This window comes from Pezoporus wallicus, unplaced genomic scaffold (genome assembly GCF_028554395.1).
Source record: "Pezoporus wallicus isolate ANWC-B61680 ecotype Strahan unplaced genomic scaffold, APGP_CSIRO_Pwel_v1 contig_4816, whole genome shotgun sequence".
NCBI lineage: Eukaryota > Metazoa > Chordata > Aves > Psittaciformes > Psittacidae > Pezoporus > Pezoporus wallicus.
This window is the reverse complement of record NW_026640990.1, coordinates 4,857,627-5,434,342: the sequence shown is the minus strand read 5'-3', so window position 1 is coordinate 5,434,342 and position 576,716 is coordinate 4,857,627. Positions and strand designations below refer to the sequence as shown.

General features: G+C 40.7%; 7 protein-coding genes and 6 long non-coding RNA genes across 23 annotated transcripts; 6 read left to right on the top strand and 7 right to left on the bottom strand.

Annotated features, from left to right (window-relative positions):
* Positions 1-85,283: 85,283 nt before the first annotated feature.
* On the bottom strand, positions 85,284-95,475 carry LOC130605785 (uncharacterized). The gene is made up of 3 exons (XR_008973782.1): positions 95,365-95,475; positions 92,675-92,720; positions 85,284-85,476 (listed from the first exon to the last, which is right to left on the bottom strand). It is a non-coding gene; the product is annotated as an uncharacterized LOC130605785 (long non-coding RNA).
* Positions 95,476-155,292: 59,817 nt separating this feature from the next.
* Positions 155,293-178,077, bottom strand: LOC130605792 (solute carrier family 22 member 15-like). 6 transcript variants are annotated; one of them, XM_057421559.1, is made up of 12 exons: positions 177,910-178,077; positions 175,910-176,056; positions 172,979-173,111; positions 172,138-172,302; positions 170,484-170,613; positions 168,506-168,727; positions 167,420-167,560; positions 165,600-165,685; positions 162,017-162,125; positions 157,605-157,677; positions 156,965-157,123; positions 155,293-155,995 (listed from the first exon to the last, which is right to left on the bottom strand). In XM_057421559.1, the coding sequence occupies exons 2-12, from the start codon at positions 176,033-176,035 to the stop codon at positions 155,972-155,974; spliced, it is 1,368 nt and encodes a 455-aa protein (XP_057277542.1). In that variant the 5' UTR covers positions 176,036-176,056; positions 177,910-178,077; the 3' UTR covers positions 155,293-155,971. The 6 variants fall into 6 exon arrangements, with proteins under 6 accessions (XP_057277542.1, XP_057277539.1, XP_057277543.1 ...); XM_057421556.1 differs by lacking the exon at positions 177,910-178,077 and adding an exon at positions 177,759-177,863; XM_057421560.1 differs by lacking the exon at positions 177,910-178,077 and adding an exon at positions 177,417-177,494.
* A 5,098-nt stretch (positions 178,078-183,175) lies between these two features.
* Positions 183,176-224,566, bottom strand: REEP3 (receptor accessory protein 3). The gene is made up of 8 exons (XM_057421545.1): positions 224,482-224,566; positions 202,774-202,846; positions 197,229-197,305; positions 196,597-196,717; positions 195,211-195,324; positions 187,822-187,969; positions 185,199-185,350; positions 183,176-184,423 (listed from the first exon to the last, which is right to left on the bottom strand). The coding sequence occupies exons 1-8, from the start codon at positions 224,511-224,513 to the stop codon at positions 184,367-184,369; spliced, it is 774 nt and encodes a 257-aa protein (XP_057277528.1). The 5' UTR covers positions 224,514-224,566; the 3' UTR covers positions 183,176-184,366.
* Positions 224,567-224,823: 257 nt separating this feature from the next.
* On the top strand, positions 224,824-228,037 carry LOC130605808 (uncharacterized). Its single transcript, XR_008973790.1, has 4 exons — positions 224,824-224,952; positions 225,111-225,272; positions 225,799-225,926; positions 227,577-228,037. It is a non-coding gene; the product is annotated as an uncharacterized LOC130605808 (long non-coding RNA).
* Positions 228,038-233,016: 4,979 nt separating this feature from the next.
* On the bottom strand, positions 233,017-233,435 carry LOC130605813 (uncharacterized). The gene is made up of 2 exons (XR_008973792.1): positions 233,263-233,435; positions 233,017-233,172 (listed from the first exon to the last, which is right to left on the bottom strand). It is a non-coding gene; the product is annotated as an uncharacterized LOC130605813 (long non-coding RNA).
* Positions 233,436-238,402: 4,967 nt separating this feature from the next.
* On the bottom strand, positions 238,403-242,966 carry LOC130605772 (transcription initiation factor TFIID subunit 4-like). The gene is made up of 2 exons (XM_057421524.1): positions 242,478-242,966; positions 238,403-238,498 (listed from the first exon to the last, which is right to left on the bottom strand). The coding sequence occupies exons 1-2, from the start codon at positions 242,964-242,966 to the stop codon at positions 238,403-238,405; spliced, it is 585 nt and encodes a 194-aa protein (XP_057277507.1).
* Positions 242,813-407,446, top strand: JMJD1C (jumonji domain containing 1C). Of its 5 annotated transcripts, XM_057421586.1 has the most exons (27): positions 242,813-243,181; positions 297,946-298,110; positions 351,155-351,268; positions 368,128-368,233; positions 373,005-373,129; positions 374,388-374,531; positions 374,648-374,834; positions 374,922-375,877; positions 376,496-376,594; positions 379,692-379,864; positions 380,174-382,380; positions 385,282-385,483; positions 387,205-387,419; positions 388,438-388,590; positions 391,381-391,470; positions 392,845-392,972; positions 393,156-393,369; positions 393,856-394,070; positions 394,514-394,792; positions 395,170-395,338; positions 395,739-395,829; positions 395,938-396,068; positions 397,217-397,339; positions 398,381-398,520; positions 400,535-400,711; positions 406,062-406,193; positions 406,542-407,446. In XM_057421586.1, exons 1-27 carry the CDS (start codon positions 243,026-243,028, stop codon positions 406,629-406,631), a joined length of 6,981 nt encoding a protein of 2,326 aa, XP_057277569.1. In that variant the 5' UTR covers positions 242,813-243,025; the 3' UTR covers positions 406,632-407,446. The 5 variants fall into 5 exon arrangements, with proteins under 5 accessions (XP_057277569.1, XP_057277566.1, XP_057277568.1 ...); XM_057421583.1 differs by having other exon boundaries at positions 374,922-376,594; XM_057421585.1 differs by lacking the exons at positions 242,813-243,181; positions 297,946-298,110 and adding an exon at positions 308,935-309,170 and having other exon boundaries at positions 374,922-376,594.
* Positions 407,447-415,199: 7,753 nt separating this feature from the next.
* Positions 415,200-430,482, bottom strand: NRBF2 (nuclear receptor binding factor 2). Its single transcript, XM_057421531.1, has 4 exons — positions 430,306-430,482; positions 419,433-419,517; positions 417,871-417,911; positions 415,200-416,739 (listed from the first exon to the last, which is right to left on the bottom strand). Exons 1-4 carry the CDS (start codon positions 430,357-430,359, stop codon positions 416,026-416,028), a joined length of 894 nt encoding a protein of 297 aa, XP_057277514.1. The 5' UTR covers positions 430,360-430,482; the 3' UTR covers positions 415,200-416,025.
* A 53,516-nt stretch (positions 430,483-483,998) lies between these two features.
* On the top strand, positions 483,999-496,294 carry LOC130605801 (uncharacterized). The gene is made up of 3 exons (XR_008973788.1): positions 483,999-484,135; positions 487,340-487,430; positions 495,823-496,294. It is a non-coding gene; the product is annotated as an uncharacterized LOC130605801 (long non-coding RNA).
* A 1,795-nt stretch (positions 496,295-498,089) lies between these two features.
* Positions 498,090-503,846, top strand: LOC130605781 (uncharacterized). Its single transcript, XR_008973780.1, has 3 exons — positions 498,090-499,503; positions 500,419-500,474; positions 503,738-503,846. It is a non-coding gene; the product is annotated as an uncharacterized LOC130605781 (long non-coding RNA).
* Positions 503,847-504,215: 369 nt separating this feature from the next.
* EGR2 (early growth response 2) lies at positions 504,216-507,342 on the top strand. Of its 2 annotated transcripts, XM_057421574.1 has the most exons (3): positions 504,216-504,345; positions 505,643-505,760; positions 506,097-507,342. In XM_057421574.1, the coding sequence occupies exons 2-3, from the start codon at positions 505,742-505,744 to the stop codon at positions 507,317-507,319; spliced, it is 1,242 nt and encodes a 413-aa protein (XP_057277557.1). In that variant the 5' UTR covers positions 504,216-504,345; positions 505,643-505,741; the 3' UTR covers positions 507,320-507,342. The 2 variants fall into 2 exon arrangements, with proteins under 2 accessions (XP_057277557.1, XP_057277556.1); XM_057421573.1 differs by lacking the exon at positions 504,216-504,345 and having other exon boundaries at positions 505,298-505,760; positions 506,097-507,341.
* A 4,523-nt stretch (positions 507,343-511,865) lies between these two features.
* ADO (2-aminoethanethiol dioxygenase) lies at positions 511,866-513,105 on the bottom strand. Its single transcript, XM_057421523.1, has 2 exons — positions 513,092-513,105; positions 511,866-512,936 (listed from the first exon to the last, which is right to left on the bottom strand). Exons 1-2 carry the CDS (start codon positions 513,103-513,105, stop codon positions 512,099-512,101), a joined length of 852 nt encoding a protein of 283 aa, XP_057277506.1. The 3' UTR covers positions 511,866-512,098.
* A 113-nt stretch (positions 513,106-513,218) lies between these two features.
* LOC130605774 (uncharacterized) lies at positions 513,219-576,324 on the top strand. Its single transcript, XR_008973779.1, has 3 exons — positions 513,219-513,470; positions 549,821-549,949; positions 576,085-576,324. It is a non-coding gene; the product is annotated as an uncharacterized LOC130605774 (long non-coding RNA).
* Positions 576,325-576,716: the final 392 nt, after the last annotated feature.

Below are 576,716 nucleotides of genomic sequence, written 5' to 3'. Positions count from 1 at the left end.
AAACAGAGAGCTCAAAGCACTGTGTGTCTTTGCTTTCAATCAACTCAGAACCTTTCTAAGTAGCAGCACACTCTGTTACCAGACACCTTCAGCCACAAGGACTTCACCACCACTCCTGGTAGTCCTGGAGTCTTTATGTAGGAGATACAGGCTCTTGGCTTCCTGCTATAACTCAACTCTTTGCCAAACCTTGCTGTTCCGCAAGCCTGCTCCCCCAGCCACACTCAGTGGCTCTCCACTATCTCCAGGGGTCCCAGGATTGCCCCAGGGGTCCCATGTCACCCTATCTCCTTAGAAAATTGTAGCATACTTTGTGAAGAAGAATACATGTGTAAAGCAAGTGCAATGTGTCAAATCTGTTATTATTTCAATTAAAGGGTTATTGCTGAACTGAAAAGAGAAAAAAATGTCTTGAGATACCAGAGGGAGCAGGTGAAGGGGTGATGGATTTCTGAAACTCTAGACTTGTCTGAACGTGGTTTTGGAGTCTTAGGGCCTACACTTTCTGTGTCACTGAGGTAGAGACTAAGGAGACATGAGTTACATGGACACAGAAGTCCTGATGTTTTACCAAAGAGAAGCCCAACACTCATTAAAAGAATTCAGTCTTAAATGCCTATTATCTACATAGATGAGTAACCTATAGGTTAGGGGAGGCTAGGGGAGGAAGTTCAAATGAACTGAAATTAAGAAAGAGATGCATGAAGAAATTGAATCAATCTGGTATTAAAAATGAAATAAAAGGCAGTAGAGGAAAAAAAAGACAGGACTGTTTAAAAATGAAAGCACAAATGAACTGTAAGAAAATTAATTGTGACTGTTGTTCTTCGGGTAGTTAGGTTGCTGTTTTTAAAGGCAAACATCTATGTTCCCAAACTATGCAGAGGAATAACAGGCTTGTTATCTTCTTGGAGAATTATGAAGTCCTTCTTACAGAAGCATTAAGAAATACAACTTTGCTCAACTTGTTTGACAAATAATTGAATGCACAACTCTGGATGACAGTTATATAACTTCCCCCAGGCTTTTGTATGGCCAACAGTTGTCAAAGATTCAAATAAGTAAACTTTTCAGATTAAGTCAAATCTTATGTGTCAATCATCTAAGAAATTATTTATACCTTAAGGGTAACAAACACAAAAGAACTACCACCATTGGTGCATTCTACTTCACTTTGTTTTGTTTACTGCCTTTGCTGTTGGTATCATATAGGTGTTATTGTTCATTTTGGTATTTTTAGAGCACTCTTTTTAATATCTGGCATGTGACTGCCCTGCAGTGAATAGCAGTAAGAAGCTGTCAGTTTAATAGGCTTGCTTACAGATTGCTCTTTCTCTGTGCTGTCATTGTATGTAAGATGTACAGAGCTACAAGATAAACACTTCTCAGTGATGGAGCAACTCCCTCCATGTCATTATTACTGTTGTTTCATGTTGTGTTACTGTGAAGCTCCATTGTACTAGATGCTTTGCAAACTCAGAACAAAAGTTTGTTCTGCTACAGAGCCTATACAGTGCCAACCATAAAATTATCTTCACACCATAGATCCTGGAAGAGCACAGGAAATAAATTAGCAGATGTGGGAGAAAGCTGTAAAGCCTGTCTTGCTACTCAGGATTGGCTCCATGTCAGGTGAAGTCCATGTTTTTTAATGTATAACTCAGGTCAGAGGCTAACTACAGAAATCCTGATACAGCTTTCCACGGGTGACCAAGAGATCTCTCTGAGCAGCAATCAAGTTGAATAAATCCACCCTTGTACAGCTCTAGTGACTTAGAAAACCCAAATCCATCTTTTCCACCAAGGATCAACTACTCCTGAAGCAACTTCTGATGATCTGTCCTACTGGCTCGAAGACAACCAGCAGCAACTCCGTAACATCCCCCAAATCCCTTGATCTGTTCCAGCATTTAATCACTCTAGTCATTAGCAGGTTTTCCTGTCTTCTAATCCCACATCTCACCTGCTAAACCCGTTAAGTTTTATCCCCAAAGTAAGCAGAGATGGAGAAGATTCACTTTCTTTTTGCAGCTATCCCATAGAGAGCTGAAAAATTAAATGATATGTCTCTCCATTTCCCCCTTCTTCAGCTAAAGCCCTAGTCCTCAGCTTTGTCCTCATAGTCCATGTTTTTGATACCCTTAATAGTTCTTGCTGCTGTCTCTTAGGATCTCCGGAAACTATCCCACATCTTTCTTAACATGCGTGCCCACAGCTGGACACTGTAGTATGGCTGAGGCCTTGGCAGTGTGAAGTAAAGCAGAAGTAAAGCTTTATCTTGTTTTGCAGATTCTTGTCTTGCTTATGATATCCCCAATGGGATGCTTGCCTTTTTCTTCACAACATGACATTGCTGACTCACATTCAGTTTGCGAGCCATTAGCATCTTCAGATTGTTGCAGTAATGGTAGTTGTACAATTAATTATTCCTGTTTAAATATTGACACTTGTGTGGGTGTACCCTATTATAGCACACCCCATCCTTCACACCTATTTTGTGAGTTCTCAGTTTTAATTCACATGCTTCCTCAATTACTTCATGTCACATCCCTATGTAGAGAGTGATGACATTCATCCCCTTAGTGTTAGCACTTAAGTCCATTATTATAGGTCTTGAATTCACACTTATCAGAGAGAGTCTAATGTCTACGAAGGGCATCACAGCACAGCCAGTAATGCTCCATCCCTGCTTTCCATGCAGGCTTTGCTGATGATACCTATTCTGGAGCAGCAGCAGCATTAGTGAAGTTGTCCTATCAAACATAATACGAGTGCTACAGACAGCGACTTATAATGACTTTAACACCATAAGAAGGAATTTACAGTACAAATTGGGTTAGAGACTTCAGTAACTTCTCTAAAGCAGCAGTTTGTAATCCTAAAGAGATCTGAAGTGTGAGGTCTTAATAGAAACGCATTAAAAACTCAGCACCTTGTCTTGGCAGGGAAGTCAGTGATAGACAAGCCTGGCTACAGAACATAGAAATAAATAGGCACAAAAGGGTCCTGCAGCTTGGCCAGACTGTCCCTTGATATTCAATTATTACATGAACTTCAGTGCCTTTCTAAGACAATCTTTTTAATATGAGAAACCAGTTTAACTACCAGAAATATCAACACATTTTCTGCTGCTCTTTATGGTGCAATAGTCACTTTGTGACTTATGAAAATGAGCCTTACAGAAGTTCTGCAAGACCTGGGAAGCTGAAAAGACCAAGCTGCATTGCTCTGAACTTGCACCTTTAATGCTCTGCTGTTGAAATAGTGTTTCTTTTGATAAAGACCTAGTCCTGCATAAACCCCACAAAGCTAAGAACACTTGATCATTCCTTTAGGATTAATTAATTTCCCAGAAACCAACTAATGCATTTTAGAAATAGCTGCAGGCAAATGTTAATAAGAGATTAATCTTTCATGCCTTTGAGAACCTTTTAGACAAAATGAAGGTATATTCAACTTTTCCTTAAGTTCCAAATGTGAATGAGATTAACTAGTTTACATACTAACTTTTGTGATGAGACATCATTCCAAATGGAGAAAACTTTTGCTGAGAGCGAAAAGATAAATACCTTATTGTTAAGCCATGTAACACCAGTAGCAAGAGAATGTTACAGTAACAAAGCCTGTAATAATTTTCAGGTGGAACTTTTACTCAGACCTTCTTCTCAGTCTGAAACCTCCTTTGGTCTTAGAGGAAAATTCTTTGCAAGCAAAGCAGGCCACGTTTGATTAATTCATGGCAAGGAGAGAGTCCTGCTTTCATTAAATTAGGTAATGAAACAATTTCCATGGATGGAGAGAAAGGCCACTTTTTAGAAGGTTGACAGCTTGTGCATAGGGTGAAAACCAGGAGTGATAACTGGTAACCTCAGCTCTGACAAGCTCCAATAACCCATCTCACCAGCGCAGACGCCAGTGACCTGTCAGCCCCTCTGGGGCATGGCCCTGCTGATGGTGCATAGTCCAGCACAGGTGAGGACTTTGCCTGTATTGCCCATAGTCCTTTAGCCCCAGAGACACCAGATGGCCACCTCCTGTGAGATCTCAGGCCAGTCTCTCTCCACTTAATTCAAGACCAGCTTCCTGTAACAAAATGCTGTCCTTTCCCATCAAAGACTATTCCTCCCTAACTTGCGAAGTATAGGTATGTTAGTCTTACAAGGTTTGTAAGATTAAATACTGTGAAACCTGTTTCATGCGCAAAGAGTTCTTTTCACAACACCGAAACCCCCACAGGCACTGAAACCCCCACTACCATTTCCTGCACCATAACTAAACCAATACGGCCTTAGCATTTTATGGAATACCTGAAACTTCAGTGCATGTCACCCAGTAACTGAGTTTAGTAGATAGTGATAAACTTGTCAAGCAAAACGGATGCCTTTGCATCATGGCTATTTTATACATGTGTGTACACGAGACCATATAGTACGAACAGCACTGCACCCTAATGTTTACCAATCATATTTCTCATTGGTCTTGTCTTTTTACAAGGTTCATCCCACTGCAGAAAAATAAACATTTGTATTCATTCTACCTCCAGAAACAGGATCTCAGAAACATCACAGTGATGCAGGTGCTTAAGATGCTGGTGCATCATGTCACAAAAGGTTGAAAAAATTTACCCATTAGAAGCAATAAATAAACTTCCTTGATTAGTGCAAGGCTGTGAATACCAGTTTCATGCTACTGCCATTTTTCAGTAGTTTCTATTCTGTAATTAATTGTTTACATGGTGTTCAGTGCTAAGCACTAGATAACATATTATTCTTAGTGTTATGACAATATTCCCTGTTGACATCTTTTAGCTGTCTACACTTCTTGCGGCAGACTTGGCAAACATTTCTTGAATATATAATGTTTGCTCACTCCTCTGAGTACAATGTTAAAAATTTAGTTGGGTGAGATTTTCAGATCCCATTTTTGTAGCACACTTGCTAGTCCTCTTGCAGTGCTTTACATTATTAATTTCAGATTAATTTTACCCTCCGGCTGTACACATTTAATGGAACTCCCTGTACAAATACTTCAAGCAAAATGCTGTATTTACTGTATTTTCCAGGCACATTTATCTAAACTAACAAAAATCAAAAGAATGCTATAGAAATCTATGCATTTGTGAGTGAAATATTGAAACCTCTTAAAAAAGAAAAAAAAGAAAAAAATCAAATTTCCATATTATATTTCAGTAATACAGCTCCACTTTCAGTGAATGCAGCCAATTAGGTTTGCTGCTTATCTAAAGCAGGATTTACTCATCTGTCTGAAAAATCATAACCAATCAAGTTCTTTCTACTTATCTTCTGAACATTTTGCCAGTGTGCAATGTCCAAATACAATAGAACAAATACCACATTCAAAGCAAAATCTGTTTTGACTTTTCTTATGCTTCTCGGTTCTTTTCCCCTATCATACTCAGACTGCTTTTCATCAGAGTGAGGGAAAAACAGGCTATCTGGGCAGCTGTTTACACATTCAGTGGACACATCACTGGCTCCCAGACTTTCTTTAGATAAATGGTGATTATCCTTTTCTTCAAAGAAAAATAAGAAAGCCCAAGAAACTGTCATCTTGTCACTTTACTTTGAAATAACATAGTGAATGTGCAGAGCACAACTGTTAAAGATTGGGATCCATGTGAGTACCTGGTGTAAACAGAACTGAGATACACTTTGATAAATTATAGCCAAGGAATGGGACTTCCAGCCCTTTTTCATAGAAGCTGACAATTTTTTCAGGTTATCTATTTGACAGGAAAAGAATATCTGCCATCTGTTAACATGCTACTTACACCAATCAGGTGCTCAGATGTAATGGCAAAGGGGGGGAGCCAAACAGGCATGCCTGAGGGCTCTTACTAAAGGTGTGTGCTAAAGTGTAGACACAAAGTAAAAAGTAGCCTAACAGAAGTTATCTAGGACTGACTCTCTCTTCATACCAGGAAGCAGGCCTACATCTTCACTGTGACAGCCGGATACTGTAGAAGTATAGATACCAACCAGTGACAGGTGACAGAAAAACAGGCAGAGCACCGGCAGTGTCAATAGAAAATAATTTTTTGGCTTCAGAGACATGTAATACAGCAGTACAGTCACCTTAGGGTTTACATAATCCTTGTAAAATGAAGAGCAAAAGAAGGCTGGCACCACCATCCCTTCTATCACTGGTACTAATCAGGTCTGGGTTCTTACAAAGGAAAGAAATGGTATGTATTTGGAAAAAGAACAGAGATTCATCTGAAATGGAACAAAACAGAGTTAGTAGAGAAGACAGACACCACACACATGCTCTCTAAGAACGTTCAGTTTCCTCAAAGGTATCAGCAGTTAAGATAATACTCTGAGAACAGCTGCCCTATGACAGGTTAATACAAATCAGGCAATTGTCTAGTTAAATATAGGGAAAACAAGAGAGGAAAATATATACTTAATAGTAGTTGTCCAACAGTGGATTATAAGGTTTCCATATCTTGCTTAACTGGACAATGCATATTTTTATCTTTATACAAGGGGAAGTCTGTACACCTTTCAGCTCAAGGAGCTACACTGTGCTGCTGGACTCCATCTGCATTCAATTCAATTTTCGCATTGCACGAACTACTTAGGCTGAAGGGGTTTTCCTCGAGATCCCTCACGCTTGGGTGAAGGAGAAGAACTTGGAACTTGCTGGTTGTCAGAGGTAGCTAAAAGGGTACTCTGGTTATACTGAATTCTGGAAAAGGACACAGAAGGAATTTGTGTGCCGCTATGGTGAAAGGGAAATAGCAAATGTCTGATACAGTCTTGTCTTTCCCCTGTCCTCCACATATTCACTGGAGCCAGTGAGCCTCAGTATGTACTGGTACACCTCCCAGGCAACCATTTTTGTATGAGGAAGTATGAAAGCGAAACTTCTCAGTTAAAATCTTACCATAAAGAATGTGGATGGCAAACTAAAACCGAGCTAAAAAAGCAAAAAGGATGTGACTGTATGCAAGTAGCCTTGCTAGGTAAAGAGAAATAAAAACAGTGTTTGGTGCAATTTTAATTTTGGGAAGGCACTGAAAAATTCCATTGGTTACAAAACATACAGGGTATGTTTTGAATGAGGAAACTGGCTGCAATATTTCTTCTTGACTTTATAACTCTGCTAATAAATAATACACTAGCATACCCGATTTCATAACACTAAATAAGATGAGAAAGATTCAATATTCAGTAAGCTCACTTATAGAAATCAACAGATATTCCAGTCAGTTTTATGTTCAGGAACAGTTGTTCCCCACCTCATCTGAAGTTCACATTCCCCAAACCAATAGACAACTGAGAAGACCTGTAGGTCCTTTTCATACAAATCAACAAGTTCTGAGCTCTATCCTGCTGTTCCCAGATAGGTAAATTAAATAATAATTGTATTACCCACAAGATGTATAGATTCCCTTCACAAGTCTGATGCCACATGATTTCCGAATTTCAGCCACTCTTTGTGTATTGTATGAAAATTATAGAACAGCTCAAAAGAACAGAAGTACAAAGTATGTGCTAAGCATTTACATTTATGCAGTATTTCAAGAAGTATTTCAAGTTTAGTTTTCCACCTTAAACCAGGATTAGCATCCAGGGCAAAGAAAGTGAGGCGGGCTTGGAAATCCAACCAGCTTTTTCTCCAGCCTTCTAACTGGCTAGAAGACTCTGTAAGGGAGTCTGAGACCACAGCCATATGGACAGTAATGACAGTCTGTTCAGTGTCATCCTCCTATATTATTCTGAGACACATGCAGCTTTTTATAATTATTATCTGACCATTGTCAGTTAAATCACATACATGCTGCATGAGAGAAAAATCAGCATCCTTTATAGATTTTTTGACTCCTCTTTTGAATATTGCAAGGCTCAATACCTAAGTATAACTCCATGGCTACTATTCCTTCCTGACAGTGAAATATGAAAGGGTATATTTTCCTCCGTACAGATGAGAATTTCAAGGGCAGTGAATTTCATGCTTTTCTTTGCCAGAAAATTGTTGCGATCTGAATACATGTTAAGAAAAATTACCATGCTAGCAAGTGATTAAGAAAATAAACATCATGTATCAGTGCAAACAAATGAACAGCAAATAATAAAGATGGGTAACAAAGCAGCTCAAAGTAGAATTCTAACCCCCTTCTAAATTAAATAATTTTTAAAAATAAATGCCTAAAAAAAAAGAAGTGAAATGTAGTCTGTTCTGGCTTCATGCCCCCTCCCAGAACATAATTGAATTTACTGCCTGAAAGTTACTCCTGACTTACCAGGGTGCAAACAAGATAAGAATGAATTTCGGAGCATCTGCCTCAGGGTGAACTCTCAGCTGCTGAAAGATTAAGAACAGGAGTCACTGCAATGCTCTATGCCCTCTGCAGCACATCATTGACTAAAACAGTCGTGAACCTATCATAACCTATCATAACTTATGAGTTAGGATGGCTTATGGTAGCTTTGCATTGCCAAAGCTATAGTCAGGAACCACTATGTATATTGGTCAAAGTGCCCCTATGTGCGCAGTAAGAAGACCAAAGTGGTACAACACAACAGTCCCCCACCATTTCTGCAAAGGTTAAAAAAAAAAAATTAGTAAAGGAAAGAAGCAAAGAAAGAAAAGGGAGAGAAACCATGTCAGTAGGATATGGGGCATAAGTTAGAGCAAGAAGGTAGCTTGTAGATGCTAATGATGGCATAGAATCATAGAACAGTTAAAGTTGGAAGAGACCTTAAAGCTCATCTACTTCCAGCCCCTCTGCCATGTGGAAGGACAACTTCCACTAGACCAGATTGCTCAAAGCCCCATCCAGCCTGGCCTTGAGCACTGATACGGATGGGGCATCCACATCTTCGCTGGGCAACTTAGGAGACCTGCCATTCCATGGAAGCTCTCATCATGAGCAGAACCTGAGTTACAACAAACCTCTTTTTCCAGAGGCTGTGCCACCGCTCCAGGTCCTCCTGGGTCTTTGAAAACACTGGGAGCTGCAGGAACCAGGTTAAAATCCTGGGCTGTGTTATTTGGAGCATATTTAGCAGATCAAGGGAAGTGGCTATTCCCCCTGTTTGATACCTGTGAGACGATAGCTGCCGTACCCCATCCAGTTTGGGCACCCAAGTACAAGACAGATGGACCTTGCTTTGAAGTTGGCCCTGCTTTGATCAGATGGTTGGACCAGATGATGCCACTTCCAACACAAATTATTCTATAACTTTAACAGATGTATTTTCCTGGGTGGCTTATTTTCTCCTTACACTGATTGTACATGCTTGAATGCTGCTAATGTCTTTTATAACCTCATCATCACAATCCCATTCTTCATTTTCCCATAAAAATAACGGTAGCTATAGCTACATCTCACTGGCTCCTCTTCTTTCTCTTCCTGCTTTTCTCATTTCCCTTACAGCCACTGTTATACTTCTGTCTGGCAAAACCATTTCTAGTAGGTCACACTTATGTTTATGTCAAACTGGGCAGGTTTTTGACCAAAGAGCTGAGATCATGCTGATGAACAAAATGTTCTCTGAGTCACAAACACTTCCTTGCTCCCATTCTTCTTCCTGGTAGAATGGAAAATAGCCAGTCTAAGTCGTAGTTCTTCTAAATCCCTTTTACAAAGAACAGTTTAAAAGGGACAAAGCACTTCATTTTCAACCTAGCTTTTGTATAAATTAGTGTGAATTAGAGGCAGGAGATTCAGATTAGAGTCTCTGATACATCAAACTACACTGCAGATTAGAGGTTAGCCTCAAAAGTCAAGGCACCAGTTTGGCTTTCTTGTCAGCCTCTTTAGGCACTGGGTGGCTGCTATAAGATGTTCCCAGAGTCCTCTCTAGGCTGAAGAAGCCCAGCTCTCCCAGCCTGTCTCCATAGGAGAGGCTGTCTTGCCTCTGTTGTCCTTCTATGTTAGGGACCTCAGAGCTGAGCACAGTACTGTAACAACAAAACTTGTGCTATCTTGTGTTATCATCTTCCAAAACCAATTATTCTAGAACGTGCTGTCAAAGTATCAGTCAATCATCAACTCTACTCCCCACAATTTCTAGAACTAATGTATTTTCTTGTATTTGTTTCAGCAATGAAGAAACAGCAATAGCTCCAATGGTTCATTAAGAAGGAAAACATTTTTAGACTTGTTGGTCACCAAATCACACAGATTCCAGGGCATGAATTGCTAGGTGAACTACTTGTCTTCTCTTGAGACATACCAGTCTGTGTATAACGCAAACCAATAGGCAAGGTATGGATGACACAGGTTCATTGCATGAGGATTGAGATATGCAGGAAGAGAAGCAGCATTTCATGCTATGTGTGTAGCATTTTTATCACCTATATTTGAATGAAGAGAAAAGGCATGAGTGTGCTTGTCTGGGTAGACATAGCTGAGCCTTGTTTGGAAAGGACTGTCCTGGAGTTCACCACTGCTGTGTCCTGGATCCTGAACAACTCCAATCATATATACACAGGAGCAACATGATGCCTTTGGGTAGTCTACTTAAAGGCTGAGAATTAAACATGATCACAAGTAAGCTGAAGACACTAGGTGCAGAATTTCTATAAGAGCTGAAACTTCATTTATTAAAGCATTTGATTGAGGGTGGCTAGCAGCAGCTCTCATAGCATGACCACTGATTCTCTCCTGCGGGAGAGCTGTGGCAGTTTAGAACTGGTGAGCTAGTTCAGCATTTGGATGTAACATTCATGCAAGTGCAGAGTGGAGGCAAGCCACACTTCCTACAGAGCAGCTGGGGGGACAGGGCATGAGGAGATCCCAGTGGAGTGTGTTTCACCATGATCTGGGGTTTTTCCTCCTTCATTTAGATTTTTGTCCTTCACAAGCACGTAACAACAAACACAAACAATAAGAAGTATTTCTTCCTCCTTAATGCTCCCAGTGCAAAACACCACTGGGTATTCCTGGTTGAAGGACTCAGATGTTGAAGGGAAAAACTTCCTGAGGTTTACAGGATTACATTTTTACAGCTCTTTCATAGCCTCCTGCATTACAGAAACCCCCCCAGGTATATATAAAATTCAAGTCACACACTGCAAAACACATCCAGCTCAGGAAGAACATTTCCATCTTCCTTTTTTCACAAGTTACCCCCAAAAATAATCTAGAGAGAAAATACCCTTTTATTTGAGTGTTTATTTGGTCTTGGCAGTCCATTATTTGTTCCCAATTGATTGAATGCTTTCCTAGAGATATTTACTTAAGCACTTAAGAACTTTCCTAATTCAGTAAATATGGGAGGGTATAAACATATTGCACAGCACCAAAAAGGCCACAAGGTCCCTGGATCAATTCTCCTGTCTTTTACCATTAGGAACTGGAATTTCCATTCTACAGGGGAATTCTCATTATGAAAACAATTTTTAATACTAAAGAGGTAAACATAAAATTTTGTGCAGAATGGAAATCACTGTATAGGGAGACAAGGGGAACTGAAAGAGGCCAGGCAAGAAAGGAACCAGAAAATAAATCAGCCAGACTGGGATTTGCTTATTTACCTACAGACTGCAGCTAGCTTAAAACACCCCCAAGGACACTGGAAAGGCACAGAGCTTCTAACAGAGGTTCCAGACAGCCTGCTTACCTTCCAGGCTGCTGTATGGCAAGAACGCTGTTAGGCAAACCTGAATTTCATCTGTGCTGGACCAAAAGTGTCAATAGAATTCACACAGTTCAATTTAGTCAAATGACCATTTTCCAATCTGAATGGAAAATTTCCATCCAGGGCTTAATAACTGCTTGGGACTGTTAGTCTACAGCTCATGGAATATGAATGCCATACCTACATCAGTTGTAAAAATCTTTTGGAAACAAATGGCTTTGCCTTTTCTTACTAGCATGTAATTTCTGAGATTCCAGTTTCATTATGTCAGGACAGATACATATAAGGGGAAGTGTGAGCTGCTCTGAACTTGACTTTTTAAATAACTTTTTACTCAATTTTCTTTCCAATATTCAAGCAATGAGCTTATTTAAATTGAGTAGCTTATTACACTGCCTAGGACAGAAATAACATTAAGATGATATAAAGGTGAAATGTAAGACGATAATCCACCCTAAGTAAGCTACTGTGAATCATTTAAACTAGGTGATGTTTTACTTTTTTAATTAATTCAAAAAAATATTACTTTTACAGCACTAAGTTTTCACTGCAAGTAAAAAACATGGTACAGTAAAACAGGATTGTCTTTAATAATCAGAGCTAGGGCTAAATCTGCAGTCCTCACAGAGGCAAAACACTCAGCTTTTACACCCAAGAAGCAATGTCTCCCTGTGAAAACAAGCATACCAATTTGGGCTGGAACTGTTTTTTTTAAACCAGATATTGTAAATAGCATGTGAAGAAGGCTTAAATGATCAGGAGGAGCCCAGGATTAACAAAAATTATTTCAAGACGCTTTTCAAAATAATGTTTTGGGTAATAAATGGCAGTTGAGGAAAAAGAATATTTTATTAGGCCTATAAACAGATTTTTATTTCCTCCTGAAATGCAAGTGATGAATTCATAGCTTTTCAACTTTTCGAAACAAAAAGCCAGAGTATAGCTTTCACTTTCCTAGTAACAAATATTTATGTTGGCACACAGTCTTGTGCAGACAGTCAGAAAGGGCTGTCAATTTAGAAGATGTCATTTTTAAAACACTTACTCATTTTCAGCTTCCAGAGTCGCAACTGAAAATTAAATTCCCAGTTTCATTCTCCATAGACAAGTATGTTCCTGGAAAATGAATGGAGACTTGTCATAGTATATATTTTTAAATGGTGAAGTGAGAAAGAGCTAGATTGTTCCTCTAAGGATTTGGACATCACACAAGTCAGGCATGAACTCAGACCTCTTTGTTTCAAATCATGTGGAGTCCAACAGACAAGTAACTGAGATCCAAATGAGGAAGTTGCTTTTCTCCAGTGGCTTCACAGGCCTCAAAGTTGTTCTTACGTTGCCTTAAAAAAAATGCATGAAAAAGCAGGTTGTGAAAACAGTAGCTGAAAGGTGCTGTGGATATTTTCTGATCTCTAACCATGTTTCAGTGCCTGATGTAGGGAGCAATGGGCACCTAAATGCATTTGTCACTGTAAATTCCCATACTGAAAGACACCAGTTACCCATGTGGATCAATAGCCTAGACCTCTTAGCTGCTTGACAGAAAAGTAAAAAAAAAAAGGTGGGTGAGACCTCTTTCTCTAAAAAGAAATAGCTCTTTCTATGTAATACAAGTGTCTAAGTGCTGTTCAAACCACTGAGCAGGAGCTGAAACAATGGCTAGGAGGGATAACTTCAGTATTAAGTTTTACTATTGCAACTTTTGTCTTACTATCTATAAATAAACTTTTGGCATATTTATTCTTCCCCAATTCTGTACACTCAATATGTAATGGAACATTTATTTCCACTCATAACAGCTAAATCAGCTACACATTGTTATCTCTAGATTGCAGGTCTGAGCTGCATCCTCTATTTGGTCGCAATGCTTGGACTGAAGGAATGATAGTAAAGAAATGAATTAGTGCTATTTTAATGTGAACATCACTACCTGATTAGCTAGTAGGTAACATTTGTTGTCCATTAATTTGTCAATGGAGATTTTAGCATTCCTAGTTCAGCACTATGATCTGGTAAATGTATGATTGATACCATCTCACAAAGACCTGTTTTGATCTTTGGTGCAGGCAAGACATTGCTCAACTAGTTGTCTGCTGATTCTAGACACTAGTTCTAAAACTGGAAAGAGGAAAACAAGCATGTGTTAGCACAAAGGCCATTTCACCATTGTTTCCTGCTTTCCTCCCCCTCTCAATCTTTTTATCTTTATGAGTTTCTTCTTTAGGCCTAGGCATTCTGGCCTCGGTATAGTACACTTAACTCTGTATGTAATTCACTACACATTAAACATTATTATTTTCTTATGCAGAGCTGTATCTTCCTCATGTTCACTTTTATTTTCATAGTTATTTCTTTAAGAGTTGATTAATAGTCTAATGGAAATACAGGTTCAGATTTTGTTTCATTTGATAGGAGTGGCTAATGACTTTGGGCTCATCTAGTTTGGAGAAAAGGAGGCTGAGGGGTGATCTCTTTGTTCTCTGCAGCTTTCTGAGGACGGGATGTGGAGAGGGAGGTGTCGATCTCTTCTCCCTGATATCCAGTGATAGGACATGTGGGAATGGTTCAAAACTGGGCCAGGGGAGGTTTAGACTGGATCTTAGGAAACATTTCTTTATCAAGAGAGTGGTCAAACACTGGAACGGGCTTCCTAGAGAGGCAGTCAATGCCCCAAGCCTTTCAGTGTTTAAGAAACAACTGGGCAATGCCATTAACAACACGCTTTATCTTGGTCAGCCCTGAATTGGTCAGGCAGTTGGATTAAATAGTCATTGCAGGTCCAATCCAACTGAAAGGGTCTTTTCTATTCTAATTTATCTGCAGTCAGAGGTTGACAGTAATTAGGAGCTCTGCTTTGAAAGCTGGTGGGATTTAATTTAACCCTTAACGGCTGTTTCCATTTTGTATATTTCATGTATCAAAAAGCCCTACCCTTACATGGAACTGTAAAAACTCATATACACAGCTAAAAATGAATCCTGTAGAGCTTTCTAAAATACAGCCCTTTGAAGTATAAAAATTACTAGAACAGCTTTCTGTCATGTAAAATAAACTGATAGCTAGAAAGCAAGATATTGCAAAAAAAACCTATTTGGTAGAATTCAAAAGCAAATTTTAATTCTACCATATATTTTAGTACAAGTAATGTATATTCATGCTCATCATTGTTTCCAAATTCATAGATGAGGTAGACATAGCAAATACAAGACAGAAAAAAAATCTTCTAATAGATTTTTAAAAATTCACAACTTAGATCACAAATTTCAGATTCATAAGAACAGTAGTTCTCTTGCTCTGGACAAAAGCTTCAGAACAGGGATAAATAAGGTCAGTTAAATGTCTTGAACCACAGTATTTTATCAGAGATGCCAAAAATAACCTGAAAAGCAGCACCTCTTGCAAACAACTATTTTTTTATCTACCATCATTTGATCTCATATTAAATAAAAATGCATGGGATGTCCATTTTTATTCTGAAATTTAAACATTATGTTAATTAGATAATATCCAAATTATGTTAATGTGGTAATCTACAAACAGGAAAAGGCTTACAAGAATTATTTCATCAAGGTGCCAAATCCCTTCAACTCACATTCATTGTGAAGATTACTGGCAAAATGATCAAGAATTGACTTTCTGAAGCATTTTTTTACAAGATTGGAAAATAACTTATTAAAATAAAACACACCTTTCCCTGGAGATGAGGTGGTAGTAGGGGAAACCTATTAATAATCAAGCTCTGCATGGAAATAAAGACCAGATCCAACAAGGACCTTGTTCATGCTGAACAGGTTGCTCATCATTCCCCATAATACTTGTTCAGTCTGGTGAGCAAGAATTGTGCTCTAAGATGTATGAGTACCAAGTATAAGAAACAACAAAACCCAAACCAAGATGGTTACCGTTAGCTTTAGACTAGAAACAATATCACTACTTACTCTTCACTAGATTTCCCAGGGCAGATACTGAGAGAAAACTGAGACTTCTCGCATCAGTCCTCTCAATTGACCTAGGGAAGACAGACTGAACAGATTTTAAAGCAAACACTGCAAATTGATTGATTTGTATACACAAGTATCTCCAATTCAACACCTGAAACTGTTCCATGAAGAAATTATACCTTTCTGCATATTAATTTTCAACAGACAACATATGTTTCACTATAACAGATCACTCTATATGCAGAATATTCAAGATGAAAAACAGTAACAGGGAAAGTCAGTGGTTTATTTGAATGAAAATGGACTAATTCATGTTGCAGCAACTTTCTTTCACACTTGCACATGCCAGAAAGCACCTTTCCGTAATGAATATTTCATTCAAAAAGGTAAGCACAAATAACCATGAATGCAGAAATGACTGGGGGTCATCACTACTGTAATAATAAACATCAGATGATGTTTTCCAGGATTATGCCATGATTTGGACTTTTTGGCTAAATTGTTTCTTCACCATCTGTTTTATAATGATCCTCACAGGTGGCTGGCTTACTGACAGACATCTCTTGCATTTTGTAATAGGTGTTATATTTTAGAAGGTGTTACCTTACTTTTTTTTTTTAAAGTATGTGATGCTAGTTATCCACAGAAAAGGAGGCTAATAATTTTCATCAGCCATCCCATCAACAGTTTTATAACAAAAATTAAAAATAGGTTGTAAGTAAAGTTTAGCACCAATATTAATTTGGATGTGAGAGAAATTTTCAACACCCTTGTAACTTGTGATGCACTGAGACCTAGGTACACAAACTGGTAGGGCTCATATAACTTCTTTTTTTGTACATAAAAACCTGCCAAAGAAGTCCACAAACTGATGGGGAGATGCAATCCAACAAGCAAACCTATTTTGTGACTCCTTGTGAGAGGAGTTGGAGTTTTGAGCACTCATTAACAATGGCAGGGAGTATCTTAGACTCAGCATGCGCATGGGACACTCGCACCTGCATCATTCTAAAGTTGGGAGATTACAGGAAAGGAAACTTGTAAAACTGCAAGGAAAGCATATCTACTTTGGCTACAGCACCTTGCTAAATACAAGTATCTTGCTAGCCAAATCTGCTTTGTGTTACTGAAGAGGGGTACAATTTCTTATGATATAAACCCTGCTAGGTTCCCTGCTCTGGGAGTAAGATGCAGGGTCACTGGCACTGTAATGACTGCAGGTGACTAATGCACTCGTGGCTGACTGTTGTCTAAAGCAATGAGAAGCAATACAGCAGTCCAACCTTTCAGCTCAGGCAGTTATCAAAATATTCATAATCAAACCCATTTTTGGTATTTTTCTTGTGGAAGACTAGATCTGTGATACTAACAATTGACACTAAATACAATGATACTAATACTAAGTACTACCCTTTTTACTTTATATTAGGAAACAAAATTTGAGTAAAGAATCCATTTTCTGTCTTCTGCCTTCCAGCAGGGCTAGACAATCATAGCCCAGTATTTTTCTAGGTGGGCACAGAATACCAGGATGCCTCCCCCAGTCATACAAAGGCAAGTTAGCAGCTCCTAGGTCTGGCCACATCTGGGTACAGTACCCACCCACCAGACCCTCCCCCTTCACACATGGATTCAGTACAATGAAAGAGGCCCCAGGGAAAAGCCGTAGATCAGACGTGTTCCAGCCAACTGGGCATTCCCCAAATCACACCTAGGTTACAAGGACCATGCTTCCTACTTTGGAAGAAAAAAAGAACATACAGAAATCAACAAAACCACCTTCAAACTCCCATTTTCCTTCTGTTTAAAAGTTCCAGGAGAACCTTTGCTAAAAGATTAGGGAAACAGTGGTCAATTTATGTGCAAAATACAAGCAAACGAAGACATCCACATAGATCCCATGGAACAATTCAGTCAAAATGTTCAGCAGCAGCTACTAAAAGTTCTCCTTACCACAACTATTTTAGGTTTGGGGCAAGCTCTGAGAAGCACTCATTCTGATTGCACTGATTCTGTGTGGCTTTCATAGCCTACAATATACTAAATATGGAAAATAACAGAGTATGTCTCATAAGTTTAGAGATGAAAGAAATACATTTGGTTATCTGTGTCACCTTGACAGGACAAAATTTCTCTCTTCCATATATTCTGCAATATTTTATCTAGTCTTTTTAAAATTCCAGAAAATTGGTAGTTCCATGCCCTTCAAACAGTTTCCTCAGCATATTTCATTGGCAGAGATTGCTTGGTGATGTTCAGCTCAAACAAATGTGCAGTTTTGCAGCCATTTTGAGCTACAGCCCGTGGCAGAAAAACATCTGTTTCATCTGTATGGGGATGTTTGCATTGGTGCAGGACATGGATTACGGCATCTTGAAGGCCTTTGTAGTCATGTGGCAAGTATCCACCTTTATAGGGGAACTGCTCTTCCACAGAGGATGCAGCATCCTGAAGGAACCTCTGACTCCTCCAGTGACTTCCTGTTACTGAGACCAGTATGCTAAGGAAACTTAGGGAGATAACTCTGGCAAAGCTTCCTGCTCTGCATGCTACATGGCTTCTTTTTTTCTTTTTTTTTTCCTTTTTTTAACAGTATCAGAGGATTTAGCCTTATGTAGTTACTTCTTCTCTCTATAAATTACTCCAGAGCTGTGCTGGAGAGCCCTGATGGACATAGTTCCATGAAGATTACAAGACAGCAGTTCCTACATTGTTGTCTTCTTATACCTAATGGAATATCTTTTTTCTTTTTTAACTCAATAAATCATATATTAATTTTGATTTTTTTTAACATTTTTTCTTTGAAAATTAAGCATTAATAAAATGAATACAAAATTGCTAGTTTAGGCGTAACGCTATGAAGAGCTTTGAAAGATATTAAGTTCTACCCTGCAAGCACTGCTTTACATAATTCCTGCGACTGGTTTCATATAATTCAAGGACAAGCAACATGATTTGACTCAAGTAGCCATTCTCACCTGGCCTGAACTTTAAACACGTTCTTAGATTCACTCTAGTTCTGCAACGAAATCATGCATATTCTCTTATGACATACTAGCTTAACTAACCCTGTGCTTAGCGTTTTGCTACCTGAAATCCTACAGGGTTTTAAACCCCTATACAAGACTGCCAGAGCAAAAAACCAGGAATGTTCTCCTCTAGCTAAACCCCACATGTCACTGATAGGAATGGAGGCAGCTCTAAACCAACAACCTTTCTATGCAGGCAAAGTCTCATATAATTAGAGCTAACACTCACTTTATCTGATGTACACTTAGTGCATTTTAGAATCATAGAATAGTTAGGGTTGGAAAGGACCTGAAGATCATCTAGTTCCAACCCCCCTGCCGTGGGCAGGGACACCTTACGCTAAACCATGTCTCCCAAGGCTCTGTCCAACCTGGCCTTGAACACCACCAGGGATGGAGCAGTCACAGCTTCCCTGGGCAACCCATTCCAGTGACTCACCACCCTTACAGTAAAGAACTTCTTCCTTAGATCCAATCTAAACTTCCCCTGTTTAAGTTTTAGCCCATTATCCCTTGTCCTATCACTGCAGTCCCTAATGAAGAGTCCCTCTCTGGCATCCCTATAGCCCCCCTTCAGATACTGGAAGGCTGCCATGAGGTCTCCACGCAGCCTTCTCTTCTCCAGGCTGAACAGCCCCAACTTTCTCACCCTGTCTTCATACAGGAGGTGCTCCAGTCACCAGTGTGGCTCATGTGGCTGAACATGAGCCACACTGAAGCTGACTCATGTTCATTTTCTCATCGACCAACACCCCAAGTCCTTCTCTGCAGGGCTGCTCTGAATCTCTTCTCTGCCCAACCTGTCGCTGTGCCTGGGATTGCTCTGACCCAGGTGTAGGACCTTGCAGTTGGCATGGTTAAACTTCATCAGGTTGGCATCAGGAGGCAGTTCTAAACCAACAACCTTCCTATGCAGGCAAAGTCTCATATAATTAGAGCTAGCACTCACTTTATCTGATGTACACTTAGTGCATTTTAGAATCATAGAATAGTTAGGGTTGGAAAGGACCTTAAGATCATCTAGTTCCAATCCCCCTGACGTGGGCAGGGACTCCTCACATTGGACCACGTTGCCCAAGGCTCTGTCCAGCCTGGCTTTGAACACTGCCATGGATGGAGCATTTAGCGCTTCTTTGGGCAACCTGTTCCAGGGTCTCAACCCCTCACAGTAAAGAACTTTTTCCTTATATCTAACCTGATCTTCTCCTGTTTTAGTTTAAACCCATTACCCCTTGTCTTATTGCTACAATTTTGCTGAAATAGACTTTTTTGTGGCAAACCTTCCTGTTAATAGCTTCACTTTCATCCTTTTGCCTCTTATTAGACAGGTGCAGAAAAGAGCTGCCCTTGTGTAGCCTTGACTGTCAGGCTTTTTGTCAGCACTAAGTGCCATCTCGTGTAGATATATATCTATTTATACAGACTCTCTCACAAAGACTCATTGCCAAAGGTCAGTAAATAGACAAAGTCAATATGTAAGAATCCTTCTGTATTAGTATTGAATTTCTCTGATATATTTCTGTTTGGAGTACAAGAGAGGAGCACTGATCCATGCTTTTCTTACAGAGCTGCTAAATTGCTGCCATGCATTATACCACTAGACCTGCTGAACTCTCAGGTGCAGTTGTATTTGAAAACTACAGAAAATTCACACACTAATAAGAATCCTTGTCATGACCTGCTGTTCTCTGCAGATGTGAGGAATCTGACTGACATTCTTGACTGACTTTAAAAGCCCATCACTATTTATTTTTTACTTTTCTGCACAAGCATTTTTTTTGACTTCTCCCCACGTACACAGGCAATTACTTTGCACATTCAAGTGACAGTTAAAAACTAGATATTACCACTTACTCATTTCATATATCGCTTGCATGTTTTACTTAGCCAGATGTAACAGCCTTTCTAACTCCCAAGTGAAAGTAATATTCCTGATGCAAAGAAGGACATACCAAGAAAGTGGCAGGTAGTAATGAAATATGGTGCAGAAAACACCAAGCTAGTGTGACATGAGCCAGGTTGCTCACACAGCCAATTGCAGCGGCATGAGCTCAGCATGAGAATGTACGAATGGAACAGTACAACCCTGAACCCATTCTGGCTTCCCATTTCTCCACTTGAGTAAGCAAATGTAAGAGTCAGAGAGGTCAGGAGGTGAAGTCTTGGTCACAGTGAAGCCATGTAGGTCAGCAGCATCAATGTGCACTGTGTGGTGGTTAAAGAGGTGATACCTAACCCTGGTTTCCCTTCAGCATAGCACTTCTCTACTCAGGAACTTGCAGACTTTATCACTCACAGCCAGGGCAGCTTCTTGGAGTTTTAGGTTAGCAAAGCAGAGATGAGATAGCTTCTACTATGCCCCATGAATGAAATCATTCCATGAATGATTAGGATGATGTGCATTTGCCTAGAGTTCAAAGTAGGAGTAAAGCATGCCTCTATCATTTGCTAAACAGAAAGCTGTGACTCTCTATTATCTTAATATGCCTGACACATTTTACTTCTCTGACCCCCAAGGTACATAGAAATTGCATACAATAACAGGAAAAAAAAAAACGAAGTAAATGCTGTCAGGATGACTTGACGTTGCCTTTTGCCTAAAGCAATTTGATATAATTAGCCATCTCACAAGTAAAACCTTTATATTTTATTCTTTCATCCATTTAAAATAAAAACTTTACACTGGCATGGGTAGCTTGTCATTTTAATACACTTTGATGTTTGCAAGCTTTGAAATATCATGTTCAAATTTGTATGCAAATTTGTGTTTCCAATTACATACTCATTAGTTCTTCTGGAACTTCATCTTAATATTCACAAAACATTTGTAGCTTCTTCTGTTGTTTTCCTGAATTGCTTTAGAATGAAACCCACTATATAAAAAACAAATGAAGAAATCCATTAACACTCAGTAACTTTCTTAAGCATCACATTTTATTTCTAAGGATGTTATAATTTGTCACTTCAAAAAATTCAAATATATATGCATACCCCATCTGATAGCATATTAAAAATTATAAGCATATGGTTTTGTGTGTATAGCATTATCAGACTCCAGAAATGCCCACCTCCATTACCTACTCACTTGAAAGCCCTGTCTTTAATGAATGTTTTTGTGCACATGAAATGCTGGTTCACATCCTTACATGGTGTGAAATTGGCATTACTGCTTAGAATTCAGTGGAACAAAGCAAATTTACAGCAATTATGAATCTGGTTAATTTTTTGTTTAGTTGTCCACCTCCATTGAAAACATGAATAACATTTTAATCTCAAGTGAAGTAACAGCCACATTGTTAAGAAAACAAACCACAAATCTCCACTGCCAGAAAGATGAAATTCTGGATGAAATGTATTGCTTATTAGGATCTAAAATGAGAATGAAAGGGAAGAAAGGCTGGGAGGGAGCATTAGGTCACCTGGTACCTGAAATCACCCTGCTCAGGAGCATGGAAATGTACCCAATTCAGATGCTTGTCTAACCAGTTCCCACAGATTTTTCCAAATATCTATTTTATAAACTTTTTTCTCTATATATGATGTATCAGAGCCAGAAAGTACTACACATAACAAAGAAATCCACAACTCATAATGTGTCAGTGTCCTGTTTAAGAGGTAAAAAAGTGGAAGGCAGCCACTAGAAATAATACAGACTGAAATTAAGACTGAAGCTGTGTTGTACCTGTAAATAGATGAGAAACTGGCCAATATGAGAGGCGTGGCTTTCCCTCCTTTAGCATTCAAAGTGAATAAGGTCCCACTGTACTCTAAAAATGCTGACTTTCTCAGACTTTCATCCTCTCTCTATTTTGGCTAAAACTTGCACTCAATATAATGGCAGAAAAATGACAAAGATAGAGGCCAACTCCATCAAAATAAAAATTGGTCAGGTTTCATGCCTATTGCACATTTTTGATACCAGCAAAGAATACTATAAGCAAAGATAACATAGGTTCATACATCGCTATATATGTTAGCAGGCTTGAACACGTAACAAGCTTTTTAGCACTAATAAATTTACAACAATATGTTAACGGGTTTTTAATGACTTTAAATTAACACTGATCTTCTTAATTAAACTTTTTTCACTAAGAAGTAAATCTGTGCACGAACCAAATCAATTTATTCTAGCATGCCATCAGCATACAAGACGGGTATTACAGAACACTAGCAATACAGATCTTGCTCCAACAGAGCTAGTTCTCTTCCTAGAGGCAGACAGCAGTAATTGCAGTGCAGAAAGTAGAAGTAACTCAGATCAAATTTGCAGCATTTTCTCACAGTTCTATATTTGAAATGTGTGAGGCTCAGCAGAAATCTAAGGGTTAATTTTGCAGATCTTTAAAAATAAGCTATTAGAAATATCTCCCTCCTTCTGAAAGCAATATCTTAAGGCAAGTAATTATCTAGAAGAGTGGTGACACAGTGACAGTCCATAGGACTACTCTCTGAAATCATAAACAGAAATATTGATGAGTGGCAACTTTAAAACAAAAGACATAAACCAATTTGAAAGGCTTCCTGGATTCTTCTTCAACTTTTTTAAGCATTTTGGGTATGGTGAAAGCAACTACACACATGAATTATCAGCAATTTCAACATAAAGCAGAGAGAATAGAAATGCCTTTGACAGATTATTATAAACTACTATCAAAAGGCATTACTTCAGTAGCGGATATTTTGTGTAATAAAGTACGGGTAATTGCTTCAGGGTCATTTGCAGTTTGCATATGTCAAAGAGGAACCAAACAGCAACAGTGAATTCCCGCCAAGCCCCAGCCATACTGGGGGACCAGCACTTCTCACCACGTGGCAACCACTACATGACTTGACTGCAGTGAGAACGCTGCCCAATGGCATATCTGCACCACACCTGCAGCATTGGCAGAAGGCCCCAGGAATACAGGAGCCAGGAAGGCCACCTAGCCCAGCACAGAAGGCCTGAAAGCTATAGGGTTGTTTTTTCCCTCATCTGTATCACTTTAGGGATGGAAGATGAAGCCAGCTTGCAGGGTTGCGTCCAGTACTTCTGCCTAGTGTCAGCTCTCAGAAGAGCCATTTGTTTGGACTGGCAGTGGAAGCATGCTCTGAATTCACTGTAAATACAGACAAATGCCTGCAGAGCAAAAACATTATTGGAGCTGGTTAAAAGATGGCCACCTTTCCTGGTCCAGACCAGAGGCTAGGAGATGAGAAGATGCAGGTCATCACCCAGTCTGTACCACTGGATTCTTTCATTTGTTTCGGACAGAATTTCTCACCAACTAAAGCTTGTTCTTAATAGGAGAGATCTCTGTAACTTGTCCTATCAAACATGTTTTTGTATTTGAAGGCACAATCTGAATAATTTTTATATATTAATAATATCCATGCCAGACTTCCACCATAGTTACAAAGTCAATTATTTTTTTTAGAGACATATGCTAGCTACTAATTATAGTCTGCTCGCTTCACTGGAAATAGAAGCCAAAAGACTGCAAATTAGTTTGTGCCAGCAAATTAGTTTGTGCCAACAGTATTTTATATTGCAACTTCCTCAAAAATTGGCCTTGGAAATGGAGGAGTAGTTAAACAGGCAGAGAATCCTAGAGCTTGGAATGCTCCCACATGTCCTGGGCAACTATGAGCAAGCAATTTTGGACAACGTCCTTTAAAGCTTTCTGCTCCTCAGGATTCACAGTCGTGCTTTTGAAAATCCAGCCAAGTTCCCATCTGCAACTTTATATAAATCACATTCAAGGTAAACAAAAGGAGACCTTGATATCAAAACAAATTTGTAAGCTATTCACAAGTGAATTCACTGGATCACCTAATGGACAGGTATCCTGGAGAAAAGAAGGAACACTTGTGTGCATTTGACTATATTAACAGAGGATACAGAGAGACACTCAAGGAATAGAGAAGTGGCAAATACTAAGTCAAGTCAGGAAGAAGGGAAGACCCTTGAATAGACTTTCATCTATTTTCATCAGCAAATGCTGCATTTAAGTTCACCTCTCATCCCCAGTGATTTGGTAAATCTCCAAATCTCACAATTGTGTGAAGGTGCATTATCTCTCCTTTCTAAAAGAAGAAAATCTACAAATAATTTATTTTTAGGAAAGAGAGAGAATGTTAGCTATCTACCATCTCAAGGGGCAAATCTGACAGGTATTCAAGATATTCCATGAATTATGAATAACCTGTCCATGGTTATCAAGCAGTGGAAGTAATATGCTTCAAGAAATTAAGTTAGAGCTATCTTGGCTAATAGCATAATTATGAGAGCAGGAGGACTACTCACAGATAAAACAGCTGTTTCTGTAACTGTATGCTCCACAGATTTCATCGGGGATTCTTTTTGGGAGGAAGCAACTGACTAGTGGGATATTCCAGAAAAGCAGGACTCTGCCATGGCATTATTCTTATTATAAAAGCACAAGTTTTATGGGGTGTTGCATACATTGAGGATTTTTCTGATTATATCCAAGTCACAGAATCACTGAAGCTAGAAGAGACTTCTAGGAGTCGTCAAGTTTGACACCCACCACAGCCCCTTTTCCCCCAAAAGACAGGTAACTTAGACAGCAAGTTGTTCAGGGCTATCAACTTGGATTTCTACTATCTCCAAGACTGGAGACCCCACAGCTTCTTTAGGCAACCTGTTAACAACATTTGGGCACCCTCGCAATATGAAAATTTTTCTTATGTTTAAATGGATTTTCCAGTTTTGATTTGTGCACTGCTCTTGCCCCGTCACTGGGCATCACTGAAAACAACCTGGCTCCATCTTCTTTTCACACTCCTTTCAGGTATTTGTACACATTAATAAGATCCACCTGAGCCTTCTCCTCTCCAGGCTGAACAATCCCAGATCTATCAGCCTCTCCACATGTGTTCAGTGCTCAATTTCTTAGTCATCTTTGTGACCTTTTGTTGGACTCCTTCCAGTATGCCTCTTGTATAGGGGAGCCTAGCACAGAATGCAGCACTCCAGATTTGATCTCACAAAGGCTGAGGGGAAGGATCACCTCCCTCAAGCTGCTAGTTACTCTCTTCCTAATGTAGCCCAGAAGGCAAGGACCCAATCATGGACCAAGGTCAGCCTGGTGTCCACCGCCACCCACAGGTCCTTTTCTGCAAAGGCATTTCCCTGACATTTGAACCACGGGTTGCACTAAGGTTTGGAATTATTCCTTCCGAGGTGCAGGGCTTGACTTTTGCTTCTGCTAAACGTCAGGAGCTTCATGTCAGCCCATTTTTCCAATCTACCCACATCCCTCTGAACATCAGCACAACCAGTTGGTGCATTAGGCACTCCCCCCACTTACTGTCTGCAAACTTACTGAGTGTGCACTCCATTCTGCCATCTATGTTATTAATAAAGACTTTAAACAATATTGGCACCAACATCAACCCTTGGGATACACCACTCATGGCCAGCCTCCACGTGGACTTTGTGTCACTGATTATGAATGATTCCATTTACACATTAATTCTTCACAGATTACCAATGTGTAATGAGGTGTGTCAGGTAAAACTGAACTCCATTCTACACAGGTAACTGAGGAACAAAACACCAACATAGCACTTGTGATTGTGATGGCTCATCAGAACTCACTGGCATCTCTCAAGCCAGAAAGAAACACAGGAAATAAATTGCCTCTTCAAAGCAGCAGCCATGTGAGATTAGAACTGTGACTGCTAACAGGGCATAGAAACTTCTTCACAGTAGATTTGGGCTCACATAACCCAGTACTGTCTAATTTTCTTATCTTTAAGTTACTTGCTAGCTTTATGTTTATTTCGCTAAATAGAGCCAAGAAAACTTCATCTATCCATTACTGATTAATGCAGGGAAAATCCAAAGGATTATTCCTATGGTATTATCTAACATGTACATGTCTTAGATGAAAATATGTGTTGACAGTGCAGCATATATTTCCTACTGAAATGAAATTGGTCAGTACAGTTAAAATAGCATCCAGTTGCATAACCAGAGGACCGAGTATTATTCAGAATGCTCCTTACCTTTTAACTCTGAACACAGCCAGGGCATGCAAAAAAGTGGGCCAGGTCTAGGAGAAGGGGATACTCAGAATTATGAGTGGCATCCCACACACAAGAACTCAACACACCCACACTGCTCTCTAATGTTCCTGTTTTCACTTATGCATAGGTCTTATATCATCATAACCTTCTGAAAGATTGATTTATCTGTCCTACTGGAAACTGCTTACTTGTCAGGATCTTGGCAGATAATCTGCCACTAACCTTGTCTGAAAAGTTATTGCCATTATCACACTCAGTTACACCTTTTGCATTAAACTAAAAAAGAGTAGGGAGCTACAGCCTTCCTGCTGCAGGTGTGAGTTGACTCATACACTTATTCATAAAACTGGGCAAAACAATTCCAATAAAGAAACAGTACCTCCAAACCTTCATCAAAACCTTGACCCCAAGGTCAAAAATACTCTGATAATTCTCTAACAAAATGTACCATGTCCTTCCTTCTACATGCCTTTAAGTGGTTCACAGTGATTTCAGATTTCTCCCCAAAGTCAGTGAATTCTCCCAGTTGAATCTCAAACTCCTCCTCTGAGCACGCTTTGAGTTTTCTTTTGCTTTTGCTATTGGAGGAGTGGTATGATGAAGGAGTGAGTGAGTGAATCCTGCAGCAATGAGAGGTTACTAAAGCATAGCCCTACACTTGATTGGTCTTTTCTCTTTTTCCATTAATGGCTTTTCTCCTTCTTTGTAAATTATCTCCCAGACTAAAGCCACTCCTGGATCTCAGCAGACATTCAGAGCCACTCTTGCTTTTGGTAGCACTGATTTATGAAGCCCTTATAGGGATAGGCTTAATCTATCACAGGAATTGTTTTTTTCTCCTCCCAGAATCCAATATAGCAGATGTGATGAAGCACCTGTATAATAGGCTTTCTATGCTGTCACTGCTTGAGGATGTGGTTTACCACACTATATATGAATCATGGTTTGCATTCTGAGCTTAAGTAAGCCTGGGCAGGCTGAAAGAATTACAAAAGTGAACTGTGGAGATGACAAACACATGGAATACAGTGGCTGAAGCTCTTGCTGAAATAAATGAATTGGTATTTGGCAGCAGGAAGCAGAAGACACTGCTTATGTTAAACTATCCAAAGCAAATATTCCAGTACAGTAAATGAGGCAGAGACCAGGGCCTTTTTGAAAAGACTAGCTTGCAATTATTGTTTCTGTTCCTACCTGTCAGGTAAGTCTGGGAATAGCTGCTTCTGCGTTTGTCCAGCTGCATTTCTATAGTCGCCAACCTACTTTGTCTATGTCAAAATTTGCTAATGTGAAAATACAAGGACAGAATTTGACCCTGCATTGAATATTGGATTGTTTGGACAAATAGTAAACATGCTTCACGTAAATATTTTAATACTCCAAGATTCAACAGTGCATTCTTTTTCTTTTTTTTCTTTTTCTTTATTTTTTCTTTCATTTGAATACATAAATTTAATATCAGCAAATGCTTAATGCTTTTTTTCCATCAATCTACCTTCAAGCCATACTCTTGGTAGGCAGAGTTTTTATTTCAGGAAGACATGTTTCTGTCTCATGTAAAAAGACAGGACACAAGAGAAGTTAATTTGTTCATCAGATTAAGTAACTTGAAATAATCATCAAGGAATACTCAATAAATTTAGTGTGCTGCTTCTAGTACAGAACGCTGCAATCTTTCAACAATAATATATCAAATACTATAACTGGCTTATGTTTTCAGTTATTCAATTTATAAATAAATGGCATTTATGGCAGATTAATTTGAAAATCTGCCTCCAAAGATTTTTTCAAATTATGCAAACACATATTTTAGAATCGCACTTGTCCCTATCAAGAGATGATTGTGGAGTTGTCTGTTCTCCTGGAGTTAAGGCAGCATTACTATGCATGTGAGAGCTTTCAATCACCCACAAAAAACTGAGAATCAAGATCTAATAGTCTGTAATGTTCTGTAATGTAAATGTCTACAATTCCTCTCTGAATGAGGAATGGGAAACACACTTGCTGCCAATTCAGCTGAAACATCACATCACACTGAACCAATTCCAGGCTTTGTGAGGGAGAAGGAAGTTCTGTGGTTACTGCCCTCCTCCTATACCTTTGATCCTTGTGTCAATTCAGGCAGTAGTAACAACTTGATTCATTGAAAATCAGCATAGATGTCAATTTCTTCTTATACAGTGTGTAAAATCCTTCATCTATTCAACTTAGCACTCATGGAATGAGACACAGTAGTTTTGAAAACAGATACAGCCTGAAAAAAAGGCACCTTTTGCAATTTTATGCTATTTATTGAGTATCTCTATCTGTAATGATTACACTAAAACCTCAAAAGACTCCACAGAATATTTCCTATTTATTACAACCGTCTAATTAAGATTATATAAATTGGCATAGAACTATGTAATCTTTTCTGTGTGGCACAAGGCACATGAAAATGTGGTAACAGTAACAAGGAAACACTATATATTTGATGTGTTGTAGAGAAACAGGCAAAGGGACGTGGATTTGGTAGCTAAAGCCTAGGGCAAAGTCAGATCCATTTCACTTGTTTGGAAAGAACTGCTTGGCTTGAGCAAGATTCAAATATATCTGATCTTTTACCCATTAAAGAAAGAACAAAAGAAACAACAATTGAGCTTAATTAGTGACTTACGCATGATTTCATGGCTTATCTGAATCAAGGGATAATGGTTCTTTTAAAAGCTTAAAACCTCAGCTTAACTCAGCTAATTGGTTTTACAAATACACACATTATTTTTAAGAAGCTGCTGCTAAGACAACTAGTTTTAGAACAAGCTTTCACAAGTACCCAAACTGAGTGTCTAAACATAATAACATTGTTGGTGGATCCTTTTCTGGTTTTATTTTAGAATACCCTGAACATTACATGATGTGTTTTTAAGGCCCACTCAGTGTTTTGGCATGATTGAGCACAGGAGCACAGGATGCACAATGATGTATGTTTTAGGTGGTTCTTTTTCGAGATAGGAGTCTGTTTCCTTCCTTCCAGATCTTTAAATCAATACAGGACTTTTCCATCAAGATGGAAAAGAAAGCACATTAAAATATGCTAGCCTCTGTGCTAAGCTGTACAGGTTTATCAAAAGATGTACACTGCCAGCAGGGAAAGGGAAGAAAGTCGCATTAAAAAAAACCAGAATTCTTTGTATTTTTAACCTGTTTGTGGCAGGGACCATAGAAAATGCCCATTATACTTCACAAGTAGAATCTATTTTTTTTTTTTTTATTATGATGGGGTTTTGCTTATAGGGTTCAAAGGAACTTACGCATTTTCACTAGCTCACTGAAAATCCACAGAAAGGCAGGCAATGCCTTTCAAACTAAACACCCCATCCAACTACCAAAACCTCTGAAGTTGTTCCTCTGCCCAAGGTATTCAAAGCCCTTGGCAGTGAAGAAAATTTCCTGGTAGGAAGCTCTCATGTATCTTTCTTTGGCTGTGTGGGGAGCCAAGGTAAATCCTGGCTTAGCAAGATGTGAGAGTATTTGTAATCAGTTAGGGCTGACAGAGCCCAAGGCTTAGATGGAGGTACACCCTTGGTTCCTTTTAGCTCTCTTCCCTGCAAGCTACCATTGTACAAATAAATAGATAATACACTGTTATAACGATACCATTTGAAAACAATTATGACACTTGCCTGGACACAACTTCTAGAGCAAAATCTCTCACAGGAGTCCACAACACAAAGGTTTTTCTTGACAAAAATACATCAGTAAACTTCCTATCTGAGAATCACTGAACTGCAAATGATATTTTGAAATCTGTGGGAGCAGAGGCCCTCCTTCCAAAGATATTCCCGAGAAAGGCTGAAAAGAGCTGGTGTAGCTAAACTTGCTGCTTTGACATTGTCAAAGATGGAATCAATAGATGGAAGTTTTCCTTTCAATGTTATTTACATCTGGTCTAGGTAGGAAAGTCAGGCTATATAAAACAATATAAGTCTATTTGATTATGTTTCTTAGTTCTTCAGAAGCAATAGAAACATAGTAATATTGTAAATGGATATGTTATTCTGTGTATACTTATCTCTGCATGGAAAGGCTACATAACCTATGGACAAAGTACCATAAAGCACCTGTGTACTCTACCCATCACATTACTGCTTGGCATTTCAATACACACAAAACTAAACAAGCCACTAGTCTAAACCCATGTGCTCACTGACCAACTCAACAGAAAAGTCAGTCATCCTCCTCAAGTCATCTTCTTCATTTACACATCCAGATAACTGTGATATTTATCAGGAGTTGACAATCTCCAAGCAGTTATCATCTATGAATAATAATAGCACTCCTCAAGTTTGTGACTTCGCTTCTTAACTCCCCTAAAGTTTCCATGGGATCTTTATTTTTTCCTACTTGTTCTGTCATATTTTGGGAGGTCTGTTGGATTTTTAAACATCTAATAAAAAATGCTTCAGGGAAACAAATAGATTTATTTTCTGTAAGGGACTTCAAAACCATCTTAACTTCTTAAATAATTATGCACTATGTTTATAGATTCTCCACATTCATTGCTCTGTTTCGCTTTAGTCTTTTTGTGCTACATTATACTAGTGATCCTCCTTGCAGAGGTTTGCAAAAGCACACAATGATCCTACATTTGACTGTTTCATTTAGGTATTTCATGTTTAAAGGCTCCTTTGTGTCTGCTAATATTATTTTTCATACAGTTGTAGATTTAAAGTATATAACTTGTTTTCATATTTCTTTTACCCGATCACAAACACTTTTAAAGTTCTCAAAAAAATATTGCAAATTGAAAGCTTATGCTATCAGCATGAGTTTCAACACATTTTGCCTCGCCTTTCTTATTATCTGAAATAGCCATTTTATCTGCCAGAAATATCCTGACATCACTATAAAATAAATCATATTTCTAGACTATATTTTTTTCTTCTCTTATAAGCAGCTAGAATTTAGCTAGATATCAGTATATGCATTCACTTTTCTAAAACCTTCCAAATAACCCAATTTCTCTTTAAGGTGTTTAAACGTGCAGGCTGGAATATTTCTAAGAGCATATATGTTGTCATTCTGAAATGGAAAATGAACTTTTTTTTCCATCCCACAAGAAAATAATGTTCTTTAACTGGAGAAAAATAACTTAATAATAGCCCCAGCAGCCCTTTGCATTAAGCAGTGCCTACTTTCCAGTTGCACTCCCTAAATAATTATGTGGAAATGGCTGTTATTATTAGCCTAGGTTGATCTGCCTTTGCATTTATAGCTGAATTTGTATCATACAAAACCAACATTTCCATTTGCATCTTTAATATTCTCCCTAACTTCAAATGTTTTCCACAGTTTTTGTTTTCTTGTGGATTAGGTATTTTTCTTCTACTTGAGCAGCTTAAATAGTTTTCACAGATTATGTATTTATTTATCTGAAGGTGAATTTCAAAGTCTGCTTTGTTTTTTTAATAGACAATTTTTTCTGTTATGCTATAAACTAGAATAATATTAACCCAGACAAGAGAATCAATTGTTTTACTACTGTAGAAGTGTTGCTATTATATAAGAAACAATTAAGTTTGGTATGGCTTCTAAGTACATTTTCCACTTCCTCAAATAAACATGAGTTTATTTGATTTAAGAGAGTGCTACCATGGTCTGAACTGTTACTGAAAACCAGCCTCAGAGTCTTCAGCAGATCAAACTCAAGACCAATTCAGATTTCATTGACTGCCCTTATTGAGGCTACCTTGCCCATTTTAAAGTATATCATATGAAGATATCTATTTGGTAATTTACTCTCAATACACACCACAATAATTTCTCAGGTGAAAGTGTTTAAAAAGGATCATTAAAAATGCTTCAGTTTATCTTCTAGCTAGCCTAACAGAACTTAAATGCCTAATCACACAGTAGAAGGCTCAGCAAGGATCTGGAATCTAGGCATTACACAAAAAAAACGAACACACACCCTCACACAAAATGTTCAAGCACCCTCAAACAATCTGGCTCTTTCACAAAAAAACTTGGAAGAGATGTAACTAGGATAAAAATAACTAGGGATTGATGTTATAACTATCTCACTTCCTTCTAAAATTCTCAGGAATAATCTTCCTACCCACACAATCCTAAAGCCAGCAAGATCAATGTATTCTGTCCACATATAAATTATCATCCGGCTGCAAAACTTACTTTTTGCCTCAGAAGCAAGCTAGAGTCACCTCAGGAAAACCTGAGTTCAGTCACATAAGTGGTGCTTAGTTAGCCCAAGGGATAAACTGACAACACAGGGGAAGTGGAGTTCAACTAGCCAACATGATTAAGAAGGGAAAGCCCTACTGGTTCACACGGTTTTAAGAGAAGGCTTAGGCCTACCAGAAAGGCAGGATTTTGCTGTTCACCCACATTGTTCCACTGCTGCTGGAGCTGAGAGCCTGACAAAGCAAAATCCATCTGCTGGGAGGCCATAGGTTGTCTGTCATCAGGAGCTACACAGGGGAACTAGAGCTGCTGTTGCTCAGGGAGAGATGAGCTGGGGACCAGGTGGAGGCTGGAGGAGCCATGATGCCACAACACAAATGGTTGATAAGCTGTGGAGTAAGAGATACTCTTCAGCTTGTGTTGTACTAATTACCCTAATTTCCTTCCATCAAATTTCAGCGTTGCTCATCACCAAGGAGAGGATCTGCTTTTATATAAAAGCAGAGAGTCCCTTTTGTGTCCTAGCTATTTACAGAACCATCTGAACCAATCCCTTAGTCACCGTAAGCTTTGTAAGACAACACATATGTGAGCAAATCTTGTGTTGAATGTCTTAGAGTAAGAAATTGCTCCAGGCCCTGGAGTTCAGAGCCTAAGAAAGGACTGGAATTGACTGCTAGTGTACACCATGGACAATGCTGGTATTTATAGCATCAAAAATCACTTTAGCCACATTACTGTAGTAAAAAATCAACTATTTTGTGGTGCTTTGTGCTTTTTTCCTGTTTGTTGTTGTTGATTTGAACAATTTGGTAATTCATAATCAGTCTTCCAGTCTCAGAGAGATTTTACCCTTGCAAGGGATGACAGTAATGTAAAATGGCACAAAATAAATACTACTTGTGGCAGAAGGACATAAAAGCAATGCTTGTGCTATATGACTGCTGGAACGGGTTATTTTACTAGATTGGGTTTTTCTTAGTTGATAGTTTTCATGAGTTACTTAAGAGTCTGTCTTCAAAATTTATTTACTCTAGTCAATCTCTTATTATAAAGGTGAAAATCGCCGCTTCCTTGCTGTTTCCCTCCTAGAACAAGCCTTAAACTTTCAATAGTTTAGGTTTACAATAATGTACAAAAAAGAAATTCCAGTGTAGGTAGATGTAACTGCAGACCATTAATGTTTTACAGATCTGTCAGCACTGAATACGTTTAACAATGATGTCTGTCAGACACTACGGTTTTGTGAAAACAATTAGTATTTGTACAATGTTATCATATCCAAAAAGGAAAGTATTTCTCAGAAATTTCTGTGAATGCTTATGAATTAGTAAACGTAATAATCCTCAAATGAAGAAAGCAAGTTCAGTTGCAAATCATTCCTGCAGCATAACTTTAAAAGGTAGAGGCAAAAATATAGAAAAGAAATAAAATTTTAAAAAGAACTAGACATCTAAAAGCCTATAATTCAACCTCCTTGAAAAGGAAATCTGAAAACAGAGCTGTCCCATTTTCTTAAGTCAATTAAGGAAACTGGGGTTTACATGTAGACAGGTCTGATTTCCAAACGTGATGACACATATTACTTGTGATGGCAGCATTAGAGTAACACAGAACACACTGTACTGCTGGCACCAGTTCAGGTCTCTTTGAGAGCTCCTGCTGAAGGATACGCTGCCAGGAAGGGCCTAGATATTGCTAACAGAGGAAGCCAGGATAGAGCTTCCCTTACCAAAAAGATAATATTATTCTTTTCAAACAAAGAAGCACTCGTATCACATTTCATTTGCATTGACTCAAGCATTCACAGTGTGCAGACTTGCTCTTGCATGTTCATTGTCAAAATGAAAAAGCATTTTTTAAATTATTTTTTAAAAATGCTTAAGTCAAACTAATCCAGAGAGTCCTTTACATCAGTCCATTGAGAATAGAACACTCATGACAGAAACCATTAGTCTTGCTGATTTGTCTTTTATTTTATTTTTTTTTTTAATAGAGACTATACTCAGGTTTTTTACTTGGCTTGGAGAACACTTCCACATATGACAGTCTCACAAAATCTGTGAATCGAGACTGCACATCATCTCCCCATTTCACTATCCCCAGTAATAATTGCTATGCTCTGTAACAAATGCTATGTATCTAACAAACGCCATTCAGACTATCTGCAAATGCACAGGTGACGTTTGCATAGAATTGAAGTTCAGAACATGCAATTCTTTGCAAAATGATAGCTCATGTTTACATTACAAGTCTTACAAGTCCTTGTCTTGACTGGCACATCCAAAGATAATATTACTAAAGTTATAAAATCCACAGGCGTAGGCTCAATAGTCTGTGCTTTAAGAGAATTTGAGCTCACATACTGGGGCTGTTTTTCAGTCTGAAGACTCCACATACTTTGTTTCTCTTCTCCCTTCCTCCCCCACTTCTGTGTTTGTACATTTCCGGAAAAACAGCAAGAGCCACGTCAGTTCAATCATATTTCCTTATAAGTCTAATTTAGCCATTCAATGTGGCAATGTACTCTGAGTTGAATTTGTTCTGCTGCTTACCTTATTTGAATGTATCAATAAATCTGTTTCTCATCTATATTTAGGGAACAACAGAAAATAATGAGTGCAGCTCTTCAACTGAGTAAACTAAATAATAGCAAGAACATAGATAGCAGGTGAATTAAAAGACCAGGTGAACTACCTCACTATAACTGAGTATTATTCACTTAATGAATCACTTCCAAGGAAGATCCCATGTTAGGAGAACAACACACAAGAAGATTGTACAAACACAGAGATCACTCTTGGCAGAAATTTCTCCCCACTATCCTCTCTGGGGTGGGATAGGAATTAAACAGTTGTGGATTTTACATGCTTTAGAAATCTGAAGTTCAAAAATTCTCCTAACAGCATCTTTGCTTTAACCTAAGGATATAATTTGTTCCTACCTTTACCTCAGAAAAAGACAACACATAATTCCTTTTTCTGTAGCCGTTTGCAGTTGTTTTGTGCCCTTCTTGTTCATTCTTTCTCTATTCTCCTTCTCTTTCCCTATTAACCCCCACCCCTTTTTTTTTTCCTTTGGCCTAACTAAATATGGACTCATGGCAAATTCAATCATATTTTCTTCACAGATAACTATGTCTTATGAAAATAGTCCTTTAAATAATTTGCAGATTTTACAAAAAGGCAATAGACGATCTGAAGATTAAGATCATAAGGTTCGTACTGAGCACAACCGTACAATTTTGTTGAAGCTGCAGGACTTGGCAGATTTAACCACAGGCTTCAACAGAAGCAATATTTACTTGAATATTTATGAAACCCTTTGCTTCAGACCTATCAGATGCTCTATTTAAACCACTTATCTCCAGGTCTGTACTCTGTTAGCATCTGCATTAAAACAGAAAATGACAAACAGCTCACCACACATGGGAATACGCTGGGACATCTTCTCTTCTGAATTATTCCCACTTAAACTAGGCGCGTGTCATGACAAACCCCTATATTCTAAAATAAATTTTGGCAGGAATGTTGTTTGAGATCATCCTGAATACCAGAGCTAAACTACAGGAGAAGAAAAAAAAAAAAAATGGACATTTATTACGAGAGTATCTTGCTGATTTAAAAGTGCAGTTTTATCACATCCTACACAGAAGGAAGCCTACCAGTGAATCTTGGTAGCTTCTATCAATACCTCTGATTATGCAGGTTTCTTATTTTGCCTTTCATTCCATCCCTCAACTTAGCCTTGAGAAAAGTTGTCACCATGCTGTAGCTATGCTGCCTGTTGCTGTGAGAAACAGCTATGGTAAATAGGACATTAATCCCTTCTGTCTTTCATTTATTCTAGGCATGGGGAGCGAAGTATCCTTGTAAAAAGGATACCTATAGATTTAAATCCCAAGTGAAGTAATTGTTTCATAAAGGCACTTTTCTACCATGTAACATTATCAGAACTTCAGGAAAGCTTCAATTCAGCCTGAAGTCCCTGAGCTGGGTAGCCTGAGTTGCCCCCCATCACCACTCTTCACCCCAGCAGGGCTGGTGAGGAAGACCACCCCTAGGTTGTCGTTTGAGGGCCTGAACAGGAAGCCATGCTGGTCCAATGCCTGAATTGCAGTAACTTTAGAAGACATCTATGGCCGTTTGGTTTCACCAGGTGCCAAAGACACAGGAGGATACAGAAATGGCTTGTAGCTGCCATAAAGCAATACCATCTCCACTCTTCCTCTCAGACTACAAGTCTGGGACTTTTATGCACACCAAATAATTGCTGGAGTTTAGATATACAAATAAAATGATGTTAGATTTAAATGGGTGTAATGCATCCCTTTCCCAGCCCCAAGGAATATGGAGTTTTACACTCATAAATACATTTTCATTGCTAGAGGGATATGGGATTTGATACACCCTCTCAAAGCAAGAACTGCTTGCAGGATCTTATCTCCACTCGGCCTGAGGGACAAATTAGGCAGGGACTGAACATGGATGTTTTCTAATGGCTAACACCTTCACTATGGGAAATTTCTTCCTTATGACTTACAACAAATTCCCTATTTTTATCTTTAAAAATAATGATTAAAAAAGAAAACCAAAGAAAACTGCTTAAAAAAAGCTATTTGCATCAGAGCCAGCTCATTCTTGTATAATGAGCTCAGAATTGTATTCTTTTTCCAAAATGTAAATTGCCACAATTCAAGAATGTAAATCAAATCATCAGGCTTAACTGAATGGTACAACTGCATTTAAAGTGCACACACACAGATATAAAGCCTAAGTTCATTCATGTTCCTTCACCCACTTTATATGCACAGTGCAAGTTACAAAATGGCAGGGCTTCTTTAAGGAACTAATCAATGCTGATGAATAAACTTTCTTTCAGTTGAGATAACTGACCCCTCCATTTCCTCTCCTTATATTGCAGATACCTACTTACAGTTTACTTTGTTTCATTTTGTTTTATCAAACCTTTTGAAGAAAAGCCTCAGCTCAGATGAACCGTTCTGAGCAGTTCTGCCTATTACTGAAAATCCAGAATTTAAAATTGCTTCTCCAAGTGTTAACCAAATTCCCCAATCGATCTTCTCTTTCCTCTCAGAATCATTCCTTATTTCTAATTTTTTCTATCACAGAAATCCATTATTGTATCAAAGGGATGTGAAAGTAGAGCTCTCACAATCTCTCTGTTATATAGTAGAACTGCAGATAGCTCCAATTCAGCCCCTGCTAAAATAATAGAAGGTAAATTGCAACACCCACATAATTCCACATGAGCAGAAAACAGAAACTTTGTTTGCTTCATCTGCAAACTTGATGGCATAATTTCATATGGATACAGACAATTAGGTAATCCTTTTGTTTTAAATCTTTCATAGCCCTTCATTGTTTCATTTTCATTGAAAACAGCTGGTAACCTTCATCAATGAAAACCGGGTTTGTTTTATTATTACTTTCTGTTCAACAGGTTTAATATATACGTGAATCATTTAAAAGGCCTGTATAAGTCAAATATATTGACTTTAAAACAAAAGCAAGGCCTTTTGCTTACAGATAGTAAGGTAAAGTACTTGATTTACTGAAAGGCTTAACATATATAACAGTGAAAATCAGCTAAGAAAATGAAAATAAATTGTATTATGCTTCTTGTGAAGAGAGCTGTCAGAGGTAAAAGTCTTTTTACATGATGGCTCTTTTAAAAAATAGATTAAAAAAAAACATTTCTTCAATTAATCTCTATAGCATTTTGGGCCTTGTTTCAGCAGTGACACACATGTAAGGGGGAATAGAGAAAGCCAGAATAAGGGAATGCATTTAGAAGATAAGAGACTCCGTTGGCTAGGGAAAAAAGTAAGCCTTTATTGTTATTAAAGACTCTCACACTGCTGTCCCTGTTGCCATCAGTGGACCAACCGTGAAAATCCATATTAAAAATATGCCATTCTCTTTACTAAATGACATGCAGTTCTACATGTAACTCATAAGGCAAATTCTAGACATGTATGGAGAAGACATGTATTTATATTCAGCATGCTACACTTTATTTTGTCATATCCATGTCCTAAACTACCTACATGTAAGCCATGTAAGACAAATTTAATATATATGTAGCTATGCATGTGGTCCAAAGAGAAAATTCCACCTTCAAATTAATAACAATACTTGAAAAGTTTTCATCCCAGTAAGATGTCAGATGTCTGGTGTGAGTTGTCATTCAGAGAGGGTTGTCTATGCACACAGCAATGAGGCAATATGTAGCAATGAGGTTATGTTAAACCACATCAAGGGAGGGGATGCTAAGGGACAGGTGTGTTTCTGCCTTCACTACCTAATGGAGATTGGAAATATTTTTTCAAAATTCTACAAAGATTTTCTTCTTCTGAAGGGTCTGACTGAACTCCCCAGGGACCTGAATGATACATCTACGTCACCCCGCTTTTCTGGGAATGACAACAGGTGCAGCTGCACTGAAACAGCTAACGAAGCATGGCAGAGCACAGCCTTTAACAAACAGGTTTATACCAATAAGAGCTGAGGACCCTGCCACTCCATGTAGACTTCAATCCCACTGTGGCTATAACACTGAAACTCTGAATTAGGATATTTGCATTAAGTCATAAACCCTTCTCCTCGTTGTCCATTGCTTTACAAGCTTTACCCACATTTTAATTAAGACAAACTCTCTGCATGGGAGTAAAATATCATGGCAAGGGAGCTACTCATTTGAACCTGCTCCAAGCTGGTACAAGTAGGAACACCTGATGCAGGTAGCAGAATCAGACCCATATGCTTTTCATACCAATTTCTGGCTTTTAATCCTATTAAGAACACTAATGTAATGTTCCAACCCCCATGGCAGAGGGGTTGGAGCTAGATGATCTTAAGGTCATTTTCAACTCTAACCATTCTATGAGTCTTTTCAGAAAAGAGTGAATAACAGGTTTTTTTGAGTTTTTTTTCATCTTAGCAATTACATCCTCACTCTAGGCCAGTGTCTTCTATTATGATTGCTTAAAGACCATTTGAATTAGAGTTCCAAAGAATAATATAACCCTGTGTGTGAAACTGAATCATAGAATACCAGGTTGTGAGGGGACCCCAAGGATCATCCAGTCCAACCTTTCTTGGCACAGTCTAGACAAGATGGCCAGCATCCTGCCCAGCTGAATCTTACAAGTGTCCAATGTTGAGGAATCCACCACTTCCCTGGGGAGATTATTCCAATGGCTCATTGTCCTCAGACATTTTCCACTTGTGTCCAACCAGACTCTCCCCAGGAGTAACTTGTACCCATTACCCCTCATCTTTTCCATGTAACTCCTTGTAAAAAGGGAATCTCTATCTTCTCTGTTGGCCCCCTTTAAATACTGGAACATGGTGATAAGTTCTCCCCTGAGCCTTCTTTTCTCAAGGCTGAATAAACCCAGTTCTCTCAGCCTTTTCTCATAGGTCGGGCTTCCCAGTCCTTTGATGATCTTTGTGGCCCTTCTCAGGACCCTCTCCAGCCTGTCCACATCTTTTTTGTAGAGTGGGGACCAAACCTGAACACAGTATTCCAGGTGTGGCCATACAAGCACAGAGAATAGTGGGATAATGGCATCTTTATCCCTGCTGGTGATGCCCTTGTTGATGTAACCCAGCATCCTGCTGGCTTTCTTTGCTGCAGCAGCACACTGCTCACCTATACTGAGCTTGTTGTCAAAATATACCTAGAGATTCTATATACTTGCTTTCTGCTTGCTATTGCATGATTAATCACTGACTCCTTCTGTTGTTTTCCCCCACAAGATTTCCATACATCATATTTGAAAATAGTATTTTGCTCTGCTCATACTTGACAAAAAAATTAATGCACCTGTCTCGATGATTTTTGTTGTGTCCTCTTTCCTAATGAGCATTTTTCATGTTAAAATGGGTCTATTGTAAAAAATACTGTATTTGCTAGTGTCTCCAGAGTCTCGCTCTGTAGACATGTAAGGGAGAAAACACAATGAATATAGGTAAATTGCAAAGAATCTGGTCACAAAAATGCCATGTTCCTGGTAGATCTGTCCTCAGAGTAAAACTTCTTTGGCACGAAACTAGCATAGCACGCCTACATTACTTTCTATCCCTTCCAGATTTCTGGGCAGGAACAGCAAGTTCCTTGGGTGGATGGTCTATTTTCCAGCTTTTTCACCCTCTAGCTCGAGATGTGATTTGTGAGCAAACCCCTGTATTTCAAGGTGCTACAGAACTGTAGGGGTGGAAAATGCCAGTTCACATTTTTTCTTGATAGTCTGCCACCATGGAAACCTGTAACACCCTAGAGTTACCAAGTAAGTTACCAGCTAACTGTTGGGTAAACTTCCAGCAAAACCAGGTAGTTTGTTGGGTTTTTTTCTCAGTTCAGCTTCCTTCACTGTTCAGCTAAACACTAGACTCACACTTTTTCTTAGGGACCTCAGCAACCCACTCCAACAATATGCAGTGTCTGTGTGGGCACCTGTATGGGCTGTCAGTGCTAGTGCTGGTCTCCACAGGAACCCACAGTTCCCTTCTGACAAATGGGAAGGGCTCAAACATTAGGAAACAGCACAGAAAGAAGCAGCAAGCAGGGGAGATGGCCCACAAGCAATGGTGTTTGACACGATTAACATGAAATTTCCCTGGCTAATCTTTTAGACTTCAGACTACATCCCCTGTATACCATGTTAGAAGCGTCAAGTACTTTGTAAAAGCTAGGCTTTTGCTCCATTTTCTCTGGGATAAGGAATGGTAGGGAGAGTTATATTTTCATTGATACTGCCTATCTCACAAATACGTTTAACTACTAACTATAACCTTGCTTTGCAAAATGCATCTTCTTCTTGTCACTTAGGAATTGTTCTTTGATATGAAGGAAAGAAGAGATGGGAGGGGTGCCTAAGATTCCATCCCCAAAAAATGTTGCACTACAAAATGTATTTTCCTCTACCAAAGGAGGGGATTACAAGAATTTTGTTGTGCAAAAATCTGTCTGAAGCAGAATTTCTGTGCTACAGGAAGGTCATCACAAATGTAGACATTGAATGCAATCAAAAGAGGTTTTGATGGAAGAGAGGAAGACACTGTTTGCAGAATAGCACTGTTGCTTATTTTGACAAGTGAAATCCTACCTTGCTGTATTGCCCTTTGGAAAAGGTTGGCTATGCCTTAAGTTTTTGCTCACCAGAGTATCTAACCCCTAAATCACAACAGCTCTGTCCTGCCCTGACCCTTTGCAAGCACTGTTATGCTCAGTTATCAGAAAATTTTAAGGAAAGGGAAGGGAGGGGAAAGGACATGAAGCTGAACACCAGGAAGGTCAGAAGCAGGGAGGGAAGGGGTAGAATATTTCGACCCTGGTTTTCAAATGGCCATAAGCCTGTGTGGGCCTGCCTGGAAAAACACCTATTTGCATGCAGATGGAAGAATTTTAAGTGGATAATTTTGCCTCCGAAATTGAATCTGTTTTCACCATCATGATTCCACGCAGTCTTTTGTCCTTCTGTTAGATGCAAAAAGAGATAAGCAACAGCAGTTATCCCTGTAGCAAGTTGGGGACATCATTTATTTCTGTCTCAAGTAAATACCCACTCATAGTAATTTTTAAATTTTGAAAAGTTCTATAACAGCAATGGTATAGTATAAATTTATATGCACACAAACACACATTGTTTGTGGGTGGAGAGGCCATGTAAGTATCTGATGTTCATCTTACAGCTGAAAACCAGATTACCAAAAATAATATTGAGATGCCAGATATTTTCTTCCACTGCACCATATAACAAGAAAGGAAAAGAAGATCTGGTGGAAGGAGCCTGCTGTTAAGGGAGTCAGGAGAACAGAAAAACTGAGCTACTTCCTTTTCTGACAGCCCAATGACATGGTGCCAGGCTCTGGTGGCTCATGGCCCAGGACTGTTTGAGAACAGATGGAATATACCATGTTCCATTCTGAAATTAGGGCAAGTAAGGGAAAAGAAAAGCAAAAGGAAATGAAGCTCAGATCAGTACTTCCTGACCTGCACTTCCTCCACAGTGCTTGATCCAGAGCTTTTTGAAGTCTACAGAGAGAGCTCTGCTGATTTCAAATAAATTTGATTCAGAGCCTGAAGGAAGAGGAAAAAACGTGTGGTATGGCAGAAAGCTCACATCATGGCTCTCTGGAGGTGGACAGAACTTTGCCGAGAGCCATGTGTGTTTATCAAATGTTTCCCTTCCTTGGATTGCCCTTGAGACATGTTCCATACAGCAGGACCCAGTGAAAAGATTTAAAATATGGTTTCATTTGCATATACTTGACAGAGAACATAAATGTTCTTTCAGAAGATTTGTGAGTCAAATAATGCTTTTCCTCCCCCTATCTGGAACAAAAGAATATTTCCACTTTTTCCCAGAAAAATGTTCCTGCAAGAACATTGTATTAACTCTGTATATTACTTGAAAATTTTCAGTGATGCCTTTTTGTTTTTACTGAACACAGTTACTACATTCAACATTTCTTTGGTCTTTTAAGACTGGTCTTGCCCCCTACAACCACTTCCAGTATCTCCACAGATGCACATTCATTTCAGTGTTCTGTAACTGGAAAGCATTTCATTTTTCCCTCTAATAGCAATTTATTTTGATGTATTCAAAATGTCCATCAAACTCTGCAACTACAGTCATTATAAAAGACCCCAAAATTTATGTGCCTTCATTCTGAAAGAATTCTCTCAAAAAAAGGGAAAAAAAAAAAAAGGAAAAAAGAAAAAGAAATCTGTCATTCATACTACCTCTTAGTCCAGTTTTATGTGTATCAGATGGTTAAAATAGCTTTCTGGAGCTTCATACATCATTCTGTCTGGAAAATAATCACACAATACTCCCATTCCTCTCTCTCCCAAAATAACCACATAACCTTCATAAAATACTCTGAAATAATAAATTATACATAGAAGATATTATGTATTCAAATATCCCATGTTCTTTGTTGAGCAAGCTAGTAAGTGTGACATAGTGTGAGCATTTAGCTTATGATGGTTCCAGAGGACTCCATGCTGCCTGCTCTGTCTCACAAAATACAGGGTCAAGGCCAATAAAAGATGAAGAAAATTTAAATTCAGGATGCATGTAAGTACTTGCAATGAAAGCTGAGACAAGGTCCTAAAATCTATAGCCTTCTGTTTGACAAAATGATTAGAGGAGGTTTCAGTGTTCAGTTGTGAGAAACTCCTTCACTGCTTAAGCTGAACACAATGCAACAAACAAACCAAGCAGCATATATGCACGTGATAACACATTCAGTGGAACAAGAGCTGAGCAGACAGAACAGCTCACTTGGTGTTCCTGCACAGACACACATTTGAAATGGTAGATGGACAGGCAGCAATGGCTTTAGAAGGGTCCAACAGGCTAAAGAAGAAGTTAAAATGCCATATTTTAAAATGTGACAAACAAAAAAGCTTGATCAAATCTGCTGGTATGGTCTGCTTGCAGATGAAGTTGAAGTTTGGGCAAGGGGAAATCAAATGCCTCCAAGGCTACCAGTGAAGCAAAAAATTACATTAGCTTTACAGCCTGAAGCATATTTGTTAGTATTTAACAAACTATGTGCTTCATTTAAATACCGTTGCTGGTAGCCAAATAAATTAAAATCACCTCGTTAGGCTTTACATCAGTGAAGTTAAAAAATTTAGAGGCTTTTCTTACCTTCTGTCTAGGTGTCTTTCCACTTGTACAGTCAGTGCCAATAGGGACCTATGTCACAGAGGCCTTTCTCCATGTCATTTGTCTCTAGGCATCCTGAACCTAGGTGGTTATAAGGAAAGACAAGGCACACATACAATCTCAAAATATTGCCACAGTTCCACAATCAAAAATACAATATCACTGTAATATACAAAATGGAATGACTGAAGCATTTGCAGCTCTGAGGGCCCCCTTGCTGCCCTCTGATAAAGACAATGAAACAAGCATAACCAAACATAAAGAACTGATTGTATTTCACTACCATGCTGCACTAAATACAGGTATAACCCTGCATAGGGGAAACAGGGAGGAGGTGGACAACCAGCTTCTGCTCTTCACTTCTCCACCTCTCTTATAAGGTAACTTTGGGAGAGTTGTTTCATTTCATGTGCTTTAGCTAACATGTTTGTAACATGGAGATAGACACTCCAAGCCCAGATTCAGACTAATTTTCCCCTAAATACCCTTGCAAAGTATTTTTTCTGGTAAACATTTCTGAAGATCTACAGGCAGGCAGTAGGAAACGTACAAAAGCTGAGGTAGAAATTAGGCTGTCTGAATTTAAGCCTTTAGCCTCTTTTCTAAAGTCTTCAATTCATGGAAAAGAAAAACACAGTATGAATCACATATAAGTACATATAACCAGAGTTAGGGTGTCAGCCTTGTATGCCCTACTCACCTGTTTCTATCATGATGGATAGGAAACAAAGACAATATGGAGCACTTGCTAAGTATTTGAAACACTAGACTCACTCTATTGAAGAAATCATGATAGAAGGAAATCCAAATTAATTTTTCTTATAAATGCTTAATTCTCTGTGGAAGGCAGTTTGGAGAAACCAGCACCCTTGCAAAATTGCGCTGTGAAATAGGCATGTCAGAAAAAAAAAAATATGACATTTTCTGGGTAAAGCACATGGGATTTTTAATTCAAAGTGTTATTTTGAGACCAGGTTTAGCACATCCAATTAAAAAAAGTATTTAGTGATGAATAAAAAGTTTTATTTAATCAAAAAATCTTTCTCTCCTCACTCCCTAGGATTTCTCTTTTCCATGGAACCAGAAACATTTTTGGTTCAGGTCACCCAATAGCATCTAGAATAATTTACTCAGCCCTGCTTAGGGAATATTTGAAAACTGCAGAAAATTTCTCCAACTGTACTGCAGAGAAAAAGAAAGAAAAAGGATGATGACAACGATTGCATAACTCATCGTATGTAACTAGTACCAATATGTTTCAACATTTCTGAAAATATTTAAGATTTGCTATTCCTAAGTGCCAATTTCCTGTTGAAACTAACAGGACCATTTGCATACATCTGATTAAATGTCTTCCTAAAGGCTTTGCCAAGTCAAGATACATGAAGTAAATGATAATAAGAGAAAACTGTTGAATAACTTGACAGTTATCACAAAATCCTTTGAATAAATTACATGAACACTTTTACCTATTACTGCCCTTTTGGCATGGAAGTTTCTACTTAAAACAGTTGCTCCTCTTTAATGACCTGACTTGTGATGATGACTGATATCTCCTGTCTCTGCACCTTGGCATTCCTTAAAGTGGTGATAATCACTTAAAAGGCCCTGCTCAGTCTGACACCAAGCCAATAGTGAGAAATAAGGAAAATACAGACTTCCACCATCAGCAGCAAAAGCAGTCAGGTAAAGCTACATGTAAAAGATGTTTTGAAGTAACAAACAACAGTAGGAATAAATTAACAAACCATATGTCAGCCATCACAAGTAAGTTCAGGCACCATTGTTAACTTCTTGCTAGTTTACTGGTCCAAATGTGTGCAGTTATTTCTCGTCAGAGGAAGAGCCAGATGCTTGTTAGGGTGTTTGTGTTTCTGACACTGTGCTCCACTTGTTCCACTGTGGAAGCCTTTTGTAAATGGATGGCCACCAAATGTATCAATCTTTTCATATCACTGTAATGTAGAATGAAGTTCATTATGATTTGAATTAGGCACATAAAATTCATTGTGTTTAATCTGATTTGGCTCATCATATGCTGCCAAGGTCAAGAAAGGCAAATTATGAAATGTGATCTTGGAGATACCAATAACATATTGATCCCTCTCTTTTTCATTTTACTTCAGACTTATGAAGTGTAATAGAGATATTGAAACAGTCACATTTCTATTAAATGTAACACTTCCCACAGCATATTTCATTTTCAATTGCAATTTTCTACCTCACATGCTATTTGGTGATTCTAAACTGTTCAAAACCAAAGCACCTGTATAACCAGCACCATTTCAGCAGAATTCCATTAATATGTTACACAAATATTGATTTTGAATGATGTTAGTCAGTTCTCCAGAATATCATGTTTAGAACTAAGCATGTATGAAAAACTAAGCATGCCCTAGCAGTGTATACTCAAACTAAAGAAAAACTTGCACTTAGTCAACTGTGAAATCTGTTTTCTCTTCACTGCTTATGAGGAAAAGAGACAAAGACATGGAAGAAGCACTATGGATGCTTAGTTTGGTAGGAAGTAACTCATCTCCATGTTCTTCAAGGAGTGCCAGCCAAGCTGTCCCCCAAGGATTATAATTTCATGAAATTGCTGGAAATTGCAGTTTAGACCACATTGTTCTTTTATCCCCTATCACTCCCACCCTGACAATTTTGCTGTGGAGCTTTGCAAAAATGTGTCCAAAAGCAACAAGTCCTGGCCTTTCCTCTTTGCCAAGTCAATGATGTAAAAACATTCCAGATTCTGGTCTCTGCTTTGCCCATAGGATGCAGCATTTAGGCAGCATATATGGAAATGAATAAATCAGAGCTGTTCCCTCTACATTCACATTTGCAGCACTCCCTTCCCATTTTGTAGAGATGCCCGTCACCCCAGTTTCTACCCTGGTTTGAAGCAAGACTGGGTTTGCAGGAGTACTGATATCCGTAAGAGATGCTATAGGCCCGCCTTTTCTCTGTCGCCACAAATAAATGCAATTAAGGTACATCATAGTTTTCCTACATCAGTACTAGTTCTTCCTAAACTTGTTATCTGTTTTCAACAGCCACCTTTTCTTCAGTGAGAAGAGCTTCTCACTCTGTGCGTAGCTCCAAAACAAGATTTCAAAAGAGGAAAGGTGACTCCCTAGCTAAGTATGTGACAACAGGGAAAAAAAAGTCTTCTGAACCACTTTCTGCTTATCATTACATGCATCACACAGATGAAACCAACAGTTCTGGATAATTTTAACCAGAGAAAGTATGCATGTTGCTTCAAGTCTAGGGTGGGAAAAGTTGGATCTGCGTTGCTCCAATCTGCCTTCAAGATGGCAACAAGAAAATCATTATCCCTATCAACACCTGAGAGCAGAGCTCTGAGCTAGGATCTGTAGGCTGACTTTAACTGGGCTGCCCACCCTAAGCCCTCTGGAGGACTCTGCTCACCAGCAGAGCCCTTGCAGCTTCTCTTTCTCCATCTATTGGCCATGGGCTCTGGTTCCAGATGCATGCCAAGATGCAGAACCTTTCAGTGTCTCCATCAGAAACTACCTGGACCCCACCTGGCCAAAGACTGTGCACACTAGAGAGGAAAAAAGGAAAAGAAAAAGGAAAAACACAGGAGGGCAAAAAGAGGAAAAATACAAAAAGAAGGAAAGGAAAAATGAAAAGGGAACATAAGAAATAAAAATAGAAAAAGAAAAAAAAAGAGAAAAGAGAAAAATAAAAAGGGAAAAATAGGAAAAAAAAAGGAAAAACAAACCTGGGGAGGGGGAAAGTAAGTGGATAGGGGAAAAAAAGAGAAAATAAAAAAGGGAGAGAGGAAGATAGCAACAAAAAAAGACCAAAATCCTTTTAAACACAGGAAAACAGAGTTTAACTGAGGAGATCAGAAAGCAGGATCATAATAAAAAAGAAATTAAAAAAAAAATAAAATGCCGTTTATTTCTCCCAGCATATGTAAACAAAGATAATTTCCTCTATGGTCCCAAAAAGACAGATAAAGCTATCCTCAGTGGTTCCCTGAGTAAAAGGGCAGCTGTACCACAGGGCAACTACAGTTGAGAAAGCCTTTCATACTGAAATGTGTATGGTCAGCAGAACATAAGCATTAACTTATTTCCTGTCTTATTTTCATCTTTCATTTCAGTGTTCTGAATTACTCATCCTGGTCACATTTAACTTTTTTTTTTTAATTCTTTATATAATGTTAAGTCTTTATATAATCTAAGAAAGTTCAGGGCTCTGAAGCAGCAATCGCCCAAAGCATATATATCAACATAGGCTCCTTGAAGTGCAAAATAAACTTTTACCAAATGCAGTTACCATTCAGCACCACCAGAACTGCAGATACATTTGTGCAGGAAGGAATACAGTGTAGGCTCTGTGGTGCCCTCAGGATGAGAGTGTGTTCTGTGGAGGCAGAGGGAAGTGTAACACATAAAGAGCAGTGGGTGGATTCAATTTCCTTGCGGACAGCTGAGATGCAGATAGAGGCAGCTGCCGGCTCAGAGGAAACTTCCTTCAAACCTATGGGTCTGAGCATCAAAGCCAGGCCAAGACTGCTGTGACAGCCACACCACCCAGAGATGTACAGCACCACAGCGTGCACAGCACAGCTCACTTTCATAGAATAGTTTAGGTTGAAAGGGACTTTAAAGATCATTTATTTCCACCCCCCTGCCATGGGCAGGGACACCTTCCACTAAACCAGTTTGCTCAAAAGCTCCATCCAAACTGGCCTTGAACACTTCCATGGATGGGACTTCCACAACCTATCTGGGCAACCTGTGCCACTGTCTCACCACCCTCGCAGGAAAGAATTACTTCCTTATCTCTAATCTAAATCTACCCCCTTTCAGTTTAAAGCCATTCTCCCTTGTCCAATCACTACACACCCTTGTAAAAAGCCCCTCTCCAGATTTCTTGTAAGTCCCTTTAGGTATTGGAAGGCTGATCTAAGGTCTCCCTGGGCCTTCTCTTCTCCACAAGCCCAACTCTCTCAGCCTGTCTTCATAGGAGAGGTGCACCAGCACTCTGAGCTTCTCTGTAGCCCTCCACTGGACTTACTCAAGCAGGTCCGTGTTCTGCTTGTTTTGAGGCCCCCAGAGCTGAAAACAGTACCACAGGTTGGATCTCACAAGAGTAGAATCATCCCCCTTTTGCTCCTTTTGATGCAGGCCAGCATACAGTTGGCTTTCTGGGCTGCGAGTACACACTGTTGACTCGTGCTGAGCTTGTCATCAACCAACATCCCCAAGTCCTTTTCCTCATAGCTGCTCTGAATCCATTCTCCGCCCATCCTGTAGCTGTGCCTGGGATTTCCCTGACCTAGGTGCAGGACCTTGCACTGGCCTTGTTGAACTTCATGTGGTTTGCATGTGCCCACCTCTCAAGCATGTCAAGGTCTCTCTGGATGACAACACTTCCCTCCAGTGTGTCAACCACACCACAGAGCTTAGTGTCATCCCCAGACTTGCTGAGGGTGCACTCAATCCCACTGTCCTTGTTGCTGAAAAAAGTGCCAGTCCCAACACTGACCCCTCAGGAACACCACTCATCTCCCATGAGATGAGACTGACTGTCCTGTAGTTCCCTGGATCCTCCCGTTTTCCTTTTTTAAAAATGGGGGGTATGTTTCATTTTTTCCAGTTAGTGGGAACTTCACTGGACTGTCACAGCTTAGTGTCCACTTCATCTGCCAGTTCCCTTCAGGACCTGCGGTTGCATCTCATTAGGTGTCATGCATTCGTGCACCTTCAGGTTTCTTGAATAGTCTCAAACCTGATCTCCTACAGCAGGTGGTTCTTCATTCTTCCAGTCCTCGCCTTTGCCTTCTGTGACTTGGGCTGGGTAGATTCCAACTGCATCTTCCACTGCAAGATATTAGTTTCATAAAAATCACAGGGATGCTTCTCTCTGATTTTGGAAGTAATCCCCACTGACTTTGTAAATGCGTTTCATAGAACTATTGCAAATTTGACCAAAGGGGCTGGGGAAGTCTGTGCAGGGTCTGAAACTAACAAGGCAGTTTGCAGTCCATGACCTTTATCTGTTAAAGATCGTACTAAGGTCTTTACTTTAGGTAGCAAAGACACATGGCTGGGAGGAGAGGCAGCTTAAGCTGTATGCCAGAACACTTCAACACTTGGAAAAAAAATTGTTTACCCCTACATTGTTTTAAAGGTTTGAAAGTCTTCAGTGCTGAATGGGATTATCTCTTTATCTGTTTTACAGATTTGTACAAGCCAAACTAAATATATAAATTTCATTCCAGGGGAAAAAATATTATATGCCTCGGGGAAAAAAACAAAACGAGTGTGTTTACCTTAACTTTGCAATTTGAAAAGCAATCTTGAGAGATTAAAAGCATGTGAAACAGGAAGTGTGCCCTTTAAATACCAACTTCTAATTGCAGTGATGTGAATATGTAAATCTAATTACGCACATTTAAGGATTAGGTGTTTTATTAAAACTGCCTTGATGTAAATTGCAAAATCAGTTCTTTTATTAAGACCGATCATTGATTCCCGTTCTCACATTTATTAATAATAACTGACAAAATATCAGAGACTTACCATTTCTATAAGCACTGCAGTGATGGCTTTGCAGTACAGCGAGATTGGATACCCTTGTTCTCAGCTCCAGCATACCTGTGGTATTACATTAATGCAGTCCATGACAGGACTAAAAAAGACCTTAATTTCAGCAGCATAGCATAATGTCTCTTTAAGTCTTAAATGGCAAGATATAGTTCAATTAGATGAGATTTCCAATAATTTTGCCCTTCTTTCTAAACTGGTCCACACATCTTTATTGCAGATAATTACAGCCCATTCTTCAGTTGACCAAGATGAGGGCCTGCATCTGACAACTAACAAGAACAGCCCTGTTAGTTTTGGCTGAGCACACCTCAGCACACAGGCACACCTGCACCCCACTGCCCTCTAAACTCAGCAGACAGCACTTGTGTCAAGTAGCCACCCTTTGCTGAGCTCACCATTTGTGCTTCAGCTTGCAGAAGGGCAGCAAAGCTTCAGTGGACAGAGCAACTACTGCTACAATTGCTGTAAACATACTGTATCATGTTTGTCTAGTTTCTTCTCTGAATTTGACTTCAGCATCCAGTCACTGATCCTTATTACACCTTTCTCACAAGATCAAATCACTCTTAATGTTACTATTTCCTTCTCTGAAGACATCAATGCACAATATAGTTCATGCAGAGCAAGGGAGACACCTTATCATTTAGGCCAGTCAGTTACAGAACTATGCACATTATTTGCCTTCCAAAAAAAAGCCCAAAGCATGTGGATCAAAATCTGACCATGAATTCTCTTTCCCAGCTGAGTTGTGAGATATCTGTGCCAAGAAACGTTTGAAAAATTGTTTCTTTCCCAGCACTTACTACTGCACCTCTCCATTTCCTTCATGTGAAAACCAATACTTTCGCTCCAAATGTCTTCTTTACGTTTTCCAGAACAAGACAAACTGCAGCTATGTAGACCCAGACAGCAGCGACATTTTGTAGACTGTTGGCAACATTGTAAATTTTTGCAACTTTAAAATGATACTAAGAATAATGAAGTCCATGTAAAAGCCCCAGTACTAGACTGAAGAGAGCGCATGATAATTTAAGCTTTTAATGTGTAGAACCTGTACATGCCAGAAGAAACATACTCTAAAATATCACAAGTAAAATGGCAGGGAACATAAACCTACTACTTACTGTACTTAAATTTTCAATTTGTAAGGCCTGTTACAGTTATTCAGGACTAGCTTTTGGATTCTGAACATTTTCTCTCTGGAAATACTGAATAAAGGTAAAGTAATCAAGCTGAAGAAATATCTTGCATGAGAACAAGATTAAACACACATACTATAATGAGGGGGGGAATATAACATTAAAGAAAAAGACTGTGTTTATTTCGTGTTTGGATGGAAAAATCAGGTCCATCTTAATTCAATCTAAACCATTTTGCTTATATCAGAAGGTTTAAGGGCAACCTTTCTAAAAGTTAAAAGAAAAAGATTTCACAGACTGTTAAGCTTCATCTTCTGAATATCTTTTCCAGAACACCACATTAGTGAAATCCTCAACTTTCACTTGATTAATTACTGGTCATATTTCAAGTACCCATGCATAATACTTTGACTCAAAGGTGCACAATACAGTTCTACAATCACTCAAATGAACAATTCATCTTTTGCAGAAAAATTCGATTTTATACAGGGGTACTCATTCCTACACTTACATGCGGACACAATCAGAGCCCACATGACAAAAGCAGAGGAAAACTGAAACAAGTCTTATTGTTGACTCTTTTTAACAGCTGATCTACAGATGCAGATACCATGTATATTTCTAAACAGGAAAAATCGTACCAAGATGATGCACCGACGGTCTTGGTGTGGGGTTTCCTCTTCATAACACAGGAATAGAAAATGATTAAAAGAAATAGACAAAAGACTAGAATCAAGACTGGAAACATGAAACATGCAAAGTCCTAGTTTCTGCTAAGGAACAAAGTTCCATGCAAAACGCAGGGTTTACCTCTCAAACTGCAAGTCATTAACACCCAAGTAGGCAACTGTAACTATAGCACTCATATATCAATGGACCAGCAAAAGATAAAGACCAGGTAGAACATGCAGGCACAATACTGAGACACATACACACACCACCACCACCACCACCCCCTCCCCCCAGGAACTTACATACCCTTCCCAGAGTTTCAGAGCCTTTAGCTCAAAACTTGCTGTGGATAAAGGAGCAGTTCTAAGTCAAGAAAGTAAAAGCTGTATTTATATTTCTGCATTATCTTGAAATCTGCAGTGACTTCCAGGCAAAATGAACATGAGCATTTGCAAGTCTCCCTTCCTGCTGTGGCTTCTGCTCCATTCCTGAACCTGTGCATGGGTGTCCATGGTAGGTGGCCTGCTGCAAAAGGGAGGTGGAGATGTCTTGTCCCCCATCGACAAGAGGGAACGGGCTCACTGACAGCTACAGGGATAGTGTTTCATGGGAGAAAAACTCAATTGCCTTTAAGATCCGTAACTTTGTAGTAATTTCAAGGGTATGGCAGAACAGGACAGGGTTTTACAAGGAGATCATTATTTGGAGGTTTTAGTACTCTTTAGGAGAGGAACAGTTTGATTCTTTCTGGTCTTTCTTTTATATCAGCAGATTGGAAATAAAAATAACTGAAATTGCAGATGTCAGATCAGAAGTGGAAGATCATTTCGACTAGGCCAGAATTCCAGGCCAACAGTACCTCTGAAATAACGTGCTAGAGTTCATTAATTAAAATACCTGAGACAAGAAAAAAACCAACAGCTCAGCTTATCTCACAGTTTATTTTTAAAACACTGTACTGACCAAATTCCTTCCTGCATCATACAGAGGGCAGAAAATGTCCTATAAATTAGTGCAGCACCAAAGAAGTCAGCTCATATTAATAGGACATACCACCTTTACACACATCTGAGTTCACTGCTTGGCCCACTAAGCATCCTATGCCTTAAAAAGACACGTGGCTGCTGGAGGTCAGCTTTGGCTTATGTTTGCTCCTCTAGTCTTGTGGCAAGACGGTCTATTTGAATCCAGATGACAGACGAGAACATTGCTGCTGTGTTCTCCCATTCCTATTGGTGATACTCAGGCCCCTCTGAGACAAAATTCCATTAAATATACTTAGTGGATCACTGGCAACCTTTATTGCAACAAAGACGAGTCCGGTAGAGAAAAATCTAGAATACAGCTTTGCTCCATGTACAGCTGTAAAAGAGATTTCAGTGGAAGGTCTTTTAGGCACCTCACAGCACATACCTTTAGGCCCTCAGTGACAATGGCACCCTGTGAAGCAAGAGGCATCTCCATAGCCTAGGGTCAGGGTTTGCTCACAGCAGCCTGTGGCTGAAAGCAGCCAGGGTCAGCAATTTCACACAGCTCCCACTCTATGAAGTTCCCTTTGCCTTTCTCCTGACCTTCAGATGAGTGCACAGCCACCATGTTGACATACCTCTAATTTAAGTTCCTACCCAAACTGATTATGGCATTCTCACTTCACTGCCCTTGAATGCAGCTGAATTAAGACACCAGGGTAATAAATGGGCTTCCATATTAACAGTGATGTATCTCCCCATTTCACAAAGCCAATGTAAGACTAATTTTCATGTGGAAGTCATACTGTTACTAGATTTCACTGCTATTAAGAATCAGTTAAACATTAATTAATAGTCATTTAAACTTTTACTACAACATGTTTAGTGAAAAATTCTCCATTGCCAGAATAGTAATTGGCTTTCTAATTTTCACAGATCCCTTAAAAATGATCTTTTCTATCTGCATGCCCCATTGCTCCACCATTTTAATATACAGTTCATTTGGTAATCATGTACAGATAGGCAGACAGCTAATCTATTTCTGACACTTTGTTTTAAAATCCTATTTAATACAATCACTTCCTAAGAGAACCAAGAATTTTGCAGGAGAAAAAAATGTGAATGGAAGCATTTGTCAACCTTAAAAGAAATACAAGAAAAGACTGATAATATTCAGAAGCTCACTGACATTCCAATAGAAGTAGTCATTTCCAAGCACTCTCTCCAGGATTGAAAATGTAATGGAAAATTTAAGTCTGCTGTTCCTTGCTTCATGCTGTAGTATCTCCTTATTTAAAGAAAAGATAATCAATACAGGCTACTAAACTGTTCACCCCATCTCCAAACACTGTGAACGCCTTAAAAGGTGAGCTGTAAAGGTCTGACAAAAAAAAAAAAACGCAGAGAAAGTAAAAAGCAAAATTGCGATATAAACACTCCATAATTAGAAGACAGACATTTCAAACTGATATTTAAATTATACACTGTCTCTCATCATCTTTTTACAGTTCTCAACCTCCTCACTCAGTTGAAACAGCCATAAACAAGGATGATTATTTCTCCACCCTTACTGACCAGCCCAAGAGCAAAGAAAAGGAAGATAAGATTTTATTCAACAACCTAGAGCTCTTTTTTATCCTTTTTATCACAGTTTTTTTTTTCCTTTGCTTTTATATATATAGGGAATAAAAATAAACAGAATCAAACACTGTATAAAGTCAGCTTCCTTTCGCCTCCTTTCAGACTCCTTTCTCCAGGATCACTCAAGTCAAGATACTCATTTTGGCAACTGAGTGCATGTTGGTACATCTCAGCTGGGTGCAGAGCTGACCAAAAGTAGATGAGCAGCTTCACAAGCCAGAAGGAGAAATGCCATTCTGCATCATGCCAAAGTGCTGCTAATCTGGTTTTGGCGAGTCCATCTGCAGCTTACACACAGGCTGCGACAAGAGGCTTATGCCCACAGCAGGTCTGAGTAGATCCTCAGGAAAGGTATACTGTACCAACTTCACTGATCACGGTATAGTTATACCATTTCAAATCACATTGATATTTTCCTTAAAAGCATCAATAAGCAAAGATTTTTTAATCCTCCCAGCCATCTGTAAGGGCACAGCCAGAGAAACACTAGACCTTGTAGGATAAGACAATGTATTTCACCTCAGAATTTTTCACCACCAATTAAGAAAAGATCAGGTGACAAATATCACTGCTCAGGGATGATCAAAGACCTCCCCAGTAAATTTTTTACAAGTGTTTTTATGAAAGAGCAACATGTGCTCTTAAAATGTATTCTCTGAAACTGCAATCTTCTTAATTTAAGAAACCTTAAAATAACTGGCTGATGGCCTTTCCTGATTTTCAACACAAAAGCTACATAATACCAGAGAAAAATAAAAGCTCACACCACTGAAAAGGTGACTTGCATACTTACAGAGACATCACGACCTCATCACAGTATCATCTTTAATTTAATGCTGCCTTTACTTCTCATGTAATGCCAGCAAATTAAAACTTCCACATTTTGAACAATTATTGATTTGTCTGATTTATGAATAAAAAGAAAGCTAAGTAGTTGAAATGTTATTTGATCTGACTGAATTTGGGCTTAAGCTGGAAATGCTTTTTTGCAATACAGGCAAAGCCTGCCCTCTAGAGCATTACTGTCCCTTGATGGGAGAAACCCGTCTGTGTTAACTGACTTAGCAAAGAAAAGTGAACTTGTGGGATTGCTTTAGTACTTTCTCAGATTAATTAAAGTGACAAATTTTTTAAGTTAGAAATATTTGAGCCTTTCAGCTAGAAAAAAAGTTTTCAGGTTAAAGGTTAAATCATAATGAATTCCTAGCTGGATGAGAAGGGACACTGGCAAAATCTAGCACAGGAATCTGAACAGGATGCTTTAGTACCACTGGAGCTGCCTTTGCAAAGGATCAAAGGAACTGCCTTTCTGACACACACCAAAGCCAATGATGAGCTGCCATCCATTCTCCAGCAGCCAGATGTATGAAAAGAAGGCACAAAATTCCCCACGGATACAAAAATTTTACACATTCCCAGTTGAATACCACTGGCACAAGGTCTCAGTGACAGCACTTGCTGCAACACACACCTGTATTATGACTCTGGTTATTATATTGACTGTGTATAACAATGGCACTCAGTACCACCTGGAGCTGCTGGCTGCACTGGAGAAGCATTTGCCTGGCTTTTTGATGGAGCAACCTTGGGTTTCCCACCCTGCACCCAAGCAAATCTGATAGAGCATGAGAGAAGGAGGGAGAGACAGACAGAGGAACAAAAGGATCCTTGCTATGTCCTTCCACCACAGCACCCTTTTTTGTCAGAGTAGCAAATTCACTTATGTCCACATATTAGCAGCAACATGCAGCGCACAGCAGCACAAAGATAATCTTTAAACCCTTTCATCACATACGTAGTGATGCATATTGTACCTGCTTGGATAAGGCACAGTCTGACCTAAGAACAGATCATAGGAAACAGGAGCACACAGATGAAAGTCATCGTCTCAGCTCATGGTGTCTTTGGGGTGGTTTCAGATACCCTTTGAGGATGCAAGGCAGAGTACTTTACAAAAAAGTACAGGGTACTTTTTAATCCTGAAGTACTTTACAAAAGATGACAGGCCAGATTCTCAGGACACTTGAGAAAAAGGCTGTGGTTCAAGCCACCCAGATACTCCCTGCATGGGTCCACTTCTATGCTTTTCTAGACCTTTCAGGCAGTAGCACTGTAAGATATGGCAGGAATGTGCAAAAGAAAAGGAGGATTTTTTCCAAGGGATTCATATTAGCCTGTCATAGAATTTCAACATCCCACCATAAACAAGATGGAAAAATCTTGGTGTATATTTATACAACTGCTTGAAATTTTAAGCTTTGAGCTGAGACAGCCCAGGCAGTGGGGAGAAGCAGAAACTAGAGTTTTGCCCAAGGTGACTTACTTTCTCTGTTTGGTTTCAGTTCTTCACCCTCACCCAGCCATCTTGCAAGGCAGGGAACATACAGGCTGCCATGGAAGGGAGCAATGGTTTGGGATTTCCTTAAAGAAGACTGCAGTTTGTAGTGATCTGTCAGAATGTGGCTAGAGCAACTATTTGGCATAAGGTGGAGGAAAGGTATTAGTGGTAAACGACAGTGAAGGTTCAGGGTTGGGCAGACAGATGGAGGCTCACATCAGTGAGAATAGGCAGAAAATGAGAACATCTTAGTGGCATATTTAATTTCCATATGCTTGTTCTTCTAGGCAACAACCTGAGCAGCTGCATTCATTTCATGCACAGACATCTCTAAGGATCCTCTCATATACGGAAATCACTGAATTCACAAATCAAATACATCTGTCTCCCTGATGCATTGCAAGAGCCTTTTCACTAGGCACATCCACACACTGCAGCAGACTCAGAGAAAAAATAAGCAACAACGCACAGAAAAAATGCTTGATTGTATTCCTCTAAGCCTCCCAGGAAACCTTAAAGAATTACTGCTATTTAGAGAGGAAATGTAATTAAACTACTTGGGGTGGACAGAGGCCTGATCTGATGGGGAAGGGTTGTGTGGCTGCAGCAGCCAAGTGTGGTATGGGAAAGCACATATTTGCTCACAAGCTGTTAGATAGAGCTGAATTTACCCTGCCCACTCATCTTTACCAGGTGAGTATATTCCTGAAACTTGCCTCAAATGCCATCATCATTCTGTTAATCCTCACAAAGATGCAAGAGGATCCTTCTAATGACCAAAGGAATTAAAAATCTCACTTCTACTTTGTGTTCAGTGGACAGCACAATTGACACAATACCCCCTTCTTCCCACTAGGAACCAGATCAGCTGAAAGAGCACATCAGTAAGAGCCAGCACCTTCTGCTTGGATGAGTCTTGCACAGCTCAGCTGATAAAAACCAGACAGAACGCAGTGCCAGGAAATATAGATGCAGACTACTTGCCTTTTTACTGTACTTGTACAGATAGTAATATTAGCTATTCTAGTGTTATTCCTTGTAACAATTTTTCTGTCTATTTTGGTAGCTGGAAAATTTCAACTGCATTAATATGCTTCAGTCCCCAGTCTCGTCGGAAAATATTTTTTTTTCCTCTGACAGAATATGTATCACTGTAATGGACTAACTTAGCTTCCACTTTCACATAATAATGTGAGATGCATAAAGAACCAACAATCTGAAATGCACACGTAATTTATGTTTGAGCAAAAAGGGAATGGCACATGCAAAGTGTTTGCCTTCATTAAAATGCTTTTTAAACTTCCGTGAGCTTTGTGGATGTCATCTGATGACACTTCCTTTGCTCCTGAAAAGGCTGCCTTGTAAGCAACAGTGATGCTGGATTTTTAAGATCTGAGCCAGAAGATGCAATGACATGAAAACAAAAGACATGTTGTGTTTATCTAATCCTTGCACTTCCCATTCCACTTGGATTTGAAAATGGGACATGTAATAGCAGATGAGGGCAGTTCTGCATAAGAAAATGCGCATGTGGTTTTATGGTTTACTGAGCCAATGCTTAGAATTTTTTTTTTTGCCTTCTTGACTAACTTGAATGTCCATGAACACTTCCATGTCAGGCTAATAATTCTATGGCATTTCCAGAAATGCTCACAATGTGAACTGGTAAACTAGCAGGGTAATTAAACTTGAGGACATTCTTATAGGATAAGATGCCTTTCCATGAAAAATCTATCATTTTTGTAATATTTGTACTTCAATCATAAACATTTTCTGTGAGACACAAGTATACAGACTTGCCAACCATGTTCTACCTCTATTTCACACCTTTGCAGTATAAACACAGGTTTGACCACTAAGAAGAAATTGGCTTGGTTAGTAGTTGGAAAACATTAGCAGCATTAAGAAAATATGTCTGGCCTTTTTTTTTTTTTGAGTAATATAAGCCTGAGAATACTGAAAATTAAGACAGTAGTGAATCTTTTGCTCAAAAGCCAAATCTAAGAATACAAGAGTGAAATTCTACCACATGTTCACTGGCATCTTAAGTCTCAAATTTTGAATGCACAAACATTCACCAGCCTTTTCTGTCACCACATCAGGGAACCCAGAAGGGAAGCTGGCAAATGGGTCAACAACCCCTCCAACTCAGAACTCTTTCCCAAAAGACTCTCTTTAACCATCATTTCTCTGAAACTGCTAAGAGAAGAGCACAAAGGAAGTGGTGTAAAAATCCTCTTGGCTTTTCATCTCATTGCAGCTGGAGTAAATAGAAGAAAATGCTTCAGAAATCAGCATCAGAAAAATGCTGATTAATATTAGCACATTCAGCAACATTGCCACTACCTGCACATTCCCTGTGCTTCCCTATCTTTTCATGTTTTCCAGCTCCAGTGGAAAAAGACCAAATGTGGGATGGAGCCCGTGGATAGGATAAACAGTGGAGGTACCTGTTGCTCCCGTGGTGTTTGCTATTTATCAGTCTCATGAGATATAACAAGAGGAGCACATAATTAGTCATCAATTTAATAGTAGCGGAAGTGAGCTGTTCCAGTAAAGCCAAGTGAAAGGAAGAAAAGCCAGGTTCTGTTTAACCACCTTTTGTCTCATATTCCACGTAATATCTGAAAGCTCAGTGAGTACATAACAGTCCAATTATCAACTCTGTAACTCACGTTGAAAGAACTGAATCACAGAACTATAGAATCATACAATAGGGTTGGAAAGGACCTTAAGATCATCCAGTTCCAATCCCCCTGCCATGGGCAGGGACACCTCGCACTAAACCATGTCACCTAAGGCTCTGTCCAACCTAGCCTTGAACACTGCCAGAGATGGAGCTTTCACAGCTTCCTTGGGCAACCCATTCCAGTACCTCACCACCCTCACAGTAAAGAATTTCTTCCTTATATCCAATCTAATCGTGCAGAACACTGTCAAATGCTTTTCAAAAGTCCAGGTAGATGACGTCAACTACTCTACCCCTGTCCGTCAGGTCCATAGCCCCATCATAGAAGGCCATCAAATTGGTCAGGCAGGATTTCCCCTTACTGAAGCCATGCTGGCTGTCACCAAGCACCTTGTTGTTTTTCATGTGCCTTAACATGCCTTCCAGGAGAATCTGCCCCAAGATTTTGCCAGGCACAGAGGTGAGACTGACTGGTCTGTAATTCCCTGGGTCATCCATTTTCCCCTGCTTGAAAATGGGGGTTATATTACCCTTTTTTCCAGTCATTGGAACTTGACTTACCTGCCATGATTTTTCAAATGTCATGGACAGTGGCTTAGCAACCTCATTCAACAGCTCCTTCAGGACCCACGGATGGATTTCATTAGGTTCCATGGACTCGTGCGTATTTAGGTTCTTAAGATGGTCTCAAACTAGATCTTCTCCTACAGTGGGCCCAAGGTCTTCATTCTCACAGTCCCTGCGTCTGCCTTCCAAGATTTAGATGGTGTGGTCAGAGCATTTGCCAGTGAAGACTGAGGCAAAGAAGTCATTAAGAACCTCAGCCTTCTCCAAATCCAGGGTAGCCAGTTCTACTGATAGCTTCCAGAGAGGGCCCAGGTTGTCCCTGGTCTGTCTTTTATTCACAATGTACCCGTAGAATCCCCTCCTGTTATCTTTAACATCCCTAGCCAAGTTTATTTCTAACTGGGCCTTAGCTTTCCTAACCTGGTCCCTAGCTTCCCGGACAACATCCCTGTACTCCTCCCAGGCCGCCTGTCCTTGCTTCCACCTTTTATAAGTCTCTTTTTTCTCTGAATTTTCCTCAGCAGCTCCTTATTCATCCATGGAGGTCTCCTGGCCCTCCTGCTGCACTTGCTTCTAGTTGGGACGCAACACTCCTGAGCTCGTTATGTGGCAGGTACCATTACAAACATGGAAAAAGCTGTGCCTTTTTGCAAGAAAGGAATTAAGGGCAGCACTGGCCCAAAATAAAAAAAAAGAAAAGGAGATTTCTGCCAAAAAGCCCCTCTGCCTTTGAATAAACTCTTATTTCCACAGAACCTCACGTGGGGAGCATGAGAAAGATGATAGAGCTACATATGCCTATTCTAGTCACATCATCTTGAGAAGAGCTGCAAGACCTCAGCCAATCAAGCAGTGTTTTTCCAAGCCAAAGTCAGCCGTTCCATCCTTGTAAGGGAAGGTCTTGACTTGAAAGCCACTGCACAAGAGGTCTAAGAGAGGACAACGAGATGAAGGACTATGCTCCTTCCCACTATCCTGAAACTTCCTGTACTCTGGGAGGGGAGAAGTAAGTGGGAAGCAAAAAACAATTAGAGCTCTTGCAGCCTAGTGGTGAATAAATCTAATCTGCTGGTCCTATAGTCAAAGAATCCATAGTCCCAGGTCTCATAGCTGGTAGGCAGTCAGATGCATGATCTGAGCTTGGCCACCTGATCAGTCCCTACCCAGATCAGTGGTACTTACCCAAGCAAGATACCACTGACAGAACCTTGTTATAACAGATTGGTACCTTTTCAGACATCAAAACTGATTCAGGTTTTGACACTACAATGTAGCTTGTCTATTCTGTGACTGTAATAGATAATACAGGTGGCATTTCACCTTGACTGTGGTGGTAATGGTAACATGATAGAAATTCATTCTTAAGAGAATACTTTCTGCCAGAATATAAAGATATGTTAATAACACAGTGGTAGTGAATTTAGATTCTATCTATCCCAAATTATATTTTTAGGTCTAATTCACATCCTGTTCACATAAAATGAGGAGACAGTCTTTTGAAGGCACTGTAATTACATAGGTCAAACTGATACAAGAAGAAAATTCAACCATTATGAGTATGGGTTGGAGCCTGGGTAGATGCTCAGCAGAACAAACCAGAGCAGATTCACTGCCTGATGTATTTACAAAACAACAGACAGACTATATTTTTAAATTCAACTGAAGCTGATTCAGAGTAATACAGTTAGGAGGTCATACACTATGCTGGTGTCATTGTCCAATGGATAAAACTGTAATTGTAAATTAAAATTTTCTCATTTCAAATCTTTAAAGTACAGAATGAACATTAATTTATCCTTATGCACCGTGTATGACATTTCAAACCTACTCCTATGCTAACAAATTTTTTATGCTAAAAAAAAATGAAAATAATCCAAGAAAAAAATCCATTTACTGCAGCGTAATGAAAAATAAGAGGGTCAGGGATGTTACTGAAAAGTATTAGAGCTTCCTTCCAAGTACAAGTCTTTGAACCTAGAGAATTTTCATGTTTTATAGACTCTAGGTCTTATTCATCTCTTGCTAAAAATAACTTTACGTGACAGGAATTTGGTAACATCTACTCCTGTCTCACATGAAAGGGAAGTCAGGAATTTGGACACTTGAGTGAATACTACCAGATCCTCTGATCCGCTCGTAAGAGTTCTCCTGAAGTGGCGGGGGAGCAAATTGCCTCCATTTCCATACAATCTGCAAGTGAAAGTGTTCATTCTTACTGCTTGAGCCTGCTTCTCTGTATCTCGGCCCCAAAATCACACTTCACAGCCTCCTGGAAGTCTCCCATCCTAGTGAACTGCTTTTAAAGCACTCTTAAAACAAAGCCTTCATTGATTTTAATGGTTAAAGTTTGAGGGTTTTTAAACACACAAAAAAAGACATTAAAAAGGAGTGCTTTTTTCTGTATGTTTATGTAAAGAAAGAGAAGACCATTTTGTTCTTTTCCCTTCAACTATCTCTCAGAACAAGCTTGATCAGGCCACAGAGATGAAAAACATGCAATATCTAGAGAGGAGCTTTTTAGGCAAAGACAAAAAAGAACAAGCAAAAACTAAACTGTCACATTCAAGGCTGAGGTTTGTTTAAAATCACAGACTTCTCTTCTGACAGTCCAGCTTCTAAAGCCAAAAGGCACAAACTTCATCACTTTGTAGTAGTATTTAATAAGGGAGAGGGAGAAGTATGGTTACCTGAGCCCCTAAAGATCACTCCTGCTCAAATTCCTATTTGTTTGGAGCCTACTGGTACAGTGGCTGCTCCAGTACAGTATGAAGCCTTCCCACTACAGAGAAGGTGGCACAAGACCAGCTTAAAAGGGAAAGGTTTCCATAGGACAAACTTTCTGCATAGAGCACAGCCCTCCATGGATATTCTGACAAAGGAAGTCTTCAGATCTAAAAAATATCCACAAGAAGACACAAACAAAATCAAAACAGAACAAAACTTACTAGCAGTTTTTGCTTTCAATTTTAAAATATGCATTGTTTAAACTGGAAATGACGTTTTGTCAGGAAGCCAACTTTGCAATTCCTTTTATTTCATTTTTGTGACAAAACCCAGCAGCACGTCTTTTGCAGTTCTTCCTTATTTATTAATTCCATGAATAAAAGATTTTTCTGGTGACTAATTCATGCTGACTTTTTGGCCACCAATCCTGCCTTTTTATTCCTTTAGGGAATGGATTTCCTTCCAAATTTAAATGGTAGGGCTGAAGAACACTTCAATGATGGCATGGTATACAAGTGGTACCCTTCTTCCTACAGGAGCTGCTCTACCTGCCTCCAGAAAAAAATCCAGTGCCTCAATTAAGGAATTTAAATTGTTCATAAAGAGAAAAAAAATCTACATAACTTTGTCAAATGTTGTCAGCTATTTCCTTAGATGATGCAAATAGGCACAGTAAAATAATACCAATTTTTATATCAGTTAGCACTGAAGATAAGAAGAATCACTAGTCACAGCAAACTGACAGCAAGCCCCATGAGAGTACTTATGGGACTTAGTTAAAAAAGCACTTTCTTAGCTTGAAACAATGGAAATCCACCTTGTATCACCCTATAACAGGAGGAGCTATCTCTATAGATGTCGGCACTCTAAGCTACTTTAATTACAAACTTTGTTTTTCATTTTAACTATGCGACTATGCCAAATAACCCTGAGTAAAATGAAGAAATGAAGTCCCCAGAGACATTAATAGCAAGCCACACATTCATTTCAAGAAATCCAAGATCTCAGCCCCATTTTATTATTTTTAAATGGATAACCAACATTTCAGCTACTATTACTCCAGAACAATGCAGAATTTAATTCAAACACCTGTAGCCAAGAGCAGCCAGTGTCCTTCAGATCAATGCACAACTCTACAATAAACAACCATGGAACAACCTGACAATGGGAAATTTCTTTAAAACCCAGCAGTTTCATCAGCATTAAATAAGCTCTGGAATGAATTATTACCTTTTCTCAAAAGCCACAGGAACTGGTGCCAGAAAACTCAAGCATAAAATGTTTTTCTGTGCAATAAAATTGAAATAAGTAAGGAAGGCATTTATCACCTTCATTCTCAACTGAAAGTCAATGGACTCCCTGAACCTTGTTTGAAAACATATTCGGTCAGTGTTGGGTGACAGAAAGGCCACAGAACTCCTGCCTGAGCAAAAGAGAGAACTGTCACTTAAATTCCAGGGAGGGATTTTGAAAGTGAACCTGCATGCTGCTGACTCCGCAACTGCTCTAAACAGCATCTCAGTGCAGCTTTTTCCTTCTCTCCTTTTCAAAGAATGGGGTTAGCATTCTAGCCTAGGTGCATATTGGTGGAGAAGAGAGAGAGACCAGAGGACAAAGAGTGTGCGTTCTAAGACTAAGTTTTCTTCAAGTTATTATGTGTAATTTGTATATCGATGTTCTACATCTGTGCACTGCATAAAATCAAACAGCAAAAACAAACTAAAAATGCAGTCTGTAAAGTAACCCTTTCCTGAGGTAAACGGTGCAGCCATTAAACAGAGAAATCAAAGTCTAGTAAGAGGGAAACACACTGTAATGGAAAACACACAATGGCCATTGGGCTATATTTCAGGGTTGGTAAGACTGAAATGGAAACAAGTAGCTTTATGTCACCTCCTTTGGTGACATTCTGAAATCTTTGCCCTCTGGCCAGTCCATGATGACTTCTAGAATGCCTGGATGACTGAGATTTCCTATTCGAGTTCGTTGTGTAATTAGTGCAGCCCATTTACTCCATGTAGCATCAGTTGCATGATGTGTAGAGGAGACCCTGCCTTTGAACATCCAGCCCAGCATGGGCAACCGGGGTGCCAGGAGGAGCTGTGCTTCAGTGCCAATCACTTCCGAAGCAGCTCAAACCCCTTCATAGGCTGCCAGTATCTCTTTCTCAGTTGGGGTATAGCTGACCTCAGATCCTTTGTATCCCCGACTCCAAAAGCCGAGGGGTCGACCTCGAGTCTCCCCTGGAGCTTTCTGCCAGAGGCTCCAGGTAGGACCGTTCTCCCCAGCTGCAGTGTACAGTACATTTTTTACATCTGGCCCGGTCCAGACAGGTCCAAGGGCTACTGTGTGAACTATCTCGCGTTTAATTTGCTCAAAGGCTTGTTGTTGCTCAGGGACCCATTTAAAATCATTCTTCTTCCGGGTCACATGATAGAGAGGGCTTACAATCAAACTGTAATTTGGGATGTGCATTCTCCAGAACCCCACTGCACCCAAGAAAGCTTGCGTTTCTTTCTTATTAGTTGGTGGAGACATTGCTGTTATCTTGTTGATCACATCTGTGGGGATCTGTCTGCGTCCATCTTGCCATTTTATTCCCCAAAATTGAATCTCCTGTGCAGGTCCCTTGACCTTACTCCGTTTTATGGCAAAACCGGCTTTCAGCAGGATTTGGATTATTTTCCTCCCTTTCTCAAAGACTTCTTCCGCTGTATCACCCCACACAATGATGTCACCAATGTATTGCAGGTGTTCTGGAGCTTGCCCCTGTTCCAGTGCAGTCTGGATCAGTCCATGGCAAATGGTAGGGCTGTGTTTCCACCCCTGGGGCAGTCGGTTCCAAGTGAACTGGACACCCCTCCAAGTAAAAGCAAACACTGGCCTGCACTCTGCTGCCAAAGGAATGGAGAAAAATGCATTGGCAATATCAATCGTGGCATACCACTTGGCTGCTTTTGACTCCAGTTCATACTGAAGTTCTAGCATGTCCGGTACGGCAGCACTCAATGGTGGTGTGACTTCATTCAGGCCACGATAGTCTACTGTTAGTCTCCACTCTCCATTAGACTTTTGCACTGGCAATATGGGGCTATTAAAGGGCGAGCGGGTCCTGCTGATCACTCCCTGACTCTCCAGTCTACGGAGCAGCTGATGGATGGGAATCAGGGAGTCTCGGTTGGTGCGATATTGCCGCCGGTGCACTGTTGTGGTCGCAACTGGCACTTGTTGTTCTTCAACTTTCAGCAACCCCACAGCAGAGGGATCTTCTGAGAGACCAGACAAGGTGGACAGCTGCTCAATTTCTTCAGTCTCCAAAGCAGCAATACCAAAACTCACCGTACCCTTTTGGATCTTTGAAGTACCCTCTCTTGAGGTAGTCTATGCCGAGGATGCATGGAGCCTCTGGACCAGTCACAATAGGGTGCTTTTGCCATTTCCTCCCAGTCAGGCTGATTTCAGCCTCCAGCACAGTCATCTCTTGGGATCCTCCTGTCACTCCAGAAATATAGATGGGTTCCACCCCTTGACAGCTTGATGGCATCAGGGTACACTGTGCACCGGTATCTACTAGAGCCTTATACTTCTGTGGGACTGATGTGCCAGGCCATCTGATCCACACAGTCCAGTAAATCCGATTGTCCCCTACCTCCACCTGGCTGGAGGCAGGGCCCCTCTAACGGTCGTCATAGCGTTGGACATTGAAGTCGTGGTAAAAGGGATTATTCTTCGTTATCACAGGAGCTGGAGTAAAATCAGCTCTTCCATTCCATCTGGGAAACTGCTCACCAGAGACTGAAGCCATAGCTCTCATGGGACGATCAGTCTTGGCCCTTGCTCCCCTCTTCAGTTCACTCACCCATTCCTCCAAAGCTGAAGCAGGTTTTCCATCCCACTTTGTCATGTCTTCTCCGTGATCCAGCAGGTAAAACCATAGGGTACCCCGTGGCGTATACCTCCTGTATCTCCTCTCTCGAATAATAGGACGCCTTTTGTTAATAGCTGAGACGTATGTTGGTACACGTGAGGAGCTGGATAAATCAGATAGATCGTCCCTCAATTGTTTGAGGTCCTGGGACAGTTTTTCCACAGCTGAGATGATGGAAGGGGTGAGATTGTCTTCGAACTCTCGGAGTTTATGAACCATTTCATCCACTGTTAGTGGTACTATGTCATTCCAGGTCACTGTTGCCAATGAATGGGCATATGATGACGGTGCATTCCGTGTAAGTTTTCACCACATGGGTCGTGTACATTCAACTTCATCTGGATCTATGGGTGTATCCCCGTTATTCAGCTTGATGTGATAGATCATCTCTACGATGGCCGATTCCCTCAGAGACTGGATGCCTTTGTCTATGGTAGTCCACTTGGCTGAACGACTCGTAACATCGTCCTTGTATGGAAACATTTCTTTCACAGCTGCCAAGAGCCTCCTCCAAAGGCTGAGGGACTTTTTCTCTCTTGCAATTGTTTTGTCAATTCCCCCTTCTCTAGCATGTGATCCCAGCTGCTTGGCTTCTGTACCTTCTAGTTCGTGACCATCGGCCCCATTGTCCCAGCATCGGAGTAACCAGGTGATGATGTGCTCCCCTGGTTGATGGGTAAAATCTTTTCGCATATTCCGCAGCTCGGTTGAGGTCCGAGGTCGAGAAATTACCTCTTCTTCTTCTTCTTCATCATATGATGATGACTCCTGATCAGATTCAGGACCGAGTGGTGAATTCATTCTTTCTTCATCTCGCTTCACCCTTTTTGCCTCCTTTTTGCTTGTTCTCTTGCGTACAGGGGCAACCGATATTGGTACGAATTGGTCCTCTGGTTTGGCTGCAGTGATTATCACTGTGGTTTGAGTAGCAACTGTACTTGTTGCTGATGGTGGTGCAGCTGCTGTGCTTGGAGCTGGGGTAACCGCGCTGTCTGTTGCAGTTGAAGTTTGAGCAGCTGCTGTACTTGCCACTGGGGTAGCTGCGCTGTTCATTGCAGCCAAAGTTTGAGTAGCGACTGTGCTTGTCGCTGGGGTTGGTGCAGCTGCTGTGCTTGGAGCTGGGGTAACCGCGCTGTCTGTTGCAGTTGAAGTTTGAGCAGCTGCTGTACTTGCTGCTGGGGTAGCTGTGCTGTTCATTGCAGCCAAAGTTTGAGTAGCTACCGTTGCTTTGCCCTCAGATCTGCCGACATTCTTTTCCTTTTGAAGGTGCTGGATAGTGTCAAACAAGGCCCTGTAAGCATAGGCCAAGCCCCAGCACGTTGCCATGATTTGCCCATCTCTGGTACGGCCAGAACGACCACACACCTCATTTAAGTGTTTTACTAATTCTTCTGGATTTTGCAGTTGCTTGGCAGTGAAATTCCAAAGTACTGGAGGGGCCCACTGACCTAGATACTTGCCCATACTATCCCACACACCCTGCCACTCATGGCTGTCCAGCCTCAGGGAAAATCTCTTGGTCCTCCTACATCATCGTTTGACCCCAGACAAGACCCAAACCTGACTCTGCTTAACTCTTGAAATCAGTAGTGGGCAAAACACACTCTGTATGCGTGTTAGCATAGTGATTCCCATCACCATCAGCAAACAAGTCTCAACAGCATTAAAAGGCCATTCAAAAACTTCCAAACTCTCAAATGTAAATGGTCTGGGGGGATGACTGGGAGGGTAAAAGGATGTCTCCTTCACAGGTTGAGCACCTGAGAAGGAGAAAAGACGTGTAATTGCTAAGCACTTCTATTATATACCTCCCAAAGTATAAAGGTGGTGACCACACTGGGAACATAAGCCAGATCAGTTTCATGATCAACGATTCTATTTTATTACAAGTCATTACCATAAAGTACAATGAGACAAAAACCTTAGCCCAAGCCCCACGCTTGAAAAACACTAATACAGCAAATACCGGATGGAAGTAAGATACGATATACTGAAACTGTGAGATCAAGAGGAACAACCTTGAGAGCCAATAAATCAGCATTGTGACAAGTGACTATTAATCCAGTCAGATCTGTCGTTATCTCAACCCCTTGTGCCCCACGTTGGGCGCCAAAAAGAACTGTCGTGGTTTAAACCCAGTCAGGTAACTTGTTCACTCACTCCCAGTGAGTGGTGCCGAGCTGACAGCAATCGAGGTCCGTGTCCTCCCCCCCACCAGGGCTCCCCCTCTCCCGGAGGAACGGGGAGGAGGATCGAAAGAGTGCAACTCCTACGGGTTGAGACAAGAACAGTCCAGCAACCAATGTACAACACAAATCACCACCGCTACCACCAACTACAACAATGATAAGAGAAAATAACAAGGGAAGAGAATACGATACCACTGGCCAAGAAACGAGTCCCACCCGGAAGCCCATGTCCTTCCGGGTAACTCCCAGTTACCCCCCACCCTGGGCATGACGTGCTGTGGTATGGAATACCTCCTTGGCTAGCCTGGGTCAGGCGCCCCGTCTCTGCTTCCTCACAGCTTCCCCTCCTCCCTGGCAGAGCATGAGCCTCACAGAGTCCTTGGTCAGGGGAAACATCACTTAGCAACAACCGAAAACATCGGTTTCACCAGCACTGTTGCCAGGCTGGAAGTCAAAACACAGCACTGCACCAGCTAACACAAAGGAGAAACATGACTGCTACTGCTGAACCCAGGACACACACCCATCCCTATGAGACAATGCAAGTGAGCTCACAGCTTGTGATTGTCTCTGTATGGTCAGAAAATGACAGTTTCGTACTTTCTTTCTTTCATATTACTGATTCAGAGAGAGCACAGGTGCATTTTTAAACATGATTATGTGCAATAACAGTATTAGAGAAATGCTGTGTGTGCATAATGCGGAAGTAATCTCTGAAGACCTTTTAGACTTCATGTCTCATGTTTTGTAATGTAAATGTTTTCCTTTTCCACTTTGCACCGCAAAATAATGAATGTGTTAACAACAATAGAAGCAAAAGACATCATTCCCCATAATCTTTGCTGGTGTATGGTGAAGACTTAGGAGACTCTGAAGTTTCCTGGGGAAACAAGCACTTGTTTTGACAACAGTAATTCCAGCTTCTATTCGAAAGCACCCACAGACCCTCAGAATGCCACACAGCTTCAGAATACTTTCTCCAGTAATGTACCTCTGTCACACTCAGTGTCTCCCAAAATGCACGCATGGGAAGAGTACAGATAACACTAAGAACATGGGACACCAAGAAACATGACCAAGAAAAAACTACATGTTACATTATTTTAGGCTTCTTTTCATAGATTCATAGAATTATTTAGGTTGGAAAAGACCCTTAAAATCATTGAGTCTAGCCATTAATCTGGCACTGCCAAGTCCATCACCAAACCATGTCCCCAAGCACCACACCTACACACCTTTTAAATGCCTCCAGGGATGGAGACTCCTCCATTTCCCTGGCAGAATAATACGGAACAGAAATTTATAAACAAAGCTCTAGATACCACCAGCTTTATGGGAAACAAAATAAAATAACTGTAAAGACTGCACAGTCATTTCAGCTAATTATAGCAAAAGAACAACTTCACCTCAATGCTTCAATTTTAATTTACCTATTCTACAATCTGTAGGTGGAAAAAAATATCATGATTAAATTACACCCTCTAGACACCCCCAGAAGATGATGTGTCAGCATAATTTAAAGGATCAGAATTGAAAATTAAAGTTTAGTTTTCTATTACCAGAATTATGAAGTTTTTGGATGAGTAAATGTCAGAGACTGCAACAGCATACACTAGTTACAAGGATGTTCTTATTGGTCTCAATCATAACGTTTTCCCTGTAGCAAGGATTAAATTCTGGCTCCATTAAAGTCAGCGGCACAAGGGTTTTCCCCTGCATGCTTCTAAAGGTGCAGTTCAGAAGCAGATGAAAGTATGAAGCACCATAGCAATTCATATTACATCAGAGGTAATTTTTCTTCCAGAGATTCTTAACTAATGGAGTAACAAAATATGAAAAATGAAGTCCTCCCATATAATGTGATTTCAAAAAGGCTCTGATAATCTATATATCACCTGTAATTAAAAATTATTGAATATTTGCAGTCCTTATTCATCTGTTCTCATCTTACAGTGTTAACCCTGCAGATATATAGCCAGGTAATTTCCAAGTATAAATAACAGCGCCTAGGGGACATTTTAAACAGTAAGTGTGAAACAGGTAATGTCTAATGTGCTAATGGGATTTTCAGAATTGTTTTCAAACAGGAGTTACAGCCAATATGATTTTGAAAATCTCACTTGGCACCTACCTGGAGTGTTAGGTTCTTGAATTTCTAAAAAGACCCACATGACCAGATTTTATATCATACCTGTGATGTACTTGTCATATGTTTAAATTCCAGTGGAACATACAAGAATCAGTCTATATATATTACTAATCAAAGTATCAGTGAACTTAGAGCCCAGGGCCAAACTGGAAAGGTATCATAAGAAAATACTTGTGTATTTCTTTTCTCAGCCATGGAATTTTAGGCAAAACTAAGAGAAGATGGAGTCACCAGTGATGAAATTACGACCACCATGCTATGGCAAATTGACTTTAGGTGCTTAATTTCCATCTTCAGGGTATTAAAAAAAAAAAAAAAAATAAAGGTTTTGCAGGTTTACCCATCATAGAGCTCCAAGTGGCTGTCTGATGACTGCAGATTGTGACCTGAAGCAATGACAAAGCCATCAGCTGTGTGATTTCTGGCATTCAGCACCTTCTCACTCTGAAAGGTCCCATACATGGTCCATGCCTCTTCCTAAGCACTTATTTTGCTGCTATTCGAAAAGTGTCCTGGGTTCAGCAGTAGCAGTCATTTCTCTCCTTCTTGGTAGCTGGTGCAGTGCTGTGTTTTGACTTTCAGCCTGGGAACAGAGCTGATAACAATGATGTTTTGGTTTGGCCAAGGACTTTGTGAGCCTCATGCTCTGCCAGGGAGGAGGGGAAGCCAGGAGGAAGCAGAGACAGGACACCTGACCCAGACTGACCAAAGAAGTTTTCAGTTGGCTGGTGGTGAGGTGATGTATTCTCTTCCCTTGTTATTTCCTTTATCACAGTATCACACAGTATCACAGTATGTTAGAGATTGGAAGGGACCTCGAAAGATCATCTAGTCCAATCCCCCTGCCGGAGCAGGATTATTATTATTGGTGGTAGCAGTAGTGATCTGTGTTATACCTTAGTTACTAAACTGCTCTTATCTCAACCCATGGGAGTTGCATTCTTTTCGATTCTCCTCTCTGTCCCTCTCTGGGAGTAGGGGGAGGGCAAGAAGGGGGGGAAGTGAGTGAACAAGCTGGCTGGCTGGCTTTAAACCACCACAAAAAGGAAGTATACAACACTGTTACAAGGGAAGATTATCAGTTTATAGTTTTAGCTGCTTTATCTTGCCTTTAAAACAAACATTAAAGACCAGAAAACCTGTTGGACTAGCAGCAACTTCTAACTTTAACATAAAAAAAAATTAAAAAAAAAAATAGCCTTTAACTTAGCCCAAGGGAGCATCAGCTTCAGGTGAGAACTCAAACTCAAAATTATGTGTTCAACATAAACTGTTCCTGCCTCTCAGTCTCCCTGTCACATGTTTTTTATTAGTAACATGATAAGAGCAATACTTTCAGGCTTTCAGCTTGGATTCCTACAGTCTCTGTGATTCTCACCTTATTTAGCAACTGAAGCTTGCACTTCTGAAGCACTGAACTTGTCTGGATATGGACTAAAATGATGTAAGGAAGAAGGTGGGATAATATAAGAAAAGTATACAGTAAACTAATTCTTAAGTCTTTCCACATCTCTTTTTGCTGCTCTGGCAGCCTCAAATAGATTCCACCCTCTTTAAAGTTACTCTATGCTATTAGGCCATTATAAAGGCTCTAGGAAGAAAAGGAATCAGTACCAGACATCATTAATTGAGATCTACCGCTTTCCTAGTTCCTCAAAATAAGCATGATAACAACTCTACTCATTACAGTACTTCAGCAGGAAATAAAGTAATAACTGTAGCACACCTAAGGGTAATACACTTGTAACCCACTTCCAAAAAAAAAAAGGCAAACATATTGATTTATCTATATAGGAAAAGGAGCTTCAGTTCTGCAAACTTTCTCAAAAAACACCTGTCTTGTGGCATAGAATGGCCAGTGGCTGCAGAAGACAGCCTTGGGAACTGAGCAATGACAGAAAGTCAAAGCACTTACAAACCAATTGGGTTTATAGACCTAAGTGGTAGAACCATTTCCAAGATCCACATAGGGAATGAAAGAAAATAAAAATGCAAAACATAGCAGAGAAGTTCTGGGGCCAGGAAGGCACAGGAAGACTCAAGGAAAGCTCTCAGACATACAACAGGCAGTAAGAGTGCACTCCTCAACACTTGGTCTGTGCACTACAGTCCAGCATTTAAACAGCACCAGTTTCAGTATGGGATCTCTGCACTCATTTCAGCTGTCTTCTCCATGACATGGGTTGATAGTGTTCCTGAAAGATGGACTGTACCACCATGTTACCAGGGCTGGGGTGACCCGTGCAACACTCCTTTTAAAGGTAACATTAAGACACTCCTATAAGTTTTGCTCAGATGAGCATCAGCAATATGCTTTGGCAGCATTCCAGAGCAACAGAAACTACCAGATCTCTTAGTTTTTGCTCCTGAGAAAGCAGTGATAAGCACCAAAGAAAGGTCCCACCAGTTTTCTTGGGCACTTATAAGGAATAAGGAAATGTTACATTGCCTCTTGTTTTGCACAAACATCAGTCAGTTTTTGACAGTGTCAGTGCAGCTTCTAGCTCTCTAAGCAAGAAGAGGCTTTATCATCTGCAGCATGAGAGAAGGATGTCAGGATTCTGCTCATGACTAATGACTTCACGCTGTAATGCTTCAGGACTACACCTTGAGTTTAATAACTTCAGAAAATTAATGGAAGAGCTACCCAAGTGAGAAGAAGGTGGAAAGCTTCAGGACCTCATCTTGCACTTCTAGATGCACATCAATATTTGCTTCAATATCTCCCTTCAGCTTGTAGCCTCCAGTGTTGTGAGATGTGGACATGGTGGGGGAGAGGACAAAAAAAAAAGAAGAAAAAAATAAGAAAAAAGAATCACCTGAAAAGAAAGCTAAGTAACTGGGGAAATTACAAAGTTGGCTTGTGCAGTGAAAAGCCCAGTGTACAGACTTGATTGAAGCTTTCAATATAAGGGAACAAGAGCCTCATTTCAGCTGCTGATCAGTTTAGATTCCTGGCCACAAAGAAGAAGCTGGGTAAGGTGGTTGTACCTCCTGATTATCATGAAAGGTTTCTACTTAAGAGTCTTTGTTTCCTTAAGATAGATTTCTCACCTGATGAACACTACTCAAAGTTCACAATCAGAGATCACAACAAATTTCACACATTAATAGACTTTTATGCCAACAATTCCTGCAGCTCCCAAAATTTAATTCATTGATGAAAACTTTTTGAAAGCATATGGCCTTGAAAACAAAGCAAACAGAAGGAAACTGAACTTAATAAAAGGAAAGTAGAAGTTCAAACAAAGATCAGCAGTTACAGGTGCTCACACTTCACAGCACAAAAAGGAATATGTTCAAGTAGAAAGAACACCAGGTACTGATATTATCTGTAGAACTGTAGCTTATCCATAACTATTTCAATCAATGAAAAGCCAAGAGTTACCCATCTCTGACTTCAGGATACTATCAACAGCTGACACTGAAACATGGCATTACCAAAGACTGCTTACATCAGGATAACTATCTCCCATTCATTTTCTCTGCCATCAAGAACTCGTTTGTGCAGATCCCAAAGCAAAATTTGGCAGAAAAATTAAATCAGAATTAAAACAGCCTCGCTTTCCTATAGAGCGTCTCTTTCCTACAGAGCATGTTTCTTTCACACAAAAGCAGATACTGAGTAACTACTGAAAACACACTTAGCAAACTACTGCATGTACAATCAGGCAGCCAGGAAAGAAGTTTAATTCAGCTAATAAAGCAGTTACATGTGCAGCCTCCTCCTGCATTCAAAAGCCCAAGGTTCATTTATTTCCATTGCTCTTAAGCAAGAACACAAGATCTGCAAATGCAGAATTTGCGTAGTAAGAATCCATGCAAAGTGTCTGAATGGGCAGTATTTTCCTCAGACTCCATCTGCCCAGCCTACTGTACCAGATTCTCAGCTGATCTAAACTGCTGCACTGGTAACATGGCCATTAAGCGTAGCATCAATATGGATGTTCCCATATGCCTCTCCCCCAATCAGTTTGTTAGTTCACATGGAGAATCAGAAAAAACACTGCAGTCTTGTGGCTTTGCCAAAAGTTTATTATTGAGAGGAGGACTTCTGCTCTCTGGAATGTAGAAATCACAGTTGTTCTTGATGCTGGGACCAAGACAGACATTCTCCCCTACAGTCATGCAGGAAGCAAAGGTTAAGTCCTCCTGGATGTGACTTCCTCACTGCAGTAAATGAACATCAATATGCTGTCACCAGTCAGTGAAACTTAAAAGCTGGCCATCACCCCTGACAAAATCTTTAATAGTTCTGTGGAACACTGCATGTTTACCTCAGTTTCTTCCTTTTGCCTTATGCAAAGGAAGGGATGGATAATGGAGTAAACACTTAGCTTGAGGTAAAAGTTTAATCCAACTGTGTTGTATGGCAGACCATTAGGACATATGATGGCCTTTCAACTTAGGAAAGATGTCATGGTCTCCACATGATCAATCAACACATACTCTTTCCCCTTCTCTCCTGGTAAAAGGAAAAAAACCACACATGTGAAGTATATCCTGCTTTTTAAGATGAAAACAAGAGGATGGATTTCAACAGAAAAAATACTGCGCGGTGGCCTGCTCTCTCAGAGCATTTGCAAAGAGTCCTGAATACTCTGACCAATGCCACATACACCCTTTTACCACCAAATAGCCAGTATATGCCAGTCTGTTTTAGATGAGTCATTTAAAAATGACTCATCTAGCTGCAGTTCCCTGCTATGAACCTTAATTCTCCTTAAGTGTAAGGGAAACTCACTCAGAGTTGATTTATTTCTTTCTGATAGAGTCCTGAGAGCATACTATGATGATACCATAACACCCAGCAGCAGTGTCAAAGGAACCAGGCATGGCAGCAGAAGAGAGCAATTCACCTTTCAGCAAAAGCCACACCAGGCCAGCTCTGTGAGGTGTTACTTAGAGGCTTTAAATGTAGAGCTCTGATCAAGAGCTTGCAGGAAAAGTTAAATACTGCTCTTCATTGCTACCTTTGGACTACATTTAGACACTGCAAATTCTTCCTGTGTAACATCTCTAAGATAGCAACTTGCAATATCACATAGTCAAAATCCTCAACCAAGCCCTCACACAACAGTCATCTGTGTCATATAGACATCCTCTTCCTTTTTTGATGCATGCAAAGATTCTTTTCCTCACCTGCTATAGACACATCACACTTTTTCTCTACTTGTTCCCACTTCTCTAGCAAAAATGGGTGCCACTTATTTTCACTTTCAGGGACCCTTGCAAAGCCATCCTTCCCCTTGCCATCAACTCTTCCATAAACATCCCATGTTATAACCATTTCTTCAAATGCGTTAGCAGCCTGGGGGCCACATATGCACAGCAGGCCCAAGAAGTGAGCACCCTGCTTAGACAGAGCAGAGCTGGGATACTTCCACAGCCCACAGCACTGATTACATCAGCTACTTTCACTCTCCCAAAAGGTCGTATACTGGGTTATGATCTTGAACATCTAGGGAGAAGGAATCAGCTCTGTCTTTGCTCTGACAGCTCCCTAGCAGTACACCACTGAGGCCATTTCTGCCCAAAGCAGGGCTTCTGCCTTGTAGGACCGCTTGTAAAATGTCTTCTGCCTTGTCTATATCATTCCTGCAAGGTTTTCCTCCGGTGCAGTCATAAATCTCTCTGATATTCCTCCCTGGATAACATGCCGATTGCCATGGCATTCTCACAGACTTGACCTTGTTGCTTTGAGTTTGCGGCCATGGACTACGCAGTAAATTCAGCTTTAACTTCAATGTAGCATACATACCCACTTACAAATACACAACTCTTAGCTAACAACTCCAGTGAGACAAATACATTCAGCAATATTGTATTTTACTACTGGGGAAAAGGGGGTCAAGAGGGATTGAGGGATTGAGAGGCATCTCTCAATCACAAACAATAACATTTAAAATAACATTCAGAAGTCAGGTTTAAAATTCTGAAATAAGTCAAAGATAACAGCGAGGTTGAAGTGCTATTCTAGATAGCAAAGCGGAGAATTGCTCTCCATAATGATCTGCAATAATCGGATGATGCAAATCCCAGCATGTGGCATCAGACACAGGCAGCCAGTTCAGGGACTCTGGGCATCATCCTCTTCCTCCCCAGTCTGCATCCCCATCTGCTGTGAGTTGGCTATCAGCAGCAGCCTCTCCCTAACACAGAGCCATCTGAACCAAATGTTCACAAATGGCATATATTTTTCTAGCACGTACATTTTCCTTTCAAAGTTGTTCAGGTTCCAGCCAGGGAAGCTGGAGTCAAATGCTGACAAATGAGGTCCTAGCAGATCATTAACTCTAGAATACCCCAGATGACTCGATATGCAGGCTGTGTACAACTCCCACAAAGTGTCAAGGAAAACTGCTGATTCCTAATATATCCATTTGCAAGGATCAAATGAATTTTTAAAAAGGCAAAACTAACCCAAACACCTAAATTTGACAAATCAGAGTGTGTGTAACAACGCAAATGAGCAACTAGTATAAATGGCTTTTTTCCTAAAGTTTGGGATCCTGATATTCCTAGACAGGAAGCTGATCTTGATCCGAAACAAAAGAGTTTTTGCTGTAGTCACTGATTTAACAGCAACAAGACACAACTGGCAAAAGGCAAAATAAATGAAAAAAAAATTGTCTTGATTTTCAAACTCATCAAAAAATATCAATTTCTGCAACATTCATCTACAGAACTTTCAAGCATTTGCTTTAACTTAATGAAGCTTTTGGAAAGAGCTTTACCATTCCTCATTCAAAAAGTAACTAAAATAATTTCAATTTTATTCATCCCTTAATTCTGAGGAGGAAGTCTAAAATGCTCACCATCAACAGAAATAAAAGTCAACGCTAAATAGTCCTTTACCTAACTTAATCCATGCAGTCTGGTCTCAGTGCTATATTTGCCAACATCTCCACAACAGTTTAGTATGACCAGTAAACACAGACAGGGTCTGAAAGCTGTTTTTTTCTGGAAAATTTGTGTTTCAATGCAGAAAATTTAGAAGGCCAAATGAAGAAAAACTGCTACACTTGGCATGGATATGCTGTCATGTTCTATTATTTCTGGTTTAGAGTTTTAACAGGTGTTTACATAGCTTTAGTAGGTGTTAAAATAACAGCATAGCTTTCTAGCAGCCTAAACCATCACACCACCAATAATACTGTCATCTAACATTCATTGCTCTTATTGTGAGTAACAAGAGAAGGATTAGCCACTTTCTTCTTTTTTTCTTCTTTTTTTCTTTTTTTTTTTTTTAATTTGGAAAACCAGAACTGCTTAATAAAGTACATTAAGTTCCTGGTGTGGAAACTGCTGCAGTAAAACTTAACGATGGGAGAAGAATTCTGCGAGACTCAACAAGAGTGAACCATTCTGTCTGAAGTAGCTGTATAAATTCATCTTTGTATTTCATAGCAAGATAATGAGAAACGAAGCACATTTGTCTCTCTGTTTCCCAACATGGCAAATTTCTCAGTGAGCAGTTGCATTACCAACAGCACTAGAAAATTACAAATTTCAAAATGGAATGTGCCTTACCATCATCATATAACAGGGCAGATACTACAGCAGTGAAGACATTATCTCAGCTGTATTTAAATTACAGATTTCACTGATACCCTATTCATTCTCAGCAATGAACTGCACACATACCAAAATTTCTGACAAACACCAATTCTTTCTCTTGCCTCACTGTTCAGCAACTGCAAGCTAGTAGTTTAGGGGCACAGCAGTGTTTGCATTGTTTTTCCACTGAGCTGAGATGAGTCTAGAAGGGACCACGTTATGGTGTTTTACAAGCTGAGTAGGAATCTCTGATTTGACTTCAAGGACGGATGAGAGAAGATAGTTGTGGTGGTGAAGGGAAGTATAGATAAGCATTTCTGTGGCATGATGTTCTCTGGAGCTGTTACTACAGAAAGTGACAGAAAAATGTAAAGTTGTTTTGGACATAGCCGTTGTCTGAGAGTAACACAACAGCCTAATTAACTGTATTTAAAATGCAGCTAGTCTAGGGGTTTGAAAAGTCAAGTTAAATCTCACAGGACCCAGAAGGAAGGAATGTGCCAGGATTCACTGAATAACCTTCATGTTTTTCCACCAAGGCAAGAGGCCACTGCACCAGTGCTGCTAAGGCCTGTCTTCAACAGCTCGCCTCTCTAGCACAAGAACAGATTTTATGCGTCTTTACAAGGTAGTCACTGCAGTCTCTGCAGTGTTCTCTCTGAACATGTTTCTGCACCACCCTAACAGCGGCAGGGGCACCCATTTGCCTGGGGACATACAGGAGCAGCTATTAGTATAAGTATTTTTATAAAACTGATAGTGGCACTGATCTTATTCTGCTGCATTTTGCTTCCATATCACATGGGGTGCTGTAGGTAGACAGCTGGAACTTCTGTACGTGTGTTGCATGCAAAAGCAGTTGCATGAATGTTCCCTTTCAGTAATCTGACTGAATTCAGTGACTCACAGACAAAACAGAGAAGCCTGCAAATTTTCTTTTGTTCAGAGACTATGCCTTCTCTGAGCCACATTACACACAAAATGTATGTGGGGTAACCCAAAGTGAAGAGTGAGCATAAACCAGCTGCCTTTTTGTGAAGCTGTGTAAAAACTCTGCATCATCACCACAGCCACCACACCTGACAGGATTTATGTAGTACAGCAGTTAAGATGAAGGAAAAAAGTACAGGGATGACAGATTTTCTTGTCAGAGAACTCTGAATTTAGCATTATTCACATTCTCTCAGTATTATTCTGGGATAAAGAGATAGAAGCTTCTTATGCTTATCAAACTCTGCTGTTTCTTAGTACTATGTTTGGGCTAGTGTTTGCACGTTGGTTAGACACTCTTGTGCCCCAGGACAACACAGCAGAACATAGGATACTTGCCATGCAGAAATAGCTGCCTGCCACACAATCCTGTTTTTCCATCAACATTTTGCAAGAAAACTTGCCACACTGGAGTTCAACGCTGACACGAGACTGAGGTTTACTTTTCTACAATTTGTTTTGCCACATGTTGTTTCTGTGTACTTTTACAGCTTCAGCAAATAAAGCAACTAGACTGCGCATCAGTATACTGGGAGACACACACTACCCAGTTTATTCCAGATCACACTAATAAGGCACCTGATTCAGCACCCATGCAGAGTTCCCTGAGGTTTTCACTTCTGCCTTATCAGCACCACAAAGCAGCTACTGATTTTGCTCAGCTTTTCATTCCTGTCAAAAAATGCAGGATGACGGTGTGTAGGCTTTTACAAATGGATTATGAACCTGAAGAAAAATGCTACTGCTTACTTGTGTGATTCCAGAATTTTCCAGCACACAATCTCTCAGCAATTGCTGTATGCTGCCTTAAAAAGCCACAAGGAACATAACATCAGATCTTGAAAGGAAATGGTCAGGACTGACTGCCACAAAAGAGCATATGCAAAAATCAACAAACTGGAAAGCTGTACAATGAAACAAACCCACACATCATATAACTTTATGTGACTATTAATGAGACTTGATATCCACACTGTGATTAAGGAGAAGACTGGCCTTTGTTTCAAGGCTTCTAACATTTTCACATACTACTATTTTATTCATAAATGTCTGCAGGGTCCTACTGTATGCTATGCAATCTGCTGCAGGAAAACATGGCTTTTGTTCTATCTTGCTTTTCGTATTGCCAAAACTTGTGTTCTTTTCTGTACATTTAAAGATCAGAACAAAGGTAACATTTACCAAAATAATGGAGGGATTGGATTGTTGGCTGGTTTTCAATTAGTTACAGATTGTTTCCTTTGTTTTAATCTCCAGCCAAAATATAAAGAAACAGAAATTACAATGAAGAATTCAGTCAGGAAGAAAGAACAAACGAAGACCCCCACCCTCTAATCCACCCATCTGGCTTTGTAACATGCTGCATTGTGTTATGCAGGACAGTATTCTGAATAAGTTTATTGATTTACTCTTGTCTTCAAACAGAATTACAGTCTTAAAGAAATAAGTGGATGAGCAGGCTTCCCTTTAATTTCTCAAATATTTACACACAAATCTGTCTATACGCAGGAGAAATAAGCAGGGCATATAAGAGTTCACCATTTTTAGGTGAAAACCAGACCTTTTAGTATTAGAGGTACTTGCATCTTTCACACTACAACTGCCTGCAGACATTATTCTTTTCTGGCTATCATTGAGTTATTAGAGCTTTCTCTTGCAGTCAGCACAAAGGAACGTCTAAAAGAAGAGGTTAGCACAAGTGTTGTCAAATACTGCCCAGATAACAAACTAAGAAGCAAAGGGTGTTTGCCTACTTCCCACCTTAAAATGAAACATTTTGGAAACAGTTTTAAAACCTCAATAACTACCCTCACTTTAGAAGCCTTAATGAAAAAGATTTCTCTCATAACATGTCTAATTGAAAGAGTATTCCCATGGTGAAGTAGGGTAAGATGAGTATTGCATGAATTGGCAATAGCTCAGATTTGAGTCACCTCTCAGAGATGTAATTTCATTGATTTCAACTGAATTACTTATGATTTGTGCTATAGTAAGAAAGAAAAAAGAGGGAAAGGAAGAGCTTTCATCTTGATTTTGTACCAGAGAAGTCAATAGCAGTTACTCTGTTGACTGCAGTGAGTGCCAGATTCAACTCAGAGCCTGAGGAACACAATTTTACAAAATCTAGTAAATTCTATTGCAGCTCCCTGGAGTGAAGACCTAGATGGACAGGTTCTGCTTTCCTCTTTTTCTTTTTTTTTTCTTTTTTTTTTTTTTTTTTTTTTTGCTGTCCACTATTTGACCTGAGAACATTAATATCAAAGGGCAACTCTTAAAAAGCCAAAAAATTATCTCAGAAATGTCTCTGTCTCTTCCACTGTGCACAGCAGAGTGAAAGTGCTCATGTGTTTCCTTCAGCAAACAGGCAGTATAAGGTGGAACTTGATCCTGCAAACATCACATGCTAGCTTCGCTTTAATCACCCAGTAGGAGAATAATTTCATGAGTGAGAGGAACTTGACTAAGTACCAGTAATGAATCCTGTAATCCATGCAGTGAAAAGAGTGAGAAGCAGAGACTTCAGGTAACAGTGCCAGAAACAGTCATTATGGTTGCTCTCAAGAGTTTGCTCCCTAACTGGAACTTGTGCCTGCTCTTTATGTGGCTGCTTTCTATGAAAATGTTAAATCTTGCACTATTTACATGTAGGAATATCAATTTGTTTTCTAAAAAAACAGAGGAAAAAGCAGCATTTAATTAATCATAAAACAAATTGATTAACTCAGCCCAGTGTGTTTTCTGGATTCTTAACAATTTACTACAGCTAACGGTCCTTGCTTTCGCCTCACATCATTAATTTTCAAAGTTATCATTAATCTCCAAGAAAAAGATTGAACTTTGATCATTATTGCTTAATTACATGGAAAAATAGACAGATTGTTAATATTAAATTGCTTTACAACAGGCCAACTAAGTTATCTTCAATTCTCAGCGCATTCTACAGCTGTCTTTTCATGTCAGGTAATAATTAATAAAATTATTAATTTAAACAAAGATTTTTATTTCTACTAGTGAGATAGAAAAATCTTTATTTGATCTTATGAACACTCATATTTTACTATCCAACTCCTATTGTATTTTGTTTACCATATGTGAGCCCCCAAGGTAAAGCAATTGCAAGCTTTACCTTGACATTTCTATGTAAATTGCTTGAAGTTATGCATGGAAAAGTCATACGACAGGTTCTGTCTTTCAGAGAAATGGGAGAATGTACTTCTAAAGTCTAGAAGGACAAATTTAAGATCAAAGTCATGAGAAGAAAGGTGGACTTAAATATGTAAAGTCAGAGAAGTCTGACTTCTCAAAGAAGTAGGGAACTTTTTATTCCTTGCCACATTTATTTGGTAATCTCAGCTACCCCCTTAGACTTAAGCTTTCAACAAGCCTTCAGTGGAAAGCTTGGTGAAAGCATCTTATTTTTCTAATCAGAGAAAAAAAAAAAAATTCCTGACTCTTCACAACTAGTCATTGAAACACTGAGGGGTAAACAACTTCTGAATGAAGAGAAGAAAAAGGCAGTTTTGGCATATACTTGACAGCCAAAGCACATCAAATTTCTTTTGGGTGTAGTGCCTGCACAAGGTCTTCTTTTGCTCCTTTATCACCTTGAGTAGTGAAGAAGAGAGGCTTAGATAATTCAAAATCTAGCTATATTTAAACAGTTCTCCTGTCTAAGTGCATGAAGGGCTAAAGGAAGGCGGAAATAGAACATCTTCAGCTGCAACTTTAATTCAGGTGGGTTTCTTCTACAGTGTTAGTAGAAAGGCTCCCATTAAAGACAGGCACGGACTCTCATATAAGGGAAGGAAAGGAGGAGAGCATTAAAACACAGCTCCCCTCCCCCAAGAGTCTGAATTATTTTTCACAAAATTCATACTTTTCCACCCCTGGTGTTGTACATATAATCTGAAGAATCAGAAATGTGGACTGAAAATGATTCTGGGTACTCCATCACTGATGCAGGATCAAGTTGACATCAGCAGATGCTCATCTGACATGCTCCTAAAAACCCCTAAGGGTTCATACAACTTCTGCAGACACCTTTCACCCTTTCAAATCTACTATTAAAATTAGGGCATTTTGCCTGTTTTATAACTGAAACAAATTAAATAGCATCAACAGCTCAATGCATTGTTCCTTAGCCTAGCAGTGACAGAAATTATTCCATTTCCAGCAACTGCTTACATATCATTAAACATAACCCCTGCCCCCTTTGCCAGTCCTCTTTAGCAGAAACAAACCCCATTCCTTCTGCTTTCCTTCATAGGTCATGTTCACTAAACTCCTTATTTCCCAGCTGTCATTACATTTGCACCCTCTTTCAATATGTCAAGATCAATTTGTCAGCCCTAGTGAAGCAAGAATGTCCTACTGAAGCATGAACACGCTGACCAACAGATAGTTTCTTTGGCCACTGATCTTTTAAGAGAAGCAACAGAACAACATTTTCCCCAAAGCCAGGAAGTGTTTATATCCAAGTGGCTGACCCCACAATTCTTTTCAACATATAATAATACATTATTAGTTTATTATATGTTAATTTTTGTTTTCAAAATAAGATAGAATGTGGAAGACTACTAATGAAAGCTTTGCAGTGGAAGATGACAAACAAAGTATAACTAGAGATGATTCCCCCTTTAATGAAAACATTCCTCTTATTTTTTTGAGGTTTCTTTCTTGAAATGGAGAGAAAATGTTCTTTCCTGTTATTACTTTCTGTTGTCATCTCATGCACACTTTCCTGCCCCTCATTATCCAAAAGCACATTCCCTTATTATTCTGCTTTAATTTCCTTCAGAGGATAAAAGATGACAATAGTTTGTGTCCATCTAGCAAACAGAGAACAAATACTATGTCAATCCAGAACTCAGCCAATTTAATTCAGCTCAGGAACATGGAAGATTTGAAGTGAACAATTTTTGTGACACGAAGAGTAATGAAAAGTCGACAGCACGAAATGGATTTCTTTTACTATTACAGCCAAGTCTGACAAGTTTTGGGGTCAAATCCCCTGATCTAGATGACTTTTACAGGCAAAACCCTAAATCCTTGTCACTGAGAAAGAAAGGGTATATCTCATCTTCAAACAAGCTCTTTAGCAGAAACAACCAACATGATGGTCAGGAATTCCTTGGCAATATCTCTAAGCCCAACCCCTCCCACTGGCTTTCACTGTATAATTTTTAAGTTGTTAATGTATTGCAATAGAATTCAAGATATAAATGCTTACACAACATCACATATTACTATATACCACATATGGCAAGGAAACAATTCATTAGGTGATAGTATATAAAGCAAAGGGCCCCAAGGGAAACCCAAAAGCACAGTGAGATCATATTGATAGACCGACATTTCAGGAGGAAGAGTGGGAAATCTCCCCTCTCTCCTTCAAGCTTACTTTTTTATTATACCAATATAGCCAGCACTAAAACAACTTTTATCCCAAGGACAAAAAATTATATCAGATTCACACGTCCACTTATGAGCAGATTTGTAATTAATAATTTTCCCCCATATCTCCAGTGCTGGATGGTCCTTTCTTTTCTTCCTTTATCACATTGTCTTGACCCTCCCAATTCTGTGTGTGACCACAAAATACTGACTTTTTCACAAGCATCTTTTTTACGATGACAAGTGTGACCCTATGTACCATATTTCTACTGCCTGAAATGCCTTCCTTGTTTTTCTCTCTTTTTTCTCTCTCTCATGCTCTCCCTCTCTTTTTTAATCTCAGTTGAACAAAGCTCTTTTGCCTTTTACTTCTAGTGACTAAGAGCCAAAGCAGAAAGGGATTAATTCACCATAGGATGCCTTTAACTCTGTGAAGCACTGGGGGTTGAGTCAGTGCCTGAGAAAGCTGACAGGTATTGAAGCTCTGGTACTGCAAACAGGCATGTGATTATATCTTTGCACAGAATTAAATAGATATTTGAGCACTGAAAAGATTAGGGAGTTCAGCTATCTCACCCTGGGGAGAAGGGGGAATAACTACAAGTGCAAAGTACAAAAATCCAACATGGCAATACAGCATGACTTACTTAGAAATATTTTTTTGGCATATCCACATTGGTAACCAAAAAGCATTAAAACAAGGAAAAGTTACAGGACACCTTGAGGCCAAGAATAACTTAGTACCATACTACTCCATCACCCAGTTTGTTCATGCTTTTTGTTTGAGATTTGGTTTTTTTAGTTTGTTTGGGCTTTTTTATGTGTGTGTTTACTCAGATCACCTCCTAGGTGTTCAAGGTGCTTACATCAATGCCATTGATAGTAGAGTCTGCATGCCATAGTCCATAAGGATTAGCTGATTTAATTTCCAAAACTCAACACTCTTCTAAAGAAGCTATTTATCAGTTCTTAGGACTGCTAAATTTAAATGGCAGAATTTGCTCTCAAATGATTCTAAAATAACCAGTTCTTTCTCCCTGTTAAAAACACTCACTTCTAATGACTATGTTTTGACTATTTGCAGTCAGAGACTGTGAATACAGTTTAAAAGACAAAGTGGAGAGTCAGATGGAGGTAAGATGACTCAGCTTCAAACTCACTTCTGTTACAAAAACCTTGATGATGCTTATAGGCAGGAACTCCACTGCCAGGGACTTGCAGCCCTTTGCTGAATCTCTGCTACCCATTCCTCCACTCTGCTATTTGCTCCATTAGCCTGCTACCCTCTGTTAGCCCTGAGCCCTCAGCTGACAGAGGGAGACATGGTTTCCAGTACAGGTCTCACCAAAAGTGCACAGCTACAGAACGAGAGATGGCATGCTGGGAAGGGGGAGACACGTCACAATTTAAACCCCAAAGTATACCCCTGAATTTTACAAACTAGTTTCAAGTGTTATATGCACATTTTAAAAGCCACAGCAGACTTGTACATTGCTGTCTGCCCATTTATCCCTGTTACAAATATATTTCACTGCAGTATTTGTTTCATGCTGCCACTAAGAACATGCGTCAGCTTTCTTGCTGCTTTTCTGTCTCAAGTACAAGGGCAGAGCTAACTCCCTCCATTAGGTCAACACGGCATGACTGTCCCCAGGCTCCTCAAGCCCCTGTCCCTTCACAAGTCTCTAATTATGTACAAATCCTGGCGTAATTCTCCTTTACTCTATGCTCAGCAATAGCAGTAAATTATTATTCTTCTTCAGCAACAGTTGCCTAGAAAAGACTAAATCTCTTTAATTTTTTTTTTTTTTTTTTTTTTTTTTACCTGGAATAAAGCAGCTATGCGGTAAAAATAACAAGCACAAGCACTCCCCCTTGCTAAAAGGAATCTGAAAAGACCTCAAGTGGAGAAGTAACACCTATGTTTGCAGAGGCAGTTGCAGGGGACAACAACCAGAAAACCCTCTTGTTTCAGTGATGCCAGTCCTCAGCAACTGCTTCACTCCTTAAAGACCACTGGAAAAAAATGGGGGGAAAAAACATCCCCAGAGCCCAATTTTTCATCCAGTTTATTCTGTCATTTACTTGCTAAATTAGTCCCTTTTTCTTGATCCTTTCAGGGTAGCTATGTGAAGTACAAGAACTTAACATTTATTCAGGTGTTGCACAAACAGCCAAATAGCTACACGTTTTGCAGACTTCAAATCCAACAAGCAGTAAAACCACAGTAGCAAAAATCAAGCCTTTTTTTCCCTGTTTTTCTTCCGCTAGAATGGTACTTCATACTACCCTAGACATCCTCAGGGAAGATCTTTCTTTTCCTTCTGGATCCTTGCCAGAATGCAGGCAATATAGCAGAAAGTAAGAGCACAAAGCAAAAGCACTTGTGATAGTAGTTAGCAGAAAAAAGTTAGGGTTTTTGACACTATGCTCTAATCTTTCCTGAAGAGCAGCAGGGCCGTATAAACCACATGTGGCACCAGTGAGGTCAGTCTGCACGGACACAATGCTATGCTCACAGTGTTATCACGGCACAACCCAGACCACCACAGTTGTAAAGTCAGCCCATCCCAGGCACAGCTTAGAGTAACGCCACATTCACCCACCTGGAGTTTCCTTCCTCTATTTACTTGCCCTATTTTGTACATCTTGCACAACTCCTTTAGACAAAGCTAACTATAGCTGTAAGTAATCGAATTCTTTAGCTTCCCCTTCCAGTGAAAAATCTGTGGTGAACATGGAACTAAGAAAATAACAGCACCTGCAAAAAAGCATTTTGACATTTTGGAGAGAATTCTTTTCATGGGGCTGGCTACAGAGTAGATCAAAAGTGTATGCTTAGTTTTTATCCCAACAACATAAAACCCATTATACTAAATCATTACCCATGGAAAGATTTCAATATATATGAAACTGTCAAAAATGTCCATTATACACATAAAGGGTACTATGTTACGTACCAAAAAAAAAAAAAAGTAATATAAAACCTAATGACAAATGGAAAAGATAAATGAACATCTACTACAGAGGCTGGACAATTCCTAAATGGCAAAGGGTCAGAAAAAAATTCTCAGGTTATATTGTAAAGTATTTCTATTATCTTTGTGACTGAGTAGAGCATAAGGAGCGCAATCAATAAATGTCCATGTATGGTTTATTGTTTGGCTCACTACAGCCTATTTCAATTTTCACTGACATGTTGAAGAAAAAACAAACCAACCAAAACCCCCAAAAAGCAGGCCTGCCAACTATACAGAAAGAGACTACTAAACACACTATTCTATACTTTGACTTTAAAAACCCCTCTGAGTTGTACACGCACAGAAGCACCACTACCTTCCTTCACAAGCTAATAAAGAAACCTCAAGGAAACATAAACCATATGCTAAAATAAGTGCATGCTGGGATAGTAGTTGTGACTTTATATTTCTTTTTAGAATTGCTTTAAAATATTCATGTCAGATAATCTTAAAACATCCTGAGTTTTAAAGAAGTTGAAAGGAAAAGCAACTGATCCTGGAGAATAAATTCCCCATTTCCAAGTATAAGCCTGGATCCACAGGGATCTGTATTCCTCTGATAGCTCCAGTGGTCACAGGCTAATACACCTGCATTGGCTAAAATAGAGTTACTGGTGTTGAACAAGCACCAGTACAAGATAGCTCATGGTGTGTTCTGATCTTTTTGTTCCCTTTTCTCCAGCTTAATTCATCTTACCTGAAATAACATGTATTACATGGGCCAAAACAAGCCTTTGAACTTTAGACTCAAAATGTTTTCCAAATTTCAGCCTATAATATTTCACAAGCCTTCTGCAACCTCTTACATAAAGCAATACAAGAATCACCTGTGCTTATGGGTCTCTTACATTGATATGAATCAGCATTATAAAACACTGACATTGTAATCTCTGAAATGGACATAGCACACACAGACAACCACTCTGAAAGTCCTTGCTGCAAGTCCCAAAGTAACTGCTTGGTCCAAACCTTGAAATCTTTTATTGTTTTGTTTCCTGAATACATTTAACAAACTCAACATAGCTGTTTGTTACTTATGTCAGCAGCTTTTCTTCATGCCCATTTGTTACTAAACAGGACTGAAAGCAGGAGTATCAAATCATCTCGAGACAGCACTGGACTCTAAACCAGTGAAAATGGTGAATTTACTTCCCTACTCATTCTGAGATACAGTTTCCTCTGAGATGTTTTTCACATAGATTTCAGTAGCTTCCAACTGGTTAAGACAGTATATTCTCACATCTGCCCAGTCTCCAATTTTTAGATTGCAGTCATAGCATAGGTGTTACTACCACTAATATCCATAAGCAGTTAAGAAATCAAATCTTTATGGAAAAAGCCACAGGGATTAAAAGGAAGTGCTGTGCTTTGCAGAAAAACACTAGAGGAAGCTACAATCTTTAACAACTTTACCGTAGAAATTCTGAACCACTGTGTGGAAAACGCTTGATTTCAGTGCCATTCTGTAAACTAAGAGTCATTTCTACACCACTTATCAGCTGCAATACTTCCTCACTCTGACTTAGCAGGGCTTCATGAAGTAGCAGTTAAATACAGTGCCTCATAAGAGCTGAGGAAGATGCAGACCTGTGCATGCAAGTGGTTCCAGTTAAACTTCTTCCAGCTGTGTGACAGAAGAGGCACATTCTCTTCAACACAACAGTCAAGGCCGTGGCCAAGATGGCAACTTGTGAGGCAAGTCTTCAATTCTCACACCTACAACAGACATTATTTGCAGCCTTGGGCTAATTTTTCCATCCCTCATTCTGTGAAATGGGAAGACCAGCCCTTCCTTCCTGCCACTTCCACTCCCTTTTTGCATTGTGACACTGCACAGTTGAAGAAAACCCCCTACAGAAAAAAGTATCTCACTGAGGTAATGATATGCAGCTAGCATGTTACACTCCTTAGGATTCCCTTTTGTCTTGGTGCGTATGTACATCAAGTCAAGAGGGCCCTGAGAGAGCTTGCTTGGTCACCAGAAGCAACATAAGTGTATTAATACAGCATGAGAAGCTGAGATACCTCTTACTAATGCTATATTTTGCCATATTGATATGTATTAATACAGCATGAGAAGCTAAGATACCTCTTGCTAATACTATATTTTGCCATATGGATATATTGCTTGGAACACCATCAGTCTGCTGCCCATTATGGTTAGGGCAAATAATAATCCTACCACATTTAGTACAATATGTCTACGATTGCTACATCACCACTACTGGAAGGAAAATACAGTTTGGCTGGTGTACACAAAAGAGTCTTGAACCTGCAATGTCAGGCAGTTAGTGAGACACAACTGTACCTACAGTGTTGTTAAAAAGTGCACAGCAGGATTAGGCTAAAATGCATTTAAAAAAAAATCAGTAGTTGCAAGCAGGTTTTAGAGTCAATGTGCACACTAACAATTCCCCTGGTGCTTCTCTCTGCCTGCAAAGTCAGCATAACAATACACGTGGGAAAGTATTACTTCTACAAAGGAAAATCACCATCTTTTTTAGTTCTAATTCATTAAACATACACATAAAAAGAGAGTCCCATGAGAGACCAGGAAAGTCTATGTTACAATAGCTTAATTATTATTATTTTTATTATTTTAATTTATAACTAATGATAATAATGCTTATTATTATATTATTATTATTTTTAAAATGCACAAAAAGGGAGAAAAGTTTGATCCTGCAAAGTTAAAAGCATTCTACCCTTGAATTAACAAAGCATTTCTGTCTTTACTCTGTCTTTAAGTTCATGAATATTCCTCACGGAACTCAACTTAGAGATAAGTATATGCTTAAGTGCTGTGCTGGGTAAGAAACAGCAGTTTGAGCTCTGCAGAATCAAGGATTATGTTTAAATTTTCTGTGGCTGATTTTGTGCTAGTGCTTACCTGAATGTCTTCTTATTGTTTCATTCATTTCTGATACATTAGAAATGCATATTGTTATATTGAAGACTAAATATATGCTCCTATGTATCACAATTGCAGACTTCATGATAAAGGAGAAGAAGGCTTTTACAAGGCTTGGAACCACTCATTTCTTGACCTTATTTCTAGTATTATAAGCTGAAAACTTTTTGCCACTGACAGAATCAGAGCACATTCTCTGTATAATTTCAGTTTTCTAGCAAAAGACTTTTATAAAGGAGGAAAAATTATTGTTTCTAAACATTAGAGATAGTCAACTTGCATGCTAACTCCTTTTCCCACTTTCATTTTGGTTTGCACTAAACTGATGCTGAAGCTATATTGTGTCCACAAAACATCTAATTTCCATAGAAGTTACCCATGTCCTGGATAGGAATGTAAAAAGAAACTGAAATAAATGTTTTCCTCTGCACAGCAATGATAGAATCATATGGTTCTTTGATAGCTACACAGCTGAAGCACACTTTCATCTCAGAAGAAAGTATTCAGCAGCAAACAGAACTACCAATGATAGCATCCTAGCTACTTACTACTGCATAGAAAAATAAGCCAAATACAAGCAAAGAAAAATGCCACAACTGATAAACCAGTCACAGTTGATAAATCACATGAACAAAGATAAGCAAAGGCAACAGTAATCATTACTACTCTGACATTGCCCTTGTATTGTCTGTAAATACTCACTTTTAATACACAGTTTCTTTCTGAAGCTTTAAGTCTTCACTGATGGCTGAGGGAAGAAAAGCGAAAGGAGACTTAGAAATAACTCATGTTATTTTACCTTAATATTATATAAATATTCAGGCAGTAGGAAAGCTACCTTACAACCATGCTATCAGCCTCCCATACTTGAATTCCTTTATTGTTGCAGAGCATAGTAGGTTGTGTAATTTTGTTTGGTTGGGGTTTTTTATATATGTGGACTTATAAGAAACCTGCAACTAGTTAACTTATTTTATTAAAAAGGTTCTCAATGCCTGTAAGGAAAAGACTTACAAGAATGAAAAGAGTGAGAAAATACAATGCAAATCAGGTCAGTTTGAGCCTTGAGGTGCTTAATGCATGTGAAAAGAATATTTGCAAAGAAAACCAAATTTATATTCTAATTTTTCAGTGTTATGAGGAATGAAACAGGAATGCACTCAAAAAGTGCCCACTTTGTTAAAAATGCAAACTTGTCACACATTGCAAGTTGAATAAATTACTGAATGTGTGGCTGGTGCCACACACTGCTCTTATCCCCAGGATTTGAATAAAGACTCAATCAAAGGCCCAGACCTGTGAAGTTGGCAAAAACGCCATGCAGAATTCCATAAACTACATGCACATACACTTAGAAGAGATGCCAAAGTCAACCTGCATGGATATCTGAAAACACTAAAGGTCTTAAAAAGTTAGTCTTTTTTACTATCATTATTCTAAAATGTTTTAATTCCCAAGCAAAATAGTTGTTTGATATCCTTGTAGCCTATTTTCCATGAGCCATTCTTGTAGAGTCAAAGATGCCTCATTTTTTGATGGGATTACAAATTTTGCTGATAAAGACAAAAGCGGAAATAGAATATACTCTGAATTCTGTAAGGTTTTTAAAGTTCTAAAGTATATAGTTAATGGATTAAATACTGACTAAATGATATAAGTGTTCAAAACAAAAAAAGAAATGTAAAAAGAAAAAACTGTTAGAGGTAATCATGACTCAACCAAAGTCAATTCCATTGACAACAGAGTATTTACACTCTGGAGGTAAATACCACATCTCTGCAAATACAACTAGCAGCAGACAAAATCAGACTGATAAACAATGAGGAGGAGAGGGTATTCATGGACGCAGATATTTTTTAAGCTGAATTTACACAAAAACCCTGTGAAATTGTGATGAACCCCAATTTAAAGTTATAAAGCTGTGAATGAAGACTGTAATCCACACCTACAGGGTAGGGAACCCAGCCTTGCACAACAGAAACTCTAAAATAAGTACCAAGTTCCAGTATGACCTTTGGTTGAATGAAAGAGAAGTCACAAGAGATCTGGAAGTCATTCTGCTCATCTCTGAAGCACTGCTGAGATCCATAACAAAATACTGCACATGCACTTCTTATATTTTAAGGACATTGAAAAATTTAGAAGGATGCACAGAAGAGGTTTAAGGAATCAAACTAAGGGACAAAGAATAGAATATTAAAAAGCTGCTTTAAATACACTTAGAAAAAAAAGAAAAAGAAAATATCTGTTATCATGGCTCTTAAATCTTGCAAAATAAGTCTAACAAGACCCAATGATAACAACAAAAGTGGGGTACATTGAAATTAGATAAAGCTTCTAATAGTAAGAATAATAAACTACTGAAATAAGAGAAGAAATGGCAAGCTCCCTATTCCTAATATTTTCAAATGATTGGATGCCTTTCTATTAACACTGTTTTTCTCAAACATGATGGTTACTAGTTCAAACATGGCCTGTATTCCCAGGAGGTTGGAAAATTGATCTAACTATAGACCCTGACATAAGAGGTGATTTCAGCAGTTCACAGCCAGCAATGTGAGGTTCCTTTTTTATGTCATGTCTACAACTGATCCTGTGGGCAGTTAGAAAAACTGCCACCTGAAATAGGGTTTGAACTAAACAAAAATCTTCACTCTCCCCCTTCTCCTTAACTCTACTACCACAGAGTTTCTCTGTGTCCTCTCCAAACTATCTAGATCTACTCCCCACAACTTTGCTCAGACAACTCATCTGCTATTCTGAGACAATAAGTATACGTTAAGCTTCTTCAAAATGAGAATCACAGGTGAAGTTTATGAGGTATTTTTAAAAAATATTCATCATACTATTACAACATACTCTGGTTTATATTGCAAATGTGTCTCCTTACCCTCAATTTTCTTTAATCATAAACAAATGTAATTTTGCATATTTCTACCTGAATATTCCATTTTATGATAGCCAAGACCAAAACTGTCTTAAAACAGTAAATGATCACAGAATTCATATTGCTTTGCCTTAATTTTTTCCCCACAAATGCACATAAACAGAACTAATACCAGTATGAACTTGGATAACAGAACTTGACTTGAGAGCTTATTTTAGTGAAAGAAATGCTTCTTTTCAACACAGCGCTTGTGACAACTACTGTATAGGAAAAAAAGTTCAATTGTGTGATTGTGGCTATCATGTCTTAAATTTCTTTTCCCTCCTGGAGGCATCACAAGGTTAGGTAAATCCAGACAGAGAAATTATGTAGATGCAGAGAAACAGTAGCTAAGAAGTTTTCTGAAAATCTCACCCAAACTCAGATGAAACTGCCCAGGTATTAGACAAGACCATCTGTCTCAAAGTAGAGTTTACTTCCTGGCTGTTTTTCATCTCATACTTACTGAGATTCTGCACGCAGCAAATGCATTTCAGACTTCTCCCTGGAAGCACTGGAGAAGGCAGGTCACACCTAGAGCAAGTGAAAGTGCACTGCTAGTTGCAAGCATTAAAGTATTCCCCAGGGAGCAGCAGGGTACTATGTTCCCCCATTGCAGGGTGAGTCTTGCCATCTCTCTCTTGGAAAACGTCAGCAACGCAGCCCTTGCACTGAAAATAGCTCTCAGATTTCACTGATGTTTGCAATTCATTGCCAGGCAAGGATAAGAATGTTACATTGTCCAAACAGATTGGTTATTCTTTCATGCTGCTTACAGTAGTAAGCATAGCTAAAGCACACCAGCGCCAGTGGTGGAAAGCTGGTGTACTCAATACCTGTGAGGGAGGACAACCAAGCAGCCAGGCACCGTTATGTTTTGCATCTGTTTGGGAAAAGTCTTCAAGCGCATTTCCACATACAGTCAAATCCAGACCAGTCACAGGAGGGAGCAATCTTGGAGAACAGAGACAAACACTGTGAGAAATCAATTATAAATACGGTGCCAAAGAAGTGAAGGCATTATGGCTGACATTACACTTGACTTTTTGGTAGTATTCAAGAAGCCACAAGCATGGTGCACCCACATTCACCTCTCCAGAGCACCCTCAAGAGAGTTTGACTCTCCTGTGACACTGCTATGCTGGGCACCATTCCTCACCTGACCTTTTCTTCACTGATCTCTGGTCTGGTCATTGTCTTTCTTCTTATACTGCTATCCATTCCCATCTCCTTTTTGAACACCAGTTTCCAGACATGCAAGGGCCTTCTGGACATGTGCCTTTCTTCTTACACTCTTTGCTGTCTTCTTTACTGAAGCCTCATACTTTATTCTCTCTGCTCTTCTCAGAAATTTCTTCCCTCCTTGTGCATTCAAAGGGTTTTCACACTGCCTGATCTGAGTTCTTAAAAAGATAAAAAATAAGGATGAACAGTTATTTACAACTTTGTGTGTGTGTGTGACTGAAATCTAGACTAAACCACAGAGAAATGACACAAGTAACAGCATCTCCATTCGACAAAATGCCTGTTTATACTCATACACCAAGAAACACAAGATTTATTTGTAAAAAGCAGTACTTCCAAAGCATAATTCAGTGTTTTTTCTTAAGTTGTGTTTAATTTGATGTCTTTTATTCTAAGTTACTTTCCTGTCTTTTTTTAGATGTTACCATTATTTTACTATTATGAGGTAGTCCTCACTAGTCCTGCACTGGAGCAGCTGTACCCAGGGAGATGCTGGCCACCTCTCCCCTGCCGTACGGCCACCACTGTCACCAGGCCCACTCTGGGCTCACTAACCTGCCTCTGCTCTGCAGACATGCTATCCACGAGTGACTAGCCTGACCTCTATTTGGGGCAAAACAGTGACAGTGCTGCCTTGCACACAGGCTTTCCATCACATTTTCAGCTGCAGAGGCACAGTGTGTTTCCTCTCCTTCCTCCTGACTGCCCTGAGGCATCTATCACCAGCGACCAAGCAGCAAGCCACCCTTGTCTGGGAACTGCACTCAGGAAGTTTGCAGTGTGAAATTAGAAATGGAGAAATAAATTGTGGAGGTATACCCTGCTCCCAGAGGCTAAACCCATTGCCACGGTGATCCCAGAGAAACACAACCCACATCTGAAAGGAGGAGGGAGAGCTGTGCTGTAGATTTTTACAGCCACTCAATATAACTCACCATGAGCAGCACATCCACTGGGCTGGAAAACAGGGGGAGGAAGGGGAAATCACATTCTTTTCTCAGGCCATTTTAGTTAATACCTGCTGTGACCATATGCTCGCTCGTAAAAACAATCTCTGCATGAAATATTAAAGTATTTCCATGCAAATCTCTAAGTTCTGCATTTATGGCACTCAATCTTTTTTGTTCATTCTATCACTCCTTCTTGAATAATTAACACCAGGTACAAAATATCTTTTACATTAATTCCTACTACCACTAAAAGAGCAGCTCCATCTGATGTCTACCACTTAGTACCAAGTGATGTACAAGGCTGATTTACCCTTTATATTCAAGTTTTTTACGTAAAGGGCAATATTTTTCCCATGGGGACAACTGAAACTTTCCACCTGAGCATGCTTTCAAGAGACTTGCCACCAGAGGACCAACTCCTGGAGAGAGATGGACATCAAAGCTGCCCTCAGCCCTCTCTCTGCTCTGTGGCATGGCTGGCCCCTGAGTCTTCAACTATTAGCACTTTCACACCTTTGTAGCTCTGCATATTCACCTCCAGGCATCTGCCTCCTCTCAGGCACCAGCAGCAAGCCCGCCTCAGCTTTCTGCACACCCCCAGTAGGGCATCAGGTCATGGCCCCAAGGCCAAGTGCTCCTCCGAGACCCTGCACCAACCCTTGGGACAGTTCATCAGCTTCTCCTGCTGCCTCTCCCAAGCATTTTCTGTCCTTTACCTTCCCTTTTTACCTTGGCAACTCCCCGAGGTTGTTGCCATGGAAATCCCCAATTACGATCCCTCCTCGGTCTCTTTGAGCCCCAGGAACCAGCCCCTGGAAGTTTCTTTCTTCTGCTAGCAGCAACCTCTCTTGTGCAGGGGGTTGTGTCCCCCCCTGCACAGCAGCTCTCTGGGTTCAAACTGCACCTTAGTCAGTCCCAGTACTGCTGCAAGACGAACCCCACTCCACATCACAATCTGTCACTGCACGCCATAACAAATAGCTCATATTTTTTGCTTACAGCATAGCTGAAATGTAGTTAAAAGTGTTGGATAATTCAGTTTAAAAAAAAAAAAAAAATCAGAAATGCTCTGGTTCTTCAGTTTGACAGGGCTCATCTAGTAATATTCAGAGTGCACTGCTTAATACAATAACTATGAATTAACTTAAAATGGTCATTTTACCACAATAAAGTAGAAAAGATTTCCAAAAGGAAAAGGAAATGCTAACCTACATATGCCATTGAAAATCTTCCCCATAAATCTTTACTTTGGTTTTGTACACATTTGATGTGTTGGTGAATTTTGTAAAAAGTATTTGTACTAGAATCCAGTTAAAGAAGTTAATATGAAGGAATAAACCTATATTTTTCAGCAAAAGTACAAATAATATTTTTTCGTTTCTTGATTAAAATGTCATAGAATTTAAGAAAATCTTACTTTCACTGCAATGATGCTAATGCTATCTCTAAGTAGAATGATACATAATGCAATAGGAAAGACAATAAGAAGTGATCCATATGTTATCCACCACCATTCACTGACAGGTGCTTTTTTTTTAACCGATATAGTGTGTAATGGGCACAATAACTAGAATAACAAAAAGCCGTTTTCACTTCCAACACACTTTACAATAATGCTTTTGCAATTTAAGTACTATTCTTAATCCATTTTCACAGGCCTTTACCTTAATGCAACAAAATGAAAGTGACCCTAGGGACATTTTCTCCTCTCCACTACAGACAATACAGGCAAACTATGCAAACTCAAAACCATGAAGATTGCTGCTCTTAAATGGGACTGTCTCCATCAGAGCACAGAGACACTTTACAGACACTGAGGCATAACTGTGTATTTACTTTACCAGCAGTGTAATTTGCTACACTGTGATTCGTGCTGCAACTGCGGTTTATAAAATCATAGTACAATTATTTAATGCAGTTCAATTTGCAAAACCCTCTCTGGCAATTGGTTAATAATAACTGAGTCAATCTGAGCAAAGCACTCTCAATAATCACTGTGTTACCATTTTTTTCAATTACTTCTAAGTTAAGTGCAAATTTCTTACCTCTGAACAGCTCTACTTGAACTTACTTAATAATGATCACCTTTGCCAGTTACAAAAGCAACATGCTAACTTTTCTTTCTCTTACAGTGAAACATAGCAATTTCCAATGTGACATAATAATAAAGAAACCTAATAGGTATCCAAATGTGAGACACTGTCAAAAGGAAGTAGTTTTAAATTCTCTTCAAACAACTGCCATTGAAAAGCGGTGTTATAGTCAATTATGCAGAGCAACATACAGAAAAAACACACGTATGCTTTCTTTCAATTAAAATTACACATTTCAGTCATATACAAAGGCGATTTGTCAAGCTATTTCACTCACCATAGGAAAAAAAATGGAGAAAAAAAAGGAACACAGAAAAAAAAAAAGTAATAATTTCAGAAACAGTAATTTCAGAGGCATACATTTCAAATTTCATTTTATATAAACTTAATATGTGGTTATGTTTTCATAACTACTAAAAGCTGAAATAAAAACCATTTTATCTAAAAATTATATCTTTTCTCCAATCTCATTTTAGCAGAAAAAACAAAAAAGCTGTTTTAAAATGGACTCTTTTCAGGGTGCTTGCCACCTGGTATAGAAAAAAAAGTCTTATTCAAAAGCTGTGTTTAAAAGATATGTGTTTGTCATCTTCAAAGAAAACCTTAACACTTTTTTTTTTGCTTTTCATATGACAGCCCTTTGAAAGGACTGAGGCAGAGCTCAAGAGTTTCACACTCCTATCTACTATCTCTATCTAGAAATAATTAAGTAATTATTGTGACCCAGTAGTTTCCTGGGAAACAGGAACTCATTTCGGAGCTTCGATTAAGAAAGCATGGAAGACAGACCTGCTGTTTATATCCCTATCTCTTTGAGGACTGGTATATATGTATAAATAAAACATATATACATTTTATATGTTTAAATTACCCTTACCCACCATACTTGCATCACTGCTTTCCCCTTGTCTGCAAAACTGAATTGCAAAGCCCTACATAGGCACCATGGCTTGGCAGAAAGGAGACAGGTACCAAAATCAGGATATGTATCAGAAGAATGGTTTGAAGTGTACAAGGCCAAGCCATTTCTGCTTTTGGGCGAAAACCAGCTTCCAAGTAGCCAATGAAACATTTTCCCCCAGACTTCAGAAGTAGGATCATGTGCTGGGGATGATGACGTTCTGGGGATTAAAAATGAAGAATGTACTTATCTCTGCTAGCAATCACAGTACAGGTGCCAATGAATGAATTAACAGGCACAGAGATTACGCTCCCCTGCTCAGCTTTTAAAAATCAATGTGCTAACAGTTGTTGTGGTTTAAACCCAGCCAGACAGCTCGTTCACTCACTTCCCCCCCTTCTTGCCCTCCCCCTACTCCCGGAGGGACGGAGAGGAGAATCAAAAAGAATGCAACTCCCATGGGTTGAGATAAGAACAGTTTAGTAACTAAGGTATAACACAAATCGCTACTGCTACCACCAATAATAATAATGATAAAGGAAATAACAAGGGAAGAGAATACATCACCTCACCACCATCTGACCGATAACTCACCCCCGCCAGCCCAACCAAGCACCCAACCAATACCTCCTCCAACCCTCCAGTCCCAGCCCTTCCAGGTAACTCTCAGTTACATCCTGGGCATGACGTGCTGTGGTATGGAATACGTCTTTGGTTAGTTTGGGTCAGGTGTCCAGTCTCTGCTTCCTCCCGGCTTCCCTCCTCCCTGGCAGAGCATGAGACTCACAAAGTCCTCGGCCAAACCAAAACATCATTGTTATCAGCTGTGTTCCCAGGCTGAAAGTCAAAACACAGCACTGCACCAGCTACCAAGAAGGAGAAAAATGACTGCTACTGCTGAACCCAGGACACCAGTAAGCAATGCCATCTCTACACCTTTGTCTACATGGTTGTCTGACATTTGTTACACTAAAGTTGTTAGCAAGTTGAGACGAGGGATGGCAGAAAAGTGGGTCCTAAAATATCCCATAATTTGGTGTTTGGTCAATATTCTGACAAAAGTTATCAAACAGGTGGGTGATACTCATGGTCTGCATGTTGATTAGCAGTTTGACAGAAATAGTGACACAGAAAAAAAATCATTCTCTGTCACCCTGGATAATGTTAGAGACATCCTTGTGAATTTTTACTGTCATGGGATAAGTGATAAATTATGCATATGGCACAACATCATGCTGATTTTGGGGAGGGCATCATGAAGGTGAAATGCATGCCTTCTGCTCATGAATGTCAATGCAACTGAAGTCTTGGAAATGGATACTGCTGTCAGACTGCTACAAAACAAAAAGGACAGAAGACCTGTTGCCTGGATGCTTGCCATGAATGAGGACCGAATAGAAACTTCACTGTTGGAAAAAGCAACAATTGGAGATCAAAAAAATTCATGCACACATCTTTCCCTCGTGTGTTCTTTCATTTGATTCTAGTTCAAAGGTCATTTCTCTTATACCAATAATTGTCATTATATGACATAGCAGTAAATCAGTCTGTCCCTTCCAATATTTTTAAGCAACTTTATAGATCCTTTGCTGCAAAGTAAAACAGCTCATCAGAGAGAAGTTGCTGACAGATCACGCAAATGCACATGTTGATACCTGCTTTTGGCACAGACAAGAACATGAGTGTAAATACTACTACATCAATAGCACCCTTATGCCTCCCCAGGTACCTCCTGCCTGTGATTGGTAGCTGGAACAGAACCCCAGAAGTCAGCTTCGAATGTGACTGTAGGTCACACACAACAGCCTGAGATTGTACTGACCATGTAGAACCCACATACAGAGCTTTACAACTTAATAATACATTGATTACACAACATGAAAATACACATCCAAGGGCTGAAGCTAGAGGAAACATTAATGTTAGAGGGAAAAGGAATCAGAGACAAAGACAGGATACCACAGAACAACACCTTTAAAAAGTCTGTAAAATATGCCTGGGAGTTGGGCTTGATTTTATCTTGTGACATTAACAGGAGGTGTTGGCATCATTTGATACTATATTCTGTGCAATCAAACATACAATTGTAGTATGCTTAAAAGTTTAATCTGACATGTGTCACTCATGTGAAAGAATTTTATACAGGCATTGCATATTGAGCCGTACAGACCCATGAATACATTATCATTGGCAAAAGGTCAGGTTTTACTTCTTTTTATTCCCTATGCTATTTCTAAAAGAGCAGAACAACCACTTTACTAATGCCAGGACTTGCTCTACACCTAGGCGTTTCTGTCAAAGAAAGCCTATTTGTTTCTTTACCCTTGGCTGCAAACAAAGATATTTTGAGCTCTCAGGAAATGCTCAGATTACACAAGACAAAGTCTTCAGATGGCTCTGCCCTTCAAACACAACAGCAGTTCTAAAATCACTTTCACAAAATACCATATCACCTTTGATTCTGTCATGCAATGTACAAAACAAGACACATCCAGTGTTAGAAAATCCAACAATGTCTGACTGCTCGCTGAACAACAAAACCATTATAGTTCATGGTAGAAGAAAATGGGTGGGTTCACGTCACAAACTGATCTGCCCACAAGAAAGCTGTTGTAAAAGACTGAGCAGCAGAAACTGAGCTCTAACTAAACATACCTAAAAATATGTGTTTAATTGTGATACCAGACAGTGAATATGAACTCTGATCAGTGAGAGAGATCTTTTTCTTCCATTATAAGAATATCTTTCTTTTCATTAGAAATTAAAAAAAAAAAGAAAAAGAAAAAAAATTAGCTTGAAAGCAAATAGCTTCTAATAAACATCCAAGATTTAAATAACTTGTATTGCCTGAGCTTTGTGTGCCTCCATTACAGTCCTTTACAAGATTGAAAGAAATGAAGTTTTTTAGTTCTTTGTTGGTTGGGAGTAGAAGTGAAATAAAAGTATTTAGATCCTCAGGCAAAAGTTTGCATCTCTCCTCTACCTTCCCTGTATAAGATTATGGAAATTAGAGTGAGAAAAGGACAGTGGGCTCTTATTTGTTTGGAGCATGCTGTTTAAGAAAGAAGTAGCATCTGTCATCACTACAAAGGAGTGACAATCATATCAGTTAACTTCCTATTTCTGTGAGCAGTATTTTTCTTAAACTGAGGTTTTGTAACATTCATTCATTATTTACTAAAACAATTTACCAAAATTCAGGATCCTGAAATTATTTTTATTAGCAGGATATCGTGATGGGGCCAAATAATTTTCCATCGAAATCATGTTTACTTAGGACATTCAAAGTTCTGTTTCCATGATCATAGGATCAGACACAAGAGCTTGTCCTCTCAGCTTGAAGCCTCAACACAGACAAAGCAAACTTTTCTTCAGTGCCGCAAACTCAATGACACGTCCCTCTAGTTTTTTGCTCCCTACAACACTCCAGTTCTGTAATGTGTGATGTACCTTGCTTTTCTCAGACATTTTTCAGTACAACCCCTCCTTTCATCTTAAACTTGCTAACATGAAAACAAAAGCTCCTTTGGACCATGTAACTAAAGCCTTGCACATCCTTACACCTTACACCTTCACCCGAAAGGATAAAGTCTGATGGGGTTTCCTGTCACTCACTCTAAAAATCATCTCCCATGCCTATATTTTACACCAGTTGCTCACTCCAGCCTTTTTTAGGTTTGTCCTACTTCATAAGTTTAAAATTGTAACAGGTACTATATGGGATCAAACAGTTCAAATCTTCTCCCAGAGTGTGTTTTCAGTGTTCTAGCTGGAACAGCCATCCCAAGATAAAAGGCCTCATGTGACCAAGATTTCAGACAGAATATAGAAAAAGCTATTAGAGCATGACAAGAATAACAGTTCTGGAAAGAAAGACACTAACATGGAGTTAACAAATCCAGACAGAAATTTCAGTCTGTTAAGCAATTTTATTCAAAAGGTAAAAAACAACAAATGAGAATTAAAAAATACTGATTTCCTTGGGGTTGGGGAGGACAACAGTCATAGAAAAGTCAAATTGGCACCCTACTTGTCAATGGCGGGGTTGGGTACATCTCAACTCCCACTCCTAACAAACATCTGGCCAGCCTTCACAGCACCTCCAGAAGAGGAACCCAGAGCACTTCCGAGGGATCTATTCCTATTTTCCATCACATTTTCCTAAACTCCAATCTGAACTGCTTTCTTCAACATTAAACTGGTGCTTTACAGTTCTGTCCCAAGTGTAAAAAGAGAGCAATCAGGTGCCCTCTATGAAACTTGTTGCAAATTGGGATACTGTTATCCTGTCTATTTTCTTTATATTAAACATGACCACTTCTTTCAAGTTACATTCCACACTTTCTAAACTCTCCCCTGAGGTACCTCCAGTTTGTCCACATCTTTATTATGCAACGAAATATGGTTTTTTTGCAAGAATACCGTATTGCTGACCTATCCTCAGCTATTGTCTACTCCAAGATCTTTTCCTGCCATTCACACTGCCTGGGCAGTTACTATTCTCCATTTTTCACTCTGGCTTGACCCTTACTTTTCCTAGGCATAGGCCTTTGAAAAGCTGAACCTGGTGTTGTTGATTTAGTACTTTCTTTTAAATTAACAAGACCCTTTGGAATTCCAGTTTTGTCTTCCTCCATCCTAACAGCATAACAGCTTGATGTCCTCTGTGCATTTGACCAATATAACCTCCATTTTACTACCTGAGTCCTTCATGAAAATACTGAATAGAAATGGGCTAGTTTCTATATAATGCCCTCCTTAAATACTCTCTCACTCTGACAGTGACCTACAAGTTTTGAGCAATTTTCACTCCATTGTGTGCAGTGTTCTTATACTGGATATACTTCCCTGTGTAATTTATAAAGATATCATGAGGGAAAAGTCAAAAGCTTAAGAGAAGTCAAATTATATATCCCGCTATGTACTGTGTCTATTATCCTGCCCAAGAAAGAAATCAGATTAGTCTGATGTGATTTGTTCTTCACAAACCCAGAGGGTTCATCATCTTCAGCAGCTGATAAACTGACTGTTACATAATTTGTCCCAGAACCTTTCCTGGGGCAGAAGCTGTGCTAACTGCTCCTATATCTCTCAAGATTAGCCCATTTTTCAACCTTTCAACCTTTCACCTGAAATCTTCAAGTGAGAACTTTGTGAAACTCAACCTATTAATAAAACCAGTTATACAAAAAAGAGAAATATAACTACTGCCCCAGAAAGAGATCTGCATATAAAGAAAGATACTACTTATCTGAACAATCCCAGGAGTATCACAAAGGACCATGGCTCATCTAGTGAAATTGCCAGAAACCAGGAACAACTGGGACTGCTTATTTTAGTAAATATGAATCAGAGGGGACATGCTGGAAGGATACAAATGAGTGCGCAGCATAAAGAAGTTAAGCCAAATGCTCCAGTTAATCCTCCTGTGATGCAAAACAAACAAGCCACCACAAAAACTGAAAGGCACACTTTCAAATGTTAGAAAGCCCCACGTTCTCCTTTTTAAAAGGACAGTGTATAGACTCTTGTAAAGTGCTGCAACAGTCAACAGAGAGGGAAAATACCTAGCAAAGAGGATTAGACGTTTCTGTAGATAAGAGCCAGAAGCAAATGCCATCCCCTCCACAGAGGATCAGCAAAGCACCAGTTTGCCATTTTGAATCTAAACCAAGAGCACAGCCATAGGGAATTGCTACAGCGACTAACTCCAGGGTCTCAGCGCTGCTCTTGATGCCAAAGTGCTGTCTATGCCCACCACAGGCTTGCTCTCCCAGCATGTTCCTACACTTGTGTTTCTGCCAATGATCGCTGGCTACATTCTTCATCTCTCCCCCTGCTTTCCTGTAGTTTCTTCACCATTTTGCAGCCATATAGCACCTGATCAGCCACAGTCACTCTGCAGGAAGTACTTGCTCTAGGACCAGAAATTTAAGCTACATGACCAGCCCACAGAGTGCTGTGGTTAAAACTTGCCAAATTTTCCTTTGCTTGTGACTTCTGCATTTGGTCTATTATTCACATTTCCATGCATTCACTTCCACAACTCACTTGGCCTTTTCTCCTCCTTCAAAAATCACCCCCTTAACTGAAAAACTGAAATGAAGGACCCATTTAGCTTGGGACCACCACATCAGCTACTGTACTGCTCACACCCCTCTACCTCCATAGCAGCCCCCTTCTTTGCGTGATTAAACCTAAACAACTTAAAAGCCTTTTATTTCAATATATTTTCAAAGTCCACCTCAGCACAACTCTGATTTATATTCTCACTTAGCCCTATATGCCTTGCCCACCAAGACATATTTACTTCACACTGTTCAAAGCTTGCTCCGAAGACAGTTATTAATTTCCTCAGGGCTTTTTATAGCACCTGATAATATTAGCATTTCATAAATATTAGAGATGTTGTGAAATAAATGCCATTAGTTTGAAGGGAGGGGAAGGGGGGCATGCGGATCTTCCCCTACAGACACTTCTAGGCAAAGAACTGACTGAAAACTGATACCAATATTACACAGGACATCGTTGTGCCCAAATGAGACACCTCATGTCTGACTTTTTGGACCAGCTAACACAACATCGTGGTTATCAGTTCAAAGCATATCTACCACTGCCTTGATCTGCAGCTGCAGGTCAGCACTTCTGCAAATCAGACTCCAGGGTCTGTAATGATACATTACAGAAAAGATCACACAGGCAATCACAAGAAAAGTGCTTAGTTCACAGAACTTGTTCCATAAGAATATCCTGACAAAGGCACTGAGCAAGGCCAGCTCTCCAATGCACTGTTCAGGTGAGCCTTCATTGGGATGTCACTGCCTTTTGCCCTGCAATCTCCAGCTATATACTGCATAGACCACTGGTCCACTCAGCACGCCCTCACTTCATTTTTTGACTGCCCCCATATTCCTCAATATTTTTTTTTCATTATCTGCCCCAAGAAACAGCTTGCAACTCACATCCATTATTCATTCTTCCCAGTCCGATGCTTCCATTCAGTTTGCAGTTTTATATTTGAAGGCCATTTCAGATGGCTGCATCGAGGTTGCACAAGTTATTATAAGAGCTTGACTTTTCAAATTTAATGTCTTTTGCAAGCCTGTGGTCACATATGCCTATACTACAGCAGAATTAACAACCAACCATGCTTTTCACTTTTCTATTTAGTGCCTTATAAGAACCATGGGAAGAACACCACATATGCAGTGTCCTCTCTCACCTTTTTCTTTGCATGCGCACACCCCTAGGCTATGTGGGTTGCAACCTGAGAAAACGAAGGCAGAGCAAGGGACTGTTACAGAGTGGCAAGGCTTCTGTGGTTGGGACCGACATTCAGACACTTAGCCCCACGCTCTTTCTGTGCTCAGCAGCAGTAATTTTTTCCTTCTTCCTCAGGATTAGGAAAAACAAGAAATACATGACAGACTGCAGCCCAAGCCAGTGCACGGGGTTTGCACATCAGTTTCAGGCCTGCTTCTAAGGCTCAGCCTGGTGCCAGGATCCCACAACCAACTGGGACAGCTACGCCAGTCAAGCATAAGTGGTCCTGGGACCAAAATTCACTGCTACAGCAGCACATGTGAGGATGGCCATGTGCAGAAAGGTTCCTGCTTTTGCCTGAGGGATGATGACATCAGCCATCTGTGCCCTACTGCAACTGGGCAACAACTTACATCTCCCCAGAGCAGAGAAGTACAGCATTTTACCCCAAAGTTTCCTCCTCTGCTGATTTTATCGTGCTGTCCATTTCCTCCAGCTCACTGTTGCAGATTCCCAAACAAGCTACTGAGTGAAAAGACCAGGAAACATCTAGGTCACGGAGAAAATCAAGTGCCACTTATATAGCGCCATTATGTTCAGCGATACCTATATGGAAAACCAACAAAATTTCCTGTTTGCTGCTGCAAAATCCTAAACCAGTAGGGGAAAAGAATAAAGGGGAATTTTTAAAAAGGTAAAGAAAAGTAAAAGAAAAAGCGTAGGGGTAATGAACAAGAATTAAGCTTGCGTTTTTACACCCAAGCTTTTAGTGGGGAAAAAAAACCTAACAACCCAAAACCAACAAAAAAAAGATCCCAACAAACAAAAATTTGCATTGTACCAAGGGCAAAGACTCATTACTAAGATTGTATATTGCTGGGACGTTTGTGAGGGAATGTGATATGCAGTCTGGGATTTAGTTGCAGTTAAACATGCCCATCAGCAATGAATGATTCAGATCATTTTATCCGATAAGCAGCCATGGGTATCTGCTGAAGAGAGACACTGCAGTTTGTGTTCGAGGTGTTGGTTTTGGTACATTGACCTAACGTCACTGTACTGCAGACAATCAACACATTTAGAGATTTGCAGAATGATGAGATTTAATTTTTTCAGTGCCCCAATTCTAGCTAGAAAGGCATGTGTGGAAGCAACTGGCTTTTTTACAAAATACTATGGATTGTGTTGTTAAGTGCAGATCTTAGTTATTTGAAGTGGATTTATTTCGCTAGAGAAAGGTGGATTTCTCTACTTGGCTACCAACAGAGCACATGCCCTTGAAAGATTAATGTTTGCCTGAGGAATTTTTACATTTCCCAGCTGGAGGCTTTGCTATTACACCACTGCTTCTGAAGTTCACACACTGTAGTCAGCTGAGCGGCTTGCAATACATGGCACGTAGTACAGCCACTATGCCCATGCTCCCAGCAGTTGCACAGGATCCCAGTCTCCATCAAGATCATGTGCATCCAGCCACCGCTGAGCGATGCAACCTGTCTGGGAGCCGAGGTGTGTGCTACAGCCCTGCAGTATTCCTCTCTAGTATCTGATGAAACTCAGCTGATGTCAGAATTTCCCTGTTTTCAACAGATCTCACACTGATGAACCCAGTCTCCAAGAAGCTGACCTGGAGATGACTGTAGTGGTAAATCCTATTACTTAAATAACATTGTTTGTAAAACATTAATTAAAAAGGCTGTTTATTTTGGAAAAGTAAACATATATATATACACACATACTACAGTGAAGCTACTAGTGTTGGATGATAAGAACATATCTTCTATTTAGGCCTTGTGGGAAAAATGGACAAACATTTTTTGGAAGCAAGTGAAACACATCACCCTACCAAGATGGCAGTAATTAGCAAATTCCTAAAAATACTCCAATATGAGTAATAATCCTTCAGCCAGCGATCTGACAAATCTTATGAACCACTGGTTTAGAGGAAGAAATTGAGGAGCCTCAGCTAGGCAGTCTACACAAAGTCACACGGTAACTGCAGCCTAGTGCTGAATACCCAGGTGGCAGATTTACTCTGAAGTTTATTGTGTCTTCTCTATATTTTGTTCTTGAACATAGCATTTAGTTAGCAAAAAGGTATTTACTGCTCACTGGAAGGATACGTGATTGCTCAGCAACTTGCATCACTGCATGTTTTTACTGTTTATTTCAGCTGTGCCACTTAAAAAAGCCATTGCTTTTGGCAAGTCAATAAAAATGCTCCCATCATTCAAAGGTTCAGCCCTTGCCTTTGTCAAATCTATTAGAAGATAGATTCTGTCATTTACAACACTTTTCATCTTGTATAGCCCTAAACATCAGCAGCTAGATTGAGATTGCCTTTTCAGAGTTCACAAGGGACTTTTACTGCTGTCAGATCTAAGCAAGACTTAGAAACTATTTCTCAAAGCAAGATTTATTGGAGTGCTAGCATCTGGTGACAGATGTTGAAGTAATAACAAAATCCTTTGTATTGTAGGGTTTCTTGACCTGCCTATTTAATAATGTTCATCTTTCCTCATAACTCAAAAGCACTGCTTTGTGCTTCTGATACAGCCTTATGGAATCAAATAAAAGGCTGCTGCTGCTTGTCCACATCAGACAAATCAGCTCATTAAAATGTTAGTACAAAAGTTGCCAGTAACTACATAGCACTGCTCCACAGAAAAACTGATGTCTCCCAGGAGTTAACAGATTATACACTTCTAATATTTCTTAATTTTCTATTTAAAAGCTCTAACTTCTGTCATGGACCGGGACACTATGCAAGAGTTCATACCACTGTTACTACATTTCAACTTCAAAATGCGAGTGAGGGACCTGGCCCGCCATACATGCTGGAAGTTTACGATTGCTAGCAATGCCAGGTTTTCCCTGAATCTCTTCCAGGCCCAGTATGCTGAAAGAAAAGCTACAAAAGAGACTTTCTGGGTGTCCTTATTCAGGCAAAATGCCCAAAACTTTTAAGAAAAGTTTTCTGCAAGGCTGCCTATCTGGAGTCCAAAAAAGGGGTTCAAATCTTCTCCCTTGCTTGTACTTACTAGCTTCCCCTACACACATTCAGACATTTGTGCCTGGTTTCCAGTGTGGAAGAACTTAGTCTAATGTGACACCAGCACTGAGGATCCAGGGGGCTATATGGCAGTAGCCTACCCTCTTCCTAACAGGACTGTTACTTTGTCATTTGGGCCATGGCCTGAGCAGCCATTTCCACTCTTCCAGCCTCCAATGACTGAATTTAGTAGACAAAGCTAAATCAGATCTTCTCAAACCAGCTAATAGGATTGCTGTGCTTCACCAGTCTTGAAGTCCCTCCTGTTCTTCGAATATCTTACTGGGAATAATCCATCAAAATAATACCCTAGATCCAATCATAATTAATCCCCTTGTATAACGCAGGCACGTAGTGAAAGCTTTCATTCTCTCTGTGTTCTTACATCATTATCAGCCAAAATTGATCACTGCAGCACTTTAATTCTACCTAGCACATCGCTAGCTGTGCCTTTTAATTGGCTTAATATTGCTGCTTTCCTGGTTTCCAATTTGTATGGGAATAAAATTTGTATTTCTATCTGTGCGTTAGGCATAATATTCCTCTCTTGGTCTCTTCAGTGATACGGTCACAGACTCCATTCTGTTACAGATGCAAGCATCACAATATTTTAAAAACAAAAAAACAAAAAAAAACACCCAAACATTAATCAAAACTGATTGGAATTCCCACCTGTTCTACATATATGGCTATCATCTGTACTCACATGTTTCTCCGAGCATCTCCCAGAGTAATCTATTGGCTGGAACCTTCTTAGGAGCAGGTAATTCTAAAGTAAGCCACATATAATACTTAGGGAAAGAAAACTTACATTGCAAACATAACCTGATTCAAGAAAATATTATTCCCCACCAGGAACTGAGAAGAGCAGACATGTACCAGTAGAAATGAACACAACCTGAATTTCAAAACCTTGTTACAAGCTATTTTCAGGCAACCTGTTCTACAAAGACTTGCAGATGTGTTTAATTGATGCCCCAAGATTAATCCTATTCTTTTCAAAACATTACACTGTGGCACCAGAGCCCTCTCTCAGGCCACTATTCCACACACTGTTTTTGCAGGGGGACTCACTGTAAAGTTAAGCCCTGATACAAAGTTTGCGAAAACAATTCCTAACACTGGGCAGCAGCATTATACACCAGGGTCTCTCGATGCCCTTATTCAAAATATGGTATGAGTCCCCAGTCCTGGTCTTTGTGAAAAATAAGCCAATCTCAACTCAGAAATATGGCTGAGTTCCTATTGCTTAATTGCATAGTAGTATAAGCAAGTCTTCCTCAACACACTTATGAATCCCCCACAATAAAGTAGTTGACTTATTTGTAATAATTACTAAGCAATTCATTATGAGCTAGAAAGTAAGTTTAAAATCACCACCTTGTTCACTACCTGGAAACTTGTCAACATAAAGAAATAAATTCATCAAAAATTATCCCATATGAATTATCTGAGTAGCCCTGGTAAGTATATAACCTCTTCCTGATTTTATTAACTGCTGCCCAGCTCTCTCACAGAAATGCCAGTGATGGCGTGTGCAATAAATATTAATGGCTCATAAATTAAATAGCATTATTCTTCTTGACATAGCACCATTTTGCAAGGCCCCATGGAAAAGGTACCGGTGTTTTGTTGAGCAAGCTCTGATAGAAGAAAAATATGGCTTTGTTTTCACTTTTAAAAGCATTTGTCAGGATTTATAGGGTATATCCAGAAGGCAATTAAGGCAACATTTTACAGAAAGCTACCATATGCCCTCAAATAACAAACCGCAATAAAAAGTAAGTGTGATCTGTGAAAACAATTTGATATATAGAATTACATTTACAAAATGTAGATACTTTCAGGCTAAACAATTTGTATAGGAGGAATTAATGCATATAGATAACCCAGAATCTTCCTAGAAAGTAAGTTGCATCACTCATATTATAGCAGTGCATTAAAGGTTTCATTTTTGGGTGATAAAAGCAAGGTGGGTCTGTCCCCTCAAATACCTTCCTAGAAGACATCAGCACTGGGGCATAGACACAAGCCAGAACAGGCAGAGCACTGCGGTGTCTGCTGTCACACAGGCATTACTGCTAAGGGGAATTTCAAGGCTAGCCAAGGAGGCACCCAACAGAGCTGCCTTGCTCAGGTTACAAGAAACTTTGCCCACCCTGGCAAGAAACATAAAAGGTGAAGTAGGAGGGTGAGAAAGACTGGCAACATCTTCAGAAACAAGAGTTAACAGCTTCATAGCCTCATGGGGCAGGGCTGGAAGGGTCTTAAAAAGCAAAGAATGACAGTGCATAGAGGGAAGGAAAGCAAGCCCCTGGAGAGATGCACGAGATTGATGAAAAGCTTAAATTAACAAGGCAAGAAATCAATCTCAGTAGCAGCATTTTACACAAATAGAAATGGAGCGCGAGCATGAAACCTGAGTCAGAATTTTAGTTGTGCAGATGCAGAGATAATGCTGCACAGAACAGAACAGAACCAGAAATTACAGGTGAATTGGAATTAGGATGGGAAGATGAGGGAAACAACACTCTCGTTGCAGGCTGAGCCATGACAAAGACACTGGGTAGTCTTGTCTTCAGTGCCTGAAGAAGAAAAAAAATGAGCGAGAGCATGACCTTTAACAAGAAAAGGGCAAAAGACTGAATGTTGTTAACTGAAAATGTTGCCCAAAGTGCTACAGCATTTGCTTGTATTTGCTAAGTGTGCATAGATTCTTGAACCTGAGTCCATTTATGAGCTTTCCAGGGATAGAACATTATAGGAAAATAGGAAAATATAGTTAGACCTCCACTGAAGATTTGTCACTGCTGAAGGTGTTTCAATTTAGAAACAAGGATAAACTGGAAAGTATCTACAATAAGACACCAGAAAGCAGTTCATTAAGCTTTAGGATGAAAGAAGATGGGATGGAGAGAGGGAAACGGACCGAAGGATGGCTGGTTTATTTTAAGGTATAGGAGGTTATGGTGAGATCATACTTGCTGTGGAAGAGCCTGCAAAATTTTAGCGGTTAAGAAAAAGGGTATGGAAGGAATTGCTAACTGAGAAGCCTGGGGTACTAATGAGCATATAAAATGTGCTAAAGGTTTTTTTTCAGTCACTCAGAAAGTAAGCTTAGAGTTGCTAAAATAAACAACCCAGTCAAGGGAAATGCTGAGTTCTCTGCAACTCTGCAACTCTGAGAGGTCCGCTGTAAGGAAGGACCAAACCAGGTCCCTGTGGAACGATCAAGTCACCAGCAAGTAAGTTTGATGCAGACAGTTTATAAGCTGTTTTCTCCTCATTTGAGATGGGACTTGAACTGGTCAAGAAGACTGAAGATTGAGAGATTAATAAAGAGTAATACAGATATGGAGATATTGGTTCTTTGTCTCCCTTTTTAGCACACACGTAATAAGGGGTGGCATTAGCTTTGTATCTCATAAATATTGATTCACTACATGCAAGCTGAGTTGGGGATCAGCACATTAGGGAAAGTCTGAGGAAAACATGTCTTGCCTTGGGGAAATAGAGGGTGATATTAGGTGCAGAAAACACACTTACAGAGAGCACGGAGTTACGCAGCTTGAAGACATCTCATATCAAAGCTGAACTCAGAAGCACTCGCTCAACACTAGCACATACTTATAGAGGACGCAATGCATTTCCCCCATTATTTTAAAGACTTCTGGCTGCTCTGGTCAATAAGTAGGAGTTCAAGGCTTCATTCTTTCCTAGGGGCTTAATGAGAGGGCTTCAGCTGAGAAAGTATCTGTGGAGACACTAAGGAGCAGAAAGATCTTGTACATATAGTAGTGCAAAACTAAAGGATCTTCATACCTTCAGTTATTTCTTCTGCTTTCTTAATTTATTTACAGTATTTCAGAAGCCTGTGGGACTGAAAAAGATACTGCCAGACCTGATGAAGAGAAACATCAAGTGACCCTAAATGCTAATTATTTGGACTTAGTTTAGTTTCGGGTACTTGACAGTAAATTACAGAGCTTCCTTGAGGTCTCTGCTTCTGCAGTTTTACCATGACACCAAACTGGGCTGCAGTGCTGGTACTTTGGCATGTAATTCTTTTATAAATAGAATATTTCCATTTGAATTCACTACCTAGGTCATAAATTATGTATTCAGCATACAAATAATCCCACGTGCCACTGTCATATTTTATAATCAGGAGAAAACACAACTACATTGAAAGTAATGGATATAAAAGTGCAGAACACCTGCTCGCTACAACCACAAAAACTGCCTCACTCTGAACTGACGAAACATGGCAATATTCAGTAATTTGTTGAGCAACAAAGACAAAAGAGTAGGAGGTTGCACTTTCATGACCAACAAGCCAATAAAACAAAAGAAGGGGGGGGAATGTGATTTGAGGTAGTCAGACCAAAAGTGACACAGATATTTCTGCTTCCTGCAGTAAATAAAATATGCTGTGTCAGCTGGAAAAAAAGCACTCCAGCAATGCTGTCCATCTTAAAAGAAACGTAGCAGTGAGGGAAGGTCATCTGCCATGGCTGCAGCATGTTTAATGTGGAATTTGTTCCTCAGAAGGAGTCAGTACTAAGACAGCCAGGGTCCGGCTAGCCACAGGAGCTGCTCCTCACAGCAGCCTTGAGGGCAGCTCAAGGGCAGAGCTTGCACCTGGACATGTGAGAAAAAAACCAAAACCCTATTCCAGAAACTACAAGAAGTTGTTGTTTCCTCATATCACAGCACTGGAAAATAAAAGAATTAACTTCTTCTAATGTGTGTCCATGTTACCCCGGTGATTCCACTACCTTCACCTCTACACATGCCCTACAAACAGAAGGAAATTCTTTTCCCCTCACCAAGCATTGTTGTTCTTATATTTAGAAATGCTTTCCATCTCACAGCCCAGAGAGAAGTCTATTGATTTGAAGGAGTTTCACCAATATGCAAAAGCTGGACAAGTCATCACTGTCAGTTTTGTTTAAGAAAAGATTTCAACACTAGTGCACACAATTTCAGCATAAAGAAAAACCAAATTAATACATCAAATACCTTATAGTTTCCTCCAGCCAACAGAAAAGAGTTTAAGCCATGTGACCTGCACCACCACATCAGCCAGAAATGTATTTATTTCTCACGGCCAAGAAATAACAAATTATCAGAGAGGAATAAGCTGGCATCTTGAACTGCTCAGCCTTTCCTGCAGCCAGGACCTCACTGCTCTGCATATGTGATGCATTGTCCAAGCTATGGAAGGGTTCCCCAGGCCAGCCTTTACTTTATCTAAGCCAATGATTTGCAGGCAGTGGAAAACAAACACACAAACAAATACTAAGATCACAAATTTCCTGAAGTTATGAGAAAAGCAGGCATTGTCTGCATAGTAATTACCCTGGTTCAATCACAGTAAGAACAGTCTTAAAAGAAAAGATGGTCTCCTTCCTCTGGGGACAAAAATGAGTAAGGAACTATAATTATCTTCCCTACTTATTTCCATGAGAATTGAAGTATTTCCTGTAGAGGATGAAAAAGACAGTACTTAGCAAGAAAATAAGACATTTATTTTCAAGAGATATGGGAAATTCTACACACTGCACCTCTAAAACCCTCTGTTCATTGCCCCTAATGTTCAATAATTTTTATCTAAAAGTAGTACTTCTTCTTAGATAGACTATCAACTGTCTCCAGTCACATTATTATAAGCCAGGCATGTTAATAAAAACTTGCAGTCATTCTGCTGAGGTCCATGTTCTAAAAGTGGTTTTGATTACTTTTCTATACAGTCTTAGTGTAGTTTCACAGATGACACTGATAGTCCTCGTTTACAAAGTGAGAATAAATCCCTAAGATCATAACACTATGCATTTTGAAACCTGCAGATGACTTTCCCCAAGAAATTGCACAAATAAATCACCTGAAAGCAATAACAGTGTAGGAAAATTATACAGCTCCAGACAATGTGCAATCAGCCAACGCACACTGTATATATTCCTTTGCCTTTGTCACGTCTGACAAGCGTACGGTTTGAGACTGACAACAGAGACTGCTCATCAGGAACAGGGCAGAATTTATAGAAATACCTCTTGAAAGGAAGCACTCCACATGGAGTGCCAAATCTCCATGTCAGCTCCAGACCGGTAATAATTTGTGCTCTATTTTCCTATAAAGCAATATTTTCTCATAAGAATATTTGAAGAGCTTTTGCAGCTGAGTGAAAATGCTTCAGCTATAGTAATTCCACTAAAATGACATAGCACAACTACAAGGAGAACAAACACAAATGATTCAGGATACAGCAAAGTATATAGAAGTGATTTTGCCTCTTGCCTTTTGACTGCTGCTGTCAATGCCACAAACCCACCATTTTTACTATCCCTGCCAGCCACGGGACTAAAAATTCAGCAGCTCAGCTGAAAGGCCAAGGACTATGCTGCACTTTCATATTCACTGCAGTGATACCTCCCAGGTGTTATCTATACACCATGTAATACACATTAGGGCTGTGAGGAGTTCCAATCTTTGCAGGTAAGAGCTTTCCCAACAGAGGATGCAAAAGTGCATCTCTTCTGTTTGGAGTATTTTGTTGTTGCATCTTTACAAGGCTATAGGAAGGTCTGTTCTGCCTTCACATACCAGTACTGCCATGTGTGGGGTCCTCCTGAATTCAGGCCTTTCCGATGGACTCCATAACTACAAAATGGCAAAAGAATTTTTATCTGGCAATGAATGTACACTCACAGCAGTGAGGCAAGTGGAAGGCTGTGGAAACCCCTCTTTGGAGAGAAGCTGAGTTTTGGGAAGTGGGTCAGCACCTAGGTTATTCCTCTGTGGGGCTCTCCATGGCACAGGTCATAGGTCTTAAACATGGGAGCACAAAGGGAATTTGACCTTTTGCAATGCCAGAGTCAGTAGCAAGCTGAGAGGTGGCAGGAAAGGACAGTCCAGTCTGGTAGCTTTGCCCCACAAAGGCTTTTTCTGGCAAGTCTTTCCCTGTGCTGCCCTGACCATGAGCACTAAGCTCTGCTTCATCAAATTTGAACAAGAGAATCTGAGAGAATAAATACACATCTTCTGGGTCAAATTCTGAAAAGTTGCCATACTAGGAGAGGTACAGGGGAATGCAATGGTCTGCCAATAAAGGAAATTACATGTTGGGCAAACCAAAGGACCATTTAAAAAGACTCAAACCAAAACTATTTGCAGACATCCTGCAGGCAAGGTCAGATGGCATTTGCAGGCAGCAGGGAAGAACAGCCTCTACAGCTGTAACCATTCAAGCAGAAGGAAGGAACCACCTTGGGGGAATGCAGCACAGCTCCTAACATCTGCCACCATAGTCCCTGTGAATAGCCGCCCCCAAAAATGTATCTTACAGACACTGACAGATGGCAAAGCAGGAAATTATTGGCCTCAGGATCTGAGCTCAGACTGATGCATGAAAAACACCCACAGAAAATCATCTTAAACAGCTGGAGTTGGAATCAATAACTTATCATCACTACAGAGAAGAACAGGAAAAATCTCAGCTCTCTCTGGCCTGGTGGCTCTGCTTACTAACTAGGGCTGCTCTGTAGCAGTCAATACTTTTGCAAACCGGATGTAATTCATGCATGAGTACAATATGGACTGAGGGTAGCTGACGAGAAAGATAGGTAATAGGACAAAAACTGTGCCTGGACAGCATTTGGATTTGGAGAAGTTCTGAAGCACCTCTATCAGGTGAAACTATTTCTTTTTCTGTGGCAGCCCAGGAAGACAATGGTGGGTCACGAGAATTGTTTTTTAGAGGAGTTAATAGTGTTTGAGAACTGTTTCGTTTACAGTCTATAGGAAAACCTTATCAACCCTCAAATTTCATGCAATTTGACACACCAGTATCAAGTTAAAAATTACTAATTCCATGCCTAAAGGAACCAACTCTCACTTGCCCTTTATGTTGAGGGTCATTTATGTGAGTTGTGTGGATTTATCCAGATAAGATTATAACACACACTTGCATTAAAAAAAAAAAATTCAATTTTTGTAATTCTATCAAGTTTTTCATATTGTCAGACAGACAAATAGGTTCTGTATCCCTGAGCCACGCTATATTACACCAGAGGAGCAAGGTACATCCCTGCTTCACTGAGCTGTGGGGGAGTAAACTCAGAGGGATGGAAAAAAAAAAAAAATGAAAAATTGATGAAAACCATCTATTCCCACCTGAGGTTGTGGGTGGGCTCCAGGATATTCTGGTAACTCACTTGCACAATATATTGCTGCAATGTGCAGAAAAGAAATGATGCCAGAGTACTGCAGACACCATGGCTTTTAACCTTATGTAAACTGAGTCACACATGCTGGCCGCAGTGTTCACCCGGGTGGTGTGCAGTGAGCAAGCAGGGGTGCCCCATCCTGCTGCCAGCAGCAGGCTGACGCTCTGTGGGGTGGCAGGCAGCATGCCCCCAGGATCCGCCATGTACAACCCCCATTGCAGCAACACTGGGAGGTGCCACCATTCCTTATCAGCACAAAACCAAGGGGGACACTGCTAAGGCCCTGTGCGCCCATAGACTAGCTTAGGTGCCTGTGCTCATCTCTCCAGGGCCAAAACCATGCTGGCAGTGTAACATGGCTGGCCCTAGGAGAAGTCCAGCTCCCAGGACAGGCCTTTGGCTCCCCCTACCTCTGCCCACACCAAAACTGCACTTGGGGAACTTCTCTGTGCAAACAGATGCACACATTGAAAATATAAACCCATCTCCTTACCTGCTCTGGATGTTCCAAGTTACTCCTAGAGATGTCCAAAAGCTCACAAAACCCCACCTCCTGCACAGATATTAATACAGAGTCTCTTGTACACACCGTTGATAACTTTCTACAGTGAACAGTAGGGACATACATTGCAAAATTAAAGAAAATAGCATTTCTGTAATGATGAAAAAGTGGATGGTCAAACACTGCTGTCTCCCATCATTTAATACAGCCTAAAGGAAAGCAGTGTCACAGCATGAGATTACATTTCAATTACAAGATGCGCTTGGTGTGTCAACAGCAGTTGCCTCTGTCCAGTCTCAGTATAGCAGTGGTACTTGGCTGTTATACATCATACCACAGTAATTTTAACCAATGATAAGTACTGATGGTGAAGTAGAAGTTAGAAGGAATTTATCTGGCTACTAAGTGCAGGTTCAAGGTCCCTTAATATGTTGTTTCTCACCTTCTAATAGGCGTTTGTTTCCACATCATAAGTATTCTAAAATAGCTAGGTGAATCCAGTTTAAGGTCAAAATCCACCTCTGAGCTCAGAGCCAGACTATCACAATACTAGGATGCCTTTTGGGGATCATTACACGTATTGACAAAAAAACATAAAAGGAGCTATACAAGAGCAGAATGTTCTCAAATTTCTCATCTCAATGAACTCCAGCTATGAAAGAAGAGTAGCCCAACATTGACAGAGAGAAGGCAGTACAGTAGAAAGGTGTTCAAACAGAAAACTCTATCCCAAAGTTTCTATGATGGTGTTATTCAGCCTTGTGGAAAATATGCATATATCTGGTATTCGTAAGTTTGTGATATTTTGATATTTAAAACTTGTAACAATTGGACTCAATTTTACACAAGTATTTCTAAGCACATACATGTGCCATTTCTTCCAGAGTAATTTTCTTCTATTATTATCAGGATAACTTGTTATGTGTATAACAAAGTCTCTGTGTCAGCACAGTCTAAACCTTACAGGAATAGGATTATACCAGAATTAGTATAATATCAAATGCATCTTAGAGAGACTCAAGTAAATGAGGTACAGAAGTTTAACACCGTCTGAAACTGAGTGCAGTTGTCAGCTGCTGTTTTCCAAATGAGCCATCCAGTAGTCTCATCCTTGGAAAAACAGAAATACAGAGCCAGAGAAATTAACTATATCCCAAGGGCTTGGAATTGAATGCTTAAGAAAAAAAAAAAAACAACCTTTAAAAAGAAATTACCATGGTTCTTCCTATATAAAAATTCAAGAAGGCAGCAGTGAAAATCATTAGAGGCTTGTTTGGAGAAATTTTTGCAACCAAGAAAGTGCATAGAAGATGGCTCAAACCAGTGAAAATTACTAATATAATAAAAATGAAAATGTTTATGTGATGCACTCAGTTAACAATAAAATTTCAAAATATACTGTCATGGATGCTTTTAGCAAATATCACCTCTAGTCTCACCAAAAGCTGCTCTTGCTTGCACTGACTGGAGCATGGCACTCACATGAATTTATCAATCTGTCCTAAGATAATAAGATTTTGGAACAACGAACAAACAAAAACCCACAGAAACCCACCCTCCAGCTACAGGATCACAGGGCCAGATCAGAGCCACAGGGTGTCCCACACAGCAGTGCATCTCTGCCCCCATGCCAGCTCCACTTCCCAGCCTTGCAGTGCTCTGTGGGAGCATGCCAACCTCGAGCAAGCATTGAACAGGACCCGAGTACTCACTATTTTTTGGTTTCAGCTCATCTTCTATAAAATCATGATATAAAGCAGGTCTTGCTGGGGGAAGTTTTCAGCTAGATCAGGCCTACAAAGAGCTACTGGGAAAAAAAAAAAAGCCAAGAAAACAAGGGGAAAACCAAACAAACTAAACAAGAAAGCAAGCCCCCACAAATCAAGCAACTATGTATTCAGCAACAGTACTGCATGTAACAGTACTGCCATCATTTCTGAGAGGGGTGCCAGCGATGGAGCAGAAAAGGTCATCTGTGTTTGGCTGCAGGTTTCTCTCTGTTCTGAGCACCTCACCACATGCAACGTGTGCAGAAAAATGCATGGTGTGAAAAGGGAAACCCTGCATAACAACATAGTGGCTTGGCTGATACAGCTTAGCAGTTGCCCATGAAAACAAACAAACAAGCCAGAATTGTGCTTGAGAAATGCCTGTCAACTTAATTCTTATCATATAGCCATATCAGTCAATTGCAAGCACAGTTACAGATACCTGTAATAAAATATTAATAGCTCTTGTGTACTGCTTCCACAAGGTAACGTAGTAAAAAATGTATATTGATTACACATTTCCACATTTTCTCTTTTGTTACTGCTGAAAGCTTGCAAGTGAGAAAGCCAGTTTACTGCAGCATTATTCCTTCTTTTTTTTTCCTGGGCAGTATTTTTCCTTTAAGCCTTAGAGAATAATTAAAATTCCTTGCACAGGACAATGGTAAAGAAGATTAGAGTATGCATTTCAAATGTAGCATACTAATGGCATTTTTGGACTTGGTAATAAATCATCTCTATTCTCTGCAAGCAGTAGAGTAAATGGACAAAATCTCCTACATGCATCCCCATGTACAAGTCCCATACTTTCACTCTGATCTTATCTTTCCACATCTCTGACTTCCCCAGATATCTTGGTACTGTAGATACAACATTAGCTTTTTTTATACATCACACAACAATCCCATAATCTCATTAACTGCAAATACTGTAGGAATGCAGCAGCCTACTGATACCCACAAAACTATTTCAGCCTTTTCCAGGGCCGGCTGTCAGCAATAAGCAGCCAAACATACATTGCTCTATCTGATTCACTTTATCACTTGGTTTTACAGTTTCCATTTAGCACTGTACTAATAGAAAAGGAAGGTTTTAGCGTTCAATATGAGTTTCACTTATTTCAATACACTGAAGTTGCTCTGGGTTTGTACCTAACCTTTGGGTGATCTCATCTTTCCCATAGGTTTCTGACATTCATGTTTGTTCTGAGCAGCTGCAGTTTACCCTACTGCAAACAGTAAGATTGTGACTGGATATTTCCATTATCTGATAGGTTTTCTCTCAGGTTGCTTTTCTTCTTCCTTCCACATCACATTAGCACAAACCATTGCTGTTTTCCATTTCTCCCACGCTATATCACACTGTATCTAGCAAGACAACTATGTATTTTGCTTCTTGGTGTGGTCAAATCTGGTTCGCCCGATTAAACTTTGAGTTCAGGTAAATCCCAGGCCTCTGTTAAACCCTGAGAGGGTGAAATGGCCAGGCCTATGCTATGTCTGATAAGCCCTGTGCTAGTTTGCAAGAAATCCTGCTAGTTTTGCATATTAAACATTTCTTAATATTTCTTTCCTCCAGGAAGAGCTTTTGGCTGAACAAGGCTAACAGATGAGTTTCATTTTCAGTTTTCTCAAGTAGTAGAAATTAAAAAGATAATAAAAGGTTACGGGTATGAAGTGTGAGTGCATTTATTTTAAGAAAACAGAACTTTTTCTTCCAACAAACATTCTCCAAACCCCTTTAATTTTCTGCTGTACTTCCCAGATAAGCATTCAGTACTTCTTGGTTTTAGCTCATGCAATCAATATGTATCAGAAAATTGTTACCCTCTAAATGCTAACTAACACAATAACTTCAGGCACAGATTGCTGTCTGGTAGCTTCACAAGGATGAAATCTTTACTATGGACTTTTGTTACTTTACAACCTTTACTACTGAATTTCATGTTCCTGCGGCAATGAAAAGGCTGTCACTTTGGGGCCATCCTTCAGAAAACTTGAGCTTATTTACCACAGCATGAATTGAGGGTGCCAGCTGACTTGTGCTTTGGTTTTGTGTTTGAGGGAAGGCTCCTTTTCTGCACCAGAAGCACCACCAGCATCACACCAGCCATCATAACGTGAGGACAGGCACAGACCCCAGTGGGGCTGGCATTAGTACTGGCTGAGCTCCCTAAAGCTAGTAACAAGTAGGCAGCTGGAAGCTGTGAAGTTTAGTCAGAAATTTTGATGCAAGTTGCCAAAAAGTAACTGAAAGCTGCTGAGGAATTTCTTACACCAGGGACTCAAAAGTTCCACTTAAGAGAAAGTGTAAAAGCAAGATCAGCAATTCAGGGCGCTGGAGAATTTGACAATATGGCAGCTGAAGTATTGTAACAGCAACCACTTCCCGGGTCATCTCAACTGTTGAGGATGTGTCTGTCAGGATGTGTGGAGGATCTTGTTCAGAAACAGCTGTTAACTATTTTGGGGAAGATTTTACGGCAAGCCAGCACAGTTTGCAATTAAATGATTTTAAAAGAGTTCTCTCACAAAGGATCCAATTAAACAGATAAATAAATGCACATTCATTTCCCAAAATACAGCATGCATGAAGTCCTCCCCTAATGGATAAGCACAAAAGTGGGTGCCTGAATCATTTCCATGACTTCCCAGCACAAAGTATCCTTGTATACCAGACTCAGTCACGATTTTCAGTTCAGTACTTGGAAAAAGTAGTGACTTGCTTTGAAGGGAGTCAATCCAATAATTAATAATGGGAGACAAACTAAAATCTGGCAACATTAAAACAACATGAGAAGGAAGGTGTTACTGAGGTCCTGTTCACCTAGACACCGGCAGCTCCCACACAAGCACAGAATTATACATATACAGGCTGGTGTGACAGCCACATGAGCACACTCTGACCCCCTGCCCAAAACCCTGCACCTCTGGGGGTGTAATCACACACTGCCCAAAACACTGCACCTCCAGAGATGTCCACAGAGCTATTCCAGACACAGCAAACCCCACACACTCCTCCTGAAGCAATTCAGCACTTCTTTTTGACCCCCAAACAACCTGATGTTACTCTTGAAGCTATCCAGCTAGCACTCAAGCTCTTAAAAAAGACGTGTCACAAACAAAAAAACCCTTCGGATGTCCTAAACCACCCACAATTTCTCCAATTTGTGACCCAGCCTTACTCATCATCTAGATACAGCACATTTTGACAGCTATAATCCATTCAACTACAAAATATGAGTCCAAGCCACTTCTATTTGCCCCCCCCCCCCCCCCTTCAGAGGAAAGCCTTCTCATTTGACTCACTTCACAGCTTAACTTTCTGACCGGATAGCCACACTACATATCAGAAGGAGCAGAAAAGACAGGAATGAAGAAAAACAGAGGCAGAAATAACTCTTCTCAAAAACAAATGCCTGCATTTCTCCCAGAAATTTCAAATGTTCTCATTCTCTTATTGCTAGGCATCCTGCTCACCTCCTTCTCCATGCAAGTGTGAGCACCAGCAAGTGTGCAGGTCTCAGAGGCACTGCACAGAGTGCTGCTTTATAGCTGTCGTTTCTGATAAAAATCTGCATGTGTATCCATCCTACTCGAGCAAGGCTGGATCTCTCCCCAGGACTGCCATCAGTCTGTATAAGGCCTCTACATAAAAAAAAAAAAGGGGAAAAAAAAAGAAAGAAATGCTGCAGCTCTTAGTGTTCATCTGGCTCAGCAATGAACATCTAAATAGAAAATGTTTATTGTCACTTAAGGTGAGCTCTGTGTCCCAAGCCAACACGTTGGCATCCTGCAAAGCCAGGCATACATTTGCAACTGTTGCCATCCAATAGCCTGCATTGTTATGAACAAGATTTAATGGTTACACTCTGTATCTATTACCTATTTAAATTACTCTTCCAGCATGTGAATATTAAACACTGGAAGAGGCAGATGAATTCTTGTACAAAACTACAGTAAGAAAAGAAAGATTCAAATGAACATTGTTATAACAAAATATTTAATTGAAGTAAGTAGCACTCTGACTCCAGTGGTGTTTCACTCCTCTCTGCCGAGCCCAGAACTGGAGGACATTGTTCCAAACTTGTTATGCTACTAAATAAAATATCTCCATCCTTAATATTGTCCCATTTGAGTCTTGATTTACAGGGTCAAAATTTTACACATTAAAACATTTTTAAGAAAATCCTAAAAATTTGTTCCTAAATCTAAACAGCAATAAAAAAAAAAACAAAACCAAACAAACAAACAAAAAACAAAGCAAAAAACAAACTAACAAAATGCCGAAACAAAATGGGATCACCAAGCTGCTTTTGGAAACTCTTTCCCATAGATTTTCCTGAAAAACAGGTGTTCTTTCAGGCTTATTTTCAAACTTTTCTTCCATCTTTCAAGCTTTAAAGAAAGAGATTCAGCATTTCTGAGCATGATTACTGCGCTGAGGAGAGAGGACTTAACTTTCCCCTCAAGTTTGTTTTGGTTTGGTTTTTTTTTTTAATACATGGTACCCAGGATATGGACATCTTTCCATAGACTTTCTAATGCTGAGTGCTTGGAAAAGTCCTGTCATCAGGACACTGCAGCAGTTGTCATGTCATTCTGCACTGGAGAGTCCAGTATCACCAAAAACTTCCTGAGACATTTTGAAGAAAAAAAAATAAATTCCTATTTTGATTTTAATAGACAACATTGTTGGGAGCAATTAACATCATCTAATCACTCCTTTTATACCAGGCAAATTAAGCTGCCTGTCATTACTACAAAACAGTCTGTAATTATCCCTCATTTTTCTCATTCTCCTCTTTTGCTTCTGGGAGGGAGACATCCCGCTGTAGCTCTCTCATTTCCTCCTTAGCATGGACACTGCATTTCTTTGAGGCAGCCAGCTCTAGAAATCATTTGGCAGCACAGTTAATGTCCTGTAGAGGACAAGTCCAAGTCTCCACACCAAGAGACACTGTAAGGACATGCTCCCATGGCTTGTCCCTGCCATGCAAGGAAGAAAAACAAGCCTAAAACATTTTACTACTTAGGATCCCCCTCAAGACAGGGAAGCAGTTCAAAACTGCAAAGTTAATTGTGCAACAGTCACCATACACAAGGGGGTGACAATTCCATGGTACAAGTCCTGGGCACAAATATCTTTCATAGCACTGGAGTGGGAGAGAACAATCATCTATCAACCCCATCCCTTTATGGATCCTTTAAACTGTACCCCTGATCCCTCCTATGTACCTGAACTGCTGATCTGGATTTCTACAGCAGCTGTTTTCACCCTTCATGGGCCTCCTCCCAGCCAAGCTCCCCAGCTCTTGCAGGGCTGGCTTTACATCACCAGATGACCTCTGCCTCCTTTAGTCAATTCTCCTAAAACTACCCTAAAAACAACACAAAACAAAACCAACCAACCAAAAAGCAATGAACAAAGATCCTCACATTTGGTCTCCAGTGAATAAGGGCGAAGCCTGCCTGCTTTCTGCTCTCATTTTATGGCACAGCATTGCCTGCTGCTCCTGCCTGGCAGGAGCTACTGCTGTACCACTACTGCACCTCTTACCTATCACCGAAGAAGGAGGCAGGCTCTTGTAGGGCTTGGAGAGATTTTCTGACACATAATGACAGTAATTCCCTTTCTCAGTTACTAATTGAAGTTTGCATTGCAATTTTCCTCTCTGACCTTTAGATTTGTGCAGCACAAGCATCACTGTAAAAAATTCATAGCGTTGACGTATGACCATTACGGGTTCTTATTTTCCACCATGTGCTCCCAGTGTGACCCACTGACAATCAGCTGATGTGACAAGTGCCAGAAATATCTGCGGTAGCAGATGTCCCCCAGGTTAACAGAGTGGATCAGCCTGGTTTGGTGAGAGACCCTGCTAAATATTGCTAAATGCTTCTCCTCCTTGTACCTCTGATCATGCCCTCATGGGTGCTGTGGTCCCAGGTAACCTTCAGGCAACAGGGCTCACAAACCCTGGTCCTGGCTGCAGCCCTGTCCTGGGGAGCTGCAGAAACACACCAGATAAATGTGTGCACGCACATGCCATCCTCAGAGACGGGAGTTGCCAAGGTCCCCAAATCCTGTGGTGCTCCCTCTCAGGTGCTGGGTAAAAGGGTACTTTAAGGTGATTCCAGACAGTCTTGTAGGAAGGAAACAGCTTAAAAAATGTCCTAAACATTTACGTAAACACCATCAACCACAGAGAAGGGATGCATAAGTAAATACAGAGATTTTAATCTGCAACTAAACACACAAAGCACACACCACCACTCAGAACATTTAGATGAGGGGTGAGCTTTCAACTCCTCTGATTTGACAATACCACCTAAAAATAACCCACAACCACCATACCCTAATGATCATCAGGAAGAAAAATTAAATTTATTTTAAGGCCTCCCCAGTATTAAGTTCCAATCAGATAGTTCAGGCACTCTTGCTAAAAATAGATAGAACTCCACTTTTTGTTCTGAAACAAGTGCAATCATTTAAGCTGCTGTTAATAATATGTTATTGCCAGGTAGTTGCCTTCACAAGCTATCTGACACCTAATCTATTCCCATCAGCTTATATTCAACTAAAAATGAGACGCAACATCATTTAAAGCCATATAGATCTCTTTCAGCTGGATAAAAAAGCATGAATGAAAAGCAAATATTCATTTTCTTTGCTTATCTCTCAGTCTGGCTCATACCTCAAGGTCTGCACGGGTTGCAGGGGGTAATTTTTAAAATCCTGCACCCTTCTTGGAGTTTAAACTTTAAGTTAAGAAGTAAAGATAGACTGGAGCAACCAAGACTGCAAGATACCGCAGCAATACCGCATCAACAGTCATGCCATTTTAATCAACGGTATTCCTATTCATGGAAGCACATTTCTGATCTTCAGCCAAATCATGAAAGAGAAAATTGCATTCCTACTCCCCGGTACTGCTGTCTTGCAGTAATCCATTACTGCATTGAAACAGATTGAAAACCCTTTCTCAAAGGCATTTCTTCTACCAGATGCTTGGAAGAGGGGCAGAAGGGGCAAAAAGCAGCACATCTCCAGTCCAGTCCTACTGAGGATCCTTTACTCACAACTAGGGAAAATCACTGAGCTCAGGACATCAGTGACATAGTACAGCAGTGCAACACCCTCCACACAGGAAAGCCTTCTTGCATCTCCTGAAAAATTAAGCCAGACCTGCCTAAAGCTGAAAACAAAGCTGTGAAAATGTTATTCTCTGCAAACCCCAGAGCACCATTCACTGCAGAGGGAAAGCTCCTGTCTAGCTGCCTGCACAGGCACATACCTTGAACAGAGAGCAGGAATCACAATTCTGCATCTCAGACAGGGACACAATAATCCTCTTCTCTGCCTGATATTCAACAAGATGCCAAGTCAGGCAATGTCTGAGAGTCTGAATCATCTCTGATAATCAGAAAGTAGCTTTACCGGCACCTTCCAACCAACAAGCAGTCATCTCCTTCAGCACCTGGGCTTTTTGCTGGCAGTCAAAAACTTCATAATCCTGAGCCTTCAACTCAAAATAGTTCACTTACAAACAGCAAATACATTTAAGTGCTGTAAGTACTGGGAAGGTAAACATCCAGTATCAGGAAATACAGCATGGCTTCTTCTGACTTTTTCTGTATTTTGTACTTAATACATTATTATCAGCCTATGGTATGTGCATGATTATGGTTCAGTAATTAGGCTTTTGCCCACAATTATATCTGGGAAGGCAATCTCTTCCGGAAATTGTCTTTTCTGTCAGTGAACAATTAAAGGGGTATTTTTAGCAGGACATTCTTCTGTCTTCCATCATCTTGGGTTTTGTTTTGTGTTTTTTATAACTAACCTCTTGTTTCCAGCTTTGTACCTGCCTGTACTTGCACTGTGCTTGGTCAACAACCAGAACCCAGACATCACATTATCTGCAGTCTTGGCAAGTTTTATGGGTTCTGACAAATGTGTAGCTGAATTTCTGACTAATCTTTGAACAGAACTGTAACCCTCAACACCTCTAAAAGCACTTTTACCTCTAAATTCCTGGGGGCCACGTGCAGAAGAGCACTCCACAAAGCACTTTGAAACCTTTAGATTTTCAGGAAGTACATGCAAATTTTATACTACATTTAAGAAGAGAAAGAGAGCTCAGTAGCAGAGACAAAACAGATAATAATTGGTCAGATGACAGGATTTATTTAGGGTTACAGCAGATCACTGACTGTACCCAAGTCAAAAATCTCAATGAAAACAAAGATAAATCTCTTTTTGGACTTACTAGCAAGTGTGTCTTCAAAACAGATTTCTCAAACCAAGATCCTAAACCTCAAAAATGTTAGGGGAATTATATTCCCTCCCCACCCCAGGAATGTTGCTTCTTGCAGCTCTGTCTTATTTTTAGCTTCCCCCTTTACCACAAGATCACAAGTCTAAAAGATACCAACACTCTGACACACTCAGATTTCCCCAGGAGCTGTGGCGTTAGTACCAAAACCCATGGTGCCAGTAAAGTCATGAGAGTTGGCAGAACTGATAATCAGTGGAGTTCCCTAAAATTGCCTTTTCCCAGCACTCTGAACTCCCCATCCGTGCAGAGAATAAACCAGGCTTATTGCAGAAGCTTTCACATTTCTCTCCTATTAACAGGAGCCATGTCGTACAGGGGAGTGGTGGGAGAACAACGCTCCCTGGAGGAGATCCTGAATTCTAGGTCTCCCGAATTCACTGTGGCGCTGCAGTGCTGTAGTCTCTTTAAATTCAGGTTTCTTAGGTCACATGTGTAAAAGAATCTCAGCCTCATTTAAAACTACATACAACTCTGCAACCTCTGATCCATAAAAAGCTTGAAACCACTGCAAATATGTGCTTGCGGGTTCCCGAAGTACACTGGAAAAAATACGTTTTTCTTGTTTGATTTTTTTCTTTTTTTGGCGTGTGTTTTTTTAAAGCACTGCTGTATGTTTGCAAAGGTTTAAGGCCAAAGTACTGTACAGAGCACCGCAATTTCATTCTGAAGCAGTAGACCAGTACAAAGAACAGGAGGGAAAGCCAAGACCCTGCATTTTTCTGGGTGTTCTGGCAGAGAACTATGTTCCCAACAGAAAATCAATCCCTATGTCCTACCTTTAAAACTACTTCCACTATGGTCAGTCCAGGGAATTAAAATCTCAGTTAAGATCTGTTCTTAGGGCATGCTTTCACTTCCAAGATGTCCTAGCTAAGCTCATCCTAGGGACCATGCCATACTTAGGAAGCCATTGGCTGTTACCTGTCATGTCCAATGGACATGTCCTGACTCGTAAGGGACTTGCACACACACACACACCTGCAGCAAGGAGACTGCCTAAGATCAAGCAACACTCATTTAACTTGACAGCTACATCTTCAGCCTTAGGTAAGAGCTCCTCAGGGCTGATATTTCAGACAAGAACAATTTCTCAGCATGTCTTTCCTCTGGGGAAAGCACTTTTGGTTGGGTTTCTGCTTCCTCATTTTCAAATGCTAGTGTTCTCTGCTTAAAGCTGGGGTTTTTTACGACTATGTTGCTCACCGCCCAAATCCCGATCCTGCAGCTCAGCTGCTGGTGGGTGGCCCTGGAGATGACAAACCCCACAGAGGCACACCTGCTCATACAGAACACGCACCCCAGGTTTGCATGGGCTCATACCACCCGTAAAAACAATTTGTTCCACTCTGTTGCATCCTTCTCAAAACTGCTGTAAGTTTAAACAGCTGTAAAGATGCTTTTAGCCATCAAATAGTATAGGCTGTGAGCTCCTTGCTAGAAGCTGCAGTGAAAGCTATGCCTACCACTTGAAGACAAATTTCTGTCTCCAGCAGGGGTTCTCCAACTTGCTTTATTGCATCCTTTACAAATAGCTATAAATTCAGGTTATTGTAAGACACTTGAATCTTTCAAGTAGCAAAGTTGAGTTCTGCTCTTCTCTGATATTCACCCTAAAAGCCATACAGGAACATGTAAGGCAGTTTACAGCAGGTCTTCCCAGATTCACTTTGCCAGGTACAAGAACAAAACCAGGAAGCAGCAGAGCAACTTTTCCTGTTAACTTCCTCATCATACAAAAATGCGCATGGTGTTTCTAACCACCAGAAGTTGCAAAGGCAACAGCAGCCTGCCTAACTTACTGCTCTTTGAAATGGAAGGGATTACTGAAGAACAGTGTTTGTCCTTACCTGTGCTTTAAACAAAATTGTTATGTGAGCAACCAAAACAGAGGCAGAGTTCATGAGCATTCAGCTTTATGGTGCAGAGATGGCACAGGGATCTGTTCATCTGTTACGAATGCAATTCACTGATATTCAATCTGGGCCACGAAGAGGAGTTTGTGGTTGGTGGAGATACTTCATCTGTTACTCAAAACCCTTCTGTGATACCAGCACTGAGCATGCACATCACACACAATGTGAGGGAAGAGTAGCCACACACAATATGGGCTTGCTTAGGCCTAAGCACGGACACCAGATTATCACAGAAATCAAGGAAACACAACAGCCACTTTACCACAAGCCCAAGTGTAGAGTCCAACATAGACATACGTGTGAGAAGAGCATAGCAGGTGATCGTCTCTCCATGCTATCAAGCTTATATTAGTCCACAGTTTTAGCAAGCCTGATACTTACTGGCTTGCTGACAAGTTTGGGTAGGTAACCAGGCAACTTGCTTTATCTGCAAAAAGCCTGCAAAATCCAAAATATTTTTCCCCAGCAGCTTTCTTTTAGCATTTCCTAGCTGTTTTTGTCATGACTTTGCATTATCAGAATATGTTTAAATATATTCAAATGCATCATATATAGAGTGCAGCAATCAGACCACTTTTATCCTCAGTGATTCACAAAAAGAGCAAAAAGACTGACGTGCTTTTGAAAAAACAGGCATTGGCATTGTTCTATTATGCTACAGAAAATAATGATTAAAAAATAATCATTAAAAAAAAAACCAACACTTATTCCTCATCTCCCCTGAAAATCCTTGTCTGATTGCCTGTTGTCTGCATGATCCCAAAGGGAACATAAAAGCAGAGCAGTAAGGAGGAATGGAGAGAGAGAGATGCAGGTGGGATGAGAGAGGGTTTTCCAGGTCGCCCTTCACTCATCATACCATTTACTGATTTTTCAGCTCTTGCCACTTTCCTATTCAAGTTTTTACTCTTTTTTTCTCTTTGGCTGTTTCAAGCAACCATGGATGTTTCATTGCCTGGGCCCAGCATTGCGCCATCAACAACAGGGCTGGGCTGCACTGCACCCAGCGGCAAGCTGGAAGGATTTGGTGTTGAACAACAAAACCCTGCAGGAGCTTTCCTATAAGCATCTGTGGTTCTCAAGGTCTCATTCTCCATGCTATAGCCATCAACCAGCTGTGAAGCAGTGCCTGATACTCCCCCACTCTGCCTTCTCAGCTGTTTTAACTAAGTGGATAATGAGGATGTAGTGATGCTTCCTTCCTGGCCCCTATTAAACACCGACAGAGGGGCATTGCAAAGTTCTCACAGCCACATAGCCTCTGCTCTGCCTGCAAAGTTTACTGTCTAGAAGCCCTTCTGCAACTGGAAGCCTGCAGTATAGACAGACAGACTGCAGACTGAGAAATGGGGCTGTTTTCTTGCCTCTGATTCATACTGGTCTTTATTTTGCTGCTGGAGACCTTGCAAACTCCATCTCCTGTGCCACAGCTGCCATCTGCAGGTACCCAAGCTCCTTGCTGGGCAACAGCCTCTCCCAGGCATGGAAACAGGTATGTGTCTGGCAGAAAGGCTTTTCTTCGCCTTCCACATTACTCACTATTTTTCTGCCTCCCATCTGTTCATCCCTTCCCCTTTCCTGGCCTCTCTGCTTTCTACATATGCTTCCACCGCTAACATCTCTATTCCTTCTCACTTTCACATGTGTCCGTCTGCTGATGCAATGGAATTGCAGCCTAAGCTTTCAGCCACAGCAAGCATCAGAAAGAAATGTAATCTCTCATCCTTCCTTTACCTCTCACTCACCCTCAACAGCACCAAGGACACCAGCCACCAATGCTGCCCTCTTTATACTTCACTGGGACACTACTACTTAGCATAAAACCACCAGGAAAAATCAGAAGCCCCTACAATTAACAGAAAATTCCCTCCTATTCTCAGTATTTAAAGTCCTGTTTGAGCACCATCATTAGCTGTTCCCTAGTGTTGGCACACCAGGCAGTTAGGAGCAGTCACTGAAAGCCTCTGAGACTGCCCCGCATCTGAGGCCAAAGAGGAAGGGACACCCAGAAATCCAGCTCAGATCCTGCCTACCCCCTAAACTACTCATTCATTAAAGATCAGTCCCTTCCTCGGTAACAGCATGTCCTCTCATTGACTTTCTCAAGCAGAGCACTTTTTAAATTATCTACCTACCTTTGGAAGTAAAGTGCCTATTTAACAAGGCACACACACCACACTACCTTTTATCATCTTGTCAGCAAGCTGAGAGTGAAAACAGCAAAACATGATTCTGTTAGAGGGAACTGCTCGTTGTTGCAGTCCAAAATGCATTCAATTACCTTCTCTCCCTAACTGCAAAACCTAATGAAACATGCAGACCTCAAAGGGAAAAGCAGGTCCCTTAGCATATCATAAAAGCAAACAGGCAAATACTGGCCCAATTCCACTCCTAACCATCCTTCTTCACAACCAGATGCGTTTTCTATGTGTTTATTATGCAACAAGCCTCCCCCTCCCTGAGCAAGTGTCAAAGCGTGAGACAGTTCTACAAACTGCAGTGACAAATACTCTCATTTTCTGCCTCCCCACAATACCATACACCTCATAACAGGTCTTCTCATAATAAGTAACTCAGAAACATGGTAGATGGCAATTAAACTCCATTATTTCAGTTTATTCATATTCTGGCTTTGAACTGTATTAGAGCAAAGACTTCTGAATAAAGAATTGGCAAAGAATTAAATTTAACATTATGAAGTCCTTATTTTTGTCAGATATACCCAAAATATTATCATGACTTATGTTTTCAGTCCCTCTGTCCACTGCCTAAAACCACTTTTTTTTCTGAGGAGGTAACAGTTATTTGATAATTTGTATCTACAGCTATTGTGCAGGTTGGAATTGTAGAGTCTATCAAATCAATTTTAACACTCAAAACCAAAGTTGTGTGATCTCTGATTACTATGAATATTCAACAGAGGTAATGTACAACAATGCTCAGCAGTAGCTCTGCTCCTTAAACCTTACTGTTTGCATAATTCAAGACTTTCTTTTGAAAGTGAATCAAGGCACTGTGTGGACACTGAAACAAACCTGATATAGCTTGTAAGAGCTAGAAAATCATTACCTAATCTAGCACAACAGCAGGCAACGTTCCTTTTCCTCCTCCATTATCTTAACTGTGCAAGGTAAGAGTCAAGCTTGAATACCACCAGGAAGCAGCGTATCAGAAGAAATGTGCCCTCTCTATCATGTCCCCTGGAGCATCTCTCAGACGAGCACTCCGGCTCACCCACACAGGGATCCATCAAGGTATAAAAAAGAAACAGGGAAAATGACAAAAGCAGAATATATCCCAAAAAACTAGCAGAGGAAAGGGAGACCCACAAGGCTTCAACACCAGCATCATTAAGAGAAGCTCACCAACCATATTAACCATATGCCTTGCCACTGCACTGGACACAAGCACCAAGGGGTGGGAGGACTCCCTGTTGGGAAAAAGGAAAAGAGAAATTAAAGGGGGGAGGAGGGGGGGAATATCTATCTATATATATAGATATATATACATGTTCACTTGAAACTCCTTTGTAGTGCACAGCTTTTAATTTTCCTCTGAATCCGAACACACTCAAAAGGTCAAACAGCCTCATGCCTGCCAGGAGGTACACACTGCCTGCAGGCTGTGTCTCCCTCCTGGGGCTCTCCAGGATCACCTGGATTCCTACACAAGCTCATCAAGTCCATCACAATTAAATAGCCTCCTCATTACTAAAAGCTCTACTGAACACAGGCTTATCAGCATGCAGTACCTCTGACTTGATAGTCCTCACCATTTAAGTCACTGCAAACAGAGCTGGTAGGAGAACACAAGAGGCAAGTGTCTTCATACATCTGCAGTAGGTGACCCAAGCAGAGGCTCAGTTAATACTGAGAGCTCCTTAAATAACATTGTACCAAGCTGTACTATATATATATATATACACACACACACACTTCTCCTTTTGTGAGCAGGAGCCAGGTGAAGCTCAGACCCTGGGTGCAGCTCTCCAGTGATGCTGGGAGCTGCCAGCTGGACCTTGACCCCCTGCACCTGCACCCACTGCACCCCTTCCATTAATGCAGCACCTGGGTTCAGCAGTGCACTTGCTGCTTGCCCCCAGCATAGCTGTTATGACAGATTTATTCCAGTTTAATATTAAAGACTAGAAGACTATTTGCATAATTAAACATTGATCTGTTCTCCCTCTCTGCATGTGCCTCTCATTCATGTGAAATACATTAACTAGGCATCTGCCTCAGGACATAGGTCCTGCAAGACGTGGTGTGGTGCCTGTCCCCTATGGAAAATTCTATCCATCTTTAGAAAAACATGCAAAACTTTATTAATGTAAAACCAAGGTGACAGGCCAGAAGCATTTTTCTTTCTACCAGGGAACAAAGGAAAGGAAACAAAGGGACAAGGAGATTAGCCTCCAGGCTGGCATAGAAAAGGGGATATAATTGCTAGGTTTTGCTCCTGCAATGCCCATAATCTTCAGCTGTGGGTATTTGGACAAATCAGCATATCCAGAATATGCAGCAAAATAAAAATTGCAAGCAAGAGGGGTATTACAGAGCCAGCTTTCAAAATGTATTGTAAGCTACTAACAGAGGGCATCACTGAACCCACTTTTTTGTCAAATGGTATTTCTGAAAATGCTCAGGCAATCCAACATAATTCTTTATTATTAAGTATTTTTGATAAACCAGAGGAACCTGCTTGACAAAAAAGAAACAAGACTCTAAAACCCATAATTACACAGATACTGATTGGGGTACTGCTGGTCAGCATGCTGTCCCACAGCACACACTGTCCTTCCTCGACTACATCTCAGCCAGGGGGTGAGTGGTTGTTTTGTCCCCTAGCAAAGCAAACCAGGCAGTGGTCTAGGAAGATAACTAGTACTGCCACAGAAATACAATTGGTCACAGATGAGAGTCAGCAAAATCCTGGGGTAAGCTTACATAGCTTTGCATAGCATAACAGAATTCAACTGCCATTTTACAGAGAATCAACCTTAGATTTTCCTTTGGGAGAGAAATTACACCAGCAGAATCAGTGACACAGCAGTTCCAGGTGCTCTCAGTAAAAGGGAAGAAGAAATTACAGCCCATGACAGGTGGTGTGGGAGAAATATTCTAAATGTAATATTAAAGTTAAAATCTCTATGATAGTTCTGTTGCCTAGGCAAAAGTTTTGCTATTGTCACTGTTACTAAAGCAATTCCAATAGGTCACGCATACACAGGATCTGTGCTGAGAGGACTCTGCGTTTGATAGTGGGAAATTAATAAAATACCCCTCTCTCTCGTATATATGGACGCTCAGAGAAGACAAAACCAAATCTCCATAACCAAATCAGCTGACAAGAAAAACTCAGAGGATCCCTCATGGTAACACTGGCATCTGGGCAAATTCTTCCATTCCAAAAGAGAGTTGTCCCAAAGTCACCAAAGTTTGCAAACATCCATCCTCAGAGAGGCATTGTCACCCCACTGTGGCAGCACCTGCCCTCAGCCCCACTGAGAAGCACCAGCGGTTTTCTTCAGCTGCTGGAATTGCCCAGGTTTCACACTCCCCCACAGGCAAAGCATATTGCCTTTGAAGCACAACCTGCTGCAAACTGGGACCAAAGGGATCACAAGTTGTTTTCCTTATGCTTTGCAGAACCATGTGATGGGAAGAGCATTTTTGCTCATGCCAGGAAGGGGCCATGGCAGGTGCCAGGCAGGATGGGAACATAGGCTCTCTCCATGGGCTACTCCAACAGGCAACCCCAGCAATGCCACTTCGGGGAAATTCTGTAGTGTATGAGATGTAATTTGTAAATAAGCAATTTCTCTATGCAAATTGCATAAAATCATTCCACAGAATGCATGAAAAGACCTGAGTGCTCAAATGAATTGCTTAGCATGGGAGGCAACCAGTAAATAGCCAACATTAGTTGTTTGAGTTCCAATTTCCATCTTGTGCTACTATAAATTATTTTTGCATTTAAATAACAGACTTGTATTTAAGCTAATCAAGGTTTAACAGTTGAGTCACAGTTGAAAAATATCAGGAGAATCCTATTTTTGCTGCTAGCACTGATTATTCTGTATTTTCAAAAATTGTAATTGGAGGATTGCAACCTTTCCTCCCCTTAGCTATCACAGAAGAAAATTGTGCAGGGTATGTTTCTTTTAAAGTCTTTTTTTCTTTTACCTGAAATTTTTATGGGACTTATCAGAATGTCTTTTGTCTGCATCAAGCCTTTTACTTTGTACATATGCTCACTTACATATATATGGACTGAGATTGTGGCAAGTAGTTGAGGGATTTGTAAAACTTGTTTTGCCTTTTGTTTTGGTCCCTTGCTTAAAGGTCAGCAAGCATCATCACACCTGATCTGACTTGCAATTACCCTAATAAACATGACTGAATAGATAAATGCAAACACATTTAATTATATAAGATTAAACAGACTACTTTCTGTTCCAAATGTACTAGATAATAAGAAAAGCAGAAATATAGAACTTTTCTAGTGCTGATTTGTAAGCCAGGATGAAATGAGTTTGTGGGTCTTTCAACTAGCTAGAAACACCCTTTTTCCTCCACAGAACACTCTGATTACTCCTCCCTACTCTTCTTCAGGAGCTGCGGAAGGACAAAATGAAATAGCTGTTCTGCGTGAGCAAGGAAATAACCTAAGGTGCAACAGGTCAGCTCATAATGTAGTAAATCTCACGTATCAGCTGCAAGGGCCCACGGGAATTTTGGCAGTCATCCAACATATTGATCAGATTACCTAGTGACAGTAAAATCCAAAAGATGCATATTTCAGAAGCTTCGTGGATAAAGCAAGCCAATGAAGTAACTATCATCACATCCAGACAGCGTCACATGCCACCAGATAGCATACCCTTGCCCAAGGACAGGGTCACCTCCTCCTAGGGGAGAACAGCAATAAATCCGTGAATCTACTTTAGTGAGCTAAGATGAATAAATCAATGAGGAACAGAAGAATGTGTGTGTAGGGAACACAGTAAGGCCATAGGGAGCTTCTCTAGCATCAGTTGTAGGGCTGGGCAGGAAGAAAGACCCATCACCAACATGAAGGGAAAGCCACAGGGAGCTCCAGTTTGGAGGCTGCTGGCATGAAAAGTCCCTGCTGGCTTCTGCTTATGGTAAAAGCAGCCCCTAGAGACTATTTTGGATGCTTCCCTCCTCATCCTGCTCAGACACAGCCCTCCTGTTGAGTGAGCTGCAGCAGCATCTTTTCTAGTCTGGCTTCAAAAAAACACATATTGATTTCTCCATGTTCACACCATTCTCAGCCTAGTTTTCCCGTATGATCCCTGTAATACTCATAAGGGCCTGCTGTCCCTGGAGTGTTTTCCCCTGTAACTTCGTACAGGGCAGGACCACTAAAGCCCAGGCCAACAGCAGCTGCAAGGTCGCATTTCTCATTCAAGCTTTTCTGTGCTATTTTCTCTGCAGGAAGGTAGTGGAATATGATTTCCATGCTTTACAAAAAAACACAAGCAAAAAGTTCTTCTGTGAATCTTCTTCACTATCTGTGTCTGTAATCAAAATATAATTTTTCAGTAACATTTGTATTTCTCCTATGAGAATGGAACATAAAAGCAATCCAAAGCCCTAACAAAAGGAACCACAGGTTTCTGTGTAAAAACAAATAGCTCTCATCCCACTAAACCCCACAGCTACTGCAAATCACTTGATACAATATCTAATACAAATACCAGACTCCAGTCCCTGACTCAGCCAGGATAAAAAGCCTACTTAAAAAAATAACCACCACATATATCGCCCCACACATCAATATTAAGTGAAATGAAATAACAAAAGAAAATCATAATTTCCCAACCACAACTCTTGTCAGAGCCCAACCTAAGAAAATCATCAGCCAGTATTTGACTAACACTCACATTAATTTTATTGAGCCCACTGAAGACTGCTGTGAGAGTGTTAATATACTGCACCACTGCCACATGCCAGGATAGAAATAGCTAAATAAGATCAAGACTAGTACATTGTAAGAAATGAAAATCTCCTGTCAATCTACAAAGTAACACAGTACTTTCCCCCATGACTATATCAGACATACAAAGCAGGCACAGTAGGACTACAGGCACATTAATTTCAACATTAAATATCCACTTTCTGTGCTATGGTTTGCGTTGGCATGGTATCACCATTCTCCTTGCCACAACCACCGTTTTCTCAGTGCAGATGCAGAAATGGTGCAATCCCTGATGGGCTGTAGTACAGGGTGGCCAAACTGCAGTGAAGGCTGCCAGAGTTTGCTGCCAGCCCTCAACATCTGCCAACAGACTTCTACGTGTTATGGAGCCACCATAAGTTAGATTCATAACTTCCTAGATCACTTGCAAAAAGAAGACCTGCAGCTCCTAAGGAAGCCTTTGGAGAGATCCACCCCAACCTGCTTCGGCTGTATGGGTCCTGCAAGTGCTGCTGAGGCTGGAGGCAGCAGAGGAACAAACCGTGACCCGCTGCATGCCTCACCTACCTCTCATTGATTGCAGCACCAGCTGCGTTGGCATTTCACATGGCACCTCTCCTGTTTCTCTCTTTTTCCAACTGAGTTGCACAATTTGGGATACTTCACAAATACAGTTACGCTTTGCATTTAATTTACTTATATGCAAGACATTTTGCCAAATGGCTTTATTACCAACATGGCTCCATTATGACACTGACTGGGATTCTTTACCAAGAGCTTGGTGACAAGGGAAATATACATTAACATGTGCACCAAAACTGGAATTGTACAATTTCCTATACCATCTCCAAAGCTGATGTCAGTCCCACCTTAAGCATCATGAAAACACATCTACATAGTCTCTATTCAGCTATGTGTGCACTACGTCTTACTCAGATTTTGTAGTAAGTATGCATATGCGAAACGTGATTATTTACACATTATTTAAGTTTCTACATATCCCTAAGAGCTGAACAAATTAATACTTTGATTAACTTAGCCATTTGCTCACATGTGATTATTTTCTAAAATTAACACATTATTTAATTCAATAAAATAGCTTCTGGGATGCTTCTTCTCTGGGTTGCTTATAAGCTCTGAAGATCAAACATTCATAATTTGAGCTGTGTGGCTTTGATTATAATTGTTAAGGTAAATCACAGGGTGCTCCAGTTCTCCCTGGATTGGACAAGTACAGGCGCATTCCTGCACACAAGCCAAATTTGGCACTCAGGGCAGGCAACACAACACAACATTTACTTTCACCAGACATTCAGCCAAATAAATTCAGATGGATGTTTGCAATAAGGGAATAGGAAGGGTCCATAAGTGCAGCTTGTGATAATTATCTTTAAACTGTGTTTGAATATGTGCACAGAACACCTCTCTCCCTCCTGAGCCCGCTCCTCAACAGCAGCATACTGACAGTAAAACCTTATATGCACAGTCTGAGATTTCCCAGAACCATTATAACAGTCAGGAACCGATATTAAAATGCTTCTTGTTCTTTGTTTAATTTATAATGTGCTCTCTTTTCTACATGCCCTAAATAATTGCTTTTTAATAGGTTATACAGTTTGACATCATGCTCTATGCTAGTATTTCCCACTGGGAGGCCAGGACATGCTCTCGAACAGTGTTGGCTCCTGTATGGAGATTCACTGATGCTCCTTCTCTGACCAGGAACAAATGCACAGATGTATGTGTACTTATAACATGATACATTATAAGATGTATGGCTTATAATCAGCATTTAGTACCAAGGAGAAAGCATAAGGGGGGAAACAACATTAGAGAGCTTCGTGCCAGGGAAGGCTTTCAAAACACGTAGGAGTCCTCCACAGTCCAAACTAGCTGTCATCTTTTTCGTGTACATCTGAAAAACTACCAACAAAAGCAATTAGCTCTAGAGAAGTATTTAATTCCCAGCAGTACATTTAAGTACTTCACTATTGCTCTTTAATTGGAAAACATGCTACCAAGAACGTTTACTGCAGATTTTAAACTGACCCTGCCAGTAACAGAATGAGCCCCTCTAGGATATTCACTTGCTATGGTACAACTTTGTCAGTAACAACAATTAGCACTTTTAAAAACCCCATTCTTCTGTAGTCAGCCTCATCTTGGAGATCAGAAATAGCAGCTTTTTTGAAAAGTTTTACCAGCACAATAATCATCCAGTGCACTGTAACTTAAAAATCACACACACCCTCCACCAGGTGATCCCAACATATATACAGCACATGGGCATGCGTCTGTTTATACAATGAGCTGTATGAACCATGCAAGTCCACCTTTATTTCAGTGTATTGTCTCTCTCAAGTTCCCCATGGCATGCAATAAGTGCATTATTTATTACAGCTGAACCAGACAAATACGTGTGTGTATCCTAAATGAGAAAGCACTAGATGGCAGATAACTCCTACACCAAAAATACACAGAGCATGGAGGACAAGAGTCTGCTTGTTATTTCTTTGCTAATCCTTGAATTAAGGACTTCTCAATTACTAGAAACCAACATGAGCTTGATAAAATCTGTATTTATGTTTATTCAGATCTACTCAAGGTTTTTCTGTGTAACACACCGGACTTCAAAGTCCTATGGTTAAAGTACAGCAATTCACCTTCTTCTTAAATTCAAATGGAAGCAATTTTGCTTGTGGTAAATGTAAGTAATAGACTACTTAAGTTACTTACCCAGTTGGAACAAGGTAAATAAAAGCAGAATTCAATGAGCATTTATAGATCAGTGCCAATACTACAAAACAACCACCAGAATCCCATGCTAGGGGAAGGCAGTACAGGGCATTCCAAAGGGAGCTGAAGTGTCATTACAGTTATTGAAAACATTACACCTAAAAGGACCTGACAAGTCCTTAAAAATATGGAGGTTTGGCTTTAAATGAAGGCTTCTTGCAGAGATTCAAATTTTTGCCATATGCCAAGATACTGTGGAGAAAGGAAATTTAATACATTTTTTTCCGTAAAACTTAGCCCCTACTGCCACCTGCAGTTCCCATAAAATACACTCTCTGATTAAGTGTTTCCACTTCCAAGCAGAAGCTGTTGCCTACCCCTGGGTACAAAATTGGGATGCCATCTCAAACCAGGCAATAGTAAAGCTCATCCTTTCCACAATTAATACTTAACTGCTTTGTACTTGTTGTATGAGAGTGGTCTTCATCCTGTTCTTACTCACACAACCTCCCTCTTCCAAAACCTATGAAATCACTCTCAAACTCAGCAGGGATGCAGCCTAGAGGCATGCCAGGTTAAAGTTCTGCCCTTGCAGTGTTTGCTGTCCCTTGTGCAAGTGAATTGTGCATATTCAAATATGCAAACCCTGATGACAAACAGCATCTGTGCACTTCTCAGTTTCTTTTTCTGGCCTTACCAGCAGTCTGGCATGAATTTTGGCAAGGCCATTGTCTCTCCTGCTGCACTCCTGGAAGCTGCACCATGTTCCTTACCACTGACCCCTGCCACAGCCAACACAATGCTGAACCAAAACAACCTAAAATACTTTTTAAAAATCATTAATATATATGTAAGCGATCCAGGCATTGCTTCAGGAGAGACAATTTAATATCTAAGCATGTATATGGGTTCCTGTACAGTACAATTTGCACACCTGGAGAAAAGTGCCTCAGTCGGCAGCTCCCCATGACCATACACATACTGGAGAGCACAAGAAATCCCAGTAGCAGTCACTACCAGAACCTCTTCTTCTAAACCCCACTGCAGTTATGTTTTAGAAGACCAGTAAGTATTTTTCTCTGTGGCAGGTTGAACCACAGCTGGCAGCCACATGCCTGCCCACACTCTCACTCCTCCTCCTCAGCAAGGCAGGGAAGAATACACAGTGAAAAAGCTCATGGGTCAAGATATAGACAAAGACAGATATAGACAGGGAGATCCCTTACCAATTACTGTCATAGGTGAAAAGGATTCAACTTGAAGAAAATTAATTTCTTACCAATTAAACTATGTTTGGGTGATGACAAACAAAGATAAATTACTCTCTCTTACCCCTTTACCTCACCTCACTCTCCCTCTTTAACTCCCAACTCCTGTGTCTCTCCATGCTCCTGGCAGCGTTTTCTTCTCCTCTCATCTCCATGCCCCCGTGGTGTCATCTGTGGTTCTGAGGGGCTCAGTGGGGCCTATAGCCATGGGGCCACCAGATCTGTTTATGCCAGGCCTAGGGCAGTCCCAGCCTCTCCTCACAATCTCAGCCCTACAGCTGACCCGGGTGCAGGCACCCCACACGTTCCAAAAGGCAAAAATAGGGAGTAAAGCACAGGCATTACAGACTTCAGATTCTCTCCCGGGTGCATGAACTCATCTCGTTATTTTAGGAGCAATTATGAAGCAGTGTTGCTTGCATGCATAGGTGGCACATTCCCACTTTGAGACACTGAGAGCAAAACTACCCTCTGGCTCGGTGCAGACGAGGACGAGGCCGAACTGTCACACACCCACTCCTGCTCACCTTCACCCCCTGCTATAGTCAGCAGCCTTAATTTTTTTTTCCATCTCTCCTTTCTCTGCATGTACAAATATGGCAATAATCACCATCTCAAAAGTTTTGTTCATTAACTTGAAGCAGAGAGCAAGGCTTCACAAACCTGCCTGTGCATAAACACCTGTTTATGGTAATTTACTTTGTGTTTTCAAGTCATTTTCTTTCATCTTTTACTCAGCCCTTTCCTTAGTCATTAAGTGGCTTCACTGCAGCTTCTTCAAGGTTTTCATGCAGTTTATTCTAACTTTTTTCTTTCTTTCTTTCTTTCTTTCTTTCTTTCCCCCAGCTGTTTTAACAGGCTTTGGGCAAGCAGAACCTTGTGCTTGCTCCATCTCTTAAGCTTGTCCCAGAAACCTGAAGGCAAAGATCTTGCCTAGAAGACGGCAGCAAGCACCAGCATCCTCATTTTACCACCAAAGCTTGCCAAAACAAGAAGGCACCTTTCCTGGAAGAGGGGAAGGAAAAGGAATTGCAACACTGCCAATGAGCAAGATCAAAAACACTAATCCAGCTGTCACATAAAAAGGCACATGCAAATGATCGTCGCTGTACATCACTGATCAGGCGAAGCCACAAGCTTAGGAACAGGGAAGAAACTGGAGTGATGCAAAAGCAGTAAGACAAAGCTCAAAGATCAAGCCTGTGTCAACAGGAGTCTTTTCAAAAGCCACATTTTGAGACTTTCCTGTTTTTAACCCCATCCCATCACACTGTCTTTGCATATAATGAAATTATGGTATAGTGGGAAGCAGAGACCAAAACTGCCAGGGAGATTTATTAATTATAAACCTAAATAACTGCCACTCACCTGTGAAGGCAAGCAGCTATGTTCCCTATGGAGCAGAGGTGAGGCATAGCTATTGGCATAGCCAGGCTGCTGCCCTGATCAGGCAGGGCCAGCAGCCCAGGGGAATCAGAAACCAGACAGGAAGGTTCCCTCTACCTAGACCAGGTGATTTATTCCAGACCGGATAAACAGTCTCACTGGATGGATTTTAAAAATTCATGCAGAAAAATGTGGCTGTCTGGGGTAGCGTGTTTGTCTGTGGCATTTGTAGCACAGAAAAACCCTACAAATGAAATTATACACCAATATATGCATATTAACATAAATGGAGAATTTTCATATTGCTGATATCAACAGCTAATAAATTACCTAAATGAAAACATCTCAGTGTGGTAATGTAAAGGTCATGGCTGACATACAGACTGACAGCCCACCAGTGATGGAGCCTTCATCCATGTTATTGACAGAGAAGCCGAAACCATCATGCTCTTTCTCAAAGCTAGCTGAATTTTTACACAGCTGCCTCTAAGCCAAGTGGCCACCTTTCTTCTCCCTGCCTAGTGCTGCTCTGATGTGGTCAGATGTGGGCTACAGCACCAGGGGTGGTCTGGAGGTCAAAAGGATATTTACATCCCTTTTCATTTTTTGAGAACAAAATTACAGTTAGATTAAGGGATTCATTCTGTTTTCCCTTGCAGTTCCATTAAAAGTCTATGCATTTTAATGCTCTTTAACAAAGCCTACGAAGTATACAGACCCTTGTATAGGCACAAAGAGAAAACCCACCTTTCTGCCTTTTTGTTGTTGTTTTTCCCCAAACTCGAATTACCTTGAGTTTTTATATAACAAATACAAGATGAAGAGATTATCACCACTCAGCATTAGCCTTCTGAAGCACAAATACACCAACACAAATAGGTAATGGGCTGTTCACAAGCTGCAATGGCAATTAAATACACAGAAAACATGATATGAGGGACAGTACACCATCCTATCTTAATCTCATCAAGGCATAGGCAGACAAGCTCATTATAGTTTGCTTCCAGCTCTGCCATCCTCTTAAAGCCAGAAAAGCCAGGTGAATTTTCCCTCAGCCCCTCTGAACTGAAAAGCTAACAATGTTTAGGGCACAAGTTTATTGATTAACTTTCAAGAGCACTTAAGTAAAGACCAGACACTTAATCAATATTTATTTTGCTCTTTTAGCCTTCTTGTCAGAGACAAGTATAGAACTGCCTAAAAGGCACAGTATAAAATTTTATTTTCATCCTCTTTTATTTCATTGTAATTTGTTGCTCATAAAAAGATAAAATTAATAAGAATAATAAAAGATTAAACTTTTTAATGCCACTTCCAGACCTTCATGGCATAGCAACACACATAGGGCTACCAGGAGCCCTGATGAACAAGGTATTGATTCAGGAGCACATCAGCAGGCACCAGAGAAGTCCCTGTGCTTCGTGCACAGTGCACTCCTATGGGCATCAGTGCAGATCCTGCAGGTGTCACAGGCAGCTACCCAAACATTAGTCCTGCATCCAGGCTGACAAAGCCTGCTGGCACTAAGCAGAGCTCATCACAGGGTGGCTTGCCAGCCTGAAGAGACAGACATTTGGGAACAGGCTGCAGGGAAATCTGAGTATATGGCTGTCCCCAGGGCTGGTCTGGCTTTTGGTTTTTGTTTAAGGTTTTTTGCCAACAATGATATAGAGGTGCAAGTGGAGCACTAACCATCCTCTCCCAGTTTTTCCATTTCCTCCCATAACAGTACTGATTCAGGGCTGGCACAGTACCCATCCTGACACTTTGATCTCCCAGCCATTTCCACATACATCATCAGTTTCTTTGAACAACTAAATGTCCCTGGAATAAGTCATTTAAACAAAAATTATTTTTCTAGCAACTGGAACGGAAACGGACATGAGCCCAACAAGGCCTGGAGGCAAGAACAAAGCTGCTCCACCCAAAGGTCATCTCTGTATTACCTGCAACATGGGAGGAAAGGTCTTTTTACCTCAAATGAGAGGTCCTACCAGGGTGGACACTCACCTGGCACAGCTACACTGGTCCTCAGTGCTATGTTTGACAGCCCAGATGACTATCTTGAGCAAGACAGGAAAATTCAATACAAAATTCCATTTCAATACAGGACATGAAAATTAAAGCAAGTTCATTTCACACAGTGCTCTCCTGGTTTAGGAAAACCCAGAACAGTTATAAATCCATTGCAGTTTTAGTATTTACAGTACATCCTGGTGGTGCTGGTGCTAGATGTCTGCACAGAGATAAATTCCAGTTAGAGAAGGAACTGTTCTTACTTTTTGGTATATACTCATGCACACAAAAAGAGAGAACAAGACTTGAAATTAAAAAGCACCCAGTTACTTAGAAGTGTTTATTGACATTCATTTGATTTGATTACTAATGATTAGGCTAACTCACTGGTGTCTATAGAGGAAAGGACGTGATTTCTTGAGTTGCTTAATATTCCTGTGGATTTCCAGTTGTTGCCTGACACCACTGTGGATTTGCAATTGCATGGCTGTGAAATCATGTACAAAGCGAAGAAGGACTCAGCATACTCCAGTATATTCATCTGGGTACCAGTGACACATGCAAAACACATGTACTGAAAAGCAAGCACTACATTCCCATGAACGCTCAAACTTTACCAAAAAACTCTGTGCTCTGCAAATCTTAAACAGACAGTGGTAAGCAAATTCATTAGGACGTAATGGATGGTCAACAGTGGGTACATTATGACTGGAAAGAAAGATGTTTAAGCAGGAAATATTTCCTTTCTCCAATATGGAAACCACCTGGTAACACCAAATTAGAAAACAACCCTGAAGCAGCTGTCTCCATAATACTCATCTACAGACTGCCTGAATGTTTTCTATTCTAGAACACAGAAATAGGACCACTGTATTTATTATATAGGTAATGGTATCGGAAATCCTGCAAAACTGACTTCACCTGTTGTTAGACTAAGTCCTAAACAAAGGTGAGCACTGGTGCTTGTGGACGAGATGCCAGCTCACAGCCCAGGTATGCTCACACCAGCCTCCATGGCTCCCCCCTGTCCTAGGGACACAGCCAATGCCCCAGGAGAGGCAAGCGCTTCACATCTATGTTAAGCCATCGCAATCCCTTCACGCACTAACACCCATTTTCCTTGGTGCCCTTTTCTCCAAGGTTCAAATTAAACAGAGTTTTAATAACAACTAAAGATTAAAATAACCTCCATTACAAGCATAGTGCACAGCTTTCCTAATGAAAGCACTCCTCATAATAAGTGGGACATGTGTCCATCAGGACAGGAATTAAACCCAAAATGAAAGACTACTACAGAGACCTCGTACATGACAAAGCTATGAGGCACTAATAGAAAGGACAATAATTGACAGCAAAACCAAACCCCAAGCATCAAAGACTTAATCCAAGTCGTAACCTTTTAAATTTGAAGACGGCAAAAGCGTCTGTAACACCCTGGGACAAGGAAGTGCAGAACACTTTAGCAAGGGAGAGCAGTGGGAGGCCACCGCCGTGACAGAAGGCTTCATTAACCGCCCTTATCCTCGCCGCACGTCTGCTCTGAGGCTGCTCCGACTCGTGCCCCTCAGTGCCATCTTGGGGCAGGCGGCCCCCGGCCACGTCCCCTCATGCTCTGCTTGCATGGGCCAGTCTGGGGGAGCAGGCACGAGCCAGCGGGCTGAGGGGAGTTTCGAGACGTGCTGAAATCCACACACCGCAGTTACTGAATTCGGCAGATTCGGTTCCGTTTAGAGCTGCCTTTAAGTACGACATTGGTGCGTGCACTGATCCAGGGGAGATCTCATCAGCGGGATGAGATTTCTCCACAAGCCCTGCCCATGAGTCTGGCTGATAACAATCCGTGCTGCGTGCTTCACACACACTTCACGTTATCGTTTGGGTTGGCAGGGATCTTAAAGCTCACCCAGTTCAAACCCCCTGCCACAGGCAGAGACACCTTCCACTTGACCAGGTTGCTCAAAGCCCCATCCAATCTGGCCTTGAACACTGCCAGGGATGGGGCAGCTACAGCTTCTCCGGGAAGCCTGCACCAGCGCCTCACCACCATCACAGTAGGGAATTACTTCCTAATACCTAATCTAAATCTACCTTCTTTCAGTTTAAAGCCATTCCCCCTTGTCCTGTCACTACATGCCCTTATAAAAGGGTCCCTCTCCAGATTTATTGTAGGTCCCTTTGGGCACTGGAAGGCTGTTCTAAGATCTCCCTGGAGCCTTCTTTCCTCCAGGCTGAACAACCCAAGCTCTCTCAACCTGTCTTCATAGGAGAGGTGTTCCAGCCCTCTGGTCATCTCTGTGGCCCTTCTCTGGACTGACTCTAACAGCTCCATGTCCTTATTACATTGGAGGCCATCTCCCATCTCCAGCAAACCCACCACAGAGTCCCAGGAGAGCCCCAGAAACCCATCTCAAAGACTTTCAGTCTACCAGTAAACACCCCAATTCTCTCATCAAATCTCTCTGAAGCAGGTGCTAACCAGCAACCTGGAGAACCCAGCGAACACTGATCTTATTGTATCAAAAGACTTTGTTTCTGCTTTAATAGCAGGAGTATTTAAATAGTAAAGATATACCACCTTTTATTAATTCATACAATACTTCAAGTTGCAATTCTGAGCAGGTCCCCCTCCTTTCCACCTCCCACCATTTTTATGGTTGTTAACTGATCTGTTAATTCAGTATCTCACTACTTTTTCACAGTATATTTCTAGCTTAAAAACACAGCAAATTGTCAAAACCTATATATTAACATATAAAGATACAGTAGTATCTTACAAAAAGCAACTATTAAAAATTACATACATCTTGCATGATGCATACCATAAGCCCACTAGAGTGTAATTATGCATAATTAGTTGCATATCTGTAAACCCAACAGTTTAATCATGTTTAATTAACCACATTGTAATTAGAACATTTGACAGTTAAATGTTGTCTTGATAAACTGATCAACACCTGGACCACACAATTAGTTCCACCAGCAATAAATTAACTTTAACTAAAAATCTGTCATTAGTAATTATTTTCCCTCCTTCCTGGTAGACCACTAGGATTAAAGATAATAAACAGTCAAATCAGATCCATAGTGATTTAAGACCATGAGTGCTGGAGCCCTCCTGCTGCCAGTTTTACTTTTCTGTGATATTCTTCAACAGAGGTGACTAACTGCTGCATAAGTTGTAGTTCTTCCTTGCTTTTTCATTTCAAAAATTCATTTTCACCTGTGCTAGTTTTGGGTTTGTTTGTTTGTTTTTAAGAACTACCAGGTCAAATGCAAAAAATTCCCTCCAGTTAAGGAGAAGTGATCACCCCCTCAAGCAGCCAACTGATCAGAGAAAGAAGCTGCTGGTTACAAGACTTTTATTGAACTAGTCCTGCAACTGCTTGTATCCAGAAGGCCCCTGAGGCAGCACAGTACAGTGCAGAAGCACACATTGCTCCAGCAAGAGTACTTCCATTTCTACACCCAAAGGATGCTGCAACAGCTGGGACAAACTCTGCAAACCACAGCAGAAAGAACTTCCTCTGGAGCTAAATACCAAGAAATTGTTCTGTAAAAGCTCAATCCCCAGGAAAGCTCGGAAATTTGGTGCAGCAGAGCAGACCAGCAATGATAAAAGACGCACTATCAGGACAGCCTGGTTGACAGCTGACCCCAGCCTGCTACCCTGAGGAGTGAGAGCATAGCAAGGGGGGCAGGAGGTGGAGCTGCTTTTCATCTCTGACCCCAACCATCTGGGTCACTATAGCCACGGGTTAATCAGTCAGAAATCTCAACATTGAAAACGTCCCTCAAATCCCATCAAAGCAGCTTAGGAATTCAACACTGAAGAGCCCCCCTCTTGTTAAAAGGAAGGTTGGGCAATAATTCCCTCAGACACGCTCCTGCAAGTCAGACTAGCCACTCCGACTCCCCACAGAGGCCATGCTACTGGTTTATCAGCAGGTCTTAACACAAGTAAAACTGGGCTCATGGTGAGGGAGTTTCTTTACACAAGAACTTTGAGCCATTTGGTTACTCATTTCAAGGCGCGCAGATACAAAAATGAGACACTCTGGAATAGTGTCCGTTCAGAGAAATAATTGGAACATTCTCAAAACAGGAGAAAAAAAGACAATATAATATATACAGCATTAAACTGCAGGGTGTATCTTTAAGTCAAGCATCCCTATTTGCTGTCATTTCTACCACTGGTGTTTCCAGTGGAGCCAAAAGGCAGCCAATCTAAAACAATAAAGGGAAACAAACATAATGCAATGACTGGTGAACTGTCATATTATATTCTTGAAATCAAGAGATCAGGAGGCCTTAAAAAAGGATCAGGCATTTGTATTCAAAACAGATGAAATACATCCAGAGCGGCAACAGAAACTAGTGGAGGGAACACAGTGTGACATCACTGCTGCTAGGCTCTCCTGCAGCAGTTTTCAGAGCCAGCTGCCACTGAATACTGACACCAACATTTATAAAACTGACCAACCATGAAATATGGGATGGTGAAAAGAAATAGCAATTTCTTTCAACCTGGACACATCTGGAGTAACTCCATTTCATGTAGAGATTCTAGTTTCCTTAGGTGTGATAGCAATATACTGCAGCCTCTTTCTTTTCTTTGCACGCTGGTACACAGAGATGAGGATTCAACCTTGCCCTGCATCACTGTGGATGGGATAGTAGGGAAAAGAAGTACAGTGGAAGGTAGAAAATTATGCAAGTGAGGCTGTGGCAAACAAGAAATTTGCAGATGCATAATCTCTTTGAAAAAGAGTTAACATGCAATGACCAGTTTTTTCCTGGAGCCTTTCATGACAAGGACACTTAAATACAGTCAACAGAATGTTGGCAGTACTGCTACTTGGCTGACAAAAGTCCAATATAAAAATTTTCAGCACAAGTGACTGAAGTTGTTGAAAAAGTTAGAGCTGGCCAGTCTACTCAGCCTTACCTGCCATTAGCATGATTATGTTGCTGTTACCTGGGAAGATGTCACTAAAGCACTGTTTCATGCGCTCCTTCCTTCAGTGAAGGCCATCAGCCTGCACAGCTTCAAATATCTTTGGACCACTGTAGGAAACCACGCTGTCAAACCAGTCCAGGCAGAGCCATACTGTGTTTACATAAGCTGTCAAAATTGCTGCACCATGTTTGTTTTCTGGTTTATTCTTCCCAATCCTAGCTTGTTTCCTAAGCCAGCAGACTAATCAGAGGAACAGGAGTGTATCTAGTATAGAAAGTACTATAACTAATATCACGTTAAAATGATCCTGGCGTAATTACGCCAGCCTCATGTCACAAGTATGCAGGAGTTGGGAACAGTTTGATTCCCAAATCTCTGCTACTCTTCAGCCACATTCCCTTTCCCTCACAAACATCTCCAGCTACTCTGGTATACCACTCTCTTCAGGTGAGCACAGACAGCTCTCCCACTGCACCTTACAGCCCAAACCTTTCTTCACAGATTCAGAAGTCTTGGTATAAAGAAATTGTGCTACGATAAAAGATCATCCCAGATTTGCAGACAGCTTGCCTGTAGCTGTACATCTGTCCACTATTTTCACAAATTTAACTCTAATGGAAAGATTGCATCTATCAGAAGTCATCTCTGGGAAATTTTACATCTCCTGTAGCAAGTGACAGGAAAAAGATGACCTTTCCAATGAACTGCTGATAACTCACTGCAAGGAAAAAAAATTAGATCTCTTGCATGCTGTAATACACGATACAGTTATTTGCCTCAAGCAAACTAAAAATTAAATGGCAGAACCAGCTGGTTACAGATGGTAGTGTGAAAAGTTCACCTCCTCCTTTCTCAGCTGCTTAGCTAAGAGTATTAGTCAACAAAGCAAATGATTATTTGTACTTAACTCTGCTCAGATTAAAAAGGATAAAAATCTAAAAATGAATTCCTAGACTTCCCTTCAAGCAACAACATACAGTGCTCCAACAATGGAGGAAACAGCTTTGATGAAACATCAAATGGGGTAATGAAAAAGATCTGAGCTTGACATGAATATTGGGCAAAATTTACTTTCCAGGAAAAGGAACTCAAGCCCTGCCTTTATACCTGACCTGCTTTTTAATACAGTGTGTGGGTGTATATTGCTGGCTGATGACAAAATAAAGCAGAGGATATTTGCCAGCCAGGAAAACGTATCTTCAGCTGATTTCCCACTGATTCTCAGTGACAAGTGGGTCATTGGGAGGGCTGTGGAACCACAAAATGTGAAACGAAATACAAAAGATAGCATGAACTGGAGCAACAATGGAAAAATATTTTTGAATATTTAAAATTTATTTTCTTCCTCTGATATGGGAAAAACTGGGCCTTAAGCAAAGGTAACCAAGAATTAAAGGAGAAATATTGTACAGTAACAGGAAAATGGCATTAAAACGTAGGTGGCATAAATGAATGTTCAAGCTTTGCCACTGCTCAGCACTCTTAGCACCCAAGACAAAAAAAAAATCCCAGCACTCCTTCAGGAAGAATACAGCAAGATTAAACATGAAAAACAGAAAGGACTGAAAAAAAACCTTAAATTAGTTCAAACTTCCCTTCTCAACAACCTGTATCACAGATGTATTTCAGAACACTGCAAATCAGCCAACATCTTTTTTTTTCTAAACCGTGACATTTGCAGCTAAAACATAAAAGCCAGAAAGCAGCAGGATTATCTCAAATGCTGATAAAAAGTAAAAAGTCTTCAATTTAAAAACAGATAAAGAAAAAGGCAATTTCACAACTAAGGGCTTGAGCACCGAAGACATTGTTCTAACACAAACAGATGAACTGTACAGATGTAAAATTATAATCAAGTTTCTACACACAAATAAAGCACAGGAGAAGAGCTAGAAGTGGTACTTAAGGATGGTGATTGTGACCTAATGTGTATAATTAAACCACTTAAATTAACTCAGCTGCCTTTGTTCTTTTCACAGAGAAATGGAAAGCAATAGGTAATAGTTCCACACTGAGTAAAGAATTTATTAGGACATCCCTGCCTAAAACTGCTTTGTCTTCATTAAAAAAAATATTAGGAAAAAGAGTTGCTCTAAGTGATGAATTTCTAACGCTACAAAGTTAAGAGTTTTAAGATACCTACTCCAAAAAGCAGTTATTTGGCAAAAAAAATGCTGCCTTTTCTGATTTGCTGTGACATATAACAGTAATGAATGACACAGCTGGTTTTTTAACTTTAGGACCTTTTTAACATTAGGACCTAATGCACTGATCACATTAGTCCAACTGAAAAAATTCTAATATAGCTGCAAATAGTTTCCTTTTTCCTAAACATGTAACTGGAAAAAAAACAAACAAACAAACAACTTTATTTTTTTTTCTAAATTGCATCTTTTTAGCCAGCAATAGCAAAATACAGCAAAGGTAACTTAAAAGTCAAACAAGGTGTTGAATTGAAAAGAAGCAAAAATACAAGTCAATGTTTCTATCCGTATCCTTTTTTTGATCTTGGAGACAAAGTACCAAACCAGCTTCCACACAAGCCTACACTCAAAAATTGCTGCAGGTAGCATGAGTAATGCCAGAGTTGATGAAAAGATCATTAACTTCTTTTCAGGGGCAGTTTTCAGGTTATCAATCCACAGAATTCACGCAAGTCATCATAGGTAAAATTCCAGGTCAAATAAAGCAGAAATAAAGATGTTCAAAATGTAAATTATCTTTGTTACCCATTTTTCACATGACATCAGATAAAATGCAGAGGGAAAATGTCATGATACAGTTTGATAACATGTGGCAGAAGGGAGACAGACTCCCACCACAAAATGGTACCTTTACAGTCCTCCTTTCCAGTCTTATCTCTGCTTTGGGAATACAACTTTATAGCATTCTATTTCTTATTAAGTTTTATTTCTTGTAACAAAAGTTGAAGTCAACAATAACAAAACTTGCTCTTTACCATATCCCTGCTGACCCAATTATCCTCTGAAGAGGTACAATCAGTTACTATGGTCATAAATATTCATGCAATGGAAGGCATTAATATTCAGAAAAAGGAAATTCACAGACTTAATTCTAATCCTCATGAAAGTGAAAAATTACAAAAATGATGAATAAATAAATGAGCAGAAGATAAGGGTTTGCAGCATATTCTGTAAGTTGTTTGTCATCAAGCTTCAGCCCCAGAGGTTAAATAAATGTACATGCAATCCTCCTGTACATCAGCATTATCTAAAAGTTGTTCTGATTGCCAACTGATTGTCACCTCTTGGGAACCTATCAGGGCATTTGAACTGCACGCATAGACACAGCACAGATTTCTTTGAGACATCTTGGCAGAGCAACCTGCTTATTTGTGCATACATGTATACATAAATGCACAAACACTTGCATGGGTGCGTGTTCATTTACAGAACTAATATTTGACTATGGAACTTGCTGAAAATAGAGAGGACTTTAATTAACCTTTTCCTATCAGACACATTAGATAGGGAGCCAAAATCAAAATAATACAAGTAGTCTTCAAAAACACCTGGGTAAACATCCTGGAAAAAGCACTCATAGTACCCATGTTACATAATTTTTTTTTTTAATAACAAAACTGTGTTGCCTATCAGAAAACTATAACATATGATGCACCTATTTCAACATAAATGTATTAACTGTTAACCAAACATACCCTCCCCTCTTGCAGGAACAATTTCCAACTCATATGCAAAATGTATTTGATTACATATTATTACATATTTTTACACAATATATGACTTGCTCAGTAATTTCTAGTTCCACATTTACAACGCCAATTAAATTTGCCTAAAAAGTTACTCATTCTCTCCTTTAAATGTCCCTCTGAAAGACCTGACATAATTTTTCGAATATAGTATTATTTTTAGCTTTACATATGTTTTCATGTACAACTGTATTAAATTATTTACTCCCACAATAAAATGTGTTTATACACATTTCAGATTTCCTATCCAGGTTTCTTATGCTAGATACACTAAGGCAAATAACCTATAGAAATCTTTGGTCTCTTCACACTGTGAGGTATACTGTAATTTAGAGGAAAAAATAAATATCTGTAGAGAAAATTAGTATATACAGGATGCTGTTACTTTTCACGATTACAGCTTGCCTGTATATATAAGGCTATCTAAATTTTAAATTATACACATAACTTCAATTACAGAGCTTAATCTGAAGCAAGCAATTGCATTTTGTAAAATAAATTAACGCTTCATTTTAAGGAGTTGTAAAGAAGTCCAAACATCTACAGCATGCCAAGTCATTAATGCACCAATTTGTCATCTCTTTTCTCACAAGCTTTGATCAACTTTTTCCATCTTCTCAATTTGCCTCCACATAGAACTGTTTAACGTGCTACAAACAGCATTATACACAAGTGCCCCAACATTTCCTGTCAGATACATAGAGCAAGAATCTGCTCTTCAACCGTTAGAGCATCTTCTCAATGGACACTGCATTTTCCGTAACAGACAAGCCTTCTGAAACTTAAGTGTTTTCTTCTAACACTACCTGTCAGACAGAAGAAAAATAATTATTGGAAAACAGTTTGCATGTCTGATTTTCTTGTCTTGTTTTATAGGTTAATATTAAATACGGAAATGAGAAATCTTTTTAAAAAACTGAGAAGTTAAAAACTCAATCTTTTTCCCATTCCAACTGAATGCAGATTACTAAGAAAGCAAGCATAATAGTGTGTGTAGCATTACCAGACAATTAAGCTAGCATATAAAGGAAAAACATAAGAAACATATCTACACTAAGCTTACTTAGTTCTAAGCAAACAACTCCTTTCTTTTGGGAATTCCCATCTCCCTCCCCTTCTTTTCAAACTAATCATTCTGGGAAGCAATTCCCAAACTTAGGGGGTGTGCTTCACATTTTCTATTCTATTACCTGCTGAAACAAAGAAAACTTTCATTTCCCTCTGCCTAAGTTTTATTTAGTGCATATCAGTAGCAGGAAAATACTTTAAATGTGTCTAACCAGGAGGCTAATGAAGGATAAAACACTTTCTCAGGTATATAGATTATGTTCCACTACAAAACAGGCACAATCCAATATATGAAAAATATGCCTAGTTGTTTTACTGTAAAACCCAGAAATGTTGCCAAATATATTGTTCCTGACTACTTCAGAATGCCTTTCTACAATTTCTTTTCCTTCATGGAAAGGAAATAGCATTAATTTACATATAATTTAATACATACAGGTGACAGGTGTCAGCCTTTTCATCTTTACGAGCCAAATAAAGAATAAATTTAATCTCCACTGAATGCGAGAGAAACAACTTTACAAAACTTCATTTACTTCATTCATTCATGCATGCATAATCTAACCAACATGCACTAGATCATATCGGCTTATGTAATAGATCACGTATAGGTGACACTAGGCTCATGGATAGATCATAGTAGGCTCACGTAAGATAGAGGGGGAAATAATGTAAAGCTACAGTTGAAAAAAGAAAAATTATTCTACCTTTTTACTTTTAAGCACTTGGTATTTCGGGCTCTGGAGATCTTCAATGCTTTCAGCAATTGGCTTATTCAGTGTTTCTGGCAGAAGGAGAGTCAGGAATCCCGCTGACAGTCCAGTGATTCCAAACACCACAAACGGTACAGAATGACTAAGAGATTTCTAAAAATAAAAATTCATAGTAAAAAGCCACCATTATTTCCTGCTCTTAAAATATATGATCCATATGAACTCCAGTCAAAGCCAGAAGGCTACAACTTTTCACTCCAGCAATCTGTGCAATTACTCATATACTGGTAGAACAAAAAACCCCAATAAATGTCATTTCACAGAAACAGCCCCACACCAAAATTTTGTTTACTAAAAGAACTCAGATACTGAGTGAGCTTTAGCAGTATTGAATGTATTATGACAATCGTTTCACTAACAGATGAAATATTAAACACAGAACATTATCTAATTTCCAAAAAGGACAGAAGTCAAGGTATTTCTATACATCTTGTTCATTAATTCTTGAAATTGAGTGAATGCTATTTAATTTTTCATAAAACAAATCTTTTTCAAGACAAAAAAAAAATCAGCAAAGTGCTTTCGAGACAATTTAATAAATCTGAGTTACATTATAAGTAGAAAATAATCTTACCATAGAGGGCACAAATGGAGCCAAAATGCCTCCAAATCTGCAAGACATGGAACAGATACCCAAGCCAGCATTTCTGTTTCAAACAAAGAGTGAAAGACTTGTAGTTTCAGAATACACAACTGAATCACGTATGAACATGTGGTGGCACTGCCAGAACCAACTTACACTTCATTTTTTAAGTTATCAATAGCCTTTATTAAAAAAAAAAAGTTTTTCAAAGGCTTCCACCAGTTATAGTGAAGATTTTCTAAGAGTATCTGCTAGCAAGGTGAATCACACCCTTTCAAACCCTCACAAAGCCACCCTGTTGTGCACTCCTTCACAAAAGTTTGAACAGAGAGATTTTTCAACCTGCCATATAGGGCAATTTAATTGGACATCCCTGTGCTGGATGGGGCATGATTTCAAAACCTGGCAGGATCTTTAGACGGAAGATCCTGAATGCTAGCTCTAACTCAGGCTGTCACTATCAGCCTCTCTTCTGCCACCTCAGGTTGCACAGATGAAACAGCAGTGCTTACCTCCAAACAGAAACTAATTAATTGCCAGTGTGAAACCTGCAAACATCTGGCCAGATGTGTCACTAGAGGGGCTGTGGAATTCTGCAATCCCTTCAATTTTCAGCCAAGTTTAAAACAATCCCATCTAGACTGTGACAATCAAAGCCTAGGTTAGAACAGCAGGAGCCTCTTCAAGGATCCTCTTCAAAGAAAGTTAAAAAAAATAAAAAATAAAAAAACTTCCTGATAAATACAGAAATCTTCCATCTCTGTATCACTCCTAAATATGGTATTTAAGAGCTCCTTCAGAGACTGGCATTGGCACCATCACTGAGACAGCAAGAACCAGCTCACAGTGGCTGCTGTTCTGCCTACATGTCTCAGTTGCTTCCTCTCATTCGTCATCATCATCCTCAGTCACACCACTGAGCTGAGCTGCTTTGGCTCACCCCGTTTCCTTTTTCTCCTCCAAAGACAGTAACAGGATTAAAGATGACAAACAGAGAGGTGACGTGGGTCACTAGCATACCAAAATCACCCACCTGCACATCCCTTCCTAATGGCCCTTTGCACAGGTTAAAGGAAGCGGTTGACAATGAGAAACTTTGAGTGACTTTGCTATAAAAATAAAACAACAATAAAAAAGACAAAGCAACCTTCGCTTTTATCAGGTCTTCTTGGGAAAAGGGAATTCGCAACCCACACTTCCTCACATTAAGGCAACATAAAGCCAAACCCCAAAAGACAAGGTCAAGCATCTTCCCCTGTCAACAAAATCTCTGAACAGATGACACACCAGTCTGCGTGTGAACCATTCGTTTAGAAGCATTCTTCCCACAGACCCTAAGCCTGTTCATACCCAGAGATGGAGAATTCCACAATTTGGGTTATGCAGAAGAATGTCATGGTATCCAAACGAAAAATGCATGATTGCCCAAGAACTACTAGCAAGTATTCTTGAGATGCTGCACGGCCAACATCTGACCACCCAGTCTTACCTTACTGCCCTGGTTTCACCACTCTCACTAGAGCACCTACTAGACCTGACTGACTGCATGTGCTCCTACAATCCCATGGAGCACCCTGCTGAGCTAATGCCAGCCAAAATAGCTCTACAAACAGGGTAATCACAGCTCTGCTCAAACCAGTTTTTCCTGCTGCAGCTGCCTGCCAAAGAACACATGCCATGCGGCACTCCTCGAGGGGTATTTCAGCAGAAAAAAAACTGTGGGTTGTAAAGACAACCAGAGATCAAAACGGCAAGTATTTTAAGGGAGTACAAACTTTACCTGCTACCACTGACATTAAGTGAAAACACAATAGTTTCCCCACTGTGAAAATAAGCAAATGAGCCTTCCAAAACTACCCTAAGACAGTCCAGTGGCCCCACTCCAGTTTCACTCATCACATATAAGGATGTCATCAATCATTTTCGCATGGGGAAAAAGAAAAAAAACAATACCAACCAAACAAACAAAACAACAACAAAAACACACACATACACACACCCCCCACACACACACACGCAACAACCAACCAAACAACGAAAAGAAACCAAACCATGAGTTTGGCCTTAAGTCTATATTATTAGAGCTATGATTACATCTTGTTCCCAAATACAAGGTCTTCCCTTCTGTCCAAAATGCAATGGTATTTTTAACTTCTTTCTTTTTTAACTTTTTTTGTTCCTGAAGGTATTTTAAAGACACATCAAAAAGAAAAAAAGCCCAAGGCACATACACAGTTTCCAGCTTGCAGCACCTCCCCATTTCTAACATGAGGTGTAGTTGTCATTACACCATGTATCAGTTAACTTAAAAAGATAAGTAAGATAAAGCAGTAACTTAAGATAAGATAAAGCAGGAAGTTTTAAATAAGGAGCAGTAATACTGGAGACATTTAATTTTCCTGCAAAACATCCAACTGGATTAAATAAATTAAAAAAATTAACAAGTGCATTCCACCTCCTCTCCACTGGCTATGAATGGTCCATGTCTCCTCATACGGGGGGCCTAAGCTCCGCTGTCAGAGCCACGCCGGGATCAGGACAAAGCTTGGCAAAGACCACCAGATGGTGCTGGTGGTTCGCTTTAAATTAAACACTCGCCCACCAATGATTTTCTTGCATAAACTCTCATACTTGCAATTACAGTACCAGAGATATCAAACATTTTAAAACACGTAAGTTGTCACGCGAGGCATTCTCATACGGTTTAAATTAACAGTTTGCCACATTATTAAACATGAGTGGTCTAACAGCGTGCGACTTCTTGTACTGTCCTTATTGCATTTTCTCCACTGTCAGTCTGTGTATGACACACAAAGTTACTTTTTTTTTGCCAGAACCTTAGTGGGGATTCTCAAGTGAAACAGCCCTTTACTCGATTAATTAAAAAAAAAAAAAATCTTCCTAATCACAAACACTTTGTTTCAAACGCACAGACACACTTCTGAAATCCCTGCTAGGTTTGAGCTGCCACACACTTAGCACTGAACACCAGTGAGACTTAGGAAGACAGCATCGTATGGAAACACAGTGAAACAGGCAAAAGTATTAAAATTATCAAAATATTAAAATATTTTGAGATTTATTTCTCTTGATTCTCAACTCCAGAAAAGCGGAGGGGACAGGAAGAGTCAAAAACTGCCCACTTCAAGAAGAGTACAAAAGTTTGGACTGGGAGAATGTAAACAAACCCCCACACCCAAATTCCATCAGTGTGTTTGGGACTTGCATATTAAACCTAAATCCATGCCAAGAACCACAAGTCAGTATCTGAAAACAGACAATCTACCTCCACCCTCACAAGTCTGATTGCAAAACACAAAACCTGTATTCAGAGTCTAGCTTTGTATGCTTCCGGAACATATGGCAATTTGTGAACCTCGCAAGAGAAAAAAAAGCCAATCCAAGGAGTCACTCACATTTTTATCTACACACACCCCACCCCCATACTTTTCCCCATCAAGACCTCAGTGTCCTAGAATCAAGTGATTTATGTCACCACTTTAATTGCTTCTGCAGTGCTACAGGACACATCCACCAGCTGGAACACCTTCCTACTCCACATCAGCTTTCAACTTTCCTGCTGTCTTTAAAGAAGGACTCCATTTCTGCAGTAGTTTTGTAGTTGCTGCTTTTGAGCAACTTGTGCAATATGGCTCAAATTCTAGACACTGAGTACAGTTCAGAGAATCATGTTGAATCGAGATGGGGCGAGAAGAACAACACTCTGTGGTACTGTATTTTCTTATCTCAGATTTATCTTGGGACAACAGGAGAGAGTAACCTCACAGAGTCCATAAGAACTATGAAAAATAAGGTTTTGGCCCACTTGTTCATGAATTACATGGTATAAAGCAAATTACTGTCATACATAAACTATTAAAATGAGTTACATTATGAATATTTAATTAAATAACAAAGATACAGATCCTCACTTGCTTTTTTCAGCAGGGAAACAAGCATAATGAAACGGGAGATACAAGTATAGAGACGTAATGTAAATAGTTCTTACTGCGTAGTCTATGTTTATGCTTAAGTCAGCATATACTTCCACCACATAATTATGTCTGGTTCTGCATCCTGTGATTTTATCCTCCAAAATCAATAGTATAAATGAGAAATACAGCACTTAGCACAGCAGTGTAAGAAGCTAGTTTTCCTCTTTTTGTTCCACATTCAAAGCTAAAGGCAGGTGCCACAAACAGCCCAGGAAACTGCATTGGTGCAAAATGTGTGACTGATACAAAAAAAACCTTTAAAGCCCTGTCAAGCTGCCTTAATTACAGAAAGAATTCATATAGCTGTTTCAGGTAAAAGTCGTTACAGATAAATATTAAAGCACAACAGCGGTCAGTACCACCATGCATGAAAAGTATTTTCATTTACCTAGAAGCTCTGGTAATTACCTCAGTACTGTTGGGTACAGTTCAGATGTATAAATATACAAGATGTTGAAAGCAGCACTGACCATCATTTTTCCACACAAAGCTAACAAAGTAGAACTGAAGAGCAGACCTTTCAGGAAAAACAAAAAACAAAAAACAGAACAAGCATAAATAGTCTGGTTTCTTACTTTCTTTTTTTTTTTTTTTTAACTATGTTGAAAAGCAGTATTTCAGTTCTTCCCAACCATTTTAACAGCTAGAATCAGAACTGCTAATAAAATTATATTTAGCACCAAGAAAACTGGACCCATTTTGGCAGGGGAAGTATAAAACTATCACAGCTCTAAATGGAAGGACTAAGACTTCCAGCTCTGCAGTCAGAATACCTTACCAGGTAACAGCATCTTCTGACAGACATCATTGCCTCCTTAATTTATTAGACTAAAACCATAAAACTTGATTCACATCCTTTTGGGACTTAAAAGAACAAGTGCTAATGCAGCCCAGTTTTCTATTAGACAGAGCTACATTGGCTAAACTGAAGCGTGCATCATTTAAAGGCCGAAAGAAATCTGTCCTTCATTATCCTGATTTGATTGTGTTTGCATCATCCATTTTAATAAGAAAGAATGAACACTCTGATTAGCTGCATTTCAGGTTCTCTTCCTCAGCACCAAGTTCAGCATGTTTTGGTTTGGATCAAATTATGTTGATTAAGTAATGGAAAATCTGATTGCTTCTCAACTGACTTTTAATTTTTGCCCTTCTGTTCATCTGATCAAGTCAGATTCTATTTCAACCAAAGCAGAAATTCATTTGTACATAAGGTGAAATCCAGAAACTTTATTTAATGTTTTTAAGTGTGATGCATTTCGGCAATTATTTCTATAATTCAAGCAAAACAGATACATTTTCAGCCAAATTCCCCTTTTGCGCAGTGGAGTGTTGCATACAATCACAAGGTGGAGAGGTGTAAACCTGGTCCTCAGAGCCTCAGTGGGTACTGTCAGAAAGCTGGGACATCCCTTTTCTTCCGTCAACCAAAGATGAAATGATGAAGAGATTTGTAATTCTCAAACATGTTTTAAAATACGCTGTTTCTCTCCCAGGGAGACTTAAATGGCACACTGCACATCTATGTGTTCAAAGTATAGCACTAGCGCACTTAGGAAGTTTTGGTCTTACTATCAAAACAGAAGAAAGAGTCTGTTCTAGACAGAGAAATTAGCACTCAAAGTCAGGAGCAAATTTAAATTAAAATGTAGTCTTCTCCAGGTTCCCTCCCTCAGGGGAGGCTGAAGGCTGGCCACATGGGGAATTATTGCAGGATTAGAATCTGTGTTAAACCTCTGCACATCAGTTTCCCTGGGTAAGCCCAGACATTGACATTACATTTTCCTCAGAGCCTTGGAACATATTTTTTGCAATTCTTGCAGAGAAAACAAATGGTCACAAAGATGCTGATGTTTAAGACCCTATGGAATAGGAGTTATGTCATTACTAGTCTCACTTGCAGTGCCATTATGTGGATTCATCCTCTGGCTGTCATCTTCATGAGTAAAAGTTCTTTTAAGAAACTTAAGCAGTACTTCTAAAACTAAGGAAGTCTTTAAATCTACTTCAGAAAAAATATCCACCAAGAAAGGGTCACGCTCAATGCAAAAGGAAATACCTGACATTAACTCAATTACACCTCAGCTCTTGTTAAAGAATTGCAAATTTTCTTTCCTTTTTCAGTGAAAAGTGTATCAATAAAAGTCACAAAAAGTTGTTATGTTTTCAGCATAAGAAGATATATCTAATTGAAAGTTAAAATCTAGGTACCCCTAGGCTAGAAGTCTCCTTTGCTTGCTATAGCATAATGCAGGCACAAAAAGCAATGTCTTCATGCTTTACAGCAACTTTTGAAAAAGAGTATTACAATTCCATTCCCCCTCCATTGTCACTCTCCCTCACTGTCTTCCAATCTGATACACAAATTAACTGATGAGTTCTAAGTGATAAGGTAAGAGGGAGCTGAGGATCTTTAATAACAACGTTATTAGTTTATTCCACAGGGAAAATTACTTTTATCAGATTCTCAAATCAAGTGAAAGTTACAGACATGAGAGGCAAGTGCCCAATCTCTCATTAAAATCTTAAATCCCTTGTAATAAAATCAAGGATCTTATTGCTCAGAAGAATGAAGACTTAGACAAATGTAAGAAATGTTCTCCTTACTGATAGGAGCATCAGACTAGAGATGCAACAATCCTCACCCATCATCATCATGCTTGGAGCCGAATTTCTTTCTACTTAACAGACACAGATCACTCTGAGCCATGAACCAGCTTTATTCATACCATAGCGGAAAGTAAGATGTTTTAATGGGGTTAAAGTTAAGTCAACTGGAAAAGACAGACTTCCTGAAATTTAGCAACTCTTCAAGAATTATTACCCTATCCTGACTAGTCACTACTGCTTTTATTTTGTTTTAAAATACATAAAAAGAAGCCCAAAGAGCAAACTTGTTCAAACAAAGGAAAAAAAACTCTCAATAAAAGGTGCAGCAAAACATCTGAGGACTTGAATTAATACAAGCATGGCAAACGGGATTACAGCATTTTTTATCTCTCTGTTTTTCTTCTTGAGACTTTTCTAAGATCAGCTTGAACTGGATGCCAGACAGCATTTACCACTGTTAGGGATAAACACAACCTACAGAAGGCTACCTTGTAATAACATCACTGGTGCTTCTCAGTTAAAACACTTTTAAGGTTAAAGAATTTCTACTGATGCAGTATTAAAAAACATACAAGAAACCACTTCTGTTAGTGTCATATAGACAGGAGTTTTCAGTACCTAAGTATTAGTAAACAAAAACTGTACTTGAAATGGAAAGTGAAAATACAAAACCGAACATGTGTTACTGACAATGCTAAAAAAACATCGTATTCTGAGATGAGAAATATACTCGATGATACTCCATGTTACAATGACGTGTCCTCACAACTGCATAGCACAGGAATACGCATCATGAGACTGAGAAAGGCAGCACGCTTCTTGCCATCCCCATTACTTCCATATTGCAAGTCTTCCATTTCTAATTTTCAAGTGCCAAATTATTTTTTTAACGCTTTCTAGTTGTTTGGGGTTTGTAATGATGAAATAACCTTCTAATGCAGGAAAACCTCCATTCCTGTTCCTATAAATATTACAGGCCACCAAAACAAAATTAAAATTAAGCTCAGCATCCCACATCATCAAGATCTGGTCTAACTAACATTACACTGCACTGCAGTCTGACTATTAAATTCAGTATTTTAAGGTAAGCTGCTTAATAGTGATAAATGAAGGCAATGACAATATTTGAGACAGAAACTTCAAAGAGCCAAGGGCTTGCAGTCAGACAAACTTAGTCAACTAACAGGATCAAATTATGTCTGCAACAAGTTAAAAGCAATATAGACAAGAGCCTGACTTCCTGACTAGCCCCAGAAGAAAGAGGTATAAATGGTTAGACCTTTAGGCCCTCATATACTTGGTCACAAAATACTCATTAATTTGTTTTGTTAGCTTTTATCTAAATTAACAAACATCTACTTTAGCAGCATTACACACTTACCTGCATTTGTTGGTACAAACATGGTAAATATACAGGCAAATCCTGCAAATATCAGAAAACATGTCATAGTTTTACGTCTTCCAGACCTAGAAGCAAAAGAGCATCCAGATAAAGATGGAAACAAAGTCACACAGTATACTTTCAATTTGTCTGCAATTACCAACTTAACCTATTGTAACTTGGTAAGTGCTTCAAATCTTGCATTATTTTCCTAGTTCTGGTACTGAAGTCCTCCCACAAAAGTTTTCTAATTTCTAGCAAAGCTCTGATTTTCAAGCTATTGAATATGTAGCCTTGAGAAGAGCCCATCTACTTCAGCAACAAGAGCTCCATCTTCTCTTCTTCTCTATATGGGCAAGGCAATGGACCCTATCACCAAAAGGGTACTACGGTGCACACACACAAAGATCAAATTTCATGTTGGTCAAGAAAATGCAATTCTAATGCTTCCTAATCTGTGTTTCTCTTTTACAACTTTACATAAATATATAGTCATGACACACAGTAAAGCTGTTTTGTATGCATTTCTGTCTAGCATATGCATAGAAATAAGCAAAGGTTATTTCTACTGCCTACTGCTTTAAAAGACAACAATGGGATGCAAAACCATCAGTCCATCTCCACATCTGCCATATTACAATTTATTTCATCATTATTTGCAAAGGATCACAAATAGAGATATTCACAGTAACAGTTTGCAGGCATGTAGAAATAGTATAAATGCTTGTTACTCTGGGAACTCTCACAGCTATTTCTAACTACTGCCCTACAGTAGCAGAACCACAGCTTATCTATAACAAACAGTAATATTTCTAAATATTTTTGCAACAAAAAAGCTACACTTTAAGGAAAAACCGAATGAAAATGGTGCAGCTGGCTTGTCACATTGTTTTGCATTAAGCACCTAAAACTACACACATCCTTTCAGGAAACCAAAAGATTTCATTTTACAACTAATTTGACAAATTACGATGGAAATAAAAGACATAGAAAAGGACTTGTGCAGTTCGTGGTTTAAATGCGTGTCCTTGACTCAGGCTTCTTGGGCTAGAGGTGAAGGTTGGCTGGTTGTTTTCCTTTTTAGCTTCACAAAGATGACAGATTTTTACTGCCCAAAAAAACTGAAAAGGTGACATCCTCACCTGACTGAAGAAAATAGGATTTTTGCCACTGATCTCAGTGAGACCAATTACAAAGATACTCAAACTGAAGGTTACATAAAACCCTGAATAGCTTTGGGTTGCCAGACTGTTTGGTCTTTGGAAATAACCACCCACATAAAGGATGGCCTCCAAATAGCACTGAAATGTATGAAAATAACAAGGTAATCAATCATTCTACCTTAATAAAAACTGAATGGCTCTCACTTCGAAGTTCTCTTTGAAAAGTTTAAGTAAAAATGACCAATGCTAAAAATTGCTTTCAACTGCAGTTGGTAGGCAGTACAAAAACAAGTCATTCTGAATAAAATATGTAAGAGATCTATCTAAGCTATAGATACTGAAATAACTAGGCTACTCACTTTTTTTTCCATAAAGACCAAGCTTTTTTTAAAAACATTAATCATTTGATTTACTCAAGAGATGAGCTTTTCAAAGATGAACAAAACTAAAAAAAAAAGAGAAGAGGCAGAAAAATCAGAGTCCCATTTCTGTACCAACTGCAGAAACCCCTGCAGCAGAGTAAATTAAAAAAATAAAAATTAAAAAAAAACAACACTGTTTAGAAAACCAGGGAAGTTTCTTCCTCAGAAAAAGGTTAACATTGTTCTAAGCTATAAACAAATATATGCAGAAAACTAGGAAATAAGCTTTTCTTACCAGGATTTCTCAATAAAAAACAGGCATAGAGGAAATGCTGGAACTTCCACAAGACCAGAAAGAGCCACATTTAAATACAGATTTCCTCTTAATTCACCAGCATTTAAAGTTAGTCCATAGTACACAAAGCTGCAGACATACCTAAAAAAAAAAGCCACAGAAGTTACACTATTAACGTAAGTTGTCTTTAGGACTAAGAAAGTATTTAAAAGGGAAATTATGCCAAGTTATGGATTAGTTACATTGAGTTACCTGCTAGGAAGAGAGCTCTTAGTTGCCCCCACAAGGGAAACACGGCAAAGAGAATAATTGCTGTTTAATTAAAAAAGCAACTTCTTGAAAGAAAAAAAAGCATGCATCCATATGCACAGCACAACTTTCAGAATTTCCTATTAGCTTGCCTTTTTTCCCTAGGTTATTCAGCAAAGCTAGTAACTGTAAGCAGCTGATGCTTAACTGTTGTACATACAGTTTTCTTTCCAGGGATTCCTTTGCAACCATTGATTAACACCAAGTATCTTCTGCAAACCTTGGAAAGGCTTCCCCAACAAACCTATTGTATTTTCCTTGGAAAGAACTATGCCCACACATCCCCACCCCACAGAAAGCAACACTGGCTTTTCAAGACAGTACCTAATATAAATCTATGCAATCTGTATTTTGTTTGCCTCCGGTTTTACTCCAGTGAACCCGTGTAATGGGCTTTCGGGCTGTTAATGCTTATTCTTGCTGCAGATCTCTACTCTTGTCTAACCCACATAGTTCTTTTCTTACTAAGGGTGGTTCAAATCCACATCCTCTCAGTAATTCCTGCTTCAGCTTCTCATTTCACTCAATGTAAATATTATGTTCTCATCGGATTACTTCTTAGGAGGGTTTGAAGCAGTTTCTAAGTAACACTGAACATAAAACACAACAGCTATAATAATGAAACATCAACTTTACAACACATCATTTTAGATTATTATTGTCTGTCACCAACTGACAAATTTGATTTAGAGGACAGGATTTTTAAAAGGATGAAAACTTCTAATCACTTCCTTGTGCCTGACTCAGTCACAGCCTCAGTACCTTGTTATTACATACCAGATGTACATCAGTATAACAGTTTGCCACCGAAGGACAGGGTGTTTTACTAAGTTTAGGATACCAGGTGCTGATACATCCTTTCTGAAAGTTCCTGCATTTGGTTTTAATTTCAGATTTAATCTCTCTTTTCCATTACCAAGGGCAATATATTGCAATACATCTTCAGCTTCTTCCATTTTCCCTTGGGAATACAACCATCGTGGTGATTCTGGGAGCATACTAACAGGAAAGAACAGAAAATCAACTATGATAAGTTCATTCCTATTAACACAGCACTCACTGAAGTCAATCTTTCCACTTTTCAAATCAATGTTTAAAGTATCCATACAAAATTCTGAGAAATCATTCCACTGACATTGTTTTGCCTATCAAATTCCACATACTTGATAATTATACAGTCATCTTAGACAAGGATTGTTGGAGATGCTTCACAAAGCACTCAGTCATGCTAGAGGAGTTTAAATGTAAATGTTGACTTCTCCTGAACTGACTTCTTAGGAAATGCTACACTAGCATTATCCAGGAAGCATCTTGCAACCTAACTGTCTGAGCAGCCCAGGCAAAACTTTGTTTTCACGAAGTGTATTTTGAGCTTCTCCATTATGGGAAGGCTCCAAGTTGGAGTGAAGAAAGAAAGAAATCTTACAGGGAAATTACTTGTCAGGCTCCAGTACCAGCTCACTGGTGCCCACATTAGGTTGGAAACCTCTTATTCTCAAGTATAATCAGAATATCCTTACTTACCACAACTTCAGTTCATGATTCCTGATTTGTTTTGGGTTGTTTGTTTTGGTTTGGTTTTTAGGCCAGAGAGTGTGCTGCTACTTTTATGAGCCGTAAAAAAAAATAATGGATTATTTTTAAGTGAACCTTCATTTTCTCTGGTACTCTTAACAAATATACATCCTACAACCAAACTAAGCTTTCAATACTTTGGAGGATCCTAATGTTTTTAGTATTTGGGAGAAGTAATTCTACTTCACCAGAAACAGAATACCATAGAGGAAAATACATTATGAGGAACTTCCTTCCTCAGCCCAAAGGCTTTGTTTTCCTTGATTACAGGAAGCAGGGGAGTGGTGTTTTTTTTGTGTATTCTTTAACATCATTTGTTTCAAGATCAGATGTATCTAAAAAAGAATTGAATTTTTTTTAAATGAAATAAAAACTAGAAGAGGTTTTTTTCTGTGCTGTATGCTAGACATTCCCTGTATTAATGTGTAGGCAACCCACTAAACCAATACTTTAATTTCTTCTACAGCATTCACTAGTGTCAGAAGCATACAAGTTATATTACTTGATATGCTAGAAGAATATTTTGTAACAACACAGCCAAGACAAAGCTAAGCACTTGCAGTTCCTTAAATACTGATGCATTTCATAATTGTTTTTATGCTCATGCCAATTTAGGAATTCTGAATAGGAGCACCTAAGCACAACAGTGCTAGGAACACACACAAGGGACCTCAAAAGCAAGCAGATACATACAGTATCATGCTAAAAAGGCAATTCCAAGTGCTCTCATTTATTTCCCTTTGCATACATATGTCTCATGAAAAGAAACTCTAAAATCCCTCTAGGATCACTTCCAAAACTTCTCAAGCACTGAAACCCTTTCTTGGCAGAAGGCAGTGTTCCTGGCTGATGCTCCAGCTCGCAGCCTCTGGCAGGCCTTCCCTTCCCCAAGCAGATCTGTAATCAAGTTTTATTGGACAGCTGGCATACAGCTGCTCTTTGCAACACTGGCCACCACAACTGTAACAGCATGCAGAAACAAAAGCCTGTCTTCTGAGTAACCCTGACCTGCTTCATTTAAAACCACTTCTTCCTCCACAATATGATTTTGCTCTTACTTGGTTCATAAAGCCATACAGAAAAATGTCATCCACCACTCCCTTGAACAATGACAAGAAAAAGTAACTGTTAAATTGCTGCATATTTTTTCTTATCATTATAATTCACATGAATCACTTACAAAGAAAGAAGAAGGAAGATGACCCCTGGGGTATTCGATACCAAGGCAAGGTAGCGCCATTCTCTTACACAGTAACCCAGCAAAGCATAAACTGCAATGCCAACTGCAAATGTCAAATTAGTTAATGAACCTGAAAATACAAGACCAAAATAGTGACTACAGAAACCATCGGCAAAAGAAAATAAAACAAAAAAAAACAAAACAAAAGAACCCTAACCCATATATTATAATTAAGTATAATATGCAATCCCAATGAAGAATAACTTCATATAATATATGGGGGGATCCCCCTTTCAAAAATATAGGGTGGTACATAGGAAAGAGCAAGGGACAAACAGAAACCTACAGCCTAAAGAGAAAACCTGAGGAGAGGAAAGGAAGTGTTGTGAATGAATGATTTATTTTGGCCTATTAAGTTAATCTTCAATAGAGGTAGCAAGCTGGCACAGAAATTGGAAGTTATAGAAGTTCAAGGACAGTTCAGTACAAAACCAGCTGCAAGCCAGAGGTTTATTGCAGCAGAATTCTGAAGAACAAGCACAAATAAATGTGTTAAAAATACGGGATCAACTTGAACTCCAGAAGCCTAAAAACAAACCCTCTGCAGACTAACAAGAGATCTTGTACTAACCCAGAAACTCTTGGCTATCACCCACAAAGCCTAGCTCACAGCCAGCACCTAGGAGAGCTTCTTTAACAAAGCTGAGCTCACGCAGCACCTCCCCGTCATTCAGCCCCTCGTCAGTTGCTCAGCCCCTCTTTCTCAACATCTGAGCAAAACTAGAATAAAGCACCGAGTGATAAGCAGCAGGACTGTGGTTTTGGTCCATCAGCATGCTGGCCCTGCAGGGAGAAAGGATGGCAAGAGCCAAGAGAAACAACAGCGCAAGGGAGAATGAGGGGCAGAAGAGAAAGAGGGCATGAGTCAAGAAAGTAAACCCAGGAGAAGAAAATTCAGTACTTTAAGTGGGAAGATATACATGAACCACAACTGTCTCGTAACTCCCCAGGAGTCCACAGAAGAAATACGAAAAATAGTAGCATAAGGCAACTGAAGAAACGAGAGAGAAAGAAACATGCTCACAGGCACAGCAACTCAGTATTTTGACCATGTTTTTCCCCATGTTTTGCTAGCCAAAAGGGCGTTACACTCTGAGCTACTCCAGCTTTACAGCACTCTGATGTGCTTTTTTAAGTCTTGGCAGTGGCATATGAAAAAGGAGATTTAAAAACACTGGATGGTCAGCACATTCAGCAGTGGAAAAAACACTACCCAGGCACTAAGTCATTTCATGGTCCCAGGAACCTTCACTTTGAATAATACCTTCCCCAAGATACCATACAGCGTTGTTCAGAAGGTGGCAGAATCTGCCAAAGCATATATTCTTTTTTTAATATAATGCACTGTAGAAATTGAGAAATTTTAGGACTCAATGTACCAATTTTTAAAACCCTCTATTTTGCTATTTATCAAACTCAATCCCACTTCCTTAGTCGGTGTACCTTTCCCACACAAAGAGCTTGGATCTATCTTACCACGCTTGCCTGATTTGCTACAACCTGACAACCTTGGTACAAATATAAAATATAAGGTATTGATAGTCAGAACAATACATTGCACAGTAATAAAAGATTAAACCTTCCGAAATCCCACCTGTAAATGACCAAAATGATTTTCCTACATATTCTTGTGTTAGGACAAAAGACACGAGAGCCATTCCACCATTCACAATTCCAACAAAAAACCGTGAAACTGCAAATATGTCATAACTCGGAGCTAATGCTGTGACATATCCAAAAATTACATCCAAAAATAGACCTGTAGAAAGATAATAAAATTAGTAATTATTACTTCTGCTGCACAGCTTGAATTCAAAAGAAAGGCAGAGACCACAGTCAGTTACTGACTGTAATGAGTAGTCTACAGTACTCTTGTCTCTCATCTCTCACATTTGACTTCCTGAAATCATACCATATGAAAATTACAATCATTTTCAAGTCACACACTTGAGGTCTGCCATGCCAAAGATGATGTTCTCTTGAGATGATGTTACCATTAAACAAAAACACCCTTCCAGCTGCAAACACAGCTGGGAAACAGAACCCAGGATATGAGTAACACACTCTAAAGATGTTCAGTATTCAGGTATTAATTTTCCTCCACCCTCTCCAAACAAAAGCTAATTATTTTTATTGAGAACAATATGTCTAGGCAGTGTGTGGAATATGGTGCTCCAAAAGTGACAGGCATAGCAAAAAACACATTACTTTTAATCTCCCATTGATATTCTAGTGACTGCTATGCTGCTTAGCACAGTCATAGACACCAATTTTAGTGCTGCTCTACTCTAAGTGGAAAGCTGCTACAGATCGTTGACTCTGTATTACTGAGACAGCAGGTGACCCCTGGGTAGCCTTCAGGTAGAGTGGCCCACAGGCAGCAAAGAGATGTTATCCATACAAAATGCTTACGAAAAGCCTTTCAACAATCTTACCTGAGATATACACTGGTTTCCTGCCCAGTTTGTCTGACAAGGGGCCAAATGTAACATTTCCAATAAGCAATCCAGCAAAAAATAGGGATGATGCAAGGCTTACTTTGTAGGCTTCTTGTTCGATTAGGTACCACTGTCAAAAAAAAAAAAAATGCCCTTATTGTTGAAAGTATCAACACCAAGTTGTTTACTTCCTCAAACAGACAAAAAACCTATCAAAAACTACTAAAATTCTTCTCTTGCCATTTCCCACTTGCTTTATATCCAATTCAAATTTTGTTCAAAGTAAGCAAACAGTAGTCCTGTTTTTTCCCTAATAGACTCTCACATCTCTTTCTGCTTTCTCTTCCCCAAGAAATTTCATCAGAATATAAACTTTCAACTTCATAAGTGTGATTAGTTGTACCCCAATTCCCAAGCTTTGGCAAGGCAACCTATTTTGAGTTATTAAAACAAGGGAAGCCTGAACTGGTATTAGCTTAGCCATTTCTACATTGAACAAGCTTAACTATTTTAATAAGCAGGTAATAAAAATTATTCATTAACAAGAAAAACGCATGTTCAAGACTTCAGTACTTAGAGAGTTAATGCTGCGCAGCTCTGCTTCCTGAACCATGAGTAATCCCTGGTGCCCTTCCTCATCATACACATGTTGATCTTTTGAAGAAAAGCTGGAAGGGATTATGGAAAGATGCCCTTGTTTTGTAGTTATCAACTACTCATTGGTACGTTAGTATCTTACCGTGTACATGCACTGACAATCAAACAGAAGTTAGAAACAAATGATGGGTTTCTCTATAAAATGTGCTTTTACCTCATCCAAAAGCTAAACCTAGGCAGCATGATCAAAAACTGTGAGAAGAAAATGAACTGACAGTTGGAATGAAACTTGCAGCGATTCCTGATGGGGCAAGGCACAGAGGCAGCTTGTGCAGCCCCTCCACTACAAACAAGGAGAATCAACACTCAGAAATGCACTTTTGAGACTACAAACATTCCTGACATCATGAACTTGGGAAAGAATGGTAATCAGAAAACCCTAAGTGATTTTCCAGGAAAAGAATTTAACTATTTAATACAAAATGTTATCCAAACCAATATTTAATCCCTAAGTATTTCAAATAATTCCTAGTGTGTTTACTGGAAAATTTACTTATGGCAACCCCTCAAAACATATGCTTTTATTCAATTGGAACTCACATAATTGCAAAGTACAGAGAAGACGTGGCTCCATCCACCCAGCAACCCACCCGCTACCTGTGCTCTACCCATCCAGCAACCTGCAAGACATTGGTAGCAGGAACAGATTTAACACGTTTACGGGACGCTTTCTCTAGTCCGACCTACTCGGTGTTCCAGCACTTCAGAGTTTTGGGGAACTTTGGGGAACATCACCAAAATAAGGGAAATAAACTTTGCAAAAGCAGCTTCCTCTCTCAACACAGAGCAAGAGAAAAGATTGCTTTTGCAAACCATTACTTGTGCTACTTAGCATGTTGCTGGAAGATGCTCAGATTTCAGCAAGTCTGGTATAATAATCTGTGAAGAATAACTTGTAAAAGCATGTGTCTATTTTATTTGCACAAAAGGAACTTGTTAAGTATTTGTCAAAATTAATTGTAGCCTGCCAACAAAAATGTTGCCAATTTTGCTATCACCAAAATAGGCATCCTCTCAGCTCTTTAAATCCACATGGAATTTGATTTAGTTACTAGACCGCTAGCACACAGCAAAACGTTGGCCAGCATCTAAAGACTCCATGAAAAGACTATTTAGCAATATATTTTTAAAAACTTAAGTTATGGAAATTAAGGGCAAAATAAACTTGTTTTGACAACTCTTGAGAATGACTGCATTTTGGAAATGGGGACACTGACTTTAAAAACATAGTATTAGTTAAATTTTGCTGATTTCTGATTATAAATTAAGCACTACCTTGTATCACACATCTTGCTGAGAGTCTGAAACTGAGGGGTGTTCTTGGAAAACAGGCTGTTTCTAACAGGGGACATGATCCAATATTGCATCACTCCTTATGTCAGGTCACTACATTTTTCCAAGAAAAACATTATACACTTATATTTGGGATAATGGGAAGGAAGCAAGAATCTGGCACCAGCTACAGCAAGTGCTAACCTGTCTTATCCAAGTTTACTGACAACCACTCCAAGAATTCAAGCAGCAGAACTCTTGACAGTTCATGCTACAAGCCAAGCCACCCACGCAGTCTTTTTTTCTGGCACTGGCTGTGATGCTTAGGTCACTCCTTCTTGCCTGAGTGATTATAGCCCAGGGACTAGCGAAACACAAATGCAGCCTCCCTCGTGGAATTCATAAGGCGTGAGGATAAAGGGTCAAGCTTCTGTCCCACTCAGCAAACTTCAATCTGTTCCATCTCCTGCTTTCACCACACATCAAAATACACAGACCTGTGGTACATGAGTTTCACTTTCATACAAGTTTTAATCTTTAAGATATATCTTCTGTGGGAAATTAACACAACCTGGTAAAGTTACATCCACAGCAGATTGTGGAAACACACCAAATTGAACCTTTGCCTGGTAGAAAACAGGCACTGGGAGGAACTCATCCTAAATTCCAGAGTTGTAAACTTTAGTCAAATAATCATTCTTCTTTAGTGATGTCTTTGTTCATTAGTAATAAAAGAAAACTGAAAACAAATAAATAATATACGGAAAGTTTAATATAAATTATTATTAGATTTATGCTAGGAAAGATAATACTTTATTTTTAAATCTCAAAGTATATAAGTAATGATGAAATAAAAGAGCCAGAGGGGTGGGTTCCAATAACTCTTAACGGTGTAAGCAAAACATTACACTAAGCCCTGCTCAGCTTTTACAGGCAGCACATCCTGCACCCTTGACACAAATCCCAAGAAGAAATGGTTAGATGCATGGAATTACTTGCCTCAGTTACTATAGAGGTGAAGTTGTCCACAAAATGGATACGCTTGGCAAGTTCAGCTCTGTTCACTGGAATTCCTCCTTGGTCTATATGATACTCAGGCACAGCTCCCACAAGCACAATAAGCATTGACTGACAAGCCACATATACCTTAAAATAAGGCACAATCATTTACCCCAAACAATCCCAAGAGACCTTATAGAATACTGTATGCTTTTCATTAAACTGAAAATTAACAATTTCCCTTTACCCAGCACCACAAAGAAAATGCAGTCAGTCTACTGTGTTTAAATTCCCAGATGTGGTCATTGAGGCTGCTGTGAGCAGCGGGTACCACTCCAGAGATACTGGTACACTTTCAGTGAAGACTTCATCTTGATGCCCTCCTTCCTATGGCAGAGCTGTTCCATTTGTTTTTATAGTTTTGCAGCCAGGCACAGGAAAGGAAAGTATTAAGAACTTCATCATAGTTTCATAGCTGAGATCTTGAGATCTAACATTTAGATCAAGATTATTATTAAAGAAAAAATACAATAAAACCAAAAAACAAACCTATAAAAGAAATCTAAGGTTATATTTCTAAAAGTCTTCATTTGTTCTGTCCATTGCAGAGACTGAAAATTTAACCTGGTCATTATAAAAAACAGAACATGCAGGAACGAAAACCATTTTCATGAAGAAAATATTATGAGAATATTCATCCATTAATATGGGTGTCAAGGTGGTCTGAATGTCTTCCACATTTCACATCTGGTTTTATTTTTCACTTTACATCTTTTTTTTTTTTTTGCTTAAGGTAAAATACAACTAACCTCAGGCATATCCACATATTGGTTACTTTCAGCATGTTACCATTGATAGAAAAGTTTTGAATCTTGAATGGCTCCCTACATTGGGCCACAAGTCTTTGCGTGGTGCATTCAGTTGGACCTTGGTTTAATTTGGCACTTTATCCTGTGCTTACTTTGGACACTCCTCCAGAAACAACTTACAACAAAAACCTGCACACAGCACCATCTCCCTCCCTCACAACAGCAGTCTGATTCAAAATGCAGGAGGAAGTTATTAGGAAGAAACTAAGCAAGTGAAAGTGTTTGCACACAGGGTGTTTAAAGGCAGGCCCTGAACACCACGTGTCACAAGAGATGCAAAAGGGAAAAAAAAACAAACCCACAGTTGCTGCGGTCAGACTTCATTTCCTTCCACTTCGCACTTAAAAGGCTCTCTTGAAGTGAAGAAGCGAAAATGATGGGCATAGAAACAAGGAAAGCATCACAAACTCTGCCAATCTGAGATGTAAAAAAGCACTCGGGCGAGAAAGGGGGTTGAAAAGCAACTCGCAAAAGGAATAAACCCCACCAAATCCTTTCTGAAACGCCCACGAGCCTGAGGGGGGTACACCAGGCTGTTTGCCGCAGAAATGCCAGGAGGGTCACTTCGCCACTCTTCCCAGGCCACGCGAGCCCGCTGCACAGCTCCGGTGGCGCGGCCAGCAACCCGCAACCCGCACCCCATCCCGCCGCCGGGCGGGTCAGGAAGCTGGTTCCGAACGGGCACGGGCATCCTGGCGAACGCGGGAGAGGTGCCCCGCAGCATCCCGCGCCATGACACACACGGCGGCCCCGCTCTTCCTCCGCCCGTCCCGCGGCCGCGCTGCCCACCCTCCGCAGGATGCTGCTGCTGCTCGGGAGCGAAAAAGAAACCAAACCAACCCCGAACAAACTCAACAAACCCCAGCAAACACGAAGAGCGGGAACGCCGCTAGGAGCGGCTCGGCTCGTACGGGGCGCGGCGGGCTCGCCCCGCCTCGGCCGGCTCCGGCCGTCGGCGCCCCCCGCCGCTGCCGCCTCACCTGCAGCAGCACCAGGAAGGCGGTGAGGCGCCGCTGCCCGCCGCCGAACTCGCCCGCCGCCCCGAAGGCCTCCTCCAGCCCCACCGCCATGGCCCGCCCGCCGCCGCGCTGAGTTGGCGCCCCCGCCCCGCCCCACCCGTCCTCACCTCACCTGCGGGGTCTGCGCCCCAAAGCGCCCGCCGGCTGAGCGGCAACGTCCCTAGCTGAGGGCAGGGACCTGCTTAAAGAAGACACTTCCAGAGCAGCCGCGCGCTAGGCACAAGTATCAAGGCAGCCGCTTCACGGGGTGAAGTATTCGATTAGTTAAAAAGCGATCCGGAAGGATCACTGCCTGTATGTGCTGAGCAGAGTGCAGAGCGTCAGCAGGTGGGGAACAGTCTTCACCGCTACTCCAGGAAGGAAAGGCTACCAAAATACGGGTTGCTCAAGGTAGGATGCAAACGGATATGGCCAGGCCTCTTCTCCAGCAAAAAGGCACTCGAAGTGGAGCTCCAAGAGACTCCCCTGGGAAGGGCAGAACAGCTCAGCAGCTGCTCCAGGGGTGTTTTAAAATCGGAGCAATTCTCCCCCTTTCATGACCTCAACTTTAAAAGAAGCAGGATTTTTCATCAGGATTAATTAGCCTAGATAATTACAGTTTGCTAACAAAGGTCAATTTTGCCCTGTGGCCTTCTCCCCAGGCTGCTGTCTGTGGCCAGGTCTGGTAATTGGGCACCTACAGATCCAGACAGTGCTGCTTGCTTATTCAATAAAACAAATTAAACTGCCATAAATACTCTGCTTCCCCTGTGGCTCCCATTCAGTTTGCAGAACACCACCTCAACGCTCCACCTCCTATGGACAACAGGAAAAACTCCAGTGAAGTTGGCAATTCTAGTATTAAGAATAGAGATTAACTATTATTAATTAGACCTGGGGGAAAGGGGTTTGACAAAAGCACGGAAAGCTTTTGGTGTAATTCCCTCAAGACTGCAATACATGTGGTTATGCGTTTTTTTCTAGCATTACATTTTAAGATGCAACTTCACTATTACACTAGCTTTATGCAGGGCTTTTGGTTTGGGTTGGGTTGTAAGTCCTTCTCCCCAGTTAACCATATCAAGAAATTCTTTCCTTCAAGGCAGTAAGTTAGGATGCCCTCCCCTTAGTATTCTTACCAAGGAGAACTAAAATTACTAGAAAGACTGGATGGGATGGCACACCTCACTGAGGAAGCAGTGAGTGCCATGCAACATACAGATGTTGCCCAGGAAGAGCTCGGTGAGGGTCAAAGTGCTGCTTACCTTGGAACTGTGACAGTGTGGATAAAAGACTTTCTAAATCATTTCTGAGCTTCCTCATCCATGTAGTCACTGTACATTAGCAGGCAGTAGTGAAATCCTAGGCTTTATTGAAGTCCTTATAGCCTCTGCTTCAGCTGCTTTCATGATTCCTACCCTAATTCAAACAGAACAATCTGCTGCTGAACCTTGGCAACCATAAACAAGACAGGCTCCGTTCTGTTCCTGGGCAGATCTACAGGAAGTATGAAAATAATTTTTGAAGTGTACTGATTTTAGAAACCTGTCAGGCTCCCGCTCATGTTCAGTGGTCTGTTTTTCCACACTGGTGTGGAAAATACAGAAACTTGAGGTCTCAAAAAAAGAAAAAAAATTACATATGTAGCAGCACTATTTTAGAACCACCAGATAATCATTCCCTGAGCAGGTCTCATCAGCATCATGTTAAACAGCAGGAACACAGTTTTTATCCCACACTCACGACTGTTCCTGCTACCTGCAGAACATTGTTTGAACAAATAAAGGGAAAAAAGAAAAAAACACAAAAAAAACAAAACAGCAATGTTCCCTGACACCCACAGTTTCTTCAGAGGCAGGGGCTTTGTACTGTATGAATTGTTCTGACATTAGAAACTGAACTACTGCAAGGTCCCTTACAGTATTTGCTCCTGGAATGTATTCCCATAATGCTTAGGAGACAGTAGCAGTAAATTGCAGTAAATTGTAGTTTTCAAGTCTTCCTCCTCAATTAACCATATGAAGAAAGCCTTGGGGAAAAAAAAAGTCCAGAAAATGTGGTAACAGTGTTTTTTTGCTTGGGTTTTGCTAGAGGTGTTAACAGCTTACTTGAAGGGAGGTTTGAAAAAGGAAAGGCCCAAGTTCATCTACACATCTCCTCCTCTGGGATACCAGAAGAACTCTTTCTGACAAGGAAATACATAACAAAATCTGCTTGTTGGCACAAACAACAGTAAAGCTACATCAATAAAAGAGGCTAGCATCAGAAATAGTTTGATTAAAAAAAAAAAAACTACACCAAAACCAAGAAAATCCAGCAGGTCCCCAGGAAGCTATGCACTCTTGGGAGACTAAGCACCTTATTTTAACTTTACTCTGAATTGAACATCTAATCAAAATAAGCAAGGCTACAGCATTTTCAAGTTGCCTTTAGCACACAAACTTTCATTTAAGTCTAAATCAGCATCAGGCTCCACAGCAAAACCTCAATGACAGCTTACTTGTACTTCAAACAATTTCAAAGTCTCTTCAAAGTTCAGAGTGGTTCTTTCAGCACTGGAATAATTGTAATAAGTAACAGAATACAGATTACAGTGATTGCTTTGTTAATTGTATTTCAGGTAATAAAATATCCACTGCATCCTACTCAAAGCAGCATTTATTAAAGATAGTATCAAGATAAGTCAATGCATAATGAAGCTTTCCCTCCTACAAATATGTAAACAACTTGACAGCAAGTTATTATTACAATATAAAAATTAAAGCTTACAATGCATTTTTGTAAAGCTACTAACTTTAATGTAGACAGTCTCTGGTCTGTAGCATTTAAAAATATGAGTTCTTGAAAAATGTTAAAGTATCACCTTTGCACATACATATTTTCGTAGAAAAATACTTAAAAGACCAACTTCCCATTAATAAAAGCCACACCAAAAATAAAGCACATCTTTTGTCATGAACAGCGTGTTAAATGCATCTAGCATTTACTCCACCGGTCTGTTTAACCAGATTATATTCTGTCCATTTTAAAATTAGTTTGCAAAAAAGTATCTTGGATAATATTCAGTTATTTTCAGATAACAAAGCAATTAGCATCAAGTAGCTAATATTGGCAATTATCTTGTAATCAGAGTCTGACCAAAGCTTACTTGCAACTGAGGCCATTGATTTAATCATCATCGCAAGATGTGTATTTTGCCATGTACAGTAGGCTCTTGCTAAGAAATCTGAGCTAGTTCAGATGTATTTTGGAAAGGCTCGAAACTTTCATATGGTTTAACTAGCAATACACAGTCTCTTTTAAAGCACCTTTGACCTCTAGGTTCTTCTTTCACTATATTAACAGTCCTGTTAGTGGCAGTCAGTTACTTCTCAGGAAATGCTCTGTTCATAAGATTACATAATTTGACATGAACTACATTTTACACTTGAAAACCAAAAAGAATGTTAAGTTAATTTTTGATTCTTTGTTTAACATTTTTCCAAGAAGTTTACTGGCAAAAGCTAGACTTTAGCAGCTAAGGCAAAAAAGTTTGAAAATTCCTTACATGCAAAGTTCAAAAGATTGTGTAATACTTCAAAACCAAACTAAACTAAATTCAAAAAGCAGAGAGAAATACAGGATCATTAGGATGAAAGCTAATCATGCCATTGTGCCCTGCCAAGCATCAGCTGACAATGAACAACAAGGGAAAACACAAATAAAGCCAGACCTTAAGATAATATAGTGAATCAGTCTCAGGATGAATTCAGAGAACAAAATCAAGCCATCAAGAGAATTTTACAGTAGGGTATTAGACTGAAAAAAAAAACACCAGGAAAACACTGGACACTTTATCACTTAAGATAGTATCTGAGAGAACACATGTACATTTATATGCAAACAGTAATGATATGAGTAATACTGCCAGCTTTCCTAGTTCCATGCATAGTTCAAAAAAAAAAAAAAAAGAGTTTATTTAGCCTTTGTCACTATTTAATTAATTAGCAAGTTAAGTATGCCAGAAGTTATAGCCTCAAGTACATAGTGACACACAGAGCAACATTCTGACCATAAGTGTGGTAGAGCCTAAAATACTCAAATGATCTCTAGTCCTGGAAACGTGAGAAGAACACGAGCTCTGAAACAGGATCTACATAAACCTGTAAAAGGAACTGTAATCTTGAAAGAAGGGCTTACCCTGCTCATTCATGTAGGAGTCTGATTTGTAGAAAGATGACAGTTTCACTGCCATGCTTGCCAATAGAACAAACAAGATGAGTTAAAGCAAGATGTGGCAACGTGTGCCCAAGGAAGACACTCAACTGGATAGTAAGGGTTAAGGGATACCACACAAGGACCAGGTCAGTCTAATTTTCAGACTGGGGTGAGATGCAATACAAAAGCCTCCGTTTCCTCTAAGGTCTTACATACCTTAACATACAGACAGCCCTTCCCTACATTCAGGGAAAAAGATGAGAAGCACAAACATTCCTGGGACACAAGTGATAAACCACTTCATCTCATCACTGCCTTCCCCACAGACAACAGCTCTTTATAAAAGCTTGCAGTTTTGCACAAATTGCAGTTTTGGCTAGAGGATAGGATTTTTGCACTATATTCATTTTGCAGAGAGTAGCCTTCCTGTCTTCTGGTATGAAACTGCTTCTTCGAGTCAAGTAATACAAGCTTTGGCCTTTAATCAGACATGGACCATTACAACTTCTTGATAAAGCATTTAGCTTCTTTGTAGATGCTGAAAGCACTGCACCATCATTATTTTTATCTTTGACCAAGGTTTTGCACTAGGCTTACAGATGCCTACAACAGCAAGTGAGTTACACAATGCCAATACAGAGCAGCTGCATTTTTAGCCATATAACTCAAACCCTGGCCCAAAGTTCTCAGAAGACTACTTCAAAAGCCAGTATATATTAAGAGGCCATTAAGTGTGTACCAACAGTGACCCCGCTATAGCTGTAATATAAACAAGAACAGTGGCAGACCCAAGCCTTAGGCATATGTTTAAAAACACTGCAGTAGACTTGCAGATGACTGTCATACCTGGGGAAAGGCTTAAGCACTGTAGTCCAAGATCCAAGGATAAGAAGGGTCACACATCATTTTCTCTTCAAGAACAGTTAACACCATTTCTCCCTATGCTATCTATGAAAAGTGTTTTCTCCTGAATCCACAGTAGAAATGTAGTCAAACAGAAAACTAAGTCGGCCTAATTTTCAGAACTGCAGAAAATAGAACCAAAGGGGACCTCAAAAAGTCATTTTGACAAGTGTCTGCCTTGAATGACATTCCAAAATTAATCTCTGTGCAAACAGTTATGCTGTGGGACTCTAGGTTATAGAATGGCTGTCTTTTTAAATTAGCTAGTCTTTTAGAAAGGGCTATTTGTATGTAAATCTTTTCGTACTAACTTTAGTAATAAAAGTACTACACAGCCAATATTAGACTCCACATATATATGAAATATACACACATACATGTTCTAATATATACATATATTCATTCTTAAAGCAATGCTATGTAAAACCAAACCAGGGCCTGAATATCTATCATATGACTTCATGTCAGCATGACTTCTAATACACAGCTGATGGGCTGATCAGATCCCTGAGGTCTATCATTGGAATTGCTGCTAGTTTTACTTACCACAATTTTAACCAAAAACTGACCTAAATCATGTAACATATCTCTAGGTAAAGGAGAAAGAAAGACACAAACAAAACAAAACAAAACCCACCCACACAGACAAAAAACCACACAGCCTTGTAATATACAGTAAGGCACCTGATAATATTGTTGTTAGTAGCAATTATCTACAGCATCCTAAGTGTACGTAAGCAATCAGGATAAATTAAAATAAGATCATGAAATACAAGAATTGCTGGCATTCAAAAAATAAGTCTGACCTACCTAAGAAGTCATTAAAATGACATGTGCAGCTGTAAATCAGTAAGTGTGCAAAACTATACAGTTTTGCATAAAGTGCTAAATGTACCCTCAGTTTGCACCTATTAGTGTTATGTAAGTTTGTTAAGCTTGGCAATACAATGCAAAAAGATGACAATCTTACAGATGTACCATATCTACCTAGTCTTTCCTCTCCCTTCCTTACCATCATCGACCATCCTTTAAACTGAACATTTTTAAATTACACAAAAGCCTTTTCAGGAATTGTAGTTCAGAAAAATATTTCAAGTATGCCTATCTTTCCACGTCAACTTGGGGACACTTTGGGTTCAATTTTCACAAGTTCCAAATACTTACAACTTCTGCTAATTCATTTGGAGTTGTAATTATTTTTGTCTGTTCAGTATCTCTGGAAAAAGACTGTTTCCTGTTACTCATTTAACTCCCATTTAAGAAGTGCTGAAATCCATATTACAACTTGTCCAGATTTAAGTCTAAGCAACAAGCAGTTACAGAAAAGCAAAGTAACACTTTATCTGACCCTTTAGGTTCATAAAACCAAGTCCTACCATATCTATTCATATAGTCATTATATGAATCATACACAGATCTTTATCACTTGACACACTGAATTCAAGTTATTATAATACAGCAGTTTGTCTTGCAGGCACTGTGCAATACACTTAGAAGTATACAGCGGGTCTCTTCTTTACTCTGTATTTCAGTGATCCATACCGTATCTGAGGGAAAATAGAAATTGAAACAAAGAGCTGAGATCACTTCAGGCAGAAATATTATTTACCTTTCTGCTAATCCAATCTAGTAAGCATCTTTAAATGTGCTTTGGACACTCCACAGTTTCAGTAAAAGAATCTGCCTATGACTGAACAAGATAAAGTTTCAACAGAACTGGGCAAAATACGTAAGTCTCTACTGTTTTCCTATAATTACCCCAAAAGTTTTTGTAAGATTCCATAGAGATTTATCTTGAAGTATCCTTAAATCATGTGACACATGTGAATATAAAGCACTTTGAATCTACATAGAACCTACTACATAGAATCTTCTCTTTGTGGCTTAAAGTCAAAGAAGACTATACGTCTATGGGAAATAAAAAATTCTGAGTCTCCAATAATCCAATTGAGCACCAGATGTTTAAAGTGTGCACAATCAAGACACGCAAATGCAGATGACAATATCACTATATACATCCCATTCAAGGTAAGCAGTTCCTGGAGTCTGGGCTTGGTGATGCCAAAATCAGCATTACAAGCACAAAGTCCATTTCATCTACTTACCCTTTTTCCTCACTTAGCTCTTCTTGTTCATGTTTTTCCTGTAAACACCCCAAAGTACAAAAGCTCCAAGCTCTGATATTGTTACCACATACTTCCTTCTTCATTTAGCATTCTACAACCCAGTTAAACCCTGATAAACCCTCTAAGATTTAGGAAAAAAAAATGTCAAGGTACATTGCTAAAACCAGACTCAATACTTAACCAAGATTAGACTTGCCTCTTTACGGCCTTTAATACTTTTCACAGATTTCATGCTCTGAGTTCTTCGAAGGCCTCTCTGAGCAAACATTTCATCCTCTGAATGTGTCCCCTCCATCTCTTCATCTGTTTTATCATCTCCAGGATTTTTTTCCAGTGGAGATTTGTAACCTTTAAAAAACAGTTTTATAACAACGTTTTAGAAGAAGTAACCGTAACTTTTATATTTCTAAGAAAGCCAGGAGTTTCATCTTTAGCACACATTCTTTATTCTTTTTAAACAATCTAGTCAGTCTCTCAGCTGTTTCAAAACAGTGAAACACCTTGTCTGCCAGGAGCTTGTTGCTTACAATTCTGCCATTTGTAAGTAACAAGCCACTTTGTGCCATAGGTATGTGATGCAGTGGTTCCCCAATTGTCAAAATTTAAACCATCAGCTTTCTACCATCTTCTGCTTTACACTGAACTGCAGAAACCTCAGTGGTCATCTTGACAAGCACTTAAGGGTTTTGGCCACAAGCCCCATGGGAGGAGTGTTTGACAGACTGATCTTTAAAGGTCCCTTCCAATCCAAAGCCGCCTACAATTCATCGGATCTTTCTTCCACTTGCACGCCTCTGGTTATTTAATAACAAAGTCCTTTTCAGATGGATACAATGTTAAAGTAGTTACTAGCAAGGGTTGTTTACATCCTGCGAAAATAGGATCAAGATTATTACCAAAGAGTCTCACTAGAGGGCGCAAACTGCTTAAAAAACACGTCCTGAGAAGATCCTTGGGGTCCAAAAGCCCGGAAAGCCCCATCGTAGACATATCATAAAGCCCCCAAAATGCAGTCTGTTTCTTTCCCCCTCGCCAAGCCCTCCTTTTATAAGGCCATACCAAAACCTACAAGATGTAACAGTTAGGGACACCTTTTAGACTCCAAACCCGACTTCATTTAGGCACATTTCATCTTAAGCCAGTTTCCCTTAGGCTGATTTAGATTCCTTTCCTTTGGTCATTTCATTCTTTTCCTGAAATTGGAATGACAATCACACACTTCACAGCTACTTCACAGAGACTTGAATCTTCTGCCTTCGTAGAGACAACACATCTCTGCCTCCAATACAGTTTCAATTTATCTTCTTCAATATGGAAGCTTTAAATTGCATCCTGACTAAAGGATGTTTGCTGTGACACCAGTACTGCTTTATCTCTAACACCTCTTCTGATGCATCAAAATCATATCTGCCCTCTTCAGATCGAGCATACTGACAGCTCGGTCATGCTATTATCAATGTTCTTCTACAACCAAGTTTTTCCAACTAATTTCCAAAGGACCTCCCAGCTCAGACAAAAACACCCAACATTCTGCTAAGCGCACCAAAATACTGCTACACGGTGCTCCTAACTCTGTCCGTGGTTTGTCCTTTTTTAAAATCCTTAATGCTGAAAAAAACTCTAAGAAATCAGAAAAGGCATACACCAGATTCAGGCCCAGAAGTAGAAACAATAAAACTAGCTCTAAGCTCACATTTTGACATGTGAGATTGAACCTTACAAGCAGTGGTTATTTACACCATATAAACTACTAGCTTTTGGTTTTGGGTTTTTTTTTAAATGGAGTGTTGAGCATTTCCAAGCTATTTCAGATAGATAACTAATGGTCTCTTACTGAGGAATAACCCCTGCAAAACAGCTGCAATGACATCAGCCCTAATGCATCAGATAAATACATGGGCTGTACGCCATGGCTAGTGCCCCCTGCCTTTAGACTGACCTGCACAGGATACCTTCTGGGCTCAATTAACAATACAGATTAGGGCCATTCAGGTGGCCAATTTTTCCTCAGAAACACCATGGGCTACCATTCAATTCCTGGAATTCTTTGTACTCTACAAGCATCACTCGTTCCCAAAATGGAGGAATGAGAAGAAATGATGGGCTTAGGTGAAAAGAAAAGAAACAGAACTATTTCTTTTGTGGGAAATAACTACAGCGTAGCTTCACCACTTAAGAAGGTACAATTGACAACCTTCCACTGAAACCTTCCTTCAAAGATCACAGACTCAACAGCAAAGTGATGATAATATAAAAATAAAGTAAGACCAATAATAAAGTATCTCTGCAAAAATATTGCTCATCACACAATGCACCATCAGCTTTTGAGCACTGATGTGCATCAGTCCATTATGACATCTTAATGCCTTAATTATTCCTATCACCACAAGCCATTTCACATTTTGACCTACCATTAAGACCTACTGAATTAATTTCCATTAATTTTCTCTTCAAAATTTATTGACCTTCCATAAATTTTCATGTTAACTTTTTGTACATTTGTCACAGAAACACCACTTAATCACATATTTTTTTACTTCCAATTAAGGTTTGGAAAGGAACTCTCACCACTAATTGGCATAAGTTAGGAGTAACGAGTATGGTACGACTACACATTTAGTGGCTGCAATAAGGAAATAATTCAGGGAGAATTTCCTCAACTGTCACAATATATCTTGCTCAAGTCAACTCTGTTTAAGTGTACTGTAATTCTTAGAGGCCTTTTCCATTTCTACCAGGAATAAACATATTTCTGCTTTCTCACTTCCGTCTTCAGTAAATTGTTCTTTCAGCAAGGAAAAGAAAAGATAGATACTTACCTGAAGATTCACTTGCAGAGGCTCTGGTTTTCTTTTTTGATTCTGGTAATGTCTGATATGGTCTCTGTCCCACTGGCTCATCTCCTTGTATAGTAGTCAAATCATGCATACTGAAACTTCTCAGTTTCTCAGTTATGGCACCTTGACTCTGAAACACAGTAACAATATCATTAAAAACAAAGGAGAGGTTTAACTTTGCTATTCATTTGGGTTAAGATGTTTAAGCCCATGCTTCCTTTTGCACTACAAAATTCATTTAACATAAGCATGCAACAGATTTGCCTTTGCTTTACTGCTTTAACTCAGGCTTAACTGTATACTGTTCCTAGATGAAAAGGTTACGGAAACTAGCAGTTTCATTACAAATGTCTCATTTCACTCCTTCAATCTGAGCAACTAAAGGCTTTTTGGTGAGGGGAAGTGTTTCAATGGAGATGGGGGGGGCAGGACACAGCACACATCAAAAACACTGGATTCACTTCAAACATGGTATTTCTCCAGCAGTGCTAGGTATTGTGACAGTGTGTTTAACACTTCCGGTTTTAAAAGTGTGGTTGAAGATAAGGATATCCGCTATTTCATATTTTACACTCCACAAATCTGAATATGCATGTGTTAAAAATACACTCTGCAACATTAACTCAAGTAACTGAGAAACTGGCAGCACTACAACAGCTCTAGTTGTCAGAGACTTGAAACCACAAACCAAAGAGGTCCTGCCTGGACTACAGGCTATCAGGTTCTCATACTAACATAGCTATACTAGCATAATCCCAGCCCAAAATCTAATGCTATAGGTAAGAATAGATGACCACATTTGGACATTAGTGTTGTATTCCTTCTCTGATTGGCTTTACACCTTTCCTACCTGGGACACACAGAAAGTTCCTCTCTGGAAAGAATGGTCATCAAGCAGCTTTTCATCTTACACCAGATAATGTTGTTACTAAAGCACTGAAGATTAATTTATCGTATAAGCAACTAAAAGTGCAAGCACATTACTCAGTGTCATGTTAAAATACCATTTCATTCTTTCCTTTCTGGCATACGAGTGAAAAAAAGTAACTGTTTCAGAAGAAGTTTAACATGCCTGTGCATTAATTCTCCTTGGAGCAAGGGTTCAAGATTTCATTTAATTCTTACAAATGAAACAACATTCTTTTATTCTTACAAATGAAGCTTTTAAGTGAAAATCCTCATTTGAGCAATATGTTAGCTGGCAGCAGCAGCAATCCACACACCTTTCTCTGCAACAGTACAAGCATAAAGCAGTTCTTGCACCACTGGCCATAGCCATTTGCTCCCACCCTCATGAACAACTGTTTGTGCATGGTAGACCAGCACACTAAATTATTCCATATTAAAAATAGCTATGTGAAGTGAAGAGACACTACTGATACTCCTTAAGTATACACGGCTACCAAAGGGGGGGGCAGGGGGAGGAAAGGAACTTCATATTAATTTTCTAATGACTAGTAATTAGTACAGCATGTAAAACTAGGTGTGCTACACAGGCCATAAGAACTTTAATTCTTGCAAAACCATTCATACATTGCCACTATACCATAACAAAAGAAGGTTTTTGTATGAGAGAAGTGGAAGCTTTTCCTTTTCTAGTTCTTCCTACATACATGCAGGATGACTGATGGGTCTCAAGAACATAACTACAGCTCACCTTTGAGTAAAAATGCACTACAGACAACATACAGTCTGTGTGTAAACTATTGTAGAAATTCTTAAGTTAAATTTATTCCCTAAAAGGGCTTATTTAGGGCAGGTCTGCCCTGCCTTAAACCAGGAATCCTGCCCTTCCACTAATTCACCTCTTGCATTGAAAAGCATTTGCTCAGTAAACCAAGTCAGGAACTGGCTATGCCTGAGAACTTACAGTCAGCTGCTAGCATACTATAGCAGAGAACTGGAGAGACAGGACTGCTTCTTTTGACAACAAGTAACAGCTTACAGTATCTGCTACAACACATAAGACAGTTCATCAGTCTACAACCACTGTGTGAAGATAAACAACTGGACTCGGGTTTCCACCACTGAACACTTATGAAAGCATAAGATGGATTCAGCTGGTTCTCAGCAGAATCCATAGAAATAGTTAGGCACAACCCTGCTCACTAAGTGTGGACATAATCCTCGATTCTTCCAGAAGCAGAAATATAAAAAGATACACCTGCCTAGAAGTTGCAAAGCGAGTTCATTCATCACGTTATATACTACAAAAAGACATGTGGAAATTGTACCAGATAATGTAATTAAAATTATAATAACTAACATGCTAAGAAGTCACATTATGAGCCTGTATTTCCTATTCCATTATAAATATAGTGGCTACATCCAAGCTGGAAACATTCAGTCTTATTTTTCAGTGCAGCTTTTGGATACAGGATTTTATTCTTTGAAGAGGGGGAAAAAAAGTCAACTATGTGACATAAAATAACATTGTTTCCTTAACCACTCTGCACTCTTGCTGAGGCTAGAGCTCCTGTGGTGTACTGCCTCATTCAGGGAGGAGAAACGGATTCATACAATGGGCCCTTCATTCCAAAACTACTTACCAGGATGGAAGGTTTTACTCAAGTTACACACAGTGAATGTTAAGAAGTTTGAAAGGATACATATACAAATAAGAGATGCAGCACACACACCCCAAGAGTCACAGTAGGAATAGGGACTGCATAACCACTGCTGTACTGCACAGTCATGGTCACATGTTATACTAATCCTATGCAAGTACTCCCTACAGTCTCCCCCAGTCTCCTGCCTGAACGCAGTCTCCATTCCAACCCTACAAAGATCCAGTCTAGCCAAATCAAGATTGATTTCTACTTCACACCACTGCAGGTCAGCTGGAGGCCCCATTTTAAGGCGTTTTGTGTATTTTAATTGTGAAAAGAAAAAAAAAAACTGCAACAAAACCCAACACATCACTATGCTCATACAGCACTTAATATTTACAGAGTCTTCGATGTTCCATGCTCAGAAGCAGCAGATAATTGCTTTCTGCTGAAACAAAGCATTCCAGATCTGGATTACCATCAGCTCAGAATGAATGGCTGAAAAATATTTAATACCCTCTACTGCAGGAAATGTGAAAGTAACATTCACATTTAGAATATTAATGCATTAAGAAATCTGGTATCTTGTTTCAAAGCTGAGAGAGTTACTAGTCAGAGCTTGGAAGGAAGATGTTTGCTCACAAAACAAGATAGAGCAATCCAATTGCAGGCGGACCTGAAAGGGGATCTCCCACATCCACATTCATACCATGGGCATGACAGCAGCAATCACCTCTCCCCTGCCATACAGAGAGCCCCAGTATGCTGCTCACAAGAAGATGACAGAGCAGTGGCCACTCCTCCACTGGTGTCCCATTATTTCAACAGTTCCTACCAGTAAGGAAGGAACACAACAGGCTACATCCAGCCCAGAGGCTGCCAACTAAATTACACTACAAAAGATTGAGACAAACACACAACTACAATGCAGGCAAAAAAAGCACAGAACAATTTCAGTGCTCAAGTATCTATGTAAGTGAATGCTCACGAGATGAACCACAAAATTTGTGTTATCTTAAACAAAAAGCAGGTCTTAAAGAATGAGCTTGTTTATTCAGCAGTATTTCCTAAAACATACAAAACACTTTTGAAAGACCACATTCATTAGAAGTGACCAACCTGAAACACTAATTAAAGTTGTAATAGGTTTCTAAATCCAGTTTCTTATAAATATAGTCTACTTAAGAGACTCCTTTTGAGACTACTCACTCTAGTAAGCTATTAGTATGCAGTCTCATCAGCTGACCCTCATAGATGAAATGCCATTCTCTATTTTGTTACTGAGCATGTATTTTTATAGTCTATATGCTTAACCCAGGGAAGTTGCTCTAACCAGACACCACACAGCCTCTGGTGCATGGACTCTTCTTGTTGCTTAAATTGGACTTGCACCCTCTCAGTAGTCAGGATCACTGAATAAAGCTGCTTGCCTTCATTGGACAAGTTCTCAATGGACTCTGCATCCACAGAAATGCTTGGAGCTTTGTGGCTACAGAGCTGCAGTGTGCAGCACCCACATTCCCAGCTGTTCTCTCCCTGATCCAGACAGGGAATGACTTCTGTTCCCTCTCAATCTGGAGAGGGACTGCTGTCCGGTGAATGACCTCTGCAGCATGCCAGGCAGTCCCAACAGGGAGGAGGGATGAAAGCAGTATTGCTAGTGAGCCGAGCTGTTCGTACTGATACTGGCTGCATGCCACAGCTGGCTGCAAGGTACCTCCTTCCTCTGCCATGCCTTGAGTGGGAAGAAGAGAGGAAGTCTGTACAAGGCCTTTAGACTAATATTCAACCAGCAAAGAGGCAGTAGATCCAGGATGACTCAAAGACATGCAGAAACACAGCCCTCAAAATATATTATCATCACCACCATCAAATACTACTTTACAAATGAACAATAATCGCGTGGCCTCATTAAGAAGGACAGTGCATGTCACAGCTTAATCAGCAGCTGTCCCACATGTGGTAATACAGAAACCAGTTTTCGCTAGTAACTTGAAAAGTCAGAATTTATGTGTTGGCAAAAACTGGAATGTACAGGTAACTAGGACCTCAGAAGATCTGGAAAGCAGATGCATCAAAATACAAGATATATCAGTTGAACTTAAGTGTTGTAGATACAATTTCCACATATCCATATACTATTAAGCTGAACGAGCTCCAACAACTTCCCTGTCATTAAAGGCATCTTGTTGCTGATTATTTTAATCCCAAAGAAAAATTTTATTAATAAACAGGAGAAGTCAGCCAAGACCCTACTTCATCGCAAACTTCTGGAAGAGGGATTTTACAAAGATTTGTTTTCTGTTCATGATAAAATAAGTAACACAATTTATTTTGTTAATGCATGCTATTTAGCAGGTTTTGAAACACTAAGTTTTACGTGAACAGTGGCTAACTAGTGCCAGCTAAAAATATCAGTATAGGAATGTAAGTTATAAGCCATGACTCCTGCCAATTACATTTCAACTTAAGTACAGTGGAGCAGGTTCAAACCTATGTCAAATTTCAGTAGACTGACCTGGCTGTCTGCTCCAGCCTCCCCTGCAGAGCCAACTAGCCTTTTAATTCCTTTGACAGCCCCTGAAGTAAACAACTCTTTCCCACGCTTGATCTTGAAAATATTCCAGAGAATTTCAAGCAATTTTATCACCCTCCAAGTTAGCATAAGCAGACATTGTAATGTCTTTTGCTTGGACACTTCAGTGAACAGAAGCTTTCTTTGGAGCTCTTGTATTTAGCCTCCCACATTCTCTACTCCTAATTTAAGATCTGTCAGAATAAGCATTCCTGCTCCTGAAAAGTTATGAAAGTGTGTCTCCTTCCCATCAAAACTGATCCCACTAGTAGGATTCCATTCCTGAAATCCTATAGCATGCTCCACCAGCTCATGCTGAAGGAATAATCTTTTCACCTGCTGGAGGCAGCAGTCAACTCTCGAAAAACAGGGAACAAAATGAGGAACACATGCATTGTCTCCATTTGCTTGCATGGAGCAGTCACGCTCAGATGTTTGGAATGACAAGCTAAAGAGAAGTTTAACATGCCAAAATACAGATTTTTAGAGAGTCTCCTCTTTCATACTGTTTAAATATCATGTCTATTTTAGGTCTTCAGTATTGTGGTGGTCATTTTGCCCAAGCATCTCATCTGCACTGAACTAATTCTGTACAAATATTCATGAGCATGTTTAACAAGTTTTAACAAACAGAGCAGGCACCTTGCCAGTCACAGCTGAATGGCAATGAAATCTAAACACACACATTCAGGAAAAAGTTACTCATTATTTCAGTAGAAAGTGGGAGGAGATATTTGTGTTATTTATTTAACAATATTTCTGTAACACCATAAGGATTAACAAGAAATAGAAAAAAATCTTAGCCAGACAGCCAGACACAAGGAAAACATAAGGATAATTACAGGTGCACACTGTAATAAATCATAATTTGCTGTTTGGCAAAGAATTTGCATTTTAGCATTTAGCCTAGTTCTTAAACATTTTCCCCAGTAGAGTACTTTAAGATTTTGTTTGTTAGGTTTGCTTGGGTTGAAGGGGGAGGGGTGTGCTTTTTTTTTTAATAGCCTTTTTTCACTATTAATACTTTCATTCCTTTAGAGGTGTACTCCATTCTAAATTATTTCATGCCTCGAGGCAATACTGAGAGTTCAAATAACAAAAAAGAACTGGTGATCAAACTGAATCATATTCTTAGTATTTTAGGCTCATTACATCCATGTTTTTAAACTGCCATAAAGTGCCATTTTATGTTGCCACCCACATATATCTTTAAAAAGAGAGAGAATGGACAAACAAGAAACGCATGACTTTTTCCAAACATTTCTGAGATAGCATTTGAAAATGTAGGTTTTTAGAGATGTCTTTGATTCATAAAGTCAGAAGTTCACATACAAGCACAGAAATACAAGTTAAATGCCGGCTGTACCTACTTTGACATTCAGGGACCTCTACACAGACCAGCTTTCTGTCATCTACTAACAGTGTTCAGGTTTCCAGCCCTGTTACTATGAACATAGCAGTTTCATTAATTCCCAGGAAGAAATTTATCCTGACCACCTTAAAACTATCATTTAACTGATTATACTAATCTTTCTTTCCATACTTAATTTTTGTGTTTTGGTTTAAATGAATATTAGGCAGGATACACGCTGCCTGAAGTTACACCCCTTTTGTGGGCCACAGGGTGTTTACAACCTCACTTGTAAGCTTGTATTTTGTTTTTCTATGAGATTCAACTGAAGGCCATGAGTTTTGTAGGAACAATGACAGGTTACTTCATGATTTCATGGAAAGTGGACAAAGCAAGAGTATGCTAAAGAGTAATATGCAAGCTTATGCTTAGTGTATTAATTTAATAATTCAGCCAATGAGTTGCAAACAAGTTAATTGTGTCAAGATAACTTTTATCTGTGCTAGCAATCTTTCATGCCTTACTTCAGATGTGGAGTTACCTCAAGTTGATCGGAGAAAAACAGCAGAAAAGCCAGAAATCCTTTAAATAGTTTGTTTACAAACAAGAAAGCATAACGGAGACAGAAAAGAAACAAGTCATCTTTACAAAAAGCCTGCATCGAAATCTCCATGGTATCTTTTGAATTACAGTAAACTGATCCCCATTATCAAAGAACAAGCTATCTTAAAAAACAAATATAGGATGAGGAGTAGAGGACTGCAACCCTTAAGTTGTGCTCCAGGTTTTCAATACATTTGCAGAATCAAAATTTTTGTTAAGGAATGGCAAATCCTCAGTATAATTACACCAGTTTAGATCAAGGAGAAAAGCAATTAATGCAAGCAGAAAATTACCTTTACAGCGGCTGTTACTGCAGCAGTTGCTGCCAAATTCAACCCTTGCCTTCCAAAATTCACCATGGTTTCATAGCCTCTTTCTTTGGCTTGTACGATGTACTCGTCAATCTCCTAAAAGCAAAACACACTGAAATTTTAGAGGTCTATGCATAAGAGAGTCACATTACCCCATAGTATTATTTTTCCATCAACAAAGAACAGAAGGTATCTTTAAGAAAGTATTTAATAGGACAATTACTCTTGCCTTTGTATACTGATGTTTCATTCACTTATACTCTCTGATTTAAAAGAGGATGTGTGGTCAAAGAAGATAAAACTGATCGCTTTTGCCCAGTACAGAAACTTGGCAGTTACATAGCAACTTCCTTACAGAGAGTAAGCTTAACTTGTAAGGCAAAAGGTCTTCAAGAAATGCTTCACGTGAAATCAGAGAGCTCCTTAGAAAGCAGAGTTGGCCCACAGAGAACTTCTGAAGCCAGAGTTCTGACATAGTTAAGTACCAAGCGGTCGTGACACTTATCCCCAGCTGTGGTAAGTGCCTAGAGCTGGAGATGAAGGCTTCAAGGTAGTTCACAACAGGTAGAAGACTACAGGTAAAAATCCCTTTATTTTATGAAGCTGCAAATGGTTTACAGTTCAACCTTCAGAAGGTCAAGATGACCTTACTGTTCGTATCAGTGGCAATCATGTAACTACCTGTTTTGCCTAATAAAGGCCAAGCCCAGCACTGACATTTATAAATGCTATTTTTTGTCCTGTGAGGTTTTCCAGTGGTAGTCTTACCACCTTTGCTAATCACTCTTTCCACACATCCAAACAGGATATGGAAAAAGAGCTAAGCAGATCTGTGGCCCTGTAATACTTTGGCTAAAGCTAAATATCCTTTAGCTATTTTCTGTTCCTGAATGGTCTTCCCTTAAACCTCAGTAGAAAGTCTCTCCTCCTATCCTGTCAGTTCACAGAACAGAGAAGTCAATGTCATTTGTCCTGAGAAATGTTATTACTAGGTTGCGCTAGGAAAAGTGGTAACATGAACAGTTGTTAAAAATGCATTCATGCTTCTGCGCAAAGTACTGCACATGTTATTCCAGGAGAAAGTCAAACTAAATCACTTCGACTCAACTGGGCTTCCCAAAGTGTACTAGGTAGACCAGAGATCACAAAGCTATGTCAATAGAAAGTAGTACATTGTCTGTTCATGCAAGTCAAACTGAAGCATGTATATGGACAGACATATGCAGTTGTCTCTGCTAATCCAAGTTTATGCTGCCTGGCAAAACAGTAACATCCTGATCTGCTTTTATCATGTATCTAGCAACAGTTAGTACTTCAGCATATGGTATTTCCATATTAGGCATTAAAATGTAAGAAGTAATTTCTTACCCTTTCTTTAGAAGAAAGAAGTGGGTGGAGAAATTTTCTGTAGATTAAACTTGCCCCTCTAGTATATGGGGAAAGAAGCCAGATAACAAAAGCTATCTTCAGTTCATAGTACAGTGGAAACCTACAGAAAAGTTAAAGGTTGCATGAAATCAACAACTGCGTTAAGAAAACGCATAGTAATTAATCACCATTAAGAGATTTCTTCAAAAAACACAATTACATGTTAACATATAGGGTTCTTCACATACAAGAAGTTATACTAGACAAAAATTAAATATGGATTTAATTGTTTTAATTGACTGCAATGTCATTTAATAAATGGGAACAGTTAATATACTTGCTTCACATTATACATTCCTGCACAGAGAAATTAGTCCATCCTTGTAGGAGTTTCATTCTGCTATTCAGTTTCTACAGCAAAGGTGGAAGCTTTATAGTCCCTACTTCCAGTGACACTGTACAGCAATCTTGGAAAACAGATGTTACTCTTCACAAACACCAAGATCTTTTCCTGGGAAAAAGAAAGGACTACCAACAAGTACAACTTCCTTATAAAAATTAAGTCATTGCAAATTAAAAACATGAGAAACAAGTATGGTTTCATCCAGAGTTCATAAAAAGCAGGCTCTTACCAAGAGACTGTTAGGTCAGTTATTGTTTCAGTAACAGTATAAAGAGCAAACACAATCCAATACATCATCCAGCGGACCTGAAAATAAAAACGCCATCTTCAGTAAGAACTCTGATTTCATCTTTATACAGAATACACTACACACTGTACAGTCAGTTCAGAGCTGTCAGAGCAAGACATTCAACAGTATCTCAGCCTGCATCAACTGGGTTTGAAGTGAAATCTTACAAAGGTCCTAAGGGTTTTCTGGTCTTAAGTAGAATTGGCAGCAACTACAACAAACTAAGTGAAATGGCTGGGTCACAACCTCACCTAGGCTGGCTTCACATATTATATTCTGTCTTTACAAAGTTTCAGTGACAAGAAAAGAAAATACACTGCAAAGACCACTATATTATCACAAGTATGCAGCACAATTCCCACTACAGCACTAAAGGATATTTCACTCTCTTCCACACTAATCCATGTTCATACTACACACACGCAAGTCAGCATTAGTATGTCAGGTAGCCTTGCTTTCATTTCACGATATAGATTATTCAGCTACACTCTGCAGTTAAGTTCCACATGTGTGCTTAGCATTATGGTATTAACATGGAGCAAGGCAGGAAAAAGCATTTTCATGGAGATTTAATTTTATGCATATGCCAAGAACCACAAAATTATTGTTAACAGGAGAGCTCACATGTAAGCATCTTAATGCTTCAGGGGGTTACATTTGTATGCTTTTTTGTTTTAAGATTTACTCTATACATCATTGTTTTGAGATCAGAGAATGCTCTTAAAATACAGGTTCTAGTTTTGTTTTCTAGCAGTTAACTGAATCATTCGTTTTCCTTGAACATTTGTTTAAATCTGATTGTCTAAACTGATTACATCTTCCAGAATAAATATTATAGTAGTAGTTCCATGCATTTGTCTTCTGTACGATATCAGTGGCCAAGTGCAATGTATTTCCAAAACAGGTCAGTGCAAACCATCACTAATTATTCATACTAACTGAACGCCCACATGTTCTTAAAACTCCAACACTACCTATGCTAGAATAAAACCAAAACAGGTAAAAACAAACAAACAAACAAAAAACCCAACAAAACAAAACATCATCCAAAAAAACCATCTTTTCATTTGTAATATACAGAGTACTAAATCTTTGGTATACCCACAAAGCATTAAACTCTGTAATTGTTGAATTCATGTACTCTCTTTTAAAAGAGGGAACATACATACTTTCCTACAGAGCACGTTGTTTAGACAATCTTCACTTTTAAAACAACCTTTTTTTGAAGTGGACTTAAGTACTCAAAACCTAATGCTACACTGCTGCCTGTTTCATAGCCATCCATTATGCTTTAAAAATCACTTCCTTTGTCACAACTTGAGACCCATTTATCTTAAATGCTTTTCTGCATTTCAATTTGAAAAGAAGCTCAGTCATGTGATGACATTCTTCACTTCAATCTCTAAAAGGATTTAGATATTTCAGGCTTGAATAAACTAAGACAAGGTATACAACAGCTGAAGTCATCTCTGACAGAACATGTGGCATTTAGACTGGTGACCTTTCCATGAACCAGAGTCAACACCTGAACAAAGATAAAATTAACATCCACCCTTGCTCCATCAACCTAAGCATGATGCAATGGACTTCTTAGGATGCCATGCAAGACTGATTTCTTCCCCTCCCCTAATATATTTTTATCCATGCTATTAATTCTTGAATCAACATCTATGTATCCAGTTTGTAACACTAGAAGTGAAGTTTCTCTTGGGCTGCTAGGAACAGTAAGAAATGTTTTGCAGAAGAGCACATGAGATCATGAGTCCTGCTGAAGTCTGGGCAAAGATTCTCAAAAATACAAGCCAGATCATATTGTAGTACAACTAATGCATTAGGTACCAAAGTATCCTTGACAACAATCCGAGTGATTTTCAGGATTTTCATACAGAGTGGTGAAAACAAGAAGGAAAACAGAAGGTCCTATTTGACACTGCCCAGACTATCATCTGCTTAACTCTTAAAGATGAAGTTACAGAAGCTTTGATAGAATTCTGCTTTTTATGCCAAAAGAGAGCTTATAATTTGTTTTGTTAAGCTTCTTTTTCTACCATTCAACTGTTAAACTCATCTTTGGTGGCTTTGGCTGAAGCACATCTTTCTAAGTCAGGATTTTGAAGCCAGGATTTGAGAAGACTGGTGGTTCGGACTTTGAAACTACATTTCAGAGGCTTATTACCAGCACTTTGGTGTAACACAGTGAAAAAAGTCCTCAAAAGATATTAGTCAACACCATTAAACCAGGGCAATTACAAGAACAAATACATCTTTTAAAAGGCACAGATCCAAATTTCCAGAACTGAAGTCTGTAAATCTTTTAGATTACCAAAACCAGAAGTAACTCTTCTCACCCCCTGAAATAAATCTTTAAACAATCCGTGGCATCATGACCTACACAGCAAGTGAAGATATCTGCACTTTGTGTTTGTTTTTTTTACCGGTGGAAGGGGTAAGTAAATAATTTCACTGTTACAAAGCTCTTGCAATCCAACAAACAAAAACAAGTGGCTCCTGAGCCACATATAAACCTGGAAAGGAAGATGCACTTGGCCCATTACACAGCTGGCAGCAGAGGTGTGCCATTTGGAAGGCTGTAGTTAAACCTCCCTGAAAGAAAACTGACCCAGCTGGGAAGATGAAAGCCAAGGACTGTCTTCAAGATATATTTGGACATTCAACCCAACCAGCAGTAGAGTGGCAATTCACTGATGAATCAGTGCCATTCCCTGCCTGTGGAAAAGTCACTGTGATGGGTGTCATTCACAGAATCATAGAATAGTTCATCAAGCTTAAGATCATCAAGCTCCAACCCCCCTGCCGTGGGCAGGGACACCTCACACTAAACCATGTCACCCAAGGCCTCGTCCAACGTGGTCTTGAACACTGCCAGGGATGGAGCATTCACAACTTCCCTGGGCAACCCATTCCAGTGCCTCACCACCCTAACAGGAAAGAACTTCTTCCTTATATCCAATCTAAACTTCCCCTGTTTAAGTTTTAATCAGTTACCCCTTGTCCTGTCACTACAGTCTCTAATGAAGAGTCCCTCCCCAGGATCCCTGTAGGCCCCCTTCAGATACTGTAAGGCTGCTATGAGGTCTCCACACAGCCTTCTCTTCTCCAGCCTGAACAGCCCCAACTTTCTCAGCCTATCTTCATACGGGAAGTGGTCCAAGTCCCCTGATCATCCTCGTGGCCCTTCTCTGGACTTGTTCCAACAGTTCCAAGTCCTTTTTATGTTGAGGACACCAGAACTGCACATAATACTCCAGGTGCGGTCTCACGAGAGCAGAGTAGAGGGGCAGGATCACCTCCTTCAACCTGCTGGTCAGGCTCCTTTTGATGCAGCCCAGGATACGGTTGGCTTTCCGGGCTGCAAGCACACACTGAAGCCAGCTCATGTTCATTTTCTCATCAACCAACACCCCCAAGTCCTTCTCCACAGGGCTGCTCTGAATCTCTTCTCTGCCCAACCTGTAGCTGTGCGTGGGATTGCTCTGACCCGGGTGTAGGACCTTGCACTTGGCATGGTTATACTTCATGAGGTTGGCATCAGCCCACCTCACAAGTGTGTCAAGGTCCCTCTGGATGGCATTCCTTCCCTCCAGAGTATCAACCGAACCACACAGCTTGGTGTCATTGGCAAACTTGCTGAGGGCACACTCAATCCCACTGTTCATGTCAGCAACGAAGATGTTGAACAAGACCAGTCCCAACACCGATCCCTGAGGGACACCACTCGTTACTGGTCTCCAGACGGACATTGAGCCATTGACCACAACTCTTTGTGTGCGGCCATCCAGCCAGTTCTTTATCCACCGAGTGGTCCATCCATCAAATTGATGTCTCTCCAATTTAGAGACAAGGATGTCATGTGGGACAGTGTCGAATGCTTTACACAAGTCCAGGTAGATGACACCAATTGCTCTACCCCTCATCTCAGCCCCATGAACATTTTGATGCAACTGCAAGTTCAGGGACTGCTCAAAGACCACATATAACTGAAAAGCGGTGTTTTACACTATGAAAATACACAGTTGGAAAAATAGGTTTCCAGACTCTACTAAAGCTCTTGTGTAAATGACAAGCACATCTAAAATGCCCAAGAAAGACAGCTAAGTGATAGCTAACTGGACAAGAGGTAAGAATAAAAAAAATCTGAGCATTCTACAAACTTTTTTTCTTTTCCTAAGAAACACATAACAAGAGATAATGGTAACCTCTTAAAGTGTTTTCTTCTATTAAGAGTTTGAAACTGCTATCCTCTACTTAGCCTGTGGATCCCTTCTGAGGGAGTGGGGAGGAAAAGCAGATTATTAAAATTCTTTGCATTACATACCCTCCTGACAGGGTAAACTAAGCATGAGACAAAAAAACTTTTTTTTTTTTTAATCTCCCAGAAACTTCGGTCTGGCACACACTAGCTCTATGGGCACAAGTAAGCTCTAATCAGCTTGCATCCAGAAACCAGAAGTATGAATACAATGTACACTTTGGAGCCCTGATGGAGCAATCAGACTACATGCAAGACATACAAGGGGAACAACAACAGCTACTGCATTTTACTACTGCAACCACGTACAAAGCAGAGACATCATACATACAGACAGCAGCATTAGGTCACAGCTACAGCTGCCAAGTTGAAGTGAAGGCACTGACTCCATCCTGAGTCAGGAAGCCAAGTTAAGAACAAGGTTCAGGAGAGAATATAGGTTAGTTGCCAAAAGGCTGCCTCTTAAAACAGGGAAGTAACTCAATGACTAAAAGCTCCTTGTGACTGCAACTGGGTAACATTCTTGTGGTAATCATCATTGCTTACCCTGAAAAGTAAATAATTTAACAGATTAATTCTAAACTGCAGTAACTACAGCAATTGTGTTTTTCTCCACCTTACTTTTCTGTCTGTTCTTCTTTCCTCCCCATCACCTTAACCAAATCTTTTCCTTCTCTGGTTACATTTTTTCCTCCTCGTTGAGGAAAAATAGATTAGCTACAGCCACCCTTTTTTAGGGTTGATTTGAATCCCCTACTGAGCTCTATAAAAATGACAATTATACTGATATTATTCTTCAAGTGGTCACTGAGAATCAATTTGCCATTGCTTATACTATAGGTGTTAGCAGAACTAGAGAATCTTTATTCCACTCCCACCCAAAAGTGCATTATTTTGGGCACTTCACTGAAATGCAGTCAACGCTTTAAGGATTATGTTTAAAAATCCTCCTAGGAACATTTATATGTTTCACAGCATAATGTGTTGGGACACATTTCAGCAAAGTCTGTGAGAAAAAGTCTGAGAAACCTTACCTTAAATTTAGCCCTCCAGACAAAATCCCAGGATTAACACTAGGCTCACACAAGTGTTGTATCTAATACTAAGTTAGTCAAATAAAGATTTCATGTGATTTATTTCATTGTGTAACGAAAATTTCAGAGTTGTATGCCAGCGGAGGCATGTAATTAAGCAATTAAAAGGAGTGTGACTTACATATTCCTTCACATTTTTTGTCTTCACAGCTTTGTATGAGTAATATGCAGGATACAGCATCCCAAACACCAGTCTATTGGAAAATAAAAAAGAGTATTCAGAATCTGTTATACTGTATATAACAGTGACAATACATTATTAGGGCGATGCAGCCAACTTAATAAAAAGGAATCCCATTCTCTAGTTTGGAAAAAAAAAACACAAAACAAACCAAAAAAAAAAACAAATAAAAAAACACAATGTTTCAGGCTGCTTGGAGGAAGTTTAGCAATACACAAAATAGAGTAACATGAACAGAAAGAGGCTACATGCCCTGAAGACAACAAATGGTTTCATAAGACTGCCTCTAGCAGATAATGTAAAACTAGCAGCTCTTCTGGTTCAGCACAAGTAAAACCAGTCCTGCAATCTCCATACCGAAAGACTGTTTACACACTGGTAGTGTTCTCAGACTTAAAGAGCCTCTAACAACTATAGGTAGGTAACCAGAATCACCTACTTTTATCAGAGGATAAAAAGCAATTTTAAGACAAGATTAATTATATTATTTAACCTCCATTTGCTAAAACTCTGCAGCAAAAACACATGGAAATGGAAGCAAGTAGGAATTAAAAGTTTTGCTCAGACAACAAGTTTCTGCTAAAATTCATCAAAAGTAAGGTGCAGAGGAGGGTGAGAGGGTGCCAAGCAATCCATACCAAGGAAAGGATCGGAAAAAAAGAGATCTGCTAACTTCGTTACAACACAGAATTTTCTAGTTAAGAGTTTTGGATGTAGACTTGTGGAACAGTTTTTATGAGAAATTGTACAGCAGTAGTTGACATATCCTTGACAAATGCAAGATCTCCACCTTTTATTTCACCAGGATGTTACATTTTGTAAAGTCAAGCACCTGCCTGCCCTTAGTTCCAGCAAACAGCAATTACGCAAAAGTCTGGCTGCATCTTTGCAACATCACTTACAACTTGCTCAGGAAGAAACTGCAGAAATATGTGGAAGAAATTTATATTTGTAGGGAAATCCAGAGATCTAAGAAAATTCGTAATTCTTAAGTAATTCAACTTCCCACCGTTCGGCAAATGAAGGTGCATCACATGGGTTTGGGGATTTGTTTGTTGTTGGTTTTATTTTGATCAGAGCCTACCTGGGACAGACCTGACATGTGAGATTTCAACTCAAATGGCTGAATTTACTGAAGTAAACAATCAACTAAATTTTTTCTTGTTGTGTCAGGTAGTTTTAAATGAGTGGTTCTACCTACAGAGCCATTGCAGAAGACTGCATGATTCTACCAAGCTTTACTGTTAAATCCAGAAAAGAATTCTAAGACCTTGTAACCTACTCTACTGTTTGGTTGTTGTTGGCTTTTTATAAGCAACTACTCAAACAGCCTCCATCTTCTACAAGATGTTATTTGCAAAGACTATCACAGAACTTCCCTAGTATGCAAAACATCAATGCGATCTGAATTCAATCAGTTTGATATACACCGTTTTCCAAGCACCACTCTGCTGTGTAGGTAGAAGTTTTCTGCTTCATAGGAAACCAATTTAGAGTACTAAAGTCATCTCTATGTACTTATATATGCAAGTGAGGGAAAAAAAAAAAAGTAGGGAATTGTTAACAGCAAAGGTGAGATAACTTCTGGAACATCACAGATACCATAGAGAACATTTCTCCATCTTGAGTGCAAGGCAAACACATGGGAGGAAGCCTGTTGCAGGGGCAGGGGAATACTGGCAGAGGTACTATAAATGCTACAAGTGAGGAAGGAGGATGAAATTATGGAAGCAGAACTGCAGAGCCCTCTATGTTTGAAAGGGTCTTGTGAAGTCATATAGTCCCATCTCCTGCTCAAGCAATAGTCACCATCAGATTTGGACCAGGCTACTTAAGGCTCCGGACACTCTGGTCTTGCAGATTTCCAAAGAAATATTTCACATCCTCTCTGGGCAACCTGTTCCAATGCTTAATGAGCCTCCTAGTGTGAAGTTTCAATTATATCCAGTCAGAACCAGAAGTTTATAACCATTGCCTCTCTTGACTGAGTAGCACAGCAAGAAAATGCACCTGGCTCTCCTAAACTCAGAAAAGTTACATAAGATTGTTAACAAATCTCCATTCTCTCTTCTGGCTGAACAAGCCCAGCTCATTTAGACTCCCTTCAGAAGCCATCTGTTATGACTATCTTGGTGGCCTCCACTGAACTTCCTCAAATAAATTAATAGCTTTTTTGCACTAAGAAGCTCAAAGCTGGACAAAGTCAAATGCATAAAACCTCACATTTACATCCTCATCCTCTCCTGAATGTGTAATATGTGTATGTTTCCTTCATATTTTCCTCATTATCTAATTATAAAATTCAACTTCAGAAAAATCTCCAAACACTGAAGCATATATTTTCTTACCTTTAAAGAATAAAAAAATTATAAGAAAAATAATTTGCTTTATTTTAGGACAATAAACAAATTAGTACCTGATTATAAGTAAGAGTCAAAGCTAGTTAATCATGTATAGCTCTTTTCTAGGATGCATTCACTTCTACAACAAAAGACTAGATGAAAACATATCTTGTGGGGCACATTTGCAACTTCTGTATACATTGGGCCTTTACCCATACAACAGAGTAAATGGCCGACAGCAGCAGAGAAGCTAAAGGGCACTTCAAGCAGTCCTCCACTAGGTAAGATTCCTCTGTAGTGAGAAGGGACAATGCACTGCAGATTACTTGAAACAATACTGATACAAAAAAGCATAACTGGTGTACCATAGCAGCAATTTAAAACCTGGATCTGGAAGCTCAGAATTTCACAAATCACACTAAACTAGAGTTTACAGAAGATGGATCTTGAAGCTGTTATGGACAGGCAAGCTGCTATCCACTGTGGTGGAGTTTACCTATATGTTTCAGATGTTGAAATGCCTTCTGAAAGAGTCCAGACTACTTGAATTCCAGTTCAGCTAATCTGTAGAAGCCTATCCAAATACAGCCATACTACAATCCAAAGACCTTTCATCCTAAGGCCAAGAAAAACAATAGTCAGAAAACCCCAAATGGATTTATTCCCAACTACGAGAAAAGCCTGACAACGCAGGTTAGAAACCTCACTTCACCCAAATAACAGAAGATCTGGAAACAGAAGGAACATTAGACCAAACACCCTTAATTTTAATAAAATTCTTTAGACGATAGCTCTTCCCTTGTTCTGTTTTTTTGTTTTGTTTTGTTTTTTGTCCCTGTGGAATATCCTGTTCAGCAGCCCATCAGCTCTAACAGCTCTCACCTTTCCCTGTTCTCCTGGCTGAAATTATAACCATTAAGTATCAGAGATAAGGAAAGCCTTGATAATCCTAATAACACAACACAGACTTCATAAAGGGAACAAACTTACCTGTTCAACAAAAAGATATAGAAGAGGTTCCTGAACACCATAACCACTACTAGCTGTCAAATGGATGCATAATTACATGCCAGCAGTTACTGGTCATCTATGCACATGCCCAAATTGTCAAAAAACAGTCCAAAATTATTTAAATAGCTACCAGTGGCCTGCACATGTAAGTTTCTTGCTATGAAGCATACAATATAGAAACAGTTTGAATCATTCACTTAACAGATTTTTTTGTCTGTACTTTTCCACTCACTTTTATGTCTAGTGGTATCACTTCGACTGAGAAAGGAGAGAAAAATTATATTTTTAAAAAAAACTGCAATTTATCCTCTGAATGTGCCACCCTCTCAAATCTGGTAGAAACGAGAAATTGGACAGAACAGAATTTTGAAAACACTGCTTTGGAAACAATTCATTCTCAAGCAGAAAGGGTATTACAGTAACAGTAAAAAAAAAAAAAAAAAAAAAAATCACAAGTCTAAGCTAAGATGACTTCAAGTTAAAAGAGAACACTGAACACTAGCAGAAGATAAACACAATAAAAGTATCAGGTTCTCCACAAGTAGTTTAGTTTTTATGTTACTTGATACTGGTTAAATCAGGAGTCGGTAAGATCCCTATCTCAGCACTTTTATTCTAGAAATCACTTTTTAACCACAAAGGAAAAAAAAAAAAAAACCAAAAACTTACCACCACAATGTATCATGACTTATTAGTGTTTAACACTGCTGTAACACAGAACTGTTGGGATAAATGTCACTTCCTCACTAGAGGTGTGTAGACAGTACTAAAATGAAAAACATCAGCACATTTTGCCAGCAATAATAGGAACCGGTATCCAAAAGCTTTTACTTCCTAGCTGCCAGATCTGACATTTGAAGTGTGACATAATGCTGCTGCCAGCTCTGACATCACTACCTCCTTCACGTAGGCAAAATCATCTAACCTCAGTTAAAGCTACCGGGAAATTTAACAGTAGAAAAGCCTGTGAGTGTAGCTGAAGGTCAACAAATTCACTTTTAAGCTCAATCTATACAGGACAGATTAGCATACAGGCAAAAGAGACATCACTGCAGCTGCCTGAAGCAGAAACATAGAACAGGAGCAGGCAGCCTGGACACAGTCACTATCATTGACACAGATAGCTACAACAGTGGAGCATCTTCCAGTAGTTTTCCCATTCACATCAATGCCCCCCAAAATCTCAATGTTGTTAGCAACACCTACCGCTACGCATTATAAGTGCATCCCTCCACTGGTATGTATTTCTACAGTAACCGTACAGCACGGTCCATTATTCCAAGGATTGCCAAATTTAAAAGCTCAAAGCGTTCTTTTTAAAAGAGCAGTCTGTATTTCACACTGAGTATCTACACACTGCACTAACATAGCAGACAAAACCACGGCCAGTTTCCACAGATGGAAACAGATTTCAGCTGAGTGTGATGTCACTCTCTTTATTTTACTAGTAGATATATGAATAATACTGCTTACCAATGTAATTTTACTGCCACTTGTAGGCCTAGCTGTTTCACTTTTTCAGCTGTACTCAGCAACTAATGTAGCATTCCAGCTTTGGTACAGCCCCTTCCTCTGCAGACATTTTGCTCCTTTACAGAGATATGTTTCTCAAATACACCAGAAGACTAAAATAATGCAATGACAGAAAAAAAAAAAAATCAAAAAGCCTTGAAATCTGAATAAAACAATGTATTTGTGTATCCATATAGCTGTATTGAAACAAACATGGCCTACTGCCTGTATTATCACATAATCTACAGTCTCACAGTTCAAACAGCTTTAAAGTGCACAACTATTTGAGAAACTCATTTTTGAAGCAAAGCAACTGAGTTTTTATTTGACTGACAACTGAAAAAAACAGTCACCTGTACAAACCCTACTCTGGCACTGAGCACATTTAACCTGCACAGTAAACAATTCTAAAGCTAATGATAAAAAGGGGAAAAGGAAAAAAACAAAAGGAAAAAACAAAATAAATGAAAGCCACCAAGTCTTCAAAGGGACTACTTGCTTTCAGACTCCCAAAACAATAAGCCATTAGAGTAACAGTGCATCTAAGACTTCAGTCTGTTCTCATTGCCAGAGTTGCCAAGTAGTAAGAAATAGGGTTTGGCACTTTATTCTTTTGTTCCTCTGAAATGCAGAAAGGCAAGGGCCACAGGTGCTCCCTAGTAGTAAAAGCCATTCCGGAAACACTGTTCAGTAAAAGATACTTTGGAGACAAGTATCTCCCTGCTAAGCTCCCTTTCCTTAACAAATCTGGCAACAGAGATGACACCGATTTGTCCACTCACTGACAGACAGACCATCTTGGCACAGACTGGTGCAGACCCAGACGTCTGCTAATGTGTCCATCTACAGTGGAAATACACACCTACATCCTCAAGTACCACCTGACAGCATTTGGCAGGTTGGAGAATAAAAGAATCCTCCCCAAAATGAATATAAATACCAACATCTGATACACTTCCTTACTTCGCTGACCATGCCCAGTTCCCCTTCCCAATACTAGTCTTTACTGCAAGTTATGATAGAAGCATCTTCAATGCTTGCCATATACAAACAGAGGGTTTTCTAAAAGCTGATCAGCCACCATGGAAACATCAGAAGTAACACAGATGACTCACAGCTGTTTGTGGTATAAAAGCCTTAACTGTACTGCAGTATCTATGCAGAAGTTAAGCCTGATGTTGTCAGTATGCCCTGGTTTCAGCTGGGACAGAGTTATTTTTTAATTCCTAATAGCTGGTGCAAGCTGTGGTTTGGCTTTAGTCTGAGAACACTGTTGATAACACACTGATGTTTTAGTTATTGCTAAGCAGCTCTTACCCTGATCACGGACTTTTCAGTCTCTCATGCTCTGCCAGTGAGGAGAGACACAAGAAGCCAGGATGGAGCAGAGACAGGACACCTGACCCAAACCAGCCAAAGGGGTATTCCATACCATAGCACATCATGCCCAATTAGGGAGAGTTACCTGGAAGACACTCATCTCTGCTCAGGTTGGGCTGGGTATCAAGTCAGCTGGTGGTGAGCAATTGTATTGTGCATCACTTGGGTTTATTGTTGTTTTTTCCCTTTCCCCTTTTGCTTTTGTATTTTCTTCCCTTGTTACTTCCTTTATCATTACTAGTATTATACTGTACTTTAGTTATTCAACTGTTCTTATCTAAACCTGTGGGGTTTACATTCTTTCAATTCTCCTCACCCTGCCATTTTTGTCCTGAATATTTTTGAAAGGCACTACACAAAACTGAAGTCTGTCTCTCCAGCACTTGACAGAATTCAGTTCCCTTTTGCTACCATACAACTCTACAACACTAACCATAATCTACACTAAAAGACTATGTATTCAAGTACTTACAAATACATTCAGAGCAAAATGCTAGTCTGGTACCGTGACAGGAGAGCCTGAAGACAAGATCCTGAACCTCACACTAAACTGTATCCTACATTTTCTTCCAGCCCTCACGTTGGGCAAGGAGCAGGGGACATCACATAAATCCCACTAAAAGAATGTATCTGCTAAGAGTAGCAAGCTTAAACTCAATAATTCCTTTACCAGATTACAGTTACCAGAAGGCAGGAATGCCATCAGAAACAAGTCTGTTAAAATCTTCATAGCATTCTTACATACAGGATATCCCCAAAGCCATAGAAAAGAAGTCTCGAGAGTTAAAGAATATACCCAGCTCTGACAGATCTGAGTAAAGCACATTCTTGAGCACAGCAAGAAGGCTATTAACTTTCCAGCTTAGGAAGCTGGAATTCTCCAAAGCAACTGCCAGATTCTTGCAAAACACAAAATAACCAAAAGTAATTACTCATTAAAATCACCTTAAGTTTTAAGGGGAAAAGTGACCTTCCTACAAATCCCACTAGAAAGTTGAACTTTCCTCTGTCACAAACATTTAATAAGTCCTAAGTACAATAATTGCAAGCAGTCTTATCAGAGACAATTAAGCTTTTTTTCCAACGCAGAGCTTCAGGCTCCATTACATGTATCCTATCCACTTGCATATATGGAATACTACTTTACTCCCAGAATAGGGAACCTGTTGACAGATACTCTTCAAGTTCATATGCATGTCAGTACAGAAATAGCCCTGCCTGAGCCTAGAAAGAAGTCTATAAAGAGCACACCAAAACAATCAGAAAAAAATTATCTTCTGTAAGGGATGCTGTGTACTGAAAACTGTGCAGAAGTACTGACATACTTACAGGCAAGATACATCAGTAAGATTGATAGCTTATTCACACAGGCTCACTGGGTTTCTCTCTGAGAAAACAAGATTTAGTTGCCAAGAGAATATTCAAACCTTTAGCCCTTTCCTCTACAAAGAGATTTCTTTGAGTTAAAAATTCATTTCCTGCTGTTATCTCAAGCAGGATTCACCTATAAATGCATCCTCCTAAGAATTCACATTTGTTTTCTCCATACACTAAAAAAAAAAAAAAAAAAAAAAAAAAAGTTGAAAGTACTGGAAACTTTCATACCATTTTCTAGGTTGCATGTTACTCATTCTACCTGCTACTACAAAACCCTACATAACACAATAAGGATCAGAGACCAGCTTTAACTAACAGTTACCTTCACAGCTAAATACACATTAGATAGGCTACCTCTTTAAGTGAGAATTAACTTAGAATTCCCAGCTCACAGCCCACATGTGTCTTGCAGACTATTAGGCCAGTTCAGTTAGTAAACAATATACACCAAACTCAAGTCCCCTTGGGTTACACTCTCCCAGTATCAAACCTCCTGAATGCACGTCATAACAGCCCTCTTCCAGCGGCCTGTGGCAGTCTGGAACAAGGTACTGCCAAAAAAAAACTCCTGAAGAAAAAGTCAGGGTATCCTCTCTAACAAGTCAGCCTAGAAACCGCTCTTCACGAGGACAAGCTACATCAGTGCTCTAACAACACAGCTCTCCTAGTCACTCTCAGAGAGTGACTAGGCATTACTGGCACAAAAACTCTGCGAAACAATTCACCTCTTGTTCACATGTCGATCACATACAGTGGAAAAATGGCTGAAGAGAAACTACTGCACATCAAGCCCACCAGAAAAATCTATGCCTATGTCTAGATATGGTGTACAAACCTCTTGTTTAGGACTGACTGACTTCTCTTGTGCTGCTGGATTGGTTACATATTTTAACAGAAGGGTATAAGCCATCACCGTGTCATTAAAAAAATAAAATCAACAGCTCTTAAATCCTGTTAAAAATGTAAAGTCAAAAGGCCCAACAAACCCAGTAGCACAGAAAAATCCAAAAAGCTAGTACAGGAAAGCAAAATAGAAAACCTAGTAGGAATAAAAATTGTTATAAAACTCTTAGTCACTTCTCTGCATGCCTATCTATTCATTAATTTATTTTAACATACATGTTTGACAACTACTATAATAGCACTCTGACTATCCCAGTACTATTTCCTGTTTACAGACTTACTAAGCTCAACCAGGAGTGTGGAACAGTCAGCAAGTGAGCTCATAAGCTCCAGCACCCCCACAGAGGAGCTGAAACAAAATGCATCTATAACACTTCCATGTGACATAGAGCAAACACTGAAGGCTTTCAATACAGAGTAACCATTATTAGGAAACTTAAACATTTTGCGTAGCTCTTAGCTCAAGCTCAATCACAGATATTCATCCCTGCTGGAGAAATATTTCCAGCCTACTTCCATAAGTAAACTGCTCACGCTTACCTAAACCACAAGTAAGTTATCTTCTTTCACATTACTTTAAACAGTCCCTGATTTCACCCATATTGCTATGACCATTTACCACTGGAAGCAAGGTACTTGTGGTCTCACAGCAGACACCTGTGGCATCAGGCAGGACCACAACTGAACACTGAGAACTGACACAGCTCTTGAAAGAACCTGGCATGACTCTGTTCAATGAAAATCATATGTGCTTTTCTTTTAACCATCACCAAGGACTAAGAGCCGGAGTAAAGATGCCAGGAGAGACTAACTAATCTGTTACTTTCCATTTGAGAAAAAAATAAAAAAAAACAAACAAAAAAAAAAAATCAAACCAACTCCAGGTTCCAGCAGGTATTTTCTACTTGTACTTAGTACCTGCATGAATAAGCTTATTCCATGAAGCAGGTGAAAAAGAACACAATTAGAACTACAACTGTTTTTTCAGTTTTAAGATGAAAGCCTAAACCTACCATGGATGTTTAAAGAAACTATCACACAGCATAAACTTCATTTAGCTTTAAAAAAGTTGACATAATACAGGTAGTTGACAGAGGATAACACTTCTGAGCTTCGTGGTTTTGAAAAAGTTCTTTATGCTTACTAATCTTAGAGGTACTACAGCCTCTACACATAGAGTTTCCATGAGCAACATGATCCTCTCAACTTAGGATACTTCTGATGAGCTCCTAAGACACCAATAAATTAAAGCAGATGAAGTGCTGAACAAGAGCAACATGAACATTACAAATACAAGGTGTTTAATTCTGTCATGAGGTTTAAAGTTATATAATGTATTTGATACTTAGTTTCCTGGCTGTGATAAACTGAAGTAAAAAATTACTAGCCTTCTTATTTACCTACTTAGTAATCTTAGCTTTGTGTCTAGCACCTTCCAAACAATTTTTTTAATAATACTAAAAAGTTGTGTGCATCCTCAACCATTTTTGGAACCTAAAGCTTTCTTCAGCTTTGGAAAGGAGCCTTAAATCTAGCCACTACATTGGAGTTTCCCCATCCTGGCCTCAGCAATCACTTACAGTCTAGACTCATTCCCACTAATACTTCAGAATACCATATCGTTAACAAAAAAGGATTTCCGCTTGTATTTTTACTTTCTCAACTTTGTTTTTTCACCTTACATTGATCTCCTAGAGACTCTGGAGAACCCAGAACCATAGAATAGTTAAGGTTGGAAAGGACCTTAAGATCATCTAGTTCCAACCCCCCTGCCGTGGGCAGGGACACCTCACACTAAACCATGTCACCCAAGGCTCTGTCCAGCTTGGTCTTGAACACTGCCAGGGATGGAGCATTCACAACTTCCCTGGGCAACCCATTCCAGTGCCTCACCACCCTCACAGTAAAGAACTTCCTCCTTATATCCAATCTAAACGTCCCCTGTTTAAGTTTTGACCTGTTACCCCTTGTCCTGTCACTACAGTCCTAATGAAGAGTCCCTCCCCAGCATCCCTGTAGGCCCCCTTCAGATTCTGTAAGGCTGCTATGAGGTCTCCACACAGCCTTCTCTTCTCCAGCCTGAAGAGCCCCAACTTTCTCAGCCTGTCTTTATACAGGAGGTGCTCCAGTCCCCTGATCATCCTTGTGGCCCTTCTCTGGACTTGTTCCAACAGTTCCATGTCCTTTTTATGTTGAGGACACCAGAACTGCACACAATACTCCAGGTGAGGTCTCATGAGAGCAGAGTAGAGGGGCTGGATCACCTCCTTCGACCTGCTGGTCACGCTCCTTTTGATGCAGCCCAGGATACGGTTGGCTTTCTGGGCTTGCTGTCATCAGCAAGCTTGCTGAGGGAGCACTCAATCCCGCTGTCCATGTCAGCAAAGATGTTAAACAAGACCAGTCCCAACACCGATCCCTGAGGGACACCATTCATTACTGGTCTCCAACTGGACACTGAGCCATTGACCACAACTCTCTGTGTGCAGCCATCCAGCCAGTTCTTTATCCACCAAGTTCTTTATCAACTGAGTGGTCCATCCATCAAATTGATGTCTCTCCAATTTAGAGACAAGGATGTCATGCAGATGTCAACACAAGACCAGGTAGATGACATCAACTGCTCTACCCCTGTCCATCAGTTCCGTAGCCCCATCATAGGCGGCCATCAAATTGGTCAGGCAGGATTTCCCCTTAGTGAAGCCATGCTGGCTGTCACCAAGCACCTTGTAGTTTTTCATGTGCCTTAGCATGCCTTCCAGGAGAATCTGCTCCAAGATTTTGCCAGGCACAGAGGTGAGACTGACTGGTCTGTAATTCCCTGGGTCATCCATTTTCCCCTTCTTGAAAATGGGGGTTATATTTCCCTTTTTCCAGTCGTCGGGAACTTCACTTGACTGCCATGTTTTTTCAAATATGATGGACAGTGGCTTAGCAACCTCATTCACCAGCTCCTTCAGGACCCACAGAGGGATTTCATCAGATCCCATGGACTTGTGCACATTCACATTCTTAAGATGGTCTCAAACCAGATCCTCTCCTACAGTGGGCGCAAGGTCTTATTCTCACAGTCTCTGCATCTGCCTTCCAAGACTTGGGTGGTTTGGTCAGAGCATTTGCCAGTGAAGACTGAGGCAAAGAAGTTAATAAGAACCTCAGCCTTCTCCAAATCCAGGATAGCCAGTTCTCCTGGTAGCTTCTGGAGACAGCCTATGTTGTCCCTAGTCTTTTATTCACAATGTACCTACAGAATCCCTTCCTGTTATTTTTAACATCCCTAGCCAAGTTTAATTCTAACTGGGCCCTAGCTTTCCTAACCTGGTCCGTAGCTTCCCAGACAACATCCCTGTATTCTTCCCAAGGCCACCTGTCCTTGCTTCCACCTTTCATAAGTCTCTTTTTTCCTTCAAAGTTTCCTCAGCAGCTCCTTATCCATCCAACAAGGTCTCCTGGCCCTCCTGCTGCACTTCCTTCTAGTTGGGACACAACACTCCTGAGCTTGTAGCAGGTGATTCTTGAATACCAACCAACAGTTTTGGGCCCCCCTGCCCTCTAGGGCTGTATCCCATGGAACCTTACTAAGCAGGTTCCTGAAGAGGCCAAAGTCTGCTCTCTTGAAGTCCAGGGCAGTGAACTTGCTGTGCACTCTTCTCACTGTCCTGAGGATCTTGAACTCGACCATCTCATGATCACTGCAACCAAGGCTGCCCTGGAGCGTCACATTTCCAACCAGTCCTTCCCTGGTGGTGAGCACGAGATCAAGCATGGCACCTCTCCTTGTTGGCTCCTCTATTACTTGCAGAAGGAAGTTGTCTTCTAAACAATCAAGGAACCTCCTGGATTGCTTGTGCTGGGCCGTACCATCCCTTCAACAGATACCAGGGTGGTTGAAGTGCCCATGAGGACAAGGGCCTGTGAGCATGAGGCTGTTCCCGTCTGTCTGTAGAGTGCTTCATCCAGAGTCCTCTTGATCAGGCAGTCTGTAACAGATCCCCACAGTAATGTATCCCATAGCTATATTCCCTTTAACCCTGACCCACAAACTCTCTGTGGACAGCTCACCTGTCCCCCAGACAGAGTTCCATACTCTCCAGCCTATCCCTAACATAAAGGGCAACTCCCCCTCCCCGCCTGCCAGGCCTGTCTTTTCTAAAGAGCCTGTAACCTTTCATTCCAACACTCCAGTCATAGGAGCCATCCCACCATGTTTCTGTGATACCTATTATATCATACCCCCGTAGACATGCACACATCTCTAATTCCTCTTGTTTGTTCCCCATGCTACGGGAATTTGTATAGAGACAACTGAGCCAAGCTCCAAACAAAGCCGGCTCATTGGCTGGAGCGACTGTAATATCTCTACATTGCTCCAAGCATTTATTATAGGTGCTGGCAACTGACTGGGACTGATGGGATGGAATGATGCCCCCCTCCCCCAACACATCTAGTTTAAAGCTGTCTTGACCAGCCTGGCAAGCCTCTTACCAAAACCACTTTTCCCCTTCATCACCAGCTCCACCAGCCTCCAGCAGACCTGGCCTCCCAAATCGAGCCACAAGTTAAAACCTACAGTCACGTCATCATTTGCTGGTCGAAGAGAGCATCTTCTCTCAACATTCTTGGAGCACATCAACATCAAAATAACTAGCTAGGAAACTGACATTTAAATAGGAGTGGTCCCAACTAAGAATCGCTTCTGCTTGTTCCAAGAAAAAACACTTTTTTTTTTTTGTGCCATTTGTAAGTGAAAGACAAGCCACACTGCATGTAACCATACATTCATCATATGAGTTGCGTTTTATTTTTAAATAAAATAAACCTAAAACACTGCTACAGGCCACACTGGAATATTACTCTAGCTAGCTGATTTTAGAGAAAAAAGCAAAGGTCTTAAGCTGAATGCCTGGAAAGCTCCTACTTAATGGCTACAATTCCTAGAAGTTCAGGGTGTTGTTGCAGACCTGCCTCAAGGTCTTGCCACTCCCCCAAAAATGCTACAAATTTACATGAATTTGAGCAAATAAAAGTGTATCCGCACAACATCAACTCCAAGTAAAAATTAGCCTTTATTACCTCTTCCCCAGACAACAGGGGTTTTTTGTTTTGACCATCACAAGTTATTTGCATCTCAGGTTTTGCCTTAAAGATCGTGATTTCCAAACAATTCTGTTAACTCTTATGACACAGAAAGGTACTTCTGAAGCCTCTTTTGAGCATTCAGAAACCAAACTTGTACACAGGAAAACACTTCTATGAAATTTGTATTTAGCAGATAACCGCTGAGATAACATCTGGACTTGTCATTCTGAAGTATACAAGTTTCCTCAGTTATAACCAGTACCTACAGAACTCTGTGAATATGCTGTTAGACACCAAGTCAGGAACTGACAACACACTAAATCTCTAACAAACTTATTCATATAGTTGTACTAGTAACTTAACCTTAATGTCAAATATACCATGCCAAAAAATATTGCCATTTCCTCCCTTCTGAACCCAAATCATTTACTGTTTTTTATTTAGCACTAGTTTGAAAGGTAGGTTTGGTTCTTAAATATAGATAATGCACACTATACTAATAAATCAAAAGTTCATTTTTGAGATAATTCTGTTAAAACAAATACATTTTATTGGTAATATGTAAACAGGCTAAGAAACCAGAAAATACAGAGCAAGTATAAGTGTGCTTTTCCAGAAAGGTGAAAGGTAATTTGCCTGATTCGCATTACCTTTACACAAACGTAAATTCCATTTTGTCTCAAGCATTCAAAGTTAACTTTTATTCAAGAAAAAAATAACAAAGTTCTATATGTAGAACAGTAAAACCAACCCTGCTTATACGGCAAACTAATGACTGAAATACACATTTTAAATGAATGTGTATTTTATGTTTCTGTGGGTATACTGTCTTCAAGTAAACTTTCAGCTGTTGGCTGCTGGAAAATGTGAACAGGTTAGCTTCTTCTGACTTTAGAAATTCTAATAGTAAATACACTTCAAGTAGACATGCTTTGAGACATAAAGGAAACCATGTGCTCTAGAACAAAGATCTAGTCTGGAGAAAAAGATTAGCAGACAAAAGTGAACAAAAGCACAAAGCCAAAAATCTATAAATAACTTTTTTTTTTCCTGCAACTGTTTAAGATAATGTTATTATACTATCAAAACTAAGCAAGGTATGTCTAACCCAGTGACCACTTTCCTCACTCTCCTTTCCATGGCTCTGATCAGTGAGTTACAAAACTGGGTAGGGGAGGAAATAACCAGAAAGTGGTAGGAAGGCACAAGCACGAACTGTTTTCCGATTTTCCCCTTTGACCACTGCAAGTTCCAACAGCTTTATTAGCAGAAAAGAAGAAAAGCATTATGCCAGACTACACACTTCAGGAAAACTACTGCTTTGTGAATCCTTGCATTTAACTGCTGCGTTAAAGGCTTTTCAAAGAAATTGCACTTAGTTTTCAGCACCAAATACAAGTTCCAACTGTCTTGGAGCAGTATGAGAGCAATATTTCAAAGATGATAACCAAAGGTAAAGCATTCATCTAGTTAAACCCACTTCCATGTCAATGCTTGCAGAGTAGCTGTGAGACACAACAGAAACAGAAGTAATGCCCTATTATTTTGTCAGTGAAACATGGAACCAGAAAGAGACAGCTGACAAAGGCTCAATACAGCATTAGCCACAATGGAATGTTTTATTTTCCTGTATGTCCAAAAGTATCTTATCAGATTGGTTCTTCAATGCCATCAAGACCCGTCATGTTTAAAGTCAGACTGGTTACCAAAAACCCTCCAATAATCTTTCCTATCTAGACTACATACCTCATCTCATTCATTCAGCAGTAAATTGTGAGACTCTGTTCTGGTGGGTTTTTAAAATTTGAAAGATTCATAACAGAGAGATCGTTTTATTTTCAGCTGTAATATTTTCTTCTCTAAAAACCTAATTTATATAGTAGTACAGGATTTGAAATTCCAACCTTTCAAAAGCAGAATAAAATGGTTCAAAAAGGTCAGAGAAAACTTCTTTACACATGAAGCACCAGAACTTTCTGCCAGACATGGTTTTAGATATATTTTTCAATAATTTCTTAGCAAGGATTAAAAAGTTATTGAGCCAAAACATTTTTTTTTTTTTAATATATCAGAATTTGGCTTCGGATCTTCCTCAGCCTTACATGTTTGTATGTAGCAGTTGGCTCTACATACAAAATAACCAGGGAAGACAAGCCATTCCATTTAAATTGCAGAAAGGCTCAAGAGCCTAAAATATGTTCAGTCAAAGCAGATATTGGTTTGTTGGACTTGCAAGAGTGGAGGTTGTCTGCTTTAATTAGAAACATCTTTTAGTGCCAGACCATGCAGTTTTTGGTATTTCTTTATCTACAATACATAGGACACAGATGTGGATTTCAGCACGTTTTGTAACAGAGTATACGCCAAGATCATTAAGAAAGAATGCCAGACTCCACAGTATGCCTCTAGTTGTGCTCCATCTGTTTTGAGCAAGCTTTAGTCCACCCGCTTGTCATGGGCTGTTAACACTGACCACGCATGCTCTGAATCTATACTATCCCAAAACACGAGAGAGAAAAGAGCAGCTAGACTGCATAGTGAACATTAATTTACAAAAATGGTGCGCTAGGCAGGCAACAGAGACACTTACTTCTAACAATTTGTCAGAGCCAGTCATTTTGCACTGCACTTACTTACAGAATAGGTATTACCAATCAAGTTTAGTGAGCAGACCCTTCTTGCTGTACATATTAGGACTGACTGAGAAACTGAACTACTTGACAGAAGTGCTCTGATGATTTCACTGCTCAATTATGTAAATGTTTTTAAACTTTCACACAGACAAGACAATACACTTAATCCCTAGATTTACATATGCTTACAGATTTCAGCCTATAAAATTTAAGACCCTTTAAAAAAATCTGACACCTTGTTTGGTTAGAAGAGCTTACAACAGCTGCACCGTTATTACTGGAACTAGTTTCACCACAAAAGAATAAGCAGCAATGTGCATGTGAAGTATATAGTTTCAGAGCACACGTTAACCAGTCTGCTAATATGCTGATGCCAGAAACAATGCTGGTTTTGTCCTGCAACTTTTCATTCTCAACATGCACTTACCTAGCAACTACACGAGCTGACACAGTTCACTGCAACAAGCAGAAGACTGACCTCTTTCAAGCATGCTAATTTTCATTTGGGTTGACAAAGAGACACAACTTTTGGACCCTCTGAAAAGTGGAATGAGGACAGGATAGGGCAGGGTGAAGGGCAGGACAGCCAATTCCAGAAACAGATGAGCCAGATCTGTTTAAGCATAGTATGAAGTGCCAAAGATAACTGATACATGGTGACTGAATCTTTGCAGTTCTGTGGTGAGACAGACATTTCAGCACATCTATCCATCTCAATCACTCACACTATGACAGCAACTCCTTTTCCCCCACAGGTGCAGCAGCAATTTATGGGCCTTTAAACTGGAAGGATACCAGCGGGCATTCAGCATCCAACAGCATATGACACCCTTCACACTTCAGCTGGAACCATCCTGCCAGGAGAAAAGCAGGCTACAAATAGTCAAAACTCTCCCACAAATGGTCCTTCTGACTTGAAGATGAGGCTGTATATAGCTACTCCATCCATGCATCATGTGGTGGTATTGTTATTTAATTCCATCTGATAAATTATGCGTGTTTCAAGACAGCATGTTGATTAGCAAACAAGAGGGCAAGTATTTTTGTACTTACTTTTTCTAACTAAAATATTTGTATTCCAAGAGCAAGACCCAATCCAGGCTTACAATCAAAGCATACAGTTACATAAAACATCACCACCACACTAAGCCAGATACTCCTGATGACAATCCAATTAGTACTGAAGCTACAGCTTCAGCCACCTAGTCTCAGATTTCTAGTAATTCTAGCAGCAGCTGGACATCTGGAAATGGTTGAACAACAACAGCAGAGGCATTAAAAGTAGAGTAGGAGGATGCCTTGGAAACTACCATGAAAGAAACAGCTCCAATCTAAAGTGGCAAAGAGACTAACACTACTACCTACCTTCAGGTCACCTCCTGTGTGCCTCAGTCTTTTGACTCGCTTATTGTAGTTACAGTTACAAACTAATATTAGAACCAAGCAACACTTGCTAAATCTTTAACTTGTACGTCTTTTGCTCCTTGCAAGGCTCTAAAATGGGGGTGGGGAAGGCAGGCATTATATGTACAAGCAGACAGAAAACTACTAATACCCATGACAAATACATCTTCCTGTGGACCATTTAAAACCCTCCCTTCCACCAGTCATGACCACTGACCAACCTTACTGGAAAAAAAAACACGTACTTAAACATGGGGGTAAAGAGAGTGTTACAAACCAACACAGATGGGGGAACTTTCATTTTTAAGTGAGGACAGAAAAAAAAAAGCTAACAGATTACAGCAGACAGCCTGCTTTAACAGATTGCAAGAACAAAATGGCCATCTACTTTGTATTGAGGATGCTTCACATCTTTGCTTGGCACAAAGAGGGTAGTCTGATCTCATCCATACCAGGCTGTGACTGACAAGTACTCAGCGTGTTTACTATTAAATACTGCCTCAGCAACTGACATGTACACAATTGCTCAGACCTCACAAATGATAAGAACGAGTAATCAAAGCAGACTAAAAGTCAGGCAAAGGCTCTATTAGAAGTTACCAAGATGGGCAGCACAAGTTTTTAAAAAGCTATTCCCATCGTTAAAAACTAAGAACTTGAGAAGCTGTACCATTCTGATAAGTTTTCTGAGCCAATGAGAGAAATTACTATCTCTTTGTTGGTTTTGGAAGCGAAGAAATGAAAAACCTTGCAGTAATCATTCTGAAAATTGTTGCAATAGCCAGTGTGTTTTAGAGTTCGTAACAACCTATACTTACTGCAACAGCACCCCATACACAAAGCTCTAAAATGAAGAGATGTTTTAATTATGTGCTTCAAGTCTCTTGCTTCTTGACCGAAACAAGACATGCAATTAGTACAAGGTATTTCACATGTTTAGATGCCTAAGTATAATAGCATCTATAAACTAAAGGGGAAAAAAAATAATTAAGGAGATGTTCTGCCCAAGATTATTATGTGGAACAGTGAATTTGAACGACTCCCCGTTTCCTGTGCATGACTCTGAGACAATTCAATGCAATTAAGAATTGTATGCAGTTCCATTACCTAGTTCCTTAGAGCTTTACCTAAACTGTTCTAGGGGAGTTGATTAACCCCAAATTGCAAGCTCTCAAATCAGAAGTCAAGTTTGCTTCGGACATGCATGTCAGAACAAATCCCCCAAGTCAAAAGTCAGCAGAGGGCACTGTGACACCCCTACAAATTAATATTTTGCTGCTCTTTTTGCCCTGAAAATCACTAGGTCAGTCAGAAGAGGAGAATTCTGCTGCAGCCTGAACAACTGCTACTCCTTCCAGTCACTAGTCTAAACAATAAGTATTCCTGATGGCTGCCCAACAGGGCTTCTTGGACTTGCTATGGACAATGTAGGATATCCATCACTCTCCTACAGAACAGAAAGTCACCACACCAAAACTACAAGACTACATAAGAGACAACCCCAGGCCCAGCAGCTACATAGGGATTAAAAATATTTCTATCTTTCTTATGGCCTTTAAGGAAAAGGTTGTATATGCCTTCTGAACTCATGACAAACAAGTCAGAGAATCAAAGCCACTGAACAGGTATGTCTAGAAAGAGACCAGGAAGAAAATCAGATAAAATTGAGGAAGATTACATAGTGGACACTATGAAAAAGGTCAAGGAGGACAGCCTCAAAACCACTGAAATTAAAACCTCTTATATCACACCACAGCTACTTCTGTGCTACTTCCCACCTTCCTTTTACACGTGAATTTTGCCCTATTAAGCAAAATTAAACAATAGTCTCAAAGCCGTCCAAGTTCTCATTGAACACTTTCCCCTTCCTGGGAAGCTGAACACTGGAAAACTAGTCAAGTCCCACAGTTACGAAACAAGGACACAGAAAGGTGGAAAAGATTTATAAATAATATCAAGGACTCCCTTCTTAGCAAAAATAATTAGGGCACACAAATGACTGACCAAGAGCAAACCGAAAACCAAACTACACAGAACTGCACAATACATTGTCCTTTATTGCCTCTTGCAGTGAACCCATGGATAGCAGTACCTATTCTCTTCATTCCTTGTCTATTGGTTTAGGCCCACAAAGGACTCAATCCTCAAAAATCAAATACAACCCTTAGCAATCCATTTCAGGGGAAAAGCAACTAACTTCACTAGAATCCAGTCATAACTTGGTGTCACCCTTAGAATCAACACAGAATAAGTTGTTAAAATAAAAACTCTCTGGTTACTGCTTTTACATAACAAAGCAGAAACAGGTTCAGCAGCTACATTTGATGTACAGAAAGTCAGTGTATGCCTCTTGGCTGTAGTGCTTGTGTACTGGCTATGGGAAGACCACATTGACAAAGCACACCAACAGCAATTCTTCTCACAGCTTCTCTCTTCCAAACCAACGTCATGCTTTGCCAATCCTGGAACATTATGCTCTATTCACAAGTTTCAATTGTCTTACAAATCTCAGGGAGGGCAGGGAGAGGGAGAGTGACTGCTACTTATGTAGGTAGCTAGATTACAGAAGGAAAACGCATGTGGCAGTATCAGAAGGCTTCCTGACAACAAAGTTTTCAGATGAAATTACACCAGACAGCTTAACAGGGATGTTTGTCACCAACAGAACAGGGAAACCCTATTAAGCCCTGCTTTGAATCTACAGTTCTGCTCCATACTTTGCATTAATTCAGACATTTGTTGGACTGCTTTGTGAGCAGATTCACTTCATTTGCCTAGCAAAAAGTCACACACAGCAAATCTCAGCTCAAGCAACCCAATAAGCACTGAGGCCCCCAGAGTCACAGAGCTACTCAGCAAGGAGCACAAGGAAGACTCAGCTGCTCAAGAATTATTCAACATTTATTAGGGAATATTATTCAAATGAGCAAAATAACCCATAAGTTTCATGAATGAACAGTACTATGCAGAAGAAAAGGCTAGAGGCTGCACTGGAGTTTACCTTTTCTCACATAAAACTTGGACAACACATAAAATGGTACTTCTTACCTAAGGAAGTTTGCCCCTTTGGGTGCCAAAAACTCAGCTTTACACAGACCAGTAAGTAGTAACACTGTCAGTCTACCTCTACATCAGCTGATGACCTATACTAACCACAGACACCCATTTCCTGCTCCCCAGTGCTCTCCTAGCCCTTTCAGCTCTGGCACAAGTTAAAAACAGTTACCAAACCGATTTTATAGGTTCACCTGAATCAATTTACAAGCAATGCTCACTATTTATGTGACAGGCACCAGCAGCCTAAGCTTCTTGCCTCTACAGCCCTAGGAAACATGCCCTTACAGCAAGACACAAGGTGTGACCAGGACAACCTGTGCTCTCTGGGAGCCCCGTGCTAGTTACGTGGGCGCTTCCGAGAGCGAAATGACCCTCTCAGGCACCAGACAGCTCAACCGCTGCCAGGCAAGCCTAAGCGTCACTCTCGGGCAGAACCACAGAGCCCACTACCTCGCCCATTTCGGGGGGGCAGGGAGGGGGGAGAGAGAGAGAGGAGGAGGAAGAGGGGAGGGAATAGATTGCTATTTCTTAAACTCCTAGAAGCGGACTAGTTAATTTAAACACAGCACCTCTAAGCCGTTGGCTGACACAGAACGGCGCCACTTCAGCCAGGCGCCCGCTCCCCTCACCACAGACCAGCTGGCTCTGCCCGACGCGGCCCCCGCCGCACCAGAGGAAGCCTCCCCACCTGCGCCGGGAGTGGCGAACCCGGCCGCTCTGTCGCCCGCGGCCCAACAGTGGCCCGACGGCCGCTCAACGGGCGCAGGACGCCCAACTGAGAAGGACAGGGGGAAGAGGAGAACAAGTTAAAGGGGGAAAGGCGGTAGGAGATCCACCTCCCTCCCACCACCCTCGGCCCAGTCCCACCGGAGGAAGCCCCGGGCCCGCCCACGCCCGGGCGACAAGCCGCTCCCGCCGCAGCTGCCCGCTCCCCGCAGCCCAGCACTCACACCACGGCCCGAGAGATCATCCAGGAGACCATCGCAGCAGCGACGCGGCCCCTCCGCCGCCCGTGCCCGAATGGCGTGGCACCGCCCCCGCTCGCCCCATTGGCTCTGCGAACTCGGGCATGCGCCCTGGCGACGGCGCGGACCCGTGCGCGGCGGGAGGTGCGGGCGGGGTAAGAGGGGTGAGTCTCCGCCAGTGGCGGAGGGGTGGATACAGGCGAACAGGGGCGGTGTGTTTCCCCTCGGGCACGGCTCGGCTCGGCTCGGCTCGGCTCGGCTCGGCCCGGCCCGGCCCGGCCCTGCCCTGCCGAGGAGCGCTCCGGTAAGGAGCTGGCCTGCCAGCGGGGTGGGTTTGCCCTGCAGCACTGCTGCCTGGTTTTAGAGTACCATGGGAACACAGCCTTTGCACAGCACCAACCAGGCCTATCCACGAAGGAGAAAGGAATAGATACAGTGAATTAAGAGTGCAATAAGGTACTCTTTCTCTCCTTATCACTTCCCTTCGGAGCAGCGACCAACTCCAGAAGAAAGGCAGGTTGGGACCCGTTACCATTGCCTTTTACTTGCATTTCCCATGCGCTCATATCCTATTTGCTGTAGGATGTGTCAGAACATTCATTTCGCACATTCAGGTCTCTCTGCTGTGGGACAGAGCATGCCCAGCCCCTTGTGCGTGTGCCGAAGGGGTTAGGTAAGGGCGCAGCACTTTACCTGGTTGAAGCCCTCACTTTAAGAGCAGAGCTGTGGAGCCGGCTGGCTCCCCAGGGCTGCAGCACCCGTATGAACTGCCGCAAGTAGGTGCTTCTCCTCCATACTTGTTTACAAGCACTCAGTCCCAAAGGCTGTCTAAGGACACATCCTTACATAGGCTGTGCAGACTGCTACATGTAGTTGATCCAAAACTTCAGGTAATTGTAAGGACAGGAGAGTACGTGTGGGAAGAAGTAGTGCCAGTGTGCCTTATTATATTTGTTCCTTCCTTAGATGCCGTGTTAACAGCTACTGCCCAAGGCTTGACACTGGGCAAGACAGTGCACAGCATGACCCAGCCTAGATGCTCTTGTCAAGCTCATGATCTGGCAGGCCAAAACATGCAGAGGAAACTGACTGCTCCCTGATGCCTTAGCTAATCCATTGCAATCCAACTCTGCATACCAGCTTTACATGTAATGTGTAACTGTTTGTACATGTAAAGGGACAATTATTTTTCCAAAACGGACTGCTTTATCTTTTCTCTGAAGAGGAGGTTGTAGAATGTTCTGCCCATACCATTGCTGGAAACATTCAACTTTACTTTTTTCATACCAACAAATGTAACAGAGTGGTGCCCAAAGCAATAGCTGCCAATGCTACTGAGCATGCCAATCAGCAGTTCAGGCAGAGAAAGAAGAGGTTGCTGTTTTCAACACCATTCCTGCTGACTCTGTCACAGTCAATGACATACCAAGGTCAGCACCACAATATATAGCAGAAATCAGTTCTTCTACATATATTTGAGGATAATATGTAGTTTTCCTGCCTGCCATACAGCAAGAAGAAACAGCTTAATATTTGTAACCTATTGTCTTATTCCAATGAGAGGTGCAAGGTGAGCACAGGATGGTTTCTGTTTCACAGGCAAGCACAGAATTCCTCACCTCCTCAAATAGGTAAAATCCAGGCACAGGCATTTTAACTCTTCTGCAGCCTTGAAACACAACAGATGCCGTCAAAAAGCTAAAAGTGATTTGGGAAAGAAAGAAGAGGGTAAATAAACAAACATGGAACATTTCAACAATGACTGTTTGAAAACTGTCACTATCAGTTCTATACTGTGACATTTAAAGTTTGACCTGGGAAAGGATACAATAATATAAAAATAAAGTTTATTTTTACCATGCAGGGATTTGGGTCTTGAAAATGATGCCAACCATCTTGGGTGTCTTCTTACCTCAACCTCTGTAGGGAGTAAAAGATGCAGAAAGAGATAGAGAAGTTTGTTTGTGGCAATTTAAAGTACACCACTCATCAATCATATTTTTTAAACCTAACCTGAATGCATTTCTCAATTGCATTCAGTGAAAGGAGAAATTTGAACCGCTACTTATATGCCCCTCGAATAACAAACCTCTCCAGGAGTAGACTGTACAAAGCAAACTTGCACACCAGGACATTTGAGATATAAATTGAGTTATAAATTACATTTTAGACTCCAGTTCTGTAAACTTGTGCGGAGGCAGGTCCTCCGCTGAAGGCTGTAGCACTCCAGTGCATGTAGAGCAAACTGCAAGATGAGAGCTCTAGTTTATAGCATAAGTACACAATGTGTTTCTTTTGTGCAAGCAATTGTGCTTTTGATTCTATCTCAGAGAACCATTTCAGAAAAAGACTGATACTCTTTTTTTACTGTCTGAGTTTGTGTATACATTAATTCCATAGCTGCATAGTTTATTTCATGTGAAGTATGTTTAAGAGGGGAAAAAAAGCCACTCTAATTTGTATAAAGACATTTATTTTTCTTGCATTTGTTGCCATGGCAATACTGTGTCTGGTAGAAAGCTAAATTTACATTTAAAGAGGCATTTTTTAAAGGGTAAATGCAGGTGGCTCCTAAGAGTATTTTATCTTGCTATGAAGATTACACTTTATTTCATAGAATGTTTTGAGACTTAATTCAGCTGAAGAAGCTGGGTGGTGTTTGCTGGGCCCCCAGCAGACAAGCAGAAGGGTGCCACATGGACTTCCTTGTATTCCAGTTCACACGGAGTGATAATCTATGCTTCTGCATGGCAGAAACACAGGGAGCGGCATGACAATTAAATCCATGCCATGTAGTTATTCAAACCTGGGGTGTCTTACTCATATGTCTGTCTATTTTTATATAAGGAAGAGACTTACAGCTCTCTCATTATAGGATATTTTTTAAGCCCCCCTCTCCAAAGCCACTTACTATAGTTAAAAGTTGCTTTAAATAGTTGTAAGAGTGTTTGGAAAATCACTTGCAAAGGTCACCTATCATCAGTTTTCTTTTAACTTTGGTATAATTCAGTGTATGCATATAAGCATTGATGTTTAACCTTCACCTTTAGAAGTAAACAAATATTTTTCCTACTTTGCAGCTTCAAAAACAGCAATTGTGCAACATCTAGGAAAACACTGGCTAGGTTTTGACAGCTTTCAATGGTGACTGTGGGCACCCTGCACAAGGAGGATGAGTTCCCCAGAGACAGTACCATTTTCATGCTGCTTCTGGAAATTCATCTATCTTAGTCAGTGCTGGGTTTTTCTTAACTTTGCTGGTTTGTGTGAATGTTTTAAATTAATCTCAAATATAGAACAGTTTTTAAAAAAAAAATATACAGAATTCTGTCAGTTACTGAATCATACCAGAGACAGTTTTGGAGCCAGAATATGGAACATTATTTGTTCCATATTCCAATAAATATCAGTTTATTTGTTGAGACAACAGAATACAGAACAGGTAAAGATGACTGTTTCTTAAAATACTCTAAGCTGGTGTGATTCTCATAACTGATTATTAATGAATATAGTTGAAATTTATGGTTTATGCTACCTTCCACTATTTAACTTTTCATGGATCTTTCCTGTGCATGATAGCAAAGGTAGGCTCTGATCACAAGATACACAGCCTGGTAGTGCTACTGCCTTGATGAAGTTTCATCATAGAGTGATCACTGGGCAATACTGAGGACATTTTATGAAAATCAAGCCGCTAAAGCTTTAGTGCAAAATTCTGGAGGCACCACTTCTTGCTGTTATGTGTGTTCCAGCCTCCCAGTGCAGCATCTCACTGGGGAACATGGCAAAGCTAGATGGTGTTTAACACAACTATGTTTCAAGTGATTTTTTTTCCCCAAAATCCAGAGACAGACAATATACCAAGAAGCTGTAACTTGTTGTTTTTTTTCAGAAATATCTTTGTGTGCAATTAGGATGTGAAGCATCTAAATTAATGAAAAAAAAAATTTAAAATGGGTGTTTGTGTGTTTCTGCCTTTTTTTTTTAACTTGGTAGGTTTAACCACTGTTCTCAACGTTTTGTTACACAGTGTCATGTTCCTTTTTAAGCTCTTGCTTCTTTATATTAATATTGTTACTTCTTGCTATATTAATAGGCAAAATCCTTAGGTTTTGAATAATTTCTTCCTCTCACATTAGCAGATATAGCTGCAAAAACTCAAAAAAGCAACAGGAATATAAAATTAATGGTTTGGAGGAGAGTTTATTGAAGCCAGTTTCCTGACTTGTGGGCCCCTGACAATTTCAGTTTGATCTTAATCTTTAGTAGTACAGATTTTGGAGATAAAAAAAGGCATCTAGCTGGCACTGTGGTATGACTGAACTACATAGTAGTTCTCTTGCAAGCAGAGAAAGTAGCAAATGAAAGAGCAGGCCCAGAGGTTTCCCAGCCCCCAGACGACAAAAGAGAGATCTAGATATTACTTCAGCAACTTATAGGTCAGAGAAACTAGGTGAGGCCAAAATAGAGCACTGAAAGGAATCCAGAACAGCCCTGTCAATAAAAAGTCAAAGCATTTTCATCACTCCACCACTAGCCTGTTTTGGTTGCAGCATAATAGAAGGAGGCAATTAAGAAATTCAGAAAGAACCAAATTAATCTGATTAAAAGTGCAAATAGTAAAAAGGTACTTCTCTCCTGTTTTTTTTCTTTTTTTTTTTTTTAAACAGAAAATTCACCATGCTATGAAAAGGCTTCTCATGCAACTGTTGATTGGTTTATCAGTTTTTAAAAGACTGGTTGCAATGGGTTAAATGCCTCTGGTTCTTTTTTTTCTCAGCAGACACTTAAGAGCACTCCCCTAGGTTTTTTCTTAAGGAAATGTGATCTAAAGAGGAAGGGGAAAGTTCAGAAAAGCTCCATCTGAGACTTGCTCTCCTGGCAGCAGTCATATGTCCATCCTACCTTATTGCTTCCATTTGGAGTTGAAATCATACAGGATACAGCCCCACAAGGGCAAGCAGAGGCAACAAAGCAGCTGATTTCCAGATCATTGAGAGTACCTGAGAGACTCCCATAAAGCAGCAGTGTTGTTCCTGTTGCTCCCCTACTTCTGTTTTGTTAAGTTTTAAACAGGAAGGTTTTTGACAGGTATCGCACATGAACTTGCAAGCATTACTCTGTAGGTAAGTCTAACCACACACCAGGGTTACACACCAGTGCATCTCATTAAGGCAGTTCACGGAACAGATTTGCATAGTTTAATATTTCCCTGTTCCCAAGTAGAGTGGCATTAAAGCTGTTAACTTGTTCAAAAGTTGCAGTTGTGTGTTACAGTAAATATATGCCTCTCTTATGATAGCAAACCCATTTTAAATGATGAGCTACACATACTCTGATATCTGATGATCCACCCTCTCTCTGAGTTTTGAAATCTGTATACAGTCACAGACCAAAGCTGTATTATTTCTTCCTGTCTGGGTAATATCAAGTCAGCTATATTCTATCAGTACTTGTGATACATTTAATAATTATAACAATCTGCTGGAGGGTTGGGTTTTTTTTTAAATACACTTTCTGCTTTTGATGTTTCTGATCACTATGGAAAGCTTATGCTATTTTATAGTCTGCTGACTAAGCTCATATGCACACCAGCTGCATTTTATCAGGGAACAATGTTTGCCTTTTAAACTGGTTGATAGATTTTACTTAGAATCAAGAGGAGATGTACATTCTTTGGCAACACTTAGAACCTTGTTCAGCACAATATCCATTTGCAGAAAGTCATAGCCTCCAGCTAAACAGTGCACCACCCCATGGCCATCAGCCCAAAAGAAGTAGGGGAAAAAAAAAAAGAAAAGAATCTTACAGCCAGGAAGGACCAAAAGTTTATCTGCATCATAACAAAACCAGGGTCACCCCATGTCATTTGGAGAGATGTTTTGTCCTACCTGTTCCTGAAGCCTTTCAACAGAGATTACACACCTTTTCTTAACTATGTTTACAAGTCCTTCATTACCCTACTGGGAAGCTTTGCCTTGTATCAAGAAGTGAGCAAGTTAAAGGATATTCAGGAGCTTTTAATCCCATCTCCTTCAAGTGTCTAAGGAAAAGTGTTAATTTCCTTTTGCAGCAACTTTAAAAACTGAAACCAGTACTTAAGCTATTACATATTCCCTTGAAGAAACAAGCCAAGTTCCTTATGGCACATTTTCTACACCTTTAGATTCTCTCTATTACATCCACCTCTATTGAAATGCAGAGCCCAAACTCCCACACAGAGCCCCAGAGGAGCCTAATCAGTACCAAGAGCTGAAGGACTACATCATACATTATCCAGCAAGTCAAAAGGCTGCCAAAGGACACTGAGCTATCAGGTTTCCTTCTCACCCTCTCCCACCCTCGCAGGGCATAACTGCATGATTAGCTGGGAGAGCTACTCAGGAGGACCACTGCTGTAAGCCAGGATAGCAGTTCCTACATACAACTAAAAGTTAGTCTTCAGCCAGCTGACTTCACTATGTCTTCCTTGTTTGTCCTATGAATGACAGGTGTAGTCAAAACTACTGACCAAAAAATGCATTTAAGGAGGCTGTTTTATAGACCAATATGTTCTGTTTATTTTTTTTCTTGGAGCAGTGTTTTCTGTCTCTTCATTGCTTGGGTTCCTTTTCTCCCAAGAATTATCCTCTCTCTGCATTCTCCCCCGAATTGGTGAAGGGGTCTCATTTTACAGATTTTCAAAACTGTAAGGGAGTATCAAATAATTTCATCTGACTTAAACCCAAGACACAGAAATTCAGAAATCATTAATGCAGCAGATGACCTTTATTTTCTAGGAGCAGTGCTGCCAACAAAGGATATTAATTTGAAGGCATCAGAACTTTAGAGTTATTTGTTGTTTTTTTTTTATTTTATTTTCATTAGTGGATTGTTTTTCCCTATAGGAAAAAGGGCACATGCTTTTAAACTTTGCATTTGTCTTTAATTTCCAGTCATTGGTTCTTGCTATACTCTTAAGTGATAGATTAAAGAGCTCTTTTGTACTCATTTTCTCTCCACAAGGATTTATGCATGCTTAAATCACCTTTCAATCTCTTGACAACTGCAACCTTCTTTAAATGATTTTTTTCTAGTCCCCAAATGCTTTATGGTAGATTTCTAGCTGTAACCCACATTTTTTTTTTTCAGTACTTTCATGTACTGAATGTTGTAACCAAATTTTTGTTAACTCTATATGACTTTGAATAGCGTAAGAGAGTAAATCTGCCACCTACCTTTTATTGTCATTAATACAGGTAAAAATGTTACCCCCTTTTAATCGCTCCATCTAGCGGGTGCTCACATTCAGTTGTTTGTCCTTTTTCATCTGGGCATCTTGTGTGCTGCTTCTCAATACCCTGGCCACTGGTCTGAAGTCTTTGCTGATATTCTCTGTTCTTGGAGGGCTCGTCTTTCTTTAACACAGCAAAACTTGGCTTTGCTTTAAAGAATGCAGGTTACTAAGCACTTACACAAGGATGCTGTTCTAACCTCACTGGAAGTTAAGAAGGTTATCGCAAAGCTTCCCAGGAATCTTCAGCTGCCCAGGGAAGGGGGAGCTGGGGAGGACAGGGGGATGGACTAGATCCCAATTCCCCTGCTCCGGCAGGGGGATTGGACTAGATGATCTTTCGAGGTCCCTTCCAATCTCTAGCATACTGTGATACTGTGACCCCAAAGGCATAGCTTGATAGGAGCACCCTTGTGTCCTCATTCCTGCAAGCAGCACAAGGATTCAGCAGCCAGTACTGCACAGGATGACTGCCCTCCCTTCCTCCATCCTCTTGCAAAGCCTCCCAGGCTTGTTCTGAGGCCTGAAATCAAGGCTTAAGTTTTCTATGACATTATAGCACAATCATACAGAGTGTGCAGGTAGATTAACAGTGACAGGATCATCAGCCCTTATGTTGTATTGAACTTTCAGTTTACAAAGCTTCTAGAGACAACATTAATTTCCACCCTGCAGGAAACAAGTACTTGCTTTTTACTATACAGAGTGACTAAAGGTCAGCACTGAAGAAAACAAAGGTTATATGGGAAAAAGTTACTTTGCTTGCTTATGTAGCATTGCTAAAACTAGCATATATGCACAGCAAAATATTTCTGTTGGTCCACAGGTCCCATACTTTAAGTGGAAACCATTTGTTTCTACCTCAAAAAGATCCTTCCTGTCTTCTGTAGCAAGGAAGTCACCTTTTAGTCCTTTCCTCTGTTATTTAAACAGGACGTCACCAGCTAACAGAGTACATTTCTATGTAGTGTTGTGTCCTTAGAATGCAAGTGCAAGCTGTTTAAGACATTAGCAATAACTATCAAACGCTTGAAGCCTCTCTGGGGAAGAGGGGGGTTTGCACAGGAATTTTGTGCACTGCTAGAAATCCCTACCAGAGTTTCTTACTCCATGCTCACTTCAGAAGGCAGCCTGAAGATGTCTCATAGTAGGAACTCTGCCATTTTCTCTTTCCAGATAGCCTTTTAATTCTTAGGAAAGTTGACTCTGAAAAATGGAGCACAGACAGTCTTGAGCCTGTCTAGACATTCTGTTTGCAGAATGTTTAATGTCCTGGTATAACATAGCTGGACTATAGCAGTGGAAAGTTACGAAGGCAGGAAAAACAACAGGCAGAACTTCTGGTTTAACAGGCATAAATACTCTGCTGCTGTAGCTGCTCATAGGTGGTAGTCTGCAGGAGGCTAGGGAGCAATTATCTACATTATGTCAAAGAAGCTCTGTCTAGACAAATCAAAACTTCTTCCCACAAAGGTTTACCCTTTTTTGCATACCTTTTGTATCCCAGAAGTTGCTAGGAAGAACTGTTAGCCATCAAAAGTGACACTGAAAGGCACCATCCAACGCCTCAAAGACAAGAATCAGAAACCGGTTTGTTGTACCTTTCTTTCCAACCATATTCCTGTATGGACACAGTTCTTCCACATGCTCTTTTTTTTTTTTCTCTCCCACATTTTAGTAAACAATCCACCAAGATACATGAAACCCAAAGTAACACATAGGGTTAGAAACAAAACAACAACAGCAACAAAAAACCCAAACACATACACCTCCACCCCAAAAAAACCCAAACCAAAAACCATCACCAACAAAAAAAATACCCCACCAGCACCATCCCTAAAATGCAACCTAAAACTCAGGAACCTCAGCAGGTAATCTCTGAAGTACTTTGGACCACTAACTCCACAAAGATCTATTATCAACAATTAATTGTGTTGATCGGCTGAATTAAAGTCACCTTTATTGTTTTAAGCAGTTGACCCACTGAGCTCTCAAATACAAACCAAATACTCAAGTTATCTCATCCTTAGCATAGAACAAGCCTTGTAGCTAATGCAAATCCTGGATTGAAGACATTAATATTTACCCTTACTTTGTTTCCCTTTCAATGAGCTGCATCACAACTGTAAGCACTACTAAAATCTCTTGTATTGATGACTTCAGTCTCAACTGAATTAACAGTTAGTACCAAACATGCAATTTCAGACTTTTTTTATATTAAAAGAGTTCACCTAACACAAAACACAAGTGTTAAATTGCTGGGACAGAAGTTAGAGAGTTCAAAGCAGGGAAAGACATAAGACAATTGAAGTCGGCATAAGGCTCTGAGGTGGTGCTTATTATAACCATTTCCTTGAACTTCCATTCTGTCTTCTGTTGTCAGTAATTTCAAACAAGAAGAACAGCAGATTTGCATTACATTCAGGCATACAAGAGTCACAAATTATGGGTTTAATAAGAGCCGTTTGACTCCTCTTCCTGTAAAGAGGACATCACTCCCCAGTCTAGGACATCAGTACAGCCACGTAGGCTGGCTCTCCACCTGCCTTGGACCTTCACCCTTTCTGAATCATCTCAAATCTCTGTGCAGTCATCTAGTCTGCTCCAGGTAAATAACACCACTGGGATTATAGGGCTAGCAGAAATGACTTGCTGGCCTTTTCTGAAGTCCAGGTTACGCCTAGGGCTTTTAGATACAGATCAGCTTGTGCTGGGGAATTTTCTGCACGCTGTATTCTCTTAATGCAGTTACAATTGGAACTCAGTGTTTTACGATTTGGGGTCATCCTTCTTTAGATGTGGTCAAATAATGAATAATCCCATATAGTTTACTGCTGCAACTCAGTAATACCAAAGTTACCTTGAAACAGCTTTTTGATTAAAAGGGAAAAGATAACAGGCAAGAGAAAAAATAGAGAACCGAGATGCAGAGATTTACCTTCAATTGCTATTCTTCCTTTTGCCTTGCATCAGGTACTTCTAATATTAGAGCTAACAAGTATTATGGCCTATTACTTTTAAAGCATGATCAGTATCTAAATATAGGAAGGGTAGTGCAGTAACTGGCATCCATTAGTTTCTTGGATTTAGGACTCAACAGTGAGATCAAGCCCACCTTCAGACCACTCACTGAAACTGTTGGTCTCCTGGATACCTGTGCAATTTGCATTTGGGTCTGTGTCCATGCAACCACCTACACATACCTTGCTAAAATTACTTCAGGTGTTATATTAAGAACATTTTGGAATATTATAAATCTACAGATATTGTTCCTTAGGATTTCTGCATATCATACTACAAAATAGCATGGGGCAGAAACAGCTAAGTCCCTGTATAGATAAAAATTTGAAGAGACTTATTTCTCCGAATTAATAGAAATGTCTGGTCCGGAAGCCATATGCAAAAGGAAAATAATGATATAAATAAACGTAATTGAGCATTAGTTACACTAGAAACAGCAGTAATGCAGATACCTACAACTACTGGGAACTAAGCACATCTGAGCAACTCCCTTCTCATCTCTCTATGTATGTCTGTGCCTTTCCAGATAACCCTTTCCAAGACCAATTTTGAGTATAGCCTTAACAAATGCGAGACAGACCCTAGAACACTCCTAATGAGAACAGTAAATTAGTTGAAGAAGTTACTGGCTCACTAGCAAATTTGTGAGTTTTAATTGGGATAACAATGCCAGGAAAAAGAAGATCACAGAACCTGTAACATAATTTGTTTACATCCTGGGCTATACAACACTATGAAATATTAAAACAATCTGTACCAAAGAGGTAAAAATTGTTAGACAGTGGCTATTGCTGAATTGCAGGACACAATTAACACTAATAATTTGTTAACCCTTCCTGACACAGAAACTCGTAGTTACCACATGTGATAGTTACTGGTTTAGACAAAGCTGATATTAAACAATTCTGTTTAATGATATAAACATAAAGGGAAAGTACTAAATTTGCATTAAGAAAATGCAAAGGAATTTGGATAGCAGAGTAGTAAGAGTGAGGCTAAGACAGATAGAATGTGAGGACAAATGTTGTTCTAGAACCTTACAAAAAGAAGAGTTAGCTAAAAGTTCTGGGTTGTTTTTTTTAAGTGATTATGAGCTTTTCTTTCTACCTCAGTTTCAGAAAGACCCAGTCACTAGGTTTTGGGTTTTTTTCCAAACAAGGAAGTAGCTATAAGTGACATTGTCAAGTCTTTGTCCCTTAGCAATGCATAGTCTAATGATAGCTAAATTCAGCTGTTTCTCACCTGGGCTTTAGAGCTATTCTAGACCCTAAAAGTTCCCATTGGCTTTTTATTGTGTGTATTGTGTAGCAGCATGCTAAGCAATTTCTTTACCATAACCACAACCTGTATTAGTTATGTCAGGGTAAGTAACATCAACACCAAAGTGATTTCAGTCTAAAGCTGCTATTTGCAAGAGTCCCTGCTTCTGAAGGGGGCACAACCCCAACACAATTCATATAGCAACTAGAGTTTAGTAGGTAAGAAATCACCAGGATGGCAGCACCAATGCAGCTTTTAATAATGATTTTTTTACAGATAAGTAAGAAGCTTTGATATAAACATTGAGAAAGTTACATACAGAGTACTAATCAGATTATAACGCTTCTGCCTCCTAAATTAGAGTTGTTTGAAGGTTCTTATGGTACCACACATGTGATGGATTGAAACACTTGGAATAGAAGGTTGCAGAGTTGCTCATTTTCACTTTTTTATCTTTACTACACAATACACCAGTGATCTCCAATGAAGATAGGTGTCATGATCCAGCTCCCAGTTAATTCAAAGAAGATCTCTATATTTATTTCAATGCTGAATATATGCTATTTTTTCCATCAGCAACAGTATCTACTCATAAAGTGATCTACTTCAACACCTTGCATCCAAAACAGTAAGAAGCTCTCCTACAAGATTCTAGCAGACTTTAGCATAGAAGTAATAACTGCCTTCACAGTTACTTATATTTTCAGAGTTGTTTTTTTGTTTTTTTACTGTTGCCCATCTGCTAACCTTATAAACCTACTAATTGCAAAAACAGAGCGATAACAATAACCGAACATTTAACATTAGGTAAAAATACACTCACACACTGGATAATCCACAAAATTTGCACTCTAGAAACTTCTGTGAGAGAAGCAGGCATTTCTGTATACCAAACATTACTGCTACCTAATACCCTGCCAGCAGTACCAAGCACTTACAGGCCTTTATACAGCTTAGGTGCAAGTGAGAGGAACCACTACTGGAGGCAAAGGTTCCCAGAAAAGTGATTAATTCATTTTTAAGGATGATGGTTTCAGATTGACAGGAGAAAGGAGCACCAATGCTGGGAGCAATCCACTGAAAGGCAGGCATTTTCAGCAGGAACATCAGCATTGCTGAGATTGCTCAGGCTCTGAATATGCCTGACCTCTCCTAGAGTTCTGTTCTGTAGCCAGATCCCCTCAGCTAAGTAAGAATTTGTTCTCAGTTCTGGCTCTTTGTTCTGGGTGTTACAGTGTGTGTTGTCCCAGGAAAGCTCTGTTAGGGGCCGACAGACATGCCTAAAGCTCAGTCTGGTTCCCAAGAAGTACCAAAGCCTCAAGCTGGTATCAACAGCTTGCTGAAACGTAAGGAAGAAACGTGAATGGATATCTAACATTACTAAGATGTCCACAAAAAAAAGACATAAAAACATTATACTGCTTTGGCCTGTGCATTATCCTTGCTTTCAGTACTTGCACTTCTGCTGAGTGACCATTAGCCAACTAGAAGATGGCATCTTCCATCTGTGTTTGGAAGAAACTAAGAACATTTTTCTCCAAGCAAATTCACAGAAGTTGTTTTAGAAGGAGACATTATCTGATAATGCTAAGGTAGGGTCCTTAAGTTTCATATAACAAATTAAGCATGTAGATATTCAGGAAAGGTGGAGACTCACAGCTTTGTTATTGCTATTTCCCCACCCCCTACTTTTCACCTCCATAAACTCATCAGTAGTAGGAAAGACTGTTCTGTACCAATAACATTCTGTCTTCAGGCTGCAGTTAAATACTTACCTGCAGAAACAGTGGCAGCTGTTAAAGGTGGAGGAAGGTGGCCACCTCCACTGTAGAGGACAAGGGACGTGTGCCTCTCAGCAGCTCCAGGGCAGAAGTCCTAAGGCTCAGGAAAACCTGCCCTTGCAGCTCCATTGGGCTAAGCTGGCTGACTGCGTATTTAAAACAGATGTGGGATGTTTGTGAGCTCTGTCTTACCAGTTCAAGTGTCAGGTGATTGTGATTGGGAATGATATGGGGCTTGGGGGAGTGTGTGTGTGAAGGGAGAGGAAATATGGATAGGTTAATATTTTAAGATGTCAGCAAGCTTCTGAGGAAGGGGATGTATTGAAAACCAAATTTTTAAATTTGTTTAGACACCTTTTGGTGATGTATCATTAACTGGAACAGAAAGTAATGTAGGAATTTGAGTGTGCTGTGAGTGCTTATCTATTCTAGGCTATAAAAGGACTGTGAAACATCACACGGAGGCTCAGTAGTGCTCCTTACTATTGTAAGCACTGATAGAGTAGCACCCTGTGAACTGCAGTGTTTTCTAGTGCAGGTATGGCTGGAATGATTTGCAAATGCAATCAACTTAAATCTTTCCCCTTTGTGTGCTTGCAGCAACAGCAGGAATGGTATCAAGAAAGTTCTGAAGGCAATACCAGGCATGGTGGGGTGCTCTATTCACCTGTGGTGTAAATATAACAGTAAATTTACAGCCTTTTTACAAGTGACAAAGCCAAAACACAGGAAAAGATCTGTTAGTGGCCAGCTGACACCCCCAGATGGAGTTGTGGCTCTAGCCAGTGATGCAAGTAATAGTAAATCACCATAGGGGGTGTTAGTGGTAGAGCTGGGGAAATAATCCCATGAAGCATAACTCCTACTGTTATTTACCTTTGTACCCCCAGGTGTTTAATGCAGAATTTGCACCAGCATTAAATAACTGTCTTTAATCATATTTTCCCACTAGCCCTTGTGTCCCATTCAGTTCTCAAGGACTGTCTTACCATTGAAGTAATTCTCTTTTTAAGAAAGATAGTTTTGGTAGGATGCATTAAGAAAAGCCCTTAGATTCAACGTAGAAGATAACTTTTGTTTTCCAACTCCCTTACCTTATCTTTGCAGTAGAAATAACTGATGTTTGAGAGAAACTGGTTTTCTCTTGGCTATGAATTCTCATGTTAGAAAACTTTTTGAACCAAATGATGCAAATTTCTATTAAATATAAATTCTTAATTTCTGATGCTGAGCTCTGGAAAGTATTAAATATGACTTTCCAAATTTCTGAGGAATTATGACTTTAGAGGAAACTGATGTTTGCTATCTCCCAAGGAAAGGTAAAAAGTATATAGCATAGAATTTTAGGAAGAGCTGGTTCAATATTCCATTTGCTTAAGGGTTGTGACAGTGACAATTCATTTTGCCTTCCTCTGTCAAAGTGGAAATAACTATTTCTAAATGCAGTATTTATCTATATGGATAAGGTACAATTACTGTCAGTACAGGCTGTGCTGGATTTTAATCTGAAAGTTAGAAATAGCTCTCAGTAAAGACCTTAATTTTGCAACTGACCAACGTGTATGCTTTTGGAGAAGTGGGACTGAAAATATCTGAAAAAAAAAAACTAAAAAAACCTTTATTTAGCAATCTGTGCAATTTAAGGATGCTGTCAATACAGTATATGCATGACAGCTTTTTCAGATGATTAAATGCCCAGCTGAAGTAGGGTCTACAGCCATAGAAGCTGTTTGTTGAGGATATAAACAGCACCATCAATATTTTTTCACTTATATTAAAAAAAAAGGAAGATGCAGTGATTCTTGAAATAATGTAAATCTCTTCTTGACACTTGAAAGTATAGAACACAGTCTTGTTTCACACATCTTCCTATTGGGATGACCTGGTTGCCTCTTTCAGATGGGATCAGGTGGTTAGCATCAGTTTGGTATGCAGTTTGGGTGAGAGGATGAACCCAGCAGATCATATCTAGTATCTGTTGTTTTTCCATTGTTTGGATGGCTGAACTTTTTTACTTTACCTGTAAATCTTGGTGACTCAGTTGAACACTCACTATATTTACTGCCAGAGCTGCCTTGGGGCCACATAGGAATGCAATGGTGGTTTCCTTACAGTCTGTTTCCAAAGAAGAGCCTCCTTCCCTGGAGCTCAGCCTTGAGGCATTTTGCTTTGGTGTTTTCTGGACTTCTTCAGCCTGAAAATGCCAGCTCTGTTTTGTTGTTGTCCATGGGTACCTGCCTCTGGGCATTGCCCCTGAGCTCCAAGAGGATGATTCCTCTGGCCTTCTTAGAGTAATCTGAGAAGAGGCGTCCTTATGCCACTTTCTCAAGAAGATGCATCAATTCATACCATCCCTAATCCTTTAATCCTGTGAATTTTGGTGTTTGGAATTTTCAGTTCAAGTATTGCATAATACTTATCAAGGAAATAGAGGAGGAAGGAAAGGGGAATTAATGTGTTGGTTTGATACCTGCAAAGACTTCTGAGAAAGGAAGAAATTCTACCAAAGTGTGATAGAGGACAGATTATCTAAAAGTTAGTCTCTAGATTATCTTCAGGCCTTGGGCCACAGTACCATTACTTTATGTTCTGTTGCAGCTGGGGTGTCTGAGCTGACTTATTCACGTCCTCAACTCTTACCACTCTCCCCCTTTCCAGCACTTTGCAGAGAAACAAGATGAAAAGGGAGAAGCAAAGAAGAAATGGTGAACAGAGGCTAAGAAAGTAAGTTGCCTAAGGTGGGAAATGTGTTCAGCAACCTATGGGTCTCTTGTGTGCTGATCCACCTGAACACAGGAATTTTGACCTTCTTAAAGCACGTACAGGTAACAAAAGCTCTTCAGAACCTAGTAACTGAAAGAATAAAGCTGAGTTGCAGGGTGAGCAGGGAGTGCAGCTGCCCTGACAGTATGTGGAGGCTCTCCCTTAAACTCTCTTCTCCCTGTCTACCTGGAAAGCTGTTTGAGGAGCCCTGTGCTCAGTGTTGTGGCAGGGAGCTGGGTAAAGGTCTTGCCCTTCTCACCAGGCATCTGTGACCTGGCAGCCAACCGTGGGAGTTTACACCTCAAGGTTGATGTTACTTGATCTTGCTGATAATTTCAGGAAATGTGGTAACAACTACAAAATGATACAATAGCCTTTAGTGAATTCTAACCTGTACTAAACGATTCTGTAAAACATGATTCTGGTATCATCACTTTGTGACATGATTTTTTGGAACAAATTAAAAATATTTTATTAACATGTTGGTGTTCCATGACAAATTTACAAGTTCAATCTAGAATCAGGTAACTTTTTCATAATATGGTTTGCACACTATTTAAGTGTATAATTTGGTAATTTCAAACTATTCTTTGGCTAAACAAGAGGGGATCTAATCTTTCTAATTTGAAAGAGTTTTATATTTATTTAGTTAACTTCTTTTTATACCCTTTATGAATAACTGCTCTGTACCTAGCTAATATTTGCTTGTTCTGCAAAATGCAGGACTTGGGTTGATTGAAGCATTACCTTTCACATGTGGATGAAGATCTCATATAGCTCAAACGTGCTGTGGTGTCTTCTTCAGCTAAGGAGCACACTTCTGCATCCCTAGTCTACTGCCAATGGGTTGACAAGCAGATGTAGGTCCTTGTATAAATGTTATGTTTTATAAGCTATTAGAATACTGTGAACAAACCTGTCATGGTGAATGATGATTCTTTTTTTCCTGTTAATTAGCTCCTCTTGTACCAGAAGCTGTTTTACTGAAATATATGGGAATGTGCTAAGTTTGCACCCTTGATTTATTGCTTTAGTCTCATAATCTATTTTTTTAAAAATGCACTATTCAAATTTGCCTTCTAGTGCTAGATGAGAGATCATTAACCTGCTCTCCTCAGAGCAAGGATACCAGTGATGAAAGCTATACCTCTAGATAGCATGAAGGAAAACCTCTCAGAACGCGAATATAGCATTACTACATTACTACAGCATGACTGCAGGATTCAATACAGAAAACAGTAAGATGATAGCAATTGCTACAGAACATAGCTTTGTTATGTGTTATAACCAGAGCTCTCTCGATTTTGAAGTACATGTGAGTCTCTGAGGTGGCTGCTCTGATGTCCTCTGCTCACTTGCGTTCAGTGTTAAATAATGTCTACTTGGTCTGAAGTGTTGTTCATGCCTGTAAAGGCTTATTTATGATGGACCAAACAAACACTGTATTCTCGTAGCGTTGCGTGGCCTTATTTGCAATAGGAAAAGCTGGATGGTTGTTTTTGTTTAGCCAATAAGCTAAACTGGGGGAAGAAGGCGCTGCAGATGAGGGCAGCGCCTCTCCGAACTCTCCCGACCCGTGGAGGGCCGGAATCATGGGCGTCCTGTTACCTGCAAGCGGTTCCCCCAGCCCGAGCTCTCGGAGCGATACGCTTAGAGCAGGGTGCGGGACAGCCTCGGGGCACCTGAGGGGATGTCCCCGGCAGAAGCTGTGTCTGCAACCCCTGCCGCGGGACCGGGACCGGAGCCGGGCGGACGGTGTGCAGGTGCCGGTAGCCGCAGACGGCGAGACGGGGCGGTGGGAGCGGGCGGTCGCCGCGGTCTGCAGGTGAGAGCCGTGCTCCCCCGCCGCGGGGCTGGGCAGGGGGCAACAGCCCAGGGCTCACCTGGCGGGAGGCGACCTCCGCGGGGGACAGTCGCTCTGCGGTGCTAGAACTTCCGCGCACGTCCGAGGCCCCCGGCCCGCCCTGCTGCTGGCAGGAGGCGCTGCCGCAGGGTGCTGGTGCGGGCCCATCTCGGGTGCCGGTGCCGCCGCGGCCGGACTCTTTGCCGCGCGGCGGCGGCGGCTCCCGTTCGCCCCCTCCCCGCGCGCTGCCTGGCGGAGGGAGACGGCGCGTGGTACCGGTCTCCATGGCAGTGGGCTGCGTGGGCGGAGTGGTCGGGGCCGCAGCGCGTCGGTGAACGAGAGCGTGAGCGAGCGAGGGAGGGAGGGAGTGCGCGCCCCCGGCCCTCTCCCGCCCCTCGGGTGTTTGTGTCAGGCTGCAGGCAGCGGCGGAGCGGCCCCGCGGCGCCGGCCCGGCCGAGGGGCGCGCACTCAGCCCGCCTCTGAGGCGAAGAGTCCCTCTCCTGTCCCCGCTCCGCGCCGCTCCCGCCATGGGCGGCCCGTAGAGCAGGGGGCTCGGTGGCTGGTTGCGGTGCCTGCGCGGCGGCGGCCATGGCGGTGGCGGTGGAGACGCGGCCGGAGCTGGTGGGGAAGCGGTTCCTGTGCGTCGGCGGCGGCGGCGGCGAGGAGCCGCCGGAGAGCGGGCGCTGGCGGGCCGGGGTCATCCGTGCTGTGTCCCAGCGGGACTCACACAGCCCCGACCTGGCGGTAAGAGCCGCGTTCCGTCCCATGCCGGGCCGGGGGGCTGCGGTGGGGCCGAGGCGGTGGCGCGGGGCCTGCGGCGGCGGGGGGGGCGGTGGGACGCCCCGGGCGGGTCCGGCGTGACACAGCCCTTCGCCCGGGGGGCGGCGGTGCGGGGCAAGAATGCGTGTCAGCGCTCTGGTGGTGGGGACGGCTGACGTGGAGCCCGCGCCGCCGCCGGGGGTCGAGGCCGGGGCGAGACGCGTTTATCCACGGCATGTGCTGCCGCGGCTCGGGGGAAACGACTCCGGCCCTGGCCCCGGTCTTCTCCGTGCCCCTCGTGCGGATGCGGGCCCTGGCTTTGCAGCTGCGTCCGGCGCGGTGGCGTTAGGAGAGGGAAAATACCTGGCCTGGCCGGCGAGGCAAAACCAGCCTGCTCCTGGAGCAGCTGTGCTCGGGCTGGGGGCGAATGCGCCTGTGCTAGGGGAATGCAGAAAGCGTCGTCATGTAGCCCTGACCGACGGGGGCTAACGTGCTGGACGCGGTGGTGATAGCTGTTACTGAAAGAATGTCATTGTTTCCCTTCCTTTTATGTCCGCTGTCACTGTTTTCCTAAGGGGTGTAGGAATGTGCGTGGAGGCTAGCGAAGGAACCAGGATATGTTCTGTTGTGCTCAGACACACTCTTGCTGGGGAGGGAAACACGAGCAGGATTTCCTTGGGTTAGTGTTCTGAATGCATAAGCTGTAAAATGGAGTTTTATTGTGCTTCGTGAACTTCGTCGTTATTTCCTTTGCGAGTTTTGTGGTCAAGCGAGTGCTACGGTATTGCTGTGGCTGTCTTCTTCCATGATTTTTACATTATTTGGTGCTTTGGAACGCACATTTAAAAATACCACGACTATGTAAATGGGCATTACGTAGGCTGAAAAAAGGGATCACCAAATTGCGCTGGGCAGCCCGTATTGCTACTGGTGAGGGGGAGGCGTTCGCAGCCGAGCACAGTTAGGAGTGGAATGTTGCCTTTTTTACAAACTCATCAAGCAAACAATTGCCTGGTTTTGGAGCTTATTGATTGCTTGTTGAGGAAAGTGCAATTCGCAAAAATGACGAATTCTTTTTTTCATACATCCCAGGCTTTAAGCCGTGCTTTAGAATCAGAATGTATGTGACACTGGAAATACTACTGTTTTGCTATATTGTAGGCTGTTTATGTCCCCTTCTCCCCCTCCCCCCCCAACTATAATTCAAGTAGCATGCTGTTTATGCCCTTGTTTATAAAATGCCCTGTGTTTTCAACCTTTGGTTGTATGTGAGAATAGTCTAGAATGTTTTATTTTTAGAACCTATTTTGGATGTTCTTGCAGGACAGTATTCTCTAGAATCTATATACAATTATGGAAACACTGAGTAAGGTTTAAGGAGCTGTTTACTACCATTTACAAGTCAGAGCCATAATTTGTAAACTCTAGGGGCAGAGCTGACAGAGAAAGGGCATTAAAACCAAGGCATTTCAGAGGCTGTTACGTTAAATGGATAACATGCACTGTCTGTCGTAAATACTTGCTCCTGTTCCTAACTTCGCTGAGTGTTTTTATCTTCGTATAGTCTTTCATTACAGTTCTTAGTAATTTAAGGAAGAACTGTAGCGTTATAGCTGTTTTCTGAGGCAGGATGACTAAGGGTATGCTTGTATGTTGTAGTAGAGTGCTATTTGGATAGATCCAAACTACCTGGGGAGCAGGATGAATGCTCCAGCCTGCACTTCAGCCTGGGTGCAGTGCGGTGCTATTGTGGCCATATTCCTTCTGGTATTCAGGCTAGCAACAGAGTGCTGCATTATGCTGTGTAGATAGATTTCTAGTCACCTAGGAGTGCTGTAAGCCTGGGAAGGTTTTGGAAATACCATCTAGGTCTAATGAGTCACAGATTAGAATTTACCTACTGGAGCGTCATTGCCCCTCTAAGTGCAGTATTTGTTTTTTGTGTTACCTGTTTTCTGTCCCCAAGGCACGAACAAGCATAAATCAGAGAGGGAGTGGATAGAGGAAGAAATGGTAAGGTTTCTGCTAGCAACAGGTAGTTTCTGTGGGTTAGGCTCTCCTTTTGCATTTGTTAGTTGATACTGGTTAACATGAGTATTCTCTTCCCCTACCCCCAGTGGAGGATAAGATTATTTTTTTTTCAGCTAGCCTTGCCTCCACGTGAACTATCTGAGGTAGATGAGTGCTGCTCTTATACTTTCATGGCTTTTGTCTTGAGGTGGCTTTCCCTATGAATAGCTTCAGACCCTTCTGCCCCTCATCAGTGGAGTGAAATGGTAATTCTTTTGACAGTTTCACTGCTGCCATAGGATGCAGCATAAAAATTTTGAAATTGACTTTTTGTCAATTTTGTGTATATCTCGTCCCTCTGAGTGGATGGACATCGCAGAAGTGCAGAAGATGCCCTCAGCTGCAGGAATGGAGTAGGGCAGCAGTGAGCATTTTCAATATGCTTTGCAACCAACCAAAACCAAGTTATCTCTTAATCCTGGCTTTGGAAGAAAGTATCATTACATTGTCTTTGTGTCTTTTATTCCTTAATAAGTATGAACCCCCCAGTCAGTTTCAGTCAATATAAGAGTGCGGAGAGGTCTGAGAAAGATCATCTTCCCCCAGTCTGTGAAAGCTGATGTCTGAGGGGACATGAGAGCTCTCCTCCCATAAAAACCCCATAAAGGTGAGGAGGTTATGGCATTTTGTGTGCTCCTCTTGGAAGCAAAGAGGTGGTCTCCAGCTGGCCAACCAGCATGTACCAAGCTTCAAACCAGCCACAGCATATGCTGCCTCTTGCTTAGCACCATACAGAGTAGTTGATGGAACTGATGGTATGTGAAGGTGGCTTTAAAGGCACAAGAAAGAGCTGAGTGTTAACAAAAGCATGAGTGCAGGCATGAGTGTGGATATGGGAACATATGGATGAATAGAGAGCTTTATGAGGTGCAGGATCTTACTGAGACATTGGCAAGGTTAGAAGCAACTGACATAATTAATCTTAAGTGGCCACAGGGCTTGTAAGAGCAAATCTGCAGGAAACGGAACTTCATTAGTTCTGGTGTAAATAGAACTACTCATTAAATTGGGAACTCCAGGCTTGAAGGCTGGACTAGCTGCTTTCTGCTTGTGAGCAGGCAAATGAAGACTCCAGTTTTCATATGCTCCTAAGTGTACTTTTTGATTTTCATAACTAAAGTAATTAATATTTTGATTATTGAAATTGTTGTGGTAAGAAAATACAGAAAAGAACTCAGGTATCCAGTATCTTCTTCCTGATAGGTCTCTCCTAATCCATGGAAGTATGTTGAATGACTCCTTACTTACATGTTTTATGATTGCAACATAGCTGATATATGGTCTCAGTTTCATTGTAAAATGGGTTTATTGATTGATTTATTTATTTTTTTAAGAAGAATAGTGTCAAAGTGTTTTCCACTATTTTACTGAAATTTGGCTTCCTCAGCTTTCCTGTTAATGTACCACTAGTGAGGAATATGGTGAGAACAACTGTCGCTGGGTGGGAGTGCTGTTGGTCTTCTGGAACATGAATGCACTTGCCGTTACAGACAGATACTTCCTGCTAGGATTTGGAACCCATGCCTCATTTTTAGTCACTGTGTAATGTTTCAGATGCTTTAAAATACCTGCTCTACCTATACAATACGTACAATGTATAAAATTTAATCCAGGAGTTTTCTTGATGATTTTCATGGTCTGAGTCACAACTTGATAGACCTTTTGATCTTCCATTCCTGAACATTCCTGTTTCATGAAAAACATGTATCTATTAATAAAAATACAAGCAAAAAGAAGTTTAACATGTACATGTATTTGTGTGTGTATATGTGTGTGTGTTTCACTAGTCGTTGTGAGAATTCATAACTGCTTTTTCTGCTTAAGTAACAGTGAATGTTGCTAGAAGAAGCTGGGAACTCTGTTTTGCCTTGCTGCTGCCAACTGCTTGGAAAAGCCTGTGTGCTCTCTGATTGCAGTGATAACTGTGGTCAAATAAAGAAAGGGACAGGAGGAAAGAGGTGGAGTCAATGTCATATGATCTCCCTGGGTTTGCTGTCCCAAAAGAATTGCTTTCTGGGTCACACATTGCAAAACGTGTATTTAATCACTACTGATGAGATTTGACATGGTAATGGCAGAGGTGTTCTCTTATACTGTGTTTAAGAAGTGATTATTTAGAGGAGCAATTTTTTTTTTAATGTAAACCAAATTATTAAAATGATTTTGCTTACCAGAAGTGCTTCAGAGTTGTGTGACTTTTCATGATCCTGCAGTTGTACATTGAATATAATCATATAGTCAGCTGTGTATTTTCTCTACATGAAAAACAAAATGGAAATAAGCTTTTAAACACATAATGTGCAACCCTTAATAAAAAGTATAGCTATAAGTTGCAGTGATCTGTAACTGTGTATTTACTGATGCGGGAACTTTGCTGCCATGATATTCATGGGTTGAAAGACAGAATTGAGTACTTTGGTAGTCTTTAATGTTTTATGATAGGCAGATGTAACATACAGTAGTTGTGCATAAGGAAATACATTATAGCAATAAATCACCATGTTAGATATCCTTCATAAAATACTAAATACTAGTGATAGTTTGAAGCAGCTGTTTGATTTTTATTTGCAGTAAAATTATTAAGATATAGTAGAGAAAACAGGACATTAACAGTTTTGGTAAACTGTATTTTTTAAATATCTCATCTTTGCTAATTTGCAAACAAGGAATTGTTAAAAATTCAGTATTTCTGTTAAAAACATTTAAAGAGAATGGCTGCAGACTTTGTGTGTCTATTTTAGCTGAATTTGCCCTCACTTAACAGTAAAGTGGAAACTTAATCAGTATTCCATTCTAGATAACATGAAAATAATTTGAAATAATTGCTCGTAATTTGGAAATATTTTAGAGAAGTACTCCATGCACGGATAGCTTTTCACTGAAAGATGAAGTTAAACTTGCTTTCACTGTGTGTGGATCTGCTCTTGTGCAGTCTTTTTGACTTGTAATTGTTGTAACCTTCTGCATTCCCAAACTTTATGAATGGCATATGGCTTTGTCATACAGGCACAGAATTGCACTTCTGTGGGTTACATCTGTTTTCTGCCATATATTAATTTCTAGTGCAACGTGCTTTTTCTTTCCACTTGTAAGGAGAAACTGAATGTTCTTAATACATTTGAGCTAATCTGATTAAAAATTAAATTGTTTTTTTCATTCCTTATTTTAGAAGTACATGCTGTGCAGCTTTTACTTGTTAACCTTAAAAGAAACTGGAAGATGTCAAACTCTCTAGTAAAAATACTGTACAAAGTAAATACAGAAACAAGCTTTAAACTAGTTGTGCATAGTCTGATGGTGGATAATGGAATTTAAAAATGCTACATGTTTCTGTACCAGCATCTGGGTGAAAGATGAAGGGCAAGTTGTTGGTTAAGAGCTTGTCACGTTATTGACTCCAGTGATTGGAGATGATGCTGGAAACATGCCAGAGTTTATCACATCAATATTGCCTCTGGATCCAGAGGAGGGATGTTGTAGGATGCTTTTTGTATGTGTTTTGAATTTGGTTTGAAAGGATTGGGAGAAGCTCAGAATGCAACAGGGATTTAGACAATTTTCAGTTGTTTCTACTGTTCTGTACCAGTATTGAAGCCAGCAAGAGTCTTGTAAGTCTTGTAAGTTTTGGTGCATGTCAACTAATCTTCTCTTGGCTCAGGAGTAAAGAAAACTTCCTGTTTCCTTTCTGTGTTTCTAATAAGATTGAGCTTGTCATCCTGTGCCTGTGAATGTCACCTCATCTGTCTTCCAGAGTTGCCAAGTGAAGTTAGTGTTCAGGAAAGAGCATCTTTTTCATAGTAATTGACAATAAGATCAAACAAACAAGTGTTCTGATGTAATTGGCTACAGGGATTCAATGGCTTATTCTCTTCCCTTCCCTCTTCTTTGCTTTTATGCTAATAGAATCCTGAATATGATGAAGATCAACAAGTAAATACATACTTAACACTGGTGGATTTTGAGGAAAGTTTATTTGAATGTCAAGTTTGCAAACAGAATTTAGGTGTCCTGACCTAGGCATTATTCAGTTTATTAATTTGCTGCATAGTTGCAAAGTATGCAGCGGGAGATGAAATACGGGAAAAGGAAAGTTTGATCTTGTACTTAAGTGTTTCAGGAGGCTTTAAGAAAGATATATCAAGTATTTTCTTAATCAGAAAAATACTCGCTTTTGCCTTTTATATGCCATCCATACAAACAATGTATTATTCCAGATTTGCATTACATCAAACTTGTTTTGGTCCAGAACTTTGTGTGGATCTTTGGAGGTATTTCAAAAATAACACAAACCAACAAAGAAACAACACACAGCAGGTCATAGCCATTGTAAAGAGTTTTAAAGAATGAGTACTTATTTTAGAAGAAGCTGTTATTTCTGTGCACATACCAACATCTCAAAACCTGCTTGACAACAGCAGAACTGTTCTTTAATGACAAATTGAGTGAATTTTAAATGTGGTCCTTTTAAGACTTGGCCAAAAATAAGCTCAGCCTTCTTCTGATCCCAGTGTCAGTGACTTGTAGAGATGTGTAGTTCCACCAGTGATCTTGAGTTTCTCTGCTGGGGCTTGACCTTCCCTTTTGGTAGGACTCGGTAAGCTGCTTCTGCTTTTGATGGAGCAAAGTAAGTATTGATCGTATGAGAAGTTTACCTCAGGTTGACACCAAGGTGTTTGTCTCAAAAGAGACACTGCTATGATGTGGTGTTATTGGCCACCTTTGTGCTTTGGGCACTGACATTCAGTGTTGCTGCAAGGATGGTTTCCCTCCTATCCCTACTAGGTAGGGTCTGAAGCCTGATCTGCTTGTAACCAGCTTGTTCTTTGAAGATAGTGGAGAATTCTAAGCTAAACTAATGCTATATTGCTTCATTATATTGACTCGTCCAGAAAGCTACTCTTTTTAGTGATATCTGGGTTTACCATCAACTAACTTTCTTGTTATAAGAGTGAGAGAAGGGGAACTAGAAGGACCTTGTGGATTTTGCTGTGTTTTGCTTTCTAGTAATTTTCTTAAAAATATCATTATTTTACTTTAAACAGCCGTTACTGACTTTCAGAATTGAGTGGAATGGAGCATCTTAAGCTGCTCATGAGGAAATTGCCTCCTTTTACATAGAGAAACTGGATTTGACCTAATTCATGTACTCGGTTCAATGCTTCATGGGCACAGAAGGTGCCGGGTAAGCATTAAGGCTTTTAGCTTGACCTTCCCATGGCAGCATTTTTAGAGGTTTTGGAGACTGTGGTTCCACAGACATTTCTCTTGGTGGCACTGCTGGCTTAATTTTTTTTTAACCCTGACCAGTTTCCTGATGCTGCTATGGCACTTCAAGCAGTTGTATTGGGGCTTATAGGATCAACGGGGGGTATGGGATCAATTGGAGGCAAATGACAGAGGGTAGGTGCAGCTTAAGCTGTCACTATTTCCGGGAGAAATGTCTCTGGATCATGGCCTGCACGAAGTAGTTGAAAACTAACTTAAATATCTTAGGAAGTTCCATTCACTGTAACTAGTAAATCTGTCTTGGATTGCTCAGCTCTAATGCAGGAATTATGTATTGCAGTTGAACTGATGATACTTATTCATTCAGTATAAATAACTTATTCTTTCACTTGAATAAGGAAATATATGTTTAAAACCCATAGCATAATTTGAAATCTGTTGGTGCTATACTTCTTTGCAAAGGCAAGTTTTGGGAGAATAGATGTGAAATTAAATGCTTTGGGGGAAACAGGCATTTATATGGTGAAATGTGTATACATCTGATGCCTCAGTGAAATATTGCATATAATATTTCTGCAAAAATATAATCTTTTTTATTTTTCTGATCAGCAGTGTAATTAATGTAGACGTTGAAATGATTGCAGCTAGGCTTCTCTGCAAGTAACTTCCTGCTATGTGTGATAACTCAGGTAGGCACTGCTGATGTAGTAGTTAGGTTGACTCACCATGGGTTTACTTTTTTGCAAAGAGAACAGGGCTCTTTAATAAAATGATGATTTAAGATCTGGAGTGTGATTCCTCTGTGAAAGACAGAGCACTTGCTGAGTGGCCCAAGTCAAATCTCTTTTGTCTGGAAAGGAGGTACTGGAAAGTATTTTTGAGGAGCAGTAGCAAAGATGGTTTATTTTGAAAGTCCACCAGCTTGCTGTTTGTTTGGGTTTTTTTTAAATTTTTTTCCCCACAACCAAAATGACCAAAAAAAGCCAATATCAAACAAGCAGACAAACTTCCGGTAATAGGAAATAGGCGATTTACACTGCTCAGTTACTATAGGGGAAATCTTGGAGAAAGAGTGACAGGAAATTAGTAGTGAAGTCTTAGACTGGAGTTTGTTGTTAGTCTGTAGTTTTTCTTGCTTCCCTGTTTTTCCTAAAGCAAAACTCGAAGATTTCATTTCACAGCCTTGGTCTTCATCAAGGACAGAAGCAAGTACATGCAAGCAAGGAATAGTATGAGCTGCTTTTATGGGAGATGTTAATGACTTTTGGGCTATAGACCTATAGTGATGTTTAAAGAATTAGGAGCTACGAGTGGTGTAGTGACAATGTTTCAATCAAAAATAGAGAAGCTGATGTAGTTGAAGACTGAATGTGAAGGAGATGCTGTAATCTTAAGAGCTGCCATGATTAGCTATCATACCTCTGCAGTTCTGGTACATAGCTGCATTTTCTCACTGTTGCCTTAAGGTGATTTGAAGCTCAGGGAATCTGCAGCAGAGGTCTTTCGGTTTTGTAGCCCTTGCTGGGTTTTTCCTAAATGAATTTGTAGGAAACCTTTTTGAATCCCTGTGAACTCTTCAACATCCTGTGACAAAAAAGGGTCAGCCTTTAACTGTGCATTGTACTCGGGATTGCTTGTTGTTGTTTCAGAAATGCTTTTCTGTGTTGTGAGATAAAAGTCAGCAGTTAACTCTTGTTTGCCATTTGCATGCCACTCATGATTTAATAGCTCTGCTGTACTGCTTCATACTCCTCTATCGTAGTGTATAAATCTGGCAATTTTTCTTTCCTGTTTCTTAACACAAGAGACTCAGTGTCTGTTCTGTCAAACCTGTCCAAGTAAATGTCTGTTTGAACCATATTATTTCAAAAAGCATGCAGTTTGTTTGCATATCTTAAATGGCTATAGGCATGGAGATGTGTATCTTAAAATTATTTCCTTTCTGCAGATATTTCTGGATATATTTAATTTAATACTGCTGAGGTGGTTTTTGGTTTTCCTTTTTTTTTAAATCCCCCCCCCCCCCCCCCCCCCCGGAAAAAGCCCTAACATTTTAAATGAGTTTTAGATTGTCTAAAAATACTCACATCACATTCTGGCCTATATACAAATGTTAAAATATGACAGTATATAGAAGGATCAGGTATATTTAGGACAGCCCACCTGGATTAACAGTTAGCAAGCCAGAACAGAAGTATGTCACTACCACCCCCTGCCTTTTTTGGTTACCGTAACTGGAGAAAAAAAATCATCAATTTACTCTGGTGGAGAAAATAATTTTTACGATGTCATGACCACCTCTTAATTTGATGGGTAACTTTTCTAATGAATGGATTACTTATCTCCTTCTGCATGATATTTAAAAGAAATAATAAATTTTTACTCACTGAAAGGAATGCCTATGTTTGTGTAAATAGAAAATATTTCAAGTGCTTTGTTACCTTTTACCATAGAATCATGGAATAGTTAGGGTTGGAAAGGACCTTAAGATCATCAAGTTCCAACCCCCTGCCATGGGCAGGGACACCTCACACTAAACCATGCCGCTCAAGGCTCTGTCCAACCCGGCCTTGAACGCTGGCAGGGGTGGAGCAATCACAATTTCCCTGGGCAACCCATTCCAGTGCCTCACCACCCTCACAGTAAAGAACTTCCTCCTTATATCCAGTCTAAACTTCCCCTGTTTAAGTTTTAACCTGTTACCCCTTGTCCTACCACTACAGTCCCTAATGAAGAGTCCCTCCCCAGCGTTCCTATAGGCCCCCTTCAGGTACTGGAAGGCTGCTATGAGATCTCCACACAGCCTTCTCTTCTCCAGGCTGAACAGCCCCAACTTTCCCAGCCCGTCTTCATACGGGAGATGCTTCAGTCCCCTGATCATCCTCATGGCCCTTCTCTGGACTTGTTCCAACAGTTCCATGTCCTTTTTATGTTGAGGACACCAGAATTGCACACAATGCTCCAAGTGAGGTCTAACGAGAGCAGAGTAGAGGGGCAGGATCACCTCGTTCTACCTGCTGGTCACGCTCCTTTTGATGCAGCCCAGGATACGGTTGGCTTTCTGGGCTGCGAGTGCACACTGAAGCTGGCTCATGTCCATTTTCTCATCAACCAACACCCCCAAGTCCTTCTCTGCAGGGCTGCTCTGAATCTCTTCTCTGCCCAACCTGTAGCTGTGACTGTGATTGCTCCGACCCAGGTGTAGGACCTTGCACTTGGCATGGTTAAACTTCATGAGGTTGGCATCAGCCCACCTCACAAGTGTGTCAAGGTCCCTCTGGATGGCATTCCTTCCCTCCAGTGTATCAACTGAACCACACAGCTTGGTGTCATTGGCAAACTTGCTGAGGGCACACTCAATCCCACTGTCCATGTCCGTGACGAAGATGTTCAACAAGACTGGTCCCAACCCTGAGGGACACCACTTGTTACTGGTCTCCAGCTGGACATTGAGCCATTGACCGCCACTCTGCATGTGGCCATCCATCCAGTTCTTTATCTACCAGGTTGTCTGTCTATCAAATTGATGTCCCTTCAATTTAGAGACGTGGTGTCGAGTGGGACAGCGTCGAATGCTTTGCAGAAGTCCAGGTAGATGACGTCAACTGCTCTACCCCTGTCCATCAGTTCTGTAGCCCCATCATAGAAGGCCACCAAATTGGTCAGGCAGGATTTTCCATATTTTTTCCTTTAGAAATTTGTATCTAGATTAATGTATTCCTTTTGTTATCTGTAGCTTTTTATAAAATCTTATCTTGGTGTGGGGCCTAAGACTACATAAAATATAAAATGAAAAACCTCATTTGCTAAATTATTCACTGACTAATTTACTTTCTAATTCCATCAAATGTGGGTTTGTTTTGTTTTTTTTTTTTTGTTTTTTTTTAACTGGTAGTAGTACTTTCATAAAGCATTGTAAAGATTTTTGTATTTTAAAATCGAAAGATTGGCTTTCTGTTGATGCTTGGAAAAATGGTTTGCTGACACTACTTAATTTTTTAAGTTTTATTTCTGTAATAATGTCCAGGTAAAGTGAGAAGTGTGTGTACACTTTGGCACATGTTTTTCCCTCCCTCTCTTTTTTTTGGACATTAAATGGATTTTCCATTATCCAATTCTGATTTTTTTTTTTTTTTTTTTTTAAATAGCTTCAGATACCTTTAAGCATGGCTCATGTTTCAGTAATATGGCAAAGCTGAGTCAGTTCACTGACTGGTTTCAAATGTGATCAACAGAATGCAAGTTAAGTTTTAAGTTTGCTGATATGTTACTTTACTGCTAAAATAATGAGCAATAAAGACCTAAGTAATGGCAGAACTTAATAAGATTCTTCAGTTGGTACCTTCAAAATCGATGAAGTCAATTGTATCATTTGTATCATTCAGTACCTTCTTCTCCCCCACCCCCCCATGCTTTAAATAGTATGTCTTCAGTTGAGAAGAGGACAAAATAAGGACGTGTAGAATGGTCCTTAGGGATCTTAGGACTGAGTTGGCCAGTTTTTGGAGGTGGGAAAGAATGAATTCCCTCCCCCCGAAAACCTTTTGATCAGTTCTTGAGGTTTTTTTTGATCAGTGGAAAGACTTGGCAGGCATATACAGGAAGTAAAGTGTATGGGTCTATTAGCAGAGGAGGAAGGAAAGAAGGGAGGACCATAATGGTTTAGATGTAGGAACCCATACATCGTGTGATATAAATTGACCAAGGGAAGGCTCTTTGTGCAACATCCTTTCCTGTAAGGCTTCTTGCTCCTGAAACAGTGAGTCTGTTCTTGAGCACAGGGAAATAGTAAGAAATCTATAAAGAAAAAAGTCTAAATGTTGAAGTGCAATACCTACATTCCCAGTTTTACTGAAAGCTAATGGCTCCTGAAACTCGTGGGGGGATGGGGAGCAAACTCAAACAGCATTGATTATTTCAAGTCAGAGAGCAGACATGAAGCTGGTATTGCTGTTTGATTATAGCTTGGGCCATGTGTAGTTCTTGTTTCTAAGGCTGTCATTTTGGCATTTCTCAGGGCAGTTGAACTGAGCTTTTTTGTGACTCTTCCATAGGATTGCACATATAGGACAGAAAGCATTAACTCAAACCTTACTTTATAGCAAGGTACCTTGGATAAATAACTATAGGCTGATTATCTGAGAACCATGTAGAATAATACAGCAACATAATACGGGAATTGGAAAGTTAGGTCTAACAAACTGCTTTCCTAATACATACTGTGATGGAGGGAGATGTTTCCTGATACTGTGGTAGGTTTCAATTACCTGTGGATCACAGCGAAGGGGTTCTGAGGGTGTCTGTGCTAATGCAGTTGTCTCCGAGTTTGTGCCACTTGGTTGGCTGCCCTTTTAGCTGATTTTTAACTAAGGCTGCTGTTGAATTGTGTTAGTCATGAGCAGTTAAACAGACAGGTATCCTTGATGGGGATTAGTTTATCAGATGTCTACTAAGTTGCAAACTCTGACTGCAGCTTTATCCGCCCCTAGGTTATTCAGACTCTGCAGTGGGATTTTTATTGTCTGAACCAGTGGAGCCACAGAATAAACCTTTTCTGTCAGAGTGGAGCTGTGGAGCATGCAGGACTTTACCTCTGCTCAGCTTTGTTTCTATTCATGGTTAGGAGAACAGAGTTAGGGTTGTGGGTCCTGTGGTGTATGGCATTTGTAGTAGTGGTGAAGGCTGTTACGGTGAGCCCTAATGATGGACTAGGGCAGTATATGCTGTTAAATTTCTATTTCCCTATTGACTGTTTCTGTATAGACTTTTTAACTGTTTCCCAACAGTTTATTAGCATTATTTAAAATGGAAAAAACTTGCTTAGTTACTCTAATGGAAGGTGTTACTAATAGTCTGGAAGAAAATAAAGTCTTCTTTTAGCAGAATCATGCCAGATGGTTTAGGAGTGTGAACGGTGGTCAGCCTGTGACATTGGGTCAAATGTGCAGCAATTTATAACTTAAAAGTATGTGTGCATTATGAAAGATGCACATCTGGGGAAGAAGATACAACAAAAAAAATTCTACAGGTTGTAATGTATAAAAATAAATGACAAAGAAATCTTTAAACATTTTCACAGAGCAGTTAATATCATGGTCGTTCCAATTAAAAGGCATTGTGGAGGTGCTTTGAAATGAGTGCTGTAAAATAACATCCCCATGCACCTTGCTGCCTTCTGTGTTTTTTCTTACCTTCTAATGTTAGAAATACCAAATCACCAAGGTAGCCAGCATGAGAAAATTCGCAATAATAAGTGTTATGTAGGGAGATGTCATCTTACTGTCATGTAAGTATAAATAGAAGAAGATTAGACTGTTCTTTCTGGATGCATGAGTCAAAGTTATTGACACTGCTTTTAGTCTTATCTCATCCTATGCAAAACACTCAGTCTGATGTTGTCCTAGTCCTATTTAGCATCTCCTGTTCCCTACGTACCCCACTGATAAACTGTATTTTAATTTCTCCTTAAATCACATCTCTCTGTTGCATCTTTCTATGGTCAGAATACTTCAGTCTTCTCATAAACATCTTGTCCTGTCCTCACAGTTGGAAGACTTCCAGTAAACCTCCCTTTTCTCAGGGAAGCTAACCAATAAATTCCATTTTTTATGTAAGGCTCAAACCTACGGAATCTGTTGATTGCTCATCTTAAAAAGATGTCAAGGCTGTCTGTGTTAGCTGTAGACAGTTACACAGTTTTGTTGGCTGTTTGTTTCTGTAGGTAATAAATGGAGCAAAGATTAAGTAGTGGTGTGTTTTTGCTGAAGGTGATCTGAAAGACTGGGAGGATTAACTTAAAAAAAATGGGTTTGTGTGTATGTGATTTTGTTTGTCCGAAGGTAAGACTGAGGTGTTCTAGGTAAATAGACTGCGAATCGCATGATAAACTTCTGCCAAGTCTCAGTGCTAGAGTTGCTGAGATTACCATTTCTGTGTCCATGCAATTCTGTTTACTTTGTAGGACACTCTTTGACCAAGACCTCTCTGTGGTAGGTGCTGTGCAAATACAGAGCTAAAATCGTCTGTGCCTCAGTTTGTGAAATCCGGAAGGACAAGGAGCTGAAATGAGGTTATAATGATGTGCTGTTCGTGTACAACAACCTAACCTTTGGGAAATCTTGTGACAGGAGAGGTAGGAGAGGTTTTTGAGGCGTATAACAAAGATAACAAAGTAGTTCTACTGCTGTTTTGTTATATCCATCAAACATGAAGGGTAGCCAAGGATAAAACTCAAAAGGTGGTGGGCTGAAACTGCTTTGGTTTTGTTTGGTTTTTGTAAGCAGCCAATGACAAAGATTTTGATTAAGTATGCATCAGAAGCAGGACTTCGCATTTTGTAGCTGAGTCTGAAGACTTTAAAACCAAACCCTAATAAGTTACGTTGATAGACAAAGGAGGCAAAATTATTTTAAAAAGGCAGATGCTGTCATTGTGATGTAGTAGAACAGTTATTGTGTATCAGTATTGTGAGAGGATGTGTGAACCAGAGTTCCGTGAAGTCCAAAGGAGAAAGAAATGATGTAGTAAGTGATGGTAAGAACCTAGGTAAGACATAAATACAGGTCTGAGGGTAAAGACCTGGGAGGAGTTGATACTGGGATGAACACTGAAAACTCCCATCTTGGCCACATGGTCCTTGAGGGTACAGAATATGAAAGCTAGTGTCAAGGAGTGAGTTTAAATGGTTTTTGTGACCCTAACCATAGAGTCGTCCTAAGTAGTCTGATTCATCGCCTATTTAAATACATTCTAGATTCCTCCTTCCCTAGTACAGAGAATGTATATTTCATTTTCATCACATATTTCCTGTTTCTGTCGTATGAAGTCAGGAAATAACTTTTGAAATAGATTATACTAGTGCCTTTCGATCTGTGTGCAGACCATTTGTAGTCTAGGAGACTAAGTGGTAAGTATTTCTAATGCAAGTTGAAATGTTTACTGATCTCAAAAAGTTTGAACACTAACAGTAGCTTTTTAGTCCTAAAGGCTTTGGAATCACTTTTATTTGAATGTTGAATGTTTCTGATGGTTTAGTAGGCCTACAGTCATTGGCATCTTGATAACAAGGGCTGGTGGCAGCTTGAATTTCCAGCAGGCTTTTTCATATATCATTGTGGTGTGAGTTGGGTTTTGTAATAAGTGTGGCAAAGACCTTTTAGTTTTCACTTTACTTTAGAGGTTTGAATAATTGGGTGTGATGAGAATTTGAGTAATAATCAAATTAACCTGAATTGTCTAAACATGTAATAGTTCAGATCCTTTATCTGTGAGGAACTGACTAATTTATCAAGATGTCAAATTGGTCACAAGCCAAGCTAATCACTTCTGTGGGTTGCATCAAAAAAGACAGAAGAAATACTCCGTATGTTCGGATTTGTATTCGTTCAGTTTTGCCTAACAAAATTTTAGGTGTTAAGTAGGGTTTGCGACACCCTCTTGTTTTAACATCTCCAACCTGTGAAAGTGATGAAACATGATAAAATCTGAACCATGCTATCATTAAATGCACCCATGATTTAGTTCTTGATTCTTCCACTGAAGGATAACCTTTTAAAGTTGCCAGAAGATGCAGGAGCATTGGTGTGCTTACCAGCCCTCTAAGGTTTTATGCCTCTTGAATTGGGGGCGGGGAATAATTGCCCTAATTTGATAGATTTGGAGCCTCTATGAATATTTTATATTGACCAAGTTACTGGAACGCTTAACTGTGTGAACATATTGGTTTAGTTTGATGGGGAAGAGGAGGTGGAGGTGTCTGGGGAAAATATGCAGGAACAGAAAGAATTTTGTGTCTTGGCAGAGAATTTGAGTGCTGTTAAGCCAGTGACTCTGTCATCCCTTGTTGGCTTTTTTTCTTTGCCTTTTTCTTTTTTCTCCCCAATCTTCTTTGTGTTTAATTAAGCCTACAGGAATGGTGGTGTTTAGAAGAGCCAAAGTTGAATATGTAAAAGAAGATATTCCCCCCCCCCCATTTTCTACTCCCACTCACAAGAGTGGGTTGTAATAATTCAAGGATGCAGACTGAGATGTAGGAGCCCTGAAAATGGGTGAGCCGGGAAAAAAATCAAGATAGCCTTAAGTAGCGTAGCAAGATGTTAAAATAGGCATTCTGTAGACTTAGTTCTCAATCTTTCTCCTCTGTGCTTGAATAAAAATAGAAAATGTGTTTGTCCGCATCCTAAAAAGATCATCTTAAGTTGGTAAACAAGGTAGACCCACTAGGTGATGAAGGGTACAAATGATGGTTATTACAAGGTTTTGTCGAAGAGCACAGTTGGAGGAATTGGTTGTGTGGATAGGTTCTGTTGCAGCATCTGTATCCCTGGAGGCGGGTGTGCTGAACCATGAGTGGGAGTGAAAGCTAGTTCAGTAACTAAACCTAAATTCTACTTTTATTCAATTCACTGCTCAGAAGAATCAGTGAAGTTTTCCTGTCTTAACCTGCTATAACGGGGGAAATCCACCTTTGTAAGAAAAAGCTTTTATGAACTGGATTGATGGCAGGTTTTGTATCCTCTTTATCGTGTGTGTATATAAAGTAGGCTGTCAAAAGGGCAACTGAGAAAAGAGGACATCTAGATTTGGCAAATGTGAAGAAAACATAAGATCCCTTGAAAGACAGACATTACTGCGTGACTGTATGAGGATGTACCAAATGAAGCTTTAAAGGTAGAGAAACTTACTATTAAATGTTTTGGTGTATGTGGTGGTTTTTCAGCACCCAGATCTTTGAAATGGAAGCAATGGGAAAGAGGGAGTGAAAGTAGCGCTAAAATAAGTGTTTTCTAAGGCAAGAAAAATGCATGTAGTTTGTGTGGAACATGAAGAGGTGAATGGAAGAGAGTAAAATCAGTGGGTTTATGGCACTTTACTGAATTAATGTTTTTTGATATTCAGTGAAGTTTGTTCCCAGTTTCAGTTTTTGCAATACATTTTGTAGGTTTCCCTTTGGATCAGGGCAGATAGCACAGTGATTATTTTCTGAGTGATGTCCTGCTCTGGCAGCTGAATATTTCTGTCCTTTATAAATATCTCTTTAATGAGCTCCACTATTACAGTGGCTACTTAGCTTCCATTAGGCACGTATCGTGTTGGATGAGGAATGTTACATTCTGAAAAGTGCAAGGTGCAAGATCCCACGGTTTTGATGTCTGTTGCAGAATGTGTTTACTGTGGTAGTGCTGGCAAGTCATTGTCTGGTGCTGCTGTAGCTGCTAAGCACTGGGACAGGAGCCAGCTTAGTATTTTGTGTGAAAGAACCCAGTAAAACAAAACCATAAACTCATTTGTGATCTTTTGTGCTAAGTACTAATCCGTTTATTCACCATGAGTCCTGCTAACAGTTTAACCAGTTGTCATGTATTGACTGAGAATTTTGACAAACTGTAGGTTAACTTGGGGGTTTGAAGGCTCAGGTGCTGCTCATATTCACATTCACAGATCACCGTCTCCTTTCTAGTATTTTCTTAGCTGGTCTCTGCCTATTCTTCTTCCAGGGTTGCTTTTGCTAATGTGGCACTCTAGGCTAATCTGTTGCCAGTTAAGTACCAAAACTCTTTTGAGTTTACTTGGGCACATGCAAGGCAGCTGCAGATCCTGTGTCACTGGCACTTGCTAGTATATTCTGTTCTAGTTTATTGATAAAGCTAAACATAAAAAGGAAAATCTGGGTTTCTTATATTAGGAATGTCTGTTTACTTATCAGTGCAGTGTATAGCACAGTGTTCAGCATTGTTGGCAATCAAAATAATCCATTTAGATGATTTAGTAATAACAATCTTTTGAATAATTGAGGCTGCAAAGCTTTGTAGATAGTCTTGCTTGGTTTTCAGAATGCATTTAATGCAAGCATGTTTTCCAGTAGAGGCATTCAGGTTTGATTTGAAGGTTCTGAGTAGTGAATCCATCTTCATTTGTTAGTGATTAATCATTGTGGTTAAAATAGCATTGTAATTCCTGTTGAGAAGCACAACAGGGTGAATTTAAAGTTCTGCGATTCCCCTCTTGCTGCCCTGCTGCCTTCTACCAAGTCTCTGACATGTTATTGTGAGTCTTGCTCTTTTAGTACTTGAGCAAAAGCCTTGTGATTTACAGATTCAGAAGTCTGGGGGGTCTTGGAATCCTCCAGTGCTGTCCACAGACAGGTTTTCAGTGCAAAAGATAATGTAGCTGAAGTTTAAAGTGGATAATATTTTGTTGAAGTACAGAGATGTTTGAAAGAAACAAAGCATCAATGACCATTGCTAGTGTTTGGCTTGGTTTTCAGAGTTAACTGTGCTGAGTGCAGCTGAGAACTCGTGGAACAGACTTTGCAGCCTGTTAGAACAGGCTCGTGGAACAGACTTTGCAGCCTGTTAGAAAGAAACTCAGTTTCTTCTTTCATCTGGCGTATGTCTTCCCCAAACTGAAGCTCAAACTGGGGCAAAGCAACTTTATGAAAATTGAATGTACATGTTTGCTGTGAGACTTCCTGTTGCCCAGTGTCTTCATAATTAATTACTTGAGGATATCAGTTTATTAGCATTCTGCATATGAAAAGCTGTCTGATGGAGTATTATTTTGTTATGCAAAGCTGTTTTGTCAAAAAGTCTCAGATCCTGGTGGCTCAGACAGCATTATTGCTTGTCTTCTCAGCAGATGATTTGCTTGAATCATGCAAACACACCTTGCATTCATGAATAGCAAAGAGAAGGAGAATGACATTCCAGTTTTCTATGAAACTTAGCTATCTCTATTTATGTAAGTTCGGGGCTGCTGACTGCAATTTTTTTTTTAATGTTGGTAAGAAATAAAGTATATTTATGGTTTTAGGCAGCTAAAAAAAAAAGAAAAATTTGTAAGGAGCACCAGTCATGACTTTGTCATAGTGACCTGTTACTATCTGGTGTTTTCCTGTCAAGTATTTCCTGGTAATATTTGCAAGTTCTCCTGGAGACTTCTCTTCTCCAGGCTGAGCAGCCCCAACTTTCTCAGCCTGTCTTCATATGGGAGGTGCTCCAGCCCCCCGATCATCCTCATGGCCCTTCTCTGGACTTGTTCCAACAGTTCCATGTCCTTTTTATGTTGAGGAGACCAGAACTGCACACAATACTCCAGGTGAGGTCTCACGAGAGCAGAGTAAAGGGGCAGGATCACCTCGTTCGACCTGCTGGTCACACTCCTGCTGGTCTTGCTCCTTTTGATGGTTGGCTTCCTGGGCTGCGAGCACACACTGAAGCCGGCTCATGTTCAGTTTCTCATCAACCAGCACCCACAAATCCTTCTTCTCATGGCTGTTCTTGATCCGTTCTCCAGCCAGCCTGTAGCTGTGGTTGGGATTGCCCCGACTCAGGTGCAGGGCCTTACACACATGACCTTGTTGAACTTCATGGGGTTTACACAGGCACACCACTCGATCCTGTCAGAGTCCTTCTGGATGGCATCCCTTACCCTCCAGTGTGTCAGCTATACCACAGAGGTTGGTGTAGCTGGCAAACTTGCTGAGGTTGTTTATGTTGCTGACAAAGATGTTTAATGGTGCTGGTTCCAGTACTGACCGCTAAAGATTGCCACTTGTCGCTGTTTTCCACTTGGCTATTGAGCCATTGACTGCAACTCTTTGAGTGCAACTATATGTTGGGTAAAATAATTTTATTGTTTTCTGTTTTTAATGTACCCCAAAGTTTCATTAATTTGGCACTGCATTACTGAGAAGAGTGCTGCCCTGCTACAATCAACTGTAGAGCTCGTGATCAGTGTAGTTCATGAACATAAACTCTTTATCCATGCCAAACATTACATTTTTATTGTTCTTCTTTACCTTGTGTTTGGATGCATGACTGCATTTCTCTGCTGTGGGTGTGTTAAAATTTTGACAAACAGTCTGTGAATGTGAGGGTGAAACATCAAATTTGATCTTCCTGGAGGGAGCCTGCAAGCTCTGACATGGCAAATTCAGTGTTTCAGAAAGCATTGGCTTGTGAGCAGTGGTCATATCTTTTAGTGGAAACAGCTCCTGGGTCCTGATTTGGACTGAGCCTCTCTGAAAGTGGCTGTGGTCTGCTGTTAGTCAGCCATAAGGGCAGAAAGCTGTCCTGCCAAACTGCAGACCCACATTGCTCAGAGCAAGGAGCAGGTATCCACTGTCTTTGGCTATGGTAAGATGCTGTAAATCACTGATGTCTTTTGGTGTCCTGTGTCTGTGAAAGTTGGGCTTTGGCTTCCGGTGAGTTCCAAACTCAGTGGGAATGGGAAGGTGGGAGGAAGACTTACCAGATTGCTTAACTTCAAGTGAAAGGGAAAACAATAATATGCAAACACTTTGAGAAGTTACCAACTTTTGTTCTAAAAAAAAGAAATGAAACAGTGAGCTGTGCTGGTTTTTCAGGCCTGAGAAAGAAGGGGTTTGATTTTTTTTTTTTTTTTTTGATTTAATATTTAAAGTTTTTCCAGAGTTTTTATTTTTACTCCCAGAGATAGTGAATTGCAACATTCAAATCCCCAAATAAAATTAACCACCATAAAGAAGCAACTTGACACTTAAACACATACAGTATTTTTTTTTTTAATGTGGTTGTGACTCAAGATTTATTGTCTTTCTTGTTCCTCTTCTGTTTTAGTAAGTGGACCACCCTTCTACTCTCTGCAGTTTTTGTTGTAGAACTGTCCCAGTTGGCTTTCCACTCTGACATTTCTTGGTGTGCCTCTGGACACTTACAAATAGTTCCCTAAGTGTGTTTTATTTTTGTGTTTCAACCATATTTCTTGTATGGGTTACTTTGAAACCATGTTGTTACTTGCAAACTTAAGAATGCAAGTAAAGATTTTCTGTTAATGGTTCTTTCCCTTCTTGTTTCCTGTTTTTATGCAACACCTATTTGTATGGACAACTTTTTTCCACTCTTTGAGAGGCTTAGCAGGCTACAGCCGGCTGTGATCAAATATGCTCTTCTTACAAAATACATTCCAAATTATGAGACCCACCTGGCTTGAGAAGACAGCATGTAAGTAGTGAAGCCCAGCACTAGGGCTGGGTCCTTTAGCTCCTTTTTGCAACTGTGGAGCTTGTGTGGTGTGGGCAGGGGAACATGACCGCACAACTCCAGCTCTGTGAACCAGCTGCAGCAAAGATGAGTGAGTAACTGCAGCACTCAAACAGCTGCAGCTCTCCTCTATGCTTCAGCACTGGCATTCTCATCCCAATTTGATTTGCTGTTTAGTCACCTCACAGCTCTGAGATGCCTGGCATTGCCCACTGTATATTCCGATAAAAACACTAGTTTGATCCAGCCCTTCTTCCTGCAGACTTTCTCCCCTGTTCTTTAGCCCTTTGTCTTCCTGTCATTCTGAAAAACAGACAGCAGTTACTCTGTATTTCACCAAGGAAGATTGCACCTGAAAGGGTAGATCAATACTCTATGAAATGCCTGTCCAGGGAATAGGAAGAAAGTGGGATCAGCTAAATTGATTTGCTTAGATGTGAATAGAAGGCTCCACCTAGGCCACTAGTGTACTGAACATCAAAACCTCAAACAAAAAAACAAACCAAGCCACCCTCCCTGCATTTGGCACTCAGCAAAATTCTCTGCCATGCCTTGCTTATTAATACAGTATTAACTGCTTACTGATTGCCAGTTTTCTGAAGTGAGGTGGAAAGACATTGGAACCACTTGGTATAAGGAGCTGGCTTTCACAGGACTCTTTCCAGAGGAAACATACTCATTATTTCTTCCTAATAAAGAAGCTTTGTTAGGTATGCACGACTTGCATTTCTTCTCATTCCCTGGTGTTACTGCAGACTGAGTAAGATCTGCACTTAGGCTTTATTGAATATTACATGTAAATCGTTCGGCATAAACCATCCTATTTCAGAAGGACCTACTTTTAAAATGAATGCTTAACTAGAAGAGGGTTGGGTTTTGGTTTTGTTTTTTTTTCTTTCCCATTTTCAGAAAGCTCTCGTCATAAGTGGTGTATTGCTGGAAATACGTACTGTGTGGTTTTCATATAAATGTATGAATTTCTCACAGAAACTGAGATTTCAAGGTAAGGATTCTGAACTGTGGAGCTATTATTGGTATACTGTAGTATAATGGTCTCATATGCAGTTGTGATTTAGTAAGCTGTACCAGATTTCAAGTGCCTGCATTGCAGCCTTTTTGTTATTAATAGTTAATGATATTCTTCTCTGGCTGTAAGCAGATCCTTGCTTTCAACCTTACCTCTCCCTTCCCCCCAGTCCTTAGGACCTTATGTTTTATCCTCTTAACTTGGAAGGGGGGAATAGGTACAATTGCTTTCAGAGTTCTCAGAGGTGTTTTGTAGATGGTCTGAACAGATTTTGCTTGAGAACAATGTGAGCTGCCCGCTCTCAGGTCTGTTAGGCTTGCTTTGGCTGCGATGCTGGCATGCTTATCATCCAAACGCTGATCATCTTGCATGGCAGTGCAGTGCGCTAGCTTTAGCCTGCTGATGACCCTGGATTATGTTCTTGTTCATGACATGTCTGCAGTGAGTGCAGGGTTCCAATTATATTTGCCTTCAGGCGGTTCTCAAGAGATGGTGGGGGGAGGAGAGAGCAGGAAAGGAGAGAAATCATTTGTGTAGCTTAGAAAGGTCTTTGGAAACACTATTTTGGGGAAGAAATCTGAATTTCTAGCATAATCCTTATCTGAGACATGTAAATCACAAATACAACTACAACTTTTGAGACTACCTCTTTTTTTTTTTTTTTTTTTTTTTAAAAAAATAGCACTGCTGAAGTGATCTGTTTCTGTTTTGAAGGTAATTTAAGGAGAGATTACATCCCTGAAAAAGAGCAATTGTAAGATCTTGTACTTGAGAAACACACAGACAAGATAACAGAACCCTGAACAGGAGCAGTGGAAAATGCTTTAATTTGCCATAGGCTGTTAATTTTTTTGCTGATTGAATAGTGTCCCCAAAACTGCTTGGCCAGTACATTTTTATTTTTTTTTCTTTACCTCTGTGCTTGCCTGTTACCTCTTCAGTTTCAATTTACTTCAGCTTTGCTTCTGCTTGTACTGGTAGGCCATCTCTTTCAAGGCCTGGGGGCAGAGTTGGCATGAACTCTTCAGGTAGCAGTGAATGGGTGATATTGTCATGCCCTAGATGCATGGCAACATAAACTAAAATTGAGCCATCAATAAGACTTTGGAATTGACTATTCATAGCTTGTCCTGTATACAGATATTAAAGAAAAAAGATACTGTTACAGCAAACAGTCTTATAAATTTAATTTGTATTTGCAGGTAGAAGATTTTCCTACTAAAAACTTACAAAACAACATGTCAAGAGGAAGACTTTCCAAAACCTTGTTTGCAACCAGTTGGTCATAACTTTCACATTAGTATTTGGGTGACTTGTGTAGTTCCTTATTTGCATTTAGAGAACTAAGTGGAAAGAGGTTTGATGCTTTGATTTAAAATAAATAAAAAAATAATTCTTATACCTAGAAGCAGTGTAAAATTTAGAATTTTCAAAAGTTAAGTTATTGCCTTTGCAATACGGATTAATTGTGCAGTTTGTCTAAATCAAGAGTCGCTGTTGGCAGATACCCTTTGCGTGGGAAGTTTGGCAGGTTTTCACCAACAAAACACATTAAAAATGGTATATGAAGTCTCTCTCATAGTGCTGTTCACAAGGGCATAAAGGACATTTTTAAAATATCAGTATGTTCTGCAGTGCTTGGACAGAGAGTTGCAATCTATTCATTGTGCTGTGTATCAGGAAGGTTTGTTCCTGTAAACTGGGAACTGTGACTTGTTTTTTTTTCATGTAGTTTCATGTGAACAACTAGAAAGAAGTAGCTGCTTAGTCTGTGGCAGTGTGCTGTTTAGTGTACTGTGTGTCCCTGGTGGGCCAGCAGCAAGATGTCTGCAAAACTTCATTGTCTCTATATTTGAAAAATAATCTAAATTTGATTAAGGTGCTCAGTGGAAGGCATACTGAATGTTGTCAGAGGTCCCAAACATTTGGGAGCCACTTAAAATAGGTAATAAATAATTAGGCGTAACCAGTTCCGTCAGTTAGATTTTACAGACTGATCCTCTTACTGAGGACAGCTCCATTTCTGTGTTGGGATGCTTGGAGTTTAGAGGTGGATTTATATAGGAACAAATGCAGAAGGCAAGGGAGCCTTGTGTAGAAAGGTACCTCTAAGGGGAATAGAAATTAAAGAATTCTAATTCAGGGAGTCATAGAAAGCCTGTTTAACTTGAACCTAAATATCTATAACCAGCATGTCTATTCCAAGTCTGTGGATCAGGATTTTGAGATGTTTCAAGATGTTGTGTAGAAAGGGTGCTGTGACTGGTGTTTTGATGGGTTAAATGGATGCTATTCATGATCATTTTGATCATTGGTAATCAATGATTTTGTTTGCTTTAAGGAGAGACAGCCTTTCATGTTACGAATTTTGTCCCAGGGAAAAAGGAAGAAAAGAGCTATTAGTTGCAAGTTGCATCTTGCATTGGCTGAGATAAAGAAAACCTGATTCTCTCATGAATGTTTGCATGTGCTTTGATGTAGCAGGCAGCAGTATTACAGTCACACTGTATTTGAAACTGCCAGCAAGAGAGTGCTTGCTATGTATTTGCAGTGCATTAACTTGTGACATGCCCTAATCTAAGCCAGTTTCATTCAGCAACAGGACATGCAGCTTGTTTTTTACTTTGAGCAGCTTTAATTGGTATCACAATTCTCAGTACCTCATAATTCAATGCCTGACAAAAAAGTCTGCTTTGACTCTACATTTAGTAGTACTTTTGTTAGTTTTCAGACACAGCAGAGTGTGAGGCCAGTGGTGTATTTGCTGACTGAGGGTTTGTGTCTTGGGAGAATGTACAGCCATAGAAAGTCTGGGAAATTTAGTATTCATGCAGTTAGGATGTAGGAGGGCTGGGATGAGAAAGCAGCTTTTTATCTGTGCACTGAAGACAGATTAATAGAAAGGGAAGAAAAAGCTGCTGACTTTTAAGGGTGCAGTCCTATGCCTTAATCCAGTACTTGAGTAAGAATTGTGCAGTGAAGTGACTCAATTTTGAATATACCTCACTTGAGATCTTTCTTTTTCCTTGAGCTCTTTCAGGGAGGTGGATCTTTAAATGCCTCTCTTTTTTATGGGTCTTAAACTACATTTCTGGCTTTGGCTCTTTTTTTTTTAATGGTTCCCTCAAAGTTGACTGGTAAACCAAGACTTTATTCATCGGTTCTTAGCTATGGCCCCAGCAAGAGGAGTCATATTGGTGATGTAAAACAGGTGGCTAATCAGAGTTGTTTCTTAGCCCTGTTCTGTCTGAGATCTAACAGTTCTCAATATGCAGATGACTGATGTGCTCAGTAGGTAACTTTAAATAGAGGACTTTCAAGAGCTGTTATGAAGAGCCAAGAGTCCTTAAATTCTTTTAGAAATGGTGCAATCCTCACAGCAGTAGACATCAACCCAAATGCCTTATTAGGACCTTCCAGTCAGCTGCTTAAAATAGTTTTTTCCATGAAAGATGATATTTTAAAGCCTGTCAAAGAGCTGTGGGCCACATTATCTTCTGTTTCCACATCATCACACCATTCTAACCACATCAGTTGGATACCGTCCAATGAGTTCGAGTATCTTTACAGGACTCTTCAATTCTTCCTAGCAGTTATGGCCATTAGAAATTAAAACAACAGTGCGTAAAAGACGTTTGATCTCTTAGGCAGATGGATGTCAGTAAGTTTTTGTTGTTTTTTTTTTTCTCTTGTCCCTGTCCCCCTCCCCTCCTCGTTATTTTCCAGGCAGAAAAGGTTATTAGTAAGCTGTACTTATCAAATTTTGTTGGGAAAGCAATCACTAATTCCTCTGTCAAACAAACAGGGAGCTTGATAGCACACTTTGCCAGATTGTTCTGGGTAACGGTTAATTGTCAGAGCAATACTTCAGTATCCTGGTGTAGCAGATGCTGGTATTATTACAAAGACAGATTCCTGATTATAGCAGTATTTTGGTATTCCCCGGGAGATACTAGCTGATAATGTAATAACTCTACTTTGAACAAATTTTATGTGTTGGTTTGGTTTAAAGATTGAAGCACTTAATTCATTGTAGGTCTTTGTGGTTAAGCCACTCACAATTTTATGAGCTATGTATCTGTTGGTAGCAAAGTCTGTAGGTGTAGTTATCTATCGACATGAAGATGCCTGAATCATCTGTCCTCAGAAAACAGAGTCATTTGTGATTTTTTTTTTCCCTGGAGACCTGGAGGGTCAGTGTTAAAAGGGGAAATCCGGCTGTCCTGCTCTGTATACATTTTTACAGTGGTCTTGGGGTTTCAAGACTGTGAAAGATTTCCATCAAGATGCATTTCAAATGTAAAGCTATTTGTTGCTAAGCTTACAAGCTACCCACGACCAGCAATAAATAGATGTTATTGCATGCATTCAAATCTGTACATATGGGATACTACCTTCAAGGGATGCACTGGTGCATCAGCCATTTTTTTTAAATGTAAATAAATGTAAGACTTTTTAATGTTGAACAGAGAAAAAAATATTGGAAATGTATTCACTCTTCAGTTGCCTGCCAGTCATTTGATCAGTGGTTATGAAATTTCACATGAACTTTTGTGAAAACAGCCAACCTGGCATAAATATGAAGATCCTTCCATCTGCTTTTGTGCAGAAAATTGGGATGTTCTGAGGAATGGCAGTGTAGGTCAGTGTTGTATCAATGGGGAGGTAAGCAAATCGTCTAAAGCTGGTCAGGTGTGGGTGTGATTGGTTCTAAATCTGAAACATTTCATGGCTGTGGAGAGACTGACAAATTAGGACAACCTTCGTTGTGGTAGAACCTCTGGTTCATAAAATAGTCTCTAAGTCTGTTCTGAGCCTGGTGCCCCTCAAATGAGTAATCCTTCAAGTAGACCTGCTGCTTCCACAGACATACATATTCTGACAAGAGAAAAGGTCCAGTGTTGCTTGTGGATCTTGGCTTAACTAGTATCTTATTTCTTTTCTGGGACTGTTAAAGGCCCAGGTAATCTCACTAGTTCTGGAACAGCCTTACTGTTTCTTTTTAATCAAACCTTGTACAGCAAGATATTTAGTTTATAGCATTATTTTTTTTGACAGAGTAACAGTCATGCTTAAGATTTCACAAACTAAGAACCTTTCTTCAGTCCAGAGTCCCTGACTCTTGCTTGTCAGCCTCTGAAGCAAAATGATATAGTCTGATATGAAATGCTGTATTTGTGTAAAATGAGATCTGTTTGCTTAATACCTAGATTGTTTTGTTTCTTTTGAATGTAGGACCAGTGGTTCCTGGCACATGCTACTGAAGTAGATTACAGATTGAGGCGGCATAACAATGAATGATATTAACAAATGCTCCACTGTATATTGGAAGTTGTTCAGCTAAGTCTCTGTCTCCATAGTTTATTTCAGTGAGGTCCCTGTGGTGAGGTTTGGAGGGAGGCTACGTGGTCTTCGTGTATGCACTAACTGAACAATGTGCTGATGGAAGCCCTGAGAACAGATGCAGTGAGAGTTAGCTCTCTGATCTTTCAGCTGAATTTCTAGCTTCCATCTCCTACACAACCAAGCTGCTAAGTGAGAGTCACATGGATGGATACTTGAACAAAAAGCTGTTACTTAATATATCTATTGTGCCTAGAAATGTTCTGTATTTGTCAATGCAGCAACTTGCCCTCTGCTCATGCAGCTTAGTTTTGTTTGCACTGGGGCCTGTGTGCCAGTGCGGGTTGCCTTGATCCTTATGTGCTTCAGCGTGGGAGTGTGAGGGCGGGGAAGGTGCTTGTGGGACCCCTAATGGAGACTGCTGAAGAGAATTTTCTGAACTGATGTTGAATGTGTACATTCATGAGTAGGATCCATATCTATAAAGTAATCTGAATTGTGGTTTCTACTTTAGCATAACTTTGAAGTAATTACACTGTGGTGTAAATGTTTTTGCCAGAGATGAAGCAGATAAAAATGTTTTTTTTTCAGTATTTCAGCAGATACACTGAAACTGCAGAATCATTGTATGATTTCATGTACATTCCTAGACTGTGAATTCTGTACAAGTGTACCTGAAGAATCCTTTTGCAATTGATATTCTTTACTCCAATAAAATAATTGTGTTGCTTGCTTTAAGTTACGTTGTATAAGAAATTTAAACTCACTGACAAGGAAGCAGTTAGGTCCCTAGGAGTTATTTAGTAAATGTGGTAGACCATTCTGTTTATAAGTTTGTGTAGCAAACTCATTTCTATTAGTAGGGAACTAAAAAATCTCCAACAACAAATGAACCTTAAACTATAGCTGCTTTTATTGCTATCTACTTCTAGATGCCCATTTTCTCACCTTAATCTTAGCAAGCATTAAAAAAAAAACAATAAAAATGTTGCTATATTGAGAGTCCTTTTTTGATGAAGTCTGCATTATCCAGTCCTTTTCCTGTTGCAGGTGGATAGGCGGTGTTACAGAAATACATTGTTCAGGTATAATGGATTTATCTTGTTTCAGTGTTTTAAGATGGTTCTTGCTTTTCACATGCAAAACCTGTGGTGTTTACTGCTTGATTGCTCTGCTTTCCATCATGGGCCTTCCAAAACATGTTTAATTTTTTCCACATAAAAAAAAGAATTCATAGATATTTTCCTAGTCCTCTAGGCCTTTGTTCCTGTTGGGTAGGATTGCATGCCTGTGTTTGTGCCTAGCTGCAGAGCCATCAAACTATCAGGAGACTCTTCATAGACTTTGCTTTCAGCTCTTGGGTAGCTTGCAGCCTAATTCAGTGATATCTAAAATGCTAGCTTTACCTAATAATGAATTAAGTTTCTTCATATTCATATTCAATGATACTATTGCTATTAAGGATATTTTTATTCTGTGCAAGAAAGTTGATTGGTAGTTTCTGTCTGACCCATTTAATTGTTGGGAAGAAATCTGATGCCTGGCTCTTGCCATTTTGGCAGTCTCACAAAATGGCTGAATTATTCTGCAAGTTATGACTTGCCAAATGTATGAAAATATCTCTGCACAGATAAATCAACAAGCTACTGCAGTATTTTTGGATCTAGTACTGCTCGGTAGGTACAGTATTCCTAGGTAAACAACCACTACTCTTTTCAGAAGGAAACTTGCCAGGTTGTTTTTCCTTACCTCCTCAGTTTCTGGCTTTCTCAGGCAATCCCCTAACCCATTTCAAAATGTTTTAAGCAGCTGAAGGGGGAAGTGAGTGACTTGTTTTGTGTGCGTATGTATATATATGAGGTGACCTGGTAGCAGCTAGCTGCTTGATGTTTTTGACAAGAGGCAATATGCTTTAGATGATACAAGATGTCCTTTTTTTTGTGGGTTGTTTTCTTTTTTTTTTTTTTTTCCCTAAAAGGCTGTAAGAGACGCTGTAGCTGCAGATGGTCAAGTTCTGTTCTACTTTTGGTTGTTTTTTTCTTCCCCCCCCCCCCGAAAGTATTTAAATCATTACTTTCATTGTGCCCCCTCTTTTTTTCTTGACAGTATGTCACAACTGACTGTGATCACTTAAAAATGACTGGATCCCTCTATTACTACGTCAGTGATGGTGCAGCCCATGGGGGCTCTTGGTTCCAGCTGACCCCCAAGTGCTGTTGACTCAACATTTCATCCTCACATTAATGTATCTCTTGCTTTGTGGGATCACTGTTGCTGTTGGTTGAAAAGCCCTTTTGCCTGCTTGAAAGGTCCTACTTGAATTTTATTGGTTAGGGGAGTCTGTGAGAGATTGGGTTGCTCTTAAATACTGCTTACATATATGCCTTTGTATAGGTTTTGGTGTTTTACAGTAGTTTGATTATGTCTTGAAGAAGAGTATTTCAAGTGAGTTTGTGCCTCTCCTGCCAAGTGCAATCACCCATCCAGGAGCTTCTGGTTCTATTTTTCCAATGTATTTTCTTGTGTTAATGCTGCTTATAGGCATCCCCCTGAAAATGATTAGTTATATGAACCATATCCACACACTTCAGGAGAAGAAAATGTGGTGGTTTTCTCCATCCCCCCTTTCAGTTGGCAGAATCATAATTTTAAAGGTGTGCTCTCTAAAAGTATTTGGGTGTCTGGCCAGGAGTTTGCTAAGAATGCAGAGAAGCACTGCTCTTTCCTGCTCCATAAACATTAACTGAAGTGGGAGGCAGTTGCTAGGTTGTAGATACGCTGTTATGGAAAATGGTTAAATAGTAAAAGAAAGAATTTAGGTGTATTATGCTGAATTTTTCAACTCGTTTTTACAGTCATTTCAACTTGTAGCATGGTTTAAAGTAGAGACTACATGGTGTAGTAGATACTGAATGTTTAAAAGTGCTTAGTCTGGAGTTGCTGCTTTAAGTGTACTAATTTAATTAAACAACTGCTTCTTCTCTCCATGATAAAACTAGAGAAATGGGGAAGTTTCTAGACTATTCGGAAAGTTAAAAAAAAAAAAACACAAAAAACAACAAACCCACCACATGTCCTTGAAGAACCTCATTTACTTTTGTCTTGCTAGATAAGAATTTCTGATTTTCTGCACCATATAGGCGCACTCTCTGTGCCCCTTTTTCTTCAGCTCTACCAGCTTCTCCTACTGGCAGTTTTGGAGGACTGTACTGATGGGCACATCTCCCTGCGGCCTTCAAAGGCAAAGGTCTTCAACAGTTTGTCTCATTAGGTTTATTTCAAGTTTGTGTTCTTTTTTTCTGCCAGCCTGGTGTTAGGACAGATGCAAAGAAAATTGGGACAGTGGCGGGAAAGCTTAAATATTTCCATGTTTCTGTCTTGTTTGTCTGTCTTCTCTCATGGATACTTGAATCTCTTGGCCATTTTCAGTGAATATATAATGCATGAAACTGATAACTAGAGACAGGTTTTTTTATAGAGAATTCAATGAAAACTAATGGTTGAAGTGGTGGACAGGAGTCCAAATTGACAATTTCATACAAAGGCAGAGGGAACTCAGCAGGTGATGATTTGGTTTGGTCACATACCTGTTGTGCAGGAGTCATGCATGTGCATAAGCCAAAAGCATGTGCTGTCATATCCCTAGGAGACCAGGCTGAATAAAGCTGTGGGATAGTCTTGTGGAGGTAAGCTCACAGGGTGAGAGGGGAAGAAACTTCAGGATGTAGTAAGAGATTGGAGGGAGGGAACTCAATTTTGCAGCTTCACAGGGAATTCAGAGTAATATGGTGAGAGTATATTATTTGGGAATGTAGAAAACCACGCACTTGTCATCTGCTCCTGGGAAAAAAATTAGTTCCTTAAAAAAAAAGGAAGACAGCAGTAAGTGAGGTGGTAGGTGTCCTATATAAAGCCATTTTTAATTACTATAAACATTGAAGCAAGGACTAATCTTTAAAGCAGTTTATGTATGTGATGTGGAGAATGTAATTAAGGTGTGCATGGTATTTTGCTTGTTTTTTTTAATACCTGCACCCCAGGTAAAATGGCTCAGAATGGCACTGCTGTAGATTTTCGGTATATAGGCATGAAAATGTTACAGAAACTCTGTTTTTACTATTGAAAAATCACAAGAGACTTCAGGATATGTAATAACAAATTGGAACTGCAGGCTGTGAAATCTGTTCATCCTTCATGAAGTCTCAGCTGTCAGATTGTGAATAAATAACCTTTGAAATGATAGCAGCATAAACAAACAAGAGACTGAACACTTAGTAAGTTACTGCAGTTCCCCCCCCCCCCCCAGTAGAGTATTAGTTTTGTTAGGTCTCTGATGCTTTCTCTTGCAGGTGGAAGGAAAGTTTAAATGTTGCATTGGATTTCTGTAAGACTTAATGACTTGGAATATGTAATGCTTCTTGGGCTTGAGCTGTGCAGAAATGAAAGCCACAAAAACCCTTCATCACTGTGTATGGTATACCTTCTTTGCATACATGCCCTTATTTCTCTTAGGTATTGAATGCTAGAATTTTGTCAGTGTGGACTTTGAAACATCAGAGTCAATCTCCCTAAAAAAAGCCTTGAAATACTAATTCTTAGGATTTGTTTCTTCTTTTTTTTTCCCTCCACACTTTCAGATTTAGCTGACCATATGATGCTATTTTGTCTCAGCTCATTTCTTCTGTGAAATTGTACTGGCAGGCCAGCTGATAGATGAATTAAGTTGTCAGTGGTTAGTAAGTTTATGTGCTGCTACTCTGAGAAATAATTGTATGCTGCCTGGTTACTTAATGAAATATGGAAAGGTGCTAATTTTGGGAGGTAAAATAAAGCAAGTGTTCTTGTCAGATTGGGTGATTGTGATACTCTCACCTGTTTATCAAGCATTCCTGAATATGTTTGTCTTTCTAGAATGAGGGAATTGTCACAACATAAAAGCAGTGAGATAGTTTACAAATATGGGGTGAACAGCAGTGAATCAAAAACTTTCACATATTAAAAAATGAAAAAAAAACAGGCTATCTCGGGACTTTTTAAGTGCTTCCCTTCCGTTTTCTGGTGATGAAGTACTTGAGTGGATGAGCCTATGTAACTGTGAAAGTGAGTAGCTGTTGCCATCTGGAAGTTTGCATCTAGAAGTCTGTAAGAATCTGGGTTTGATTACTGCTAAGTCCCTTCAGCCATTGCATTACAAGGGGTAGATCTCTTAATTCTTAGAGTTGATCACTAGTAGGTTGTGGGTATAATTGGGTATAATGATTATACCAATTACAGTAATTCAAGAAATGTCATAGATATTAATGTTCTTCAGTTATACTCAAGCCATTGCTAGAGTGTATGCCAACCATATTCAATCTCTCGGATATTGGTAACTTGTCATCTGTATGAGTCGTTATAAATTGGCCCTGCAAAGTCTGTGAATTATGGTTGGACAAAGCTGCCACAGCAGTAGTGAGATCTGGCATTTGCAAACTTGGGCACAATAAAACCTTTTCCTAATGTGTCATGGCTTTATTGTATTTGTGAATCTGTTGTAAGAGTATATTCTTTGTACTGTCTGAACCATGCAGAGTGATAATTTAATTTCCTGATCTGCATAAGCAGACAATGTTACATTAATCCCATTTAACCTCTAGTGAAATAATAGGCACTGTGTGTATGATGGCAATTTTAGCTGTACCTGTTGGCATTAACAGTGCTAATGAATATTCTGCTTTCTGGATTCTGCTTGGCTGTAGGACATGCAGTATAGACTTTCCCTTAGTTCCCTTGGTAGTTTGGGGACCTTGGTGCTTTTGGTGTGTTTTCTTTTTTTTTTTTCTTTTCTTCCTTCCCATTTTTCCTTTTTATCTTGTGAAGGATTTTATTTGGTCTTATTGTTACGTTATATGGCATGCTTAATTAACTTTACACAGTGCTGTCTCTGCTGACAGTTTAACCAGAGATTTATCTTATTTGTATATTCATGGATTAGGGTGCAGCTATGCTTTTCAAATTGATTTATTTTTGATATTTGTATTAAACTTTCTTATAATGGAGTATTCACATGCTTGCAAGTGGGAAGGGAGGGGAGTGTTCCAAATTCTACATATGAGAATACTTAATGAAACAAAACCCATTGAATTAGCTGGCTGCCTAGCATGCTTCTCAAAATGTTGAAGAAGGTATGAAACATTTTTTGCACTTCAGTTTCATACTTCTTTCAACATTTTGAGAAGCAACCTGCTGATGTCGCTCAGATAAAACCATACTGGCAGCTTTAGTTAAGAGTATCATTTATGTCAGTTCATATTGTTTTGTATTCTTTGTTAATCCAGTGCAAAATGTAATTAAAGGCTTCTAAGTGAAGCACTGAAATGTCAGGAAATGGTAATGCTGTCAATTCAGCAGAATAATCCTACCTGCCACACTTTGTAGTTCTAATACATTGCAGCAAAGTCTTAAGGACTGCTGAGTTAAGGTAGAGAATTTCATTGGTAATTTAGGATAGGGGAAGAATGTAACCATCACTGAAACAACTGGAGTAGTAAAACCATAAACTTCAGAATAGCATTTTTAAATAGACAATTACATAGTAACTTCTAATAGAAAGTTTCAAGGGAAGTGGCATTTCCTGTGTCTTGCAAAAGCCTGCATTTACCTGACTTTGCAATTAATTATGGTAAGTGTAATTAATAACATATTTTAGACTTTGAAAGATTGTTTTGTCTGTGTGTCTGTTCCCCCTCCCCCTCTTGCCCAGTCATAAAATGCTTCTTTTGATTTTGAATTAGTAACTTGACTCGGCCTGTATGTAGTTCTCTTCTGGCAATTTCTGTGGCTTGACCCATCTTTCACACTCCATGTAGGCAGTGTTCTTACCCAGTTCGTACAAAAGAAAATCCCTAAAAAGTGAATCTGTGTTAAATAAAGTAGACTTCTAACAATTCAGAAGGTCAGAGTGTCTGGCATGTGATAGCTGTTTTATGCATTCTGGGGCCACAAAGGAACTGGAGAATGCAGAGTGATTTAGACAGATTTACAGCTGCTTCACCTCACTGACTCGGGGCAACAGGACCCACAGTTTATTTTCATTCTTGATGTTTTGTGAACTCCTCAATTTTCTCATTTCCTTTTTTTCATGCTTCACATACATACCTATTTCCTCCTTCTGTGTATCCATTTTGCTAGCTAATTCAGTTGCAGCAGTTTTTTAGGATGTTTAGAACTGAGATAAATTTTTAGGGGAAAAGATCCTAAAAGCGTGTTTCCCTCCTTTGTGCTTGCAGCTTCTCATTTTTCAGTTTGATTGAAGCCACAACTGCCCGAACAAAGATGGCCACTACTTGCCTTCTGTTTTCTCTACTGGGAATGAAGCCAATTGCCCCCAGGGGAGAAAGTGGCTTCCTATCTGTAGGGATATAGATGATGACTTTGAGAAAGGATGAAAGCGAGGTAACAGTTATTCTTTGCTGAGAGGCAGCCTATGGTATCCCTCCTTCTGAGAGTGTAAGTAAATGGCAGCTGTTGTGGAAAAAGGGCAATTGTTTTGAGAGGTTCTCTGGAGAACATTACTCTTCATTCTCTGAAGCACCATGGGAGAAAATTGCTGCTAAATCTAGATTTCTTCTTACAGCCTCTCCATTTCACTAAAAAAGCTATAAGATATTAATCTTAAATATACATACATGGAGATGATTTGGGGAGCAATTCTGGTAGCGCATATTTAAAGAACATTTTACATCCTTTGAACTAGTGAACTTTTAAGAATTTTCTAAAAAAAAAAATACATTCAGTACTGGGCGAGTAAGTGCTGTAATTCTGTAGGGCGTAACTGTAGTTATGCAGGATGAGAAGCTTTAAATCTTAGGTTGCAGTACTGAACTTTTTCCCAACCTGTTGAAGCTAGGGTAGTGTCTATCTAAAGGTGACCTACCTGTGCTTTTTTTTTTTGGGTTAGTCATTCATTGTACAGCTTCTTCTGGAGGCAGCATTTGGGCATTTTTTTTTTTCCTTTCTTCCCTCTGCTTAATGAGTAAATTTGTGACTTCCATAGTACAGTTCGTTCACAAGTAGAAGGAGACACTGCGACTTGGGTGTGTTTCTGAACGTTGCTATCCAGGACTTCAATAATTTGCTTCTCAGTGGATTCTCTATGAACAGTGTGTGACCCATGTCACAGGGTAAAGCAGAGCACGCTGACAAGGCTCTGGATGTGCACTGCAGTTCGGAGCAGGTGTTCTTAAGCTGGGTTTTAGTGCTTGTACCCACGGTTACATGGAGTTCAAAGTAAATGCTTTGGCAGTTAGCCTGCACTCATAAACCTGGGTCTTTACAGATATTCTAATTCACTTCTAACATCTCTCTTCATCATTTTTTGGGTAACATCCAAACTGTCCACTAAAGGAGTAAAGGTAGTGTAGGTGCACTCTGCATGTGCAGTTTACGTTTATCAGGCACTTGGTATCTTACTGTTGTTTTGTGGGGTTAATACTGTGGAATCAAAAAAAAACTCTGGAAACTGGCATTAATGGCTTAAAACCTCTCCAAGGTAGAGGTGGATCTACATGTACTGGAAAGCTGTTTGGTGTCTTTTCCAAAAGTAAATTCTGCTGACTGTTTATAATACAGTTCCATTTCAGTACTAAGAGCTAAGCATGCCGTTGTCTTTCCTTCTGTAAAAGTGTAAGTAATAGGAGTGCCAGGCCAATACTTTCCCACACTTGTGTGTGTAGATGTGTACTAATGTAAGTCATTTTGATTCATATATATTCTGTATTCCCATCTGGCCAGGCTGCTGCTTGAGTACGATATATGTTTTAAATAAAACCTCTGCTTAGATACAGTAATGCAATTGGCAATGTCTGCATATAAATGCACCCAAATTCTGCAAGCTGTCGTGGGTATAGGATATTACTGATCTGTGATCTTTGTATTGAATTGCCATTGAAGCATATGTTGTTATGCTTCTTCCCTTATGGGAAATAAGCTGCTTCTAAACATGCTTTGAAGAAACCTTTTTGTAACGGCAAGTTGTACAGACCTGATGGAAGAAACATAGAGCATGATAGATACTTTTATTGGTCATTGCACCCTCCCCTAAACAATCTCATAGAGATGTTTGTTCATTTTTTTGGCTTCTTTTGAATGGAGAGATGGTTGAATGACTGGAAGTTGGGAGGCAGCTGGGTACTTACAGGCATATTTGGGGCTGCTTTGTTTTTTATGTATGACAAACCTCCATACCCCTAAGTGTCCCACAAAACTGGGATCAGCCCAAACACTGACAACTAGATGTGGCAAGAAACTATCATGAAAAACATAGCTTAAAGGAGCCAAGGATATTTTTCAAAGATTAAGTAGAACTAGTATGGAGAAATAACTGTCTCCTTGAAATACCATGGAGTCCTATTGCTATTCAGCTTTAATAAAATAAATTAAAAAATACTGAAGGGTCTATTCTTTGAGAGACAAATTTGAATTCCATTTTAGTAACTTCGTTTCTGTGTCGCGGGTAATATGAAGTTTTATTGTGCTGTTAAAACTTTCGGGTAGGTATTTGTAGAAGCAGCTTATGCTTTTGTTGTTTTGCCATTGCTGTCATGAAACATCACTTTCTCTTGAGTCTGGTCTTGCTGAGGAAGTGCTGGTCCCTTCTCCCATGTATGAGGCCTGCTGTACAGTCTTCTCTTTTCACACAGGATAGCTTTCTCTGACCCACAGGTAGTACAGGTTCCTGATGTGGTAGTTTCACTCTGATGTGTTGAGGGAGTGTTCCCTCTGCAAGGAGGACTGAGGTTCACCTTGGGCACTGGAGTTGAAAGGCCGTTTGGTAGCTGTGGTAGCAAGGAGAGCTTGGATTTGGGAGCAAAGCTTCAAGCACTGCAGCATTGTGCAGTGCGGGCTGCAGCAAAAGGCTATCAACTGTGAGGTGGTGTGATTACCTAGCAATAATCATGGGGTTTTAACTGGATATTGCCTTATTCAGGACACCCCACAACCACACCATTACTGTATTAGCTGTTGAGTTAGGAGGATAGCAGAATATTTCTGCTGAACTTACTGGAATGTCTGCTGGCTTCTGCTTCCTTTTTCTTATCCATAGTGGCTCTGAAGTTAAAATGGATTTTCTTTAACATCATCAACAAATTATAAAACATGCGTAAAGTTGTAGTTTGCAAATCGCCGAGTGGCATACACAAAAAAAAAAGGTTCCTGAAATTCCATCAGATTGCTTTTTTACTGGCCCTTCTCTCCTGTGTGCAGAAGGCTTTTCTTGTAAATCAATACCAGATTGTGCGTATATAAAATAATGTTTTATCTGTAAAAATAGAGCAAGCTCAGCTTTTCAGCAACATCAGAATCGATCATTTATTTCTATTGTGTAGGCTCTTGCTAAAGTGTTTGGTTTTATGGTGTGTGATAAGCTGTTGAAATATAGAGAATGTTGTTTTTAGCAGGAGCCAACAATTCCTTAATTTGTTAAGGTATTGGGGTTATATTTCTGAGAATGCTTAGTAAGGATTTTAGGGCAGAATTTTGTGATTTCAGGCTGCTTTTTAACACTAAAAACTAAGATCTTGGTTTTTAGAACTTGGTAGGGGTGATTTTTTTTTTTTTTTTTGAAGTTACTGAAACAAAAGCACCGAATCTGTGAATATTCAGTTTTCTGAAACTTGTGGTGATTAACACATAAATATAACCCCCTTTTGTTTAAATAAATATTATATTCGTTTTCCTCTTTGTAACGTTTGTCTGTGTGTGGTATTGGCTACCTACTGTTTAACAATGCAGAAAAATGGGTTGGCATTAAGAAGCTCTTCTATAAAAAGCAAAACTAGAATAAATCTTAACAACCATTGCCAGGTAGACGAGTACTGCGTGGGGATGGAGCAAAGACATTGCTGGTAGTGTTTTGAAAGATTTCAGGCTGAGTTTCTTTGCTTATGTAAAACAGTGGTCTTTGTTTGGCACTTCCAATGGTGCTGGGAGTGTTGTGTAGCTTCATTGATTGGTTCCATGCAGTGGAAATCTGACCTTTAGCAGATGTTTGAGAAATTGCCAGCATTCAGAATGATCAGCGGACTAGACGGTTTTTTCCTTGTTACGTCGATGAGAACTTCCATTAGATTAGTAACGTGCGTGACAATGTTAAGCTTTTAAATTATTAGTAAACTTTCTGAAACAAGGCAGATTTCCCTGCAGTGCAGAGCTGCATCAACTCATTTGTTTTCTTACATACTCAGTTTTGATAATTGGTGAGCTAATACAAATATTTTGATCATTTAAGTGGCATGGATTTTTTTTTTTTTTTTGGTAGTAAAGACATACAGTTTTCAACTAAGTTTTGATTTGTCTGTATTTTTCTCAAAAGATCGGTTTTAGCATGCTGTTACAGCATCAATTTGGGATAAATGCTTTCAAACAAAAAGAACAAACTTAAATGGGCTGGGGAGGGGGAGGCAGCAGTGAAACATATCCCATCTGGAGCATTTGGCTTGGAACAGGATGTTGCATGACTCCATGTGAAGTCTGCTCTCACGAACAGTATCCTAAGCAATATAGGAGATTCAGCTGCTTAGTGGTGGGAGTTTAGCATGAAACGAGGTCTGTTTTTCTCAAACTGCAACGGTTAGAACTACAGGAAAGAGGCGGGTCTTAATAAGAGATTTATGTGATGAATAACTCAACAACACCAGCAGTTGCCAGATTAAACCCTTTCCTGCAGGTGCTGGCTTTCCTCAGAGCTCTGCAATTGTTTTTCAGTGTGTTGCATGTGGGAAGAAAAAGTATGTAAAGATCATGGGTTTAATATGAAAAAATACCACGACTAAGCTGCCTATTTCTGTTTTTAAATTTAAAAATAAAATAATTGCAAAAGGGTTGATCTTGTCTTGGCATTAGGTGTCTTGCATACTTATATGCTTTTGTTGGGGAGAGATTTATTTTTTTTTTTAAATTGATATCATGGGTGCAGAAAACGTGTTAAGAAATCAGCCTGTACCAAAAGCTTGGGGTAGTCTTAGCTGAACAACTAGTCCTGCTGGTGAGGAATCCCAGGCAGAATGTATCCTGTGAATACATAGTTTTTTTTAATCAAGGTTTGGAAGGAAGGAAGGAAGGGATGTGGTGATAAGAGAAGCCACACACATTAGAAAGCCTGGAAATCTTTGCCCTTTGGTCTCAGTGCTCAAGAACACTTAATTTTTCCAGTGCTGTGAAACTTGTCAGGTATGTTTCTTTATTTTTATGATTCCCATGAATTTGTCCATCCAAAGAGAGAGACTTAAGAATAGGTTTTAGCTGTGGCATTCAGACCTCCTCCTTTTTTTCCATGCAGTGACCGGGGAATAAAACATCTTGGTCATTCTGGTTTTGTGGGAAGTGAAATGCATGGGAGAAAAACTTGACCTTTTTTTTTTTTATTTCCCTTCACACATACACTGAACAGAAATACTGGTATATGTATTTGCAATGTTGCAGTGTTGTTCAAAGTATATCACAGTTGCATTATTGCAGGCCTTGGCTATGCTTAGTACTTTTAATAGATTACAGTGTGCAGGATATTTGTATCACAGTGAAATAAATGTACCAAAAGCTGTGAGAAAGCCAGTAATGAACATTACTTTCAGAAGTGTTTGTTGTGTATTCTTATAATTTATTGCAGTATTAATGTTTGTTGGCAGTAGAAAACAGACATCTCCTTCTTATATTTTTGCCTTGGATGCTAAGTGAAGTTTCATATGAATATGAATTGTTCCTTTCTCATTCACAGTAAGTTTATTTTAGCACAAGGTATATTATACATGCAATTTACAAGGAAATGAGACGTTAGAAAAAGCATCCTGATCTTAAGTAGTCCATACAGTGAAGCAGAAGGCATTTGGTAAACCAAGGTAGAAACTTCAGTTGTCATTCCCTGGTAAGCTTTGAAAACAGATTGCCTTCTTTATCAGTGAATACTTCTGTGATCTTACACTACTAAGAGTTCTGCAGCTGGTGACTCCTTCAGTCAAAAATACCTTCTTACAGTGTGTTCATTTTCCTGAAGGGAACACTTGTGTCCTAAACCTAAATAGTGATTTTGTTGCTCATTCCAAAGGGGATTGGGAACAGCGATGATGTAAGTACGCTGTATCTTCTCTTGCACTGATGTATCATAGTACAGTAAATTTGTCAAATGCAGTTTCACTCAGGGAAGGCTGTGATTGCTTGAGTTACCTCTGGATGTCATAAAGGCCCTACTTAGTTACTTGAATTTTTTCCAGAAGTCTTCCTGTAGGTGTACAATCGATTGCAGTTCATGTTTTTTTTTGTTAGTTTTCAAGGTGTTTCCTCATTCACAAAACTTGAAGTGGATTTTAATCAGAATCTTTAAAAGGTATCTACGTAAGCAAGTGGGTTTCTGTTGCAAATATTAATGCAGTTTATCTAAGTTTAAGTGATAATCACAGTTACAAAGAGCTCTTTAGAAAATAAACTTGCAAATACAGAATGAGTGCAAAAAAAAAAATTGGGAGAACTTATTCTGCAGTTTTTTTTCTATAGCAGTGATTGAATTGGGGGATCTTAATTAGCAAGATGCTAATGGGGAAATAAAGGGGGGAAAGGAGGAGATGAAGAGTACCAGTACTTGCATGTGTGCTTTAAGCTTAGTATTTTATTTGTCCAATTCCATAAAGGATTTAAGGATTACTTTTGTAAATGTCTGAGTCAACATATTAGAAGCATTTATCATATGTATCATTTCTAGAATTAGAAGCTGCCTAACACGTACAGCAAACTTTTTTAGTGTCTCAGACTTGCACAGATGGTGAGCAAATTATCTGCAGTTCTAAATTAATGCTTTGTTATTGTCTGCAGCATTCATTTTTGAATTGCAGGAGGACTTTTTTTTTTTTCCTTAATCCCAGGCACAATCCTTTATAGTTACAGCCTGTAAAAACATGGTGCATAAACATTCTTTTAATTTGTTATAATCTTTAAAATGCCTTTCAAAAATATTATTCTTGCTGTTGTGACAGGGAATGTCTGTCTGAGTTTTTCACTAGTAAGTTACCCACACATAGCTGATGCAGTAATTAAGGTTATTCACGTGGTTCATTAAGCAGCTTTTGATGTATACTCATTGCCACGGTTTTGTTCCTCTGTCTTTACTTCTGGGCTTAAGCCTTAAGGGTTTGATTGTGTTATCTGTTGCATCTATTGTTCTCTTCGTGTTATCAACGGATCTATTCTTCTTCCTTAAAAAGAGCTTTTCAGGAAATTACTAGGAGAGCAGAAAATGCATAAAATTACGCTGTCTTCATTTCTTTGTTAGAGTTGTACATTTGAGACTTGTAGGACAATTTCTAATTAAAAAGAAAAAAAAAACCCACCGCCACAACAAAAAAAGGGTATGCTGTAAGGTTTTTTTTTTGTTTGTTTTTTAAATGCAATCAAGGTGTAAATCATAAATGTTTCTCCGTAGTTTGGAGAGTTGTGATACTGAAATATATTCGTTAATACTTAAAATACCAAAAGTTGAATGACCTTTATCACATATTTCAGTAATTTTGCTGCAGGATGAAAAATAATGTTAGATGAGAGAGAGAAAGTGTATCTTCTGAAAAACACTAGTAGACAAACATGTTGAGGGTTTTCATGGATGTATTGTGAATGATTTCTGTAACCTGAAGTGCTTTCCACCCCTGTATTCCAGAAGCTTTTACGCACCAATAGTACTGTTTATTTGCAGCAGTCCTTTCTGTGCTGTATCCTTAGCAGCAGCAGCAACAACAAAGTGGGTAGTTGTTCAGAGCAGCGGGTTTGTGTTGCAACACCTCAGTGAAAAACCACTGTCACTAGATCTCCATCACATTTAGTATCATGTAAACATATAGTCTCAGTTCTGAAAGAATTTGTGGTCAAAGCAAGCAACACTGGGTTGAAATGATTGTCTTCCTGTTCTAGAGTATTCTAGAGTATGGGTGCTAAAGCACCTAGAGACTGGGACTTGCATGCTGTGGTGAACAGAGTGCAGAAAATCCCAATTCAATATCAGTGTCTAAAGTTTAGCATGGGGGTGTTTTTGTTGTGTGTTTGTTTTTTTTTGGTTTTGTTTGTTTTCTGGGGTCTTTTTTAACACAAAGGAGCAACTATTAGGAGACTTTTGAAATACACTGAGTAAAGATAATTGTTTGGCTAAGTTGGGACCAAATTGTGCATGTTGCTAATGAGTGGCCATTATGGCAAAGAAAAGAGGTTGAGAACCTGGCTGGGTATTTCCTGATGTCTTGTTTGCTCATATGTGTCACCAGCCTGGTTCTTAATCTCCTCTGGCCTTTAGTAATACTTGGAGATACCTCAGTTCAGTGTTAGAATGAACCTTGATCCCAGTTTGTTGACATTTATGCACTCGTGTACTGTGAACTGTAATGACCCAGTTCTTCTCTATAAAGTCTAGCCTTGCAATTTGGTATCAAGCACAAAAATAAAGGAAGATCATGTATACATGAAAAGTTTAAATCCTTTGAAGCTTCAGCCTGTGAGCACAGATTTTAGTTTTTTTTTCTCTAACACTGCAGTTGATCCACAGGAAAGCAATAGAGTTCTGTAAGATTTGTTTATGAATCGTTTGTTAGCAGGTGTCTTCAAGCATCTAGCTACATCAGAGAGATTATATGAGAATCCCTTTTTGAGTAATGACTCTCCAGTATGAAGGAGTAGGTAAGGATCAACTATGTGAATGAAACAGACATTTAGTTTCAAAGGAGGAGATAGAAACCCAAAAGCTGGGATAGTAAGAAGTGGTCTCTGACTAAAACAGCAAAGGAATAATTCAGCTTGCAAGATAGCACTGAATGCAGTTGCAACACTAACGGAGAAGGCTTTAAGAATTCAGATTTCCAAAATTAAAACTTGGACACAACAGCATAAGTGAAATACCTCTATGCTTTAGCTAGGAAGAACTTAAAAACTGTTTGCTTTTGTTATACTGTTTAGAGGTGATTTAGGCAGGACTGGGAGAAATAGTTTACAGACTGGTTATAGGTAGAATGTTAGGTAGAGGAAATAGGACAGCAGATTACTGTTAAGGCAGTGAGCTGCTCTTCTCTGAAAAGAGGTAAAGCTTTAAAGTAATTGATGTGGTAAAATAACTTCCCATCTCAAATATTCTAGTCCTCTTACAAGGAAAAACAACTAGAAAATACTGTCCAACATTTTAGTGGATAATCCATGAAGTAGATAAATATTTCACTAAATTTCTTTTGCCTTTCAGGATTCTTGTTTTGATGCTTTTGAAGATTCTTTTTTTATATATATTTATATAATTATTACAATTTTCTCATGTTCTTGATGAAATGTATTTGATTGGCTGGTTGCTTAAGGTTGATAATCTTCGTTATAAGCGAAAAAGTTGCATTTCTGTCAGAACACAGAAGTTACCATTCTGTAGTTGATAATTATTTATAAAAAATATGATGTACTGTCTCTTTTTGGTAGATGAACTTTTCTCTAGGTTTCCTGATTACTCTTTTAATATTTTTCCATAGTTCTCTTGATTCCTATAAGCTGATCAAAAAACCGCAATAAATTGTGAAAGGTTATCTGATTGAATTCTTGCTGTTTGTAGTAACTAGGCCTTGAGAAAATGTCTCTGGTACAAAAAGAATCTGCTGACCAGCTTCTTCTGGTGTTGTCTGTTGCTATGCTAAAGCTTTTCTGATGCCTTTTTGTTATCCCTGGCTTTAGCTGACAAAAAGGAAATTGTTTGTAAGCCCTCTCTTGGTTTGTTTGGCCTGCTGTCCAGAGAACAATGTGGATACACAGAGCAGCTGAGAGGCACTTGGTGCATAAAAGATCATCTGGTTCCAGTCCTGCTGCCATAGGCAGGGCCACCTTCCCCTAGACCAGGTTGCTCAAGGCTCTCTCCAACCTGACCTTGAGCACTGCCAGGGATGGAGCATTCACAACTTCCTTGGGCAGCCTGTTAGAGTGCCTCACCACCCTCACAGTAATGAATTTCTTCCATATGTCTAACCTAAATCTCCCCTTTTTAAGTTTGTGAACCTATTGCCCCTTGTCCTATTGCTACAGTCCCTGATGAGGAGTCCCTGTCCGCCATCCATCTAGGCCACCTTCAGATACTGGGAGGGTGGTTAGTCCTTACAACCTTGGAAAGGTGACTGTTGAAGATAACAAAGTGGACTGTCTTGGTAGAAATGGAGGAAGTCCTGTGCTTTTAGCACTTCTGTTGATTCCGTCAAGCAGTTGTTCAGGTTAGGGCTATTCAGCTGCAGTGAGAAATCAGAAAAACTCAGGTAATCATCATAGCTTCCTGCTTATGTCCTGGTTGTCTCCTTAAGTTCGGACTGTCCCAGGAGAACTGAAGTTGCCTTTTTTCCTCATGAGTGGCTTTACAACTATGCCTTGTCAGATGATTGGGTGAAGTTTCCTGCCCCGGGGATGAGGAACAATAGCAAATCATAAATTCAAACTAGGAAGTAATCTACTCCTTTTAGTATGCACTTTAATTCAGCTTCCTGTAGTGCTGTGTGTCTGCTGACAACCTGCTAGACAAACTTTATCTTCATAAACAAGCCATTGAAATGTAAAAATTGACTGAAAGCCATTAACATTTAAGAAAATTATTAGTATTTTAAATGGTCTTATCTCCATTCAGTTGTTTTAGTCAGATTTTCAAATATGAGAGATAAACAGATGTAAAACAGCATATCTTTTTGGAAGTGAGATTTAGCAATAATGATTCCTTATTAAATGAAAGATGTCGGTCTTTTCAGTGTGACATTGGAAAAGTGCATATATACACATGCGAATTGCTTTTAACTAGCTGTCTGAATAGCTAAATGGTTATTTTTAAGAAACTTTTTGTTGTTGTTCTCCTTGTCAAAAGTCACAAATGTCTGATTCAAATACAAAATTCGCTCTTTTTAAATTAGGTATGTAGGTTTTCTATAGTATACATGCTTCTGAACAGCTGTTTTTAGAAATTCAGGTAAAATAAGAAGTTTCCTGTGTTGTGTGATGGCAAAGAGAATTCAAAAGATGTTTGGTTTTTTCCAAGTCTTGAAGGACTGGGAAGTTTTTGAGTATGTGTATATTTTAACTAGCTGTTGCAATGATTTAATAGTTTGTGCATTCTTAAAATAGTAAGTCATTTCTATTTCTCATTTTGGATGAGTAATTTAATATATTTTTGCCATCTAAAACATTTTTAAAATGGGTCTGCTTGACTTCGGTTTCTTTAAGTCCAGTACAGTCATGATGTAATTTCTGGTTTGCATGTTACTTGCCTTTGCTGATAAGATCTGAGTTTGTGAAAAAAAATTTGCAAAATAGGTGTGTCAAATATTTTATATGAATATGTTATTGAAATAGGTTTTAAAATAAAATTTGGCACTCCTGTGGGTACCTTTTTATCAGAGACGAGTTCTTTACTATGAGAGTGGTGAGGCACTGGAGCAGGTTGCCCAAAGGAGTGTTAAGTGCTCCATCCCTGGAGGTGTTCAAGGCCAGGTTGGACAGAGCCTTGGGTGACATGGTCTAGAGTGAGGTGTCCCTGCCCATGGCAGGGGGGGTTGGAACTAGATGATCTTAAGGTCCTTTCCAACCCTAACTATTGTATGATATTTTGAGACACTCATTTAAAACTCTAAATCACATACAAGACAGATGTCCTTTTTTTCCCCCTTGCATTTCAGTGTCATTCGTATTTTCTCAGCTTTGTCTTTAGAATACGCATTTTAAACTGAGGGATGAAACACATGCATGTTTTAATTTTTTTTTTATTTTTTTATTTTTTTCAGAGATGGTATTGAGGCGTGTAAGTAGGAGGCTTTTTTATTTTGTCGTCTTCCCTGCAATTTTACTTTGTACTCTATATGATGTGCTGGTTGCTTAGCAATCCAAGCTGCGGACTGCAGCAGGCTGTTGTGATAATACTGGTATTTTTCTTTAGTTTTCAACCATTTTTCTCTGTATTATTTTTTTCTGCGAAAGCTGCTTTATTGTTAATGCTCAAACATGAATTTCAGGGAATGCAGTTAGGATTTGAAAATTAACCATAAACTGTACATGTTCATAATTTCTGTATTTATTCCCCAGTAATGTATCTTGAGACTACTCTTTGCTTGAAGTAAATGATTATTTAAGGCCTCTCTGTGTTTTTTGGTTTTTTATGTTTTAAAGCTTGATGTAAGGAAGCTACCTTGATGATTCATGTTTATTGAAGCATGTATTTGCTACATCTGGTCATGTTCCCTCCTGCACCTGGCATATATTTCACGTGTTTTCCAGCACGTGTGTGTCTCTGGCTTATTCAGAAGCCTGTTGAGAGGGCATGGTTGTTCCTTATTCTTCCATGTATGAAGTGTATTGAGCAAGTTGGCATTTAAAGTACAGGCTCAGCTTGAGTGCGTCTGTCACTGTGTGTCTTGAGCAAGGATACAGGCTCCTTTATATAGTTTTATAAATCTAGATCAGGTGATCCTGAGTCTGCAGGTTTTTTTTTTTCCTCAGTAACAAGAGTAAAGAGAGTAGTGGTTTTGTAGGGCTTTGGTCTTTGTATTTCAGAGAAGTTACAGCTGTTATGCAGGGTCTGTCAGTGGTTCACAAGAAATAAGTGTCGGTCCACTCCTGCTGGACAGATCCAGAGCCATTGTGCTAAAAAAAAGGTTTCCAGGCAGTTTTAAAACAAGAGACTTAATACCCTGCATGTAATGAACTAGCCACTTTTTTTTTTTTCATGCACTTCAACTTCCCAGGTTATAACTGAGGAGTGCTTCTGGGATAATGTGCCTTATTCCATTTTCCTTTGAATAAAGAGAGAATTTAAGAGTAATGAGTATGATGTTTCATGGTAGTAGAGTGTGTCAAAGGGGTTTTAATCTTTGAGGAGCTGTCCTTTTGACTTCCACAGCTCATCTGACAATAGCAGGACTTTCCATTTAAGAGAAAATTAAATTTTTTGCTATTAAATTTTTGTTACTATTTGCAAGCTCTACAAATAATCAAAACAGATGTCCAAACAACTGCATGTTTTTTCTTTAAGTGTTAAAATAGCATAAAATAATGAACACTACTAATTTGTCCCATCTTCTAAGGAGCCTTCAGTGGTCTTTCATGTAAAACATCTGATTCTACAGCTTTTTTTTAAACTAGTGCTCCAGAGTTAAATGCAGAGCTGTTGGATCTCTGAGGCAGGCTATTATATTCTTTAAATGGTGGAAGAATTGGAAACGTCTAATTCATTAACTTTTATCAGTTTTGTCAAGAACACTTTCAGGGCTTCTGAAGACTTACTGTGGCACTGTGGGTGTCTACTCACCCCTGCTAACAGCTATGCAGTACATTTGTGTTTCTTTGTCAAGAGTAAATACTCTTGTCTACAAATCCTAAGTGAAATTTTTATACTTAGGAATGAATATGTATGTCTGATTTGCAGTAAAAATGCTGGCGATTTTTAAGAATATGTGGAGGCAATAAACCTCATCTTTTAATCCTAAAGAATTTAATAGTTTAAGAACACTATATTGCCATTATTCCAGCTGTTCTGGGTGGTTTTAGGCTGTATGAACTGATGCCAGTATATTTTCAAATACTCTTGCCTTTTTTATTTTCTTTTTCTGTACTGTTTTTCTTGAAGAGTTTGTAAAATGCAAATGTATGTAGCATTTCAATATATAAAGGAAAGGGTACGATGATTCTTTTATGAGTTCTTTTTAATGTAGAGTGACTATGAAATGCTGATGTGAAGGACTGGGGACATTTTGGTAGCACAGAACAATATTGCAAGTCCTTTATTAAACAGGAAACAGTGCTGCTGTCTTTGGTTGCTATTTCACCACTTTTCCATGTGGAAATGGGTAGCACTTGTATAACACAGTAATAATTTTACTGTGTGTAGCTGTTTTGCTTTATAATAATTTGTGCTTTGATTGCATTTGATTTAAGATATATTTAGAAAGACTTGACTGCTGGGTAATGCCTCTTTCATCAAAGAAACAATTTGTAAAAAACTGAGAAGGCAAGGATATTTGGAACATGATGGAAGATTTTTATAAATTCACTCATATTGGATCCATTTGCTGTGTACTTACAACTTTAGTTTATACCGGTTAGATATTTGGCAATAGCATCCGTAACAATAAGTGGATAGAAAAGTTTTTGGACCCTAGTGTACTTTGTGTTAATTTTCAGCTGCACACAACACTAAAACAGCCCACCAAAGCAAAGCAAGCTGCTGCAGCTGTGTGGTGTTCAGAACTCTGGAAACCTTCCTGGCAACTTCAAGCTGCCATTGCTGCTGGTGGTGGTTTGGTTTGGGATCCCCAGACTTATCACCTCCATCCACCTCTGTGGGCAGCAGGGGGAGGCACTGTCTGCTCACCTGGCTCCTTGGATTTTGTTTTCTGAAGGTAGATTTTTCTCTCAAAACCAGGAAATTCCCAACACCCTTTTTACTGGGCCAAGAATAAACCATTCTTAAATATCCTGTAAAATGTATATACCCTAGAATTAAAGAGTGCATGTTGCAGTTAACACTGGAGAATATGAGGAGGGAAGAACTAACTTGGACTTGCGTTTTAATTTGCTAATTTGGGAATTTTGTCCTGACATCTTGTAATATAGTTCCTGTTTTTCTTACTTATAATAAGTTGGAGGTGTCAGGATTTTTTTTTTTTTCCCCTCTCATCATGGTACCATGGGTTTTAAATACCAGACAAAATGCACCCCTTCAACTCCCCTCCCTCTTTGAAAGATTTTATTTATTGCTGTTAAAACACACTTTTTAATACTTGTGTATTTTCAAGTAAATTTCTGCTAAATTACATGCAAGGTTTACATTCTTATATTTACCTGGCCATCCCTTACAAGGTTGGGAAATTGTCTCTGACAACTAGTTTTTGATGCTTGATCGCATGCTAAGAGTTTTAGGTCTATCTTTAGTTAGACAACTTAAAAGACTTGAATTCCACAGATAATTTTTAGCACTGGAGTTTTCAGTTCTCAACTCTATTATAAATGGTGTATAAAGTATATATGTATTATAATTATACATATTGTAATACTCTGTATCTTTCTTTTAAGTTAAAAATGTTATGTATAAAACCCAGTGGGATGTACTCTGGGAATCACCCTGAAGTCGGTAGCCAGATTTGTGGTGATGAAAAACTATCTGATATGGTACAAAGGTAGAAGTGTTTTTTCTTTGCCTTATTAAGAACATCTTAAGGCAGATTGCTTGATTTTTTTTCTTCCTAGAAATAAGTATTTTGCTAACAATCTTTAGGTGCTAAGGAGGAAACTGTACACTCCTCCCTTAGGAGGGAGAGAATTTGTATTCTGTTAAAATTTAACAATTTATTATTAATTATATACAATTAAATACAAATTTGTTGACATCTTGGGTTAAAAACTTAGTAAATAAATGCTATGCAGCACTCTATTTCCCTGTTACTAGAGATCACTTTGCCTTAAAATGATGCAAGTTTTTTGTTGTAGCTGTATTGCCTGGAGCTCTTGCCAGGGCAAACCTAACTTGAAGTCAGCCTTTGGATTGTTAATGCTGCAGTTGTCTTCAGTACTAACCAGCCCATGGGCAACACATTGCCCTACTGTAGTGCTGGGAGAGTTAAGAACAGCATCCACCCCTTCAGGTGGTTTCAAGAAAGTGGATGGTGCTTGGACTGTGTTTTTCAGCGCTGAGTCAAACGTGCTGGAAGTCAGCGTTGCTTTTGTGACGTTTAAAGGGGTTCAGAATTTGTTTGGTCAGGCATATTTATTTGGAGTAGAATTGACTAGAAGACTCTGGATCACAGTGCTGCATGTAGAGAATTTCACAATTATTGTTCTGTTTTGGCTTTGAAACAGCAATATTTTTTTGCAGTTGTTTGGCAGACTCCATTGGAAATAAATTTGTTGTCTTGCTTTACTTGGAAAAACATGCTAAAGCTTATGCTGCTTCCTGTTGGAAAATAGAGCTACAAAATTAGCACATTAATGCCAATTATAAATATAATATCATCCCAGTGGGAATTCGCCTTTTTATGCAAGTGAATGCATACGTGGTAAGATTTCAGCCACACTGGGAACACAAACTTCTGTATAGCTGAGAAGGCAAGGAAGCAGAATTTGGCTGAAAACTCTCAAAATCAACATTCATTCTTAGGGAGGCAAATGTTGTAGAGTTTCTTGCTGTACAGAGTTTCATCAGTGAAGCAAGAAAGATTAAATATTTTCAGCCTTTGCACTCCTTAGTGGGTCTGACTTTGGCTCTGTATTTTATTTTGTTGGCGTAGGTTGCTGGATTGCTTCCTTTCCTTCTCCTCTCCCCTATTTACTCCCTTTCATAAGCTGTGCTGCTTGGGATATTGCTCTTCTCCGTGCAGTAGGTCAGTGTGCAGAGAAAGAGGAAGCCTGTGTTCTTCAGAGGTTCTGCTGTTGCCTTAGAAAAATCCATCGTGGATGTTCCTGGTTTAGGTATTTCCTAACAAAAAAAAAAAACAACAAAAACATAACAAAAACAAAAAAAGAGAATGGGTGAAGGATTGGGCTCTGTTTTGTCTGTGTTGTTTCTGCCTTTCAAAAATCAACTTTGAAAAGCCAGCAGATAGCTAATAGACTTGGCATTGAAACCTGAATGTGGTGGAAGCTGGCAGAAGTAATTTCCAAGTAAGGTTGTGTGTGTATCATACTTGAGGAAGAATATGGTGCCCTGGGCAATGGCAGACTGGCTCTGAGCCACACTCTATTCTCCACTTTTCTTGGAACTGCTCCGTTGAAGATCTAATTATACAGTACCAGGAGACTCTGCAGATAGCTCAGCAGTAACTCCCACTGTCATTGCACCGGATTTCAGTTTATTTGGGGTGCAAAACTTGCACACAAACACTAGATTGTATCACAGATAACCGCAAGTTTTGGCTAGTGTCCAGAAGATACAGCATGTTCTAGTGTTGTGGTTTCTAAACTGCTAACTCCAGTTTGGGTTTATCTGTGTTTTTCCAAATGTTTATTCACTGATTCCCCTTGCTGCCTCCTTTTCTTTCTTTTAATTTTTTTTTTGTTATTTGCCGCTGTGTGAGGCCTTACACCGTGTTATAGACTATCCAAATAAGCTGTCCTTCCAGATAATAGCATGAAATTATTTGACCAGTCCAGGATAATTGAGTGGAATTTGCAGGAGGAGGGTCCCAGTGTGTGGGACAGTATCAGGTGTTTGATGGTGTAGATAGATGGTGTCCAGTTTCCTTCCAGGGAGAGACTGTATTTTTCCTTGGCTTCCTTTTATCGCCAACATAGTTGTAGAAGCTTTTTTTGTTTCCCTTGACATCCCTGGCCAGATTTAATTATACTGGGTTTTCCTAACCTGATCTCTGGCTGCTCAGACAATTTCTTTGTATTGCTTGCAAGCCTCCTGTCCTTGCTTCCACTGTCTGTAGGCTTCCTTTTTGTGTTGGAGTTTGTCCAGGAGCTCCTTGCCTCCTGGTGTTTTTGTCTGACATCCTCTTTGTTGGGATGCATCACTCATGAGCCTGGAGGAGGTGATCCTTTAATAGCTTTCTTGGGTGCCTCTTCCCTCAAGGGCTTTATCCTATGGAACTCTTCCAAGCACATACATGCAGAGGCCGAAGTTTGCTCTCCTGAAGTCCAGGGCAGTGAGCTTGCTGCACTCCGTCCTTGCTGCCCTAATGATCTCAAGCTCCACCATTTCATAGTCACTGCAGTTAAGGCTGCCCTGGAACTTCACATTCCCCACCAGCCTCTCGTTGGTGAGGACAGGGTCTAGCAAAGCACCTCTCCTTGTTGGCTCCTCTATCACTTCAAGGTAGGATGTGCTTTCCTGTAAGTGCTTTAAAGCATTACTATATTTACCATTAACTCTGTTTTCATTGAGAAATTTTTATTCTGTAACTTCACTTTGTATTTTAAAATGAATTTATAGAAATTATTAAAAAGTGCTTTTTAATGAAATGTGTCAATTTACAATTTTTAGTTTTGAGTTTTGTTTTCTACTTGCTTTGTTAAAATAACAGGCAATAGCTGTAATAATGAACTGTTGAGGTGAGAGGATTTTTATACAAACTGTTCCTATAGGACAGATTGTAAAACCACCACAAAGACTAGCAGTAGTTTCTTGATAGTTCCATTGAGTGAAATGGGCGAAGGGAAAAGGTAAAAAAAGTAGCTGCATTGATGAGCAAGGTGATGCAGAGGCAGGGATGACTGGAATTAGCCAGGGTAATTGAAATGTCAGAGGAGTGGCAGCAGGCAAATGGCAGAAATTCCAGATGTCAGCATGGTGAATCCAGAGGAAAAGTTCTGCCCTTGAGAAATAAAGAAGGAACAGTATTTAATCCAGACAACTGGTGCATACTCTACCTTGACCCAGTGATTAGGACCAGGAAGAAAGAAAATGTGTATTAAGATGAGATGTGAGATAAGAGGTAGAAAGGCTGGTTGGCTGGGAATATGGTATTGGTGACAACAGGTGTGCATGATGACAGGTTGGGTGTCAGTAGCTGGCAGATGTATGGCTGAAAAGGAGTCAGGTGTGCAAGTGAATGATGGCGTGGTTAGAGTAGTGAGCAGTGTGTGGAGGTTGGAGGGGGAAGTGGTGAAGTAAGTGGATAGACTGAGTGCTTTCTTCCTTTTTATTTGGACAAATTGTAAGTGGAGATGCAATAATGGGTTGGCATAGAAGAAAGTAACTGCATAAAGTTATATAAAGTTCTTAATCTGATGCTTTAAAGAGGGTAGGGAAAAGGAAGGGAATGTGTAGGAACAGAATGGAAATAATATGGGTTAAAAAGAGTATAGGGTGAAAACTGGGATGATGAATTTTGATACAGGAATGAGAGTCTTGGTCCAGATTTAAGTTGTATACACAGAAGGGAGAAGGACAAGATGAGAAGAAACACTACGTAGTACACCTTTGGAAATTGTGAGACAGAGTCTAGGTAAGGAAGTATGTTTCAGGCTTAAAATTAACCAAAGTTAGAAGAATATTTCTGTGACAGTGATCAACTGAAGTCATTGTCACAGAAGGAGACAGAGGAAGAAACTCTGGTTTCAGAAGTTGCCTTGGGTGTGGCTGAGAGCTGAAATTCAGGAGGGTAGCAAAGCATCTTCCCTTCTTCTCCAGTTTGTGTGACAAGCAGTGACTTTTTTTTTTTTAAAATAATGCTGGCTGTTTTTTTTTTCTTTGAATTTTCTCATCTTTTGGAAAAAAACCCCAATTGATTATGTTGACTATTTTGAATTATAATTGTGAAATGTGATGGTTTTAGAGTTTTGTGTTTGCTAATGCAAATGGCTTTTGGATTTCGGCTCAGGTTCCCTCTTCCCTTCACATGAGGACACAAAAGGTTTGGCATATTTACCTTTGTGAATGCAGCTGAGTGAGGGTGATTGTTCTCTTAGAATGTATTGGGTAGAACTGTATAACCTACAAGACAGAGATGGCACAAGATCAAGTAGTTGCAAACTGGCTTCAAATTAATTTAGCTGGAAACAAAGTGTGGGTGGTTGGTTTGTTTTTTCAAGGACAGAAGTGGCAAAAAACCTGAGCTGCCTCTGTTAGGTGCGTTCTGTTGGGCTTGCTTATAGTAGCAGAGTCTGCAGGGTCAGGGTGTCCTTTCTGGTTCTGTTCCAAATGGCTTTTTTTCTTTTTTTTTTTTTTTCCCCCCTGAAACAATGTTCATTTGGTTGGCTTGTATTACATGACAAGTATTTCAACTGAGAATGATAAGTATTCTTAAATTATTTACTAATATGAAAATAGCTTTACGTATTACTGGAATGGTACTGCTGGACTACTTTGTGTTATACTTTTCATTCGTGAAATAAGGTACCCAAAGTTAATGGCAGTGTTTCAGCAAATGTAACCTTCCTCTCTTCAGCATAAATACTTCTGGAGTGCAGGAAATAATTATATAATTTCAGTGCCATGATAGTAAAATGGGTAATACTAAACTCTTCCATCAGTTTTAAAACATGTTTTCAAAAATGCATGTAGATGCACACGTGCTGTGTGTATGTAATAATGTATGTCCTTTCCTGTTCTTAAATTTCCCCAGGTATATGTGGAATTTGATGACCTTGAATGGGAAAAGCGAGAATGGGTTAAAGTTTATGAAGATTTTGCAACCTTCTTGGTGGAGTACCAGCTGGTCTGGGCAAAAAGAAAGGACCCAAGCCAGACTCAGGGATCAAAGATCAAACAAATTCAGTGGCCTGCACTGGTAAGATACTTGAGCAGTTGCGTTTACTAAACTCTTTTAATCTCTTTCATTCTGTCCTTAGGAAGCCACCTAGGTTACTTAAGTAGTGGTGGAAAGTGGTAAGCATGGAGGGGGATGAGGATAACGAAAGAATAACAAAATACTAATAAAGCATGTTTGTGATTGGAGTGATATGATAATAGTCACTCTTTTGAATCAACATAGAGCACTGCAAAACTAGTCTCTGAGAGACATAATAGAGCTAATGACACTTTACGTAGTCAAAGCATCTTACAAATATAGACTTATCAGTAATACATCCTATTGCTCTGTGGAGGATTGAAACTAAGGTGAAAAATAAACCCTTATGCTTGTGATACCTTCAGTGTGGGAGTTGAGCATATCTACAATTCAGGTCAGAGTTCAGAAAGATGGGAAAAGTGAGCAAAGATCGATAAAGTGCTAATTGCTTGCCTGGTGTATGAGACTGTGTATGACTCTCATTCTTTCTGGATTGATGCCCAAACATTAAAGCTGCTGAGAGAACTGCTAGGAGCTTATGTCTGGTTTTGGCATGCCTTTAGGTAAACCGGATGAATGCTAAGGAGCTGATGAGATAATCTAATAAGCAATAAGCACATATTCCTTTTTTATCCAAAGAAACTAGTAGTGCTGTCAAAGTCTTCAAGAAGAGCCAAACAGATGATGAGATTTCAGGAACCTACTATACTGGATGTTTGTGCTTTCTAGGTAGTTGGGGAAGATTTCTCACAGAGCAGCAGGTAAAAGGGATCTCCAACAAATTTGTCAAAATGGTGAAGGAAATTCTTAGTGGAATTAATATTAAGCTTAGTGTATGTAACTTCAGTCTTGGGTTTTTAGAAATTTGCAGTTTTAATAAATGAAGATGATGGTATTTTTTTCCCCTCTGGTCTTTAACTGTATCTGTGTTTCATTTAAATGTTCTCTTCCTCTTCGTATCTCTGAGCGCTTGACAGACTTTCTACAATGTTGTCACAAGAAACAGTCGTTCTGAAGGTCTTAAAGCTGGCTGTGCAAGAAAGGCTGGCAGGGAAAGAGATGCATAGATGCTTTAGATGGACTTAGATCCTCTTCCATTAATATTCCTAGTTGACTCACCTTATATGTTTGTGCTTATGTGCATGAGTAAAACAAACTAGCTTTCTGGATGTACAGGCTGTTTCATGTATTTACCTGTACAGGCAAATTCTCTGCTTTGTGTTAGTATATCCTTGGACCAAGAATTTTTAGTTGTAGGGAGTCATGTAATTAGTTCTTGAAGTTACCCATCTGTCCTTGATCGTGAATCTATTAGCAATTTGGAACTTAGTGTTTTAGTACTCTGCTATTTTACATGCTTCTGATCTCACCGTCTAGGGTAGAAATCCTTCTTTGGTTTAGAAGGAGTGTATTTCTAGAAAGAATTCTAGGCTGGCTGCTTGTCCCATGCCCAGGTTAAAAGTATGTCTTTGCTAATGTCTGAAAATGTTTTAGTCAGACCTCTCTCTCTATAGAGACTTTTCCAAACTTGTGCTGGTCCAGCGAAAGGTAGAAACTTTTTTTTCTCTGTTCCATCTCCACCTTACAAATTATTTGTTATTCTTGTTTTAATGTTTAAGTTCTTGAGGTTGCTGATAGGTGTGAGAAGGGAGGGTTGCAAAAGATCTGCCTCCTGCTTTTACAATTAAAATTGAAATCATGTAGTCCAAAGTGGGGCTTAAATGGCTTGTCAGGTCACAGTTTCCAGATGTTAAAGATTACTAGTTCTCAGCATTTGTACTTGTCCTGCCTACAAATGTTCTAGCAGTTGTTTTCTGAGTCTAACCCTCTAGTTACCCACTCCAGAAAACCCGTTTTTGAGGGAAAGTGCGGATACAGGATATTAACTCTAGTTAGAGCACATTCCTTCCACAGAGACCTCTCAAACCTCTGCTCTATATCAGTAGCTGCACTGAGCACACCAGGCCTTGGGGAACAGGGATGGTGCTCAAATTGCCATAATACTTTTGGGTTTTATTTCAAGACTGCCTGAACACTCTGATGTAGTAGATGACCTCATGAGAGTATGAAAATTTAAGTGGTGGTGTGGTTTTTTTTTGTTTTTGCTTTTTCTTCCCTAAAGCAAGACTTCCTAAAAACGAGAAAGCAATGGAAAAGGTGGTTAAAAAAAAAAATCTCATTTGCTAAACAGCAAATAGGAATATCTGCACTTTTATGTGAAACCCTGTATGTGGATGTGATTATACATACTTTTTGGAAAAGTTGAGTCGTGCTGTAGTTATTAAAGGAAAAGTCTCAATCTTTCCCATGCATGTAAACTATTTTGAAGACAGTTATTCATGTACTTGGCTATCTTGTCTTCATATTAAATACAAAAATAAAAGTTTCTGGTACAGCTTTCTTTTGGATGCTGACATGTACACAACAAAGCAATATTTAAGTACATTTCATGTAGTATTTCCATAGGATCTTTGCCTTTATTGGAGTGAATGGAAAGTGCTTATTTATTTGGATGGTTGTCACCTTTTCCTCTCTTCTTTGGTTAACATATTCTGTATTTGCGGTGTTCAAACAAAGAAGGCTTGTTATTTCCTGTGGGGCTTTCTATGGGGAGACGTCAGTTTAGTATCCGCGTACTTCACAATTAATGATGTCTTTTATTACTCAGTTGTGCGATACAGTGTAATCTCCACTTTATAAATGAAATAGAATGCAAGTTGGTCACAGATGTTTGCTGTTTTAAAATACCTAAGTATAGCTGTTACTGAAAGCACAGGGTCCATCGACCTTGTGTAGCTGTGCTTTAAGTTTTTAAGCTCTTACGTCAGGTGCTGAGAGGATGAAGAAAACAGAAGTACCAACTCGTTCTCCTTGTTTAGAAACTTGGTAACAGAGCAGGGATATATTATCTCCTGAATCCAGTTTCTGTCATGATGAGATTTTCTTTTAGTAGTTCTTGCCTTTTAGTAGTTCTTTTAGCATTCTTGCCTCATGCATGCCAAAGGTGAAAAGTTGTAAATGAGCCTGGAGTCCTGTTGGCAGCAACATGCTTCATCGTATGAGTCACTCTGATGAAGTTGTCTAGCTACTTGTTCTGAGCCACTGTGCAAGTCTGTGAAAGAGAGAGGCAGTGTAGTGCCTTACCTTGTCATGCTGTAATCAAATACTTCTTGTGAGATGACTTCTTGACTGCCCACCTGACTGGGATATTTGGAAATCACCTTGCCTGTGGGATATTTGTGAGCAAAGAAGAGAAGACTAGAAGCATAAAGAAATGGCAGTGGAGATAAGTGGTGCCAGCATAAATGTAGCCTAAATGTTAGGGAAGAGAGTGTTCAGTAAACAATGCTTGTGGCGTAATGGAGATGATTTACAGATGACAGTGTGGAAGAAAACTTATTGGCCAAAAGGGGTAGGCATAGGAAAAAAAGTATGTATTTTTAAAACTTAAAAAGTGCAGGTAGTGAAAGTGAGTAGTATCTTTCCATGTTAAGGGATTAAGAAAAGTAGTCTAGGTAAGGTGTTGAAATTGAAGGTGCCACCTTAGTTTGGTAAACACAGGGTGTGTCAAAAAGATACAAAAAGAGGAGAGTGAATGGCTCGAAGTGAATGCATAGGAGAATTACCAGCACCTCAAAAATGAGGCAGAATTGATTTGTTAACTCCTCAGGAAACAACTCCAAAGTAATTGAGATGATGGGGTGGGGATATTTTAGGGGGAGTAAATCTCCTTTATGTAGAAATAGTGTGGGTACTAGGATGTTATAAAATCATGCCTGTGATAGATACAATTCAGTCTGAAGTCTTAGGAGTATAATGGTATCCCCTCAGCAGCCAAGGAGATAAAAATAAGTGTGTGGGCAGCGTGACAGACTGCGGCAAGGTTGTAACATGGACAGAATAGAATGCTTCTGTGAGCTGTCAGTTTGAATTTAATTACTCTCTAGTTGCATATAAAAGTACCTAGAAGTAAAGTGTAGAGGGAGAAAAAGAGAGGACTAAGGACAGAAGCTGCTAGAGACAATTCAGAGAATAATAGAATAATGTGGAAGAAAATCTAAGGTGGTAGACTAAATAGGTGAGGGCACCATGGTAGAAACATAGCAGTTCACTTTTTTAACAGTCTCATCTGTGTTTATGACATGGGAAGGTGTGGAATGAGTGCATTTTCCTAATAATTTTGTTTGAGGAGGGTGATTTTGAAAACTTCAGTAATGTGCTGAAATTAAAGTTTATCATTGAAGGTCTACAGATAGAAATGAAAAGCAGACATTTAAGAGAGGTATTTAAGGGGCATGTTCCATCATCTCGGAAAGAAAATAAGGCAAGAAGGGTAACTGAAAATGCAATTAAGATTAAAAGTGCTTAAGATGGATAAATTATGACAATTTTGTACTTTCAGGAAAAGAACCTATGAGAATATAAGAGACTGGGAAGAAAAGGATTGGGATTGAAGATAAGGAAAAGTGAATGCATTGAATGGGAATGTGCATGAGAAACTTCTGCACTTGCAACAAGAAAGGAATATTATAGAAGAGGGGAAGGAAAAGTATTACCTTATTGTGGCCTTTTCCTTTTGGAAGAAACAGTGTTATGCAGGGTAGATGTTAAAGGAGGAAACAGTTTGCCTTGGTCTAATATGATGAAAGCCAGGACTTGGGGAATGGTCCATTTAGCTGGCAGGGCAGAGTTGAGTGCCTTGGAAGATTACATGCAGGGGTCAGGGGTTTCATGTGTTCTACTGGGAATGGTTTGTTTTGTTATACCTATATAACAAACAGTGCTGCTTGTGAATTCAGTATGCATTCACATATAATAAATCAGAAGAATCTATACTAATTCTGTTGGTTTGAATATGGAGACTGTACTTGGCTTGACAATGGTGAGTACTACAAAGCTAGCAAACAGATTTTCCCTAATGTCTCTTCTAATGCAAAGTTCTGTGATTACTGTATCATTTCCAGTTTTGGTGCTGTCATGCAGCAAGAGCTGGTTCTCCTGCAACTGTGTATTTCTGAAGAGTGTATGTATAAAAACTAAAGTACATTTCATGAGGAGATCCTGAATATGCTTGTCTCCTAACGTTGGGTTGTTGAAGGAGCTACTCCATCTTCTCCTCTCAGTAAAAAAGTGCCTGTCTGCCTCTCGGAACAAGTGGAGTCATTGCTGAACCAGTGGCTTGAGAATGATTTCTCCTGGGATCTGTCCAGGGCTCTGCAACAAGATAGAGCTTTAGCCAGGCTTATAACAAAACCAGGGACAAAGACTGGGTATTTGTTGGCAATGGCTAACTCTTTTGCACTGAGAATCTGGAGCTGATTTATGGTGGACAGTGCCAGTGGCACCTGTGGGACTGGGGGCCTTCAGTCTGACCATCATGCTAATGAGGAGGTCTTGCAGAAAAATGAGATGAGGTTTGTTCTGCATGGTAGTGGGTGCGTTTGTTCCGGTTAGGTGTGAATGAGGCCATATGTTCATGTGCTGACAGCTTGTTTGGGTATTTGGAGGTGGAAGTGTTCATGGACACTTGAAGGATAGACTTGTCCTCTGATCTTATGTAGCCTCTTCCCCCCTCCCTCCCTGCCCCTCTGTCCCAGCTGTCAATTGCAGAATCGTTTTGCTTGACTGGATTCTGGTTCAGCTGGCTTGATTGTGTTGGATTATAAAGCAAATACTTATAAAGTGCCAGTTAATTGGCATTTGTGTCACAGTTAAAGAAAAAAGTGTACAGACTGAATAACAAGCTTCTATAGGGCTTCCAGAGATTCTTGAGACAAATCAAGTTCTTTATTTTTGGCATGATGATGGAAAGTAGAACAGGTCCCTTTTTTATTCCTGTTAATATCATGACTCTTTCACTCTTATAAAGGATTTTTGTCCTGGGTTCCTTGTCTTGATGTCTAATTTTAGTTATTCTGAGTAAGTTTCTCTTTTGTATGTTTGTCCCATGGGTCAGATTAATCTCCTTCAAAGTCAGGTGTTTCTGTAGATACTGCTAATGTTTTCCCTGAGTGTGCAGTTACTTCACTGCAGCCTGATTGCCTCTCTCTGCACAATAGAAAACAGAGGTATATACTGCCAGATACTGTGATTAAATTCCCAGCAGACACTCAAAATACTCCAGCAGTAAAAGAAGTAAGTTCACAAAGGATTACCGTGTGTATGGAAAGCAATGCAGAGAGAAGACTCAGTCTCCCAAGTCCTAAAAATAAGTAAAAACTTTGAGGATATTTCGAATTTGAGGGGAGGAAGTGCTGTAGCTTCCAGGGAAAACAATCAAAAACTAATAGTGGATTTTTTTTTTCGCTAGCTTCTCCATTCCTTGCATTGGAATTCTAGTGCATGTATACCATGCTAATATGGTTATAAAGATGAGATCCATACAGCAGGAGAAAATGCTTGGAAACTATCAGCTTCTTGGAAGAGATTTAAGACACTTTTAGAGCTTTGGAAGAGAAAATTTAAATAACTGACTCAGCAGAGCATAAATGACCTGATTTTTTGCTGCATTGTGAAAGACAGTAACATGCAGAAACAGCGCTTGGAGGTGGTTCAAAGATAACTTCGCTGGAGAGTATGTTACTGTAATATTCCCACAGAACATAAACGTCTCAACCACGTCCTGCCTGTGTACTTTGGCACTTGCTTTTTTAAACTACTGCTTACTGGGAGCCACTGCTCTCCACACAGCCTTCTAAGCAGAAGCCATTACCTTCCCAGGACATGTCCCAAATGAGGAGCAATTAACTGGAATCTGCCTCCCCCAGATGCTCCATTGTGAAATCTGGGTGTTGTCCTGTGGCTTCCCACTCTGGAAACGAGTGACGAAGTGGAAGGCCTCACTGCAGTGCTGACTTGTATGTGGCCTTGGTACTTTCTGTGCACATTACACTACTGCATTGTTTGTTCCAAAGTTTTTTGTCTCAGGGTGTTGTCTAATGGCAAGTTTGTACTTAATTTTTGTTTTTCACTTTCTTCTTATTAAACTTGCACCTCAAAGGGATGGAGACACTTTTTGTTAGAAAGGATTTAGTTTTGTAAATGCATGCTTCCATATAAAAAACACATAAAATATTTTTTGTAGTTAAGTGCTATGCTAAAAACGTTTTTTAATGTCAAATTCATTTACAGGAGTGCTAGTATTCCAGACAAAACAGAGTATTTTCTAGACTTAAAGTAACAGTAAGCACAAGTCATTTTGATCATACAGGCTTGGGAGTTGCTATTTTGGCGGCTCCTCTAGAGAAGGCTGCTTTATTGTGCCATGGTATCCTGGAGGTCTCTGTACTTAAGGCTTTTTTCTGCTGGTAAAGCATTTCTCCTTGTCCTCCAAGGGTTATGCAAACAAGATATTGTTTAGCGTCTGTTGGCTACAGCAAGTATGTCCAATTGAGTGTGCCTCTGTCACTTGCACCTTGTGCAGAAGACTGATAGCAGCGAAGTGCTGATAATAATTTCTATGTGTTTCTGTAAAAGATAGATTTAAAGCTTCTGAAGTTCCATATTCATGCTAGGCACTTGAAGAGCAGCCACAGTTGCAGGGAGCTCTGTGGAGGATAACTGCTTGCATACTGATTTTATAACTGGTACTTAAACCTATATTGGTTCAGTGTACTGTTATACTCCTGTTGATACCCTAGTCAGCCAGATTGAAGGTAATGAAGGTGTATCTAAACTGCATTCACACTCCCAGCTTCAGCATTGACCTACTCCATGCTTTCGTTAGTTGTTAAAGCAAAGAGCTATGCTGGATCCTCTGGAATTGTCTCGGAAGTCCCAAGTCTTTGATATTGCGCACACACACACACACAAAGCATTCAGAGAATAAATTTTCCATTGGGGCTGATGAAAAATTGCTTTGTAGCTCTTTAAAACATCTGAACTTCTTCAGTAAACTAGAAGGATAACCTGAACTTTGGAGATACAGTGTCAGCAGAATATAGGCATGTGGATGTAGTTGGTTATTTCAGCACAGTAATTTGGAAATTCAGCTTCCAGAAGGGAAGAATGACTGAGTGCTTGCAGTGTCTGTTGTGTATCTCCATCAGTCTGGTTACTTGCAGTCTATTTGTTGCTGTTTATGTAAATTATTACTTATATCTACATTCTTTGGGGGGGGGGGGGGGGGGTATGTATTTATAAGGGGGTGTGTGTATATAGACATATACACACAATACGTATTTATTTTGTACAGTATATTTTATATAATATATAAGATATACATTATATGTAATACATTCTTCTCTATTAAGAATACTAAACCCCCCCGAAATCTCTTGACCTATACCTCTTGAGAATCTGTGCAGTGAGGGAAGGATGTCAGCATGGTACTTGTCCTCCATCTGAATGGTAGCAGTCCAGAATGAGGAAAGCTGTGCCAGAAAGCGTCTATCCAGAAGCAGCTGCTTGGTACTTTTCTTGTGGTGGGGTGGAGCAGCTGGGCTTTACGCCTGTCAAATCTACTTGGCAGCTAATTTTGAAAGCCACCCACTGTTAAAATCTCCACTGCTGCTTCTATGCATTAATGACTTGTCAGCTGTGCGATACTGAAGTACTGCTTTCTTCGTGCTCACTTGAATGAGTTATGGAAGGCATAATTAGAGTTTTATCAGTTTCTTGTTCTCCTTTCCCAGAATTCCAGCAGCTTCTTCTGGGTTTCATCATGAATCGTATGATGTGCCGTGAAGTCTCAGTGTCCACCTTGAACTTGTAGCAGCATGGAGAACCCCCAAAATGTGAAGCACCTTTTCTGAAAAAGTATTCCAGTAGTTCAAACATTACTGTTTAAATACACGTCTTTGTGTGAATAGAGTCTGTTCTACAGCTGAGACATAGGAGCTTCAGGTGAAATAAATGTCTGGATGAAGTCAAGATGATGCAGGCAGGGCCAAATGCTATTTTGCTAGGTTAGGGTGTTCTGCATTTTGCAAATTACTGAGAATCTGAAGAAAGATTTTTGGTGGTATCAAGAAAGTGTATACTATGGCTCCACCAGACTTTTTGTTACTGGTATATAAACAAGGCAGCTGTTGCTTCTTAGGTCTCCTTTTTGGTGGAGTGACTCCACAGAGCATTTTTGTCATGTCATGATTGTGTTGTGGTATTTTAGCTTCTCCTTGGTCTACGACAAGAACTGGTGACCATGAAATAATATTCCCTTGACTTCTGGTAATTTCTTGTAGCACTTCACTACTTCTTGCAGCAGTAGCAGCAGGTCTTGTCATTGGGTGTGATGTTTCACAATTTTTAATAAGTGAAATAAGTGATAGTGGGGGATCTTGTGTTGCTAGAGTCAAAAACAGAATTAACACCGTGGATTGAGGAGAAGACATAGAGGAAGACTTTTTAGTCCTTTTAGTCCTTGTGGTGTGGAAAAGGATGTTAATATTTGGGATAACAAGAACATTGAATTGAAAAACAAAACCAACTTCCTTATTTTCTGAAAACCAAACTCTTTAGTAAAACCACTGTGTCCTCTTTCCTCTATTCCTGGCTTCACTGTCATAACAGCACTCTCCTGAAGTGCTTGCCATTTCCTTTCATGTGTGTGTTTGTATGGGAACATCTGTTACTTTCTGAACTCCATGTTGCAGCATTTATGTTGACATGGGTTTCATCAGCATTTCTGAGGCCCTTCTTAGATTTGGTGGCTCTGAGTGTGCCCAGCTGGACCTAAAGAACAGAAACGTTGGTTGTGCCACTCATGACAAGAATTAAGATGTGAGTAGACAGTAACCACAGGCTAATTGGAAGCCTGTGTATTTTGGGAGCATTGATGGGAAGAGAAGTATAGAGGAGGAAGCTGCTGAAGGAACAGATTTGTCTATTCTGCTCATTAGTTTTCGTATCCTCTTTTTTAAAAAAAAAATTAAAAAGAAAAGGCATTTCTTTTCTTTTACATGCCACATCCAGTTGTCTGCAGTGGATTCAAAATCCATTCTCTCTGTGAGCATGCAGAGACCAGGGATGGGTGTATATTATTTTACCACTTCCTTTCTTGTACCCTTGGATTAACATCCTTCCAGCTGCTGACCAAACCAGGAAATAGAGTCAAGGGCTAGAAATGGCAAATACACTTCCGATGACTTAAAAGGAAAAGCAAAAACTTAAACTGAAGACATTTGTGTTTCTCTTCGCAGTGTGTGTCTCCTGTTAGGATGATGTAATTCTTAACCAAATGATGAACAACACTGATACCATTTAATTTTTTGAAATTCATCAGGTATTGAGAAACAGCCACTTGGTTATATCTGCGGTTTCGCAACACTTCTGTTTTTCTATCCTCTGCTGCATGGAATATTCACATAAATGGGGAAAGGACATACAGTGAAGCTTCGTTTTATGTTTGGGGGTTTTATTTGCTTTTCTTTGCAGTAAAGCATGAAGTTACTTGAACAATAATTATCGATAATTCTTTAAGATATTTTGTGTGCATTGCATGTCTGAAGCATTATTACATAGAATATATTTAATACTGGAAAGTGAAATAATGTTAAGAACTGTAAGCTTAGGGCTATATAAAGCCTTCAGAAACAAAAGCAATGTCAGAAAAATATTCATTAGTGTGACTTCATAAGTTATCAAAATGGTTTACTGTTGATTAGGGAATGGGTCCTTGTTTGAAAATAATATACTTTAGCAGTAATTAATATTTTACTAGAGAAACGTGGCTGACCTCACCTAACCCTGAGTACGTCTGACTTCTTATTTACAGATAGGTGAATTATTAACACAATCAATGATACAGTGTTAATTTTTTGTCTACTGACTGTCTTAGGGTCTATAGCAGTCATGGGTAAAAAAAAAGTATTTTATTAGGCTTTTTGGTCTTTTATTAGCTGCTTTTGTATTCCATTTTGATGGTTTTATGGAAAATACTTGGTCTGTTAATTAAGCAACTTTTAGAAATTTACATGAAACCTCTCAATATCCACTTTTTAATATAACTGCTTAAGCAAAAAAAATGTCATGTGTAATGCATCATTCTGAAAAACTCTTGACTTTAATTTAAAAGTGGTTTAATTTAAAATTTCTCATCAGTTTGAATCTTAAGACATTGGGTAAGTACCTAATTTCTTTTAATAAATGATGCAGAAATATAATTCTGTTCATGGCTTTAATTTCAGATGGCTTTGAAAAATTCTTACATATCTCACTGCAGGACTTTGCTGGGATTTTAAATGCATATACTGAATAGCTACAAACTATATTAGTACCATCACAATAAGAATGAATTCTGATTTGTAGGGCTTACTGAATCACTGTTTTTGGAATCAGTGAAACATTTAGCTGAATCCTGAAATGAGCTGAATAGCACTTCATATAGTTCACTGATGAATTTAGCCATTTTGAAAGTATATTAATAAAGCTATATATTATTATGAATACAACAAGAATCATTTTATGTTCTTTATAGATTATTTTTTTCATTTATTTTGCATTTAAGAGTATAGCTGGCTCTTTAGAGAACAATGTTCCTAAGTGTTTTGGTGTATTTGTCTGGAATAGGCTGTATTCTAACAGGTCTTCTAGTGACGCTCTGTTACCAAGCTAAAGCCTTTTGTTGTTTTGTTCCAGTATTACTATATGTCCAGGTAGAGTTTTGCTTATAGTACTTTTACTATTCTAAATTACAGTGCTTTTAGTACTCATAGTACTTTAGGTACTCTAAATGATTAATAAAACTTTATTTATTGCTTTGAAATTTAAAGTCAACTTCTTTTTTTATATCTTGATTATCTGAAGTACCACAGAAATGCTGGGGTATGTCTCTGTAGCTTAGATTAGTTTGAAGATTCACTAAAACCACTTTCCCATTCAGAATCGTATTAGCAGTAGATTGTATGTGAAGAGGTCTTGATACCTCTGTAAATTACTGCTGTAAGATTGCCAGGATCATATCCTTACTGAAGTCTGAGGCAAGATGCTGATAGTTTTAAACCTGAAGACTGGGCAGTACATCCAGCTTTCAGAGTGTCTTCTTCTGTAGATTACTCAGGACAGACGTAGTCAATGCTGGTTTACTCTCTGGTTAGGAAGCATTTACGAGGTAGTTTGAATTCACTATTAATCCTTTATTGGAAAGTAGAGTGATAGATATTTGTATGCAGTCATCTTCTAAGACTTGGGGTGTAACTAATTTATCTGGATAAAATCAGAAATATTTGGGACAATTTGTTGACGATTGTGGAGGAATCAAATTGCCAAGGATGTCTTTTGGAACTTTGCCATAGTGGAAATGTAAAACTAAAACAGGATTACAGAATGTGTTTATTTATTAAGTCCTTAAAGCTTTATGGGTGTTTTCTTACTTCATAGTAAGATACTGGCTTCTGTCCTGTTGTATAAAAGCCAGTTGTGGGTTTGCGATTGCATCAGAACTTTTGTGGCAAGCTGACTTCTGTCAGGCATCACTTAGACAGAATTCTATGAACCTCCACTAAGTGCCATCCAGTTTGCTGGTGAGGGCAGCTGCAGACAGCAGCAGTATCTGATCAGTCAAAACTGGTGCAGTCCTAGCAGGATAATGTGTTTGACTCGATTCGTAGGTGAAGGGATTGCAGATGATTTCTGTAAATCTGGCCAGTATGTCTTAGTGTATAGAATCACCTGCTGTCACTCTTCACTTCTTTTTGTCCCCCTTTAAAATGTGGTAGGGTAGGAATGAAGCTCTGCTGTCTGTCTGAATGTGCAGCAATTTGTGTTTCCTTTAGATGTGCATAATCTTAGATGAGTTTTCCTTAGGGAAGAATTTATGCAGTTTTCCTTATGCTCCCTTATTAATAGTTTTGATCTTTTGTCTGATATATATATATGTGTGTAACCTGTATCTTGGCAGTTAACCTGCATATATAAGCACTGTGGTATTCATACTACTAGAAGGTTATGCTTATGGGGGGCTTGAAGGCATTCGTAATGGATCATAAGGTTTTTCTGTGACAAGCTATTTTCCTGTGTTAGTATCAAATTACCCAGTGAACTGTTATTAATCATATTTTGGCACATGGCTCTGAAATTACTGCCACTGCTGTAGAATGTCGATTTCGACATCTTTGGCTGCTGCAATTGCACAATCTATTAATGATAGACGTACTTGGAGTTCCTTCAATACAAATGACATTATTGGCATGCATAAAATAGCATGCTAGATTATTTATTAGAATAACCACTATATCTTTTATTGGGCTTTACAAATTCTCCTCAAAATATCTAACCTAAACTTACTTTCAGAGTGGCAAAATGACCTATGTCAATTCCTTAAATGTTCCAAGTGCATGTACAAAGTACAAATGAAAGCAGGAAGGGCAGCTGTTCCACGTGTCCAAACAGGGGAGATTAATGCTACTGGATGTCTTTTGACTGGTTCTCTATCTGCCTGCCTTTTGGTAACATAGTGTATGATATCTTACCTACCAAGAGAATTAGAAAACTACCTGTCCCAGGTCTTTGTGTTATTTTAAGCAAATTTTGGATAGTAGGGGAGAAAGACTGACTCTTCACCCACTTTTCCAGGATTCATAGAATCATAGAATAGTTAGGGTTGGAAAGAACCTTAAGATCATCTAGTTCCAATCCCCCTGCCACAGGCACGGATGCCTCACCTTAGACAGTGTTGCCCAAGGGCTTTGTCCAACCTGGCCTTGATCACTGCCAGGGACAAGGGGTAATGGATTAAAACTTAAACAGGGGAAGTTTAGGTTGGATATAAAGAGGAAATTCTTTCCTGTAAGGGTGGTGAGGCACTGGAATAGGTTGCCCAGGGAGGCTGTGAATGCTCCATCCCTGGCAGTGTTCAAGACCAGGTTGGGCAAGGCCTTGGGTGATATGATTTAGTGTAAGGTGTCCCTGCCCACGGCAGCGTGGTTGGAACTAGATGATCTTAAGGTCCTTTCCAACCCTAACGATTCTACGATTCTATGAGTCACAGTTTCCTTGAGCAGCCTGTTCCAGTGTCTCACCAGCCTCACAGTAAAGAACTTCTTCCTTATATCTAACCTGAATCTCCCATTTAAGATATACCCATTACCTCTTGTTCTAATTCTAAGTACTAATTCTAAATACTTACTTTTGTATATTAATGGTATTTTAACATATGCTTTAGTGTATGTATTTGCACTGTGGCACTGATGTTTTAGGCTCTTTAAGTAATAAAGTAAGGATCTGTTACTTATATATGGATGTTTCTGGCAAACTAAGACTATGAAAGATAGTCAATAGCTAGTTACTTTCTATTGGGGAAATGTTTCTCTTTAACATATATGGACCTTTTTCACTAGTTTGAAATGAACTGGAAGAGAGATGAAAATGGGCAATAACAGGAAAGTCATTGCAAGATTTATAAAACGCAGTAAATTCTGAATACTGTTGTTATGTTGGCCAGCAATAACATTTTGACTATAAAAAGTAAATTGAGAAAACCCAGTAACTGTTTATATCGAATTTCTTATGGAAAATAAGCCATTAGGCCAAAGCAGATTTGCTTCTTTATTTAATTTCTCTTTTCAACCATGATCCAAAACTGTTTGGAGCCAAGGAATATTGGTAACCATGCATGCACATAAAACCAGTCATGTTAATTTATCAAGAACTGAGGCTTATTTTCTATTTCCAAGGTAGACATGAGCATGTGGGTATGAGCTACGCACAAATTAACTGTAATAAGTAAGGCTAAAGTAAGGCTAATCAGTTTTCTTTTTTTTCCTTCTTCTTTAAAGCAATGTAATCTTCAAGCAACCTTCCCATTAGAGTAGTGGAAATAAGTTTTGAACAATCCATATGTAAAATGATTTTCAATCCTGTATGTTTTCAACTGTTGTAGTTCTTGGCCAGTGATTTTTATCATGCTCTTCAAGTAATTTCTTCTGCACAGATTTTTTTTTTTAATAGTGTTTTGGGTGTTCTGTGTCAGAGATTGTAGCTTGGATGCACCTTTGCTGAACCTCCCCCCACCCTCCTACTTCTTCAGTGGCTCTGATTGTGCACCAGACCATATTTTTCTCTTCTGTCAGGCAGATAAAACCCGTGTTCTCTTTGTTCCTTACATTTTACTGCTTATTGCACTGTCTTGCGGGTTAGTCACCCCCTGAGGGATGAGTTTGCAAGTGGGAACCATTATAGAGTGAGGGAAATAACGTTGTTCCCAACTGCAACCAAGTCATGAAATTCATTAGCAAAAAATTCATGTTTATGCTGTATGTGGAGAAAGGGCAGAGTTTCCACCACATGGGCATCGACTCAGTGCTGCTCTGCTTTGAGATTAACAGGACAGTTTGCAGATCTGAGTCATTTTTCCAGACTCATGCAAGGAATGACTTGCAGCAAGTTAATATTTCTAGGCTCAGCTTGCAACCATGGAGGCTGGAAATACAGTTTGATTACTGAGAAGGTCATTCTCTTGAGTAGTTTTGTGGCAGGAGGTGAGTTCATTTGTGATTTTCTACTTGTAGGAATCACAAGAATAGTAAAGAGGACTTTTTCCCCTCCCTCTTTTTGTCTGATTCCCAATCTCGATACGATTTTAGCAGTAATGCAAGAGTTTGACTATACATTACTCTGTAATTCCTCCTCTGTCTACTGGGATGGCTGCTTGGCTGAGAAAGGATTCAGTTACTTCTTCCTTTGCCCTCCAGGGTGTGCTGCTTCTTTTTGAGATAGGAGGTTATATCTCGCTGTTTGAAAGGAGATACCATCAGTAATGGGATAGGTGTGAAAGCAGTAGAGTTGTCTACTTAAACTGCTCATACTGGTTTCCAAGCTGTGACCGGTGCTTAGTTTAATTCTCTGCTGCTGTTTAATAACAGTGCAAGCAATCTTGGTGCTTTTAGAGCTGTCTCAGGGGCTTGTGTTGGGACAAGAGGCTGCTGACAGGGCCAAAAAGGGAATTGGGAATTCATGAGCAAAGAAAAAAGACTTCAGTGTGAGGAGAACTGAGGAAAGAGTAGTTTGTGCTGTTTACCGTTTCTTCTGGTGGTTTTGATTGGTTTTCTCCTGTTTCAGCATCAGTTTTTGCTTGTCTGGATTGAATTTGTTGGCATGTAAGACTCAGTTTCCAGCAGTTGCTGGTTCAGTCCCTGCCTGTAGCAAGAGTGAGGTATATGCTAAAACATAGCTTCTGCAGGCAAGTGACTGCCAGAATGTAAGGTCGGCATCCTCTGAATTAAGAGAACGGTTGCAGTAGCTCACTGGTGTCAAAAGGGGGAGGCTTTGTTCTCCCTGTTCTCTTCTCTGCAAGAGAATGAAGGTAGTTCACATGATTCTGCTCTTTCACCAGAGCTCATAGATCCTAATTGTTGAGATAAACAGAATCATAGAATACCTGGTGGTAGCTGTTGTCTCTATTTCACCTTTGAAAGGAGGATTACTGCTGCCACAGAAGACTGCAGATCAGAATACGATGGAGTCCAGTGGGTTCTTCCTTTTGTTCCTTTGTGGTAATATTTTCATGCTGTCATTTTTGCCATTCTTGGATGGCAGAGAAAATATGAGAGAATCCCTTCTTCTGATTCCAGGTGTGGTGTTGAATAGAAGAGTGGCTGCTGAAAAGAGTATGCATGTTTGTAGAGTCCCAGGTTACCAGTGAGGTACAGGTTTCATCAGGGCTCTCGGAGGAAAAACTGAAAGCAGGAAATCCCCTATGCTACTTCTGCATAACAAAGATGAAGGAACTGCAGTGGTGGTCACCCCAGAGAGAGCTATGTTTTGTTTCATAAATTCACAATATAATCTAGGTTTGAGGAATCACATTTTTTTTTTTTTTTTCTGTAATGCCAAGAAATTCCTCACTTCAGACACATAGGACGACAAAGAGATACACTAGTTAGCTCCATTCTTCTCTTCATCCCCAGTTCTTTTCCTCATTTTGCCAGGTCTTGTGCAAGGATCCATTTCACAAGACTGATGACTGTAGGGAGGTCATCTTGGCCAGATTGGACAAGTTCTCTGGGTAGTATAGAGAAAGCTTTTCAATACCAGTATTTACTAAACTTTTAGGAACTGAGCAGTGAGGCACACTCTTCTTAAGTGGTGTTAGAAAAGGCTAACTGGATTTCTGAATAAGTTCACAGATGTATGTAACAGTCTGCGATGAGTGTCTTCCTGTGGGCGTAATAGATAAAAGGTCCTCTGGACCACACTATGAATCCTGTGTCAGAACAGTGTGTGGAACATGCACTTTGAGGTCAGGTGCAGGGCTTAGAGTACAGACACCTTGTCCTCTGCCACCTCCTGATTGCTAAAGCTTTGTGTTAAAAAAAAGCGCTGTTAAAACCTTTTCTTAAAGGTTTCTCACTAGCTTCAAATCTCCCTTCTCAAGACGCTCCCCTCGTGGGAACTCTGGTTCCACAGTCTGCTGAGAATTCAGCTTCAGTAACCTCAATTTTGTAAAGAAACTCAAAGCCATAATAGTTTAAACAAGACAAAAAAAAAAAAAAACCACCCCAAAAACATTACAAATGTAGACACAACATGTCACTGTGCCATTTGTTCTTTCTTGTTCCCTTTACAATTCCTGAGTGCCATTTGGTATTTATTCTGTCCTGTATCCTCAGTCCCTTTTTGTGTTATTCAGCTGTTTTCGTGGTGCTGGTACCTGCCTCGTGTAGGGTGCATACCCATCTATAGCTGTGCTTTCCACATGAGTGAGTTCAGAGGGCTTTGTGTTTTCTGTGAAGTATAGGACTGTTAACAACAAATATCTCCTGCAAGTAGTCTTCATTATTAATTCTCAGAGGACAGGATGTTTCAGTTGTTCAGTCACTCTTCACAGCTCTTACTTCAAAGCTGAATGTTGTGTTCCACCATTGCCTGTACATGGTCAGTCACAGCAGCTTGCAGGATATGCAGTATGCTGCTGCTTCCAGAACATGCTTCTTTAAAAGGGATGAAGCTAACACAGGAGATAGCTTGTGTTCAGTCACTTCACAAGGGTGCAGGCTCCATGGCTAAAGTGCAGGCATTTCCCATGTCTGATGATGTGCCTTTGTTGCAGCTTTGCTGTATGGCTGGTAACCAAGCTGCTGGAGGGCCTTTAGTGAAAGGAAGTGGGTTACAGTTGCTTGAACAACCTTCCTATCTGTAGCCCTGTCCCTGTGCAGCTGGAGAGACTGGCAGAGGCTCTAGCTTACTGTGAGTCACAGGTGACTAGTCCGTGATGCTCATGGGTATCTCGGGATGGGAGCTGACTCCTCAGAAAATCCCATTTCGGGTTGGTGGTGCAATTCCCAACGTGCTGTGCTCTGACACGTCACAGGAATGAGTTACATCTCTGGGAGGAGCATTCACTGGAACTTCTAAGAGGTTGAATATTACCATAAAGCCCAACATGCTCCTGTGATGCTGAACATGATGTTTAAGCCTCTTGTTCATCCTAAATTTGACAGACAGAGAGCCATTATTTGTATGGGAGGGAATAAGTTACTCAATGAAAATAACCGTCTCAGACATACATTATAAAGGTTAATAGTTTTTTGGAAGGGATTTTTCCTACATCTTGACAGTTTCTCTGCGTGATTTCAATGGCAAGACCATTGCAAATTGGTGTTTGTTAGAGTGTGCAGGGTGTATTAATTTGTCAAAGTTCTTATTGTAAAAACAGGAAGAGGCAGGAAAAAGCTTAGTAAGCTAAATACCAGAACAGCATGATGACTTGCACATCTTGGATTTATGGAGGACAAGTTGGAGAAAGAGATTTGAAAAAGAACAGAAGAAAGGCCAAAAAACCCAAAGAGATCTACAGATAGCTATATAACTGAATGGATGTTTCTGTTTATCAAGCCATGGAGTGCTAAAGATCTGTATGTATCAGTCATGCAGTTGACATCATCCTTTATGATAACTTTCTGGAGTAAAATGATTTCCTATTTTATATTCATGCTTATGGTACAGATCTCAAGTATCACTGGTGAAAACTTAGTCGCGTAAAATGTTCACACAGTTATTTGTTGATCTCCATGTTAGTACTAGTCCCAAAATGTATTTTCTGTCCCAGTTTACTGCTTTACCAGAAAAAACACCCCACAACTTACATCACTGCAAACTGAAAGTTAAACTTCTTGTTTGAGAGTCTGCCATAACATAGGAAGGGATTAATTAATCGTATATAAAAATATAAGCAGATAAAAAGTCTTGGTTTAACTCATGGATTTGTTTTTTCTTTAAGAAAGTAAGTATTAGAGATAAGAAATGCTTCTCTCTCTGGATGACAGTACTGTCTTGAAAAATACTATAAGTGATAGGTGAGCATGTAGCAGCTATTTTGAGGGTGGTAATGAGCAGGGAAATTAATATATTTTTCATTACTTGTTTCCAGCACTGTAGGTTAATGGAATCAATAGTGTCTTTCTGTTGTAGAACCACATCCTGTCTGGTTGAAAAGGATGGGATTATTAGCCAAATCTGTCTCTCTCTGACTTTCTTGTCAAGACAGGAACTGCTTCATGCCAGGCTGTCTGACAGCATTTCTCAAAAGCTCTTCCATCACATGTCCTCCTTTCTGCCAAAAGCCCTGGCTCATTTTCTGAAGGGTCGAGACGAGTGTTAGATTCTATGAAATCTGAAGGTGTGTTTTGGAAGTGGTTTTAATGACTTTGATGTCAGTGCTTTCACCACGGTCTGCTAGTAGCAAGCAGTTGATGCAAAACACTGGCATCTATTTACTTTAATTGGGTGTCGGGCATCTCTGATGTTTCTTTTGGGTTCTTACATGGTCAAGACGGATGTATGTTTTTACTGAAGGTGGTAAATTTGTAACATCCTTGCTGAGGTTGAAAGGCGATCTGCTGTATGCAGAATTATACTAGAGATTATTTGCGAGTCATATTCAAAGAGGAGTAGACTTAGAATTTACTGTCTGCTAATGTTGATCTGTTCTTTTGATTTTGGCAAAGTCCTGTGTATGAATCATATTTAATGGCACAGAGAAGGCACTGCGCTCTGTGAGGGAATGAGGCCGTGCGTGTTGCATCTGTTTGAGTCAGCAGCCAGCGTGTTCTGCTGCAGCTCTTGTCAGAACAGTCTGGAGGTTATTTGAGGGTACAGTGAGTCACCGCGGTGCCTTCTTCACTGATCATGAGTCTACAGGGTGACATGTGTCTCTAGCACAAACCTCTATTTGTTTGATTGTAAGAAAATGATTTAAAATAAAAAAGTGTGGTTACTTCAAAAGAAAAATATTTCTGGTTGGGGGGAACCCCAATAGTGTAAGTATGTCATATTTCTAGGTAGTGAGAGTCTCAGGTACAGGTAGAAAGATTTCTTTAATGTGCCCAAGGTCTAGCCAGTCCATTTCTATAGGACTTGCACTTTCTTCATATAAAAACAAGTCTGGTTGATATCCCTAATACTATATGTGAGCTTACTGCTTGAGCTGAGTAAATAGTTCTTACATGTAAGGCCAGAATTTTGTATGAAGCATAAGTATGAAATTAATTATGCATTAATTCTGGTTGTGGCCACCTGTCCAGTAAAGTTCTGAGAGTAACAGTGTATCAATTCATCCCAGTTTTATTTAACTATTATGGGAAAACTGATAAGCAGCTGAAGTACTGTAATTTCTCTTGCTAAATTGGTAAGAGTGGTGAAAGCAGAAAGAGGCCAACTGGGACTGACCATTAAAAAAGCATGCTTCCTTTCAGAACTGAAAATAAAACCTTTGAATCCTGAGTATCAAAACTTGTCTACCAGATAATTATGCTCATTTACACAGTCTTTCATCTCCTTCTAGGGACTGGTCTGAACAGTCTTCTGTTAAAAGCTGTTCCAGCTGCTGTGGTTGCCTTGCAGCACAGGTTTTTAGGCTCCTTAGCTCAAAAGGCATCTGACGAGGTAGGCTGGTTTTGAGCAAGGTCTTCTGGGTTTGTGTTCTGGGGCAGCCTGCCAGAGTTTCTGGTTCGTCAGTTGCTGGGAGGAACATAGCTGCTTGGCTTCTGAGCAGTGAAACACTTGGTATTCAATCTTGGAAGCTCAGGAAGATCCTCATCTCAGGCTATCATTTTGGTTTAGGAGAGAGAATATTTTAAAGTGACTACACATAGTTCCAGACAGGGGCCCCCACGCCTGCTGCTTTTTCGTGCCCTTCATTTGGTTAGTGAAATACGAAAGTTCAAATTAACACTTGTGATCTCTGTGGATTGGTATACTTCCATATGATGTAGTTTCTGTAATATTGGTTTCAGTTTTGAGTTTAGGAGATCGCAGATGAAACAACTCATACTTTTAAAGCCATTATTCAGGCTGCAAAATCATCCATTGAAAAATTGGAAAACATTTTGCTTGCTTACATGTGGATGAGGCTGGAGGATTAAATTTTCAGTCCTGTCCTCCTGAGAGGAACTGAACAAAATTGAAATTAAAGTTGCATATGTAATGAAAATAAGGCAGTATCTATGGCTAATATTCTTTCTTGCTCATCTCTCAAAATCCAGCAGATAGATGGTCCACTAGGTTGTTGTTTTTTTTTGTCAGCAGTGTTAGATGGTCCTTACCTGGAGCCTGGTGATTCACTGTGCATTTCCCATCATTCTCACACTTCTGACAATTTTAAAATAATGCAGGGGATGTATCTTTATTCTCCCTCCTGCCTATTACCCTGAGTCTAGTGCTAGGAATTGTCCAGAACGTGCTTATTCCTAAAACCTGAAAAGTTTGCTTAATAGCTAGGATGGGTAAAAGACAGATGAAAACAAAATTTCTGTGGAGTTCTACAAACTACCATGGTAGATTATGGCAGAGAACATTATATGAGATCTATTTTAATGACTGTAGCAGAGGCCTAGTTGATGAAAATCTAGAGTGTCTTTTAGTTGTTCTACATAAAAGTACTTTAAGTACTTCAGTAAAATATCCAGAGTATGGATTTTTACTGCATTTTTGTTGCACTCCCCCTTCAAAAAGAACCAACCCTGAGCAGATGGTATCTTGATACATGTTATATTAAATGTTAATCAGGAATTGAGTTCTTCCCTTCCATTGCTGATGCTATAAAAACAGAAATGATAGGTATCTTTTAAATATAAGCGTCACTTTTTAAAAATGTTTACTTTAGTTCAAGAGTTATATAAGGCTTGTTCCTAGTACTCCTAAAACATAATTTCTGCTCTACTTTCTAGCACCCAAAATAGTTTTCTGGTTAAAAAGCATTAACTATGAAGACATCTATACCTTGTTTTCCCCCTGTATAAAAATGTGTATCAATAATGCTGTGTGTTCAGATGGAATTGAAGTCAGGTCACTGTATTGTTTTATGCCAGTGTAGCACAGAATCCAAGAATGCTTTTGAACTCCCAAAAGAAAAAAATGTTTTTATTTATACTAAAAGCCATTTTTTGCGAAGAAACTGCAATACCTTTGTCTCCCTTTCTGTCCAAAAGGGTTTTGTTGGTAGAGGCTTCATAGGATGTTGTTGCCATTAAGACCGAACTCTTACAATCTAGAACTGTATAAATGCTGTCTTTAAATGTTCAGGAAACGTAAAGGAAATTTTTTCTTTGCTGAAGTGTATAGGTCTTTTGTATGATCCTGAAAATAATATCAGTATATCTTTTTCCTGCTCAGTCCGCATTTTAACAAGCTGCTTTGTTGGCAAACATCCTTCTGAACGGCCTCAGGAAGTATTTTCATGTGAAGTTCACCTGAGGCAATGATTCAGAATTCTGGTTGGTGTTTGTGTAGGACACCAAGGGGAGATTTAACACCTTGTGAGATTCAACACACAAAAGACTTTGTGAAAGAACATAATGCAACTGGAGAAAGTATGTCTTTTTCTCTGGTAAGGGGTACAGATTTCTGATGGTCTAAAAATACTGTTGCTTGCGGATTTCCTTGTTGTAAGTCAGCAGTTGTTCTACTATCTTTTTATAGTTATATCTTTTGATAGTCTCCCTATAAGCCTTGCCTTATTAATGCTTTCTTCTAATATTTTGTCTGCAAGACTATGGAGATTTTTCAGTAAATTTAAATAAAGGCTTTTGTACAGCAAGAATTACTTAAGGTTTTGTAAAATGCATGAAATAAATGCATTCCAGGTGTTCATCTAAGCCATCTTTTTAACTACTGACAGTAACAAAAGAAATACAGTCATTAGTACAGCCTTCTTTCTCAAATAATAGATCTCTACAAATGCAAGCTTGCTTCAGGACCCTAGAGTAATACTGTCAACTTAAAATGTTTTGTTATTTTGGCTTGTACCTGTCTCCCAAATGAGGTGCACATTGATTTCATTCAAATGTTGACAGTGTCAAGTACTAATGGATACACAGTGTTCTGGTAGATCAGATGTTAATCTAAAATAAATACTTCTAATTACAAATTTTTATGAACTTGGAGTCCCATAAAATGAAAAAATTCCCCTGACAAGCTCTCCACTTCGTAAGCCTCTCCGTGAAACTCTTTCATTCAGAAATGCATTGATGGCATTTTAAAAAAAAAACTCATATTTTGCTACTGGAGAACCACTAGCCCTCTAAAATAGCTAAGTCTAAATGCACACTTGATTGTTTACCCAGCATTTTAGCATCATTCTAAAGAGCGGGTAGTGATCTTATGCCCTTAACTGAACTTAACTATGGCTTGTTGTTTCCGTCTTGGTTTTAGCTGTAGTGATCAGCTGAGTAGCAGCAAGCAATAGGAAAAGAGTAAGTATAAGGACAAAGCAAAACCAAAAAATTATGAAGGTGTAGAAAGTAACAGCGCATGTCTACCTGGCATAGTAAATGCAGTCTGGGTACCTCAAGGAATGTATAGTAGAACTGTAAAAGTAAAGAGGGTCAAAATAAAATACTGAGTAACTACTAACTTCTCAGTCTTAAATGGGCTTGTCTTCTCTAACTTAGAAGAGGGTGGGGAGGGGGTAGAGTTTTGTATAGCAATGAGTTCTGTTGAGGTGGCATGTCAGAACTAATTGCCTTGAAGTACCAGTGGATGCCCAGTGAAACATCAGAAATGCAGATTCACAACAAGCAAAAGGAAGTACTTTATTCATAAAGGGAATAATAAAGGTACTCCCTTTATTATATGTACTGTCCTGCTGAATGCTGTGCTATGGTGGTAAAAAATATGCATGGGTATGGCAAGCAGTTATGCTGACTCAGGGAGAGGAAGATTAAATAGGATGCGGACTCTCACTCAGGAAGTCTGTCCATAAACCACTATATGCCAGTAGCTGCTAGATTGTTCTGTGTGCCCCTTGCCATGCTTGAGGAGGGGAAAGTGTGTTTGTGTGTGAGAACTGCTGAAACCAGGTAGTGACTTAGTCTGAACTAGTATTGCTGCTCATACTCTTATGAAGAGATGGGAATAACAGTAGCGAGCAGTTCCTTCTGCTATTATACACCACTTAGACAAGGTTTTGTTAGCTACCTTCTTTAGTACTTCTTTTTTAACTCTTAGGTTTCTGTTTTTTCTTTTTCTTAACATCCTTTGATGTGGTTTAGGGAGCTGTATGTGTGGTCAGAGAGGGAATTATGCTCTTCCATTTTCCATTCCGCCTCTCTTCTGAGTTTTTCTTTATGTCTTCTTGTGCCCTTAACTGTATTAAAGTGAACAACTATCCCTGTAGCGATTTCATCCTCCTCAGTGTATGAGGAGCACAGGATAAATGATGTTAACAGCACAAAGAAATCAAATTTCTGGGTCTTCCCAGTTTTTTTTTCCCTTACTAGCATCAGAATTTGATTAGCATTGCTTCAGCAGCTGCCTGGGTTGTAAACTCCCATTACTCTCCCCAGTCCCCTTGTGACCATCCCAGCTTTAATTCCGTAGCATTAGCTGCCATGCATGGCTGTGGGTATTTGTCAGCTTAAAGTACTTCCCTGTTAGACTTCAAAGCGTGGCATGTACCTGAGAGTGGCTTTCTGACAAGTTTCATCCAGGTCTTCTGTGACCACTTAGAAGTATTCCAGGCAAAAAAAAAAAAAAAAAGGAAAAAAGAAGGACAAACAAAAAATCCACACACCAAGACAAAATAACCCGTAGTTTTCAGTTTGTGATTTTCATGGTTTCAGCAGGAAATCTATGTAATCCCTACATTTGGATATGGTTTATTTTGGGCTTTGGAAATGCAAGGTAAATTTTCTTGTCTAGCCTGAATGTCAATGCAAGGAATAAACAAAACAAGCAACCAAAAAAAGACACACCCCTCCCCCCCCCCAATAAAGCCGTTACTGAGGTTTAGGTTCAAAGTCATTGTATCTCAGCCAGTGTTGAGGGCTACCACTTACGTGTCTGTGAGGCACAGAGATAAAACCAGTGTTTCATCAGCTCCCTGATATCCTTGTACACACAGAGCCTCATCAACTGTATGAAAGAGTCTTCAGTTTTACTGTATTATCCAGTGCTGCTCTGTGTGCCTTGAAGAGAAAAATGAAGCTCCTTGAAGACAACTTCCTGCCATCAGTCCCTAGTAACAGATGTATGCAATCAGCTGCTTTGCAACCACCAGAAAAAGCGAAAGAATTAGAATTAGTGGGGATGCCTGCTGAAGAAGGTACCAGCTGACCTGATCATTGCATTAGCTGCAGCAAAACTGCAACAAAAAGAAGGTTTGAAATCTCAGATACTGAGAGAATTGATATAAGGAAGCAATTTTTACTTTTGTAAAAAATCTAAAGTTCAGGATAGTACATGATACTGCCACAAAGCTTCCTGAGTAGTCTTTTGTATGCTGTTTTCAGGGTTCTGTGATCTTCACATATGCACTGGCTGGCAGTCTTCAGAACTGAATGTTCTCAAATAACAGGAATATGCATTAAGCTTTTATGTTGTAGGTCAGTACTTTGAAGTCTTAGCTATAAAATATAAACTGAGATGTGACATGAGCAGTCCTCTGTTAACACATACTTCAAAATTCCCACATAAATTTGAGCACCTGCGTTGGAGGAATACAGTAGGTATACTACACAGCCCCCAAATCCTGCCTCCACATTTAACCACTCCTCGTGTAAATGTTCAAACATACCGTGTTTTCACTGGTTAGGCTTTTACGTATGTAATGGTGGAGGGAAACAAATTTTTGTTATCTCCAGTACAAATCCAGAGACATTTAGGTAGAGCTCTTCAGGTGAGCCTCAAGCTGTCTTCCGTGCCAGCAGCCAGGCTGTGCAATTCTTGTGAGCATCAGTAGGCTACTGCAGCATGTACACTGAGATAATCAGCACTGGATCAAAAGTGTATCATGCACTTAAGTTTTCACATGTACAATAAGTAAACATCCACCTGGTGTGCTCTGTGTTTTCTGATAGTAAGTGTGGATGTTTTGATAGCAGCTCTGCATGTTGAGACCTGTGATTAAAAGCTGCCTTTTTTTCAGCCACACCCTGGGTAGCTTTTGTCTGTCAGAGTGTTTCTTGTGTCTGAGGTTTCTCAGTCGGGGTGATTACCTTTGCGGGGCTGGAAGAGGTTTCTCTGAACTGTAAGAAATGTGAAGGGGTGATGTGGTGAGGGCTTTGGTCTGGTACGTCACACCTGCAGTTGTGAGGAAGACCAAATCTCATTTAAAAAAAAAAAAAACAAACCCAAACCCATTCATGTTTGGAAATGAAATCCTGAAATGTGGTGTGAATGTAATAAATAACAGGGACATCTGCTTGCTTCCTCAGAGAAGCAGAAGCAGTAGATTGGGAAGTTAAGCGAAACCATATACTGCAATAAAAGAGTAAATGCCAGGGCACATGACTTGTCAGGGAGCCTTGCCAGCACCAGTCCAACACAAGACTTCTTGTAGGAAAAGGAAATGTGCAGTTGCCTACCAGCTTAGCCCAGGATTCTGGCCTTTCTGATAAGGTTAAAGATTCTGCATGTTTAAAGGGTACTGGTAAAAAGGATGCGAGTTTTTGTTACGTGCAGACAGGGGGAGGCTGCTGATATGTTTAACATGAGGGCCCCTGCTGAGGCAGTTTCAGGAACCTAGAGCAGCTTGTGACCCTGCAGTGACAAGCAACAGCTATGCCTACTGGAGCAAATGATGGGGAGCAGTGTGGCAGATGGGCAGAGTGCAATGCCTCATTGTGCACACTCTGGTCATTGCTCTGGACTGCTTTTGCCTCATCTTCCAGGCGGGAGCTCCCAGTGGTGAAGGGAGCACAGTGAGAGCTCCTCGAGAGCATGCCTGGCTCAGATCTCCTGTGGGTGTGTGATTTGTGTTCCCAGCGCTGTGCAGGACGGAGTGTGGGGTTCTGTGCCTGGTTACGCTCTGGCAGCAAACTAGCAGGCTTACATAGGCATGACTGCAGTTCTTCAGTCTGACTCTAAGGAAATGTAAATATATGGGCTACATCAGTCAGCTGCTTCTGATGCCTTTAAGTTATGAGCAACTGTAATGTAAATAGGTAAATTTCATGGACAGACTCTTGCCCTATGTACCACGATTGTTTTAAATAATTTCTGTTAAGATAAGAAGGTAGATAAAGTTAAGAAAAATAATCTGAGGGAAAAGTAATTTTTTTTTCCAATTGTTTGTCATACAAATATATTTACATGGTAAGTTTACTTATACAGGATATGCAAAACCAAATAATTAATCTGGTTACTTCTTCCCAGAGCCTTATTAGCTCAGTTCTTATTATAGGAATGGATCTTTTTTCCAGGTGTGCTTTTCTGAGAAGTATCTAACCATACTTAATGCTCTCAATAGCATAACCCATCTTATTTTTTCTTCATCTATTACAGGAGGGGGAGGAGAGAGTCTTTCACATACATGAGTTTTAGCTAGCTAAACTGACACCATGACACAATATTTTATTTTAATAATTGTAAGGATCTTCTGCTTAATTTTGTATTACTTTAGCCATTAAAAAGTTAACATTTTTTTTTAACTTGGAGGTGCCTGGAAGAAAAAATACTGTTGTATACTTCTGTTTTAAAGAATAAAGCTAATGCTTAGTTTAGTAAGTTTTGATTGGTCCCATTTTACCCCTTTTCTTTGTAAATATGATAATTTGAACATTTAATTAACAAACACAAATGTTTCTGAAATTGAAGGTCATGTAGGGTTCACTTTTAGTGTGGGAAAATCTACAGTAATTTCATATGTCCCAGTGTGGTAACTGTTGTCAAAGCAGACTACCCATGGGAAATCCCTTTGCAAGACTTGTAAAAAATCCTTTTTTCTCTGGATTAAATGCTGCCCTTCACTGAAGACTCTGTGGACGTCAGAGTTGATGGCTGATACCCTCTAGAATTCAGTACTTTGTGCTGTGGAGATTAATATTAATTGTTCTAATGCAAGGGGTTCTCCCCCAGTCAGCTGTAATAATATGGTGGAGGTAGAAGTAACTTTTGTTTCCAGCTGCGTAGCTCATTTTTAGGAAGCCAGAGTGGATTAGACCATCAATCATCGGTACATGGTTGAGGTACCAACAGAAACGCAGTTTTTGGCAAAATAAACTCTTCCGAAAACCTAGAGAAATCTTATGAAAACCTTCACAGGGAGGATGTTTGGTCAACTGGTCCTTTTTTTCTGCTGATGCAGGAGGTAGGAGAGAGAGGTCCAAGTTCCTGGATCAGAGTGAGGAGTAATGAAAACTGCTCTGAAGCAAATGGAAGAGGATCTTGAAACTGGGCTTCTCTTTTCAAATGTTTGCGTTCCTCTGCTCTACTGCCTGTTTCTGCAATAGGCAGAAAAACTAACAAATGATTCAGTAAATGTTAGAGACCCAAAAGTACAAAACAGTACTGATTTTCAGAATGAAATTGTTAGTAGATGTCTTTTGCTAATATATAAAACCTGAAGGAATTCAGATTGTGTGAAAGTTCAAGAATTCCCCTTTACCCCAGTGCCTCCCAGGGGACATGCAGGGAAGCTCTAGAGTAAATGCTAGAATGGCAGGATTGCACCTAATACAAAATCTGGGTTGAATGCTCCTAATAATATCTTAATAATAATCTTGATCTAATTGAACTCGTGTTCAGTCTGAAATTCAATTCTTGCCCATGCTTTAATTCCTAAAATGACAGACAAAATATATTAAAACATGTTTATCTGAGCTGCATACCTTGAGAAGCATTCATGGTCATTGAGCTTCGGTATGGAGTGTCCTCTCACATGAGAGTTTGGTTTCAAAAATGTTGCTGATGAAAAAAAGGAAAAAGAAAAAAAGCTAATTCACTGCCCTTTCACAGCTGCACTGAACGTGGCCTGGGAGTACTCACGCCATTCTGAGTACTGCTGAGGAGCAGTGGTGAAAGTTACCACGGTTACTGTGGTCTGGCAGATTCTGCTTTCCAGTCATGTTGCTACAAAGCAGTGTGTAGAAGAGTGGCTGTGCCTCTGGTCTCTGCTTCCTGCTGCACTCCAGCTGAAAGTCAGGTTCTGGTCTACCTGGCGCAGTACCTCCCCAGCAACATTTGCATGAATATATATGTTTTGCTCTTTCCCACCCTCATTAAGCTGCTTTGGTCCTTAAAACATAATTTTTAGCCCAACGTTAGTCCTCTGTTTGCAAAAGCTAGATAATGCAGCAAAATGGCAACTCCAATAAAGAATGCATTTTATATTATTAAAACTATTTATAATCTGAAGTTCAGTGAGATGTGTCTGTGAATCACAGAGAAAACAGTTTTGAAAAACATCTAAGTTTTTAACATGTAAGAAGTAGAACTGCAAAACTGGACACCAAAAAGGCTAGATTTCACTTTTTCTCTAAAATTATCATGTCTGAAAGAATTTATACTGAAATTGGAGTTGGCAGGAGGATTTAGCAAGAGGCAGACAGTAACTTGCCAATCTTCTGTTAAATGCTTAAACATCTAGGTAGTTGGTCAGTTCCTCTTCATGGCTATATGGCTGAATGTTAAGATTACGTGCATGTTGAATACTATTGGGAATTACATTCTTCCAGCCTAATTAATTGTTACGTTCCAGTCTTGTGGCTAAATACAATATATTTTATATTAATCCTTTTTCCTCCTCCTACTGCATATGTATGAATCAGAGTAGTTTCTGATATGAAGTCCATCAGACTTTGCATAATGCAGCTTTGCTTAGCAAGTTGCATTTTTTTCTTATTATCTGTCCTAGAGGATCTGCTGTCTGGTTAAATTGAAATGAAAATAAATTTGGATATATTTGGAATGGAACATCTGGAGTTGCTGAATGTTTTCTATACTAAATGAGTTAGGGTCACTTTGACTATTTTTAATAAATGCAGACTGGGAACATTTCAGTGACAAAGAAAATGAGACAGAACGAAAGGCAAAAATGAAGTAGGAGTAATTTTCCCTCATCCACTTTAAAACACTGTGTTTCACTTACAGAGGATCAGCCTTCTCCAGTCTGTGTCAGTGACCAAAAGTAAAGGAGTAACTGAAGTATAACGGGCAGGAGGGGGGAGGGATGCAGTGGAAGAAAAATCCTCAACATTTTTTGTGAAATAATAGATGGAATGAGGTTTGTGGAAGAGCTAATATATTTTATTGGATGACAGATACAGAAAGAATTAAACCGCTAAGCTTTAATAATGCAAAATCTTCAGTTCTGAAATAGAAGTGTCAATCTTCATCCTTAGACCTTAATAACTACAACAGTACTACTGTAACAAATACCTGATGTTATTACGATATTTTAATTCATTTGTGTTTGAAAGGTCGTAAGTAAAAAGCTGATAATGGAATGACTAGCTTTGTCCTTTTAATTTCTTTAAAGAGCTAGAACTTAACTAGTTAAACTTCACTTTCCAGTTTCATATGCCTCCCATCTTCTACAAGATAGGTTTTAATTTTGATGTTACACTTACGTTCAATGCTCACTGTCATTACATAAAGATTTCGTACACTTCATTCTCCTTCACCACTCATCCTTGTGTTCAGGAGCTTCTGCACCAGCTTCGTGAGTTCTTTTGCCCTTCAACTGAAGCACCTTACTATCCTCAAAAGAAAGGTGGTATTTCTAAATATAGAAACCTAATTTAGATTCTGTGGTGACAACTAGTGGTCCATTTCTTTTTCATTACAGTGATGAGGTATTTATTTCTGAAGTCCACCGGTACGTTACTTAAGTGATCTTTTAGCCTGAAGGCACAGAAAAAGTTGCTAGAGGGGGGAAGGCACAATTCTTGTAAATGTACTTGAGCCTGAGAGATATTCCATAGCTAGAGCATCTCTGTTCCATCTCCCTACACTGGGTATGTATTCTCTTCTATCATTAAAACCACTATTAAAGCCACCTAATACAAAGCGTCTTCTACTGAAATAAGCTCAAAATTGCAGATATATTTTTCTTTATCCCCTTTCTTTAGAGGATTAGCCCATTTACAGAGAAAGTCAGGTATAACTCAGATATAGAGGAACTTAACAGAGAAGCTGTTTCAGAGACTAAACAGTGACTGGGAGAGAGAAATGAAACATCTCTATACAGGTATACCAGAGTGATTTTTCATAAGGACATAAGGATTTTTCATAAGCTCCTTCTAAAAGGAGCTATGCTTCTTTCTCAAAAAGTTCTTACTTTTTATATTAATTGGAAAACATCCCTACTTCTTTCTTTTTGTGCCGTTGAGAACAGACTGGGGGTGGGGAGGTTATGTTTTTTGCTTTTTATAGTCTTTGTGATTCACAGCTGGGATTTTTGACCAGAAATGGGTCATTCATTTTATAGATTCTCCTGGAGTAATTCAACATGTGATGTTACAGCACTATGAAATGGGGGGGAAGCATCCTAGAGACTTAGTGCTTGCCCTGTTGTCTAGCTCCATTTGTGGGTCTTGGTCTGAAAGAGCTATCTTTCAGAGAAAAATAAAAACCTGTCAGTGAGACTTACATTTTTTGTGCCCTCAATACGTAGCTAATATAAAGCTTTTTCTTGTTACTTTGGGGGTGGGGAAGGGAGTGAAGTTCTTAAAATTATTTTACAGATATGAGAATATAAAGACCAAAGGGAAGCTTCATTTTTAAACTTCTGTTCATTGCTTGCATTATATCTTGAATGAGCACAGCTTGAGGGTATCTTAAATAGGGGTAACCCCCCCCCCCTCAGCTTCTGAATAGTCCTAGATTGGATGCCATTATCTGATTTAGTGATAGTTTTGTATCAGTTCTGCCTGGTTTGTTGGGCCAAAAAATAATAATTTGATTTTCAAAGTCAGTTACGTTATGTTTCAAAAAGTTGAGCATGATTAGGAGAATTAAAAGAAAAAATTATTACAGGAGCTATACTAAGTTGAAAGGCAAAAAATCCCCACCCAAAATCAATGTTCCTCATCCTCACATGAGCATGCGATATCTTGCAAATGGCAAAAGTACTTAGTAGTGGTACAGGCCAGGAGAGAGAACAGTGTCAAACAAAATGGCATATGGGGAGAATGCTGAGGGTGCACGGGTGATTTCTGCTTTGACGCTGTTGAGAACAGGTAGTATTTTTAGGAATAAAGAACTGCTCCTTCCAGTCAATTTGGGGAGGGAGAAGAGGGTCCCAAAGGAGGCTTGTTTTCAGTGATGGAGAGAAGGTAGTGAGGTGCAAAGAAGCCTGACGACTCCTCAGTTTATCGTTTAGTACTCAAGCACTTCACAGGGTAGAATGCTGTTTTCACACCAGTTGGGTGGTTGGTTTTCTGGCCCAGTTACAAACAAAGCAGTAAGTTGTCTTGGTAGGAAAACAGGAACGTTGCATATGGTTTCTAGGTGTATTTCCAGCTTCCAAGGGGGATGTATGGTGGTAGTACACAGTTTTCTATTTTTGTTTATCCATTACCAGCTGTTGTGCCTGTTGGCTCCTTCCTGCCCTTCTGGTGGTTTTCTTTTCATGCCCCCTGTGCCTTCTCCTCAGTTTACATTTTCCCTTTTCTTTAGTGCAGGGTGCTGGCAATGGGGGACACTTTCTGTTCTCATCAACAGGGCCATGGCCCTCACTCGTGAAGAGCAGAAAGTAAACAACTCCTTGCTTGCAAGAACTTTGCAGTTAAACATCTGTGAACTCTTTATCTTTTTTTTTTAATTATTATTATTTATTTGAGACTTCTAACTGTGCCAAATTTAGATAGATTTCCATGGGAATAGCCAAAGCAGACATCTTTGACACATCCAGTTTGTTATAAAAGCACTGAACTTTTAGTAGAGGTCAACAAAGCCAGCACAGGACCCTTTCCAGAGGGCTGGGCAGTAAATCTTGTTTCTTGAGGACCAGTAACTAGTGTTTGGTTTGAATGTAATTTATGGACAGCATTTGAACTTCAGCGTGAGACCAAATCTTGCGTCTAACCACAGCTGAACTTTCAAAAAGTCAAGCAGTTGATAAGTAGTTGTTAATGTAACTGGTGAGTATATCAAGGGAGTTTAGTGTGCACCCTTTTTGAAGGGAAGGGCTTGAAAGAGATGAGATTTAGTAATCAAGGGAGCAGTGGAAGAAACCTGAAAATGACAGATGTCATAAAGATTACTAAATATAGTCTTCATGAAATCACTAAAACAGTTCAAAAGTGAAGAGGGGGAAAAAAATACAAAAGGGGGAAAGGCTCAAGATGTAACTGGTGATGTGGCTGGAATTTAAATCCGGTCCAAGAATTAAGGCTCATGTGGCTTTGGAATTGCAGATTTCTTGGTGGACCTTTTGATGTTCCTGAATGGGAAGATAAGGAAGAATGAGAAAGCTGAGAAAGATCCTGAAGGGATTTGAGTGGGAGTGGGAAGGGAAGACTCCATCGTTAGCCTAATTTTCTACTGTGGTGGATTACACATGTGCATACCATACAGGAATAGACAGTTGTTCTGATGCTCTTCAGTGGAATTATGTTCCCTGGAGGAGAAAGCCCTGAGGAGATCACTCTTACAGCTAAGCTCTGCCCCCAAGTACCTGTAAAAAATTGCCTTTAGAGAAGAAGGCTCCTTCAATGGCTGGGAACTTGAGTGTAAGGAAAAAAACTTTGACCAACCTTTGCAACTTCCATTCAAGTTTTAGCTCTCAGCAGAGAGTTGTGGTGTAAACCTTTGTTTCTGTCTCAGCATATGAAGCAGTGCCAGTGTGTAGAAGACTAGTACGAATTGAGAAGGAAAAGAGCTCAAAGATTAAGGAAAATGATTGTCAAGCATTGCAGCTAGGGAAAAGGTTTCACTGGATAATGGGATGTGGTTACTAAGAAACAACAGAAATGTTGTGTATACATATTGAGAGCCTGGACAACAAAATGGAGAAATCCAAGCTTCTGATAGAGGTTGGGATATAAAACATTTGAGTATCAGAAGCACAGTAGAATGTTCTTAATAACTGGACTAGAGGTAATTAAAGCATTCTATACTGTTCAGAAATAACCAAACAAAAGCAAAAGTTGTGCAGTAGCAATTATATGGTAGGCTAGAAAAGAATACCTTGGTGTAAAAATGACAGACCGTCTCAAAATCAGTTTGGAGGAAGATGACAGGAGGAGTAAGAATCCTTTGTTTAGCCTCAGGGTTAGGATCAAATAGGGATAGGGATCTCTGTAGTGTTGTTAGATAAATAGTGCTTGTTATGAGGTGGTTTACTTTCCCAGGTAGAGATCAGAGACGAAATGATAGAGCCAAGGTACTCCTGGATGTGATTGCTGGCAAGTTTTTTCCTTAAGCTATTCACTGAACCAACAGGAAATCGGGGTTGCTTCAGACTTCATTTTGAAAAGCAATGAGGATATTCTAGAAAATAATTTTGGATTGAGGATTCAGTTTCATTTTATGCTTAATCAGCTGCTGAAAGAGCTGGCTTCGCTCTTTCTACCCCTGTCTAGCTGATCCTAGCAGTCGCACAGCCAAGGCATGAGTTACATCAGCAAGGTGACTCTAGAGAATATGAGTCAGTCTGGGTGGGCGGGCGAGCTCTGATGCCAGAGGAGGCTGCCAGAGGAGGAAGAGTTGAGTGCTTCGGGCTGGTGAGGCATTCAAGACCTCCCCATTCAGTGGCAGTTTGCAGTTAATCGCATAAAGTGGAACTTCAAATTGCACCCTTAGTTATCCTGAGTTGATTAAGTTTGAAATAGGTGAGAAGTATAGGAAAGTTGGTCTGAAATTTAGGTTTTGAATCTTAGTGTCAAATTTAAATATTCTGATCACAGGTGTAAGGAGCCAGAGGACTCAATTTTTTAAACTCACAGATACGTAAAACTTGTCTGGAAACTGAATCCCAAGTTAAGGATGGATTCTCCTGGTCTGCAGACCAAAATGTATGAATAGCCAGCCTGAAGATAGATAGATAGTAGGATTAATGAAGGAATTCTGTAAGCAGTGTGTGTTTGTGTGAGAAGACTTAATTCTGATTTCTTTGTTTCTAAATATTGTATTTGATCTTGCACAAGATGTGAAAACTAATAAAAAGAAGCTTTTGTATGCTGAGAAAGATAGAGAATAACAGTAATACACAACTAAAATGTTAAATATTTTTTACTTTATTTTCAGTTAGGATGATAATAAAATACAAAGGATAAGGGAAGATGTATAATAAGAGAATGGAAATTACTGCAGCCAGAAGGAATTTAAGGATTGTAAAATATTCAGACCAAGAAAAATTTCCATCTCAAAATTAGGAAAGAATTAGTGCTGATTGTAACTATTTTAGCTAATCTTTCCTTAAGGGTGGTACCTGTGATTGGAGGAGGTACCTATGATTGGATTGCATTGCCAATTTAAAGAGGGGGAAAGGAAGAATTATGCAACCAATTAAAGACTGTCAGTCTGCCCTCAAAATATGTAAAACTTTAGGAGGCATTAAAAAAAATGGAATAAAATCAAGGACTTGGGAGATGAAAGCCAATGAAGTAGAACACAATATACCTGCTTCAAAGAGCAAGTTTTCATGACCTAATACCTGTCTTTGAAAATAAGTATTTTCCTAGACAGTGAAGGCCAGTGTGTGGCCTTCAGGTCAGGCATCTGTCAGAACCTTTCCCAAGGTTTGCAGGCAATTCTTCCTGTTCAGCTCCATCAGAGGAAACCTTCAGGCTGGGATTAGTGTGGCTGGGGGATGCTGGTACCTCAGAGCTCTCAAGAATGCCGTAGTATTGCTGCCAGGGAACAAGGTCTTGAGATTCTTCCTTTTGCATTATTGGTACCTAAAGGACCAATGGTTTGTAGCTGTTGAGAGAAGCCATGAAGTAGGTGCTGTTGGGCAGAGAAGCTGGGCAGAGAGGCAGATGGCATAATAAAATCAGACTTAAATGTAACATTAATTTGGACGTGTGTTTCTCACTGCTGTTTTATTTGGGAGAGGTAAGTGACCCTGCAGATACTCTAGAATCATAAGACTGAAAAAGACCTTGAGATCATCTAATCTAAATTGAGACCGTTAAAATTTGTTGTTGTGTCTGCTGTAGAGATGAAGAAATTATTCCTTGCAGCATCCTGTTTTCATAGCTGCAGACACACCCAGCTGTTTTCCCCTCCCAGTCTCATCAGTGTGTATTCATCCATGGTATTTTCCAGAACTTCTCATTTTATTGCTCTCTTTGAGCATGTACCTGTCTTGAGGAACAACTTCCAAAATTCTGCTCACTTTAGACTACTCCAAATGAGGCTTTTGAATATTGAACACAGGTTATACTAACATTCACACATCCTAGTATTGTGTTTGCATTTTATAGCATGATACCATTAACTCATAGCAGTTTATAAATTGAACCTAGCTGCTGTCTTTTTCTGTGGAATTTCTCCTTGGCCAGTTATTCACCATTCAGTATTTCTGCTGTTGACTTCTGCCTGCGTGCAGTGTTTTGCACGTCATCTTTTTTCTTTCAGACCACTTACCCAGTTTGTCTTTTTGTCCTCAAATACAATTTGCAGTCTCACCAAGCTGGTTGGTTGTCAATTTAATAAATGTAGTCTCTGTTCTGTCATCTGGGTCACTAATGAAAATATAGAGTAAGAGCAGACCCAGTGTAGGATGGCTTTGGAACTGCATTCTAGAAATGTATTTTTACAGTGAGCTGGTGATGATTTCTGAATGTTTTGGGGCTTTTTTGTTTTGTGTAGTCCTTTTTCCTTGATACGCATCCACATTAGTTTCATTCGGGTCTAATCTATTTAACTTGTGTACATGAGTATCATAAGATGCAGTGCCAAAAAACTTTTAAGTCAGGATATATAGATCTGCTTCTCAAGTCTGCTCTTCTGTGTTATAAAGGAAATTTGCTTTGACATAATGTATTATTTTCAAATTCATTGTGGCTTTTACTCATCGCCTTCTTTTCTTTTAAGCCTTTACATATAGACTGGTTATATCTACTGCATGTTTCCTCCCCTTCCCCTTGATCATGGGCTATTCTCGTCATCCATCAGCACTTTGAAAATCTACATCATGGACCCACTTGAACAAAAAGGCTGGTCGGCTTTGTTCTGAGGCAAGAAAATGCAATTAAAAATTACAATTACTTTTGTAATACATTCCACAGTATGTCAAGTGATGAACAATCAGAGGAAGATGGGGATTAATGGTGTGAACAGTAAATTAGGTAGGAACTGTCTTATGTTAGCTATGTGGTGTTGAAATAGGTGGAGCAGTGTAGTGGTGAAATACATCTGTCTACCCATAGTTGCTCATGCATTTTGAGAATGACTTGCTTAGTACTTTCACTAAAATGTGTGGACTAATTGATTAAATTTGATTAAATCTGTATATGGTACAGAATAGGAGAAGCCCTTAATACAGAAGGTGAGGGGGCGTTTAAGCAACTCAGATGCCCCTGAAAAATTTTAAGTAATAAAACTAGAACAAATCTCAACTCCATATGAAGTGGTGGATTTAGGAGCAGATGGCAAATGTAGATAAGAGCTTATAGAATCATAGAATCAACTAGGTTGGAAAAGACATTTAAGATCATCAAGTCCAACCTTTACCCCAGGACTGCTTTAGTAAATTGGACACATGAAAGGTTAGACACTAAAGCGTCCAGCCAGGTCACTAAGCCATGTCACTAAAGGCTTCATCTACATGGTTTTCAAACACTTGCAGGGACAGTGACTCCACCACTTCCCTGGGCAGCCTCTTCCAATGCCTGATCACCCTCTCAGTGAATAATTTTTTCCTAATATCCAACCTAAACCTCCCCTGGCACAGCGTGGGGCTATTACCTCTTATCCTATCACTTGTTACCTGGGAGAAGAGACTAACCACCTCCTTGCTCCATTCCTCATTTCAGGCAGTTGCAGAGGGTGATAAGGTTCCCCCTGAGCCTTCTCTTCTCCAGACTAAAACCCCCAGTTTACGGTGGAAGCACTGGCATGGAGAAGGTTCAGGCCTTCTGGCAAGTCAGAAAGATGATTGTGAACCTGCTGTTTTATGTCAAGATGATCACGAGTATGACTCTGGGACACGTGAAATGTGTCTTCCTGGAATAGAGGAGGCATTCTGGAATCCCTGTACAGCTGCCTCCAAGAGTGCTTTTAAACTGACACACATAATTCTGGTCAGCCATGCTGGAGAAAGACAAATCCAAACTGAACAGGATACAGGGGTTGATGATGAGGATAACCACAGTGCGGAAGTGCAATCTGACATGAGAGACTAAGTAGGAGTAGATAATGGAGGCTAGTAACATTGTCTTGTACGTTAGTATGGGAAAAATGAGGGAATGTGTAATCAGTCCTATAAGCAGCTCTTGGAGGTAAATATTGTCTGATATACTATACAAATGGGTCCAGAAGATTCTGAATTCACTATACAGGCCTAAGGCACAAATTTGAAAGTGCAGGGGTGCATTTCCTCTTTCTAATGTAATAGTAAGTTTGAACTTAGAAAAGAAATGCATTTCACATTTAGTGGGAAACTTCTAAGTAGGGTGTATTTGTGTGACCTTTCAGGGACACTAGAGAAAGAAGATGAGTAAGATCTGAATAATTTTGGTTCTTATCTTTAAACTCATAGCTGTCATGGTTTGAAGATGAGTGAATTTATAAAAAAGCAGAAAACTTTATCTCAGAGAGAAGTACTTTAACAGCATCTGTCCTGTGTTTTCCTGAAAGGAAAAAATGTGTTTGTCCACCAAGGTTGCTACTGAACAAGTGTGTAGGAAAGCAGATGTGAGAATCTAAAAATAACACTGCGGGGGAATCCATTATGATATCTAGGTTAGTTTCTAATTCGTTTACTAGATAGACTGATGGTGTTTCAACATCATTTCAGCATTATCCTGATGCTGGGATATATTGACTAAAACCCCGTCTGTTCCATGAGACTTTTTATTATCAAGTGTAAACTTTTAACCTCGACTTCTTAGTGGCTTGTGCCTGTGCAGTTTTTGTCTTTTAGAAGTTTTCCCAAACCTTGTGTGCTATAGAGTCAGGAATCAAACTAATGTGTTAGCAGCTGTATCTCTGTGTGGGATGTCTTGAGAGTCACAATATGATTTTAAAACAATCATAGCAGGAAAACAGACTGCTTAAGAAGGTTAAAAGGTATTTCTGTATACAGTCTGAAACTAGATTGTATCTCTCCCTGTTTACACGACACACAAAGGTGAGGTGAACAGTCTGGTATTTTTATTTGAGAAGTATACACTAGCATGTTGTCTCAGTAAGGTGGAGCTTTTTATGGAGATCATTAAAACACAATGCAGCGATGTTACTTAATATTTAAGTTTTACTGTTTGGAAATAGGAAAATACTACTTTTAAGGTACGATACTCTCATGCTTAAAGTGTACATGTTCAGGATATGAACAGGATATATCGCAGAACACAGAAATGTCCAAGTATGTCCTCACTCCCAACAAGCTGAGACTAGGAGAGCACAGAAGCACTGAATCCAAAATGAGTAATCCTCTCCCTCAGTGAATAGCCTTTCCCTATTAAGGGAATCCAGAGATAGCCAGATAGAAAGCCTGCAGAACTGGCAAATGGGGTTCCTAATCTTTTGGAGACAATGAACTCAGAGAGGGAGAAAGGAACAGAAGTTGTAGCCTTTGACTGTTCACCAAAAAAACTCCCATTCTGAATATATTGCAAATTGAATGTGCTTATTCCACAGCTCTTATTCTGCCTGACAAACAGTAAAGCACACTGGTATCAGTAAAAGGGAATAAATGTAAAGACTGGAGGAAGGCCTTGAGGAGTCTTTTACTTCTCAGAAATGAAATCCACATTTATGTGTAACAGCTTCATTCATATGATAATTGAAGCAGGTATTTCCCTCTTTCAGCTTCCACAGAAGGTGTTGTTCTAAAGTACTGCTCACTGCTCTCTGTTCTTGGTGTTTTTTTTTTTCTCCCAAGATCTTTGTACTTGACCTTTTTTATGGTTTTGAGGCTTTTGTTATGCCAGGTAGCTCCAAACAGCAGCTCCTATTTAGCATACCTTTTTCTCCTGATCCCAGCTCTGTTTCAAGAGCCAATTCCGCTCCTTGTAGAGACTTTCTACTTGACTGAGTTGTTACAGTCTACTCAAGTGACCATTTCATAGCATGATGTTAAGAATATGTTGCTTGCCCTGAGTGTGGTGTCAGGTATATATGCAAAGCATTTGATACTACAAGAGTTGCTTGGATACTGTCATAGGGCTGTGGGAATGGAAAACATCAGCACGGGTGCATTCTCACCACTGCCGTAACAGAGGAAGTGATGCCTGGCATGAGACTCCCTTGGAACCACACCACGTTTCTCCTCAAATGGAGCCAGTGGCTTGTTTCCAGGAGGCGGCCCTGGACTGCAGGGCCTGCCAGCAGCCTGAGCAATCAGGGAGCCTGAACTGTGGTGGGAATCCAAGCGTTCTGTGGTGAGGAGGTACCTGAGTTGTTTTGGAGGAGAGCAAATAGAAAAGTGCACAATAAAATGCAACCCATTTAAGAGGCGGGAGGCTGACTAAGCTGGTGAATAAAATGCCTTGGACAAAGGAAAGAGAAGAGGAGAGTGGCAGTGAAGAACTGAAAAACAAACAGAAGAATTGGGGGAAAAAATAATGTTTTGGAAATGAAAGTTAACAAGGACGTAGGGGGTGAGATGGAAAAAAGTGAGGCAGGTTTTTAAGCTCTGGGGAATACAACCAAAAAGGGATCTTGCGAAAGCTAGATCTGGGTGACTCCCAGGAAGTGAGACAAGCTTCAGTGAGGCAAATGGGAATGTAGTATGAGAGGGGCAGGAAGCAGTGGGAGGTTGAAAGGTGGAGTCCTGTTCTCTAATAGACTTCAGTTAGTTGGAAGTATGAGAGGGAGGCAGTGTCAGGTGCTGAATTAGAAGAGCGGCAATTCAGGGGATGTAAGAAGCCTAAAGCTGATGTTCTCAATCAGGTGGTTTTTCTGGAGGTGAGGCTGGGTAAATGAATTTTACATCCAGTCAGTCTGGGGAAAAGAATGCAAGAGTATTGTGAATGTTGGCGATAGGGTTGGAAGAAAAGAATAAAGCCAAGAAACAAGTTGGAGGGAGTTTGGCATTATTGTGATGGAAACTAAGAAGGCTGAAGAAGTGTGAATACTGAAAAACATGGATGGCACCCAAGTTAAAAAGGGTTTGATGAATATTGCAGAAGGAGTGTGGGTAAGAACATTATGAACTTGAAGCTGTTGTGCTTGCTTTGTCGAAGACAGAATCCAGTCCTAAGGTTAATGACTGTTGTAGCGCATTGCTGTGACACTTGGAAACTCATATGAAAGTCCAGAATTCCACTGTGCAGTGAATTGTGGAACTAACACAAAATGAAAAGGGTTCTTTTCTCCACTGAGGTAAAAGTTGAAAGTAAGTCAAGGGCAGTTGACACACAAAGACAGGCAGATGGGAAGTAAGAGGCATTGCTCATGAGGCTTCCATAAAGCATTGGCCAAGCCATTGTCAAGGTTTCAGAGGTCAGTACAGCAGAGCAGAGTTTTAAGGAGAAAATGGAAAGATGTCAATGGATCAGCTTTACCAGTGTTGCCAGTAAGCTGTTCCTGAAATTGGTAAGTGAGCGATGGCAGGATTGGGAGCTGCTGTTCCTGAAAGTGCAGTTTGATGTGACAGGACTGCTGGGGGACAGAGTGCATAGAGGGGACACTGTAGGCCAGTGACATTTGTGGCAGCATTTTGAATGGATCTGAACATGTGTGTGTTTATTAACGCCAGAGTAAAGTAGGCTTCAGTAATCAAAATGCAGGATGGGTGTAGGCTGGTGCTCTGAACTGTGGGGATAAGTACAAACCCACATGTTTCGTAAGCTTTATAAGAAAGCTCTGCAGACATTTCATGTAACTTGGACCCAGAAGTGAGAGTGAGAAAGAGCAGCTCACACTTAAAGATGACACTGATATTACTGGACTTGAGTAAGTGGCAGGGTCACATCATTTTTGCTCAGCTAATGAAAGGAGAGGGCATAGGAAAATACATCCGTTATAGTGATGTTAGGCTTGAGATGACAGACATTCACAAAGGGATGCCTGAGAGACTGCTCAATATTTTGTGTTTGAACATAAATCTGGAGTTAGAGCACTGTTCTATAGGTTCTAAGTACAGGGATTTGTATCTGTAAATGGCATGTGCTGCAGAGGCTAAATAGAAAAATGTCAGCGGCAGGCTGCTAACAGAAGCTGAATTAGAGGGAGATGTAGAATGGGCTAGGAAGAAAATAAACTGGGGGCAGCAATTGTCAAATATACTGTTTAGATAGCTGAGACCTGAAACAATGACTCGAATTTGTACAAAGGATGGGTTGGTTTCTGGCTTTTGGTGTTTGTTGTGGGTTTTTTTTTTTTTTTTTTTTTTTGGGGGGGGGGGGGTGGGGTATGTGTATTTGTTTTGTTTTTCTTTTTTTTTTAAACAGAAGGATTGAAAGCAACTTACTGTGAAATTATTTGTCAGCATTCAAAATTTGTAGTTTCTGAAGTTTGCAGATCATTTAAACACTAGCAGAAAACTCATGCAAAATAAGAGAACTTATGCAATACCATCGCCTGCAATGATGCACTATTTTTTATTTTTAGTGCCTGCTTCTTTCTTTTACCATGATTATTGGTCTCCTGTTGCAGCAGGGACACCAATTCAGCCACAAAAGTAGTTCAAGTTTACTATCAGAGCTTATTCCCAGAGCTGCAAATTACGGTACTGGTATGATGAAGTAGATGGGGATGAAGTAATGGAGAAAATTGCACAGTCACGTTGATGCACGCAGCATTAAATCCCATGGTGCCTGCCCAGGGAAGGACAAAAGTTATTTTGAAACTTAACTGAAAGTATTGCAAAGATATAAACTATATTTTAAATTGGATTAATTTGAAATATACTGTAAGATCAGTTAGTGCTGCTATGCAACTGTATTAATTGTACTGTTCCTCATATTCCTCCATATTGAACTCAGCTGCCCAACACTGTTGTCTTCAGCTTCTCAATTTGGAAAAATTACTAAAGATAGCCTAGTGAGGTTTTTACATGTCTGGAAGTGAGATTTATCCACCTCCATAACCACAACGTAGAGTTTAAATGAAGAATTTGCCCAATGAACTGACACCTAAAAATGACAGTTTATTTTAGACGTTGCTGTTGCAGCCTTAGTAGTAATGATTGTTTCACACACGTTAATTCCTCCTTTGGACTTCAGCTTCTGCACTTAAGTACACCATTTGAACTCAGTTGGTTTGTAAAAATATGTAATCAGAAAGTTTATTTCTCCACTAATGTGAGACTGATGTAGCTCTGCTCTTACACTGTATTATTTCTGCAGGAGTATCGCTATGAAAAAGTTCTGCTTGCTAAGCAAATGTAAGGTGGCACACACAGGAAGAAGATAAGTAGAAAAATGCTAATTTAAATGATGAAGATTGGTTTAAATAACTTTCATTTGTTTTGAAGTTTAAATATTTACTCATTCGCAATATTTACATGTGCTCTTTCCTTGCCAGCAGCATCACACAGATGGGTTCCTCGGGCGAGGTGTGGGGAAGTAGCGTGGTTTGCAGTTACACGGGTTTACTGCCGCCAAGAAACAAAAGGAGGGTTAGAGCAGAACTTTCACCACCACCCCTTCCCAGCCGTGTGTGCTTTAGTTTCCTGATGTCCTTGTGGTGTTTCTGGCAGCAGCGCCGTGCCAGTAGCCTCTCCGACGGGCAGTGACTCAGGGCCTGGGTGCTGGCAGGCAGCCAGCCTGCAGGCACAAGAGCTGCAGCTGGCCCTGGCCCCAGCCAGCCCTGCTGGGCACCAGCAAACGCCTCTGTGTCAGGGCGCTTGGGTGAAAGACCTGCCAGTGTTCTAAAAGGGAAAAAGAAAAGGAAAAAGAGCAGCTTTTGCAGAACCGTGCCAGCACAACCCGGCATGCCTTCCGCCACAAAGCAAACAAAACCGCAACCAAAAACCTCCAGCAGAGGAAGGCAAAGCTATACGCCACCTGGAATTTTTCATGCGGTCTCTAAAAATACAAACCCTGCAGTATTGCCATCCTCACATGCATGGCCTGAGCCCGGGCCGGGTGTCCTGCTGCGGCACACCAGAGGAACGCTTTGCTGTAGTTGAAGTTACAATTGCGATTTTAGGAAGGGAATGTTTGTGTTTTCCCGTTGATATTCATGATTATCTGTAGTTCTCGCGATTATCTGCAAAATAGGGCACACTGTGTAATACATGTATCCTGTGGCAGCGAGCCAAGACAGTAATTGAAGGTCAGGGATTGTTTGCGGAGTGCAGTTCAGTGTGCTGCCCGATTCCATAGGGGACTGGCAGTGCCAAAGAACAAAGGCAGCTCTGTTCTGCAAACTTGTAGTATGGCTGGTTTGACAGAGTTCAGGCCTGATTATGAGATGAAGCAACCAGTAGTTGGATACAGTGCTAAAATAATGCGACTATTAAATAAGCTACTTTAAAGTGTAGTATTCTGCAAATGTCATAACAAAGCTTTGGTAGGAATACTTTACATAGGCTTTGGGACTCTTAAGGTTCTGATTTTTAAAGTTCTAGTTCAAAATCGAGTGTTAGTGCCTTTACATGGCAAATCTGTGTTTTTTTGAGAAGGCACACATATATATTGCGGTAAATTTAGCAAGCCATAATGATGTAAACTTCCCTTTATGTTACCTTAGTATACTTACATTAGCAGTTGTACCAGTAGCAACTTCATTATTTTTTTTTATACTCTCAAAGATGTTTCCCACTTAGTGGATTTTTACTGAGATTGACTTAAAGTGAAAGCCTTGGAAACAGAGTTGCTGGGTTAGTATTCCACACATAGCTGCTGCCACTTGAGAGTTTTCAGCAAAATCCCTCTGTGGTAATGAATAGGTGGTGCTGCAGTGGGTATTAATATTCTTTGTTACTAAGTCGCAGTCTATTAATAAAGCTTTGTCCAAACGGGCAAACTTGCCTGTCCTCCAGACAGTCTTGTGATTTGTATTTTAACAGTGTCTGTCTTGGGTATTATTAAGGATTGCCTGCTTTGACAGTTGCACTACATTCCACGCAGCTATCACAGCACCATTAGTTTAATAGTATATGCTGTGCTCTGTAATAGGCATAATTTCTCCATTTGCCCTTCCTGAAATAACTATTTGTATTTGGACTCTTACTTGAGAGAAATGGTAAAACAAGAAACAAAACCCCTGAAACTATATGAGAAGTACATGAATTCGGTGGTAGTAGTAGTAAGGATGTCTTTGGGATGTTCAGTACTTCTTGGAGGTAATCTAAAATGTGCTTAGATATTGATATATAATGTGTTAAATTTAGATATTAAGTAAGAAGATCACACAAGTGCAGAATTAAGTTTGGAAAAGACACTTTATTTCTTGACTACTTGGTAAAGTATGACTTCAGGATATTTCCTTGTGTCAGCTTTTACTGGTAGGTTAATTTCTATTTCTTAGAGGTGCTGAGGCCTCTGAAGATCCAAGTCTGTGAACGAGTCCCCCCTTCACGGGACGCACTGCCCTGCTGCTGTTTGGTGGCAGAGAATGGGCAGCACTTCGGCACAGCTTTTGGGGTGGGATAAGGATGCGTTTTAGTTTCTGCTGCTTCATGACCTGTCTTGGTACTGGTGAAAGTGGACAATGCATTATTCCCCCCTACCCTAGAGAAGAAGCAATTGGAAAGAAGTTAGGTCAAAATGGTGTCACTAGATGTTGAATTCTTTCTCTGGAGATAAGGAAGTGCAGCCCAACCATGGCCAGGTAGGGGCAGGGGCTGTGTTTTGAGGGGAGCAGGGGGGGTTAGTGAGGCCTGTGCTCTGCTGGCAGTAGAAGGCAGCTTTTCTCTGGCTGGCCCTGAGGGCAAGAGGATCTGGTGAGGGGCTGTGCAGGGGTGTCGGAGACGAGAGTAGCAACTGTCCCGCTTGGCTGGTCAGGAATAGATGGAGACTGCTGAGGGCACCGCCACCTCCCTGCAGCCTTGCAGCCATATAAGGCTGCTCAGCTGCCTCAGCTCGCCAGGCTGCAAGACCACTTAAAAGGGAAAATCAATACAAGAAACAACCTCTGCCAGCGTCCCTTCAGAACAAAACGCAGTTCTGCAGTTCCGTGGCTTGAGCGTAGGCTGAGAAGCATACAAAACCCATGTACAGGTAGCCTGGTTCCTGACCTGCTGTGTGCATGCAGTGTCACAACCTGTTGTGAAAGAAATCCAGTTGCTGGAGACAAGTCCATGGTGGGTAGAGAACCTTGCAGTTCAACTTCAATTTTTAACTGTACTTAAGTATTTTATTATTTCAGGGCTCAGTATTTTATAGCATTTCAGTACACCTTTAAGCTTACATCATTTGGAGTAATTCAAGATGAGAACAGAGGGGTAGTCATGCATTGATTCCCCATGATTCTCATGCTTTCTTGGCAAACTACATACTTTGTATTTTTTTTTTCTGTTCCGTGAAGTAAAAAATGTACAGCTGTTTATGTTTAAAGGGTTCGGAGGAAAAAATGCCTCTATTGCAACCCCCTCTTGAGAACTTCCTATTATTTTTTTTTTCCCTCCTTCTATCAATGTTTGTGTATTTGAGCTAAACTCAGGGAATGCCATACTGGTCTTCTTGCTATATTTCTGTTTGGAAACCATTTTCTCACTAGAGAGTGCACCGTGCACTTCCCTAACCTTACCCCCCACCCCTGACGAGTCAGGTGAATTTATGTTTTTGTCTAAACTGTAAACAACCAGTTGTTGCCACAGTAACTTCTGGTCAACGATGGGAAAACATATTTTATGTATTATTTTTTGGTCATCAAGGATAAAATAGATGGTACGCTAAAAACTAGAAAATTGTGCTTGAGAACGTTTTGCACCAGTTGACGGGCTGTAATACTTGCTGATCAGGGCGAGGCGTGCTTTGCTGTTCGTGAAAGGCTTTTGGCCGAGCAGCCCCTGGGGGCTTTTAACCGTGCCTGGCGGGGCAGCGGGGCAGCCCTGGGCGCCCGACTCGGCTCTGAGGTCAGCCCTGACACTCCCTTTCCGGTTTTGGTGGTTTGGTTTTATTGGGGGGTGGGGGTGTGTGTGATACATGAATGTGGACAGATTCCTAGCCCTCGTTTGCTGGCTTCAAAACGCTCACCCCAGGGAGGGATGGGGAAAGGCTTTCGAGGGGCAGCCCTGCCACGCTGCCGGCTCTTCGGGCCGTGAACTAGGCTGCAGGGCCCGCGCCCTAGCCGCGCTGGTGGAGGCGGTAGGCTTTTGGCCCCCGGGAGTCCCGGCTCCGCGCCCGGGCCACTGCCACACGTGGCCCGCGGCTCCGCCCCGCAGGATGTGGCTGCCCGCCCGTCCCCCCGCCTGCCGAGCGCCGCCCCTTGCCGCGGCGTGCTCCTCTCGCTCCGCTGCCGGCGGCTCGGCTCTGTGCGTTCCGGCTCCTCCCGCCCCGGCTGAGCGCTGCCATGGCCGGCCCTGCGCACCTCGCGACCGCACTTATGTAAGCGGCGGCAGCGCGCCATGACCCAGCAGCGGGGACGCGTCGGGGCCTCCGCAGCGGGCCCAGCTGCGCGCTAGCCCGCGCCGGCCCTACAAAGGGCGGGCGGCGAGCATTTCTCCTTCTCCTCCCCCGGCCCCGCCGTCCCCGCCCCCGGCGCGGCCGCCCGGTCCGACCCGGAAGCGGCGAGGCGAGAACCATTTTCCTTGTGAGTTCAAAGGCTGAGGCGGGCGTCGAGGTCCTGCGGGCCGGGCCGCCGAGCGAGGTGAGTACGAGGTGGGGGGCGGGAGTAGGCTGGGCTCGGTGAATCCGCAGCCGTAACTGGGAGGTGGGGGGCGCTTCCGCGGCTTCCTCCGCGCCTCTTCCCCTCCCCCCCTTCCGCGGACCTATTTAACTTTTTCAGGGGCCCCTGCGGTCTTTGTTTCTTCTCCGGGGCCCCAGGCTCACGGGGCTGTCGAGTCTTTCTTCCCCCGCTCCCTTCACCGCGATGTGCGGAGGGATGCACGTGACGGGCGGGCTTCCGCGGGCGCGCACGCGGCAGGCGGCGGCTTTGTGCTCAGCCCGGAGGCAGGTGGACGTGGGTCTGAGCGCTGTGAGTACCGGACACGTCCCTGCCCCCGCCGGGGAGCCGGGCGGAGGCGGCCCACGCTCTCCGGGAAAGCCAGCAGGGGGGAGCGGAGATGAAGGACTCGATTTCCCGCTCCCATTGCTTGGCGAGGTTGCGTTTCTGCCGTCGGCAGCGGCTGTTCAACTTCAGGGGCTCGTTGCCCAGCCGTTAGCGGTGAGGCGGAGCGCGGTGCCGTACGGCGCCTCCGCCGGGCGTGTGTGTTGGGGGTGCTGCTTGTCGGGCCGCGTCGCCTTCCTGTGAGGCCGCTCACCCCCCCCCCCCCTTTCTGCCGGTTGCTGCGTGCGGGCTCCACCACCCCTTCTGGGGAAGGCTTGGGAGAGTCCCGCCCGGAGTAACGCCTTGGCTGGGAATGAGCTTTTCCGTAGGGAGTGCGAGAAGGCTCGACGCTCGGTTTTTATGTCAAATCTGCTTTGTCTTCCGCTCTTTTCCACTCGGTAATTCTGCCTTTGAGTACAAACCATGGCAACAAACAGGCCTTGGAAGACATCGCCAGCTATTTTGAATTATTAAGTGTCATAATGAAAAGGTGCCAGGTTTTGCGCTATTGCAGACTAGCCAGCGAGGCTAAAGAACAATGTGTGGAAAAGTTTGCTGAATAGTAGGTAGAAATTATGTTTACACGATCTTGTCGGTTTCTTTTTTGGTTTAAAGAGGAAAGCCTATAAAATGTTACGGGGTTTAGCGTAAGACTAGCTTTCTTGAATACGTTTTCATATTTTTAGTTCATTTTACGGCATAAATTTCGTTAGAGTTTTTTTTTATGTTTGTTTTTTTAATAGAGCAAAGGCAGTGGCTGTGCATAGAGAAATGCGCGGCTGGGACGCGGGTTGCGCAGCCGAGCAGGCTGAAGGCTCCCTCCTGGGAGGCAGTGGTACGTGCAGGATGAGCCGGACAGCAGCTGCGGGCTTAGCTGTAACCCGAGCGCTTGCTGCAGTGAGCCTCCGGGGTGTCACGGCCTGGCAGCGCCAGCCTGCAGCAGCCGGGGTGCGGTGGCTCCCGGAGCCCTGGCCGGTGCCAAGGAACTGCCTGCTCAGGCTCCCACCGCGCGGGCGGCTCACCACGTCCCCAGCTGCTTCATCGTGTTAGACAGAGGTAAAAACGCACTGTGTGCTTGTTCAGTACTGCTTCTTCGAGAAAGTGGGGCCTGTGGTTGCCATGGGGGTTTTGAAACAATAAATAAATAGATGAGTTGTGTTACTGGGCGTTAGGAAAAGCAGTCTGTGAGTAATCTGCTCTGTTTGCGAGTATACGGTGAGTGCCTTTGGATACCTTTGAGATTGTTTGCTGTGACATGATGGTACTTAATATTTTCTGAAAAATTGCTTAATTATCCAGAAGGTCCAAAACCAACTCTTCTTGGTCTCAGTGCCGGGCACCTGTCATAGGCAGGTTGTTTCTTGTATGAGCTGTGGATATGGATGGCAGTAGGGGGGGCAAAGTAATATGGTTTATTCAGTATCAGGGAACTTGGAGGCAGAGCGAAGTGTGTGTGTGTGTGTGTGTGTGTGTGTGTGTGTGTGTGTGTGTGTTCACAGAGCTGCCTTTGGCCAAGCAGGGAAATCTGGTGGAAAAAAAGTGGGATTTTTTCCAAGCAGCTGCTTAGAAGAGTGCTTAAGTCAGATGTCACTTAAAATTGAGTCCTTTGCTTAATTGTGGTCTTAAGGGAGTTGGGTTAATGTGGATGGTAAAAGGAAGCTTTATGCAAGTTTGAAAGAAAGATTTTTGTTTGAAGAGGTTCAGTTTTTCCTGGTTTCAGCCAGTAAGCTTTATTCTCCCAGGGAGCTGTCTTCCACTTCTGGAACGGAAAGAGGGAGCGTCTTCCTCTGAAAGTCTGTAAGGAGCTTGTTGGACCTTCTTACATCTATTTTCATGTTGTTACATGCCTCGTATGCTTGCCTTTAGTAGCTGACTCCTGCCTGTTGTGCTCCTAGTCTGTTTTTCTTTGTGCATACGTGATGTGTGGTGTGAAGTTTGGTCATGTCTTTTGTATTAAGATTTTTCAAATCCCTCTCCTGTCCTTGGTGGCCTGCCTATCTCCCAGAGCTGATGGAGTCTGGACTTTGCTTTCCCAGGCAGGCCTGCTTTTATTAAAGGGTGGGGTTTTGTTGTTCTTTGATAGTGGAAATATTTTCTAATAGTGCCTGAAAAATCTGAACTTGTGTGCAGCTGAGCAGATATCCACAGATGAGGAGGTGTGTGACATGGCAGTTTTGCTTTATTTATTTACATATTTTTCCTCTGTGCTTGTGGGATAGCCCGCATCCTCCACATGCATATTTTGGGGGCGTTGGCCTGTCTAGAGGCTTAGATCTATGAAAGCAAGTGAGAAGGCATTACGTTTCTCTTCTCAGAATAATCACGCTCGCAGATCTATATTTGGAACTAGTTCTTTTAATACCAGCAGTAAGATAAACCAGTGGCTCATGAGTACCTTAATCTGTAGTGCTGTCTGAATCCTGAATGATAACTGTAAGCCACATTCCACGTGGTTTCATTTTGGCTAATGATGTGGTATGTCCTGTTGTTTGTAGTCGGAAACATATTTCTTGACCTGAATAATAGCCCAGAAAGTTAGAAAGGAAAAATTAGAACAGTGCTTCTGAAGCTGTGGGGATGAGTTCAGAACCGAAAGACACTACAACATTGACTTTTTTAAAGAAAAGGTTGCCTGCTTTTGGATTCATACACCCAATGCTTGGCAATTTCATGATGTGAACTCCACCCTCTCAACTCAAACCATTAGCAATACAAGATCCATTATAGAAAAGTGATGCAAGAGCAAAGGCCCTTTCATAACTATTAGAGGTTAAATAATTATTTACTCTTTAGACTCTGTAGTTAGCATACTGTCATAATCTTCTGCCCCCTCCAGTGCTTTCATCTAGTTACCCTGTTGAGATGGCTGGCTGGCTGATAGAGTGGGGTTATTTTTTTCCTTGTTTATGTGAGAGAAAAGGTAACAGCTGAAGTGAAACCTTGAATGAAATGGAAACAAGAATGCAGAACAATTACATCTGAGCATTTGTAAAGTTGGATAGATTTGTTAAAGTATTATGTATCTCCAATGAAGTATTCTCTCATTTGTTTGGTAAGGGACACAGCTGAAGCTCCAGAGATTTGGGTTAGATTTAGCCTAATTGCAAGGCAACACCTTTGTAAAATAGGTAATGAAGTCTGATAAAACCTTGAGTGCATTTCTGACAATCTGCCTGCAGGCTGGCTGGGAGCAGGTCACTGCTGCTCCTGCCTTGCTTAGGTGGCTTTTGTCAAGTTACAGAATTGCTTTGTGCCTCATTTTCCCCACCTTTAAACAGGCATCGGTGATCCTGTCCTCTCCTTGTAAGTCCTTGGGGTCTGTTGCTGTGGGGTGTTGCATGTGAGCTAGTGATGTCCTTTTGCCAACAGCAGCATCTTACATGTGTTAGTGTAGCATTTGCACAGTGCTTCATGGGGTTTGACCTGCCCTTTAATTCTTCTCCTCTTTGCCTTTTCCTCTTGCATTTTAAATTTAGAATCGATCTCAAAGGGCTTTTTTCCTTTCCTGTTTTACCTCATTACTGTTTTTTTTTTTGTTTGTCCTATAGAATAACTTTCCTCTATTTCTTCTGTCCCTCCATGTTTGTTTTCCCCTTATATCCTGCATGTTCTTTCTGCTAGTCATTTCTTTTGTTCACCCGTGCCTTCCTCTTGCTGTTCTTGTGTGTCTTCAGAGCGGCATTTTCTCTCCTCTTCATCCGCTGGGATTTCCTTTTCACCTGACTCATCCCCTTGGTACATCCCCACTCAGTCACGTTTTCCTTGCGCTTCTGTTACAGGAAACCCAACCAGCAGGGGAGGGGACCGCCTGCTCGTCCCCTCTCGGGGCAGATCCACTGAAGTCATGGCTCCCTTCCCACTCGCCTACCGCATCCCACAGCGCCTGGGCGAGGCTAGGCGGGGGCGAGGGAGGAGGGTTTGGGCAAAGACTGCCTGCATGGGAGCGTCGGGGAGCCCGTTATTCCCTGCTCCCCTTTCTCCATGCCCGGCTTTTGCAGCAGGGCCAGGAGGTTTCCTGCTTCCACGTGCTGGAGAGGCGGCGAGGGGCCAGTTGTCCAACTGGAATGTTGGCAGGAAACCTCCCGGCCCCGCTGCAAAAGCCCCTGGACCAAGCGCTGTCGCCTCCAGAGCGGTTGCGCCGGAGCAGCCGGTTGCTGCAGGGAGGCGCGGCAGCGGGGGCGGCAGCAGCAGTCAGAGCAGGGAAATGAGACGGGTGACTCCAGGCAAGGTGAACGATTTCAGAACAGGAAGGCGGGGGGGGGGGCGGGAGGTTTCACATCTGCAGTCTGCTTCCACTTCAGCGTCCTTACTGTAATTACCACTGCGCTAGCTAGTCCTGCAGGCAGAGAGAGGATCTCTCTGCTAAGCTGTATGTTTTAAGATCTAATCGTGCTCCTGTACTTCGAGCTTCTGTGGTAAATGCTCTTGCTCAAGCACAATAAGGGAAAGGAAAATATATGGTGTAGTTCCCTTTTCTAGTTGGTTTTCCACCCACGGCACAGAGGAAAAACGACAAACCCCCAAATCCTCCTTTCTTATATAATTAGTAATTTTTATTCTGTTTTAACTTGTTTTGATGGAATAATTACATCAGTATTTCTTTAGTCCTTGGGGTTTGATGTGCTGAGCTTTTTTTTTTTTTTTTTAATCCGTTAATTTTAATTTTTTTTCCTAATAGACATTCAAGCCCTTGGTTGGAAAAAGCGTATACAATTCAATTACTGCAGTAGAATTCCTTGTGGACAAACAGCTGGATTTTATAACTGATGATAGTGCCTTTCAGCCCTATCAGGTAAGAAATGTACTACTGTATAAGTCCTTTACATTTGGCTTAGTTAAAATCCATGTGTTTATTATTTTTAAGTGCACTTTGTGGTCAACTTCTGTTACAGGAATAATGTCCTATTGATTATTGCCAGAGATTATTGCTCATTTTGTGAAAGATTATATCCCATACTGTATCTGAGTCTAGTGAATCTGATCATGTCAAGGAATACTGTGCAACTCATGTTATTGAACCACCTTTAAGTAAAATACCTGACTCCTTTAAAGGTTAAGCAGTACCATCAGTTGTAGAGCAGATGAAAGATAATATCCTCCCTTCTGAAGCTGGGCTTTCATTTCTAGGTCTTTGCAGTAATACAGTGGTATCTGATGTACTAGGGTTGTTTGTTTTTTGAGAACGGTTGTTTCTAAGCATGCTAAAATTTCCAGTAGCCTTGATTTTAATGCCTTTTTCATTAATTAGAAACATGTTAATATATTAGCGTGTGTATTTAAAGAACAAGAGATTATTCCCTCCCCCACCTCTTCAGGAGAAGGTTTAAAAATCTTTTCTCTGACATTAGAAAAATATTTGAGACATTTCAGCTTGTGCTGAAACTGATTTCAACTTGAATAGCCATAAATTCTTTCTTATGGCTTGGATGGTACGCTGCGGTGGTACAGAAATAGTACTTTGAGACTTGGAATAACAGATGGTCCTGAATAAATGCTATGTAATTTTGTCCCGACACCCCTTCTTCCCTTCTGTTTCACGAAGATGTTGTTTTTTTCCCTGGTACCAAATATAGAGCTAGAAAAAGAGAAGCGACTGAGAGAGAATCCTGGGCAAAGGAGAGGGAGGTTCAGTTTGTGGAAGGGCTGGTGCTCTTGGGTGTCGCTGGTAGGGAAGCCAAACGAGTTCAACGGTTTTTGTCAGGTGAGGTTACGTGTTGTGGCTCGAGCTGCTCAAACAGCTTGGCTCTGCCGCAAAGGACATTTCCCACTACTGGACCCCACACTAGGTGCCTTCAGCCTTTTAAGCCAGCACAACCTTGCCTTTTAAAACCAGGGGTGGGAGAAAGCTTGTGATGTTAGTGAGCTGAGCTGGGGATTAGTCCAGGGTGCAGCAAGTGCTGTGGCTTCCTCTAGGGAGGGAGTTAGGATGATGCAACAGAGTGGGATATCCTCCTTTGGCAGCAGTGACCTCTTAAATCAGCTGTGCTGTGAAGTGTAAATTCACCCTCAGAGTCCAGCCACAATCTTCCAGATGCATTTTAAAAAGCAAATACTTGGGCTGGCGTCTGTCCTTTGCCTGAAATTTATCAAGATCATGTCTCTGATAACATTTGTTCCAGTAACAGTAATCAGTCTCTTCTTGGCAATCTCCTTTTGGTTCCTTGCAAGATGAGCTGAGTAAAACAAGTTGAATATATGAGAAGGACTGCCTTTTGTAAAACAATCCTATTGCCAGGCCTGGCTGGCAGTAACATAGCTCTGCTATATGCATTTTAGGCCCTTCACTTCAAGGAGTATTTACTGATATAGTATTAGACATAGAAGCACCTTAATTTGGGAGGTGCCTACAAACTGAAGTTGTCATCTTTGAAAATGTCATGTGAACAACTGGCTTTATAATGTCTTAGTAAATAATACTGTATTTAACAGCATTAGCACTTCAGTTTTAGAGGAGGTGTTGACCAGATCCTGGTACAAAGCAGTAGCTTATGAAAAATAGTTCCAGATACAAGCTTGGTCTCCCTAACTCTTGGTCTCCATTTTTGACATGTTGAGAGCAACTTTGTGTGGGAGGAGTTTTCGTCCCCCTCTCATTGACCAAACAAGTACCTATTAAAGCCTAAGATGGAGGCTAGTGTTCTGTATCAAAAGTAGTTTGGTGACAAGAGAGACCTAAATTGTCTGTTTGTTTTAACATTAGGAGGAGGTTGTTGACAGAGATTCCTTTAAAGTACTAAGGCATCCAAAATTTGCATCTTAACTGGATATTGCACACATATTGAATGTAGAAACATAATAAAATTGAGGTCCCTGGTGAATAGTGCAAAGATTTCTTTATTTGAAAGGTTATAAGAAGTTTTAGAAATACCTCCTGTAGACATGTTTGCAGTGCTAGCACTGTCTCATTGCAAAGTTCTACAAGTTAATTGTACAGATAAGATCTTTACCAAGTGATAATATCCTTAAGGGAACAGAAACTTTCTTAAACATGCTAACTGAATTATGTACCAGCAGTGTATTAAGTGGAATTACTAATTTGATCATTATAAGACTGTTTTATCCTGAAAGATACCTGAAGTGGGAGGATCGTCTGCATTTGTTTTGCTTGTTATTTTTTTGTTAATGCTGGAAATTATATTCCTAGCCTTTGGTCACTTAATATGAGGTATTTTTTGCGTATACCTTTTTTTCTTGAAAACTTTCCTTTTCTTTGCCAAAAAAACAGGTCCTAGATGATTTGTTTTGTAAACTTCCTGCAAAAATATGCTTTTCTAAAAAGAGAAAAAGAAGTTCTTTTTGCTCCCTTGTTTGGTCTGGAATACAGCTAACCTGCTTTAGAGCACAAGACAGAACTAAGGAACCATTATTTGCAGAGATGAATAAACTTTGAATGTTTATAAATGTGTTTAGTTTTTGATGTAAGCTCTCATGGCTGCACATTCTCAATATGAAGTCCATATAGACCATGGTGAGCGAAACACTTTTTACTGCATTTTGCTGTTAGTGCCTAAAATTCCAGTACCTTTCAGCCAAAACAAAGATGAATATGTGTGGGAAGACTCCATTTCACTTCAGATATAATTCTTAACTACTGAGTAAGTTTTCCATTGTTGCGTATACTTGTAATACTAGTAATGGGCAGCAGACGAGCATTTGGTATGAATTCTGCTCAGATCAGTTCTCATCAAAAATGCAGTGCTGTTTAACATAACTATTGGGCTAAAGGGCTTCATGAATTAGGTGGTGCTATCATTAAAAGGTGACAGCTGCTCAAGGCAAAGAAAAGAGCACACTTGGCATCCTTTTAGTCTTGGCAGGAAAAACAGAGTTTGAATAGGCAAAGAACTAAATTACTGTCGTTACCAGAAGTGGTTCTTCCAGAACAAGAGTAAAGAGACCTTGGCAGGACTCGCAGAATCCTGAACCATGGATTCCCATGCCATATCTGCGCTTCGCATAAACAAACGTGTTTCAGTTGTTAAGAGATTGAACAACCTTCACAAGAGCTGGATGAATGTCATTATTAAAAGTAGGGTATGGAGCTGCACTGCATGAGCCTTTTTCCATTTTTCATCGCAAGGTTTTCTATAGCAAGTATTACACTTGCCAGTAAGTTTATTCTTTACAGATAAATGTTACCTGATTTTACTTTTCCTTATATGTGTACTGCTTTGAATCCCACCCTTCTCTGTAAAAATTCCTTGGATCCTGTATGTGTGGTACCTGTAACACCAACCTACAACTTGTTTCCGGTGGCTTTTATCTCTGTTGCTTCATAGAGAATATAAATGGTGTTATTCTCGCCATGGAACTTGTGTGGGACTGGGAGTGACTCATTCATAAATCTGGAATGGTCAGACCGTTTAGTCATTTAGTTCTTTTTATGGTGGTGACAAGGGGATCTTGACGGTAAAGGAGACAGGAACATTTGCCATAGTACTTTGCAGTGAAATGAAAATTCCATTCCTTTGCAGGAAATGATAGACAAAATTTACAACATGCATTTTCTATGTCGGATTAGTATCTGTAGAAAATGTAGTCTTGAAATGGGATGTGTAAGTCAAATCCTTGTATTTTTCTCCTTTGCATTCACAATATATTATGCATATTTTGTAAGTAAAAATCAACATGTAATGGGGTTTATAGTGGCTCCTGTTACAGACTGAAAATGAGCACACTTTCAAATACATCTGTTAATACAGTATTTTAAGCAAAACGATAGTAAGCCTTCACAAATACAGCTGTGACCTAACTCAAATAATTAGAACTGAAATGGTTTCTGTAATAAGAAGTTACTTGTACTATTATGACAGCTCTTGTGTTTGTTATGGTACATGTAGTAAGTTAAGCAGCAGCGAAGCTGATCATACTTTGTTTAAGCATTGTAGTTTACTTGAAGGACTATAGATGGGGATGTAAAGTGTTAAAGATCAGCATATGGTACATGTGACCTCATCAGTGTGATGTTTTTGTCTGGGTGGTGTTTGTCAGTACCAGTCATGGGCACTGTTGGGCTGAAATGCGTGATTCTGCTGTTACTGGCTGAAGCAGCTGGAGTCAACTGCATTATACTTTGAACAAGCAAATAAAGAATAACAAAGTGGTTTATTTTATGCTTTTCCATTATAAAATACACTTATTGAAAATGTATTTATTTCCACTTTATGGAAAGACCCAGAAAGACTCTGCTTTCCTCAAGAAGTCAGTGAATTTCAGCTGTGTGTCTGGGTCAGGCAGAGCAGGGTGCGTGATGTGTATATATTTCCAAATATATAACCTAATACATACACATTTTTTTATATGTGTGTGATAATATATTTCTAAAGGATTTGTGACCGTACAGCACTGGGACAAATGTGCACAGCTGAGACAGGGCAAAGAATAAGATTTCCTTCACAATCATGAAACTTCCTGCAAGGAGGCTATTTGACAACTCAAGGAAGAAAGTGGAAGTGTGTCCAGAGTCTTCAAAAAGTCCTCATGCATACTGGGTTTAAAAAAAAAAAACAACAACAACCCCCCAAAAAAACGCAACCAAAAACCCAACCCTGCTAGGAATGAATCAAACCCATGTTTCAGTTCTTCTGTATTCACATTCTCCTTTGGAACAACTTTTTTAAGACAAGGCTCATTGCCTTAGTGTTTCAAAACGGTAAGGTCTGTCTGCCTACCTCTTTGATGAAGGTTGCAAATGTAAAGATAGGGCACTGGGAAATCCCCTGTGGGAGGTATTAGATGGCAGCATGTGTACTTCCCTCTCTTTCTAAACATGTATTGCATGTCTGAGGTCTGACAGGTCAAATGTCTAGCACACCTTAACATTGTCGAAGTAGTAATAATAGACTTTTTCACTAATCATGAAATAGGTACCTCAGATTAGCAGTCTAATACTGTGCTAATCTTACTTGATCTGTTAGAAATTCAAGTTCTGCATGCCATGAAGTAAGGATTGAGAAAAGAGCATTGTGCAGCTCTGATACTCTCATTTTCTGTTATGGGCAGACATCGGGCATTTCAGCCCTGTATGCTTTTGGGTTTTGTGAATTGTTTGCTCATGAAGAGCAAGCTGATTGTGTAGCAGGGCTTGTGTAGTAGTGACGTGCCCATAAAAAAAATACTTGTAAACATCTTGAAACAGGGATAAATAGTATTCCTCTGCCTGTACTTTGAGCACCCCATAATCACATGTGCACTTATCTTTCAGACTTCTCTTACTTTAAACTTAAGGCTTAAAAATAGCAACTGCAGCTGAAAATGCTTTTCCTGTGAACTTGTACCTCCAGTGATCAGGCCAGCAGGAGCTTTTGGGTTGGCTCCACCCTTTGAGGTTGACAGAAGCAGCTCGGGAACTCCTGGTGAGGGCCAGCTGGCAGTCGTGGCTGTTTTGTGCTCCCTTTCTGCTTTCGTTTCCTCCATGGGTAACAGGGGTGCATACAGCTTTCTGTATCTTTAACTTTTCTCAAAATCGGATGTAAGAGCTGCCTGTTCTTTCCCATGTCTCTGGTGTCTGGACCACCCATAAGCAGTCCAGCTGGCATCTCTGGCAGTGTCATAAAGAGTGATGGTCTAAACAGCTTGTTACCAACACATCTATGTTTAAGTGTATGGTTCCAGCATGGGGGGAAGCAAAAGGCTGAGTCCAGCTAGAAGTGGGTCAGATGACTCATACCAGTCCTCACTCACAGCTACACATGTGGGACAGAAAGGGTTTCATCGGAATGCTCATGAAGAGAGGGAGGAGGGGTTGGCACCCTCCTTTTGTGAAGTTAGAGGGAGATGTACATTGTCTCTCCCAAGCCTGTATTTGTGTCTCCCTTTGAAAAAGAGCTGCTTCCTTAAGGACTTTGTCTTTACTTTCAAAATAAGTGGAATAAAATTGTACCCGTCTGTTCTACCTTGATTTTTATTTTTATTTTTTTTAAGAAATACAGGCTTTAGTTACCTTTTTGAATCTCTCAACAAGGACTGATGCAGGAGTGTAGTTCTTCCGCATCTGACAAGCCTTAGAGAAATCGGCAGCATGGAGGGGAGGCTATCAGTCAGCAGGTGGGTGTCATAGCTGCTGCAAATAGTGTGGCTCTTCCAGGTAGTAGGAACTGCTGAGGGCTGTGGGAAGGTAGATGAGGAGGAAGAGGAATGAGTTGTGAGGTCCATTGGAGGTAAATTAAATCCATGAGACAGCAGGTTTCCTTCCGCTCTTGTAGAGGAACTTGCTTTACTCTTCTTCAACTTTTTGAAAATCATGGTCATTTAAATGGTTTGACCACAATTTTACTGTAGGAGGTAATGTTAAAATAAAAGGCGTTTAAAACAGAACAGGCAGAGCAAAACTTGTTTCTTCTTTGAAGGTGAAGATTGAATCCTTTTCACTGAAGTATGTTAGTACTTCTCAAAAGCAGTCTTGGGATTACTAAACTGACAAACCCATCCAGAGTAAAACCCCACAGTCATTATATGGGAGTGCTTACCCAGGAAAAGAGTAGGCCTTCCTGCATTTCAGGTAGGAGGGAAACTGAGTTTCATTGAAATGTGTTCTTAACAGAATTAAGCTTTAGCTTGACATGATAAGCACAATAGCTTGTTCGATGAAGTGCCCATGGGTTTGTTTGCTTTTGTTTCTTCCTGTGATACAATATTCCTTTGTTCAGGGCTGCTACTCTATGTATTTTTGAAATTATACCTAGTAGAAGTACTAATTTATAGCCTAGTGCATTGTGAGAACTGCTCCACAAACTCGAGCAAGCTACAGTTTGTAGAATAGAGGTTGAGAGCTGTAGCAGTTCCAGGTGTGTATATGGCATTCCTTTTCCAGGCCAAACATCTGGGGAGACACTCAAGTAATTTTATCCAAACTTGAATTTTTTAAAATCAGAAAGAAGTATGAATCTTACTTTCTTAGACACTGGAATAACATTACTGATAAAAAGTGTAGTATATGTTTTGATATAGAGATCTTGGTGTACAGAGCATTTCCTGATCAATCTTACTTTCTTTTTAGCAGTATACTATGTAATTAAATATACTTGAAGTTTTTTTTTTGCTACCTTTGTTTGTAAATACTGATCCTCCCCCTTCAATCTAGCAAACATTTCCTGTCTTTTGAATGGAATTAAAATAAACTATTCCTGTTTTTTTCCCTGTACCCCCCTCATTTGTGTGTGTCTGCCATAGTATTTTAGTGTGTTTTTACTGAGCAAATGAGTTTGGAGCATAGTAATTTCTGTGCATCACAAGCTATTCCGTATTTTATTATTTTAGCTGTGAATTATAAGCATAGTTTCAGCCATAGAGGCTGGGGTATTTACCCAGTGTGAATGTTTTCTTCCTTTTTGCTGTCTTCTTTTAACTACTCTGTGCCACTTCGGGACAGAACAAATAAAGGCAGATTTCAGGATGCGTTAAGACTTGGTGGCTAATGTATGGTGCTTGACACGGTCAGGCTTCCCCCCTTCCAAGTAGTGTAATTCAGTCTTGAGTTATGTTTTCAATAGGAATTTTTTGGTTCTATGTGCTAGTAGATTTATCGATGGAAAAATATCGCTAAATTGATGAGCATAGTGTCAATTTTAAACACTGAATGCCTTTCCTAAGTTTACCCCAAGGAGCTTATTGCAGCAGCAACTGAAATATCCCTGTTTCCTGATTAGCAATGAATCTTTCCTCTTCACGACACCATTATTCATCTGTTCTATAAAAGGCACAGCCATTGCTTTCTCTGGAGTTGTTGAGAACTTTGGTGTTAATCCAGATATGATATACGTCCCAGCTGGTCAGACCTCTTGTTATTTATAGGGAAAACTCCAAAAATGGCTCCAGCAGGTCAGAACAGTGCTCTTAGCAGGAAAAAAAAAAAAAGGCAAAAAGCACACAATGATGGCTGTGTTGCTTTTGATACTGTCTTGGAGGAGAGGCAGCATTTCCACGTTTGCACAGTGATGGGCTCACTGTCACATGCGTAGTAAGACAGTTGGAGAGTCTCTTCACTGTATCCCTGAAACAGAGAAGTTTCTTCTTCTGAAGGAAATTCTGCCAGAAAAACGTGCTGATTGTTTTTCCAACCCAGATGTATTGCTTCTGTGCAGTGCTGCCTTAAATCCCATTTAGAAATTAACTCTGAAAAGTTCGTGCAAATACAGTGGTACTTGTTTAAACCATGAGAGAAGCATGGTTTATTCTGAACTACTTTCATATTATTGGCATGTGGGCCAACAGTCTAAGAACTATGTTTTCAAACAAGCCCTGGAAAACCACTTGAAAATAAAACATTAATGTAATAGTAATTAAGTGAACCAAACTCCACTGAAGCCAGCTTTCAAGAATGTTTTGAAGATATCTGATGTATTCTTTCCTCTTGACAAAAGAACTGGTTAAGATATTTTTATTGTTGGGAAGGATTTGTATTCTGCTTGTAATCCTTATGAGTTGTAGGGGCAAAGGAGCTGCAAAGTTTTATATTCCCAGAGCTCCTATTTTGTAAATAGGGTTGAGGATATTTGCAGAAGGGACTGGGTAGTTCCATGGCTGCTGGTAATCTGAGTTGGTGGTAGTTCACATTACAGAGCAGAGTCATTCACAAGGGTGAGATGCTGTGATGCACATTTCTAAGAGGTGGCGTTGATTCTAGGAGCTGTTGTCAGTCTGCCAGGTATTGGATAGTGGTTTGCAATTTTCTTCTGCAGATTTGAGTTGAGAGACCTTTGCTCTTTAATACAGTAAGCTTTTAGTTATCAGTAGCCTTGTCAAAGAACGCTGTTGCTGAGTAATGCAGCTGATAAAAGATTTGATGGAGGTAATTAACCACGAGATAAGAGATGAACTATCTGGTCTGTCCTGTTTTTTGTTGTTTTTTTTTTTTTTGTGGTGGCAGTTGAAGCTGCTGCAAGTAATTTCTGCTGTCCCTGATGAAAGGAGGATGGGTCTTCTGTAAAATGATCGGTCTGAGCAAGAACTGATTTCTTGGCTTGATTTCTGGGGGCATTCGACTGCCTTTCTAGCAGCACAGTAGTTCAGACAAATGGTAGTCAACAGAATGTACTTCTTTTTGCTTAGACACCTCCATCCATTCAGCATGTCCTTCAGCTGCTCTGGTCTGGGGAGTTGTTGGATACCTTCTGAAAGCTGTTCACAATTCACAGGGTGTCTGGATTTCGGTTTAGAAGATTTTACTCCAATCTGCTGATCTACTCTCCTTGTTAGCGTCAGCTTCACTCTGGTAATTGCTTGCTTCAGGAAATGTCTGCACTTTGAGGTTTCTTTTTCCCATAGTGGCATTGAGTTGCTGGGTGACTCAAAGGCTTTTTCCAGTATCACCACGTGACTTGGAAGTTACTGACTGAGTGGGGTAGGGCCTGTACCCCTCCCTGTTTCTCCTAGGACTAGATAAAACGAAATGCAAAATTAGGACAAAGTTGCATATTGCTGAGAAGATGGTGATAAATATAAGGAGCCTGCAGTGAGGAAGGGGAAGGAAATGTGATTCAGTGGAAAATAGAAAAAAAACAAATGTATGGCTATGTCATCAAAATGAGGGAGGGGGTGGACATGGAGCAGCGCTATCACTTGACTTTCATTTGTTTGTATGTGGAGAATGTAAGTAGTACAAATGTGCTCTTAAGTGGAAACTGACAGCCCACTAGGTTTGTCTGTAGGAGCTGCTTGCTTGGGAAAGTCTTTAGATCAGATGTTAGAAGATACGTTTGGCACTCCCAGAGATCATGCTTTTCTGACCCAGATTGTCCCAGCTGCTTGAAGAGATGGTGTTGTAACCCATGAGCATAAGGGTCATCTTTTTTTTTTTTTGTCTCTATTTTCAAATGCAAAACTATTGTAGAGGTCAGCAGAGCAGGTTTTCGCTTGTTTTGTGACAATGTCTGCCTGGCTCAGGTTTGGTTTTGCTTGTCCATTTGTGGCTGCTTGCTTACCTGCTGCATGCTCATTCTGTATGCTGCTGTTGTTTCCCTTTTGTCTTTCCATTCTAGATTCTTATTTACTGATACAGGAATAGTGAGGTACTTGTGAAAAGCAAGTTTTCCAGCATACCCATTTCGCCTGAGACATTGCTAGTCTTACAGGAAGGCACATAGCTTTGTTTTTGTGTTTGTGACTTGGAATCAGGGAGAATATTAGGCTACAAGACAGATCTGCCCCCACCCCCCATATATTTATGTTCCTAACTTTAATATATTTTCCATAGGATAACCTTTAGTATTTTAAATAGAAATAACTCACAGCCCTATTCTTACGGGTGTGAGTTACTCTTCCAGAACTGAACTAACCGGTGAAGTGATGCTTCTTCAAGCCCCAAATCATGATTTAGAGAGGTGTATGCAGCCTTGCTCCCCTGATGCTCAAACATGATAATTAAAACTTTAAAATTAGCGTCAGCTCCTTAATTGTTGAACAGGTGAAATGAGGAAGTAGGAGTGTGTGAGAAGTATTAGGTATAGGGAAGAGTGGGGAACAAAATACAAATTGTTGATAGTTTTTCCTGAGAGATGTTAAAGCTTAATGACAGCTGGAAAATCACTGAAGTTTTAGTCTTCATCTTTTTTTCCCTGTCGTTAAACCTTTCTACTTACAGAAACAGTTGGAGCTATCATACACTGAAAATAACCTTTAATATTAAGTGTTTGTGGTCCGAAATATCTATAAACATTTGTCCTTGTCACAACAGTGCATTAAGAGCCCCTTGTTGGGAAGGGATTCGTTATCCCTGTTGTTTGGCTTGGCCTCTGCACCTAGGGAGAGCGTCTCTGCCCGTCCCTGCTTTTGCCTGTGTGGCGTGCCTCTGTGCACATGTGAGCAGGGCTGACCTCAGCTCGACTTTGTTTCTGGTTTAGGGGTCAGGGTTGTGCCTTCAAGCTTGACTTAACTGGTTCAGATGTAGCCCAGCAGCTGCTGGGTTTGAATGAGGTAAATCGTGACTGTGCTCTCAGAACAGCAGAAAATAGGTCAAGTGTGGGTTGGGTTTACATAGAAAGCACTAGGGTTGCCTTGTAAGCCTAAGCCTCTTCTCTCAGCTCAGACAAAGCTGTTTAAGGTAACCTGGGAAGTTATGATCTCCCAAAAAACTTTCTAGCCTTCAGTAACCTCAGTGTTTCTGGCTGGTGTTGCAGGGACACACTGTGGATCGGGTCACTGTTCGGCCTGGAGCAGTCCCCTTTGGAAAAGCATTTCTTTATGCGCTTCTGTGGAGTTGCACAGCCCTGGAGCCTTCAGTGCCTCGCTGACCTCCTGCCCTACCAGCTGCAGTGGTGTGGCAGCAGGGGTAGCCTTTCACTTGTCAGAAAGGAGTAAGGAGTATGCTGTTTATTAGTGGTCTATGCATGTGTATGTGTCTGTGAAGCAATAGAAGATCTCTGTATTTTAGTCTTGGCTAAATTTGGTGATTTCCCTGTAGGGTTTTGATGTGGTCTGTGTAGCATTGGCAGGACCTGCCCATTGATACTTTTGGGGGTGTCAGTTGCTGTCAATTTTTCTGTGTTTTAGTTGCTTCTCATCTTTTGCACTTGAAGAAAAAAAAAGGTGTTGTAGCATGGCAGAGATACACTGCCAATTAATAGAACTTTTTAAGATCTTTGGTGTTCTGCCTACCCATATCTTACGTCCCTGTTCTGTCTCACGTGTTGTTTTGTGTTTTTTTTTTCCCCTGCGCATTCGGATGTCAGGCAGGACAATATTAAGATTGAAGGTTTGTTGAAAAAGTATAATCAGTGAAAGAGATTACAGATCAGTGATACAATCAGGTATGTCAGGTAACACGATCAGTGAAAAAGAAAAGAGGAAGAAAAAAGAAATGGATGGTTAGTTATCAAGGAATGAAAATAAGGAGAAAATCACATTGCCCTTTTAAATGAGGGGTAAAAATCACGTACATGTTTGAGGCTGGGTGCAGGTAAGGTAATTTTTATTTTTTTAATGGGAGTAAATAGTCTTCTAAATGATGGCATTAGAGGTCTAGTGTAAATTCTGAGCAGTCTAGTTTTCAAAACCAGTACTTTCTTCTGCCACTGTTCTCTGAAGACTGTTGTGACAATCAGTTGGCATGTGTTGATTCACCTTATTCCTTGTTTTTCAGAGTGGAATTTGAAATTTTATTTCTATGCAGCTGAAGTTCCATGCAGTTGTAAAAATGATTTGGTGGGGAAAAAAAAAAGAAAAGGGAAAAGGGGGCTCTCAGTTTTTTATAGAAACTGATTTCAAGATATTAATGAAACAAGAAAACTTTTGATACATTGATGTCTGAATTCTTCATTTGCACTGTTTGAATTTAAATGTGGTCCCTCTACCATTAAAGTACTGACAAAATGCTTATCTCCTTCTGCAGCACATGCTGTGTAAATGCTGTAAACGGGACTCTCAAGTCACTTATGTACTAGTTTTCATTTAATTCGTGTCCTAAATTACCAGAAAACCTCTAAGCAGCCAGAGGAAGCTATAGTTAATTAAGCCACAGATGGTGAGGACTAATGTGGTGTTGACCTTTGCGAGGACTGCAAAATCTACTTAGTCTTTCCCTGTAAAACACTAGCTGAAATGAGTTCCTACTGATATTAAAAAGATGTCTGTGATGCCCTGAAGCCAAATGCAGAGACACCATGGCCAAAGAAGGCACTTTACCAAATAAATGCTTGCAGGTTCCTAATGTATGGCAGGTGGTATGTGGAAGTTTGGTCTTCCAGGCTGTTATTTAAGCCTTGTTAGTGCCAAAAGCTGCTCTTTTTCCAGGACCGGTTTTCCTGGAATGCATATCGTCGGTTCTCTTCACTGAAAATGGAGAGTTCCCAGCTGATGAGTTTCTACACCCTCCTGTAAGCAGCATGCAGGCTGTGTGATGGAGGGTGAGAGTGGCTACTCGAATCCTCTTTGTAGTTGTAGTTCTGTGTTCCACGATTTCATCTCTTGATTTAATGAACTCGCTGCCTCTCAAGTCTGTGAAGAATGACTTGGAGAAGTATTTTAAAATACTGAGAAAACAACTTGTTTCATTAGTTCAAGTGTTGTTAGGAAGGTAGAGAGCTGTGGAAATCTGCAGGCATTCCTTCCACAGGCATGCCCAGCTGCCCAAAATGGAAAAGGAGCTTGCGGTCATTTCAGCCTTTCAGAAGACTCTTTGTATGGTCTTTGGGCAACATGCAGGTTTGGCTCATCCAAGAATGCCTCTTAGTATCTTGGACAGTATTTTGTTTGTGGATGGGGCTTAACTAGGAGAATTCTGTGTGTATTAGGATTTTGACTTGTTTTTCTGTGGGCACTGTCTTTAGAATTCCAAGGAATTTGAAGTATTATAAGTGATCTGCACTCGTTCACCTATGGCTTTGAATGATAAATTATGTTTGTCCTAATAAGCTTTCTGAAAACACTTCTCCGAACAAAGGTTTCCACTTCCTTGTTAGAGCAGCTTGGTATCTTAATCTGATGGTCTGTACTTTCGAACCTGCTCTATAATTTTGCACCAGTAGAAAGAACATACATAAAAACTTAATTTTTTTGAAACACTGAATTCTTTGGAAAAAAATTGTTTATCCTCCTTAGGAATTCCTAGATGTTGAGTAAGTCCCCAGCAGGTTTAAATTACCACCTAGAGAGACATGCAGCTGACTCAAGTATTGTTTTGATAGTTAAACAGAAAATTTACTCCAGTTCCTCTTTTGGCCTGTAAAGAAGGAACAGTGGAGCAAGGATCTAAAAAACTTGACATTGATTGGAAAGCTTCTGATAGTCACATTATTTCATGTGACTGTCTTACAGAAGGGCAGGAAGGATTATCTTGACCATATCTTTCTAGCCAATATTCCTTTTGTCTTTTTCTCAGTGTTGCATATAGTAATTTGTGGAGCAAGGGGCACTGCCATTGGAAGTATGTAAAGAAATTCCTACAGTAAATTTGAAAAAGAAAATTCCAATCCCATTTATTTGCATCCTGATTTGCATTCTACAAGGATTTCAAACCAGCATTAACATCTTCCTGGAAGCAGTATTCCAGGACTTGTGGAAAAAGTAGTCTAGGAGAGGGTACCATACTCTACTTTTGTGAGTAGAACTACTTTCAAATGAGGAAAAGACTACAGGAAAATCCTACAGGGCATTTAATTCTTCTGTGTGTTAGTCTGCCAATCTTGATACTTCACCCAAGAGGAAGGAGGTTCAAATCCATAGACAGAGTTGTTGTTTCTTGAGCTATATAAACACAGGGTAAGGGAAAGGCCTGGGCATAGCAGAGTCATCTGTTTGACTTCAGTGCTAAGATGGGGGAGACTGTGAGTCTGTCTTGCTTGTTACCCCGTCTCCCTGTTTTTGCCAGAGTTTCTGATGTGTGCTAAACCATTGTCCTTAAGGCTATTACCTTTATAGTTTAACACATTATACAATTAATTTCCTGGATTTTAGATGTTCAGATGTAAAATTACTTGTGGAAAAGGGTCAGTCATGGCACACCTGTTTTTTCATAGATACATGTAATATATACACGAAAGACCAGAGTTTCTCAGACTTCAGGAACCTGTGGGTGTTTCTGGTATCTTGATACTGAGCTTCAGTTGTCAGTTATGTTTTGCTTTGCTGTACTGATTTCTGTTGAGCTATTGTTCATGTCTAGAAGCAGAATACTTTTTTTTTTTTTTTTTTAGTGATTGCTGGTAAATGTTATATTTCATGTGTTTGTTTAGAAAACCCTGGGTTCTCTTTGATATCCTGTACTTAATCGTGGTCATACCTGCATGCAGTCTGCGTATTGGATCTTCAACCTCACTTGTGCCTTTTGTAGCTCGTCTTTGAGTAATAGGTCTGACTCCATGGTACCTGATCGATATGTATAGTCTTAAAATACAAATTCTCTTAGATAGAAGGAATTACTCAAAATGTGCAAGATACGCATGTTAACTGCATTTCTAAGTCAGCCAGGCTTCCAGTGTTGCAGTGCTTCAGTCTGCTACTTAGATCTAATACTTGTGGATCTGAGAGGGGAAATTTTTGGTACAGAAGTCTCATACAGCTGCTATGGAATAGGGTCCAAAAGAAGGGCAGACAAATGAACATCGTACAGCTCCAGTTCCTGGATCTTTTGGGTTCCCTTGGCAAATCGTTCTCTCTTTCCAGTGGTGGTATTGGTTCTGTATGTAGGATCAATGCAAAAAATAGATTTGCACAGGAAAATAGAACCCTTTTTAGATTGCCTCATTGTTAGTCTGCCATCTTGGAATAAATTTTAGTGTTGACCCTCATGTGTCTCTGATAATGCTAGCAACATACTTACATGGTTGTTTTTAACTTGGTGGTAGAGGTCTTGTTGGTCTTCTACTTTGTTATACTTTGCATGTAATAAAAAGATAATGTTGACCATTTCTTTTGATTCTGATGCTGTAACGCCTTCAAAAGCATACGGCAAGAGAGCAATTTTCTCTAATAACTGAAGCATTGATGCATTCTCCATAATGGAGCACAGCAAATCTTCAAGTGTCAGGAAGTGAATTTTGAATTTGAAATAGGTGTCCTGTGATCAGTGGGTTAGGAGGAATAATCTCATCTAGATGAATAGAGAGAAATTGCTCGTGTCACTTGAGAGCTTGCCAGCAGTGCACCATTCCCTGTGTTGCTTGTATCTTTGTATTCTGTGGCTGGAGCTCTTCATAATAATTGTGAAACATCAAGGAATTTGTTGGAGATCAAGGAAAGAAATTGCTTGATCTCAGCTGCAGTACTGATAAAACATTTTACATTTTCTATGTGGAGAACCACTGATTATTTTAGCTGTCTGAAGTTCTCTTGGTACAAATGAATGTTCCTGCAGCTCATGCATTTCCAAGGCCATCTTCGGTACAAGTTGTTGCCAGGCTGTGGTGCAGCTTTATTTCTCTGTTACAGCCTCAAAAGCAGAACTAGCAAGGTTGCTCTGAAATAGAGGAATAGGTATTATAAGAGTCTAGAGATGAATGATTTAAGCCGTGCTTTCAAGGATATGAACCAGATTTTGTACCTAGTTTTTCCTCTTTAGAAGGACAGTGCCACCAAACATGTCTTAATTTCCCAGATGATGTCCTGCTTGAATAGTCAAAAAGAATCTTTTCCAGGAGAACTGGAAAAAAAGGTGTGTGTCTTATTTGAAATTGCCTGTAATAAAGGCCTACATTTTGGAAAATGTAGTAGTAGTGGTGTTTCAAAATATTAGTTTCTCTTAAAATACAGCTTTCTTATGCGTTATCTTTATGGGGTTTATATCTATGTTTATGCACAGTATGTCCATGTTAAGTTTTACAGATATGAAAAACAGGATTTTGTTTGGGTTTTTGGTTTTGTTTTTAAGATTAATTTAACCATTATTTAAGCAATTCTTTCTGCATATCTGTAAACATTGAGGTCTTTGGAGGGCAATTTTAGCTTCTAGTAAGACAGTATTTATGAAAATGTGATCCTATTAATAGCTTACAAGTCTGGCCACATGCGGGAGCTGACATACTGTGTTCCCATGAAATAATTTCTAGCACTATGTTACACTTCAAAGTTTTTTTCTAAAAATAACACAGGGATTTGTAGGCAATCAGTAAAATTAGCACCAAACTACTTAATATTGTACTCTAAAATACATCTAGGAAATTAAACAGAAATGTTACAAGTAAACATAACATATGGTTCTTTTTTTAATCTCTACTTTAGGACGACGTAGACAGTCTAAACCCAGTTCTCAGGGATAACCCGCAGTTACATGAGGAGGTAAAAGCCTGGGTAAAGGAGCAAAAGGTTCAGGAGATTTTTATGCAAGGTAATTATGTGGGATATTGTCTTATTTTTATTCTGTGTTAGTTAGTTTAAGGCCATTAGTTCTGTGGGATTCATCCCATAGCATTTGTGCTATAATGGAGAATATATTTCTTACTTGGAAGTTACTTTTTTGAAGTATTTGTTAATACAAGAAAACAAGATCATGTAAGAAGCTGTGCGTGACTTCTTCACTGTTCCTAACTTGTTTGATGTTTCAGTGATTACAGCAAAAGCTGAATATCATTAGTCTGAAAGTAGGTATTTCATAAAGTTTGTTGTGAAAAATGTATGAATGGCAACCGCACACCTTTTAGCATGTTTAAAACTGCTCTGTTTTCTGTTAGCATTACTATCATGTGTGATAACTTCTCAGATACCCGTCTGTGCTTGTTCTGTCACAGATGAAGAATACTTTCAGATCCCCACCCCACACCCTCACCCCCGATTGAAAAATGCCTTTCAAATAAGTTACGATTTTGTAACTTGATTCTAGTGCTGGAGGGTGGCAGCAAATGGAGATGTCATTTTTTACACTGTAGAGACAAGTTACAAGAAAAACTAATATGAATTAGAATAAATTATTTTGATTCAACCTTGCTGACAGTAGAAATACTGTATGCATTCACAGTATATTCATTAACTTCCTGCAGAACTGACAGGCAGCTCTACAGAGGCATTCCTAGCAAAGGGAGGGAGAAACTGTTCTCTGTGGGTCTGGGTTAAAATCCCCAGGCAAGCAATAAGACAAGTTTTAGGACAAAAAAATGCTTGAGCAGGCATTCCATAAATTAAGATTAGGAGGGGAACAACAAATAATGCGGTGTTCTAAGGATGGTGTGGAGATTTGCTTGCTGTCTGTTTTTTTTTTTTGATGAAAGTAAGATTAGAAGACCAAAGGAATATGGTAAGTATAATACTGAAGTTACAGTAAAAAACTTGTCTTCTGTGGAGTTTCTGATTTGACTAGATGCAATTATTCTTAAGGGCCACAGAGAAAAGATGGTGAAAAAAGCGATGTGTGGTATGTTGGTGTTAATAACTTTATATTTTATCTCAATATCCTCAGATACAACATGAGTTAATAGTCTGTTGATGAAATTTACATCAACTGGACTGAGAGGTGATGTGAAATCAAATTAGGGCTGTATGAAAAGGAAACTGAAATTCAGGTTGCTTATTGTATTTTGTTATGGTAACAATAATAAGGTGATTATAAAAGCCTGTTTGTACACTGGTTGCAGAATCAATACTTGAGCAAAGCCCCAGAGTCATCTAAATGAAACTGCCAGCCATCATCCACACAGCTCATTTACATCCTGTCATTCCAGGAACTGTATTTTTGTCTTTGTATAGATGGTTCTATATCATTTCTCAAACAGATGTTTGAGTGCTTAGAAGTGCACAAATTAAGAATATTTTAGATGGTGAGATGAATCTAATCCAAACATCCTTTGCAGACTAGCTGTCTTGTCTAAGGAGAATCTGTAGTTCAGATCCGTTTGTTCAGCTGTGTGACACAGTGTGGCCTGAGGAGAGATGTGCTTCCTCAGGCAGTAGTGCATCTTTCACTGCAGGGGCCTTTTCAGTGCCACCACCTCAGCCCCACAGGATGGTGGTCAGCCAGCAGAGCCTGCTGTCATGTTCTCCTGGGGCATAATCTGCCCTTCAAGCATGGAGACTTCGCATTTGGCACAAACCCGTCAGTAGCTTACAGACAGCCTTCTAGCAGTGTTAGCTGCTGTAATCTAGTGATGTTACCCTTTCCTTCTCCCTTCCCTTGTCTGGTTTTCTTCATCTTCTCCGTTACAATTTTGCAGTTCCCTGCAATTAAAGTGACATTTTCAGTTGTACCATGTCTAGACGCATCTATTAAGGTTGTTACTGTTACTCTTACTTCATCCTCTACAGCATTTTTAGGATCCAGCCTTTTCCTTGTCTGTGATGCTACAACCTTCATATCATATCTTGGTATTTTCTACTCTTTGCAAAAAAGTTAAAAAGCAGTTTATCAAAAGAAAGAGGAGGGTTGGACACAGGCATTAACACTGAGTTCTGAATGTTTGAAAAAAATTAGAGGAGGGGGAGTTTTTGTCAAAATCAGTCCAATTTACAAGAATGAGACTAAAGAAAAAACTTGGCCCTTGTGACCTTTTCTTTGGGCTGCAGTCACAGCAGCATGCTTTGCAGTAGAGATTGTAGGTTTGGCAGGGAAGTAGTTTATTCCTTGTTTTAAGAAAACAAACTCCTCCCAAACTTGTCCAAGTTGAAAGCTTTTGGGACAAATAAAACCAGTTCAAGGAACATAGTAAAGTGTCTTTGATTTTTAACAATTAAAATATTTGACTTTTTTTTCTTCCTGTTAGATTTATTATCACTACAATCTCTGAAGCTGCATGTGTAATAATCCTCTTGAAACACTGAGTGTGCTTCAACCCTGAAGATACTTCCTCATTGTACTGCACAGGCTGTTTCAACAATGTGTAGCTGAGCATGATTCACCCATGGACTGGGGACAAAGCCAGGCTTTTCCTGTAATGGCTGCTTGTGGCTGGGCTGGGCTGGGCCTGGACTGTTCTGTATTGTATGACCACAGTTTAATTTTTCCCCTTCTTTCTGACATCCCAGCAGCATGTAAGAAAAAATAAAATCACCACTGCTTTTAAAGGTAGATGAAGTCTCTTATAAAAATAGATAACAGCTGGGATGAAGGGCAGACACAGATTAGAACAAGGAGTAAGAGGAAAGAAGTTGGCACTGGGTCAGTGCAGAAGAGTAAGAAAAGCTGGAAGCTGATGAAGAAGGAAGGATGGAACTTGCAAGCTGAGATGAATGGCAAATGACTTGGAAGCCAGTGGCCTGGAATTGTAAATGCTAAAATGAGACAAGAAGCTGGGGAGAGGCTGGTCCTGGTTATGCAAGAGACAGAAAATCATTGTGTAGTTAACAGTAGGGTGCAAGAGAGGAGGAGCTGGGATAGGAAAATAGGAATAGGAAATTGGCACAAAGAGACACAGGCAGAATTTAGTGAGGCTGTCTGAATAAGGTAGAGCTTTAGGACAGCCATGAAAAGTTAGAGACATGGAGAATGCGGTGGGGTCAGGCAGCCAGAAGTGTGGGAGCTGAGCTGGAGGCATTGGGGGGGGGGCATGTGGAGTAAGGGTTAGGGAAAAGCCATCAGGAAATGTGTCCCCATGGGAACCCCATCTTGTCCAAGATTAGGAATGTGAGACATAAGCTTGTAGATTTTTCCTCTTTTTCTGCCTCTACTTATTGGTGATTGGCAGTGCCTGTGCAGGCACATTTCTGACCCTTGTCTGTGCAGCTGGGAACATGCTGTGGGGATGAGTTAATGCCAGTAGCTTACACAGTTCAGCAGGTCTCAAATTTTCAGTTCAGTAGTGAATGATGTGGATGTGGGAGAAAGAAGGGTGCCACTGCATGTTGTTTCTGTGCCCAGCTGTTCCAAAACCTAGATAATCACATGCAAAAGGTAGTTCAAAAGGCTGTGCTAAAGTTCCAGAATGAAACCCTAAGACCAGTTGGAAACAACTAAATCATTATCGCTTTTACACTTCTCTTGATCTCTCAAATACTGACATTAATAACAGTCATTATGATCACACACTTTCTCATGCAGGCAGTATAATGGACCTAGTCATATGAATATGAATATTTTACTAGAGAAAGCCGTCACCTGTGAGGTCTCTGGCATGTTTGCTGCAGATGATTGAGCTTGCTCAATGTACTGGGCAGAGGGGTTGGAAAAAATGGTCTTTAGGAAAGACAGGGGAATTATGTCCTTGTCTGTGCAGTTGAGCAACTAAGCCCTCTTAAATCATTTAAGTTAGGCTTTTTGTAGGTTGTCACTGACTGGTTTTGCTTCCGTTCTTGCATGCCTGACCTGAGGTTTGATTGCGGAAGTAGTGAAACCCACACAGTTGGAACTGATCTTGGTGACATTGCTGCTTGGTCATACCAAATGCTATACAAATGCTTAAGTGTGATGAAATGTAGGGCTCTGGTGATTAGGTGAGTCACTGAACATGAATAAAATTATTGGATGTCAATTTCTGGGTCTTCAGGCCAACTATGAAATAACTTCTTTATTATGTAGTATTTACTTATGTCCCCACTTTCATGGGCTTTTGGAGGTGAATTTTTGCAAAGGGGCGGTGTATGGGATTTATTTGGAGTTGATGTATCTGAAGTCTTCAAAGTGTGCATGGTTTTCGGTTGTTCTGTGTGGCCATAGCAGGGGTAGGATCACTCCACTGCCTTTCTGACTGCTGTAATGGAGAGAAACTGTGGTCACTTATGGGAAAGACTTGGCAGATGCAGAGCCTAACCACCAAGATGTAAATCTTGCCAGCAAGCGTCTGGGCATGTGACTAGCCTGTTAAATAGCCTCTGTATAACCTGCTACTGCCACAGTCTAGCCTTTCAGATTACTTTTCTATGGTTGCTGTTAGTGGGTAGGACTTTTCCTATCACAGTTGCAGAAGGATTTAGCTAGATAAGAGAACTGTATGTTGAAAACGTTAGCAGAATTGTCCTTAAAGCATACATAAATGTACCATTTGCATTTCAAAATGTCTTCCTGAATAAAAGTAAATTGCACAGGCAGTCCTGTGCCAGAGTTACCTGTAGTTTGCTGCCTGTGCCATGCATGCTGTGTTTGCTATGAACCTAAATGGGGAAATCCGTTTGTACTTTCTTTTTTTTTTTTAAATCTGAATTCCTCAATGGCTTTTTTATTTCTTCCCCTTCTAAAGGTCCTTACTCCTTAAATGGTTATAGGGTGAGAGTGTACAGACAGGATTCTGCCACCCAGTGGTTTACTGGTATCATTACTCATCATGATCTCTTCACCCGCACTATGGTTGTTATGAATGACCAGGTGAGTTTGGTATGTGATAACTTGGAAAACAAGCTTCAAGTAAACTACATGTTGTGAGTTCTCAGTATGGTTTTGTGGTACTCTGAAATCCACTGAGTAGTTCAGTTCCAGCAGGATGAGTCTATTACTGAGCTGAAACTACAGCATGACGTTGCGTTGGGCTAGCAGTTAAAACCATCCCGAAGTATCATGTTTGTGCAATGATGTGATTAATACCAGTCCTACGGTGTTGCTTTTCTCTGTTGTTGCTGTTAGGCTAGTGAAGTCTTTGAAGTGAAGCGGTCTAAATTTAAGAACTGGTCTTCCCTATCAGCTCTGTTGAGAATTTATTTTTTTTCAATGCTGAAGTCTTTTAGTGCTGCAATAGTGATTACTTCTCTCAAGCAACTGAAATACCCACTGTCTGCAATTTCTTAAATTAAGCATTTATTGTAACCCTAATTTACTGTAGTGGGTTTTAGTTATGTTTCTGAAGTTGCTGTTACAAAATGAATTAATACTGGTAATTTTTAGTGGCAGAAATGAATTCTGTTCCAGAGGACCAGAGTAATGACTCAATGTTAATATGGCAAATGACCCATCTGCTTTAAAGTAACTGCCAAAATCACGTGTGACAATAAAAATTTAAGACTAGTCTAATGCTTGTACATTCTTTCCTATAATTTGCTCTAATTAATTTTCACCAAATACTATTTTTTTTACTTAGTGACACATTGATCGAAGTTCTGGTTGGCATTTCCGTTTTTCTGAAGTATCCCTCACTAGTTAGCACTCTGCTAGGCCTAGAGTTCTTCTTTCTGTTCATTTTGGTTCCTTTCTTTCAGCATTTTTGTTTCTGTTGAAAGCATTATTTTCATGTGCTTCTGCATTTTTTTTATATATATATTCGCTATATTTTATAGTATATTAATTTTATAAAATATTTGCATATTATAATTGCTGTTTAAGGATTACTCAAGCTCAGTGTCTTAATTTCAAATCTGCAGGTCAGTGAAGGGGGGGGAAGAAGTGGTGGTGTGCTTTTGGGGGGGGGGGGGGGAAGGAAAAAATGAATTTTTGCAGTTGTGTTACCTTTGTTTTTACTCTATTCCCAGCCTTTGTTGAGAGTTGTATGTCAGTTCTGCTTGTCAGGATTAAGTGGGCTTTTCTCTGATTAGTCTTTAGCACACAAAATAGACTGGTGAACACTAATACAGAAAATACAGATTGGACAGTGTCTGAACATCTGCTGATTACTATTTTTTTTTTATTAAACCAGGTGTTAGAACCTCAGAATGTTGATCCTTCTATGGTTCAGATGACCTTTCTAGATGATGTTGTTCACTCTTTGTTGAAAGGTGAAAATATTGGCATCACTTCACGCCGACGGTCTCGTTCCAACCAGAACAGCAACGCAGTCCACGTAGATACTTTATCTTTTTACTTAAGTATTTTTGTGTATTGCAAATACTAAAAATACATGTTAAAAGTTGCTAATTAAGATTGCATTAAGTCCATTAATCACAGAATTATTTTTAGGGTCATTATACACGTGCACAAGCAAATAGTCCCAGACCAGCAATGAATTCCCAAACTGCAGCACCAAAACAGAATTCTCACCAGCAACAGAGGAATACTCGGCCAAATAAGAGGAAAGGCTCTGACAGCAGCATGCCTGATGAAGAGAAGATGAAAGAAGATAGATATGATTATATAGGTCGAGGAGGTAAAAGCAGTTATTGGAGAGGGAGGGAGAGCTTCTTAAAACCATATTAAACTGAAACTATAATAGACATGTTTTTATCTTTTACAGAAAACCCCAAAACCAAAAATAAACACTTCCTTAGTAAAAGAAGAAAACCTGAAGAGGATGAAAAAAAACTAAATATGAAGAGACTGAGGACAGACAATATCTCGGATTACTCTGAGAGCAGTGACTCAGAAATTTCAAATAAAAGATTAACAGATTCGTCCTCAGAGCAAAATTCAGAAAATGAGTTAAAAAGCAAGAACACTTCAAAGATAAATGGAGAAGAAGGAAAATCCCAAACTATTGAGGAAGTAGAACAGACACTAACAGATAGGCAGTCTCCATGGGATGAGATACAGGAGGATAAAAACCATGAAGAGACAGAAAGACTGAAGTTATCTGTCTTAGATCAGCAAGAAAAATCTTCACTCCATGCAGTAGAGCAGCCAACACCTTATGAGCAGAATGCCGAGGATCCACATGTTCAAGAGTGCAATGCTGAAAAACATCACACAGCGGAATTTAAGAATGAGCAGTTCTTACCCAGGCCTCCTACTCCAAAATGTGTTGTTGATGCTACTAATAAAAACAGCTCTGAAAAGGAGAACCAGGATGATGCTGCAAGTACCTTTGATGTGCAAACAGTTCAGAAAATAGAATCTCACAGCAGCGATTTAAAACAACAGTTTGCAAATGCAAATTTCCTTGAAGCAAGAAAACAGGAAGCTGATCAAAGTTGGGTTAACAGTGTTGTTAAAACGGATTTGATACAACCTGGGGTTGTAAAAATGTTATCAGTAAACGAACACTTAAATCCTGAAAAAGAAAAAGCGCAATATGGCTCATTTATGTCTTCATTAAATGTAGCTTCTCTAGCAGAAGAGAGTAAACTGCATAAACAAAATCCAGTCCCTGATTCTGTGAAGTCAAAACCTAGTGCTTCAGTTGATCATCCTAAAACAAAGTCACCTGATGTTAAGCCTAAATTCACCCAGTCTTCTGATACTGTGAAGTCTAAGGTTAGTTCCCAAAACAGCCATGCTACTGGATTAACAAGGTCAGCCAATAAAACTGATCATGATTTGCCTAGGTCTAGTTTTCATCCAGTTCCAGCTAGAGTTAGTGCTCTAGAAGCTACTAAAAGTCCTCTTATCATTGACAAGAATGAACATTTCACAGTGTACAGGGACCCCACTCTGATTGGACAAGAAACAGGAACTAATCACATTTCACCTTATTTGCATCAGCATAATTATCCTCTGCATTCCTCATCCCACCGAACCTGTTTAAATCCAAATGCTCATCATCCTGCATTAACTGGTTCATCCCATCTGCTAGCTGGGTCTTCAGCTCAGGCTCCCTTGTCCGCTATTAACACTCACCCCCTTAGTACTGCATCTCACCATTCTGTTCATCACCCTCATCTACTTCCTGCAGTGTTACCTGGAGTGCCTGCTGCCTCCTTGCTGGGTGGCCATCCACGACTAGAGACTGCTCATGCTAGCAGCTTAAGCCATTTGGCATTAGCACACCAGCAGCAGCAACAGATGTTACAACACCAGTCTCCACATCTTCTTGGACAAGCTCATCCTTCTGCTTCCTATAATCAGCTAGGGCTTTATCCAATTATTTGGCAGTATCCAAATGGAACACATGCTTACTCAGGACTTGGTCTGCCCTCCTCCAAATGGGTCCACCCAGAAACTCCTGTTAATGCAGAGGCTTCCTTGAGAAGGGTAAGTTGAGCTCATTTCTTAATGACATAATTTGCTGGGGCTGATGTCTCCCTAAAGTGGTTTTCTAGGTACAGGTTCAGTAGTTCGTGTCATGCTGAGTGCATGGTGATGGTGGGTTTTTTTAAGTAGGGAGAGAACTAGGGATGGAAATGCACTAGTAACTACTGTCTCGCAGTGGACGTGAGACATGAGTAGCGAGTTCTTCCAGAGATTAATTTCCTGAGTGTTTTAAAGAAAGACAAAATATTTGGTTTTAGTTTATGATCAGGCGAGGTCAGCCGGCTGGTTTGGGACCTCAAGTCCACAGGGTAAATATTTGCTATGTCAAACTATAAAAGTCATTGTGTAAGTTAAATACTAGGAGGGGAAGAACAGTCATCTTCATAGGGAAGTTTTGTGTATGCTCACTAAATAATGGAGAAAGGCTGAGATGGAAAAAGTACTAAATACAGTGGGAAGTTCTGAAGAGAAATACTAGCATTCATAAATCTTTCTTGCGCTGTTATACCCATTTCTCTTGTCTTTACAGTTACCTGTGTAACTTCTCTTAGCATATTTTTTTCTCCTCTTCTGTCCTTGTTGACACACATCCCTACCTTCCCATCTGCTTTCTACTCTTCTGTATTCAAGTCAGGGTGATTGCTCTGTATGCTGGGTATAACCACTCAAGTCTCAGAAGAAATGGTTTGTGTTTTTCAGCATAGTGCCCAATGTGGCAGCAGAGTGGTGTTCAGCGGGCAGACATGGCCTTTACAGAAAAACTTTCCTAGCTCCTGGAGGCTTGGGATATGGCATCATCATTGCAGGCACCTTAGAGAAACTCTGTAAGATGAAGCATCTGTAGTGCAGACAGAAACTTTGGAGGGCTTTACTGCCAGCTTCAGCCAGACCTCCACTGAGCATGTGCATACTGATCTTCAGAGGCTTACAACTTGGCCTAATTTGGGTAGATTCTCAGAGGACCACAAAAAGGCATGTCACTGACGGTTGTCCTTCTGCCAGATTGTTAAGTCTTTCTGTCAAAGCCTGAAGTTCCTGAATGGTTATAAGGACTTTTTTTCTTTTTCATCATGGGGAAAGCTATTCTTCCCCAGCCTCATTCTCTAGAAAAGGCAAACCATTGTGGCTAAGTCTTTCCCAGTTAGTCAGTTTGAGTTGGCCTTGTAATATGAAGTCGGTTTGATCTAAAATGTGATAAAGTCACATGAAGCAGAGAGGAAAAGCCTAAGAGAAAACTATAGGTGGATTTATCTTTTCATGTTGCTGCCTGCTCTACCCCATGCTGAAGTCCATTTTAAAGAAGTTAGGATAGACTGTTTTCACTTTGGCTGCCTGAAGTATGCAGCCCTGCATACCGAAGCACGTAGCTTTTTAATTATGTTGATGTGTGGCAGTTGTCTTGTGGTGGCTTGTCTTCTGGCTCTCGCACCGAAGGCCTTTTTTAAATATGTCTTAGAATCCCATAATGGGCGTTTCCAAAGTTGGTTTGCATGGATGCCACAACTGCAGAAAGGAGTATGTGCTTCAGCTGCAGCAGCAGTAGCAGCTATGAGGGCTGAGCCATGTTTGCGTGCTGAAGGAAGCATGCCCCCAAGCCCACCTTTTCCTCGTATCCACAGGTGGCTGTGGCAGCTCCAGTCTTTGGGCTGGGCCATAGAGGGTTGCAAGTGGTGTCATGAGTTGTTTGGGCAATGCTTGGAGCTCAGGCAGTTGTTCCCCAGCTCCTCTAGGGAGAAGGTGACGGGCCTTTTTTGCATAATACTTGATACAGCTTACAGGCTATTCGTGGGAACTTGCCACAGCGTGGGAACTCCTGGCCTAGGAAACCTGTGCACTAAAACTGCTAGTGCAAACCCAGGTGGTTGCTTTGAATATTCAGAAGTATAGAAATTAGAATTTCAAAGTTGTAGCACCTGCATATGTACTCTGTGGTGTGTGCGTGTGTCATGAGAGCTCTTGGCTCGCATTCTGCTGCAGCAGCTCTCAACTGGGAGTCAAGACTGGTGAGGAGAGGAATGGACTTGTGGGGAGCAGAGGAGGGGAAGAAGTTCTGGGAAGTGCCAGGAGTTAGGGGTAGAAAAGCACTTTGTGGTGCATGAGAGCTCCACTCACTCTTGTCCCAGCCTGTTCTTGGCTTGTCCCTAGCCCTTGAGCACCACTCCAGCAGGGTAGGGACCCTGCCTCTCTACTCCTCCGTGCATGTTTCTTGTGAGCAGGTCTCAAAAGGGGAGAGGGAAAGAGGGGAGATACAGAAAGCTGCTCTTATCTTTTCTGCAGAGTTGTTACACAAGTTTCTGAGCAGATAGAGAAGTAGAAACCTACCCAAGTTGTAAAGTACAAAACAGTTTCATAAATGAAAACTATCATAGTGTGTGTAAAGGAGGAGGTCAGTATTGCCCACTTTTTGAGTATTTAGGTACACAGCAGAAAATAGTGTACTGTGTGTTTGCAGTGCTGCAAAGTATGGCAGGCGTATACATTTATGGTTTTAATAGTGTGCTGCTACTGAAATTATGCCAAATAAAAATGCCTGGCAAAGTAATGCAGATTAATTAGGATTATTATACTTAAATAATTTGTTTGGGGGGAGGAGAGGAATCATCCAGGGAAGAGATAGTTCTGTCCTGTATCACTGAGATTTGTTATAAAGCTGGAGATGAAAATGTTTTCCAGAAATACCACTAAACCATGTTTGTCTTTTGAAAGAAGTACTTCTTGCAATTCACTGAAGAGCTGACGGTCTTTGCTAGTAACTGAAGTCAAGTGCCATCTGACTACCACTGGTTTTCTAATTTTGATGGGCTTCAGATGCCATTTGAGAATTAACTATTTGTGCTGAAAACTGAAACAGTTCTAAGAATACTTCTGAAATGTGTTAACTATTTTCTGTGTCACAAGTCCAGCAGAAGTATAGTCAGATGTTCCAGTTGATCAAAAAGTGACTTAAAATGTTAAATTTTATTTATTGAGTATGATTTGTTGCTAAAATACATTACTTCCCTGTGATCATTGGTAGGACTTAGTACAGTAACTCTTGTAGTCCCACGATTATCTTGAAATCTGATTCTAGTTTTTTTTGCTTGGTTGGTGTTAACAGAGCTCTCCCAGCCCATGGTTACACCAGCCCACCCCAGTGACCTCAGCTGACAGCCTTGGTTTACTGAGTCACATTCCTGTGAGACCGTCCAGTGCAGATCCCCTTCGGCCTCTCAAACTGGCAGCGCATTCCAGCCCACCATTGTCCAAGAGTATCGTAGAGCATCACAAAGAGTAAGTTTGCTATTCAGTTCTGTGTGAGAGGGTACATTTCAGCAGCTGATGTTGTCTTCTAGCTGCCCTTTGGTTTATTTGTGGGTGACTTTGATAGCTTCTCAGTGTGCTGCAAAATAGACTGCCCTGTTGACTTGGAATGGTACTTGAGTTCATGAGTCATCTGAAGACTTGAAAATTGTACCTAGTATAAGGAAAAGTTTGTTTTGTGTTAATAGATAACTTTGTTCAGAGCATGAGAAGAAAAGGTCTTCGTTTAGCACGTTGCACTGCATTCAGACTAACCTCTGCTTAACCTTTTTAAAACAGGGAACTGGAGAGGAAAGCATTTATTGAACCATTACGTTCTGTTACGACTGCACCAGTAAAAACAGAGTTAGAGCAAAGCAGAACACAGACAGCAAAGGAGAGCCATGTGCACAGGCATTTTGCAGATCCAGTGTTGAACCAGCTGCCAAGGCCGCCGCAAGAGACTGGGGAGCGACTGAGCAAATACAAAGAAGAACACAGAAGGATACTACAAGAAAGTATTGAAGTTGCTCCTTTTACAGCTAAAATAAAAGCACTTGAGGGGGAGAGAGAGAACTACTCCAGGGTAACATCCTTATCTTCAAGTCCCAAAAGCCATTCAGTAAAATACGACAAAGATGCTGAACGCTCTGTGTCAGAACTGTATAAAATGAAGCATTCGGTTCCACAGAGTTTGCCACAGAGTAACTATTTCACCACCTTGTCTAACAGTGTTGTAAATGAACCGCCAAGATCCTACCCATCAAAGGAAGCTTCAAGTGCATATGTTGATAAGCAAAGTAATTGTCCTTCAACAGCAGCTAGTCCCCAGACCCTCCCCTCTTACATTTCTTCTCTTTCAAAACCCCCACCTTTAATTAAGCACCAACCAGAAAGTGAAGGCTCTGCGAGCAAGATACCCGAGCAGCTTTCACAGTCAGTGCAGTCTCACTCTATAAATTCTTTTAGAAGTGACAGCAGGAGCCCTACTCAGTTGTCAGTCTCTTCTTCAAATACACTCCGGAGTATGCCTGCCTTGCATAGAGCCCCTGTGTTTCACCCACCTGTGCATCAGAACCTGGAGAAGAAGGAAAGCAGCTACAGCAGTCTTTCGCCTCCAACCCTGACGCCTGTTCAACCCGTTAATGCTGGTGGTAGCAAAATACAGGAGTTGCAGAAACCACCAACTTTAGTACCTGAGCCTAAGGAAGCTCAGACTGTTTACAAGGGTGCTTCTGAACAGAATTTGTCAGAAATATGGAAGTCAAATAATGCCCCAAAGAATGAAAAAGTGGATTGGCATGTTGAAAGAATGAGTGGAAAGTCACAGTCCGCTACAGCATCTGTTATTGTGCGTCCTCCTAGCACGAAATACGAGAGCGTACCAGTAATGCAGTCTGCTTCCAAAGATCGAGTTAGTGAGAGATCTTCAGCTTTGACAAATCAAGCAGATTGCCTGAAAACAGCGGAAGCCAGGGAGACTGGAATAATAATTCTGCCAAATATGAACTCAGACAGTGCTCGCACACGGTATGAAAAGAAATTTCCAACTGTCTCGCAAGGCAGCATTCCTCATGCTGTCGCCCCTACCACAACTATGATCTGCAGTACCAAGATGGATGTCACGACATCAGCAGCAACAACTACCAGCGTGTCAAGCTGGGGTAGCTCAGAAGTGACTTACTCCTTATCGAACACGGTTTTGGCCTGTGCGCCGCTAGAGTGTACTGCCTCGAGAACAGCAAGTCAGGCAGTGGCACAGACCCAGGAATGCAAGGTCAGCACTCCACCTCTGGTTACACCCGCTGCTGGCAAGACAGGCAGTGCTGCTCAATCAAGCTCAGGATTCTCCACCTCCACTGACTTTGTTCATTTGAAAAAGCACAAGGCAGCGTTGGCTGCAGCTCAGTTTAAAAGTAGTAACACCAGCGAGACTGAGTCCAACTCTGTGAAAAATCAGACATTTTCAACCTCTCTCTCCCTAGACAGTGCTATCGTCTGTAATACAATAAACAAAGCGAACTCTGTAGGCAGTGGGCAGACTTCCCAGACGAGTCAGCCAAACTACCACACTAAACTGAAAAAGGCTTGGCTAACAAGGCATTCTGAGGAAGATAAAAACACTAATAAAAAGGAGAATTCAGGGAACAGTGTTTCAGAAATTATTAAGCCATGTACTGTCAATTTAATAGCTTCTACATCAAATGATTTGCAAAATAACATAGATAGCAAAATCTTAGCAGATAAGTTTGCTAAGGAAGATAAGCACCCTAGGAGAAAAGCAAAACGAACTTATGAGTCTGGCTCTGAAAGCGGAGACTCTGATGAAAGTGAGAGTAAGTCAGAGCAAAGGACTAAACGGCAGCCCAAGCCAACTTACAAAAAGAAACAAAATGATTTGCAGAAAAAAAAAGGTGATACAGAGGAAGAAGTAAAACCCAATGGTGTTCTTAGCAGGAGCGCCAAAGAAAAAAGCAAGCTGAAGTTACAGAGCGGCAGTAACAGCAGTGAGTATATTAATCTGATTTGGAAGAGACATGCTAATGTGAAGTCTGACAGTGTTTGTCATACATTATAGCTGGGAAAAGAGTTAAAAAACATGCTTGTGTGAATGAGTAAGTCCAGATTTATCTGTCTCGAGGCCATTTGAAATACCCTGGTTTAAGAAATATATATGTGTTAACAAACTGGTTCTAGGCCTACAGTTAAGCAGTAAACTGGTTTATGCAGTCCATCAAAATTGAACAGACTGGTGCATATAGTTGTGCCACTACCATTGAGATACATATATATGTGGTGGTTTGTTGAGGTTTTTTTAAGATCTAATGCATTTATTTTTGGAGCACTACTGGAGGGAAAGATTCTCTATTGTTGAACTTTAGTACATCTTTTGATCAGGAAGCCAGAGGCAGTTCCTTGAGAGCTTGATACTACTCTGTTATGATTTGGTTAATTTAATGAAAGATTTGCGGGAGAGCCATTTCACACTTCTAACTAGTATGTGTATTACATCATGTTAACATCCCTCTTGTTTAAGGAATAAATTTAGGGAAATACATTCAATTTAAATGTAATACTGTAGCATGTAGCAGATTGTAACTAGATTTGTCTGAAAAGAGAAACTGGTCTGCCAGCATGAGAGATTTTATTTTAAGAACTTAGATTTTTTTTTTTTATCCCAATTTATTCTTCTCCAAGGACTACTCTCTTGCCTTTGTTCTCTTGAGAATGTCTACCATTAAATTACTTCGCACAAGAATTTTGAAGTGCAGATAGTAAGAAAAGGAGTACTGCTTTCTGTAATTGCATTATCTGGCTTTTCACTGACTAGCGTGTAGTAACTTATCTGGTATTTGAGAGTACTTGATCCCTAAGTTGTACTTGGTGCTGGAAGTGTTGCAGTCTGTCTGAGATATTCTGGCTTGGGTTCAGTGATAGTACCGTTACTTTTCCTCCTCCCAGCTAAAAGGAAGATCAAGGAGAACATGGCTATAAGGTCTTTTTCAGTTTCAGTTCTAAAAGTAAACTAAATACGTACATGTAACATGTTAGGTCTTTGCCCTTTGCGTTGTTGCAAAAGTTTGGGTTTTTTTTTTTGTGGGTTTATTGTAGAAGGATTGCTTAACTAAGTTCAGGGAAGGCAATAACTTCTTCTTTTGGCTAGCAGTACCTGACTATAGAAGTGATATATGATAAAAAGTTATGGAACTATTTCATGGAATTTAGGTTGGGAAGCGGGTGGGAATGTTGCGAGTCACACAGCCTGTGTCCTGCACATTAACTGGTCCGTGGCAGCAGTACACATACGCTTACCATCCTTTTGAAATCTTAACAGATGGGGACTTTCTATCTCTCCTACTTGACCCATTAAATATTTGAACATAGATACTCCTATCAGTTTATCTTGGGGGAGCTTTGCTGTAATTTCTGAGAGCTGGTCAGAGATTTTCTTACTAAAAAGGCTTTCCACAAAGATTTATACAAAACATGGTCATCCTTGGGGAGCTTTCAGGAAAGAGTGGGTCCTCACTGGATGGCTGCCTGGGCTCCCTATAGGTGGCTGAAGATAACTGCTTCAGGATCTGGAGCTTGATGGTGGTTTCACAATGTGGGTGGTATCTGGATACTGCCAGGGTTGAGAACTGCTTTGTCCTGATGCTGTTTCAGAAAGCCCTGGGAGCCTGTGTGTTAGCCAGAGTGCTCAGAGCTGCAGGCTGCAAGGCTCCCTCCTGCAAAGTAAGGCATTTTACAGTCTTGCAAACCCTGGGGATCTTCCAAGTTCCTGCCCACAGAGCTTGAAGTCTAGCAGCTTCCAGATGACACCCAGAGTCTCTGGTTCCAAGGCAGAAAACTTGGTTTTGGACTAGCAAACCTGCACTTTGGCCTTTTCTATTCTCAAGTTTTAATGCAGTTACAGTCGTACTCCTTGGATGAGTTTGGAGTGCATTTTGTAGGCCATGAACTGAGGCATAGGCAGACTTTCATTTTGCAAAGTTTGCACAAGTCATCTCTGGTAAAATACAGATCTGGACCCAGGTACCAAGTCCAAAGTTAACACCCTGACCTCTCTATCATTCTACATCAGATCCTTGTTTACAGGGCATGAACTTTCAAGAGCAGTGGTAAATGAAATGACAGATACTTTGTCTATCTGCAGACAAAACTGTACCACTTTTAAAAGTCATTAAAATGAAAATCTGGTTAAAAAACAACAGGGTTCAGTTTCAAAGTGTGTATGTGAAAACTTCACATATTAATCGATTTGCTGGTTGTGTTAACTGAGTGTCAGATCTGCTGACTTTCATATTGAAAATGGAATTGTACTGCTTAGCCTTGCAAAGCTAACAGACTTGACAGTAAATGGATTCTGTTCTTCCTTATGCTGGATACTTTGTGTTAAGTTCAGAGGAGGTACATGTTAATAGAGTGTTCATCTGTAATCATACCTGTAACCCTCAGCAAAAATAGATTTTGAAGTAGTGGGATTTTTTTTTTTTTTTAAGCTTCCATTCATGAAATTGTTGCCTTTTTTGCATACATCTTCACTTGAAACAGAATTCAAACCTTTCTTGTCTTGGTGTGTTGTATTTCTTCATTTATTTTGTAAGAAGGAAATTCTGAATATGGTTTTAGTGGAGTATGAGGTGAACAGTACCCTAATATAAGAGAAAATAGAGTGTCGTAGGTATTCCTGGTAGCACATCAGGTAGTTGAATGTGCTCCTGCCTAAGTCTAATTGGTAGCTATGCTTTTAAACTTTGGCACTGACAGACAAATGGAAGTAATAATGGAATATGTTATGCAGGTAACAAATATACTTTCAGAAATGTTGAATACTGACTGATCTGGCTGGGTTCTGCAAATAAGGGCTGCCAGTGTCTCACGTGAAACTCTCCTTACTTTTGCAGCTGGTATACCTCGCTCAGTGTTAAAAGACTGGCGCAAAGTAAAGAAGCTGAAGCAAACAGGAGAGTCCTTTTTGCAGGATGATTCTTGCTCTGAAATAGGACCAAATTTGCAGAAGTGCAGAGAATGTAGGTTAATTAGAAGTAAGAAAGGAGAAGAACCATCTCACTCCCCAGTATTTTGTAGATTTTACTACTTTCGTCGGTAAGTACTGCTATTTTCCTGATAATGTGGTGTTTTAACTGTTAAAAATAATACTGGCAAAAGACTTGCATGCTTGAAAGCTCGTCTGATTTTTCTGGCTCAGTCAGTCTGTCTGATAAAAGACACTGTCTAATTTAACAATATTTACATCTGTATTTCTTCTTTTGTGGATAGACTTCATTGCAATTTAAAGCTTTATAGCAAAGACATCAGAGCATCTGCCCAGTGTACCTTAGGCAAGCAGAAAATGCAGCACATCATCGTTACACAGGTGTCTGACATTTGAAGTGGGATTTTCAAAAGACATGCTTCAGTTATTCTGGACAAGTTGTACAACTACTGAGTTGCACTTATCTGTAATTGTTCTGATGCCAGGATATGGTGGGAGTGCTGCTCAGGGTTTTCTGGGAGTTTTCTGAGGATAGCGGAGTTGTGACCTCCTTTTTTAAACATTAATGGCTAATCAAAGGAAACTTGCAAGTTCAGGAAGAAAATTTCCCAGGATGCAGCATCACGTACATGGTGCACACAACACAGCTATCAAGACAGAACAGAACAGCTTTAATTTGCACGTGGGCTGCTATCACTATATATCCATCTCATTTTGGACAAGCAGTTGTTCCCAAGACTGGGGTTAATATTTTATAGTGAAGCTTTAGTTACAAGACTTGGTGTGGTAGTCCAGGAATCATTTCAAGGTTGGACTCGGAATACCTTCTGTGTAAGAATATTTGCCTCCTAATGTGGCAGTATTGGAGTTTTGCGGTTTTCAGTCCTGTCTAAAGGAGACAACATGAGTGATGAAAGTTTTGCCAGTGTTTTAAAACACAGTTATGGAATTTAAAAATTCAAGTGTTTTGAATCTATTGTGGTAAATTTTATAGCAGTTTAATTATTTCCATTGTAATTAGACAACAGGACTTGAATTGTAAACAAAAATTGCACAGCAGTTGGAAGATGTACCAGAAAAATTCTCATTTCTTCTTGTTCATTAAATATATAAGTATCATTTTTTGTACTTAGTTCTGAATTCAGGACTATTTTACTGTCATGGCTGTAAAATTCCTTGACTATTATCATAATTGTATATGAATAATGAAGTATCCTGTATTATGCAAGATGGAATAATTGGAAATGCTTAAAAATAGGCTAAATATAGCCAGGGTTAGTGGAATGGTACCAGGTAGCATAAAGGAAAGCCTTCAGTTATTTTAAAGATCAGGAACTAGTGGATGCAGAAAACATTATTAGTGATTTGTTCTGCTTAGGAAGATTTAAAGTGTTGAACTCCTGTTTTCTGAGCATGAGAGCAGTAGGACAAAAGTGATTGCTGTCACAGACACTCCAAAAATTAAAGGTGGGGAATAGGTAGAACCAAACTTTGGCAAAAAAAAAAAAAAAAAAAAAGGAGGAGAGAGAGAGAGAAATAAGATAATTTTCCTGTCTGCAATTTTAAAGCAGTAGAAAATGTTACAGAATTGTAAGCAAACTGAACGCAAGATGTGCCTAGGAAGTTAGCTCTAGTTTTCATGCTGTCTTACTCTTAATTTTAAAACCATTTTTGGCAATAGGATTTATTTTTAAATTAAAAAATATGGCAGGATGTTAAAAAGGTAAATATAGTTGTTTTAAGACATAAGCAGTAAGGTAAATTAGCAAGTAAACTGTAAGTCAGAGAATGTAATGATACATGCAGTTGAACTACCTGTTTTCATTTTTAGGTTATCTTTTAGTAAGAATGGAGTGGTTAGGATAGATGGTTTCTCCTCTCCTGATCAATATGATGATGAAGCGCTGAGTTTATGGACGCATGAAAACTATGAAGATGATGAACTGGACCTAGAAACTTCTAAATACATTCTAGATATCATAGGTGATAAATTTTGTCAGTTAGTAACATCTGAGAAAACAGCCATGTCCTGGGTGAAAAAAGATGGTAAGTCAGTCTCAAGTGCTCTTAAATGTTTTGCAGTTCTACTCAGCTGTTTGTGTTCATTGTGATTTACTCCTTCCTTTTGAGTAGTTCACTTCACTGGACATGGGATTTTCTTAAGCTATTTTGTAAGAGGGTACGTTGGTAAGAGGCAAGGATCATCCTCAGTGGGCCAGCCTATTTCCCCCCGCCCTGTGCTGATGGCTGTGCTGGTCCAGGACTGAGGCCAGGCTGCTGTTGGGTTTGGAGCAGCCTTGGTTCCCAGCTTGGCCTCCAGCTCTCCAGCCAGAGCAGCGAGCTCCAAGCCAAGGCCCACAGCGAGCCAGGTACCGACTGCTGCCAACAATGTGTTTCTGACGTGTCTCCTTCCCAAAACAAAGGAGAATAATGTGACAGCATGGGTCCCACAGAACATGTGCTAACACCGTCACCTCCTCCTCACCAAAGCCACAGTTAGTCTGTCCTTCTGGTCCATAGCAGATGGGCACAGGTTGGAAACAGGCTGATGGCTCCACTAATTCCAAGCAATAGGAGGAGGAGGTGGGGCAGAAAAGCAGAAGTACTTGCCAGGTCTCCAGGACAGACACTCTCTCTCTCTGCTCTTACTGACCTTTAACTGTCCAAACTCACTAGTTAGGCTGCCCTTGAGATTAAACATGTTCCATAGGCAGTCAGGTGAAAAACCCAGCTTTCCTCATTGCATGGGGTAAAAGGATATATTAGAGAAGTTTGTCATACTTGTAGCCCACTCATGTTAAGTAGGAATATTCTTTCTGTATTACTTTCATTTGTGCTTTTTGAATGCTTTAATTTCTTTACAGTGTATCGATAGTAGATTTGATGGAGATGTGTAATGCAACTAAAGGGGTAGATCTTGATGGTCTGTTTATGAAGGATCACTTTCCTCCCCTCGCACCCATTTGCATCTGAGGGGAAAATAATGTTTCACCTATAAAGACTATTCATACTGTGCTTTGCATTTAAATTTCAGTCGTTTTATTCCGTTTATTTTGTATTTCAGCCAAAATTGCATGGAAGAGAGCAGTGAGAGGAGTCCGTGAGATGTGTGATGCATGTGAAGCCACATTATTTAACATTCATTGGGTCTGCCAAAAATGTGGATTTGTGGTCTGCCTAGATTGTTACAAGGCAAAGGAAAGAAAAAGTTCTAGAGGTCAGTTCTTTATGAACTAGAGTATTGTATAGGCTGTTTATTCTCATTTGTTGTAGAGCTGCCGGTCCACCAGTGTAACTGCCTTTCTGTTAAGTGTTAAATTACTGCTTGTGCGTTTCAGTTCTCTTCGCCTCCTTTTTTGCAGGTCAACGTAGAATCAGTCATTCAGAAAGCAACTGCTGTGGGGGCTATTTTAGGTCTTTGTCTCCTTTTCAGCCTTTTTGTGTGGATTGTCTTGAATTGCTTGTGCCTTGCCCCTTGAGGTTAAATCATGTTCTTCGGCTGTGAGTCTGGCTCTCCGTTACACCTCCCTACTTTGTAGTAACTCACTGCTGTTAAGACTTGCCCTGATTTGAGTGATGTTTTTGAGTCTTCCCTTCAGAAGTACATGGTTTGTCATATTGGCTTAGCACTCTGCTTTTTATTATAAAAAGAGAAAGAAAAATACTTCACATAGTATTTAAAATGAGTGTTAGTGGAGGCTTCATGATCCAGCAGCCTACACACGTACTCTGCTTATCCTGTGCTTAAATAGAAATGTCTAGTTTAGACTGGTGAAGTATAACAAGGTTAACTTGCAAACCTATGACTTCTTAGTAACCAAGCTTGTCTGTAACTGAAAGGAGGAATGGCTTGGAACCTTCATCTGATCATTCAGCCCTTGACTGTGACATTGGTGCTCAGACTGCTTGTTGGAAAGGACTGCTTTCCCCTCTGTGGCAGGCATTGTGCCCTGGCATAGTCCTGGAGTCTAACACTGTGCCAGGAGCCAATTCAAGTGTAATGCTGTTTTGAAGAGCATTTCCGTGTTTGTCATAGCAGCATAATGTCACAGATGTGAAATGTTAGTAAAATAAAGTTTGATATTTAGATGGCAAATCTTTGATAAATAAACTCATCCATTTTGTCCTTGGGTGGCAGTGAGAGGCTTCCTACAGTGCAGTTATAGGATGTTCCCAGAGACTTCCATTAAAGCCTGAAGCTTCTAGCAAGCTAATGTCAGTGTTTTCCAAAACCAAGAACAGTTGTTAATGCTTTAAGGCTGGAGGCTGTTTCAGCAGCTTTCAACTGGCTTAAGTCTGTGAGTGCGTGTATGTGTGCATCCATCTGACGTGGCTTGGGATATACGCTGAACATTATTTACCGTAGTGGGAATATGCAGTCAAAGGCTTTTTATAGCGCACGTGTTAACCAGCCAGGAAAATTTTAGTAAAATGTCTTGAAAGTTTAAAAAAGCAGTATGCAGAAGCAGACTTCTTTTTGATTCTCTAACAGGGAAGACTTTCTCCTTACTGCTCATCACGTTGCATGCAAAAGCAGAAGTATGATAGCTTCCCTCTCTGTGGCTTTATTTCTAATGATGCTGTAGGATTCATGTGAACTATCTCTCTTTTGGCAGTCTCTTAAAGTTCAGAACCACCCCCCCATTTCTGTATAATAGCACCTTACATTACACCATTTTTCCTGGAACCGATAGTTGTTTTTACAGTTGCCAAATGTAACAGAGGATACACTGGTTTTTCCCTGCTTCAGCAGGAATGTTAGAGGTTTAAATATTTTTTATTCAGATACTTATCAATGATTTCTCTCATTACTACATGGATGAATGAATACGCATTCATTGTTATCTTCAGACAGTTCATGGCACCATCAAGTGGAATGCCATGTTACGGCGTTTCAGTGATAATATATGTTAAGTAGGTATATGCTGTTTTGGTTTTTTATTTGATTTATGTTTGTGACCAGTCATATGTTTCAATGTTTTAAGAGTTTCAAAACCTACAGGATAGCTAACAAATCTAATACATACCTGAAAAGAACATTTGGTATGCTGCGCATCTATTGCAGTAGAAGAAAATAATGCTTTAAATATGCTAAATGCTTCCTGTAGTGTACTTCTTAGTTTACATTGCTGCAGCTGAGCAAATGAATAAAAAGGTTTGAAGAGTCTCTTAAAAAACTAGCAATTCAGTGGATAGGGGACAAGACTGGGGATTGAGTGAAAAACTGTATTTCTGTTTCTGCCCAAAAATCACATAGCAGATTCGTGACCAGTGGCTTGGCCAGACATTTCTTTCTGTCATTCTTCCTTTGTCTTATCTTTATACTCCATGTTTTTCCGGTAAGGCCATCTTCCTAAAACTTCATAGGAAGCCTCTCTCTCCTACCAGTTAGGCCCTCTCTGCAGCCACAGACAATTTTTAACTGGTACATAGAGACTTGTGCTTTCCTAGTTTGCTTTAATCTGACATGAATCTGTGATGCAAATTCTGTCTCCTTTGTGCCATCATTAACACTGGTGCAGCTGCGTGGTAGGCTAAATCAGAGAATTGATTCAGTTTAAAAGTCCATCTTTCTTGCTTCTTTGGCCCTGTGGTTGAAGACATCCACTTTCAGTTGAGCATGGATTGTGTCAAATTAAATGAACTATACAATAGCAGCCTAATTGAGTCTCTTTCCTGTATTAGAATTCATCAGGGGAATCTCACTGCCTCAGTAGCAACTGTAAAGGACTTCAGCTTACGCTAAATTGGCAATGCAGTAAATGTAGTGAATGGAATATACTTTAAAGCTGAGGTTATTCACAAGCATCTGTGCCACACATGTGGCTATTTCAGATGTCAGTATTGTCAAAACTACTCGTTGTGAAAAGTAGCTCTTGTATGCAAATCTTTGTTATGCAAGGTATAAGGACAGAAGATTTACAGTATGTGTAGAAAACTGTTTCTAACTAAAAACTGAAAAATGTTAGTTTACTAAAGTAAAACAACTGGCAATGCTATTTTGCAGATAAGGAGTTATATGCCTGGATGAAGTGTGTGAAGGGACAGCCTCATGATCACAAACACCTGATGCCAACACAGATTATTCCAGGCTCTGGTAAGACCACCTGCAAACAAGCAGGATGTGTTTTTTCCCAGGCCTTTTCTGTGAAAAAAGGCCAGAGTTGTTTCTTGAAATGCCCCATTTTACATTTAAAAACCTGCAAAATCTGTCAGATCATTGCAGGAAGGCAAGTGACTCTGAGCAGTTACCAGCAAGGGGCGCTGATTGTGAAGAGAGAAGGAGGAGTATGCTGACATATACCTGAAGGGATTTTGGAAATAGGCAGTGAAGAAATTAAGGGTGTTTGTTTGGACTGTTTTGTACCTTTCCAGAGCAGAAGAAAACACCAAGAATGCACTTAATAAATCGGACCTTGGCTGTTAAAAGAAAATCTTAAAATAGTATTGCCAAGGAGCATTATGTGGCAACAGATTTTGCTTTTCACTGTTTTCTGTCCTGCTCACCCACCTACCAAAAAAGAAAGATTCATGTGTGGTTTTTGTTGGACATCTGATTGAACGTCTTAAAACAAAATGCAGTGAAGCAGCTCATGATAAATGAGAAACTAAGAAACAAAAAGAAACTAAACGCAGCTAAATTCAGATTTTTTCTTAAAGCCAAGTAAGTTTTATGAAGAACTGCAGGTAGGTGTAGTTGTTGTTAGTGCAGCTTCACTTGTGATCTCTGGCAGCATTGATGCAGAGAATAGAAAATTCAGATGTGCCCTTAAACTTGTTAAGTAAATTCGCAAGCTATTTTAAGCTGGAAATACAGACCCAGTTGTTTGTTGTGTTGTTTGTTTTTTTTTTAATGGGTTTCTGCATGTTAGTTCAGGAAGAAACGAATGTTGGTTAGACCCCATAATAAATTCAAATTGTAACATTCCCCAGAACAGGTTCCAGACTGAAACTGTTTTAAATTGTGAAGTGAACCACTTACCTGGAAACAGCACAGGGAAGACTGCCTGTCTAACCTCAGTTTTCTTCTTCTGTGCATACCCATTACCAAACAGCCTTAAATTGCATAATCACATACTAATTTCTTTGTCAAGACGTGGCTCACTTCAGTCTGTAGTTTGACAGTTTCATTAAATGAAGCAATGATGCGCCCATTGAACAATGAGGAGTAAATAATGAATGATTGACTTGCTTTGGTGTGCACCATGCAATAGGAATGCAGAGTGAAGGTTAGATTATTCAGAAGAGTAGTGTGCAGTTATTTAATGAAAGACTTTTTCTGTTTCTGCACAAGCTTTAAGGTAAACTAGACAGTCTGTTTATAATATTTTTGAGTGTTAAATTTAGCAATTCTACAAGTTTGTATTGTAAAAAGGTTTAAAGATGGCATTTTGGCATCATGGTGTGTGTACTGTAAAGAGGGTGACAAAATGACTTGAGAGCTGCTGATGGTTTTCTTCTTTTTTTCTAGTTTTGACAGATCTTTTGGATGCTATGCACAATATTAGAGAAAAATTTGAAATCAAATCTCATTGTCAGTGTACCAGCAAGCAGAGCACACAAGCTGGCAAGCTTCCTGCGATGAATGGTGTGTCTCAGGTGAGTCTAAAATATGTGTATACATTGCAGTTCATTCATGTGTTCTGATTCTTGTGGATTTTTGGTTTTGAGCGATAGAAATTGTATTTTAATTTGCATATATGATGGTTAAATACTAGCACCTTGTCTTTGACATATGTTAAGGGAAAGTTACATATTTAAAAATAAATTTGTTCCTTACAGGTTTTGCAGAATGTCCTTAACCACAGTAATAAAATTTCTCTGTGCATGCCTGAGTCTCAACAGCTGAATACTCCTCAAAAGTCCGAGACAAATGGCAATACAAGTCCAAGGAGTGATGTAAGCACAGACAGCAAGTTAACACCACCTGAATCGCAGTCACCACTGCATTGGTTAGCTGATCTTGCAGAGCAGAAAGCCAGAGAAGAAAAGAAAGGTATATGTTTGAAACTCTCATGTCATATATCCATGACTTTAGGGGCACCAGTGATAGATAGATAATTGAATTAGGAAAAAAATCACAGTTTTCTGTTCAACAGTAGAAGACATGATGTTCTTTTCTCCCTTAATTTTAATCTTGAAACTGCAATGCCTTCTGCTGGTGGTGTCAGAGTCTTCTTAAACACAAGAACCACTGTTGGAATGCATGTGTGATGTGGCAGTATTTCCAGCCACAGCGTCTCTCATTTGTGACAGATACTCAGCTGCATGTCTGAAATGCTGAGGGTGGCCTTTTCAGGGTCTCACTGTTTCACTGTATTTTAAAGGATCTAGTTCATCTTCTGGTGTGTTTTCAGGTGAATGAAGTGCTAGTGCTACAGTATATTACCACCACCACTGTAATATACAGGATACCGGTGGTGTTCCTATGCCTGCATGGTAATACAACAGTGTAAACTTAAAATGATAATTTTTGTTTTAGAGAACAAAGAATGTCCTTCTGGAAAACATTCAAAGGAAGAGAAAGACCAGGATAATTTGGAGTCCCAAAATTGTAAAAGCTCTCCTCCTGCATCCCAGAACAATGAGCAGGGCTCAACGTTACGGGATTTATTAACTACAACAGCAGGCAAACTGCGTCTGGGTTCTACAGATGCTGGTATTGCTTTTGCTCCGGTTTACTCTACAGGAACAGCGGTAAGTGTTGACAAGATGCATGGATTTTATATCAGGATTTGCAAGCCTCTATGATTTATTTTTGTACATTGTAGTTAAAATAGCCTGATAGCGGTATTGCTTTAAAAGCTCATTTATAATTAAAATGTCGTGTGTGCTTATGCACACACTTGTATTAATATTTATATTTGTTATATATAGTGATAATGGATTTATACAATATCTGTGAAGTTAGGTAAAGCCTTAACATGAAAAAAAAAAGAAGATTCCTATATATTGAGCTTTGTAATGACTGTATATTTCTAACTTTTTCTGTGTAAGAACGCATACAGTTTTCTACAAAGGAAGTAGATAACTGCAGGCTTCTAATTGGTAATGAAATGTTTTCATTCTACTGCCAAAGGAATTGCATGAACTTTATTTGTTTTTACATTGTTTAATCATACATTTGTTTGCTATGATAGAGTGGCAAGAGTGGAAGGACTATGCCAAACATTCTTGATGACATAATTGCTTCAGTAGTAGAAAACAAGATTCCACCAAATAGAGCACCAAAGATAAATGTAAAATCTGAAATAAAAGATGAGCCAAAGGATGATAAAAAATGTATTCAGGATGACTGCAGTAAACGGTACAGTGACATTCAGTATTCATGGATCTGTGATAAGCATGTTTTGTGGCTCAGAGACCATAAAAACAGCAACAACTGGAAGCTCTTCAAAGAGTGCTGGAAACAAGGAAGGGTAGGTATTGAGTCATTTGGTCTATAAAGTGACTTCAGTATAAACTCTGGGAGAGCTGTGTTTAAAGGACAAATTTGCCTACCTCCATGTTTGAAAAAGTATTGTTAGGGTTGGGCAAAGGCTTGTCAGGTGTAACCAATATATGGACCTTGTGTAGTTTTAAGCTTCAGTTAACTGCTAATAATGAGTGAAAAATTGCTGTTACAGAGATTGAAAATGCAAAAATGCGTGTATGACATCATGGGTATGGTTGCTTTTGGAGGAAGTGTTAACAGCTCAGCAGGGCCAGGGTCTTCAGTGTGTGTTTCAGCTGTATTTGTCTTCCAGGTTAGCTGAAGGATAAGTATTGATTTTTAAACTTTATTTAATTTTTACAGCCTGTTCTAGTGTCCGGTATGCATAAGAAAATGAACTTCAGCCTGTGGAAAGCTGAGTCCATTAGTCTAGATTTTGGAAACCAGCAAGCTGATATCTTGAATTGCAAAGACAGTATTATTTCAAACACCAACGTCAAGGAGTTCTGGGATGGTTTTGAAGATGTTTCAAGTACGTTACTTTAAATGTATTATTCAATTGATTATGAACAGTGTTAGAAATAGTTAAAAACATTCTTTGTGGATCTGGAGGCTTTGAAGAAACTTTTAAAAAGTTCTAAAGAAGATTTGAAGAGAAAGATCTAGGTAATCTGTTTCCAGAGAACATGATGGAAACTTCGGGTTTGTTCCTTTGCAGAAGTGGAAGATGGATTAATATACTAGTTAGGTCCGACTAAAATGTCATTGTTCCTTGAGCAGTTGAGCTTGTTTTGTATCATTCTCAAGTCTCAAAATTAATTATCTCACATTTTATGGAGAACTTCACAGACAGGTTCAGAATTCTATTACATGTTTTAAAGTGAAGCACCTACAAGTGTATTAGTTTCGAGTAATTTCTATGTTGCTTGCAGAACGGCAGAAAATAAAAAATGGGGAGACAGCTCTACTAAAACTGAAAGATTGGCCTTCTGGTGAAGATTTCAAGGCGATGATGCCAGCAAGGTATTTGAGTTTAATATTAGATACTCTTAAATCAATCTCCATGTTGGTTTTTTTCCCTCTATGTAATGACACAAATTCAGTTACGTTCTTCTTCCTTTCCTCCTCCAGATATGAGGACTTACTAAAAAGTTTACCCTTGCCTGAATATTGTAGTCCAGAAGGAAAACTAAACTTGGCTTCTCATCTGCCAGGATTTTTTGTCCGTCCAGATTTGGGACCCAGACTATGCAGTGCATATGGTGAGTATGGCCTAGAATTGTAGCAGTTACCTCTTCCCTGAAAAGTGTAGAATGTTACTAGGCTTGATAGAAAGCTGGGCTTACTTGGAGATAATAATTCATTGACAGTAGGAGAAATATGAGTGACTTGCATATTAACCGTACATGCACCTCAGGCGTGAGAGTTTTATTTGTTTCTACATTTCTTTTTACCTTTTCTTGTGCTGTTACTGTCTTCTGAAGCATATGAATTGTTAGCTACTTTTACACAAGACAGATCCTGTCTTTAATAATGCTGTATGGCAAAATACTTCCTGAAGTGCTACTGTATTCATAATTCTGGTCATACGTAAATCTCAGTGTATTTTTCATAATTTGCATTTGCATGGTGTGCCATACACTCAGAAACCTGTTTAGAAAAGATTGTTTCTCTCAGACCTTTTCCAGCTGCTTCTTTTCCAAACACATTTGTTCAGTTCTGTTGCACAAATTGTTGCAATAGGACAATAAATTAGTTGTAATTTATGATGTGATGGCTTTGGTTTAAAAAGTTCTCCAGATGTCCTTTAAATAAACATATTAACAATAGTGATCAAGGCATGGGTCTCGAGAACTGACTCATTGGTGACACTTGCATGTAATACTGCTGCAAGACTTAAGGTTCTGAAATGTCCTTTTGACTTAAGTGTGTATGTTTTCACCTATTAGAACTGAAATTAATTTTCCTCTTTGCTTGAGGATCTCTTCTCATTAAGAGCTCTGATGCAGCCAGGCATAGAAGTGACAAATTTGAATTGATTCAGTGACCATGTGTATTCACTGTACTTACATTCTGCCCCGAACAACTTGAAAGGCTGGGAAGGAGCGCAGTCATCAGGGAATGTTCACTGACTGTTCTAATGAAATGTGCTTTGTTCTGACACAACTGCTACGTAGGGACAGTTAACCTGGGCCAAGAGATATCTCAAGGTCTCTGCTAAAAATAGCAAGTGAAACAGAAGCATGTTTATATATTTCAGTATTTTCACGTTAAAGCCTGCCTGTACATAAGATGCTTTTCTGTGATGTTAATGTACTTTCAGAAATCTCTTGCTGTTGCATATTTCTATTTGAAGGTGAATATACAATATAACAAATCTTAATTTTACCCTGTTTACCCTGTTACATAGGTGTGGCTGCTACTAAAGACCATGATATAGGAACCACAAATCTGCATATTGAAGTTTCTGATGTCGTGAACATCCTTGTTTATGTTGGCATAGCAAAAGGAAATGGAGTACTTTCCAAATCAGGTAAACGCACACTTTGTAAGAGATGTAGGTGGACTGGATGATCTGCCACTTTTAAAATTGATGCTGTTCTTCTGAAGTAGATGAAAGATATGTCCATAAGTACTTTCTTAAACCTGGAAGTTTCTTTCTTTCAAGAATTTGCACACATACTAATTCTTCCTAAAATACACTGCAGTTCATGAATTATGATATGGCATGTCAAACTCCTTTCACTTTTTTTTTGCCATTACCTATAATTGATGTACCATTCCTGTGCTAGTACTGGCAGAGCTAATGAAAGTGCAGGATGAAGAATTTTCTCTGGAAGCTGTGGTAGTTCTAACAGTTATGTCAGGATGATGTATTTGCCAGAGCTTGTGTTTATTCTGCTCCCTCTGGATGCGCTGTGTTTGCTCTGTTGGATTTGGACTGTAATGTAATTTTTCAGCACCAGAGAGCTGAAATTGGTATATGTTGCTTGTCTGTATGAGGTTTATTGCTTATGTGAAACAGTCTTCAAATCATTGAAATAGTTTTGTTTCTCTCCCCTTACTCTTTCATCCTCTGATTCCATTATCAGCAAATGTAGATTTTGGGTGTGACTTAATACAGCTGCAGTAAGGTTTGCTGTCTTTAATTTGCGTTATTTTCAATTGTGTGTGCACTGAGTTAATTGCAGCCAAACTTGAGCATACTGGGAGAGCTCTAGCTTCTTGACTAGCTGCTGCAGAGCAGTCTGTAAAATGCTGCATTTGCTGACTGCAGGAAAATGCCTTTTTCATCTGTAATTTTTTGGTGCCAGCCCTGCTTGTTTATTTCAGGTGGGAAAAATGTGTTTATCAAATTCCAAAGATGTAAAAAAGTTACCTTAAAAATATTTTTTAATTGGTTTTCATTTTCTGTACAAACACCAAACAGAAAGGTTACCTGGGGGCTTCTGTTGTATTCAGCAAACTTTGATCTGCTCAATCTCACATAAGGAATTTGAAAAGAAGGTGTTTAGTTCAAGTTTTTTTGCTCTATCTCACTTAAACAAACCAAAACTTTTTTGTTGAATTTTAGGAGTTTTGAAGAAGTTGGAAGAGGAAGATTTGGATGACCTTTTAAGGAAGCGGTTGAAAGATTCAAGTGAATTACCTGGTGCTTTATGGCACATTTATGCTGGCAAAGATGCTGACAAGATAAGGGAGTTCCTGCAAAAGGTTGGATTCATAATACATATTTTCTAAGTATAATCCACGTAGCTGGTAAATCAAAGAGGGCTGGCAAAAACTACAAACCCCTGTGCTTAGGGAAAGGAGGAAAGGAAGCAAAATGCTTTCTAGCACTTAAGTTATAATTGACCTGCCACATCATCAACAAATAGATGGTATAACATGGTACATATTTGCTTCTCAAGAGTTACAGGTAGCCTGCAAACTCTGGAGGCTCAGGAGATCAAAGAACATGCCTTGGCTCATAGTGAAGGTGGAAACAGTGGGGGATAATGCATCCAAGAGCAGCACACTTGTTCAACATTAGCTACAGTGCAGATCTTCCTTTGGCATTCTTCCTTAGAAAGACAGCAGAACCTTTCAAGTCATTACCATGTAGGATGAATATCTATTGATGGCATTAAATTTAGAGATACCATCATAGAAGCTGTTTTCTGTGTCCTGTCTTCAGCATGCTTTCATGTTCTAGAAGGCAGTCCTGATGAACCAGAGAAATACCAAACTATCACTGGTCGCACAAGGAAAAGAAGTCTTCACTGTCTTCTGCTGTGGGAAAAAAAATCCGATACATTTTAATGGGCTAGACCAAAGGGGTCTATAAACAAGCCAGAGGCCAAAGGTCTTTACTGTGAGCAGGAAGAGCCTGAGAAATTTAGCACTAAAAATTCTCTTGGACAGTGAGGCACTGTTTCAGTCCCAGAGCAGCCGTCCTCTGGTGACTGAAACATTTCTCTTTGGCAAGCTGAACTGCGGGGAGAATTGAGCATTAGTAAATAAAATAAAGCTAATTCCAGGAGGTGATGAATTACACAGCAAGACTTTTCTGTTCATTCACAAAGTACATGCTCATAAAGTAGATGGTGGCTCTTCCCTCCCCCCCCCCCTTCCTTTGGAAAAGAGTTGTGAACAAAATCACAAATGCAAAGGAATAGGTGGACAGAAGGGTATTATTCAGAGTTTCTTCTTTCAGAGCAATTAAGGGATTCTGTGGAACTCTGAGAGCAGCAGGTTCAAAGCCAAAGCACTTAAGATGCTATGTAAAACAAAGTTTGTCATTTGCTGCTACTGCCTCGTATTTGTGGTGTGGTATTTTTGAAATAGTGAATTGGAGATTAGTTGATGACTAGACCTTTGAACCACTTCACCTGCTGATAAGAGAAAATCTCAGTATCTTACTAGTACAGAAGAAGGGTGATAACACAAGAACAGTTTCAAGCTCTGCATCATATTAAGTATATTTAATATAAATATGAATAAAAATACAAGATAATTGGCCCGAGTCATGACAGGTGGATTAGTGATGTGTTTTTTTTATCTTTAGTCACTATGACTGGCAGTTAGCCATAGATTAAGGGTAATATTTGTTCCTCTGTGGTTAACTTGATGACAAATGGTTGTTGCAGTTAAGTCTACTGCTGTCAGCAAGTTGGTTGTGTTTTTGTTTTTTTTTAATGTCCATTATCTTTTTATGGATTCCTTGACAGGATGGTAGGAAAATAGCTTCTTGTCGCAGAGTGGTTGAGATTGGAAGGGGACCTCTTGAAGTCCTTTTAGTCCAACCCCATTCTCAAGCAGAGTTGCCCAGCACCATATGACCCTTAGTTCTATCTGCTGTTTTGTTGTTTTCTTTTCCTGAGCTGGTGTTGTGTGTCGGTGTCAAAACTGAAGGTTGTGAGCTTGAGGAATTGGCAGCATAGGAACTCTTGAGGTCAGATTTTTCTTTTCTTTATGAAAGAAGTCACACAAAGCATGTTGGTTATTAATAGGTTGTTCTGCCAAGTTCTTCAAAATTTTGCACTTTGGAATGGGAGTCCTGTCGATGTCTTCAGCTCAGTGGGACTTCCCAGTTCCTTTTGAGGTTCCTTTGAATCCCTAACTAAAGTCTCATTTAGGTATTGGGAACACAGTAGTGTTGCTTCATTAAGTTAGGTATGCTTACAACTCAGCAGCAAAAAGTTCACCTTCTTTTGAAAGTGACTTGGGATCTTTTATCTTCTCCCAGATAGCAAAAGAGCAAGGCCTGGACCTTTTACCAGAGCATGATCCAATACGTGATCAGAGTTGGTATGTGAACAAAAAACTTCGCCAAAGACTTCTTGAAGAATACGGTGTGAAAACTTGTACGGTTATTCAGTTTCTTGGTGATGCTATTATTCTACCAGCAGGAGCACTGCATCAGGTAACATACATTTGTTTAAAGACACAGGATTAAATAACCATAAATACAATAAAATAACTTTTTTCAAGGACATAACTACACCTGTACTGAAATTAGGATTTGTTTTTTTTTTCTTACTGGTAAGTGTATAGGTATTTATAATAAGGTACATCTGTTTGCATAGATGACCAGCCAGTACTAACATAGAGCAACTTGAGTGCTTGGAATTGTATTGTTCCTTTTTTCCTTTAAAATGAAAAATGAGCACACTATTACTCATCACTATTTTCTGCATTTCATTAGCAGATTTCTAAATAAATTGATGTCGTTATGGCAAAGTCAGGTTAGTATTTTTAATTTTTTTTTAATTCTAAACTGAAAGTTACCCTAAACACAAGGGGAAGCAGGGAGAGCAACCCAAGCAGATAAAAATACCTGGATGTCATTGTTTCTGTCTTCATCCATAGGAGAATTGTAGAAACAGTTTTGAGTGTAACAAGACATTTCTGTAACAGGATTTGGAGGTTGTTTTCCCAGTCTACATTAAGTTACTTTTTACACAAAAGATACATCAATCGCCAGGAGTCATCGCTGACCCTTCAGCAGCTTTCCTCACCATCAGAAAGTGCGATACCACCTTTGCAGCAGCCGGGAGGGTTTAATTCTTAGTTATGTAAGAAGAAGTACTGCCAGTAGGGCAGTTCTCAAAAAACAGTATGAATATGTGGCAAGCTTCATCCTCTCCTAGCACAAAGGGTTTGTTTGCTTCATTTTGTTTGGTGTTTGGTTTTTTTAAATCTATTTTTTACTCGTAGTCTGCAGACTGCTTGGTGAAAAGAGGAAAAAAAAATACAGTTGCTCAGGTATGATTTGGGAGCACTTCTAGATTGATTTCTTTCTTCACTCCATGAACCTTTCCCTGTTTCAACAGGAAATAGAGCCTGCTTTCTTGCTGTCTTGCCAGCTGTCAAGCACCTCTAATTAGGTAGCTGACTATCAAGGAATGAGGAGTATCCTCACCCTGTAGTAGGAGTTGTAAACCATCTTGCTGTTAAAGATTTATCACTGATCTCCACCTCGGTTCAAGGAAGGCCAGGCCTTTCTGAAGAAGATGCTGTTTGGTTTCTGATCTGCAGATAGGCTTCCATCCGCTGCCTTTTCTGGGCAGAGAGGAAGCAATGGCTTATCATGTCACTGTGACCAGAGCAGTGGGGTTTTCTCTGGGAAAAAAATGTCAAGAGTTGTAGTAATGACACGTCCCTCACTGTCTGCTGGCTATGTCAGTTGCTGGGGCATTGAAAGCAACGGATACCTTAGAAGACTAGCCTTCTTTGTCATTGCAGTGAGTCTTTAGATGGTTTCACATGGTCATATGTTAACCCTGGGTGATCTGTTTGGAGTTGTTTTCTGGCAAAAGGAAGAAAAAAAATCCAAAAAAAAACCCCAAAACAACCCAGGTGACCAGATCTTGGTTTGTTGTAGATTGCCTTTCCCTCTACCATGTCTCCAGGTCCTGACATGGCTTCACAAAGGACGTCTGGCATTGATGTTATTCTTGGCTCTTTTTAGGCTAGATCAGTTAGGGCGCCCAGAGTCATGTGTTGCATCCTCCAGCAGCCTTACTCTGTTCTCTTGAAACCCTGGAGATATCCCAGATACAAGAGTGAAAAAGGAGCCCACAGAAAGTAACAAACATACTGGGAAATTTGTTTTGTGTAGCATGTGGCATATAAAGGTATAAAGAAGGTAAAACATGAAGTAGGAAGACTGTTCCAGGCTTCCCTGCAGTTTGTAGGTTTAAGGACCAAAAATAAGACCACTCCTATCTTTATCTCTTTGGCTTTAAACTCCAGATTGCATTTGAAGTGGTAATGCTCTAGCTTCTGGCACCAAGGGGATAATAACATGGTGGTTTTAAACCTTAGTGGGTGAAGCTGAGAACCTTTTCATCTTCAGTAAGAAGTTCCTGTGAATCTGCCACGTAGGAGGAAATGAAAGCATCGTGTTCTTTCATGTACTTGTATAGTACTCTCTATATAGAGATGCATAAATACTGACCTTAAGGATCAGCACCGACACTTCGTATATACAAAGCACATTTAAACACTTAAAAATAAGTCTGCACAAGAATGCATTCCAGATTAAGTTTACATGTAAAGTGTTTCAGATTTACATGCACATCATGAATATTTAATAATCAAAATTGGATGGGAGTTGATACTAAATTTGGTGATAAAATAATATTTTTATTTTTACTTGCTTGTTGTTAATGTTGTGGAGCAGAGAAAATTAGGCTGAGGGATGGAATTAGGGAGCCCAGCAGCCTGTGGTCACTGCATACTGAAGCTCAGACACTTCCGTCCTGGAGCCAGTTAGGATTGTCACACTGCTGCTTCTGAAGTTCTGGTCTAGAATTTTATTGCTCTCACATGGAGGAGATTGCGTGTATTTCGTGTGTGTGTATATATATATATACACATATATATATACACACTTTTTTTTCCCCTCGGCTTCTATGGATTCATGCCTTTTAAAGTACCTTGTTCTTAGTATTCTATGGTAGCATAAAGCATTCCTCTTGCTTCCCAGGTTTCCCCTTTTTCCCTGTGTACTTCCAAACAGCAGTTACATCCCCCTTGTGATCATTTCAACAGGCAAACTGTTCCAGTGGTGGGGTGGGAGGAGAGCCTCTCCTGTGAGCTGTGATGGTCAGAGTAGCCTTGTCAGTACCTTTTGTGGAAAGAATTGCTCTCAGAAATAGATATTGGACTGGTCTCCTCTGCAGATGCTTCCCTGAATGTACTGTGCCTGGTGCACTGTAAGATTTTCTCTTCTTTCTAGTTGGCTGTACAAGTAGGGGAGCTTAGCTTTGCGTCTGGGCCTTGTTTCCTCTTTGGCGCTTGTAACAGCAAACCCTTAGCTCTGCTTGGAAACTTCCCCAGCTAAAAAAAGGGGTTTTCTTACTGTTACTCTGGGGTTTTCTTACTGTTACTCTGAGCTATTTGCCCTTTCTCCTGCTCCACACTGGGTCATCCCCTATCATAGTTGTCCTCTAGGGATGCCCGTTCTGATTTTAATTTGGTGGCTCCAAATTTACAAAGTATTTTAGTGATAAATTAAAAGCTAGAGATACTTGAGTTGGTGATTCAAATGTGTTGTTAAGGCTACATGCAAAACCTGTTCATAGTAGAACAGGTTATTACAATGTTGTAGTGGCATTATCTTGACTGAACAGGAGGATTATATGTTGTAAAATAACATGCTGGAGGTAATGCAACATCCTGGTGATGTGATAAGGATGTAGGATAAAGGTCTGGGTGTTGCACATGCAGAGCTGCTGGGCTGAGCGTGGTCCCAGAGCTAAGCCATGCAGGAAATGGCTGATCTCAGTGTGTAAGGACAGGAGGGAATGGCTGTGCAGTGAGGAGGTGCAGCCACAAGGACGGATGTCCCTTTCCTCCCTGCCCACTCACCTTTCCCTGTCCTGGCCCAGGTTTGAATCTGTTCAGCTCTCCACCGATCTCCTCTGCCCTGCTGGAACACCTCTGTGTGGCATGGGCTGGGGAGAAGCTGTTACCTCTGTTCAGCTGGAACCGGCACAGTCGTGGGAGTGCTGTAATCCTCACCCTGCAAACCTCAGGGGAATCATTGCTGAACATACTAATTTGTGTGTGTCATTGTATCAGCTTGTATTATAACTATTATAAATAGAACTGCCTGCGGGCTGTCAGCTCGGCATTCCCATGTTAAGTACCAGACCGGCTGGGTAAAATCTGTCTTCCCTGCAAAGACTTGCACACTGATAAGACGGGCCCTGGAAGGGAAGGAGGTTTAACGCACAGCAGAATGAAAGAGGGCAGCAAATATTGCCCACTCTGCAGTGGGGGTGGGAATTGGTAAAACCTTGTCTCAGGAGAAAGTGAAAGAGTGGTGAGGGATTTGCTGGGGGTGGAAAGGAAGACTAGGGCTGGTGGAGACTTGAAGCATGCAAGAAGCCTGAGGGGGAGCAGTGGGCTGGAGCTGGCTGCTGCACAGGGCAGGGGTGTCTCAGCCAAGCTCTAGGAAATCCCCCGAGTGCTGGCGGGAGTTGAGCGCTGGCACTTCTGCAGCTGTTCCCTTGCACCTGGCTTCCTGCCTTTTGCAGGTTGTGTGACACCAACAAACCCTCTTCCTCTCAGGAAGCATTTCTGTTGTGATTGATTTACAGCGGGGAAAGGCCCTGCTTTGTCCTTGGTGACTGCAAGGCTGCAGAAATTCCATACGCAACACTTGTGTTGAGCTAGGGATTACCTCTGGGGTATCACCTGTAATGGGGCAGGTTACCTTGTAAATGCAGACTCAGACAGTGTTTTTGAAGAGGAAAGTGTGTTTCAAATGAAGTGCTGTGTCCTCAGCTGTGTAGATCCCAAAGGTTTTCTGAAGGTCAGGTATCACAATAGAAATTCTTGAGTACGCACTAAAAACTAGCATTTGCTAGGCTCGAGTTTAAAATAGGCAGATCTTCATCAGTGCTGAGCAGGGTGGGACTGTGTATTTGCCGGCGTGGCAGGGGCTCTCCAGCCTCTGTAAGAGGCAGAGTCATTGTTGCGCAAGTTCATGAGCAGTTGTTAGAATTTGGGGAGATAAGGTTTTTGACGTGTAATTTGTAAGTGTTCAGGGATGAAAACCTGATGCTGTACATTTCTGAAGAGGACAAACAGGAGTTGGTAGTGAGGTCACAACCAGGAAATAGCGTTTTCTTTCCCCTGTCCTCCAGGTATGACCTGTGTGGCAGGAGGCGGTGTCCATTTCTCTCAGTAGTTGCCTCTTACCAGTAAGAAAGTGTGCTTATAGAAAACAGAACCTGCTCCTTCCCCCTTTCTGAACCTGCCCTTTGTTCAAATACTTTAATTTCCAATGGCAATTCCTTCTCAGCAGACATGGCAGTTGTGCCTGGTGGAGTGTAGGCTTTCAGCATGCCTCCGTGGCCTGAGGAGCTAGGTCCTGCAGGGCAAGGCTGCTGTGGAGTCGGTCTGTGCAGTGTTTTGGGCATGGGTGTGCAGCAGTAGTACATGGCAGCAGTGCCTGTGCAGCTGGTAAAGGGTGAAATACAACACATCAGAGTATGTCGAATGAATGTCGGAGCTGACTACAGGAAGAAGTGCCGAAGCACAGGCAGATGTGCGTTGTTCAAAGTGTACCTTTTGCCAGAAACTAGCTTATCTAACATGAATGCACTTAACTGCTCTTTACATAAGATGTATAGAGACGCCCTTCAGTCTGATAAGCCTGTGGTTTAAGAGATCTCAAGGCCCACTGTTATCCTGGGTATCTCTGCCAAAGAATAACTCCAAAGTACTAATTATCAGTCTCCTCTTGTTATTTTGGATAGGTGCAAAATTTTCACAGCTGCGTTCAAGTAACTGAAGACTTTGTGTCTCCAGAACATCTTGTACAGTCCTTTCACTTAACGCAGGAGCTGAGGCTGTCAAAGGAAGAAATCAATTACGATGATAAACTGCAGGTAGGAAATGAATTCTGCTCTGGAAGCTGTTGCGAATGCAGGGCATGCTCAGGCTTGTTGAAATGCAGAGCAGTGCATGGAGCTACTTCCTTGCTGCTGTTCACACAGAATAACAATGAGCAGCAGCACGAATGCTGGGGTGTAAATGACTCTCCCCTTGAGCTGCTTGTTTTATTTATGCTATATTATGTTTTGAAATGTGTAAGAAGGTGTTTCCTTTAGCACTGGCTTGATGTAGCCTTCCTGTTTTTTTCCATCCGCTATGATTAGGGCTCAGTCCTGAATGTAGTCACTTTGCAGTGTTTCTTCATGGAAGGCCTTACTAAAATCTCTCCAATGTTCTTGCAGGTTAAAAATATCTTGTATCATGCAGTTAAGGAAATGGTGAGAGCTTTGAAGATTCATGAAGGTGAACTGGAAGACATGGATGAAAACTGAGCGCATTCTGCTTTTTTGTGGTAACATCAGCTGGAGATTATTTTCTCTAATAGGTGAACAGTATGCACACTAATTTAAGCTTCATAAACCATCAGTGCCAAGAAAAAATAGTCATCATATTTACTTGTTACTGACACTGCAACGGTAGAGCTTCATATCACAGCCACTGTGATTACATGTTAGACTTGCAAACGATTCAGCAGCATTCTGCTGTCCTGTATTATAATGTACATGAAGTTTGTGAAATGTTAAAGATCTAAGATGATGTATTTATTTTTGGAAAAAAACCCACAAAATTCTATGCTATATTGTTGATCAAATGTAAATGTGACTTGTACAGTTTGCTAAAATAATTCAGATATTTTTCACTACATTGAGACAGTTACTGTGAGAGTAGGACACAAACACCAGCTATTGCCTGCATTTGGGATCTTGCTGAGTCCGCACAGCAGTCATGTCATAATCTGAAAATTACTGCCAAATAATTGTAAACTTTGTAAAATATAAAGTATATAAAGTAGATATTAAATACAAACACTTCAGTATTTTATTGAAGCTATTCAGTGTACAATTAAACATTTTCAAAAGGTGTAATTTATTTAAAAAATTGTCTCATTTTGGTAAAATTTATGTGAACTTTTAAAGCTAAATATTAAACTTAATATGCTATGTAAATATATACATATATACATTCAATGATGTATTTTTTTAAAACATTGGCTTGCTTTAATTTGTTAAAAGTGCAAGTGTTACACATGCTTTGTACATTGAAGTTGAAAGGGGGTTTTACATTTTCCATTAAAATGACTTTATCAGACCTTGTCTCTTAGTACTCGTTCTTTACGTTTGTGGCCAGCGTGTGACAGCGTGAGTCGCTCGCTCCCAGTGCCTCATCTCCCGTGGGAACGCTCGCAGTGTGCTGCCCTGGTTCTGTGCACCGCGCTGCCCTCTCCGGGTTTGAGGCGAAACTGCAGGGGGAAGTGGTGAGCACTGCTCGTCACTGAGCCAGAGCACCTCTCCGTGAGGATAAGACAATTGAAACGTCCTTTACGTTCTGCCTTTAATAATTCAGTGTTTACTTCGTGTGAAGAGGGGAAGGAGTTTCCATAGAACAATTTTTTACAGCATCTTGGCTTTTTACAGTTGAAATAATACCACAAAATAATGCATGATTTTTTTGAAATTGTATCTGGTTTAATAATGCTAAATGTGAGAGCATAGTTCCAGCTCTTGGAGTTAGCTTGAAAATTCGAAATATACATCTATTTAAATTATTAGAACTATGCAAATGTTTAGGTTTTTATACCAAATGTTAGGTGCAGCCATTAGCTCATGATGTGTCTGAAAGGGTGTGGTCACCTGGTGACTGCTCCCACTCTGACAAGATCTGACTGGGTTCTGGGTCACCAAAAACCCCAAAACAACCCAACAAAAGCCCCCTATCTAAGAAACAGTGAAATACAAAAGCAGTTGCTGGTTCTAAATGTGAAGTTCTTTTATTTAGTTCATTTGAAAACGTGGAATTTATTTGCAGCTGTAAATAAATACTTTGGGGTTAATGTTGCTGTGCTTGGCAGTTGATTCTTGACTTTGTAGCTGGTTCCATACAGCACCTTCCTTTAGGCTGTGTGTGGCACAGGGTTGGAGCATTGGCTGACAATGCAAAAGCTGCCAATGCGTCTTTGCTGAATGACAGGTGGGCTTCAGTTGCCTTGTACCTTTTGTTTGTTTCTTTCTTTTAAAGTTCAGGATTTGTAAATGAGTGAATTTTTGTCAAGTGCTGTCTCTTTCCCCCTGAACTGAGTTTTGGTGAGGTGCTTTTAACATCTGTGAAATTTCTTGAGGCTGCTGTACTTGCATTCCTGCCATGGATGGTTGTATCCCCCCTTGTTCTTCTGCACAAAGAGCAGTTGTTCGGGCCCAGGCCATGGCTGTCATCACAGCTGCCTCCTTGTGCTGGAGCATCTTTGTAGCTGAAGGGAATGGGTTGGTTTCCCATGGGGTACACTGGGGGAGCATCACGTTGCAGTGCCTTGTCCTGGCCAAAACCTGGGGCTCCAAGCTACCTCTTGTCAAAGGCATGCAGGTACTTCACTGCCAGTGACTGCATAGCAGGCAGCATGCACTGCTCCCAGGATTGAGCTTTGGCACCATCTTTGTGGCTCCCGTAGGGCACAGGCAGCTACCTGTCACCCTGCAGCACCTGCAGACCCAAGAGAAACCTCTGTGTCTGCCAGTGAGATTGAAGAGGTTCTTCCCTTCTCAGGTGGTGGCTGAAGGAGTTGCTGAGCAGAGAATAATTCAGATTTCCAAGTGTGAGTTCTTCCTTAGTGACCTTTTTCCTGCCACCTTTGCTGATGAATCCTTAAGTGTACGTCAGAGTTGTTAACTGCAAAAGCATGTGGGTGAAATGTGAAGCAGCTTGAATCCTCCCAAAGAAAAGCCTGAGAGATTGCTGGGATTTTAAGACAAAATGTCTCATTTTGGAGAAGCAAAACCGATGGGCTCAAGCAACGAGGCTCACTGTGTTACGCTGTCACTGGGGTAAGTAGATCTTTCACTGCTTTCCCAGCAAAGATGAATTAATGTATTAGTTCAAACTGCATGAATACGATTTGTCCGTAGTCATTCTGGAGTTTTAAATATTTGTCCAGTAGTGTTTATAGTAAATAATACGGTAGTTGCACCAGATGAGCAGTTCTAAAGTGTTGTGGTTCATGGGTATGTCTGGTGAATTTGCAACGCATGGAAACAAAACCTGATGGGTTCTGCAGATCGCTTTGGGAATTGCTGCACTTCTCTATGGGGTGGTTTCATAAGCTGCTCACTGCAGTGACGGTGTTTCCCAGTAACTGGCAGGAGGGCAAGAAGCCAGAAGCGAGTGAACAAGAAAAACATGGCACAAGCTGAGTGTGATGGGGGGAGTGCTGTAAAGCGGTTATTGCATCAACTTGAAAAGACTGCGTGCTGCGGGCATTAGCAGCCCACAGGGAGCAGCTACTCCAAGTGCCACTAAGAGAGGACAAAAATTCTGGGTTTTTTAAGTATGTAGTGTTGCAAACTCAGCTTACTCAGTATCCTCTGGCTCCATCACAATGAAGCAGAGCTCCCCACTCCACTACAGGAAATCAGAGCAGGAAGTGGGGCTGGTGGTGTGTTCACTGCCAGCACGACTGAGATTTTCATTGCTCATGTTTGAGACTAAAGAGGAGTTTGTGGGAAGGTGTTTTATTTTCAGGTTAGTTTTTCCTTCAACCATTTCCATGCCCTGTGAGGTGTTACTGGACATGTTTTTTCCCATCTTTCTTTTCTAAAGACTGTAGGAGGTTTTCTGGTCTACAATCTCAACTGTTTTATTGTAGTCAAGAGGATTTGATGGGATCAGCTGAAGCTGCATGAAGTGCAGGAACACTGTCAACTCTTAGAACAAGAATATGACATACAGTACCATATTTTGCCACCTCCCTATTGAGACCAAATTGTCGTCATCTGCTATGCTGTCCATGAAGCTGGTTTTGTCCATTCTTTGAAAGCTCACTTCTCAAAGGCACCAAAACTGCAAGCCCTGCCCTTCCCCACTACTTCCCTTGCCCCCTTTCCACCTCGTCATCATCTCCATACACTGCACTGCCATACAGTAAACGACCTAACAGTTTTCTTCCTATTGTGACTGCAGGGGTAACTAACAAAGAGTAAGTAATTGGCACAGAATAAAGCAGGGCTGCTATGACCTGGAGAATTTCAGCATGGATGGGTGGTGGTGTACATCGTTTAGCTGAAGCACATGTTACTGGATTGCTGGAATTGCTGGCAGTGAAACCGTGGTCCCCATTACGCAGGTCAGAGGTGCGGGGGCTTATAACAGTCTGGTTTAAAAATCTATTTACTCTTCCAGCTTCACAGAAGTTGCTCAGATCTGTGTGTGCGTAAACCGAACCACATCTGATCAGCTCTACATTCTCATGCTCTCTGACCTTTTCAGTAGGTGGTAGTTCTGTTGTACTCTCTCCCGTGACATCCTGTCGAGCCCTCTCACAGCCTTCCCTGCCCCAGGCCCATCACTGGGAATTTTCCTTCCTTCCTCGTTCCACAGCCACCATCACCCTGTTCTGCTGCTTTCCTGAGCAGGATGTTTGTGCTCTCCCCACATCCGCAATGGACAAGCTGCCTCTCCCTGTGGAGACTCCTGGACCAGAGCAGAGGCTTTGCTGTGCTCTGCCCTCCTAACCCCCAGCTCTGCCTCAGCAAAGCTCCTGCTTTCCACTGCCTGACTTGTGCTTTGTTAGCCCGAGTGCTGCTTTCCCTTCACCTCCCCTTGGTATTCCCATGATACATGTGCCCCAGGAGGGCAGGGGAGCACGCGGTGGTGTGGGGGCTCCTCTGATGGGGCCTCCACCACCATGTCCCTTTCTTTCCATCTCATGCAGGGCAGCTGAGGAAACTCTGACTGAGGAACAAATGATCTGCAGCCTCAGCCGCGCACACAGACCAACCTCTGCACGTCTTGCGTTTGTTCTCATAGGTTAAAGGAAGTGATGATCTATATATAGCAAGTAGGAAAATCTTGCCTCACAGCAAACTGAAGACATGTTTTACCTGGTGTGTTGCGCACAAACAGTTGCATTTTAAACACGGGCCTTTCTAAAGCTAAGTGGTAGACTGAAGGATTTCTGCTGTTATGTTTCAAAGTGAACATTCCTGGTATCTTCCAACCATACCAATACAATGTAGTCTTGACACAGACGCCTGGTTCTTTTTCCAGTCCCTGAGCATGTGGTTTTATCCTAGCTCTGTGCTTCCTTAGTGGGATTGCAGGGTTTAGTAGCTCTGAGGCAGGAAATCCTGTATTTTCACAGCTCTAAGGATTTTGTGCTGTTTGATCTCAATGATACCTGAAATCCTGCAGCACATGAGCCTGAGGGAGCACTTCTGGTGATTACAAGACACAAAGCCTGGGTAAGTTTAGGTTACTTCTGGTAAAACAAACATGGGAGAGAAGGAGGTGGAGGACATGAGGGCTGTGGCAATGAGTCTGGAGGGAGCAATGAATTTCTCTTTGTACAGCTGAACTCCAAGGGCCACATACCCAGGCAGAAAGGTCTGGCAAGTGGTGCCCAGCCTACATTTGATTTGTAGCAGCCATGCTACCACTCTGGTTACTTTTGAACAGTCAGACTGGTTGATTTTGTTTTCTGCTGTCTTTTTAGTCAAGTTCAGTGAGGGTTTTGTCAGCTGTTGTGGCTGTACTTGGTCACCTTCTGTTTTGCTAGTGAGCCTGCTTTTGTGGGAGCACAGAACAGCCCAGGGTGTGGAAGGGGCCTTGGAAGGTCACCTGGCCCAGTTGTCTGGTGGGGAGGGTGGCCTGGGTGAGGTGTAGCCCCCACCACCGGAAGCAGGTCAACAGGGATTGCAGATGGCTGAAGAGCTGCTGCTGCTGCCGGGACACCAGGAAGGAGTTCAGGGCCAGACTTCCTGAAAATGGAAATGCTCTCAGGGGACGAGGTCACAAGATCCCCATTTCCCTTTATATGAAACCAAAACACAAACCCCAACACTTGTGTGTTTTGGCTTTAGCTGCCTTTGTAAGCAGCAACGGGTGGTGCAGTCTGCAGGTTTTATTCTCAAGAGACTCTCCACATTGCTTCTCAGTTGCCTTTCTTTGGTTTGTCCTCCTGCAGAGACACAGTCAGAGGCTGGGTAACTACAATCTCTTTCTGCCAAGCGTATGTTGGCTATGTTCGACAGGGATAGTATTTCTGTGTTCAAGACAAGAGTGGCTCTTGCGGTAAAGTGAACTCTATGAATAGCAGTCAGTGTCTGGGCCCATGTTTAAAATTGGCCCTCGGTGAGACACTGAACTAACCTCAGCACAGCTGAGGCTGCCGCCCGTGCCGGCTGCCATTGCCTGCTACCGCAACGCTACGTTGCCGCGGTACCCGCCGCAGGACGGCGCGCTCTATCGCGGGGCGCTCACTGCTCGGAGGCCCGCGGACAGGCCGCCGCTGTGGCACGGCCTGGGAGCGGGGCCCTACAGCTCCGGCAGGAGCCGCGCACGGCGCCTGCGCTCCGCTAGGTGGCGCCCAGGCCCCGGCCCGACAGGCGGGAGGGAGAAGGGTAAGACAGGCGGGCGGTGGAGGCAGGGGAGTTAAACCGGGCGTCTCCATCATTTCCCGAGGCCAAAACTCGAACGAGCTGAATGGCGATAGTTATTTAAAACAGTTCTAAAATGTTAAGGCATAAACTAACGTCTAACAGACACTGGAGAAGCGTTTCCTTACGTTTGTCACTATGCATCCATAAAACTTGTCCTCTAGTGGCGAGGATTCTCTATACAACCTTTCATCTTCAGACTGTAATTCCTTACGGTGAAAAACTAAAATATCTCCTCTTATTTCATACACTTAACTTTTTCCCTGGAATGTAAGGAACTTCATAAGGAAAAGTAACTTTATTCAATGCAGGGATGGATGCTGCATCCCTTGCTCTTTCTTCCCCACCTGCTCTATTTGGTGCAGGTCAGATGGCAGAAGTCTCAGGGACACTTGCTGATAGTAATTTTAGTCTTGCATTTTTTGTTTCAAACGTATCTCAGATGTTGTTTTCTGTAAAAGTAGTTCTGCAACACTCCAAGGATCTTTTCTTTTTATGGATATTTGAAAGATGTAATTAACTTATTATACATGTTCAGGGAAAACACTTGGAGGCAGGAAGGAGCAGGAAGTTACTCTGGATTATCCATCATTCAATGAATTCTCAGCTCTAGGATGTTGCTGCTGAAAGAGGTGACCCTACCTGCTCCCGCCCACCTTTCTCTCTGCAGGCCCCATGACTGTGCTGCTGCATGGGAGGGAAGGAGGCAAGAGGCTGGCAGTGCTAAGGCTCTCAGCAGCAGCAACACCAGTGCAGTGGCCCAGGCGCAGTCGGACTCTTTACTGGTATCACCTGCTCCAGCTCTGGGACACTCTCAGTATTACACAGAAATGGCTAGCTTTCCACCTTGCCTTCCTGGGGTTCATGTAACACCAGCAGGGCTTACACTGCAGCTCAGTGCTCCTGTCCTATCAAAGGGAAGGTTTCAGCCATTCTGCTTTCTGGCTCACTCACGGGACTGGAACTCTCGAGCTAAGTCACGCTTCCTAGAGGTGGGTTTCAGCAGCAGTTGTGTTGAGTAGGCAGGACTGCAAGAACAAACACACATTTGTGTTGCAGGAGAGAGAAAAGTTTTAACAACGTTTTTCAAAAGTGGCCATGTGGAGTTTTGCCCCTGCTTGGCTGTCTTCCTACAGGGAAGCAGCTTCCCTGCGATCTGCTGTTCTGCTTATGCAGCTATATATGACATAATAGTTCAGTCTTAAAAACAGCAGGTAGAGCTTACAATTCCCCTACCTGCCCTCCAAAGAATCCTGACCCTTCAGCAGAGGTAGCCAGGCTAAAAATTGGATTCTTCTCCTCTAGTCGCTATCTGCAGACAGCTGAAATGTCTGTCTGTAGCTTACAGCCCTTGGCAGTGACATGAGATAGATAGGTGCTTAAATGATTTTATTTCCTTCTTGTGAGCACATACTGTTTGCTTTGCTTTACTTACACAAATAACGACCACTATTCACTAACTGCTGTCTTATTACCTGCAACAGCCAGCCAGGCAGGTGACAGTGGAGAAGGTATCTTGCCTTTTTGTGGGAGCAGTGAGAGCTGGGGCTGACCTGGAACAGGTCACCTCATCACAGCTGTTCTGTGGAGCCATGTGCTGAACTGTTCCAACCGAAAAATAACTTTTTTTTCCCCCAGCAAAATTAGTTTCCTCATACAATCCAGCACAAGGGACCTCCTCTAATGAACCTGTCTTACCTTTGTTTCCAGAGCTTTTTTTCTAGACTCCAGTCCCTACTCTCCTTCAAGCAATCATAGGAGACACCAGCTGTACAGAGGTAAGGGGAGAATTGGCACAGCACTAGGGAGCAAAAAGAAAATTGCTGCATTTCCAAGTCTCTTCTGGAAAAAAAAGGTACTCCTGGAAAGCAAGCTTACCTTGTAACAGCACAAAGGTAAGTTAAAATTGTTTCGTTTTCAACACTCAACATTTTTCATTAACCATTTCATTAGCTGCTAGAGTTAACTAATGCCTCCACTACACATTGCCCCCCTGCCTCCACTTGGGAAAGCCTGGGTTCAGGTAACACTCCAGCACACGGTTAGGGCTAATGAAGCTTAGGGGCAGGCAGGAGCTGATCCACGCTGAGAGAGGCTGACTGTGACGATGGCTCAGGAACCAAAGCCCCAAGTGGGAGTGCACAGCTCTCGTGGCACCATTCATTCAGCTCCAGGGAGCCTGTCTCCCAGCAAAACCAAGTGCTGCTTCCTCCATTTCAGCTCTCTGTAGGTGTTAGAAGCCAGGCATTGGCCAAGCCATGTCATATATAGGCAAGGCCCTCTGAATTCATCCCAGCATTCCTGAATTTGCTGGATGATGAACACAGAAGTTCAGCAGTAGGTGTGTACTAACACTGTTAGTGTAAAATCTTAATTTGTTACTTATACTTTGCAACACTTGTAGAGATTTAACACACATTTAGTGTCAAAACACCTTGGTTTTTATTTTCATATCCTTTTTGAATCAGGTTAAGCTGTAAACAATTTTTTTTTCAATCAAATACTGCCAGCTAGACTTACTTCCATTCATGCATCGCTGAAAACAAAAAGGGCATTTTTCCTTAAGTATGTTTTTCTTTTTTTAAACAATGTCACTTTATACAGAAACCAATACCTAGATTCAATGCACCCTGATTAGTTATGTAAACAGATAACCCCCCAAAAAACTCGTCAACAGAACTAATAAGTTGGTTCCTTCATAGAATGGAAATTAACATCTCTCCTGACTTCAGGTTAACATGGTCAGGAGTATAGAGTGTGGCACATAAATCCATCTAGGACGTGTATAAATTGCACGGTACTTGAATTAGCAAAGTTATGCATAATGAAATGCACAGTTTAAATTCATGCTAGAAAGCATTTTTTCAATATGTGGCAGCCGACCGGCAACCGTAACAGTTCGGTTCTGCACCATCATTTATGGCATTATAGATAACTATTACATATAGCATACTTTAAAACCCTGAAGGATTTTGTTACTTGAAACATTCTCCAGGCAGTCATTTGGTTTGAAACAATGGGAGAAAGACTACAGATCTTGCCACCTTATACCGATTATGGTACCTTTGACTTTTATGAAGTAGATCAGATATAATGTGTATTTCACAGTAACAAAGTTGCTTTAATGCCTTTTCTCCAACAGCAGGATTGTGTTAGATGTTTCTGCCCTCACATATCACAACTGTCCTGGTGGTTTTCCCTTTTCTTAAGTTTGAGTAAGTACATTGAGTATTTTTCCTGGTTTTTAACTATTCATCAGTCCTTTCAGTATATCTTCGGAGAGTTCCAGCAAAGGGAGTTCAGGGGATGGGATGTCCAGGGGGGGAAGGTTGGGTATTGGAATGTCCTTTGCCTTCCCAGCAGTTGTGGCAAACTTTTGCCAAGTTGCAGCTGAAGAAGTAGTTTCTGAGTGCTGCTGCAGACCCCACAACTCTGACTTCTCAACAAAATCAGCATCTACATCCAGCTCCTTGTCTACCGGAGATTTTTGGAGTCTCGCTCTTTCTGCTTTTAAATGCTTATTCTCTCTCCTTAATCTCTCATTTTCAGCTACAAGAAATTCTATGTGCCGCTTCAAATCTGCAATTTTGGTTGCCTGCTCTTCTATTATTGTTTTGTCGTCTTTCGGAGCTTTGCTCCCAATACATGCTTCCACCGGCTCCTTTCTTTTCTGAAGCAGAAACAAGAGTGTATCCGGGTCCCTGTCAAAGACACCCTGAATATCATGTGGATGTTTCTCTGTGGAAGGACTGTATTTCTGAGTAACAGGAACCAGTACATTTTGATCAGAGTCTTCAGCAGATGGCTTATAAGAAGCCTGAAGGTGTGCAGCTATTTCCTTGTCAGCATTCTGTTGGGCTTTCAGCTTTTCCTCCCTCTTTGCCCTTTTCCACCTCTCCTGGATGAGCAGTAACTGTTTCATGTGACTATCCCTTTGTAATTCCAGTGACAGCTGAGCCTGAGTAAGAACAAGATTAAACAATTTAACTGGTGATCCCTAATGCCACCCAAACATTCACGCACATAAAGTTACACACATGTAAATATTTACATAAACAGCATCACAGCATGCCCAAGGGAGGGGAGGAGCTTTTGTTTTTTCAGATATTAAATCCAACTAGAAGTGCTTGCTGCTTGTACTATGCAACAGATTCAGATGTGTCACACAAATTTAGAGTAACTACTGGAATTGTGAAGGAGTTAACATACGGTCTTTTGTTTGCTTGGGTTTTGTTTTTAAGTCACTGACCAGGCTACATTGTCTCTGAGAGAAGGTACTAGTTGTTTAACTGACCTATGACCAACACCAGGAAAGGAGTCACTTGGCATGCACAGCCATGCTTTAATTAAATAATACAAAGTATGTGTATGCTTCTGTGAGGGTATCTGTGTAGACATTAATAACACCCAACACTAAGCAGAAAAGTGCCCCAAGGCCAGATACGGTCCCAAATGATTCAGCCATAGTTAATGAAGGGGGTGGCATGGTGGTTAGTAACTCACAAGAACCACCTGGGTAAGAGGCTTCCATTTTTCTACAATAATGACCTTTTGGATGAAAGACAGGTGTCTGATCTTCAAGGGTCGTTTGCTTTGATAATACTGGCTAAACTAAAAGCCTGCTGCTAAGAAAGTACGAAGCAGACTGCTGAATTTACAGACAGATTTGCGTAATCAATAACGAAAGGTGCAGGGCTGTTGTTCTGGAGGTCCCCAAGTCAGGATGAATAAATCCAAAATTACAGACTGTAGCTGAGATGCTCAGCTTTGTGCCTCAGCAGAGCAGCCTAAGTACCTCACAGCAAAAGTTAAATATGGAATTAGTTTTATCACCCACTTGAGGATGCCTTGCAAACTAGAAACCATTGTTGGAGAACCTGTGGATGGGTTAGTAGTTCTCTCGTCCCTGCTCCACATAAACTTGGAAAAACTCTCAAGGAAGGCTAGCATCACTGTACTTCCAAAACTCTTGGTGCAGCTGACACAAGTTCAGGCAGCTGTGCAGAGGCTAATGCCCAAGAGGGGTATGACACACAGGCATACAACAGAGCTATGGCAAATTCTGGCATCTGCTGTATTTTGGTCTCACCTGCTCTGACTGGGTCAGCTTCATAGCATCTGTAAGGTATGCTGCAGAAGAAAAAATTGATAAACACTTAGGAGAGGGTTACAAAACCTGAACATTTCTATAAAAGCTAAGAAAAGGCCTCAGACCTTCAGTACTCTGAATCCCCACATAAAAGCAGCAGTCCAGAGGCAAAGTATTTACCAAGTTACAGTGGCTGGAAACACCTGATGTTTTTCAAAAGTCTGAAAAAATTACTGTAAGATCATTTAACAAGCACCATACCCTTCCCATGGCATCCTGTTAGCTCAGGTTGTTTCAGTTTGTTTTTCAGGGAGGGACAGCAGCCCTTTCCAAAAAGTCACAGAACAACAACTTTCCCCTGAAGAGAAGAAACACAGCCAAGGACCAGACTTCAAACATACAACCATTTAAAGACAAAACAGGGTAAGTAAAATCCTCTCGCCCATGGCAAGCCCGTATTACGAAGTCATGCCTTTTGACAAAGAGGTATATAGTCTGTAGCTCTCCACTTCTTTCATCAACTTCCTCTCCAAACCAGAAAATGCGCTGGCTTAAAGTCAGAGCAGCACTTACCTTGCTAGTGCTGAAAATGGCAAAGTATAAGGAATTCTTAACCAAATACAGAAGGATGTAAAATAGTGGCACAGAGTCATCAGATAAAGAAAAGCAAGAAATATTCAACACATTTCTGGGTTTTGCCTTGGTATATGGAGTGAAGGAAACAAAGAAGAGAAGTCTGCATATTAGAATGTAAGTGCTATCCCTCATTGCTCTGACTATTCATAAATACTAAAGAAACTATCAGTTTCTCATTTTATGGCTTTTTCTAGTATTTATGAATGCAAAGTGAGAACACCTGGTATCTAGGTTACGATGTTCAGAGCAGCCATTTATTTTGTCTCCACACAAGCGCTGTCACTGGAAATGTCCTACTTGTTGCACCAATTAAGACCTCTTCTTTATTCTTCTGCCAAGCAGTAGTTGCACTGTCATACAGCTGACAGACTCCAACACAAATAATTAAGCATGACTAGTTAAATGGACAGGTAAATGCACGAAGTCTCACTTAGGAGAGGCTGTCAATCACAGTGCCAAGGCCTGCAACATAATTTGCTGTTTTGTTCCAGTTCTGGGAAAGCTGAGCTCATCACCTCTTCTTAGCTGTCTTGATTCAGACATTAGGAAAGGGAAGTAAGTACTCTGCAAGCAAACATTTGTCTAAGTATTTCCTTTATCAACTGCTATGAAAGCAGTGAAGAAAATACAGACTGTAAAGTGAAGCTGGCTTACACCAGGTTCCCAACTGCATGTTGGCTTCATCTTCGGTCAAGAACTGCCTTCACAGTTTTTTAACCACACCAATCAAAACAACTTTGGAAACATGTGACTTTAGCCATTCGTATTAGAAAAAATGTTTCCAAAAGGGTGCTTGATCTGGACTAAAAAACAAATTAACATTTTCAGAATAAAAATTCTGCAAGTAATTAGATCATTTACTTTCATGAAGCATGCAAATATAGAAACTGGTTTTAAGATATGGCATGTAAGAAATTCCTACTCACCAGCAGCTTTTTTGTGACATGAAATTGCTTCTTCGTATTTCCCTGCTGCTAACAAACGGTCTGCTTTTCTGCTCTGCTGGTGAGCCTTAAAATAAAAAGAGCATTACGCCAATGAGTTACTTGACAAATAGTTATACATGTTTTAAAAAATAATCAGTACATCTAAGAAACCTGTACTGATTCCATTTCTCAGGCTTTTAGGCTCAGATCTCCCACTCCCTTCCAAGCTTTATCATTTGATTTCTTTTTTAATACTACCTTACAAAAATCTGTACTGCACAGGTAACAACTGAAGTTTGTTAATGCAGCAAAGATGGTCTGTACACAACAAAATCCTTTTTAAGCTGTTCCTCAGCAAGCACATGTTGTTCTTTGTAGGCAGGCATTTACCGTAGTCATGTAAAAAGACCAGTAAGCCACAAGACATTATGAGAAGCTGTAAGTATTTAGAACCAATTTATTTGTCAGAATGAGATATATTTGACATACGTTATAGCTTACAGCTGGTTTGACATTTTCTGCTGCCCTGTGCCCAAGAGGCTCTACCTGCTGGGTAAAGAAACTGTAGAAGATCTTTGTTTTTTTTTTGTTTGCAGCTTACACCATTTAACGGAAGCAGCACAGCTACACTTAAAGATATCAAAGTTATGCTGTTGCGGTACAACAGTTAAGTCTATACTTACATTTGTAAACCACTATGGAGGCTAAGGATGCTGCTGAAAGCAAACGACTGATACAAGTATTTGCATATGTTCAGTGAGAAACAACACTGCTTAACCTGCACTGCAACATTCATGAAAGCAAGTGTTTTTGTCATTACGAAAATAAATGAATTTTATGGTACTTCCTCCAACACAAGCTGTGTAATACAAAAGGCTACAATCGCTAACTGGCAAGACTGTCAGTAACAGAGAGTATTCATGAGTGTTTTACTACATATTCACTTCGAAGTAAACAGACATCAGGTACCGGGCACTGACTCTGTGAAACAACACGAGACACTTCTGAATCTGAAGGAAAAGCTTGCCTGTTCCTTTAAAATTACTGTTTCCCAAGAAAGCCTTTACCAAATCCGTACTGACAGAACCTGTAGGAGAAACAGAGCTGAAAGCCTGAAACCTGCCTCTGTAATTCTGTCTCTGACCCATACATATTCTGTTCCCCCTCTTCACCCAAAAACATATCCAACTTCAGATGTTTGGTGAATATAAGTCACCGATTCACGTTACCCATGTTCTGGGATCAACATAAAAACAAGCACATTTGTCCATATCCAAAGATGCCAGAACAACTGTTCTTAAGCAATCTCTAGCAGTTATATCATTGCATTTAGACCCTTGGCTTTTCTAAAACTCACTTCATATGCTAATATGAAGTGTTATTAAAAATACTCCATGACTCCTTGATTCTTCACAACAAATATTCTGGTTATATTCTTCTTCTTTACCTCAGAGCACTGTCAGCATTCCCTGCTGCTTCTGCTCTGAGTCTTAATAACCTCAGAAGAGGAAGTGTTTTTCTATTGGAAAACCATCTATTTTATGGCATTTTTCTATGGACTCCTACTACTGACATATGCCAGAAAGATAAACTTCTTTCCCACGGGAATGAACTAACAGTATCAGCTCATATAGAGCCATCTCCTTGGTTATTCCTGGCAGCTCATCCAGTTACAAATTAGTTATGTCATAGACCTAAAAACACCTGAGCTAGCTCCTTGCAAAACAATTTTTCAGTAAATTAGTACTGATACAGCTACTTCTGCTAACTGCATGGGCAGGTCTAAAAAACGAGAGAGGAGGAAACAGGGTAGCTAGAAACAGAAGAGCTAATGAAGCAAGTCAACAAGCCAGGGGCCTGGTTCCATTTATTAGTTTCTGCATAGAAGAATTTGAATCCGATTGTTTTCAAAGGTTATTTTCGTATGTTGTAAACTCCTGGAGCATGATCTTACTCAAATAACTTAAGCACATGCAGAACATTTGAGGACAGTCAGTTGCTACTTGACTGAGCAATTAAATTATTTCCATTCTCAGTTAACTCCCAGTGAAGCCGAAGGGAGTCTGAAGAAGTTGGGTTAGACTGAATAAAGTTACGAAAACAACAGTCCAGAGTTGCTAATAAAACAGAAAGCTAGGATCCGCTGTTTACAGGATCAAAATGCCTTTCTTGCCATTACATCAAAATATATAGATGTCAGGCCATCTTATTCTGATCCAGAGTGACAGACCTCCTCAGTGGAAACAACAGGAACCACAGCTGAGAACAATCAGTTTCAGGACAGCCGGTCTGAGAGAGCAGCTTGTGAGTGAGAAAGGTGTTTTGCACTCAGTCATGGGAGAGGAATTCCTCAGTTTGTATATCTTCCTGCCAGCTTGACAAGGAAATATTTGCTCATTTATTCTACCCTGCCGAGTGTTTGTTCCAATTAGTTAATTGTGCAGGGACCACAGAATTTCTGCAATTTTCATGGTAGATTATTCATCACCAGCATTTTGAAGAAATTAGTGGTACTGTTTCCTAGCAGCAAGTGATGAAGCTGCAACAGAAGTACTTGGGTGCTTAACAGCCATGTATCATGGATAGGCTTCTACATCTTGTCTAGTCTGCTGGTTTACTCTTAGTGCTCAGTTACACTTAGCAACACAGCATCCAACCATTGTTAGTAAATCTATTTTGAACTCAGAGTGGCCTGCATCACATAATAAAACTGGCAATGGAAGAATTGGTCCTATATCATAAAGTGCAAAAATGGCCGTCAAGTTTATCCCTGGTCTGATGTCATGCTAGAGGAAGGTGTTTACACCAACAATTTTGGAGCTGCTATGCTAGTTCCCAACAGATTCAATTAGGGCTGCTTTGACTTTGGTCCTGCTGCTGTGATGATGACAGAAACAGCTGCTGCATAACTGCAGTGGGTTTATATATCTGATTTCTCTTCGCTCTTCCAGTTGCAGTGCTGAAAATAAATGTAGGATGTGGTGTAGGAATAATTATAATTTATTAACAAGCTATGGAATTGAAGGGGGGAAGCAGGTCGACAATTACTTCCAGATGTCCCTCCCAGTCCGGATGAGCAGGAATTCCCAGTAGGCAAAGGGACAGGTATAACAATTTGACTCTAGTAAGAGGAAGCAGATGTGAGTGACGCATGACCAAGCTAAAAAGCTTCCCTAGCTTGCTCCAATGTATTTGGTTCATAAGGAATTTGTGCATGCCTTATTTGAACCACTCTGGATCAACTACAGAAAACAGGTAAGCTAGAGAGCTTTCCCCAAACTTTCCAGCTGTAGCTGAGATGTTAAAGGATGACACCTGCATCTTTAAGTTTGTACCTCCATTACAGATAAGTGCTCCTGTTTGTTTTTTCCACCTAACTAGTACAAATCATTGCCTGTGTAATCTCTGAGCAACAGAATCAAGCTATCCTCTAAAACAGCAAAGCAGGTCTCCTCTTTCCCTGGAGCTTTCTTTAGCAGCCCAAAACTTAACACTCAACTTTTTCTTTTTCCAATATAAACTAGAAAATGATATTGCTGCAAGCCATGAGAAATGAAGCTGTAAGGCCTATTTACCAGATCTCCTACCATCCCCTCAAACTCAATAATAAAAATGCTAGTTTTTTTTTTTCTAGAGGTAGTGTGCCATTACAACTTAAAGGATCCTATCTTAGGTTGGGGGAATGAAAAACAAAAACAGCTGCTGCTTTTCCCCTGTGATTCCAGTTGTTACCTACTACAGAAAGGGGAGCAACAGGAAAAACCACACTCAATCCTACAATATTTTCAAAAGGTAAATGTAGTACTAATTTTCAAATAGGGTACACGTACTACCCTTTTTTTAAGACGAGTAATTTGCAACAGTCCTCCTGTAGCTGAGCCAGACAATCTTGTGTATGTTCTGTTTTAGTTTGTTCTCATAATGGGAACAGCTCTTCACTGGACAAAGCCTTGCACAAGATGTTAAGCTTACATCCTTCTTGTTCACTGCAAGAGACTCGCTAGGAAGTGACATATTTTAATATGATTATGAAGCACAGATTACAATGCCTTACTAAAAAAAGTTACAAATGAAGGCAGGAAAATCCAGCTGCTACATGATGGAGCCTGACGAAAGCTAACTGCAGAGAAGTTCTGCCTACTAGAACAGTTTGTAAATGTTTTAAATGAAACTACTGTTTGCTGATAACATCATCTATTTTATGCTATGGACTGTGTATACCAGTTATCCTTCTCAGAAAGGATCAATACCTCTGCTCTGCTAATGCTGAAAGCAAAGATTAAGGTATTTTTTTGACTGATGAGGGATCTATCTGGGGATTTATTTCCTTAGGGTTACAGGGCTGTTTTCCTAAGAACATATTTTGAAGAAAGGAAGAGTGAGAAAGTGCACAGTGCATTGGTTCCATAGTGTACAAAAGAGTTGTAAGTATATTCCTCACAGATATTTACAGCAACAGGCCACAGAAGGTAGGATAAGGTGGTGGACCATTGTTCCCCCCACCCCACAACCACTCTGTCACTGCTATACTTACAGAAAACTTTTCTAAACCCATTCTTAGTAGGAAATAGTGAGCTTAGAAAGGTTTGCATGCATGTCTACATATGTATTGAAAAATTGTATTAGGAGAGAATACAGCTGATAAACTTGGCCATAATTTTTTAAATAAGTGCAATAATGATGAATAAAACTCTGGGTGACTATGGAAAACAGTGTCTTTACAGGCAGCTACAGTAAAAGCATAAATAATAAAGAGTTGTACTGTTTCTTATGCTAAATAATAGGAATATATTTGCCACTAAGCCTAAAGAAATGGTAACGTATAATTTTATCAACAGAAGCAAGCCCCCTTAAAAATACTCTCTGTATTCTGCAGAGAAAGAGTTGACTGAAGGAGAAACAAAAAACGGTAGAACCTGTTGTGGCTGCTCAACCAAGATCACTAGCCACATGTTAGCTCAATTTTTTGTCTTTGAAAGCCTGACAGAATAATGACTCAACTGTAAATTACAGGTTAGTGTGACTATAAAGCTAAAACAAATATGTGAAACTCTCACAAGAATGTATTCTCAGTATTAACAGATTCCTCACTCACTTTGTATTGAACTGTAGAGATGCTGAAGTTCAACTCTCTTGTAAGCAATAGTAACAGAATTTAAATATATGGGCAGACAAGCAACCAGTTGTTTGGCCAGCCAGTATTAATTCTCTGACTAGCTCTGACTATGCATGTGTTCCTAACCTACTCCAAATTTAAGATAAAATGGTTAGTCTGAGTTCTTTACCATGCAAATGCAATTAAGAGATCTGATATGAAACCAACTCGCATTCACCCTGCTCAGGTTAGGCGGAGTCTTCAAAACCTTATACAGGCATAGCTGCAGCTCTTTCCCTGATCACCTGCAACTTCTTTAAGGTGTGGTATCCTTTTACCTATTGCATAGTCAAATCAACCTCATTCACTTCCTTTTCATCCATTTAATATAATAAAAACACCAAATACTTCAACTTGCTTGCTAGAGCCATTTTGTATACCTACAGTTCTCAGCTGCTTTGGTAATGCTTTTCTTGTCCCCATATACAGTGCTGTGGCTGGTACTACACAAGTCTTGCTAAATGGAAGTTGTAAGCTAAATGAGAACAGTCCCACTGCCCTGATTGTTTTTGTTTACTATCTCAGCTCCTATACGTAGCCCTAAACCACATGGCTCAAGCTGTTCCAGCAACTGAGTTACACCTCAGTAGAGGCAATTGAATCATCACATCAAATGGTCTAGTAAACAACCTATTCCAGGAGCAACAATTTCAAACAAGTGGGGCAGAAAGGCTTCAGTCAAGGTTTCAGCTGGGTCTTTAAATTGTTAGGCACGCTTACTCAGAGCTGAACTGCGTGGTCTGACGATATGCACATGATGCCAGCGTGACACAGCAGAAAGGCACTGCTGGTAGGTACCCAAACAGCACAGATACCAGTAAGGAGATAATGCTTCTGTCAACCACTCAGAGCTAGGCTAATTATGTTACTAATTGGGAGCTATTGCAAGCTGTTATATGTGCAACATGGAACAGTTTTGTGTTGTGCTTGGGTAGGAGTTATATGACTGAATACACCATTGTAAAGCTTTTCCAAAGAGGATATAACTGATCTGGCTGTTCAACTGAATATCTGACACATCACCTCAGCACCTCCAGTCACTTTACTCAGCAGGTATGCTGCTGCCTCTGTGAGTTCACAGCTTACATTTCCTTAGCTGAAATGCATGGTCCCATATAACTCACAATGATGTTGTTACTGGGAAAACCAAGACAAGGCTTCCACTACTGTGGTAAAAACAGACTTTGTGTTAGGTATGTCTATATAACCATACTTCCACTCTCACTACCTGCACTTTTGTTTTCTCTAGTTTGAGTTCAGAATTGAGTGCATCTTCCTCTCTTTTTTTTTCCATTTTATTTTGGAAAAACACGTAGAACAGCTTTCAGGTTAAGCTTTATAAAAAAAAAAAAACCAAAAACCTCTAAGAAAACAAACTGGATTCAGTGGATGTTTCTGTAGATTAACATAATATTCCTGGTTTTGAATCAACATAACAGAAGTGCAGGCTGACATTAAGTCTTAAACACCCTGGCCCATGTATTAAATCCTTTGGTGTCTAGTAAACTCACATAGATTCTATTATCTCTTCCTCCTCTCCCATATTACATATTTATTCTGCTTGTTATCTTGTCCTCATGTGGATGTAGCATTAACCTAACTTTTAAACTCTTTCATAAGACAGATCACTGATCAGCTTGCACTGGAATGGCTGCTACCAATGTTTTAAGAGTATTAATTTTATAAAGCTTCTGCTATATGAGATTCTTGCAATATACATTTTGTTGTGTTAGTCTCACTCCAGCCACTGGGCCATGCTTTCTGTTTTTCACCAAAACAGCTCTTCAAGCTGTTTCCCTTACAGTTCAAGAACCTCGTAGGCAATATATATTCACCAGATTTTGGACTGCATTTTATTATAAACCATATAAAGTGCTATTACTTTATAGGAAGAATAAAACATAGAGGTGGTACAGCTCCTTAGTAAATACTGAGGTATTAAAGCAAAATCTGCAGAGTTACAAAGTCCTGCTTATCAGACTCTGTTCACCAAGCCTGTTTCCTTTCTAGTCTCCTCTTGAGATTGATACCATTTGCCTCATATTTTTACTGTGTTACTTTCAAAATTCTGATGGTCAGCAGTGTACTATTGTGCTTCTTAACTTATACCTTTTGCTCCTATAACTAAGACTTAGGAAATTTACCTCTATGTTTTGCAGAATAAATTTTAATCTGTTAACATGTTGAGATATTGCAGTTTATGGCACTGGACTGTGTGAAACAATTGTGCATCTGGACTAGATATCCACTATATGGCTGCTGCAGGTGAAGGGACTGCACTTAGTCCATACCTGTTTTAAATTCCACAGCACAACCTAAATATTTTTATTTGTAAGGTTGAAGAACTGGTTTCCTTATTAGTAAAAGCATAAGGATCAGGGCCTTAAACCATTCCTTCAGCATTAGATGATGTTTCTCATCTGCAAAGCATATAGTACCCTAAAGGAGGAGAAGGAAAGAAGAAAAAGGGCAAAGGGAAGAGACAAAATAAATGTTAAGGTATCAGAGCTGCCCCAAAACACTTTCCCATGGCTCTAACAACTCAGCCCACAGCAACAGATTTTGGAAAAGTTGTTTCAATTTATTTCTAAATGAAGTATCACTGGTTCAGTAGAAAAATCAAATCGGCATCTAGTACTATAGCATAAGTCCTAGAAAGGTTAAAAGGAAAGATGGGTTAAGACTCAGCATGATTATAATAACTTAAAAGGGAAAAAAAAAACCACAAAACAAAATGAAACAAACCCCCAAAACCCCACAAACAAACAAAAAAAAAAGAAACCAACCAAAAAAAAAAAAAAACAACACAAACTGAAGCCCAAATTCTAAAAAGATAGATCTGTTCTCATTGAAGTTATTAGACCTGAAGCTTAATGACTTAAATTTCCAGTAAACAAAATCCACTGTAGTTATAGATTATTATTATTTTTAAAGAGATCTGGAAAGCAAATCAGTATTTGTCTAGTGCTATCTACATATGTAAATCAGTGGATTAGGGAAAGCAAAATGTAACTAAGCTTAAGAAAAAAAAATAATCATAGATAGTTTAAGGCATTAACTAAGGCCCAGATGCACAAAGATAAAATATTATTTTGCTGGAAACATACCTTTCAGAACATAGAAAAAGAATGCAATTGAAATCAACAGAATACAACAAGGTACAGCATGCCACCTGTAATTAGGAAGGCTAAGCAAATAGTCAAATGTATGAGAAACAACTGAAACTGAAAGCCACCAGTACAAGTCATTAAGTGCAGTTGGTGTGATACATGTTGACAGAGAAACAGAGACATCATGCTGCTGCAAAACTGCTATGGAATTTTTTTGTGTGTGTCTTTTTTTTTGTCATATCAGCTTTCCAGAAATTTAGGACAGTATTTGTGCTTTCCCGTAATTAAGACTAGATGCCCAAATACACAACTAATGAACAACTTTTACAGGACAAAGCAGCATCAAAGAACTGTAGCAAATCCTAATAAAACACCATAACTAAAAAAAAAAAAAATAAAAAAATTCACAAAAGTTAACAAGGCATGATATACTAAAGGAGGAAAATGTCTTGTACTTAAGTAACCAATAGCAGATAAATCAACTCAATGATTAGTGTACCCAAAACTACTTTGTAGTTTAGGGTTTTGGTTGGTTGTTTTTTTCCCCTCATCAGAATAATGGTTTGGCATTTTTGGAAAAAGGCTGTGCTCTTCCAATCCACAAGAACTACACTTAGGTCAAGAGAAAAGATTTACAGGAGAAGTACATGAAATGCATGACACTGGATAGTATTAAAAGCTTATATGAACGTTCTTATATTGGAGGTTGGCACCTTCCCTGAATGCTGCTGCAAATCTGAAACTCGGCTGCAGAGAGGGGCTGTGAATAGGAGAGTTTTGTAAAACTAGTTGCTTTTGTTCACGTCTTTGTAAAAATGTAGGCATGTTCTAACTACAGTACTGTACCCATTCAAGCTCTTGTTCATGAAGAATTTTCATGGTTTTCACACAACCTGAAAAGACAGGTCATTTTTCTATACAAGATGATTCATGGCTATATTGTGCAGCAGTTTCAAGGAAAGTTTTTTGTATTTCAGGATACTCCTTAAAAGGCAGTAGGAACGTATGCACAGGCAACTCTGTAATTTTCTGTACCAATGTATTATAAAGCAACTTTTTTCCTGTATTATCCATTATGCAGAAGTGTCTTGATCTTATTGTAAGCCTGGTACTAGACTGGTGTAGTAACTGCACACTCCTATGATGGTCAGAGGATCATCAACCAGGCTTCAGTCATAGTCTTGTCACTCCTATACTCCTTAGTAAGGGGTCTCGGGAGGAAGCATTACTAACTGGTGATAACTATACTGCCACAAAGTTGCTACTTTCAGCCACTGACTAAAGAATTCAGTTACCATTTTCTCCTTAGAAGCTAATGCACTAGATATACTTTTTAAAAGGCTTTTACAGTACAGTCATACCCAGAGTGGTTTTGCACTATCAGCTCAGATCCAAATAGACAATCTTTCTGCTACACTTTCAGGCCTAATTTCATGGGTGTTCTGCAATGTCAAATTTGCAAGCCTTTCTGAAACTGGAGAGTACAATCCAGAAATACCTGACTTTGTATGAAGCACGTAAAAATTTATCAGGGCTGGAGCACACAAGCTTTGATTAAAAGCTGACACAAATCTCTGAGATTCGCATGACAATGGCTAAACACTTTCTGGATTGAGCTAATTCTTGGAAGCATGGCAGGTGTATTCCTGGTGTGCTGCTCCTGACTAATTGGACTGCTAGACCAAAACTAGTTTTTTAAGGGAATGCTCTGTGTGTCACCACATCCGAGGCACAGTCAAGATACAGCTTTAATAAAACCCCTAAGGCAGCAGAGAATTAACTGTTCTTTATCCTAGATCTTCTTTATTTGACAGAAACCTACTAATTTAGGCTACTTTAAAATCTGTGAATATGCATTTTTCAGATATCTGTGTTTCAGTTGAAGTTCCTTAGAGATTTGGTTTAAGCAGAGTAATTGCAGCTTTAAGGCTTTAAAGCATTTCATCTCCTGAAATTAAGACGCATCTAGTCAGTAGTGGGCCCTGGGGGTCTCTAAAATTTTTTAAGCTCACGTAGATATGGCCTGTGTCACCTAAACATTTCCTTCCAGAACTTCCCTTGTCCTTTGTGCTTGCAACTTGGCCCAGACTTACACGCTCCCCGCACCCCCTCCGATCCAAACATGCCGCTACACGCACCCTGCGCTGCCTCTTCTCCCGCGGTGCCCGTGTTTTGCTGGGCACACAGCCGCCAGGTCCCAGCCGCGGGCCCCACAGGAGCGCAGTCCAGCCCTCTGCGGCCTGGCCGTCGCTTCTCCCCGCCTCTCAGCCACCGGACCGGGCTGCGGCGAGCCCAGCGCCCCGCCGATCCCCGAAACCGCCTCAAGTCCGGGACAGCCGCTCGTCCCCACTCGCCTTCGGGCAGGCCAGGGCCCGGTGCCGCTGTGGCAGGGCCTGGCACAAGCCCTGAACAGGTGCTGCGGGAAGTGGAGGGGGGCAGGGAGAGCCCTATTTACTGCTCAAGTCGAGCTTCTCCGCTCGGTTACCTAGCGGTGGGAGGTCAGGGGTGTAACCCTCTGTCCGGCACGGCCACTGGCCTTCGCCCCAGGCCCGGGAGCGGCAACAGGACCGGCTGACAGGTAGCCCGACCCCCGCCCCCGCGCACTTACCAGGTTGAGGGGTCCCTCCATCACTTCCATGGACGGCGGGGGCTGCGGGCACATGGGCGCGGAGGCGGCCTACTCGCCGCTCCCGGTGCCGCCGGTGCCGCCGGCCCCCACCGCCCGGTCCGGCTACTGACGCCGCTACTCCCGCGTCCCCGCCCCGGCGGGTTGTAAACACGGCGGCAGCTTCCGCCCGGCCGGCACCGGGCGGCGACTCGCGAGACTCTTAGAGTCGCGCGAGATTAGGGCAGTGTTGCCAGGGCAACAGGCGCCGCTCCTCGCCCCACCCCTCCAACGGCCGTCTGTCGGCAGGAGGGTGCGCGCCGGCCTCGGTGCTCCCGGTGCCCAGAGGGGTAGTAGGGTCTCGGTGTGAGGCACCGAGTGAGTGGCCTCCTAAAGGCGGAGAGGAAGAGCTCGCGGCCCGGCACAGCCGCAACCCGGACCAGGGTCCCGAGCCCGCCGCACGCATCCGTGATTTCCCCCCCTTTTTTTTCCTCCCCTTTTATTTATTGCTGCGCGAGGTACAGGTCTTTGGCCTGTAGGCACGGGGAATTCTGTGAGGAAAAAAGCAGCCGGCACGGTCATGAGGCGTGTCGGTGGAAGTACCCATCACCGCAGGGCAGCCAGGCCAGTGCCGGTATCAGAGGTCAGGCAAGGCAGCCACAGACATTAGTGACAGCGAGGAGAGCCCTTCCATCGCAATGATGCGAAACCAACCGGGAGAGCTCAGTGCTGCCCTGGGGCGCGTTAACGACATCCGGGCTGTTAACTTCAGCCCTGGGCATAAAGCTAGCCAGGAGGGTGGCCAGCTCAGCTCTCTCCATGAGGTGGAGAAGAAGCAGCTATTGCCCTTCGTGGCTCTTCATTGCAGGAACTGTGCACAGTATATGAAAACAGGTAACAATGACAGTGATACCAAAATCATCATGTATGTGCTAACAATATAGCAGTATTAATTATTCAAAATAAACTTTCTTGAGAAAGATCAGCCAAGAAGGGCTAACTTCCTGTCATGATCATCCTCATCCATATGACAGTGTGTCTTATAAAGACTATAGAAAAGAAAACAGCCATAAAGGGGTTGTGTAGAACTTTCTTAGGTGGAACTAAGGTTGGCATTAGTTCATAGGAGCATGGCAGCTATGGGCTGAAAGGGAAACAAAGGCAATTAAAAAAAAAAAGAAGAGAGAAGAGGATGGGGGGGGGGGGGGGGGAAGATGAGGCACCTAGAAAGCAAGAAATAAAAAAGCTAACTAGCAACAAGTAAACAAACTCCAGGATTCCTTTTGTACCCTTTGTAGATTTGATCCTCAGACATGAGTGGCGTCTGTGGGTCTCTGAGGGAGCCTTTGTGGCCTGACTTGCTGTAGCTCTTGGCTATCCCTGTGCTATGGGGACTAGCTTTGCAACACAGGAGTGCTGGGGGGAGTTTTCTTTCCAACATATGTGGTTAGACAAGATAATCTCTTCAGGCAAGGAGCTTCCAAAAGACACTATGCTAGTTCCTGTTTTCATTTGCAAGAATTTATCTATCAGTTGGTTTAATTATGTATTGCTATGTCAGATCCTATATAGTCCAGAGAAGTTTTGATCTAGAGCCTGCTCATTGAATAGTAGATAGATGAAGATGTCATTGAAGGTATAGGTCAACCAGGGTGAAGAAGAAAGGCTACTTGGTGCTTCTCTGCCAGTACTTACACTCAGACATATGATAATATTTGTTTTGCTGAACCACACCATTGTGTTTTCCTTCATTTTAGTTAATGGACACACACTCGTGAAGAGATAACATTTATCTGCCATCTGTAGTAGTACAGCTCCCATCTTGACCATCCCACTTGGTCACTGTTCCTCTTCATAGCAAGTCCTTCTCTAACCTTTAGCCCTGTGCTGCCTGGCCTTTTTCTCTCTTTATGGTAATGCTACAATAGCAGAAAGTCTGGCAAAGGTATTTACATCTGAGCACAAAACTTGGTTGTTCAATGTTTAATGAAGTTATACTGAGTTAATGTGTCACTATGTACTGACTCCCTTGCATCTGTACATGAGATCTTACACACTTAGCTCATTGATTATCCTTTTTCATACTGCATTAACCACCAGCAAATTTTGGTGATCTTACTAAGTATTATGCTAGATATTACATTATGCTGGGAGTTAAATTGCACAATGTCATGCTGTTATTTCTTGCCACTTTACTAAACTTTTTTCATCTTTGGTGACTGAACTGCATAATCTTCATTTATTTAAACTGTATTGCTGATCCGTTTGCATCCAATTTTTAATTTTGCATTAAATATTTGACTTTTGACACATAGCTGCATAGCTGACTTTTGCTATGTGCTCATCAGTTCTCCATAAATCATACCAATTTGCTAAAACAGACCATTAGGTCAAACATTTTTGTAGAAATAAGACAAACTAGTTCTAAGAAATGTTTTCCATTACTCCTGGAAAGAGTATTTAGGCTCAGGAAAGGTAATTTAATTTATTGGTTTGTAAGAGGGACTTTAATATTTTTTTTCGAGACACATTATGTTTAGCGGAAAAGGGAGTAAGATTCTGGGCCAATTTACCACATGTGGATTGGGAGCTAAACAAGTGAGGAATATTGTATCAACAGAAAACAGGCTTTAGGATCCATGTTGCTGAGTCAAGCCAATGTGTTACAGGGTGCCTGTTGTTCGTGTGACCAGCAGTGGTCATTACTGTTCCTCCAACAAGGCTGGCAGAGACTGTAAGCCCCCTGGAACCTGGTGATGCCTCTTCTCATCCAGGGACTGTTAACAGATGCTTAAATGGGACACTTCCCTTGACTTGTGTCAACACTTTGTTTCCTATATCTAAATCTGTTAAAAAATTGCAGGCAAATAAAAAGAAACATGATAGGACAAGGGGTAATGGATTTAAACTTAAACAGGAGAAGTTCAGGTTGGATATAAGGAAGAAGTTCTTTACTGTGAGAGTGGTGAGGCACTGAAACAGGCTGCCCAAAGAGGTGGTAAATTCTCCATCCCTGGCAGTGTTCAAGGCCAGGCTGGGTGGAATCTTGGGTGACATGCTCTAGTGTAAAGAGTCCCTGCCCATGGCAGGGTGGTTGGAACTGGATGATCTTAAGGTCCTTTCCAACCCTGACTATTCTATGATTCTATGACAAAATTACTTTTTAAAACCTCATGTTTTAAAAGGTGCTAGTGATATGCAGGATTTGTTTCAGAACCATAAATGTTGCCATTTGCAACACTGTATTCAAGTTATTCAGTTTCTAATGTGATTATGTGATATTCCCCCCCCCCCCCCCCATACTTTCTTGGCTGTGGTGTAATGAAAAAATCATTGTGCACTGGTCCTTCAAGAAGCATCGTGTTGCCAAGTCCTGAAGCAGTTGTGTAAAGTGAGTAAAACCCGTAACTGTGTAACTGTGTAACATAAGTTGCAATGTGGTATAGTGATGTTATTGCTAGTTCAAACTCTAAATTTGTATAGACATTCTCCTTTACTTGGAGAATAGTCTTGGGACACTTTGTATTTTTTTGTCCAAAATTCCAAGATCCTGGAGTGCTGTATGTTATGTATTCATTCCAGATGGTGTGATAACCTCCATTGCACTGGACTGAAAATGGCTGCCATTTTCTACGAGTGTTCACAGAGTTGATCTAGAGATTTAAATTTGCCCTCCAGAGAAAACAGAACCATAGTAAATAGTATACTACATTATCTGTAAATTCATCAATGAAAACAGGATGATTATTTTTCATTACCACCATTTCTGTGTTTTGCATATTTTGCTCCTCCCTGGGGACTGCATGGGGATAACATGTTGACTGTATAAGTATACTGTATAAGTATAAATTAAACGTTTGTCTGAAAGAAGAACTATTAAAATGTAATTCTGGGCAGGATGTGCCTGTCAACAGGAAGCTTCCTAAAATATCCTGTGTTTTAAGAGTGGAATTTTAGAGTAGGAGGGAAGTGTAGAATTGCTATTTACCTGTCTGATGCTGCTTTTGACACACATGATGAGCCAGCTTCATTTGACTGTCACCTCCTTAGGAGGCAGAATTCCTCAGCCCACACTTTGCTTAGCATTGACTACTTCTTTATTTACTCTTTGTGCCTTTGCATTTTATCTGGACTGTGCATTTTCAGTTCAGCTCCAGTTAAAGACAGGCTTCTCAGTCACAGCATTGTAGGAGGGCCAACAGAGCCTCCCACACAGTGCCTTCCTCAAAGAGAGATGGGGATGTCTGTTTCTTTGAAGAAGCACTTTTGAAACAAAAGGGATTCCCCTATGCCTCTGACAATTTCCCACCACACATGTGCAGAGCCATCGGACCGATGGGCCTCCTTCTTTTTGTCAGATTTTTCAGAATAACTGGATTTCAGGATCTCCTCATAGATGCGCCATGTCTCTTTGGGTTGCCTCTGGGGAATGCCTGAGAAGGGCTGTGGGCAAGGCAGTGGATGAGGGAGGGCTTTGACAACTGGCACTGAAGGAACCTCATTCAGAGAGCTGGAAGGTTCAGGACAGTGAAATCTTGAAAAAGGTGTAAACTAAATGAAAACCTTTTCATGCTGCCTTTTCCCCTTCTTTTGTGTCTGTTTGGATTTTGAATTCTTAAGGTCCTTTGTGACCTTTTCCTGTATAATTACACGTGGTCAGCAAACAGAAAGGAAAAACAAAAGAGCGAGTCATTAAAATGGGTGAAAAACTTGCAATTAGAATGCCTTGGCATGAAAATTTTGTTTCTGAAAGAACCTCAGCACAGCTTAGAAATCAGCAACCACAGTTTGGCACTATTCTTAGCTACCAGAGCAACTGATAGAATTAGAAGCCAGTCAGATTTGCAGGGAAGAAATAACTGGTAGGTTAAAAAACAAGAACAGAACCAAGACCACATCTGAAAAAAATTCCAGTCATCTGTACGTAGACCATTTATTGAGAAAGATAAGAGAAACTAAATTTTCATAATCCTGATTACATGCAGAGGATTGACCCAGATGCATGCTTTTAGCTGTATTTATTATGTTTAAACACAATGTATGCCTTCACATGTGTTTACTGAAAAGGAGAACCACAGCCATTTACATTAAATGTATTTTAAAATATTACTGTTGAAAAAAGAAGCTATTTGATTCCTCCATATTAAGAAGTAATGTATATGACTGTGGTGCTCTAGAATTAATTAGGTCTCTTATTTTAGTTTTAGAATCAAGAAGATATTTTCTCATTGCTTGCAGAATAAAATAGCTAAATCCTCTGCTTAGATCTGAAAGTTTTGCCCACAGCAATCAAACTAATATTTTCTTTATAGCTTGTTCTCTCTGTAAGCTTTCTGCTGATTTCATTAGTCTTTAGATCAGGTTCCAAGTAACTAATTATATTTATAGTGTGATTTCTTTGCTCAGTACAACTAATTAAGGTAAAGGAGTTTGGGAATGGTGAAAGGCTGAGTAGCATTCCTTTGCATTACTTTGTCCAGGTGCAAGATACCGGAAAACCGTTTGTCATTGTATTCATATGTTCTCAGTATTAAGCTGAGCAGAAACTTTCCTATTTTTGATATTTTGAGAAGGCATAATGATGAAATTCTTCCTTTGTATTGACTAAGGCTGATGTATTTCTGACAACAGAAATGGGGGTTAGAAGGAGATAGCTATTTGAAAGTGGTGAGAAGTCAAATTTGGGAGTGTGAGGATGTCCATGTTTTTCACTCATGCTCCATTGCCCCAAGCTTCTTCCTAACATTTCTTAATACATGTTCTCTCTTACAGCACTCCTGTAAAGCCACCACCCTCCCTTTCTTCACTTTCCCACCCTTGCCGCAAATCCCCTCTCACCTATAACCCACAGACCTGCCCTTGTTTCCCCAACTCAGATCTGCTGCTCCACTCATGCATCTTTGAAAGGGCCAGTGCTGCATCACTGCTTCTGTTAACTGCCTTCCTAAATGCTACCACAGGCAGCTGAACAATGCTTCTCTCAGCTGGTCCTATCCACAAAAATAAAAGACCCTTCAGCTTTGGTTTCTGGGGATTTAAAAATCTTGGACAAAAGTAGGTTTGTTTAGCAGCTTTACTTTCCTAAAGGATATGAAGGTACTGTTCTTGCATCACTAGCACAGATTTCTTTCTCTTTTTCTATACTGGCTCTCAGACTCTAACTCCACAGCACTGTTTCTCTGTCTGGACAGAAGATTATTCCCTTTCTTGCTCATAAAAATTCTTCTTTGAAATTCAATGAACATCACCTCTCAGGAAAAAAAAAAAAAATCTGGTTTGTTTTGAATTTCCTCTCTTAGGCTGAAATGCAGAGAAATATGGCCACTTCAAGTTGTCTTTTGTCAAGAGAGATGCCTGGTATTTGCCACAACCCTGTAGACTACAAGGCTATGTTGGGTCTTTAACAGCTGGCCCTTGATTTTAACAAAGGATTCTAGTGGAAGCCAGCAGTTTTTTGGAGGCCTGAGTGGTAACATCACAATCTGTCATCTCAGGTTTATTGAGCACCTTGAGTTAACATTTTTTTTTCTGGTATGTTTCCATTCCTGAGAAAAGCAAGAGCTGCAAGACTGACTTATAATATACTCATTCAATTAATCAAGTAAGAGTGAATCAAACCTTTCCAGGCAATTTTGTTTGAAGCGTCTGCACTCTTCTCTGCATTGCATGAGGTGCCAACACCAGTGGGAGTTTGCCTGAGGTAAGAGCTGTGGGTTTGGATGTCTTCTTCCATTTTTATTAGGTCTTACACTCACAGGAATTTTGTGCTTTTTAATCTTGTAACTGTACAAAACTTATCTCGGTATGGAGGAAGATAACTTAGTGATTTGCTTTAATTATTCTCATAACTGTTCACATTATGAGCAAGTCCCACTTAAAAAATTTCAAATCCATTTTTATAGCAAGAAGGTATTTCACTGAAATCCTTGTGCCACAGATCTAACCAGTATGAAACCAGTAGCTCAGCTGATCTACCAGGATGCATTAATACTCAGAACTCTTTCCCAGTTCATCCCTGTTGGTCATTAATTTCATTGTATCCATTTTAATATTTTAATTTCCTTTTCTCTTCCCCTTTATTATCTGTATGCTTTCCCTTAAAATACTTAATATGGAACGACTTCTAGCAAAAATCAAGTGGTCAAAAAGAATTCCAGCTAAGCATGTTGAGTATTTATTGCTCTTAGTATTCAGAGTATAGCTTCAGAATTGAGTAGTATTTATTTGTGAAGTGCACTAGTACTGAGATTTCCCTTGCTGGTAACCATGACCACATAATACAAGGCAGTCTTACACCCCTTACAAACTTTCAAGACAAAAAAAGGGACTGAAAGTGAAACCAGGAGGCAAATAGACTGGAAAGGTCTCATGGAAAGTGCTATGCAATGAACTACATTTTTAAATGCAATTAATTAAGCAGTTAAGCAGGACTTGTACACGATTTACCTACTCAAAATAAGATCCAGTGACATTTGTTATATTGGCATCAGAGTCTACCAAAAAGATGGTCATGTGACTAGACTGGTTTAATTTCTGTTTTTAAGGTACAAACAGATGAAAGAAGAGAGTCCTTTAGTCTGTACCATGGGATTGAAATTCTGTGCAAGCACAGTCATGGACTATAATACTGAAAGTTTAGAATTAGCTCCTGAGAATATCTGTTTCTAGGAGCTCTAAACTCATTGAATAAGGTGGGTTTTTTTTCAGTGCAGGTTATTGCTTGAATTATTTTGTTGTAGTCTTTTAGGGTGGGCTCCCTCCTGTATTGGTATTCAGGGTTCATCTTTTAGCTTCTGAGAGGTCATCTAACTCTCATAAGATGGAATTTATTTTCTGGGTAAATAACTTGTTGGATATAAATGAAAGAATAGTGCTTGAATTTATAAGTTGAATCTTTCAGTTATGGGGGCAGGGAGAGGGGTAGATGGATGTCCAAGGTAGGCATAGGACAACACAAACAAATACCATCTGACTTTTCACTAGAACAGGAAATGTAAGTAGATAAATACAATTAGCTCTCAGTTTCAAACATAGCAGGAAAAAGCCAGTTCAGTGTTTTATTTTCTTGCTGCCAGTTAAAAATGAAATACAGAATTATTGCCAGATACGAGTTCCGAATTTTCAGATGAACAGGTTTAAAGCTGAAAAGAAAGCTGGTCTCTGCAGCAGTGGAGGCTCATTATCTTTTTTTTGTCAGGATGAAGCCATCTTCCATTTGCAGATCTAGGCTACAGACTCTAACCCCCATCTGTCTTCCTGTCTACCTTCTGCAAAGTGACAATAGCGTAACTAAGGTAAAAATGACCAGACCAAGTGTACCCCATGTGTGTGACACCCTGCTTCTCAGATCGTAAGAAGGTTTTAAATAAATTGGGCAAGTTTTTCTCAACTGCAGTGAGGAATAATGTGGGTTTTTTCACTACACAGGCCATCATCTTTTGGAAAAGGCCCTTCTGCAGAGTATATGATAATCCATGCTTTTTAAAAAATGAGACAGCTTGCAGTAGAAGAAAACAAAACATTCATATCAGTTACAGACACTAGAATACTTTTGATGGATCTAATATTCAGCCTTTGGCTGGAAGGCAATTTTAAAAGAACCAACTAGTTAAACTTGAGATACTTCTATTTCCTCATAAGATTTACTTCTCTTCCTTAATCTGTAACTCTCCATAGTGAATTTCTCTAGCCATCAATATGACAGTACAGCAATATTGCCTCATCAGTCATGATTTACTTAATGTTTTCTGAATTTAGTAATATTTGATTAAAATTTAATGTGAACATATCATATCATGCCACATATATTATTGCAGCCATTAATCAGGTAACCATAATAATGAAATGTCGGAAGATTGGATGAAAAAGTATCTGAAGTCTTTGATATATGTTTGGCATGGTTTTGTGAGTGATTAACGAAAAGATACCCAGTCAATTGTGTAAAGCTTCATTAATATACATTTACAATCATCTACGTACTGTATCATCAGATATTTTTAACCTTAGTTAAACTTGATTTTTTAATTTACTGAATGACACTAAATATTAATAATCCTGAAAAATATATAGTATTCTAGTAACTCTCATGATGCCAGAATGATTCATAATGTGTCTTAACGCTTTTTAAACAAAATATGTACTAAAAATATTGTCAGAGTTAATAGATCAGTTTTGTTATAGGTGGAATAACTAATGCTTTATGCATGGCTCTATAAACCTCAAATTACACAATTGTATTAAAATAAATGTAATACGCATTTCCATCTATTTTTTTAACATGCAAAATTTTTATATGACCTAATCCAGCAAGGCGTTTACTCCAGTTTGGTAGAGGAGGTATGGAAGACAGTAAGACTTGAGTTCATATTTGTAAGTAAGTATTTCATGAAACATAAAGACTTTCCAGAATTCAAGAAAACCCTTTAAATCCTTAGGCTGCAGCTCATGAAGTAACATAAGGACACATTCTCCAGGTAGACTTTGAGAGATGTTTGATTGTTTTCTTGATATTTGTGGCAAGAAGCAACTAAGGCATGGATGCTACAGCCTGGATCTGTGTAGGAAATTCTTTATTGTGTAATGGATCTCAGTGGAGCTGTTTGTAGTGACAGGAGTCCACATGTGGATCTTCAGTCATGTGTGTACTTGCGCTCAGAGCTGGATGCAAAACCGATCAGAGCATGTGCTTCATTTGTAACAACCTGAACGTTCCCAGTGACTTCTGGTACAGCTCACTCACTGAGCCACTCACTGCGCCATGAAGTGCACTTGCAGTGTGTTCCAGAGTCCCACCTTGAGAAGCTGCAGCTGTTGTGTGTTTGTTATTTACTTTACTTTTTGTGAGAATTTAATTTGTTTAATTTTCATTTTATTGATTACTCTGAACCATGGAGAGCACTATAACTTTTTTGCTGCAGCTGCAGGTAGATAAGTACATTTTTGCATTACAACAACTTCAAAACCCAGACCTCTTCAAAATGCCATGTGTTTTTTTTAACATGGCTTGTGATTCTGAAGTGTATTTTGTTGGAAGCTGTGCAGTGATCTCTAAACTGAAATATTACCACTTTGGAAGGCTACTTGAGATCATCGTTGTGTGGTGTTAATCTATATAAGCACTGCTCAGTGTATCAGCATCCAGTTTACATTTTTATCCCACAATGTCTTGTCTTCAGCTGATTCAAGGGCCATTTCTTCAGTAGTGTCTAGTGGGCAGAAGATGATAGCAGTCATAGCCTACTTAGATAGCAACTTAGCTCTGAGCAAGGTGGATGAGCATACCTCTCAATCTACTGAGGCATTAAAAACACTCAGGCTAGGATCTATGAATCTTCTAGATTAAATTCGGCCAAAATAAGCTCATTCAGCTCCATATGGCACCTATTCTGTTAAGGAAGGTGAAACTATGCATTGAAGAAAAAATGATGAGACTTGTCACTACTGATTTTGTCCAAACGTATTTGTAAAGAATCTCACTAAACTTTAGCCTCTTTTCCCCTCTACCATGCTTAGTTGGAGTTTTGCAGAGAGAGAAATAATGATATTTCCACCTACAAATAAAATGATCCACCTGTGCCAACAATACTTTTAATACATTGCTTATGTTAAAAAAAAAAAAAAGATGTGAGTGCACAAGCACTGTATATTGTTGCACCACTTAGTTCACACCACTTAGTTCACATGCTACCTTTAACACCAATAGTTCTCAGCATGTCTTGAATGTGCAGACTGGTGATGAAATAAAATGCATTGTGTACTTTCTTTACATAGCCATGAGAAAGAATTAAGAAGACACAAGATGCAGAATTCTTTCCTGGGCTTAGGTGGACTTCTGAAAATGAATTTGCTTCTGAGCTCCTGTCAGTTAGACTAACCATAACTCATTTTCTGTGGCTGTTAATCCTGCCTGTGAGAGGGTAGGGATAGTCATTTTCTTTGTAGCTGAAGGCAGGAACAGCATCATAACAAATAATGACTTTAGGATAAGCCTAAATGGATGAACTGCAATTGCAGTTCTTCAAAATTAAGAACGAGAGGACAAAAATGCAGAAAATCCAATCTAAACTAATACTACTTTCAGCTTTTGTGAATGCTCTCTAGCCTAGGACATGTAAAGGCTTACAAATGCTAAGGCAATGGATGTTGGAACATTTGCTTTAAACAGTTAACTTATTCACATTTTTACAAGTGGTGAAATCAGAATCACTGGATACTCACGTCCCTTGTTCAGCTAGCAGGAACAGAACAGTGGGCTGTACCCCAGAGACCTGTGCTTTGACTTTTAGACAGTGCAATTCATCACTATAATAGCACACTACATCTAAAATGCATTTCCAGTCTTTTCTGTAAAGCAAGCTCTTTTCCTTCACATTCACAGATTTGGGATAGGATAAAATCCAAATCAGCGATCTGGTGACTTTAAACAATGTTTCATTTTTTCATCTTCATTATATCTGGACAAATGGTGTCAAGCGTAGGCATGGAAAGCCATGGATGGGAACTCCTAAGAGGCAAGAAAGATTCTATTTTGCTCAATTTTTGATGAAGAAGTGAGAAGAAGTCATCTTTGGGAATGTGACAATTGCTGCAGAGCACTTAAAGTTATTTCCACTTAGTAACATCTGTTTTTCAGGAGAGAAAAATGCCGAGATTGTGCTACAGCTTGGAGCTCTAGCATGCTGATGAGGTAGAAGAAGTCCAAATAAATTAACCATTGTCAGACTGATTCCTGTGATTGGGATTTCAAACGTTTGGGAAAATGTGGTCTCATGTATTTGGAAAACTCTAGCCTGTTTTGGCAAGAAGGAAAGTGAGCAGATAAGATCCTGTTTCTTGTGCCATTCGAGTGTTTGAAATCTTGCCTTCTGCTGAGATGGAAAGGAACTTTCTGCAAAATTTAAAGTGTTTGTTACATCTATCTAAAATGTATGTCCCTTTTTTTGTTGTAAGAATCTTTGCATGGTTTCAGTCTGCTCTTCTGGGCTAGGGAGGTCTGCGTTTTATGAGTCAAAGGGGATTACTTTTAGGGTTCCTTTTGGGGTTCTGACAGTTCTTTGTTTTTATGTTGCCAGATTAAGTAAATAATTTGTGTGGGGCTTGAGGAAAAAGAGCAATGTGAATTTACCAGTGCTAATGTTCTTGTCCTTTCTCTCTGCAGCAGTCTCTAATACAATGAATGAAGTCTTGCAAATACTTTTAGTTATTCCTTAATTTTGTGGATACAAAAAAGGGATAGGGGGATTGTTCTTGGCAGACTGCAGCTTGCAAGTTGAGAACGATTTGCTTGTGTTCATACTTCATACATTTACGTTCAGATCAGTGTCTCTTTGGTGGGCCTATGAGAATGACAGGGAAATGGCTCTTTTACACTAAGCTTTGGATGTGAAGATAAACTTTATTTTGGTTGTTATTTCCATTTTTATAGACTTGTACATTATGGGTTTCAGCACCATATTTGAGAACCGAATGATACTTTAAGCACAGGTGGTTTGTTCTCCTCGCCTTTGCAACTAACTGGGAGAGGAGCTGAATGCGCGGCATAGGTTCTTTTGTACAGCATAAGCTTTAGATAGGTGCTGTATGGCTCTAGTTTGTTTACTTGGAAATGGGGGTGCTGCTGTGTGTAAATAAGGGAGACCAATTTAATGAGAGTCTACTTAGCAGAGAGCCATTTAGTTGGGATAACTTGTAGATAACCATTTGTGCAGCACATTGAGAACCATCCATTGAGAAATTTCTGGCTTTTCTGTACAAACACACAGCCACTCAGTAGAGGTCCCTTTGTGCAGCACCGAGCAGAGTTACAGTACCTGCAATTTCAAATGACAAAGGAATCTTGCTGTCAGACTCTCTCTGCTGAGCTGCTGATACAAAGGACTGTGGGAGGCGAGTAGGAACACCAAAGCGTCTTCAATTGTTATCAGATGGCTGTTCATGGGAAGGGCTTCCCAGAGTTTGCAGCATAGAAAGCACAACCCACACATCATTGTTATTCATTTGTTCAGTTTAAGAGGCTTGTTTTTCACAGATGTGCTCTTCCTGTTTGGCATTTGTAACTGAGGATTGTTGTTAGTTGGAAAAAAAGTGTCATCCAGCTATGACTAGAGATTTTCAGCTGATTCATGAACACCTTTGTTAACTACAGCATAAAAACGAATGTGTCTGAGTGTGAAATGTAAGTTAAGCTGTATTTCTATCCAGGGATATTATACTGCTATAGAAAGGTGAAAAAGAAATCTTAATTAAGACTTATGCAGAAACTTCTTACCCATTTTTATCTCAAATAAAATTAGTAAAGCAGTTAGAAGATGGGGGTAATTGCTACGTATTAGCCTCTCTTATTCATATGTAGCCTGTATATAGAGACATATATATATATGGATTTTAAAATAATTAACAAAAATTGCTGTACATGGTAAGTAAAGTAAGCAATCGGTATGCTTGAGTAAGGCTTTCATGTCAGAAAATGGGCCAGACATGCCAAGAAAGGGCAGTAAAACTTGGGAGAAGGGGAGGTAATGAATTTTCTCAGAATAATGGGACCAGAGCCTTTCATGTATGTATAGCTGACAATTTGTGGAGCTCACATTAATGTGAATCTTGAAAGTTAAATCTAAGTTAATGCTATAGCCAAGTAGCATGATCACAGATAAGCAGCTATTTATTTTTGTTCCAGGGAATAATGATCAGATATGAGTTATTTATGTCCAAGTTTTCTTCAGCATATATGTGTCATCTCATTTCTAGCTTTAATAAAAGCATCTACTTTTTTTAAAAAAAGTAATAAAAGTGCTATAAAAATGCTTTAAAAAAGTAATTTAAAAATAGTTTTTCATGCCAAAGTGTAACTGAGAAAACAGCTCTGAATTGTCAGGTCTGATCTGACAAAGCTGCTTCCTTTTGGCAGATGAATTAAATGTGCTTTCTGACAGTCCCAGTCACATCTGTATCTGGCTGGGTACTCCATTTCTAGGAATTCACACTTTTCTGAGACAATATTAGGCACGAATCTGGCTACTTTACAGAAGGCTACCCTTTCTTAGGCTTCCTTAGATCACAATGACTTTTTATATGATAAGGACATTTTTTAATCCATAAAAATTATCCTAAAAATTGGTAATCACAGAGAAAGTGTTCATAATTAAACCAAAAATTCTAAATAACTGAGTGCAATTTTGCAGTAGAGAACCAAACATACTTCCTTTGGAAATCAGTTTACTATATTAAGTGTAAAATAATTATTCTGAATTATTTAATTAACTTTTCAATCTTAAGGCTTTATTTTTGCAAGATTCTTTTTAAACCTAATATCAAATACCCAATACCCTGTACCTGGCCATTGTCAACTCATTGTTGAGAAACACCCAAATGGGAATCAGATTTATTCAGTCTGTAAATTACTGCTGTATTTGAGTGTTCTGGTATTCTTGGAAATCCTGATTTTCAGTGAAGTTATCACTAAGAAGCCAGCAAATCAGTTTTAGTGGTATTGATATACGTGTTAAGTTGTAAAGAATGAGTGGAAGAGGGAAGAGACGTCTGGACAGTGTTACTTCTGCAAAGAAAATATATGCACTCTATCATATTGTAGAATGAAGCACCACAGTGACTTTTCTGGTGCTGTGCAAATTGTGGTTGTTCCTCAGCACATCCAATTTCTGTTCTGAGACATGGTTTTTAAGATTTTACTGTTAAATCCAGACATACTACACAGGTTGCTCTCCTTCAAGACTCTGAAGATGACTTGGCTAAGGCAGAGATTTACAGGGGCAGAGGTCATAATCTTCCTCACACTGCCCCCAGTTAATGACATCCTGTCTGTCCTGGGGCAGAAGGGCACTGGCAGTGTGCCCTTAGTTCCAGTCAGTCCCTCTGTTACTCAGTATATGGTACAGTTGCTATGCTTCCTTCCCAAATGTCCACATCATGTGTCTGAATCTTATCCTGGTGTAGTATAAGGAAACAGTCTAGGTGTGCTCTCATGCCTTGAGCTCACAAGCCGGGATGGCTGTGGGACTCATCACTCTCAGAACAAAATACAAGACCTCTCTCTGTGTTAGCTTTTCTCACAAGGACTTTCCCAAATGTGCAGAGCAACAAGGAGCCCCAGAGGAGCCTGTCTCCTTATCCCTTTCCAAAGTCATCTCCTTAAAGGATGATTTCGCAATGGGGACTGATTGCTTGTTTGATCTTGGCAAGCCTCAGTTTCACACTAAACCACATGCCTCGGGGCCACCACAGTAGCTCTTGTGACTGGGAGTATTAGTGCATACATGGATTCCCGCACAGTATCTGTTCTGTAGTTAAACACCTTAAATAACCCTTGGAAATTATTCTGGCTGTATTCAAAAATCGTAGCCTAGCAACTGATTTTTTTTTTTTTTTTTTTTCTCGAACAGTGAAGGAGGTGAGTTCTAATCCTCTTGAGGGTGCTGTTTATTAAAATTTCCACCATGAAAATTACAGACTATCTTCCTCTTTCCCAAAACAATTTGGAACTGGTTGCAACAGAAACACTTCATTTCATTAAGATGTTAGAAATAGATGTTAGAGATAGAAAACAAAGAAATCTTTCTTTTTTTTTTTTTCCAGAAAACTAGAAAATACATAAGCATGAGGTTTATTAGTTGTGTCTATTAAATAATGGCTTTACAAAATGAGGTTGGATAGGTGAAGATATAGGCTATTTGAGTGCTCTATATAATGGGTCAAGAATGAGAATTAGGGTGCCTTGTAAATGTGTTGCAGACACATTATCAAGATTAAATGGGATTGCCTGAAGAGCAGTGGGGTGGCAAAGAGTTGATGCTCTTTAGCCCATTCTGGACTGCTCTTTCCTGTAGTTGGTGAGGCTGCCTTCCATGGGAAGTAATCTGCTTATAGCCCATGTTACTGGAGTTAGGGAACTAAATGAAGATCAATTGGTATTTTAAATATGACCATCTTAGATGCCCACTTAAAAAAGGGCAACTATATAATTTTTTTTTCTTCATGCTAACGATATCTGTTCTTTCTTGCTCTTTGTTAACATAAAATGTCTTGTTAATATAAATCATCTCTGCAGAGTATAGGCATTTAAGCCTCAATCCTTTAGAGGACTTCATCTTGATCATAGTATCCTTGACTTCAAAAATGCTTCTGGCTTCAGGGGGAGTACACAGAAAACTGCAATTAAATCAGAGTCTTTGTGTTTTGTTGTGCTGCACCCTGAGAGGCTTCCCATGCAGACAAATGTGTACTTGGCTATGTATCTTGAAATTTGTCATTTTGCACCTGAATTGATGATATTGAGTCATTTTTAATATATGTGCAAGGTTTTCAAAACTGTATTCTGTTAATGATTCCTTTCATGTCTGAGACACGAAAGCCAAGTAGAAGTCCCTTTGTATTTTTGCATGTTTTAGACTTTGGTGTTCCTGGAATGTTATCATTTGATCAGTTAATCACTCTTTTTAATACCCACCTTCTTTTCTACAGTGTTTTATTGGTGTTCCCTGTTGCAGACATTATCCATCAATGCTCATTTTACTCACCATATTGTAGCTGTGCTTCCTTTCCCTTATGTTGTACCTATTGGCAATAGGTTATTCAGAGATTGCTTTAGGGGAGGAGATGCCAGAAAAAAGTGGTGAGACAAAGATGTAGTGACAACAGAAATTCAAATGCTCAGTGGTCACTGTTGACCACTTTTTAAGTGGAGGCAATTTCTTTAATCATACCTACAGTAAATATGCTAAATATCAGTAGTAGGCTAATATAAAATTGTACTTATTCTGTTGATAGCTGAGCCATGTGCAAACTATAGTAATAACCTTGTTACTCTGAGAGCTTCTATTGTAGCTAGGGTGCCCCTTTTTCCTCCACAACACTAACAATATGCATCCAATGTGTCAACCCAGACAAGTTTTAGATAATCTTGTCAGCAAGGGTAAAATAGGAGTAGTTATGGCCCTGAAATAAATGTACAGATGCATGCAGATACACAGCTATAACATGGGATATAGTAGCACACGCAACCTACTAGGCATTGATCTCTGGATGGTGGCAGACCCTGTCCAGACCCAAATAATCACACCTGTGTCAGGTCAATGCACAAATTCAGTGCTTCACTGTGGGAGCTTGGCCGTTTCTGGTCTTTAAAGTAAGGAGAGGCACCAGAGGGGTCGTGGAGAGTTTCTCCCAAACCTGCTGAAATATTTAGTCATGACACCACACTTCCATGTGTGTGTGCCATAAACATGTAGGGTGTAAAGCGTTGGAGGCTCTGGTTCTCCTCTAGCAAAATACCTATGCCAGTCTCATTGTATCTCATGCTCTGAGCCCAAGACCTCACAGTGAACTAATTTCTTGAACTCACCATCTGAAGGTGTGTAGTTCATACTGAATAAGTTGCTAGAGTGGTCTATCTTGCAGGTCAGGCTACAGAGCAGGACAGAGAGCATGACATGATGCTGTGGCCGAGGCCAGAGTACTGTTCACCTGGGTACAGTATCCAAACGAATCATGTGAGGGAATACACTTCCCAGCTCCAGCTGAGCAGAGTGGTCCCTTTTATTGTGTGACCTGCTGCGGATGAGAGCAGAATGCACATGAAGGATCTGTGTTAGCTGGTGCTTAACTTTAAGTGCTTATGTAGTTACTAATGTTGTTAGTGTTGAAGCTCCTCAGTGTTTCAAGCCTGCAATGCTTCACCCCTTGCAAGCCTCTACCCAGGGAAAAATTAATCGTTCCATGTCCAAACTCCAGATTTAAGTGGAATGAATTATGAAATAACATGCAAAAGTTTTCCAGGCTTAAAACAGTTTTTTGCAATGGAACCTTAAAATTATTATAAAGTAAGCATTATAAACTAGCAAATTATTTTAAAATAGTTTGCAACACAAAAAATCCAGAAGTAATGCATTGGCTCCTGCTTCAGAATCAGGAAATGAACTGGGCATCATGGTTTCCAAAAGGCCTTGCTCTTTGTGTTCCATTTGGAATGGGAAGAAACTGGTATAAGGCATCATCACTTGAAGAGCAGGATAAAAGGCAGTCGTTGAATCACCCACCAGTCAGCAGGACAAGGGTGCTAGCTATGTAGCACCAAGAGGGAAGAAGTATCTCCTGTCTCCCTTGGCAACATTTTATGCTAGTTACCTGTAACAGGCCTTTTCATTTGAATGTCGCCAAAGCCATGCTCTAGATGAGGGTGCAAGATTAAAGGAGAAATCTCATTCTGCCATCTCAAGAGCAAATCTGTCACCTGCATGGCTTGTCTTCATAATAACAGTGTAAGTGAAATTTTCTAAATTCTTTTCATTTTAGTAATTATCTAAGTGAAGGCAGGCATTTTAAGTAATGATTTTGCTTTTTAAAGCTGGGAAGAAGGAGAAAGAAATATGCTAATGGCCAAATTAGTGGAATTTTTGTGTAAAAAAGGCATGAAGGATTTGATGGTCCAGCCTCATCAATGTTACAAAATATGGGACAGGTACCTGTATTAGAAACAAACAGCATCAACTCAGTATAGGACAAGTCATATTTAAAAGGGAGGTGATGTGGTGTAAATGTGACAGAGAACCACATGCTCCTCTAAAATGTTTGAACTTTAGAAGAATCCATTAAGCTGTATTACACAGTTACAGAGCAAAGTGAACCCCATTACTGAAGAGTATGCTTTGCTGTCTATCCCTGTAATGACACAAGTCAGCTTTCGATTTATCATACAAATACTGCTTAAGAAAGATTTTAAAACCATGTGCAATTTAATAAAAATGTTTCATGTAAATCCACACTCTGAATTAAAAAAGGAAAGGATTGTGTCCTTGAAGAGGCTGTGAAGAACAGAAAACTTCACAAATTCTTGTGTTTAACATTACTTTTTAATATCCTTGCATTAAAAATGAATGATTACTTTTTAATATTACTTGTAACCAACTATCCCCTACCGTATAGATACATTTCTTGTATGATTTTATTATATGCTCAATAATAGTACCTATAAGCTCAGATTTCTTTTGAATATAAATGATTGGAAACAATATCTACCCTAAAGCATCTTTAATGTCATTATAGATGGGTAGGAGTAAATTAAGCGGTATTTAGCCACCAAAGTCTTTAATTTCATTGCATTTGAGTAGGAGTTAGACATTATGAGGTCCAATTAAAAAAGTCACTAATGTTTTTACATCTGAGTAGGAGTAAATTAAACAAAATCACTCCTGAGCTGCTAATATCATTTTAATTGAATGTCATTCAGTTTCTAACGGCTGTTATAACACAGTGGATAATGAGTCAAGCTCAACAAATCATCTGAGCTCCAGGTACCATGGCTGCTAGGGGTGAAGGTAGAGTTTAGGGATGGACAGGGAAACTGTTGCAAGTTAGGAAGCTAACAGGAATGATAGCAGACCTGACATCTCTTGGTTGATGAGACCTGTGTTCATCTAAAAATATCACCCTAACAAGAGCTAATCTGGCAAGGCTGCAAGCCAGGTCATTATTTCTAGTGTTCAGACATTAAAGAAAAAAAAAAAGGGGGGGGGGGAGGGAAGCATTTATCCAGAAGATGAGATTTACAGAGTGAACGCTAGAAAGGCTAATTCCATTTATTCACACCTCATGAATAATTCATTGTTTGATATAATGTTAATCTTGATGATGAGACAACAGTGAAACAATACTAGACAATATATAGACTTAAATATGTGAAAAATAAAAAGTCATATCCTATCACAAGCATTATTATTTTTTGATCTATAACAGATAATATTGCATTTTCCTCATACCTGGAAATCTTTTCACTTTGTTAAATAGCAAATTTAAGACAAGCTGTTGCACTTCATATAGTGACTGTTAAAGATACTAGAGTAAAAAATACCCTTCATTGAAACTTAAATTACTATAAAACGATATTCTCCCCTAACAGCAGTGCAACCCATTACAGAATGCTAGGCTTCCATCAGGAAAAACTGCATGGTTTTAAAGCTGTGAGCATCAGATCTTTTCTGACATTGTTGTATGTGTACATGCTTGATGGCTAAGAGCAAATATTACTTTAAAATATGTATTTAATATAAGACCTGAGAGACCAGAGGTCTTCTGACTGAAGCTTCACATCTTGTTCCAAACTCAAGTTAGGTGTTGGCTTCATTTATAGTCACACACTTTCATCTGCCCTATGCAATCGAACGCTCTTGTCTCTTTGCAGAAAATGGTGAGGGCAAAGAAGTTATTATGGTCTGCGTGTGTACATGTATCTGAAGCTGCTTTTGGCTCATATTATGTGTTCAGAAAGTCCCAGCAGCTATCTCTTGGCTATGTAAGCAAAATCATATAGAGGGAAATTTGTAGTTCTGTTTCTTTTTTATATGTGGGGCAACTGGCCAAGGTCCACTTTAGTAAAGACCTTAGACCTGCCTATCCTTTTACCTCTCTGCGAGACTGAATGAGCCTCCTTCAAAGGATGTAAGACCTACTGCTTGTTCTTTCTTCATGGTTAGGGAGAAAGTCAGTGCTGCTGGACAGTGGAAGCAACTGCAGAACTGCAAAATGTCTTTCTTAGGGCTTGAAGATACCCAGTTATAAAAGGATGGGTTGTATGTAGCCACAGCAGACCCTTCTTTCTCAGGGCTTCTCCTGCAGCTCCTGTCTCTAGATACCAGAATGTACCAAGGCAGCACAGTGGCTACTCACAGGAGAGATGTCTTGTGGCTTTCCAGGATGGAGCCCTCCCTATTCTCTATTGTAAAGGTTAGTTACTTAGTCCAGGTAAATTCCAGCAATGTGCTTTTGCCTATATATTGTACCCCAGTGTTTGGAGAGAGTTGTCTGTATTGCTATTCTAGTAATGAAAACGTGCTGGAACTGATCCTGTGCCAATGAATGATTCTGAAAATTGTCCAGGCTCTGAAAGCAGCATAGCTCTGTGGAGGTAACTGCAGAATTTCAGTCATAGGGTAAGAAAGTTAAGATTCTATCTTGCTGGACAAAATTTCCCAGTGCCAAGGATAGTGCTTTTTCCACTGCTTCAAATATGATGCAAAAATGACCTTGTCAAATTCTGCTTCTTCGTAAGTTTCTGCTTCTTCATAAGTATTTATCTTATTTAATTGTGAGATTCTCCATTGAGTCTTTCAATTATAACCTGCAATGTGTCAGTCTGTAATTCTGGTATCTTTTACATTTCTTGCAATAAATGTCTAACTGGACATTCTTCACAGCTTGAAATAAGTGGATAAAGAAAAAAAGTAACTGTCAGCAAATGTAAAGAAAGAGGCAATACTCTAGCCTCTAGTGAACCTCTCAAATGGAAGGCTAGAGTCTGAGTCAGTTACAGAAAGAGAATGGGAGGCAGAGATGTTCATTTAGGTAGGTTTTGTTTTTAGAACTAATTTTCAAATGAGCAAATATGAGCAGGATTTCCTGCTCAGAATTCAAGTTTGGCTACTTTTTGCATTTACCTTCCATAATGCGGAACACCAAGGAGCCCCAGTCCTGAATTTTAGTTCAGTATTCCCAGCAGGCAAGAGAGCAAGCTCTGTGAATTAAGATTTAAGGCTTTTATGCAGGGTGTGTGAAGAAAAGTTTGAGATTGAGTGTGGGCTAAGCTCTCTGTGTAGATGTATTGTTGCAAACATGCTCTGGGACATTCCGAATTATATAGTTACTTGGGGGAACAGTGATGAAGTGTTTTGATGTAGTCTTTTGTCTTTTCTGTGTAAATTACACCTGAATATGTTACAGCTTGTTTCGACTAATATGTTACATAGGTTGGTCGTGTTAGTGTCTCTGAAGTCCCAGTGATAGCACTGCAAAAATAATTACTAAAAAAACCTTACAGCATCTACTCAGGGAACACTGATGACTCCTGAGGAACTTAATGACTTCTATCATATTAAGATTTGCTAAGTAGGTAAGATTTTAGTTACTGAAATGCAAGGATACAGATCTCACTTTAGAATACTGCTTAATGCCATGTCTGTGGCTAGGTGGCAATTTGTGATACATTTTGCATCTATACACAACGTTCTTCCAGTTGCTCTCTGTGTCTGTCAACCATAGAAAAACAAAACTTCTTCAAAGGTTCTAAGAACTACTAATACAGTATTAAAATATTAGACCTGGATCTTACTTTCCTGAGAAAAATAAAAATAAAAAATCGCTGCAGTCTTCTGTTGCCACTCTTCTCATTCTTCCAGACTTTCAGCATCCCAGAGTCAAAGTGGTTTGTGAATTGCACTTAAAGGCACTATAGAATCATAGAATAGTTAGGGTTGGAAAAGACTTTAAGATAATCTAGTTCCAATCCCCCTGCTGTGGGCAGGCATACCTTCCACTAGACTAGGTTGCTCAAGGCCCTGTCCAGCCAGGATGGGTTCCCAGGCAAAGAGCAAATGTCTCTTACACACAGAAGTATTGCATGGCTGATACTTCTGTTTGCAAGGAGAGCAGTTTGGTTCAGTGAAGACAGCTGTCATGGAGTAGTCGAAGCTACAAGTAATAAATGTTTTCAATTTTCAATTAATTTTTTTTCTCATGTCAATCCTGATTTGAGCACTTGTTTTCCTGAATTGCTTTGGTTGGTAAGGTAAAGCTCTTTAGCTGTTCAAGTATCCACTGTCTCTGTTTAGAAGTCCTTTTGGAGGCTTTTATCTTGAGCTTAGAAATGTTAATCAAAACCATCTTTCCTTTCAAATGGGCCACTTCCAATAAAAATGTATATATTTCTCAAAAATTTCTAGGTGTAGATGTTATTAAGCATGTCTTATGTAAATTTAGTTTACTAATAAACTAGCCTTTTGTCTCATGTTGCTCTTACAGTCAAGCACTTAAGTTTCCTATCTCAGAAATGTTTATATCCTCCATACCTGAAAAGTCAGGTTTTGCTCACTGCCTGTTAGTTTGGAACTGAGGAACGGTTTCCCCCATGACTGCAGCATGTAAGCTGTTCTCAGCATGTAGCATGCAGATACATCTGAAGTGTGCAGGCACAAAATCAGGTAGAAGAGCTCTTGAAAACGCATCTGGTTTCAAACAAGGAACTTTAATTTTTTCTCTAATCATAAGTTATGGAATAGTTTGATGGGAAGAGTTGTGTTTGCAGTGTGTTCTTAGTTCTTGCTTTGAAGTGTGGCAGTAAATGTAAAAATCAAACTACTCATTGAATTAATCACAGTTGAATCTAGCTTGACCTTTTGCAAATGACAGTACGTTCAGTGCTAGCTGAAGGCAGGAATGGTGATCTTGAGAGAGCTGTTTGTTCACAAAGTTAGAAGGAAATCACAGAACTGGCTCTTTATGCCCTTTGCCCTGGCCTGCAGAAAGATGAAACAATGAGGTACCGGGGACTCTATGTCTAAGCCACCTCCCTGTAAAATGGTGTGCTGGAGTTGGTGAATTACTCATTGCAGGTTTTGCACTATTCTGACACGTGAAAAAAATCCTTACAGGTTATGATATCCATGCCATCTGCTGCAGGCATTCACTTTGTATATATTTCAGAGTACTTACAGCTGGAGTCACATTAGGCCAGCCTGAGTTTCACCTGGGCTATCTGGGTGTCTGTGCTCATGAAGTATTTGGATCAGAGAGAATTCTGGACCATTAAAGGTCTTTATATGAAGGACCTAGAGCTAGTACTTTTAAGATGAAGGAACTGCTAATCCCTTTTCCCCATGCTTTGTGGTCCTTCTACCAGCCTGTTTGGGAGTGCTGTGACCCATTGTCCTGAGAGAGTCTCAAAGAAAAAAGATGGTGCAACTTTGTCTATGCAAGTGGCTAGCAGCTGTAAGTAGCACCTTGTCTTTCTTTTGGGGTACTCTGGGGAACACACATATACCACTTGGATCTTAGATTTGAGCCGAGACAGGCAAATTCTCTGCATATGTAGATGAAGAAGGATGCCCTTGGAGTAAAACTTACTGCATTTAAGTCAGGTGCTTAAATTTAAACAGTCTGGATGTGTCTTGGTAGCCTTCTTCTCTCTGTATTTTGTATACTAACCTGAAAACCTGGATGATAGGAATCTAATGCTTCCTGAGCCTGTGGGCTCTGTGGGCAAGACTGACTAGATGATCCACTGCATGGATACTCACATACAAATGCACTACATTGCCTTTCATCAACTCTGCTAGGGAACAAGAGGATGAAGACTTGTGAAGTCTGCTGCTTCTGCAACTCTGTCTTTCCCAGGCATGCAGTCATCAGAAGTGTGGCTCACATAGTACTGTTTTGCTTACCATTGTACAGGACGCAGCAAAGAAAAGTTTTGCCTAATTTGCTACGTGATATTTTCCTTGGCAGTTGGGAGTCTGTGATCAGCCTAGAGAATTTTACATGACTTACTGGTGACTTTTTATTTGGATCTCTAAATCTATAGAAAAGAAAAGCTTTTTTTTTGCTTTTTCTGTAGTGATCTTCTACAGGTTGCTTATTTGTACCCCTTTAGATGAAACTACAAAATTACCTTTTAAACTTGAACTCAGCAGAGTACAGTGTGGAGTAGTGCATTCTGAGTACAAGATTAAACTCCAAATCATTTCATCAAAATAAATAGTATATCAGAGACTTAAATAGAGTTCTTTCTAAAGTAGATGACAATCTAGAACTTCAGATTAGTTTAACAACTTGCATAGGAAAGTACATACCTATGCTTGTAGCTGTTTCTCTCACAGGATCTCCAAATTCACAGTCTAAGTACCTATGTGATAAACTTGAATAGATGCTGGCAAAGGGACATCACAGCACAAACACCCTTTTCCTTTTTATGAGCTTTAGATAGATTCATTCTTCTTCAAACTGATAAAAGCTGAGCTCAGGCAGTGAACAACTCAAATGTAGTTGTCAGAATGGGTTTCCAAATATAGTTTTCCCATGTACAACACACGAGACTTAAGTGTTCTGGCATCCAGGTGGAATACGTTTGTGGTTCCCTGGTACAAACCGAGTACAATACATTGCTTTTAACATCTTGTTCTGAGTATCCTGAATATGTTTAGAAAATGTTGGTGCCAGCTGGCAGATTGCTGGTGAGGATGAATACAGGAGGCTGCTGCTCTGTCAATGTCATTACATCCCCACCATTCCTTGATCCATTCTTCTTGTCCCTGTAATTCAAGAGAGAAGCTTTGCCTGCACCTTCTCTTGTCTTGAGTTTCCAAGGCCCACTGTTCTTTCTCAAACCTCACCTTTGGTGATTTTTTTTGTAGCACTTTATAATTTTATTTTTTTTTTATTAAATTCAGGCAATTAGTTTCTTTTTTCCTCACTAGCTAATTGATTTTATGCTAGTCTCACTAATCCATAAGTGCCAGTAGTCTCTGAGATACTGTATCTCATTTAATTTCCAAAGAAGCAGAAGAGAGCTAAAACAAGAAAATGTCACAGCATAAACAGACAACAGAAGGGAAGAAAAACTAGATAAAACAGTTTCTTATCCTCCTACTTTGCATTCATTCACTCAGTGATATCACATGTAACATCAGAGCATTATCATGTCTTGAAATTTACTAATAACAAGTAGAGTGATAAATAGATCCCCCTTGATTTGCACAATTGACAGAAAAGGTCCCATTGTTTATTAGAAGAAGCTGTCAATATTATTTCATAGTGTTTTTTCCCCAGAAAATGAGAGTGTGATATGAAAGCTGCCTTTTTTTTTTTTTTTTTTAATAAGAAAGGATAATCTTATCACAGTGTTTGTTTAAAAAATGCAGAAAAAGCTTGAAACTCTGGATTTATTTCTTTGGATATTTTTAAAATTAAATGTTACATTTTTAGTCCAAGTGAGTTTTCACTTAGGAATTTAAATTGATTTTAAAAAAATCAAAGTGAAATGTTAAAAAAAATCTTGAAGGATTTTGATTGACTTAATCTGTGTTGTATCTGGGTCTCCATTTGTGGAAAGTTTTGTCTTTCTATTCTGATTCCATTATTTCCTAAAAATAGAGGGCTTATTGAAGAAGCTTAAGCATTATTATTTGAGCCATTGAGAGGAAGAGCTAATACTCAGACTTGAAATCATATTATCCCATTTGCTTGAACAGGTAGCACAAAACCAGGATTTTGCACAAGTTCTAGTTCATAGGAGTGCTTGGTGATAAAGAGTAAAAAACCCTCAGGTTATGTATATAGGGAGTTTCATGGAGAAAAGAAGAGAGAAAAGAATGGGAAGATAATTGCACTTTTCAAAGGCACAAGCCCCTTCCAGCCAGTGCCACATTGAAATTTCTGCTTTTTCTAAAGGTACTTCTATCAGCGGCCCAGATTAGCTCCAAATTTCAGAGCAGATTTGGACTTGCTTTTGCTTTGGAGAAGTGGGATAAGCCTTACTATTTACTACTGGTTAAGTGAAAGACTGATCTCCTTTATCCATCTCATAGTTAGCCCAACCCTGAAGTTATTTGATAGCCTAAAGGAAAAAACATACCAAACAAAAATAAAAATTTTGGAGAGTAACATTTATGGAACTTTGACAAAAGCGCTAGAGCTTCAGATTTCAATCCTTGCCTTTTGTAAATTAATACTAGTACCAAAGTTTTTTACAGTTAGAAGTTATTACCAAATTATTGTGCACCTGGAGAAATAACATGATATTTTTTTCTACGTCAGAGACTTGCTTTGGACAATTTCTATTTAAAATAAAACAAACCAGACTCAAGTATATCCTAATGCCTTAGGATACAGTTAAAGAAAATAAACAAAATGACTTGCGGTCATAAATCTATAGCATTATATTGACTTAAGCAGAACTTTGCAATGGGAAATTCCCTTTTCAAGATATCACATGATATAATTTAGTCATTTTGAAACATAGGCTTTGGAACTCGTGCATATACTTTTCCAATTTATTCCAAAGATTTATGTTGTATCATGCTATTTAGCTGCAGGTATCTGTGTTGTCCTAGTTTCAGCTGGGTCAGAGTTGATTTTCTTCCTAGTAGCTGATGCAGTACTGTGATTTGGCTTTAGTTTGAGAGCAATGCTGATAACACACCAATGTTTTAGGTGTTGCTCAATGCTGATAACACACCAATATTTTAGGTGTTACTGAGTGTCCTGGGTTTAGCAGTAGCAGTCATTTCTCTCCTTCATGGTAGCTGGTGCAGTGCTGTGTTTTGACTTTCGTCCTGGGAACACAGCTGATAACACCAATGTTTTGGTTTGGCCAAGGACTTTGTGAGCCTCATGCTCTGCCAGGGAGGAGGGGAAGCCGGGAGGAAGCAGAGACTGGACACCTGACCCAGGCTGACCAAAGAGGTATTCCATACCACAGCACATCATGCCCAGGATGTAACTGGGAGCTACCCAGAAGGGCTGGTACTCTGCAGGGTTGGAGGAGGTATCGGTTAGTGCTTGGTTGGGCTGGGGGGAGAGTTATCGGTCGGCTGGTGATGAGGTGTTGTATTCTCTTCCCTTGTTATTTCCTGTATCGTTGTTATTATTGGTGGTAGCAGTAGTGATTTGTGTTACACCTTAGTTACTAAACTGTTCTTATCTCAACCCATGGGAGTTGCATTCTTTTTGATTCTCCTCTCAGTCCCTCTGGGAGTAGGGGGAGGGAAAGAAGGGGGGGAGTGAGTGAACGAGCTGCCTGACTGGTTTTAAACCACGACACTGAGTAGCACCTATCCTGACCAAGGACTTTCCAGTCTCTCGTGCTCTGCCAGTGAGGAGGGGCATGGGGAGCTGGGAGGGAGCAGAGACAGGACACCTGACACAAACTAGTAAAAGGGGTATTCCATACCACAGCATGTCATGCCCAGTATATAAACTGGGGGAATTACCCGAAAGAGAATGACTGCTGCTCAGGTGGGGGTGGGTATTGGTCAGGTGGTGAGCAGTTGTGTTGTGCATCACTTTTGTTTATTGGTTTCTTTTCCTTTCCCCTTTTAGTTTTATATTCTCTTCCCTTGTTACTGCCATTGTTATTATTATTACTAGTAGTATTATATTGTACTTTAGTTATTAAACTGTTTTCATCTCAACCCATGGGGTTTACATTCTTTCTGTTCTTCTTTTCATCCGCCCAGGAAGAGGTGAAGGGGGGGGGGGTGAGTGGCTGTGTGGTACTTCGTTGCTATCTGGGTTTAAACTACAACATGTGTTAACCTGATATGCATAGGTTAATATTTAAAATATCATTACTTTAGCTGTTACATATTGTAATTGTCCCTCAGGAGTGATACGGCCTGTATGAGCAACACTTGTAACATTTTAAATTGTTTAAAAAGATCTTGAGCCTCAGGCCTTAGGAACAAAAATCCAGGTTGGTGCAAACACAGACCCACCATTAGCGAAGGAGTAATTTATACATGAACTATTATAGGAGCTTGACCCCTACAAATCCATGGGCCTTGACAATATCCACCTGGAGGTGTTAAGAGAGCTGGCTGATACCACTGGGAGACTACTCTCCGTAATCTTTGAGAAGCTGTGGAGACTGGGGACATCCCAGAAGACTAGAAGGCAGCTAAAGTCACCCCCTTCTACAAGAAGGTCTTAAAGGAGGATCTGGGAATTTACAGGCCCATTGGTCTTCAGTCCCTGGAAAAGTTATGGAACGATTCCTCCTGGGAATTTTCACAAGTCAAGTGAAGCATGGGAGTGTGAAAAGCCAGCATGGATTGACCAAGAGCAAACCATACTTGACAAACCTGATCCCATCGATGTCAAAGTAACCTGCTTGTATGATATGAGGAGTGCAGTGACATTGTCTACCTGGATTTCTACAAGGCTTTCAGTATGGTTTCCCACAGCCTCCTCCTAGGGAAACTATGGTGTGGTCTGAATTAAGTGATCTGTGTGGTGTGTGGGGGAACTGGCTGACAGGCTGTGCCCTGAGGGGGGTGGTAAATAGCTTCTTTTCAAACTACTGACCTGTCACTAGTGAGGTCCCAGGGATCCATATTGGGCCCAAAGCTGCTTAATATCTTCATAAGTGATCTGGAAGATGGGACCAGCTGTACCCTGAACAAGTTTGCCAATGACACTAAACTGAGTGGGGAAGCAGATGCTTCCAACAGGAGAGCCATCCTGCAGGAAAAGCTGGATAGACATGGACCTCATGAAGTTTTACAAGGACAAGTTCAAGGTCTTGCACCTGGGTAAACACAATCCAGGACTGCAGCACAGGCTGGGATCTACCTGGCTGGGGAGCAGCTCTGTGCAAAAGGACATGGGGGTCCTGATGGACAAGCAGCTCAATATGAGTGAGCAGTGTGCTACTGCAGCAAAGAAAGCCAACAGGGTGCTGGGTTACATCAATAAGGGCATCACCAGCAGAGATAAAGAAGTCATTATACCACTATTCTCGGTGCTTGCCAGGCCATGTCTGGAATACTGTGTTCATGTTTGTTCCCCAGTCTACAAAAAAGATGTGGACAAGTTTGGAAAGGGCCCTGAGAAGGGCCACAAAGATGATCAAAGGACTGGGAAGCCTGATCTATGAGGAAAATCTGCGAGAACTGGGTTTGTTTAGACTTGAGAAAAGAAGGCTCAGCGGTGAAATTACCACCATGTTCCCGTATTTAAAGGGTGGCAACAAACAAGATGAAGATTCCCCTTTTACAACAAGTCTCATGGAAAAGATGAGGGATAATGGTTACAAGTAACTCCTGGGGAGAGTCTGGTTGGACACAAGTGGAAAATGTCTGAGAACAATGAGCCATTGGAATAATCTCCCCAAGGAAGTGGTGGATTCCTCAGCATTGGACACTTGTAAGATTCAGCTGGGCAAGGATGCTGGCCATCTTGTCTAGACTCTGCTTTTGCCAAGAAATGTTGAACCGGATGATCCTTGAGGTCACCTCACAACCTGGTATTCCATGATTCTAAGACTGTGTTTTTTAGTTTAGAGCATGTCTTGCAGTTTAGTGGTTTCTGACAAGCAATATGAAAAAATGCTAAATTGAAAAAGGCAATAATATATGGAAGCTCACAAATATGAGTGTCAGTGGCAGCAATTCATTCATTCTTGTTTGCTACCCAGCCACCTCTCATTATGTTATTCTTCATGTCTTAAAGTCGACCAGTTCCAGGAACAAATCAATACTAGGGAAATCCTTTTGTCTTCTTCTAAGGCATAACATGTAAAGAAATCTCAGTCAATATGTCTTTTAATAACATCTAATGGAAATGCCTGGATTTCCCTTCATGTTCTATAATTAATTGAGCTCCTTGCCACCCACAACGTATAGCTGTTCCCCTCTATAATTCTCTTTTGGCTTAATTGTAATTTGTTTTTCTGTTCTATTTGTCTTTTTTTTTTTTATATGGTGTTGGATGTGCTTTGTACTTAGTTTTATCTTTCTGTGCTTTTGCTTCTAAATGTCAGCATAATTTTTCTGCCTTATAATATTGGAGAAGTTATAACCATCAATCAGTCCAATAGAAGAGCAGAAAAGATTAGATACCATTTATCTGTATTGGTTGCCCATTGTAATGACCCAGTGGACAACATGAGCAGATAATCTGTTGCTTTGATGGAAACTAATTATTCTTAAGAGTGACAATGTCGAAATAGCTTTTGTGACATTGTTTTTAAAAATGATGACTACCTAGTCTTTGCTAGTGAAAGACTGCAGTTCTAAGTTGTTCCTCAATGATCTCCCTATATAAGCAGCAGGAAACCTAATTTTTTTTATTTTTTCTTTTTTTTTTTTTAAGGAAAGAACCCTATTTGCAGAGACATAAATATCTGACATCCCATGTAAAATGCCTATTAAATTTAATACAGAAAACACTGCACTAGCTGCCGATAAGCAAAAGTGCACTGCCGTCTTATTTCTGTTGCGTGTAGTTGATCTTGTTGTTCTGTAAATATGAAGCCTGTTTTATTTTGACAGCTAATGATTCTGCTAGTGTACTGTGCTGGCACTTCACCTCTTGAAAAGAAAGTTTCCTGAAGCTAAAATATATGTCTAATCGAATGATGGAATTAAAAGCAAGTGATACAGTTAAAAATAGCTCCTTCCATCCTTTCCAGGCACATGTAAATCACACAACTTTCATTCTGTGTCAGTTAAAGGACTGGGGGGGGGGGGGGGGGGTGTGTGTGTGTAGGGGGGGGAAGGTGAAAAATAACTTGCAAAAACTTTCAAGAATCTTAAAAATTGCCTCTGTGAGGGCTTGGTAAATGGAAGGATTCTTTAGTGTGTTCCTGAAATTCAGTACACTCAAGTTATTGTTGACTAGGGAGGCAAGAGTAAAGAGCTCAGGGAATGGGGTCTCCTCACTTGTACAGATAGCCTACCTGTGACCTTAGGTCCTTCTGTAGTTACAGGGCTGTGTGTGCCATGTAATGACTAGGAAGTGCTTGCATGGCAGGTGCCATGCCAGAAGGCAGTAGTTTCTTGAGTGTCTTACAGCTGTTCCTAAGCACTAAGCTTGTGAAACTGATGGCTTGTGGGACAAATTGAATAGGTGAAATCCTCTTCGATAGGTTTGCTTTCAGTGGACACACTGGGTATGAGCTGTGACAGCTGAAGGGCCGGTGCTGCTGCTACTCACAGAGGTGTGTGATGGGCAGCTGAACATGGCAGTGTTTTCATCCCTGCTGTCTGGTGAGTTATTGACACATCTGGGAGGAAGCAGAGCAATATCCCCATCTTCCTAAACAAATGAAGGGAGATATTAAGTTGAGAAAATTAAGCTGACTCCTTTTAGGTAGATGAGTACCTTTTCAGTGTTGTCATTTGATTTCTCTGGTCAATAGGAGTGAGATGTCTGGAGGCCCTACCTGACATGGCCTGGTTAAAACACCACGTTGGCCGTTTTCATGTTCAGCTCTGAGCTCTGACATGAATTAATCTCCCTTGGGGTGTTATAAATCAACATGTCAGCTCCACCATGCTCTAAACCCACGTAAATGGGATCATAAAATGTGGATCTCTGCCCAGCACTAAGTGCCCATCACCACCAGAGGTCTGTGCTCTTCTGTGATCTCAGTGAGCCTAACCACAAATTGAAGTGGTTGAAGAAATTTGAAGCCTTTGTGGCAATAACAGGGCTTGATTCTTGTGCCCTTCTCTGCAATGCTTTCTTGAAAGATGGATAAAGAAAGCTCAGAGGTCAGGAGAGCAGGCTTACTAATCTGAACAGTTAAAACTGACACATATTGTGAAACTGTAATAGCCAGCACTGGACTAAAGGTGTTTTCACAGGCACTAATGAAAATTGGTTAGTTATTTGGAGTCAGGAGCAAAGGATAGGTATAAAAGTCTAGACTGTTAACTAACTAATAACCAAAATAACCTAAATGCATAACCTAAGCTCATAAAGAAAACTAAATACCATAAAACAGAGCTTCCAGAACTCCTCTTGAAACATCTGAGAATTAAATTGTGGTGGTAATTCAAAATGGAAAGAGGCAATGGTGCAAAAGATTCCAAGTGATTTTGCAGTGAGCACAGGACATACATATTTTAAGGTGCACATGTGTCTTCAGCATGGTTTCTGCAGCTAGTTCAGAGCAGTCTGCCTCTACCTTTTTTTCTGCAAGTGTCTCTTTTTCCCTCTGTAAAAGCAACATAAACCTATGGACTAATGAATTTTTCTGGTTGCCAAGAACTGGTTTTGCAGCAGTTTTTCAACAAGGTATGCTTTAAACCTGCATACGTATTTCATTAGAAATACGTTCAATGGAGACATCTCTGTACTAATTTCAAATGTGCTTGTGTGTGTGTATGTATTTTTTTAAAAGTCTCATAGAAGTTCCGCCATCCCTATGTTTTTCTCATTCTTAAACTGGTGGTAGAGCCTGCTGTGATCAGCCCTTTTTAAAATACACAAAGCAATCTGTCATCTTCTACACAACATTTCAGATCTTTCTGAAATGTCTATCTTGGCATCACTGAAAGAAAAAAACCTGATGCTAAGAACTGCAAAGTTAATGGTTAATGAACAGTGTCTGGTCCCCATCCATGGGACAACTTGTAGAACAATCAAGCCCTGCTCTGTCATAGTCCCAAGCAGTGATTGCTTCTACGTCCTATGAGGCATGAGGCAGTAGGGATGAAGATGGAACACCTCAGCAGCTAATTAAACAAGGCAACTTACAACTGAAGTACATGCCTGACTAAATAGGCTAGAGTGCAGAGTCTGTCAAGCTGATCTGTCTTTAAGTGCTTTGCACCCTTCACTGTACCTGGTTGAACATTAACATCCCAAATTTGCTGATTTTTACCAATATCCTGCCACATGCAGAGAACTAGCTGAAAGGAAGCTGGTATTTTTTGTAATGTAGTTCCTTGAAGCATTATCCTAAAAAAGACATCAATCTTCACTGTTGCAAAGAAACAGCACAAGAGTTTTAAACATTTAGAAGGGAAAATGCACTGTCTGTACTTTCCTATTTCTCTTCTATTTCCTCACTCACTGGGATGTATGTTTTTGTAAGAATTTAGAGAAGAAGTATCTAAAGAAAATGAAGGAACAGTAACAAATCAAATTATCTGCTCTTCCCTGCCTGTTCACAAATTTTCTAACCTTGTCTGTGGCTGACCCTTTTAAATTAGCTGTACATTTCAAAGGTCACCAGAACTTTTTTTCTGAAGAGAGCTATGCAAAATAACAAGTGAGAATAAATACAGAGGGAAAGCTTTTCCTCAAAGGATTTTATCTTCATCTCCTGATCCTGTTTGGATCAAAAGAAGTATGTATACAAAATCTAAAGAAAATAAGCAAAATATTTGTTCAAAACAGATATTGAAAAAGAGCTGGTGTGTGTGTGGGGGGGGGAGGTAAAAAATACAGATGTAGGAGCATGAATGTGAAGAAAAATAGCATTAAGAAGCTGCAGCTGGTGAGCTTGTGTATAATGATTGTCTCTGAGAGAGGACGGCAGAGATCATAGGCTGGTATTCAAAAAAATCTGTGGAGAAGTCTGTGCTGTAATAGATGTCAGTGTAGAGAAAATATATTTAGCAAATTTGGCAACAGTTACTAGTGTCTGGGCAGAGCTGAAAATGAAATATTCCTTTCTGTAGGAAAAGTTGTACCTTTAACGTTGCATGACCTCAAATTTACGTGTTGTCCTTCGACAAAGGACTGTGCAAAGCAGTTGGGGGATACAATGTTGGGGTCCAAGACTTCTAGATGATTTCATAAACTCAATTCTTGTTAAGAGTTAAGACTCCTCGGAATTACTGGAGAGTTTGAAAGGTTTGAGGTGAGAATCCAGTTGATGTGGGAGAACTTCAATGAGAATTAGCACTGACTGTTTGTACCAGTGAAAGGGAAAGAATGGTTTCAAATGGAGAAGTTTGACCAGCTATTTTAATTGATGTGAATTTTGACTGATAAAAACAGTTACTGTGAAACATGAAGGTGCTTGTGCAGTTAGCTGGTGATAACATGCAGGACAGCTGTCATGAGGAAGCATTTGATATACGGGAGGAATGGAACAAATATGGCAGCATGAAAATATGAAATTGAAGATGTACACGCTTAGATTCAGGAACTCTTCCCGGGTATGTAGCAGTGTTCTTGGGAAGTACTGGCAGTCCTGTAACACTGAAATTAAAGGCAGATAAAATTTCTGAAAGTTCATAAGTGAGGCTGGGAACCAAACCCTGTCTTTAAAATGGGCTTAGGCCACAGAAGGAGTAGTGTCTGAGCTGGACCTGGGATGTCATATGCAGAATATACAACTAGTCCTTGAGCAATGACTATGCTCCAAGACATACTTTAAATGCTACACTACAGTTTATGCTCTCACTTTTCTCTGCCCCCCTCTTGTAAAGCAGCTTAAACAGGAAAGCTAGAAAATGCCCATGCTACTGAGAAGGTGGAGCGATGAAGGCTTCTCAGTACAGTTTTGTGTATTTGGCAACCGCAAGCTTATTGCATAGAAATGCACGCTATTACATGTAATTAATCCACCTGTGGTTCTAAGAAGGAGTATTGTACAGAAGGAATAGTCTCTGCTTTGCTTGTTACAGAAAGGTACTCTGAGCAAGTCCTTTTCTGGGCAATTTGACAAGATCCCAGTTTTGTAATGATAAAGGCTCCTGGATGGTGGTTTCAGCCCCCAGAAAATTACTTTGTGTTTGTATAAATGTCTCTGTCCTTAAATGTCTGGGTTTTTTTTTTTTTTTCTTTTTTCAAAGCTAAGATATTTCTAAAGCTGCATCTGATGACAGAGACATTTTATAGAAAATCGTAGGGAAAACTAAATTTTACTAAACCATTGGCCAAGTACACTATAAAAATACTGACACAGGCTAACGTCTGGAAGTGCAGATGCATCGTTGCAGTAGCTCTCATCTTAATTGTCTGTTTTCTGTTAAATCAGTGAGAGAGAAAATGCAAATTGCCATCATTGGAATGAGATTGGACTTAATTTATATTCTGAGTAGCTGAAGTGGTTTGTGAATGTTTTCCCCTTAAAAAAAAAGGCCTTTTGGGATATAAAAAATATTCACAGTAGTTTTCAGATACGTGGAGATACTCCTGCTTTCAGTGAAGTAATTCAAAATAGAAAATGCTCTAACTGAACCTGAAGCTAAAATAAGAGCATCTGAGACTTGATCAAACTTGAGATCAAACAAAGCTAATCACAAGATAAATGGAAGAGGATGTGCTCCTATTGACATTATTTGAATTTTGCTACTTGCTTCATACACTGCAAACCTGACACAACATTGAGCCAGACAATCTTTCTTTCTTCAGTCAAAAGCACCTTTCAAATCAGGTGATCTATCAACCATGTTTTCATAGACAATAAGGTGCTTAATGCCCATGTATCTCCTGATGGGTGTGAAGATTTACCTGATAATTCTGCATTAGTGTATATAACTGCCCAAACCACAATGTATGGTGAATGTGTCCCGAAGGCTTAATCTTATATCAGTTGCATTTCAACTCCAGAGAGAGCATTTTGTGCATAAGGAGAGAAAAAGTGATACCCCAGTTGTACACTGGAGCTCAGTTTTGGTCTGAGTACTGAATGTGCAGAGTTTGGCTAATAGCAGTCAAAGTTTTCTCGTTACATTGATATTTGCTGAAATGCCTAAACTAACCCTGAACTGATGAAGTTAGAAGTGGAATCAGCAGAAAGCTGCAAGATAATAATTCATTTCCTGCAAATGTTTTTCCTGCTAATAAACGTCTGAAAGAAAGGATTCTATGGGGGCAAGAACACTGGAAAAAAAATGGAAAATTTAAAGAAGTATTCTTCCACATTGCTAATGACTTGGTCAACTGAGAGTGTAAAACGCGGCTCATTTTTGTTTGTTGTTAGGCAAAATATGCTTGATTCCTAAGTGCAGAAAATATGAGCTTTTGATATCACTACTTAGTCTAATTGACTCATCTGAGCCCTGTTTGAATCCTATGATTCATCATTTTTCAAATTAGTAGGGACATAGTTAGGATAATCTGTGGATATAATAAGGAAAACATTCACAATGCTTTCCACTGTAATGGATTATCCTGTCATTTACAGTACCTCTTACTTCTGTTATTATCGGGGCTTCACATCCCAATTAAAAGCCTCATTAGTTTGTTCCTGAGGAAGCTGCCCCTCTGCATTGCTGCTGACAGCTGAAGGAAGTGTGTCAGCTTGTTGTGCAGAGCATTATTTGCTTGAAGTTGGCAGCTCCCTTTAGCATAGCCGTCCTCCTGCTACATAGGAGATACTTAAGTGTCAAGCGTTTTCAGGCCATCCATCTTCTTTGGCCATTCCACTCACCCATGCTTGAGCCACATCCACCATTGCTGGTGCCCCTCTCTGCCTTCCCTTTGTCATTATGTCATTGTCAGTTGTTCAGTTTATTCAGTGATTAATCATCATTTGGAAGGTTCTGCTGGGAGTAAACAGAAAAGGGGGTATTCCTGCAGGTGGTTTCTCTCTGATTAGTTAAAGCCACAATGGCTGGCTGCTGAGCCTTTGTTTCGGTTTCTTCTGAAGATTGCATGGGCTTTTTCCTCACCAGAGTTTAACTGAGCTGGTAACTGTGGGCCTGCCTTGGGTATCCTACTGGTGTATCCTGAAAATTAGACCAGTTAAGTCATTGGATTTGTGCTGGTCTAACAGAGGAATTGGTTCTTTGGCAAAAGTTGGTGGAGAGGTTTTGTAAAGAGTCCCTTGTTACGTGTCCACACTAACCGTGTTACAGGTTTAACAGCAGAACTTTCTGCTATTCATTCAAAAACACCTGCCTGGCTGCTTGGAAGGTAGGAGCAGTTCAGCATCTCATTTCTCCTTTGTATTTGCACCAACACTTCAAGTCAAGCAGTAATGATTTTCAATAACCTCTGAGAAGGGGGAATGATGATATTCAAAACCATGGAAAACGAGACACAAGCTTTGCTTTGCTTGTGTCTTCTGCACAATGGCTTAAATACAACTATCTAATACAGTACAGTTAATTTTGCACCTCTGAGTCACGTGAAAATTCATATAAATATTCCATATATTCCTCTACTTCTGTATTCCTTTGACAATCATAACTTACCAAAACTTTGGTTCAGTTAGAAAGCTGGTTGATGACAGTAACAGCTATGCCATCATTCCAGATCTGTTAGCTCGCCTGAGTATTAAATTGCTCTTCATATTTCTCTTGCAGATTAATATTTCTTTTTATGCTAGAGCAGCTTTTAATGTCATCAAAAGGAGACAAGATGAATAAGATATGTGTGGGAGGATGAAGCAGTGGTCACTCAAAGTATCCTGCTGTTTACTCTGGCTGCAGTTTATAGTCCCTCCCACAGGGCAGCTGGCACTGGGTTATGATTTTTAGTACTTGCATTATTTGCAATTCACAGCCTCCAGTCATGAAATTACTGACTGTGAGCATTCAGGTAAACTTGCAGCATCTCTGTTCTGACAGGCAGACTCACAAATGTGACAGGGTAACTCTGAGTGACATGGTGAAACGATACTTTTTTGAATGCTTACTGTTTGTTTTATTATATGTGTAAGAAAGGGTGGATGGGTGGGTAACTCTGGGTGGAAATGGCTTGAAGAGCAGCACAGCTAGGCTTAGTGAAACCTGAAGAAAATGCAGTCAAGGTCTTAGGTGGTTGTATGTTTAACGGAAAGCATTCTTAATTTTTGAGTAAAAAGCCCTTCTTTTGGTGTTTTTTACCCTGATTGACAAGGGCTGTGCTCCACACCTTCTCCACATGCAGGAAGTGAAAGGCAAGAAATCTAAGGCAAGTAAATAACAGTGGTGAATGGAATAGCTTTAAGAAGAGTTTTGTCATGCAGACCTGCTATTCTAGCTCAACTGGGTATGGCCATAGTGAGCATTCCTCTGCCTGGGAATGATTCTCCGGGGGTGTTTCAAAGAGTAAAAAAGCAGCCTGCATGCCCTTTATTGTCCCGGGGCCTGAGCTAGGACATGTCGGGGGAGGAAGGAGAGATAAGACAGGCCAGCAGTCACATCCATAAGTTTGTATACAGGCCCATGTCCACCCCAAGTATGCAGGCATGGGTGGTAGGTGATGTGCTAACAACTGCTCTTCTAAGCTGCACCACCATCTTTTCAATTCTGATGACATCATGAGTCAAACAAGGGGGGGGGGGGGAGAGGCTGGGGGGTGGGGAGGGGGGGAGCAGGAGGCAGGGGAGAAAAAGCAAGCTTAAAAAAACAGTAAGATTTTGAAAAGGAGTTGTTTGAGGGTTTATTTGCACATGCTCCACAGAGCTTCTGCAAAGTCTCTAACATTTCTCACCAAGTTCAAATTTGCTGCCTGGCAGCATTAAAAAAAAATAAGAATGTAGGGATTTTTCCAGAACAACATACCTCTAACAGGGAGCAGCACCTTGAGGAAAAGCACCGAAACACACGTGGCTTTTAGTAACATCACAAGACCTGGCAATATCACTTGCTATAGCTATGAGATTTCTCACCTACTTGGTTGCATATGCAGAGCCAAATTACAGTTTGTGGCTGTGAAGCACCTCCTATTTTTGTCTCCCAGTGCACCTCCGTAGATGGGGGTGGGCATATGCAAACATGAGTCTTTTGCCTTTTGCAAACCTGAGTAACTCTATAGTCCAAAATGGAAGGCTTGGACTAAAAGCAGGATGAAGCCTTGAGAGCCAGGTCTTGCAATCAGCAAGAGTTTTCTTCCAGGAGTTGCCTGGGACAGACAAAGAAGGAGCCTTTTCTGGCAGTTCTAGTCTTGGCCCTTCTTTGCACTTACTCTGCATTGTCAGAAAAACCTGGCTGTAAAACACTTGTCACTCACAGTATTCATGTTTTGCCAATTAATATGACTCATGTTATATCCCAGCTGTTTCAGTCTTTTGCAACCACTTGTTTATCGGTGTACATAAATTCTAAAAATCAATGAAATCCTAGACAATAACAGAGATTTAGAGACTTATGCAGAACAAAGTACTATAGGAAAGAATTTAATTGCATTTTTAGGGCTTGTGGATGCTTCAGATAAAATTCACCAGGTTGGCTGCAGGTTTTTTTTCATGAAACCTAAGAAAATGGCAAAGATAATGGCATGGTATAGCTATTTGAAGACCCCTTCCCTCTTGGTGCTTCCCTTCCCATGTCATTCCATGGCCAGCATAGTGGAGCAGCAGTCAGCAAAGGACATGAGCCAGGGATTCCTGGGGATTCAAGGGTCTCGGTGCTGGAGTGGGTCTAGAGAAGGGCAACAAAGCTGGTGAGAGTCTTATGAGGAACGGCTGAGGAAGCTGGGGTTGTTTAGTCTGGAGAAGAGAAGGTTCTGAAAGGGGGACCTTACCTTTCTCTACAACTACCTGAAAGGAGGTTGTACTGAAGTGGGGGTCAATCTTTTCTCCCAAGTAACAAGTGATAGGACAAGAGGAAACCTCCCGAAGCTGTACTAGGGAGACTTAGATTGAATATTAGGAAAAATTTCTTCACAGAGAGGGTGACCAGGCATTGGAAAAGGGTGCCCATGGAAGTGGTGGAATTGCTGTCCCTGGAAGTGGAAGATAATGCCTTCAGTGACATGGGTTAGAGGTGGTCTTGGCAGTCCTGGGGTAAAGGTTGAGCCTGATGATCCTAAAGGTCTTTTCCAACCTAGCCGATTTTATGATTGGGATGTCAGCATGGTGTCCATTTACTGCACCCAGTCCTGTATTTGATGGGGTGGTGGTGGCTCCCAAGGGCTGTGAATAGTATTCTGGGGCCAGGTGGTCCCTGCAGCCTCAAAAGCTTTGAGAACTGCAATAGCAAAAAATGCTCTTGTGTTGGATGCTTTTTAGCCTTAAACTTTTCCCTTCATGATTATTTTTGTTTACTCAAGCTCAATCTAGTGCATCATAAAGCTGAGTTAATATGTCATCACCATATTGTCATGGTCACTGTTTTTTAACCAAGCTACAAAATCAGGTGGACTTTGTATGTAACCATAGGCTTTCCATTTTTCAGTGAAATGTAAGTTAATTTTTAAAGCATGGAAATAAGTTTGGTGCGTTGTGCATAAAAGGCACCTAATTTGCCAAGATTTTATTTGAAAAGTAACATTATCCTTTTAATTGAGGATGTTACTGTGAAATTTTTAAAGGTTTGATTTTTAAAGAAGAATACTTAAAGAAACAAGGTGACAGAGAAAGGGAGATCAATGAAGCAGCAGATACTAATTTAAGAAGTAGCCAATTATCATTACATTAAATACACAAAATAAAGTACACATACTCCGTCTTAAGCCAAAGAATCTGTACATACTGAGGGTTTTCAGAAAGTGAGAGGTTTTGTTAATTGGTTAATGCTGATAGTATGCTTGATACTGTACAGTGAGCTCTATACTGTTAATAGCACAGCCCCATTAATGTAAAGAGGACAATAAATTAACATATAGCTGCAGGTGACATAGCATCCTATTTTTACATAAATCAAATATGCACTCTAATCCAGCTCCTTCAAAACCCTTAGATGCTTTTCCTCAGACCTCCTGTCACAGGAGCCATTTTGGGAATGGGGCATGATGCTGTGATTAATTCTAGTTCAAGCAGCTATTTTTGGCATTTGTGTATTTCCTATAGAGCAGAGCTCAAGACTTCACTCAGATGGGTGAAATCTGAGCTGTTCTAGTCACATGTGATCTGTGTCTGAAGGGTGCTGGAATAGTAAAGGAGTGCCATGCTTCAAAATGGGAGAAAAGCCACTGATCCTAGTCTCCTCTAATTTTAACATGATTAAGCCAAATATATGTATTTCTGTATAAAATATAGAAGGATATCTTTCTGCGTTCTTGTTGATTAGGTGGAGTTTTTTTAGAACTTGGGAGCCAAAATGTAACCTCCAAATTATATCCCACCCTTCCTATACTGGTTTGCTTTTTGGAAATTAGATCTTTTTTCAAAACAGGGTTTGATTGCTTTTATCTACCTACACCTCATGGGTTGTTGCCTTTATATGGCTGTGGGTCAGCAGTACAGTTACATTATTGAAGAGTTGCAAGTCTTGTAGCTAATGACCCAGTCTTCTCACCACTTGCTTTAAACCAAACTGTATGTTAATGGCACTGCATTTTTCACAGATGGGAACATCTGAAAAAAAAAAATCTATTATTATTTTACTTCAAGGATTATTTTTTCCCAGTTATTTTTTTGTTTCCAAAAATGTTTTTTATGATCATATAACGGTACTGCACAGCTCCTCAAGTGAACTCATTAATGCATATCAAGTTCATCAGTACATAAATAGCTTCCACTGTGTAGCAGACAGATCATGTCTGTGTGCTGGAACAGGGAAGTAATGTCGGTTGTCTTTATTCATTCTCATACTCTCACTTCTTACTGCTTTAAAAGTTTCTACTTACATGTTATCCCCTGTCGATGTAATTTTGACTAAGGTAATGAATAAAGGGACAGCTTTCGGTTTCTGAAGTAAAATAAAACACTAACCACTGTTCACTAACCACTGCTACCTTTATGATACCTGAATTACTAAGGAAAAGAAGATATGGATCAAAAGTACAAAGGCTTCCTAATTCAGGACAGTTAAAGGAGCAGTTTTCTGGGAACAAGAGAACAATGAAACTTAAATCTGTGTACAAAAATATGCCCCAGAAAAGGTTTGCAAATGTGCAATTTTAGAAAAAAAAAAAAAAAGGAAGTGTATTTAGCTGAAACATGGAAGACTTTGAACTGCAGGAGGACTATTTCTGTATAAGTATTTCTTCCTATAATGAATGATGAAAAGGCAAACAGACACTGACAAGTCCAGTAAAACTCATGAAAGCTTCTCAGCCAAAATGATATCCAATTGGAAAATAGAATATTTTCCTTGGGCACAGGGTGTAGATTTGGATGGAAAATGTTCTTATTGTTAAATGCAAAAATTTCAGTACCTTGGATCTTTTATTCAGAGCCACTGGTTACATGTTTAAGTTTTAATTTCACTTTGTTTGTTTGCTTTCTTCCTCTGTGGTGACTTTTCAAGTCGCATATCTTCTCAGACTTCAGAAAAATGACAGGGCAGCAGAAGGGAAAAAATGAAATGATTTCTTATTCTGCAAATCTTGGTAGTTGGTGGAGGCAAAAAAGTAGTTTCTTCTGTAGGCTTAAATATCCAGCTGCTAGGCCAGATCCCTCTCCAAACCAGGCACAGAGATTGGCATATGATGGCTAAGAATTACCTGGTTAACTAAGAATCATTCCTATGACTGTATCTTGCAGCTTGAGGTACTGTCCCTCAGCTGATAAAATGTTTTACAGTAATGATCATAAACCCACTTAATTTCCTTTGCTTATATTCATTTTGAGCTTTGAGAATATGCTTGAGAGATCTTGAATTGTGTCTCCTGAAATGACAAACCTACACAATTCAAGTGTTGTCATACGATAGGTGTATGAAAAGAGCGGAAATCTTGCAGATCCCGCTGGCAACATTGATGCCAATAGCGTTGGCTGGAGGTGCAAATGTTCCTGCCGGAGCTGTTGCGGTAGAAATGTGCACCAGATGAACAGCTGCCCTTCTCACTCAGCAGGCAGATACAGTATGCTGAAATAGCTGCTACGTAAAGCACGGGGAAAAAAGAGCAGATAAGCACTAGTTCAGCTGTAAAGCACAGGAAGATGTGTTTCCCATTGTAACTGTAAAAAGTATTTTAATATTTATGTAGCATTCATTCTCATCTCAGTGTGGGGGATTTATATAGATTACTTGATGTACATAAAGATAGGAAAACACCCCAAATATTCCATTCTGTTATTTATTTCTCCACAAGCATCGATTACAAGTTTATTTTCCAATTAATTCGTACTGTCAAACAAATGTTATTCTCCTCCATCCCCACCGGTACCTTTCTTCTTGTGAAATAGTTTTTCAGTGGGTGATTTAATGAAATGATGGTTGGTGATTTTGTTGCTGTTGTAAGAATAATTGTGTAACAGCAATTGTGAAATATGCTATTTAAGAAAGACCATTTACAAAAAGAGAAAATGCAGTAGTCTTCAGAAAGATTATTTTCATGGCAGATTGTAACCAAGATATGTGTGTCTGAATGAGGGACAGTGGGATATAAAGAAGTGGAAGTGATTAGTTATTTGTCCTTTCTCCTTTTCCCCAGTTTTAGACTTCTTTTAGCGTGACATCTCCCCAAAGCTTCCTAAAGAAACTGAACTTGAAAGATGGGAGTTCTTCACATGGACAAATGAGTTATTTAAAAGAAGAAAATGAGGAGCAAGAATAAATGGTTGAGTTGCTCAATGATGAAACATCACAGGAGAGTCCTTTGAGAGCTATTGCTGGTCCTGGTGTGTTCTACATCTTCACAAATAATCACTTGTAAAGTTGGTGAGGTGCAGTGCATGTGTTCACAGATGTGATGCTAATAAAGACAGTGAAATAAAAATACTGAAAAAAAAAAAAGGTTTAAAAGATGTGCAGAACAATTTCATGCTATAGTGTCTTGGAATAAAAAAGAGCTGAGGGTAGATCATCCCCTTCTGTGGTGACCATGGCATGGCTCAGTGCTGGGAGAGGTTCACCTCCTTTCCCTCACAAACCTCAGCAAGAAGCTGACTTGTCAGGGCTTTTTGCATGGAAATAGGGCTGAGCTATCAGCACATAATTCCATGTGTAGAGTTGGAGTATGCAGTTATGCTGACTATGAAACCTTGCTTGAGTGGAGGTTTGCAAAGTTAAATCCACAAACAGCCTGGTGGGCTTTGGTTATATGCTTATCTGTTTAGGTAAAGATAACTTCATTCAGTTTATTATCTAAATTTATATTTGCCTTAGGAGGAATGAGAGTTTTGCTTTACTCTCCAGAGTAGAATACAAATAGATGGGGAGTATGTTTTTTACATATTGAGTATCCAGTGGCTTAAAGGTGGAGCTCAGTTGCATAACCTGAGGGCTATGTGTCTTCATGTACTGCACAATTACCAAGAAGTCATTGTTTTCTGATATTCTTTTTTCTAAAAAAAAAAAAAGTAAAATTCATGTTTGAGATCTCTTTTGAGCGATGCTTTGAAGTAGAGTGTAGCTCCCAGAGGTGCATAATCTTAATGCTAATTTACTATACAACAATGTGCATTATTAAAGGACATGTGAATGATTCATCCACTGAATGAAGAAAAATTATTCCAAATGATTATTGATGAGTTAATCAAGCTAGCCATGTCAACTTTCTTTTGTCCATTAGTGTGAATAGTATTTCACAATCATAATAATAAGAGCCAAATGTTAATGGCTGAGGTAATCATACTAATGAAGAGCAGTGAAAAGTACTCTCTTTAACTAGTTTACAGTTTTCATAATCACTGGAGTGGTCAGTTGGTCCCATGATTCTTCATGTTTCATAATGTATGTTTACTATAAGCTTTTGTTTTTAATTTCCTTTTTCTTTCTCCAGAAGGTGAGTGAACAGAGAAATTAAGCAGCATAAACCTGTGTAATAGCATAGCAAATAAAACTAATTTTGTAACACGATAACAGGATTTTACACCTGGAATTATAGGTATCTAGGAACATGCCTTTAATTTCTGTTCTTATTATAATTCTTTTGTTGAAAATAATTACTATAATTTTTAAGAGCTCACCACAGGCTTAAGCCTTATCCAGCAAATAAAGACCCTTGACTGCTTTGGTGCAGGAGCCTTTTGAGGAAGAATATTGTAACTGCTATCTGTCTTTCCCAATTAGTATGCTCGTGATCCACAAATAGCAGTTCAGCGACTGGTTTGTGTGACTGATCTTGTGAGCAAATTTACCCAGGCTTCTTAGGATCCTTGCTTCTATACCTCATTTGCCTTTCTCTCCCTCTAGTATCTGAGACCGTACTTTGAAAGTATGTTTTCGCCTTCAGCATAACATTTGAAAAATCCATAAAATGATGTATTTTTGTGTCATTTGTCATTTTAGGTCAACAGACTTGCTGAGCACTTGTAGTTCTGACTGGTCCACAAAGCATCTATCCAGCTTCTTCCCTCTTTTCCCAAGTTATGAAAATTTCTAGAATCATCTAATAAAATTGCGACCATTAACATAAAAGATCAAAAGCCACAAGATTAGGAAGTGTCACAGGAATGCCCTCAGTCACTGCTGTGGCAGCAGATATCAGTGAAATGAAAAAAAGCAATTTGGCCTGGGACAAATGCCTTTCTGACTCCAGTAGTCCTTTCCAGTTCTCTTTCCTGGACAACCTTTTCATCTACAAGTCCCTTATTTGATGAATTACTCTGAAGGCTGGAAGGGATAACTTGAATACTTCATCTACTCAGTATGTAAGGTGGGAAGAACCCAATGTTATTTTGCTGCACTAACTGTCTGCACCAACTCTGACATAATTTTGGACAGGAAAATGACATTGTCAAATTGTTCCTCAGGCTGCTAGACACCATGCACCAGTTTGAGAAAAACCTTTCATCAATCAGCAGGCCTATGCCCAAGTCTGCATCCTATGGACTACTCAAGCCTCATCCACATAACCCAATTGCCTGTTATCACTATTACCTGGGTGCTTGTATGCTTGTTGCAAGGGGGGAGTGTGGTAAACCTGCCCAATGAGATGCTGCCTTGCATACAGCTCCCCAGGAAAAGCTGTTCTGCTTCATGTGGCAGAACATGTTAATGGGAACTTAGGAACCTTGTGGGCTTGGCCCATTTGGCAAACTCTCAAAACACTGCAGAACATGCTCCAGGGGAATGGCAACTGTGGCCACAATTCATCTTTAGATACCTCCCCCCCAGTAGCATTAAAAAATGCAAACAAGGTATTTCAGCACCTGCTGAATTTGCAGTGATGCTCACTGGAGAAGGACCCGCTGAAGGTTGTGAGAAAGTTTGAAATTAAACTGATCTCTATGTGTGCAAGTCTATAAAAAGGAGCAACCCTGACATAGCAAAGGGTTGAGCTGGCTGTGGGACACCTTGGTCAGCATCTTCAGTAGATCCAGTGTAGACAGCAGCACTAGGCCCTGGCTGCTCAGGCAGAGTGGTGCAGTAAAAATGCATCAGTGTTCTCCCTTAAACATATTCAAGATGTTTGCCACATAACTGCTGGATGACTCTACCAGTGTTTGTAGAGTGTCAGATAAAGTGCATGGCTCCAGGGGGAGAAATCTTCCAGGTGAGATTGAGCCTATTCTTGCAGGAGGCTGAGGTGTCCTCAAAGCCTGGGGGATAGAAACCTTCCTCTCCTACTGTCAGATGCATGTCCAATCTCTTTGCTCTGGGGGGGGAACTGTTGGGCAAGAATGAAAAATCTCGTGCAGTTCACATCCTGCCCAGGCTGCAAGGAGGCAAGTGGCATTCTTCTCTGTGGTTTAAAGCATTTTCTTTTTCATATGCAACTCTGGGATTATTCTTGGAAATCCGGGGGATAGCTGTATCTGGGGATGCATAAACATGCTGATAATTACAGGAGCTATTTGCTGTGACTCTTACCAAGTACAATAACTTGAGATGGTAGAGACAGTTATAGTGTTAAATAAGAAGTGAGAAGTAAGATCTGACAACTTTATTATGGTTGTTGCTGTTTGAGAAGCCACTACACAGCTAGTAAGCATACACTGTATTTAGCACGTCTTGCTGTTTCCTTCTGAAAGAGAGAATATCTTGGAATGTTAGAATTAACAGCGCTGTAGTGCAGGTCAGAAACACTATCAAATAGAAAGTAGGGGCAAAATATGCCTTAAGTTTATTCTAAACTCTCAGAGATGTATGTGCATGTGTAAACACCAGCATGGTATTAGGAAAGACAGGGGGTTGATATTTTTCCTGTTAGAAGCTTGCAAATAATAACTTTACATGCTCTGCTAACTTTTGTTGCTAAGCTGAAATTGTCCTTGTGTGTGTGCGTGCACTTGCTTGTGCTGTCTAGGGATTGAGAGAAAATGCACGCACATTTTTTGACAGTGTGGCCTGTCTGAGGTATAAGTATGCATATGACACGAGGCACTGTCCCATATACATCAGAAAGCCCAACTTGTCCTGGCCTGATAGCAACTTTCGAAGTCAATCTTGTCTGGCAAGCCATAGGATAGGTGTAGCTCTAAGTTCAGAGCTCCTCTGACTTCTGGGTATTGAGGGTTTTGGAAAGTGAATTTCATAACTGCTTCTCACCTTATGTCTTGAAATTACGTGGTCAAAACATAGCATGTGGCCTGTACCAAAGTTTAGTGGGAATGAAAATCAGATCTGGAGCCAAATTCTATGGTTTCACACATCTGTACTCGAAATAGAAAATTATAATTTTATGTTATAACCATTTGACGTACTTGTACACTGTATACTGTACCCAAGAATAAGCTCTCTTGTGTTGTTTTATGCAAGAGTAAACTTGGGATGAACTGCCTTAATGGAAATTTCCTGAGTCTTGATCTTGACCCTGCCATGCTGCTTATTCCTTCTCACTTATGTAGTGCTAATTTTTTTAAATACCATTATATTATATAAGCTATTAGTAGGCTATTCAAATTATTCCTGGAAAAGTTTTTGTCTCCTGTTTCTTTGTTTTTCTTTGCATTACCTGACCTTTAGAAAAATACCATTAAAATACATTTTCTGCTGTACCTAAATGATTTTAAATTAATTGTTTACTAGATATGACGTTTACGTGCATAGTGAGTCACTTGTGCATGGGAAAGAAGAGACTAGGGCAGCTTTTTTATGTCAGGTGTACAGTATGACATTTCTGTTAAGTGTCCACCTGTGATCAATAGCCTTGTAAGACCTTTGATGTTTGATTTACAGGTTACAATCAAATTTTTTGCCCGTTGCTGTGCTGAGGCTGATTTTACTTTTAGATGCTTGTTATCTTCTTGAGACACTTGCTTGTGAACTTAGCCAGAAACACAGTAAGAAGCTGAATTCTACTGTATCTCCGGGAGTCATTAATTTCAACCTATTCATGTCCCTGTCTAGTTCCCTCTGAGGCTGCTGCCTTTGATTGAACCAAAGCTTTGCATTCACACATTATGTAATTTGTGTAAATGTATATATTGTTTAGCTCTCATGCTCCTAGTAATCAATCTGTCTGTAGCAAAGACACATTTCCCCCCAGAAAGGCAGGTGGGGCACCAATGGTGTTCTTAAAAACATCAGACTGGAATTGCTGATGGCTTAGAGTAGCAGCTTGATGTACTCCTGCTGGAAAATCAGCACCCTGAGCTGTAGGAATAAAGGACCCTAGCCTCTGAGACAAAGTGCAGCCCACAAAATGAGGCAAGCCAGTACAGAGTATTTCATGCTCATTCCCTGCAACCTCCTCGTGCAGCTTCTTGCCTGGCTCCTCCTGTGTTTGTACCAAAATGCTGTTCTCTTATGTATCTAATCAAGCATGAAACATAAACACCTGGCTATAACCCAGCATGAGACTGAGGGTGTATGTGAGACAGATGGAGGTAAAATAAGATAGGTGAAAGCCCTCCCCAAAGTTTTTGGACAACTCCAGTGTCTTCCAAAGATACCAAAATTCCCATTTACAAAGTGAGACAGCAATCATTCTCTTCCTGTCTTTGGGGCCTGCATCAGCAAGGTGCTTGTAAAACCCGTACAAAATACAATACAGGATTTTCATATTTTTATGTTTCTTCTATGCTTGGCTTGCCAGATGTGTCTGTATACCTGCTCAGTCTGCTTCCTGCATCTTCTGCAGATACCAGTATGCAGTACATAGTCCTTGCATTCATGTTGGCTATCATTTACAGGCTGCTCTCAGTTCTTCTGCTCCCCTATCTCAAATTTACTTTAGCTGTGACAAAGTTTTAGCTTGCTTTCTTTAAGAAACAAGATCTGTCAAATGATTCAGTGGGGTTCACTCTTCCGCCTCTTCCCCTCTTTTTTTTTTTTCTTTCCCTTTTTGTTTGCTAATTTTTCCAAAGATTCCCTGTTTATTCCAGAAACAAGAAGATAATTTACGGTTTAGACAGTCTGCATTTTTTCTGCATCTGACCATTAATTTTGCTAAAAGGAAGAAAGGTACGGAGACTACCACTGACCATAAAAAGGCAGCTTTTGTGCTTCATGGACTTAGCTGGTGGTTGATGTTTCTTTGCTACCTCAATTCAAGCCAATACTGGGATTTGGCAAATTAACATGACAAAGTCAATGTCAAGACCCATTACAGTAAAGGAGAGTTCTTATTTGCAAGGTAGTGTCATAACAGCCTGGCTGCAGAGAAACAGTTTTTCTTCTGGAGTTGTGTGGGTCATGTAATCTTGAGGAAAGTCAGTCAATGGTGATTAATTTGATTTATTTTACTACTGTTTTGGGGTTTGGTAGTGCTTTGTTGTTGTTGTTTGGGATTTTTTAAATTTTATTTTACCTTAAGAATTCCTAAGTATGCAGCAGAGATGTAATTTATCCTGCTCTCATCACAATCTTCTAGCTTAATTTTTCAGAAGCATCTAGGTAAGCTCTTTTTCATTCCTGCAGGTTTTTTTTTTTTCAATGGCTTCAGCTCAGGAAGACTGGCACCCGGCAAAATTTTCTTTTACTTTTCTTGACAGTGTGGTTATGCCATCTGGAAGATCTCCCATCTGGTTCTCTGCAGCTTTCAGCTGGCTCTGTGTCTGTATCCTGCTCCAGTCGTACCTGCATAATGTCTGTTACTGTAGTTTCATTGTGCTCACCTGCATGTCAGAGAATTGGGTCTTAAAGGCCTTATTTAACCATGACATTTAAACAGGTTCTTTATCCTGATTTTGAGGACTGATATGTCTGTTGACTCCTGCAGTCCTTATCTGGCAAAATCAAAAAAGCAGCACTAGTGCTTAAACTCAGTGACCAAAACAGGGCCTTTATCATCAAGGCAAGTGACTTAGCAGGACTGCTCACTGAAGTTATTCTTCTTCAGACTGTTATGGGAAATACTACATTTTGTACTGATAGTTCTTAGATAAAGAAGTTTCTGGGTGTAACTGTTGCTGGAGTAATATCCAAAAGTGTATTCAGGCAAAAGTCCCTAAACTGTGTTCTTGGATCCACCCTGGCAGCGCCTTGAGTTTATGGCAGGTGAAAATGTTGAGCATGTTGCAGGACCTGATTAGTTGTTTGCATGCAATTTTAGCATAAAGCTGTTACCCTCCCTTTGCTTTGCAGAAGAATATTTTCAATTTTTTTCATGGTTCTTAAACCAACTGTAAATGCTGGTGGTTTATAGTGCTGGGACTCTGCTACGCAGGGATGTTGGTGGGGAAGTTCGTCAGTGAATTCTCAGAAAGGCTTAGAATGAGCAGTGTTGGGAAACCTGAGCCACCAGCTGTCTCCTTAAGAATTTTTTTCTAAGTTTGTTGTAATTTCCAGTGGTGAGAATTAATTAAATATAAAATTAAATGGATTGTTATGGAGCTTATAGCATCTGAATAAAACCAAATACGAATGATTCGATTTTTCATATAAAGGACTTCTTCCAGGAATATTTGATTTTTTAACTGCAGCCCTCACTAATTACTACCACTCTGCTTGGGAAAAATAAACTAAAATAGTAGTTTTAAATCCACTTCACTATCCCTTCCTTTTAATTTCTGTTTGCTGTTATAGTGCCTTTGTTGTGTAGTCCCATCAACACACTGCAGCAACAGCAGGACATTGTCTTCCAAATAAAGTTTTGCTGAGGAATATACTTTTCTGACAGTTAATATTTGGGTTTGTTGCTCTTTTAGCCCCTCCTTTTGGAGCTGTGGCTGTTCTGTCATCTTTGGGTAAGAAGAGTGTGTGTTTGTATGTCTGTGTGTGTGTGTAAGAAGGGAAGTGGGTTATCCTTTTTGGTACCACTGTGTCAGTATATTGGACATTTCATTGTTGTTTAAATTGATAAAATAAATATCTCCTGTTTGATAACATAAAAGGTGGTGGTTTTTAGATTTTATCTTACAATTTAAGGCAGCATATTTCAGTAATAAAAAAAATTGTATTTCTAGTAATAGCATTTTATATTCACTTCAAAGTGCTGTGGATTCAAATTAAGTAGTGTTAGATTTCAATAAGATGACAGGGCTTTGCTTTTCAATGGCAACTCTTCTGTATTATTGTTCAGTATTGATTTATATTTTCAACTGAAAACAGCAGTTTTGAACAAGAAAGCAATAGCAAGCTAAACTGAAATATTTTTAATTTTTATTTCTTTTTTTAATCAAGTGACTTTGTGGAAAGCTATGTTTTGCAGTCTCCAAAATATTTAAGTTGCTGCCGTGTGAACTCATGTGAGAGAAAGAAGACAGAGAACTCCAGTGCCTCATTCTATAGTGTGAAATGAAGTTTGTGGGTGGACTTTTCACAGGGCTGCATTATGCTTTGTCTCCATGTGACATGCTGGTTAAATGGACAGGACGAGCCTTTGTAGTTTTGCAATGTCCCATTGTTATTTAGCACATAAGAACAGCTCAGTATTGGTGCAGCTGTTCATAAACTGGTGATTGGAAAACCTTGTTCAGGGCAAGATGGAAAATGCTATATCATAATCCTGAGTCTTGAAGATGCTTCTGGCAATGTGAAACACTCCCTTTCCTTAAAAACATTATTACCTCTAATTCTTGTTGTGTGATGCTGCAAATGGAGACAGTACTGAGCGTCTATTAGCAATTCAGATACACAGGGCTGAGGTTGAAGTTTTGATCTTTTATGCTCTCCGAGGATCTCTGAAGAGTACTTTTGGCCTGGGGGTTTTGCACAGCCCTATTTTGTGAGAAATGCTGAGCTCCCGTTTCTTTTCTTTCTGCTTTGCTGAGGGTGGGGTTCTGAAAGCCTGCTGAAAACTTCAGTTGTAGCCTGTCTTTTTGAAGTAGTTGCATTTTAAGTACTTTGTGATCTGAAAGTATTCTAATTTCCCCCGGAATAACAAGCACCTTCCTCTAACGGTAGGCGAGAGGTGACTAGCTAACAACATTTTTCACACACACTCCCCAACTCACGTGAAATCTCACACCCCAGGGTACCAGAACTGTTCCGCACTTCTGATTTGGACATTAACCTTTTATTTTAGTAAGGCAGGAAGGGTTTGGGCTGAGCTGTGGATTTGGGATGTTTGCAAGAAGGCTGGGGTGTATAAACCAATGACTAGACGTCTTACCCTGTTGCAGCTGCCAGTTTGCATCAGGGTCTCCTGAGAACTTTTGCTTTTTGTAGAGCCCCAGAGAGCTGGTGCCATACAGGGAGAGCAAACTGAAGGGTCAAGAGGATGTCAAATATGTGCTCACCTGAGTTGTTTCAAGTGTCCTGGAAAAGCCATAAAAAAACACTAGGATCTGACACCTTCCTATATGTCTTGCCCAGGCTGTGGAGTGGGGGGAGCACCGCTTTGTGACATTTGAACACTGATCCTGAGAAGTCTACATATTTGGCAGGTCAGTTAGTGGTTTGAAAACTGAGTTTTCCTGTATACTGGAAGGCTGGTTTTCTGGATACTCACAGGTTTTATCATGGTCATTGAAATTCAATATAAGAAGACAAATCTGTCCTTGATATTATTTACTCATAGGTGCTTGTTTAAGGAAGTAGCTATCATGGAACAGCGTGAAAGTATCAATAGGCATGTTGATCACAGCAGAGGCAATGCCACACATACTTTTTTCTGCTGAATGCATACAAATGCAGAACTCATGACATTCTCTGTTGCGCTAGCTGCTGTATAAAAGATTAAAGCTTGGAGCAGTTTGTTTAATTAATTCCAGTGTAGCAGAGTCCATTGCTAGTATGTGACCAAAGGCACTGAAACAAAGAGTGATCTTCAGAACATGTTAACTGCAGGAGAGCGGGGGCGACTTTCACAAAGGTCACGGAAAAGGGTCCGTCCCAGCTCAGTCGGTAAGTGATCTCCCTGTAGGAGAGACCAAATGCTGCTTTTACATACATGAGGATCTTATTTGCTCATGATGTGACAGTACAAAGGACAATCAAAATGAGTTAATGTATTCATTCTTTTCTTCTTTCTCTTTCTTGATGAGTCATAATTACTGAAAACTAATATATTTTCCAACATCAAAATATTTCATTGGATTATCAATATTCTAGTGTACTCCTTACTCTTTCATGTTCAGAATGTGAAGGGGCTTGCTAGACTACAGCTTCCCATATTTCATTAAGTAGTTTATGCGTACATGGTACTTTTCAGGAAAATTAAATAGCTAATCTCAAAACCGATATTGTCAGGGTGCAGTGTATATGAAATGGTATGTTACACTGTCTTACCTTGTCATTATTTTCCCCTAATGAAAATCTAAAAAACCCCCAAAACCTAAAATCATTAAATGATTATTTAATAATTTTACCAACAAATATTCTCACATATTGTGTTGTTTGTTGTTTTGTTTTGTTTTTTTCCTTACAATCAGAAAATACTGCCTACAAAAACCCTGTTGTTCCTTTTATCTCTGCACAGGGTCACCTGAAATGATCTCAGTATTTCCATACAAGCGGTAAAAAGCTGCTCTTTCTAGTGTCAGACTTCCTTTCTAGTCCAGCAGGTATGGGAGTGCATGCTGAGGTTCTATTACTGTGAATTGCATATTTATAATTTTTAAAGCATCTCTTTTCAGAAGCAAATGAAACTCTTTGGACAGATTTTCTGAAATTATCAAGGTTCTAAAACGGAGATAAACTCTAGCTGGGACTTTAAAAATACAGATTAGGACTCCAAGATACTTTTGAGAACCCAGGTTTAGTACATATTTGCATCTTAGGGCACGTGGCCCTGAGTCTTTTTTTGAGGATGGGATTTAGGAACCACTATCACTCAGAGATGTGTCCAAAACATGCAAGTACTTTGCTGAACAAGACCAGACTTTGAAAAGTGTGTTTCAATGTTTCATTTAATTTGGCTGGCAGACTTACACTGTGCTTTGAATTCTGCAGTATGTGCATGGCTGGCTGAAGTTCAATACCATGCTTCCTGAATATGCAGGCTATGTGCAGAAAATGATTGACTTTACTGTTGGCATCAATGTGTGAAAGTTTTCTTAGAAGCTGCCTGACGTGTCACCTAAAGTCCCTTAAGTCAACCACTGCTGGTGAGCCTGTCCTTGCCTGAATTCTCATAAGCAAGCAGCTTTAGTCTCTCTGTTCTTACGATGTCCTAAACTGTCTTGAATCTACTTGTCCTTGTGGGTGTCCTTGTTCCTTGCTGAAAAAGAAAAATTTCTATTAACGTGTTTTGTAGAATAAATACCCCATATTTGCTTTTTTCCCCACCTAGTTCCTTCTCAGTAACCAGCAAAAAAATCAAGCTTTTGATGACCAAGGTTCACAGGTGGTACATGTCATGGTTTTGAAGTTCTTGGCATTGCAGGGACAAGAGCTTTAAGATTATGAACAGCTTTAAGGTTCAGCATTTCAGCAACAAGGCTATCTGCAAAACTGCTGTTGCAGTATCGTTCAGCAAACTGAACTCTTTGAGCCTGACAGCTGTATTAGGAATAAGGAATAAATTTGTGTCTCTCCAATTTTTATATATTTTGGTAATACTTAGGGCTGAATATATTGTAGTAAGAGCTTAGCAGCCACTGTTTCATTGCAAGTATACCTACTCATTGTTAGAAGACAACGTTCAGAAGGACATTATGTCCAGTGAAGTAACAATGTATTTTTTAGAATTAATTTTAATGGTAAATCCTCATCACAAGCAGATGTGCAACTTGGTAGCTGAGACTTGTTCAGTGCTGCAACACAGCCATGGGCTGCACTCTCTGTTCAGCATCTGCCACATACAGGTGATCAGCCTGCAGCTGCTCTGACTCACAGGTGAGGATGTAGTGTGGGAGAGCATTCCCGCTGCCATGAAGCAGCCAGGAGCATCTATCATCTCGCAGGTCAACCATCTCCTTAATTGAAGGAGCCCTGCCTGAAAGCACTCTTTTTGGCAATACAAAGCTTATATAATACACAAACACATATTCTATTATGAATAGCAATTGGATGAAGATACAACTACTGAAACACTGAACTGGGAGTTCTCATTTACTTGCATGCAGATAATTTGCACTCCAATCCAGCACAACACTTGGGTGTATGTTTAACCGTAAGTCCGTGAACCTCATTGAAGAAGTATCAAATGAAGCACTTGCAGAAACTTGTATAAGATCATGATCATACTGGTGAGAGTTTAGGAAGCATCCTTGTGGCTGGATACAGAGGAGTGGTGCCTTCTTTCTTTGTTTTTACAAAACAAACATACAAAAATTGCCTAGAGTAGAATAAAAATCGTAATGGCAGAAAGATGCAATGGAAAGCCTGACATTCTTCCAGTGTTCAACATCCTTCATAACAATGCACCCTCTTCTACGGCAGCGTTGTCAGCCACCCAGAGTATTTAGATCATCACTGGGGAGATTTATGATCCTGCAAAAAAATGTATAATCATGACAAAAATGTAATGAAATCCAATTTCCCTCCTTTTTGCGCATTTTATCTGAATTGTACCGTATGTGACAGGACTGCAATTAATATCTCTTGTAAAACAGAAGGCTCATTATATTGGTCTCATTATGGTTGCTGAGGTGGTTTGCTGCTGCTGAAAGGGATTCCCCCATTATCTGGCTTTGACACATACTCCTAATCAACCAGGCCAATTCTACTTTATCAAAGGTTTGTCACACGAGTGGAGATAATATTTATTCTGGCTTGTACTATTAGCGTAAAAAATGTAGGTTGCGTTGGCAGACATATAACCCTCTGTCACAAATGGCCATGAGGAGCATTTATTGAGGTGTTCCCTTTCTGCAAAGGTAATTCTAAATATAGCCCATGTCACAGGGCACCCAGGTCATTTCATTTTTTCTAAAACCTCTACTTTCAAGGAATGTTTATGAAATTAAATTTAAATAGACCTTGAGGAAATCTCACAGCACAAAGTGTTAAGGGGCAAGATTAATATCAATTCTGCAATTTCCTCCACAATTTATTGATAAAAATAAAAATAATCCAGCAGCCCTAGGTATCCAGCTTGCTTTGGATGCTTATTAGCAATAAATGTACTCCTTTCTGAGGGATCTTCATACATATCACAATAGTACCTCGTTTGTTGAAAATTTTCTGAACGCTTAGTTTTGTCTCATATCAATACTCAGTTTATCAGGGATACAACTGTAGTCTGTTGGGTTTAGCAACACTAATACACCAGCACAAGGCTTAAGAACATCATCTGTAAAAGCTTATCACAGATATTTTCCCACTGTTACGGTGTTATATGTTCAAACAAAACCATTTGTAGCTGTAATGTAGCCTTATATGTTTATATGAGAAACCACCTACCCCAAACTGCAAGCCAAAGGCTCTCTTAGCTACGTGTTTGTTAGAAATGTAGAACAACAGGTAGATACAAACAAACACTATATATATGTGCATGTATATATATTATAGCCCATGCAAATCATACAAACTTCTTTTTCCTTTTTCATCCTTTTCCTTATATATACAGCATCTCTTACTAGGGGAGGATGCTTCCTTATCTCCAGTAATATGAAGCAGTTTCAGATACAAGGGAGAAGATGTGAACTTGAGAGGAAGGTGAATCAGCAGTGCTCATGCCAACTGTTAGAATGATGCTGCAACATCCTGGCCAGGACCACTTGCTGGGAGAATGACATAGAAATGGGGCACAAGAGTGTATAGGCTATGGGACTCCTTCTTTGGTTGTTTAAATTCTTTTTACATCAGTGTAATTTGTTTCTTAGATTACCATAGCACTGAGAGAACACTGACCTGCATTTTGCAGCAGCACCCTTGGTACAGCAGTACTGACTATTGGCTGGTACTGCAGGCAAGGTAAATGAAGCCAGGAGAAAACAAGCATCCTTTCTTCCTGAAGAAGGTGTGGGAATGTGATTGCTGTAGAAGTCACTGTCACATCAAGGAGGAAGATGAGGAGGTGTTAGGGTGATGAGCCTGAATGAAAGCAGGCACTGTTCTCTAAGTGCACGGAAGAGGTTTTGCAGGAGTGTCCTTACAAACACAGCTTAGTGCCAAATCTTTTGGCCTTTCCTTTCTTTTTGTCTTGGGGCTGATGGCTGAAATGCTGGGTGTCCAGGAATAAAAATCTGAAGAAAGCTCTATCTGCTAATGACGGCCTTACATTTATGATTTGCTCCACTATGCAGAAAAGCTTCAACTGGGACTGTAATTCAGAAGACAACATTTGTGTCCTTCTACAAGAGATGATCTGAATCAGTGTGCTGATGCCAAAAGGTTGGACCCTTTATTCCCAATTGAGAAATGAACTTTCTTTTTTTTCTTTCTTTCTTCCCCTTATAAGGTGAAAAGCTTTGTATTCTTTCTCTGGTTCCAAACATGGAGGAGTAGCTGTTATTTTACAAATTAACACAGACAGAATACTGCACTAGAAAGAATTGTCTGATTGTTCTTAGGTACAGTGTGCAGAACATTGAAATCTCATACAAAGATATAATATGCTAAATCAGACAATAACAACATGGAAATTATTAATACACTTTTAACCAAAACATCCAAAGCAGGTGAAGCTAAAAGTGAAATGAGGTTTCTGATCATGTAGATGATAATTTTTACCTTTTGCAAACTCATCTTCCATGAACTCCCAGTACTGTGTGTACTTCTAACACTGTGTAGCTTGGTGGATAATTAACAAGCTTAGTATAATGCCATATTTGTTTATTCATACCTACTTCAGATTTATTACGTGACATATTCCTAAAGTCAGTGATGAAAATCAGAAACAGTGTATCTAGTCTTTTGATGAATAACTTGTGTAGAAATTGATGTTTTTGCAGACATAAATCATCAGCTAAATAAGCATTACTTTAGACAACAGAACGGTGGGGTAGTCTTTGCCCCCCAAAGCTTGACCAGTCTCACTCTCACAAAGTTCCTGCTGACCTCATAGCGCTACTGCCTTGTACATGCAGTGATCTGCTTGTCAGCTGCACGGTGGCAGTCTGGGTGAGCAGGAGCTCCCCAGGCATTGCTGTGCTGGGAGCAGTCCAAAAGCTGCATCTTACTTTGTGAGGGGCAATTGCTCATAGCATCAGTAGGGTTTGGAGCCAGACCTCTTTTTAATTTTTTAGAGTTGATGGCCTAGAGAGCCTAGAGAGATGGAGAAGACATCTTCATGAACTGCATTTTGCATGGATTATCAGAGCACAGCTCTGCTTGCGCTTTCAAATTTTCATTCATTTTTATTGCACAGTGCATTACCTTAAGCACTTTGCAAGATGTGGCAGAAAGAATGCAGAAACACAAGCCCATGTTTGCTGTAGTAAGTCCATCTTTCCCTCTTTAGTGGACTGAGGTCTCAAAGGGAAGTCCAAGAGCTGATAAGGGCAGGGAATAAGTCAATTGAGTGAGCTGAGTGCGCAAATGCTAGGCCCATTGTAAGGCCAGGCATGGCCTGTCACAAGAAGCTGATTTTCTGTAGGAACTTCTAACTATAATTAGCAAAAAAACAGAGGCCAAAATTCATCCCTCTGAATCTTCCTAATCAGGAAGAAAGAATGGAAAGAAGTGTCTTGCATATGCAGAGCTCAGTTGTGCCTTATTCCAAAATGTTGGAGCTGCCTTAAACTTTAAGAGTTTAGGGTGAAGGTGAACCTTTAAAAAGACTTTCATTTAGAGTTCTAGAAAACTGGGAAACAGAGGTGAAGGTCTCTGCTTGCACTGAGAGTTGTTTTCTGAAGGTCAGTGATACTGGGGTCAGTTTCGGCTGGTAGTAGGGGACTTCTGTGGTTTTTTTAATAATTGCACAGAGACATCTCAGTATTTTGCCAAGAGAATGTAATGAAACTAAAGGACAGTGGTTTAGCTGAAAATACTGTGTTGTAAATGTTAGACTGTAGGAGTCAGGCTGGTATTTTGCCAGAAAGTGTGATTTTGGGGAATTCTGTGGAAATTTCAAGAGACTGTAAACAAAAGCTGTCTAGCAAAAGGCATGAAATCCAATAGTTTTGTCTCCTGAAATACTCACTTAAGAAATACTATAAATATGTGAACAATTGAACAGTGCAGGGGTGGCAGAGGATGTTTTTTTTCATCCTCCTTTAATTTCCTTCTAGCCAATCTCATTTACGTATCAAGATGACCAATTTCTAACTTCACCCAGGAAAAAAATAAGATTTTGTTTTTTTTCACTCTGCTTAAATTTTAAACTTGGTGTGGGTTTTTAGGAATGAAAGTTTTCACGGAAATTGGCAATGCCAATAGACTTATGGTTTTCAAAGGAAACTCAACCCAGGCTTTGTCAGTTCAATTACGAATACACACACACACGTGTGTGCATGTGTGTGTACAGCCTCTGCTGCACTTCTTTTAGAAAGAACTTGAAGTTAGACTACAGTCCAGCACATTATCTGAATATTCTCCATAGGTAGATATGTACTCAGCTGACTAGCTGCTAAATAGGTAGCTGCCCTAGAAACATTGCCCTTATGCTTTTAATATCATAAAAGACTTCTGTTTTAATTCCTTATACATAAGCAAAAATAGAATGGGTTCCAATGCGAATAGGACAAGAAAATGGGATGCACATGTGTGTGAACTTAAACATGTATGTAAGTGTTTAAAGTGCTGCAGCCTGTACTAAAAAAATTAGAGTTTTAGTAACTTTTAAATACTTTTTTTTCACTCAAAATGGCTGATGAATGGCTTTTTATTCTTGTTTGGAAATATATTTTATTTTTGAATTTATTCAGTTTTTTTCAGACTGCACAAAACAAAGTTCTTACTTGTAGAGCAAATAGAACAAGCCATGATGCTGGAAAACTGCTTTGTCTGCCTGAGTCTTCTCCCGGTTTCTCTTAGTTATTACAGACAACTTGAAATGCCTTCCTTTTTTTGTGCTCATATACAATGCCTATCTTGCATCCATATTTTTTATCCTCTAGATCACACTATATTAAAACAGTATGAAATTTAATTTTTTTTTTTTTTTGCAATGCGTCAAAATTATTTCAGGGATAACCTTGCTCTTAATTTTCTATTAATAGGTAGTAATTTTGAAATAATTTTTTTTCTGACAGTCATTACTTGTCAAAAAGGATTTTTGTGTTTCTCAAAATGGATAGCTTAGTGCCTTTTTATTGCCTCTAAGCCTAAACTTCAGCAAGTGTGTGGTCAAGTATACCAGAAAAACCCTTTGTCCGTTGTTAAACCTTATGAAATTGTAGATCAAAAGAACTTTCCTATCTTACAAGGACTGTGGTACTATTCATGGGCTAAAAATGACTGTCAAAGTAATAAAACAACTACTGTTGTCAGGGAAAGATTAAAAGCAGCAGCTGGATTGTACACAGTCAACTTTAAAATCTTTCTCTAGGAAGGTAGATGCTTTAGAAAATGATCTGGCTTTTCAGCTGATTTGCCATGATAGGCATTCCCATAAAATGGCTACTGACACAAGAACTTGCAAAAGAAAGAAGCCTTTTTTTTTCTGTATAGAGAGAATATTCTGATTCTTGCCTTCTCCCAAATTGGACTCTGCACTTGGAAGTGAGATGCAATGCAAGTGTCATGGCAATGATGGGTGCCAGCCTTTTCTTCTGTTTTATTCAATTTACCTATCTTCTTTTTTTTCTGAAATCATTCCTGCTGTCAGTTTTCTGCAGCTTGTGTTTTAACCTATGTTATTTTTACTATTTTAGTTTTGTCCCTCAAGTTCATCTGTATGTTTTGCAATTCCCCTTAAATTCAGTATAAGGCAACATCGGTTTCCATGTAATTTTTCTGAGATTGTAATCAGCTGGAACAGTACCAACTACATTTAACCTCTGTTCATATTCTACCTTTACCCCTTGTACCAAGGAGTGAAATTTTTCATTTGTCTCCAAACTTCTAGCTATCCTGCTCCTCAGATTAGCATACGTGCAGTCTTTGAAACTTTATTTATGCAAGGTCAGTGTAATGATTTCTATAAATCCTTATTTTCCATTTTCATTAGCTTTCTTATTTCTAGTCTTCCAGACTCTCTTGTTCTACTGAATGAAGTGGACTATCTTTCTATCTGTATCACGAGATTTGGCCATCTGTCTTTCACTTGCTGGTGATTTTCCCCAGATTGTCATTGTCTTTGGGGTTTTCTTTTCCTATGCATTTTTGATTTATATTTATTTCTTAAACTCTTCCCTCAAATATTTCTGACTACATAACTTGTTAACCTGGAGGATAGTTTATTTTATCCCAACAGCACCATTGGAAATCAACTGAATGGTTTGCCAATGCTTTTCTTCTGGCTTCTGATTCCAGCTCTCCTAGTATATCAGATTGTAATTCTGGGCTCCATGTTCCTCTGTGAACATCACTGTACCTCTCCTCACTTCTGCTCGGCTATGTTAATAAATGTAAGACCTCTCTGTCTGTGCTGTTTTCCCTTAGGGTTGTGTGCAATGGAGTTATGAAATGGACAGCTTTGTTCCACTACCTCCTTTTTTTTACATGGACTGGTCTTAAAACCATGTATGTGTTTGGCTTTTCTGGGTTTAAGAATGCATGTGTGTTGCATAATTTGTCATAACTCAAATTCACTAGTGGTGGCTGTGCCAGGCCTGTAACGTGCCCAGTTTGTAAGCATGTACATTTTCTTCTTGCCCCTTTAGATGCTGGGCTTGGAACATACTGCCCCACAGTTATCAGGTAACATCAGCTGTGCTCTTAATTTCTGTGCTGAAGGTAGAAAATTTCATCTGGGTGCCAAAAGTTACTGTCCCTTCTTATCTTTTTTCAGTGCCCTTCCTGAAAACATAGGCTCCTACAGTAGGTGATGTTTGAACTGCTTCAGAAGGAATGTTGTGCAGAAGAGCTGCTGAGTAGGTGCTGGATGTGACTGCTGGCAAGACGGCAGGCCATGTGGTCCACCCCCTCTGCAGTTACCCTGCTTACAAACTCCCTTCACCCAAATCTATAAGCACCACTGTCTGAGTGCCTTCAGCTTCTTCTTGGGCTCAGGCACCAAATCTCACCCTTGCTGACCACGGACCTTGAAAAAAAAAAAGGACAATGTCTGATTTTTATTTTTTTTTCTTTTTTTCAGATCTTTCTGAAGGAGAAACACAGATAAAAGCAAAGCTCTTTGTGACTGATTTTTTTCACTATCTACTTGAAAGGCAGTGGGTCAGAATTAAGGCATTTGTGTTGTGGAGGAAATGTGTGGGATGTTGGCTGCAAGCCAGTAGCCACTAACATCCCTGATGCACTAGGAATACATGAATGAAGTGGGTGTCAACCTCAGGAGAGCGGGCAGCACTACCTACATTAGAGGAAAACCTCTTCATTCAGATTCAAGGAGTAAAAATATTGAATGGAGATAAACTGGTCTGGTACATTTTTCTGGGAGGAACAGTGAAAATGCAGGAACCATCATCCAGTCCGGAAGAATGTCCTCTCTGGTCCTGTGCTTATGAGGTTGTATTCATTCTGCAGGATGAAGAGACCTCTACAGTTCTTGGCTTCTCTGATGATTTTAAAGTTTCATCTTCTAGTTCTTTTTTCTCAGCACAAAGAATGATGAAATAACATCTGGAAACTTTTGGCCAGTAGTCCTTGTTATAGCCAATCTTCTAGTATCTTTTTTTTCTTTTTTTTTTTCCAAAACCAGAATAAAGATCTGAAGTGTAGAATAAGATTTATCCAGACAGTCATCCTGCTCGTGTCCAGCTGAATAACCACTAGGGGAAAACAAGTGATTTCTAGAGTTCTTTTGTACTACTAAACTATCAATCTGATCTGAAGGATCAAACAGAATACTCCCAGTGTTGTCTTTCTCATTGTTATCTGCCCTAGTTACAGAGTTAAGTCATCATGAGTCAGCCATTGGTTTTATCTAGTCTAAATATGACCACATTTTTCTTGAATCAAGTCCATCATCAAAACATCATGCCTATGAAATAGTGTTTCTTTGCAGCTCCAGTAATGTGATATGTAAGCAACAGATATTTTTTGTCCAAAACTATAGATCTGTTGTGAGTATGCATAAGAGAAAGGCGATTCCCATCTTATTTATTTCATCATTGAGTTATTAGTAATACAGTCATTTTTTCAAACAAGGAAAATGGCAATGATGGAAAAAGGGAAGTGAGTATTTTGGGTAAGTGTTGGCACTGGGTCAAAGAGGCCACATAAAGATAGAACGGCTGGAATACAGCACCACAAATACTTTAAAAACTTCTTCTTGCATGGAAAATAAAGAAATCCTGGGTGAGTGACATAATTACTTTTGTGTAAATCTAGATGTTTACATGGTAGTGATAATTTAGATTTTGGATACAGTTGTGCATGTTGGTTCAAACATGTCTGGTGTAAAACACTTGGCGTTACATAAAAATTAGGGTTTAGGGGTTCCAAATTGACAGCTGAGTGACGCGGATGAAAAAAGTGAATCCGAGCAGGATTTGTGAAAACTAGACCCATGAACTGGAACAGGTCTACCAAAGCAGACAAGGTAATTATTGGCTTTGCTTTTACTATGGATCATAGCTTTGCGCTGACAATTTGCCTTTCAAATTCTGGTTTTGGAAATGATCTGTAACAGTGTGTTTGTGGACAATTGGTTTGCAATGTCCTACCTCCTGGGCAGAAAGCCTAGCTTTAGTGCCTCAGGGCTGTGTAGTTCCTGTGGCTGGTAAACTTAAAATCACCAGCCAACAGAGCAGGTCTAGGTGGTTTGATGGAAAATGTCTAGTATGAATCAAGCCTGTAAGATCAGGGAGAAAAATGTACTTGATAGAGCAAAACTAATTGTTAGACTTCTAATGAATTGGAGAAGTGAATTAGGGCTGCAGCTTGAAAAAGGGGGTGAGGATGAGGAAATGTGTAGCACCAGGAGGACCCATTAACTCATGTTGTGTGGTGGAAGCTGCAATTGCCAAAGTGAGTGTGGACATCTGTGAGAAGACACCGAACATAGCCAGGAGTCAAAGTCTGGGAAGAGGAGAAGGACCTAGAAGAAAGCTTAATGGCAGCAACATAGGAAGGAAAGAAGGAACAATGCAGAGAAGGTTTGGATGTAATACTGGAAGATACTTAAGACATTTCAGCAAGAAAAATGGGCTTAGGTGTAATACAGTCAGGAAAGTGGAAGAAAAGAATGTAACTGTAATGTCTTCTGCTGTGAAGAACCTTTCTTTTTCTGAGTTCCCTGGATAGGAAGCAGCAAATTAGTAAATCCTCAAAATGAATTTTGAAAGTAACCACACTTTCTGCTCTGAGAGAAAAGTTTAAAATGTCTAACATAGTTTTTGTAAGGAAAGAGAAAATGTGCCGGAGGGCTGAAAGTTCTTAAGACCAAGTTATAAACCTTTGAAAAGAGGATTTTATAATGGGAATGCAGAGATCATTAACTATTGTAAGCACCTCTAAGAATGACACCTCTATAGTAAATTACATTCAAATTAATATAAAACTGTAAAGATTCCCTGACAGCTTTGATTATGTAAGTTGATTTTAGTAGTTAAATGTTGACTTTCTATAATGCATTCTCCAAATATTATACTGAATGCTGCATCATATATAACAATTACCATGTCACAGTGCTATTTTGTGTAAATTAAATTATTGACAGCAATATAATTTTGTATTCACTTTATTATTTTGATTCATTTTTCTGTCAAAATATACAATGACTCTTCACTAGATTTAGAAACCAGAAAAACTCTTTGGATTGTGAAGTATTATTCTACATACATTATTTTTCCTTTGCCTGTAATGAGGTTGGGGGACAGAAAGGGAAGCAACATTTCTTTCCTTCTCCGACACTGTGTGTGTTTTTTGACATGCTGTCAACTTTAAATCATATTACAGTAGGCGTGCTTATTAGAAGGCCTGCAAAGTCCATGTCAGCCCTGGGCAGCCTATCCAGGCATGCTGCAGGCCTGGTGTTTTCGGTGTAATCCAGCACAAGCACTATCCTGAATCACAGGATGGGGTTTATGATACAGTGAGTATTTAAGGACCGTCTGTTTTATGTCACAGGGTGAGTACTTCCTGTTCTTGATAATTTTGTATGAATAAAAGTGAAAAACGTCATCTGTTTGGTGCTGCTGTCTCTTCACATCTTTTCTTCCTCTGTCCTTTGTAGGTTATGGCAACAGGGGTTGTCCCTGCTTGGATGTTCAGGAAGTATTTGCAGGTTGTAGTTGTAACTGCAAATTGATACTTGCAACAGAACACTTTTAAAGATTTCTCATTAACCCTCCTCCAGATGCACAGCCTGTCAGCTCCTCACAACCTGCTAGAAGCTAGAGTGTGGAAATAGGGACACCAGCTGCATGTTCCTACTGGATTTTGGCTCTTCTCCAGACAGGTACCCTGACCTCTGCTGTGGAGCCAGTCCAGCTGGCTTACTTCATGTAAAGTTCAAAGTCTGCATCAGAAAGACATAGGCAGGCCACAGACTGAGTCTAAAACATGGTTTTGGGCATTGTCCTACAAGGTGGTGGAAGAAATGTGCTCCACTGCATTTAGGCAGAAAAGAAGGCTGAGTCCAGCACATCGCACACTGTGTGCAAGGACTCTTAACTCTGGGTATAAAAATCCTTCCCTTCTGGGTGGTGATAAAAAAGGCTCACAAAATGCTCAGCTTCGCTGGTCCAGACTAAGGAGGCTGGGAAAGCCTGCTTTTCAAATCTCAATGGTGTTTAGTTATGGCTTAGATTGAGCTGAATCTTAGACACATCTGCTCAATAATAAAAAGCAAAGGCACATGGGCATTCTTGAGAGCCCGGGAAGCAGTTTGTGGTCCCTGGATAAGTGAGTGCAGATTTGTCTGTGGCCACACAACTGTGGACTAGCTCCCTCTTCAGCACACTGGCCTGGGCCTGTGCCCCATGTATTGCCGTGGGAGCCTTAAATCCAAAAATTATTTTTCAGATGCTTTTTACAGCTGTGTCGTTCAGCTCTGCTGAGCATGTGCAATTGAGGAGACTAAGAGGAAAACTGCAAGTTGCCAGCATAGTGAGTATGGGACAGGTTGTAAGAGGTAACAGGGAAGGGCTAAATCCTCTGTGAGTTCATCGTGGATTTAGCAGTGTTTCCAAATGAGTCCAAGTTCATTTGTCTGTTGACCTGATGTTGGAAACATACAAATAAAATATATTCACTTTCTATGGCAGCACAGAATTGCAAAAACTCCTCTGATACCAGTGAAATATGCTTAGCCATTGAGCTTGCCTTTAATTCATTATGAAATATAATCATATTCTTATATCCACTGCATACACCAAATTGAGCTCAGTTTTAAAAAACAGAAGCCCAAAGAGACACTTGGCAGTCTCTGTTGGGGATTAGTGGTAGCGCTGACAGAAGATGCCACATCTTAGCCTAGACCATTCTTTTTACCCTTTGCTTAGCCTCTGTTTGACATAGCACATTCATAACACCATTCTTTTTTTCCCTTTGCTTAGCCTCTGTTTGACATAGCACATTCAAGATCTGCAGAATGGTGGCAGTAGTAGCAGTGCGGACACAGAAAAGAATGTTTGCTTGAAGACTGATCTGTTTTTCTGTTAGACGGTCTGATTGAAAAACATTAGAGCTGTGTCAGCCCTGCTCTCCTAAGATATTGGTATTGATATGTATTCTGCTGGCAAACTGAATTTATTAACAGTTATTGCAGAGACAATAGCGGAAGCCCCATGTCATCATGACCATTTGTGTTAGCTGCTTTATAAAATCCCAGGAAGTCGTCGATGGATAGAAGAATCATTTCCTTCTGCCCTCTTGTCTAACTTCTAGCAGCCATCCCTCTTTTGATTAATTTGCATCTTTCTGTGTGCAGTTTCACGTATCTCCCTGTATGAAGCAATTTCACACACAAACAAGTGTACGGCAGTACAGTTTTAATAGAACTGGCTTCACTTGGGAGCAGACAAATAGACTTGGGTCTTCTTCTGGCACAGGCACAAAACACTAAGCTGTGATGCTGAATTTCTCATTTGGCCTCATTTCTTGTTTGGTTTGCCAATGTGGGAGTTAATTGTATAAACACAGAAATATGGGGGATAGGGAGAAATACGTTCTGTGCTCTCCTGTTTGTATAGCTCTGCTTCTCACTAGTTTTGTTACTGTATTGCTTACAGCAGTTTAAATGGCAAGGGTGATGAGGAACAGGTGGTGAAGAGAAATTAATGTGAGAGGACATGGAATAGGAAACTGTTCCTCCCAGCATATTTCTGTTCTATCCCATACAAATGGGAACTCTATAACAGTATCCTGTCACTACACCAGAAGATACAATGGCATTGAGTTCAAGTGTTAAACAAGTACATGTCCTGTTTCAGCTAATTCTGGCACCTGAGATTCTAGGAGGCAGTCATCCCTCTTGATACCTAAGTGCTCAGACATTGTGGTGATGAGCCAGGCCTTGTTAGAAACCCAGGTTACTAACCTGGAGAAAAGAATTTTGCACAAAAGGAAGATTTAAAGATAAAACAGAGGAGACAAGAAATAATAGCTGGTTAAGTTATCCCAGGAGCTGGGAGAGACAAACCTGCTGGGCAGGTATTCCCTAACAGTATAATTTTGAGTTTACTAGCCTGTCTTCTCCTCAATGTATCCTCTATTTGTTCAAAGAAAATCATCTGCTCCTCTCAGTTATTTCAAAGTAAAGTCACAAGAATAGCTTGTTCCCACTCTATTCCAAATATAGCTGTTGACAGCAATTGCTGAGATAAGGGGAAAGGAAAAGGAACTACCAAGGAAGAGGAAAGGCAGCAGGGGGAAGAGAGAAAGGAGAGCTGAAGAAGTTGGACAACAGAGAGTAGAGAGACATGAATGAGACAGGAGGTGGAAGAACAAGGACAATACATTGCAGAAAGAAAACAAAACAAAGATAGAAACAAACTCCTGCAAATCAGGTGGAAGCAGACCAAATGAGAAGGACCATGCTCACCCTAAGGAGAAGTTTGAGTTTTAGACTTAAAAATTAACCAAACCTTAAATAAAATCATGTCCAATTAAGACTTTTACTCAGACTTGTAGGGGTTATAGAATCAGAAAACTTGCACTAATTGCTTGAAGATGTAGCCCTACAAATTTTGAAGCAAGACATGTTGCTTATTTTAATCTCCTGTGGGATTTAAAAAAAGTAATAATTCTGCTCCAAGAAAATTTGTTGGCAGTTTGTGACAGAAAGTCATCCATTGGGTAACTTTACTGAAGAGGAACCTGAACAGCCTTCTCCTCAGGAGTTCACAGTCAGGATGGTCTTCTGGTGAGACTGGAGCACGTAGACATGTCCTCAGGAGCAGAAAATAAATCATGATAAAAACTAAGGAAAAGCCAGAATCACACTCAGACTGACTTACCCAGCACAAAGAGCTGAGGGTTTTCAAGGCTCAAGGCAGATTGGTTTAAGACCAAAGCACAGGGAAATAAGACATAAATTTAAACAGGTTCTGAGAGTGGTACATAGACAGGGCAAAGGCAAATGAGTCCCTGGCAATCTAGAAATATTGTGAATGCTCCAGCTTCCCTGGAGGGGTGGGAAGCTTCTGAGAAACACCCCACACAGCTCTCCTGCTTCTCAAAAGACTGCCTGAAAAATGGTGCCAGAGTTCTGATTTCTCTTCTGGTGGGCTGAAGAAATGCCATACATGGTTTTACTGCTCAGCTGAGGGTGAAAAGCCATATCCAGTACTATAAAAGTATGTCCAGAAAACCTTCTGAGAAGCTTTCAAAGTACTCAAACACTAGGTAGTGGGACTGACAGGAGAACTGAAATTGTCACACTTTCTGTTTTATTTCAGTCTTCAAAGAAGGCCACTTGCATTGCTAAGGGATGTGCTCGATTAGTCTCTCTCTGGACTAAAGGCCCAGGGCAGCCATGGGGCAAGGTGGTATTTGCACAAAGAAGAGGAGACACATTAGAGCAGGAAATACAATGGTAAGTGAAACTAGTTTTGGAAGAAAGGACTGGAAAGTAGAACTTAGTAGTCAGACTGCTGTTATTTAGAAACAGTCATCATAATTTTGAGTCTTGTCTCATGAATGATACGTATATCCAAGTTCTTCTCCCTGTTACGAGAAGCAACCTTTTGTTGTTGTTATTCCTCCAGCAAGCACCATACAAAGCCAATATTTCAACCTTTTAGCATGGATGCTCCCTCTATGGCTTGCTTCCAGCATCTCTCTCAGGTGTGTGGACTCTGTCAGGACTCTTCTGGGACTACAGGAATCACAGCCTGTGGGCCTGCAGTCAGGCAGTTCTGCTGCCCTTGCTGGGATTCCCGACTCTACAGGACTATGCTTTGATGTCTCTAGGTAGCACGGTTGTGATGTAAAGTTTTCGGGGTGCTGTTACATGGTGAAACACCAGCAGCACTCTCAGCCCCGGGGCACGGCTTTCTGCTGAGCGTCCGTGTCCCCGCCGGCTCCAGGGAGCGCCTTCCCCCAGGAGAGGGCAGTGGAGCCCGCACACGCTCCCGACTCGCTCCCGCCGGCCGCGGCAGCTTCCGATCCCCCGCTACTACGTGAGGAATGAAAGCGGTGAGCAGAAGCAGGGCTACAGATTTAATAAATGTGCTAGAAGCCATGTACGGGAAATGTTCTGCGCATTTAATAGGTTCTGGGCAAACGAGTTTGTTGTTACTTTTATTTGACTGGAAGTTTTCTCTGTTGCGCACACTTGTTCTCAGCCGCACAAACTTAAACTAGTAACTTGCTGATTACGCACGGGTTTGTTTAATTCCTATGGCCCAAATTAGAAAAGGTTATTGACATTTAAATAACTCTTCAGGATGCTGCTAAGGCTCTGCCAAGCCAAATCCTCACAATGAAGTCGTTTACTTCAAATTTACAGGCATTCATGCCAAGACAACAAGTAGCCTTGGCTGAAAACTGCAGAGTGTGGTTAAGGTACTGTAATTAAGGGCAGACTGGGATGCCTTCTCCTCTACTTTTTAACCATCCCCTTCCCCTAGCACACCAGTAGTTAGGCAGCTGTTTTCTGTAGGCTGGTGTTTACAGCAGGTTTCCCTGGCTGGCTACCAGGTTTAAGTAACTGGCCCATACAGGCTGAGAGTCTGTAGCACACCTGTGAGGGCCAGGCACAGGAGATTTCAGGGAAGTGGCTTTTGCCTGCAGTCTGGGAATCCAGCAGGCACCATTGGCAAAACAAAAGGTATTGCGTTTGCATGTCAAGGTTTTGGTAGCGGGGATGCTACAGGGGTGGCTTCTGTGAGAAGCTGCAAGAAGCTTCCCCCATAGCCAATAGGCCAGCTCCAAGATGGACCCACCGCTGGCGAAGGCCAAGCCCATCAGCAACAGTGGTAATGTCTCTGGGATAGCAGATTTCAGAAGCGGAAAACAACCCAGGCAAATGCAGCCACAAAAAGGAGAGAGAATATGTGAGAGAAACAGCTCTGCAGACACCAGGGTCCATGTGGAAGGAGGGCAGGAGCTGCTCCAGGCACCAGAGCAGAAATTTCTTGCAGCCTGTGATGCAGACCATGATGAGGCAGGCTGTGCCCCTGCAGCCCATGGAGGTCCATGGAGGAGCAGACCCACCTGCAGCATGGGTGGACACCACACTGGAGCAAGGGGATGCCTGAAGGAGGCTGTGACCCTGTGAGAAACCTGTGCTGGGGCCTGTCCTGGCAGGACCTGTGGAGTGAGGAGCCCACACTGGAGCAGGTTTGCTGGTAGAACTGGTGACCTTGGGGGGGACTCACACTGGAGCAGTCTGTTCATGAAGGACTGCGAGCCATGGAAGGGATCCATGCTGGAGCAGTTCATGGAAGACTGTCTCCCGTGGGAGTGACCCCACACTGGAACAGTGGAAGAGTGTGAAGAGTCCTCCTGGGAGAGACAGAGACGTGTGATGAACTGACCACAACCCACCATTCCACATCCCCTGTGCCACTGTGGGGGAGAAACAAGAGAATTTGGGAAGAAAGTTGGCCCTGGGAAGAAGGGAGGGGTTGAAAGAATGTCTTAACTTTTGGTTTTATTTCTCATCATCCTACTTTGATTTGATTGGTAATAAGTTTATTTCCCCAAGTCGAGTATATTTTGCCTGTGACAGTAATTGGTGAGTGATCTCCTGTCCTTAACACATGAGCCTTTTGTCACATATTTCTCCCTGCCTGGTTGAGGAGTGGAGTGATAGAGCAGCTTTCGTGGGCACCTGGTGTCTAGTCAGGGTCAACACAGCATGGTAAATCAGCATTTCTTCCTGTGAGAACAAGACAAGTCCCTGTATTCCCCAGAAAAGGGGCCAATTTGAAAACTCTGAAATTGAGCTTTGGAAAGATGTTCTCTTTTATGTGAAACACTAAGAAACCTCACCAATCCCAACCTGAATTTAGCCCAGACTTAGGAGAGACATCCCTTGCTGTTGTAAGGCGACAGGGTCGCTCATCTCCTATCCAGGAACAAGTCCTACTCTCTCGGGCACCTGCTGAACTGGGGCCACCCTAACATCCCCAAAGCAGTGGGGTGCACAGTGGAAGTGGCAGGGTGCGTTTCCCAAGCAGGCCCACTAGCATTGCTGTGGTTAGCATGTGAGATATTGGTTGATTTTTGCTACAAAAGTACAGTAACCCCTGGAGAGATGACTCAAATGTCATGTTAAGCTGGTTAAATGGTGTTGCCAGCTCCACAGAGGATGAGCTGCCTTTTCTTGCCCAGCCACTCTCAAGCTCAGGTATGGAGGCAAGGATAATTTTATTTCTGCAGCTCCTGTCTCAGGTTCTTGTGGTAGAGAATGACTGCAGGAAAATACACCCAGTGCAATGTCAGCTAGCACCTTGTTAAAAAGAGTAAATACAATAAACCCAAAGGTGGCTGGTTTCAAAGAAATTGGGAATAACAGAGAAGTTCTGCCCTTCAGCTCTGAAGCCTCCTCAGTCAAGGCTATACCCAGTCAGACATGTCACACTCATATGAGGCGCAGCTCCTCTTCTTGGTGCAAGTGGAGCTTGGGCAGTTTAAACCAGCAATCTGTCCATCATATGAAACCACGTGGCTTATAGGAACCACAGGAATCGGTAGGATTTTTTGTGTTTAAGGCTCATTGACGTCAGTGCGAATTGGACAGTCTAACCCTCAGAGTCTGTTATAATTAGCCAAATGGGGATCAAAGGCTCTAAGCACATGCAAACACTACAGCAAGAATATCCAAAAAGGGACCAGAAACATTTGAGTTTCATCTGTCAACATGTTCCTGAAGACCAAACATTAACTACGTTTCCAAATTGCTCTGCACCAGATCCTGCTGCCATTAAGACAAAGCTCTCATTGAGAGAAATCAAGTGATTTGATTGTCCTTATAAAGGCTGGAAATCAGGCACAATTTACCCCATTCTTGAGAAGCCTTTTAAAATTAACCTACAAAGTCAACTATTAGTAGAATTCCCTAGGTGAAGTAGCCAGCAGGAACGTTACATTTTATTCATAACCACCTTTCTTTTAAACCTTCTCTGTAACAGAAGAACATTAAATTTACCATGTTAGTTCAAAGGTGGGATTGAGACACGGGGAGGTTAAGATGGGATGTGAAACCTTGGTTCTTCTTTCTCCTGTGTGGCATCAGCAGGCATGTGATAGTTTCAAATAACACAGGAAGATGTTGCAGGGTATCCCTAAAAACTGTATCTGATACACCTGCGACGTTTTGCAGGAAGGAGAATACTGTACTTAGAATTACCTGTTTCTCAAATTCATGTAAAGTAACTCACCCTAGCACACAACAGATTCCAATATTTTGTTCTTTCATAGTAGCGATTAGCCCATTATAGCTCGGCTGTAATGGAAAGGTACAATACAATTGCTCCTACTTCTCAGTCAAATTTCCCAGAACCTGTCTCTCTCTCTCTGTCTCTCTGTCACAATTTTACTTTTAAATTGAGATGGGTATTTTAAATAAAAATATCTAGAATCTCTTGAAATGGAACATGAGCTTCCTTTCAACTAAATCTCATATGCCAAACTGTATTGGCTGTACAGTAAGTGCTAGAAGGGACAGGTAACAAAATCTACATTAAAAACCAACAAGTACTATATGTTTACTAATTACTGAGCACACTTCCCCAGTCCACCTATCAAGGAAAATACTTAGGTTTATGTCTACTATTCCCTAACAATTGTGACAACTGCCCCCAAAACCTTTACTTTTTCAGATACCCTCCTGTCTAGACTGGGCTTCAAGGTGACCAGAGGAGTAGTAAACCTGGAGCCTCACTAATGGCAGTGAAAGAAAAGTGGAAGAACTGAAAAAGTCTTTCTCAGCTCGGGTGTGAGGTGTTGCATGGATAAGGAGAGGCCTGGGGGACAGGCACCTAGGGACAGCATTTGAGACCCAAGGCAGGGTAAGTGCATGAGTCACAGGGACACCCAAGCACGCCACACGTCTGTGGCACACGCTATAATGTGCTAACCCCTGTAAACAGTGGTATCTGCAGTTAAAAATTAAAGTGAAGGGTGTTTAGCCTTCCCATGTATCCTCTGGCTTGCTGCTTTGGAGCAGGAGTGTGCTTTTGTAGCATCACTCATATGTTGCCATGTCTTTCTGCTGCTTGGGTCATCAAGTGGGGTATTTTTACTTCTGCAGACCACTGAAAAGGGACCTTGCACGCTACAAACCATATGTGAGAGCTGCTTTCCCAAAGGCGGGAATAAACAGCCACGAGATGAAATATTCGTAAGTAACAAGATTAGTGACATGAGCATAGCATGGGATACAGCTCTCAGAAATCATTACATCTGACACCCTCATCAGCAAGAAGATGTAGGGGCTGAAAGCTCTGAGCCTGGGAACAGCGTATGAAAGATTGGCTTCTCCTGGGAAGGGAGGCACAAGGGAGATTATTTTTAGTACCTGGGGAGGGGTAAAAAGAAGAAAAAGCTAGAATTTAAGCACTCTTTAGCTGGATACCCTCGTCTGGAGGAGAGCATAGGGAAAGGAAAGCAAAGGGGAGTGGAAATGGCACCGGTCCCAGCAAGGGGGAGCGGCGGCGACGGGACGAGGCGGGGGGGAAGAGGCGGGGGGGGGGGGGGGGGGGGGGGGGGGCGGTCCGCCCCCCCTCCCCCATGCCCGCCTCGTCCCGTCCCCGCCGCTCCCTCCGACAGCAATAACAACCCACCGACGGCGGAGCAGGCGGGGCCGTTTTCGCGGGGGTATATATAGATCTGACACTTTCCACAAAAAGCACGACGCGCTCGCTGCGCTTAGCGGCTCTTTCCACCCGTAATTCACAAAAATATCATCTTTGTTGTTGTTGTTGTTGTTAAGAAAGGAGCAGCCGCGTTCCGTGCATGCGGCTGTTTTCTGCCTCGCCGCCGCTCTGCGGTTAAGGGCTGCTTGAGAAAGTGAGAGGGGTCCGGCGGGGCGGCCCCGGGACCTCCTCTGCTTTTCCGAGCTTTTTAACATTTTCCGGAACGAGCCCTAAAAAGGACAGGCGGGGCGGGGCCGGATCCGAGCCTTTTTAGGACAAGGGCCCCGCCACCGGAATACCCCCCTGGGCGGCGCGGCGGGCGGCGGCCGGGCGCTGCCGGCGCGGCGGGGGCCGAGGGCGGCCGGGGCGGGTCGGGGCCGCCCCCGCGGGGCGCGCAACGCTGGGAGTAGGGGGGAAAAGGGGGGGAGTCGGGGCGGGAGCGGGGCGGCGGGTCTCGCATGCGGGCGCCCACGTGACTGCCAGACCCCGTTCCTCAGTCCTTATATGGGCAGTGACGTCCCGGGCATTCAGGGGGCCCCCATAAATACTTACCGCCAGACTTGTCCTCCAGCGCGAGCTGCGGCGGGAGCGCGGCTCTCCCGGGGCACCGCGGGCACCGGCACCGCCGCGACGGGGCGGCCGCCCGCCCGCCCGCACATGCCCCCCTGCGCGCCGCGCCGCCTGCCCGCAGTCCCCCCGCGCCGGTAGTGAGAGGCAGGGGGAAGCGCCCCCTCCTCTCTCTCCCCTCCCCGCCCCGAGCGCGCACCGCTGGCCGGGAGCAACCGCTCCCCCGGCAGCCCCGCCGCCCCCATGATGACCGCCAAGGCGGTGGACAAGATCCCGGTGACCCTCGGCGGGTTTGTGCACCAGCTCCCCGAGGGCATTTACCCCACGGATGACATCTCCGCCGCGCTGCCAACTTCGGTCGCGATCTTCCCCAATGCCGACCTGGCAGGGCCGTTTGACCAGATGAGCGGTGTGGCAGGAGGTAAGCGCTGCCCGCACAGGTGCGGGCCGGACCTCGGAGGGCGGCGGAGTCCAGAAGCGGCGGGAGAGCGGGGGGGGGGAACTGGAACGGGGATCGCGGCCCCTAGGGCTCGCCCGCCGCCCTGCCGGGGGGGGTCCCGCCGCCCCTCGCGGCAGCCCTGACTCCGCGCCCGTTTCGGGGGGAAAAGTTGAGACCGGCGCGGAGCCCCCGCAGCCGGAGCGCAACATGTGCGCTCCGCAACCCCGCGCCGGGCCGGGCTGGGTGGCGGTCGGGACCGGGGCCGGGCCGCCCGGCGGGTGGCGGCGCGGCAGGCTGACCGGCTCCTTGCCCCCCCAGACGGCATGATCAACGTGGATATGGGCGACAAGCGGACCCTGGACCTGCCCTACGGCGGAGGCTTCGCGCCCAACGCCCCGGCCTCCCGCAACCAGACCTTCACCTACATGGGCAAATTCTCCATTGACCCGCAGTACCCCGGCGCCGGCTGCTACCCCGAGGGCATCATCAACATCGTGAGCGCGGGGATCCTGCAGGGGGTCAGCACGCCCTCCTCCTCCTCCGCCGCCTCCTCCGCCGCCGCCTCCTCCGCCGCCTCCTCGGCCACCGCTGCCTCCGCCGCCTCCGCCGCCTCCGCTGCCTCCCCCAACCCGCTGGCCGGGGCCCTCGGCTGCACCATGGCGCAGGGCCAGCCGCCCGACCTGGAGCACCTCTATTCGCCGCCGCCGCCGCCCTACTCGGGCTGCGGCGACCTGTACCCGCAAGACCCCTCCTCAGCCTTCCTGCCCGCCGCCGGTGGCGGGGCGCTGCCTTTCCCCCCGCCGCCCTCCTACCCCTCCCCGAAGGCGGCGGCGGCCGACGGCGGGCTCTTCACCATGATCCCCGAGTACGGCGGCTTCTTCCCGCCGCCCCAGTGCCAACGGGAGCTGCACGCCGGCCCCGACCGCAAGCCCTTCCCCTGCCCCCTCGACTCGCTCCGCGTCCCGCCGCCGCTCACGCCGCTCTCCACCATCCGCAACTTCACGATGGGGGCGCCCCCGGCGGGCGCCGCCCCCGGCAGTGCTCCCGGCAGCGGCGGGGGCGAGGGCACGGGCGCCCGGCTGCCCGCCGGCGCCTACAGCCCGCACCACCTGCCGCTGCGGCCCATCCTGCGGCCCCGCAAGTACCCCAACCGGCCCAGCAAGACACCGGTTCACGAGCGGCCCTACCCCTGCCCCGCCGAGGGCTGCGACCGCCGCTTCTCCCGCTCCGACGAGCTCACTCGGCACATCCGCATCCACACGGGCCACAAGCCCTTCCAGTGCCGCATATGCATGCGGAACTTCAGCCGCAGCGACCACCTCACCACCCACATCCGCACGCACACCGGCGAGAAGCCTTTCGCCTGCGACTTCTGCGGCAGGAAGTTCGCCCGCTCCGACGAGAGGAAGCGGCACACCAAGATCCACCTGCGCCAGAAGGAGCGGAAAGGAGCCGCCGCCGCCGGCGGGTGCCCGCAGCCCGGCGGCGGGAGCGGCGCTGCCACCCTGGCCCCCTGCGCGGCGCGGACGCGGACGCCCTGAGGGAGCGGGGCGCGCAGGACCCAGCGCTGAGGCGCGGAGCCGCCGAGCCGCGGAGCCGGGGAGCCACAGCCGAGCGCGGCGGGGCGCGGAGCGGAGCCCTGAGGGGCGCGATCAGCACCCGGCGGCGCCGCGGGCTCCTCCGGACCGGGTCGGGTCGGGCCGGGCCGGGCCGGGCGGGGCGGCCGGCCGGCGGGTGTACATAGGGGCTGCGGCGGGAGGATGGATGGATGCATGCAGTGCCGTCGTGGTGAGGTGTCCTTGGTGCCTTGTGTGGTGTAGAGCCCGGTCCCCTGTCTGCATGTGGGGGGTGCCTTACCGATCTGCTCCGACGACAGCGGCGACACCGAGACCGGAAAGTTTGCCCTCCCTGGTTTTAGTATGGCTGTACATTTCTGCCTATTAATATTGGGATTCTTTTTTCTTTTTTTTTTTTTTTTTTTTTTTAGAGACTATATTTTTGTACGCACTGGTTTAGGGTTTTGGTTTTGGTGACTTAAAAGTGTTACGTTTGTAGTAGGACTTGGGATGGATGTAAATACTCTGGCTGGAACCGACGCCCGTTGTTCGCCGGGTCCGGCGCGCAGCAGGTAACACGAATAATGCACAACCACTAACGGAGGCTGGAAGGAGAGAGGATTTCTTTCCGGCCGCTCTGCAAATAAACTTTTCGACAATAGGGTAGGTGCTTACAACGTTTATAAAAGACAACAAATAAATCTCTTAATTATGCTAAACTGACACATTTATTTCCGTAGGTCCCCTGGCCGGCCCCGGAGGGGGTGGTTACCCCCCTCCCGGCCGCGGGTGCCGCTGGGCGAACCGCACCGCCCCGGGGCGGAAAACCAGCGGCCGCGGCCGCGGCCCCGGTGTACTGACACCCGCGACTCGGCCGCGGGGATTTCCCTTGGAGACGAGACGGGATGATATTAACCGGGGAGAGGGGTGGGTTTTTTTGACTCACTTTCTTTTGTGTTCCGTGGTTATGATCCGCCCCAGGCAACCTCCCCTAGCGGGCTCGGGAGCACCGAGCGCTGCCGCCCCGACGGCCTCCCCGCGGGGAAAGCGGCTCCCGGCGGCGTCCCCCGCGCCCGCCGTCAGGGCTCCACGGGTCCCGGGCGGCGGCGCCCACCCTGCGGGACAGCCGGGCTTTTCTGCTGCACCCATCTGCCGCAACACTGCGCGGCATTATCTTTACTTTTTTTAACCTATTTTAATTACTGTTTCTTAAAATGCCACCCTGGCCCTTCCCTGCCAGGGCCCACCCTCGGGCCCTGTCGTTGGTGCAGGGCTGTAGGGGCCTGCGGGCTAGCCCCGCTGCCGCAGAGATCCTGGTATGGCCCGTACCACACAGGTGAGCCATGTGGGATGGACCTCGCCACTAACGCCACAGCCCAACACTGAAGGGAACGGGGACAAGGCCCTTGCCCAGTGGCTCCCAGCCTCTGCTTGCCCCGGTGCTGGGTCCCACTGCACAAAGCCCAGTGGCACCAGGCTTTTCTGTCTGAAACACCCTGCTAACTCTCTACTGGAACTGGGACTGGCTTTTGCTTGGGAAAGGCGGTCAGTAGCAGCTGAAACACTGTGTCTGATTTTGAAGCAGACAGCAGGCTTCCAAAGTGATTTTTGATTCTCCGAATCAAAAGCCAGGCACGGACCAGTCTGTATGGTATGGAGAAGTCACAGAATGATGCCAGCTCCAGAGCCTCTGTGCTCACCACCCTGCCATTCACCTCAGCAGAGCGAGTAAGCCTTCACCTTTCCTGCCGCATCTCTTAGTGGGTTGCAGCCTTGCCACCTGATCCCATGAGTTCCTGGCTCCACAAAAGAGACCCCGGTATGCTGCTGGAGGGATGTCACACAGGAGCGTAAGTCCACAGGTTGATTTGCACCAGTGGGCTGCGCTACGGGGAGGCGGACAGGGATTCACTGCTCTCAACCTGCTGGGCTCCCAGAGGTACTGCCACAGCCACAGATAACCACAGCTTGGCCACAGCCAGACTGTCGTGAGCAGAACTGGGATCTCAGCTACCCAGGCGCACAGTCCAAGGCTCTGCTCACACTCTTCGAACTGCCTTCAGCCACACTCCCAGATTAAAATCCCAGTCAAAAGCAAAGTGAGACAAACGGCACAGAAATTGAAAATGAGCTGAATTGAAGAAACTGCGGTGACTAGCATGCAGCTACAAGAGAACCTTACATTGCACAGTAGTATCAGCGACCTCGCACCCGTGCCTTTGCCTTGCAGTAACAGCCAGCTTCAAAAGCATGTGCCTGCGTTTGTCTACAAAGAGCCAGTGGAAGACTTGTGCTGAGAAGCCAGTGTCAAGCACCACCTCTCTGAAACAGGCCAGTCGCCCCATTTGGACCATTACGCAAAAGAAACGTGCACTCTACACCATGCTTGGTTCAAGACTGCTGAACTTGTGAAGGAAAGCAAAGACTGATCAGTGGTGAGATATCCTGTATTTATTCTAAAATTCAGCAATAACACTAATTTTGCTGTTGTGAAAACACAATAATTGGACTGCAGAGAGACGGAACAACATTATAGACTTAAACCTTCTGCTTACAGATATCCAGAAAATATGAAGTAAGTTTCAATTACTGAATAAGCAAGAAGTTACACGAAGAGGCTTTTCTTTAATGCATTTCAGGTTTTGTCATTTTCCTCAGCTTTAATACTTTGATGCTATCACCTTCACTAAAAAAGTAGGGTTTTGCCACGGTTGTTAGTGGCACTCCACAGCCTCAGGTACCATGGTGTCCTCTATGGAAAGATGTGTTAAAGTCCTGTGCCACTGAACATCTCAACTAGGTTTTATACACAGAGAGAAAAATTAAAAAACAGGCAGAAAGACCTAATGGGAGGACAGAGCAGAGGAGATAAGAAATGCTCCTTTTTGCAGTCTGTTTTTCCAGTACAGCTGTTTGCATGAACCACACCATCTTTGTGAACTTCTGAAAAAGGATGATGATTTTCATTAGCATCGGCAAGGGTTAGACCCAGGCTGTAACACAGGGAGGCACTGCCTTATAGTTAAGGACTACATTTGATGGATAATTGTTAAATATTAACTAACGCTAAACTGCAGGGGAATTCCAGGAAAAACAGGTAAGCCAGCTGCAGAAATATCAGGCACCTTAAAGTGCTGTAAGAATAAATGGAAATCACCCAAAATAATTTCCACCAGTTTTTCCTTGCAAAAGAATTAATCTGTGCATGCATAATGCTGACGGTGTTTTACATTCGTTCTTTTACAGGCCAAAAAAAACCCAGAAAACAAAGGCAATGCTATATCAGAATAATTTAAAAATTCACACATACAAGCCACTGTACAGGAAAAACAAGTCTGTTTTATAAATACACAAAGGAAAATTAAAGCCAATTGTGGAATGATTTCTGGAGCAGGTTGGTACATCACTTAGGATATTGGCAAGTCGCTGTCTTATTCAAATTCCCACATCATGGCTAAGAGGGCCAAAGCTCCCCTAGCATGTGCTTGTGGTGCAAGGTGTATGTTAGGCTGATGGCAGAAGACCAGTCCATGCAGTACAGACAGAGTACTTCACCTGCAGAGAAAGGTTCTCCCTTGTTAGAAAGACTGCATCCCTTGTCCTGTGCAAACTGCATCTCCAGACTGGTTCCATTATAGCAAGGCAAAACTCATGGTGTCTCTTCTATGCTACGTTTATTTAAAAGCCTTATGAAAAAGTAGTCTTTATAAATAGTATAAAGAGGAAAACCGCAAGGCTTCAAAAGCCCAAAGCCTTCACTTGTCCATATAAAAACACAGGCCATGCTTTAAAGAGAAGACAGCAGATCAAATCTTATCTGCGCGTACCTAGTGTATGCGCACTGCTGTATATATAGGGTTCACAAATACGTCGTGTTTCTAGAACAGCTTTCTTGACACAACAGTGGAGAATTGTTTTTCTCTCAAGATGCCCAGTTTCCGCTACCCTCCACCACTGCTGCATGAGAGGTTCTGAGCAAGGGTAGCTAGCAGCTGGCTAGTCTCCTCCTAGCTGAAGGAAATATGCATAGACGTACTCTGCAGTTCTCAGTTGCAATAGCGCTATCTTGTATGCAACGCTTGAAAGAACTATTAGAAAGTAACTCTGGACCTAACAGTGTCCCTTCTGAGCAGGAATTCCCCTAGCTCCAGCCATAGGGATTACGGGTGGAGCATGTCCTGGCTTGGGAGTCGTTCGGGGTTTGTTTTCTGCTGGCAGGTACACCTCTTGCTGAGAGCTGCTCTGGTGATGGCGTCCCCAAAGGCTGCAGCCCAGCCAGCCCCTACCCGGGCTGGGTGGGTGGATTCCACAGGCTGGCTGTCCCACACCGGTGCTAGGTTGCTGTGGCAGCGGGGACAGCTCCTGGGACGTCAGGGCACCCCGCAACAATGCTTACCGCATTTACCTTCCCTGCCAGCGCCCGAACCCCCTCACTGATGCGCGGCCGCAACTATGTACACAGCATGCTGGATTATGTTTCCCCAGCCATGCAGCTGAGCACAAGTTTAACCGTGCCGCTACTTCTCCGCACGAGCCCAAAGGACATAAACACGCGCTTTATTTCCCCGATTTGCGAAGCACGCCAGGCCCGTGTAAAGAAGAATTCTTTGCCTCGTAGCGCTCCCGAGGAGCCACAGCGCGGTCCCGCGACACGCGGCGAAGCGCGACCTCGGCTCCGGGCCACTCCGGCAGGCCGGTCCTTGAGGCGGGCGCGGGCCGAGCGCCGAAGGTCCCAGCAGCCGCCGCCGGGACCAGGCCGCCGCCTCAGAGGCAGACGCGGGGCCCGGGGTAGGGCTCTCCCCCGCACCAGAAGTCAGAGGCCTGCGGGGTCTCCATCAGCCACACCTCCCGCGGCAGCCCGGGCGGCTCGGCGCCCGCCTGCGGCAACGGCCCCTCCAGCAAGCGGTAGTAGTGGCAGTCCCGGCCGTGCTGGGGGTCGTAGGGCGGCGCCAGGATGTCGAGGAAGGCGGCGGGCCCGTCCACGGCGTCGATCTGGTGGAGGTTGTCGGTGTGCGGCGAGAGCAGGCAGGGCGGGGAGGCCGGCGTGTAGTGCTGGCGGGAGCGGTACAGGGCGCGGTGGCAGGGCCCCGCGGCGGCTGCGGGGGGCGGCGGGGCGGCGGCGGCGGGGGGCAGCGTGTCCAAGCAGGCGATGCGCAGCGTGCCGTAGAGCACCTTCAGCATGCCGTTCATGCCCGGGTGGTCGTGCAGCGGGATGCAGGCGCCGCTCCGCAGCAGGAACACGCCCATGCTGAAGCTCTCCGTCTCGCAGATGTGCATGTAGCTAACGGGCGGCACCACGCCGGACCACGGCAGCCCCCCACCCGCTGCCGCCGCTGCCGCCGAAGGCCCCCGCGGCGCCAAGTGCAAGTCCTCGGCGCGCACCTCGTCCAGCAGCTGCTGCAGCCGGTGCAGGTTCTCCCCGAAGGTCGGCCCCGCCGGGCGGGGCGTGCGGGAAGTGCCCTCGGCAGCCCGGCTCCGTGGCGGTGCCGTAGGGAACGGGGGCGGCCGCTGGCTGTGGGGTCGCGGGCACAAGGAGTAGCGCGGCGCCGCTGTGCTCCTGGCAGCCAGGCTGTCTCGCCTGCCTAGGGCTCTGCGCGGTGCCCTGCCTGCCGGCACCGGGAAGCCGCAGTCACGAACAAGTTCCCGTGCCGCGTGTTTTGTCCCCTAAGGTTCTTGGGTGGTGAGAAGGGGCACGAGGTGCTTTTTACTTGGCTTGTAGTTCAGCCACGTAAAACTGAGCACGGTAGTGCCAAGTACGGTGTCGTGGACATAGAATGTACTATGTAAACGGTTTGTTTATTGTCACTAATTGTTTGCTGCGGCTAAGGCATTCTGGCAAATTGATCAGATTTCAACTTAGTTTAGTTTCTGACACCACCTCTCCCACTGGAGTGTTACACTGAGGTCTTTCTGTACGGCATGCACTGTCCTTGGTGTGTCTCTTTGTCATCACTTTTGAGTGTGATTGCATCTGAATATATTACTTTTAACCACAGATGAACAGAACAAGCACATGGAGTTCCAGATGTTGACCCTCGGAGAATCCACGTGTGACAGAAAAGATGGATAATCTTTTGGCTCAGTTCCGACCTGGTGAAGCCAGCATGTGGTTGTTTCAGGCTGATGTACAAAAAGGGTACAGCATTTATTCTGCCAGGGCATTACATGCAATGTTTTACTCCACTTAGATATCTGCGGCAATGATCTCATTACCTTATTTCTTACACACATGACTGTGCAAGTAGATCATGCCTATGAAATACTTGTGTTTGAAGTCAGAAGTTAACTTGTTATTTCAGGGATTTGTTAAAGAAAATTAGGCTCTGATCCCAAAAAAAGCACCTGGAGTTCTATGAATTTAAGCAGATGTTGAGCACCTGAGTACCCTGGTAGACCAGCTGGTTAGGATTCTGAAAAACAGCTGAATTACAGTAATCAAATAGGATTCCAGTGGCTGCAGCCCACCAAGTTTAAAGGAAAACTCCAGTCTTAAATTATGCATTAAACTTAAGTAAGAGATATATGGCCTTCTATGGTGTTATCATAGAACCATTACAGAATCATAGAAGGGTTTGGGTTGGAATCCAACCCGCCTGCCATGGGCAGGGACCCCTGCTTGACCAGGTTTCTCGAAAGCCCTGTCCAGCCTGGCCTTGAACACTGTCAGGGGTGGGGCATCCACAACTTCCCTGGGCAACCTGTGCCAGCGCCTCACCACCATGAATCAGAAATTGTGAACAGCAATCAGAAATACAGATGTGGGCGTGTAATGGCCCGGTAGAGGATTAAATACTGATACTTTAAGCAAAGATTGGTGACCTGAATCTCTCTTCCTAAACCTATTTCCCTCCCCATATAAATAAGTTTGGTGCACAGAATGCAAATTTAGGTCATGGCATTATTGCTTCCTCTTCATAGAGAAGGTTGTTCATTTGAGTTCTGCTTTTGTGTTCCGCCCGAAGCTACAAGGCATTGCAGTCTTCAGCTCTTTCACATTCACACCCCAGTGTTTTAAGTAATTTCTCTCTCCAGTGCCTGTGGTGGGAGCACAGGGTGAAGATCAGGTGAGTGCTTCTGTACCTTGCAGGAAGAAGTCTGCCTGGCAGGATGCTTAGGATGAGGGGGCAGACATCTTGAGGTAACAGGTACAGTCTTTAACGGCCTGCAAGCCTTTCTGTTCTGGAGTGAACTGCTGAGGAGACCGACAGCCTCACTGCTGCTGCATTGATTGGCAGGTGGCATTTTGTCAGAAGCCAAGGGCTTTGGAAGGCTCCATTTTCAGTGTGCTCTTCTATTCAGGCTGCTTCTGCATGGACAGTCAGTTTAATTGCGGAGGTATGAACTGGAATTTTTGGCAGTTTCCACTGATAATGGTAAATTATCTATTGATTGGGTCAAGCTCTCCATTTGTGTCTTGGCTCAGCAATGACATTTTATGTGTACAAGTGAATGCTAGAATTCTCACTTTGAACACAGTGGTTCTTTTTCTGCTCAGCACAAAAATAAGCTGTTTTATGGAAACAGAGGTGCTTGATATTGGTAGGACATTATGGACTTGGAATAGCATGCAGTTGTAAGAAAGATCAGCATGGAAAACCAGGATCCTGAGTTCTCATTTCAGCCTGATCCTGACTTTCTGAGTGATAACTAGGTGAGTTACTTGACCCTTTAGTGCTTATCACTCTGTAAACCATGAATCATGTGTCCTGCGCACAAGGATGTTTATTAAGATTTTAAGAACATCTTTCTTGGTGATCAGTTTTATATTTAGCATAATTGATCACCTTATGATCCTTAGTGTTTTCAGCTACTGTACTGATTTCAGTTTCTGACAGATATAGACAAAAATATGTCTTAGGCACTTAATGTTCCAGTTAAATGCCATATCACACCCACATTTTTCAGTGCAGTAATATTACCCCCCCCCCCCCCAAACAACTAACATTAACAGAAAAACAAGCTGTCCAGCCAACTGGCAATTAAATTGACGTGTTTTTTTTATTTTATTTCTGAAAGTCCATACTCTTAGCTGGCCTCTATCATCTTGAGTTCTTGTGAAGGAAAAAAGAACCCCTGGTGTAGTTGCTTGGCTGGGCTTTGAGACTGCTTTGTGTCATTGATGCAATGGCCAGGGTTCAGCCCAGTGGTTTTATGATACAACCAGTGTGAAGGAGATCGGGTTCAGGTCATGATTTTGATCTCTTGCTGTGTTTTTTCCCCTCAACACAGAAGTGTTGAGAAGTGTTACAGCTATTTTCTCCTGCCCACCACCCCACACTTCAGGGCTTCTCTCCTTTCAACCTGAACTCTCATGTGGGTTGACAGTTTTTCAGCTTCTTATGTCTTTGTTGCTGTAATGTCTTTGTTGCCCCCCAAGTTTGTGAAATATCTTTTGCTCATTTTCATTTTCTTCTGGGGGTTGCTTCCCAGATCCTCCTAGTTGTTTTAAGAAGTCAGAATTACCTGTAAGCATGAGGTAAACAGCAGTCTTGAATGGACAGACTTGAGAGGTGTCTGCTTAGAGGGTCAGTTGTTAGCTATAATTTAAAGTTGTGTTACGATGCTAGAATAGTTTACAAGGTATACAACTTGGACAGGGGGTACAGAAACCATTCTCTGTTATAATGTTGCCAACAACTGCAGATGTGTGTTTAGATAGGACAAAAAATAAGACAACCTGGCAAATAACATCTGTTTTGCACTGTTCCTGCCACTGGTTCTGCAAGGGTGTGTATATCTATATATTTATAGCGACCACCAGTCAAGGAGATAGATATGAATGCTAGCTAAACATGATTCAGATGAGAACAAGGCTAAAAAGAGAAGACAAATAACATGTCTATAATATTTGCTGGCTCTCCAGTAACGGTTTACGTAAAAGAAAGTTGGTTATCAGTTATTCATCAGAGAATTTATATATCAGTAGAAACAGAGGAGTGCTAGATCTAACTATACTGAAATCAAAAGGGGAATTAGGTTCATATATACACCAAACTTGAAGCAGATCTATGTAATATGAAGACACCCACCCACCTTTACCACTTCTTTACTGACACACATCCTGTATTCCATTAACAATGTAATTCACCCCTCGCTGCACTCTTCATTTGTTGTAGCCTCTCAGTTAAATGCACAATTTCTATATAAAGCACATCATTAATGAGTTTTATTGACAGTTTGCTTCTGAACAGCCTAGAGCAGGAGCTGGAGTGACTCAGAGTGGGAAACGCTGTGCAGCATGCAATTCCCTGTGCATGAATTTGCAGAGATAATGAGCTGAGCCTCATTCTGATCTTCTGAGTTTAGCTCCACTGATTTCATATTTTCCACTGGTGCAAATCACGTCCATGCTGATGTCTGCGATGCCATCCAGGTTGGACTGTGGCGATGGGTGCTGTGAGTTCATCATAGCCTTACTCCTGAACTCTCTGACTGTCTAGGACTGATCCTGGATGTGAGGAAGATGTTTACCAGCATGGTTAGAAACTGCCCTCCCTTCACACAATTCCTTCTCAGCATGTGGTTTGCAAGAAGGCATCTCTGGCCGGAACCACTTGTGTGGTATCTATATTAGCTATTGCAGCTGTGGAGCTTCAGGGCACTTTCGCCAGTTACATGCAGCAGTGACAGAAAACAGAGGAGGAGAAATCCCCTAATGGTTGTGGAAAGAATTACTACTTGGCTTCTAAGTTTATCATGTATTTTTAATGTTTTCTAAAGATAATCTGAGTATGTAATTTGGGAAAAATATGACCTTTATGTCTAAAACTTAAAAATATATTCAAGGATATTGTGGAAGTGTCCACAGTCCTGAGTGCTCAGATGCAGGCAGGAAGGTAAAAAAAAAATTTTGGTAATTATTGAGGCAAAAGAGCCTACAGCTCAGTTTACAAATGTAATTCTGAGTCCACAGAAAGCTGTATTATCACTCTGCCTTGGTACGGGCACAGTTTTCAAAATAAAGTGTCAACAGGAATGCGTATGGATTCTTTATTATGAAAAATGTGATTAGAAATAAATGGGAACCATTAATCCATTGATAAAAGGAAATCTACAGTGTATGGGACACTATAATTTAGACCATCCCTTTCAGTTTTTCAGCTGACAGCAGAAAAGACACAGTTAAAGGTCTGGTATGTTTACTTGCGATTTCTTCCCTGCATATCTTTCTCTGGTTTTATTAAAATAATTTGGTATTTGATAGTCTATGTAAGTGCATTCAGAAGCAGCAAAATGCATAGAAGTCATCATGTTATTGATATAAGTTAATTTAAATGCTGACACTACCTGTGGGGAAAGTTGAAATCTGTTTCCTGGGATAGTTGGTACAGATTTAAAGTTGTACTTGGCTGTAATCCCAATGCTTTATTAGCATGAGGGGTTTGTCTCCTCCCTGGCAGGTCCTGCATAGTGGTGAAGTGGAGCATCCGGAGTCTGTCCTGCTGTGGCTGCAGTCCTGTAGTGGTGCTGGGACGCACCTCGCTGCGGCTCCAGGCGTGCTGGGGAGGAGATGCCTGCTGTGTGCTGCCACTGGCACGGGGTAGCTTCCTGGGATCGGATCATGGCCCTCTCCATTGTTTTGAAACCACTTCCCTGTAGGTCCTTTGAGTGCTGTCACTGGCTGCCAGACCTGTAAGGCCCCGCTGGCCTCTGTTACATCAGTGCAAAACTGCACTTGTTTGGTTCTTTAATTTCTCTGTTACTTTTTCAGAGAATCCCGAGGGTCCCATTTGGTTGCTCAGTGAAAGAGCAGATGGTGGGAGAAAGCTTGCAAGGTCACCTCTGTTTGGAAGCAGCTCCCTTTTACTATTCAGCCTGCCTCTTAGCAGCTGGCTTTCAAATGGCAAGGGAAGGTTTTGTTGGTAAGATGCAGGGGAAAGACCTGGCTAGTGTATGAAGACTCTGCAGATTCCTCATTGGGCAGTGGTGAGGTCTGTGCACTCTGTTTGCCTGTTACTACTGACTTCAGTGCCATACTTACTTTCGTCTGCTCTGTGATAGGTGCAGTATACAAGTACTTTTGTACTAGGTAGGGTGCATTTCTGCTCATTTGGACTCAGAGTTGGAAGTAGGTAGTTAACTAACTAATGGGGTCCCAGAGAACGTGAAGTGTAGGATCTACCACTGCTTGTGCCATGCTAAGTAGCGATCACACCCCAGTGTTTAGGCAACCTTACTAGCGAGGCCTAAAGTAATTCTGTTTCTGTGACTTAAAGAGTTACTGCTCTGCAGCTGAGTCAGCGTAAGCTGTTGGTGCTCACTCATAGCCTTCCCTCACTGCCAAAAATGCTATAGTGCAGACTATCTTTAAGCTAAGCCTTTCTTTTTCAGTCATGAGTGAGGACTGGGTATGGTAGTCATACAGGTGATAAGCAGTAACATGTGAAGCTATAATGACTTGATTGCCTTTGGTTATACATGTAACATTATTTTAGGAATCTCTTTTCAGCAAGAGAGAGAACTACTTCATGTTTAATGATTTGGGATCAAATTTGTCCCAGTGGGAATCTGTACAGAGTTGATCAATAGTGCTAAATTTAAGCAGGAAGGAATAGTCAAGGAACATTTTTCTATTTTAAATAAAGAATAGATTTTTTTTCATGTGAAAGACTTGGGGTTCAGCAGAAAAAGATGAACAGTAAAATTTAGTGGGTAAGGTATTTAGTGGGACAGGAAAATGTCAGTGTGTTCAGGTGTCTGTCAGTTAATCAGTAAATCCAATCAAATCCTTTGTCCCTTAGGTAAAGGGTCTGTATTAAACTCCAGGCCTCCAGGAGGAGGAAGGAAGTTTTAGGTAAGTGTTTAAACAAGGGAAGTGGACTGGGGGAAGCAGAAGAGAAAGGCCAGGACCTGCAGAAGTGTTAAGAGCAGCCCACACACAGCAGTATTGATTTCTCTTTGATTTGTGGATATCAACGAGGATTTGACTACTTCTGAGACAAACATACTAAGATGCAAGAACATCAATTAGAAAATGTTGGCAATTAGTCAGTAGAGAAAAAGGATGAGGAAAAAAGGAAGAGGTGCCAGTATGGGTGAAATGTTGGTGAATGAGGTCAGGGGGATGTTCCAGAGAAGCAGCACAGAGAGGGGAATTGGTGTTCGAATGTACAGGGAATGAAACAAGGAGGAACAGGGCAGTTTGATTCCACGACATACAGTTGTGGATGAACAACTGTTAAAGGGAACATATGGATGCATTTGGAAAGTCAGTGCTATGTGTAAGCTGGGTTCTGAAGTGTGGGTTGAAATGGTGATATAAAAATTTTCGCTTCTTTAAAAATTTTAATGGTGTGTTGGGGGGCGAAGTGAAAAGTCACAAGTTTGGACATGGCAAATGCTTGCCAGAGCTATAAACATGACCTTCGCTGGTTGTGCTCTAGTACTTGGACTGTTTACATGACCACATGCTCTTTTTCATGTAAATAATACAGTTGTCAGTAACACTGCTTCTGCACTGTGCTACAGTGTGCATAGGTGAAGGAGGAACACACCCCCACCCCCCCTGCAAATTACCAAGGTATAAAGGGAAATCAGATATTTATTATCTAGACTTAACTTCTGCATGTCACAGCATGATGGCAAGTGTGGCAGATTTTTCTTGGAAAATTAGGATGCATTCCAGCAGAAACTGATGCAGAGACTCAGCTTTTCCCTGAAAAAATAGCTTTGTTCCCTGTACCTAAGCATTTAGAGCTTGCAGGATCAGGGCCTAACAAGCCACTCATCTTTCTTACTGTTTCTTTTGGTGGGTGTTTTGTTGGTTTGTTTGGTTTGTTGTTTTTTTGGGGGGGAGGGTGTGTTTGGTTTGGTTTTGGTGGTGTTTTGGGGGTTTGGTTTTGGTTTTCTTTTTTTCCCAGGAAAACAAAACTCTCCATGTTAAAATGATTGGAAATTGAACTTGGGGGGATCTGCCATGTGATTACTTTTTTTAGACAGGATTTTCTTCATAGCTGAATTGGACTGAGGTTTTTTTTCTTTCCTTCCAAACCAGATGGTAAGTGATTCAGTACTTTTAGCAGTAGAAAAAGGATTTGTTTTCTTTCTTCAGTAGTTGGTGTGAATGTACTTTTCTTTATCTATTTACATATTATGTAAACACACTTTGCCAGCATATATGTACACAGTGTACAGTCCTAATCCTGCAGAGAGCCCTGTATAGGCAAGGCCTTGCACATAGGAGGAACTGACATTGCTTTCAGAGAGCTGTTCGCATGGAACTCCTGGCAGGATTATAACTGTATTTGGGTTTTTATGTATACACTTAAATATATGACACTGTATGAGGATGCCAACAGAACTGTAAGTCCACAAAACATTCGAGTAACCTTGTGCACTTTACTTTTTTCACCTAACAAAGTCTCTGGGGATGCCCTTGATCTCTTCTGTTGTCTTCCTGCGGTAAGCTGTCGTCCCGGTAGCTTGAATTAAAGGCAGAAGCTTAACCTTATTACGGAGTGTTGGGCAAGTTCTTCTTGGTATGCAGGAGGAGCGAGGGCCTCATTCATCTGGTCTTTTGGACTTATACTGATGCTACTAGGGGGACTTTGGAAAGGATTCCCGTGATGGTGAGAAATGCTTGTGAGAGTATAAAAAACCTCCTTTCACGTGTGTACTTGATTTCTCAAAGTTATCTGCATCTGTGTTTGTGTATATACAATGTTAAAACTGAATTCTAAATCAGTGCTGTTCCTTGTTTTGTGCTAAATAAAACATACATGTAAACCATATATATTCCGTGTCAGCATATGGGCATTTGAGGCAGAATGGAAGGATCTGAAACTGATAGGAGACTGCATTATAGTGAAATAGTATGTTACAGTGTCCAGCCACTGATTTTTTTTATACAAGCATATACAAGCACAGTTGCCCAGGCAGCCGTGGAATTGTCCTTTCCCATCAGTTAAAAGCTATTTTTGTAAGTTTCATGTGCTTTTACCCTAGCTTTGTCTGAGAATTAAAACACTGAATGCATAGTCATACTGCTGCTTTACTGAGAGGATGATGTTCCACTTCAAAAACAGTGACCAGTTTGTCTGTTTACAGATCTGGCTGTACACAGTTGGAATGGGATTATCCAGTTCTCTCCTTGGTTCTCACCTCATCTGTGCGCACTTCAGTTGAGTCACTGGGGGTTTGCACGCAGAGGAGCTGGCCCCTTGCCTTGTTTTCCAGGTTTACCAGAGAGTTGCAACCCAGTTCTTTGCATCTCCCACTTAAAAAAATGTGACAATCTTCTGCTTCCGTGAATTTTAGTAGGGGGAGAAAAAAACACATGAATTAGCATCAGAAATACTGTGCTGTGACATGTCAAGTTTTTTCCCTCAAATTATTCAGTGGAAGGGTGGCAGAAGAGGGCCCTTGAAACTAGCACTGTTTTTTGACATGGATCAGTAGTCACGCTGGGGTGATTCACTGTGCCTTGTATTTGTGTAATCAGTTACTTTTCCCTTTATGCAGGGGGAATTGTTTGGGGGAGTTTGCCTCTCAGGCTCTGTGGCTATTGATGTGGTCATTCAAGGTGGCAGAAAAACGCATCTCCAGAAAGACACATAATCCTGCGGGATGCTGTTGCATGGGGTGGCGTGTGAATCTCATCTGAGGTCAGGCTGCCTGCTGGGAGGAACGAGAGCTTGTTTGGCCGGTGCTGTCTATGTTACATACTGAGGCCTGTACGTCCTGACATACCTCGTCACAGTCACAAACAGTCACATTTTTCACAACTGGGAATTGCTTTATTATATTACCAGAAAGAAATAAAAGCACCAAGTAACGGCTGCAATCTTCCAATGGCTGTATCTGTAGAAGAGCAGAACAGTAACTCCTAACCCAGCCGTTGTGGGCATGTAGGGACAGTGGGATTAAATTTTCTCTCACATGCCTCTTGTAGTTGCCTCCTGACTGGCAGCAGAGTGCTTGCTTCCCAGTGCCACAGTTCCTGGTGTCACCTGGCACCTAGCCATCTGTCCGTTGCTGGCTGGGAATGGTACCGTGCCTGGGGGTCTGACAGTGGCACGTATAGCACATAAAGGGAGTCTAGGGAGAAGTTAAACCAGATGATTTATCAGTCAGGGAGAATACGCAAAATCTGCCCTCAGTGTGGAGGACTATGAAGAAACAGGGTTGGAAACCAGTTACCTGTTACCTCCTGTGGGCCCCAGGGAGCAAACACTGTGAAAATACTTGGCTTAAAGCTTTGAGGACTAAGTAATTGCTGGAAGCTCTGGGTTACTTAGGACATAAGCATGCATTTATAAGCACTGAAAGTACTGAAGAGAGTTTCTTCTGGTTTCAGTTAATAATAGGGCACGTTGTGTACAGTTTGTTTGCTTGATTGGTTCATTTTATTGTGTGTAAATACACTGTAGAAGCAATTTTGTCTTTTGTTCAGTGTTACTCAGCTGGTGTGCTTCTTGTCAATCCAGTGAATTACAGGGTATAAGTAGATTGCTCCAGTCTGTCTGTGAAACAAGGTTTAAAATAAAGGCCCGCAAGGGATATGGTGGGACTGCAGAAGAGTTAGAAGGAAGGTAAGCAGAGGAGGAGGCAGCATGTGCAGCAGAATGGAAACCTTCAAGCCATGGGTGCCACAGGCACAGCAACTCAGTGGCAATGTGAGTTGCCTCAGTAAACAAAGGAGTTCTGCTCTCCCATGTGTGGTATGAAACTCGGGCTCCATTGATCTGAGTGGAAATGACATGGGTTTGCAATGGGGCAAATGAGAGCAGAATCTGGCCAACTGTTAATAGCTTTTTTGTATTTAGGGCTGAAATAAAGTGGCTGTGTATGAAAATAATTGTGCAAGCATGACTCCTAAGTGACTTATAAGAGGAGAATTCAGTATTTAATTGTTGGAAATACAGAGTGTTTGGCACAAATCTCCCGGTTTGGCTGAGCTGTGCTTGACCCGTGACAGAGAGAGCAAAGGTGATTTTAAGTCCTGGGATCGGAGGGGCCAGTATGTAATGTAACTCAAGGCAAAGTCAGCACATTGGCTGCTTTGTAATTACACATGCTTATTTTGTGTACAAACCCAGTTGGTTCATTACCTTTTATTTCCGTTATCACAATCTTTATGTGTGAATCTGAGCTATTTTACTTCAAAGGGGTGGCATGTAACTAGAATTTAAAAAAAAAAAAAAAGGTTTGGTAAGAAGAAGTTGGTTGTTTTGATATAAAGATGTTCTGATGTAACAAAAATGGTAAAATTGTTTAAATCTACGCGCAGAATCTGAAAACTCTGTGGGAAGCCTAACAAGTTGAAAATAACCTGTCTTCCGTGCCCTGCATTTCTTGCAGTTTTTTGACCCAAGTGTCGGAACAAGGATAGTTTAGATAAAAGAGATAATCCAAAGCAATCATGTTGCTGTAGCTTAACACACTGTCGCTCCAGCTGAACTTCAGCAGTCCTGCTTTTGTGCCCTGTGGTGAAATGGTACCTGTTGGCTTAAGCCATCTTCCTGTTGTTAAATTATTAAACTGTGGTAATCTCACCACAAGTTATTGGCTATCCTTATGTCAAGAAGTGTGGCTATCCCATTCTAACTCCTCAGCTCAGAGGATGTTATTTCTGAGGCCAAGATTTAAAAATGCTTTCACCTTCCAAAGGTCCTCCAGAATCATTCAATAAAGTAAATTTTATGGATACAATCTCCTCTTTTTATTTATTTTTATTTCCCCCTTTCTATCATGTAGAAGTGTGGATGGTGTGGAGAGACATCCGATTTCATTGGGGCGCAAGTGTGATCCCAGAGCCAGTGGGGTATGTCTGAAAATACTTCCTGGCAAAAGTTATGCCGGCTGAGAATCAGAAGCTTGCATCCAGTTGACATCACTGGAAGATGCACACACAGAGTGAAAGTGCTATGTGGCCTTTAAGCTTCTGTTCCTGTGGTACGTGAGGTTTTATACTACACAGAAGAACTATTCACTTTTCTGGGTAGTTGATACAAAATGGGTATCTGTGATCTGTTCCAGTCTGTTCTGTCTGGGGTATTGTCTCCATGACTTCAAGAGAGTGCCATGTGTGCACAACAATGAGGCTCTTTGGATGGAAACAGTGCAACGCAGGACTCACTAACTGATGATAATTTTTAAAGAGATGAGTACAACAGGTCCTACTCATCTAGATTGTAGAAGTAACTTGAGCGAATATGTTCACCAAACTGAAATGTTCTCTAAAATAATTGCTAACAGGTTACTTACGCTTGTTTTCTTCAAAAGCTGTATGTTTTCCTAAGCCAAATGGAAAATTAGATTTTCTTCTTATTTAAATATATGAGGAGTAACTGTGAAAATTGTTTGGCTTACATGGATGTTAAGTAAGTGTCACCAGTGGATAATCAGGCCCAGGACTTCCTTTGTGTGCTTGGCCAAAGGTAGGGACATTTCCATTTTCTGTTGCTGATTGAGTTCCCCTGTGATCTCGTCAAATACACAGAAACACTGAAACTGTATCAAAAATATGGTCTGTCTTGTGCCCTACCTTACATACATATCACACCATGAAGTTCCCCGTTGGTGAGTGTCTCCTCCCTTTGCGTTTTTCCTCTTAGATGTTGGCTCTCTGGGACAGGAGCTCTTGCTCGGTGTGCCAGAGCCTGTGGATATTGCTGGAATAGAGAGCAGTCCTTCTGCACGGCTGTTTGGGTGTGACTGAGGACTGAGCTGGGTGGCTGGCTTGCTTTTCTAGGTGAACCCAACGAAGCAGATGGATTGCATGAGGAATCTTGTGCTGCTGTGGTTGGCACCAACTGTGGCTGGTTGCATCAGAAATCACAGCTGCTCTCTAAGCCCTGTCTATGCATCTACAGCACCAGACTCCAGGGAACTGATTAACAGAAAGAAAATCCTCTTAATCTGGGCGGTGTTGGTTTGTCATCGTCAGGTCAGTACTTACATAGCTGCAAGCCTACTGTTGCCTGCTTTGCAAGAGGCAGGACATTAATTACAGGGTGCGGCATAATGTATCATGCTTAGGCATTTGAGGTGCTGACAAGATGATACTGCCCAGAGCAACTGCAGAGAGCATGGTCATGTCCAACACAAGGTATGGGTTTAAGATCTCAAAACCCCCTGTTATCCAGTGTGTCACTCCTCAAGATAACATGTGGCATACATGCTGAAACCTAAAACTCCCTTGCTTTCTGCCTCCCCAGCAACTTCATACATGCATTCGGCTTCTCTTTAGTGTGAGCCACAAGGTGAGAATCAGGGTACTACAGGGATCAGAAGAGCTTTGGTGTTCCCTAGGCCAGCTGGATGTGCAGCAGTCCTGTGCTTTTTGGCCTGAAAAGCACCAGAGCCTCTGAGTAATGGTGCTGGGCAAGGTAAAGGGATGGAGCAGACAAACTGCTAAGGTGCATAGATCCTTGCAAGACCAAGAGCCCATTTTGGGGTGTGGAGGCAATATTGTGGGTCAGCAAGTGTGGGACTGAGTTAAGTAAGAGAATGTAAGAGCATGCTCACTATATGGCTGCTAAGCAGGGAGCAAGAAAGGATTTTACTGTTTGTGGTTTGAGAGATGGAGTGAGGAGTGATGGAACAGGTAGAGAAGAATTTGGTTGGACTGTGAGGGGATTATACAATGTACCCAGGGCTTGCAATTTATCCCTGTCCAGGTTGGAAATGGTCTAGTATTCTTCAGTAGTGTTACAAGCATCTGATAGGTGCTGAGCACCTAACTCGCTACCCAGAGCATTGACAGTTTACCCCCGTCTCGTTTGTCATAGATACCTGCAGATTTAATGCTTTTCTTTGGGAGAATACATCACTTTCCTGTCCTATGAAACAATGCTCCTCTTCTGCTATTCTCATGGAGATGTGGTGCAATGAAATCACTTCCTAGCTAGGGGCTGGTGAATCACTTTGTTGATATTCATAAATCTTCTCTTTGCTGCCATTTTCTGCACTGGTCTTAATATAATTTCCAAAGGCAAAAATAATAATTTCAGAGACTTTTTGTTACAGAGATAATACTGGAATTATGTCATTGCATGCCGTACTGAACCCAAGCTCCCAGCTACCCAGACCTATTTGGGTAGCTGAAGATATTGACACCTATACAATCACTCCCTCCCTGGCAGCAGAGAGCTTGCTTGCAGCAAGGCAGAGAGGGGGAGCACACGCATTTGTCTCACAGGCTCTGGTGGGTAGTCCAATAACTTAGCTTAAAGTTTAAAGCTCTGCTGTGGGTCTGATAACCTCTTGCATGGGAACAGGAGCGCTCCGAGCTGTCCTGGCTGAGTGTGCAAAGGCTCTGTTGCTAGTTGAGAGTCTCCAATATTTTATTGCCTGCCTAGGAAGTGTAACTCTTTGGTCATGTCGATCAGCTCTGCATCTTAAACGGTATTAAGAAGGCAGAAAGCTGTGGGGAATGCTGCCACAGAAAGCAGAAATAGGCAGGACCCTCTGAATTTCCTTGTCTGAGGGGAGATCAGACAGCAGTCTGTGTGGTTGTTTTGAGGCAATGTCAGAGTTCTTCAATATGCATCTTCTTACATATTGGCATAGGGCTTTTTCCTGTGGAAAAGGATTGCACATGGTGTGGATATGATCTTGTGAAGGTAAAGGCACTTGTGGTTTATTCTTGGCAAAGCCTGAGGCTGCTTTAAAGTCATCTTTATGACAACACTAATCTTCTGGCAACTGCAGGCTCAGGGAGTTGCACAAGAAGTACAGAGGTGCGTTTGCACACTGCCTTGTTTGACGGGCCAAGCATCCCTCTGTCACAAAGATCCAGCTGTTTCTCCAACCAAGCACAAGCATGTGTTCCAGCAAGCCCACTGCTGCCCTGGCAGGTTATTTCCCTGTTGGTTTGCCCCGGTGGCTATGCCTTTCCCTTTCTCTGTGATACATCACACATTGCCAGCTGGTACTTCTAACATGTTCAGTAGAATGTTAAAATGAAACATCTTAGGAGGAGGTCAGCGTGCTGTGCGGGACATGGCCTGTGTGTGGGCAGCATCTGACAGATTCCTGTCACTGTTACCCAACAGGCTTGTCAGAAATGATAGCACCTGCCTGTGGACTGTACTAACATGCAGTACCAGCCAAAATAGGAAGTGTTAATAGTATTGTTTGCCCCGTATTCATCATCCCTCCCCACTGTGAAAGGCTCAATGTGAAGATCTGGAGGGATAGTTATGAGTATTAGGGTAATGACACCAGATACCATTCAGTTCTGAGCAGCCAATGTGTAATTATTGTAATAGAAAAGCAGCACAGAAAATTGCTGAAGAGTTTTTCAGTTACCACTGACTTTTCCACACATAGGCAGGTAAGAAGGTAACCTGTCTAAAACATTCCTTGTTCCAGAATTAGTGCCAAGGATCAGATCTTCCTGATCCATTGCTGGGAAGCTCTGTTCTCCCATTTACAGTGTGCCTACGTGCTGGAGATTTTTCTGTTTAATTTCTCTTCTGTGATGGATGAAATCAGTTGACATCTGCTTTATATAGAAAAGTTGTTGGCCTTTTTCTGCCTGTGTCGCAGCCTTTAGTGCGTTTAATGTATGTTATTAGCACTCCATATCAGAATGCTGTTTTGTGCCCAATGGGGATTCTCAAAATAGCCATTGCTTCACCCTCTCTCTAAGCTTCTCTGTAGTCCAAGCTGCTTATTTTTCCATGTGGTCCACTGTGAACCTCCCATTGTAAATTATCTGCCCTTGTAACCCACATCCTAATTTTTCTTACTCTGTTCAATGTAACTACTGACCATTGAGTTTAGCAAATCCAGTTGGTATTAAGAGGATACCTGTGAGATTTTCCTAGTTGCATGATTTGTACTTACTGTGTAAGTTCTGTAAGGCTGTTTGATTCCCTGCAGCCCCCATCTCAGATGTGGGACCTTGGAATTCGGTTGATTTGAACATCACTTTTTCTTCGTTTGCCGTCCCCAGAGGACTGTCATTGCAGCATTGCCTTGTGACTGTGCTGAATTAAGAGTCAGAGCCCTGCTGAAGTTCCCAGGCCAGAGGATATGATGGCTGCTAGAAACATCGGTGCCGTTCTATGTTGGGGTATTTTTTCTTTTTTTGTTTGTTTGCCTGTTTGTTGTTCCCCCCCCCCGGACAAAATCTTTTTGCATTGTAATGGTCAGCGGTTCTGAGGAAAAACAGTTATTTCTTTGGTACCTATTAAAATTTAAGAAAATAGTGGTTCTTCTTCCCCCTTATGTGCACACCTCCTCTTTCCACATGCTTTAGTGTTTTAAACAGATCACCACTTTCCGTTATTACAGGAAAACATTTAAATGGCACACCATTTTATAGAAAAAGGAAGGAAAAATCCAGTAACATTGTACTCCGCCTGTAGGAGCGCTCAGTCTAGGAATGGCAAAATCAGCAAATTTGAAATGTAGGACAACAGGTAAGGAGAAGAAGGGAGTGGAGTTGCAGATGCTAGATAAGGACAGGATTAGACTGATCAAAGAGACAGGAGGAATGACAGAGGATACTTGGCAAGAGAGACCCAATGATATGGGTCAGCTTTGCTCCCATTGAATCCAAGAGTTATCCCAGATTTATGGAGGCACGACATCCAAAGTGCTCCCAAAAGCTTCCATCCAAAGCAGAGGGAGTGAGAAAGTGGGTAGGGAGGAAGAAAAGCAGAGGGGTTGGGGCCAGCCTGGAACAGGCCTGTGTAAATGTGAGCTGGGGTCTTGCGCAGTCCAAGGGAGTTTTCCTAAAAATAATGGTGGTCTCAAGACTTGAATTTGACCCAAAAGCAGAGAGAATTACAGCAGTTCTGCCATGTGGTAGGGCTGCATTTGGAATTTCAAGCCTCGTTTTGCCTCTGGAGTCCTCAGCATTGCACAGTCCCATTACAGCAGTGGTAGCAATGCAGGATTTAGTGACCGTGAGTTCCTATCCTTTGGCAGCTGCACTGGTCCATGTGCATTTCTAGTGAAGACTGTCCCTAGAGTGAAGGTTATCTGGCAGAACTAGCCACAGCAGCTTTCCAGAAAGCAACACTAGTCTTGCTATAGGCACAACTGGGTAGCATTTTCCCCAGCCAAGCACTGGGACTGTGTGGAAAGGTCTGTTTGATGAAATCTAGGGCAGCTGAAGGGCAGACAGGCTATTCTGGTGTTTGCATGCGTGCTGGAGAAGGTGGAGGCATGCCTGTGCAATGTGGGGAACCTGAAACTTCTCCAAGAGCTCTGACTAGGAGATGCAAATGTAATGCTTTAAAAAAGGCAATTTACTGACAGAACAAAAACTAGTAATGAGATGAACAATTAGCTCATCTTTCAGCTTTCTGGATACTTTAACAGCTGAAGAGTTAAAATTAATCTTGCAATTAATCTAAAAACATGTTGGAGCATTAATTTGAGGATGTTAAAGTCTTCCTGATCATTTTATGGTACTCTTCTGGAGGAAGAGTGTCTTAACTTCAAGTTAGCTTAACCCTCACTTTGTTATTGTTACTAGTCAAATTAATTGCTGTCTTTAGCAGAGACCACAAACCCTCCACAAGTCTTACTGTATTTACTTATATGTTTTAATTTCTTGAAAGGTGAAGATGTATAAAAACATAAAGGAACATTGTTAGCAGTTTATTGCAGCTAGGAGTCACACCTGCATTTTCAGCGCATCTTAGTAATGTATGTGAATCCATAGAACATATCTGAAATTTTATATGTATTTCAAGGTTTGCTCTTGCTCCACTTGTGTCTTTTCCCAATCATCATTTCAAAAATGTCAGAGGAACAACAACTGAGCATTTCTACTGTTCCCACCTGTGCTTTGGGATGTGAAAGAATAACATTGGCACAGAGAGACCTGGACTTCCTCTTGGATGCATCTGGATGAATTTATGGGGAAGTCCTCTGTGATCAGTTTGAGAGCAGCTGATGGTGAGCATCAACAAGATATGGTACTGGACTGCTTATCAAGAAAAACTAGATTCATGAAACATCACTATCCTGAACTGCAGCCTCACCATGAGGACATTAGGGCAGCCACAACTGTGCAAAGTATCTTCACCAGCAATCTTTCACCCTCTGACAAATCCTTTCTTCTTGAAGGTGACTGTGGGTGGTCTTCCTTTGTCTAATTTCTGTAAATTCGGTACATCACTTTCTAGTTATGCAGCTGATACTCGTGTTTATATGAATGGCCATTTAAAAAAAGAAAGATCAGATGTTTGTTGTTTCATTTCAACATAAATCAAACTTTGTATTCAAATAGCAATTCTAGTTTAGCCCCAGGAATAGCTTTAGTATTGCTAAGTGTCTGGAGAGTATTGACTACAGAGACATGATTTTAAGCAGGCTATAATAGTTTCTACAGCTGTTAACAGTTTGCAGAAGAAAGGCGGTATTATTCCACGGTGTTTAAAATGTGCATGACTTGCATTGCACAGAAGTCAGATTGGGAGAATGTCAGATTTTTTTTTTATTCTGAAATTCTGCCAGGAAACTCTTCAATAACTGGAGAAATTCTTTTCACTGGTGAAATCAACATGCAGCACATTGTGTTATTATAATTCCTTATAGCTCACCATGAAAGTTGTCTTTGTATGCGTGGATGTACGGCTTGTACTGTTTTGTTTTTATTTATTCTGCATTCTTTATTATAATGTTCTTTCCTTTTCTTCAGACCAGAAAGATTGTTATTGAGCCTTCCACAAAGCTGAAATAATGCTGTGTGTTAAAAAAATGTTAACAATTTGAAGAAGTTATAAAAATTTATAAGTTGACTGAATACTTTTGGAAATTTCTGCATATTTTAATATAAATAGGTAATGCAAATGTTTGTTCTTTGCATGTAGAGGTGGGTCTCTGTTTTCTAAAGGTCTTGTATATAAATTTGATTCTTAAAATTACATTAGAACAAACCCAGTATTTTCTCAGACTGTGTTATAGGAAAAATGTATTTGCAAAAGACACGGAATGTACATGGTTATCTCTGAATGTCATATAGTCATGAAATTTAGCATAAACAGTATCATGTAGGGGACTGTCTTTTCCAGTTAGCTGAGGTCCTTCCATTCAGTTCAGCATGTCCTGGACTGGCCCACAAATAAAAAGACTATGCTGCAGCTAACTGAGAAATAAGAGAAGGTGATTTCTCTGTAGATAATGTGAAGTTCCAGTTGGCACTGGTAGAACTTCAGAGCTTCTTCAGATAGAAATTCAGTCACATGAAATCAAAGAAATCACAGAAAACAAAGGAATTATTTCAGATGAATTTGGTGTTAGTGATGATTTCAAGCTTTATTTGTAATTAAAATAATAGAACAAGAAAGTCCAAAAGAAAGAAAGGAAGAGTAGAAGTAGGTGGAAAAAGGAAGAAGTGGGTGACAAAATACTGGCAGGTGAGCAAAGGCCTAAATGATGACAGACAGTTTTAACAAAGACTAGTCCAAATGGTAGCAGTTTGAGTATGATCCACTGGAGGTGCTGGTTGGGTAAAAAAAACCATCAAGCTTTTTGGGGAGGGTGGAGAGGAGCAATGTGAGTTTTGGGTGGTTGTACAGAGTAGAAAGGGTTTGTTGAGATTTCCTGAAGGAGAATGAGCTTCTGATACTCCAGGGCAGTTTCTCCACAAGCAAGTACAGTCGCAACTAGGAGTGAGCCTGGAGAGCTGCAGGTCTAGTGAGGTCCCCTGGACTGCATGCTGTGTGATTTGCCTGTGCTGCCAGGGTACCTCTTCCAGCTCAGGTGCACCTGTAAGGAATCTGATCTGTATTCTCGAGGACTTCTCCCTGATGCAAAGCAAAGCATGGTAAGGAGGACATTGGAGTGGCTGTCTTCAAAAGCACACTGCTGCTCTAAACGTGAACATTAATGTAAGTGCAATCTGCCAGACTTTAGGGTGGGAGTAGTGATATGGGGCAGGGCAGAGGCAATACTCAGAGTGCACTTGTTCATGGCAGTGTGTGGAGCTGAGGGGAGTGAAAGCCCAAAGGGGTACAGCATTTGATGAGGTCACCAGGAGCTGTAGTGCAGGGTAAGCCCTCCAGGAAAGGGAGAACGGCTGATGCAGGGCTGTGTAGGTGTGTTTAAAAAAATAAAGAAGACACAGTTCCCTTGACATACATCTTAAAAGGAGGATTGTTGGATGGCTTTGTCCAATGAGATAACATTACCAGTGAGTGAGTTCCCTCCAGAGGGGACAAAAATGCCTTTTAGACATATGCAAGGTGACAGTGAAGTTAGCTAAAGCTTTGCAATATCTGTTTTCTTCTCAGGATAAAGAACTCCTCAGAAAAGCTGGTGCCTATTTAAAGGTTATTGTGATTTAGTATTTCAGAATGGATTCCCTCCTGACGTATTGCCTGTGAAATTTTGATGAGGCTTTGTAACACCAGCTCCATCAAAAAATAGGCAAAAGTAATGCACAAGAATCCCAAGTTTTCATGTGCGGTTTTTATAGATCTTTTTCTTAAGACATCCTGGAACATGCTTTGCTGTGTTTAAAGGCTTCCTTGGTGGTTGCGACCAGTGCTATGAAATAGCATTGCTGCTAGCTGGTGGTTTGCGCTGTAGAAAGCTGCTTATAATTTTCAAAGACTGCTTTCCAAATGGAATCACTTTGGTAAATGAACCCTTTAAAACTTACACTCACAAAACTGAATTCAGTTCAGGAAGCAGTGTTGATTCTTCAGTCTTTTGTGAGTCACTTCCACTGTAACATTCTCTGGAATCATTCATTTCTGAGTGTTAAATATGACTGGTTGGTAATGAGGAGTTATCATAGATTCAGAGGTATTTCCATGTTCCCTGTCAGTGTGCCACTTCATACTGTATTTATTCTCACAGAGCCTGTTATATAAAAGTACCATTTTACAGAGCGGAGGCACAGGGAGAATAAATGATGTAGATAAGTCTGTGGAAGGAAATATGTTGCAGAACTATCTTGGGTTTCCTCAGCTTAGGATGTTTACCCCCTGGACTAGCTCTCCACTTGTTCTGCAGCACAGCTTATTCTTTTCTTGCTGGGGGTCTTGGTCATCCCATCCAGCACAGCTGAAACGGATGCTGCAGAAAGAGCAATCTGATGAGGCTGGATGTTACCAGAAAGCTAATAGGAGTCTTAGCTTTAGTGATAGGATTATGTCAAATAACATGATTAACCAAGACAAATGTGTTAGTACCTAATTACAGCATGTTTATATATGGCAGTACTTTGAAAACAAGGAAAGTAAAAAATGCAGTGGTTATTGTCCAGAATTGTTACCCTTGCTACAAGCAATGGGTATACACAACAGTTTGACTTTTCAACTTTGCTAAAATGATTTCCTAACAAGATTTTGTCTTGTGAAAGAGGATGAAATGCATGAGCAGAATGCAAACATCTTTACTAGATATTGTTAGCAGTTGTGAGGATAAATTTTAACAATGTTAGGATTTTCTAGGCCTCTTTCAAACTGTGTTGCCTCTCTAAATTTGCTGATTGTTGCATGTCTTTCTCTAATAACAGTTGGCCTTAATTGCTTCTGAGCAATATTTCCTTGGAAGCCCTCAGATAACAAAAGGCAAGGCAGAGCAGTCTGAATGAATTTCTACTTAGAAATGGGCCATGTTCAATCTGTAAAATATGTAGACTTTTCTTCCTTTTGCTGGGGAAAGGCAGAAGAGGGCAATAGGTGCAGGATGTGGAGAGAAGAAGCAGTGCCATGACCCTGCGGCATTTCTACATGTTGAATCAGAAGGTGACATTTAAACAAGTCTCACTACACCCAATATGAAAAGCTGTGGTGCAGATCAGATTGCTGGCTGTGCTTGAAGAGAGAAAAAAGGTCAAGGCACCTATCTGTAGGTAGCCTCACCTGTGTTATGGATGTTGAGGGAGCTTGCCAGCAAGCAAAATGGGTCTTTAATGCTGTAATGCACTTTTTTTTTCCTTTTCTTGTTAGTTTCTTTGAGGGAATGAATGGCTCCGGACTTTCCATCTCTGGAGCTGGTGGTTTCCATACCACAGTGATTCAGCCAGCATGAACTCTTGACCAAATCCCAGTTTGTTTCCTGGTTTTGTTTTTCTAAAGTACTTCACATTTAGCAGAGCACAGAGGCCTCCCTACTGTGTGACAGTGTGAGACGGAGAGCTGTGCTCCTTTTACTGGTTAGCTGTCAAAGGCCAGTTCTCTATGCTTCTGAAAACTTTGCAACTGAAATAATTTGCAAGAACACACTGAAGTTTGACTAAAATTGCCCAAATTCTTACGTGCTCCTGGCTTTTTGATGCTATGTGTTTATGTGGAATTTTCTTTGAGGTTTAATAAGGTCTTATTGTTGTTTGAGAAATATGCCTTGAAGAAAATGTTCCAAGGTTTAATCAGTGTGTTATTGCATAGGAAATCATATACATTTGTTTAGTTGCTACATAAACAGATTAGTATTGGCAATGATTTCAAGGAATAGTAGGTTGTTAAAGTCATGTGAAGGGCCTTGTTCCTTTGCCTTGCTGGGTGTTTTTCGATGACTGAGTTCTCTGGGATGTTCTTTTTAGGGAATATGCTGGTGGTTATCCCTGTTATTGTGTAAGTGGAAGGTTCAGTAAGGACTTGGAGAAGCTTGGCCCTGGTGTTTAAACACCATGAGAGAGATGATAGACAGGAAAGCTATAGCCTGTGGAAGCTACAAACAAAAGAAATTATACCCTGAAAATTAAAACCATAAAATGTTCTTTCAAAAGTTCATACATTTATAGATACATTATCCCAAATGATACATTGTATGAGTAAACAAAATATAGCTCTAATAGGTTTGAGACCTAAGGAAGCCCATTACAGTTTACCTCTATGAAAACACAGCATTACTCCCTTCACACTCTCTGTCATCTTGTTGTTCATCAGAGAGAAATATGTACAGGTTTGTTTCAGAGCCCCCTTCATGCAGTGACCCCCATTGTCTGCTTTCTTTTTTACACTCTCCTTCTGTGTCTTCATAATTTTCTCCCTGTACTCCAGTAATTTGTTATCTGTCTCAGATTCTGCGTGAGTTGCCTGAGGCTGTGGGCTGACATAAGCTAGTTGTGTGGGGCCATCCTTCTTTTCAAACACCAGTACTTTTAAAAAGGTACAAGGCATCCAAAATGCAGGACGCAGAGTATGGGTATGCTAATAACATTGGAGTTGATTAACATACATTCAGATCACCAAGTGTTCAGAAACTGAAGTGTTTGAACTTAGGTTGTCTTCTCAGCAGAAGTTCAGCCTTGTTTTGCATACGTGCAATGAAACAACATTTCATAACTTGACCACGTAGGGTGTTTTTTTACTTTCTAGCACAGCCTTTGAATGAGCAATCAGGGGGGACCTGGTGCAGCCATTGCTACGTGTATTGTGACTGGAAAGGCGCCTGTCTGTCCTGCTCCACATGGCACTGATACTGTGCCATCTTGGCTGTGCATGAGATTGTGTCTAGTTGTAGTGGACATATGACATGTGGAGCCAGCCTATAGGGGAGCAGGTAAGCATCCTTGCTACTGTGGCTTTGGAATCATTGATGATAGATTACATTGCTGGAGTCAGTGGTATAAGACCAACGTAACATCCATGATCATCTCTGACACCTCAGATTTTCACATTTCAGAATGTAAAATACAGCCATCTTTTTGTACTCCATTTTCTAAGGTGACTGGCCCAGTCTGAAGGTTCTGGAGTGTTCTGGAGTGAGAAGCAAGTGCTGAACCATATGTGGAGAATACTGTATGGTATCCCATACTGAAATATGCAATTTTCTTCCTGAACAGGGCAAGATGAAAAGGAAAGAGGAGTTATTTCAGCTCAATGAATAATTTGCACAGAAGAATTTTTCCAGAGTATCCACCTTCTCTTCTACTTGCATCACATTGATGATGCAATTGCTGTTCTCTGGTATTTATGTACCCTCACAATTTCTAGTCCTCTGTCTCCTGCTGAAGGCCTTTGGCCTCCTGTTTGGCTGCATGTAAAAGCATCTTTCAGCCAAGAAAGTGTGAGCAATCTTGCTTGCTTCTTGGCATTTGTTGGCATAGAGTTAAACTTATGTTTCTGAAGGAAGTTTCAGAGGGCATCCATTAACCTGAGGATCCAGTGCTTTAGGGAATGGATGAGGCATGAATGGACATGACACTGTTAGGTTGGTTCAAAGGCAAGAAACTGGTAGGAGGAGACTGCTTTGCACCAGGACAGTGTTACTGCTCCCCCAGAGGGTCCGGGAAAAGTAGGTAAGGAGAACATGGGCCTCCAAATGTGGAACTGGAATGGTGAAAGGAGGAAATAGGGGCCTAGGTATGGAAATCTGTCATGAAGCTGAGACAGGGCCAGGGTTTCAAAGGTGTTTCTTGAAGTGGAAGGATGTTGAGAGATGTTTAGAGAGGGCTTTGGGAATCTAAAGAAGAAAGAAGGGCACCAAGTGCTTGCAGGACAACAAAACAATATATACTACCCAGTACCCACTTGGCCCTGCAAGCAATAGAGGGATCCTTGTGTGGGTCTGCAGTTTTGGAAACATCTATTTATTTTGTCTGCCTCCATGATTAGGAGGCAAATTTAGGGCTTATCTACTTGGGGAAATCCCTGCAAAATAGGCTGGGGTATGAATTTACAGCCTACTTAAAGACCCAGCAGTAAATGCAGTGTAAATTCACACTTCAGCTTACTTCACAGGAACTCCCCCGCAGAAACAAGCCCTCAGAGTCACCTCTGTACCTCAGTCTGGTGCTAAAAGTGAGTGGAAGCTTCTCAAAATGCGGGCCCCTAATTCCATTTTTATATCTGGGTTTTTCTGTCTCCTGGGGCTTTTTGCAGCTGCTATAAATCACTGTTGCTTAGCTGAGGTTGGGGAAGCTGGGCCACTTTATGCTGCTCAGGATCTGGCCCTTTGCCTCAAGTAACCTTTTATTATCAATTGGCCAGAGGGTATTTTCCTTTTTGCGAGCTTTGTTAAGCTTGTTCATTCACTCCCACCACTGCTGATGTCTTTTTTTTTTCTTTCTTCTTTATTTTTTTTTTCCCTGTGAATTTTGTGTTGTGTCTTTCCTCCCATGTAATTTCCTAATAGTGAACTAGTGACAGAGTGGGCTGCTGGTATTTCATCTTGTGGCTGGAGAGGTCAGGCTGTTTCTGATACAGACAAACACTCCATTACAGTAAACTCACAAAAAGTTTCCTTTTCAACCTGAAAGGAGAAGGAAACAGATTCTCCACCAATGGGCTTTCAAGAGTTATTTCTGTGAGCTGAACTTAAACTAGATGCCAGTTTGGTAACATTCTGCGTTGTTCTGTGCTGAGGAAGGAGGAAAAAAATAAAAGAGGAAGATGTATTATTTCTTCTTTCTTTTTGCTGAGATTTGGATTCAGTCCTGACTCCTTATCAGATTAAGGTCCTGCAATGAAACACCAAGCCTTTTCATATGCACTATTGAAGAAATGGTCATTGCTGATGTCCAGCTAAAAGAGCATGAGGATTAAGGATTTAAAGCTTCAGAGTTCTCTGTATGCTTCTGGTATTTAGGAAAACTTGCTTATTGACAGGAAGAAAGCAGTAATAAGGCAAATACATAGAACAATACGTTTCTTGCTGTACTTTAGGTCAGAACTAAGAACACTGCCCCTGTCTACTTGATGTCAGTTTGATTTAAATTTATGGGAATGCTCCAGGGTATACACGAGTCGAATCCTGTAATCCATGGTGAATTCGTATGTACCCAGTATAGAAGCGTTCTCTGTGCATGGAATAATTTGACATAAAATGTGCTCTCTGCTTCTCAGGGGAGAGGCAAATGCAACAAAGTATTTATTGTCTTACTGTTTGCTACTTGGACTTAGCTGAGTTGCCCTTTTTTAGAAAGACATGAATAAAATTAATGTAAGTGTTGAAGGAATAGCAACTGCAGGATAACAAATACTTAGGCCCCAAACTTGACATAGTATCATAAATCAATTTTTTTTTAAGAGATTTAGTTCTTCTTTCTGCTTAATTCCTTGATTTGTGGCACCAGTTTGCTTAAATTTTGTTCTGTGGTAACTTGAGTAACTTTATGCTTCTCCCTTCTACAGAAAATTTAGTATTGATTTGCTGACTTCCTCTTTAAATGCAGACAAAAATCCCCTGTTTGCTAAATTAAGAAACCAATAACATGGAATGAAAACATGCCTTACATTGCATTGCCTGAACTTTGTGCTTTGTTGACTTTCACATGTGCTGTCAATTGTTAAAATACATGTTTATACCAAATATAATATTTTCTTTTCCCTACCATTCTCGTGTTATACCAGAATAAAAAATTAAAGGGTAGTTAGAAGTTTGGTTAATTTAAGTGTGGGAGCATATTATCAATTGAAAAATATTATTTGAATTGTCATTTTGTAGCTGTTCTATTATTTGAATGGACTTTGCAAGGTCAAATGTGGACCAAGTGAAAACAAAGTTTAGCTTATGTGTTTGCACACATTTGTGCTAGGTGTGAGTCACGAATGTCATGTACACTTGATAATATTATCCCATCTTTCATACACTGATTTTTATTAGTTATGAAATACTTGCAGGGAAGAGACAGTGTCCTCCTGCTTCTCTTGGTTTGTGGTGTATCTATCTGCAGCACATACAGAACTTGGTCTAGACAGCCTGGCTAATTTATAAGCTGTGGAAACAGGATCCTATAAGGAGTTGTACAGGACACACTGCTGCAAGTATTGTTCTCCAAGTGTTCCCTTCATATTTGCATAATAAGCATACTTCAGTTGGTGGCATATGCTTGAATGTGACTGATCTTTTAAAAGCTGGTTGATGAGGGATGCTCTCCTAAGCCTGGGGAGCCTGAGTGGAGCAGTCAGTGCCTGGCTGCCTGACTCTATCTGCTTACTCAAATAGAATCATCACAGAATGATACAATAGTTAGGGTTGGAAAGGACCTTAAGATCACCTAGTTCCAACCCCCCTGCCATGGGCAGGGACACCTCCCACTAAACCTTTTTCTTTCCAGCTGTATCTGACATAGGCATTTGCTGTTCTGCCTCAGCCACCGGGTAGGTACAAGCCCAGCCAGATCGGAATCTCACTGCCATTGCAGTCTCTATGCCAAATCTATGTTTAAAGGCATCTCCATTATTGTGGTCAAAATTCCCATTTAAAAAGAACAGTTAGTATTTTTCAGAGGGAGAACAATCCACAAGTCAATGATCAGTGAAGTGTTAAATGAAGAATGATGTATGTCTCTGGCAGTCTTCACACCTGTAAGAAGCCTGAAAAGAGCCTGACTGTGCCATATTTCATCTAGCTACCTGCTTTATGTGTTTGGAATGAAAATGCACAAAATCTCATTCCTCTGCAGGAGATAAAGGGCCATGTCACATCAGACAGCTGGGTGTTCAGATCCTGTCCTTGAGCGTATTTCACTGGGGCTCAAACTGCCCTCCTACATGGGCATGGCAGAAACCCCCCTGCAAAATGGGCAGCTGCTTCAAGGTCACTCGTGCTTGCAAATCTTGTACCTCTGTACAATGTTGTGGATCCTTTGGGTCATGTCTGCTTCCTGACAATACTGCCCTGCACGAGTGTGCCCGTGCAAGAGTTTTGAAACCAGCAGGAGAGTCTAGCTGCTTTCACATTGACAGAGCCTTGTTTTTCCCTGCAACTTCCCCAGCTATGCAGCTTCGGCCCAAGTAGATTCTCTCAGAGGGTAAAAAGTTCTGCACAATCCAAGCCGAGGAAATAAATCAAAGCTATGTTAAAAGGGCAGGGTTGCAGGTTTTTGTGTTAGTCTCAATGCAAAGTTTCATGCACGATACCAAAATCATGCAGAAGGAATCTCTCTTCCAAACCCTTGGGCCAATGGCTTCTTTTCTTTGTCTGAAAACATGCACAGCATATGACCAGGCAGTGGCCTTCATACTGATGAGTGATACACATCTACACACAGATAGGTTGTGGCACACTTGAGTTTCATGTGCATCAGTAGTTGACTTCTACAGAAGTTACTTTTTATGTTATTATCATTAGTATTCGTGGGTTTTGAGTACTGCTTTCATGATAGTTTTATATGGTTATTGTGTAAAGAAGCCACAGTTTGAGTTCCTTTTTCATTTGTCTTGTCCATTGGACACAGTCAAAAGAAAAGACCATACAGGTAGGAATCTCCTACTTGAGTAGACTGAAGGCTAGGTATCTAGTCTAAGGAAAATGTATGGGTGCTCTGTTTCTCTCTCATCACTGAAGGCAGAGAGAGTGATTCATCAGGTACATAAGACTGAATCATCTAGCAGTTCTGTCTGTCTCTGCTGGTGATGGGGAGAGCTGGGACGATTAGTGTAGACTAGGCATTAACTTTAGGGCAAAGAGGCATGCTTTTTCTTGCTCAGAGACAGGGAAGTGTGAGTTTAATTTCCAATTAGCAGTATTTAGATGCAAATTAGCATAAAAAGAGCCTGGAGTGCTGCATGTCGGCAAAGGCAGGTGTTGCCCCCAGGCGGATCAATGTGCTGCAGATGCTTGAGCATACTGTATATGCCCAAAGCTTCTCTTTGCCACATCTTCAGTGAGCATCTCTTGCATGATGAGATGTAGGCAGAGGTTCGTTTTGCTGACTTTGTGAAGGCAGCTTTAGCTTCTGGAAGGCTGTGCATAGACAGCTATGGTGGAAATATCTAGTCTAGTGAAAGGTGGGCTGAGTTCAGACTATCAGAAACCTCACTCCTGGTTTTCTCATGCCAGCAGTGTATCTAGGTCAGTTGGTGGCTGGAGTTTTCTTTACTGAAGGGCTTCTTCTATTGGGAAGATAAAAGTGTACTGGTGTGAAGATGCTCTGCACTGAAAGTTTGTTCCCCTTCCTGTGGAACACATCAGCACTTCTTAGATCAGTGTTGCTTTATTATATCAGGCAAAGCAGGGGCCACCTCAGGGTTAGAGACCTTTTATGTTGCTAGCATGGTGCAAACAGACATTTGTTATAAATGAGCACTGGAACATAGTTAAAAATGTATCTTTACAGTTTACAGAAGATCTCTCTTTCTCTGGGAAGAAGAAGGCTGCTGTGAGTTTTATTCCACTGTGGTCAAGTTATTTCTAGTGCAGTGTGAAAGACAAATCAGGAAGTTTTAGATACCATCTTTTGAAGAGAATGAAACTGGATTCAGTACCGCTGCCTGTAGAAAGGTAAAGTCTAGCAACAAGTGCAGTACACGACTATTCCAGTTGTCCCTCTCCATCTTTTTATACATATATAAATATTGGTTTAGAGTATCTCATTTGTCTATCTCAGGCATGTTTTAGTTCTAGTGCTGGCATTCAAATCTAAGATTACTTCTGGAGATAATTTGAATAATTTTATAATTATGAGAAATCCTGGGGAGGTATCTCCATGTTTACAGAGGAGAACCCTGCTGTACCACACTCCAGATTTATCAACACAGCCAGATCTTCTTTTAGTATATTATAGTTTAATTAGCTTAACATCTTGAGTCATAATCTGTTTCTTTCTGGCTGAAGCATACACACACACAAAAAAAGACAAAATACAAAATGTAAGTAGTTGTGATCTCTGCCACTTGGATTTGGTGCCATCTGTTAACATGACTTCTTCTTATAGTCATTTTCAAATTTGTTTGTTGAACTGGAGTTCGTGCTGTGGATAACATTGCCCTTCACTGCGAATCTCAGATGTGGTTCCCCTGAGAGAACCTCCCTGCCACTCTGAGATCTGGAATGTAATTGTCTCCTGCTCAAAATGACTATGCTTCTAGAAAGTAGCAGCACTGTTTATGCTAGCTGAGGATCTACCCCATAACGTACTTCAATTGGGCAGTGAACCAAAATGTCACCCTAGAGGAGCAATTGCCACGAAAACCTTGGCAGAGTTTCCCAAAATATGTTGGAGGTGTCTGAGCTTCTCAAGCCACAGATATTTCCTTGGCTTCTCTAGAATATTACTTCACCATTAACTTGTTCTGTTTACACCTCTTTCAGAAGGGTTGATGTTTCTGATTTTTCATCCTCTTTTTCACCACGTGTCTTCCAGTGACAGCTGGAAAGTGTTGGACGGACTTAAAGAGGTGGCCAGCCTGTGCCTTGAGATGTATGTAGTGTTGAGTGTTCCAAGGGTACCTCTCATTTTGGGTCAACATGATATACAAAGGTCTTTGTGCTCACCAGGCATGCTGGGTAGTCTGGTCTTGTGGCTGTGAGTGGAAGCAAGCTAGATTGCTACACCAGCATCTCTGAAATGCCCAAACCATCCTGCTGTAGAGACATAGGTTCTGGTCAGCTTCTCCTGCCTATCCATTCCTCCTGGACTTCCCCTGCCTCTCAGTTTACTGAGATAAGCGATATGTATCTCATTGATCTCAGCAGTGTGAAGACTTTGTGTGTGATTTGTTACATCAGCTACTCCAGGGCAGTCTGTCTCTCTGTCCCAGTATTATTCCTGGCTCTGTTCGTAAAGTCCTCCACTTTGAACCCTCTGCAGTTAACCTCCCTGATGCTTCACTATCAACTTTTTTTGGAGATTTTCCTTGTGTGGGCACTTTTCCACCCACTGATTATCTCTTCTCTCTCCTCTGTCACTGTCATTGCGAACCAGCACCCACATCATGGTCACCTTACAAGCTGCAGAGGCTAATGGCATCAGGCTGTATATATTCTTACTGTGTGGCATTTTCCGGTTCCATTTCCTTTCGTGGTCACGTGTTGATCAGGCAAGGACAGGAAGAGAATGAAACAGTTAAATGAGATCAAAGTCTCTCTTTTGACAGAGAGTAACCACCATTCCTCTAGAATAGGAGCAGAAAATAGCAGCTTGTGTCACTTTGTGTGATGATGATTGTAATAACCATAGGAAATAGTATACTTCCCTTGTGTCTTTGCAGCTTCAGGAGCAGATGAACGATAATTTTGGTTCCTTCTCCTCAGATTGAGGAATGGATGACTAATGGCATTGTGACTGGTACCATCTAATTGGCTCAAAAGAATTTTCTGGTTCTCATGATTAGCATCACCTCCCATCATGTGCAAACCATTGGAGAGCAAACATTTCCTTTTGAACTGTCATGGTATGAAGAAGATGCAAAAGTACTGGGTTCCTGAAGTAATTCAATGTATATGAAGTATGTATGAATCAGTATTCTGATCTTCCCATGCAGCAAGTCATGATGACTGATCTATTTCCACAGTTGCTAATTATATTATGTTAAAAAATACTTGGTGTTGAAGTGACTTCTATGCAAAGTTTCTGTGAAGTTTAGATACAAGGACTCATCAGGAAGGTAAAACTGAAATATTTTGCTTTTAGTCAGTTTGATCCATTTCAAACCAGTTTGTTGACCTGGATTGCTGTTGTGTTACTTAATATTAAGTTTGAGCCATCTGCCTGAACTGCAGATGGTATTTTGGGGACAGGTAATATTGCATCCGGATTATTTCTTTCAGCCATACCCACCTCTATATTATCTAACCAAGGGTGTGTTGCAGTTTCCCTTCTTACCTACTGCAGTAGTGCTGGATGATGGGAAAGAGCTTGATCAGAGAGTCTTGCTTTAGAAAGATGAGACAGACTGATGTCAACCCAAAACATTTTGTTTTGTTTCAACTCATTGAAATGAAATGTTTCAATTCAGGAATATAAAACCACTCATGTTTTTTTCATCCAAAGTGCAGAAATAAAATATTTGGCACTTTCTAATGTCATATTTTGAAGGTAAGGGTAAGGATTTCTCAGATGTGTTTGACAGGTCATCCTCCCTTCCACATGAGTGGATGTACTTACACAGGCCTGCTGGGAAGAGCTGGCACTTAGGTGATGAAGAAATAGAGTCCAGCACATTGCACCATATGCCAGCCTGGTGAGAAGAGGGCTTCATGTGCAGTTTGAAAAAGGCCAGTGCAAAAGTTACCTAGGTAAGTAAAAATTAAGAAACATTGAAGAAAAAAATTAGAAAGTTTAAAGGGCAAATATTACAGAAACACCTTTGGGAGGTAAAGAGGGCAAATGTCAATACAAACATGGGGAAAATAGAACCTGATGTTGTAGCACAGAAGTAAATTATATACTTACAGGCACATTAGAAATTTGCTGGGATAAGTCACAGGACTGTGATATTTGTACAGCTCACTATGGAAGGACAGGCTTGGAGAAATGGAGAAGCATTATGCATGCTTGTTCTGAAGTTGTGGAAAAAAGGAGGGACAGACTTGTCTGGGTCAAGCTAGAAAAAGAGCAGAACCTCTTTGACAGGTGGGTGTAGTTTAAGCCACCACCCTGGGAGGACTGGAAAGATGTTTTTGGAAGCGCTTAGTGCACTCAGCGGCAATGGACACTTTATCTGGATGTTGCATGGAAAGGCAATAGGGCAAAACCCCTCAATGTATTTTCATCTTGGGATGTACTGAGGCAACTCTGTTTCACAAGGTAGAAGTTTTTATGAAGGTATTTAGCTGAGTCTTCCTAAGAAGGACTTACCTGTGCGTAGTATCATAGAATAGTTTGAGTTGGAAGGGACATTTAAAGCTCATCCAGTCCAACTCCCCTGCAATGAGTAGGGACACCTTCAGCTAGATCTGGGTGCCCAGAGCCCCATCTAACCTCACCATGAATGTTTCCAAGGAGGGGACATCTGCCTTTTAAACTAATGTAATTTTCCAGTTTATAGGGCAGCTTGATAAGGAAAAAAAAAAAGAAAAGAAAAGAGTAGAACCGTAGAATAGTTAGGGTTGGAAAGGACCTTAAGATCATCTAGTTTCAACCCCCTGCCATGGGCAGGGACACCTCCCACTAAACCAAGCCACCCAAGGCTCTGTCCAATCTGGCCTTGAACACTGCCAGGGATGGAGCATTCACAACTTCCCTGGGCAACCCATTCCAGTGCCTCACCACCCTTACAGGAAAGAACTTCTTCCTTATATCCAATCTAAACTTCCCCTGTTTAAGTTTTAACCCATTGCCCCTTGTCCTATCACTGCAGTCCCTAGTGAACAGTCCCTCTCCAGCATCCCTGTAGGCCCCCTTCAGATACTGAAAGGCTGCTATGAGGTCTCCACGCAGCCTTCTCTTCTCCAGGCTGAACAGCCCCTATTTTCTCAGCCTATCAAAGTATGCCTATCAGTATGCAGCAGATATCATACAGATACTCTTTCAATCTTGATATATCTCTGGATCTTGGCTTTCAGCATCATCTTTCATTATATTCCCTGACTAGGTTACCAGTCAAAATGTGGGTGATAAGACTGGCTAATTTGACCCAGTCAAGTTGCCTGGCTGGATAAATAACCTAATGAGGTGATAAGGTAAAGAGACAAACCTCAAGCATTAGGAAAAGTGTTCTAATTGCACAAGTAAGATCACAGTACAGGTTATTTAAGGGTGAAAGCAGAATTTTCTTGACTGAATCTTGCAAGAACTAGGGTGACAAATATTTTTCAAAGGTAATCTAAGTTATTTATTCTGCCTTAGAGCAAGGGAAGAGATTAAATAATCTCTCCAGATCGCCTCTAGGCATGGATTTTTAAGACACTGGGGGGATTTTTGAGATCCCTGCTTCTCAGGTGGAAGTCAGGACAAGGATAAACACTGTACCATAGAAACGTTCCTCGGGGCAGGTGTATGACTTCTGTGTTGTACTGAAAAGAATTATTCTTTATCTGCTCTGCAGAACTTTAGACAAGGCTGCCCAGCTTCCCAGGTTGAAAGGCTGCACATCAGACCAGCATAAGCATTTCTGCAGATTATGTGAAAATGTTTTTGCATGAACCTAATTTTATGAAAGTTATGCTTCAATGATGAGGAACAAAGGAAGGGCATGGGATGGAAATGTGCAGTGTAAACAGCTCATACTGCTCCTAGCAATTGCATGGTTTTAATTGGGTAACAGATCATGAACTATATTTGTAAAGATTATTCAGCAGTTTAAAAAAAAACCCAAAACATTTAAGAAAACCATGCCCTTCTAGAGACATCTGGCAAACAGATAAGGAGCCAAAGTTCATTTCATAGGTGAGTCATTGCTTCTGTGTCCTGCCCTGACATACCCACACTAAACTCTTGCTGGCTTCAGCAGATGGTGTGGTCAGCCTGAAGGAGAGCGTGGTCTCTTGGTGTGGTTCTGGCCTGACTTTGGTCTCACACTGATTTGTTGGCAATTTAGGCAAGCAGGGAGGAATGAAGAAGATGCTTTAGCACTCCTCTTTCACACTTGCCCCTTCTTGTCCCGTCCCTCTCATTGCTTCTACTGCTCCCACCATGGCCAGGGACTTGCTGTCCATTTTTCTGGGTGGTGAACACGCGGCCTATCTTTCTGCCAAGCCCTGGCTTGTGTGTGATAGCTGTAAAACTTCTTGCCTTTAATCACAGAATCATAGAACCATTGGATTGGAAGGGACTTTCAAAGGTCATCTAGTCCAATTCCCCTGCACTGAGCAGGGATAACTTCAACTAGATCAGGTTGCTCAGAACCACATCCAGCCTTGAATGTCTCCAGGAATGGTTCGTCTACCACCTCTCTGGGCAGTAATATTGCAGTAAAATACTACTCCAGTATTTTACCACCCTCATTGTAAAGAATTTTTTCTTCACGTCCAGCCTGAATCTCCCTCTTTTAGTTTAAAAGCATCACCGCTCATCTTATCACAGCAGGACCTGCTAAAAAGTCTTTCCTCATCTTTTTTATAGGCCCCTTTTAAGAACTGAAAGGCCACAATAAGGTCTGCTGGAGTCTCCTCCAGGCTGAACAACCCCAACTCTCTCAGCCTTTCCTCATCGGCGCGGTGCTCTGATAATTTTTGTGGTCTTTCTCTAGACCCTCTCCAACAGGTCCGTATCTTTCCTGTACTGAGGATTCCAGAACTGGACCACAGTACTGCAGGTGAAGTCTCACGAGAGCAGAGGGTCAGAATCATGCTTCTTTGAATGCAGCCCAAGATATGATTTGCCTTCTGGGCCACAAATGCACATTGCCAGTTCACATCCAATCTTTCATCCACCAGTACCCCCAGGTCCTCTCCTCTGGGGCACCCTCAATCCCTTCATCTCCCAGTCTGTATTGATACTGAGGGTTGCCCTGATCCAGGTGCAGGACCCTGCACTGGGCCCCATTGGACCTCTTGAGTCTGTTCAAGTCCCTCTGGATAGCTTCCCATCCCTCAGGTGTGTCAACTGCACCACTCAGCTTCATGTTATCTGCAAACTTGCTGACAGCACACTCAATCACACTATGTCACTGATGAAGATATTAAACAATACTGGTCCCAGTATGGACTTCTGAGGGACGCCACTTGCAACTGGTGTCCATCCCAACGTTGAACCGTTGATCACTACCCTCTGGATGTGACCATCCAGCCAATTCCTCATCCACCGAACAGTCCACCCATCAAATCCATATTGCTCCAGTTTAAAGAGAAGGATGTGTATGGGACTCTGTCAAAGGCTTTACAGAAGTCCAGATAAACAAAGGCCACCACTGTTATCTTCCAGCATGCCTTGCCCTTGCTACAGGGATGGCTGTTGCTTGCGAAGCATAGAGTGATCTGCTAATTATAAAATTGCAAGAACTCTATGTAGTTTTATATTGAATTACAGAAGTACCAATTTAATTGATTGCATGGAATTGCAACCAGCAATTCAGCAGCTGCCTCGTGAGCCATCCTTGCAGGAGGAGAACCTCAGAGAGATCAGTGAGTTGGATGCTGAGAGATGGGAATTGGTCTAGTCATCCCGAGAGAAATCATCCCCATTTGTGAGTCAAAGCCTGCAGTCTCTTGCCTGAGATGAAGGGAATCTCCCAAGGGCAGCTAATCTTGCATGATCTCATCGCTTGAGATCAAACATCAAGATATCGGGTCAATAGATATCTCTAAAAGTATATGAAAACCTCATTCAAATTCACATTTAGCTCTAGCCAAAACACAACCCGAATCACGATCCAAATAACCTCCTCCTCAGCCCACCTTCATTGCCGTTCTGTTTCAGTGGCAGATGCAGCACAGAAGAGATGCCTGAATGCTTAATTCAGAAATTTACTGTTTAAGGCATTACTTGTATGAACACCAGCGTAACACATAGAATACCAATGCCCTAAATTTAGTAGTTTTGTCTGAGTCATTTTCACTATGTGGGAGGGCTGTGAAGACACTCCGCAGAGTGGAGAAACTTGCTGGTGGTGTCTGTCCAATGAGATTATTTTTCTAAAAAGTCAGAACACAACAGAACTACAGAAATGTTTGTGAGTAAAATGCAATTTTGCTGCAGACTTCAGCACAGGAAAGGGGTGGTGTTGCTCTCCACCCACTTCAAAAGCTGAAGTCAAGTTTGACTGATACATATCTCTGATACCGAAATAGACATCGAACTTTTCATGACAGCGACACACAGACACAGGTAAACACTCTGGCTGCATGATTTGGAGGGGCACAATGTGCTGTAATCCCTGTTTGTCTGTGCAATTACATCTTATTTTCAGAACTTCTAGCAATAGCAGCTGAGTTGTTGCAATCCTACACGTTACCAAGGAGCAGTCAAATGCTGTTCCTGGGCTTATTCACTGGGGGATGAAATGTCCTACTGAAGAGCAGGTGACTTTTGCCACAGAAGTCATTCAGTAGGGCTAGTAGTGGATGGACAGTTTTGTAAATAGATGTGGGCACAGATAATTAGGTGTGGATGTGACGGAGGCATTTAGACTTGGTGCTCTAAACTGGTAACATCTTCCCGCCAGTCTGGATTTTATTCTTACTCCATTAGCCTTTCTGCTTAAATGCAGCTGATTTCAAATTGGTATGAATGAATTTAGCAATTCTATTTGGGAGATTTTTTCCTGGGACCCTGTGGAATAAAACTGCTCCTTTCCTCAAAGGAAAACCTAACTTCACTGCCTGAGTTTAGTCAGAATTTATCATGGTTTTACTCTGAATAAAAGTTAGTTCTAGCTCAGCCCTGCACTCTGGGTTTGGAGTGGACTTTTCATCAGGCAGAGATGTAACATGTTTTCGTGTACTGTATACTGTCTAATATCAGTTATGGAAGATATGTAGACATGGTGGGACTTGATTCTGTGGCCCTGATTTCATAAGTAGTGCCACCTGAGTTCAAGGCTCTGCTCACACAAGCTGGAGGATCAGTTGTAATGTGTTAATGCCAATGAGAGGAACTCTGTCCCTAGAGAAACTCCAGTAAAATCAAAACCTTGTTAATAGAGGAAGTAGTTTGCTCCATTATTATAAATGGAGCAAATGGCAAACAAAATCCCACTTTGCTTTTTGTTCCCATGCAGGCATTTAGCTGCCAGGAAAGACCAGTCTTATAAACATGAAATTATATCCATGGTAACAGGCAAGCCGTGTTTAACTTTGCAGCATGTTAAAAAGTACATTAAAAAAAAAGAAGAAAAAAGGATTGTACTGCTGAGAATAGCAATTATGACTTTCAAGGCAGCTATTTTAACTTAGCCTGGGAGTTGTTGACTGGTGAGGGTAAGGGCCAGAGACACATCTCCTTCCTCAGAACACTTGTTGCTAGACATTCCCAGAAGGTATTATTGCTTAAATACAGCTTGTGTTTTCTTCACCCAGATTCCTTTAACTAGAAATATACGACAGGTTGTGAAACTGGACTGCAGCAAAGCCCTGCTGGTGCTATTCTACCCTTCAGGAGTGCACAGTGCTGGGACTGTGCAACTGTCATGCGCTTGTCCCGTTTGGGTAAGTACTGGATTCGAGGATCCTGCTTTGTAATATGGCATCCTGGGATTATAAGCACTCTCTCGGGTGCTGTTTAGTGACTCCTGCATCATGTTAGAAAGCAGACATTGCTTGCAGAGCAGGAGAGCAGCTGGAGCAGGGAATCGACTGAATTAGTGTCTGGGCTGGAAAACGCATTGGGAAAAGTAACTGAAAGATCCCAACTTGGAGGAGAAGCTGAAGCTCAAAACTGCAGATGGTTTTCTTGTATGTACGATAATGTCAAACCCAAAAATGGGAGTTTTCGCACTCTGTTGTCTGTTTAGCGCAAAGTGAAAAATATGTACTGGAAAATGAAGCCCCGTGTCTGGAGAAAATAGCTATGACAGTGCCTATACAATACCATATAGGGCTGTGTGGAAGTTGAGCTTGACTGCTTTTGCAGAGGTCTTTGAAGCCTTGAGCTCTGTTTGCTGTGGAGTAGAGGGAGAGAAGGAAAAAGAGCGATGGGATACGGTCTCAAGTGGTTTTTATCTATTAGCACCCGCATGATAATGCCACTCTGAATGAGTATCTGAGAGAAACGCCAGAGGTCACAATGGATATAGCTGGATCCCACAAATTGTGGTGGAAAAGAAGAACAGGATGTTCTGGTAGCTACTGCCATGTGTGTATTTTGAAGCCCCTGGGTGTCTGGCTCTTAGAAGGCAGCAGCATCTTTGAAGTATGTACATATTTTTGCTGTCTTCCCTTAGCTGTTCTTCAGGGGTCTGTTGGTTTTTTCTTTCTTTTTGTTAGCTACACAGAAAAGAGACAAAGACAAAAGACACAAGGTGCACTTTGTGTAGAAATTTAAGAACGTATGTATTAGCATGTACCTCTCTCAACAGGAAGGTGGAGATAGATAGTTTATCAGTACAACCTGCCCCCTCACGTGCGTAAATCACTTTTTTACCAACAATCAACACTGTTGTATAGAAGACACTCAGACTATCTCTCTAGCTGAACAAGGAGGGTTGGGTTGTGCTGTGCCTTATCCATTTTTGTAAAGTAGATACAGTGTGTACTGGCAGGGTGTATGATGTGACACTACAAGACCCAACAGTGCCTCAGCTACTGGAGGTACTGTGTTCAGGCTGGGGAGAATGAAGAGTGTCTGAGATGCCCTGCCACTAAGTTGTTACACTTAGTGGCACACTGGTGTGAGGGTAGAGAGATGAAGCACCAGGCAGTATCAGTATAGAGTCCTAGGGGCCTGAATCCACAGTAACTTTTTACATGCCATTTCAGTGAGAGTTGTCTCTTCCATCCTCTTTGATCATCTTCAAATGCCTAAAACAAGAGCCTAGGACCCTGAAGTACCTAATTTTGAGAAGAAAATGTCCTTTGCTTTTGTAGAGTTTCCTGAAAGGTCTTCAGTGGTCATTTTGTTATGTACTTTGGATTCTGTCTTGGGTGGTGGTCCCCCTCACGGAATACACATAGTTCAGTCTGTAGAGGGGTTAATGCAAGGCATATTTGCTGTATCATCCCTGTGAGTGCTTTGGCCTTTGCTCTGGATCTTAGATCTAGTCATGCAACTCTTCCCCTTTTGCAGGATGATAGTATCTTTGAACCTGTCTGTCTTCCTGCTTTCATGATGAAGATGCATGTGGGAGAAGGTGGCCGGGCATGTCAGTAGTATCTTTTACTTACAGAAGCACACTGATGGTTTGTACTGGCAACACACTCCAGCAATGGATGCATCTACTTTGGCAAAGCTGTGCTTCCTACTAATTAATCTTGTGGGAGCAGAAGGAAAGAAACAATACTTGCCGAAGTCTAAGTTGGGCAACGGTGTTCTGTGTGTGGACACCCAAAGTGGGTGTCCAGTATCAGCCACCAGTCTTACCCCTTCACATTCTAGGTTACATAGTCATGCCTGCAAAAGTCAGTTGTGTACATGTAGCTGGAGTGTCTTCTGCCACTTTCATTTCTGCTATGGGAAATCTCATTAAAAAGGTCCTTGAGTACTGGCTAGGAGAACTGTGGCACCCATGTGGACACCGTTCTTAGCACTTAGATCTTCATGTCAGATGAAATGCCTCTGTCAGGTGTCTGTGAGGGGAATTTCATAGGATTTTCTTCATTTCACCATTAAGTGCCCACTGGGGTTGTTCTGTTGAAGAGATAACAGGACCCACTGAAAGGCCTTTCCTTGAGGTTAACTTCAGCTTACTGGTTACAGCTATGGTGGGTGGCTATTGAACCAACAGTGTCAAAGCCAACATCTAAAATGACCTTTAGGTTGTTTACTCAGAGCAGTAACAGACTCACCCCCGACTTCCTGATAGGGGCCATCACTTATCAAGAAATAAGAAGAGCAAGTAGCTAGATATGGAAATCACTGTGGGAGTGAGCCTAATTGAAAACATAGAGCATTGTACAGAAGTAATATTAATACATCGGTAACCTTTACCTCTTCTGTGGAATATGTATGTGGAAACTAAGCGAGGAGAATTACCAGGAATTGGGAAAAAATAAATATATATTAAAAGCCCATAAAAAAAAAACAACAAAACAACCTTTTCTTGGGCAGACAGATGTATCTCCCTAAGGCTGTGCCACATGTCCTATGGTTCTTCTTCTTAGCTATGCTATGGTGTCAGAAATGAGTGATTTTCATCTCACTCAAGTGAAACCTTTTAGAAAAGGAGTCCAAAGTAAGCTAAGGGACTAAGTAGACATTAAAAATTAAGTAAGATCTTAGCGTAGTAGATAGATACACAGCTAAATAGCAAGGAGAAGCCAGTGGACTGGCTTCCACCCTAATTTAGGAAGCTAAATTAGGTTCTTACTTGAAAAAAAAGTTTCTACATGATCACAAGACAAATATGCACTTTAATACATGATTTAAGCATGCTTTTAAAAGTGCTTGGAATTTTAATGGATTTACCTCAAAAATCTGTATTGTAGTATTCCAGCATCTCAAACTAAGCTTGGTTTTAGCTAATGTTTTCCTGGTTTTGTTCAAGAGGTTGTTTTTCTTTTAATTATTGTCCTGTTCATTTGAGTCAGAATAGCAGCACCATTTAATCTCACTTTTGTATTTTCTAGAAAATGTCTAGACTGGCTAGCATGAAGGTTTTCATCCTGGAAGGTTTTAGTAAGATCCTTCTCCACTTGGTATATACATGACACAAGTAAGTACTGAAACTGAAAGTTTCAGATGCGATACAACACCTAGTAATAAACAGTTTCAACTTCTTTTTTAAAGGAAAAGAAACACCATCTTTTGGCAGTGTTTCCTCTAAAATCTGAGACTTGCTGATCTGCCATGTAGATCTGTACTTTGTTGCAAAGTATCAAAACAGAACCAAGGATTTTTATATCTACTCTTCCCACCCAGCACTCACAGTTCCTTCCCCTTCTCTGTCTGTCGGGTAGTTTCTGAAGGCATTGAGGAGACAGGAAGGGAATGGATGCAGAACTGATCTTTGGGCAGACAAATGGACACATAGTGCCAGCAACTAACCTCCATTTCTTTAGCCTGAAAATGTCTTGGTAACAAGAATGGATTTAGTATATTTTATTTCTTGGGGGATTTTGAAGGAGGGTGGTGAGGAAACAAGGTAAAAGCAACGGTTTTCCACATCAAATTAAGGAACTTGAAAATCTTCAAGGCAAATGACCCATCGTCTTCCTTGAACTCACGGCTCTTTTAAACGCGCATGATGGTTTTCCGTTGTCCTGTGCTGTTGTGATACATCATGGGAACATCTGGCGACGATGGATATTGGACATGGAATCCAGTGGCAGCAAATTGTCCATGAATCAAAAGGACAACCAAGCCCTAACTCCAGTAAATTGCTGGGATGAACAATTTCTTATCAAATTTGGGATATTTCTTTGCGATTTTCTATGCAAAGCAGGCATTTAGAGTAAAAAGGTCATTTTGATAAAAATCCAACTTTTCACTAAAATCAGTTCTCTTCAGCACCCTGTCCCAAAATCTGTTATGTTCACAGTATTCCAGAACAGCCTTGCCATCTGTCAGAAGCATTTTTAGGTAACAAATTATTCAACCTAACTGTGCCCTGTCTTCGCCACACCAGTTGTATGTGCCTTTAAAGTGCCTTGGGACACATAAGCCTGAGGCTCCCTTTTTCCTGCAGGAATACCCAGATGCTGAAGGGGGAAACCCTAGACCCAGGAAACAGAAATACCCTGAGGATATGGGTGTTTCTGAAGCACCAGCCATCTCCTGAGTAGAGATGTCTTTACCTATTTCTGTGGAAAGCAAGTGTGTTCCAGCACGGAGGTAGCACTGTTTTAGAGAGGAGTGTGTGTCTTGCTCTCCCTTTAAAATGGATCCTCTTTTGCATATTTTGTGTTCTGGTAGGAGGTGGGAGGTCACATTCAGATTCTTCCTGACAAGATCCAAATTCATATTATCCTCCTCCACTTACTGCCTAAAACATATGAAAAGTCGTCAGATAAAGGATTCATCTCTTTCAGCCATGTGTCCTAATCACTGGGCTGAATATTCAGCCCTTTTAGGTTGTAAGCCTGATTTTTTGTTGCATGATTTCAGTAGGATAAGAGGGGAGTCCCCTATCCAAAGCCCTGTGGTTAAGGCACTTTCTGAGGAGGTGAGAAACATGGGTTTGAACTGACGAATACGTATCTTCTGCTTCCTTTCAAGAGCATGCTAATTACTAGACTGTGATATGAGAAGCAGACAGTGTTGCCACTATCAAATTAGTTACTCATTCTGAGTTTTAAAAGAAAGTGGCCACAGCCAAGTTTGAGAGCCCAGCCAGTGCTGGGTCACTGTGCTCATAGCCATACTGCCTCTAGCATGAGAAGCAGCCAGGCTTCCTGGGTCCTGGTTTCAGTCTGGATGCAAGCTCGGTCAAGTGCCTGAGGCTGGGGAATACCCTGGGCAGGCAGGGGGGATGCAGACTCAAATGGGAGGTGGTTAGAGGCCATGGGCATCACTGGCTCTGATGGGAAGGCAGAGGGGGAGCCTTTTCTAGCCGTATTTCTGGAACTTAATTCTCCCTAAATGCTGAGATATAAATGCAATATGTCACTATGAGAACTATTGAATATTTTGTCATGAGACCACTATCGAATTTGATAGCCACCATATTCATCAGCTAGTGGAACAGATTTTCCCATCATTTCTGAATTTGAGTTTAGGTGAATGGGACTTCACTTGTGGTTAAAGGTTTGCATTTGTTTTTTTTTAAATGCTATATGTGTCTTGCTGGACTGGGACTTTCAACAGCATTATTTTGTCTCCACAAGATAAGGGATAAGGTTTTCTTGTATTCTGAAATGATGTGGCAGAAGGCAAAAAATAATCTTGTGACTCATTAGGAAATAAACAGAGACATAATTGCCATCTGTGTTTCAGTCCATTTAATCTTTTCTTTCTCCAGTCATGGAAAAAAGTTCATAAAAAAAGTTGAGGTCTGTTTTTGTGGTATTTTTTAGAGAAGCTGGCTTAAAAAAAAATTAGAGAAAAGAAAGGGAAAAAAAAACCCAACCCAATGCTGGCTCTATACATTATCTTAGACAAAATGGATTAAATTTCTGACACCTTACTCATCAAAATCTGACCTTGATTTGACCCCATTGGCTTTTTACTGTTTGATGTTCTCAAACGATTTGGTGCCACTTTTCCTTAGTAGTGCAGTTAATTTTAAGTGTTAGATAGAGATCAATAGTCATAGCTTGAAATTGGCACCTTTGGAGGAAAAATATGTTGTGTGGCAGTAACATAGATTTGATAGTACTTCAGTTAAGAAAATGGTGTACTCTTTCATTATTGTTTTCAATGACAGTATCCAGAGTGTTACTTCATTCTCCTACCAAGCTTCTGACAGTCTCTTGTAATATCTTATCTATCAAAGAGTTTTCATTCCTCTCCTTTCATGCTTGGCTTCTGGAGTGGAACTTTATTTAAAAGGTCCCTGAAATTAGAAAGAATGACCATGGCACTTCTGCTATCAAGCTGGTCAGTATGAAATAAACTCCCTTACTTCTACACTTGTGTCTGGCCTCCTGCTTGCCAACATCAAAATCTCATTTACTGTGCTGGCTGTACAATGGAAACTTAGATGTCAGGAGGAGGTAAGTGGCCTGTTGGATGAGGTCTAATCTTTTCATAGGTAGCTGGGTTTTGCCTATTAGCATTAAAAGGAAGAATGGGAATGCCATCCCTACCTTTGTCCATGTGAAAGTACCCTGTGCTTTGCTTTCAGCCCATTGCTGCAGTAAGAAGTGATGCTCTGTTTGCAGGGGATGGTTTTTCCCACACTACTGCTTGGAGTAGCTGCCCTGGAGTACGTAGCTGCTCTGGAGTACTGGGCTGAGAGTGAGACAGTCTCTAGGGCACAGGATTTGCCAGGACTGTGCTCCTAACTGCGAGGTCCTCCCTGTGGAGTTGTGATGAAGCTCTTCTTCAGGCTTACAGCAATGCAGGTGCTAAACAGTTATAGGAGTTTTCATCATGCCGCTAAAATCTGGCCTCTAGTGCAAGTGGGCCCTTCCTGCTGTGAAGCTTTGGGTATCCTGACTAGTTTTAGCCAAATTTGACAGGTGGTTGGAAATACCTTTTTGACCAAATTCAATGCATACATGGCAGTAGGAAAGAAAATGCAGATAAGCCCACAAGAGGAGAGGCTGTGGAGAAAGACACTTGGGAGAGAGATGTCATGAGAGTCTCAGGTACAGGGAAATATCAGCCATGGCTTGTGCCTTCTTCATACCAAGGAATCCAGCCTTTGGACAAAGATGAATAGGGAACCTGACTGCAGCAGTCTGCTGTTCCTGGAGCTCTTTGGTTAATTTTCACATATTTCCTAGGAAAATCCTGAACATGTCTGTTCTATCAACTACTTGAATAACATTCTCTGACTCCCCCAAAAAAGTTTTCTTCAAAGATGAAGTAATTTGTTTGTCAGGTGTCTTCTGAAGAGTTTTTTAAATACCAAGTTCCAACAATTTCAGATGAGTGAAGCCTTTAGTTTCTGTTAGGCTGTTTACTTGAGAACAAGTGTCCAAGCTACAAATCATTTTTACACATTGGAAGCAAAGATTCCCATTTTAAAACCATATCAATTCTTACTCACTCTGTTCTCTAAATCATGATACCTAATCTTGTTGAGGAAGAGAGCGCATAATATGTAAAGCAGTGGCTCAGATGTTATGCAGGATCTTTGGGTGGTGTAAGTAACTGGCAATCCAAGAAATTCAGCTGAGCACTGTCCATTTACAAGCACTGCAGATCTGCTCTATGCTACTAGCAGTGATGCCATGACATTATCAGCTCTTTCTAGCCAGCAAACAGAACAATGCGAATACAGACTGCAGGGAAAATGAGAGGGCAACCAGGCCCTTTTCCCAAAGGATTCCTGCATGTTTGAGTAGGCACCTCAGCAGAGATGTCTCTGAATGGAAGCAGTTGTGGCAGGTGTGACATGATGCTATTCATGAGGAAATGAGAACTTCTGTCACAGGGACAGGCCTCTGAAAGTGGTTATATTTTCCTTGCTGCTTTCTTTACTATTCAATCTCTGGAGAGCACGTGCAGATAAAATGGGAAAGAAATATTTCTTTATGACTTTCTGGCTGTTTAGCAGAGGAGCAATGGCAGAGTGATAGGATAAACGTTGCTGAGAAGGGACATAATAGATACCCATGCTCTTTACCTGACAGCACCGCTGAGACCTGCAGATATGAAAGGGAGTTAGACCCTGTACTAAGAAACTTCATGTTTTCATTCTCTGATTCTGGTCTGGAAATACTTTGTGTATGGCCTTCCTGACATTTAGTGCCTCCTGAAGGTAATTGCATTTAGCATGCCTATGTTCTTCTAGCCAGAAATACCAGCCTGCGGTTGGGAAGGCCTGGACTTATCAAAGCAGTGTTCTCCTGATGTGTGACCTGGGTTTAATCTGCAGCTGTCTGGAGACGTTTTCCCTGATGGGAATACTGGGGGTGTACCGAGACATCAACTTCTCAGATGTGTGGCTGGTTTTCATACATCATCTTATATAGGGAAGCCCTTAGGTATATGTGTACTCCAAGGGGAGGCCTCAGAACTTAGGTTCCTTTCAAGGCTGTGTCTTCTCCCACAGTCTGTGACAGACTCCTGATGTAATCAATGAGCTCCTCATAAATCATGAATTTCTCTCCTAGAGAAATCCTCAGTGGTGCTAAGTACAAGCAATTCCCATTAACTTCAACGGCAGCTGCAGGTGCTGACTGTCCTGGTTATATCTGTGAGAGTCTGGCCCCAAGCCTCACCTCCTGCAAGGGAAGACCATACTGTCATTCCTTACTCTGCAGCCAGATGTTCCTATGTACTAGGTAGGTAGATCCAACCGCATTCAAATGCATGCTATTCTCCTGGGCTGGGATTTGTTACTAGTGGAATAAAGTTACCACACTGCTTTAAATCCAGTTTAACAGCAGGAACAAAGATTTAGTAAAAGCAAGCCTTTAATAAAACTTTGTTCATCTTAACTGCAATTTTTACCATCTCCTGAAAGTCGTTTAGGTAGGACAGCTTCTTCATGCACCGTCTGTGACTCAGCTGCGTCCCTGAGCAGCTGCTTTTCTTCCCAAGTTCAGTTTTAAACCTAAACCAAAGCTCAGGTCTTGCCTCCCAACAGCCATTCAGTGTGTTCTGAAAAGCAGTGTCCCTCTAGCTGTTATTGCTCCTCTTGTTTATGCTTTTTCTGACTGGCAAGTTTCAGTGCCAATGTACATTACTCGTGAGTTATTCTAGCACAGCTCCAAAGCTGTGGCAGGGAGTTTTCCCACTTTATGGCACCAGCTGTACAGAAAGGTGTTTTAACAACCTGCTTTACTGCACATTTCGGTGATGTCATTGATTACTGAAGCAACATGTACACTTACATGCTTAAAAATTTCTTGCTCAGTCAGGACTGGTGCCCTTAATCTGCTCTGCATGCTGCAGTTCACCAGGAAGGCTGAATTTGATTCAGTAGGAACAAGACCAAACTCCAGACTGCTGAAGAAGTGAATGAAAGAGTAATCACTGGAAGACTTTGCAGATGAGATTTGATTGCCTTGATGAATCTGGGGATTCTGCAGGGATGGGACCTATGAGAAATTCCTGGCATGCTGCTACTTACATAAAATTGATATTAATAGCAAATTATTTTTAGAAGGGAAGCTGACATATTATAAAAGTGTCAAATGATAATGATATGGCAGATGGTATATGTAATGTGCAGTTGCATCCTAGATTGATAGGCGCTTCTAAGTTTGTTAGAAATTTCAGGTACACCCCTACTGCGTTTCAGTGTAGGCAAAATACCCAGCACTAGTTAAGTAAATGAACTGCAACAAGAATTGCAAATTCAAAAGAAATGTCTGATTTGCTTTATTACTAGGGACTACACATGTGCTGAAAGAACCAGGTCTGGTTTGTTAAAGCCAGATGTAGAAATGCTGCCTTCAGCTAACTCCATCCTCTGCAACTGCCTTCTGCAAGTGCCTTTCCTCCCTGCTGCCCATCTCCTATGAACCCTCTGATCTTTGCCCAGCTGGTGAGTGATCATCCTCTCACTTTCACCTCAAAGTGCCGACCCCCTCCGTACCTGAGATCAAAGCCTCCAAGTCTATCCAAATCTATAGTATTATTTGCCTATGCTTACCCATATTGGTGTGGCATGGTTGCATTCTTGGCATGACTGTACAGAAAAGAGTGTCTGAGTATTTGTGGATCTGGAAAGGACCATTTTTGTGAACACACAACCGGTATGCAGGGGATGAGTAAGAACAGCTACGCAGTTTTATAGAGAGCAGTATGCTGGGAGGCTAAAAGGTGCCTATGATATTTTGGCTGAGCTGTTCTGGTCTAGGACCGTGTTTGTCTGAATTGTGGTGATAGCTGTTTTGAACAATGTCTTGCTATAGCATCTTGGAGCTGATTGAAGCAATGGGATAAAAGAATGGATTATGAAAAGCAGAGGAAATACTGGATTTAAGTGCTCCTAGGAATAATAAAATGTCTGTTCTGCAATATGTTCAGCTATGCATGCAGAAACAATCTGTAGGGTTGCTTAGTTTTTTTCCAAGCTTTTATTAGGATGTTAGAAGTAAAATCTTGGCCATCTTGAAGATGGTGGGAAACTGCCTTTGCCTTTTTGGGTCAGGATTTCTCCCTTATGTCTGTGCCTGCTGTACTTGGCAATTCACCAGAAACCCCACTGCAGCTAACCTAAGAAGGCAGAGAGGAGCAAGCAGCTAAACTGTACTTTCTAGACAAAATGGAGCATCCCCAGGCAGTGTTCTGGGGTTGATGTTGAATTTGGCCATCCTCAGTCCTTCTCCGTGCTGAGGGTCTCCTGAGCAAAGGAGTGGGAAAAGCTAACAGGAAACATAGGGGCTTGAAAATGGGGCTCAGAGATGGCAAGGAACTTGTGATAGGCCAGGGGCAGAGCTGGGAGGAGACCCTGTTGGCCTGACCACCTCTGATTGTGTAGCAGTCTACATGTGCAAAGAATTTAGATAATATTATAAGTAAGTAAAGTTTCATTGCTTTAGATGCATCCCAGAAGAAAGCAACTTCTACTCTAAAATCCTGACAAACAAACCATAAAAAAGCCCTCTCAATTTCCCAGAAATCTTGTTTATAATATGCATTAGTGCATAGAGAGTCTCCAAATTTAAGTGACAAATATTTGGCCCTGGAGTATGTGAAATGATGCCATTCCTCATTTTTGAGTGATGCACACCTGGACCAATTTGACCATGGGCACCTCTCCTCTGGTGTCTTAATTGTGAGTAGATAAATTATACTGACTATTCCTACTTAAATAATGTTTTTCTTCTTTTGACCTCAGAACAGTTTAAAGAGGTGATACTGCTTCAGCTCCATCATGGGCTGGGAATTTCTATGCTGAGTTTTAGCCTCAGAGCAGTTACAACAACTTACAAGTGTCTCAAAGATCTTAAAACAATGCTACTGATCTCCAAATGATAGCCCCTTAGATATTATTACAGAAACTTTCTGGAAGTAGTGAGAACCAAAAGGGAGCAATTAATTCTTGGAGTAACCCCATTTACTCTAGCAGCTTGGCCCTGAGGGAATAGGAGCACTTGATGTCTGACAGCAGCCCCAAATGTCAGTATTTCTCCCCTTGTTCATTTGCCTGCTTGCTGTGGTAGATTTCATGCCGTTATAAGCTGTTTATTTACAGCCTGATCAAAGTACTTAATGACAGGGTTAATTTCTACGTATAATAAGGAAGTCAAGACAGGAGACAGGTACTGTGTAATCGAATTTTTCATTTTGGAATTTGTTTCCCTTCATGTAGGGCTTAGCTTTGATTTTTATTACCATTAATGTCTGCATTTACTGTTTTCTAGTCTCTTAGATAAGCTAAACCTACTGTGGAAATAGTAGGGCACTGTATTGTTGCAACAGCTTCCATGAAAGTATGATGATAAAGTAAAAAGAGTCTATAACTTCTCTGCAGCAAGACCTTAAAAATGCATTTTGGTTTGGAGGACAGCTCTTAATAAAATTACACTGCTTAAATAGTCTACTGAGATACTAATTCTCTTTTTATGACCCCATAGGTATGTGCACAGGCACGGATGCTTAAGTATGTGTGTACATAGCCAGAGAAAGAGTCAAAGATAGTGCTAAAATACAAATTCTTATTGTTTATTAAGTGTGTGTCTTCAGCAAGACTTTGCAGACATAAATGAATCTCCACAGCATCCTTTTGAAAGAACTGATTGTGAAAAACTGGTTAATGGTACTCATTTCTTGAAAGGTGGAAATGAGACATGAAGCGTTAGATCTGCATTTGTCCTGCATAATTTGGTTTTCATTTTTAGATGCACTGAGAACTGTGAATATTCCTGGACATTCTAAAACCTAGGGGTACAGAAGTGATGGAGGCCTTAGAAAATACGCTTCTTGCTGAGGTAGCCAGCTTCAGGAATCAAGCTGGAAGTGGAGATGACATTAAACCTGGGCATATCCAGCTCACCCTGCATCCACCGAGTTTCTGTTTTTGTAGTACTCTGTAAATTTTAGGAAAACAGGGACTTAAAAGCTCATGTGATACTAAATTTTGTGAACCACTGTTAGCCAAGTTTCCTTATGGCTGAGGTAGAAATCTTCGTGAGGAAAGTGTGCACCTCTGCTAGCACCATTGTGCAAACTGTAGTTTGCAAATGTGGTGGGAGGCTTTGATCATGCTAATTTGGGCTCAGTCATGCACCTTCTTTTCCTCTTTTAACATGCAAATAGCAGCTGTGTCAGTCTCTGGGATGGCTGCTTGTTCCTTTAAGGGAGAGATTCCAGTTCATACCTTCAACCAGTGCATTTGTGCGTGGGCAGAGGTATAGCACAGTGGTACAGCTGCTGACAAGGGAAGAGCTGTGATGAAGGTTGGAACAAGTCAGTGGAATAGAGGAGTTCTGAAAGAAGACGCTGAGCTCTTCTGGTGTGTTTTCATTTATTTAAAAAAAAGGGGGGGGGAGGGGAAGCAGCTGAGAACTACACAAAATGATAATCCATGATCCTGCCCCCATGAAAGGGATTGCCAGAAGGATCCATTTCTTTCTTCTGAACCCAAGGGTCCAGGCAGCGGACCTGGGGCTGGAGCGGGTCAGCCGGGACAGTGGTGTGCTTATGTGCCACTTGAAATCCCTGCCGTGGTGCCCAGGTGCTGAAGGAGCTGAGGTGGTGAGCTGTCCTGCTGGGAGCTGTGGCAGTACCATGCTCATCCAGCTTCATTTCCATGGTATCACTTGGATGCCACTGAATTTACTGGCTGCACAGTGTAAGTATTGCACAAGAAGGACCTGTTTAAAAGGGTGCTTAGTTTAAGGTGCAAGGATTTCCTGGAATTTGTAGCACAGAGTTTTCTGGAAGGTCACCTCAAAGAAATATGTCGTCTCTGTGAAGTTCTCAGTTGAGTCCGTAGGCAGCTTGACACAAGGATTTTCAAAAGGTGACAACTCGTCTTTCAGAAAGCCTTGGCTCCTGTTTGTCTGTTCTCCCCTGAAAAGACTGTCTTGATGTGATGTCAGTACCACAGCAGGCTAGGACTCAATGTACATCTGTGGCTTTGTGTGCCCACGAACATCCTTGGAAGCTGTAACATAATAATATCTGTGAAACCTTCAGCTCCTCTGTGACCCGCTTTACAATCTTGAATATAATCCCTCTGTGTGTGTGCAAATGGCACAGAGAGTGGGGTAAGGGAAAGAAACACGTGGACATGTTTTAATCATAATGATGGAGTCAAAATGATGCCATCCCCATACAGGGAAGGCCCTTTAATAACTCTAGCCTCTGCACTGCTCCATGGGCAAGCAAGGCTGTGACCTGTAGGGTTTTAATTGACTTCAAATTTGGCAACACTAAATTGAGTGGGTAATATGCTGTGACACAATAGGATTAAATGCTGGCCCTATTAATGGCAGAGGATTTTGGTACTGATTTTGAAGGTACTTTAGGATTTCAGCTGAGGAAGGTGGCAACATCATGAGGAAATAATCTAGTTATTTCCTGTCAAACAGAGGACCCTCAGCAACATGGATGTTACAGAAAATGCTTTTCAAATAGAAATCTATCCTGTTGCAAAGGAACATCTTGAGCTATTGACCCTGCAAAGTAATACATACATATAGTCATTTCCTTGCTATTTAAAACTTCCTTGTAACCAGGTGGGTGGATCTGGTCATGCTGTACTCCGCCATAACAAAAATTTACCCAAAGCAATTTTTTGCCTGGCCTAAATTTTGCAAAAAATATCTGGTCTTTAATACCTTTGAGAAAGGGAGATATTTGCACCTGACATGTCTACACATTACTTAGAGCAGGTTATTGATCGGTCCTATATATGTTGCTTTCCAGTGGGAGGATGAGATAGAGACACCAATCCATTACTGCAGCTATCTAACACTGGAAAGCAATAGGACTAATGATACAGGTTTTCAATAGCTGATTTATATTATCCTGCAGTCAATAAAGCTCATGATTTTGCCACTGTATCGTTGAAAGCAATGCTCCCAAATGCTGGCAGGCCCCAAATCTGATCCTCTATAACAGCACAGCTCCTGTGCTACAAGCCGGTGAAAACAAAACCCCACTAGTCTTCCAGAGTATGATCAGGACAAGCTCTTTACTCACTGAGCTGTGGGTTCTCTGAACCCCAAGCTGATATGAGGCTCATTCTGGTGAGTGATTCCTGTTAAAGAGTAGCTATGGACTATACCAGCTGCTCTTGCACTACGCCACACGGAGGGAAAAAAGAAAGAGTTCTTTCTCTGGGCAAATCACTTAAAATCTCAGTTAGTGCTAATTTGGTGGTGATTAACGAGAAATATATGTCGGTGGCTACAAGTGAAAGGCAGTAACTGGCTCCCCTCTTCTTCCTTCTAGTAATGCAAGTACTTTGGGCACCACAGAGGAACTGCCCACAGAATCCAGCATTGTGCAGAGTTGAGGGAGAGCGTGGCAGCAGCAAGGAGCTACGTTTGCTGGAAAAAGCACTTGACAAGCCAAGTGAAAGCCTGAGTAGCCAGTAGGCACAGTCCCATCCTCTCTTTCAGTTGTGTTTGAACATGAGCATGGTCACATCAGAATAGGCTATCGTATCAGATCAGCTCAGATAGGCTGGGGGCTTGCCTCAGGATGTGCTGGTGGTTTCCAATGTGCATGAAGGAAAGGCTGTGTGTAGACCAGCTGTGCACTTAGAGAGGAGAGTAAAGATGTAGCATGGAGGTTTGCATGTTCAGATAGGCTGACCTGCAGGGACAATGAATGTCTTTTGGGGCTTGTACACACCCTGTTTTCACAGAAACATTTCAGGCAGATTTGTAACATGTTATAGCTGCCAAGTGTCTTATACACAGTCACAGTCTAGTGACTGAAGGATCCACTAATTAAGAAGCCCCTAATTAGGCTTTTAAATGATAAACTGTAATGGCTGTAGTGCAGCTGTTGTAAACTATAGAGTAAATTATACCCCGGTGAAAGAGGCTTTAATTATGTATTTATATAACAGACTTTAAGGTCTTTGAAAGATAAAAGAATTTTCAGTATCAGCAATTAAAAAACCAATAAAGTAACAATAAACCTCTTAAATCAATGAAAGCAAGGAAATCCAAAGTTAATCTGAAAAGCTGCAATGGTACTTTCTTTAATGCTCATTGTGTTTTAGTTGGTTGGGGGGTTGATTTTGTTCTTTTTTGTTTTCATAATGGATGAGATAAAGAGGTATTGTCAGCCAGGAGTTTATGTCCCCTGCTTTCGATTAACTAGCTTTTATAGGTCCTTGTACAGCATTAATGATATTTTGGCAAACTTTCCATGGTTACATTTTTGCAGAAATCCTAGAATACCCTTATTAGCTAGCATTTCTTTTTGTATCCTGATTTACAGAATGGTTAGTAGTACACATGCCTTTGTGAAGTCAACAGGGGCTTGAAAATTGGTCCTATTTGGCCCTTGGAGACCATGTTCAGGCCAAATCTAGCCTGCACATTGTTGATGCAGCTTTTGCAGCCATTCACCATGCTGTGCTTATGAAGTGGAGAAAAGGTCTGGATGTCTCCAGGACTACTCAGCTACTTGGAGATTGCAGTCTGGGCTTCTTTTTTACAGGGCTCGGTCCTGCTCCACTGAAATTGAGGAGAGTTTAGCCCTTGCCGACATTTGGGGCTAGACCATATTCCAGCCGCTCTGTGCTTTAGATATGAGCACTGCTCCTCTCCTGCCAGCTCTGCCTAACAGTGCCTCTCCTGGTAACCTCACAAGTTCTGCCTCCAAATTCACATCCACCCTCAGCCTTCCTTGGTTACCCAGCCCTGTTTGCTGCCCTTTCTTGCCATCTCTGATCACAACGGATGCTGATGCCCTGTAGTGTAGAAATGCCTCTTTGCGGAGAAAAGGAAAGGCATCTTTGATGTGCCATCCACTGCCTGATGGCTTTGCTCATCTGTTGTCAATACTTTTAATTTCTTAGATTGCTGCTTCTCAGGACAAGGGCTGTGCTTTTTGTGCCTGCATGCTGCCATCACATAGAAGATACAGATATTAGGCTGTGATATGCAGAGAGTTCAGCTCCTTTAGCTGTTTTTTGCAACTGGCCCTCACAGCTGTAGGACTGAGCAGCCCATGACAGGCAAACAAGGTAGTGCTTTTTGTTTATTCCAGCCACATCCAAGTATTTTTATCTGGAAATGTCACAGCAAGGGAAATAGGAAATACAGTTCTCATAGTTAATTTTTATGGTTAATTAATTAGCCCAAAGAGTATTAAATTGTGCTAATGTAGTTTGCCTCTTGATGCTGTCTTTTGACTTCAGTGGAACTAAATACACGCTTAAAGTTAACTACATGCTTAAGTGCTGTGGTGAATCGGGGCCTAGGGCATTAATTAGAACTTGGCTCAGATTTACTTTCAAGGCTTTCCCCCCCTCTTTTTTTTTTTTAACTCTTCAGCCTCAGCAGTTTAATTGGTATGCAGATGTTCCCCTTTATTGCTGGCAGAGGCCTCTGTCACTGTTCTGAAGGTACTCAGACATCAAGGCTGGTACAGTGGGCAGGAAGAAACCCCCCTGAAGGCTTTCAAGCTTTGTGGGAAATAATGATGTATGAGACAGGGATTCCTTTGGAACCTGAAGGGAACATGACAGACAGAATAATATGGGAGGAAAACACTGTCTTCACAATTGAGACTGATGGTCTCATCTTGTCTCCTTGTTATTGTTACCAATCAAGACTGAGATGAGCTTTCTTATGAAGAACTTAATTTCGTGGCAGGTTCTATATGTTGGACACACTGCGCTCAGTGGTAGCTTTCCATCCAAAGTACAGATATTGACAGGTTCTGAGGAACCCTTTAGGGTGGTGTTTTAGCTTAAACCCTAAAATTCCTTCCAGCATTGAGATGCATTTTGTCAGGAATGACACTTGCAATTTGATAATCTTTTACCACTTTGCCTGCCTATCTCAAACAGCTAGCTGGAGGGGAGAAACCCAGAGTTGTTGGGCGGAGGAGCAAAGCTGGAACTAAAGAAGGACTGCAAGTTGACAGCAATGCAATAGCTCTAATTGACAGACAGACCAAAGGCACTACCTAAAGCAACTTTTCTTCTGCTGTTTAGGTTAGAAATGACCCTCAATTTGTCCTCCAATTGCCATGTTCAAAAAATAAGTGTTTTCATGTATATTCTTTCAAATGGATTAGCTGAAATATCAAGTGCTCATTTTCTATACTTGTATTATCAAGTTAGATGATTCAAAAAGCTGTTGTGCAAGGTAGAGGAAGATGGCTGTTTCTTAACTCCTCCAGAGTAAAAGCTGTCTTTCAGGGTACACTTTGCACAAGTTAGTATTTTTTGGCAATCACAGTTTCATCAGAAATGCATTTCAGCTAATGGGAGGCAGAAGGACTAATATACATGCTGCATGTTGTGGGTGCAAAAATGCAAATAGAAATTACACCCACCAGGGAAAAGGCGAGGAAAATGTACCTTCCTGGATGTGAGCAAGGGTAGGTTAGGAAACATCATCTTCCTTTTACAATTGGCTGTTACTCTTTACATTTCTGGAGAACTGGGATCTTGCTGTTAATCTTACAAAAATAGATGCTGTGGTGAAGCCTGAGGCATGAATAAAATTGGATGTTAATCTTAAAGCAGATTTTTTACAGCTATGCACTCAGAGCCAGTGAATCCAAATGATTTTGGAAACTCCGTGTTTGTTACTTATTTGATCAAAATGCTATGGGGAAAGAGGTCAGTGGCACAGGTACATATTATAACATCTGTGGCTCCTGAAAGTTGAGCAGATAAGCACAGCAAACATTAAGCATTTCTGGCTCGACACAAATAATAGGCAAAGCTGAAAAAAGCCTGCTGACAAGAGGGGTGGGTGTTGGTGGGTGACTTGCTGCAGTTTTAGAGCTGTTAAGTGTAGGTTTTTTAGCATTTTCATTATTTAAAATTGGAGTGGTATTTTCTTCACTCCCTCTGAAAAGTTACTAATTTACTCTGAAATACAGGGTAAGCCACAATGATTTAACAGATCTATAACGTGCTTTAGAGTGATTTTAAGTAACAGACACCCTCTCCAAGGTTCCACTGTCTCCGCTCTGCCCTCACTCCTTTCTTTGTGTACATCTGTACCAAAACGCAAAGCAGGGGCTGCCCTGCTTTCACCCACATGTGGCTTTCATCTGTCTAGATCCACTGTCAACAGGTTGGGTAGTTTTGGCTACTGGTGCTCATACAGGTTTGCTTTATTCCCAGTGTTCAGAAACAGAGGCTGTTAGCTTTGTTCAGATGCTGGGAAGGGCATCCTTGAGCATGGAGTGGTTCAAAAGCTGCTGTTCTTCAAGTACTGCTGGAAGTGGATGGGCCTTCCTTAGAGTAGCCCTAGCATGCAGAGGCTGCCCATTGCCTAGTGTGTGGAAAGTGCCTAGCAGAGCATGGCCAAGGGCCATGATCATAGAACCATAGAATCATCTAGGTTGGAAAAGACTTTATTATGATCATCAAGTCCAACCATTACCCCAGAACTGCCAAGTCCACCACTAAACCGTATCACTGAGGATCTCATCTATACAGTTTTTCAACACTTCCAGGGATGGTGATTCCACCACTTTCCTGGGAAGCCTCTTCCAATATCTGAGTAGCACTTTCCTGGAAAGCCTGTTCCAGTACCTGATTAGCACGATTACGGTATCCAGGATGCTCCTGGAATACAGGCAATATTAAGCAATCTGCAGTTCTCTGTGTCTGATTCAGAGAAGGCAGATGAGTTGTGTTCCTGACAGGCTGTCCAACAAGACGGGCAGCCTGAGCTGATGGGAGGTGGTCAGGGGTTTTTCTCTGGTTGTCACACTGAATGGGTCTCATTCTCCCCTATGTTACACTCCAGCCAATTCCTGTCTGCATATTGGTGTGTTGAACAACCATGCCTATGGCAGGATGCTTAAGCTGGAGGCTTTTTGCATGGATTGTATTTAAGTTTGATGGAGCCTTGCTGAGAAGGAGCAGGCCTTGCATTTACTCAGAGAGATCTCTGGTGGTTTGTGGTAAGGAATTGGGACCTGGGGTTGAAGCCACAATCTCCAGGACCAAACCACAGAATTTACACAACTGCCAGTTCTTCCCAGCTGATGGTCTGCACCACACATCTGCTGATTTTCTTTCTGCTCTTGTCGTTGCTGCTTGAGGGAAGAATCTACTTTGTTCTATATAGCAATTTGTCTAGCTTACTTTAATTTTATTAGCTGCTGCTGATTTGTTACTATTCAGTGTATTCATGGCTTTATTTAGTATCAATAACCAAGGATAGAAATACTTTAATGGAAAGCTAGATGGAAATGCTGAGATTCTCCAGAAACTTTGGAGGACTCTAGGGCTTCTTTTGCTCTTCTTTGTTTCCCTGTTCTAGGAGGCCTGGAGAATATTTATCCATTCACAAGAGAAACTATTCAAGATGCATGGGCCTGAAATGTCACTGTTAGCTTTCTACCGCTCTTCTGATGTGACTGGTATAGATCACGGCTGCCAGCAAACTTTTAAGTAAGAAAGCTTTTTTTACAAGGAGAGGTGGTTTGTCCACCCAACCTCTATTTATAACAGTATATTGTGAAACCATTTTTCTTCTGGAGGCTTGAGGCAACTGTTTTGATCTGGGAGCCTGCAGTGTGGGTAAACACAGCCATGTTAGGCTGGATAGAATGTCACCCTCAGGGATTCACATGTGTAACTCTCCTTCACTTGAACTGAATAAGGCACTAGAGTTTGTTTGCTTTCACTTTCTGTCACTTTTTGTCACTTTCACTGCTGTTCTACAGAAGCTATAATTTCTTCCTTTCTTCCCGAGTAGATGATGTCTAAAGAAGGCCTGAACTGAGTGTAGATATTCTTACATTTGCTTGAAATGAATGTAGCTCATAACTCTCATTTTAGCACCAATCTGGAATACTACTGTGAACAGATTTACAATGTCTGCCTCTTCCTTACCTTGGCATTCTGGCATTTATGCTTATTTTTGCATTGCTACTTGGGAGTTTAGTGAAGCCAAATGTCTGAAAGGTGAGTAGGTAAAAGGCAGGTACTTTCACATTCAAACGTACTCCTTTTGTGTGCTCCACAATCTTCTTTTAATTTTTTTAATATGGTTTTATTCTTCTCATACTGAGTGTCTCATCACTGATTTTTGTTCCAGCATGTGTGTCATTATCAGAGTCATTATCTGTGTTCCAGTTGCATGGTCCTTTGTTGCTGGATTGAAAAGATCTACTAACTTCAACCGTGTGTTTTTAGACTAGATGTTTACAGAAAGCCTTTACTGTGTTTATAGAAGAGCAGATTTAGTCTGGAAGTCATTGAGTGAAACCAATAAAGAACTTCCTTGATGTGATTTTTGGAGTTATTCTGTGGAGGTAAATTGCATGTTTTCAGGTATAGAACATAAGGGCACTTGAAAGCATAAAGAAGGTTAAGTGTAGATGATAATGAAAATGTTACCAGTAAGTTGTTTGATAATGTCAGTATATTAAAGTGATGTGAAATATCTCTTTGATTTCATGGACAGTGCCTTACTATATATAGGTTACTGTAATAACATGATCCTTGGTATCCATTGATAATAAGTTTAACTTTATAAAAAGTTTGTTAGTAATCCAATTTCCCTGAAATGTCTTATGAAAAGTATTTTTGTTACAGAAGACATATAGTTGCTATCTGCCTAGTGTTATCTCCGTCATAGTGACCTAAGCTAAGAAAACACGTTTGGAAAAAACATGCCAAACAGAGATGGTTGGGGGCCTTTTTTCATTAGATTTGCTGGAAATATTTATCAATAGTTGGATGTGTGGTCTTTCAACCAGGTTTCTTTCACCCAGATTATATGCAAACTGCAAGATTCTTCAAGCATAAAGTCATATGCCAGGAGAATGGTATTAGCATTTCTTTTAATAACTTTGGAATAAGTATCTTTTTTTGTGAATTGTCTTTCTTGCCATTCTTTACTGTGTAACATCTTTGCAGAACTACAGTAACTGAAAGGAAGGAAAATAATGGAAATTGTTTCTGTAATTGGAGCTGGGTTTGGCAGAGAGTTCTGCCTTTCTGGAAAAGAAATGCTGGTTTTGGTTCTTTACTTTGCCATCCCCTTTTTGTACTGTTGTGTATTGGGATAAAAGAATAAAGGTGAACACTAGATGAGCTATGAATTCCCCTTGGACCAAACTTCGTGAGTCTCTGCTCTGACATACATTTTGGTGTTACTGCTTCCTGGGGGATTTTATTCACAAAATCTCAGAACATATTCTTTCATAAGATTTCACATAATTTGATAAATGTTTGGATAGATTTCATACCATCTTATCAAAGTAGGCACAATCATTTTTTCTTCAGGAACTGAACTTAAATGAAATTCTTATTTATGTTGGTGGGATAATAATTAAGTCTGCAGATCCAAATCAGCAGTTTGTTATTCTCTTGCAGGAGTAGGCTGAATCAAAGCCTCTGTCAAAAATTAGAGCTGAAATAATGAATTAACATACCGAATAGTAGCAAGTCTTCTACCTGGGACAGTGTTGACATGTACCCTTCTCATAAAAGCTCTGGAAACGTTGTAAGACTTGGACAAACACAGTGCATTCTCAGACTGCAGGGATGTTGCTGCTGAGCACTGCACACTCTGAGTGTGTTCTTGGCTGATAGAAATCTGCGCAGTTACTGGAGGAGCTTAGTGGAATGGGAGACAGTCACAGCTGCTCTCTTAGGATGGCTTATCACTTTCTCGTGGGGCAAGGTACAGCCTCTATTCTCTTTTCCACCTGTGGAACTGGTATAATATTGAATAGATTATCATCAGGTTTCATTAGTGAAGCCCCATAAACCATAAAAGGAATGGCTCTACAGATCCACTGAAACTTGGTATGCCATTTATATTAAGTGGGTGAGCACAGATCAGTAGCCATGAAGATGCTGCTTTTCCAGAAATATGAAATATTTAGGTAAAATATCTAGGTAAAATCTGAACAGAAATATCATTACTGCCTGCTAAAATGTTGACCTCTTCCCTTCTAAATAGGTTCAATTCTCTTCTTGATGAGACTGCTGCATCTTCACCTTGAGTCCACCCTGGGCAGCTAAAGTGGGTCTGATCACCAAGGAAATCTGGCCCACTGAATTCCTTTCCATTCTGTGCAGTTGAATGAAAAGTGTGTGTCTTTTGAAGAACAGTGACTGAAAGAAATATTGATGACTGCCAGGGCATCTACAGAAAAGGATAAGAAAATTACTACAACAGGGAAGACAAAGGGGCTTTGTTACTCTTTCTTGTAGGTTGTATATATTAATAATAACAACTAAAGTTTTGTATTTTTTCAGAGAAACATACAAGGCTTTTAGTTGTATTGTTTTATTTGCAGCTAACTGAATGAACTAAGTGGAAAATCGCACACAGTACTTTGATTGTCTAACTGTGTATGTGAGGCTTTGGGAACAGTTTGTTATTCTAAAAGAACAGCACTAACAAGAAATCAGGCAACATATAATTGCTAGGCTGAGGGGCAGTTTGGGAAAGCACATATTTATTTATAAATTATTAAATAAAAGCACATAATATGTGGATCATCTCTCACTGCCTCCACACTTTGTACATTACTCATCTTCCTAAATTTCACATTCTCCAGGACATTGCTTCTTATAACTAGCGCAGGCATCAAAACCACCCACATCCAGGAAAGGAGATGCCTGTGCATTTGTTACAATGGGAGTTTTGGTTGTGGGACTCATCTAAGAATATGAGCTTTCAGTTCAAGGAAAGGACTCTTGACCAGGCTTTTGAAGGTTGGTTTATGCGCCTAAAATACACATGAGCACCTGGGACTCTGTTCACGTAGCTTAAACTCTGTCTAGTGCTTCCTGCTGACTAGGTACCTTTGGAGATTTACAGCCAGCCAACACCTTAAATAGAGGACTTAAGAAAAATTTAGTCATTAAATTTAGCAGGATTCTCAAAAACTTTGGTATATAATTCTCATCAGATTTGGCAAGAATGAAGTAACTTCTGGTTGTCCCATAAGGTTTTCTCTGCATGCTTAATACCTTACTACCTTAGGAAACACCGCCACTTTGCAAGACACAGAGAGGAGATAGACGGTAGTTGGACTTGTCAAGAAGGTGGAATGATACTTAATCCTCAGTGGTTTTGGCTACCAAATAGCTGTTCAGGCTCTCCTGGGGTGATGGTGCTGCCATTCTTTCCTTCAGCCTAGACTTGTGGGCTTTTTTCTAGGAGAGCAGAGGTAACTGTTATTGTTGGCTCAGCTCTTCACAGCTGTACACTGTTTACTTTCAACCAAAAAAAAAAAAAAATCAAAACAAAGCAGCTTTGAAAAAAATTGAAATACTTGAGGAAATAAATCTTCATTTTTAACCCTGTTCTATTTTTCTCTCTCTGATACTAGAACCCATATAAAGCCAAATATAGACTTTAACCAGCTCAACAGGGAATAGTGTATGCCTTCCACCCCACTCTCCCCTGCACTGGTGGGGCTAAATCTCAGCTGTGCTTCTGTGAAGCCTTTGACTGAATTTTGTGGGACAGCCTTTATTCAACACTTGTGTGCACCTCAAAAGCTGTCCACACTATGAGAAATAACTCACCTCTTTTTCCAGCAGGATGTGGGAAAGTTGCTGGATTAAATGCTCCTCGATCACAAAACTCGCTGTATTGGAGGCACTCAAAATATATGGCCTCTCAAACCCTTGTGAGTTCACAGCATTTCAAGATAAGTATTGCCAAGAAATGTGACTTGTTGAGGCCCACAATTAACTTTCTCAAAAGCAAGAATCTTATTTTTGCCTGCTGCAGATAGAGGGTGCATCTCAAAGCAGCCTTACGTTAAAGATAGATATAGCGTCTGGTTCAGATCACGATATGAAAAAAGATTCAGGTTAATTAGTATTTATTCTTAGTTTATAGTTATTCCTTTTGGTTTGAGCTAACAGGCAGGAACTGGAGCCCCGCAATGTTATTTCTCTTGGGATGAGAGATGAAAGAGAGAGGCGGTCTCCATGGTGAAAACTTACTTAGGGATGGGAATGTCACTGAAGAAGACTGGCCATTGCCTCTGGCCCTGTCAGCCTGCAGAGAGGAAGCTCTGAGCAGTGACCCAGTGCTAGCAGGGAGTATAGGGTATAGCCATGGGTCTGAGGGGGTTATGGACAAGGGGAGATGTCTTGGTTCCCTCCTCCGCCCGGTGACCTCAAACCTCCATGCTCACTTGACCCCCGTATACTGCCTGTTGCACTTTCTGGGTGCTTTTGGCTACAGAGAGTGATTGTGCAAGGGTGAGTGCGCACCTGTCCAGCTGCCAGCCTGCGGAGAAGGTGGTTTTCCAGAGCCCCTCTAAGGCTTTCAATTCCCTTTTCTTGCCACTGTTCTCTGCAGTACCACACAGGATGTACCAGCAACATCATCACAGCTTGAGTGCTGCTGCTTATCTTAAATGGACCTGTTTTTCCCCATGGTTCAAGCAGCCAGGAGGCAAAGGGGCCTCACACATGGGAGGAACAGACCTTCATGTTTTGCAAGTCCCATACATTTCCCCCCCCATCAGTGTTCAGCTGGGGTTGAGATGTCTCTAGCAAGCCCTCCTGTGTATTTGGGGCGAGTGCCCCTTCCCCAGTAACCACGGGGATTATTTTACTCCCTCAGGCATGTGCAGACAAGTTAGCTCCTCTTCTGGGGGAAAATGCTCTGCCTTTTCACATGCCCGCTTCCGGTGCCCAGGGGAAGATCAGCCCCACAGTGGGCAGGCTCTGGGCCTCCTGCCCTGCAGCCATAGGGCACCACCTCTCCTGCTCTGTGACAGGATCCTCTCAGCAGGCAGGGCTGTGGGCAGGGCACTCTTACCCTGAGGGGCTGAGGAGGCGGCAGCTGGGCTGTGGCTTTCCTGAGTTGCTGTCGTGGCTTAGAGCATGGTGTGGATATGGTCAGGCAAGCCTTTGCCTTGTGGGCATGGTTGCACTGGCGTGGCTGGTGGCCAGGTAGTGTATGTAGATGTGACTCTCCCCTGCTCTCCTTTCTGAAAATGTTTGCTTTAAAGTCTAAATAAGATCTAAATTCAGTTCTCCTAATGTGCTTTTGGCTGTCCTCCTTCCATGTCTGCCCTGTGGAGGAACTGAGGAAGTGTTGCTCCCCACCCAGCCACTTCAAGCAGACCATTGGGATGAGGTGGTGTTCACCAGTGCTTCTGTTAACAGGGACCTTAACGTAAAGCTGCTGGGTTGAATATAGATAAAAATAGCATAGACTGTGTTTTTGATTGAAAGTTCACTTGCAGAAGGGTGGAAAAAAGACTTCCAAACTTGCACATAAGCAAAATAGGTGTCAATTTCTGCCTTGGAAAGGCCATGGTAGTCTCTGGAGAGACTACCGGGCAGTAAGTTCCAGCCTTGGAGCATGGTGCTGTGCCTTGCAAAACTCTGCTGTCACTAGCTCCTCAGTGGTCTGCAGCAGCCTCAGTGGACAAGACTTGCCACTTTTAGTGCAGGAAAATCCTAAGCTTAAAACCATGTATAATAAATGCTAAGAACACTCATTTCAGGGCTTCTCATGCCAGCATAAAAAAGGTACTTAAAAAAAAAAAAAAGAAAAAAAGACAAGAATATGTTTCATTGCTTGCTTAATTGTGTAAGTTTTCTTATGTCCTGTGGTGCTGGTGTTAAAGGTGCTTGGTGTTACCAAGGCCAAATCCAAATTAAATCAGCCTATTATCAAGGCTAAATCCAAATTAAATCAGAGTATTTTTCATGTCATTGTGGTCTTGAGTATCAGCTGTTTTAGCAGGTCAACAAGATATTTGGGCCAAGCAGCCCAGTTCCTTCAGAATTTGCCTATGTAGGTCCGTAGACTATTGATTTGGCCACCATTTACAATTAGTATGGCATCTTTATACTGCTCTTACATGTGCAAAGGTGTGGACACATGGCCTTAGATATTATTAAGTGATTTAAGTCTGGCTTTGTTTCCTCTTGTTCTGCTCTCTCCCCCTGTTCTTTAATTAAAAGGCTGAAATGTGTGTTCAATAAAGTCCTCCAATGGCCTCTGTCTTTTGTTGCTCCCAGAAAGAAGAGAACAGAACCCCTGTGATGGAAATGTGTGGACAGCTATGAATCTTCAGTGAACTCCAAACTGTATGGCAGCTACAGGTAAGCTCATAAATTAAGCTGTTACTATGGAAAGCACAAAGCGTGGAAGCCTTTTGTTCTTGCTTCTTGTGTTGACTCCTTGAACGTAAATTCAATTTCATTTTGTGCTCAGATACAGTCTTTTGCATAGGCTGTGTTCTGCAGGTTCAGTGGACAAAGCTGACTTCGTGTTTGGAGATGTGATGAGGCTTGGATAGGCAGTTGTGGTAGATGGGGTTAGGTGGATCTGCCAGCCTGGAAAGCACTAGAACTGGATTACAGTTGTGAAATGCTAGATCTGAAAGACATTTTTACTGTGTCTTCCCTTTCCTTTTCCCTTGTGTTGTTGGTCAGGTTGGACTTAGAATCATAGAATCATAGAATCATTAGGGTTGGAAAGGACCTTAAGATCATCTAGTTCCAACCCCCCTGCCGTAGGCTGGGACACCTTACGCTAAACCGTATCACTCAAGGCCTCGTCCAACCTGGCCTTGAACACTGCCAGGAATGGAGCATTCACAACCTCCCTGGGCAACCTATTCTAGTGCCTCACCACCCTTACAGGAAAG

Coding starts and splice junctions, on each gene's coding strand:
- NRBF2 (XM_057421531.1), bottom strand. CDS start 430,359: ATGTGCCCGCAGCCCCCGCCGTCCATGGAAGTGATGGAGGGACCCCTC. Junction 419,518..430,305: donor TGGAGGGACCCCTCAACCTG/GTAAGTGCGCGG, acceptor TTTTATTTTAAG/GCTCACCAGCAGAGCAGAAA. Junction 416,740..417,870: donor AGCTGACCCAGTCAGAGCAG/GTGAGACCAAAA, acceptor GTTCTTACTCAG/GCTCAGCTGTCACTGGAATT.
- LOC130605792 (XM_057421556.1), bottom strand. CDS start 177,848: ATGGCGGTGGGGCTGGAGGAGGCCTTCGGGGCGGCGGGCGAGTTCGGC. Junction 168,728..170,483: donor ATCTTCCTTCTTCTTTCTTT/GTAAGTGATTCA, acceptor CTTTCCTGTTAG/TATGCTCCCAGAATCACCAC. Junction 157,678..162,016: donor CTGTACCCAACAGTACTGAG/GTAATTACCAGA, acceptor TGTTTGAAACAG/AAATGCTGGCTTGGGTATCT.
- REEP3 (XM_057421545.1), bottom strand. CDS start 224,513: ATGGTCTCCTGGATGATCTCTCGGGCCGTGGT. Junction 202,847..224,481: donor ATGATCTCTCGGGCCGTGGT/GTGAGTGCTGGG, acceptor ATTTTCCAATAG/ACTGGTGTTTGGGATGCTGT. Junction 187,970..195,210: donor CAGTAACAGCCGCTGTAAAG/GTAATTTTCTGC, acceptor ACTGTGTTTCAG/AGTCAAGGTGCCATAACTGA.
- JMJD1C (XM_057421583.1), top strand. CDS start 243,026: ATGGCGGTGGCGGTGGAGACGCGGCCGGAGCTGGTGGGGAAGCGGTTC. Junction 393,370..393,855: donor AGCCAGAGAAGAAAAGAAAG/GTATATGTTTGA, acceptor TTTTTGTTTTAG/AGAACAAAGAATGTCCTTCT. Junction 400,712..406,061: donor CAGCAGGAGCACTGCATCAG/GTAACATACATT, acceptor TATTTTGGATAG/GTGCAAAATTTTCACAGCTG.
- LOC130605772 (XM_057421524.1), bottom strand. CDS start 242,966: ATGGCGGGAGCGGCGCGGAGCGGGGACAGGAGAGGGACTCTTCGCCTC. Junction 238,499..242,477: donor CGGAGGTCGCCTCCCGCCAG/GTGAGCCCTGGG, acceptor TTTACACCACAG/GTGAATAGAGCACCCCACCA.
- EGR2 (XM_057421573.1), top strand. CDS start 505,583: ATGATGACCGCCAAGGCGGTGGACAAGATCCCGGTGACCCTCGGCGGG. Junction 505,761..506,096: donor GATGAGCGGTGTGGCAGGAG/GTAAGCGCTGCC, acceptor TTGCCCCCCCAG/ACGGCATGATCAACGTGGAT.